This window comes from Anser brachyrhynchus (assembly GCF_964034855.1).
Source record: "Anser brachyrhynchus genome assembly, chromosome: 2".
NCBI lineage: Eukaryota > Metazoa > Chordata > Aves > Anseriformes > Anatidae > Anser > Anser brachyrhynchus.
In genome coordinates this window covers 60734357-61294279 of record NC_137695.1, presented here as the reverse complement: position 1 = coordinate 61294279, position 559923 = coordinate 60734357, and the positions used below count along the sequence as shown (strand labels likewise).

Sequence of the window (559923 nt, the reverse complement as noted above, 5' to 3'; positions counted from 1 at the left end):
ATCGCGGAGTCACGCAGGTGAGTGTGTTATCACCCAAGCCAAGAGAAGCAGAGCGCAGATGGGCGTGAAGTCCCCAGCCAGTGAATCTCCCAGTGCCCCCCAGCTCCCATAGCAAAGCCAGGTAAGTGATGGAAAGGGAATGTGGCAGTGAGCTTGATTCAGGCTTTCAAATGGCTTCCAGGTCTTTGCAGAGCTCTTGAAGTTCATTACTCATTTTTTTAGTGATGATGATGTTAGGTAGCAGAAATGCCCATTGTTCGGGCCATTTGCACTGAGTCATGTTGAATTCTGCCTAAATGCATGATTCTGAAATGCTAACAATTTTTGAGAAATAAATTCATTTTTTCTTATAAATTTGTGGGGGGAAGGCCTAGAAAAAGAAGCTCTGGCAATATTAGAACATTTTGTTTAACACTTGGGAATAAAACTTTTGCAGATTTTTCCTCTGATTTTGTTAAACATTGTTTTACATTTCCAATACCATATATTGAATAATCAAAAAGGAAAATAAAATATTTACTTACACAGAAAATACAGGGAGTATCTGGGATATTTGTTTATCCTGATTTTTTCCAGATGGCAATTTCCCTTGCCTATTCATTTTTTACTACATTTTCAGAGATATGTAAAAGGTAAAGGAGAAAGGTAATTTTCCTGTAGACATGATGATACTCTCTTTATAAGCAGGGCAGAGATAACAGAGATATAGCCTTTTGTTAGACCAGCTTGTATACGTGGAAAAATTAGTAAAGCTTTTAAGTGCAGAAAACTTTCTTCAGTATGACACAAAAGCAGCTGAATCCAAAGCTGAACAGAAGTTGAGAATAAGGAGGAAGAAGTTTTTAGGGTACCATGATGATTTGAAGTCACAGATTAATATTATTTAAACTGTCATTTATTCGTACCATGGGCTAAGGCATAATGTACCTGTTTCTGTTCAGAAGTAGTGAGTACAGGTTTCTGCACAGCACCTGCGCGCACAGGGAGTGCTTACACCATTCATCAGCCATATTTCAGACCCATCTACTTACATGGTGCAAGGATGTGGAGAATAACCCTGCGTGCTTTCCCATCAGGCAGTAAAATATGAAAATGTATAGTTTAATTCAATAGCCATAAAGCACAAAGCAAACATAGATTAGAGGCTTCTTCCCCCTACCCACCAAAAAATGCAAAAGTTTATCCTTGGGTCATATTTTAAGTATTTTAGGTGCCTCACAGGCACATGATCCTACCTACCATTACTTAAATTACCCAGATCTGTTTTGTCACACGAAATAGTGATTTTGCAAATTGAATCAAATATTTTTACATTGATCACTGAAAGCTCAAAATAGATCCTGCTGAAATGAAACCGTAAGACCTCACACCCCATACTGACTGCTTAAACATCGTATTTCTAGAGCGTGGCTATGGCGGTACTCTGCAGCTCCCTAAATGCAACATTAAGGACAAAGATCTTTAGAAGCACAATTCTTCCCATGGTCTCTCTTTTACACTTCTTGCAGAAAAGAACATATTTGCAGTATTCTTATCATACAGTCATAAGCCCTGTCTGTGCCCTGTCCCTCTCTTAAGTCAGACGAGATGAAAAGAAAGCTGGAACCAAGAGAACTACACAGTGAAGACTTGTTTGTATGTGGCCTAATCCCCTGTGCTGCCACTTTATGACCGGTCACAGTTTAAATTTTATCTGGGAGAAAAACTTATAGTATTAGCAGGGTTTTAGTAAGAAAAAATTCTCTTCTGCTGACTGAAACTTCAATTAAACAAGCATTCAGGAAGGCAAACAGACTGATAAAGAGGGAAGGGTCTCTTGGGGTTTGGTTTTTAATCTGAGAATTCAGATTCAATATGAATTGTTCCCATATGAGATCATGATGTTCTAGAAAATAATTTAGATTAAGGAGTAAGGAGCTGTTGGGTTTTTTGTTATTGTTGTTGATTTTTTTCCCCTTCTCTCTCCCTCTGCTCTGCAGACTTGGAGGTTTGGGTTTGTTTGTTCAGTTATTGTTGTTTTCAGTCTTTTACTGTTGTATTTTTGCCACACAGTGGACAAAAGTGGTCAGGACTGAGCAGAGTCACCATGTAGCACACCAGCAGTGACCATGATTTTTAATTCAGACCCAACTGTTCTGGTTTCTTCTGAAATGCCAGCAGCAGCTTTGACTAATCAACCAATGCAGCTGCAGGGCGAGGCTTGTAGCAGCTCACGTAATATCAAGTCCTTTGTTTTCTTGTGTTCATGAGGACACTGAACTACTTGTTCAGTATGCGTGACCAGTGGCCACAAGTCAGAACAGCAGCTGACTTCTCAGTGCAAAAGCCATACGCACATGCACACTCACTGTAGGTAGGTCTTGGCTCAGGCCACAAACACATACACACACAAGCTCAAGGGGCAGCTGAAAATGGCTTTGGCAGTATTAAAATTGTTAGGGACTACACAAATAGGCCAGTCAAAAGAGCATGAGATCCTGTTTCTGTGGCATAGCAGCTTTAAGTTGTGGCATGGTTTCCACCATGACCTCCACCAGGCCTGGACTTGCTTCCTTCTGTTTGAATGCCACATACTGATGGCATTCAGCTAATGAGCTCCTGGCTTTCAATTAACAAAAACTCCATGCCCCATCCAGCTTATCATCTACAGGAGTATCTCCCACCTTGTATTTCCTCTCTCAGTGCTGGTCCCAGGATGGTTCCTCAAACGTTCCCAAGATGCTGAAGATCTTAAAGGACAGTGAACAAGCTGGTGACACTGCACACATCTGAATTGTCTGGTGATTTGCAATTGATACTGGGGGAGCTGGCACTGTCCCCACTGCTGTGAAGTCCCCAGTTGCAGTGTGTAACCTCTGCATGCTCGTCCCTTTTTTTTAAATTCATTGAAGAACTTGTGTTGACAGTCAGTCTTTCCCGCTAGTTTTTAATGCTATTAACTTTAAACATCTTGTGTTCGCTTCCATGGTTGATACCGTTTCTGTCTGTATAAAACTTGTCCTTTCACTACCAACTGTTATGAAAGAAGACAAAGGCATGAAGACTCTTGAATTTCTTTTCTCAAAGAAGACACTCCACTGTTTGTTTGTGGGTTTTTTTTGTTTGTTTGTTTGTTTTACCACCTTGCCTCTGTCCTTTTGATATTTTCAGTTCAATCATGTCTTCTTAAACAAGGGAGCATGAAACTATATCCAAAATCACCCCTGAAATTCATCCAAGTTAAGATACCTGAAGAAAAGCAGTCATTTATTGAATACTAGCAGCTATTTTCAGTAAGTAGTTGTGGAAACTTAAGGGACTGATCTTGCAAGTGTGTAATGTAAACGTTATTTGCCTAACTGTGGTGGTTTTACTCGGGTAGGCGGCCGAGCTCCACCACAACTGCTCTCTCACTCCCCCTCCTCAAAGAGGAACAGGGAGAAAATACGATGAAAAGGGCACAAGGGTTGAGATAAGGACGAGGAGATCGCACAGTAATTATTGTGGTGGGCAAAACAGACTCAGCGTAGGGAGATAGTAAGATTTATTACCTATTACTAACAAGCTAGAGAAGTGAGAAACAAAGAAAAGAAACCAAAAGCACCTTCCCCCCCATCCACCCTCTTCCACCTCCTCCCCCCGAGAGGCGCAGGGGAACGGGGGAATGGGGGTTATGGTCAGTCTACAGCGCTGCTTCTCTGCCGCTCCTTCTCGATCACTCTCGTCCCCTGTGCTGTGGGGTCCCTCCCACGGGATGCAGTCCTTGCTGAACTGATCTGGTGTGGGCTTCCCACAGGCAGCAGCTCTTCAAGAACTGCTCCAGATTTGGGTCTGTACCACGGGGTCCATCCCTCAGGAGCGAACTGCTCCAACCTGGATCCCCCCCGGGCAGCAGCTCCTGCCCGGTCACCTCCTCCTGCGTGGTCTCCTCTCCACGGGCTACAGGTCCGGCCCGGAATCTGCTCCAGCAGGGGTCTTCCACAGGCCGCAGCCTCCGTCGGTGCAGGTCCACCTGCTCCACTGTGGTCTCCTCCACAGGCTGCGGGGTGGAACCCTGCTCCACCGTGGTACCCCATGGGCTGCAGGGGGACAGCCTGCTTCACCATGGTCCTCACCACAGGCCTCAGGGGACTTCTGCTCCGGCGCCTGGAGCACCTCTCCCCCTCCTTCTTCACTGACCTTGGCGCCTGCAAGGCTGTTCCTCACTCCTCTCACTCTCCCGGCTGCTGTGTGGCGCTGTTTTTCCCCCCCCTGTCTTAAATATGCTCTCACAGAGGTGCAAAACAACATCACTTATTGGCTCAGCTCTGGTCAGCAGTGGGGCCCTTACCTAACATGGGGCAGCTTCTAGATTCTTCTCACAGAAGCCACCTCTACGGCCCCCTGCTACCAAAACCTTGCCACATAAACCCACTACACTAACCAGTATTACTGATGTTTTGATGCTATTTTCACAGATACTTTTAGTGACATGGAAGTCTTCACAGGACTGGACCTACCCTGGGCATTTGTGAATCAATACTCATATTTGTCACTTTTTCTAGCTCATCCATCAGTATATCCTGATATGTCCTTTACTGTTTTTGAAATACAAAAAAATCAGAAGGGATTGTATCTCAACAGGAAAGGTATGTGCATATTCTTTTTGAGGTCAGTACAGCTAACGGTTTATGGCTCCACAGACAGCTGCAAGAAACACTTGCTGCTGAAGATAATTTCGGGGGCAACGTGGGGGAAAACAGGATAAATGCAAAAAAAGAGCTGTAAAAAATTTTTAAAAATACTCATTTGTTCCACTGCATTTAAGATCCTCCCTTCTGAAGGTACCTTAACAAATTCACGTACTGACCACTAATAAGAGACCTTACAGCAGTACCATTTCATGCCTGCTGTATATATAATGCCAAGTATGTGCCTTAGCAACCTGACTCTGAGCATCATCGGCCAGCCTGGGCATCAAAACTCATCAGGTGGTCTGTACAAACAGACTGATGAACACAAAGACCAGGTATCAAATATCAACACCAATGTATGCATTTTACAGGTCACAATATCATCAAAGAATTTACTCAATTGGTAATAAAGTAATAAAGACCACTTCTGAGAAAGGAAAAAAAAATAAAAAACTGGTAGTCTTTTGTTAAAAAAAAAAAAAAAGGAAGAAGGAGGCAAAACTGACAGAAAATGTTTCTTCCTAAGATGTGTTAGAACAGCTGTACACAGTAATAAAAGCCTATCAATTGCTTGGTATCAGCTGAGCATACACTCACTGTACATCAAGCCTGTGAGGAGTCTGTATTATTTATAACATACTTTCTTCTGCTGTGGTTAAAGGTGTGATATCAAAAGCAGGTCCTGTGGCCCCAGACATCAACTGAAGATGAGAATATGACAAGTTACATTTATGACTGGAAATTCATTGAATTTCGTGATAAAATTGAAACCTGTCTGTTCTGAACAAAATAATTTTTTTAAAGGTAAATGTTGAGCCTAAGGCTATTTCACTGGAGTAATAAAAATAATTTTCCCAAAACTATTTTAAATTCTCCTTGATATTTAATCATTCGTGGTTTTTAGAGAATAGGAATGTATTGTCCATTTTCAAAGAATCACATGGCATAGGTAATTAATTTTTGATTGTATACAACTTGATGTTTGCTATTTTAATTATGTAAACATACGCTGTGATCTTTAGAAGTGAATGTGTCTGTACAAAAATCAGCATCTCCATCCCAGTTTATTCATCCACCATCATATCTCAGGTAAGTGATCAGTTTTGCATGTATTTAAATGTTTATGTAGCTCTGTTAGCTTGATATCATAAAGAAACAACCCATTGCATGCTTGCTGTCTTCATCTACTTAGATTTTATATAGTTTTAATCTCAATTCACTTACTACATTTTAACCTTTACAACATTGGCCAGTCTCAGACTAACCCAATAGAAGGGAATAAGCCTCACAGATAGCTAAGTTCCTACATGTTTAATGCAAATACACTAGAGACCGTTCAACCCTTATTCCCAGAGAATCAACATGGGACAGGGAGAAAGACTGTCCTTCTATAAAATCCTCACCTGTAGGGAAAAAAAAAAAAAAATCACACTGAACCCACAAGCCACTAGGAGATGTGCATCCTAGGAAAACAGATTTCATTAGTCCCGGTGCTTTCAGTGCTGTGTATTTTTCATATGATTTACAACCCCATTCACCCATGCCTCAGAACAGGCATAGCAGCAAGGACCACTGGGCTGTTTGTTCTCACATCCTTCCTTTCACAAAGCCCACTGCTAACCTCTTCAGAGGAGTAAATCTTGCAGGGGGGGGCATTTAAATTACAATGAATGGGCACAAACCTTTTCCCAGCACAACACGTAGGCCTTTGTTTTCTTTAAAACTGTTTCTTATTGTGGAGAGGTGCTGTTTTTAAAAGAAGGCGGTCTGTCACTTCCATTTCTGCTGCAGTAGTTATACTGTAAGTTAGGGGGAAAAAAGTTTCCAGCTCAATAATAATAATAATAATAATAATAATAATAATAATAATAATAATAATAAAAAGTTCCAATCCTATTGCACTGGAAAGGTGATTAAAAGGCATGGAATAGCCTCCAAGTAGAAACTGTTTATGAGGTATTTTATTAGAAAGCATATTTTTCTGGCTCAGGGTTCAAATCAGAAAAATAAGTAACTTCCGAACACAGGAGACAACACTAATTTTCATTCACTAGTTTTACTAAATCTGCAGCAGGCTTGAGGCCATTTTTGTTTGCTGTTGTCAGCAAGAAGTTGCATGCTGGATGCAGTTTATTTAAACTGGGAAAAATATTCAAGCAGACAAGGTTGAAGGTTTACCTTAGCTAGCTTTGTTGCTTGGCTGCTTGAGTGTTGGTTCCAGAAGTTGGCAGTATTTGGACATTTCTTTTCAATGCTGTCCTCTTCTTCTAAAGCTCATCTGCTTTCAAAGAATCTCTGAAGCTCCCTGCCTTCAGTACCTGTAAAGTCAAATGGGTTAGAGGAGGCCAGCAAAGTCCATATCCAATTCGATTTTTCAGAACAAAGGTTGATTGTGCTTGGCAGTGAGGATTATTATCCAAACAACAAAAAAATAAACCCATGTTGTCCCTACTGTAGAGCACAACGCAAGCCAAATGTACTGTGAGGGTAAATGAAGCCCCACCACCCTCACAAGTGGCTCTCTGCACTGGCTGTGCACCCTTACGAGCTGCCTGCTCACAGACCCTGTGGCTGGGTTAGGGCACCAGCAACGCAGGCACCCCGAGTACGTGTTCCCCAGCTGGTGATGTCTGAGGTTACCCCAGTGCTGTAGCTTCAGTTCATATGCCAGTACAGGAGATACAAATAAGGGAGCAAATTCATTCCTCAGCTATGGGCACTGAGGAGCTGGAAGGCACTGGGGAGCTGATCTTGCTGTCTTTAAAATGGAAAATCTAATATGCACTGATGAAATAGCAAGTTTAGCTAAGAAATACAGCTGATTAAGCTAAAACACAGTTCTGGAGACCTTTTTTTTCATGAGCTGGTAAGGTCATTCTTAAGTATAGTCCAGATAATCAACATACATTTTTTTCCCCCTTCGCTCAGTCAGTCCTAGTGATTTTCCTTCAAAGTCCTCAGTGTTTCATCCACAACTTTCCTTTGCCTTTGATGTTTATGGCACAACCTAACTGGAGTCAAAGACTATGAATATAGCTGGCAGATGCGATTTAGAGTCTTCCCCGACACCCTGATACCCAGATCAACTAGGCAACAAGATTCATAAGACAATGGTCCATACATTTCTCTTCGTGTAGCCAAATGTGCTCTGCAAAACAGTTGCAATAGTAGAATAGGCTACTACCCCCGTTTTCATCCCTATACCCACCTGCCTAACATTGCTGCCTCTTCAGATCTTGCAGCAGATACTCTCATGTTCTCATTCACTAACTCATTTCAGTTGGGACAACCTCAACAAACACTTGGTATCCCAATTTTCTAAGCTAACCCACTTCACTCTGACTGAAACATGTTGAAGAGCAATTACACAAGCTGCTCCACTGGCAGTCTGAAGGCAAAGGCGCAAAAAGAAAGGAATAAGGAAAAGGCTGAGCACAGAAATGTCATCCAGATCCAAACACTCACCCCCACACACACCTCCTCCCAAAAAGCAGATAACTCTTCTCTTCCTCAGTGTTTCAGCATGTCCTTTAGGGACGTTCACACCACCTATGATTGTGCTTTGAATTTTCTGCTCTCTTACATCCTCTCAGTAATATTTAATCTTTTATTTTCCTTTGGCAACATGAAGAACATGCCATATCTGTTTTGAAGAAGGAGAATTATTTGTTAGAGGACTGACATGCCAGAAATACCTGTATTTTTCTTAATGAACCTCAGAGATTGCTTCCCCTGAATACAGAATCCTGTGAGAAGAACTGAAATGTGATCTTGTTTTTCATATCAATATTGAAGCAGTTTGCCCTTTTTCTTTATTAATTTTTTAACATTATGACATGACCAAAGCCCTTCTTTCTCTCTCAGTCTCATAAATTCTAACTTAAGCTGCCATTGTGGTGAAGATGAAAAATTAAAATTCATGATTTTTATTTCATAAGGTAAAGTGGCCCTGGACATGAGCACATCTGAGTAGAAAGACAATTGTTGACCAATTGACACTCACTGCAACCCAGGCTGGGAGGAGTTTATTGCATATGTAAAGTATCAGACTGGTAGAAAAATCAAGACCTGCAGTTCTCAATATATGACATAGCAATTACAACAAGAGAGGAAAAAAAAAAAAAAGTCTATCTATATACCCCTACGTAGACCTTGTCCTTCCACATAAGACTTCTGACAGAGTGCAAGCTCCTATCGAATGTAACAATAGTTTTCCTGTTACAGATACTGCTCTGCTTTGAACCTGGTTTGTCATCAACAATTCACCTCACATAGGACACCAAATGGTGTCCCTCATGTGAAAACAACTTGTAAACTAATAAATAAGAGGAAGAGATATTTAATAATTGATAATGAAATGGAGTAAAACCAGTGACCTTGGCATGAAACATTCTACGTCTTATTAGCAATTGCCAGAGCCAGTCATCCATCCTCCTTAAATCCATTTCCTGAATGTGTTGCATCTCCTGAATTTATACTGCTGTGGCATCAAACCATGAACATTGCATTTCTGATGTTTGCTGTCTTGCAGTCTAAATCCAGCAGACTTCGCTCCTCCTACCAACAATGTCTGTTTCATCTATTTTTCCTACATACAGATATATGCTTCTCTAAATTCTCCACAGAAATCTAACTGTAGAAGTATTTGTGGGTTCAATAATTTTATTGATCTCTGTAGCCTCAGGTTGCGTAGTGCCTGAGCACAACTGGAGTTTATGGACTACTGGCACTAGGTATATATTTCAGCATTCTCCTTAGAAGCCAGAGGAAAAATGAGGGCCATATTATCCCTTCTACGAGTTTTATGGGAGAAAAAAGTGCATTGTAGACAATGATTACTCAGTACGTTGTGCAAAAATCATTTCCAGGGACCAAAAAAACACCTTCTATACAGTGTTGTTGGCAGTACAACAAACATTCTACACCAGTCTTTTTATAAGTAGCATTAATCTTTCCTGCTGGAGTTGGCCACTGTTAATGCACTGTCATGGTAAGGCTGTATGTTTAAACCATTTGGATGTCTTTCCATTTTAAATAAACTATTTTTCAGGTATCTTACAACCAAACCATTTCCTACATTTCCTTTCTGTATCTTTTAGAAACTTAACAGGAAAGGCTGCTAGATTAATGCCATATAGGAAAGGATGCTTAGATTAACCACATTTACCATGTATGTATATATGAATATATATATTCACACAAATGCAAATGAGCATATATGTGTTTATGCAAATATATATATTTGTGTGTTTATATATATAGATACATACAAACATACCATAGATGGAGGTATCCATATACGATTTTCAGATGTGGCTATTGCAGCCACGTTTGAAACCATTGCTGAATGAATGGTTGACCCGCTTAATCTTTTTCTAAAGAAATGCTTTGCTTTTGCTATGTTATTTTTGTCTTTAGTTGCCTTTTGAAGCACTCACCCCTAAATTAAAGCTCAGGAGGTTCCATGCTTTAGAAAAAGACTAGCCTTCACTTGTCTCCAAAACAAGAGCAGCCTATTCCCTGAAATAAACCTTCCTAACAATTTTTCTCAATGTGTTGTGTATTTTAAGGACTCTGCAGCAGCAGCAGCAGGGGAACAGGTCAAGTATTTTTGATGATTTCATTCCTTACACCACACAGCTAATTATTTTGGAAGGTTTTTTTTTTCCTTTTCATCTTTTCATTCCACACAAATATGGATTGATTTTTTTTTTCTTCTGCCATTGCCTGCAGCAAAGTGAAATGCACACATAAAATAACCATATAAAAGTCTAACAACTTTTTTCAAAGTGTTTTCTTACACATCCTCCTAGAACAAAATTCACAGACGTTTGTTGTTGGAGGGGTTGCAAGAGAGTGGGGATAGGATATTTATACATCTGCCTTTGGAACATTTTTAAAATAATAAAACCTCTTATGAGCAGCTGCAAGGAAGGAAGTGAGCAGGAGAGAATTTGGAGATTAAACTATAAGTGGCATCAATGGCAGTAAACAATAAATGAGAGTTGAATGAAAACTGGAAAAAAAATCTTGTATATGTGTTCAAATTCATTGGTGAATTTTGATTAGTGACCCTTCAGTGCTTGCTTTCTGAAAGCATTTGGGATTTTGAGCTGCAGTGCCATCTTTATTGTCCAAGTCTAAAACTCAAATAACCATTTACTTACACTAAGTTTCAAGGGGCAGAAGCACTATCTTCACTAGCTACTTTGAGAGAGGTTACATAAAGCACAAATAAGGTAAAGAGTAGAAGCATCTTGCTGGGGTGTAAAAGTAGCCACCTCCGTATTCAGACTTGAAAATCAGGAGGGGTCTGATTTCCTCTCAGATGCAGTGGAGGAGTCCAGTTCAGTGGTGAACAGCAAATTATATTGTGAAATAGATGAAATTCAAGCATAAATTATCCTGTCAAGGTAGCCTGTCACTACTAGAAATTACTTGAAGCAATCTGCACTGGTGTTGAATGATGTTGGCTGTTGGTTATTTTCCACTACCCAGTACAATCTGAAGTAATAGAGCTATTTACATGAAAGTACATAAATTACTTTATTTAGCCCTAGGAACAATGATATTTTCCATCCCAACAGCCACTTGGAAGTTTGTAAGGATGCATCCACAGCGTCCAAAGCACTGAAACCCAATTTGTGTTTGCATTTGGGCAGGGCACCCCCAAAGAAGAGCCCTACAGACGCTGCTCCCCGTTGCTCCCAAGAATGGCAGAATTCATCACAATCCCGGGCCAGACCTTTCCTCCTGGCACCACGGACGAAACGGTCAGATGAACGCAAAGTGAGCTGGAACAGGTCTTCAGGGGCTGGATGTCTGACAGACTAAGGCATGCATCTCCTGATCGTCTTTGTCAGCTCTTAGTAGACAATGTTTTAACATTTACAGGTAACTGAATGCTGCCATTTCCAATACACTTGCAGTAAGAATCTCTCTCATCATTAATTTTACAGACTTCTATAGACGTTAAAATGGTGTTGACATTTAAAGCACGCCAACTCTAATACTTGCAACCAACATAGACGTCTGCATATTTGAAAATAAAGTTCCACTCTGCTGGCAATTATTCTGATTTATAGAATTCAGCATTTGTCTTGGTAGGTAATATGCGTGTGCCTGTGTATGTGTGTATTAAAAAATATATGGAACGATGAAGAGGCAATTTTAAAGGCAATTTTAAAGGCAATCCCCTGCAGTTTCTGAGTTGCAAAAGAGGGAGTCTTGAAAACCAGTAGATGTCTTATGAGACAGAAGTTGATCAGGGTGGGCCATCCTGGAAAAGCTCTGTAGGACTGGCAGAAAGGCAGCTTGCCTGCAGGAATCTCTGCCCCATCTCCCTTCTAGGGAAAACACAACTTCTGGCTGTATTTTCTGGCTTTGTCAGTTTGATCTAGGGTTTGTTTTTTCAAGGATGAGAACGCACTGCAAAGACTGATAGCAGCAGGACCCTGAGGGCACCAGCAGCCCTTACTGGCCCTGATCACCTGAGGGCCTTCCCCAGTCCTTGCCCATGGCCCAGGACCCCACTGCAGCCCAGCCTGGGGCCTGAGGCTGATCTCCAGCTCCCCACAGCCTGATCCCCAGGGCAATGTCCCAGCATGGCCTCAAACCTGCCTCATCACCATGAACTTGCCTAAGAAGCTGTCCTGACTCCAGCTACATGCCCTTCTGAAGCCTGGCCTGTTCACCTATCTCTGGGATGGTGGGACCTGACCCTGGCTGACTAGTCTGCTGGCAGGTTCCTCCTGGCTAACCCTCCAGGGTTAGCTTTGCTTTGGACAAGGAGCAGTTTGCAGATGTTTCACTTGGATCTCCATAGAGTCACCAGAGAGGCTCTTTCCACAGTTAGACAAAGAAACCTATGTTTCCCCTGGCTTGTCCTTACTGTCTACATCAGAAATACGTGTTTCTTTGGACCCAGAGACAGGACTGGGCAATGAGGCTTGATGAGGTACGCAGACCAAACAGTAACATTTGATTGCATATTCCTAGTCTACTGAAAACAGAAAGTCAAAATGATACACAGTTCTCTCTTGCTGAGGGCATGGGCACAGACACACAGTAGAAACAGCCACAGCAGTTTAAGATCTTGTTTGATCACTAGCTGATAGTTACCACCTTTCTGCTTGTTTGTTGTTGTTGTTGTTGTTGTTGTTGTTTTTTCTTTTGACCTCCTCCTTCCCCCAAAATGTGCTCCAGCTGTCCAGTTTCAAGTATCCAATGGCTCTGAATTTAAGGGTGTGGTTGGACAATAAAGCTGAGCCTCTGTAATAGCTTGCAGGTCTTAAGAGGGGCTTGGCCCTGCTTCTAGCCCTTTTGTCCTCAGTACTTTTTCCTGGCTGCTCAATCCTTTGCTCTTCTACCAGCTCTGATGATTGTCTATGTAGTAAGCTCACCCAGCTCATTAATCTAGAAGAAAGCATATTGGGTCAAGGACTTCCTGAGTTAGCTTTCCACTGAATTGCTAAACTGAACTTGGTTTACCATGCTCTCAGAGAAGCATCACAGACAAAGCACACAAAGGTGCCAGACCTCCCACTGATATGACTGAGCTGTAAGTTCACATTATACACTTTTATATACCTATTATATACTTCCTCCAACATAGGAGGAATTCAGCATTTTAATAATGATCTGGATGCAGGAGTGGAGTGCATCCTCGGCGAGTTTGCTGATGACACTGAACTGGGAGGTGCCCTCCCTGGAGGGACAAGAGGCCTTGCAAGAGGGATCTAGATAGATGGGAGCATTGGGAAGTCAGTGACAGCTTGAAGCCGAACAAAGGAAAACGCTGGGTTGTGCATGTGGGACAGAGTAATGCCAGACACAGGTACAGACTGGGAGATGAGTGGCTGGAGAGCAGCCCTGCAGAAAGGGACCTGGGGGTGGGTTGAACTGAACACAGCACAGCCAGTCAGTTAAAAGAGGTGATCCTCCTGCTATAGTTAGCATTGATGAGGCCTCACCTTGAATACTGGGCAAAGTTCTGGCCTCCACAATATAAAAAGGATCTTAAGGTCCTCGAAAGCTTCCAGAGGATGGTGTCAAAGCTGACAAAGGGGCTGGAAGACCTGTCCTGTAAGAAGAGGCGGAGGACACTTGGGTCCTCAAGTCTGGAGAAAAGGAGGCCAAGGGGCTACCTCACTGCTCTCTGCAGCGCCCTGGAGAGCGGAAGCACAGAGCGAGGTGCCGGTATCTGCTCCTGGTCACCCATGGCAGGATGCATGGGAGTGGCACAGAAGTGCACTGGGGATGTTCAGACTGGGCACTGGGAACAATTTATTTATCTGAGGGTGGTCAGGCCCTGGAACAGGCTTCCTAGAGAGGTGGTTGATGTCCCGTGCTTGTCAGTGTTCAGGAGACATTTGGACAATGCCCCCAATAACATGCTTTAATGTTTGTTTAGCCCTGAAGCGGTCAGGCAGTTGGACTGGATGATCTTTGTAGGTCCCTTCCAACTGAACTCTTCTACTCTATTCAAAATATAAAAGTTCCCCAATGCCACCATTTTTTGTCATACTCTGACCTTTTGATCATGCTGGGATAAAGCTAATTCATTTTATCCCACCCATGCTACCAACTAAATGCTATCCCCCTACTCAGCAGAGTTGATGACAAACAAGGACTTGGTACTTGCATTCCTGAGATGTGGTATATGGAGTCACCAGAAACATGGTTCTTGTTCTTCAGGCAGGGGTCCTCAAAACAAGGGCATGAGAATAGACTGTGTAATTGAAGGAATGAAATGTGAAACAGAAAGAGAAGAGGAAAAAAGCGGGGGGGGGGGGGGAAGGGGAGGAAGGAAAGAGTAAACAGGATTTAGCCCTTACGGAAACATTTACTGCTATTTGACAGTCAGTTTTGGAACTTTTTTTTTATTTTGTTGAAATATGAGGAATTAACTTACAGGTTAATAAGGATCATTAGCAACCTGAGTTATTAATAAGATACCTTGAATTATTAGCATCTTGATAAGTTATAAGGTAATTGTAGAATTTTGCAAGACCACACCTTTGTCTGACTGGCCATGGTTACTTCACCTCTCTACATATATTTGCTTTGTGTTCATTACGTCATCAATTATTTCACTGAGATTATTTTTTCAGGTGTCCCACCACACTGCCACAATTACTCAGCAATGCTACAACACCACAGTGCAGTTCAGATGCCTCTTAGTTGAAAGCAGTGAGTCCTAACCTAAACTGATTAAACAGATATTCCTCTAATTAAACAACTCACCTATAGAGCAATACAAAACAAGAAGAAAAACTGAAAGGATATGTGCAAAAAAGTGCACACTATCTTTTTGATCTTTTACATTCCCTGACTCCATACTACATAGGATATGCCACATGACATGTTTTATGCTTTGTGCATCCTTATGTAGGAGTGATTGATAATGAATTAATAATATATTTTCTCAGAAAGCATCAGAAGTTAAGCTCTGAAGTCAAGATGCAGACTTCTAGCTTGTATCTGAAAGTGGAAAACACTTTTCCTTCACTACTCACTTCAAAAGGTGAAGAACTCAACATGCTTTTAAAATGAATTGCAAGTATGGGTCCTAAAGGTGATTTATTTTTTTGACACCACCTTACTTCCCCTCCCATAAAAATTGGTGCTAATCAAATGCTCTAGTTGTGGCATCAACACGTTGAATAAACACATACCCGCTTGAAGTCATGGAGAGTTTGACTACTGACTCCTGGGTGTCAAAATTTTGTCCAGAATATCTATATTCTGCATGGTTACATTTCTACTGTTAGATCTGAAAAATGCAAAAGATGTCTTCATGTAATACCTAAAGAGCAGGAGCGGGAGGATAAGGAATTTCCACAGCTACTGATTCTGTTTCAAGAACAGTATCCTCTCTGTTAAGCTTGACTTTTAATAAGTGAGAGAAAGTTTTGGTCTAAGCTACAGATGGTATGGAGGGCAAGGGATTATTTATCAGTGTGCTCCTGAGAATCAGGAGACTGATTCTGGTTCTGCCTCTAATTGCAGGATCCCTTCCCTTCAGGAACATACAGCCTGGTACAGTAGCTTGCAGAGACTGATGAAGACATGAAGGAGATTTTGACCACATGGAAGAATTGTACACTATCATCGAGGCTTTGAACAGCCTTAGTGTGGAAGGCATATCAGAGGCTCAGGTACGTGCTACTCTGTGGGGACCCCACGAGCTATTGCCACCCATGTCAGGCACAGAAAGACAATAACTCGCACGTGCTGGTACCACATGGCTGGGTCCTGACATAAGCCTCTAGGTAATACAAATAAAAGTGGACAGGCAGCTTCTGAAAAACAAGGCTCACCCTTTTAGGGACAAGAAGCCTGTGGAAATGAGGAGGTCAAGTCCTTAACAAATATGTAAAATCCTATTAGAATTTTGATGGCTGGCGATGTGATTGATTTTTGCTTTTATTTGTTCCCTTTCCATTAGCTTTTTAATCAAAATGAAATCTAATCACAGTCAGTTACTACTCTGCTGATAGATGGTAACTTGGTAAGTCATGGTTGTGTGATTGTATCCATCATTTGCCCATGCTCTGTGCCAGAGCCAGTGTATAGTCTCAGAAGCTTTATTAACGTAACTTAATTTTGCTCAGAAGTGACTCCAGCCACTTTCCTACCTCTACTGTGAGACATCTTATTTCAGGTTAAGTTAATAACTGACCAACGAAATATAAGATGCTCCTTAAGCCATTTAAGTTTTGCCTTGAAGGCTAGAAGATAAATGAGTTTAGGAGTAGTTTTCTTACACTGACAGTAAGTAAATCACTACACTTTTCTGTATTTCTAAAGTTTAAGTACACTTGAAGAAATGTCAAGTTACAGTGGTTCAAAACCATATTGTCCTTCAATCAAGCCACAGTAACAAGCTGAGTGCGTGCTCTTGTAAAGTAAGACACAAGAGCATAAATCTCCCTTTGCTGGATAACCTGCAGATTGACCTGTTTCATTAAAGCGTAAGCCAGTATGAGTTACCTCGAAGTCAGACTGACCTCAGACACTGTCTGTGGTCAGTTAGCACATCTCAGCTGATGGGGATAATTAGTTAAACCACTTGCTATTTCAAAATAGCTTCACATGCTAAGTGCATTAACCATTTCCATATTTTAACCACTTGAAGGTCGAAAGGCATTTCAATTTGAAAATTTCTCATAGCTCTAATAAGCTTGATTCTGTCGCAGTCTGCCTAAAAGCAGTGGAATTCACCTTTTGGAACAGATGTACAAATGGATCTGTCTTTGATGTGTTTAGAGCTACAAAAGTTTGATATTTTCAATTAAAACAAGTGCTATTTACTTCTATACTTATGGGTAATAGAGCACTTTTGACTTTTACAAAGTGCATGTTATTAAAGCACTTTGCTAATGTACAAAGGCACTTTCATAAAACAAGGAAGAAAAGAAGCAGTCCTCTTTCAAACTGTCTCTGGAAAATGAGATGAAAGTAGAAAAAAAAAACTTATGAGAAAAGAGTTCTTCAACAATAAGAGAGCTGTCTTCAACTGTTCCCTTGTATGATTTCAGTCATCATCTTTATGCCTAGAAGCACTTTTATAAACATTTGTAACAATTTAAACATATTCTATCACTCAAAACTTTTCACGCAAGGGCTCTTCACCCTAACCTTTTTGATGAGGCCAGAAAACACTTATCTTGTGGTTTCCAAGGTATTCCTAAAATAGTACAATAGAAAAATAATACAGTATTGTTAGTGTTCTGGAGTAACTAGTACTGATTTATTATTTAATATCATCACCGAAGCTCTGTGTGGACCTCGAACTTCTGCATATCACCATTTATATATTTTCGTCAAATATTTCCTGTATTGTGCTCTGGAATTGTAGTTTTCAGGAATTTAGATCCTTATTCAGCCAGGAACAGGATGAGTTTCAATCTTTTCTGAAGCCATATTCCTCTTCTGCCATTCTTCTTGTCCTCTCTTGAATTTAGCACAGACAACAGAGTTCCACCACTCAGAAATTCGCACAGTCAGGTCTACAACTTTTAACTGTCTGGTAGAATGTGCCTAAAAACATAACTGTTATGTTAGGCTTGTTGTGGCTGAGCTGACGGAAGGAATGCTGTGTTTTTCTCCAAAGTTTTTCCTGTTAGGCCAAGAAAGGCTTTTGTATTTCTTCTATTCCCTCTGAAGCCGAAAGGCTGCTTTATAGAGGGGAAAAAAAAATGATTTTCAACAAAATAACTCTCAAATTGTGACTGTCTCTAAAATGGCAGAGAAAAAAAAAGTATTATTCTTCAGGTCATATAGCAATGTTTCCAGTAATGTGGCGTTTCTAATGGAGAAATCATCAGCAGAGATGTTGTTATTTTTCTGCAAAGACCTTTGTGCAAGATGGTTAAAATCTCTTCCATTTCAGTTTCAGAATAAGGCAAAAGGATGGGCACCTTGCCCACTCTCTCTTAAGTATATGTATTGCTTCTCATCTATAAGAAAAGAGCTTTAACCTGGGAATGATGATTACACTGCATTATTTTGCTTCTGCAGTGGTACCTTGAAAAACAAAAATGCCCTATCTTAGTTTTCTATTAAAAATCAGATTCTGATGGCTTCTTCTTCACATCTTGTCCCATCAATCTTCCTGTCTCTAAGTGATTTCTAGCTTTTCATTCTGTTGTGTTTTATTGTTTCATAACAGATAGATTTTTCATCTCTTCTCATTGGTATAAGTAGTCAAATAAACAGAACAAACAGCTAGAGCAGATGTTTAACACAGAGCATGTGGTGAAGTGGATACAAAGGGGTTTGCCTTGCAGGAGAATCTGAAAGCAAAGCATAGCTCTTGGTAGCTAGATTTCAGAGCCCAAAGCCAAAAAATACCTTTTGGGGAAAGGATGCATTTTCATGCTTCTATGTGCGTAAGCATTTATTTCTTTATTTACTGTAGAATAAAATGTCATCTCGTAAAAGCATCAGCTGCAAACAGAGATGCTATTACAGGTTTTGTATTATTAGCACCCAAGAGTGCTGGGGGTGAGGGAAAGGTGCAGGAGCAGCAGGGGACTGTTGCCATAAACAGGATTTCACAGAGTCATGAGTCCTTTCAGAGACATCTCCAGCTTACATTACTTCTAAAGTTAGCATTATTTCTCCATTCCAAATAATCAGAAATAAAACATCAGAAAGTAAACACTCCCCCAGTGACTAACGGTGTTGTTTGGGTCTTTTCTCCCCCCGCTTCTTTGCCCCCCACTACTTTGCAGAAAGAAAAGACACTAAAAGTTCCTTCTGTGAGTTGCCAAGGTGCTCCCAGCCCATTGTGCAGAATCATTGTCAGGTTAAATTAGGGAGTACAGACTCCATGAGTGTAAAAAAATCAATACTTGATGGAAGATTGCTCCCCGGAAAATCTGTTTTGATTCCAGGATTAATTCGCGACCAAAGGCTTCTGCAAAATGACATGCCATTAGTCAGAAAATGAACACATTCTACCCTTGAAATTGGATGGAAATATGTCAGGTGATTGACCTATTCATTCTCTTCGCTCTCTGGGCAGAGAGAGTAGGTGTGGTAGCTGTGAATTAGGCCCACGAACCAGGTCCATTTTCCAAGCAGTAAGAAAAAAAAAAGGAAGAAAAAAAAAGTCCAATGTGAATTGCAAGTATTCTCTAGGCCATTGTTGTAAAGCTATTGCAAATGCATTCCGTCAAGGTAAATGCATTTGTCTGGAAGGCCTGACTCTCTTGTGTTTTCTAAATCTCAGAATAAACCATACTAAAAATCTTAAAATAAAGCAGGGATTTTTTTTCTTCTGCAAAAAAGGCTTGCAATATTAATGACAATGTAATTTGTTTGCAGTATATAAAGTAACATTCCATCCCCCCCATTTGCTCACCAGTTTCTTCTACAAAAAACTTTCACAATACAAACCCAGTGCTTGGGCTACGCTGACTGTCCTGTACTCGGGCCTCTCTGAACAGTCCCAGCAACAAGGAGAGTGGTAAGCCATGGGTTGTGTGTGTCCCAGCCTTGCAAGGTGCCAAACCCTAGGACGAAAGGGCATTTTAATCTTTGTGTTTATATATTCTGGGTTTGAACTATGACTGCTTATACGGTTGAAACATGCTGAATATGTGGAACTGAAAGGTTGTGACATTAGATATTTGTATTTATTTATCTGGTATGGAACTGCCAAGGTGAAGCTCACCTCTTGGTAGAGAGACTTTTCCAGTAGAGAGAGACGTTAGAGCAGCTAACTCTTGAGCAGCAGTGTTAGACCTTGTTAGCAGAGTGGGGAGGCTCAATGTCACTCGCAGTGACCTGATAAGAATGCACAGAGATGGGAGGGCTTCATCCCCAAAGTATTGATGAATGCAAAATTGCTACACAGGCTTAGCTCTTTCAGAAAGAAGGAAGTCATTACCAGAGAGTTGTTGTTTTTGTGTTTTGTTTTGTTTTTTTGTAACCTCTCTGAAGACCATTGTCAGCTGGTATCCTCACTAGGATTCAAGAGATCTGGAGCTTTGCTTTAAAAACACCCAGAGGCCATCTACTGTGAGAAAACATGGTATGAACAGGTAGGATATGAAGCAATTAATAAAATCACCAAAAGGCACATTGGCACTGACGGAACACTCAATAGCTGCCTAATCTACCAAACTACTAAGTGCTGACATGTTAAGGGACCAATTCTCTAAAAATTAGACATTCCTTTAGCTATAATCACCATCCAAAAATGGCTCCAAAGTAACTTTTGAGAATTTTCAACCTAATATGTGAAATCTTTCATTTTTTTATCATTTCTTTTAACTGTGGTATGGTGTCTGTTGGCTTTCTCATGAAAGATTCCACAGTAAAGGTTGAACTTAAAGTTTTAATTTTTATGTCCAGTTACAGTGATTCTTTCATTCAAATTTTTAAAGCCACACATTGTGTAAAGAGTGCATCGGTGAAGGTGATGATCCAGGCTGCTGTGCTGGTGGATTTAGTTCTTGCCTTCTACATAGGGTCAAGTTCAGCTTTTCAAATGGCCACCAATATCCATGGGGGAAAAAAGCTACTTCCTGGTACCACAGGAGTGGCTTGTGATCATGACACTGGAATGCCTAACTAATCTTTCTTCCTCTGACGATTTCACTGGCTAAGTGTCTTCCAAGAAAACCATTTAGAATTACAATACAGAGCTTAAATTTGGCAGGAGACATTTCTCTCCTCAGATTACAGTGATCCTCACTGGCAGCCCACTGCAGCATTTCTATTATAAATGTGCACCAAACGTTGTAACTTTCTCGTCAAGCACAGAGGATCCTATCAGGCATGTTACACAGAATTAACTGTTATTTCAACTTGGTGGGAACCCTGGCGATGGAAAACCACCAAAACAGCAAAAGACAATAATATCCTATGCTAATATTACAGAGTAGGACCAGCTGATCCCTCTAAAGTTCATATCCCGATGACAATAGCAAAGGCTGGTAATTAAAACAACTCATCTTTAATCCAAAAGTCAGTGCAGTTTCATTTAAAGAAATAATCATTGTGAACAGAATTTGTCTCAGCTGCAATTTTGTCATCTAAAAGCAGGATGTTGTGTTTCCATGTACTGGAGAGAGAGTAACCTCACAGAGAGGGAGTCATCCCATGCTAAGATAACAAGGGTAACTGGCCTCCAAAGTTCATTTCAACTAACTATTATTTTTAAGAGGAGTTTTATGTGATTAGCTTAGACTGGAGTCAAAAGCACTAACATTAAGTGAAATTAATTGCAATTTTTGTGTCCACATCCACACACATGCAGAAGAAATACAAAAATGAGCATCTCCTAGAAGCACCAAGAAGGCTCCCTGATTAAAGTTACTCTGCTGTTCTTAATGGCAAAACTCCCACTGATTTCACTGAAAACAGGAAGAATCCATGAACTGTTTTGAGCTCAGTGGATGCTAAATGTGAATCAAGTTAAAAATGTCTTGGAGGCAATTTGGGTTTGATAGAAAGAAAAGCAACAGGCTTAACCTGTGGCAAAACAGGTTAGATTAGGTGTTAAAGGAAAAAAACTTCCTTAGTGCAAGGTAGGTGGACAGCTGAGTGTAAGAGCCTATTTAAGCAAGCAGGAATGATTTAAATGTATCTGATTGTACAGTGAGGGTGGTGAGACACTGGAAATGGTTGCCCCATCATTGGAAATGTTCAAGGCCAGGTTGGATGGGGCTTTGAGCAACCTGATCTAGTGAAAGACATCCCTGCCCACGTCAGGGGGCTGGGCTAGATGATCTCTGAAGTTCCCTTCCAATCCAAACCATCCCATGATTCTGTTTTCAAACAGAAACTTCATTTTGATCATTCTGTAGCAGTTTTGATATTCTCTAGGCTTCGCTTTTAGTCATTCATCTAGAAATTTATACGTGCAGAGGTTGTACGGGCATAGTAGGTGTGAGAGAGGTTTACTAGTTTCCTTAGTGCAAGCTCTCAGACGTTATGTAAGTATAAGAACTTCTAGGCTGCAGCTACAGAGTGGGTGCATGTTTCCAGACATCTGCTTATTGCTGGCTTTATATTCCAGGCTCTTAAATACTCTCGTCTCCTTTCCTCTAAAGCCATTTCTTTATTTTCACTCATTTCCACCTCTCACTTCTTTCATCTATATTGTCTGAGCTTCTCTTCCACTTGGGATTTTGGCCCCCTGAACATCTAGTCTCAGCTCTAACAGCCCCTAGCTTACAGGCTGATAATCAGACTAGTTTTATGAGTCTGGTCTTCTTTATGTGAAATTAGATTTCCTTACACAAGTAGGAAGTTGCAGGAAGGAAGGGATTTGCCTATATTTCTATTGAAATATTTCTCACTGAAAAAAGAAAGAATAATAATTTGAGACTAAGGAGCTAAGAGCTTTTTTAAGAGAAGGCCATCTTGACTAAAAAAGAAAAAAAGGAAAAAAATTGTATATGCAATTCTTTGTGTACTTGTGAGCATCTCTTGTGGCAATGTGTCAGCAGGGCAGCTCCTCCTACTTTCAATAGCTGTTAGCCAAGGCTCACTTTTAATGGATCTAGAATTTGAGCTAAACTGGCAAATTATTCTAAGAGTGTTGGCAGAGCTTGTTTTCCAAAGAAAATAAAATTGTTCCTAAGAGCATGGAAAAATGCATTCAAATAATGATTTTTAAATGGCCTTAATTGATTATTTAATTACTATAGCAAATTCTGTAAATAAAGCCTTTGACCATGAAGGTCTCCTAGACCTACAGTGCTGAAGTACATGCTCTGAAGGGCTCTACCGTACCTCATTTTCCCATACACTCTAAATATTTGTCATGGTTTCTGGCCCATCTTTCTATCATTCTTGTGCATGGCCACAGCTTTATATTCATATGTGTGGTCATCAACTCAAATTTTGTAGTGTGCAAATTCAAAGCAACACTATAGTGCCTCTACTGTGAACACCCTTTCTTCCTGTTCTTGTCTGGATCTCTCACCTCTTCCATAACACAGGAGTAACCTTCCCCTAGGACAGCTCCTGTCCATATCACAGATATGATAGCCACCTACGAACAGTCAGAAAAACAAACTCATCTTGACCAGGAATTATCAGCAGCCTTTCCCCCTTCTGCTAACCATAACTGCAGGCTACGTGTCTGCCTCATGTCCAGTCATGATCTCTTGAGCTCTCTGGACATCATCATTTGAGTAGGTGACACATACAGTGATCTCCAGACACACGAAATTTAGAAAAAAATAATTAAACTTTCCTGACAAACATGCCTAAAGAAGGAGGTATAATTGTAGTGAGCCTGAAATCTAGGTACCATTTTATTAAAATGCTATTAAAGATGCAGGCATTTATTTCAAAAGACTGAAAATAGACCTCGAAGCTAATGATTATCAGAAGAGCAAAAACCCTGTAAAGCCAGAAAATTGACTGTATGGTACAATCACATTTCTTTGTGAAGTTCTAAATGCTGTCTTAGAAAAATCCCTGTAAATTAGCGACTCTACAAGAAAATCTAAAGGAAGGTGAACTCTTGGCATAGCTTCCAATCAAAGTTTGCACATATAGTTCATAACAGTTAATGACATTTTTCTTCTCTTCAATTTCACATAAAATGATAAAAAGGAAAACTGTGAGAATTTGTCTATAGCATGATGACTGTGGTCAATATCTTGCTATTTGCTCTGTCAATGCCATCAAAATATTGTTTAATAATTTAGAAGCAACCATGTAATTTTCTTCCCCAGTAGTAGCAAATTAGGCACTTACTAAATAATTGACAAAAATACTTAATTCTAGGGATGCCTTGAGGAACATACTATTATCTGACAGTTTTTAAAACTTTTCCTTGCATTAGTGATTATATTTTTGAGTTATTTTCATGCCACTTCTTACCAGCATAGGAAACTGCACAGCTTGAGACTTCAACCTTCTCATTTTCAGTAACTAACCATCTTCTCTCACAGAAATAGAAAGGGAGTCATGCAGAGGATTCATTAAAAAGTAGATATATGAGGCCAAGAATTCACATAGGCAGGGGTATACACTTTCAGGCATCATATCATAATGAATTAAGTTTGCATGCCTATTTCTACGAAGACATAGCAAAAATTAGAATTTTGAGCATGCAGACTTGATCATATTGAATGACTTGTATGTTTTAAAGCATTATTTTAAGAAATAATACAGGAAATGTCAACAACGTAGAAGAAATACAAATGCAGTTTTACAAGCAGCTTGAAGAAGACAGTTTTAAATAATGCTGCAAACCATACCCTTAAAAATCCCTTAAAAATCTTTATAAGAAAAGCTTGCCCATAGTTTCACACAGTTGACTTCTTCCAAGAAAGAAGATGAAATACCGGTATCAAAATACATTAAAAGCATCTGTAACTTGGAAATGTAACTTCCCCGTGCTCACAAAACCAAAGAAGGAATTCTCTTGTGAAGCAATGTCTGAATCTTCTTTCAGGAAGAAAAGAATATAACATTTAGCTGCATTAACTTGTGTCCCATCCACACTTTTGAGGCCATGCATTCTTACCCAACAGAGCCATAGAAACTGTGTGCCACTGCCTGCTTGCACCAAAGGTGTTTCTAGGAATCTCATTGAAAAGACTTGCGTAGATGAGCTAGGTAGAGTTGCTAAGTAATAAAGGCTCAGCAGTTATCCTGGAAGAATACTTGACATTTTGTCCTTGATTGTTTTTGCCAAAAACATCTAGGAACAAGAAGTGGAGTAGATCCTATCAGCACTTTAACTGAGATCACTATAATTTAATTGATGAGTTCCAGTAAGACTACATTTTGTTTCTCAAGGAGAACAGATGTTGCTGAAGTATTTATTATGTGGGTTCCTAGAACAAATCATTACAAAATATAACTGAACTATTCACATGGAAATTATTCATTTTCATTCTCATAATTCCATGTCTTCTGTTTCACTTCATTTTGCACATGTTGAACCACAAAGACTCTGTTGTGCCACCAGTAGCTGGTCAGTAGATGACAGGTGAATTTTATAGCTAAAAACTCTTTTCCTTCAAACTCAAACACTGCAAGATTCTTTATGCAATCTGCTCCCTTAAATCTGGCATCCCAGTGCCTTTGAGGATGTTGATTATGTACACTAGTACACTACTTCTGTGTTCTAGTGATTACTTCTAAGCAATCTCTAAAAACAATGGGTTATCTACTTTGCAGAAACTAACAGGGATTTCAGAGAACTAGTAATCACTCAGAGGGTAGGGGAGAAAGGAATGGAGTAAAAACCCACCTCCTTCCTGCTCTCAGTGTCACCTGTTTTTTTTCCAGTGTAATGCAGTTGATTTTAATTCCACAGTAATTGAATTACTTTTCTATCCATGCCACAGAGCTCAGAGTTCTGCCCTACATACTGTATGAAACTCACATAACACACACAGCTCTGTTGTTGAAAGCTCAGAATTTCTCTCTTTACTTTGTGACTTCAGCTGTTCTAATCAACTGTCGCAAAAGCGAAGGTGCTTGTTAGTTGTTACTTTGGGTTTTTTTAAAAGAAAGAAAATCCTTATGCTTAAAAATGTTAGTGTCTAAGTGGTACAAATTACAAGCCTTGCCATTCACAACTTACTGCAGTAATGAAGTGGAACGGGTAAGTTGCTATCTGCTGCTGTTTGGCTGTAGACAGTTTTCTGCAAGACTAAGTTAACTGGTCGGCAGCACATCTGTTTTTCCTGTGATCTGTGATGCCTGTAATTGCCCACTGCAAAAATATAAAAGCATTATTTTAAGATGAAAATTGAGAATTTGCAGCAGATTGTTGGAGGCAGCCAAAGCCAGCAGGTCGTCTCTGGGACTGAAATTTCCAGAGTTTTTTTCTGTTCCAATTCTGGATGGTATCTTGGAGGAACTGTGTGCTCGTGTTTCAATAAGACATTATGGTTTCTGCTTTGAAGACAGAGAAAGAAAATTTGTAGCCATTCTACAGGTTCACAGGGATAGAACAGGGGCAATATTTCTTATGTTTGTTTTATTTCAAATTGGCTAATTGAAGTGCTAACATTGTCACAGCCGAGCTCAGCTACAGTAGATTGCTAATAGCAACTCATTATCATAACACGGAAGTCAGAAGTAGTCAGAAGTACTACCAAGACTCAAATATCTAAGCAGAGTCAGAAGTAATTTTCCCTCTGCTTTTAATGCCATTTTTAAGAACAGAGCAACTTTGCATGCAGTAAGGCATGTTCCCATTTAATGACTCAAAAGCCATCCTTGTAGTTCTGTCAAAAATCCTGTTTATAATCGGGAATCCATTTTGATTTGGGTTTGGGGAGGGGGGTGTTTGGTTTTGTTTGTTTATTTTGCTGATAAGGCTACTGGGGAAAAAATGTTATAAAATTGAAAGTTTTTAAGCATTAAATTTGTGGAGTTTTATGAGATCCTTGTGGAAGGGAGGTGTTACCTTTTATACTTAAGTAGTTTTTGTTCCAAGGATGGGAAATTAGTTTTCTTTTCAAAGACAAAACACATTTCTAAGAATCTCAGGTAATGGACAGATTTGAGCAACTAAAGTTGAATTTGCCCATATACGTATGTTATGCATGTACAGTTAGCAACCAAAAAAAAAAAAAAAAAAAAAAAAAAAAGACAAGAGCTGAAAATAAACAATCCCAGTAGAAAATATCATATGAAAAAAAATAATAATAATTGGTCTTAGTCACTGCAGCTGCCTGTGACTAACGTACCTATATCAGAGAGATATAGGCAGCATTTGTCTTACTATAACAACTGAGAACAAAATAAGTTTTAAAACAGAAATAACAATAACTATTCTGTTGGATGTGTTTCCTGTAGGAAAGAAACATGGATAGCATAAAGATTAGGCTTTTATGTATATGCAAGAAATATGAATCTTGCTAAGGGAAGTTAAACTGAAGAAATTAAACCATAGTCATTTTTATGTCTTCTTTAGAGCATTTTTCACAGGACAGGTCCAGCTAAGGTGTAAATTTCATCTCTCATAACAGGCAGAAATCTCAATTTACAGATCATTGTCAGGGTGGGAAGCATTGGATCTGAAGGCCCTGCTCTGGATGCTGGGTGGGATGAGAAAGTAAAGCACACAGAGTCATAGAATGACAAAATACTTTGGGTTGGAAGGGACCTTGAAGATCATCTAGTTCCAGCCCCCCCTTCCACTGGACCAGGTTGCCCAAAGCCCCATCCAACCTGGCCTTGAACACCACCAGGGATGGGGCATCCACAGCTTCTCTGGGCAACCTGTTCCGGCGCCTCACCAGTGCCTCTTTACCCTCTGAGTAAAGAATTTCTTCCTAAGATTGAATCTAAATCTACTCTCTTTTAGTTTAAAGCTGTTACCCCTTGTTCTATAAATACACTCCCCAAGACAGTCCCTCCCCATCTTTCCTGTAGGCCTCTGCTTAAATAAAAATTACATAACAATTGTCTCAGTGAAAGAAATCATTACAGTAGCTAGTAAAACCTCTTTAAAAGACTCAAAATTCCCATGAAAAGTCTTAAAAAAAATGTTTATTTTAGCTTTTTAATACAGTAGTATAGTTTTGTTTGGAAGAAGGTCATCAGGTTTAGCCACACACTCAAAGAAAGTACAGCTTCAAAATTTAAGAAACAAAGCATCCATCTGCTTGGTGAAATTAAAAAAGAAAAACAAAAAGTGCATATTCAAAAATAACTAAATAAAATTTGAAATAATTAATAATTAAAAAATAATTTTAAAAGTACATATATTTTGTGGAATCATTTTTATCTTTTGGTTATTTATTATTACACTGTCTGCTCTCTTTTTTTTCTCTGTCTGTCGGATTTCAGTGGTAAAAAAGAATAAAGTGGGAGAGAAATAGAGAGGAGTAACAAAAAAAAAGCTGGGAGAAGACTAAAAACCAGACAAAATACAGTTGAGCCTGGACAGACTGTTTTATTGTTGTTGCAAAATCTGAAAATTTAATTTAATATTTTGGACATTTTAAAATAAGTTCTATGGGATGCATTTTTTCACAACACTTTTCATCAAGCAGTAACAATCTTACAGAAACCTGAGACTGGCATTGCTATGATAACTATGAAATTACACTTTTTTAATTCTAGTGTGTGTTTTTTTTTAATTGGAAACCCATGTCTGCTTTTTTGTTGTTTTCCTCTGACTTTCTCTACCCCAAGGTTTCCCAAATGCATGAGCTAGTTGTGGTTTCACCTGTTACAATGCATTGGTTATGGGTCCAGTTATGTTGACTATAGTGTCACTCCTCTCTAAATTCTCTCTCATCCCCCTAGAATGAAAACAAACAGGTTTAAAAAAAATTGTCTCTAACCTTTTGGGAATATAAGTATGCAGTCTGTTAATTGCAGTGAACTGAGAACACAAGGATGGAAGCTCTCAGAAGTCCTTCCTCTGAATAGGTCTAGGGAGAGATGAGACCAATGGCAAAGGCATCAGGGACACTTATGGCAGGGAAAAGAGAGCAAGCAGACAGTGAAGGAGACCTTATAGGTTTGGTGGAGATAACTAGAGGAAAATCAAGAGAGGCCAGGAAGGAAACAGCTTACAAGACAAGAGAGACCAGTAGTTTCAAAAGCAGCCGAAAGATTGAAGACAAAAAAAAATAGACAAGAAGTTTTTGAATTTGCCCAGCAGGAAGAGTTGGGTCTTCAACAGGAGCAAACTCCTATTGAATACCTGGGTCGCAATCAAAAAGATATAGATCAGATTGAAAGTGGAAAAGGTATCAAGGAGTTAAGTGACTGGCTAAAGTGGAAAGGTTGTAGGAACAAGGCTTGTAACAGCATTGTATACACTTAGGGCAGTAAAATCATACATTTGGTAGGTAGTTGCTAGCCCATATTTCCTAGCTGTCATGTTCCAGCTCTAGCTTCTACAGTTCAATGAAAGAAAACTAGCAGGACAGGATTGAACAGGAACCTCTAGTTAAGGCAGATGCTAAATGATACGGGAACAAAAAATATGTAAGGTTCATTTAAAATATATATGTAGACCATACACCGTAAAATATACTTGGCAAATAAGCTTGCATGAATACCACAGGTGAATTTGTCTTTGGTCCTGAAAAGACCAAAATAGCACACCTAATTACTGAGCAGACCCTGGTAGCCTTACAAGCCACACAGAGTACATCTTCTTGTTACAATATAAATCTTTGCTCCCCACCCACCGATGCTCCTTGTTCCAGTAATCATTTGTAGTGAAATTCTGGGGAGAACAACTAATAGAGTCACAGCAGTATACCTGCATTATAACAGAAGGGGACAGTCATTACCAGAGGAGAATTTAAACAACTCAAGATTAAGTGATGCCCTGGCTGTTCTCGTCCAGACAAAGACCTCAATGGACTTAGGCATTTCTGGTTTCAAAATTACCCACTATCCCTGGAATTTTTGTAGTTGTCTGTGTAGAATAATGCACTATTGACTACTGGTGAGGAAAAAAAAAAAAAAAAAAAGGACAGAAATGACTGGTACTGTCCCAATTAGAGGAACTTACTGTCAGTTTTGACATTCACTGCTGTCTGGTAGGACAAAATTATCATCATGACCTCAACTGAACTATCATACAATATACCTGGGCACTTAAAGCAGTAATAAGCAACACCCTGGATAGCAACTGGTAGGGTTTTTTCTGCCTATGCTTTGAAGTATGGGAAGGTAGTATTTGTTCAACCAATACCTATTCTTTGCAGAATCTGTTGATGGGGAAAGTTGTGAGGGTCATTAACTATAGATATTGAGACATTGAGGGTAACAAGCATAGACTCCTCTCCCCCTGCATCTTACAGCTATAGAAAAAGTTGGACTGACACCAGTGCATATAAATGGATGTTTCCACTTTGTCTCATGAATGTAAACATAGACTCATTAAGTTCAAAAAAAAAAAAAAAATCTCCTTAGGGAAGGGAAGGGAAGGAAAGGGAAAGAACATTCGTTGGAATATAAGATGAATAAACTAATATACTCACTGGAGATTAACCTAGCCATTAATAAGGAACATTTTTAGTAAATCTCCCACAGACGTGGTGAAAATTTTTGTGAAAAACAGAAAAAAAAAATATTTTGCAAATATCCTTTTGAACTAAAGCACTGTCACTGCTAATGTGAGCTAAAATTGTCATATTTATGCTCTTGGCTGATTCTATAATTCAACTTTAACCTGGAGTGCTTCAATTTTAGTGTATATTCATGGAAAGATCGTGACCTAATGCTGATCAATATATATAAATTGATTAATGTCTAATGTAACTCTAGTTTAGTTGATGGGCTACTTCCATTTGTGGTGTAACTAGAATGACATCAGGACAGATATTTACAGGATAAATTACTTGCCTTATTTCAGTAGAAAGTCTGGGCACAATGCAGAGTGTTATTCATTAGAAAAAATTATCGCTTATCAGTGTTTCCTGACCACCTCACAGAAGTTAACACTTTCACATTTTCATTTCTTTAGACAATCAGCAAGTTTCATGTAAATGTTCTAAAATTCAAAGCTAAATGGCAAGGAGCCTTGTTCTAGGTGCATCATGCAGAAGTTTAACTTTGCCATAGATAGGGCAGAGGTGTTAAAAAAATGCAACAATAAAGCAAAGTGTGCAGAAAAATAAAGGCAGAATTCAGAACGGTGAGACAGTACAAGCATACCTATTTTCCTTTTAAATTGATGTTGAAATGAATGTACAGCATAATATGTAAATTCTTGCCATGTTTAACAAGATGTATAGCTATGTCCTGCAAATTTTCCTACCAGGTTCTTTTCACAAGTAGGGCAGAGCTGGATTTCTGATTACTCATCTGGTAGCCATGAAAGGCCTTGACAGATTCTAGTTCATTCTGATGCAGTTTTCTGTCACTACAAAGAAAACAAAAGCCGACTGATACAAAGCCATACCTGATAATGCCTCCCAACATCTGAGACTGTCCAACTCAATGGCTTTACAGTTTTTACCATATCAAGAGAAAAGTCATATCAGAACACTGTCTATACCCGGGCAACTTTTCCCTTCCCAGTAGCCTCTCAAGAGCTACTGAAGGAATATGAAGCATTTTTGTGTTGAACTAGGAATTAAAAATGCTCTGTTTTTCCAAAGATTAGATACCTCCCAGACCACTGAGACCTGCTGTGGAGAACGTAGACATGAAGCAATCTGTTTGCATATACATACATCCTAGTTCAAGAACATACATCCTAGCATACAAGAACAGTGTTGGAAGGTGACCACTCATTGAATGTAACTGTTCAAAATAAGGTTATGGTTCTTAGGAAATTTTGAAGAAAACTTGTTGCTAGGGAGATGTGAAGAATTCTCCCAATTCTTTCACAGTCAAATATGGCCACTGTCAGCCCATATTTTCATAATTTTTAGGGGTCTTGTCTCAAAGCAACCAACCCATTACATGATGTCTGGTATATAGAGGTGCCACAACTTTCCATGTTCTCATACCTTTTTGTCAGGATGCCAGATTAAAAGGCATTTGAAATCACACCCATTTAAAAGCTTTTTATAACTAAAAATTATCCACTACTATTACTGAAATCTTTGAGATTTCCTGCCATTTCCACAATTGACCATTGTAGTTCATTAAGCGATATTCACTGTCTTCAGTAGAAACTTGGACCCAAAGACAACCAGAAACTAAAATAACACCAATGGTTTTGCCAGGACAGCGTCCCAGCTGACCAAAGGAAATTATTATAGGTAAACAGCAGGTATGCCACCATGCAAACAAAGACTATCTGGCAGATCAAAACTGCACTATATATTTATGGTTTAAAATGGAGGTTGACAACAACCATCCTGAAGCTGGTCCCTAGACATTTTTCTTCTGTTTCACCTCTACTGTTTCTGTTTATAAACTTACGTGATAGCAATACATATCTTAAATGTGCTTTAGTCTGCCTCCAACATGATGACAACTGTCAAAAAGATGTCAGAGCTGTATTAGAGAGCCTAGATGTTCACTGCAGATGTTCACACACACAGACTGAGAGCTCTTCTTTGATTAGCAAGCTGGGCTGATAGTGCATTCATGTGGCTGCTTCACGCTGGAAGTCATAACCTCATCGTGCAGGATCTAATTCTGAGCTACTGCTGACTTCATTTTTCCAAGCCTATATTAGGGCTCCCTGTGCCAGCAACTTTCCTTCATTCCAAGGAATCTTTGTACCTCCATATTTATCTATCAGAGCTATGTTAGTAATACCTTCAGCTTTATTGTGATCTACATGTATATATCTTCCAGGTATGTTACTTCCATCATACAGGATTTACGTTGTCTTTAGTTTAGTTCTGGTTCTTTCCATAGTTGCTATGTGCCTCCAGCCATGCTCAGCTAGTGTTTTTTTCCCAGATCAAAACGTCATTCCATTAAACCTTCATGCCTTCCATCCCATCAAAATATTGATGAATTTCCCCATAAAACACCCTGGGAGCTGAATGCATGCCAGTTCCACTTGCTGTTTTTGCTGGACTGAAACTTTGAGCTCTGCATGCCTTTCTGCCTCAGGTGGCTCATAGTGGTTCAGATTTTCTGATGTCTTGAAGTTCAGAGCACTGACCATCCTCCATAGCATTACTGTGGACTAGATGATTTTCTCTGTCTGGCAAACTCAAAACGTTTCATCAGGGGTTAATTTTGATTTTTTCTGTAGTAGCCCCCAGAACTTTTAGATTCTATTCACAGACTCATCATCTACTGGAAATATATCTAGTTCTTAAAAATTGCTCTTCAGCCTTAGTTCTGTCACAAACTATTCTCTGGTTTCACCTTCAGTTTGTATTTTTCATTGTTTGCAGTTGTGTTGTGCCATACTCTGCAAATTTCCTTGTAACTGCTGTAGCGTTACTTTCCTTTTGTCTGAGTTACATGGAAATTATTAGGCACATAAAGCACTTTAAAGACAGCTGTTCTAGAAATAGGGCAACCTTCTAGCTGATTTCCTTTTTTGCTGGCATCCTAATAGAGATGCTTGCAGACACAGAGAGACGTGCTATTTAAAACTTCCTATGAGTTTTCCAAACCTCCCGAGAGTTTTGGCTCCAATGGAGCTTTTAGTTGCTCCATTCTTTCACTCCAGTTCTTTTCTTGTTGCGTTTTACAAAGACCAGGGAGTGATCAGTAATCATTCAGAGCTTACCATTCCCAGTGGAGTTCTGCTTTATTTGATTGTTTTTGCCAGCTGCTTTATGCACTATCAGAGGGAGCAAAGCAGTGCGAACTCTTGCCATATGCCAGGAAGGAATGTGCGACCACTGGCACGAAGGAAGATGTGACAAAATCACTGGGAGCTCTGATGGGAAGCAAGTAGGGAATAGCATCTTTTGGTAGGTGATGGAGAGCGTAGGTGAGCAGTGACAGGTGTCACAGGTATAGGTGACACATGCCTGTCAAATCACTAAAGCATGCAGCCCTCTGAGCCTCTTGTTTCATGTGCATGAGCTTGTTTCTTAGCTGAAGAACACACGCTTCACAGCTGATGCTCTTTTCAACCACAAAAGAGCCAGTGATTCAGCTGCTAGCACCGGGGCCCTGTGAGCACTAACAGCCCCAACCAGCCTCACCTGTAGCCTTCCCACACCCTCAATTAAGGATGAGCCTCGTTTAAGCTGAGCCCAGCTTAAATACAAGGCTCTGCCTTGCATGAGCTAAGCCATATTGCACTTATGAATCTAGTCTTGTTTATTAGATTGGTCCTGGGACATGTTGTAGGTAAGTGCTCTCCAGTCCTGTCTTCTAGATAGATGTGGGGCCTACAGTGCATCCTTGCCTGGGGCCCTGCCTGTGCTGCTTCTGGGCAGAGGCTCATGCCCTCACTCTGTCAGAGGATGGGCCTTGTTACCACCCCCAGCTCTGCTCACCCACTCATGGGATGGTGCTCTATCTGTGGGGGCTGGCCTGCTATGGGGCCACTTCTGGCCCCCTGCTCAGCCCAGTTGTGGTGCAGCACTGCTCACGTAGCTCCTTGACAGCCACAACCTCCCTGCAGAGAAGAGCAACCTTACGTTGTAGCAGCCCTGTTAAGACAGGCATATGTTGTACAGTTAAGTCAACATGAGGTGTTTGATCTCCTGTTATGTGACGCTTACTTGTCCTGGCTCTATGCAGCAGTAATAAAATACAACTTTTTGTCCGTGCTTTTTAAGAAAACAGACTTCTGCTTGCCATGTAGGATGACCTAGAGTCAGATTAGCTGATCTGTACTTTCCCACCCTTATATCAGAGGGGAAGATGGCCTAAGCATGTTCAGCTCAAGCACTTCCCAGCTGACATGTGTTGAGCTGAGAGATAACAAGATTAAAACTAGCAGAGGGTAGCTGAGGGAATCACAAAGGTAAGAGAAGTTCCATGACAACTTTCTCAAATGCAAAACTTCAGTCTGAAGTCTCTAGGGAAGACTGTCAAATCTCACTGCACAAGCACAGAAAAGAAGAAAGCAAGCCACTGTCCTTAACATAAAAGCATCTGGAGAAGCTATAAAAACAAGTGAGAAGAGTTGTTGTGAGAGGGAAGGCACGTAATATGCAACAGGTTATTCTAAATGTATTTAAGGATGATGTTGTAGTACACAGACTTCACATATAATAGAGTCTGAAATGAGGCTCCTGCTGGGATGGTTGGTTGTCCAGCAGGGAGAAGTCATAGGCAGTTAAAAAGCCATCTGAGAGAGGAAGAAAATCACACTTCTCATTTCAAATATTACATCTGAACATTTAGTTACAGAGCTACCAGAAATAACAGTGCACATCGTAACAGTGAAATCCTGCATTTAAACACATAATTTTCTACTGATAGTTGTCTACAAGGAATTTTCTATTTACAAACAATTAAAGGCACTCAGCCAGATAGGCTGCTATTCCATTTTAGAAATTTTAGAGAGGTATACCCTGAAGCCATGTGAAACGCTTCAGTGAATGCCAAAGGAATTCAAAAAGATTTTCCAGTTTGTCTCTTATGTAGGAAAGTATTTCACTGGTCACCTATGACATTGTTGCATGAAAAGAGGAATAAGGAATTTCCATCTGATGACAAAACCCATTAATACTTCTTTACAACATCTGTAGGTTCAGAATCATAAGCCATAAAACTTTTGAAGAAGTAGTGATATTGATATTTTTTATTTGTGGGATTTCCCTGTGTGCCAAATTGAAAAGTATGTGAAATTCAAATTTTGTTTCTTCTCTGAATTAATTCTCAGCTGGAAGAAATTTTTAATTCTGCGTTCTAAAACAGACATCTAAATTTGTGAGTGATTTTGTTATAAAAACATAAACAGTTCTGTCCTTGAGTAAAACAAATGAACATGTCACTGTATTTTTATCTGTGCCAAGAAAGTCAAACAAAAAAGTTACTCTTCCTGAAGTCCACAGATATTTAAAAAATTTTTATTAACATTGCATCCATGTTTTATAGTTCTGCCCTTACAGGAAAATAAAATGGAAGATATTGTTATAACTGTTGTACTAATTGAATGCATGATCCTTTCCGAGTTATTAAATTTAAAAATAAGTTTACATGTCTTTCCTTGTCACTTCATATGTCAAGCTGTCAAGCTTTCTATAGAATTTATTGGGTACTGATAACCCAAAACAAGATAACTAAATTACCTTTTTTTCTTCTTATAATATACTATGAAATGGTATTAGGAGTTTGTCCCATTCCATCCTTTTTTTTTTTAATGCTCTTGTCCTAATGTTTTGAATACAGATACAAACATTTTGGTATATGAAGCTATTGCCTGTGCTTTGAATCTTTGATAGCAGTTACTCAAATCTGTGTTTCTTATTAAAGTTTTTCTACTTTGTAGTCCAGAATCTGTGCAAAAAGTGTAAGCCTCTTAAAATGTAGTATATTATTCTACTCCATGTAAAGGCTGTGGGAACTTAGGAGCTTGAAGTAGGCTCCTCTGACGGGCTAGTTAAAACTTGTTTTGTTTTGTTTGTTTTTTGTTTTGTTTTTTAAAGCAGTAGCACAAATTACCAAACTTTGCTTTGTGAAACTAAATGAAGTGTAAAACTGCATTTTATATTACACTGGGGATCAGGTGCCCAAAGAGACAGTAAATAAGTACTGTGCTAATAGCAGGGAAACTGTGTCAGTTTTTTGATGATGGATTCATTATTCTCCTATCTACCATGGTTATAAACAGAAAGGGAAAATAAGAGGGCAGGAAAGAAAAGAAAAAAATCAAAACTTTTTCTCTTTCCACTGGAATTCAATGCAAGTATCCTCTGCCTCTCATCCACTTGAAAATGTTCTCTTTATCTTTCCACCTACTAGTTGAAGTTCAATGTTTTGGCAGGCAAAAATTCACTCTGATACTGAGTTTCCTACCAGCCCTAAATATCTGCCATCTGAAGTTTTAACAGAAGTCCAAAAGAAGGGAAACAAAGAGCTTTCTATGAATTGGGCTGAATATCACCATGTCACCACAATTTTCTAGGTTATTAAATATCCACATAAATTAGTGGTATAAAAGGGCTTCAGATCTTTTTTTGTTGTTGTTTCCAAGTGTAGGTGTATTAGTCATCGTATCTGTGTAATCTCTAATTAGACTTCTTTTATGCAGATAAGAGGAAAAGCTCAGTCTGTTTTCCTCTTTCTTCCGTGACAGAGACCTGGAGTTAGGAGAGTTCTTAATTCCAAGTCTTTTAGCACCACCTGCTGTTCACTACTGTGGTCTTCTTTGGTTTGTTAAATATAATCGTACAGAAACTGGTCAAAATCCAGAAATTAAATAAACTGTATTTTGGTAGGGGGAAGAAAAATGTTCATATCCAAAGACATGTCTGAACAGGAGCCTGTATTGGGTGACTGAGTGCAGAATATATTACAGTTGTGATAACCCAGGCATTTTTTTCCTAGGCCAACCTTCTAGCCATATCTTCGGGAATGATAAACCATTGTGCAAACTGAAACTCCTCTCCTCCTGAGTAAAAGGAATCATAGTGCCTTTTCAGCTCTCTGCCTCTCCCATCATGTTACTGCAAGGTAAATTCAGTCTGGGATCTTTCTGTCCAAAAAGAAGTCTTCAGTAGGAAGGGCAGTAGCCTAAGTGAAAGTCTTGAGGTGAGTTCTACACACTGTGGATGATTTTCACCATGACATAGACAAAATATATATATATAAATAAATCAGCTCGTGCCCAAAGGATGTCACACTGTGCTTAGGACTCAGGGGATCTGCAGTTCTAGCTCTGCCATTCACCAGCTGATTAATTTGGGGCACTGCCTGGTTCCCTCAGTTCTCCACCTGTAAGACATGACTAACAAATCCTATTTTGTTATGTGCTGGTGCTTTGCTAACTCTCTGGAAGATGCAGAAACATATGTCAGAGACTGAGATGCTCAGGTAGCCAGGTACTGGAGAAATCTACCCACATTTGGTAGAAGAATCTACATAGTTGGACATATTTCGGCTTTGTCACTGCACAAAGTCCTTGCTATAGCTAGGATAAATGAAAGACCTCAGACCCTGTTATGTTCAGTAGCAGTCAAAGACAATAAACCCACAAGATGGGTGAGAAGGATCTGACGCAATGAGTATAGTTGTCTATCTCTATATTCCTTACAAAATATTGAATACAATGGTTTGTGTAATATAATGAATTAATGTACTTAGCAAATTTTCTGTTTTTAAAGGAACACATAGGATAGACTTAGACAAATAAGAAATGTTAGTTTTCTGTTTACAAATGCTTTCTTCACACCATGTTATACAAATATTTCTAGTCCTTAGTTTCCATCTCTTTGTGGCACATTGTCCATGAGATCTTCCTATTGGTATCACCTCCTCAGTATTGTTTATAAAGCAAATAATTATTTACTTTTTCTGCTTCTATGCCACAAATGGTTAAACTACTAAATGAAATATTCCGTCTGAATTCTGCAAGCTAGAATCAAAAAACCTTCATGTTTTTAACTGCTACCTGATGTCAGTACTGTGTAGCTAATGACCTGAACACCACATATTTTAGAATCACAGATGATGCTATCCATTTCCTTATGATGTCAGCAGTCTTGCTATTAACTGCTGCTGGAAGGATCCTTATGTGAGAAACTCTGAGCTCACAATAAATATACTGTGAACATGCAAGCTATGACAGTGAGGTCAGGTAAATGGTGACAGAGCAATATGCTCCATCAGTGATTTGAGGAGGTGGGACCAAGATACAGTTGACCTAAGCAACCAAAGGTCAGGCCTCAGTGTGTAGTTAGTAGAAAGAAGGCAAACTGATGATGGAATCAAACATCTTCGTTATCTTGGCAAGTCTGTGTGTTTCCACAGCATTGTTCTTCTTCCGTAAACACTGAAGGAATCAAACGAGACCATTTCTTTGCTCATGACTTCTTTAGTTAAAGGGTATTCGCATGAAAAGCTTCCTTACATTGCTTTTTCTCTGGTGACCCTTACCAGCTTCTATCCCTGCTTTTGTGTGTTTTTTTGTTTGTTTTTGTCTGATTCCTTAAATTCTCACCGTAATACTGCTTCAGTCATGACCACCCAAATACAATTATGCAAATCTGGTATTGGGTCTCTAAAGCTTGTACAGTATATTTGCATATCAAATAGCTTAGTTCTGTCACTGTCCTGAGCCCTTGTTTCCTGATTATCCCTAGTGTATTCGCATTACATTGTTACAACACATTGCTGTCATTACTTCGCTCAGTTTGAAAGGATGGGAAAAAAATGAAAGTGGTAGTGTGTTTGTTTGTTTTTAATTATCTTATGGCCACCACACAGGACTCAGGTGAAACACTACGGGGCTGCTCCCCTGCAGAGACAGACTATCCCCTTGAGCAATGTGGATTTAGGCCAATCTTCTCTGCATGACCAATGGGCTGGAGATAGCCCCCGAGGCCAATGCCCTGGGCAATGTAAAGCTGCAGACCTGAAAGCCCCTCTAGGCTATACAGACGAGCCTCCTTTAGATCCTGTGGGGTGGTGTGACTCCTGCCTTTTAGTGACCTGTGGTGTGACTTCTGCCTTTAAGTGACCTGCGAGAAGAGAGCAGCCATGGCCTAATATTATTAATCCAAGCCCATTTCAATGATATTTAACCAGAACCATAAAAGCACCCTTCATTCCTTGCAGCTTCACAGGCTCCTTGGCATGTGTCCATGTGCCTACTACTATTTTGTAAGTCATTAAGATCTTTCTTCCCGAAAGGACAGCACAAGACTTTTGACTGTCTTCATCTGTGCACGTAAGAGGACACAAAAGAGGTATGATTCTCCTCCTCCACTGAAAATCACTCTCTACAGAGAATCGCTCTTCAGTCATTTCCCCATTCTTAATACAGCACTTGTCTTTATACAATTCAGCACCTGATCCCCAGCAGCACAGGATGCAATTTCACATTGCAAACAGCTCTATTCCACTCCCAAGTACATATGCAGTGCACACACTACTCACTGCTGTTTTCACATCGGGAATCTTTTCTTTTAGTGTTAATGGGTCCAACCAGCCCCCTAAATCCGAATAGCACAACAAGCTATTCCTTTCTTTTCATGAATTTCACTTAATGCATTGTGGCTGTGGAATTGAATAAACTAGTAGAAAACAAGAGCCCTGCACCACCATACTAAAAACAGGAATGTCCTTTGGCACCTAAAGGAACAGAACTTTATTAGGAAAAGTCAGATACACAGAGACAGATTCAGGAGATTACAGCTGCATAGGTCAGCAGGAAAGAGCAGCAGTAATAAAGAAGACAGATGATCTGCAGTACTCCTGATTGTTGCTGCTACACCAGCAGAGGTGCAAGTGCTTCTACCACAACTGGAGAAGCTAATACCTTTGTCTTGGAGGTATTTCCTTGATGTGGAGTTACACTGCTCTAGACAATGCACTGTGGTGCATAGGTGGTGACAAATGTGCCCCATGAAGTGTCTCTAACACAGTGTTTCCTCATCCTTCACAGTGCAGCAAGGATGTTTTTGCTGTTATAACCCTCCATGTAAAAAAGTATTACAGCAAAAATTATGCAGTCACTTACAGCTAAGATCTACCTCTTTCATGCTCAGTTAGAGCATTTTTGCTATCCTAAGAATTCTGAGAGATACACTATAATCAAAAAATATTGCAGGAAACTTCTCCTTTAATAATGATCTCCCTTCCTATTCTTTCTGCTCCACTAACATGAGAGAAGAGACACTTTTCCTTAATAATAAGGATTGGAAGGTCTGAACAAGACCAGTCTCCAGCACCATAGCTTGCTGCTGCTGCTGTTTCTGTGGAATCTTTGTCTCATTGAGAGCTGCTGTCACTAGCATCAATAATTTAAAGCCACAGACACTATGAAGTTGTAAATAATTTAAACTATATAATTCATGTCCATCTTTATTGCTGCAGCTCTGTTGGGCTCCAAGATTTTTTATACTTATATTTATACTAAGGAGCACATACGGTAGCCAACCTGTAGCAGTACCTTAAAAACAGCTTGTATTATTTTTAGTTTTATTTAGTTAACATTTCCACATTATGTTCTTGAGAGCAGAGGCCCTAGCATACAGTAGCATTTTTTCATCCTGGTAAACAGCAAGTTCTGAAATTCTTTCTGTTAAGATGTTCCCTAGAAGAATAGGAACATCGTTAACTCATAGAAAACCTTTAAATAAATAATAAATCAACAAAAAGAAAGAAAGAAAAAGAAAAAAAGTTCTCACTGCTTGCTAGAATGTTATAGAAAAAAATGTATTGAGATGTGCTGCATCCAACTACTTGGGACTTAAAAGAGCTCTACAGGATTTTCCCCTGTTCATAGAATGAGAAATAATGCTGTTTGTAAAGAAACCTTATAAAATTTTCCTTAAGGACAACTTTCTGAGAAAGACACTTTCCAATAACTTGAGGTTTCTTCCCTGATACGAAGCATTCATAAATCATATGCTAATTAGTTATCTGAGTTAAAAAGCTATGGGGCTAGGTAAGTCTCCCAAGTGATAGTGCCTTTGAACCACTTTGAACCTTAAACATTCCAGTATTACTGGGATATATTGAGGGATTGTTTATAGGTTTATAAAAGGAAACATCAGAAATCAGTGCAGTTTTTGCTCATGAGAATAGTCCTTCAGATACCAAAGAAATTTTAATAATAATTAATAACAATTTTTGCCTATAGGGATAAGGTTGATGAAGTGAGTAAGGCTGCTAAACTCAATTCTTGATATGCTGTGGTTTTTTTCTGATGACAGTAATGAAAGTCTTCTGCTTTGGACCTTGTCTAGAGCTTGAAAAAATGCTTTTTCTTGTTTACTTTTTTTGTTCCTTCTTTTTCTTTTATAATAGGAAGAAAAAGTGATTTTTTTCCTAAACATTGATGCTATTGCTTTAATAGACTATCCTGGGGGGTGAGGGAATGTTGTCTCTGGCAGGAAGCCTTTGTTGGATCTCTTTCCTGTTGCAACAGTAAGTTTCAGAGCCTGCAAAAGAAAGAAAAGAAAAGAAAATATATTAAAAAATAAAAATAAAAATGTCACTTGTGTGCTGACTACCTAGCTTAAAAAAAAAAAAAGTGAACTATAATATTTGCAAGGGCACAAGAAATCCCTAGACATATTAAAAAAGGTGAAAAAAATCCAAGGTTTCTAAAGAAGAGTCATTCTTTCTCTTCTACAAACTTTTTCCAAACTCTTTTCATTCCACTTGCTCTCCCAGCAGCCTATGTAAAAATGTTTTCCATTTGCACCAGTAACATCTCAATCCTAAAGAGGAGATGTCCTAGACCTACCAAGTAGGATTAGATTAAAATAGATAAAAATAGATTAGATGATAGAGAATGTTTTTATTCATTTTGACATAGTTGGTTTTGTTCATTTTTTCTGAACAACCTGTGTTCTTGGTTGCTCTGAGTTTTAATCCATTGTGTGGTCTACTCTAACTAGGCTGTTGTAACTCATGAAGGATTCAGCTATATGTTTTAGTCATAGTTATATGTCATAGATGTTTCATATATGTCATGACTATATTTCATATAGTCATATATGTCAGTTATTTCAATGTACAGGATCAGGCTTTGCTGGTTGATGTATGTGACCAAATGCAAGTTTACTTCTGAGCTAATAGTCTGGAGTACTTTCAGAGTCAATGGAGGAAAAAGACGTAGGAGCAACAATTAGCTGTGTCAGAAATCATGCTTTTGAAGTGCCTATTTCTCCCCATTAGCTATAAGGGGAGCCAAGGATGATTCCTTCAGAAGTGTAAATATCTACACAGTGGAGATATAAAGTTGTGTGAAATTAATTAATCTTTTCTCTATCATTCTGAATGACATGGAGATCGTGAAAGGGACAGACGATAACACATGCTTTAGATTCAGTCTTCCGACATAGGCAGAGCACGGTATTATTCCTAGTGCTGCTCGCACTCCTAGATTAGCCAGAGCAAAACTTTGCACAACAAAGTCAAACGCAGTTCTGCAACAGTCGGACAGGCAGGAATTCTTCATTCAGCCAGTACTAGTTTGAGGAGAATAAAAAATATCTCTGTAAATCTCAGATTTCTGTACACAAAAATGATTATACAACTTTGCTGCACTCAGAATTGACCCCAAATTGTCAAAACTTAAACTGATTTGCCTTCTCTTGGAAATGCTGGATGGTGTCCTCAAGTCTTGCCCTTTTAGAATTAAGGAGCTGATTCTAAGCACCTTTTACTCCTGTTGTCTTCAACAGCAATTCAAACATGGTGTCAGCTAAAAGATGTGCAGAGAGAGATCCAGGCACCATTTTCTTACCATGATACTTGCCAGCACATTGAAAGACCACAAAGTTAAACCTCCACAGCTTCTTCTAAGGGCACACAACGTCTGGCAGAAGTACACTGGTATCTGAGAGGAGGAGGCTAGGCTTAGAACATGGACAAAACTATCATCATCTCCTGGCATGTGATGTTCTGCATGTTGCAGCTGAATAAGGGTTAACAGTCTGCAGCAAATGCATGGTGAAGTGTTTCACTGTGTAACGTGGTCAGCAATAAGATTATTACAGAGCATGAACTTCAAGGTCCCATTTAGACTACTTTAAGAAGGTTTTTAAATATTCGGTTCAGAAAAGAAATATCCAGGTAATGAAAATGGATTTTAAAATCAGCTGTAAACATCCTTTAGTGCTTTCAAAGGTAGCCCTTAGCTGCTTTAGCTAGGGAAATCCTAAATTATTTATTTCAGCAAGTTAATGGTAAATAATAACATTGAGCTTAAAAAGCCACACAGCTCCAAGAAATTCTGAGTGTGACCTCCAGTTTTATTTTAAAATTATTGCAGAAGATTGTATCATTATTTGGAAATACATGAGCAAATTAGAATATAAACCCACAAGTCACAGAAATGTCAAGCTCTGGGGTCCTCAGTATACACTTGGTGATTCTTTCCTATCCAGAATTACTAAAGCCTGATTTCATGCTGCAATTAGCATTGCTTTAAATTAGATTTTTTTATAAATGAATGTCTGTGGCAATAAGCATGGAAATCTTTTACTGAGTTTTCTAGTAGGCCAGAAGAGGGGTTCATGGTTCAAATCAAGTATTCTATTTTTACCACCTTGGGTCCTACATCACAAGTTAGATGTTTCCAAACGACATCAAAGAATGGTTTACTCATGGTAACTCATGAAGGATTCAGCTATATGTTTTAGTCATAGTTATATGTCATAGATGTTTCATATATGTCATGACTATATTTTATATAGTCATATATGTCAGTTATTTCAATGTAAAGAAAAGAAGGCTCAAGACAGGAGGATACTAATTCTAATTAATCACATGACAATATTCTTTAAATTATAATCCTTATTTTCACTGTACATTTAAGCTTAGGTTATAGAACTTTCTATTTCTAGTCCCATTTTTCACGTAGTTATTAAAGGGAAAGCTTTAAATTGACATACCCCAAAATGTTCCTATGCGTTCACTTTTTTATGTATTTTAAAAATGTTCAAGACTTCAAGATTTCTTTCCTTGATGAACTGGAATTCCTGCTGAAACTTCCATAGAGGATAATTATGCTTTACATCACTTTCTGCAAACTGTAGTAGCGGAGCACTGGCCAAGCGGTACTCTGTTTACAGACTGTTTGCAGAGCAATGGTAGATTAAATAACATTTATGTAAGCAGCCTATTAACACGTTAGCAGACTCTACTATATCATTAGTCTTAAGTGGCCTAGATTCACCCCATATTACTTTGTATATTTACCTTGCAGGTCATGTTAGGAGTTGATCATTAGCTTCCAGTGTAGCTGGAAAGAACTTGAGATCTCACGTAGACCAATGCTCTCCTGGAGATGCTTAAACGTTGCACTGATAATGGTGTGACAAGGTTTTTAATTCAGGTGTTCAGCGAAGTGCATGAAGTTAGCCTGGGTAAATCTAAGCTTTGGTGTCTTTAATTACTTACTAGGCTACAGAGTAGAGAATTGCTATTTGATGCTACTGAGGTTCCTTAGCTATTTTCCTCATATTTACCGCAGCGTCTTCCTGTGGCCTATTACTCCCACAGCCCATCTCCCTGCCCTGTCAAGAAGAAGAGGAACATGCTTCTCTTTCAGTATTTTAAGTCAGTTCACTTAGTCTTTTCTCAGATATGGAAATATTGAGAAGAAGCAAGAGTAAGGAGAATGGGAGAGGAATGGAATAAAGACAGGCAAGTTCACATCTGCAGGCCTCAGGATAAGACTTTAGAAAAACGTATTTTTAAGCTGATAAACCTGAAAAATCTCACCTTTGGAGGTAGAGAATATGCAAAGAAATCCTTTTTATTTTATGCTTCTCTAAACACTAGAACAGTTTCTCCACTTCCAAAGCTTCAATAAATAATAGCAGTTACATATAAAAAGCACTGGTTTTGAGAAATAGTTATTTCACAAAAGTATACTAATATTTATCTGTTTCATCCATATTCTGACTGTGACACCTACAGGCCAGAGGAGAGCTGTGCAGAAGTGAAGATTATTGTTAGGTGAAAAAAAAAAATTCCTCACCCACTCTATGGCATGAAAGGATATTTATGATGAGGCATATACCACTCATGCTAATGACGGTACTGAATTTGCATGCTTGTTTGTTTGTTTGTTTTTCCAAATTTAGAGCAGGAGCAAACAACTGTTTTCCTGAAACTCTCCACTGACATCTTTAAAGGCATAGACGTAGATTAGTGAGAAAGAACTTTACTAAAGGGCTGTATAATGCCTGAAAAATCTCTTCACTCTGTGTATCTACATCGTTCTGTATAAAAATGCACAGATATTAAAATAGAGTGCTTTTCACCAATGGCTATTGAAAAATTACTGCCTGAAGACAATTTTGACAGTTTTTATCTTCTTCAAATTGAAAGAGGTCAGGAAAACAGGAATGTTTGCAATTGGGCAAGGGATGCTGTAATTTCCGTTTGCCACTGTGTCCCATGAAAACAGTGAGTTCAAGTTGCCTTGGGCTTGTGAGACATGGTGCCCAATCCAGCTGTGATTATAGTTTCAGTAGTGACTCTATAAAATGAAAACTTGTTCAGAACTTGAACACATGGCATGGGCAAAAGGTTTCAATATAGAATCAAGAAATACAAAGGGGGAAAAGGTTTCAATACAGAATCAAGAAACCTGGTGAAGACCAGATACATCTTTTCAGAAATGTCACCCATTCTTTTTACCTCTAAGCTCCTAACCATGTGCTACATTACTGCAATCACTACTTGGATAATACAGTGCATGTAAAAGCTGGAATAGAAAAGGTCAACTTCAATTAACACCAAGCACTATCTGGTTTTCAGCTCTTAGTGTACTGCATAGGCGTACCAGTCTTATTCATCAGAGCTGCTGTTCACACTTCATGAACACCAGCACTTTTGTTCTTTTTGTTGTGCATGGCAAAATATCAGGTATTTGTTTTTAGGGTTTCCAAATCTCCCAGTCTCTGCTTGCTTTGTCCCCTCTTCTTTCTATGAAAAAAAAAAATATATATATATATATACATATGTATAGCTTTTGATTCTTCTTCCTAGGTACTCCTGAGTACTTCCCAATGGGAAGAACCATAGCCTGTGTGAAGAAATAGGCAGTTTATTTCAACCGACTCTATGAAAGAAGTGGAGACTCCAGTCAAAAATCTATTTATTTTACTGAAAGTCTTCTAACATGATTGTCATTAGCAAACAAGTTAAGGAGCCAGATTTAACTGCTATCGAGTATGTTTCACTACCAACGCCATCTACTATCTCTTATAGTCTGTCTGAATTTATTTCAGTTTAACAGAAAACAATTTTCATCTCAAAGTCTGTATCAAGCAATTGGTGCCACTGCCTCCTATTCTTCATTGTTAACAAAGTGCTGTGACACAGCTAATTCTTGTTTGTATTGTCTGTTTTTGAGAGATATGGTTCCAAACTCATTTTAGCTTTCCTTCAGTGTTACATTTCAAGACTTATTGATTTACGGTTGAAGGAAAATTGTTAGCTTCATAACAGAAACAGAAGGACTTCGTGAGTTTTAGGTTTATCTAAGGTTATTCTTTGTTTTTATTATCTCTTTTTATATTTATAGAGCTGTACTAGTTATATTTTCATTTTATTTTGCATGAGCAGCATCTCTGATTATTAACTGAATCTTGCAAGATTAACAGAACCAAGAGTTTGTCATGCCAGTTTCTACTTCTGTACATTGAAGGATTATCAGGGTTGTCTATAGCAAGATGTCCTTCTACTTGAAATTTGTCAAAAAATGTTCTGGTACCTACAATGGGAAAACGCTTCCTCAAGGATGTATAACCTAACTCCTGTTCATAAAGCTTTGTTACAGACTGAAAAGACTATTCCATTACCTGAAATAGTGAAAGATTTGCAGACAACACCAAGTTGGGGCAAAGTGTCGATCTGCCAGAGGATAGGAAGGCCCTGCAGAGGGACCTGGACAGGATGGCTCGATGGGCAGAGGACAATGGGATGAGGTTCAACATGGCTAAGTGCCAGGTCATGCACTTTGGTCACAACAACCCCATGCAGCACTACAGGCTTGGGGCAGAGTGGCTGGAAAGCTGTGCAGAGGAAAAGGATCTGGTGGTGTTGGTTGTTGTACTAAGCTGTGGTGAGGCCACGCCTTGAGTACTGTGTTCAGTTTTGGGCCCCTCAGTACAAGAAGGACATTGAGGCCCTGGAGTGTGTCCAGAGAAGGGCTATGAAGCTGGTGAAGGAACACAAGTCCTATGAGGAGCAGCTGAGGGAACTGGGACTGTTCAGTCTGGAGAAGAGGAGGCTCTTATTGCACTCTACAGCTACCTGAAAGGAATGTGTGGGGAGCTGGGGGTCAGCTTTTTCTTACAGATAACCAGCGATAGGACTAGAGGGAATGGCCTCAAGTTGTGCCGGGGGAGGTTCAGGTTGGAAATTAGAAGATGTTTTTTCTCAGAAAGAGCAGTCAGGCATTGGAATGGGCTGCCCAGGGAAGTGGTGGAGTCACTGTCCCTGGGGGTGTTTAAGGAAGGGTTGGATGTGGTGCTTAGGGACATGGTTTAGTGGTGACATTGGTGGTAGGGAGACAGTTGGACCAGATGATCTTGGAGCTCTTTTCCAACCTTAATAACTCTAAGATGCTAAGATTTCTCATGGGTTCCAAAATCTTTGTTTACCTTTCCTATTCCAGGAAGTGATTCAAGAATGAAAAAAATGAAAAAAAAAAAAAAAAAAAGGCAAGATCAGTATCTCCCAAACAAGCAGTATCATAGATTTCACTGTCCCTTCATGGAAACCAGGGGCCAAGATTTGTTTTTCTATAAGACAGCTTGTAACACTGGAATATGCAGTCTTCAAAAGTGAGGACCGAACCTGGGCCACCTGGGTCTGGCACAAACCAAGTTACTGTCATGCGAGGAAGGGATTGGAAGAGCAGCTTTGACTTCTTACACTGCTCCTTCTATGTTATGTTTATAATACAATGTTAGGCTTTCTGGACTTCTATTTGAAGTGTCTCAGGCAATGAGATTTTAATGGCTTGTTTAGAAGAAAAGAGGTCTTCTTAGAAACTGACCTACTTTAGCTTTATTTCTAAGTTTTAATCTCCAAAATGAAGAAAGTCTAGGAATACAGTAAGATACACATTTTGATTGAAAATCTTACCCTTAGAACCCTAATCCAGATCCGTTCAGGCTTCTCTCTTAAGCTATTATTTGTAGTCATAATCTGCTTTCTCTACCTCTAGCAATCACTTGTCTTCTGTGATGTTTAATATTGCTCTATTTCTTCTTTTATTTGTACAGCATCTTCATCATGCACACACTCAAATCCAAGATCAAAAAAAATTCCTAAGAAATACTGTGACAAATAAAGACCGTCTGGTAGGCATAAGCGTAACTGAGATGTGAACCAAAAAACTCAATAAACACTGAATCATCATTAATCTAATATACATGCAAAGTCCCAAAACAGAATTATTTTGCAGTGAGTAATGCCTTGCCAGTGGGGTACTGTGCACAGCGTGATTAATTTTCACAGTCTAATGATTTCCCCCCACCAAGAAAAAGCCACTCCAAATTTATTTTGCAGCATCAGTCTTAAATTTCATTCATTCATTTACTCTAAAGTATAGTTGTGATTTTTATCTACGGCAATGTATTGGGAAATGTGTTTCATCCACCTACACAAATTCTCATTACTTTGGCTTCAGAATTTGTAAAGTTCCTCACTTTCTGTTACAGAGGGGAAAATGTATAATGCAGAAGGACAGTGACACAATTAAGGTCAGGCCACTACTTCTGATCCAGCCAAGAAGGAATAACATGTTAATTAACCACAAAGATTTGACTGATGGTTCTTTTCGTTACAGATGTAAAATGCTACTGAACAACCCACCCCTTATAATTAAACATCGAGTGCTAGCTTGTTCCCTGCGCTGCAGCACATGGGTTGAAATTCTGCCTACTGAGTCAATGAGTTGTACCAATGTCAGAAAAGCCAAAGTTTCAGTAGGACCCACACCTCACTATCACATCCTGCTGCCCTAAAACAGGGCACGAGAGTTACTGAAGAGAAGACCTGGGCTCCTTGTAGAGCTGCTAACATCTACATGAACAAAGACATGATATTCTCTTACCCCTTGCATACTCTGCTCTCAACAGGAACATTTAGGAGCCAGTGCTAATATGCCAAGGAAAGGGTTTGTTCTCACCTCAGGGAATCTATTCTTTTCCATTCCTGATAGTCATCTGAAATAATGGTTTATCTACTGTTCTTCTATTTTCTCTTAATGTTAATGACTGCAGAGAAGTTGGATTTTTTAGGTTTGGATATTGGGAGAAATTTCTCTACTGAAAGAGTTGTGCGGCATTGGAATAGGCTGCCCAGGGACGTGGTTGAGACACTATCCCTGGAGGTCTTCAAGAAACGTGTAGATGTAGAGCTTAGAAGCATGGTTTAGAGGTGGACTTTAGTACTCTGATAAAGGTTGGACTAGATGATCTTAGAGGTCTTTTCCTACCTGAGTGATTCTATGAAGAATTTCAAAATCAAGAGTTTAAACCAAGGAAAGTCCACAAAACTCTCTCAATGTGTATACAGAATAAACAGGGGGAAGGATGTAATTTCAGGAGCAATTCAAATTACAGATCATTTTAAATTATTTATTGATATTTAATCAATGAGTGATACACACTGTTCCATTACTTATTAACTTATTGTAAAGCCTATCACAGAGTGTCTTAGCAGAGAGCTCTGTTGAAGGGTTTTAGATCCTCTAGTTGTTTTTGGTAGTACCTCTACTTTTTTTTTTTTTTTTTAAGGACTAACTACTTAGGAAATGTCCACTGAATTGAGTATAAACAGTGCTTCTACCTTCTAGCTGACTTTTTTATTCTGTTCAGCTACTTTGAATCTATTGGCCACTAACCAGGTATGTACAAAGAATCTAAGCTCACAGTAGAAGTTGAGACTGTCCTTTGACATAGCCAGATCTAACATTAAGTTTTAGGGCCTTTCTAATCTCTCAGCTACAAGAGCCACAGAAAACTTGCTCCATTTTCTGAACAGCTCTGCTTTCACTAAAAACAAGTCCTCATGGTGACGTGCTGTATAGCATTGATGTGGCATCTGCTGTGAAATCCCACTGGTGGATGCTTCTACCTTTTACCATGTTTTTGACGTGTTTTAGAAATGTGGTAAGCTATTAGTGCACAATAAGCTCATGGGTTTTTAGTGGTTCTCCTAGAGTCTGTAATCATTTTAACCCAAAATACCACCCCCACCACTGTTGAGCTCCAATGCTATGTGGTCCCCACAGGTAAAAACTACTGTCAGACAAACAACACAGATAGCTCACAAACATGAGAGTGTTACCAGAAAGCCAGGTTTCTGGGGGCTTTTTTCCCACATAGTCTGCTTTAAGCTAAAAAGAACATCAGGGTGGTTGTGTGTTCAGCATTAAAAAGCATCTTCTGGAGCACAGTACTCCCGAATATGTTAACGAATCCTTCTTCCCAAACCCTTTCCTGAAGAAATTGCATTAATGTGGAGGTTATGCTCCATGTGCCGTGACCTTCCAGCCCCTACCCTGTATCATTCTTTCTATTTCTCTACAGATTTTTCCTTCCTTGCTTCCTTTCTTGCTTCCTTTTCTTTCTTTTCTTTCCTTTCTTTTTCTTTTTTAATTTTCCCCAAGAGAGGCAAAATTTTACCATATCTCTCTCCTTGCTCTCTTCATTTTACACCATGCCAGGTCCTCTACCCTAATTTCAAACACCTTTTGGGCCCCAGTTCTTGCAGTACTAATGGGTACTAGTGACCCTCAACCGTTCTGTGCAATTTTTCATCTCATCATTGCCTACACGCTCACATTGCATGCTGTTTGTGCACGTGCTTCCCAGTCTCTGATTAGAGATGGTTTGGTTGTTTTTACAAATGGTGCATTATAGGAATTCTCATCTTTTAATATTAAAATAAGTAATTAATCTTCCTCGCAAAATGAGCAGTTTTATTGCTGCTGATTAAATAATATACCTAAAATACATCATCTACAATATTTTTTTGCCCATCAATCATTCCATGAGTTATTCAGAAATATTCATTATTACACTCTGGCACTGGTTCTTTGGAGTCAGGGTTATAGATAAAAATATACTTTTAGCATAGTTTCTCTCAGCAGAGACTTGGAGTGGGAGTCTGTGAGGGAGGGGAAGCACCTAAAAGTTAAAAAAAAAAAAAGAAAAAAGAAAACAGGAAAATGTAGATAAAGGAATTGGCTGGAAAAAAAAAAAAAAAAAAGGCTAAGATCAGGTGCTTATGATTCTGTCTACACTGTGACTTCTTTTTCTCCTTCCTTTCAGAGGGGGGAGGTGCTGCAGTTCAGTAATGAATTTGCTGTATGCTGAATCCAGACTGAATCTCCAGGAGAGGGAGACAATGAATAGGACAGTAGGAAGGATTGAATGCTGATGTCAATTAAACTGAATCCATGAAATAAATGAGGGGTTTCAGAGGTTGTTCTTCACAGCCATTTCAGTTTGGTATGCAAGGGACTGCTTCCGTTTTATTGCAATAGTAAATTTCAGAGTGCCGCGTGAGAGGGAATATTGGCATTTCAATCAGGGCAGCTTCACACACACACGCACAGCCCACTCAACTCTGTGTTGAAAGCTTTATGAAAGAAAGCCTGTAGGATATCCAAGAGATTACTTACAAGATTCTAAGGGATGGAGTTTTACGAAATCCTTATAACACAGCCTGGTGCCCTTGTTGAAGTGAATTTGAAGTATGCCCCTGAGCTCCTCAGAGTCTGCAGACAATGCTCACAGGTATCAGGGTATACATGCATACCTACATTTATTACAACACACAGACATACACTCGTTTCAAATACGAAGATAAGGTGTCAATCTTTGTGATTTTAAAAAATCAATGGTGTATGTAGGGGCTACTATTAATTTTCATTACCCCATCAGTCATTCAGCGAACAAGGTTTTTCCATGTTGCTCTAGCTTCTGAAAAGAGAAAGCAGCTATCGCACAGGAATGAGGGTGTGACAGACAAAACAGGATTTTGCGTTTTCATGTAACTGCAAGCTACACCATCCTATGTCTTAATATATTCTAAGAATTTTCTTGAGAAGCTAATATTGCATGAGAATAAAATGTAATCTTCAGCACATTAGTAAAATATTTATAAACTACTTTATTTCTACTAGAAAAAAAGGGACCTATTCCACATGTGCAAAGAGAATTCTCAGAGGACCTGCAGATATTCCTTGGCCAAATTATTAAATCACAGTGTATTTAATAAACTGGAAATGCCTTTGCCAAATGTTGTGATAAAGGATGCTCCCCAATAGACTATGATAGAGAATATTTTCACTCTTACTAAGAGAGAAAATTAAATTAGTTACATTATTCAGAAAAAGATCCTGGCACATAAAATTCTGATAAAGTTCTGGAAACAGAAATGACAGTTAATTTTAAATTATAGCATGTTTATAAATAACAGGAATAGACCCTGATACTAATAGACCACAGACTGGCGACATTCTGAAACCTTACACCCCATTGTAATTGCTACACAAATTAAATTATAATAGAGCTCTCATTTTAAGATGTATTTTTCACCACAGTTGAACTATCCAAATAAAGCTATTGCAGTGAAACAGGTTTCTCAGAGTAATTTGATAGCTGTATGGGAGTTAGGGAAAGGACCGGAATCTGGATTTAAGAAGATATAAAATAAAGCAGCCCATTTCTGTAGAGAGCCTTTTGCCACCTCTGTGCACAAATTGCCTCAAATCAATTTTCCTTAAACTTCTCCTGTAACTTAAAGCACCTGTCTCAATGCCATGGGTTTAACTCCAGACTTCAGGTGGTGCTGAATTCCTTTTGATTTTGCTGTGCAATTGCTGCATTACTTGTAAAATTGTTTAGTCACAATTAGCCAGCTGATGCATCCAGTCAGTGACAAAATGCCATGTATTGTTTCCTGAAGGTGTGGACCTCATCTGTTGAATAAAACAGAAAACTAGTTTGAGGTTCCTGTTTCCTAGTTCTTTGAAGACCTTTGAAGTTCTTTATGGCTATTTAAAAGATGAGCCAAGCTTGCCTGCCTGACATGAACCGCTGAGCTACTCTACTCATTGGAGCTTGTGGATGAGCAACGGCGGCGGCTTTGGACTTTGAATGTATCATGCAATTACTCTAAAATCCAAGCCAGAGCTTGTAATGTGACCACTGTTGTTTCAGTTTCCTTAAAGAGCTAGTAAGTCTTCTGCTGTGAAAATCTGATGAGAAAGTTCACCTCCTCTGTGATCTTGCACACTGAGATCCTTGCTCTGACTGCAAACCCACAGGGCTCAATAGCTGCCTGAATAGCAAGGTGCTTCTCTGCAGAAGTCAGCGTGGTAGACACTGGACCATAATAGTTCAAAAAAAAAAAAAAGCCTAATGTTACTTGTTCTTGTTTATATTTTTTTATTTGTTTGTGTTTTTGTTTTTTGTTGTTGTTGTTTGGTTGTTTTGTTGTTGTTGTTTTTCTTGTTTGTTTTTTTTTGGGGGGGTAGAGGGTGGAGTCAGGGAGGTAAATGAACTTCATTGGTTTAGTCCCTAAAAAAATACAGTGGCAAAGTAAAGGCAGGTAACTGCATGTAAATGTATATCATAACTCTATGTAGATGTATATAGTTAAGTCCTGCAAAATAAATTTGGAGTAATTATGAGTAATTATGCTTGGTCTTTTCTAGACTAGTTGGTCTTGTCTGCATTGGTTGGTCTTGTTTAAATATCAAAATTCCCTATTCTTTTAGCTGCTTGGCATCTCCAGTTGGTGTTGAAGATATCACTTTCCATTGACACTGACAAAAATATGAAAGATGATCATATCTGTACTTACAGATCTGAGAAAGCAGCCTGGAACAGTGGTAAGATCACATTCAAGGGAAGGCAGGAGAATAAACTCCTGAGCACTTAGCTACACACTGTCACCTCCAGGTGGCTGAGCATAACTCGGAGCCAGAACTGTAATTAAAGTGGTACTTCCCCTCCAGCACTAACTGAAGGATAGGATTAAAAATGGGAGGAGAAGAGGAGCAAGGAGAAGGGGAAGTCACTGCCCAACTGCCCTGCCTGGGGCAGAGCAGTAATGTCTAATACCCCACCTGGCAGCAGCAGCTGTAAGGAAAAAATGGGCAAAAGTGGGTATAAACATTTTGCTGTTCCCAGCAGTACTCTGTCCTTGGAAACTGCTTTTTGCTTTGTGACAAGTGCAGGTGACAATGGCTCTGCAGGGGGTTGTAGCTCCCGGTGGGAGGGAGCCTGCCTCCCTCTACATCTGGGGCGCAGAGAGGCCTAGTGATGCCAGCTCGCTTTCTCTGACAGCCGAGGATATGAATTGCCCAGCAGCCTTTGTGCTAGCACAGCCAAACAACCAATTATAAGCTGCAGATATGGCATACATGCTGTACTGGCATTGTTCACAATCCACATGCAATTCAAAAGCCACCATTTAACCACCCTTGTCATAACCTCAACCTTTCAGAGACTGTGCATTGTCACTGAAACAATTGTTTTCTCGTGGTTTCAGGTGCCAAAGAAATCAGCGCACTCCACAAGTTTTATGCCTTCTAGCAGTTCCATTCACTTCAGACAATTGGATCAGCATTGTACAGCTGCTATTCCTGCAGTTTTTCATCATTTGCCTGAGTTTATACAAGGGATAAAACAGAGGGCAATTCGTCTCTTAGCCAAAGGAAAAGAGCTAGCATTTCTCTCCTGTTGAAGCAATGCAAGTGTGATATAAAGTCTGTGGGATTTGAACAGAGATGCAATTCACTGGGGAAATTTCTAGGTAGAATCCAGCAGTTTCCTTGGACTGATTACATTTGCAGTAATTGCACATTACAATCAATTATTATGCAGCCACAAAAGGCAGCTCTGAATCAAAAAAAAAAAAAAAAAAAAAGGAAGCAGTAAGACAGAAAAATCTAATTGAAGGATATCACGGAGCTATGGAGTCCTGATTTATTGATGATGGGAAAGGAGTCACGCTCTACTCATGTTACAATTTCATTAGAAACATGATACAGCTATGCAACTAAAATGTGTTTAATGTAAAATCTATTATATTTTCTTGTCCTTATTGACATAACATTTTTCTGTTCATGTGGAATTTCACACTGAAAAAAAAGGCTCACTATCAACAGACTGAAGATCTTACCCCACAGTCAATTAGGAATATTCCTTGCATCTCTGTTGTATAGTCTAGCAGGCACAGGGTAGTCCTATATTATACTGTCAACATTAATCTTGAGATGGCATATATAGCTTGTTTTGATCTCAGCCATACCATTTTTTTTCAGTGTTGGAGTTGTTATTGAAGTTCCAGAATGAAAATACGGACTATGTCTGGGAAAAACAAACCTTACTCATTTGAGGTGCAAACCAAGGAAAATGACAGATGGAGGGGAACTGCATCAGGGTTAATAAACTGTACCTGCTGCTCTGTTTAGTACACGACAGTTCAGAGTACAGTATTTCAGACTGCAAGCCTGGCTTCCCTGGGGATGCTCAAAGCAAGCCTGGGGAAAGCAGGGGAAAAAATATTCCTTTGCTTAACCACTTCCATTTAGTATTCAGTACAAGCCAAACAGCTGGAAATCCAGGGAATATTCAGGAAAGGTTTCTCCATTAGCCAGGTCCTGAAATGGTTATGATTCAACAAGCAGGAAAACTGCCCTGCTATAACATTTAACTATCAAATTTCTGTGCTTTGTTAATTCAGGGGAAGGAAGAGGCAGGAAACTACCCTCTCCCTTAAAAACACTTGTGTGAGAAGTAGTGGCAAAATAGTCATTAAGATTCCTGTGGTGCTTTGAAGCAAATGTTAGGCATTAACCTTTGATATATTCATTAATTCTTCCACATTCTTCCATTTTCTTCTCACAGTAAATGAGACATTTTGACCTAAACAGTTGTGTAATACTAGTGTATGTTATTAAAGAAAAGGGAAGTGATTTCACAAAAACAGGGAAGTGATTCCTATGTATTACTTACCTTCATCACAAGAGGGTGATAGGGCTTTATTAGTAAATCATCCTTAACATCCAGAATGAGAGATGTTATAGGAAAACACAGAAATGTATGTTTATTACAATGCCCTGGTAATAATCACGGGTCCTAGGGGTTTATTTTGACCCTCTTGTTTAATTTAAGGTCATAGTAGTCTCCTGTGCTGTGAGCTGTAATGTTTAAATCCTCATTAAGCTTATAACCTTGCAGTTTACCTGCTAGCTCACTGGTTTTGTCACGTTCCTTCTCTGTGGTGGGTCTGGAAGCCAAGGTTTTAAGCACCGGAGGTCACTATATTATTACTGCAATGTTCAGCAGGTAGTAGAGAACCCCACCAACCCTAGCATAAAGGGAAAATGCGCAGAACAGACAAGATCAGGACAGACATAGGCTGTATGTGAACATGAATAGGTTGATCTTGTTTATGTAGGCAAGCCTACTCATGCCCTGTTCTTCATAATATTCAAGGAAAACAGCCTAGAATCTGGACAGTCAGTAGAGCCATATACCTGGAAAGGAATACAGATCTGACCATAGGCAGAACACATGTCTTGGGAGGGACTTATAGTTTAAGACTCCTCAGAAACATCGTGCAATGTTTGATGACAATGCATATACTGGTTTTATTAAATATTGATAGTCTTTATTCCAATATCTCACTCCTTATCCATTATGATTTAATCTTGTTAACTACAGAGAACAAGTGAACGGTGATTTAACAGTGTTCTTGAAATCCATCCAAATACCATCTAAGAGATGCGATTTCTTAAAACAATTAAACTATTCCCCAAATTAGAGCCAATGAAACGCATCTCTGTTGTTTCATGACGACAAACATTGTTCTGCCAGAGTATAGCAGTACAGAATAACTGACAGTGTGATCTCATTGTAAATAGTCTTCTACCCTGGGACTTTCACAAGCCTTAGCTCAACTCTGTCGGAGACAGCAGTACAGTACAATGGAAATTGCCCTAGTGAAGGTTTGATAACCCTGCCTCTCAGAGTAGCCCATATACTACACAAGTCCTTGCTACAGTAATCAACCACCCTTCAAAAAAGCCTGAAATCCTGAGATGTTCTTGTGAATTATGAAGAAATCCGTTGGCTGCTCCTGTAAGGTTGGGTTTGAGGCCCTGCTGACTGAAAGACAAGGGCGTGTAGTACTGATCTGAATGGCAACAATCCTTTATCTGAAGCAGTACCTACAGTGGTAACTGTGTAAAGGAGCAGCCCCTGTTGGTACTTTCATATATTTTACTTTTGGAGATCACTGTTGGTTGATTACTTAATGGCAGAACTTAACAATAAGACCAGACTCACAGAAATCTTTCTTATCATCTCCAACAATCTCTTGGTAGCCGTAGGCTCTGCACGACCATGTAAAGGTCCCCTGAAACCTCCCTCAGATTTTAGCCAGATAGGTCACAATAAACTACTTGTTTATTTTTAAAGCCATTTGGGGGTAACTCTTCTTATAGATTTATTCTGCAGAAACGCCAGAACTGTTTTGTACCCTGTGAAATGCTCCTGTGTTTTGATCCTTCAGATTGTGACAGAACAAAATGTCACCCTAATACACAGGCATTGCTTTATTTAGAACACACATACGTGTGAAAAACATCCCCACTCTGAGGCACTACACCTCACCCTCGAGCCCTGCTAGCAGCCCTGTCAAGGCCATCATCATACAATCAACTTGTCTGCAGCAAGTGTACTTCATAACCCAATAGTGCTGCTCTATGTACACAATATGAGTCACCAAATTATCCACCCACAACTTCTAAAAGAAAGGGGTGGGAATATGACCCTTCTTCATTGTTTCTCATAGTCATAAGGATTTATGTTAAACAGACATGTAGAATGATCAACCATGGTAAACGTAAGGCATTTAAACAGAGATAGTTTGAATTTGGGAAACTCAGAGTGAGCCCAAGTCATGACTTGTGCATCTATTCTAGAAAAGCAAGTGGCTGAGGGGAAAGAAGGTGATACGTAAGGTGTAGAGCTGGTCGAGTTGCACAGGGAGGGAGCATTCATGTTTAGTAGTGCCATTATGACCAGTCATGAGGCTCATGAGTTTCTGTTGCTATAAGGCTCTTCTGTGATTGCATTTGTGCATTCAGGCTGTATTCTGTTTAAAAAAATGTCAAAACAAACCTCCACCACACAGGACATGGAAGTGATAGAACTGGTCTAGGAAATCAGCAATTATGGCCATATATAATAACTACCAATGCGCAGATATACAGGGTTCTGGCCATCCAGAGGCACCAGTGTTGCTTCATCCCCTGACACACCAGTTTCTAGACTTATTTGGGCTCCTTGGCCACTCATACCTCAGCATGCAACCAGCAGCTAGTGTCTGAGAATGGCTGTGAGCAGGACAAGCTGTCACCGCACAACAAAAAGGACAAAAGGAATGAGTGCTGTGGCTGAGTCACAGCATGGGATCATTCATCTCTCAGTGCCTGCAGTGCTAGGATGGGCTCTGCTGTCACCCATGGCAGCATCCCTTGCTCTGCCATGGTGAGTCTCACCAGCCTGGTGGGATGCCTGGCAATCACTCACGTGAGTGTGGCAGCACAGCCAACTCAGCTAATAAGTCAGCCTCTCTAGATGGGGATCGTATGTGTACTCTCTCTCAGGAGCCTACAGAAGCAGTCAATACATGGGGGCATTTACTTGAATAGGATTTGGTAATTTTAAGACACATGCTATTTGAATTCAAGGTTGATGTGTGGCATGCTTATTAAGATGAACCAACTTTAAGCATAAGCTCATATTCCAAATACAGCGTGTACCAAGAAAAACACAAAATAATTGCTGTACTTATGTCAAAATGATGTTGCTGTTTGCTCTAATAGAAGCAAACAATGAAACACTTGACTTCTGCTAGCACCCTTGTTATTAAAAAGGATTTATTACTGTGACGTCTAAATCTTGTGGCTGTCAAAGGCAGGTTGAGGGCACACCTGACATGCAAGGCCCTTGAGGTTTCAAAAACCGAGGTGGATTTTTTTTTTTAATTCCACAATTTATGACTGAAAATAGTCCTAAATCCCCACTCTCGGGGGAACATGCTCCCTCGGGGTTAGCCCCGACACCTCCCTCGCTCCAAAGGGATGGAGGGGAAAGGGTCACATTTAGCGTCCCCCTTTCCCCGCTGCTGCCCAGCCCCCTCGGCATGGCAGGAGAGCCCGGCCTCCCCTCCCCGCCTCCCTCAGGAAGGAGGCTGTAAGACCGCGCCCGCACTCAAGATGGCTGCAGGCTTCCTATGTGTGGGACGGGCTCTGAAGCCGGGCAGCAGCAGGTTAAGATGGCGGCTCTCTACCGGCGGCCTCCGCGGGGCCTGCCCTCGGCCAACATGGCTGCCGCTCCCTATTGCTTCCATCGGCAGTGAAGCCAGCTCGCCCTCAGTTAAAATGGCGGCGCCCTGGTGAGGGAGCTGTGGTGAGGGGTCAGGGCGCGGGGCTGGCAGGGCGGCGGGGCTGGGTGAGCAGCCGGGGACCGGTGAGCAGCCGGGGACGGCGAGGGGAGACCGAAAGCTTCTTGCAGCGCGGCCACCCCGGCCCGGGCCGAGTGGGGTGGGCCGCGGCCCTTGCGAAGAAGGCGGCGAGGAAGGGTGCAGCGGCTGGGTGGCGGGCCGGGGGTTAGTGTCCGCATCGAGAGCGGTCTGCAGTGGTGGGCTGGTGCCGTGCCGGGGCAACGCCTTGCGAGTCTTGGCGTGGAGAGGGCTTGGGAGCTCGCCATGCGCCTGCCGCAGGGGAAGTCTGAGGGTTTTCAAGAGTCAGGTGTATAGCTCCGTCTGTTCAACTCATTTCTGATACACTCAACAGTTTCTTCCCGTTTCCACACACAGAGAAATGCTTAATTGCTGTACTTTGTTGTTCCTTCTCTGCCCTGAGTCCAGGGGCTATTTGTGATACCGAAATTTAAGAATTCACCCTGGAGCTAACAGGCTGTCACTTAATAGAGATGGCTTAAGTAAATATGAATCTGGTAGCAAGTGTTCTACCATGCCAGAATATTTGAAGATAAAAGTGGTGTATAATGATCCCAAAAGCGAGATTTCTTGTCAGTTCCCTGTACTGATTTTAACAAGTAATTGCAAGAAACAGCATTCTATGGGTTGTAAGAATTTCTACCAATGTAGTTAATTAGTTATGAATGGCCTCTTAAGTTTTTCTCAGTGCAAAAAATGAAATAATCTCATAATTCTTGAATAAAAATATTATTATGAGTAAAGAATTAGCAAGTTCTGTTGTAAAGAGAAGAAGACAGAATTGGATTATGTTAAGCATTTGGCATAACAAGGAAACTGAAAATCAAAGGTGAAAGTCCTTGTAAGTTATCAAGGTCAGAATACGGCAGGCAATTAGATATGTGTAAAACTTAAAGCACTTTGTGGAAGCTGTATGGGATTATTTGTTGGCTGCTATCAGAATCAAGTTATAAATTGCTAGTACCTGAACAGCAGGCAGAAACAACATTTAGAAATGTTAATTTGATATGTGTGTTACTGCCTGAAGAAGAAGGAAAGAAATTACTGTCTTAAATTGTCCTTGTAAATCAAGTAAGTTGCTTTACCAGTGATAATTTGTCTGTCTTCTTTTGACAGATGTGCCCCAATGGTAAATGATATTCACTTTCCATGTGGAAACAAGTGTACAGGTTGAATAATCAGCTCCTGAAATGGCTTATCTTCAGATCTCACTTTTTTTTGCTTATACTTCCAAAATGATGCGTAGCCAGAGGGACTTCTGAGAGTTTCTCAGTGTTTGCTTTACCACACAGAGGTTAGAGTCGTCGCTGCTGCAATGTCCTGGGTACAAGTTGCAGTCAACCAATCCAATGAAGATATATTTGATGAAGATGCAGATGAGATGTGTGTAGTACAGAAAGAATGGAACAGCACCATGAAAAAAAGATTGAAGGTATTTCTATAACCATGACGTTTATAGTTGTCTTAAGCATTTTAGATTTACTGATACATACCTTGCTGTATATGTGGCTGACTTAAACGGAAAACTAAGAATGGCTGCATAAAAGTTATTGTGGCACAGTTTCTTCTGAATGTCAAGATGATTGAGCAGGGAGTTACTATTCTAGTATCCTGTCAGAACAAACTAGCATTTTACATAAAAGACATTGCATCCCTCTGCACAACCATGCACATTTCTGAAAGGCAGCACTAAACTGATGTGCACTATTTGTTTCATACTTGTAGGTATGCCACTAGTAAATGTGGGACAATGTAGTTAAACAATGCTAACAAAGAATGCAAGGTGTTTGTTTTTAAGTAGAGTTCTTAAGTACAGTAGAGAGATTTAAGACATGATTCCTTGTGGAACCACTGTTGCTCGTTGCAGTCTGTGTGGTTCTTTGGCTTATTTTTTCTCTTAGTGAAAAATATATTTTATGGAAGGAGAGAATAAAACAAGTACACAAACCTAGGTTTCTTTGACAGATGTGTTATTATTCACAGTGGGACCAGTAGGGTTCATCTGTGTGTGGGTGAATAACATTTGGCTGAAGAATATGAATAGAACCTATTGTGTGTGCCATTGGTAAGGGGCGTTTACAAGACAACTCTTTCTCCAAGGAAAAGTTTCCTAAATTAGAGGCCCTTATAAGACTGGTTTTCTTTTGTTCTTACACAAATTCCTCTGGAAATTTTCTGAGTAGGTACTACAAAAATCATAAAACTTCTTGAGGTCAGAGCTGTATGTTGGACAAAATAAAGCAATATTCCTATTCCTGGCTGTTTTCTTAGCAAGTCCACCATGATTCTCTCATGATCAAATAGAAGTTTGCGGTCTTACAAGTTGAAAAGAGTTAATAGTTATTCTAGATTGTGTACTAACATGATTAGAGGATAAATAAATTTGCATCATATAGCTGTTTCTTGCAGAAAGCAGTCACAATATTGTGTATATTTGTATATGACTCACCCGTCACCATCTTTTTTCCTGTGTAAATCTTGAATTGTTTGAAGGCTCCATAATTAGTTTTGTAACAGATAAGTAGATTTTGGGTAGGTGAGTACCTCTGCTAATGGGGAAGTTTTGCAGCCTATGTATTTTTAGATGTCTAGAAATCTGTGTGAACTCTCCAATGAGTTTTTCATAAGGGTCATCACAAAAGCAAGAGTGCTTTCTTGCAGATTTGTCTTATTTTTGGTGTTTCCAAAAAATGTTCTCTGTTTTCTGACCTAGCTGGGATCCTTTGGGAAAAGGACTGGATCTTAACAGATCGGTAAATGATAATGCACTGTGTGTTTAGGTTTGGCAGTGGGGGTATATCTGGGAGGGATGTTCAAGTCACAAAGCTGTAATTTAAGAGACTGACTGAGTACTTGTTTAAGCTTTTCTGTTCCTATGAAATATTCATAGGTCCAGTTCTGCACAGTCTGAAAAACCTGTTTCACCACTTCTATTATAGGAGGGCTTTAGGGATGGTGTTGAGGCTGGGAAAGAACTTGCGCTCCAAGAAGGCTTCAATCAAGGTTACAGAGAAGGTGCTGAGCTGATGGTTACATGTGGCCAGTTCAGAGGAACCCTGAAGTAAGTTATGAACCTTTTAGGATTGTTTGCATGTGAAAGGAAAAGTTGTGCTTTCTTTGTTTTGATTTAATTTTAAAATTGCATTGTAAGTCTGTCCAAAGTGAGCAACCAGAGAAGTCTCAGCTCAGGTCTTAAATACAGGCAATTAACTACAAGGGTATAGAAAAATCCTCCTTCAGTTGCTTTTTGAAAACTGAGTTTACATCTTAAAGCTTAATATTCAGTTCAACTGTGTGAATTTCCCAGAAAATGCAAATGAAACATACATAAGCTTTTATATAGCAATGTGCTATATAAATATATAGTATTCAATATAACATGTATAACATTCAATATAGTATTGATATAATATTAATTCACACTATATAATACAGTATTCAATAACTGGAGATCTATGTGACTATTTGTAATGACTTTTTTTTTCTTCACTTTTCAGTGCTCTCTCATCCTGGTGTCACCTTAATGGACATAATTCTGCTTTAAGTAAGATAAATAATCTTCTAGATGTGGTTGGAAAGCATGAAGAAGATCTACTTAAGTATCTGAATTCTATCCAACAACAGCCACATGTTGGAGACATTTTAAATGCTGTTCAGGACATGGACCTGAGTCATGCAGCTCCAGCTGAGACAAAGTACAATGAAGTTAACACCAAAAAACATGAACACGTTGGCAGCTCTGCTGAAAACTATTGTAGAAATATTGGTGAGGATGGCTCCTTGCAGTCTGAGTGCAACAAGGCAAAACTCTGTACAGATCCTGAAAGGTCAAACCTTGCTTGGGTTAAAAAGCAAACTGTTTCTCTAATAGAGCAGCTGGGTTTACCGCTGGACATACTCCATCATGTCCACCAACTGGAACTTTAGCTTTTCTGTTTCATGGTATTTAAAATTATCTCAGCTGGATTGGATTCCCAATTTGAGGATCACTTCCCTTTAGGGAAGTCTGATTCCAATACTTCCTAGCTGAGGTTATTTTTGTAAATCTTACCTTGCTTCAGCTCGTGGCCAAAAAACCTTGGTTTTCTTCCTAAATATAACTTTCACAGAAGGGGAGATAATTTTAAAAGCTCCCCAAAGATTTACTAAACATGTCTCTATTCTGTGACAGAATCTGTCATTTCACCCTCACTTTCTCTATTGGTATCCTTTCAGAAATGGAGCAGGTCCCTTAAAAACCTCCTCAAATGTACAAAAAAAAGAAAAAAGCCCAGTGCTATGGAAAAGTTATTATTGCAGAATAAGCTGCTGTTGATGACATTCTAACTGCAAAATAGAACAGGATCTGCTGATTTCCAAAGTACTGTAACTCTTCTGATTACTATATTTAAAAAAAAAAAAAAGACTTTTTCACCTTTTGTCAAATTCTTACTCTTGCCTTTTGTAACCACTATGGAATGCTCTTTCACAGTTAAAATGATTTTTTTCCTCTTCATACAGTTCTATTTATTTCAGTTCTGGTGGAAGCACACCCCTCTTCTTAAACGCTGAACTACTGACAATACCATTGTTTTGCTGTTCTAACAGCATACTATCTGCTATTACCCTGTTAAAACCCATCTATACATTCCTAGTTTAATGAATTTTCTTGTGTTATTTTGGTATTTATTTTGCAAGTCCTTCAACTCTCTTCCCTTCGTTCCCACAGTTTTCCCCAAACTCTTAAAGGAAGACAGGCTTATTCACCTTCTCTTAGAAGCATGGTCAGCCACAGATACATCTGACAACTTTGTATTTCTGTGCCAACCTTCCATATTAGACTTCTTTTCCTGTTGCTTGCCTAAACTATAGCTGCAAATTCCTCTGGTTAGGAAGTCTTGTCTTTGTGAATACCTGTCTCTGTTTCAGAGTAATTAAACTGATTTACATTAAGTCAGAAGTTCAGTTGTTTTATGTTGCTTTTAACTTTCTTCAGTGTCTGAGACAAACGTAAGTTTTGAACAACTGACTTAACAGTCTTGTATTTTTTTAGTTATAGTTTTGTGATTATTTATTTTTACTTTGAAGCTATGAAAAGGCAAAGCACAAATTACGTGATTTTTTTTTCAGAGAATGAGTTTATAACTTTCTTATTAAAGACTATTGTCCTGCCCTGGAGTTAGGCTGTAAGTTTGGTTGCTATTCCATACCACTTCTGCATTAGGAGAAAATGGAACTGTGCACTTAAGAGTCTTACATTGAACTTGTTACTGAAATAGTGGAATTGAATAAGGCTGTTTGCATGTATTACATATGTACAGAATTGTATGTATTTTTCTCCATTTATTTAACATAATGCTGACATTGATAAACATTTTCTACAGGGCATATGTTATGTTATAGCCTGCATCATATAAATCAAACTGAAATTTCTTCTATACAACAGAAAGATATGATGCAATCAAAAATAAAGGTTACTAGAGAAGTGTTAAACATTCCAAATTTGGAAGTTTAAAAGTGTAAATTCAAAACTATTACTTCTCTGTAGTTAGTACTGTATAAACAGGAAACTCCATTCAGAAATTATTCAGTAGACAATGAGTTTGCCAACTACTTCTGCAAAAGCAATCTATGCCTGAGAAAGTATTTCTTTCTTGTTTGATTATTAAACAATAGGTTATGTGTTTCACATATCTTTCATAACAGCTTCTGTACTAGCTGTGGAAGTACTTTCCTCCACTCTGCATGAAGTTTCCATGCTGACTGGGGGGTTACTTTTTTCTGTGTTATCACCCAAAGTTTCCGATTTGGCTGTGGAGAGATTTTCTTTTGGGCTGTCCGGAACACTTTGCTTATCTGTTACTACCAGATCTTGATGACCAGCCATAGAAGGACTTTCTTCAAGACTATTTAAATCAATAATTTGCTCACATGCTGGTTCAGGGTTTTGTTTTGTGTCTACTTGCATGTCTTGTGTTTCACTGTGGGCTTCCACCTTGGCAGCATTCCTGAAAATAGCTCTCATGACAACTGGGACTGACATGCATCTAAAAGAGGAAGTGAAATGTTAGTCACTACTACAGACTTAACCCATTCTTCAAATTAGTACTTCTTTTTTTAAACTGTGGCTGACACCTATATGATACCCTTCATGACAAACAACATCCCTCCCTCCTTGCTTTATGTCTCTATAACCTAATAGGATTATATTGTAACTACAATACTACCTACATATGTTATACTGGAAACTTACTTTGATGCAACAAATTCAAGCACTGAATCTTTCAGTTTACCAGTACAAAGACGTTTTGACAGAAAGAATAAGAACTGTTTGGAAAAAAAGTTAGATGTTTTTAATGAAAAATCTCATAATATTCAAATATACTCATTTTCACTGAGATTTAATTGTAACTTTCATGTTTTGGATGAGATGGGTACAGAGCCTTTCTTCTCTAAACTGGTATCTATGCTAGAGGGTGTTTATTTTGTGTGTTTTTTCTCCCCTATTCTACCAGTAGAAGTATGTGGTTCTAGGAATAGCATCTAGTGTCTTGTGACTCAGGACAAGGCATGTTAACTAAAAGGATTTGAAGTCCAACATGCATTGATTTTGCTATCAAATACTTATGTACTAACCTATGCAAAATGAATTTGTGCTCAGTCCTTTCTCTAGCATATGTTCATATGCTACAGCAGCTGGCCTTTCTTGGAATTTTGGTTTCAGGAAACGTGCCAGAGATGGTGTTGTAGACATACATTTTTAAAGAGAAGCACTAACTGATGTTAGGTAGATGTGGAAAGAGTCCTTTTCACGCTATTCTATTTGTTGTACTACACACAAATTCTACTGGAAAGAAACGTCAATGATGAAAAGCATTTGTTTTTTAAAGAATTACTTATGACACTAAACTCATTCTCATTATTATAACCTTTTACTAAAGTGAATTTGTCTGGTCAGCTGAGTCTATGGCATTGTAAATGCACATGGCATTTCCACTGAATGGACATAACATTCATTCTAACTGCTGCGAAATGAAACTACTTACCGCTTAACAGCTCTGGATATAAAGCCATCACTAGAATTCAGAGTTGGATCTCGAGGATTTAAATGAAGGCTACATTGGACTTCTCTGGAGGTTACAACATCAATTATCACTAAGCAAGAATAGAATGTAAGTATTTCAAAATAAACATTTTTGTAAAAAATGAACACTTTCCTTTGATTCTGATACTTCAAGAAAGGTAAGACTGGCCAGTGGGTAGGGGGCTTGCAGCAATGCTCTTGCACAATGCTCGTTTTTTTCCTAATATGCTAACAATCAGTAATGGAAGTTGATTTTTTTTTTTTTTTAAATTAACTGCAGGCCAAGACAGATACTGGACTTAAGTATTTGTATTTACTTTGTTTTGTTCTAAGTACAGAGCCTTTTTAGTAAGCAATTTATACAGAAGTGCTACTTCATGTTTTTCATGGGGTTGCGCACCATTAAGTGTAGCCCTTAGAATGTATTTGTAACTGAGAAGCATAGTGCAAGAGCCTCCATAAAACCAACCTTGTCAGCCTAATAAAAAGGCCAATAACAATTATATCACACATACCGCAGGCTAAATTCTCCTTCATAGGATGAAGGAAGAAGACAGAAAAGCTGGTGTTCTTGTGTGGTGCCACTTCAAAATAAAGCAGTTCTGAATCATCTAAAAATAAAATTACTAATTAGAGGTGTCCCCCCAATGAGCCTGGGCTCTTTTTGGCTGAATCACATGCCAGAATTTTAAAAATAGTGATACAATAGAATCTAATCATTCATTACTTTAGCAACATAATTTACCCTTCTAGAAGCATCAGGCCTAGGAGAAGATTTTTGCTTGTTTTTATTTTATTTTATTTAAATATTCAACAGAGTATAACACTAGAATTAAGGATTTTTGATCATTTAAAATACTCTGCAAATAAGACAGCTTTGGCAAGGGAGCAGTAAATCTATTAACAACCAGTTTAGAGTTAGTTTCTCTCTCATATTCTGTCATTACTTCCAACCACACAATTTACCTCCATTTCTGTGCTTCTCAGAGACACAGCTGCTAATAAGGCTGTTGTATGCCATTTGATGTCGAAGAATCTCTATTACGTCAGGCACGCACTTTGGATGGGTAAATGGGATTTTACTGACCAAGGCTCCTGCTAAATCTGGTTTTGCTGAGCCTGTGTTTATGAAGTAACAGTGCTTTGGGCAATCTGGAAGAGACTGAAGAACAAATATGGTGATATTTGAAGCACTGGAAACAAGAAAATAACAAGAAAGAATTAAGGCCCAATGTTACCAGGTGATTGCACAATCTGACAGCAAAAAGAATTTGGGAAGGCACACTTCTAGCAAGCCCATCACCTGTCTCTATATTTTGATAGAAGTATAATCTATAGATAGAAGCTAAATGAGATCCATTTCACTCACAAATGCATCCAGATTAGGGAAATATACCTTGAGCTACAAGCCTAGTACTCAGGAATTCAAGTCCAATTCTTCCAACAACTCTTAAGAGCCCTGTAGACTGTAGAAACGTTAACAACTAAGATATTTTCTCACAGGAGAATGCCATAGTAATGCTATTTGATTGTTGTACAAATAGGATAGCAGTTTTGCTCTTCAGGGCATCATCTGTTGGTCCTTCCTGCAGCACTGCTGCTTTCTTTAGAGAAGCATATTTGGCTAGAATATCTCCGGATGATTCAGTTGAAGAGGAGGAGTAGAGGACATAGTAAGAAAAATCTGCCACCTGTTTGTGTTGACAGTGATTTTATGATAAAATTGGAAGTGCAATATTCTGTTATTTACTTCAGGATACCAAATGGGAGCTATCACCTTAAGAACAGGTCAGGGCAGCTAATTAGCCAGGTCTATATTAAGAAAAGCTAGAGAAGAGAATAGAAGAGCTTTTCCCTGTGTGTCTACAGAACAGAAGGATTTTCTCTGTTTCTTTCAAGGTTAGACTTCTATTTAGTAACTTATTTCTAGAAATAAAATCTTAAACTCAGAGAAAAAAATCTCTCATCAAGTATTAGTATTTTACAGAACTGCTGAAGTTACAGAGCTTTTCATGTTTCACTAATAGAAATAAAAACATCTTCCTATCTTACAGGTTATAGAAGAGAACTTTACTACTTTATTTTAGCATGGTGTAAGCTCACTACTACCTTCAGTATCACCACCCCAAAGCACAAAAACTATATAGGCAATAAGCTTAATGATGCTGCTAATAGAAGAGAAAGAGGCGTCCTTCCATTGCTATTAATTGTGTTTACTGTCTATATAGATATATATCTCTTTGAAGCTTGTCTTGTACATGAAAACTCTTAAAAGGGAAGCCATCTACAATTAAACAAACATGGCTGCAAGTAATAATTGACATCACAATTGTATTGCTTTACACTTTTCTTCCTGCTACTTCTACCTAAAGAAATCGATATTCTTGGTGTTATTCAGTCAAGAAGCCTGTTTTTGTTAAAGCAGTGATAGACATGTGGTGTGATAAACATCTTCAAAAGCCTAAGCAAGTACCATCTTAGGATTTGCTTCTCACACTAGCAAGTTTCCTTCTTTTTAAGGATAAAAGTTTTGAACAATATATAGAAGAGTAAATATCCTGAGTTATACATAGATAAATTAGTATGACTTCAGCAGCTATGAATACAGTGTCTCGTTAATGAATATGAGAAGTTCATCTACTTTAAAGAATTTAATATTATTTCCTAAATAATTGAACTATTTCCTAAACAGTATTTAAATGCCACTGGGATTCTGGGAAGGATTCTGCATTGTTTGCTGATAGAAAAATATGTTTCAGGATATTCATTGAAGAAGGGTAGCGTCTTTCAAACAGTCTACTCACCACAAAGAAATGGGATTTATGTGTAAACAAATCTTCACTGCATTTTTCCTTAAGGGTAGACTGAACAATCAGCTCATATAGAGGAGCTAGTTTCAAGCCAGTAATCTGAATTCCTGAAAACACATGACTTTTATTAGCTTTTAGATTATGTCTGGGCATGAAAGCTAGTATTTAAAAACAAAAGTTTTGAAAATGCACAGACATAAGTAAGATGAAAACACTAACCTCCCATCTTATTTCCTCTTTTGCTGATAGTAATCAGCAACTACGAGACATTTTAGAAAGTGCTAACAAGTTTGCCTCAGCTGCTAAAATGTTACATGTGGGTTGATAGAAGACTTCCTAAGCCATCATCCAGTTTTTACTCTTTATTTCCATATGCTAATGTAGTAAGCAAGCAGTGAGCAGTCACAGAAGCACTTAGTCTTAAAAATAATTGTAACATGCCTGTGAGTCTCTGTATCTCTTCAATGCTGGATGAGAACATAGGAATAGGCTGGTGAAACTTCAACAGAAAATAAGCAGACAAATCCATGCTGAGTTCATCAGTCAGTGGCAAAAAAGCAGGGTTGCTGGAGGGAAACAAAAAAAAAAAAGGTTGTTACAGAAATTGATATAACAAGGACTCAGTGCAAGGCCACAATCAGGTCTCTAGTGGTTTACTATGATCCATACTTTTTCTGCTTCGAGAAAAGTTTAACTTTTAAAGTGCAAGTACAGCCCTTGTGTTTTAAAGCAAGCTTAATGTGAAGACTGGCAGAAAGGAAGAGTGAGCCATGGGAAACTGAGGAACAGTGCACAGGAATGTTTGCTCTATAACAGTCTAAGGTGATTTATTTTGGAGAATTACTTCAGATTTTTCCTCCAGGCTCGTACTGAAGCAGCGAGAGATGAGGTGTCAGTATCCGTGATGGGATGACAAACTATATGGTTTAGGTATAATATCCCTCGATACATGCTTCATTTATTCTGAAACTGTGTGGGAGTTGCTTGTTGAATACTAGGAGGTTAAGTAATATTATCCCAATGGTTCCTTCTGGCTTCAAATCTATGAACAAATCCATAACTCTATGTAGCTGACACAGTTAAATATGAACACAATCATTTTTAAGTCCACTTGGGAAAACAGTAAAAGCCACAGGTTATATATACATGGTATAGCTATGGGAGATAATGCTATCAATAAAACAGAGCTTCCTGGGCTTAACAGCGAGTTGTGTATCCATTCTATTAGCAGAGACTAAATGTAAGTTACGCTGGGGTTAGTACCAACAATTTGTAAATCCATTTCCATATTTAGAAGTATCCAGTATCCTCACCCGTCTTCTCCAGGTTGAGAATCTAGTAGTGGAGAAAGAGGAAGTTTGTGGAGCATATCTGTGCCTTCAACAGTTACATCTATTTTTGCTCCACATACCTGGGAACCTGGGGGAGAAAGGCAACTGCATTATTTTCCTCATGGTGCTGTAGATTAACCCTATGTGTATGAAACACTCATTGGTAAGTTTATGTAAAGATCAGGTCCAACCAACTGCTACAATACCTGGGCAGCAAGGAGAAGCTTGCACAGACCACACCTAAATGGCCAAAGTTGCCCAGTGGTGGTCGCAGCAATACCTGGGGTATGTCATGGAACAGATCAACTAACCAGCACTGGTTTTTTTTTTTTTTTTTTTTTTTTTTTTTTTTTGCTGGCTAGGTGGTTATTTTGTTTGATACTGCTCTTACTTCAGTCTGTGTCAACAGGAAAGCAGTTTGCTGATGGACGTTATAACTGTGCTGAAATGCTACAAATAAATCATTCTACTAAGCTAAAATTTGAAATCAAACTTGTTCCACTTCACAAGAAATGACAGCAAAACAAACAAAAACAACATTCTAGTTCTGCAAGGAAACTCTAATATAAAGCATGGTTTTACTAAAATTTCTGACTTATTTCTGAGTTTCATTAATGACCTTTGCTTAATGAAACAGGTAGTGCTGAAAAAGTTGTTACACCATTTAGTTATTTCTGGTTTTCTAGCTTTACCAGGATTGAGCTCTGCTTCCAGAATTTGATATGGAGAAATGTAAAATTCAATGTTCATAGGAGTTCCTGAAGAGTTAAAAAAAAAAAAAAAAAGTTACTACACACATCAGTAGAGGAAATCTGTTGGGTATCTTGATGCAAAGAGAAAAAAAGAAAAATGCAGGATGGGCAGAAGGGGATGCCTTATAACAGTGTATCTCTAACTATAGCATATGTTCAAATCACAGCATTTTACAGCTAAACCCTCAGCATATGAAGTCATCAGACATCTTTCAAAAGATTAGATTGTTTCTCTCTTGCACAATAACCTATTGTTCAGTCTTAAAAAAAAAATATTAGCTGAACTGCTAGCTTTCAGCAGCAAGTCTGAAATACATGGGGAAGCCGTAATACTTGCATAAGGGACCTTCACATCAAGCTGTGCAACGGCATAGTAATAGCATGTATTAGAAGTACCTTTATGAACTATAATACATCAATAATCAAAGCTCACTATTGGTGGGACAGACGAGACAAAAAAAAAGTTATCAGCTGAATGTATTTGACTTTTAGGCAACATCAGGGCTGCCACCACTGCCATCTCATGGTTACTCCCAAAATGTGGTTTCCCACATAACCTCAGAATATCGCTGGCTTTGTTTTTAGGTTTCTGCAACTCGGCATTGCAGTAACTGATGAGCCACCTGGCTGCTTTGTATTTTCTCCTTGTGTATGTCTGTATAGTATCAGAGAATACAAACTCAGTAAATCCATACAGCACACATTTATAATAGAAGATATTTTCTATAGCCAAAGATCAATACAGTGGGTTTTTTTAATTATAATTTTTCTGAAGAAAAAAAAAAAGTCACCTCCAGTTCTCAGCACCAGGTGTCCTACTTTTCCATGAAGTACTTCAGTAACTCTGTTTACATCCTGTGTTCTAGTGCAAAACACATCTTGATTAATGTTTCCTGAGTTGCAGTGCTAGCTAGGTTAATGTAAAGGATAATTTACACCCTTAATCAAAGGGAGATGGTGCTTTCTTGGAAGTAGATCATGTCTCCATTTGTTATGACAGCTTCCAAAACACTATCATTCCACTCACGCATTAATCCTAGAACTTGGGCTTCCAGCTTTAACCCTGCATCTCAGCTATTTCCAGTTGAAATTTGTTGTGCTGTTTACCCGAAGTGAAGGGTTACAGAAATATTGAAAAGGCTGAGCAAAGAGAGGAAATAACCTGGATAAACTAACTCGAATGGAGCCAATCTCTAGCCTCAAATACGATTGTACTGCTGAATACATATAGACATACAATTATATATAGATGTGTATTAAAGCTCAGCATACAACTGATGTTGTAGAAGGGACAAATAATCTATTTAACTCATAATATTTACTGAGATATGCATGATTAGCAAGGACAGTGCATTTGTTCATGGAGTTAGTATGCTTCATAAGGGAGCACTGTACAAAAAACAGGCCAAGAATATGTTTCAAGTTGCAGAAGGCCATGCTTGTTAAGAGTATTTTGTAGGCAACATACCAGAAAAAAATATATCAAGGAAAGCACTACCTTCAACTCTACTTTTCTGAAGAGAACAAAAATCACTGTAGAATTACCAGCAGTTTTAAAAGAAATCTGTGCCCATTTAGCTATAACCCTGCTCCTAGAAAGGAGAAATGAGAAAAGAAAGAATATATGTAAAGTTACCACACCCCCTAGTCCTGATTTAAAACTCGATTAGAAAATGAGATATCCAAAGGGCAGGACCCCTAAAGATATATTTTACTTCTGCCAAAGGGTGATTTAAAATGACTCCTGACTTGATGATGCACCGTGTGCTCCCAGTGGGTGGTCGCATGCATACACATCCAAGCTGGGCGGCCAACCAGTTTCACCACAAACCTCTTAGATAAAGCACAGGAGCTCAGCAGATTATCTTGTTTGGCATGCCTGGAGCTGGCAAACTGCAGAAAGGCTTCCAGATTTCCAGTGGAAGAAAACTCATTAGCCTTCCACATCCTGCTCTATAATTAGATCAGCTGCCTTGTTTTTTTTTAGTGAAGTGAAGGGGTGGGGGTAGAGGAGAAGGGGGGAAGAAACAGTCTTTGAGTTACCTGTCTAGAAGAGACATTGAATAAAGATCCTTTTCAAGGGACTGCAATGCAAGGTATCCCTTAGCCTTCATTTCACTGGGAGAAAGAGAAGTGAAATTATTGTTTTTTTCACTAAACAAAAGCTAGACTATGGATTTTTAAGTTTTTCAAGTAAAAACTAGTTGCAACCTGTTTCCTCGAATTTGATACAGATTTGACAGGTTTTCTAGAATCTTTCCAACGGCATCATAGTTCTTCATCCTACCAATAAAAAACAATTACTACCATGCTACTTAATGAGGTGAATAATACGTCTTTTATATCTAACTTGTTAGAAAAAGCATTATTTCAAACAGAGTGACATAGGCCCCCTCCTTATCAGATCTGGCATGTAGCAGTACTGCTTTTAAGTTTTCTTAGAAGATACCAGGAAATGTGAATCCTTGGCTCTGATGCAAAAAGCAATGTAATTATAGCTGACACTGGTTTAATATGCATTACTGAAAGCAATAAATGTGCACAATACACAAATTTGACAGCTTGATATGTAGCTCATCAGCTGCAAGCACTGTCCCTGATGTTCCAATAAAGCTAGTCATCTAGTTACACTTCCCTAATAGTATGCACTCATACATTGTTCTTTTCATCAAAATATCAATGGCTGTATTAATACTGCTCTTCACGGCACCCTGTGAGAGAGGAAGATCTTAAATACAATTGACAGACAAATCAAGGGAAAAAAAGAGGACAACCCCCCCCCCCCCAAAAAAAAAAAAAAAAAGAGAGATGCATAGGTTTGTTAAGGAGTAGTTCAAACTGCTCAAATACCAGAATTCCTGCAGGTTCTGCCTAGCTGGTTAGATACTGCTGTGACAGCACGGGCTTACCCCCCACGTGTTTACTCATCCGCTTAAATAGATTCTACGTGCCCTGTTGAGCTCCCCGGTGCTGCAGTCACACAAAGCGCTGTTCTCAAGTCATAGCTCTGCTTTCAGTACAGGTATGGCTGCAGTGCAGGTCAGCAGACAGACAAAATAAACCTGCCTGGACTTTCACATTGGGACAAATTCCGTCCACACATAAACCTAAACAAGTCACTCTGCTTCGCCCATGACTCTTTCCAACTGGAAGAGGGGGGAAGCAGGGGAAAGGGAAGGAGGCAGGCATGTAGGTACAGGCACATGCACAGTGCCAGCTTGTGCACTAGGCATAGTTCCTCAGGAGTTTGTAGTTACTTTGAGACTCCCATGAAAAATTACACATACAACAAACTGCCTTAGGACCAACTGAAATATTACACCAGGAGGTGTAGAAGTGATACTTGTACTACATGCCATACCCTAATTAAAACAAGAAGGCAGGTAAGTGGTACCCATAGTACCAACAGTAACTATCTACCACCACTCAGAGAAAAACTGCTGGTAGTTAACACTTATCAGAGTCTAAAACCTACAAAAACGCAAGTTAAACCTCTAAGACTTAGCTGTTTATACATATAAATCTAATATAACTTCATTTAAGAGGAAAGACAGGACTGGAAAAGATGATTATGCATTACAGGCCCACATAAAAGAGCTGAAATATGCAAGATCAATGATTATTCTTTCCTCTTTTTATCTTCTCTTTCAATTGTTGGAGTTGAACAAGACATTTAAATAATAATTCAGTTTCTTAAATATGCTCATTATAGTAAACCTGGGACCTTGATAAGACTGGCTGGGGAACTTCTAATTGGACTCATATGGTGGAGGTCTGATTTGGAACTGCAACTGTTCAGACAGAGCAAAAAGTGGTAATAATAAAATCAACACATGTGGGAAGAAAAACAGGTCATGTATTATCACCTTGCTTTCATTGCTGTGACAGAAGCCTGGAGAATGGGTAGTTAAGACATTTGCATAGGGCCAACACAAAGGATATTTCATATTTGATGGAAGGAGAAGGGGAAAAGTACTATATAGTTTGAATTTGTAAATCTGCCAGTTCTGAGCTGCCATTATTAGTCTGTTTCCAAAACTATGGGTCCAAGTAGTTGTGTAATTCTTGCAGTCAACAGAAATAATAGTATTTGAAGTCTGTGTTTGACTGGCAGCTAGAGTCAATATACTGGGAACTACTCTTTGCCCACTGCTGCTCATAGAAGCAAATGGAATTTAGCTGTCTTCAATGAAATGACCTAAGAAATAAGTGATGTCTGGAGTACCTTTTCAAAATTGTATTTTATCCTTGAAGTTGCAAATTGGAAGCAGGTAATGATGATAACAATAACCACCAACCTTCCAGTGTGGAGCACGGAAGCCAACTTCCCACATAAAATCCAAAAAAGTGTCAGTTCGTCTGTTGTTTTCTGGACTCCTATTATTGTTTCCCAATTCTTGCATTGTTTTTTTTGTTTGTTTGTGTTATTGCACTTAGACTATTCTGTCTTTGACTTCTCCACAGCACTCAGAGAAACAAGACTCAGGAATTCCTTTGCTTTCAAGCAGAGTTTCTGCACGTGATTTTTTACCTTAGATGCTCCACCAAGTCATCACAAATCTAGGGGAACAGGAGAGAACAGTTTCATGTTTCTTACCATCATGTATGAAACATCTCTTAAGAATACTTCAGTAGTAATGATACTATTAACTATTAATTTTAAAATACTGAGTATCTTTAAACAATAACATTATGATAGTTTAAAAATATTAATAACTACAAGAACAAAGGCTCCAAGGAGAGCATATAATTAGCACAAACAGTTTGTTGATATATTTATTCCAGGGAAGGAAAAAAAAAAAAAAAAAAAAAGCATCTTTGCCAGTTTTTCTTTTATCATCAGTTACTGTGCTAAAATTCTCTGGCTATGTATTTTCATCCTAATAGTATTGTCCAGCACTGATTTATTTTATTATCAATAAAATTCCAAACTTTTACATTAATTTGAAGTTAATTTAGTTCATTTTTTCATTTGCAGGCATCCCAGGAATTTCAAGTTTTTCTGTTTAACCAGCACCAATTGTTTAACTAATTGTTTTAACTTTGATCCAAATGATCATCTGTAACTTCAGACAACTGCTGAAAACGGTATATGAACTGCAGAGTGATATTTTGCCAATATTTTAATTATAACTTTTGCAAGAAAAAAAAAGATCCTCATTAGCAGGAATGAACATACTTGTAAAGATGGAAGAAAGAAAAACAGAAGCTCTGGTAACAGCTCCAAGGCATCCAAAGACACGTCCACTGGGAACATACAATTCACTACATCTTGGTAGGAAAGTATTTTAAGACCCTGTTATTTACTGTATGTTTATACCATCAAGTATGAGAATATAAATATTTATGCAGGGTACAACAAACTTCCTACAAGTTGGGCATGTCAGCTGAGTTTAACTTTTTAAAATACAGTACTTAATATCTGTAGCAAGTTGTAAGTTTAAGTGAGAGATTCAGGTGCCTGAAGAGGCATCTAGTGTCATGCAGAGGCTAGCAGGTGTGACAAGACCAAAAGAAAGCTGAAGACTTTCTTCATGGCAGCTGGAGGCCAAGTGAGAAACTACAAGGAGGTGATAGACAGAGAAAATTAACTTTACCACGGGAGCCTCTCCAAGGTGAGCCAACTTTGCATCTATCACATTTCCATCCTTCTCCAGTTGCACTTCAATATAAAACATGTCTGATGTTATGTAGCAAGTAGTCCCACTGGGGCTAACATGAGAGTTAAGCCTAAGGAGAGAGTTCAAAAAAAAAAAAGTTTGTATATCTAAAAGTTCTGTCACATGAAGAAAGGAAATGAGCATAGTTTACTTGGTCATTGGAAGAGACACCAGGGATGCTTCAAAAATAACTCTTCCTTGGCTCAGCTTCTAAAAACTATCCAACCAGGCAACTTGCTCTGTTCTTTGCATTATGATGTCAGTTTGCTGAAAACTATTTACTTCAGTCTGCTGCTTTGGGACCTAGACATGAATGCCCTCTCTTCACCCAGCAACCTCCTCCACAACAAGCTAATCAAAAGCAGCAGCTATGTCCACTCCAAGTAATACACCCCAGTAAAATACCATGCTACAAAAATACTGTTGACAAGCCATCCAGATAATGTTCCTGAATGGACTTGGAGGCATGCTTGCTCATTTGCATTTATTCATAAACAAACTTACCCTTTTTGTCTGGATAAAGATTCCAATCTGTTCATCACAGAAAACAAAGATTTAGCTGTAAGAAGGGAAATATTATTTAATTAGGTTGCAATTATCAAGAAGGAGAAACATTATTATCCTGCTTTAAAGGGAATGCTTTAGGTAATAAGAAAATAGTATCTCTTGCATGAATTCTTGTTATTAATGACAAGTATGACTAATGAGTGCTGTGCTGGGTAGAACTTCTTCTCAGACTTGGAGAGCAGCTGTAGCCCAAAGGCTTAACCCAAAGATGAGTCACAAGTCTCGTATCATATCCACTTCTGTGTTTGTACATTTGGCCCCATCATGCAGAACATCACCAGTATAAAGGGATGGGCAGTTTTCATAGAATATTAAACAAACACTCTCAGAGATATCTGATAGCTTGTTACCATTTAACGTCCTCTGTATCTTCTCCATGCACAAGAGCAGTGGACTATCTGGATCATTACTGACAGGACATCGAAGTGGCTTATCCTAGCACATTTATGAAAACAAAAGACAGAGAAAGACTCCTAAATCACCAGCCAAAGAGGAGTATCACTGCCTACAGGATAACAGAACGCTCATGCCCAGTCCAATAAAACAGTACGTGTTTCTTTTTGTCAGACACAGAGGTGAGCTATGCTTGAAGATCTCTCTAAAGGGGCAGCACTGAATGGATTTGTGAAGACCCTGTTGTGCAGTAATTACATACTGGAGGCCTTTGGTGCAGAAAGCAGCTTTCTGTTCCATTTGCTTTTAGGCTGAACGCAGGCTATGTCTCCTGATGTGAGCTGTTTTACCATGTTACTGGAGATCAACTAAGAAAATATGTAGGTTTACATTTTAGGAGAAATCTGAATGAAAACAAGAGATCAGTAAGCACCATAGGCATCCTTGGTTAGAGTCAGGGTGTAAGTTCTAGTTGAAGATGATATAAACTTCAGTGTTAAGTAAAATCTCCAAGTTTCTCCTCTAGTTCTTGCCTGAAAACTCCTCATACTTCACAGTTCAATTAACAAAGAACAGTCACTGCTGAAAAGCTTTCAACACTGTCAAAATCAGGGCATCATTTTCAGAGGAACACTTTAGTTAAGCATTAAAAAGAGAAGCATGGAAACAAGTGTGACTTTTTATATTAAGCTCATAGCACTTATGCTAAACTGCCTTTTACAAAGATGACTTTATATATAATTAGCCACTGATTATATATAAAGCCAAAAGAAGGACAGGAAGCATGGACTAACTTAGGTATATCACAGACAAAGAGATTCCAAATGGCATCTTAGGCACATCGGACAGTGTCTGAAAAAACAGTCCTACGGTAAGAAATAGACTTTACTCACTATGCATATGCTAGTGATAATGAATAGAAACAACCTGAAGTATCAGGCAATCAGTACTAACCCCAGGAGAGTTAAAATAATGCAAGAAACAATTACTGAAGTGTTAAAACAATGCAAGAAACTTTTTCATCACTGTTGTAAGAAAAATCAGAAGCCAGCCTTTAATAGGCACTGATTTATTTATTTATTTTTATTGTAATTTTTCTAAGCTAAGCAGTCTTTGAACCAACTTGGCAACTTGCTCTTAGATATCATTCTCTCACCTAACCTGAGATTCTTACCATGCAAAAATGGACAAGTTTCAGAGTTTCAGTCCACGGTTTTTGTTGATATTTTAGATACAACTGTTCCATTAAAGCATTTGTAGAGGTAACTGTCATAGCACCTGAAAAATATTATAGAATCATAAATAATGTTCTAAATAGAATCCCATCTACTTGCATTGGCAACTGGAAAAGTTGGAGGAGGAAAAAATTTAAAACTTGCTAAGATTAATGGTGTTATGCTTCAGAAGAGAAGGCAGGAGAAAATGTTTTAGATGAATTTTGCATATAAATTTCTAATTTTTGTAAGACTTCTGGCAGAAAAAAATAATGGGGGGAGAGTGTATAGGCAAATAATATTAAATACAGAGATGCTGCCAGATCTTCAAGTTGTTCAACAGCTAGGCTTTCTTTATCTATGCATGATCTCATATGCACATTCCTAATAAATAAAGCAAAGTAAAGTTCCTGATGCACAGGCAGGGAGATTTGAGAGTGATCAGCCAGAGGAAATCAAATCCCTGCAACATGCCCCACACCATGCTCTGCCCCTTAGCACCAGAAGAACCATTGCAAGGTTCTTTTTTAACCTAGGGGGCACAAGAGCTACAAACAACTGTCCCCTTTGAAGCAGCCTAGGACAGGAACCCTTACACACACACTGCATACACCAAGAGAGGAGGGTGAGTGAGGCCTAGCAGCACCTCCCTCCTGCTGAGAAAGCAAAAACCACAATCCCTTAGAAAGGTCATCTCAAAGCCAACCGGAGGAAGGGAAAATAGTGGAACCAACTAGCTCTTGCAAGCATCCCCATCAGGGAAACGTTCCCACATGTATTCCCACACTCACTCATGCCTTAATGCCTGCAGGAGAACAGCAACTGTAAGCCACCCTGGACCTCCATCTACACCACAAGAAACCAGGGCTCCTACTTGTAGCACCTGCACCAGAGCACTCACAGGTGCTTTGCAAGGCAGGAAGCTTGCTCCCTCACAAAATGGGTTCTCAGGGATTAGTGTTTGAATGAAAGAAGTTTGATAAGCACAGCAGTATCACCTCTGCTAATGTTTTAGAAGGGGTGAGATGCCCTGTCAGTAATGCTCTTCAACATCTTGGTCCTCAGGAGAAGACAGAATGTCTGTCCCCATCTTTTCAGAACATGCAGCAGTCTCAGGGAAGTATTTAACTAAAATGCAGGCAGAGGTACGATAGCAAAATTCAATCAGCAAAGTAGGGAAGTGCTCCGAAAGGGAGCTTTCAGTCTAGCTCAGGGCTGTGAGGGGAAAAAATGACTATGGTTTTCTATAATGCTTTCCTTTTGTGACCACCTCCTGTGGCTACTTTCCTTGTACACAAGTATCAATGTACAATGGCCAGGTTAAATCCTGGGCCTTTGTACAGGCACTAGCTTGAAACTTGGTCACTGGTGAATGCCAGGTCTATAACAAGAAGAGTATGTCTCCTATGTAAACCCCATGTGGGCAGTGTTTCAAGCTGTTTTACAGCATGCTTTCTGTTTTCAGCTGTGTCACCAGTCATGCTGTAGTGCCTGAGATAGTCACATAAGATGTAAAGGAGATTACAGAGAAAACTACGCATGGACCTGGGAATCCCAGGAGAGTTACAAGGTATGTGCAAGAAAGAAGGTGTTTGTTTACAAACAGAAGGGTGTCAAACATATAACGTGCTGTCAATGCAGCTGAAAGAATTAAATATTTTAGCATTTCAGCTTTTACAAAGGAGTTGAAAGGTGATCAAGTAAATTGATGATGTAATTGCACACTTGGGGTAGATTTCACATCCCTAAAATTAGCCTGGTTTATGCTTTTACATATTCATTTGTTTTTAAACTGACACTGGAAGTGACAGCAGGTATAATCATGAGCACTACCTGTGACGTGGCACGTCCATTTAATATTGTTCTTAGCATCTTTAGAGAGGCATTTTAGTTTAGTTTTGTTTGAAAAATGTATCAAAATGTTTTCTGCTAAGGCAAGATCATGTATTATGGCCCATGTAAAATAAGCCGGTTGCCTCAGTCCCAATCATGTGAATGCGTGTGTGCACATGTGACATACCACAACGTGGTAGTATTTAGTATTTTGGGGGTTATTTTCATAACCTTCTGCCCAGTTCCAGAACTTATTGAAGTCTTTGTGAATGTGACAATGACTCCAGCTGTCCTGTGAACAAACAAGGGGTTGAAGTTTAAGTATTCACAGTCTAGCACAGTTGATAAGCCTAAAATTCACTTCACTTTTTAGGTACTGAATAATTTTTCTATTGTGCTGAGATGTATATATTTAGATAGATGAACTGAAATTGCTTTGTCAGATAAGGGATAGTGCCAGTTTTTCATAACAAGACAAAGATTCCAAGACAAGTAGTAGCCTTCCTACCTATATAAAACTGTAACATTGACTGAGATCATATATGAGAAACATCAGCCCAAGTACTGTCAGAAAGTTCCTCCCATCAAGGTGTCGTTCCAGTATTCAGAACTGTTATATCAAATTTCCACGCTCCAGAGAAGAGTTAAGTGTTAAATAATTTAAAATGTTCTAATTATAGCATCTCACAGCTATTAGATACACTAATCTTTAACTGGGTCAGTTCATATATATATATATTTAAAAAAAGGCAATTGGCTAAGCATTGTTATCAGAGTACAAGATAAGAGGAATTGCCACACAAATCCCACGTGCCTACCTCTTTTAGATTACTCTGTCTGTGTGTTCAGCAAAAATTGTATCTGAAAGAAACTTTAATGTGTACAGTTACAAAATAAGTTTTCCCCGGAGAAATTTTTCTCTTACTCTCAAATAATTAGAGGTAATATGATCCCCTTTGGAAGGGTTAAAACTGGTATGCTTCCTTAGAGACCTCTTAAGAAATTCATTATTATTACTACTTTGTTTATTTTTGTCATTCGCTTTCTGCATCTTGCTAAATTCCTGACTCAGTAATATGCTTGACAGTGCACACCATGGGAACATTGTGATTCATGTGAAAAATAACATTTTCTGTAATTTCATATTTCTTCCATTTCTGTTTATTTTTCCATTTCATTGAATGGTACTTTGTTTTTCTAAAAAAAAAAAAAAAAAAAAAGGCATGATGGATTTTCAAGACATATTCCTGCATAAATTCAAGTTAACTATTTGTTTCACTGACAATACTGTAGTCTTATTATACAACAGGGGAAAACTTTGCATACTGGTGATACTTTTCAATGCCAGCAGTTTAGAAGATATTCTGTGAATTCAGTATTCAGTGCAACTTGCTTTTTGTGTTGTTTTTTTTTGTGTTTGTTTCACTTTGTTGTTGTTCCTTTGTTTTTGTTTGTTTGGGGGAGGGTACTTTTTCTATTAATCTTACATCCAGTGATCACTTTTTTTCTCCTCTGAAGAGTAAAAATCAAAATAAATCAGCAGCAATATCTTCACTGGTCTTTTTCCAGCACTTTCTTGGAATTGCATCTTTCCAGAAGCCCTCAGCTGAACTGTAGATCAGAGAAAACAGCAGTTCCCTAACAGCCTGCAGTAAGTCAAAATACAGAATTGGGTCTGGGACAGTGAGTGAAAATCAGTGGTTCCAGTTAGAACTACAAGATGTATTAAAGTTGTTGTTGCTGTGATTATCTGAATTGTTGCTGTGATTATCTGAATTGATGATTCGTCAGAAGATCAGAGGTAATGTGTTCTTTCACAAAATGCCATGGGATTTTAGAGTTATCAGCAGTGATACAGCTATAAAATCAGCATGTAACTGGAACGTGAGTAAGAGCTGATGTAAAAGTGATGATGTATTCAAACAATTCTTTTATCTACCCTGGCTGATCTTCCATCTAAGGTTAGCTAAATCCAGTGCTGCTTAGCTTTTATGAACCAACAAGTTCTAACCTAGTTTAATATGGCCTATAGTTTACGGCTTTACAATCCATAAATACTATGACATGTTTTTTCATGTTACCTTAACACTCTACATCATTTCCACAGTTATGGAGTATAAATATTTTGTTCCAGAGAGTAATATCAGAATAGTGGTATCTGCATTTATTTTACTACAGCCATAGAGACTAAGCCAGTTCTACTTCACAACTTACTGAATAGCACTTCTGGCACTGTAGTCCGAGGTATATAACACCAACAAGCTTTCATGGTTTTCTCCTCTTTCACTGAAAGTGATTAAGATCCTCTAATGCCAAAAGCTGTGTAGACAGAGATAAAAAAAATAGGTTCATAGCAAATAGTCATGTATGTAGAAATGCATTGATGCTGACAGTGCATATCTTTTCCTCAGAGCATAGTGGAGATATGTCTAACATTTGATTTCTGATTGATGTTAGCATTATACTCCCCAGGTGTTCATTATCTGAGTCTTTTCCCAAAAGTACTAGGGGCACACGACTTAAATTAACCTCATGACTGGGTGTTGGAGGACTGGCTTCACATGCACACATTTTCCATTACAGGGTTTCATAGGACAGCATAACTGGCATTCATAACCGGACATTCTTTGCTCAACCCACATCTCTCATCTTTCTAAGATTCTTCTGATCATTTTTATAACTAAAAGCAGATGTTGCACCATCATTCGAGTTCTTTGGTGATCAGAGCTGAAATCAGTGGAACTGTTCCAGCTTCCCTTTAAAATAGAGACAAAGTGCATGTAAAGGGTCTATAACACACATACTATGTGAATATCAGTAATAACTATGATATGTTGAAGTTCCACATTAAAAATGTTACTGTTGTAAGGAGAAAAGGGGGAAGAATGAGAGCTAAGAGTTAGCTGAGGAGCTGAAAATAATGGAACTCATTGAGAAAGTAATTGAGGTAGAGAAGAGATGAAATAGAGAAAGACAGGAAAACTGTGCTTAAATGAGCTTTCTACCGGTATGTCTCAAAGCTCAGGAGATCAGATTACTTATCTTGTCCTTCCAGATAAGGAAGCAGAGAGCTGGGGAGTGAAGGTAACTGCTGAAGTTTGACGCAGCAGCAGAACCAGCAACTGAACTGCAGCTTACCTGACTCCACCATAACACATCCCCAACAGAAGTAAGGAGGAAGCATTCAAAGGAGAAAAGAAAGAAATTGGGAAAGAGACTAGCGAAACACAAGAGGAGAAACTGTAAAAACGCACACAAAAAAATGAAAAAGCAAAAGTATGAAAAATGGGAGCAAGAGAAAAGGAAGGGTATGGAAAGCAGAAAACATATAAAAGGGAAAAGATGAGAGAAATATTGATATAGACAACTCTAAGATTGGAAAAATAAATTACAATGGGTTTATGTTATTCTCTTGGCAGAAGTGTGAAATGACTTTAGATCTACTTTGAGCTATTTTGAACCAATATTGGTTTGGATGTGATTGTTAGGCTTAAGTGTTCTGACTGTATATATATTGGGAACTGAGTAATATAAAATGCAGACTGAAAGAGAAGCAGCACTCAGTGGTAAATACTGATTTCAGTAAGATAGTATATGTGGGAGGGACACATTTTTCAGGAAAGGCAATACCATAAAGGACCTCAGTCCCAACACAAGCCACTTAAAAGTGTTACACCAATGCCACGAAAGTGTTACACCAATGCCATGTGGATATATTTTCCATGTAAGCTACATATTTTATATTATCCTATTCTGGTTAAGTGTTTTGATACTGCTTTTCGTATCTTACGATTGGATAACTGACTGGGTAGATGAGAGGAAAGCAGTGGATGTTGTCTACTTTGACTTCAGCAAGGCTTTTGACACTGTCTCACAAAACATCTTCATAGGGAAGCTCAGGAAGTGCGGCCTAGATGAGCGGACAGTGAGGTGGGTTGCGAACTGGCTGGATGGCAGAGCTCAGAGGGTAGCAGTGAAGTCTAGTTGAAGGCCTGTAGCTAGCTGTGTCCCCCGGGGGTCAGTACTGGGTCCAGTCCTGTTCAACTTATTCCTCAGAGATCTGGATGATGGAGCGGAGTGCACCCTCAGCACGTTTGCTGACAACACAAAGCTCGGAGGAGTGGCTGATACCCCAGAGGGCTGCGCTGCCATTCAGAGGGACCTCGACAGGCTGGAGGGTTGGGTCGAGAGGAACCTCATGAAGTTCAGCAATGGCAAGTGCAGGGTCCTGCACCTCAGGAGGAATAACCCCAAGCACCAGTACAAGTTGGGGGCTGACCTGCTGGAGAGCAGCTCTGCAGAGAGAGACCTGGGAGTCCTGGTGATTAACCACGAGTCAGCATTGTGCCTTGGTGGCCAGGAAGACCACCTAGGTGTCCTAGGGGGTATTCAGAAGAGTGTTGCCAACAGGTCAAGGGAGGTGATCCTGCCCCTCTGCTCAGCCCAGGTGAGGCCCCACCTGGAGTACTGTGTCCAGTTCTGAGCTCCCCAGTACAAGAGGGACATGGAGATACTGGGGCGAGTACAGAGGAGGGCTGTGAAGATGATCAGACGACTAGAGCACCTGTCGTACAAGGAAAGGTTGTGAGAGCTGGGCCTGTTTAGCCTGGAAAAGAGAAGACTGAGGGGAGACCTCATCAATGCGTATAAATATCTGAGGGGAGGGTGTCAAGGGGGTTGGAGTCAGTCCCTTTTTGGTGTCTGCAACTGACAAGAGACAATGGGCACAAAGTGAAACACAGGAAATTCTGGCTGAATATGAGAAAACTTTTCTTTAATGTGAGGGTGACAGAGCAATGGCACAGGTTGCACGGAGAGGTTGTGGAGTCTCCTTCTCTGGAAATACTCAAAACCCACTTGGATGCAATCCTGTGCAATGTGCTCTAGGTGACCCTGTTTGAGCAGGGAGCTTGGACCAGATGATCTCCAGACGTCCCTTCCAACCTTAACCATTCCATGATTCTATGATAAACTTTTCCAGTTGGTAAGAAAGTTGTGAGTGCTAAGTGCCATGACTAGCCCAGATGGAGTATGGAGAAAAATGTAATTCGTAAAGCTACCAGAGCTAAGCAAATGCAAATATGTCATTACCCAACTGTTTATTACAGTAATCCCACTATCTTGTTTTTAGGGAGTATGTATCTGTTTGCAAGTGTAGGGGGATGTGTGTGACAGGTTTGGAGGCGATCACTGATGATTGGAAGCTCCTCAATCAGGTGACATTAAGATGTCCTTGCATTGAGCAAGAGTAGTAGGAGCAACTGCCCACACAAACTTCTTGTGTGTATGTGTTCATTTGTAGTGTTCAGAATCTGGACTGGATTGCTTCATTTTGGTAGTAGCTGATGTTTATCTGTGCACATCATAAAAATATTCTCTGGGTTGCACATGCAGTGAAAGCATAGAAGCCTTTTCCCACACCGTAGAGTTCAACCTCTACATACAGAAGGCAGATGAAAGTTGGGATGGGAAATTGTTACAGAGTGGACTGGCCAAAATCAGGGCAGACTAATGACAACATGATATTAGAATGAAAATTACTTGAATCCCAGTCCAGTAAGTTGTCCACTAAGACCTGCAGTTGTTCTGCCTAGCAACAGGCACCACAATAAATTTGGTCATGTCACATTATCCTGCTGGTTTTTGGAGAGAAACAGGCACACTCAGAGGGATGCTCAACCCCCTGGTACATGCACTATCCCCTCAAAGCAGCCATTGCCCTCCCTTGTGTAAAGTGGGAGCTATGTACCAAGTCTGCACTTGAGCATGCCAGTTATATACCATAAGTACAGTAAGTTACTAAAACCTGTCAACCCTTACACAAACACAAAAGCACACAGGGTTATATAGTTGGGACCTATGAGTATGTGTATAATTAATCAAGCAATAGTTTGCCATACTCTTTACTCATTGTGACTTACTATTGCTCATAAGTGGTACAAGATGGTGCCAAGTGAAAGCTTCTAGCTCTTTCCTTTTGTTGGTGGGTGATTCTCCCCAGAATACATGCTGGATTTGAGCTTGGTGGTTTCTATTCTTCGGTCCTGCTACTTAGAAACTCCATTAAATCACAAATAAATTTCACACATCCTTATGCATTGGCAATAAAATGTTGTCTAATAAATTCTAATACAGTTGTGCAGCCAGCATAAAAGAGAAGAAATTACCCATAATACCAAGAAATCGTAATAACCCTGTATTGATTTCAGCTCAGGAATACTTCACAACACAAAGGCCTACACACCCACAGGCACAGCAGATGCCAGGCTAATCAATCCCGCGCTGAAATTGGAGGGTGGGAGTCCTCAAAAACAAGTAAGTGGTTTTGTTCCCTTTCTATTTTGTCCCTTAGTAAAATGAAGTCTCTCTCACCTTGGAAGATGTATTGAGATTCTGAAGGAAGAACAAACATTTTATGTGTGGTAAAGACTGCCTTTTCTAAAGGCCATGATTCATGTCTACAGTAATCTAAGATAAAATTACAGTGTTAAATTATGTATACTTTAGATATATATTGTGTGCTATAAAATGTATGCTAGCATAAAGAAAACAAGTATGTTTTGCTTTTAAATTTGTTCTCTGGGTAAGGAAGTTGCACATCAATTTTTTTTTTCCCCCAAAGATTCAGGCTTGTTTTGCATATTCCATCTTATCTTCAGCTTTTTAAAATAATTTAAATTCTTGCATCAGTTGATTTCTTAGTTTATTGATACCTAATGAATACTAGTAACATCTAATTAATTAAATCTCTGCTTAATTACACTTCGTAATTTTTCTATGCAAGTATTTCTTGTGTAGAGCTGTGCTAGCACATACACTAATACATTAAAAAAAAAAAAAAAAGAAAAGAAAAGACAATTAATACATATATCCTTAGGGCCACACAGCAAGTGCCTACTACATCGTCTATACAGTTTTAGGTGCCCACTGTAGCATTTAAATACCAGAGAGCACTGAGCTATTCAGACATGCATTTAGCTTGGGCTGCCCAACCCTGAGTTCCTGTGCAGTCAATGAAGAGGAATAGTAGCAAAATGCGCTCTCCTCTGACATTCCAATTGCTCTCTAACACTGAAAAGCCAGAATAATGCCCTAAAATGTCACGGGTGCTGTAGAGATCTTTCATTAAGGCCAGTTGCTAGCAACTGAATGGGAAATATTCATGTAATGCATTTCCATGGAAATATTTATGCCAGTTTGGGGTTAAAGAACTCATTTTTTTCTGCTTGGTTTAGGCAAGGTGCCAGGGGACATTTCACACACAATGAGGATTTTGCTATAAATTGTTTTTTATTGCATTATAATACGCAGCTTGGACCACAGGAGAAAAAAGAAAATCAGAATAAAATGACATTTGTTATCTCAAATAAGATATCTCTAAAGGGAGATCGAAAGGACAAAAGCTATGTCTATGCTACCAAGCAGTGTAGTGCAGAAGGAGCATATCTACAGAGTTGGTAGATATGCTCCTTCCAAGTTGGTAGTTGGTTAGAAACAGTTGGCATCAAGGACCTGACAGCCACACTGTATGTATTACGGGGGGAAGGTTATTTTGGACCAACTCGACCAGCTCCGGTCTGGTCCTGTGGACAGAATGCCCATTAACAGTGGAAGCACACTCCTGCAGTGCGTCTTAGTCTTAGTGTCTCATCCTAAACAAATCCAGTTTGTGTGTTCCATGGCGTTCTTCAATCTAAATCAAATCAGAGTAAACCAGGACAATCCAGAGCTTAGTTTCAGGGGTGCACTGCCAACCTGAACCATTAACACTAGTGACCAAAAGAATGTATTTGATATTTTTTTAGTTATGATCCAAACTGCTGTTAAAATCAATAGAAAGACTTGGTTGATTTCAGCAACAGGGTTTCCCTTTCCTCCACACAAGGTGGAGGTAAAGGATACAATTACTAGACAATGAAAGATGAAGGGAACAAGAAAGGGAGAATAGGAGTGCACATGCATTTTGTCATTCACCAGAGATGCCTTTTCCACAATTAAGGATCTTTAAAGCTGTGTGATTTCAGGGCATGGTTGAATGTGGATTCTGAAGATGGGGAATAATCATTAGGGGCAAATTTAACATCCTGATCTTGGTGTCTCTGGACACTTGGAAGTATTAAACAGCTGCAGACTACAGTATTAATGACACCAGAACTATGACTCAGCCACTCTTCCAAATAAAGTGTTCTGCAATATGTATTAGGAATTAAATTAATACAGTGTAGAAATACTCGAGGAGATGCTGAATTTGGACCAGGATTTCATGAAGCCCCCTGAGTCAGTATGTGTACAGAGTCATGCTACCACTCTTCCAACATTTTTATGCCCTCATTAAAAGACTAAGTGTAGCTAGCATGCAGATTTTCCCCTGTGGCAAAATATCAAAAATGTTGTGTGTCTCATTTTGACTGTTCTGTTGGTTTGGTATTATCAGCTTTCCTTTTTTTTTTTTTTTTTTTTTTCTCCTTTCTCTTCTCCAGTTAACAGGATCCAACATTTCTTTGCATAAATGAATGTATTCTGGTAATAAATTGGAAAGAACTGCATCTGGATTGCTCTTTTATTGCCAACAGTTTCTCAGACTCTGTGGACTATGCAGAAATTAGCTCATACTGAAACATGAGGCCAAAGAAACTAAATCCTAGAGGAAGATGGCCTAAACATGGGCTAAATGTTTAAGATGTCAGAACCTACAGAAAGCTGAGCACAAAGGACAACAAAGAAGGTTTTTAAGTGCACCTGCTTTGCAGATTGCACACAAAGGCTGCATTATGTGAACGTAGAGGTGGAAGATTTCCAGCGGAGATGATAAAAACTGGAGCTTCCAAACCTGGAATCTACGTGCCGCCAAGGAATCGCGAAAGGAGGGATGCAGTCAAGACAGTTTGTGTAGCCCCTGCTCACATTCTCCCCTCATTCTTATCAACATTTTGAAAAAAATAGCTGGCTTGAGTGCTGATTGCCACAAGTATTTTCAGTGAGGTGAACGTTGGAGTGGTTACAGCTTGTAAACCAAAAATACACACTGAGCAGTCATTTTGTGTATTATGCTTAGGTGACGTTGCATCACTCACAGTATGTGCTTAAATCACTCTGCGTTTACACAAAGCTCCCCTTTCAGTCACTGATTTAATGGTGGAGGATGCAGTTACTGAGGGGTTGTTGTTATTTGAATTATTGTTAATGTGGAAACCCTCCTATGTCCCTGGTTTATTTGGCAGCTCTAAAGCCCTTCATGCACTGATCCAGCTATTAAAAACTCAATAATCTATCAATCTCAGTGCTTCGCGTTCCCTTCGGCTGTCCCCTCGGGGCTGAAGGGCACGGCTCGACCCTGTGCCAGCCCGGTACCACCGCCACCCCCTCAGGCCGCCATGACGGGGCCGCGCCCCGGCGGAACCGGCTCCCCCCTCCCTCCCGGAAGCGGGTTCCGCCCGGCGGCCGGCGGGCGTGGCCAGGGCTCCCGGTAGCCCCGCCCCTCGCGTCCCGCCCCGCCCGCTCGCCCCGCGGGCCCCGGAGCTCGCCCCGCGCCGCCGCCGCCGCCGCAGGTGAGGGGAGACCGGGGCCGGGGCCGGGGCCGGGCGGGGGGCACGGCACCACCGCGACACCGGGCTCCGGCCTCCAGCCCCTTCCCGCCCCTCCCAGGTGCCCCGGGGACGGGCGGGAGCACCCGGGGGGTGTCACGACGCGGGCGGGGTGTCGCGATACGGGGGGGTGTCGTGACTCGAGAGCGTGTCGCGACATGGGGGGGCGTCGCGAGCGCCTGGGGGGAGCGGGAGCGGGCTGGGTTGGCTCCGGTGGGTCCCCCCTCATGGCGGACAAAAGGCTCGCTGGGCCCCCCGCATAGGAGCACCCTTGGGTGCTGCCGCGGGTGGGCGAGCCGTCCGGTGGTCGCTGCGGGGGGCTCCGGCGGCAGCCCCCGGCCCCGGCTCCTTCCCTCCTCGTACGGCGAGCGGGCCCCGGCACCGCCAGAGCCCCCCGCGGGGAGACCGGTGTGCCCCAGCTGGGTGCCCGCCTCGGAGCACGCCTGGGTGCTCCTGGCAGAAGGGAAGTGGGCTCGAAACGACCCCTGTGTACTAATTCTCGTCGGGAAGGGACTTTGCGTTCTTCAGTGCAGAGCCTCGCGTTTCCCCAGCTGGGAGTGGTAGGTATCGCTGCTGGTGGTTTGGGTTGATAGGTTATGGAAAGGTCTGCAGCAAAAAAAAAAAAAAAAAAAAAAAAGAGGAAAACAAGCACAGCAGCTGTTCTTCATCATTTTCAGTTAACTTTCAGTTTTTGGGAAAGAGAGGAACTGCATTAACTTGGAGAAGGTGCTGACATTCCCTTAGTTATCAGCACAAATAATAGTGATTCTTCACTAAAAATCATGTTTCTTCTTTTCAGCCTGCTAAGTGACCTAATAGCATGCACCCCAACATTTAAACCCTGGGAAGTTGCGTGCGTTCTTAATAGGTGGCAGAAGAATTACACGACACCTAATGGTAGAAGTTACAGGGGTTACCAGTGCTGGTGATGTTTGCCTTTTTTTCCCCTTCCATAAAAATGAAAGAGGTATGCTGTTGCACAAAACAGTCAAAAAGAGCCTTCAGTACTCTGCATGAGAAGTCAATGGTGGGACTAAATATGCTGTGACACTAAATAGTGAGCGTGCACCTTTACTATTACAAATTCCTTCATCTCAGTCTTCGCTTTGTCACGTTCCTCTGAATTTGAGGAAGGGAAGATACAGCTGTTTTAGGATGAAATCAGTATTCTAAGAGTTGCTTGCGCTTTGGCAGTGTTCAAATAAGGTCTTTTTTGTTTTCCTAAACCTTAAGGAGAGGGTGTCTAGCCACAGAAGAGAAAGCTAGAATGTCGGCTCGCCATGCATTTGTTGTAATCTGTACCTGTGGGCATGTTCTCTTTATATACATAATCCATAGAAATTGTTTGTTTGGGGGAGCGGGTGGAGTCGGGGTGGTGAGAGATGTGGCTGTGCAGATAAGGCAGTGCTGGCTAAAAGCAACCAAAGGGGAATACGAGAGTGTTAAATAAGCGTTGTTGGAGGCCTTGCAGCAGCCCAAGTCTCCCCTGTATTCAGACACCCATCCATAAGAACAGTTCTGCTCTTAACTGGCGCTAAGCCATCCTCTGACATCCCTGTATTGACTTTTTTTAAGGGGCTGCCCTGAAGCAGGAGTGTTCTGTCTGAGATGAGCCTTTGCCCCTGTTAAATTTCAAGTGCGTCTGACTTGGAAAGTAGAATTGCTGAAGCAAAGGATGTTGCCACCTTAGAAACTGATGTAGTCGGCTCTTTGGTATCAAAGAGTAATGTAGGTACGGTGTCTGGTTACGTCAAAAGTTGTCCAGGCAAACATTTTGGCTGATTGCCAACAGCATTGTTTTCCCCGCAGCTTCACAATTGAAGAAGAAATAATTGTACAAGAAAAGTCATGTAACTTGGTGATTAGATTTGTTTGTTTTGCCAACCAAGCAAGTGCTATAGGATGTAGTGGTCCTGGCGTGTTCTGGGCAGGGAGCTCCCCACCCCATGGAGAGCACTTACAGCCAACTTCCAGCAAACTTCTGATGGCTCCAAGCTATTGAAATTACTTTGCATCTAAATTGAGATCTACTTTAAGTGAACAAGGTAGTTTGGTATGCTAGTGACAGCTTTCTAGTGAATATATTATGGCCTACCCACATCACACACACAATTATGGGACGACTGTTTTAAGTCTTCTTCCTACCTTATGAAGAATGGATGTAAGGAACCAAGAAAATAGAGCAGTTGGTATAATTATTGCAACTCCACTGAACGTTCTGCAAAATGATGTATGAATTATTAAGGAGGGAAGAATGGCTATATGTTATTAGTCTGCCTGATGCAGTGTTTAAGAAAGTCAGCTCTTGGGGTGGTAGGTCTAAAATGTTACTGTTAGGTGTTACTGTCTGCAGAATCTGAAACTCCCAGTCCTTGTGGATATAGGGAATTTAGAGTCCCCTAAACTGTAGCAGATCTGGCTTGCAGACAGCCCAGGGAGTTGGAAAGTCCTGGTTTGTTTATGTTTTCTCAACTTTTGGGAGTGGGAGCGAGCACCTACCAACTGAGGCTTTTTTGGTGGTCACAGCTGTTTGTCAGATCACTTTGGTGGGCACAGACCCCACAACCAGAGCATTAGGCTTATACGGCTGAGGCTTAGGAGCCCTGCACAGCAGCAAAAAAAAATCTGAAATTCCCACAGAAAAAGCAGTGCTGGATTTAGGAGTGGAAGGGAGTAGGGAAGAAATATGGTATCAGCTAAGTAATACTGCACTAGAACTTCCTGATGAGAGAGGATTGATTGCCCTTGCGTACAGGCTGGCTTAGTCTTTGTTACTAATGTTTTGTTTTGGATTAGTTTTATGTCCCTCAAGATTTCTAGCACCTCTCGGGCAACAGATTGGTATGCTGTGCACAGAGGGGAAAAATGGAGAAACAGGTGTGTAGGAGATGTTAGGCAATGTAAAGAGGAAGTATAATGAAGGACAGTTACTATAGAGAATTCAAAATAAGCTAAGCTGTAATCAGTTTATGATGGTAATATGGAGAGGAGCCAGGAATGCAAAGAAGGTAGCACAAACAAGATATGGAGTTGGTTGCGTGGTAACTCTGCAATCGTTACTTAGTAGAATTGATGATGCTTATTTTGTGATATTGGCTCCTTAGTTCAGCAATTACAATATAAATTGAATTCCTACCAGTACAGTTCATTTAGCACATTGTATTTTTTCTCTCTAACAATAAGTTTACTACTACATCATCTGATGCAACAGTATGGGAATGCCTGGTGCAGTGGCCCACAAGGTTTCGATAAAAAATTGCAAGTAAATGCACTGTATGACCAAACTGGTACTTCCGCAAATTATGGAAAATGTGACTTTGCAAAGGAGCTTGGTACCTATGCTTGGTATGTAGGTAGGAAGGATCTGCCACGTGTTCAGGCCTTGGTACCTGTTTCATTTTACTCTCTGAAATGCTAGCTGTCCCCTTCTGTGCCGCTGTTAGACTTTATCTTTAACTCTGATCCTTGTCTCCAGCAGTCTGAGAATGCTTATGAGTAACGCCCACATCAACACTAAACGGAGTGCGGTAAACATGGAAGTCTTCCAGACACGGAGCTTCTATTGAGAGCAGTAAGAGCCAGCTACACGTTTTGTGACCCGCTCTTTGCCAGTACTCCTGTTGAACGGAGCATATCAGGCAGCACACAGTAAGGCTAACCTGTCGTTTCAGGGCTGTGCAGTCCTCTTGGCATAGCTCTGCCCTTTCATGGGAAGGGCAGTTAGTGTGGAAGTAATTAATTCCAGCCAAACTTTCCCCAGTGGGATTTATTTCAGGCTTTAAAATGAAATAAGCTATACAGACCAAAAAACAGTGTTAATGTGACTGCCTTCTGCAGGCATGCTGTGCCGGTCCCAAAAGACATCCTTGACACCCTTGACCAAAACACACCACCTTGAGGTGGTGCCATTGAAGCTGTTTGAGTAGATGGACCCGAAGGCTCTCCTTGAAGCAAGGGTGGGAGAAGCTCATCCTTAATCACTTGTCACTGTTTCCATGGATGTCAAAGTAAGCAAAATCAGGTACTGAATTAAAGCAATTAATGTGTGCCAGAGCTGTTTTGGTATGACACCACTAAATTAGAACGTTTTTATGTACTTATTTATGTACTTAACCACCTAAATTAATTCCACTTTTGTAGTGTGACATGCAAGTAAAACTTCATTCCAACCCTCAGGACTCTTGGATTTTAAGAAATAACTTTAAATTGCACGCTCTAACAAGTAGTTTCTGTGAGGTCAAAATTTGTATTTAACAATATCTCAATTAAGACTTCAATGCAGTGCTCCAGTGACTGGACCAGTGTGATTATTACTAGACATATTAGTAGACATTATTGCAACTTAAATCTCAGAACTTTTATACATTTACATTTTTGAAGTTACCATCATTTTTTAAACATATAATGCAAGGGTGGTTTGGGGCTTTTTTTTTTTTTCTCCATTGATGTAATTTACATTGGGAAATCACTGATGCAGCACTGGTCCATATCAGTATTAATTGTTGAAGTCTCTTTTCTTCATCTTTTGGTTGTGTATTTATTTTTTTTTCCCTGCTACTGATCAAACATGATGGCTCTGAGATTCTAGTTCGTTCATATGCACTGGAAGTAAGGTATATAATAAAATAGGAAAACTTGACCTAGAAAGAAAACACTACAGTCTGGACTCCTTCTCTATACAGACCTGCATGGTCATTCAGAATTTAGAGAGTAAATGCATTGGGCTAAATATCAGAAATGACTTTTCATTAAGCAAGTTCATCCTCTAAAATTGTTAAACAGCATTGCAGTGAAAAAAAAGATGGCTTACATGTAATCTTCATCATGAAATTCAGTGTGGGCTGGAACATCTTGGAGAACCAGAATAGGAAGATATGCACTGTAGCTTGTTGAGATGCATAAAATGGTATTACTTGATTGTTTTGTCCCTGTTAATTGAAGACTACAAAAAGAACAATAATGACTTTAAGAAAGCTACTGGTCTGAATTACTACTTTGGTTTGCATCAGTACTAATTTAAACTGTAGTTCAACACAAGGAACCATTTTTAGAACAATCCATTCAAAAATACAGTTGCATTTGTTTCAGAAGTATTAAAAAGGGTGAAGTTATCCAAACAATTTGTCTAGCTGCAGCGTTCTTTCTGGGAAGAACTTGGGTCTTTCAGTTGTGGTTGTGTAGCAGAGCTTGAGCAGGAGTTATCATGGCTCTTTAGACTTAGAGGAGTTAAATTCTAAATCTTAATCCAAGTTACACCTCAGTCCTCTTGTTTAAATCTTGTTTTGATAATAACGTGGCTCTTACGTTGTGATCTGGGCTTTTTACCCTTCAGTTACTGCTGTGAGGGGGGAAGAAACTCACTTTTAACCCATACATATGGTACATCTTTAATTTCTCTGTGCTTTGTTAAAAAAAAAAAAATCCCATTGCAGACATTGCTGATAGGTATTTCCTGTGTTCAGAAATAGGAGGGTTATGAGATTGATGTTCTTCAAGAGGCCAGTAGCTGATCCAGAAAGTGTTATAGGAAAGCCTGTATGTGTATTCCCATGTAACTGGCTCCCTATCAACCAGTAACTCTGAATGAGTGCTTATAGTTATTAGATTTACTGGTAGGTTTACAATTACAATTACACTTAAAAAATGATTTTGTAGGGCAGCTGCTCACCAAAATGCTAGTATTTCTCAACCACTTTTTGTCCAACTACTAAAGTGTGGGATATGCAATGTTTCTTGAAATCATTCAAAAAGCTTAGAGGGTCCTGCTTTTTTTTTTTTTTTTTAAATAAATAAACTTCTTTACTGTCCTGTCTCTGTCTCTCTAAAGGTTTCAAAAGGTTTTTCTTTTCGATCCTGTTGCCAAATTTGATCTTCTTAGGTAATTGTTGGTTTGGCACATGTTGAACTTTTGTAGTGGAAAAGCATCTGTTTTTCTTAAGATTGATTGAAGGCTTAACCCTGTTGTATTTTCTGTCTTGCAAGGGCTGTGCTTAATAGCTCTCAAAGTCAAATGGGACAGAAGAAAGAAATAATCCAAGAAAAGCATTCTTCTCTGCAAGGCAAGCTAGTTAGGACTGAGACCATGTGTGTAATATGTGCATAGTTTTAAGTGAGTTTCTTCAGGCTGGAGTATTTTGAAAAGAACTGCAAAACCAAATTAGTATTAGCGATCTTAGGTGTAGTTTGGCAAATTCGAAGAAAACCACCTACTGCTTGATGAACAAAGTTTAATATTGTAATCTTTCAAGTACTTTTTTTTTTTTAACAGACTTGGGGGAAAATGTAATTCTTGGAGGAGAAACTGAAGCAGGAAACAGTTTTGCAGCCAAATACTAGGATTTTTAAAGAAATATGAACAGTGAAATACAATATAATACAGTACTGAAATGTTCATAACTATCCCAGTCAGGCTAGCATAGTTATTTTTTGATTTGTCAGTAGTTTAAAGGAGAGATTTTCAGAAACATAATTTCTCTTTCTCAACAGACTGAGGTCTTTCCTGCTGACCATTATCTGTGAACAACAGAACTGGGTTTTAACAAAGCTAACTCTTCCAGAATTTATGCAGGATTCAGCCTGTATGTGTATTAAGGAGAAAGAAATAAATCCCTGAGGGAAAAAGACTGTGGAATTAGGTTCTGACTCTGCAGAACTGACACTGTTAGAAGTTATTGCAGCTGAATCGAAAGCATGCAAGTGATCAGCTGGAAAGAAAATGTTTTCATAAGTCAGCAGTAGGGAAGGTTTTTCAGGCCAGAGGAAATCCTATATTACACTGTGCAATGTTGAAAAGGTGTTAGGTCATATGCTTCTCATTGGAATTTAAACATTCGTGGGTACTGAAAGGAATACAGCTCACACTTAGTAGTGTTTAGTGTTGCAATGTGTAGATTTAACTGAGTTAAATGTTGATAAAGATATCAGATTTTGCCATAGACAGTTCTTCCCTGGAGGGACTGACCTTTAAAATAAACTGGCTGTGGTCAGTGAGCGCTGCTGGAATGCCATTGTAGCTGTCGTGTCGTGTGGCTGACCACAGGAAGAGAGATGCTTGAGACCCATCTAGTGATGTATACCATCCTTCCTGTTGCTTGTTCTAAGATTTCTTGAGTTTGCTGTGCGATTGCAAAACTACTACTTATGTTTTTGATATCTGCTTTACTTGGGTACCCAGAAACTCTGGAATACACATCATGTTTGCTTCTGCATTCAGAGATCAATCTGTGATTTTTATGTGCATTTCCATAATAGAAAGAACACCTTTTTAGAGATTGTTGTGTTAAAACTTAGCAATTTTTATTCTTGTTAGTCATTTAACAGTTCTGCAGTGTTTTGAATTATGTGCATGATAAGAGCTGTAGGAATTCAAGTGAGAACAACAAAACAAATTTCAAAGTTACTTTACATTTTCAGAGCATTTAACTTGGAAATGTCTTCTGGCCTACTGCAGGAAAAAAAAAACTCTATCAGTATTTTAAGCAGGACAAGATCAAAACCACTTTGCATGGGCACTTAATGTGGAAAGTGATAAATTGACCTGAATATTAAAAACTTCATGCTAAGTTTGTGAACCAATTGCCATCCATTTCTAGCGACTGTCTGTTTTATGCCCATAATACGTGAAATAGCCATTAAACTCTACCATTGTCACGTGACTGTCAAGTATACATTGAACTAAAAGGCAATTAATTGCCGATTGGGTCTTTTAGGTCTACCAGACTGACTGCCAAATTTTCAAATGATAACTCTAATAGTTTTAGGATAAACTGTATCCAAGATTGGGAGGGGTCAGACTCAGTGGTGTTTCAGCTTCATAAGTGTCATATTAACATGCAACATCAGGTCTATAACCACTTGTGCATTTGAATCACCTTCTCAAAAGGTTAATTACAAGTCCTTGTGTATTTGCAAACCAGTCTTATTCACTGAGTCATGCAAATGAAATCTTCTTGCCATGAATAAAACAGAAAAATTATTAGGCTTTTAGGCAGAGAAATTTGTATAGAACGTAAACAGGAGGGGGGGACTTACTGGAACATATATGGCTGCAAAAGTTATGCTGTTACAGTACTACTACAAAAGAGTACTTACACATTTGCAATGGGGTGGTACAACAGATGGCAAAGTCATACAATGATTAAGTAACTTACTTTGCCAAGTCAGATTTCACTAATGAAATTTGTTTGCTACAGCTGGATGATTCCTCAGCGGAATAAAAGGAATTTTTTTTGAAATGCAAAATCCAACACACTCCTATTTTGTTAGGTTCCAGTTGGCTGGTGCATTGATGCAGTCTGCCTGTGGAGGGGGAGAACGCTTGCCTGTATTTGTGAAGAGGAGACAGAGAATTTAGTGGTACTTCCTTCGTGATGTCTCCTGCTAATAATCTGTGTTTGGTCCTGTGTGCTTGCACCACTTGTGCTGTGGCCTTTGATGTAAATGTGCTTGTACCTGCTGGAGCACTTATTTTCCTGCATCTGTCGTTGCCAAAAGCCAATTAAGAAAAAGTGGGGGATTTCTTGTTAGGATAAGTTGGTATTTTGACTCTGCTTTTGTTGAAACTTTGTCCAGCTGGGCACTGGCCACACAGAAGAAGGCAGTATCTGCCTCAAATGCTTTATTTGAAAGCTTAAACTTTTTTTATGTCAAGAACTTCATAGGAGTGTTATTCAAACAAGGCTTCTGTGTTCATTCTTTCTGTACTAATACCTTAAGGGATTTAAGGGTGTCCATGTGATTCTTTTACCATAATACTATATGACTGGCTAATGAGGCAAAATAAGTTGTTTTGAGCAGGATAAATTCCCTGAGCTATCAACATCAGGATTAGTGTCACTGTGCAGCAAGGTGCATGCAACACGCAAACACTGATGGCATCCCTTCTATAGATCAGCCTGAGAGTGTTGATGCAGCCTGCCATCAGCCTAGAGGGAACTTGTTTTTGCTTCGCAGATACCATTGTTTTCTAGATTTCTGTGTAGCAAGTTAAGTTTCCTGCCTATAGACCAATGAAACTATTTGGCTGGAGTTTCAGTCTGAGTAAGTGGGGATCTTAAGTAATCCTTTCTGGCCTTAAAAATGACTTTATTGATATTTGCTTTTTCTCAGAAATGCACATCTGACATTCTGAGCTTCAATCTGAGGAAAGAGTACGGTGTTGTTAACAGTAAAAGTGATATTTGTGTTAGAGAAAATCTTGATTTATGGACTCGTTCTGGCAAACCTATGTTTTTCAAGTACATCTTTTGGAAACCTTCTTCATTCTTTGTTTAAACACCTTACTTTGTCAAGCCAAGTCAGAATGCTTGCATTTTAATCTTCCTTAAATATGTTTAATGGATGTTGAAATGGAAGTGTACAGGGGCAAAAAGGGCACACAGATATGGTCGAGTTTTCTTTTGAAATATGGTTGACCAAGGGGGGAAAAAAGCTGTTTTTATGATACTGAATATGCTGTGAGCAACTTTCTGAAAGCAGAGCTCTTGAACTGCTTTTAAAAGTGAAATGCTGAGGCTCTTGCTGCAAGTTCTGGCATAGTGCCTTCTAGGGAACTCCATTTTTGCTGCTTTCCAGAACAGCTGAAAAGCGTTAGCTCTGTGCAAGTGTGAATGATACCTGACTTATCCCAGTCAAAAAAATCATAGCTTCCTAACATGCTTTCTTGCCCTTGAAATGCAGGGTGAAAATGTCTGTGGCTAGTATGTCTTAAGTGATACTAGTTTAACCATGTCCTTGAAGTGCTTCCCTTGGTCCTTAGTCAAATAGCACTAACTTATGGCCCCAATTTGTTGGTTCTGTGTTAGGAAAATTCATCCTTGTAGGCTATGCCTTGTTGCTGACACTTATCTGAATGGGAAAAAGGTGATTTTGTTCTCCATCAAATGCTGAATAAAATTCAATATTAGCAGCTGTTCTACATGGCATCTCCCATGACAGTAAATTGACTTTTGTCACAATACTTGATTATGGGTATTTGGTATGCAAGCTTTGTCTGCATATGTCATCATCTTCAGTTTTAGTCTTTCCTTCTTCCTGAGCGTTGCTTATGCTAGAAAATCTAGTGGAATACCTGTTAGTCTGTCTTGCCTCTGAATCTTTCCTAGATGAACCTCTCTGCAAGTCTGTAGCATCGATGAATTTCACATAGTGAAATGGCTGTTCAGTCTTCTGTCATGACTGCTGTTACTGTTAATTCTCTCTTCATGCTATATAAAGTTACATCAATACAGAATGAGAACCTTCTGTTAATATTCTAGGTTAAGTGTCTAAATGTGTAGGTTTGAATTCTAAGAGAAGACAGGGCATTTACACTTTGTGTTAAAGCAACACTTCAGTGCTGTCAGTGTCAGAAAGCTCAGGTTCCCTCAGTGATTACAATAGACTGAGATAGGATACCAGCCAGGTAATGAACTAGATTCTGGTGTAAATGTGTATTTTAACAAAATTACTTCACAGTGTAACTTCAGTCATTTGAACTATGAAAACAAGCTTGCTGTTGGTTTTAACCTAGCTGCTGGGCTCGAGTCTGTTTCTTTTTTGCGCTGATCTCTGGATCAGTCCAGGTGAGCCATGGCAGGTACCTAGAAGGCTTCCAAATGTTCCATGGCAACCGTCACGTAATTTACAAAAGGTGAGGAATCTTCAGCAGGTACTAAATTATAGCTGAGGGACCTTGTAACACTTGCATTGTGTGTAGGCTGGAGCCGCTGCAGTCCAATGTTTCCCATGTTCAGTCAGGGAACAGTTTGAGAGTATTGATCAGACTGGCAGGCTCTGTTTATATCAGTGTCGCAGGCACGCAGGTGATATCATGTTGTGTGTTTTGCCAGCTCTTTATGTGGACAGAGATGTAACTTGTTCACTTTCTTTTCAGTACCCTGCAAGGTTTAAAATCTTAAGACCTTGATTTTGTTCCAGAATATTTCTGGTGTTCAGTTCTTCAAGGCTTTTTTGTGCTGCTCCATATGGGTTTCAAGAAACTTTTTTGTGGAGGCGCCTCCTCAAAAGTCTACTTGCAGGATGCCAAAGAGGCTTTTTGATAACCAAATGCTGAAATGGTGACTTAAAACCCATAGAATACAGATCTAGTCTCACTTCAAAAGCTGCGGCTTACTTCCAGGCTGTTCCCAGAAGCTGGCATTGAGGCCCGGCGGAGCCTCAGGAAGACTGCAGGACAGCTGGGAGCTTGGTTCCTGTTTAGTGACTTCTTGGAGGGATCTCAGTTCTTGTGGTGATGTCTTCAGAGCACAGTGCTGCTGGCATGAAGGGACCTGCTGTTCTTTATAGCGGTGCAATGTGATTTTTAGGAAGGATGGGGCCTCAGTTACTGGAGGAGCTCACTGGTTGACTCTTCTCATTTCAGCGCCTGGATATGGTTACAGTTCAAAGTACCCATCTCAAGAAGCTGGGAAATACAGGTCTCTTGCCTGAGGAGATTTGTTGCTGCTGAGAGATTGAACTTAAGTTGGTTTTTTGTTCTTTACTTTCCTTAGTAGCTGTGTAACCACCTTAGTAAATTTGTTTTGTGGGTGTGGGAGAGACAAGTGCTTTTTATAGTGTGCATTAGAAAGCTTTGGAAAGAAGAGTTCCTACCAAACTTTGAGTGTGGTTTGACTGCTTGTTAAAGTCATGGGAAACTGAATCCTAATTCCCAGTTTAACAGGTTTATGTCAAAGGGTTATATTCAGGAGAAAGGAAAGGACTTACTGGGAAGGTGTTTCTGAAGGCCTGTTTCTTTGTATAATGATACTAGTTATTTCCAAGATAGGTTGGATGTAAAATTGGGGTTCAATTTCATCTTTCTTTAGGCTACTACTTAGAGTTTATAGTGATTATTTAATATTTGAAATATTTGTTCTACCTTAATACAACACTGATGTTACTTCATGCTGAGCTTGACAGATGTTGCATGTTTAAACTGCAGTAAAAACATAAGTCAAGCTTGAAACATGGAATGTCGCTTATTAAAGTAATGCTGATCTAACCTCAAAAGCTTCCTTACTCTACAGTTCTTAAAACAGCTGGCATCGTGTATCCTATCCTATGTCCTCATGTATCCTGTCTGTTCCTGGGTCATGGGGTGTTTCTGCTGATCTGGTTTAAATATTGTAATTGCAACCAGCTGTTGGGAGGGATGACTAGTTAGGCTCAGCCTGCCTGGAGTTGCCTCCTTCCATTTCCAGGAACATTTTTGTTGTAGGAATATCTGACTCATTCATGAGTTGTCTTCCAGATACTCTGGATCTAGTATGCTGATCTGCACTGATCATTTTCAAACCATACATTCTTGAACATGATTTTGCTATTGTTAACCAAAATGAAGCTACTAAAAATGAAGTAGCTTGATGAAACGGTGATCTTTTAGTAACAGATAAGGTAGAGGTAAGGTTAGATTGCTTGATGATTCCTGGAGACAGGAAATGCATTGGCCCTGTTGTGTTTTTTATTTAGTCTTGCTTCTGCGCTTTTTCCTCAGAACGCTGAACTTTTGCAACCTGTAGACCATATGAGACAACAGAGTTGCAAGTTGCTTTGCAGGAGTTGAGAAACTTCAGCGAACGTTCAAACTCACTTAATGTGGGGTTACTGTCAAGTAATTACTATAAATTTTCACTTCAGAATGAAATCGGAAGTTATAGCTTATGTTTCTGGAGTTGATAGTTTATATTAAGCATAAAGTACATAATAGTGCAGGTATTTGCTTAATGAATAAAATGGGTTATTTGTTCAGAAGATCATGGGTTTCCATTATTAAATTTCCTTTAATTGTTCAGTAAGCAATCAGTAGAATATTTTGCCTTTCCGGATGTATTCTGGTCAAAGCACACTATTTGTAGTTCTTAATATTGTACCTATAGCTCACATTTCAATGAAATCACTTCTATTCCTCCAAATTTATCAAATTCTGTGTCGCTGAATAAAAAAGAGTAAAAACAAGTGCTGTGATGTATGAGCTACCAGTTATAATTGATGTTCTCCATATGAAACAGTCCTCAGGGAAAAAGTTGGTCATCATAAAAATGAGTGGGTAATGAGGTTAATATTACAGTCTTGCAAATCTTTATGCAGTCTTCCATTAAGGAAGAGAATAGAAACAAAAGACTAGGAATTCAGTTTTGATGTCATAGTTTTAAGAAAGCTATACAAATACTAATAAAAGAAACTGTTTTACAATTGAAGAAAGGCACCACTATCTCTTATTAACTAGAATCTACTATACTAACTGTACCGATTATCTTTAAACACAAAGCTATGTTTAACTAGTCCCCTTCAAACAAATGCCTGCAGCATATCAAAGTTCTCCTGTTAAGGACAACTGCATTTTCACAAAGCCTGTATTCAGCTTTATGTATAGCACTGCAGAAGATGCCAGCTGAATTCTTGCCTGTAGTGATGCGACTTTGCAGTGTAATGCTTCTCCTTCCCTGCTCTGCTCTCATTGACATTGCATTTATGAGACTCGAGGGGATCAAAATGGACAGAGTAGCTTCTTGACCCCTTTTAGTCAAATTCTTTTAAAAATGAGTCTGTCTGATCATATGCTCTGTGCTTTCTTAATTTGTGGCCTGTTGGCCGGTTTCAGGTACATTTTGACAGGGCTAGGTGCATTGAATTTGATTGTTCCTGTAAGTTGCCTGAATATATCTGATGCTGGCTAAAGAGGAAACATCTGTCAGTGTTCTCTCTGTAGGAAAGAAAGCAATGTGAGCTGGGTTTGCCCTGCTTGGGTTGGTGTGCAGCTACTCTGTTGGCCATGGTTTTTCTCCCTTTTAACATGAGTATGAACATCAGGATTGTGGCACTGAGGAGGGATGTAGAGGACAATTGGCACAGACCTGTAAGGAAGCATGCTTCAATTAAATATTTTGGAGGAGGTTATTCTGTAAGAAGTCATTTCCAAAGAGCATCTGAGAAATTGGGATAATCTAAGGGGAGTATTCTGTATGAGCAAGACGACTAAGGGGATAAAAAGCATTTTTTTTTTTCACCCATAAATTTATTTTTAGGTCTCAGCTTATTTGGCTGAAGAAGTAGATAGGAGGACAAAATAAATATGTGTAGTAGGGAGGTCAAAGATTCCTACTCATTTTTTTCCCCTCCCTATCACATATTTTAAAAGATATCTGGCCAGAAAACATTGTCCCTGGAGATGAAAACCTCTTTTTGTCCTGGTAGCTGATCATCCTATCTGCTCTTGTGGTTCTGAATAACCAGTCTGCTCCAAGACTTTATGCAAGAGTTAATGTGATGCAAACATCTATAGTTTCCTTGTCCAAGACCCACTACAGGAGCACTCTCCAGCTTGCTCCTCAGGTGAGTAGAGCTGAATGTCATGTTTGAATCCACTGGCAACTACAGCTACCACAGTGTTTCTTGCACAGAGGACCTACCATGCAAGGTGTGGACCTCTGGAAAGGTCAGCGTTACTACAGGTAGATACCAGTCGCTTGAGAGAGGCAGCAATTTTATACCTCGAGTCACAAGTATCTTTTGCTACACGGAATGATGTTATTTTCCTACCTGGTCTTCTTCCCCTTGACTAGATTTCTGTGCTGTTGGACAAGTTGCCGTGACTGATGCTAATGTGAACTATAGTTGCTTCTCCTGCAGTTCTCCTGATTTAATCTAATCGCTCCCTTACCCAGCTCCACAAAAGTGATCCTGGCTCCAACTGGAAGCCTGCCATCAGATGGAGCACAGAACTGTGGGGGTGGCTATCGGCAAGCAGGTAATGAGCAACTGTAGGAGCATAGAGAACTGCTTACTTTGGCTGAGCAGCCACCGAGAGTCAATCATTTGTGCCCTTATTTGCTCAAGCATGTTGGAAAGGGCAGTTTCCTAGGAGTTTATCAGCAGCGGAGGTGAGGAGTGATCCACAGCATGGTGGTTTGACAGCACTCTGGCCTTTCTGAGTAAAGGTATGGAAGTACGTTGTTGAACCAGTTAAGCTTTCACTTCCCTTCCAACTTGTTAGGCTACACAAAAGACTGTTTAAAAATACTCTTGTGTATGTCATCAGCATTATTGCTGGGGTGGGGATTACCAATGGGTGTGGTAAAAAGCTGACCTGTATGAATGGATTATACAGCTACTGACAACACCCTGCTTGGTTCTGTGTGAACCTTTCTCTGCTGTACAATAACATGGGGTTCTGCTGCAGGAGGGGCCTGCGCTTATCTTCTGGCCTCACAACAGTTTTGCACTTTCAAGATTGGAAAAAAATGAAAATAAAAAAGTACTGTACATGAAACATGAAAGTGTTCTTTTTTTTTTGAGCTACGCACAAGAGGATTTCTTCCACAGTCTCTGTTAATTTTATCATAATTATTAAGTGGGACAAGTAAAAAAATTAGGTTTGACCCAAATTTATACTTTTTTTAATGAATGCTTATGAAAATAAGTCAGGCTACATGAATTAGGGATAGAGAAATTTACTTTGCATGAAAGATCTTAGGTTCTTTACTGTTAAAATTGGATTCTATGTTCTGCTTTGCTTTTAAAGGCAGACTGAAGTAGGTAGAAGTATGTGGCGGTAACTTAAAATTTACCACTTTCAAGGTCTGTCTTCTCTCAGGTGGAGTACCTCCTCTGAAGCAATCTCTCTGGATTGAGTGCCATTTGCACAGAATCAGACCATTCCTGCTTGGTGTGTAGCTCATTTCTGCCTCTTTTCATGTCTACTGTTCAGCAGGCATGAATTTGCTCGTCTTGTATCTTTATTGGATTATGAAGAACTTGAAATCAACTGACCGTGCTGAGCCTCCTCCCACTGCAAAATGGGACAGAATATTTATGGCAAGCTTATCTTTAAGATTTGGAGTATGTGGTAGCACGAAGTTTAGCTGTCTTCAGTATCTTACTGGAATGTTGTTCACTGGTGGTTATTGATGACTTGATGACTCAGGATACTGCTCTGACTGGTTGGGTCAGGTTTTTTTGTTTTGTTTTTTTAATTCTGAGTTTTTCTTTGACTCAATCTCTTATACTTCTTTGAGAAGATGTTATCAAGGCTTCTGAAAATGATTGTCTGCCATAGATTCTTCCTGGTTAAAGAGTATTCAGTGAACAGGAGCATCTTCACTAGTTTGAGTGTTTATAAAGATCTTTCTGTTTGGACATCAGTGTTACGCTTTCCGAGTTTTTTGTCAACTGTTGCACAAAGTTCAAAAAGTGGCAGCTTCTCTTAGCTACCCTGTGATCCTCCAAGCTCAATTGAAGCTTCTGGTAGAAGAGGAATATTCCCATTGCTCAATCTACCAAGGGACTGTAGGTTAATTTACAACAAATATTACGGTGAAACGTGACTCTTATTTATCTGAATGTTTTCCCAAATTGTAGTATTGACTTTGCAGAAACACACCTGAGAGAGATCCTGCTGAATTCCTTTGAATTTGCTTCAGTATTGTGGTTCTTGTAGAAGAATACTGTTTTCTTGCTTAGTAAGATGAATATGGTCCCTATCTGTATACTGGTGCTCTGGTATCTGTGCTTCTGAGAGTATGCATTGTAATCTAAACTTGTCAAACTGAGCTGTTCTCAGCTGATAACTGGAATTCAGAGGAATGCTACTTCATATTACTTGTCTGAAATACATATTAAAAAACTAGTAAGTGTGACTTTCAGTATACATTTATTCTCCTAAGAGACAAGTGCAAAGCAAAACAATGTGGAGTAGTTCAAAATGCAGTGTAGCAGGTTGAAAGTGTACACATAGCTCAGAGATATTTTCATGTTCTTGTACTCCCTCTGGAGTAAAAATAAAGCTATGGTTCTTTTTAAGCCATAATGGCCAAAAACAAAATGTGTTTTGTTCTCATGCTACTTGGTCTGTCTCCTCCTTAAAAGACTTTGTAACATAATGTTAGTTATTTCTCTGCTATATGTCTGTAATTAGTACGGCAGCTTACTCATGCTCGTTTCACTTAGATAACCTTTCTGGGAGAAACAATTTAAGCCACCTAATATTCAATTGCATTTTCAGGATTCTTTGACAGCATAATAGGTAGTGTCGTTGATGTGATCTAGAGAATTTTTCATGTAGGTTTCTTCTTCCTTTTCTAAGTTTTTTTGTGTTTTAATTCCAGGAACGATTGGCCTAGTCTCTAACGAAGCTTCAGTCAGTATGCTTTTACAGATAACTGCCACACTGCTAACAAATCATAGTGCATGTCCTCAACTAGGGACTTTGATACAAGTTTTTAAAAAACTGTCATGCTTGACGTTCCTGTTGTTTAAACTGCACACATTGGTGATTCATTATGCAGGAGGATGTAATTTTAGTGTGAGATTGTCAGATGATCATGATGGGTAAAGGTAATGAGGTAATGGTATCTTGTTACTATGCTGTGTTATTATCTGGTAGTATAAAACCAGACTGTGTTGTCATGTGACTGTGTTCTTTCAGAGCTTTCCAGTTGGCAAAATCCAAGTTATGTTTGGTTCTTAGTTGCTGCTGTAGTTGTCTCTTGTGTTTATACCCTCCGTAACGTAGAAGTCATTGAGCTTTTTGGATATCAGAGCTTGTTTTGACCTTAATATATACAGAGGGAGATTCTGGAGAAAATTTATGCATTCTTACAAATCTGTGCAGTGAGTTTGCTCTGTTTTAAGACAAAGTTCTGTCTTCCTTTAAACAGAAATATAGTAGTAATACTGTTGGGATAGGCAGGGAATTAAATGATGATGTGGGATGATAATAGTTGGAGCTCTGCTAAAACTGATCATTTTTTTTTTTTAAGGCTAATGGGATTGTTATTTTTGTACATGTGCACACGCACATTACAGTGTATGTGAATGACCTGTCGCAGAGCTCTTTGGTATTACTGAGGTGCAGAGATTTGTGTTTGAGCAAGCAGCTGTGGGACTAGGACAACTATTCCAAGTACAGTGGATAACTGTGTTTGTAGTCTGCGAAGGCAAGCTGAATCGTTCCACTCTGCTTTAACTAGACTGTTCTTTCGTTTTTCTGATTGACTTGCTGAAGCTGATTCATTGTAGGATTTAAATGACACATTTGCCTGATTTTCTCTGAAAAAAGTACACTAACCAACCCTTGCTGTTGTGTCTTGGTGCCTGCTGCTTAAGCTGGAAATTCCTTCAAACGTCTGTTTTCTTTCCCCTGCAGCTGTTGTATCTCATGTTTTCTTGTGTGGTGTTGACTCAATGTGGTTTCCTTTTTCAGTTCTTGCTTAGTAAATTAACAAGAGTTTGTGACAAGTACCATGTCTCTGAAAGAAAACATTACATACCAAAATGTAAATAATTTTTCCTAATTGCTGTTGGATGCTGTGAACCCACCTGTGCCCATACCAAATGGTGAAGGCTTTCTTTGCTCATGCCACCAAAAAAAAGATGGGCTTGTTATAATTTGTGAGATGTTTTCCACAGTAAAAAAGCTCACTGCCTTTTTGAGGAACAGAACTGAAATTTAAGCCCTTAACTATGCAGGGATTTGAAATGGATCAATTTTAAGCAGTGTATATGGGAGGGGAAAAAGAAAACTAATGAAGCAATATTTTTTTATTCTAGGTTTTTTCATTTTATACCTGCAAATTTTCTGCAATCCAAAGATGGCAGCAAATAAGCCTAAAGGGCAGAATTCATTGGCTTTGCACAAAGTCATCATGGTAGGAAGTGGTGGCGTAGGAAAATCTGCTTTAACACTACAGTTTATGTATGATGAGGTAAGAATGTGTGCTAGAAATTATCTCATGCAATGTCTGCAACAGTGTTACTTAAGCATTTAATTGGTACAGTTATTTTCTGAAACGGTCTAAATGTATATGACGTGGTATGAAAGCTAGCTATCAAACTGAGCAAAAATATTTTTGTGCTGGCACAGGTTGTCCAGAGAAGCCGTGGATGCCCCCTCCCTGGAAGTGTTCAGGGCCAGGCTGGATGGGACTTTAGGCAACCTGGTCTGGTGGGAAGTTTCCCTGCCCATGGAAGCGGGGTTGGAACTGGATAATCCTTAAGGGTCCCTTCCAACCCAAACCATTCTATTATTCTTTGAGATTTCAGATTTGACCTCTTAGAGACACCTGCAAAGGTATAAATTGGCTTTCAAGCAAATTGATGGCATTTTTGGAACTTGCTCCTTTACACTATGTTTTCTTATTACTTAAGTTTTAATAGGTCTAGTAAATAAATATTATAGCTCAAAGCTTCTTCAGCTTGGTGAGTAGCTTGATGCCTGAAATGATAACCAATTTTTCTTTTTTTTTTTTTAGCTGATGTTGGAGAAGAAAAAAAATCTGTTTCTTGTGTCCCTGCTTTTTTGCCAGTGAAAGTTATTCTTTTTGTTTAAGAAGTAGAACTTAAGCCTTCAGTGTCCCTTAAAAATTGATACTAAATATGTTTAAAGTCAGGACTGCTTCATAGTATAATGAAATGAAGCCAGATGTTTTGGTTAACCAGAAACAGACACTTAGTTTTGCAGTTACCTCTAAAATTTCCTTATAATATCTGAATAAAGCAAAAAAAAAAAAAAAAAAATTGTTTGGGCTGATGGAGAGCGTGTTTTAGCTATGAAAACATCCATGTTGAATAGTGTGAGCACTTCATGTAGCCTAAATACATAAGCTTATTTATTTGTTACTGTAACACTGTAAGATGTTTGTTTTATCCTTATATGCAAATAGAAGCATTTGCTTTGTACAGGCACGATTTTTTTTATATAGTAAAATTTGTGTTTCTAGTTTGTAGAAGATTATGAGCCCACCAAAGCAGACAGCTACAGGAAAAAAGTGGTTCTGGATGGAGAAGAAGTCCAAATTGATATATTAGACACAGCAGGGCAGGAGGACTATGCTGCAATTAGAGACAACTACTTCCGAAGCGGAGAAGGCTTTCTTTGTGTCTTCTCTATTACAGAGCTGGAATCGTTTGCAGCTACTGCAGACTTCAGGTAAGTTACAAGGCAAGATAGTTATTGTAATTACAGTGACGTAATTACAATCACTTTTTTTGTTGTTCTGTAATATCATTACCATTAGTCCAGGCTAGATGACTGTAGTCACACTGCTTTCAATAGATGCCTAGCCATGCCTTTACTATCTGCATACCACTTCAGATATCTTTGCTGCTGTGTTTCTAAATACCAAAAAGGTTACTGCTACAAAGCAGCTACGCAGCAACATTCAGAAGGCTGCTGCCCTGTGTACGTTGCTTTGCACTGCAGTGCAAAGAAGCAGTATTTGTGAGTAGGCATAGTGCTATCCAAAGTAATGGATCTGAGAAAAATTGCTTACTGACTGTATGGATATATATAATGTATGTGCAATACCGCATACTCTCTAGAGGTGTCTTTTTTAGTTCTTGCTTGGTATGGCGGATTATGTTGCGTTTCTTTAACCTTTGAAACACCACCTAGAGCAAAAAGGTAGCTGTAAGCATGTCCAGCTGTCTTATGCTAGGCTATTTCATAGTTATAAAGATGACATGACCAGATTCCATCTGAAAACTGTTTAGAAGAACTGGATCTGGTGATGTCTGTCTGCAAAGTCTTAGGCTATGCAATCTATGTGCGTTGTAGTCTGGGAAGACTGAAATGGGTAGTGTAAGCAATACAACTTTTCTACCCCTTAAAAATGTTTTTAATAGCAATTGAGAAGTATTTTTGACTATTCTGAAGCAGCTATCCGTTTTGTGTAAAGGTCAGCTGTAAATCTGTCCATTCCGTTTTATATGGACTGAATTCTTCTCTGTAAAATATACTGATGTAAGTTTTTGAATTTACAAAGCAAACGTCAGTGGCTTCTGTATAGGGTTAACCCTTACCATCAAAGTTAGAGAGAATATCACTTAAGAAGCAACATGCAAAATAGAGGCTGGATCTTTCTGCTGTAATGAGGATTTAACAAGCATTTTTTTTGTTGTTTGTTTTTAAATGTTCTTCACACATACAACACATTAAAACCCTTGTTTTGAGTGGGGAGTTAGCAGAGAATTACAGATGTTTGATATTGTTTGAAAGATAAAGCCAATTTAAAATGGTCATCACTATACATATATGCATATATAGTAAAATAGGTAAATCAGTAAAATATCTTATTGCTATATTATATATAGTAAAAAGAAAAAAGACAAGACCAAAAAAAAAAGTTCAAAGTTAAGCAAAATAGGAGAGGGGATCATCTTTGAGATAAAAGTGAGGAAACAAATATAAAAAGAGATCATCTGCATCCCACTGAAATAAGGTTTCTTAGAGATATCATCATAGTTTTAGTTAATTAGTCCTAAGTATCAGAATACATTTAATATCACATCTAAGGGAGGAGGAGATAGGGAGAGGAGAGAAAGTGAGCTTTTCCTCTTCTGTTATTCTTTCATTTGTGTGTCAGTATGTGTATGCGTGTATTTATATATTTAAAGAGAGAGAGGGTTGCATTACAGGTTGATGCTAGGTATGTCAGTCCTGGAGGGTTATTTAGTATAGTTGAGCTCTAGAGTGCAAAATGACCTCTTCAGTCTGTTCAAAACCCCGTTAGTGCTTCAAAGTGCATGATCTTCTATGGACCTGGAAAAAGTCCTACTTTTTAAGCAAAGGTGAGAGTTGACAATATACATGCTAAAAGAGGAAAAATGGAAGAAAAAGTCCCTTCAGTGAAGAGATTAAAACTCCCAAATCCAAATCTTGAAAGTGCCTTTCAAGTTGCCTTACAAATTGTCGAAGCCTGAGTGCTAAAATATATCTAATAAAAATGACATTCTTTCTGCTCTGTGTAACCTGTATCTCTTGAAGGTACAGTTATAATATATTTGGCATTGTTGAGCAGCCAGAAATAATACTACTTAGAGACAGAAAGAAAATGACAAGAATCTGGACGTTTTAGTTTTTCCATGGAATTTTGCTCTTCTGGAAGGGCAGGACTCCAACAGAAGAGTTGTTTACTACTATCTAGTGTCTTTGGGTTTTCCAGTGTGCTCTGAAATGCCACTGCTCTTTGTCATTTTTTCAGTAGATAGCAGACCCGCAAAGACTAAATTTTTAAATATTTGAAAGGCAATTTGATAAAACATGCTCCTGCTTTGAGTAGAATTGGTGTGGCTCTAATGATTTTTTTTTTGTTTTAAATTCCAAGCCAGTATATCTAGATTTTAGCTAGAAGTCTTATTTGCACAGATACTGTAGTGGTGCACTGAATTCTCATCTATCCACCTATCCTAATCCACAGACTATTCAAACTACTTTTGGATATCAGCAAACACAGTTAAAAAATTTTGCTTGTTTGGCAGAGAGGGAAGTAATATGGCATTAATTATACCTGAGAGAGGAATGTGTGTGTGTTACAAGGTGCCTCGAAGACTTATTTGTTGGTTTAAAAAAAAAGGATTGAAGTGAGGGGGTGGGTTGGAGAGCTAACTCAACAAAACTGCATACTATAAAAAGCAGAGCATTTTATAACAGGAGGAGGATCCTGACATACACCAAATCAAAGCTATTTAGAATATCAATTAACTCTTTCCAATTTCTCTTCATTCTACATTAAAATCTGGCAATAGGCTTTACTTCAGCCAGAAAAGGGAATTTGGTTCCTTGAGCTTTTTATCTTTCAGAACTTGCTCCATGATAAAGGGCTAAATTTCGCTACTAACTTTATACTCTCTGAGACAAAAGAGAGAAATTCTGTTCTTCCTCTTAAATGTATTTCCAATTAGAAGAAAACTTTTTTTTTAAACAGTCTTGAAGGTTGATGTACCAAAGCATTTGCAGTACTCACTTTTATTTACAGCTTTAAACTCTTCATCCTAGTGGTTCAAACAGAGGTAATGGTCTGTCCTCAAAAACCTGATGTATGTGCAACTTGTTATCCATACATTTGCTTATAACCGAATGAAGACCTCTCTGCAGAGAGTGAATGTAATTGACTTCAGAAAGATTTGTCAAAGGAATAGATTATCTCTTGTTATGCTGTATCCATTTACTACCTAAATAAATAATTTTATCAGCTTTAAATGGCACATGCATTTTATTAGAAAAAAAATGAATGCAAGACTGAAGTCTGGGTAGAGCAAAAGTTGCAGTTGGAAGTAGTAACATAAAGGCAATGGGAAAGACTCTCAAGTAACACCTTTAGTAAAAAGAAGACTTTATTAGTGTAAATTTTCACTTAAACCAATCTTGTTCTACTCTGTTTAATCTATTACTGATTCACCTCCTTCCTGCCTGGAAGATTAGTTACCTGTCTTGGTCTTCATTGTGTATAGTGTCATAATGAGGTTTAAGATTTTACTGTTACGCAAGCTTCATAAAAGGAATAAGTCGGTTTTCGTTGTAGGATGGAAGAGTATTTAGTGTGAGTTCTTCTGTCTGTGTTCTAAGAATAGTAGTCCATGAAATACTCAATTCTTTTTTCCCTTTTATTTTTTTTTTTTTTTATCTCCAGGGAGCAGATCTTAAGAGTAAAAGAAGATGAGAATGTTCCTTTTTTGCTAGTTGGTAACAAATCAGATTTGGAAGATAAAAGGCAAGTTTCTATAGAGGAAGCAAAAAACAGAGCTGATCAGTGGAATGTTAACTATGTGGAAACTTCTGCAAAAACACGAGCTAATGTTGACAAGGTAATAACTCACCTCATAATACAAAGAATCTCTCCATCAGTTTTTACTTTATAGCTTTCTTCCATGGGCCATACTTAGTGTTCAAGTTATTTTAGCCTTTGTGTGTGTGTGTAAAAATTCAAATCAAATACGTTTCTCCCTTAGCTTGCGATGCATGCTTGACTAGGTCAATTCATGTAGGACAGTAAAAATGTTTGCCATAGCAAATCTATCCTATCTGAAACTGCAAGGAGTAAGTCATTAGACAAGACTTCTTTTCATTTAAAAATTTCTTGAGGCAGCTACTTTGGCCTAGCCTTGTGTTTTCTGCAATTAGAAGACAATCTGCTTCTCAACAGTGAGGAAAGCTGTCCAAGGAATCTAGTAAAAGCGGGTAAGAGAGGGATTGGAACCTTCTCTACCCTCATCTAACCAGATGCTTGGCTGGATGTTGCTTTGATGAAGAATGGATGAACCCTTCTAAGCTTTGAATGGCCTAGAAGTGCCTCATGAGTTTTCTGGGATAAAGCCTGGTTCAGAAGGTCATGAAATAAGACACAGAATACTTGTCTACAAGAAGATAAATTATTGATTAGTTGTAAGCATTTCAGCTATAATTTCAAAAGACAGGACCTCTTGGAACGCAATTCAGAATAACTCTCAGTCCTGTAGGCTGCAAAAGTAATGGATGTATGGTAAAAGAAATAAGTAGTTTAAAGTGCTAATCTTTCCTTTCAGACCTATTGATACACTTGATCACACATTGAAAAATTCTCTAATGTAAATGCTTACATCTGAGCAGTTGCAGCATTACAGCACTAATGGGAGTTCTGTTCTGCAGTGACTTTAACTTGCCTGTTGTCATCTGTCAGTTGTCTCCCTGAAGAAATGGCTTGTTCAGTACTACAGTAAGAACTTCATGCTTTTCTGTAGGGAACATTAAGTCAATTAAATGCAGCATAATTCAGATGTGTTTTCAGCTCTGATTTTTTTTTTGTTATTACAAAAAAAATACTTTCATTTTGGTGCATAATTACAGTTAACATCCATCTATTTCAGGCATGTAGAAATTCCCAGATCTTCTAAATCTACTTCACCATTCTTTAGCAGCTGGGAAAAAAGTATTATGCAGATAGATTAAAATATATATCAAGCTTTTGCAGACACATGGTAGGCTACTACAGAGCTCCAAGTTTCTTTTTGGAGCAGGTGGCATAATGGCAAGATTAACGCATTATATAGAGTTAAGGTTTAAAAGTCCATAAGTTAGGTTTTGTTGGCCCTAGTAAAAACCAGATATTCTTAGTTCCTTCTTTTCTTGGAGCATCTGAACTTACACGGTTTGTTAGGTGGACTTAAGTTAGTATCCTATAAGAAATCTACTTCTCTAAATTCCAAAATGGTGGGTTGCTCATTTGGGAAAAACACTGTTGGCCTCTGCTTACTTTAATAAAGGTAAGCAACTGAGCACTTCTCGGTAGGTTATGTACCCCAGATATGTAGTACAGTGTAAGGGCTTAAGCAAGTTGCCAGTTGCAGCATACCATTAGTAAAGATTTAAGTAAAAGCAAGTAACTTAGTCCACACTTATAAATCTGAAGGCAGATATATTTCTTGATGGAAACATTTAGTTGCATTGATTTTCCTCAGATCCCGTGTAATAAAGGTTTATGCTTTTGCTGCAATCAATATGAGACTAGTGTAATTGCAAATAAAATCCTACTGTGCTCTGTAGAGGAGCTTTTCAGCCCCTGCACCGTCTGTATTGCACTGAAATGGACCAAGCCCCCTGATATATATCTCAAGGAGAATTTTTCTGACAGAAGTTTTAAAATTCTTCATCTGAACTGCTACAATAAGGTTATAAAGATTATATTTATTTGCTGCAGTCCATTGGAAGTCAAGATCTTCTCTTCTAATGAATAAAGTAACTTTAAGCAGCCCTGTCACAAGCTTTAACTGGCAGTCTGTTCTCTCTTAACCAATTTACTGGTGTCTCCAACTTTGTCACTTTTGTTTCCTACTAAGCCACTTGATGAAAATGAAGTTTATGCATACTTTGAGATAGTAATATGGCAGTTGAGATTCTAAAAAATAGCTTATGTAGTTGTGTGGTTGATAACTTTGTTTTAAGGGAAATGCTGATTTATTTTTGTGCACTAACTTTGTGTTTAGACTTGCATCATGGGACATGCAATGAAATGTTCAGTGTGTGCTACTGCTCCATTAATGTACTTCTAGAATTGGTTATTGCACTTCTTCAGCCTTTATAGTTCATCACTAAAAATACTTGAAATATAACTTGAAATATAAACTGATTTCCCTGTGTCTCCTCAGTGAGATGTAGATAATAAAAATAAATAAATAATCCTGGGCAGTAATAGGAGTCTTGTTTCAACCCATGTTGAAAATTGTCTGAGAGGATTCATAAGCAAGTTCCAGAAGACAGGAGAACTATGGTACCATGAAAGAAGCGTGTTTGCGTTATATGGACATGGTCTTCTATACCAATTAAAGACTTGTTGGATTAATATTTATTTGCTCAAACTGGTTTTGTATAATTGACTTTATCCTAACCAACGGAAATGGCTATCACCAGTGATAGCTTAAGTTAACTCAAGTATCTGAGACAGTTTTGGCATTTACGTTCTTCCATCTTTTTTTTTAGGTGTTTTTTGATTTAATGAGAGAAATTAGAGCCAGAAAAATGGAAGACAGCAAAGAGAAGAATGGGAAGAAGAAAAGAAAAAGCCTAGCTAAGAGGATCAGAGAAAGATGTTGCATTTTATAATCAAAACCCTGAATTCCTTTCCTACCCTGACCATACTAATAAAAAACATAATTTATAAGCATGCCATTGAAGGCTCAAGTGACTGAAATTACTCTAACGTGTTGGAAATCGTAATGTACCACTAAAAGCATGAATTGGAGCTGCACTGAAAGTCAAATTCACTGAAAAAAATTGATGTGGCTTCAAGAGAAGCAAAGTTCAGTCCATTTCATAATTGCCTACCTTCTCACATTTCTTCTGAATGTAGTGTTTCATAGGCAGTCTTTTCTTTAATAGTAAACGGGGATGGGGAGGGAGTACTACTTTGTGGTTTCTTGTAAAGCATACATTTTTTTAATCATTGATAATTGTCACTTCATCTTGTCTTTTGTTGCCTTGAAAAGTACAATTGTGAACGTGATACCTAACAAAGCGGTATGCAGTTGTTTTGCCATGGAGTTATGCAAATTGGAAAAGAATAATGTATATGCGAACAGTTATGCTGGGGAAAATTATATGTGGTTCTGCATTACCTGATTAACCTAGAAGAGTGATGTAATCTTTTACATTGAAACATTTGAATATGCCTTAATTTTAAAACCTAATCATAGCAGGTTGCTTAGTCAAGGGTATATTTTTCAACTTGTTGCATGGAGACTGTCCCTGTGCATCGGTGCGAGACTGCCCTCCCTGTAGAGTGCAGTTACATGAATGGTTTTGCTAAATAGCTGTCTGCTAGCAGTGTCTGTTCTTTAAACGTGTGCCATACTCTGGTATTGTGAATAATACAGAGCATATTCAGTCATCTGTAGCTTGGTAAACAATACGGTATCTTAAAGCTAAATGGTCAGAATACATGTAAGATGGAGGTCATAAGGCTGTGGCACATCTACGCCTGGAATGGTCGTTTAAAACTTAACCTGCTGATACCTTGAAACTTCCCTTTTGTGAGTAGTTTTTCTGTCTAGATGTTGCTTGGGTTTTAACTCCCTGGAGTAGGGTGGAGTGGAGATGATTCAGTAGCGCTAATGTATTTTGAGTTAAGATGTTGTCCAGGAAATTCTGGTGTCATCAGTTAATTTTTTTTGTGTGTTCCTGATACTCAGCTATGGGAACACGCTGTGTTATGCTGAAGCTCTTTGCAGGTTTTGTACTGTTTAGTCTAGTTTATGTTGATTTTAAAATGGGGAACATTGTAGCTACTTTTTCTAGTTAATGTTGATATTAAACAATCAAACATGCTTTGCAATAGAGGAACATTTACCATGTGCATCCAAAATCCCCAAACAAAACGTACTGCCTCAGTTGCTTCGGAATAGCAAGAATAGCACACGGATAGCGTGGTGCATCTTAACTAAAAATATATCAGAACATTTGAGGGTTTTGGACTCCTCTGGGGTAAGACGGGCTAGATCAATTCCACAAACTGTTACACTTTTTATACATGTGTAAGCCTATAACTGACAGTTTAAAATGTGCTTAAGCAAACTAGGTAACAAATATTTAACTTCCATGCTAACAGACATCTTAGGGACTCAAGTCTTAGAAGTTATATTTGTCATGTTAAATATTTATCAATAGGAATTTTGTATGTGCATTTAGTAGACTGCCAAGCGCAGAATTAAAGTTACTCATGTAACTATGGCAAATAAGCCAGTCTTCATCTTACTGTGTACTCATTTTGGTCTGTTTAGCCAGGGAGTGTAACCACTAACATTGTGACTTTGCTTTGGAACCTGTATGCTGGGAACTGAGGTGTTATGAAGCCACCAGACACGTGAAACTTGTCTTGGCTGATGCCTTACCCTGTCCTTTTTTTTGCTATTTGAGCCATTGAAAGATGAATAAACTTCCACTTTTTTTAAATACTTGTGCAGTGTCAATTGATAACTATAGCATCTAATATAACTTTGCTGTAGCTGAGACCAGTTTTCAAGCAATTAAACCAAAATATTCCAGCAGTTGTTTTAGTGTATGTGAACAAAGTAAAACTGGTTTGATAAGAGCCACTTTGTGAAAGCTGAGACTATGCTTGCGTTACCTTTATCCAGTGCTAATTGATCCCTACTTGCTGTAACAAGGAATATCAGAAAGCAGGCACACAAATTGAGGTTGAGGTAAGCTATTTCCAGAAGTACTCTTCCATAAGAATGGAAGGTGAGATTTTTTTATTTTTATTTTTTTAAAAGGAGAGCCTATATTAGTTTAAGGGGGGAAAGCTTCCAAATTCTTATCTTCCTTTAGCATGCTCTGGGAGAATGTAAGTTTGCTTCCCCAGCTTGCAAAGAAACTAGCTTGAACTGCATATATAAGATTTTGGTATGGCCAAACAAGTGATCCATTTGCATCATAAATTCATGCTTTAGCCTACTTCTGTGTCTGAAACTGCTAGGTCTATCTGCTTAAAGAGCTTCTTTGCCTGCAAGCGTTCTTCCTCTTGTTTCTCCTCCAAAAAGTTGAAGATTTTTTTCTCAAGTTGGCAGGATCAAAGCCTTCCATGGGTTTTCACTCCAAGTTAGCCAAATATGCTGGTAATACTATTGCCACCTTTTGTGAAATACATGGCATTTTAAAACTGCAGGCCAGACAGAGTCCTTAATTTGTAACAAACCATAAAGTTCAGCCTTCCATTGTGTACAAAACTAATACTGAATTTTTATTCTAACTCCATTTTTTTTCTATACCTCTTCATTTGTATCTTTAAAAACACAGGTGACATTCAAAAATACCGGCTAAGGACTCTATGGTCTATTTGGTAGCTTCTGTAGCCTCTTGATGAGCACAGCTTAACAATAGCAGTGTCCAACAGTTTTCTTTGGCGATTCTGAAACACCCATGGTGTGCAGGAAGTGCTTTCCCATTCACGGGGATGTTGTTAACATCAGAGGAGGTCACAGATAAAGCCTCTGCAAATTCTAATGGCAATCATAACAATAAAATACAATCTGTTTCTGAGCCTTATTCTCACTATATTCATCTGCAGGAATTAAATATTTTATCTATTACATGAAACAGGCTTACTGAAAATCTTGGGTTCCTCTTTGACACACCAAGCTTTGCAAAGATTGTCTTCCAGAGTCTGAGAGGGTGCAAAATGGTGATAGCCTAATGCAAAATGCAGAGCAGCAGAGAGACCGCTGGTATTACGTGAATGCATGTAATACATTTAGCAGACCAGAACTGTATCAGAAGGTAGGGCTGAGCCTACAACAATAGAGAACTGAAAAGGGAAAGCTAACAGCCCATCTTAATTTCTAAGCTCTCTCCCATTACTGTCAGACATGCATTGGCTTTTCTAGTCATGAGGATGCACTGGCAGGTGCAAAAACTGAATTTCTTACAAGACTTGCTCTTGACAATTTCTCGTTGTGATTTTAACTTACATAAAAGACTTCTTTCATGAGTCACCTCTAAAAAAAAAAAAAAGTATTTTTGTGAGCTTCAGCTTTTTACTAAACTTGAGTGGTAAGAAAGGTACCAATGTTGTTAGTACTGGAGTTCAAGCTAATCTTTGAACTAAACACATTGACCAGTTTGGAATATTTCTGCTTGAAGTTTCTTTGTCAAAGAAATGCTGAAATTCAAACCATTTGAGATCTGCTTAGGGTCACACAGACGGTGAGACCTTTCTCATTTCCACAGCTATCCTGGGTGGATCTCACCAACCACTGGTACAATCCATTTAGGTGCAGATACAATATTCAGAAGAGTCCATTTTGTTTGTGTGTGCTGGGGTCTTCCCCCCCCCTTTTTTTTTTCTTTATTCCATGTAGAATGGAAAAATACCCCAGTTTAAGTTGCTAAGAAAAAATCATTTGCTTCCACCATTCTCTTGATTAATATGCACTCAGTAATATTTAACACTACCAGAGCCCTTAACAGGCAATATCTGTTGTCTATGGATGTCAGTGGGACAGTTACAGAGGCACAGGGTAATGTTCTGTCATACAGATGCAAACAACCCAGGTAGAATTTAGCCAGTTGATTGAGGAAGAATGCTTCTGTTTTACTCTGCATCATTCTGCCTCAAGCAAGGCAATTGCTGACTCTCTCTTACTTATCTAGTAATACTGTGTAAAGCTGTAAATGTACCAAAAACACTCAAGATGGGAGTGATTAGGTTCCAAACCATGGCATCCAGTTATGCCTTTCAGCATTTGCAAGGACATCCCCTACCAGTGGATTTCTATGCTGAAGTGTTAAAAACAGGTCCTGTCTACACCCCAGTAACGTGGAAATAGAAGTCTGCAAAAGTGAATGACATTCTTAAAAGGATTTTTGTTCTCCTCCTGCTTTCCGCAGTCACTTCATCAGTTAGCTATCATTCTGATTCAAAGCAAGGCCAGCTGTTTTACCAAGATCCTGGATTTTCTGACTTGATGGAAGTTGCCAGTTTTGTAGTTGCCATCAAGCAGCTGCCTAGTTGAACTCTTGCTGTGGGCTCCCATATATTCAGACAATTCCTGTGTGTGAAACAGATTTATTTTTTTTTTTAACAACCCATCCTTGTGAGGTGCTATGAAAGCTCCTGAGAGGAGAAAAAGGTACTAAAAATATAAGAAGAAAGAAAGTGGTGTTGGTGGCACCTCAGACCCCGTAACAATGAACTGCAGTTCTGCAGTACTAGCATTTATTTGGGTCTGTGCTCCTGCAATATTCAGGAGGACATTGTTTTTTGCCTATTTTCTGCTTTATATAATATGACAGGATGTTACAAAATAAGGAATAGAGGGAAGGATAATTTACAGCCTAAAACTATGTGGTAAAGGTAAGCAGACTCCAGCATGCTCTTAAAAATGTCTAAATACTGGAAAATCTTTCATCACTCCACTGTTTCCTTTGCTCTCAGCTAAACAGAGGTGAGGAGGAAACATGATTAATGATACTCCACTACAGTTTTTTTCTACAGGAACCACTTTGCAAATTTTCTTGGGGGAAAAAAAAAAAAAGCCTGTAGCAGATAGTCTGTTAGGATTATCTTTTCAATCATTTTTGCATGCCTCACACTGGAAACTAGTTTCAGAAATCTCAGTTCCTAAGTGGTGCAGACTTAATTTTCCTTAAACCCTGACATTTTAAGAAAAGTTTAGTTGTTTCTTATAATAATCTAACAATACAGCACTCATTTCAAAGCATGTTGAGAAAGGTAACTACCCATCTCAACATTTATGGATGGAGGCAAGTGAGCCAGGGGTATGGTAGGGGACTTGCCAGATCCGGGAATAAAATTTCCTGTTCGGTAATAAAGCAAGGTAACGAGGCTGTCTCCACTGAGTCATGTTTGTATGTTACAAAGGTGGGCGCAGCTGCATCGGGATAGGCGGATTTGCATTAATCTAGTGGGTGCCTGTGGATGCATGACTGAACAGCGTTTGGAGATTAATTACAGATTCTGTAGGAACCAGTTGGGTCCATTGCAAATGGTGAAAAAAAAAAAATGTCCACTTCCTGAGCTTGGTAGTAATTTTTCCTCGCTGACCATTTTTTTTATTTGGATTTGACAATATTTACTGCAGAAAGCGAGAGGATGGAGGAAGCTCATTTCTTCTCTGAGCCATCTGATAGGGCGCAGCCATCCATGGGATTTGCAGAAGTGCACGGTGGGAAAAGGAAGAAATCAAGAGGGCTTGTGCCTCATGAGTGTTCAAGCTAAAAGGAGAGGCATGACGATGCCCAGGAGTTTGAATGTTATATTTTAGACACAGGCTGCAGTCCTGAAGGTAATGAATTAGTATTTGCCTTCAACCATGTTCAGCATGCCTGGTATGCTTCTGTTATAGTTATTTTTGCCTTTCTCTTGTCTTGTGAAGACAAGAAATCTTGCAAAGACTTATGGGAGAGGTCTTTTTCAATGCAACAAAATAGGAGACCTGTTGGGTGAAAAGCTGTCAGACTAATGTGTTAAATATTAGTCATCTCTAAAGAATGAGCCTGAAACAGCAATCCTTCTCTTTTATCTGATAACTGCCAAAATGCCTACTGAAATAGCCTGGGGAAGCGTCAAAAGAGCGGTAAAAAATAATGTACCATTTCCATGGATAGCAGTTTGCTGTGGACTGTTGTAACTCCCGCGAGTGTCAGAACTGCCTTGAGGAGGCAGGGCTAGATGCACTTGGCTGCTGGTGACAGACTCACGCTGCACCTGGTAGGAGGGAAGCTTGCAGAGTTTGGCTGCCCCTCTGCTGTTAGATGAGGAGTCAATTTTTTGCTCACAAGACTAAGTAGATAGCAATGAGGGTGTGCCACTGCTGCTGTTTTGCAGCGTTGTTTAAATCTGCAATGCAACAAGGGTATTTTTCATTGATGTCCCAAAAGCTTCATAAATCTAAGTATCCTCATCCCCAGATAAGGTATCTAGGATGGGTGTCAGCGAACACCCATGCAGCCCTTCCACGTGGGCCTACTCTGATGGCAGTGGTCTGCAAGAACCACTGCAGAGCTGTTCTAATGCTAGCTCCTCTTGTTGCATCAGAGAGAGATTGCAGCGTGTTGCTTCCCTCTTCAGAAATGGCTGCTACTCTCACCAGGGCAGTAGGCAAGCCTAAATAGGACAATGCAGTTTGGCCCCTAAAATGCTTCTGTTTGCTGATGTATCAGCAGGTAGAAGAAACCACACTTAGAACAAGCTGCTTGCTATAAATTGTTGTTGGGTTGTTGTGGTTTGTTTGTTTTTTTTTTTTAAGAATTCATAATCCTCGAGTCACATGAGTACCCTTATGACTATGGAGTGCAGAAGAAAATGTAAGAATGTTTTTCATTTACCTTACATTTCATTTTGATGTTAAGATCTTGATCCTTTTGTGTGAAAAGTGAGATTAAAAACAGAAGTATTTAATCCTTTCATAATACAACCAGATTATCCTTCCTGCACTCGAAAATGCTTATCACAGTTGGTTGTGGTTATTTTTTAAAGTAAAATCAGGAAAGAAGCAGCAAGAAGAAATCACAAGGTTAAGTGTTTCTGCCAGCCACATTTGTTCTTGCTTTCTTTAGATGTTGCATCTCCTGCAGGCAGTTACCACACGTGGCACAGGAAGGTGTGCTACACCAGCCAGTGCTAACCATTACTGGCTGAGATGCTGTTTATTTGAACATATAAATTAATGGTGTTTCTTGAGCTGGCAGCTCCCTTTCCCCCACCACGCATGCTGAGGTGTGTGGTATGATTCTGGATTTGTTCTGTGGAGGTGCTTGGAATGGCAGAGACCAGACTTGACCCTCTTGAAGCTCATTGTAGCTATTGGCCTGTGGTATTTCAAGGCAGCTGCCCGGGTGCTGGTTTTGGTTGTTTTGGGTAATTCCACAGACTATGATGAAAATTTCAGATTTACCACCAGGTCACCTGCATCAGAGCTCTGTGGCCACAGAGGGATGTTGTGGTAGCACCGCATAGCAGATCTAGGTTGCTTGCCAGGACAAAAATAAGCCAGCCCTGAGAAATGGGATGGAAAATCCGATAATGGAGCAAAAGACTTTTCAGGTCCATTAGGGGTCTTGAAATAATGTACATGCTTGGCAATGTTTACAACTTATTTTTACAATGTGACAGAAGACCCAAGAAGGACCTGCATAACTACTGTGATCTTGGTGTCCGGCTTGTAGTTGGATTGGTCAAGTTGCCACTACTCACAGTGGGTGTGGGCATCTCCCACCTTCACGGCCACACAGTGGGTGCTTTCTTGATCTTACAAGACCAGATACAGAGGCATGTATTTAAATGCTAGTTCAGTGACTTTTAATCAGTGATTCATGAACTACTTCTAAGAGTTCATGAAAAGTAACTAACAACAACAAACCTTTTGGCAATAAGCTTTTATCTTCTATGAAAAAATCCAAATCCTGACAAAAACAAACAAACAAACAAAACCAACCCTGCTCCTAACTGTGAGTGCAAGCTTCATTGAGACGGCCCTTTAGCAGAAGCTGAATGTTTCCCACAATTACTTTTTTTTTTTTCCTGAAGATTGTTGGTAAGCGCAAAAATGAGCACAATTAATCACCTTGCTTTAAAATGGCTGGGTTTAGCATCTCTGAAAAGTTAGCCCTCACAGTTTCTGAGGCAGAATTTTGTACTTTAGGTGCAGGATCATCATATCACATTCTCAGTAAGTTTCAAGTTGTTAAAGATGTTACATTTCATCCGTAAGTTTGAGGAGAGAACAGCATGAATGGTGTTAGTTTACTTCTAGAGCTGGGGGCAATGAATTGGAGGCAATGCCTGCAAGGGTGCTTGGAGGAGCAAAGGCTTATTACAGCAGAAGTGCTGGTGTCAATTCCATCTCTGAGCCTCATGTTCTTTGCTATGCTGACCTCTAGGGAAACTTTTCTGCAAAACCTTTTGCCAAAACATTTGTATAAGGAGCTATCGTGCCTTCAAACTAGTCACTGCCCTTTTTGTTTTAGGGCTAGGTGTTTGGTGTTAAATCCAAAGTTCACCTTCGCACAAAGCTGCAAGCGGTTTGCTGCTCCCCCAGCTGGTTCCAACATGCTTGAGTGAGTCAAGGTCTTGGTACATTTGGGCAGGGCTCAGTCTGCAGAGGAAACACATCCTGCATTAAGAAACAACATGATTGTTCTGTACATCTGTGAACTAGGAACTTAACAATTTGAAAAGAACCCTGTATGGTCTGCATGGAAGGAGGGCAGCATATACCTTCTCACCCAAAGCTAAGACTGCTTCAGCAATGGATACAGTTGGTATCAACCAGTAAACTTCTAGCCTGACAGCTTTGGGAAGAATAATCAGATTGCTTTTCCGAAGTAGCTTGGGAAAAAAAAAAAAAAAGAAAAAAAAAGTGATTAAGAAAGTGTCTTCTCATCAGCAGGCAATAAGCCTGTTTTAGAAAGGACTTCTCATTTGCTGAAAAGCCAGAAAGCTCTACTCAGTTTGTTGCTAGTTAGCAATGTAGCCCAAAGAGAGGAAACGGAAGGCTAAAGGCGTCAAAAAGATTTGTTTGTTTGTTTTGAGAGGACTATTTGAAGAAGAAGATAAGAGATTAAAGAGGCAGACATGCCTATTCTATAGGAAAAGCCTTAGGATATCTTGTTTCTTTTTTCTCCTCACATCCAAACCAGGAAATTGTGCTGACAATTGCAGACTAGAAGTTTTGTTTTCCTTTTCTAGATGCAAAAGGGTGAAGGTGAGTCATACTGGCTAATGATCACCATTCAAGAGCATAGAATCATAGAATCATAGAATATCCCGAGTTGGAAGGGACCCATAAGGATCATCAAATCCAACTCCTGGCACCGCACACGTCTACCCAAAATTTTAGACCATGTGACTGAGTGCACAGTCCAATCGCTTCTTGAATTCAGACAGGCTTGGTGCAGTGACTACTTCCCTGGGGAGCCTGTTCCAGTGCGCGACCACCCTCTCGGTGAAGAACCTCTTCCTGATGTCCAGCCTGAACCTCCCCTGCCTCAGCCTGACACCACTAGTGACTAAGGAGAACAGGTTGGTGCATGCCCCTCCACTCCCCCTTGCGAGGAAGCTGTAGACTGCAATGAAATCTCCCCTCAGCCTCCTCTTCTCCAGGCTGAACAGGCCCAGTGACCTCAGCCGCTCCTCATATGTCTTCCCCTCTAGGCCCTTCACCATCTTCGTAGCCCTCCTCTGGACACTCTCCAACAGTTTTACATCCTTTTTGTACTGTGGTGCCCAGAACTGCACACAGTACTCGAGGTGAGGCCGCACCAGCACAGAGCAGAGCGGGACAATCACTTCCCTCGACAGACTAGCAATGCTGTGCTTGATGCACCCCAGGATACGGTTGGCCCTCCTGGCTGCCAGGGCACGCTGCTGGCTCACGTTCACCTTGCTGTCAACCACAATCTCCAGATCCCTCTCTGTGGGGCTGCTCTCCAGCGTCTCGTGGCCCAGTCTGTACGTATAGCCAGGGTTGCCCCATCCCAGGTGCAGGACCTGGCACTTGCTTTTGTTAAACTTCATGTGGTTGGTGATCACCCAGCTCTCCAGTCTGTCCAGATCTCTCTGCAAGGCCTTTCCACCCTCATCCGAGTCCGCAACTCCTCCAAGTTTGGTGTCATCGGCAAATTTGCTCAAAACACCTTCTAGTCCTGTATCTAAATCATTTATAAAAACATTGAAGAGGACTGGCCCTAAAATGGAGCCTTGAGGGACCCCAGTAGTGACCATCTGCCAGCCAGATGTGGCCCCATTTACCACAACCCTTTGAGCCCTGCCCATCAGCCAATTGCTCACCCATCGTATGATGTTTTTGTTTAGCTGTATGCTGGACATCTTGTCCAGTAGGATCCTATGGGAAGCTGTGTCAAAAGCCATGCTGAAGTCCAAAAAGATCACATCAGCTGGTTTCCCTTGATCGACTAGATGGGTGATCTTATCATAAAAGGAAATCAAATTTGTTAGGCAGGACCTACTCCTCGTGAACCCATGTTGGCTGGGACCAATGACTGCAGAGAGCAGAGCAATGTTTCTCTCAAACGTGCCCACTTTAGGCTCCAACCTCAAACCTCAAACCTTTTTGCTCAAGCAGAAGAGCTGAACTTCATCCCAGCATGGAAAGTTTGATAAATTACACTATTATAAAAGCCAAAATCCTACGAGAAATTAACTAGCTCTGAAGAGATACAATGGAAAAGTTCTTATTCAGGTTCCTACTATCACAGGCAACCACATTGTTGATCCATAAGCAATGAAATTCATAAATTGATCAAGCTCCATCCCTTGCTGAGTTTCACCGTTTGGTTTCTCCTACTAGCAGAGGACCGCAAAACCCCATGATTTTCTTGAATAAAAACCATACATTTCCAGACTGTGTTATGACAGTTTGTTTATAACCACCTGTACTACCTCTGTCCCTTAGAGCAAGTAGTTCTTTCTAGGTGTTTTTCGCCGTTTCTACACTCAGACTAATTTTACAGACCAGTGTGACTTCCTCCTTGTCTTCGTCATGCTAGACTAACCATGCTCTGCCACCCTCCCCTGAACTTAGGATCTTGGTACCACTGGCAATCTTCATAGCCTTTTCTGTACCTGTTGAAAATTCATTCTTCTCTGAATAAGAATAATCAAAATAGATGCAGATGCAATGATCTGACAGTGACTTAAAGTAGGCATTAATCTCTCTGAACTCTTTCGTAGCATACAGGTTGCATTTGCCGTTTTCACTGGTAAATCCATTTGTCTCATGATCTGCAAATTCACAGGTCTTCATTGTTCTCTGTCTTTTCAAACACCAGAGTTCCCAGTTCACAGAAATGTTCTCCTGGTTGGAAAGAACAAACACTGAAATATTTAATCCGGCTAGCTCTTCTGCAGTACATTGGGAAGCTTGAATCATTGCATTTCAGTCACTAGACAATCTTAGGCCAAGATACAAATGCAACTGCAGTCAAGAAATGGCAGAGGTATTAACAACTGCAAAAAGACAGTACATTTAGACCTCAGACTACTTTTCTTAAATGGTTAGAAGAAATGCAAATGCATACAGTATTTCAAGGAGTAAAAAATCATGTCTTCTAAGACTTCCACACTAACCAGGAAAAAAAAAAAAAAAAGCCCACATGGATAATAAGATAATTGAATTCAGGTCAGGTATTAGAGACACCACAAAAATTTTAATTTCTAGCTCTCTGTATGCTTGGGGGAATGGTACTATTCTTCTTACAAAAATAACAGGTTGACGCTGGAAGACTAGAAAGAAAACTTCAAAGAGGTCCACATAATTATTGCTTCTCTGGAGGAAAAGTCACAGGTCATAGAGTGGTTTGGGTTGGAAGGCACCTTAAAGATCATCCAATTCCACCCCCTGCCATGGATAGGTACCTTCCCTCCTTCCCCTCCCAGACCCAAAACCCTAAGCAAAAATCCCTGCCAGGTCAACAGACAAGCACCAAAGAATTTTGCTCAAAAATAAAGATCTCCATGCTACTGAAAACCCTTCCTATCCCTCTTTCTTGATGGATTAATGGTTTGTCCAACACCAGAAAAAAATGTTGCTAGGGCTTTACACATCATGGAGACAAAGATAGACACAGAAACTTTAAAAAAGGAAGGAAAAAAGTACAACAAACTTAACAACAACGACAAAAAAAAAGAAGTGATAACACTGTCCCTGAAGCATGTAGTACAGCTGCCTCCTTAGTGCAGGGCCAGCTCAGCATCTGTTTGTATCAACAGCATCCCATTAGCAATAGTGGAGAGTTTCTCAGAACAGACTCAGTGTGCTTTTGCAGATCCAACAAACTATACAGGAAAAAACAACAACAACAAAAAAGAAACACAAACAAACAAACAAAAAAACAAGTTGAGCTATGACAAGATGTTAAAAATAACCCAAGAGCTAGCTTTAGTTCTCTCCATGGGACAAGAGCTAGGAAAGTTCATTTTCAAGAGCTGGCATCTGACTACATTTGGAACTGATAGCATTTTGGCTGCAGCTTTCCAGGTGTTTTTTTTTTCCATTGTTTACCACTGTTTTCACCTGCTGAGCATATGATAACACCTTGCAAAATAACAGATACCTGCAAACACTATTCCTATGGCATAAGGTTTCAGCTTGTTCTGTAACAACGAAGTAAGACCTGACCTCTTCAGAGTGCTGCTTCCCGCTATGCTGCAGCAAACACTGCCAAAATTTATCTTCCAATCTAACCTGGTGCTCCTTTCCTCCGCTATTTACAATTCACCACTAAGCCTTGTAAAAGCAAGTTGTAATCCATCCTACATTTCCTGGCTCTTTAGGAAGCCAACAATTAGCATTATGCCATCAGTGTCTTCAATGCTCCTGAAGGGGTTCATTCTCTGAAAGGAGATCTGTTTCAGATTTATGTCAGGAACCTATAGATTTCTATAAGTTTTCACTGACAAATCTTGAGCCTCCATTGCCTGGTGGCTGAGAGCTGCTAACAGTGACAGGACCACATGTATTGGCTTTACATGGCAAGGGTTTGGTAACAGGAGGACTGCAAGAGAGGAAGTGGAGGAGGCTGGGTGGGGGGAAGGTGTCTTTAGTTCGCTTGTAGTTTCTTAGTGCTCTAATCTGTTAGTGATAGGCAATTAACTACATTAACCTCCCTATGCTGAGTCTGTTTTGCCCGTGACAGTAAGTGTTGAGTGATCTCCCTGTCCTTATCTCCAGTCTTGAACCCTTTCCATCCTACTTTCTCCCCCTCTTCCTTTGAGGAGAGGGAGTGAGAGCAGTTGTGGTGGAATTCAGCTGCCCGGCAGGGTAAAACCACTGCACTGCTGTTGGCAAATCCTTCTGTAATCTGGTGTAGCCAATTTCCAGGCAGAGTAAACTTGCTGTCATCAGAAGCTTAGCTTCTTGTTAAGAAGCTTCTCTGAAAAGTCAGGAGGCTCGCTGCACATGCAAAAACACCAGCTCACTGCTGCTAATCACACAACTCTTCCAAATAATATATTCTTGCTCCAGAAATGCTAGTGAATGCTTGGGAGTTAATTGGAAATTGCAGCCTGTGTTGAATTGTCCAGATCTGTCCTATGTAATTATCCCCAGTCTCTACAACTGCCTCTGTGATGCAGGGCTGTTGGTTTTCTGGGTTCTGCTTTTGTTTCCTTGTTTGCCAGCAGCCTGATGGGGTACTTGTTTTGCTGAGTGTGCTTGTGTGTGTGCCACAACATGCACTGGAGAACCTCTTTACAGTTGTTGAATGTTCACGTACGCAACAAGCAGGAAAGGATATTGGCGAAGCCAAGAATGACCTCCAGGCCATTATGGAGAGAAAAGCTATTCCACCATAACCACAAACCAAATCTGGAAGTACTGCACTTATCACAGTGGGGAAGAGACACAACATGCTGCTGATGACCCCTAAATTGTGCAGAATTTTCATGATGCAGAGTGGGTTCATAAATAAACAGTTTAACAAACTATAAATGCAGTGTCGTCTATGTCATGGTAATCCTTCTGGGACAGTAACTTTCTCTCCTGAAATGGCAAGTGGGTCAGCTCTTTCCTTCCCCATCCTATGCGACACTGTTGAAAAGGAGAAAAATGAATGAGCTGTTCTCCACAAGAGAAAATGTGAAGTGTGTGTGTGTGTTTAACTGGAGAAATATGCAATGAATGCTTTGATGATAGTGTTTGTAAGAAATGTGAATTGGAACAGAGAGATGATGGGTGGAGTAAAATGACATGCTTGTGAAAGAAGGCTTGCCAGAAGCGGATGACGTACAGAACTTAGGAGGAACACTTCAGCTCGGCTTTAGGAAAAGAGAGGAAGCCACTGTTGGCATTCAGGGTGTTGAAAGACAGCAGTGGAAAAGAGTTGTTCTGCATGTGTGTTACATAGCAGATACATAACTACAATGTGTGTAGGCTAGCTAACACCAGTTAGACAGCAAGGTGGCCAGAGGCCTATTACAACCTTAAGAGAAGGCAACACATTCTGCTTTTAAAGCACTCAGGATGGCGTTCAGGATGCTTTGGCAAATATGCCCAACAAAACCAAATCATCTGAAGAAAGCAGTGTTGTGTTGAAGTATAGGCAGCTGAGCGGCAGTTCCAGTCATGAAATTCATTGAAATCATGGAAAAGCAAAAGGTACAGAGAGCAGAAAAAGGGAAGAAAGAGCTCAGCACTTGATTAGATTCTGAAATCAGAGGTCAAGAAGTTGGAAGGAAAAATTGTAATGCACTAAATTGAAATTAGTTTTAGTAGTGTAATACAGCAAAAACATGTTTATTTTCCAGGAAGTAATGAAATTGCTTTACTGTTCAGTGTTAAGGCCAGCTGACTGTTACAATGCATGCTTAGACTTTTGTGCAGTGCTTTCCAGAGCTCCCTTTTCAGTTTGCCCAGCTATCACTCCTTGATTGCATTGTGCATTTATTTTCTCCAGTGATTGTTTGAACCAAAGCAAGTCAGCATAGCAGATGAGCAATCATTTACCTGGCAAAGCCCTCCTGAGTAACATTAAACATTACAAATTCTAGCATGCATTCATTATTATAGGAGACCTAATCAGGCTGACTGAACTTCTTAATGCCTTGCGTGGCCATTCTCTGCTCTCATAGCTGAAGCTGAGCCATCAAAGTACCACCACAAGGCGGGCAAAGGGCAGTATGTCCTGGCCCTGAGGCGTGGGTTAGGCTTTGCAGTGTCTCTGCTGGTCTATGCACTCTTTTAGGAAGGAATCAGGGCCAATGCTACCCATGGGAAAGGTTTGCTTGGAGTCTGATAGTTGAATGGATTTGATTGTGTTTTGGATGTTTCTGTATGTATTCCAAACTGAAGCAAGCACAAAAAGCAACCCTCCCCATGAGGTAGCTTCTGGTACAATTTAAAGTGCTGGCTGAATCTTGAGAGAAACTGGGGAACTGCAATGGGGCAAAAACAGACTCCAACTAGCTGAGCTGCTTTAAAAGTGTGGAGATGGGTGTGGTGGTTTTACCCAGCTGGGCACCTGAGCTCCACCACAACCGCTCTCTCACTCCCCCTCCTCAAAGGGAAAGGGGGAGAAAATACGATGGAAAGGGCTGAAGGCTTGAGATAAGGACAGGGAGAACACTCAGCAATTATCATCACAAACTTAGCACAGGGTGATTAACGAAATTTATTACCTATTACTAACAAGCTAGAGCAGTGAGAAACTAAAAATAAACAAAAAACAAACAAAAAAAAACCTAAAACCACCTACCCCCCCACCCCACCCCACCCCACCCCACCTCCCTGAACAGCAGTAACGGGTACTGAGGGCTGTGGTCAGTCCCTGACACTTCATCTCCACCATTCCCTCAAGGATCCCTCACGGTCACTCTCTGCCCCTGCTCCACGTGGGGACCCTCCCACGGGATGCCATCCTTCCTGAACTGATCCTGCGGGGGCTGCCCACAGGCAGCAGCTCTTCAAGAACTGCTCCCACATGGCTCCGTACCATGGGGTCCATCCCCCAGGAGCAAACTGCTCCAGCACGGGTCCCCCACGGGCGGCAGCTCCCCCCAGAACCCCTGCTCCTACATGGGCTCCTCTCCATGGGCTGCAGCTCCGGCCCGGGGCCTGCTGCTGCGGGGTCTCTCCATGGGCCACAGCCTCCTCCAGGCCACATCCACCTGCTCCACCGGGGGCTCCTCCACGGGCTGCAGCATGGAGATCTGCTCCATGTGGGACCCATGGACTGCAGGGGGACAGCCTGCTCCACCAGGGGACTCTCCACAGGCCGCAGGGGAACTTCTGCTGCGTGCCTGGAGCTCCTCCTGCCCTCCTGCTCCACTGACCTGGGGGCTGCAGGGCTGGTGCTTACTCCTCTCTCCCAGCAGCTGTTGTGCAGCAGTTTGGTTTTTTTTTCCCCCTTTCTTAAATTGCTCTCACAAAGGTGCAAACAACATCGCTCATTGGCTCAGCTCTGGGCAGCGGCAGGGCCCTTTGGAGCCTGCTGAAATTGGCCTTTATCTAACATGGGGCAGCTTATGGATTCTTCTCACAGAAGCTACCTCTGCGACCAAAACCTTGCCACGTAAACCCAATACAATGGGTGAGGAAACTGAAGGGCTATGTGAAACAGGGAAGAATTGCTTTTCTCTGCATGGGACTACTGTTCTTTATGAGCAAACTATTTGACAGGTAGAAACCATTTTGGGTTTCTAAAACCAATACCTTATGTTTCCCTGTTGTTTTTAAGTGTGTGCTTGATCTCAACCCAAAGCTTTATTACTTTGGAATATCCTGAGTGTTTCAGCCAATATTGGATGGATAAATCAATTTTATTCTGTCCCTGGTTCAACTGTCAGACTGGAAAAGTATATTACTGCATCTAGAAATAAGATTTCACCACACAGAAATCACTTGTTAGTTGAGTACTCCTGAAAAACAGTTTAAACGATGATCATGATAATATTCCATGGACTTAATTGATGATACTAAATACTTGCAGATGATGCAAAACTGGGAGGAGCTGTTGACTTCTTCATGGGTAGAGAGGCCTTGCAGAGAGATCTTGACAAATTACAGCTGGGCAATCCCCAACAATATTAAGTTTAACAAGGCCAAATGCCAGATTCTGCAACCTTGGCTATATTCACAGGTTGGGCAACTAAAGGTTGCAGAGCAGCCCCATGGAAAGGGATTTGGGGGTTCTGGTTGATTGCAAGTTGAATATGAGCCAACAGTGTGCCATGGCAGCCAGAAGGGCCAGCCATGTCCTGGGGTACATCGAGAATGGCACCGCTAGCCCGTCGAGGGAAGGGACTGTCCTGCTCAGGCCTGCGCTGGTGTGGCCTTACCTCCAGTACTGTGTGCAGTTTTGGGTGCCACAATGTAGGAAATGCATAAAACTGTTATAGAGTGCCCAAAGGAGGGCTACGATGACGGTGAAGGGTCTAGAGGGCAAGACGTATGAGGAGCAGCTGAAGTCCCTTGGTTTGCTCAGCCCAGAGCAGAGCAGGCTGAGGGGAGGCCTCATGGCGGCCTGCAGCTCCCTCACGAGGGGAGCGGAGGGGCAGGCGCTGAGCTCTGCTCTCTGGAGACAGCGACAGGACCCGAGGGAACGGCATGGAGCTGGGACAGGGGAGGTTTGGGATGGATGTTTGGAAAAGGTTGTTCACTGAGTGGGTGTTTGGGCACTGGGACAGGCTTCCCAGGGAAATGGTCACTGCACCGAGCCTGCTGGAGCTCAAGAAGAGTCTGGACAATGCTCTCAAAGGGTTTGATTTATAGGTGGTGCTGTGAGGAGCCAGGAGTTGAACTCAATGATCCTCATAGGTGCCTTCCAACTTGGATATTCTGTGATTCTATGATGTGTTGTAGGTAGGTACTAAGCTATAATAGATATTGTCAGAAAGCAGTTATTTATGTAGTAGATAGTATGAGTATAGCAGTAAGATGAGTGTCCTCATCAGTGGTCTCTTCAGGATGTCTCCAGTGCTCAGGTGTCCAGTTGCACGTCAAGGACAACCGTGGCTCCCAGGCCGAAGGCCGAGCTCTGGGCCTAGTCCCCAGCCTGGCAGATGTTGCTCCTGCCAGCGTGGAGCAGCCATTTTATGTCAGCATTTTCTCATGACAGTCAGGTTACCTCTGTTAGTGCTGCCATCAGGGGCGCCCCAAGAGCCGTGTGATGTCACCACTGAGTCACTGTCACCCTATGGCCTCACGAAATGTAGCTGGTTCTAAGTGCCCTGAGCGTTGAGTCCTGCTTGTGGCACTTGAGAGATCAAGGTCCTGCTGGTGGCACGTAAGACATCAAGGCCCTGCTGGTGGCACGCAAGACATCAAGGCCCTGCTGGTGGCATGCAAGACATCGAGGTCCTGCTGGTAGCACATGAGACACCAAGGTCCTGTTGGTGGAACAAAAGATTTTGAAGTCCTGCCAGTGGCACCCAAGGGAGGTGGACTGGAGGCTGCTGATAGTTGCCTGGCACCTGGACAGCCTCCTGCGGAGGACAAGCATCTCCACACTGGGTGGCCATGGGCACCATGAGCCAGCCACCCCAGGAGCTGCCAGTGGAGACCCACAGGGTCAAGACGTGCCCCATCTACCTGGGCCCGCTGGCCAACACAGCTCACCTGGACTCCAGCAGACACAATTTCTGCATGGAGTGCATCCAGCCCTGGGCCGCTGTCTGGGCCAACTACCCACTCTGCCCATTGCTGCGGGACACCTTGTCCCACTGGTCCTGGGGAAGGTTCCAACCCAGCACAGGGCTGGGGCTGCGACTTCAGAGGTGGCTGCGATGGAGCCCATCCAGTTACCAGTTCTGCAGTGCCTCACCCAGGTGTAGTGAGCACGGGGAGCGCAGCCCCTCCATGCCCCGCCAACACATCTGCTGCCTCTCGTGGCACTGGGAGCAGATGGGTACAGACAGGCCTGGTCCCCCTCATGTCATCAACCGCAAGGACACCTCATGGCTGCGCAGAGCCCAGCAGGAGCCAGGGTCTGCCTTTCTGCTTGCTGCAGCTCTGCTTTGGCCCTGGATTTAACTTGGGGCCTGTGAAGGAGGTAGCTCTCCTGTTACCGCCTGGTGGTGTCACGTGAGGCCGGGCAAACGTGTGGCTGGAGCCTGCTCAGAGGGAGGGCACCACTTTGGTATTTGCTTGTGTTGTACATGAGTAGAAGAAAATAAGACTTGCTACCAGCTGGAATTAAAACTTTATCATACTCATGTAAAAATTACTAGCTGGGCCCAATGATTTAGCTAGCTACTGGAAAAGTTAGGGCTGTTTCTTATTAGTCATAGAGCACATCTTTCTATATGCTCATAGCTGAAAGAAATCTTCATCGTTAATAAAATTGACTTTATCTAAGAGCAGATTTCCAGTTGGGGGAAAGCAGCGTGCATTTCTCTGACCCTGGAAAGGGGATTCACATTGCGCTGTGGCTTGGACATGCCATTTCCAACTGAAAGCCACCGAGAAAAACATTAGCTCGCTGCATGGGACAAGGCAGAACGAAGTTGCTGCCGTTTTTCCGTGTCTGTGTCCCGCACAGCGCAGGAACAGGGAAGCCTAGCGCCCTCAGCATTGGGAGCTTGTGGCGGGCCAGGCCTCAGCCACACCCCTGAGCTACCGGAACCACTTTCTGCCCCCCGGCCCCGCACCGCGCCATTAACAAGCGGGATCCTCTCGCGAGACCGTAGCTGTGGGCGGGCCACATCTCGCGAGAGCCCCTCGGAGCGGGGAAGCGAAGACGATCGAAGGAGGGGAGGGGAGGGGAGGGGAGCTGCGAAGGGGAAGGGGGGGGGAAATCTCGCGAGACCGGGGCGGCGCGCCGGGCTCCGGGCATGCGGGCGAGAGCGGCGGCGCGGCGCGCGATTGGCGGCGCGCGGCTCCCCCCCGGCGCCGGCCCCGCGCATGCGCGGCGCGCCGCCGGGCCGTGTCCCCGGTGCGTGTGGCGGGGCGGTGCGCGGCGCTGCGGGCCCGGCCGGCCGCGGGCACGGTAAGCGGGCTGCCGGCCGGCGGCGGGCGCGGGAGGAGGCCGAGGAGCACGAGCAGGAGGCCGAGGCCGAGGCGGGGGCCCGTTGCCCGGCGCCCGCCTCCCGGTGCGGCGGGAACGCGGCGCCGCGTCTCCATGGCGCCCTGAGCGGAGCGGCGGCCGAGTGGCAGCGCCGAGGCCGCGTCCCCGCCGCGGGCCGTGAGCGGGCCCCATGCCGAGCACCTCGGAGGCGGCGGCGGGCGGCGGCGGCGGCAGCGGCGGGAGCCGGGGCTGGGCCGGCGGCGGCGGCGGCGGGGCGGAGGCGGGCGGCGACAAGAAGCGGCTGCACCACCGGCGGCGGAAGCGTTTCGCGGCCCAGCCGCAGCCGCCCCCCCCGCCGCCGCCGCCTGCCCCGCACCCGCTGCTGTTCCCGCTGCTGCAGCCACCCCTCCTGCAGCCGCCGCTCCTGCAGCCGCCGCTGCCGCCGCAGTCGCTGCTCTTCCTGGCGGCCACCGGCGCCTCGTCGTGCTGCGGGGACGGCGGGGAGCGGAAGCGGCCGCGGGGCAAGCGGCGCTCGGGCTCCCGGCACAAGCGGCGGCGGGGCCGCGGCGGGGGCGGCGGCGGCGGCGGGGCGCAGGAGGCGGAGAAGCGGCGGGGCGGCGCGGGGCTCGGCACCCTGCTGGAGGAGTACGACGACGTGAGCTCCCAGTCCGAGGGGCTGGTGGGCGGCGGCGCGGCCGGAGCCGGCGGCGGCGGCGGAGGAGGAGGAGGCAGCGGGGCGGGGAGCCCGGCCTCCTCCCCCGGCGGCAGGCAGCGGGGCGAGGCGGAGAGGAGCAGCCGGTCCCGCCGGGAGCACCGGAGCAGCAGCGGCCGCTCCAAGGAGCGGCACCGGGAGCACCGGCGGCGGGGCGACGACAAGCCGCAGCAGGAGGGGGCGGCCACCTCCGGCCGCGGGGGGGCCGAGGCCGCCTCGTCGTCGTCGTCCTCCTCCAAGTCCCGCAGCCGCCACAACCACACCGGCGGCCAGGACCGAGAGGGACTCAAGAGCAGCAGCAGCAGCGACCGCAGGAAGGGGTCCCTCGCCTCGCCCAGCAGCGGCAGGAAGGAGCGGGAGAGCAAAGCCCACCGGAGCCGGACTAAAGCGACCAAGGAGCCGCCGTCGGCTTACAAGGACCCGCCGAAAGCCTACCGGGACGACAAGCCCGAGCCCAAAGCCTACCGGCGGCAGCGCTCGTCACCCAGCCCCGGGCGGGATGACAGCCCCCCGCTGCACCGCTCGTCGCAGAGCCAGCGGAGCCGCAAGTCCCTCAGCCCTGTGGGCGGCCGCTCGCCCCTCAGTCCCTACAGCCGCCGCCGCTCCCCCAGCTACAGCCGGCACAGCTCCTACGAGCGTGGCGGGGATGTGTCGCCCAGTCCCTACAGCAGCTGGCGGAGGTCACGGAGCCCCTACAGCCCCGTTATCCGGTGAGTGGGGGGTGAGGGAGGGAGTAGGGCACGGGGAGGCTCTGCGGGTAGAGGAGGGGAGCAGAGGCCTGGGCTGGGCCCGAGGGCAGGCTGGAGAGGCTCACAGCTGGCAATAAAAGGCCTCCCTCTCGCTGCCAGAGAGCTGTGCGGAAAGGGAACTGGGCCTCATACAAAGATCGGCCTGCCCTGCCCTACCCTGCCATGGGGAGAGGGAGGCGCGGGTGCTGGTGACACTCCTGCCGCTGGTTCCTCCCTGTCAGGGACCCCACATAGCTGGCAGAGGAGCCTGCCAGTGCTGGAGCCGGAGAGGGCGCTTTCAAGTGAGAATGACCCAATGAAAACGTTTCTTGGAGGACAAATTTTCCAGAGGACCAATTTTGGTTTTAAATCTTAACACATAAGGGTATTCTGAGGTACACCCTTATTATACATCCTGTGTCCCCATGGAAGAGGGTGCATGTTAAACATATTTGTGTTGGTTTACTTCCCGCTAGTCTAAAGAGGAACAAAGCTGATGGGCAATTCGCGTTACTAGTGTTTCTTGTTCGTTTTAGAGGCCTATAGAAAGATTCAGACTCGATTTCAATAGGAAAATGAGCCAACATCAAGTTTTGCTAAATTGCCTCAGTGCTTTACGCAGCTTATGAAAATGCACCTGAGCTCGTTTCACAGTACCTGTTATTTGATGTGTGCTTGCAAATCATTTTCTTATTGTTAGTGGGGACAGAGAATGTAAAGGTTAATGTTTCTGTGACTTTCTGAGTTTCATATAGAGCAGAAATATAGAGCTGTATCTCTATAATCAGAATTAAAGCACTTCAGAATACTAGCTTACAGCAAAACCACTGGGAATGTAAAGTATTTGGTTAGTATGTTTTTAGTGCTGAAGATTCTAATTTTCCACATTGAAATCTTACTGTTGCCCTGTTTATGAGCTTGCTTAAATTCACATCTGGACTTAGATTTCAAATATATCAGGTGATACGTTGGCAAGAATTTTGTTTGCAATGCGTTACCCGGTAGGTTGTTTGAGAACTGTTCTCTGGTATTTCTAATGCATCAGTTACTGTTTGGGGTATCCAGTGATGATGCCCAAGTTGTTGCCGTGTTTCGCTGGCTGTTGGTAATGTCTGCTGTCCGGGGTGTGCATCCAGTGCTGTTTATAGAGTGAAGCAACAAAACTGTGCCCTGTTTTGTTCAGAGGGGAAAAACAAAGGTGCCTTTGGAGGAAAGAAAGAAAAAGGGATCATTTTAAGGTACAGTTGTATGGAAAAATGTTGTTAACAATAGGGTGTTTCAAGCTGAGAGCACTGAGTGCTCTGAAAAAGAGCACTTTGTTGTTGATCCACGGAGCCTGTTCCAAGTTGTTAAGGATACTTTTGCAGGATGATTTGAATAATAGAATAACAGGAATGTTACTGGAATATTTGGATTTAACCGTTCTGCAGAATGTTTTCTGTAGATACTTATGTCTTGTAATAAGAAAGCTAAATAATATCAGAACTGCATGCACAAGGTTTGTGCTTCTGAGTAGCAATGTTAGCCAGACTGACAGTCCCATTAATTTGGGATAGCATCTGATGTGCTGGCTGATGCTGCTGTAGCAGCAGGTACAGGAGGTCTTCTTGTAGGGTGCAGTTACAGCACAGAGTTCTGTAGGTGTTCTTTGTTTACTTTTTTCTGTGGGTAGGGGACCTGTGGTTTGAAGCGTGAGTTTGTTTCCTCATTTTTGTGTTGTCTTCGTCATAAGCGTGTAAATCTTCCTCGAGTTGCAGGTCTGTTTCCAGGAGTTAGCTTTGTGACTAAACTCCTTCCTTCCTACAGTTAAACTGGAATTTGCATCCCGCCTTTATCTGGATACAGAGAAATCGTTTGGTTAACTAATGCAGATTGTCAGGTTTATTGGAGAGGAATTGGAATGGCTGAGAGAAAGAAGTTATTCCATGTAGAAGGTGAGGTCAGTCTGTCCTAATGTGGCATTCATTTTTAAAATGTCATTTCCACAGAAAAAGAAGGAAAACAAAAGTGTGAGGATAAGCTTTGTTGTTCATAACATTTGTCTCTTGTGGAGAAACTCAAGTTACTGTTTCTTTGCTCTCATGCGGCTCCTATACGTTATGTGCATTGTGGTGGTGCTTGGGAAATAAAGATGGAAGATAATGAACTGATTGGTTTAGCCCTTCAATAAAAACAACAATGGCAGTTTTGCTTAACTTTCTGGTACTGCATCTAAAATGCTGAAAATTGTCGCTGTGTTGCTTAGATAATGGTATAGCAGCCTTAAACCTGATAAAATATAATTTCATGAAGGCAACAGCTTCGTACAACACCTGTCTTCTTGATCTGGATGATTTAAAGATGTAATTCTGGGCTTGTGTCCAGCTGTAGTGGTGTCAAGACAGTAAGAACTTTGTATGTTACTAAGTATTCCAGCCTGCAAGTCTTTGCTCTTTTCGATCACTTTCATATATGAATCTCCAGTAACGTTATATTAATTATCAAGTTATTTTGGGATGCAGAAAATGAGAATGAAGTGATTCTAGCAAGCCTGGAGAACTCGAGTGTCTGGAGCCCTGATTTTTTCATCTCTGAGCTGCTTAGGGAGAAAATTCTAGTGAACAGTAGAAGAGAAACAAGTGAAGTCGGTGCCGCTCATTTGAATTCCTGGTTTTCTGGAGCAGCAGTAACAATGAAATTAATGCAAGTTACAAGTTCTGATTGCAGTAGTGACTGACTGGTATCTTTCAGTGGTGTTGCCTGGAGATTGCTTCTGAACAGAAGCAAAGACAATAAATACGTGTTTCGTGCTTGGAAAATTATCTTTGAATGGGAGACTAATTGCCTTTGCCGTTATAATCACAATAAACCTCTATGTTTTGGGCAAACTGATTGCTTGAGCTATTTCTACTTGCTGGACAAAACTTTTTTTACTTGCAGCTTGTGGATTTGTATTATTATGTTTTCTTGTGGACTGTAGCACAGTTCTAAAGTAGCGTGCACACATCTCCAGAATGGGAATTCTTCCATAATATGAAAAGCATGAAGAGTTTATTTCCCTACTGAGTAGTGGTCTTGATTTTTATTGAACTTAGGGATTTTTTTTTTAAATAAGAAAACACCAAGATCAACAAAATAAGCAGTCTGTTTTTGGAAACTGGCTTAGGATGAGATTGTAGAGGGAGGGCTTTTTTTTTTTTTTTGTAACTTCAGTCAGGTCATATGCTGTGTGATCACACATTTAATTCAGCTAGTTGTATAGATGAGTAATTGCGTTTTTCCAAATGTGGATGCACCTACCCATCTGCCTGGGATAAAAGTAAGTAGGTGGGGCACCACTAGCATAGTACTATGGTGCACATGGATGTTGCTTGTAGGAAAAATACAAGTTTGCTTCTCCTACTGGTACTACGGAGCCACCTCTTTCTACAGCTGTAGCTAGTCCGTAGCAGTGAGGCTTTGAAATATGCATCGTTTCTGTGATAAACCAAGATGAGTGTAGGGAAAGTGGTAAAATAGACATTAAACTGGTAAATGCCCACTTTGTGGAGAAGTCCTGGTTTCATACGCTGTACAAAAATAGCTTTGCAGCCAGTGATTTTGATACTTTGGGATTTAAAGCAGTAGGAGAGGTTTTTGGATGTTTTTTTCCTCTTGTGCGGTGAAAAGAGATTTTCTGTATAAAACCCTTTAATCTTGTTTAGTAAAACTGTATTTTTTGCAAAATTTTAACGTGGAGCTATATATTTTCTCCGTTGGAATAGCGATTACTTGCAGTGCATTTGAGGCCCTCGCTCTAGTATGTATTTTGAAATTAAGATCTTTTCTTACTTGGCAGTGGACTTTACCTTGTGCTAACTGTGATGATTTGCCTTTCATCTTCCTTCTTGCTTCTTTTTTTCCCTTATCGTGGGAAGGGACATTTGAAAAAAATAAAACTTTTGATGTGTAATAGAATTTGAGTTGACTTTACTTTTTGCGAGTTGATTTCTTTGTATGCAGAGCTCTCATCTGAGGACATCGGGTTATAAAGCAGATTTAAAAAACAAAATTCGTATTCCTTTTCAGTATTCCCATGCTGTATGTGTTGGAGAGCCTTTTAAAGATTTACCATTTAACTTAGTAAAGCAAGTTATGTGGTCTTCGTGTGCGAAGCAGGATAGGTGGTTGGTTGATTGCAGAGCTGCTTAGAATATAACCCTGAACCAAGGGCTCAAGAAAATAAACAAAATGAATTGAAAAGATATTAAGTGAGAGAGCACTAATGCTGTTATGGCTTTAAGAAATGAATCATGCATTGGCCTGCTACTGCAACATGGCAAAGCTGTACTGTGAGCAGCAATGTTTTGTCAAGGTGGTTTATGTTACTGAGTGATTATAAACATCTTGGAAGATCTGTGGTGAAGCCAATTGATTAAATTTAGGTCTCCCCTTTAAAACGCACTCTGACCTTACCATGAACTGGAAGCTGGCAATGCGTGCTCGATAGCGCAGCGTTTGCTGCCTGTTGGTGATAGACCTGGGCTACAGCATTTTAACCTCCTTTGTTTCTGTTTGCTTGCTTGTTATTCCCTTCTTACTCTGATGAATCCCTTTGTGTTACATTTTGTCTAAAAGTAAGCAAACATAGGACAAAAATCTGTTTCGTTGTTCAGCTCCTCAGACCCTGATACCTTTCAAGTGTAGTATTGTTTGCGTGTAGGTAACGCATGTAGCTGACTACTGGCACGCTCCTGAAGCAGTTAAGAAGAAAAGAGAGTCTCAAGTTTACAAACAGAAGATAGCACATCTGTTCTGATTTGTTAATCAAATTTAGGGATTTGTTTGTTTGTTTTTAATACATGTGTGGGGGTGGAATGGGGAAGAGAGGAGCACGTAGGAAAGCGGCATGACAAGAAATGTTCAAGCTAAGTGAGACCCATGTTCTTGGAAACCTGACGTGTTAATTATCTGTTAATTTTCATAACATTTTTCATAAATGTTTTCATAAATGTCCACTATTTTTTTCCATTAATTTTCCTTTATCTTTACTTTCAAATATCAAGATAGTAAAATGTAGGCCTTTAAGTTTTCGGTTGCTGGTTGGAATAGTTTCATTGTCTGCCTGAAAATGTGACATTACATTAACAGACATTTCTTGTTAAAGTTCATCAAGGAATCTACTGTTTGATAGCTGATAAATTAACTAATGAAATGCAATAGTATGTTTTATTGGAGGAAGGAGGAGCATTGTGACAGTTTGGAAGCTTGTAACTGATAATGCTTTATATCAGAAATACGTTCTTATACAGTAAATAAGTGCATTGTATTAATCAACAACAATTTTTTCTTTATTTCCTAGAGCAAAAAACAAATCTCTGCTTTTTTTTTATTGCCATAAAAAATGGAGGAAAAGTGAGGCTGAGTTTTGGGTTGGGGATGAATTCCTTACTAGTGCTGTCCTCCTTTGTTTCTTTAAACCTGCCTCTTCTCCTACACGTTTTCTAGATAACATCTTGATTTTTTTTTTCTGGTTTAATTTTTTAGCTAGACATAATATAGTGTAATTACGTCAATTTCCCTTTACAGCTAATGTAGTTGTGCTCCTAGTCTCCTTTGTTGCTGTCTCCAGGGAAGGAAAAAAGCAGCTCTGTGTAAGGAACTTCTTCGTTCTGCTGCTGACTAGTCCTGGTGATACTTACAGGTTTTATTATTTATTTATTTTGCTCTGCATGTAAAACATGCTGGAATGTGTATATGGCTCAGAAGTGGTTTTATGAGAGTGGTGAAGTTTGGCAGTTACCCTCTTTGTGGGGATGGAGACCTGTGCAAGGTGAATCCAAGGCACTCAGGGAAGGCTGTTGATAGCCAAGCGTGGTGGCAAAGGTAGCTGTAAATGAGGCAGGACTGCTGGGTGCAAACTGGAAGAAACATTAACTGGAAGAGTGGCTCCCTAGTTGTTTCCTCCCGTGTGCATTACCAGCAGATGCTGGTGCTCTTGGTTTGGGAGGTTTGGATGTAGTCCTGACGATTAAGATGTGTCTGATCTCTCCAGAGAAGATGGGTGAAGATGCCTGCATTTTTTGCTGGATTTGTTTGCTGTTTGCAACACAGTTCTGCGTGTTTGGAGCCGCTGTCCTGGTGTTCTTGGTTACTGTGTTAAAAACAAACTGTCCTAACTAAGGACTAAATAATTGGTAGCAAATAAATGTCAGGTAAGGCATTTTATGTGTGTGTGTATGCATGCATACGCATTTCATAGAAGTCTGGTGGAAGATTTAGAGAGTATTTCAGATGTCTCTCCTGGTGTTTTCTCAGGGTCCCAGTAAAATGTTAGTGTCTCGTTAAAATGGCAGGCACTGGCTATTGTGTCAGCCCATGTCTGTGCTGCTGTGACTTCATCTTTTATTTCTAATGAGCGCTAGGTCTGAAGAGCGCGAGTTGGCTGGCTTTACATATAGGGCAGCATTTCTCCACCCTCAGAGCCCTGTGTATGCTTCTGAGGTAAAGCTTATAAATGTCTGTTGTTTTGCTTTTGTGCCATTTTTATAGATGGAAACTTGTACACAAGTTTTGTCTAGCGTGGGAGATTCTCTCGAGACTTTCGGACGAATGTTGATGGCAGTGATAGTCAAATATCTGAAAAGATCATTAAACTTACGAAGACATGAAGTTTTATCAATGTAACCAGGATAACTAGAGCTTCAACAAAGCTGCCTTTTTCTTAAGCTTCAGCATTTGTCTGTTCAGTTCCAAGGGTTTGTGTTTCCTAACCACTCCTGCACCGAGCCTAGAAGACAAGGTACGGCAAGACGTTGTTGCAAAGATCTTTGGGATGCCGATGGAGGAGCTGGTTTGTTATTAGCCCAGACACACATTATGTAATGCAGCGTTAAAAAAAAAAAAAAGCTGACATAAATCATCAAAAACTTTTTGGAAAAATAAAACCAGTGCAGAGGCTGTGGTCAGCATATTTCATAACCTCATTCTGATCTGATGTTAAGGACTGTAGCATGCAGTGGAACTGAAACTTACATAATTGAGCGCAGGAGACTTTGGTGTTTCCCTTCTGGATGCAGTTCTGATATGAGAATGTTACGCTGTTTTCTTTTGGGGTAGGAGACCTGGGGAGGGGAATAGTTGGGTGTTTTCGTGCTGAGCTCGCATAAATCTATGTTCGTGTCCCAGGCTGTCTTGGCTGATATTGGTAAAAATATGCATGTGGAGCCACTGTCAGTGCTTGACTTGACTGTGCGTTTCTTTTTGAAGCTGGTATAAAGATTTAAGATACTTTTTTCTTAGCTATTCTAAACTGTCTCTTCCTCACCAAAATGCTGGGAGCTGACCAGGTGAGCATTTGTAGTTACTGTGATTTGAACAGATTTTCTCATTTCATCCTTAGTTGTGATTTAAATGAATGTGTTTTGTTTTGGACTGAAGTGGAATAGAAACAGTCTTATGATCAGACGTGGTGTCTCAAGAACTGCAGTGTTTTAAGCTGCTGCTTCTCTTTTCAAGTGAATGTGGAATTATGCCTGTATTTTTTGCTTGTTGACATAGATTACTTTATTTTAGGCACATTTCTAAAAAAAAAAATAAAAGAACAAAAAACACAAATCGTACTTGTGAAAGAAACAGATTTATTTAACACACACCTCCCCACCCCCCACCCCCCCCTCTGACCCCCCCCAGCAAGCTTTGCATTAAAACTCGAACACAGATGAGGCGGGTTGCAGCGAGGTCTCTGAAAGTGGAGGACTGACTGTGTTCTGCAGGTACCAGGAGCGAGTTTCAGTTCAAAAGAGCTAATCCGGGAACAAGATGTGCAAGTGTTTTCCAAGATGGTGCAGTGACGTTCTTTGAAATGACGCATCATTTATACAAGTCAGCTCAGGACTTGCAGGGCCTATTAGCTTGCACTCGATGCTGGATAAATTGAATTATCCTGATTCTACAGCCAGTATAGATCAGCAAGCACCATACATCAGCTTGAGGTAATAATTCCTCTCAGAAGGTGAGATAGCAGGTTGAAGAGAGCTCTGACCTAGCACTTGAAGTGTGTTTATTATTTGCGTGTCTTCAGTCCTCCTTTTGTTTCCTGCTGCCTCATCACAACTTTATATTATGGAACATTTTAACATTTTTTTAAGAAACTTGTTTTATTTCCCTTTTGCCAAGCCTCTGAAAACTTTTTGGGCCTAAAATATGGGACATAGACTTTCCAAGTAACAGGGAGAAAAAGAACTTGAGTGGCTTCTTTCATAATGGAGCAGAAATTAATTTTCAGGAGAATTTTTCTGACCAATATTGTGTTTTTTCTTGGCTTTTAATGGACATGGGCTTTCTGAACTGTCTTTTAGTGGGCTGTGATTGTCATTTAAATGACAAGGCCTAAGTAAATGACTGAATATTTAGTGTTAGGAAGCAGAATAGAAGGGATCAAAGCATCCAGTTATCCAGAAACCAAACACTACTTTGTCCATTCTTTCACTAAAACCTATACCAAGTGTTTTTTTATTTTCTTTCTTTAATTGATCCCCAAACCTCAGTTAAAAATTTCCCCCCAAAAAATGCAAATTCATTTTTTCTTTTTTTGTTTAATATTTACTTTACATGTAATTTATTTCAATTATTTTGTTATCGAGCAGTGCCAGAAAATTCTATAGACCTGTCCCTGATGTACGATTGAGCTGTGTTAGTTTTCAAGAATTGCCCTCACATGAGCTTTGAATTTTCTGAAGGTCTCTATAGCTGTTTGGATCAATATCAGTTTCATCTATAAAATTTTGAAGCTTGTGATAGAGTATACAGTGTGCACCTAGACTTTTTTTAATCACTCCTACATAATCTCAATTGTCTTAATTTTTTCTGTTGTTCAGGAAAAAAAAGACTGAAAAGGCATTTTTTTAATGCAGGAAAAGTGTGTACACTTGGAAACTAGCAAATACTGCACATAAAGTAGAAACATTTTATACTGTCTTAAATATTTGTTCAGTTGAAGCAATGGAATGTGATTTCATATATTGATAATTAAAACTGCATTCATTTAATTGTTACCAAAATACGGATTTGACATAATGGTGATTAGTCGTGACTGTAATGGTTGTAGTTAGCTTTATTCTTGTTTGGCTTAAACTTTTGGAAAGTTATACACAGTGATGCTGTCTTTTGATCTCTGAAGTTCCTAGATATCCAGAAAGTCTTATTTTTACTACTGTTTGATACTTTTTTTTGTCTAGGTAATGGAAACAATTTTATTTATCCTGATTTAATTTTATTCTTCCCTGCAAGTGAGGTACCCAAGAAAAACAGATTTCCAGCAGACCTGAATCAAGATAATGCTTGTAAATATAATGAATGCCTTTGCTATTTTTAGTATGGTATAATGAATTTAAAAAACATGTTGTATATTTGTATTGAAGCACCAGTCTTGGCTACTTGTTCTCAAGCCCTTCATCTCAATTAGTTTCTTCCTTTTTGCTTTTAGATGAACTATTATTACTGGTAAAATTAATATATCCCTTTGAAGAACTGAATGAAAAATAATTTCTGTCAAATGGTATTTTTGCACAATTTGTTTTTACAGTTGTTAGGATACTTCCATTCCTCCCCTGCTGCCATTCGAGGTTGTTTTCCTGCTATGATTTTGTAGACAGCTTAGATAAAATCTTATCCCTATTCTGTTAGGCTTTTTATTCTGTTGCAAATGTAGTATAGAGCTACTCATGGATTATGTTTGCCTCTCAGTAGATAGAACAAAAAATTACTGGGTGCTTTCTTTTCAGGGAGAGGAGGGAAGTCTTTATTTAAATTTTGAAAAAACAAAACACAAAAACTAAGGTTTATTGCTGTCTTTTAGCTGTTACATTGCAGCCTTTAGCATTTAGATTATTTCTTAGGTAACGTTTTAATCACAGCTGCAAAAGTGAAACTTAAGGAGATTCTACAATTGCTTCTTTCAGTGTTGTTTAGCTGCTTCTTGTTACGTTGTAACATTAATTTCATTTTGTTGAATTTTGCTTGTGTAGGCAGCTGTATTTTTCTAAAATCTTGCATATACTAATGTTGGCAGCACAAGTAGTGTAACATGCGAGGATCTTTAGAGGAAAACACTGTTTCTGCTAAGTACTGAGGAAAAGGAAACATATTTGTCTTATAGTATGTTATTAGCCTAATAGCATAGTATTTTGCAGTTCTTTATTGGGAGAAACTGTATCTAAGAGATCTTTAATGTTTTCTAGCAACCTGTTTTGTAGATTTTTGTTTATTCTGTAAACACGGTGCTAGTGGTTGGTTTAAAAAGAGTACTTTGTCAGAACAGCAGATACACTGAGAGAAAAGTTAGACTAATTTTCAAGTGATTAAATTTTACTTTTCTGAAACAGGAGATCAGCAAAATCTCGAAGCAGAAGTCCGTACTCATCAAGGCATTCAAGGTCTCGTAGCAGACACAGGTTGTCTAGATCCAGAAGTCGCCATTCGAGTATCTCTCCTAGTACATTGACTCTGAAGAGTAGCCTGGCTGCTGAGCTGAACAAAAACAAAAAAGCAAGAGCTGCTGAGGCAGCTAAAGCCAGTGCAAAAGCTTCCAACACTTCAACACCTACCAAGGGAAACACTGACACTGCTGCAAGTGCACCTCAAGTGAACAATGTAAAGGACCTGAAGAAAATAAAAGTTGAGCATGCACCTTCTCCTACAAGCAGTGCAAATTTGAAGAATGACAAGGCAAAAGCAAAGGCCCCGCTTCCGGAAACTAAAGGAGAAAATAATTTAATTGCAGACAAAAATACTAAACAGAAAGCTGCAGCAGTAAAAGAGAATAAAACAACCGTTGTAAAACAGCAGCCAGTCACTGTAAAAGAGAAAACCAAACCGAGTACACCAAGTGTAGTAACCAAGGAGAAGGATCGCATTGTTGCACTACCAACCTCCACGCTGCCACCCTTGCCTTTGCCTCCCACGCTGCCTGAAGATAAAGACACTGATAGGTGAGTTGTGTCATAGATTTGCTTGGGGGGGGGGTTGTCTGTTGGCTTTATTTATTTATTTTTCCTTTGCGAAACATACATGTAATTCTGTTTGCCAGGTGAGGGTGCTGAAGTAGTTTGTTCTTGCTCTTCAGTTAAGATGACAGTTACTGGTGAACTGAAGAAATGCGATGTTAAAAGTTATTTAATCAACTGTTTTTTGAAAAGAAAGGTTTAGCCTAGGAGGAATCTTTCAATGAAAAATACACTAGAGATGATTTAAAATTGCAGGCACATAATAGCTTTGGGAATAACATGTGCAAAATTCTTGATTTCAAGTTCAGTGCAAATGTGGGCATAGTTCTGGGGAAAAGATGTAGCAATATCTGAAAATCTTTTAATAAGATGGGGTTTTGGGGTAAAGATTCTCTTCCCTTTGGATGGCAATTATTTTCCTAAAATCATAGATGTGTGTTATTTTCATGTAATTTATTTCAGAGATTGGTATTCTTTATGGTATAAGTGAAGTGAGGTTCATGGCTTGTAATCTGTGCTGACTTTGAAGCATAAAAATTGGACCGTAGTGAAGAAACTCAGGTCTGTATTCCAAATGTCACCTGAGTTTAAGCTACATTGAGTCTCTTCGTTGTCCTAACAGAGAATACTTGCTGTGGTTTGTGTTGGAAAATGATGCTATTGAGCTGTAATCGACCGTTTTTCTTTGGTTTTGGTGATGAAGTTGAAAAAAGTTGCTTTTGGTATTACTCATTGTATTACTGGTCTCTGACGTGTATAGGAGAGATCAACTTCTCACAACAAGCAAAGCAGTTTCTTTGCATTGAAGTAATAACTGATTTAAGTTTGATATATCTGTAAACAAAACTGTAAAAGAAATTCAAGAAATACTGAAAAACTTTATTTCATATTCTATATCTGTGAAAGTAGTCTGTTTTCTCTTGCTCTTTGTAAATCGTAGTATTTAGTAAAAGCTGTTATAGCTAGTGGTGTAAATGCTTCTCTGTGTTTGCCAGCAATTTAATGCACTGGTAAACATTACGATGCAGAGGGCTTGGTGAGTAAATATAACTTTAAAAGGTATTAGATTTTTCTTAGCAGTAAAAGAGAACTTGTGTTTCTTGCCCTTCAGTACTCCAGCAAATGTCATTCCAGTTGTTCAGAATTACATCTGTGTGGTGAATGGATGCTTGCATTTAAATTTAGAACAAAACCATCCTCTGTAGGTAAACAGGCTTTCTGCCACTGTTGTTTGAGAGGAAGATTTACTATTTTAACTGGTTTTGCAGCGTTAACTGTGGTACCATGAAATGGGATTCCACCTGAAGCTGGCACATGGCTTCTCATTATTAGCATTTTTTTTAATGTAATGTCTTTCATATAGTTAAACTGTGCGGAATAGTTGAACTACAGTTAAACAGTTCTATCAGCACTGGGCTCGTTCTCCTTTAAAAAAAAAGACAAAACTTAATGCTTGCAAACAAACTTCATTAGAAAGATTAATGACAAATAATAGGATGTCATTTATGCTCTGTTTTGTTTTGCTTTTAGGAGGTTATGAACTTCAGGTCAGAATGGTTATGATCACAAGTCATGACGAACCTTATGTCGTCAAAGAAAATGATCTACGATTTCTGGGAGGAAGAAGGGCCAAGGTGTTTGCCTTAGACTCAGTTACTATGGGGAAATTTTGCCAACAAAGCAAGCTTGATACTCTGCAGAACTTAATGTAGTGTCAGTTGTGAAGTTCAGTAGGAATCTGATAAAACCACAAATGAGCTACCTAAAGGAACAGCAGTGTTGTGAAACCACTGTCGAGGATAGCTGAAAGGGAAAACTGTTCCAGTGGTCAACAGTGTGTAATTTAACAGACCTGAAAAGAAGGCAGCTCTTGGCTGCCCCTGTTTTCATGTATGGCTTTTAAAAATGTTTCAGAACCTCTCACACGTTGTACTCCCACTAATACTGAAAGTTTGAGGGCAGAATTTGTGAGAGAAATGCAAATATTTGAACTTCAAAAATAAGAATTTTTCTTGACCCTGAAAATTACTTGCTCTGCTCAAGGTGGCTTATAGCATGCTGACCGTTATATTTGTGATGAGGACAGCATGAGCTTCCTTCAGATACCTCTTTTAATTCAGGCACTGGTAGGAGACACTCAAGGGTTTTGTTTTCATGGCAAAGCATAGACATCAGCAAAATACTGGTATGCTTTATTTAAATATATATAAAGCTCAGTAATTGCAATTAATGTAAGAAAGAGCATGCTCATTCTCCATGATGGGAGGTAGTAAGATCTTTCTATTTACAGAAGTCTCTACTTTACCTATGAGACGAGGTAGATATGAAGTTGTAGGAAAACCTCTCCTCCAGAACAGGTTCCCAGAGAGGGATGCTGACAGTAGAATACTGTGATTTGGCAAATGCAGCTACCTTGGAAAATACACCCTCAGAGCATGACAAAAAGGTTTATTAACACAGTGGCAAAGTTTGAGGTAGCATTCTCTCTTTAAATTTCAGAAAACAGTTAATGTAATTACAAAACATACAGAGAGGGTCATGGGTGTAAAGTTATGGTATATACTGTAACAGCAAAATGTAGCTAAACTAAAGGAAGTTCTGATAAAAACAGGCACACAACTTAAAAAAAAGAATAATCCTGCAGATCGTAGGGAATGCTCAAAAATTTCCCGTTAGAACGGAAAGAGCATTTCTAGAATTATTGCTTATAGTAACTGATGTAGGAATACCTTGCTGTGTGTTTGGGGGATTCTCCTCAAGACAGAGATTGACTCTCAGGATGTGTTCCCTGTTCGATTTGTTTGTTTTTTAAAGACATCAGTAAACCAGAAAAACATTTAGTCAGTTTTCCACTTGATTTTTTTCCCACTTCATTTGCATGCTGATCAGTAAGAACATGTTGAATCTGGAGTGTTTCAGCAAATGTATGAGATTGGAATCTGTAAATGGCATGGTATGGATGCCTCATAATGCCCTGCAGTAATTGTAACCGTGAAACTAGTTATCTCTGGAGAGTAATGTTGTAGTGAATTGGATTAGGATAATCTGCTCTTTTATATGAGAAGTCAGAGTACAGATTTTACCGCTGTTGATACTTGGCAGCACCTGAGCTTCTAAGAGGCTTGGGGAAAAGGAAAAAAGATCACATGGCAGAAGTCTGGCCTGGAACCCAGATGGGCTTGTTGTTCTTGCTGTTAAGGCTTGCTGTGTCATCCAACTTCAGCTTTCATCAGGAATGTGAAGTCTGAACATCTGATTTCATTTTCTTTAGCATTTTGGTAGTCAGTTGTGCATCAGCCAGCTGTTTGCAAGCCATTTGTAAAGTACAAATCTAATTCCTGCAAATTCTAAAAGCACAGATTTTAAATGTTGATGCGTTAACAGCCTAGAACACACTTTAAGAAATCCGGTAGGTTTTCTTTATTTTAATATCATTGTACTGTGTTCAACATAGTAGCAGAACTGTGCCTTTTTTTTAGTAACCTACGAGAGAATCTTTCAGTGAAGACAGTTAAAGAAGCAGAGAAGAAACTTCGCCACCTGCTTGCAGACTTGCCACTTCCACCTGAGTTGCCTGGAGGAGCAGAGTTAGCCAAAAGTCCTGAAGAAAAGAAACCAGCAGTTCAGTTACACAGCAAGAGAAGACCAAAGTATGTTTATTACAGTTTTTATATTAAAGTCTATAATGGAAACAGAAGTGATAAGTTTCTTAAAAATGTATTCTATTAAAACCATTTCTACTTTGTAATGACTTCCGTGATACTACTGAGGCTTGAATCAAGCTACATGGTTTATTGCCATAGTAGTAGTAAGGGTTGTCTAGTAATGTCTCAGGAATATTTACTATTGATTTTTTTCACAGTTAAAATAATCCTTAGACATATCACCTGTATTCTTAGAGATTCTTACTGTTTTCTAGAATATGTGGACCACGACATGGTGAAACAAAAGAAAAAGAAATAGACTGGGGAAAGCGCTGTGTGGATAAATTTGATATCATTGGTATTATTGGTGAAGGCACTTACGGGCAAGTTTACAAAGCCAGAGATAAAGACACAGGTAGGTTCAAAAAAATAAATGTAATATTGCACTTCGAAGTCAGTGGGGTTTGGGGGTTTTGTTTTTATAATTAAATAAAATCTGGTATTCGCCCCCCCCAGTGGTTTGAAAATTTTTAGTTGCATTATATATTTTGTTTTCAATCTAGCTTTTGTCTAAATTAAAAACTGAATAAAAAGTCAATCTTTTTCTGCCTTGGAAAGTCATTCATCTGTAAAGTTGTGGTTGAAAGCATAAGCTGAGGGGTATTAATTTCCATGTGTTATTTCTAGAGCTTTGATGCTCTGTACACGATTGAAGAAGTAAAGACAAGAGGGTAAATACTCAGGGGACACAAAACGGCACCCTAGACAGGGTGGTACAGAATAACGAAGTTTATAAAAAGGCTGCAAGGGTGAAAGGAACTATGCAGAAGATTTAGCTGTTTTCCTTCTTTGTACACTGATCATCACTAGCTGGCAGTAGGAAGAGAAGGTATCTCTGTGCCATGCCGGCCTGAAGTGTTGCATATCAGGTATTTTTCTTGCAGGAACGTAACTTACAAATATCGTGTAAAACTAATGCTCAAATAAGCAGTCACCATTATGATATGCAGGAATGTTGTCACCACTTCTAAGTAGATAATGCAGTGAAATTTATTTCCTCACATGTGCTATACCTTGCTAGTTTTGTGTTCAATTAGTAGTTCTCTCTGACTGCTTGCCCTTCTGGCTTAATTGTACATGCCTTGAATAGGGTATAATTTTCTACTTCAGTAACTGAAGCACATAGGATCATATACCAGCCTCAGTTCCTTCTGGTCTCCAGAAGAATGAGCAATGTAATTACACTTTCTTTTCCATTCTTCACCTGTGCTTGTCTGAGTTTGCAAACTTTAGTTTTTAAGCTGAGCTGTCACAGATCTTACTTTTTTACTTCCTTCCTTTGGAGCCATTGCAAATCATTGTTAGGAGCTTCTTTCTGCTGTCCTGTTCTTTGCACAGCTAAATTTCTAATCCCATCATAACCATATCGGCCTCTTTGGCAGCTTCAGGTTGTGTGTGTGTGGCAGTCATTTCTTTACCTCTAGTAGAATTTGTTGCTTTCTGTATTGAATGGGTCTGTATAATTCCAGCAAACGTTCCACCTTTCCACCCAGCCTTGAATTGAAATCCTGTGTAAGGAGTGACATCACGGCCTTTAGCTACATTTTAACAGGCTCTGCAGTGGGCTTTCAAACCAAGTATGTTGAAGAGAGTGGGCAAAGCTGTTCTTTTGGAGACCAGTCCAAAGCTGATGCCACACGTTAAAAAAAAAAAAAAAGCTATTCTCACATGGCTTTTGAGAATGGAGTGTGTTTGGATCCATGGTCTGGATATTTCAAATGCTAGCAAAGGAGAATTTGCACTTCTCTACAATGGCATCTGTCCTGCCCCTTAGGCTGTAACAGCTACTGATGAATTTTATCAAAGCATTTGAATGTGTTCTGTGCTTGCAGCACTTGCTCCTTGCACAACTACTTCGCTCAAAATGAATAAAGGTTAGAGTCTGTTTACTCTAATTTTGCAGCTTCTGATGTTACAGTGATCTCCAGTACCTGCATTGTTGTCTTTTCTGGAACAGAGCTTCATGGTGCCTAGAAAATTGCACAATGATTCTTTTATAGAAATTCAAAAGATACAAAGATTTCATTAGATCCTGTGTTATTACTGCTTCCCTTACTGTTTGCTACACCATCTCATCTTTTTGGTATGATCTGAGAGTCAATACCTTATGAGGTTTAAGAACAGGTCTTGCTGCATTAGTAAGATGCTTAGAGACAAAAGCTACAACATTGGGATCTACTTCCTTCCTTCTTCCTTATCACAGCCCTAGTTCTTCTCACATCCAGTTTATGGGGCAACTTGCTGTAATTTTGCTGTCTGATGGATTGCCGTAAAGTCCATAAATCTATTAGGAGTTTGTAGATAACATCTGAGCCTCTTGAGTTCCAATAGTAATATCTATTTTCCATCACTTGCATAAGGGAAGAGCTTGACTATGCATGCTTATAGTCTGTGAGCCCTCTCCATTAATTCTTTATTGGGACCACCACAGTGTGAACCTGAATGTTCACATCGCCATGTCCATGTGTCTACCTTAGCTTCCTCTAGAGATGTCACAAATTATTAGCCCTGATGAATCCTGTTCTATTGCTTCTGTGTTAATTTCCAGCTGAATTTGTCTTGAGTCATACTGGAACATTACATATTGCATGTGTGCTATGCACAGTGGTGCAGAATAAGCCCTTTTTAGAGCTAACATAGATAGCTGTGTTGTCAGTAAGCTTCCCCAAGAACCCCAAATGGTTGAGCCGGCATACATTTTTTAGATATCCTCAATCATGGCTAGATCATACATCTGCTATTTTGCAGAATCTAGCTTCATCCAGGCCATCCTGCAATAAAATAAATGAGGGAAATTTCTTCTCACTGTAAACGTAACAGTGACGCTTCTGTTTGTAGAAAGTATACTGATAAGTAGTAGAACTCTTTAGTTGTCTGCCTTATATCTTAAACTGTAGTATTTCTCTCCAGATACATGCATGAGAATTTGAACAAAATTGTTATTTCTCAGTGCTGCCTCAGGACTTAACAACTTTGCTGGTGTATTGGTAAAGATATGATCAGGAGCCTGGGTTATAGGGTTCTTACTTTATCAGTACTGGAGTTTATATTCTCCTGACTGCCATGGAGTTACAAAATTCCTCAGTTGTGGTTCTGCATCGTATGCCCACCAAGAATCAGTCTACGTGATAAGATCTTTACTTTGAGGGAAAATGTGTCATCAGAGGCATTGCATTTAGAGGAAAACATCCTGGTAGGTGTTTTTCATAACATACATTTCCTTCTCCAAGTTATCTCCTCCTGAGTCCCAAGTGCTTCTGCTGCTACTGGTATCTTAGTCCTTCTGATAGCAAGAGAAGTTTTTGATAAAGGTACTGTGCTCTCCTGGTGGCCAGAGTTCCTCAGTGCCGTGCCTCCTGCTATTTGAAGAAGCACCTCAGAGGCCCCTCTGTGCCCACCCTTCCAGTCAGGGTGTGTCTTCTATGTCTCTTGTGCCCATGCTAATCTGTACAGCACGTCCCAGTATGCCAGTGGTAATCTTTTTGCCTTTGCCTTTGGAGGGTTTTTGGGTGCTGGCATAGGCTGTGCCTTTCAGTCCCAAATGTCTTCCTTTCTTCCCAGACAACCTTAAACTTTACATACATGAGGTATGTTGCTTGATTATCTGCTCCTATCCCTTGAAGCTATAGCTAAAGAGGACTAAGAGACCTTTATTTGCTCCATTTTGGTGGCCATCTTCTCCCTGAACTTGCTAACGAATGAAGAATGTTTGCTACTCTGCCATCTCAGAACAAAATAGCTGAATAGCTTGGCAAGTCTTTTCCTCTCTCAACAATCATTCCTCAATGGGATCTTCACCAGTTCACGTCATCTGGATGGGTGATTAGAACCGATGGCCAACTCTTTCCTCCTTCGTTTCTGATGAAGTTTTCCAGAGGTAGTCACTTTTTCAGTAAGTGTAATAGCAGGGTTCCCTTATTTTAGGGGGGACCACTTTGTTGTCAGAAACCTGCTGAGGTGAGGAATCAGTTTGCACTTTTTTTTTTGACTTAGCAACTCATTTCTGAAACTTTGCTCTTGTATTTTGTATTTGTTCTTCAACATGTGAGGCACACTCTTTTTGTCAACAAAAACCAAAGTATTCAGGAAAGCTTTTTACTTCACTTGGTGGATTGGTTAAAACATAAGGGACTGTTTCGGAGCCTAATTCCTACTTAAGTTACAAGACAGCAAAGGAGGTTGTGACTGTGCACTGCTGTTGGTGGCCTCCTTGTAGAACACCCCGATTCCCATGGTATGCATCAATCTTTGTTCGTCCTTTCTGATTAAGCTCTTGAGAGAGCAGTTCTCTTAAAGGGTTGTTCAACCAGTATCTCTGATAACCTTCTCTGTTCTGGAGTTTTATGAGCAGTGTTGTTTAGTGTTGCTTGGAATGTGAATATATACATAACCGCTTGAGAGGAAGATTACCTATCTGTAGCTGTTTTTCAGCATATTTTATCTGTATGACTGTACATCAGCAAACTGCATCCTTCCAAGTCTGAAGGAGGGGTTTGGGGAGTTCTGAGGCAAGGATGTTTTTTTTTTTTCTTAGGGATGTATGGGAGACACGTAGAGGAAGAGTTGCTTACACTTCTGCAAGTACTGTATTAAAATAACATAAACGTTTGAATTCTTTTGACTTTCAGTGCTTGCACTGAAAAGCTGTGGGTGTAAATATATTTACAGACAGCTTGTACCTAAGAAGAACAGTTGGTAGTAAAACCCTGGGCAGCCAGTTCCAGCTGACCCTGCTGGATCAGGAGGGGTGGATTGGATGATCTTAAGAGGTCCCTTCCAACCACAACTATTATGTGGTAACTCTTCAGGTCTTTGTAAAACACGTTTCTCACTGAAAGACAAGAACTTTCTTCTGCATTCTGAGCTGTGGTGATGCAGTACTCATAAATCCATAGCAGGCATAGGCTTATGTTGCTAAAGCTGCTGTTAATAATCACCGTTACATAGGGGGTAATTGGTAGACCAGGTGTGGAAGATCAGGACACAGGTAAGAGATGTACACAGGAGGAAGATAGGTCTTAGAACAGTTAGCTGAAAACTAATACATATAATTTTGCCTCTCTGTGTGATTATTTCTCAACAGTGGTTAATTTTGTTTCTGTTCAGCATGGCACTGATACAGGCACCAAAATGTTAACTGTTTAGTTTACTGTCTCAATTCAGAAATAGTAACAGTTGGGAAGGGTTTTTAAATCCTATAGATTAACTGCTAATTTTATATTTTTTATTTGCATTTTCTTTTAGGAGAAATGGTGGCACTAAAGAAAGTGCGTTTGGATAATGAAAAAGAAGGGTTTCCAATTACAGCTATTCGGGAGATTAAGATTCTTCGACAGCTTAATCACCAAAGCATTATCAACATGAAGGAAATAGTGACAGATAAGGAAGATGCTTTGGACTTCAAGAAAGATAAAGGTATGCATGCTAGCACAGGGTAGCTCTTTCTGACCCTGTTCTTAATGCAGTAGGCTGCAATGCTGGAACTGAAATTTCATTTAAAAAAAAAAGTTGGAAATCGTGACACTTGAGAAGGGGTTATGATTGTGACTTAATTACTGATAGAAGTCCTTCACTTAACTCACCTATGCCTTTTGCTGATTAAAAAAAAAAATATTTTTTGAATGTTTTGTGCAGTAAAAAAAAAAAAACTTAATTCCAGTTTTGAGAAACAGATGTTTGACTGTGACACATGGATTAAGGAGACCAGCAACAATGGGAAGCTCTTATATGTGAGGTTTTTTTTAGCCTTTTACTTTCCTCACAGCGTTTTCTCATACAATTTGGAATATTGAAGGCTCAACATTGAAGCGATGTTTCACTCTAGGTGTTAGTCTTGTTTGGATTTTGTTTCATTCCATTTTTTTCAGAGTTAGGCATGTGTGTTGAAGGACAGAACGATAAAAGTGTTTTTTGCCTAAATTGAAGGCTTGCACTCTTTGAAAGAAGAGATGACTAACTAGGAACAATGGCTACTTGTACATTTGTTCCGATTTAGTTAAAGTATTATTCCTGAAATTAGCACTTTTTCTGCTACATCCTGTTAAGCTGCAAGAAAGTAAATAATGTAACCGTTCTGCTATTAACATTAATATTTTGGTTTCTTCAGTGCTAAGTCTGGCTTGTCTGAGTTACTGCAACCTCCTTAGCCTGGAGAATCAAGTAAACAATGGAAATTGTGCAGTGTTGCTGCGTGGTACTTTTGATACCAAGCAGTTGTTTGAAAAAAGTGGTCATTTTGTCTTTGGAGGCCATTTTCTTCTAGCTACAAGTCTTATAAACCTATCATTCGGGGGTATTTTTGTGCCCTGTGGGCATCTCCATGCATGGGCTGGCTGAAAGGGGTGTTAGGAGTGTGTAACCTGTATTGCTTCCCTGTTCTCCCACCCTGAGTTCCATACAGCATGTCTAGCACCAGTGTGGGTAGAAAACAATAAATGTACTACATAGGCAGCAGAAACACCAGGTGATGTTGTCATAAGTCAGAAGATGGTTGACAGAGTAAGACAGGAATTAAGTTCTTTTTCTAGTCTCTTTAGAAAGTAGCATACTTTGGAGGAAATACAGTGTTGTCATTTTTTTTATCATTTAAAAGTAGAAAGCATCTAGCAAAACAGTTTCTCTAGATATGTGCAGGTTCAGTGGTCAGCACCCTCTTTGAACTCTGATTCTGCAACAGCTAGCTTAGGCTTTCCATGTGAAATGTACTGAGTTTTAATTAGGTCTAACCTACTTGGTGAATGAGACCACATTGAACCTTGACTTAAGTATTAGAGTCTCATTAATTAATTTTCTCCATTTCTGCTTGGTGCAATGTCTAGGACTGAGTTGTAAAATTTTTGGTGCATTTCAAACTTGTTCTCATTAATTTCAAATGTGTTTTTTTGTCTAAGTCTGTATTTGTGCTTTTGATATTGCTTTCAATTTAATTTCACATTCCTGTTTAACAGCTTATTAAAACAATTACATTTTCAGAAAATTGCACGAGAAGGGGCTTCTCTGGAGATACAAGAATAAAATTAGCTTTTGGTAGACTCTTGAAAGCATTAATATGACAATAAGACTGCTATTATGATTTTTCTCTGAAAAGATGGAAGCTGTTTATTTTTTTGGGCTCCTGCAGTCTGTATTTCTCTAATGAGTATTTCATTGTGAAATGGAGATTTATAGCTGAGTAGTTTGGGGCAAGCTGTAGCCTACGTAGGGAGCGAAAGCAAATGGGAAGTTCAGTCATTTTCATGGTAAACCACTGTGAACATGCAAGTGGTAGTAACATGTCTTATTGAAGCAGAAATTACAGTAGAATAAGTGTTTTGCCCTTTCATGAACATGCTTATGCTTAGTGCGTGTTATGAGTATCTTAGCTTTGGAATATAGTTCTTACAAAACCCTTCTGAAATCTCATTTATGAAAGTAGGGAATGAGACTGTTTCTGCCAACACACTTTCTTCTAGTTAGTGAAGTTAATTTTGGTCTAAGGTTGCCTGTCATCTCCTGACCTGTTTGTTACTCATCTACTCGTTCACTTAAGTTTGTTTTTTGTTCTTTATTTTTTAATTGGGATTTCAGTAATTCGAAATGCAGCATATGTAGTAATTAAATATCGGGCACTCTTTATACAGTGTGTGCTTTAAGGATGCTTTTTAAGATGTTAACATTGGTTTGCAAACCAGCAGTGGCTTGTACCACTTTGTCCTGATACTTTGAGCTGTTATATGATTTGTCGCTTAAAAATGTATGTCTTCCTAACTTTTGAGTATCTGTCTTTCTGTGATATTTTCAACAGTATTTTACTTCTAAAGAAAGTGGAAGAAAAATATATCTTATGTTTTACCCTGACCAGCTTGGGATGTAAACTCAACAATAGCAGTAGCTTGAATAGAAAGGATTTGTTTTATTCTCTCTAGGCCAACCATGAGAAAAGGAAATGTAACACATTGGAGCAGTGAGTTGCAGGTGTTAAGAGTATTTTCATCAATGGAAATGCAGCACAGCAAATGGCATCGTAGTGTTTATAAACTGGGAACATACACAGCTATGTAGAATATATGTGGATCTGTTGTACTGAAGATCTGAATTTTTTACCTTTATAGTCTTTAGTGTGCATGAGACGTGCTTGATGGTAAAGTTGGAGAACAGTGTTACTGATTTAGTGTAGCATCTTGATTCTGAGGCACAATCCTATTGGGTAGAACACATGTCTTGGGTTTGGTAAGAAGGAGTATCTGTTCTGTATGTTTCTCTAGTGGTTCATCTGAATATAGGCTTTTCTTCCCCTTCCTGTCATTCAGAGCTTACACATAAGCTCAGGGATGGGACACATGACTCATAGTTTGTATTCTGTCTTGTATGTTTGTCTATGTACCAGTTGATTAAGTTGATTACATAAATAAAAATCTGCTGAACATACTGTTAAAATTTCCTCTGCTTCTCTGAGGACATAGAGCCTTATTTGGCTTGATAACACCAATGACCCACTTCATGCCACTCAATATTTTTCTGAATCACAGAACTCTGGTTATTCTTATTGAAAATGTTCTCACAGTGAGCCAGTACAGGAGTAGTTGTGGGTGTCAGTCTTTCATGGTAATAGAAGCAACCTGATACCGTTGATACTTGTGACCAAGTCTGCTGCCAACTGTACTCTTCCTTCACTTTTCCTGTTTGTTTGATGGTAGTTCAAATTAACTGGGGTTTATATCCATGAGCTTCAGTTCATGTCATTTTGTAGCTGGGTTTGGAGCAGGATTGTAATTTGCAGAAGCTCTTTGTCCTCTCATTATTTTTTTTGTCTGAGAGTTTGTGTTATGTTACCTATGCAATAGTGATTGAAGAAAGCAATGTTTGATTAAAATAACTATTTGTTAAGTATATTTATTCATAGTCCTATGACAAACTATTTGAACCATTTTGTCAAAGTTGGCAAGAGGAAAAGGCCTTTCTTACCCTGGGCTTGTCAGCTCTGGTTTGTGTTCTCTTGATTAGCCTGTCATTCATATGACTGGAATTTCTTAGGTCTCTCTCTCTGTTTTCTTTGTGCACCTGAGGTGGTCCTCTAATGCTTAGTTGCCTGTTTATCAGCTGTGAGCTGTTTGCATTTGATCAGTCTAGTTTTGGAACTGCCACAATCTTTTTTTTTTAACTAAACACAGAGTGCCTGCCCTACCTGTTGTTATTCTGAATGTAAAACCACATTGACACATGCAGACTGGCTTGTCTTCCTCTTAACTGGAAGAGGCAGTTTTCACTTGCTAACCCAAGGGAAAACATAATTTTGCATGGAAGACTCTGATCAAAAATGTATGTAACACTGGAGCTTATTTGTTTGGGGTTTTTTGAGTGTTTGAACTGCGTGTGGCTGTTTCTATAATGCATTCTGAAATCTAAGCTATTTTAGCAAGGTTCAATTTTGAATTTGCAGTACAAAAAACAATGGACCCTTTTAGGCCTGAAGTCAGTATCTATCCCAACAGTACTGTCCTGCACTTATCAAAAGGACTCCAAGTCTGTGGTACTTTGTTATATGACTAGCTAGTTACTTTCTCGTAGCCATCAAGGAGTACTTTGTCTGAAAGCTTGCTGTTTGGAAGGAGTCCGTGACAGCAATCATGCAGTCAGTCATCGGAGTGCTTGACTACAGGATTTTCTCTACTCCTGTTGTACCTAGTTTGAACTGGGCTTCCTGGGAAGTCTGCTAGGAAATGGAAAACTCAGTGAATACATACTGCCTGGAGTCGTTCAGAAGGGTTAAAAGACAAAAACACTGCATTTTGGTTTTGCGTTGCTCTTATGGTTGAGTGAATGACTGAAGAGATGCTGCTAAAGTGCAGATCTAAGTAGATATGTTGTTTTCTTGTTGGTGAGTGAAATTAGATGAATGCTGACCCAGCTGTGGGAACTTTCTTTTAGTATTACAATGCAAAAAGAGAGACATCTGTGGAAGAAAGAATGGTTCTTCCTCTAGGCATTTGTTGTTGGGCAAGACACCAAGGGCTGCTTTTTCTTTAGTTGCTGATGGGTCATGGTCAGCTTGCAAGATGGAGAACATCTCTGGTGAATTCAGGAGTTTGTATCCTCTCTGTTTTGAGGAGTTGTCACTGTATTTCTGCATGTATATTGGTGTAAAAGGGTATTTAGGTGTCAAAATTCCTCTGTTCCCATGCTTGTTTCGCTTCCAGCTCAAGCAGTCTCAAATTCCAGTTATCCTGCTGCCTCCTCTCTGATCCTCCTGCCTGCAAAGCAGCTTGTTGGAGCTTAGGCTGTTATACCCAATGCTTACAAAAACAAACCAATTTCAAATTCAGAAACCTCTAATGATCTATAGCTTGCCTTGCTGCTCCTGAAATAGCTGATAGAAACTTTTTACCCAAAGTCTTCACACTACCGGTAACTTATCAGAGTAGTGTGACTGCCTGAGTGATCCTTTCTATTTCTGTGAGCTGTACTGAACTCTGGTTTGGAATTAATTAGTCTTCAGCAGAAAAGTTCTGGTTTTATTAGACTGTCTTAAGCAGAAAGACTTGTTCTGTCTTGTGATACCTACATGGAAAAACAAATATGGCAGTGATGCTTTCTTTAGTCTTAAGATGATTAATTCACAGACATCTTTGGTATTTCTCAAATTAGTATTAGTAAATAGGTTTTTATGACCCAAGTAGAAAGAAAAGATGCATGTCTGTTTTTCTAAAAGCGCTGTAACTTCAAGGAATTGTTGGATGATTTCTTCTTTAATTTTCAAGCTTCGCTTTATACAATTGTGTGTTTAAAACCATCTTGGAATACAGTATATCATGAGTCCTGGAGGAAGAGCATTAAAGAAATGGAAGAGTAAATACAATCCAATTATCTCTAATCAATCAAGCAAAAAATATCTATGTAAAGCAGAGAAGAAGCTGAGGAGGCTTACTAGTGAAATGAAAATCTGTTCAACAGCTCAGCACTGTATGCACCACTCATGGAATGAGGCAGGGCTCCCTTTACAAAGCATTCTTATTTTTCAGGGTACTCCTGTAATGCATATATACAAGGATTGAGTTAAGATTATCACATAATAAGGCATCTCTGGTCTCTCAGTTCTTCTGATCTGTTTTTAATCAGACATTTTGAAGAACCCCAAACACTTTCCCCGTGAAATAACAGCTTGTAAGCTAATATTTTCCAAATGTAATCTTTTTAGGTTTTTGTATTATCCCCCTTCATCTTTTGCTCTAAGCACTTGTATCTTGGTTTGGAAACAGATGCGTAACTTGATGTCCTGCTTTCTCAGATTTGTTTTGAGTTGATGGCAGTCTGAAAACAGATTTACAAGTGCAAAGTATGTTTTTTGAGGTTGTTTGGCCCATCAGAAAATGCTTTATATATAATAGATTTTGTCATATTTTGTAGACTTACCATGCTGTATGCATAGCTCTACAGCATTATATATAGTCCAGCTCATTTAGTGTTTTGATTGAGAAAACTGTATTACTTTTAGAGATTCATGACTGTATGAACAGGAAAAGGAGAGGTGTTAATCCTTCAGTTATTCTAAACCAGTATCTCACTTTCTGACCCTTATCCATCTTAACTAACGAAGTGGTCTAAAGGATGAGTTTTTCTAAATGCAGACAAAAGGAGTAAGGCTAGAGTTGTTTCCATCCACGAATCTCCTTTATTTATTCTGTACTTCCTTAATAGATTAGGCTGCTATCTGTTATCCCATATTCAGAAGTAGGCAATATTCTTACTCTTCAGCTGCTCTAGCTGCTGCTCTGTCAACAATAAGGATTCCTATTATCTTGGTAGATGAAGGAATGGAGATCAGCTGCATGTATTAGCAAAGGAAAGTGGGCAAAGACACAACATCCCTTTCGGTGCTCTCTTGCAGCACGTGGAAATGGACTGTAGGCTGCCTGCTGCCCCACAGGTACTCTATTTATCAGGGAGTGCAGGTCTTTAACATATAGCAATAAAAAGAGTAATGTTAAAGCCAAATAAGTAACTGTGGGTTCATTTGAATTGCATACACTATTGAAACAAAGCGTTAGGTGCTTTTATGACATTGCTTCCAGAAATGTGGATATTGGGCAAAGTTAGCATGAAACAGAGTCATATTAAGACATAACCTCCAAGCTATCGAACATCATGGCCTCATAAAGGAAAGAATGATTCTTCTGTCTGCTGTTTTCCTTTTTGAGGAATAAGTCCTTGTGGCATTTTATATGGTGCTTGTTGCAGTTAAACTAAAGGCTGCTGTAAACTCAAATTAAGTATACTGTAATATGCTTATTATACTATGCTGTAATAAGCAGACTTTTGCCTATGCACAGTTCACTCCTTCTTCCTGAATATTGATAGTTTCTTTTCCTATTACAAAGGATCAGACCACCTGAAAACGCATGGAGATTTGAAATGATCAAGCAGAATAAAGCAATTGGTTTTGGTGACTACTGACCTCTTCTCAGAAAATGGCACCGCACTTGTCTAGAAATAAAATAGCAGAAATTTCACTTCAGTTTGCTTAGTAACCTTCTTGCAACTATGATCTCTTCTAAAAAAATAAGTTTGAATAATACTGAGAATCAGATTTGTGATAGCTAGACTGCCAAGGCTAGTATCCTATTTTTAATGGTTTCTCATAACCAATCAAGAAGGTTAAGCTTTGGCAGTTTTCAAACCCTAACATTGTTTAATAGGTAGATAGTAATGCACAGGAATAATGGATCTGTGCATTTGCCCTTGCTCTGATATGGGAGGAACTTTTTTTATATTTTTCCCTCATACTGTTCTAGTGTACGGTTATTAATGAGAGCTGCAGAGAATACAAATACCTGGATGTCATCTTCCAGGTACTACTTTTTTTTTTTTTTTTATGAATCGTCTCCATTGTAAGCTTTCCTTCTTTCATGAGGGTACCAATTTTGTTTGCCACTCATAAATAGCGGTGAAAAACCCTGGGAGCTAGTAGACAGCAGGAAATTGTTCAAGGCATGGAGCCTGCTTTGCATATAAAAGAGGAGACTGGGTTCAGGTGACTGAACAGGTCTGAAACCCCTCTGACCCTTCCCAGTCTTTGTCCTTGTCATGTAGCCTGCTGCCATGACAGGGTTAACTTTCATTTGTATTCCGGAATGAGGAGATACCAGCATCATTGGCATTCAGTTTTGTTGAGCTGACATCCTCTGAAGGGCATGTCTAGATTATTCTGGCACTGCTGCATTAGTATCAGGTGCTTTGTTTCAAGGGATTTTAAAACCTTCCCTGCTTCATCCTTCAGCAGCTGTCAGTGAGGCTGACCTAATGCCAGGTTGCTAGCTGTCTTGCTTTCAACGACCAAGATTTGGAGCCTCTGTGCTTACACTGTGCTGAACTGGTGAACTGCCCTGGTGAGCTTGTTTATGCAGATATTGAAACTCTGCAAACTTCTGGTTCCATATGGCTTAACACATATTTCATTCCTTTTCTTGAAGTGCTGGGATTGGGTTGTACCTAGTTGGCTTACCTTCTGCTCTAGCTCCTCTGAGCATATGGATGGCTGTTTTATGACCAGTATTTTGCTTCCTCCATACAACATACAACTGGACAAAAAGAGGTGGTTTAAAAACTGTGAGCCCTGAGTGTCTTAGGCAGTGGTCTGTAGTTTAGCTGCTCTTCACTGATCTTTGTCTCAAGTTAAACGCTTGCTGTGTGAGTACTCATTTTTTCCTGTTGAAGTACTAAATATCAGATGTAGTTTAAAGTTGGTGATCTAGCACTTTTTCTTCCCTTTTTAGCTACTATGCAAGAAAGTACATCAGTTTGCTAAAATTTGACTGCACATAAATGTTTTTAGCAAGCTGACTTGCCGTGTTTGCTTCAAGACTTTTACTATCTTCCAAATTGAAACTTCTTGCTTTGGAACTAGAGCCTGTAATGAGCTCTTGTTGGGCAGAAGCTTTTTGTTCTTCAGAGTGGTGGCTTTGAAATCTTTTGGGGAGGTTTCTGAAAATGGAAGCGGAAGTTAAGTGGAAGTTAGATGAAAGTTAAGAAAACCTTAAATATGGTTTCTGCATTGCAACCAGTGCTCTGCTGGGTCTGCATTGTCTCTGCCCCAGAGTTAAGAAGGAGGAGAAGAATTTGGTACTAAACCAAGTGCATTGTGCTGGGGGTTGGTTATTGCTGCCTCAGATGTACTTAGCACTTTTCTTCTTTAAGAATACCTACATATATCAAAGGCCCTTGGTTTTAATATGTTTGTTATGGAGTAAGACGGGCTAATGCGAGATAAGGCCAGATTCTGTAATGCTTAATGTACGCATGTGGCAACTTGCGATATGAACTTCATCTTTGTAGAGCTGCTGTTGCTAATAGCTTAGTTCTTTCTCATTTTGTCTTTTCTTGTAGGTACTTCTAGTCTAAGAAAGACAGGCTTACTTCTGACCCAATTCCATGCTGAAAGCTTAAAAATAAGCCCAAGAATCATGACAGATGAACTCATGCTGTATATATTTTGTGCTTCTAGATTTCTCCACAAAAATTATAGGGAATACTAACCCAGTTAAACTTTATTTAAACAAAATGGTGGTTTTGATGGAGAGCTATAGGGAGGGTAAATGTCTGTCTAAGAGCATTGTGTTGTAGAATTACATTTGCTTTCACAAACATTTGGTGATTAGAATTATTGCTTACATGAAAAAGCAATGTTATGAAAATATTTTACTGCACTGTATTTCATTGTTATGATGGGAAATGAGGTGCAGCTAAAAATATTTCAAAAAATGTAAAGAATTGTGTGAAAAATACTCCCGACTTTCAAAAGCAGGGAGCAAGAATGTTTTTGACTGCTGATAAATCTGTTTTTCTGTTTCCTTTACCCCCTCCCCCTTATTTTCCTAGGTGCATTTTACCTGGTGTTTGAATATATGGACCATGACTTGATGGGACTGCTGGAATCTGGTTTGGTTCATTTTAATGAAAATCATATAAAGTCATTTATGAGACAGCTGATGGAGGGTTTGGCCTATTGCCATAAGAAGAACTTTTTGCACAGAGATATCAAATGTTCAAATATTCTACTAAATAATAGGTATGGATATTGCTTTGAGTATGTAAAAACCTGTATTCAAGATCATGTTTAAATCTTTTTGTAATCTTTATAGTTCACCTGTTTTAAGCTGTTAGCCAATATTTTATTATATAGATTGCCTAGCTTCTTTAAAATCAATTGTAAAAAACTTATCTGGTAATGTTACTGCTTAACGCTGGATCCTGCAGTTGTTTTTTAAACTTACCTGTCTCAAAATATCAGGATTAAAACTTGAATCTGCTAGGTCAGAGTATGGGGGGAAATTATCTAAGTTCAAATACTATAAAATAGAATTTTAGGAAATAAAAATACATTAAAATAGAATTTTAGGAAATAAGTGTTTGTGTATTTTACCATCTCATTTCAAAATGAAGTGTGGATAGACTGGTTCTTTGTGGCAGGAGGTCCTTGTTAGTTAGGATAATGCTTTAAAATGATACTCGATCAGGCATTTTCAAACATGTTTTGGTTTGCAGTTACTGCTGTAATCAAATGGAGAGAAGAATTTGTTTCTTTTTTTAACCACTTGCGATTATAAGCCATGTTAATAAATATGCTTTTGTTCAGTATAAATCAGAAGAACTGCAATTTACAGTTAGGAAGGCTATTGAGAGCAAGATACATCACTGTTACTGTGTAAACCTTTTGCTTCTCTATCTTGAATTCTTATACCTGTATCTCAAAGCAGACAAGGTAGAAGTACAGAACACACAGAGAAGGACAGCTAAGATTGGTCAGAGAGTGGAAGGAGACGGATTATAAAAACTGTCACTTTTCATTTTGAAGGGGACGTATGGTTGGAGTGTGAAAAATTATGAAGCTAGCAGATAACTGTAATACAGAACTCCTGTTCATCACATCCAATGTACTAAAACCAGGGAACAACTGTAGAAACTAGCAAGAGAGAGGCTTATGGCAGATAAGAGAGTATCTTTACAGAGCAGGTAGTCAGCTTCTGGAATGTTTACCCAGGAGTTTTTCAGGGTAGTGTTAGGAGACTCGGAAAGGGATGAGACAGATTCGTGGACAGGATCATTAAAACCTACTGAGGGGAATAGACAGGGATCTCTAACTCGGTGATTATTGCTGGTGGCTGAGTACAGGGAAGGTGAGCCTCAAAGTGGCTCACACATTCTGTGTAAAAATCTGTTCATGCCACTGGTGGAGATGGAAAACTGGGCAAAAAACATCAGAGGTCTCATTTGGTAGGGTCCTAGTTTTATCCCAGGTTTCTCCAAATTGAATTTTCCGTTTTTTCCTCCTTTTCTTGCTTAAATTAGTGCTAGACTTTTCTCAGCTCTGGATCCCACCACAGCCTTGCCAGATTCTGATAAAGATACTTACCTTACACATGCCTTCACATCACTCACCTTGTCCATTCACCTAGTCTTGCTTGGCTGTTGATCCAGTGATGTTGCTGTCATGGTGCAGCTTTGGGAGCTCAGAAGCTGAGGTATAACCTGACATTGGAGCAGTACAAGTAGAGGAAGAGCTTTTTGTTGTGCTGTGCTCTCTCAGCTTCAAGATGAACAGTATTTTCCCCCAGTATGTCTTTCTGAGCATCCTTAGAGGTTTCTGCTGGAAGAAGAAAAATGTTTGTAGTTGATCTGAATAATTTTAAGCCAGTGCTACGAAAGTCCCATTACCACCTAAAGCCAAACACATGGATTTTATATCTCTTAGCGGTGCAAATTAAATGTCTTTGCTCAAAATTTCTTTGATATTCCACAAATATGGTATCTGAGGAATAAAAGTACAAATTTGAGGGAAATACTTATTTGCTTTTTGGGGATTTCCATTAAGTGTTGCAGCAGTTCCAAGCATACATAACAGGAAAAAAGTGCAATGGAAACTGCAATCCATACATCTTGTACTCACAAAATGGTCATTCTTGCGCACATCAGCAAGTCTTGTCCTGATCTGATAAAATAGCCAAAACTATAATTTATTTGAAAGTCAAAAGTTTTAAGAGCTCGTAATTACAGGAGGGAAAGGAACAAAACTTGTAACATTGCCAAATTTGTTCCATGTATTAAAAAGCTTGCAGATAGCTTTCTGTTTAAATCATTTCAGCTTTATAGATTGGGCAGGCTTGTGAGCATCGAGCCTTGTATGTGTTTGTGCATCTATACAATGTCTTTTAACCATGGCAAGAAAAAAAAAAAGGGCAAAGCTCTGTATCTTCTACTCTTCACCTCGTGTATGGGAAAACTCAAGAAGGGGTTAGGGTTTGTCATTCAGCAAGTTGTCTGCTGGCAAAAATAGAAGCCCTTATCTGTTTGATCACCCTGATTTGAAGTCTGTATTTATACTTTACAAGAGCAGAGCAGGGCTGTGACTGCTTCCTAGAAGGAAGTAGGACTGCTTGTAGTTGTTTGCTGTACAAATGCTTCTGCTAGCAGTATTTTAACTGTCAGGCATAAGAAAACAGTAGTTTCCTCCTCAGTTTTATATTGCAGAGTTGCTGATTTGAATGCTTAACAGTACGCACCCTGAATTTTGAGAAGCATCCGCTGATGCAAATGCCATTTGATGACCATGTCTAATTTTGCTTGCTTTTCTTTGATATCAGGTAGATTAGTGTATTTCTTGATTGAAGAGATATATAGATTTTATAGGAGTGCCCACTCATTATTGTGATTTGGTGAAGTTCAGCTGCAGCTGTTTAAAATTTTGAAACTTCACCTAGTTTTTGGGGAAGAAATTTAACAGGATTAACCACCAAACAATTCTTTCTGTTTTCCACCAGAGGGCAGATAAAGCTTGCAGATTTTGGGCTTGCTCGGCTGTACAACTCAGAAGAAAGGTAAGATATAATTATACTGTGAAAAAGCATGGAGAAGTTTGATTTCTTGCATAACTGAGTATTATAAGGGCCAGAATTTTTGTTTGTTTAGAGGAGATATTGTACTGTAATATAAGTAGTGGCTTAAGAAATGGAAAGGAAGAGCATGTTGTCTTGCACTGCATACAAACACAAAGCTCTCTTTGTGTAAGTGTATTGCCTTTCTGAGTATTCTGGATCCTGTAGAGAGAAGCCATATATTGATTGGAAATGAAGAGCTGCAGTTCTAAGTAGGTTGCATCAATATGTAGGGTTTTAATTAATATTAGTTTATGGTCCTGTAAGCCGAAAGTATATTCTTTCTATTGGTATACCTGGGAAATGTTTACTTAGGAAAAGAGAATTTTTATGTTGACACAAATTCATACAGTTTCTTTTTAAAAAGCCTAACTTTTGTGTAAGATTTAACCTTACATTTGAAAAGGTTCATTGTATTCTTTAGGCAGACAGTACTGTTAAATCTTCTGGAAACAGAAATACAAGTTTAAATAAAAGCTATTCTGAAACTTCTTGTGACTTGTGCTTCTGTTGTTCTTGGCTTCATTATGCTTGTACTCCAGGAAACAGGTGCACAGTTTTTATGAATAAGAACTTTGATATTTATATTGTAATGTCACGTATTTGTTGTTTGGAATGGGATTTTCAGAATTCAGGCTGAATGTTTATTGCACCAGTATGTGTATGTTGGATTACTGGATACAGAAAATATTAGCTCTTTCAGCTCATTTTGAGTTCTGCATGCTTATTTTGGGAAATAATGTCCGTAGTGTTAGTTTTATGAGTTGATTGTTTTATCACAGAGCTCTGAGGTTCTTGAACATGATAGTGTTAGTTTCGCTGTCTTCTGAACTGTTATTTGAGGAAAGTATGCTTAAGTGTAACAGCTATGGAAACTGTTGAGTACAGTAGCAGGGTAAGATAACTGGCTGGTGCACAATTCAGTTTTGGTTTGGATGTACTGTTAATAAAAGGGAGTGGTGCCATCCTACCTCACTGTTTTAGTCTGCACCAATTCGGCCTTTTTTTTTTGTTTTATTGTTGATGGTTTTTAACGTCTTTTTTCTGTTAATTTAAATTTTGGTTTTAAAACCAACTGTTCACTAAGAATTGAAAGAGTGAAATTGAATGTATTTATAGTGCAAATAACAGATCTTAGTGTACATGAAAACAGCAATGTTATTAGTTCATTATATATAAATGAAACCAAGATTAAAATGTAGTTATGCTAGTTAATCAAATTGCTAGTTGAACTTGGGAGGATAATTAGAATCTCATTAGTGGTTTTTTGACAATTCTTTTGTCATTCATTTTCCTTCTGAATAGCTTCTGAGCTGCTGTAACAGAAGTAATTGATGTATACCAACGAGCATATAATAATTGCTGATTACATTCATGTACTTTGTTTTACTGTTAGAAAAATATACTGTTCAAAAGGTTGCAGAGTTTAGTAGGAGCATGATGGAGAGGTAATAAAATTTTAAGTAAATTCCCACCAATTGTTGTAGTTGCTACATTAAATGTTATTTTGGAGGACTTAATGTGTGTAGAGTAGGAAATGTGACAGATTGTATAAGAAAACAGCTATTCAAACAAAAAGCACCGTATACTAATATATATTTGAGTGGCTTATCTGTAGAGAAAGTTCATAGCGTGTAAGCATTTTGTAGATGAATGTTTGCTTCAGAGATAAATATGATGAATGATGGGATTATTTCTAAAACCATACTATATTAAAAAAAAGAAAGACATTCTTTATGAAAAAGAGATGGGTGATTTTGCAGAAATAATACCTGAACCACTGAGTATGTTGTAAGAGCTTGTTCAAACACTGCACATAATGTTACTCTGTTTTCTGTTTTGGAATTACTTTGTATTGCTAAACATGAATTATTAAAACTAAAACAAGTATTTCTGAATCATTTGTAAGGCAATTTAAAAAAAAATAAAAACCAAACAACCCTACCACCACACACACACCCCCAACATCTGTTACGTGACTTCCACTCTGAACTGCTCTTGATGCTGTATCTTGACCTATCCACCAAAAATGCTTGTCCAAGACAGTGGAATCCTTGCCTTAGTGTGAGGATGGAAAGGATTGTGAACAATGACCAAAACATCTGGTTAGAGCTGTAGAGAATTAAAAATGTTGAAATACAGAAAGATATTGGATGAGTTCCAGGCTTAGAATTCAAAATTTTTGAAGGATGTAGATAAAGACTTAATCTTTTTTGGTTTTATTTGCAGAGGGGAGAGTGACTTCTATTTTTCAAAATGCTTGTAGAGATCCTATGTTCAGTATTCTAATAATCAACAATTGTCAAGAAGTTACTGATTTTATCCAAGCAGGTCCTTCTCTAGAAATTACTAGCAGTGTAATAGATAAACAGTATTGCTGTTTAATAATTGATATAGGATTCACGTTGCATCAAGATGGCTAGGTAATTATATATGTTTATTATATCTTTGAGGTGATGTTTCAGGCTGTCGTTTGCTAGCCTTGGTCAGATGGTTGCATTTGCTTTTATGCAGTTGCAACTTTGCAGAATTAAAAAAAAAATGGAACATTGCGCTGTCTTGTAGCAGCACCACAGAATTAAAGCCTTCAAAATACCACTTTTCCAGAAATGAGATTGTAGTAAAATGATAGTCCTCTTTTTTTGCTCCCCCCAACAGCCGACCATATACCAACAAAGTTATTACATTATGGTATCGGCCTCCTGAACTTCTGCTTGGAGAAGAAAGATACACGCCAGCTATCGATGTCTGGAGCTGTGGGTAAGAGTTTGGTACAGAGTGTAGCAAGCAGAACAAGCTGGAAGTAAACATTAGATTTTTCTGTGGAGCTGGATTGAAAGCCGTAATGACGGAATTGTGTAAAACTGTTTTACAGCTGCATCCTGGGTGAACTTTTTACAAAAAAGCCAATATTTCAAGCAAATCAAGAACTTGCTCAACTGGAACTTATAAGGTAAATAGGCACATGATAGGTGCCTCATAAACTGTCAATTTGTTCATGTTAAAATGGAGATAACATGCTGCTAACACTTACAAAGACTTGATAATCACCACGAGTGAGATATTAGTGGTTTTCAGGGGCATGTGAAGTCAGTGGCTTATGCTTGGATGCGGATAAGTGATTTTTGTGAGTATGCAGTGGCCCTACCAATGTGCAATTGATCAGTAAGTGTTTTCTTGGTGGTGCAGCTGAAGTTGTAAAGGAGTGGGTTAAAATGCTGATTTTTTTTTAAGACTATGTTAGAACTTCCTTGTGGCAAATCAAAAGGAAAATATAGATGACAAGTGGAGTTTGGGAGCAGTAGGTACTTTGCATGCTACTTGCCTTGAGCTCTTGCTTTAGGACTTCCACATACACATGTGGGCTTTATTATTTTCATCAGAATATTTATCTTCCCGTACAAACTGTACTTCATGGAGGTAAAATTTTTGTTTCCTTCATTATCTCAGTAAATCTTAGGATATTATGTATATTAAATCCATGGACCAGAGCATGCTTGCTTTCCTTTTATTCAGCACATAAAAATTGCTCTTGATTCTGATATCATAATTGACCTCATAAGTGAGGAGAGGTCCTCTTCCTAGAAACAAGGGGAAAAGAGAGTGAGTCCTATAGAACTTACAGAACCTGAAGAGTAAATGGTCAAGTTACTTAAAAAAAAAAAAAAATACAGAAAAAAGTTACATATGGAGATGTTTTCCAAAGCAGATTAAACAATACTATGTTCTGTGTAATATCTTACTAGGTCGCCTGGAAAAATCAAGTTTTTAGGAGGTGCAAGATACCGGTAATCATTCTGAATGTGAAAACTGAACTCTTTGAGTTGAGTTTTTGCTTTTGCCCACTAGATGGCACTGAAGCCCATAAGAATGCAGATGTCAGAAGTGAAATTTTAAGACTTTCTGCTGCTCAAAGGAGGCTGGCAGCTAGCTTGTTTGTAGCTAATTTTTCTTCATTGTATTTAATGCATTGATACTCTGCATTTTAGGGTTGTTAAAGTGTAATATATCAGTTTTGTTTTATCAACAGCTCAATCATCATCATGTTACAGTCAACAATTCTACATTTATCCTTTCCGTTATCCTAAATTACTTTTCAAAGATAGAGCTGAAGAAAATTCTGATAGGGAAAAGATAAAATTCTTATTTTTTTTTTTCCCTGCAAGTTTCATACCCCAACAAGTGTAAAGTCAGTTTCGTTTGCATAGTGGTAGGGGCATAATTAGTCCATCATTAGGTCTCTTGCACTAGCTGTTTAACTCAAATAAATGGAAGGGGGTGAACTAAGGAAATGTATTTGCAAGTTGTTATTTTATGACTGCTTTTGGCAAAGGTCTTAAGCCTTGCATAGTACGGTAAATTGCCTCTTCTGATCTTCTGCTTGGAAGTGTGGTGTTGGTCAGGCTGTGCTAACAGTCCTTGGCTGGACAAAACAGGCAGGGACAGAGTGAGAAGAATGAGTCTGGGCAACTCCATTTGTGGAGGCAGATTAGGGCTGACACATAAGGCTCAAAACTGAAGTAAAAAAAAAAAAAAAAAAAGAGTTTAGCTGTCCAGTCATAATTTTGTCCTTAGGCCTTACTATGTTTAGTTTTTTGCCTCAATATCTTCTGTGTCGACTAAATTCTCTTTAGTTTTAAATGTGTCAGGCCTGCTCTTTCAGGCGTTTGGTGTGTCTTTCTTCACTGACATTGGGAAATAAAGGCGCGGTACTCTAAACCTGGGGTATCCAATTCTCCTGAGCCTGGAGGATGCTCTGGGGATGGGAGAGGGTTCAGAAGCAGTGGACTTTCTAAAGCCAGTTTATCCTGTGAAGGGTGGTTGCCGTTCCTGGATAATTCACTATTATTTAATAGTGTTAGGCCTTGGACTGTAGAGAAATTTTAGCTAAATGAAACTGAACATTAAAATTAAAAAATATTTTTGTATCTACTGTATTTCTAAGAATAAAATATCAGCTTTGTTTACTTGTGGTTTTTCGATCTCATACCCTTGTTTTCTCCTTTTTTTTTTTTGGTGCAGCCGAATTTGTGGGAGTCCTTGTCCAGCAGTGTGGCCTGATGTTATAAAATTAGCTTATTTCAACACGATGAAACCAAAGAAGCAGTATCGTCGAAAACTAAGAGAAGAGTTTGCTTTGTAAGGATGAAGAATTAGTTTAGTCAATTATAGTAGCATTAAATTTTGATGGAATCTTTATGAACTTCGTTATTTTCTAGAGACTGACTGAACATAGATTAAGTGTGAAGAAAACTGGCTTTAGGTTCTTATCCTTCCGAAGATACCTTCAGAGTTCTTATTAACCCTTATTTAATAAAGTTTCAAGAAGGGGGAAGAAGGCCCTAAAATTTCAGCCACCTGTCAGCTTTCACCTGAGGAAGCATTTGTTTTCCACGATTGGTACACCTGCTTGCTGCCCCTGTCCAAAAACAGCTTGGAGTACTTAATTGTTTTTTATTAGGACAACTGGTTACAGCTAAATATGCAGTCTGGTTAACATTACAGTCATTTGGGTCATAAATACATTCAGCACAGAAGAGTTTTCTGAACCATGTATTGTAAAATACTACCACTGGGCTGTTTTTGTGCAAAGATCACACATGAAAGTTATGGTAAACAGCTGTATATGTATTTTAAAGGGATTGTTCCCCTCCATCTACTTTGGAGTTTGGGAAAAATGCATCATCCTGTTTGTACTAATGAGATCTACATTTCTAAAGCAGTAGTTATTTTGTTTGGACCAATGGAAACTGCAAAAAGTGTATAGTAACAATATAGTCTCAGTTTAGTGGGTTTTCTTGTTGTTTTGGTTTGGTTTTGTTTTAGAAGAAGAATGTTTCAAGCAATTAAATCATACAAAGATAAAGAAACATAAATAGCCAAGTGTAATCCAAGGTGAACTTTTTATCTACCTCTTACTACTAAGCAAGGACTTAACATTAATGATCAGTTATTTTGGAGGGGTTGTGTTAATTAAAATTTTGCACTGAAGTGTGTGATTCAAAATACAGTTGTGATGCTTTTCTCCATTTTGTTCTTTTGTAGCATCCCACCAGCTGCATTAGATTTGTTTGATTACATGCTTGCTCTGGATCCCAGCAAGCGCTGCACAGCCGAACAAGCTCTTCAGTGCGAGTTTCTGCGAGATGTGGAACCATCTAAAATGCCTCCCCCAGAGTAAGTCATTACTTGAGTTGAGTTGTTCCTTACCTCAACAAAACAGGAAGATGCACTGATTTCATTTAAGCTTGTTGTGTTTCAGTTCAAGAGGCTTTTGGTGGAAGAAAATCGTTAATACATACCATCGGCAAATAATCATTTTCATGCAGAATCACTATGCAGATCCTGGTATCAGTGGCTGTGAGGATCTGAGACCAGTCTGATTTGCTATTCCTAGAATTAGTGACTGAGTTAGTGCCATTTAAAAAAAAAAATCCTCTTATGCGAATGTCTCTGAAAAACATCATTTCCCTTTTATTTCTGTTTATCAGTGTCTATTTTTTCCAAGGGTTTTGGGGTCCTTCATGAATCTGAATCGTCGTCTTTGATGGTAGAATGACACTGGGCATAGAATTCTGCGAAGGTATCTGAGAGTTAGTGAAATACTGTACATGATTTCCTGTGACAAATAAGATCCTTGGTTTCACAAACAGAAGTGAAATATTTTGTGCGTTTTTTGTTGTTTTTTTCCCTTCTCTGTATGTTTTTCTGAGTGGAAATATATTGCAAGGTCTAGTAGGGTTTTTGTAGTGACTTGATTGTCACTTTAGTTGGTGCAAGTAATGTTTGAACCAGCCCCAAGGAAAACAATTAAAAACTGACATAATCTGCAAGTTTAACTCTTCACTCAAGATAGCTGGCTAATGATAGAGCATTCAATAGTTTGAATGAATTGTACCTTCAAGGCAGCTTTTGCTGATTTCTTTTTAATTAGTTACCAAGTAGGAAAAATACTTGAGTTTTATCTAAGAATTTTATTCAAAATCTTTCAAGACTTACCTATTACGTACAGGTTTTTACTAATGGTCCTGATGCATGAGATAAAGGGTTTCTTTCATAATCTGAATATGATTATGTATTATCAGTGGCTGAATATTAGTAATGAGCAATGTTAAATATTAGGCTATTCATTAAAATCTCAGAAACACTTTGTGGCATGTTGCTTATATGCATTTTGAAGTAAGTGAATGGGAAGAAATTGTTGCATTTTTTTTTCCAGGGGTTTGGTAATCCATCTATTGTAGAAGCTGATACAGGAAAATTTGGAACAAATGATTAATTGGTGTCCTTTTAAGAATTACGAACCACAGCCACATTTAACATAGTCTTCAGGGGAAAGTGTTGACTGTTCTCAAGAAAGAATAAAGTTCCTTTTCGGGAAGGAGTAGCTGCTCATTTAAGAAATTGTTGATTGCAAATACTGTAGGGGACTTCTCACAGTTGCCAGATTGTTCCAAGCTGTTGTGGACTAAATACCTGGCAGGTCTTTGACCTGCGACGTGAAGGGAGAGAATAAAGGAAACAGTTGTCATAATTTCCTTTCCAATGGCTCTTGTCATCTGACACCTCATTTTTTCCATGTTCCTGGGTGAGAGAACTGCTCAGACAGTTATTGATTTGTAATGGGAAAACAAAAGGCACTATTTTAATGCCTCTGTCAGTATTTCCATAAGCTATGGGATTGGGGCTCTGTGTTCCTCAGGAGATCAGAATTGAGATGCCTGCAGGGAATAGTAATGGAAGGACAGAACCCATAGCAGATGAGTTGCACAGGAGATTTTTGCCTTTGCTTTTTTCTGTCTTAAAGGACTGGGATATCTCTTGTTCTTCCTAGCATCCTAACTTTGCTAGTGTTAAGTACTATCTATTCCTGCAATTTTTTTCCCCTTTCTTGTTTGCCTGTGCTGTATGACTACAAATAATGGATAGCCATGTCTCTTTCTGTAGACAAATACATCTTTGCAGATTTGGTACTTTTACAAGCAGGAAAGTAATGTTGATTGTCATTGAAAGATTACTTGTTGCCTTTTTCTGCCAGAGGGACCTGCGCTTGTGAAATAGGCAGCTGAAGAAGAGATTTCATCCAAGAAAGAATTCTTAAGATTTTGCTGGCTCTGGGTGTTTTCTGATGTATTTCTAAATTTCAGCAGGTTCCTCTTTACAACGGTTACATTATGTATAATTTGAGCATTTATTTTACCGCCATGGTTAAAAAACATTTTTAAAATATCCAGGATAAAACTGATGATCTCTAATCGTTCTTTGCAGCCTTCCTTTGTGGCAGGATTGCCATGAGCTGTGGAGTAAGAAACGCAGAAGACAGAAGCAGATGGGCATGACTGATGATGCAACAGCAACTAAAGTCCCTCGGAAGGACCTGTCTCTAGGCATGGATGAGAGCAGAACCAACACACCACAAGGCATGCAAACTTCTTCCCAACTCAAAACTCAGGGCAACTCTAGTGTAGCACTTGGTCAGTAAATATTTTCAGTTCTTATAATTACCTTCTACTTGGATAGCACCTCTAGAAATTTTAGATGTTATTTTCAGAGTACTGACATCTCCTGGATTCTTGAGGGAGGAACGGCATTGTAAGTTAAATCTTTGCTACAAAAGATTTGCCTTCATTTTTAGAAACTGGGCATTTCTTTTAATTTTTCCTTAAATTTTTGATCTGGCCAGAACAACTACTTTGCTCTTTGTTTTGAAAGGATTTGATCTCTTGCTCATCTGTAGATCTTCAGTAATCCCAGTAGTCAGCTTCTGCTCTAAGTTCATCACAGTCTACAGAGATGGAAGGAATTTTATTGGTATTGATAAACTGACCCAAGGGCATATTTTAAAACAATCATCACTTCAAATAAAACAGATTCCCTCAGCATGTTATGTTAGTCTTCAGCTTTCCAAGTTGTTTGGGCTGAACCAACTCTTAAAAAAAAATAAAATAAAAACCCAAATAACTCTTATAACAAGAAGTAACCACCTCTGTAGCTTGCACAGACATTAATTCTAAAATATAACCGAAGTATTTTGCTAGGAGACCAATGTTGTGAATATAATATAAAAAATAAAGTCATGGTCTCCTTACATTGACACCACTTGAGATAATACAAAGTGCATACCTGATAAGTTTAATTTAGATCATTTTTGATTGTGCAAAGTGACCTTAAATCCTGACACTGATACAGGAGTTCATCTGAAGGAAAACAAGAAATGGAGATGAGCATGAAAATTCTTTAATACTAACCATCTTGGGTCAACTCTTTATTTAACAGTGGAGCAGAGTTCCAAATATGCTGTGAAAAGCTAGAAAAAGTTTATTTTCATATTGCAGTTTATTGCTTCTTGCTCCTGTTCATCCTGTTTCTTACTTTAAGCTGGCTGTGAGCTTCTGCCACTCCTTAAGCTTAAGCTAAAGCTTTGGCAGCATTTTCAAAGATGACTTTCTGTAGCCCTTACAATGTTTTTCCCCCACGAATGAAAAATGTGTAAGTTTAAAACGTCCAGAGGGTAATAGTTATTTTCTTTATGCTTTCATAACAGGTAGCCTGTTGATGGTCTAATGTGCTTATTAGTCATTAACACTAACAATGCAAAATAAACTAAACAACTAGAGAAGGAATCTTCCAGACCTAAAATACTATTTGCCTGTAATTACATAGAAAAATATATCTAGGTAGAGAAGACAGAATTTTAATTTTCAGGGGAGCTTAGTTCAGAGTAGAGATGTATTAAACAAAGCAATTCCTTAAACCCTTATACACCTTAGTTAGAATCATCCATAAAGCACACTACAGGACTCAGTGTACGTGCTGTATGGATGCTTAAAGCTGCTGCATTTCTTGAGTGCCAAAAAGAGGTTTAAAATGTCGTGGATGAACTGCTAATGTTCAGCTTCATGAATGGGAACCCTGGCTATTGCATCTTAGAATTTAAGAGGAGATATGTAGAGCTCATTAATTTTGTTCTGGTAGAAACTGCTAGGTTTCCCAGAAAAGAGTTAGCTCTTGGAATGGACTTGAAAGTAGCCTAGAATATAAAAATAGGTAGGTTAGTTACCCTTTTTTGACATTTTTATGTTGACAAGCTGGGGGATGTTTGGATGTTATTTCTATTACCATCCTCAGATGTCACAAAATCAACTGTTAAGCATGACATCTAGGTGAGATCCAACAGTAGAAGGCATTAAAATTATATTTTTCCTCTTGCCAAATAAAATATGGTTTTATTTTTATATTTATATAAATATGTAAGATCTTTGAAATCCTTGGAACCTGCCAGAGTTAAGTTCCAAGTGCTTGCATCCTGGTGCACATCCACAAGTAGGGTAATGGGTTGTGGGTTTTGCAGCACTTTCCAGCTGTTCTCTTCTTAGTCCTGCGAGGCAAGTACTTAAGGTTTTATGTGACCATTTCTTCAGGTGTGGCTTTGAAAATGCCATGAATGAATATATTAGGGCATTAGCGGACAGGCAGGGATAGAAGAGGACAGAAGGTGTTTGTATTGACTTGGGTTACAGAAATTCAGGGAAATACACACCCATTTTTTAATTTTTTACTTTTCTCAAAGTTATCTACTCTTGGGGCATGCTGAAATCCATGCTGCTTCGCTTTTCCTTTCAAAATAAACTAACACAATGGCTGTTTGAAATTAAGAAAATATTTCTATATTCTGACTTCCTTGTTTATCTGTCTTCCCCTGCATCATCATAATTTCTTCTTACGTGTAGCAAATAAATTCACTTTGAAAAAAAAAAAAAAAAGATGGGTATTATCACAAACCTGCATTTTCCTGCTACTCAGTGATTGACTGCTTGTCCTTCAAACTCAGCATGTGCTTTTTTGCATTTATACTGCTAGCTTCTGGGTCACCTACAGCCTGGTCACTTGAGCAGGTGTTAGAATCCAGATGCTGAATTAGAATGGGCCAGAATGTGACTGGAAATGCGTTTTGCAGATGGCCACTTTTTAACAGAGGGATGTAATATGTCAAAGATAGGAAATTTTGTGGGGATTGGAAATTTTACAGCTGCCTAAAGCAGGTGGCCTTAAGCCCCAGCTTAGTTGTACTGTGGAAAATTGAGCTCCAGCTTGATGTTTCTCATCTGTCCAAGTGCATGTGTGCACCCCTTGGAAGTCACTTTCTTTATATTGGATCTTACTATTCCATTTCCTATAGAGACTCCCCCCAAGGCAGTTAATCTGTAAAAGCATTCCATTTCTATGTTGTCCAAAACCATGCTTTGCCAGTTGTGTCAGCCATGCTAGATTAGTCTTAATTTTGAGTTTCTGAAATATGAAAGTTCTAAATAATACTTAAAAACACCTTTTTTGTCTTTAGCAAAAACAAGCACTGGACAGCAGTTAAACCAGAATGAAGTGGCAATCCTGCTAAACCTGCTACAGTCTAAAACAAGTGTTAGTTTGGCACAGTTTGCCCAAGTGTTGAATATTAAGGTAAACCCAGAGACTCAGCAGCAACTAAATAAAATAAATCTTCCTGCTGGAATTTTGTCAGCAGGTGAAAAACAGTCAGAACAGCAGCAGCAGCCGCCGCCGCCTCCGCCACCACCGCCGGAACAGGAGCCTCTAAAACAGACGACCGTCACGCAGCCTCCTGTGCCCCCTGCTCAGCTGAGTCAGCCCAAAGTTGAGACTGACGCTGCCCAGGCAGCCGTACAGAGTGCATTTGCTGTTCTGTTGTCTCAGTTAATAAAGGCTCAGCAAACAAAACAGAAAGATCTGGTGTTGGAGGAGAAGGAAAATGGATCAGGAAATGAAATGTCGTTACAACTCAGGCAGCCTCCAGAGCCCACCACTCCTGCATCTGTCAGCCGGGATGATGTGGAATCGCCAGCACCTGGTTACCCGCACCTGATCAAGTCACTGTACACGGCTGCTGCAGGTACTGGCAGTCTTTGGGGCTAACCGGCAGGTACCTTGAGCAGTGGAGATGCGATAGTTTGGGGAAAGAGTTAACGGGTTAGCAATACTGAGTCTGTGTGAGTACAGGAGAGGTGATTACATGATTTTATCACTCATGTCTGCATCATTTTTTCATAGTCACGACTGTTCAAGTGCTAGCCGCTCTGTTTGTTTTGTTCCTTTGGTGGGAATGTAAATGCCTGGCTGGACTTCATGTCTTACTGTCACAGGAGGCATGCAGGCAGAGTAAAAGGCAGTCCCCATTCAAAGAGATGCCTGTGCTTTTTCTGATGAAGCAGTTTAATTCATTGTTTTTTATGGGTGGGGTTTTCTGAGTGGTCCTAGTGTTGAAGACCAGCTTCTCTAGCAAATTCGTAGCTCAGGCTTACTGGTTTTGACTGGGTGTTTAGGTAAAGCCTGTTTTGGGGAGGGGGTATTACATTTTTTGGTTTTAATGCAGACTAGAGTAATTTCCTAGTGTCAGATTCTGTAAGTGGTTGCTCGTAATGTTCACTAATACACATGGCTGAAGGTCTCTGTTGGGTTATAGTAGTAACTTCCTTAGTTTTCTTGAAGTCTAGAGCTCTGTTTTTGGTCATCTTGGGCTGCTATTTCAGCTTTATTGTACTGTGGTTTATGCGTTGCTCTGTGGTGTGTGCTGCTGTTGAAAGAAATATTCTGAAGTGGTTTGGGAGTGTTTTTTGAGGGTTTTTGAAGTTGTTTTGTTCTTAGCCCTAAGTTTTGCTGTTCCCTGAAAGGATGTCCTTTTGTCCCTCAAGACCTTTTCTAATGTGTGTGATTTGAAAATCTTTTCTGTTTGCTCTTTGAACTTACTCGTGTTTATCTGTTGCTTTAGTAGTTGTTTTTCAGAGGAGCTTGTACTGTTTTTAACTTTGCTTGGAAATGCTTGGAAATCTTATTTGGAGGAGAACCCTGCATCGCTTTCCTGAGGCAACCAAGCTGTTGCCTTCTCCAAAATAACCTGTCCAACTACTAGTAAACGTTACCTTGGTTCTCATTAACTTATTAGTTAGAAACCTCTGTTGTGTTCCGGGAAAGAGTCATTTCCTTTCTGGTATTGCTACTGTAGATTTTTATTCCAAAGCTGTTCTTTTTTATCTGCTTAGGTCCAGAGGATTTGGTTAGGCAGTCTGAGATGAGGCTTCTGAACCGAACACCCGAACAAGAACGCCCTCGGATCTTGCCTCCAGACCAGCGACCCCCAGAGCCACCGGAGCCTCCGCCTCTCACTGATGAAGACCTTGATTATCGGACAGAGAACCAGCATTTGTCTATAAGTAACTCTTCAGGAACAGATCCCCACGCAGGAGTGAAAGCAGCTCTTCTACAGCTGCTTGCTCAGCATCAAGCTCAGGCAACGACGGAGGAGCCAGTACAAACGAGCGTGGATTACCAGGCTAGAGACTCCTATGTAACAGGCCCAGACTACAAGGATAACTTTGGATCGTCTACCTTCTCCTCTGCCCACTATGGCAGTAGCGATGGCATAGGAAGCGGGTCATCGGGAGCGTTAGAAAGGAGGAGCTTCCTTGGAAACTCGGATATTCAGCCTTTGGATAACTACAGTACTGCTTCATCTCACTCTGGTGGTGCCCCTCCTCCATCTGCCTTTTCAGAATCCTTTCCCAGCTCAGTAACTGGTTACGGAGACATTTACCTCAACGCTGGCCCCATGCTATTCAGTGGAGATAAAGACCATAGGTTTGAATACAGCCACGGCCCAATCTCAGTCCTGGGGAGCAGCAGCGATGCTTCCGCAGGGCCAGAGAGTACTCATCCTCTGCCCGCCAAGATGCACAACTACAGCTACGGAAGTAACTTACAGGAAAACCCCAGTGGCCTCGGCCACATGCATGGACAGACTTGGACTTCCCCTGCCCAAGGACCTGGCTATTCCCAAGGATACAGGGGACACATTAGCACGTCTGCAGTGAGAGGGCGAGGCAGAGGATTACCATATTGAGTATCTGTTTTTCCTCAGGCACGTCATTTTTATCTGGAAAAACTTTTTTTTTCTAGCTGCAGTTTAAAGCAGCAGTTCAACAGACTTGAATAATGTTAATTCAACAGCTTTATTTTTATGTGGAAAAGGGTCTTGCATACAGTAGGAAAAATTAAAAATGCTTAAAACTCATGCTGTCTGAAAACTAGATGAATTGATTGTACATGTTCACAAACTCTAGTTCTGAATTTTATTTTGTATTTTGGCAGTTTTAAGTGGATGCTAAATTTAGGGACATCAGCTTTTTATGGCACTCTTTCAGATCTTCTGAACTATGCACATTTGTGCTTTTTTTGTAAGTTTGGACCAACTTTTATGTAAAAAAAAGATTTTACAACAATCAAAGCAGGGCACTGATTTATTTGGTATTTTTCTTTTTACAGAACTACCTTTAGTCAAAGGTCACTGTCAGTCTTTGCACTGCTTTCAGTGTTATTGTGGAAGGTGTACTTTGTGCTCATTTCAGATAATAAAACACAACCTTTCTCTTGATGCAAAATTTTATAAATATTTGGTCAATGTTATTTTTTTCTTTAAAAAAAAAAAAGAATGGATGTTCTGGTAAAATGTTCTCTCCATCTCCCAGGCTTGTTTATATAAAAACTGTTTTACTTGAATGGTAAGTGCCTTAACATGTAAGCTTAAGGTGTGCAAAAATTTGGAAGTACTTTATGAATCGATGCGAAAATAATACTTAAACCTAGGTAGTTGAGATGAAAATTCAGATAATAATAGGAAACTCAAATAGGTCATAACCTTGTGCTGTTTACTTCATGTGGGCCAGTTACTTAGAGACCTAATCTTATCTTGATGAAGTCATAATCTCCAGATTGAACTTCATAAGAAACTATGAAAGTGAGGAGAAAAATGAAGAGTAGTTTTTCCTCAGCTCCCCCTTGGAGTTGTAGAAATTGTGTGACTTCCTCTGCCAAATAAACTATGCTTTATATGTCCTTACCAAGTGGTGAAATAGTTTTTCATCTTAAATGTCAACAGCAGTAATTACTTTGTGTGAAAAGCTGACACTGTCTTCTTTTTACCACAAATACTGCATTATGGGAAGTAACCAAGGGCAAAATGACCAGTATTTAAAGCAACAGCAAAACATTTTACACTAGCTCTAACGCTCTGTAAGCTTGTGATTGTGCCAACTAATCGTCTTTATATCTGCTGTTCCACTGAGCATTTCAGTATTGGAATTGAGTCTCCTTCAACAACTGATAAAATGACTGTAGTTACAACTCTTAACCAAGAGCCACTCCTCATTAATTACAAAGTCCAGCATGTTTTTTTTTCCTTCAACATCAAGTGGTCTCCCTCTCCTGCAGAGAGGAAGTATGGTTATATTTTGCATGTACGTAAAAGAATATTTTAAAGCCCATATTGGAAACAATTTTCCAACTGATTATCCAGTTGACAAATCGGTACCTTATGTAACTGAGTGTTTAATTATTACTTTTTAAAAAGTAAAATTTCTACTTACACTATTCCAAATGTAGTCTCGTCAGTGACTTTTTGGACTTTCAGAATAGAAGCCAAAGTTGTTGCTGTTTTCTTTTGTTTAGTTCAAAATCCTGGTTGTCATTTATGGCTAACTACCACCTTGTAGAGCATGGAAAAAGTCACTTTGCTAAATACGTAGCATTTGAGGATCTGGCAGATGAAAAATGGCGATGTCCCTGTAAGTCTTGCAGTTGTCTTTACTAGGCACAGGGGAATTCTACCATCTGAAAATAAAATCAACCTGTACAAATACTTGTGACTCAAATAGCCTGTGCTTAAAACCAGAATTTCACATGTGAGTGACCGTGCTCTGGGTAGGTTTCCTTGAGTAAGGACACTCCTGCAACGTTTTTCTGCTAGCAAAATCTTAAAGGCAGAAATCATTAGTGTCATTTAGGTACAGTGTCAGCTCAGGCTTTTGTTTACTAATTGATAAAAACATTCTCTCAGTGTTCAGATACACACATTATTTTTTTCAAAATCAGGCTAGACTTTCAAAACTTTTAGTTGTTTTCACTAAAAAATTGCAGTCTGGTGTTACTTTACTGCAGTTCAAATGTAAATATTTGCTAGAAAAGCAGGTAAGTTCAAATGGAAGGTAGACCTCCAAGAGGACTAAATGATTTAAATTTCAATACAAAAATATAAGGAAATTTTCTCCTGCTTTCCTCCTGGAGGTAAATGTTCAAGTCATTTAGTTCCCCTCATTTAATGCAGAGAAATCAGTCTCCTCTGAATGAGTAAGTGACTGCAGTTTGATTACTGACTGGCAGTAGTCTGATGTTGCATCATTCCACTGAAATGGATTTTAGTCTTCAGATACGAGGATGCCAACGCAAGCATTCGTGCCTATGGTGAATATGAAGGAGATGGAGTAGACAGTTGACTTCCAGACATATCAAAAGCAAAACTTGCACACTGTTGCAGATGTGTATTGCACGATGACTTTTTCCCAAATTCAGTTTAAGGATGACTAGCCTCTGACTGAAAACTACATTCGTGGGGCAGCAGTGTTGACAATGTGGAGGGAAGGTTGACATGTTTCCATATGTGAGAACTACAAAGAGGTTTTTCCCTTCTCTGCAACCCGGGGGATCTTGGCTCTTTCACCAACTCATTCTTCCTGGGCAGGTAGCGGCTGTGCAGGGGCTGCAGGTGGGTGTGCTCTGCCCTTCCTTGGCATGGGGGCAGCCCGTGGCAGGAGGGTTTCTCCCTGTGACCATGCTGCCCTGGCCCAGGAGTTGCATCTCAGCAGGTGAGCAGCCAGGGAATGGGCCAGGCCTGTGGACTGCTGGTCCACGTTCATTTGTACTGGGCCTGTGTGTTATTTATCAAAATTTCCTTTATATTAAGTCACGAGGTGCTTATATCAGTTCAGAATTTGACCTTTTTGAGCAATTTTTCACTCAGCAGAGTGAGTCTGTCCTAGTGTGACATCTTACATCGCGTGGCCGTTGCATTTCTGACGCAGTGGTAGGCATTCTGAAAACCACATTATTTTTCTGTGGAGCTGTGGCTTTTGTTACTTTTCCCCCCATTCCTTTGGGTTTACGTTTTCTGTGCTGCAATTCCAAAGTGTGCTACAGAGACCTGGACACTACATCAGAAAGTAAGTGTTGTGTGTTTGTATTTCTAAATAAACATAGCAAAATACTATAATCATGGACTATCGAGTAGTGAGTATTTCATTATTTATATTAAGTGGACTGTAGCCATACCAAGAGGAAGAATGTGAGCACAACTGGACTGCTATGACTATGACTTAAGATGCTTAGACTCGTAGAACACTTAAAATCAGCCAAAGGAAGAGGAAACAGCTTTTATCCCGGATTGCTAGTTCTTGTTACCTGGAACAGAAGGAACGGTGTTTGGGGAGGGGTGTAAAAATACATGTATCTTTAAATGTTAATATAATTTCTTGGAAAAGAAATATTAAACGGCAAACTTCTATATTTTCTTACATTTCTGTAAAACTTGGTCTGTGTTAAATCTTGCCACGGTAGTGTAAAGTGCTTCATGCCAGCAGAGGCGCCAAGCGCTGTAATGTTAACTTCAAAAGGTCGGAGTGCTCTTCTTTTGCTTGGTGCTTGTTGCACCAGGAGGTTTTGGTGTGGTTGGATCAGTTTAATTGGTAACTGTGTGGTAAAAACCGAAGCACTGAAGTAACTTATGTAGGATACCTCTTGTCTGCAGGCAAATTAGATCTCAGACCATGAATTCCGTTTCCAAGAGAGAAAATCTCGGATGTATTTCTTGCGTTCTTGTAGCTAATAAGACGCGCAAGCATTTTACATAGCACATTTTTCCAGGCTATTCTGTTGCACTGTTTTTTTTTATATGAGGAAATTGGCTATTTCCCTTCTTGATAGTTGTGGGATGTTCTTCATACATGGGCGTGTGTTAAGAAATTAACGAATCACAGAAAAGTGAGTTCTGTATTTAAAAGATGAAATGAACTTGGTTAAAGTTGAACTAACTTTTGCTTATCAGGGTGAAGAATACTTTATTGCAGGAGTTATTTCAAGACAGCCTAATTTAATATAATCAAACTGTTATTCTTCAGCTTGCTTACTCTTTGTTATTTTAAGCCATCTGTATATAAAATGTATTGTGTGGCCTGTAAATAAAATACATGAAAACTTGAAGTTTTTCATCGTTTTCCCTCTCTGATTATCAACTGGCATTTAAAAGGAGCTCTGGGTTGAACTGAATTATTTTTTCAGTATGTGAGTGTGATTTTCGGCATGTTCAAATATCAAAGATTATTCAAGAAAGTATTTCCTGCTCTGCTCCTTTTCTGAAGGCAAGCTGCGGCAGCACGGGGCAGTGTGAGTGCTTGTTCTGGAGGGGGATGCAGCTTGGCTCGCTGTAGGCACAAGGCGCAGTGTGGCACCGACCACCTTAGCGAGGAATCTGCAGCAAAAGCAGGAGGCTGAGAGGAACCGGCCCCTCTGGGGGTGCGAAGATGCTGCTGCTTCAAGCGCTACTGCAGCCAGAGCGATGTGTTAGGAACAGTGGGAAATTGCAGACAGAGCCAGGTGTTTTCAGTACCTGCTGGTACGCGCTCGGTGCTGGTGAGGCGGCGTAAATCCAGTGCGACTTCAGCAACTTGCGCATTGAATGCCTGAGGCCTCTCTGCTTTTTTTCTGCCTTATCATCTAATCTAATGAAAACAAGATCACCTCTTTCAACAAACGCTGTTTCCATCCAAAACTAGGCCACTTCCCATATCTTCCATGCTTTTAAAGCGTGTTGGGCAGACAGCTGCTCTCATCGCACCAGGAGCACGTTGACAGAGGTGGAAGAGGCACGGTGAGGGTGCGGCGGGAAGTTAGGCAGGTCAGCACTGGTTACACTGACGTCAGGCTGACAAAAAGCCAAAAGGATCTTCTCATTTTGGAGAAAATACTTTGGCAGCAGGTATAATGGAAGCCTGGGTTTTTCTTTAGATGAACAATTCAGGCTGTATTACCCAGGATGTCAACTCGCACGTAGATCAGGTGGATGCACAAAACAACTTCCAGTTGCCTGCTCCTCATTAAAACTGCCCTTGCATCTGGTAATGTGGCTTGCAGTCGGCACTGGTTCATTTTGTTGTGCTGGTGGCGTGAGCCTGTAATGGCTCCTGAAGTGTGCTGCCTCTGTTCAGCTGGCAGTGCTGTATGGCCACCAAGCTGTGCAACAGGGCAATGGAATAGGGCATTCCAGTTGGACCTGCATGTCAGTCAGTGTCCTCAGCTGCAAATAAAATAGCAGCAAATGAGAGAGGAGAGAGGGACGCGACTGCAGCAATCACCCTGTATCAACACAGAGCAAGGAAAATCATCCATGGAATCGGTGGCAGAAAAAGGAAACAAAGCATTTCATTTCATCTCATGTGAGTTATTGCACGTTAGCTTTCAAAGAAGCAGGAGCCACGCAATTTTGCAGAAACTTCTGTTTGATTAGATGAAACAGGATTAGGTTGCTTCTATTTGTAAGGCATCTTGATAAGCCCTGACAACCCACGCAGCAGAAGGGGGTAGCATTCACCAAACTCCCCCATCACCTGCAAGACAAGTCAGAGCTCCTGGCAGCTACAACGAACAAGTGGAGAGGAATTTTCATTTGACAAATGAGGAGAACTGTTTCTTTTTCCCAGTTAACTGTGTTCGCTTCCACGAAGCTTGAGGATTCTCCTTTGAAAGCCACTTGGTTGTTATGGCTGCTTATTTTGGGCTTTTTTTAATGGCCGTGGAGAGAGCTTGCAGTCAGCATGATTTAACTCAGGAAGAAATTTGAGTTTGATGTAATTTTTCTTCAGGTATAGCAGCACTTGCTAATAGGCAATACTCAGATCACTTTTCACAGCCTGGCTTCAGTTCTGCTTAAAAAATTCCTCTGAGGGTACTTGGGATGTACGCTTGCTAGGGCAAATCCTCAGAACGTGATGAATGCGTCTCTAATACAGCTTCTTACAAAGAGGCTGTGTAAAGGTTTTTTCAACACTTGAAAATATGGTGTGGAAAAGACAGAACTGGGTAGAACATGAAATATTTTGGTTACAAAACCCACCCTTGGAGCTGCTAGTACTCACATAACAGGCCTGGCAGCCCCGTGCTGCCTGTAGGGTAACCAATGGGGGATTAACTGGCTTCTGTGGTTAGTGCTCGGCCTGTGCTGATGTCTGTCTCTGCTCTCCCTCTCTCCTCCTACCTACTGCAAGAGCTCCTTTGCTTTGCTGCCACACGTTGCTCCTGCCAGACCTGCTGGCACACCCCTCCTGCTCTCCTTACTCCCACCTCTGTCTAGTCCGATTTGTGTAGGCAGGATGCGGGATTCTGCGGCTGGGATGGGATATTTCCCCGCACGGTGTCTCTCAAAGCTGAAGGTCAATCACTTGTGCTAGAATTTGAGGGATGTTAGTTTTCTCCTCTCTGAAGAGTCATAGCAGGAAAACACCTCTTACACGGGTGGGTATTTTTGTTGTTTAAGAAGAGAAGATCTGTGCACCTATCTCCTGGGCTGCTTCTCTAGATTAAAAAGAATTCCTCAGCCAAAAAATGCTTTCTGTTTCAATAAATCACCAGAATTTGAACCACCAGATTGGCCCAGCCCTGTGGTAAGGTTTCCTGTTGCACTGATCTGCTCTTCTAAGTCTAGTTCCCTTCCGTTTTACCCAGATAAGTGAGTAGCTGTTTTTATAACCTAGAAATAACAACAGGCATTTTTTTTTCCTTGCTATGTTTCATTTTTTTTCTATGTACCAGCAGATAAAGAAGAAAGTGTATGCAATGGGTCATAGAGCCACATGGCAAGCACTTTGCTTAGTCTGTGAGACAAAGCACTGTGTCTGGCCCTTCATCCAACAAGAATCGCCCTCATTTTTCTCCCTTTTTTGTCAGACTGAGCCCTTGCAGGCTCTAAAAAGCCCTCCTCGCAGGGAGCAGAGAGGTGGATCTTGTGTTTCAACATGAGGAATATCAGTAGACGAGAACTGGAAACAAACTGAAAGTGGGGGTTCCCCTGCATGTAAGAGCTCTGAGGTGCATTTGACGCCTGGGAGGCAGGGAACACCCAACTACTAAATGACGAAACCCAACTGGAGACCGCCATTTTGTTCAGGTCCCCCTTCGTGATCAGGCACCTGGTCTGGCAGGCCTGCCTGCGGGTGGGTGACGTCCCCGTTGTGGCAGAGGTCTTCGAGCTCTCAGGAAAGTGGTGGGACTGTGGCACCCGGTTAAATAGTAAAGGGAGTGGTTTTGATCCGAGTTTCCTTCATGGAGTCCTAGCATCTAGAGTTTGGATCCAAGCCCCAGGTGTGAGTCAGTTAATTCATGGTTGGAAATATCCCAGAACAGCCAAAATGCCATCACTGGTTCAATGACGATGCCATTTTCAGTGCTGTTGGTCCTCTGGAGCACGTAACCATGTGGCATCCACTGGGATGGACCCTTCTTCATCGCCCCTGCAAGAAGGGAACTACCTGCCTCTCCTCAGCACAGCTTGTGAGCACAGCATGACCCTTCTCACCTGGCCTTGGGGGTGATGAAGGCTAGAAGGTGGCTGCTGTTGTCATCTGGGATAAAGGGGCTTGTCTGAGGTCATGCAGGATGTCTACAGTGAAGTGAAGAGCTGAATATGGGTTGTTCTGCCTAGGTTACAACACTGAGTGTGGAGATGAGTATGCAGGCGTTCCAGTTTTTGCACTGCAGCACCAATATTTGTCCTTACTGTAAGCTTCTAGGCAAGATAAAATGGAGGTCCTCTTTCTCAGGCTCTGAGGAGCCCTGATTTTTTTGAAGGAGATGCTTTTCTAGTAATGTTGCTATTCCCATGCATTAATGTTTAGCTTGTAGTGCAAAAACACAAACATTGCTGCGTAGCAACTTAAAAGCCAGCGTTACTGACATTGACATTTTTATCTTCTGTTTTTCAGAACAGGCCTTCCCCCTTCCTTCATGTATAGAGTTGCTTAAAATGAAAACCCATCACTGCCTTGAGAAACAAAGGATGTTGCGTGCAACACACAAAATCGACAGCTGAATTTGTTACTGTGTGGTCCTGTAACGCTCCCCACCCTGCAAAACTACCCCTTCTGCTTTGGGACAGCCAAAAGACGTAATGATGCCCTACTTAGCCAGACGCAATGAATATCCTCAGGTTTCTTGCCCACGATGAGCTGTGTTGAGGTTTGGTTGTTGGCACATAAACTGTTGTCCCTGTGCTCTTGTTAAGCTGACGCTGATGCTGTGAGCAGTTCTGTTAATGGCCCCAGTGATCCAGAAAAGCTCGTTTTGTCTAGCTTGCTTCTCTGAGCAGAAAAGGGAAATCTGTATGGTAACTGATGTCCGGACCTCTCTGGCTCTTTCTTCAGGGTTTGTGATGAAAAATGTTCTTTTGGTTGACAGAAGCTGGGACCAGAGATGGTGAAAATGCAACAGAGATTATTTCCCCTCTTTAAAATTTGTGTCATTTCCAGGCTGGAGCACATGCCGTCAACATGACCACCCCATCGGGTAACATGGCAGTGGGCTGTCTCACCGTGCGGGCATCTTCCTGCTTTCTACACTGCTACTGTGGAACAAACACTAATTGTACGCATTTGCTTGAGTAGTTTTTTGTGAAAATTGTTTATTGTGGGGGAAAATATAGACTAAGAACTACAGAAGAGTTGGGAAATGAAAAGAAATCTATCAATGATGTAGAAAAGAAGTGGGGTAGTAAATAATAATTAAAAACTTATCTGCAGATGTTCTGGTGATTCCACATCAGGAAGATATTACTCTAAATCTGGCAGACTTTGTTAGAAACTACGTACGTTTTTCTCCCCAGATTGCTTCGTGTTATGGATTGCAGATCCTGCTCTGAGACTTCCAAGCAAGCACATACAATTATGCAAGATAGTGAAAGAAGACATGCAGGTAGTAGTAATAATTTTTATTTGCAAACTGTACTTGCAGATACAATATTGCCTTTTGGCAACAATGACCAAAAAAAAAAAAAAAAAAAGAAAGAAAGGAAAGAAATCCCATAGAATTCAGCAGGCCTGTTCTGTCATAAATACAAACCTATTTTAGCTTATATCATAAGATAAACCAGAGATGGCTTTCTCTCTTTCTCTTTCAGTTGGTCTCACGGGAGACTCCTTTTTTTTTAAACAGCATTTAAGTCATAACTGTAAGGATACAAATTCCTTATTGACCTCCAGGGAAAAGTTTTGCATGCTTTATTGAAACACCTGTCATTTGTTGTAGATAGCAAATACTCCTCCCTTGCAGCCTATTGACTCTTCTTTTTCATTTTTTAATTCCTGTATTAAGGTTTCAGAATCACAAAGCCTTTTGTATTACAAAAACTATTACTTTATACACTTTATTATGGGTGAATCAAAGCGTTACTTTGGATCTGAAATCTAGTTCATTCTGGGTTTATTTAAAACGTAGATTTATGGCAGATACAGCGTGATGAAAATATGGTGCTCTTGGCTTTGCAAAAAAGGCAAAATGTGAAATGCAGAATGGATAAGCCAATATCAAGTCTGAATCAGGAAAATAATCTTAACTATCTTATTTTAGTGTGCTCAGAATATATGCACACACGACATTACAGTTTTATAGAAATTGCATACAATTAATGTGGATATAGATTCTTAAGTATGGAATCTAGATGAAAAATGCTAAAAATAAGCCACATGTCACATATGTATTTAGTAGGCTGCTAAGTAAATAAATGATTCTTTTCAGTTACTTTTGTAAGCAACATTTATTTAAAAGCTGTTTTTTTTTTTTTTTTTTTTTTTCTGGAACAATCTGAATGAAAACAATATTTGAGAAAATGTCAACATTGTAAAGAAAGTTTAATTTTCACCAAAATCTTTTGGTGAAACTGGCATGACTACCTAAAAAGTCTGTTCCTCTTGAATTTGTAGGGAGAAGGGGAGAAACCATCATCCAACAGAATTACACAGTTACTATGAAGTCCAAAACAAATAAATTGGTACTTTAAATATTAAGTGTTTCTGTAGAATTGGGAAAATGCAGTGAGAAAGAAAGGGATAAGTTTTATTGACGAACTAAAAAAAAAATCTAATACCTCCTCCCAACAACAAAAGAGGTTGCAGATGACATGAGAAGATCCAGGTTTCATAGGCAGACTTCATATGAACATCAAATTGAGGTGCTTCATTGACCCTAAGGGGTCTGAGGGAACCTATTTCTAAGTGTATTTTAAGGGAGATCAATATTCAAAACCAAATATATTTCCAAATATTCCAAATATCAGAAAAGGGGATAAATGACCATCTTTCTACACATTTAACAATAATTTATCAGGACAAACAATTTAACAGGACAAAACCAGCATGAGAAACATACAAGCATGTCCCCTGCCGCTCATAGATGGTTTAACAGGACCCATACTGCTCGAGTTCTCTTCCAACAGAGTTATCATTTGGTTGCTTGACACTTTGACAAGCTGTGTGACTCTGTTGGAGGATTTCATGGTACAGGAGAGAAAACACATCAACAGCAGCTATTCCCCTGGACACCAACATTTTTATAAGCACATAAACAGACCCAACAAATTGGATTAGCTTTCTTATTTCTAAGATTTTGTAAAGCGTGTGCTTCAGCGTACTGGAAAAACTGGCAGTTGCTGCTGTGCTTCAGAGCAGTTCTAAAACTGTTCGTAAGTGGGAAGTAAAAAAGCTGCTCACGTTGACATTAAATGTTCTGCAGTCAGTCAGAAAAAGCAAGAAATTTGGTTTGTAACAGTTGTGTTACACTCCTGGTGTTTTCTGAAACATCTACATCATGCAATATATTATTTTGTAGGAATTTTAAATTCAATGATTCAAGAGCTTAAGCACTACTAATGATACATTAGCATTTTTATATTTGATTTTCTGTAGCTTTTAAAAAGTAAAATGCATGAAAAGGCTTGTAATTATTACGTTGATAGTTTTATGCTCTAGGAAGAGATTATAGCACTTAAACTCCCATCAAAAAATGAACAATCAAAAAACCCACCAACCAAACAAAAAAATACCAAAAAGCTTGAAGACCTGAAACCTCAATCTCTGGATTATTTTTCTGTTTTGCAATATGAAAGTGTATTACAATACATTTTAGAATATTGTCATATTTTGCTTTCTGATTCATTAATCAGAAAAGCAGAAGTACATTTGTCTCCAGGAGAAAAGTGAGCAGATGCTTGACCAGATTATGCACCTATCAGTTATTAAGATATTAGTCATCAAAAACAAACAAACAAAAAACCTAACAAATAACCCCCCTAACTCATTAAATTAATGACTGATAAACTTAAAAACTGGTTATTTCCATGATAATTGTTTGAGATTCTCCCACTGGAAAAAGCTACACTTCTGATTATGACATAAATCTTTCCCATATGCAGTAAAATTCAACAATATAACTATCCTCCTCTATTTCTTAGGAGACTGTGACCTCTACATCTATAGTTGTGCATGAAAACAGAGACTGTTACATCAGTTTGAAATTGTTCCTGCTGTCATTGCAGAGTTTATATCAGATAAAAGATGAAATCCAAACACCTGTTAACTTCAGTAGGGAATTCAATTCTGTTCTGTGAATTTCCCCTATGAATGGAATCTGGCCCCCCCCCCCCCTTTTTTTTTTTTTTGATAAAACTCCCTTCTATTAGAAAAAAAATGTATAGTTTGACATAGTTATTTTGGCCAAGGAATTTCATCTCTCCTTGATCCAATGAACCATACAAATGTATGGATTATCTAAGAAATCACTGGAGATTTTCAGTTGTTCTAAGTCCTTGCACGCTAATAACCTAAGAAGTGAATTTCTTTTGTTAAAAATAATGTTTCTGAGTCTAGTTGTATTCTTTACAGCAAAATTGAAAGGTGCTTGGGAAAATGAAAGAAGTTTTGCATATTTAAATCAGAATCTGGAACATTTTAATGAATAGTTATAGCATGGAGAGAGATGCTTGCAGCATTAAGCAGCTACCCTTTACCGTTGGTACGAGTTGGAATGCATGGCTCCCCCTCTGCTGGCACCCCTCCTCCAAGGAACGCAACACATTTCCAACTTGCTTTGGATTAATCAGCTTTAGGTAATGGAGCAGCGGATGCTGGTCTTATTCTGTCATTAAGTAGTGATAAGGCTTAACAAAGACACCTCCTCTTTTTATAATTCGATTTCCCCATTTGTAAAATGATGGAGTAATAGTATTATCCTCTCTAAAGTCTGATGTAAGGCTTAATTAAATGTAATTAATGTCTTCATTAACTTCACATTAAAAGTAACATCTGTAAGGTAAAATTGTATTTAGAGGAATATGGTAATTAAATTTATTTCTAGAACTGTGGATTATCTTTCTCCTTGCTTTCTCCTGTCTTTCTCCTATCTTTCACACAGGCCTGTCTGGAGCAACACAGAAGCAAAATAATTAAGAGATGAGTGCTGACTTCTAAATCAGATAAAAAGGGATTGTTTGTGTTGTCAGACAGAAAAGCAAGTAATAGAAACATGCAAACTTTCACTGAAATACCATACTTTTTGTCTTGAAATCACTTTTTTTCATGTAGTGTCTCTAGCTGACTGATCTTCACACTTTAGATGTTTATTATGCTTCACAATTTCCCTTAGCTCATTTTGGTATACAAAAGTTGGACAATTCTGTTCTTTTTTTTTTTTTTTCTTTTTAATGAGAAGCATATTGGATTTGGTACTGTATTCTAAAAGAGAGAGTTGTATCATTAGGTATCAGCTATCAATGTTAGGTATCATTCAAAGGATTATACAGACTCATAGTTGCCAGGGCCGTAAAATGGTATCAATAAAGTCAGCATCCTTCATCCAGTTGTGGATGCTTGGGAGCAAGAAGGAACAGCAGAAAATGGCCTGGAGCATATGTGCTTCATCGACAGCATCTGGCTCTGCCACTGTAGAGTGGCTTTTTATTCTTATGAATTTCACAGCAGGAAGAACAAAGTGACAGCTGCAGATGTCAGTGTTTGTCTAACCTGCAGGGAGCTCTAGGACAGTCCTGACCTGGGCTCTGTCTTGTTCCTGAATGGAGGGGACAGGAAAATGTTATGAAAGAGCTGTTAATTGTTTTAACTCTTTATGCCTGTTGGAGAATAAAGGCAAATGCTGCCTTTCAAGGCCTAAATGATACCAAAGATGGGGTAGCTAATGCTTGAGATTCAGGGTTATTACATGGAGTGTTACGATGTTCGTGTTGGGGGTATTGACAGAGTTTTTATTTTAGGTGCCATTCTAACCATTGCACAAAGAGATGAGGGACACTGAGCACCTACCTCAGTATTTTAAGGTGGTGAAATGTTAAGATCGCACATAAACTATCAGTGAAGGTCACATTTACAAAACAAGACACAGGAAATTGGAATGAAGTGACAGTGAAAAGGACCAACCACTACCCTCCAGTGTGATGCTGAAACTAAGGGTTAATATGAGACACAAGCTGAGGCTATTAATCAGTAGGACTTTAGCATATGATTTTAATGAGATCATTACTTTAAAACATATTCCAGTCCTAGAAAAAAATGTCCAAATGTGACTTTAATGGCTGTATTTAATTGCTGCAGAGAATATTCAGAATATTCAGCTGTTATTTGATCATCTACCTTTAATAGAAACTTGTTATGTGACCCTTTAATACTATATAAAAATGAAAACTATAATCCACTAATAGAAGCTAATGTTGGACAAAGCAAGCCTAAACAGAAAGCAGATTTTTAAGTGACGGGTTGGTCTTGGGATCAACTTCAACTGACAGATCCCCACCCCTGGAGGTATTTAAGAGACGTGTGGATGTGGCACTAAAGGACATGGTTTAGTGGGATGTGGTAGCTCAGGTTGATGGTTGGACTTGGTAGTCTTGAAGGTCTTTTCCAACCTAGATGATTCTATGATAGTGTTGTATGGTCTGGTTTAAATGAAGCTATTGGTTTGATTTGGAAGTTGTTAGGTGAGGTTTAGACCTAACACTGTGCAGGATGTTGGGATAAACACTTCTGGTGTTGACTGATGGACAGTGATTTGATGAAATCTGTCTATAGAATTTATCTCCACTTATTAGGAAAATAAAAACTCACATTCTGTTTTAGTTTGTGGAATCCATGCTTTAGGGAAAAGGTCTCTATCCCATACCTCTTAATGAGCTATCATTGGAGCTATTCATGTCACCCACTCTCTGGTACTCAGTATGTATACATTTTGCTTCAAGCTTATTGCTATTTACCTCTTTCAAAGATGCTTAAAAAATGGAATTAGTTGGAGAAAAAAAAAAAGAAAGAGAACAAGTAAAGCAAAACAACAAAAAAGGACCTAACAAGACCTCAGGAAAAAGGTAGTGAAGCAGGATTCTGAAAAGAATGCACAGGAAGACAAAAGGAGGATGATGCAGACAGGTTGCAGGTAGAGGTGCCTTTGCAGACCACTTTGCAACTAAAGTTGGCAAAAGTAGTATTACTACTAGTGAGGTTACTGATAGCTTCTGTCTTGAGATTCATTGTTGGAAAAGCTCACTTGGGTCAGCTTTCTTGTCTCAGACATCAGCAAGTTTGAAACACATTTTAAGCTATTCAAGCTCTAACTTTCTTGATCTGATCACACTTGAAAGAGCTGCTTTGTCAGCAGAATGATGGGAACAGTGGTAATCAGTCCAGAATGGAAAAATTTGTGTGACACAGATAGCTCTGAAGAAGATAGATTTGGGATGGCTTAAGTCACAAAAGAGTCTTAGTGTCATAAGACCGGAAGAAAAGAGGGAATTATCTGGTTCAGAGTGTTAGCCAAAGAAAGAATATGGAAATGGTCAGTTGAAAGGGAGTCTGGACAAAAGTCAAGGCCTGGCCACAAAGCATGTTGTGGACCCTCTGAAGAAACAGAGTGAAGAAAGAAATGAACGCAGGTCTTAACCTGGAGACGTGGGACGCATTCTGTACTTCTGCTGTATGGTGCTGCAAACAATGGAGAGAGGCTGATGTGGAAATTTGAGGGAAGCAGTGTGCTTTTGAAGGTGTCAGCCTCTCACTGGGGAGTCTCCTTGCCAAGAGGTGCTGCAGGGAGACGTTTGCTGTGCTGATGATCTTCCCCAGGCCCATAAGTAACACCAGAAATTGGAGCATTTGTTTTTGGATTCTTACATAGAAACGGCCTAAGCACTAGTAAAGGTGTGTACTTTCATTGGATGTGCTTCTGCTGCTTTTCTCTATCATATATCAATACAACTAGAATGAAACCAGAAACTTGCTTTTTCCTTCTGCACTCTGGGAAGTTTACAAGACTGAGAAAAAATTGCTCTGTAGCAGATCTTCTGGCAGTTTAAAAGCTTCTGAAATAGAACTTAGTACTAAGGTAACTGTAGCTGGACTGAAGCTGAACTTTCTAAATTTACAGTAAATGATTAAATACAGTGAATGGAAAAAGTGGCTACACATGCAGACTTCTTACTTTTGCTGCTCATAAAACTCTCTTCTCTCTGAAATGCACATCTGCTTTCTTGTTGTTTGTGGATTGAAAAACAATAGCATGTTCTCGGGCTGCTGAAGGGATAGTACCCGACTTGACACTTTCATGAAGCAGTTTTCCTTTCTTCCCTCCAATCTGGTCTCCCATTAACAAGAATTTATGGAGTATTTGTGTATATACATGTTGAGGATGTGGGTAGATAGGTATATACGCTGGGTATATGAAAATAGAGTATTTAAGAGGCAGGTGTGTTGGGAAGCTAACAGGAAGAAATGGGATCACAGTGTCCCTGTTTGCCCACACCCTTTTCTTGCATGCTTCTTCTGTTGTCTTCCCACAGAATGACTGTGCTTAGGACAGATTTGAATACCATTTGTTTGTATGTTTAGAAGACAACTTTTCTTTAAACTAGAAAGAACAGGGTGGTAGCTATGGTAGAGGCATGTCTGCTTTGTACAGTTCCCTCTAGACATCTGACAATGAAGTCCATCAGCCACCCACCCAGTGCTCATTTAGATGAGCCAAAATGATTTTTGTAGACTTTACTTGGCATCATTTCATCCCCTCCAGCAACGCAAACCAACAGGATGTTCAGTGAACTGGGACGGTGGGTGACGAGTGGTACCGATTCCACCAAACACGCCGGTAGACAACTACTGCTAGCAGGACCCTGGAGGGCAGATCGAGCCTGTTCCAACAGAAGGGGCGAGAAAGGCAGGCTTATTTCCATGGAAAACCTTTGCAGAAAAGCTTTAAAATACGGTTTGTGCACAGACTGTTCTGCGAGGAAGAAAAAAATGGGGAAAAAGAAACAATACAAGACTCACCAGAGAAAAAGTTATGGTAAGGCTATCTGAGTGAGGTACTTTCTCGGGGTGAAGTTAACGAGTGTGTGTGTGAAACAAAACTCTAAGAAGACAGATTTGATCATGGAAGGAGAATTCTGTCACTTGCTCTTTGGGTCGATGTTACCAATTTTATGTCTAAAATGTATAGAAAAATGTTATTTCTCCCTCACCTCACAGCAGTGAGGAGGATAGGCTACGGGAGAGTTAATGTATAGAACATCCAGTGAGTATTCTGAAAGGAAATCAAATGTCATAAAACATAACCAGACGTAATAGAAATCCTGAAAACAGGGATTTAAAGGTTCTTCGTGCAGGCTTTCTACATGCTTGGAACTTTATTTAAGAAGCTATTCTAAGTACAGGAACACTGTTCGTAGTGTAAGCTGTCTTCAGTTTCAACAGAGATGCAATTTGGCAGTTCGTTCATCTGCAAACAGTCAGAGCAGTTTCTCAACCTTTTGCCCGTGGTGCACATACTGCTTTCTTAACATCTGGAAATGAACAACCAAATCATTTTGTTTGGTGTAATTTAACTGCCATAGCAACCAGATGACTACTAAAAATTTACAGACAAGGGAAATAGCTTTAGGAAAGTGGAATGGCAAGTAATCAATAGATGGACCCTTGGTGCCTTCCTGTAGTTACTGACCCAAGGTGTACCCTTAACTCAGGTGCAGATGTTTCCTTTTCACCTTTTTTGGAGACCCGAGATCTTCAAATGCAAAGTTTAACTTAGGTTGAAAGAATTGATGATACAGGACTTATGCAAAGATGCTAGACTTCATGGAAGTGATGAAGATAAGATGCTTCTTCTCTTCTGGAAACTCAACTGTATGAACAACAACTTAATTCCTGACAGCTGTTAAGGGGATACAGCTCAAAAGCCTTATTTTACATTAATCTAAAAATCCTTGTTAAGCCACAGGAGGTAGTGGTTTGATTTTAAAAAGTGCTGTGCAACTACTACTTATAATCCAATTACTGCTGATACTACTCCCTAGTTGGCAATCAGTGTTTTTTGAAGCTCATGTTTGCTCTGTTATTTGTGGTTTATGCTGTGCAGACATCCACAGAAGTTGTCAATTAGCTTAATTCCTCTTCCCCTGTTTCAGCATTAGCTCAATGTGATTCTCGAAATGGGAATGTTTGCATCAGTGTGAAAAAGGTTTTGTTCTTCTATTTATAAGCATTTACAGTGATATATCAACATCATGTTCAGCAGTAGGAACTCTTGGGAATTTCCTCATGCAAGCTACAAGGATTTTAAACCCAAAGCAAACACTTGCTTATTCTACACTAACAGCTTTCAACTATCTTGACTACAGAGCAATTAGATTGTGGTAAAATACATATGGATACCAGAAGGTTTAAATGTATTTTAATATGACATTGAGCAGCATGATCACTACCAGCAATAGGGTAACACAGGAAGATTTTGGTAAGTGCAACCCATTCTAAAATATTTGGTTTAAAAATTTCAGTCTGACATGCTGTCAAATTCTTTGCCTCCCATGATGCTATCTTTTATTAAAAAAAATAAAAACAAAAAAAAATCCTTCATATTCCTCTTGCTGTTACCCAGAAAAACTGAATAGTGAGAATTAAGCAACTTTGGGAAATAATTCTAATATTTGAAAACTACTTCCTTGCTAGCACTTGGAGGCATAACTTTACTACCAAATACGCTGGCATGTGAAATCTTAATGTGGGAATTCTTTTTACTCTAAAATTGCAAGGAATACATGCTAATGTAGTGTCAAAAGCTTTCCAGTGAATATTACAAAAAAGTGAATATTACAAAAGCCAGTGAATATTACAGCCTACAGTTCTGTGAAATTATGTTCAATATTCTATGTAAACCAGACTTTTCATTTCTGTCAGAGAATGTTTACAACTGTGGTTGAGAAAAGGAATGTGTAACAGTCGTAGACCAGGGAAACAAAAGGCAGTGACATTCACCTGTGATTTTACTTCTGAAGAAGAGAACAAGCAAGAGTTTTAGGGGCTAACCTACAAATTAAAATTTATAGTGCTGTTAAAATTTTAAATCTAGGACGTGCACTAAGCAACTCTCTGATATAGTTTAAAGTGCTGCAACTTAGAGTTGGCAAAACGGAATGGATGACTATTTGGCTGAAAACATCTCCTGGATGTGAGCACATGGAAATGGCAGGGAACTAGTGGTAACCTCTAGGAGAGGAATGGTAGTATGACCTTGTTCTGGCACCAAGCTTCTGCCCCTCTGTTTCCAGCACGGTAATTGTGTTCCCAAAGAAGTAATGAGGATGAGATAAAGTTATTTTAATGAGATCTAAGCTGCTTTTAAGGGAAAGCCTAAATTTGCCCTTAAGCTGATAAGGACAAATTTTGTTAGTTTTGTTACCTTTTGTAAAAGTAAATTCAGAAATCCTAGTTGCGGAAGCATTCTTAAACTCTAAATCTGCAAAGCATGTATTTTAAAGAAAACAGCAGAAAATGAAACTGATTTAATTCTTTGTGTATAGTGAGACATCCAGTTGAAAACAAAAGTTGCTGTAAGCAAAAAAAAAAAAAAAAAGATTGCAAACTGACTGAATGCTACAGCTATGCTACTGTTAAATGCTAACACAACTTGGTGATTTCCTTCCTGTTTTTTTATGGTGTGAGTAGTTCTTTGAGCCATCCCAAATGATGGAGAAGTATACATAGCTATCTCTCAACTAGCACACAAGCTTCTGAGAGACTGCAACATGAAATCAATATATGATTCCTCACCAATCTGTGAGTGCAATCCTCCATTTTCCTTCCTAATACAAACAAGTTGGAAGAAAGGAAAATTTGGGGAAGGGAAAACAAAGTCTCCCTTCTCAAGAATTTAGGAAAATGTGGTAAAAAGATTTAATTCCTTGCAAGATAGGGTTGGCTCATGTATGAAAAGCACATGTACAACTTGGAATTCAGAGCAATTGCTAGACATTGCAGTTTATTGCAGAGTTGGTAAAGAGCAATGACAGACCAATGGGTGAAATAATTTTCAAATTTTGTTAGATACTTATGTATCTTAGGTGTACAAGTAAATCCTCTAATGTCAACAAGACTCCTTGCAAGTGTAACTCAAAACCCAAACAGTCTATAAAAAATCTTCTTTAGGAGGGAGTTGAAGAATAGATACTTGTAGACTTTACATAAAATGCACGTTTCTTCTCCCACCTGTCTGATCAACACAATTGCATAAAGTTAGGATAAAGATATTCCTAACAGGAAAAGAAAAACAGCCTGAGTGCAGAAGTACTTTCTCATTCTGTTGACCAGAAGCATTTTCTCTGCAAAATGTCTTATTGCTAGTTTAAAAAAAGTAGCTTGATATGTATTTTTAAAATCCTGCTTTAATTGAAGTTTCAACACTCTAAATTGCATGTTTTACAATTTCAATGTAAACAGCGTGCCCACAGTGCCAGAGAAGAATGACTATTCTGTATTACAAAATCACAGTGAAAACTCTAACTTAAACTATCTTTGAAGTATTACACAATTTGAGATTGTTTCCCACCTGGTGTGTTACCATGTCACACAGAATTGAATGCAGGTGATTTAAGTTATCTTACTGTGATATGGAGCTCATTGTTAAACACAGTAGCTAGCAAATAGCAAAAAATGAAAACAAGTATTTGCTAGAAGAGAGTTAGTAATGAGTTATGCGGTTTCTTTTACAAAACTGAATGGAAAGTAAGTCTTGCATTCTGCCTTTGTCCATCAAATAAAACAGAATGGATAGAACGTGCATCGATCTGAACTTCTGAAAAGAAAGTGACTTACCTTAAAGTCTAAGTCGTCTGTTGAGGAAAGAACAACGCCCATATTCTTAGTGTATTCATTACAGAAGAATCCCTTCATTAGCAAAGCACAGACATTATTTTGTTTCATGGGCTCATGAAGAAAGGATACATTTCTGATGTGCTTTTTATCATCAAATGCTATTTCCAGAGCCATCCTGTTCCTATGAAGAGGCTTCATAAACAAATGAGGAAGTGATATATCCTATCTCCATTAGAAACATATGGGCAAAAGAATGTTTGCCATATGGGAAAAGGGACTACAATCAGTGAGGAAGTTAAGTGCTCAAGCTTCCTGGATATCATAGTAAAAAAAGGCAAAGTTTAAATTGGCTTTAAGTACATTGTATTTATAGTTCTGAACATGTGTTCATGCATTTTACAGCTATTCAACAATGACATTTCGAAATTTTACCATAATTGCAGAATTCCTCTTAGAAGCCAGAAAGGTAAATCGTTTTTAAGCTTTTGGTACGGTGTGACGAGTTTAGTAAGCTTATTACATCTACATTTCAATTCCTTGCAGATTCTTGACCAAATTATTGGAGTCTTTAGTAGTATGATGTACTTATAATTGCTGGGTCATATCCTGAAGTGCACAGGAGCAGCAGCTTAACAGATGGAATTGTGGAAGGCCTGTATTGATTAATACAATGCTCCGAGATTATTTCCTCAAATCTCTTTCTGCAACATTTACCTTCGTTGATGTCTGACACCCGGTTCCAGGAGTTAACAGTTATTACCAGAGTTGACTGGCTTTGATCCCTTGGAAAGCCAAAGTGGAAAAATGCATCTTTGAAATGTGCAAGGGCAGCTGATATTGGCTACTGTAAAAGCAGTCCCACCTCTAAGAGTCTCTCTTCTGTCATGAATCCTTTTCCTTTCCTTTCTCCTTTCCAAACCCAGTTTCTTCTTACATCTAACTGGGAACGCGGCAGAGCTTTAGTCTCTTAAAAAACATGAGGTACTATCAGATCTACTTCCTCAAGATCACCAAACATACTGCAAAAAGGAAACTGCATTGAGTTTCAAAGGAAAAAGTAACAAAAAAGGTGATTCAGTTAACTACCCTATAACTTTGTGAACTTTATCTCTCACTGTTTAAAAAAAAAGGAAAAAAATTACTATTCAAAGTGACACAATTATTTGATATTTAAATTCTAAATACTATCTGCAACTTGTCAAGTAATTTCAGTTTTGCTGGTGTGCATTACAGATAACAATACTGATAGCTGCCATTTCAGGGACCGTTTTGATTCTGGGATGAAGATTTAAGAATTCTTGGTATCAGGCAGGCATTATGGTCTCAGTTCTCTGAGCAACCTTTTGGGATATAGTACTAGAACAATAAGATCAACTGAAGGAAGACAAGAATTTAGGTTATGGTCATAAAAGTTTGAGACTCAGCTAGCACATATCACTAAGTTACCCCCCTTCCAGTTTGATGTTGTTCCTGAAGGTGGTATTCAGCCAAGACATTTTATGATGAAACAGTCCAAGTAGTACTCTAGGGCTATCATACCTCAGCAAAAGACAAGTTACTAAGAACAGCATGATGTGATTCCTCGTGCTCTTCTACGTAGCCGTGCTTCAGGACTACAAAAGTGTTTCCTATGAAGTATACAATGAGCTTAAAAGAAAATATGTAGGTTTTGAAAACTGAACTAGTGCTTTTTGTTAACAAAAAAGTTTTTGCCCTCTACCTCCTGCTAAAAAGCAAAGATCAACAAACAAATAACAGTATGTTCAACACTTTAGATATCCACTGCAGGCTTAACGTCATGTAAAGAGCATGCCTACAGCTGGAACTATTCCTAATTAGTTCTAAATTACAATATTCATTAGCAGACTTAAGAATGGATCTTCCACAACTAGACTAGTCCTAAGAAAAAAAGAAAAAAAATCGTTTTCCTCTTTAGTATAAAAATATAGCATGCACACACAGAAAACAAGAATTCTCTAAGCAAAGATGCCAGCTGTAGGTAAAAATTAAAAGACAAAACTGAAAAATCCAGAGCACGTCAAAAAGGAGGTGCTATTCATATACTTATGTCAACCGTACAACAAAGTTTCAATCATTCTATGCTATTCTAAAACGTAGATCCAGAAAGTACATTTGCATTTATTTAATTCTGATGATGTGTGTTGCTTAGACTAAAATTGCCACTGAACAGACTTGTTTACTATAATCCAGAAACGTCTAAGCTTGTTCCAAATATGATTTTTTTAAAATACAAAAGTAAATGATCACAGAATTACGTTTATGACTCAAGATCTGGTTCAACAAATTAAACTTTCCACAGACAATACATTTGTTTCCTGAGGTGGCTAAAAGTCATATTTCAGTTTCATGTTACACTACAATTAACATAAAAACGCTATGCACAAAATCAGATGTTAACTACAGCATACAAGCACATTTACAGAAGTCACCTAATTTAACTAGTACTAGTTCTGTTAATGAGTACACCTTAACAAAAGTCCTAAAATAATCTTTATACATTACAAAACAAGGATTTACAAAACTTTATTTTATTTCCAAGTTACTTCATTCTAAAAATGTTGAAACATAAAAAAATACCATTTCTTAAAGGAGTTTACAATAAAAGGCTAACAATCTGGCATGGAAGAGGTAAATATATGGAAACCTGTTTTAACAGTCACAGATCAGTCGCTGGTGATTAAAGAACACTTTGTTCTTCAAAGCTGGTAGGCACTTCCACGCAGCCAGAAATGTAAGTTATCCTACCACTCCTTTTCCCTCCCCGTACATAAAAATTTCCAATGCAATAAAAAAAATTGGATAAAAGGGTGGACAGGTGATCAAATAAAAACATTAACTAAGGTCTTTATTATTGTTCATCTTGTGTAAGTGTAAAGATTTTGTCCCAAAGTTTTCCTGACAAGATGGAGTTATTTGGCCTTTAAAAGTGTTAACTGAAATACCTCCCTTTTTTACCAGTATATGTTGTTTGCTCACTGCTGTATTGTTGGTTTATGTCTGTGACAGAAACTGGCTCTAGGCCAGCCCATGGGTCCTCAAGCATTGAAGGTCTGTAATAGTTTTCCACATCATTAGACACTCTTTTCTCTCTGCCAAGCGCTGTACCAAATGGAGTAGATGTCCTGGGTGATCCCTTTGGAAGAAAACCATCAAGTAAAGAAACATTTAATAGACTAATTCAAACTAAAATAAGTTTCCTTCTAATGTAGCAGAGCTTTGAAGCTTACGAATAATCTTCAAAGAATATTTACTATTCCTCACCTGCTCTTCCTCAGAATAAATTGGCTTTATTATACTTTAATTACAAGTTGTGATTTACCAGGATAAACACCGGTCTTCTCCAAACCACCTTTTTGCCATACTGCCACATAACTACAGAGAAGTTCCTCTGCTATTTTTCATACACTGCCTAAGTCAACAACATGTCTAATTCAAAAGCTGAACAACAAAACAGGGTGTAGAGGCTGAGGAAGAGTCAGAAACATTTACAGGAGCACAAGTCAAATATTCAGTACTTACAGATTGAGCACCAATGTATAAAGCAAATAGCTACAAATGACACGAGGAACTTGCTGTGAAAAACAATTTTTGCTTTCACCAAACTAGTGTTTTGTGAAATTTGAGAAAATGTAACTTTCTTTTGATGTGCAAATCTGAACAGTAATCAATGATTAAACAGGTATTACATGAAAGAAAAATCTTTTGCCTGGAAGCTTTTGATATTTTTTTTCTCCAAAGATCAGGGATCAACACAATTACTTCTACAAACCTGCGAGGATCTGCAACTTAAAAAGGGCTACAACAAAGCAAATTTAACAATTTAAAATAAATATTTTTAAATATATTTTTTAATATTTATTTAAATAAAATAAAATAAATAAAAGTTTTCAGCCATTGCTCATCATCCATTGTTCTTTTCCTCAGCTTCACTTCACTAAAAAGGGAGGTTTTGTCTAAAGCCACATCCACTCAAAATGGTTTGTTTTAACCAAGGCTAAACAACCTAGGCTACAGATACACAGGAGTTAGTCTACAAATGTGCCTGATGCATTCTGTTTAATTAAGAAAAGGATTCCTTGAGGCTGATGCTGCCTCTGACTTCGTAAAGGACTGTGAAAACACTGATTAAAGACTTTTTTTTTGGACCAACAGTGATGATATTTGAGTTTTACTAATAAACCCCACTAAATCTAAGTGGATCACATGAAACAATTTCTGCGTAAAACTGAGAAATACTGCCATATAGTGAAGACCCCTTTGCTTAGCTGTAAGCCACTGAAACAGCTATGTCTTGAATCTATTTCTGAAAATGTACTGACAGGTGGTCCCAATCATTACTGTTCTACGATTCCTAAAGCTTGATTATAATGGATACAAGACCAAACATGGGAACATCCTTGTCTAATTCACAGGGCGTTTGTTTCTAATGATTCACCACAGAAAATTAGGTTCTGCAGCTAAGATGATGATCTCAAAAGCGGAAAACTACTAAAAGGTAGAGAATTACTTTATGAAGTATAACATCAAAATCATGAGGGTAAGTTCAGAGAAGGACCTCAATAAAAGGTCTAAAAAACTTCCTACGGGGTAAGGAGTTGAGTCAACAATTACGTTATTGTTATTTAAGCACTCATGTTAAGGGTAAAGCACTAGTACGTAGTGCTTTCTATCTTAAAAAAAAAAAGCTTTAAAACACCATGTCTAATAGAGACTGTGCAACTCCTACATTGTAAAACAGTTTAAATGTGGAGCATATTTAATGTTATGTGTAATCTGCAGCACTCAGAAGAAAGCTGAACTGACTGACCTAACTCTCTGCAGAACCCAGTGACAGAACAAACTAAATCAGTGGCAAGACTCTTTTGGATGGATTTATTTTGTAATACAAAATTTCACTGCAATATAATGCAGGCCATCCATAACACCGACATTTTTGTATGCCTGACATCTATTATTATTACTAGATTATTATGTACTGCTATGTGATACAAGATTGATGGCTTTCAATAAGTGTTAAATTTGAACTTTTTTTTTTGTTTAGAATACTAGTCATTATGTCTTTTTTTTCCTTTCTATTTTCATTGTGAAAAAAATCAAGAGGTGATTATTCACATTACAAGCATGTGGAAAATGAAAACATACAGACCTACCTGTGCAAGTGAAAATGATGCCAATGACATATAAAAAAATAACAAAAAGCATCTTTTGGCACTATTCACTAACTTGCTGAAGGTGACAACACTGCCTTGAAAATAGGGACAATCATTTCCTTAATCAACTTTCTTCACCTGAATTTTAGATGCTGGCAGATGCACAGAAAGACAGAAACCCTGCTTGAACAATTTAACTTGTTTTTGTTTTTTAAAAAACTTTCGGTAAAATTTTCACCCCATTACGACGATTAGCTACGGCTTCACTAACTACTGTTTAGTATAGAAAGGGAAATGCTGCCTCTAAGTGAATTCTAAGAGGTGATATTCATGAGATTCAACAAACTTGTTTTCATAAAATCTAAAAGCAGGTGCATCCCTGTGGAAAAATTGAAAGCTCAGTTAAGTACTGGCCACACAAAGGTTATTCTTTAAGTTTTCTATTCATTTCAAAAATGAAATTCTACAAGCACAAAAATATAAACTATCTTTTGGATTTCCTAATGAGATTTTAAAGGGTTACTGTCACCTTTGAGACAGAAATCTTGTATTTCATGAATTTCAAAAGCACTGCACTTCTCTTACCGATAGCACCTACAGAAAACAAAGGACCAATCTGAAGAAATCTGATGTTGAGAACGTGCAATAAAATACCTCTACCGAAATCTACTGATGGCCTCATGAACTGAGATTTTTGTTGCCCATGTCAAAGAAAATGAGGACTCACGGGTTATGAGATTTCTTCCATCCATAATTGCCCTTCCAGGCAAAACAGTCCATGTGTATAAGTGTACAAGTACATGCACACACATCACCTTACTCCTAGGCAAAGCTACAGCCATACAAATGGCTTTCTAGTCTAGAAAGGCATCAGGTCACTGCTCTCAAGCTACTCACAAGGTCTGCAGAAGGAAAGAGAAGAGGAGAAAACGCAGACAGTCTGTGACCAGATTCAAACTTGTCTGTTCTTCATGTCAGGTTTCATTCCTAACACCAAGGACGAAGCCTATGGGGCTGTTCTTGCTCAGAGTTCCTGATATGAGCCAGGTCTGGCTAAAACTAAAGACAAAAGGACTTCTGCATATTCTTCTGCTCAGTTAATTTAAGGCAGGCTTTTAAAAAACACTTAGGTGAATATCCAAATGGTGACCTTATGGAGGGAAATCAGACATCAATGACTAAAACCCTCTCTCTTCACAATGTCAGAGCCATTTTAATGCAAAAATTAGATCCTACTACTGCAGTAGAAACCCCACAGCCTTTGCTTTTTTAGGATCCATACGCTTCTGCCCTGAGAGTGCCTTAGATGAGAAAGAAAATGTATAATGTTCTTAACGATCCTTTCACTGACTGAGATTGCTGTAAGACAGCTATCTGCACAGTAAAAAAGTAATCAGACTATTTTTGAATAGAAACAAAGTGTCAGTAAGAGGACCTTAAAATTTTATCGTCTGTATTGCATGTGACATTTCTTAGGCTTTTAAGGTTTCTCTAAGATGTATGTAGCTGCTTTATGCAATTAAGTTGGTGTCATCCCAATAAATGTCATCCCTATCTGTAGCACTTGTCATACACCCCTAGTAAACCATCCTGAAAAAGGCGTTAACTCGCTCAGCCTGTTGTTGATGACTCTTGAAAAAAAACTACTTTATATAAAGTTAAGCTTTCAGTGCAGTGCTGGGACTTTAAGCAGATACTCTACCATCCCAACAGATGTTCTCATTTCTGTTTAAAGGAAACTCGGCTTAGTTGTCTTTAGCAGATCACTACTTTTATCGATGTCCCGGAAAGCTCTGTATGTGATCGGGGCTGCTTCTATGCTGTCAGACAGCACAGGCAAAGGAAAACACCCAGCACTTCCCCATCGTATTACGGAAAAACTGATCAGAGGGAAGTAAACAGAAGGGAGAGCTGTCGGTTGCAGTTTGGGGCGGTGTCTCATTCTCCCTGTACCTCGGCACGCCGGGATATTAAAAGGCAAACTGCTACTCCCTTGCGAGTCCTCGCGTCTTCCCTATGGCGGAGCGGCGTCTGTCCTCTGCGCTCGGAGCCTCGCTGTGGAGGGGCAGGACGCAGCGGCAGCGGCCCCCCCACCCCCGTCCCGGCTGCCTCCCTCCCACCCTCCCCGCCCTGCCCCATACCTGGTAGCGCCTCTGGAAGCCCCCGGGCGAGCGCTTGAGCTGCTGCGGCTGCGGGGGAGCTCCGGCCGGGGACATGCCGCCGTAGGGAGCCGGGTAGCGGGGGCTGGCGCTCTGCGGCCTACGCGGGGTCTGCCCCCCAGGCGACGGGCTCCCGAAGCGGCCTCCGCCGTGGAAGCCGAAGCCGCGGGGCGAGCGGCCGCCGCCGTAGGGCCCGGCCCGGGGGCCGTAGGGCGGCGTGTGCTGGGGGCTGCCGTAGCCCCGCGGGGAGGGCGCCATGGGGCCGCCACCGGGCGGGGGGCTCCGCAGCCCGCCGCCGCCCGGGTACGGAGGCGTGGGGGGGCGGAAGCTCTGCCGGTACATGGCCGGGGGGGCCGCCGGGGCCACGCCGCTGCTGCCGGTCCTGGTGCCGCTGCCGGTGCTTCCTCGGGCCCCGCCGCCACGGGCCCTGCCTCGCGGGGGTCCGTGCTCACGGGGCTGCGGGCTCGCAGCGTTTCCGGCTCGTAGGTTCCGGGCTCGGACGGTTCCGGGCCGGGGAAGGCGAAGCGAGGAGCACACGGGGTGATGACGCGCTCGGAGCTGCTGGAGGGGAGGTGGCAGAAGTCTTTGGGCTTTTAACGTTTTGTCTTTTTTAGGCTTTGCATTGCGTTTGGAACTGCTGGCAGTTCTTCAGTAGAACGGTAGCTCGGGCAACGAGAGCTGTGGAACTCACAGAAATTCGTAAAAAGAGTCTCTTGGTGGAGAACCCCCTGTTTAGCAACATAACAGCGTTACTTACAGCATTCCTCTTCGTAGCCATACGAGCATAACTCCTGAGCGAATCAGGGAATGGATTTTTCAGATTGCCATCCCTGCAATGCAGCCTTACTTCATTTCAGTGCATCACAGCGCATGACTGGTGCCTTCAGAACAGCAGTGAACAAACATCAACTGAAAACACAAGGGGGGTTCATTCTTGCATTCACCGGTCTTGCTTTCCTTTAAACAACAGCTTGTTTGTTTGTTTCCTCTGCCAATGGAGATAACTCACTTTCTACTCCCAGTGAACTCTGCTCTCTACTGCTTAACAACTTCCCTGCGAAAACATGGAGTGTTGTCCTTGCAAAGCTGCAATGCAAACACAGAGACTAAACCCACTCACTTAGGAAATCTTTTGCTAACCCTTTACTGTTTTGTTTTCTCTAAAAGACCAATTTTCTACCTACTGTTATACATTCAAGAAATACCATGTCTATGCAAAGCAATTTATCAACATACTATCAGTTCCTCAGTCTGACCAGTCTTATTCCAGAAATTGATGGTTTCTTTTAATTTAAACCATTTTCACACCAAACTTATTAGAAATAAACATCATTACACAGATGTCGAGTTACACTGGGATAATTTTGCTGATGAATTTCTTCTCATTGACAAATCCTAATTGCTTTTAGGATTCTAAGCGTACAAGTCACACTTTCCATTACACATTGTATATCCAGCCAACAAACCTGTGATGTAACTTTTCCCTTTGTTCTTCCTCAGTGTCCAGGTGCTCTGTCAAGCAATACTGTGTTGTGTATAAGGCTCATTTTCAAGCAGTCAGAAGTTTTATCTAGATGCAGTTTTATCAAGATGCAGCTGTCATCCTCCTAGTGTATTTCCCATAAATAAATGCTGAACCTCTGTGCGGGGCTTTTTATCCTATTAAGACTTTTTTTTTTTGGGGGGGGGGGAGGATTGTTACAAGCCTTTCACTCTGTCCTACCAGGAACTAAAAACAGTCTGTAAATAGTTTGCTCAGGGAAGACTCACTTAAAGACCCGATCTTCTGAACCCTTCCAGGGTTATGTACAGGTGAAGAGAGGGCGTCCAGCATAACTAACATTGCACCTCTCGTGAAGAGCGAGCGAGCTCAAGGATCTACCATGTGCTAAGCAAGAGGATTTAATGGCATGTGGTATAACTGCCTGACTTGTAGGCATGGAAAATTGTCATGGGGATACCTTATTTCACCTTGGCAATACAGTACAGCAAACAAGAAACAGGTTTCTAGCTATGATACATTGGTTCAGCTCAGAGCTAGACATCATAAAACCAAAAAAGTCGATTTTGGCTAAGTCCTGGGGTTTACATTCCAATTAAGCAATTGGAACCACTGTTCTAACACCTAAAAGAAATTTCCATATTTATAAAGGCCGACCACCTGTGTCCCACATACTAAGAAAACACTTGGTTTGTTACCACTTTGTTCCCCTTTCACGTGGGTAACAGGGCTAGCACCACCAGTCACCGCCCGTTACCGGCACCAGAGGCAAAAAGCCTGCCCGATCTGGCCTATTTAACACCAGAGAGCAGGGCAGCCCACGGGCTGGCCGTGAGCACCGAGGGGTCTCACGGAAACCTCCCCAGGGGCCACCGAGCCCCGAGCCGCGGCTGAGGCGCTGCCCACTAAGGGAGCCACGCGCGCACCAACTGCCCCAGCAGCCTCAACGGCCGCGGGGCGGAGCAGCCCCACGCCTGCGCACTGCCTCCATCGGGAAACTATTTAACGCTCCGCTCCCCGAGAAGGGGGTGTAAAGGCGAGTGGAGCTGGTGCGCTTGCGCATTGCGGCGGAGCGCACCCCTTTTTGCGCTGCTATTCGGGGCCGTCGCTAAGGCGCCGCGGGGATGCTGAGCGCTGCGCTGGGAGGAAGGAGCGGCGGCGGGGGGCTGTGGAGGAGCCTGCGCCGCACCGGCGGAGCCTGCTCGCCGCGCTGTCCGGGAGCCCCGAGCGCCGCCTCGCCGGCACCCCCCGCGGCAGGTAGCGGGGACATGCCGCATCCCCGGGAGGGGCGGCGGGGGGAGGAGGAGGAGGAAGTGGAGGAAGAAGATGAGGAGGGGGGTGGCAGCTCTCAGCCCTGCCCCGCGTGTCGCCCAGCGCAGCAGCCGGTCTCTGATCGTCTCCTTTTCCCTTCCCCGTAGGTGCCAGGAGCGTGGCTTCCAGCAGCTCCCTGCTCTTCCCGCAGGACAACAACCCCGGGCCGCGACCAAGTCAGTTTCTGTCGGCTCCGCTCTGCCCTGTTACTGAGTAACTCTGTTACTAAATAACCAACACAAGCACTAAGACTTGCCCGGAGCCTGGTGTGAGATGAGCGCAGCAGGTGCAGCCCTGGCTTGAAGTGACAGCGGATTTCACCCCGGTTGTCGTGGCCTCAAGCAAGGCTGGCTGTGTGCACAAATCACAGCAGTGTGTGCAGGCAGGGTAGGGGCATTAGGATACAGGGGTTTTCTTCCCTGGAGTTGGAAGCAATCAGAACAGGATTGCTGTATTTATATTTAACTCACACTGTTGTGTAAGTATTAAAAGTCCCAATCTGCTAAGGAAAAACAACTAAGAAAAACTTTTCTGTGAATGTGACAGTAAATGGATTTCAATCTGTTCTGCCACAGAATGATCTCCCTGGCTGCTTCAATTGTTACAATAGGCCAATTTATCACTACTTCTACCTTTATGATAGGGACAGTGTAATGAATTGAACTAAAGTGTTTAAATTGTCTCAAGATTGAATGGATCTATTTATTTTTAGTCAAATATGTGTTAAAATGGATACACATAGTTATCTTGTTCATGGTAAATTCAAGATTCATGGAAACTTAGGCTATACTGAGCCAGAATGACAACAAAAAATAGTCAAGGGAAAAATGTTTGACTTGGGCTCCTATAACATAGGTAATACAAGGCACATAGTCAAAAAAAAAAAAATGAGGACAGGAGAGGCTTTTGGTCAATACTTGTTCTTTTCTGATGGTATGTTTTTATTTTATTTTTTGTTCCTGCTGTGGTGGGTGGGTTGATAGTACTCCAGTACTCAGGATCAGTGCATCAGAACTGCTCTCTGATTGCCAAAAGGCTTTGTGTTGTAATTGTTTTAGCAAATTGGTGTCCTGCTGGAATGAGAACTCAGGTCCTAGGAGTTTTCTTCTGTCTGCCTGTGCTTGTTCTAGTTTGAAGGGACTAGCAGGTCTGTTGCCTTCTCAGTCGTTCACAAGCAAGCTTTTGATCTCTCCTCTTTCTTGCATTTCTCTATCATTGTGGACATCATCCTTATCTACAAGCATTTATGGAAAGCTCCCAAGGGCCTGCATCTCTGAAACAATGCTTGTACTCATGTTTTCTTTCAGCTATACCGGAGTCCTAATCCCTGAATGGAGCATTAGCTGTGCCATAGTGTAAGCGATAATTAGTAAGCATTCATCAGTCTCAGGGTGTGAATGTGTAAGTATTGGCCAGTCTTGATGCTTCACAGGCTTTTTACAGGCTTTTTTTTGGGAAAAATCTTAATGGCTTCCTGAAACTGTTGGCTGCAGGTAGGGAACCTGTTGGCTGTGAAAGACTGTTGTAGTGTGGCTGTGAGAAATGGAAGTAACACTGAATGCTGGCTCCGGAAGACACTAAGGTTTCTAGTGCTAGTGAGCAATTGAATAAGAATCAATTTTTAAATGGAATGCAAAGAAGAGAGAAAGGTGGGCCCTTTTGGCTAACTAACAAATGTTTTTTTTTTTTATTTTTAAATTTTAATTAATAACAGCAATATTATTGTGAAGCAGATGGGCTTAATTCTTTAAAAGATAAGCATATGCACAAGTGTTTGCCTATCTAGAGCCAACCTGCTAATCTTGAGGTTACACTAGAGGATCTGTGATGCTTACCTGGCACTAGCACAAGTGTTTTCCAGCACTGGGAGTCTTCACTGAGGTGTGCAAATGTTGAAGAGAGGTGACAGTCTGAGTTTTCCTAAAGGGTTTGAAATGTTCAAAATACGTGGTTGTTCTTAGACAAGCTTGTTAGCCTGTTTTCAACATGCTGCTTGGTCTGCATATTGCATTTAAAAAAATAAACCCCGTTAAACTCAAATCTCTCTGGAGTGATTTGTAATAATTGAGGGGAAATGTCTTAAAGATGAAGAATGGGATGTGAATGTTTTTTACTGAGAGCAGTACAGTGACGGAAAACATAGCAAAAGCCTTGAATTCTCAATGCTTCTTCATAGTTCTGTAGATTATTTTTATATATATGAACATATTAAGATTAAAAATCATTGAAATTAAAAAAAAAAGCGTTGGGGGGGGGGGTGTTGTGATAGGTGGCACTGATCTGACGGAGGGAGTGTGGCGCAGGCATTCATGATTGCATGCCACTGTTGTGTTGGTCTGGAGATGCCCTGCGCTTTGAAGGATTGTAGTTCCTTCCTCCTGTTCTGGAAGTCTGTGCTCGAGTTAACTGTTTTTGCCATGTTTTACATCTTTTTTTTTTTTACCTTGACAAACACACAAAGCTAACACAAGCTAGTGCTGTGTAAGTTTTGTGATGTTATTGGGCAGGTGCTGCTTCCTTTTTTGTGGTAGGAGCCCACCTTACAAAGAGTAATGAAATCCCCATCTGCATGGGACAGTGTAGTGTTTGCGTTCCCAGTGTGCAGTTCAAGACATTAAGTCAGCAGAAGAAAAACTTCCTTACTCAAGGCTACCCAGAGATATTTGCAAACCTGTGGTGATGTGATAGATGATGTGACTGTTTGCCTTGTGCCACTGCTATTGTTTCTCAGAGCTGGTCAGGCTGGAAAGGGTGAGGAGGGAAAGGAGGAGAGAATTGTGGTTTGCTAGTAGTCTTGCCTGTGTAATTGCCATTGAGAATCAAAAGAGAGAATGAGTGTTTCCTTGGTTCATACACTCGGCCTTCAGTTTTGTAACTTCTCTTTTAAAATGTAGAGATTTTGTGTGGTGCAAGTGCATGGGTCTCCAGGTCAAACCGCTTTGCTGCTGTGGATACTGTGATTCACATTGGTCTGTTATCCATTAATTTTAGTTTGTCATTCAAATGTTTTCCATGCTTATCTTGGATCTTTCTCCAGGTTAGTCTTTAAAAGATGTGTGTTTGTGGTTGGCATATATAAAAATACCTTGAGGTAGTTTTTACTGTAGAATTCTTGGGTGTCTATAATAGGTTCTGCTATATCAGCCATAAGATTTTTTTTTTTTGACTTTGAAAGTCTTCAATAATAATGTAATATAATCCTAATAACATACTTGTAAAGAAAGCTTTATTATCATGTATTTGGGGAGGGAGGATGATGAGAGAGTCACAAGAAGGGTTTCAAACTTCCAATCAGAAACATCTTGGAAAAAAAAAAATCCAGTTAGTTACTGTTTTCTGTTTCTTGTCAGGTGCTAGTAATGTAAAGCCACTGGATGGCGTGAAAATTCTTGACTTAACAAGGTTTGTGTTTTGTCTATCATTTGGAATGCTCTGTCTAGATGTGAGTATTGTAGTAGGAAAAACTAAGAATCTTCTTATAATATTACAGGGTGCTTGCAGGGCCCTTTGCTACAATGAATTTAGGAGATCTAGGGGCCGAAGTCATCAAAGTGGAAAGGCCAGGTAAGGTTTGTCTTTATTTTAGCTATGGTAAGAACGCGTGCCAGTTTAGCAAATGATTGTGTATTTGGAATTGTCGTCTTCCAGTGTTCCTCAGATTATTAACAACAATTTGGTTTGTGATAATGTTGTGGGGTGTTTGCCACGGACTGAGAATGTAAGTCTGGACTCTCTGAAAATATTTAAAAAGACAATGCTATGTTGCATTGGCGACTGTTTTTGTTTAGTGTGTATATGGTATTGGCTAAGAAAAACTTAATTTTGTAGCTGTTTATCTATATTTTTTAAAGCTATAGCTTTCAAATTTCTGGAATACTCTGACGACATTGCCCTATTTCTGGTGTGATAGGGAACTAGTTAAGTAAGTTTGTTTGCACGTATATGTTCTGTTTGCTTTAACAATGTACTCTGTGTATGTGTGTTTTATTCAAAACCCAATACATTTAGGGAAGATGAGTGTGAGAAGGTTGAAGTTGTAAGATCAGGTCATGTCTTTCCAGATATTAAGGTACAAAACAATACCAAGTCATCACTTACTAAAATGGCTTATTCCATCACTCAAAATTAAATTGATGTGTTGAGTTGTTTGGACTTTGAGGTTTTAGTTTGGGCATGGGAATGCTTAGGTGTTTCAAATTTCTTGTAATGTGGTGAGGGAATTAAAACAGTTGTAACTGTAGAGTGACATCCAAAATTTGACATGTGAACAGAAACTTCCAGCAAGGATTTATATAGGAACTATGAGTCCCCAGTCAAGATCCTCAGATTTGAGGCTCAATAGGTTTATAATATACTTCCATTTTTTTCTTCCTTTAAGGTAATTTTTTTATATGTTGGTAAATTCATTATATTAGGAGCTACCGTGGTGGCTTTACTCAGCTGGGAAGCTAAATTCCACCACAACCACACTCTCACTCCCCCCTCCTCAAAGGGAAAGGGGGAGATAATATGATGGAAAGGGCTCAAGGCTTGAGGTAAGGACAGGGAGATCACTCAAAGATTAATCTCACTATGCCAAGTCTGTTTGTTTGTGACGATAATTGATTACCTATTACTAACAAGCTAGAGCAGTGAGAAACGCAAAACAAACTGAAAACACCTTCCCCCCCCCCTTTTCACTCTCTTCTACCTCCTTCCCCCGGGCAGTGCAGGGGAATAGGGACTGGGGTCAGTCCCTGATGCTTAACCTCTGCTGATCCTTCACAGTCACTTCCTGCCCCTGCTCCCCGTGGGGTCCCTCCTGCAGGCTGCCGTCCTTCCTGAACTGATCCTGCGGGGGCTGCCCACAGCCAGCAGCTCTTCAAGAACTGCTCCCACATGGCTCCGTACCATGGGGTCCATCCATCCCCCAGGAGCAAACTGCTCCAGCACGGGTCCCCCACGGGCGGCAGCTCCCCCCAGACCCCCTGCTCCTGCGTGGGCTCCTCTCCACGGGCTGCAGCTCCAGCCCGGGGCCTGCTCCTGCGGGGGCTCTCCATGGGCCGCAGCCTCCTCCAGGCCGCATCCACCTGCTCCACGTGGGCTCCTCCACGGGCTGCAGCGTGGAGATCTGCTCCGTGTGGGACCCATGGGCTGCAGGGGGACAGCCTGCTCCACCAGGGGCCTCTCCACAGGCCGCAGGGGAACTTCTGCTGCGTGCCTGGAGCTCCTCCTGCCCTCCTGCTGCACTGACCGGGGGGGCTGCAGGGCTGATGCTCACTCCTCTCTCCCAGCAGCTGTTGTGCAGCAGTTTTTTCCCTTTCTTAAACTGCTCTCACAGCAGCACAACCAGCGTTCTGTGTCTCTTTGGAGCCATCTGGAGCTGGCTCTTACCTGACTCCTGGACTCCTCTCACAGAGGCTAAAAAAGCCCTTACCCTGCCACGTAAACCCAATACATCTATCTGTTAAAATTTTTGCTTTGTTTTTCCTAATTTCCTAACAACAGGAGACTATATAGAGAACAGTGAAACAAGAATGATATAGCAGTTTAAACTTAAAACAAACAAAAAAAACCAAACAAGTACAGCAATCATAAGAATCAGACGCTAAGTTTGAATAACCTTATTGCATGCTCACAATTATTCATTATGTGAATTATTACATTCACAATTATTTTCTAACTATTAAAAAGTTACCAGGAACAGTCTCACTACTGATACTTAGCAGCACTTCAGACTTTATATGGTGCCTTTTTTTTAAATCCTTTGGCGCAATGGCCCTCAAGTTAGGGCTCAGTATTATTATCATGAAGACCTTTGCTTGATTTTTTTTTTTTTTGTTGGCCTTATCTTTTGCTACTGTAGCAGAGCGGTCCAAGTGTGATAGAGAAAATGTTCTCTCTTTCTGAGAGATAAAATAACCCACCTGCCTTTACAGTTCTTTTTAGTGTATCCTATGCCTTTGCCATATTAATTGGACATCTGTAGCTCATTTAAACTGTTCACTCAAAGACTTTTTTCATCTAGGAAGTGTTGGAATTCAACATGTAGCTAATGTTAACGCATAGGAGTTTGTGCTGGTATGAACCTGTATCTGTGAAGATGATAATCTAAATTTTGACTTGTCCGTTCTTGCTATGAGAATGTATAGCCACAAAACAGGCCTGCTGTGTTTGTGTGCACAAGTAAAGTTTTTTTTATAAATCATAGAATGGTTTGGGATGGAAAAGACCTTAAAGATCATCTAGTTCCTATAAAGGTATAAAAGTAAATTTTGATGCAGTTAGATTTCACATAGAAAGCGTGAAAGTAGGCTTTACTGTTAGCATTCAGTATAATAGAATATTTTTGTAATTAGATTCATGTATTGGCAATTACTATCTCAGTTATAATATGTAATTATAAAGAGGGATGACTCTGTAGCTCTTCATTTCTATGTCATCCTTAGAGTTTCCTGAACTCTACACCATTTACATATAAACTGCAAAGACTTAGATATTTTTTTTGGTGGGGGTGTCTGTGAAAAGTTAAAGCTCTTTTCACATGCAAGCCATTAGATTTTACAAAAAGAAACAAATCAAACGAAAAAAAGAACGCCTTGCCCTTCTTTGCCCCCCCCCCCCCCCCCCCCCCAACCAACACCTAATAAAATTGATGCCTTTTTTCAGGATTCAGTTATACTCACACAGATTTCTTGAATTGGAGGTTATTTACTACTCCTTAATGAGAAATTTTCTTTATTCTCTTTGTTTATCATGGGCCAATACCGTCTCTGGGTTTAAAGCTAAACACTGTGCTGCTGCTAGGATTTTGAGTCTTTGCTCTTCTCTGATCACTGAACCACAGAATGGCTTGGATTGGAAGGGACCTTAAAGATCATCCAGTTCCAACTCCCTGCCATGGGCAGGGACACCTCCCACCAGACCAGGTTGCCCAAAGCCCCATCCAGCCTGGCCTTAAACACCTCCAGGGATGGGGCATCCACAGCTTCTCCAGGCAACCTGTTCCAGTGTCTCACCACCCTCACATTGAGGAAGTTCCTCAGTGAGCGAGTCTGTCACCAGCCTTCCTGTAGGCCCCCTTTAGGTATTGAAAGGTGGCTATAAAGTCTTCATGGAGTTTTCTCTTCTCCAGGCTAAACAACTTCAGCATTTATCAGCATGTCTTCACAGGAGAGGTGTTCCTACTCCTTTGGACTCATTCTAATCTTAATTCTAGTGCTCAATGTGTCTGAGATTAACAAGCTTCCAGTGTGTGTTTTCAGATGCAGAAGTAGATTTCTGTCACTACTTTAGAGTCTGGTTGGACTCCGAGTAGTTAGCTTCGTAGATAGAACTTATTTCAGACAGAGAAGAATATTTGTGTGTGTTTTAGCTTAACATAATAGTTTTTCCACTCAACACTTGCACTTGATATAAAAAGAGCTGTTTCTGAGATCTGTTGAGGATTGAGTAATGGTAAAGCAAAAAAAAAAAAAACAAAAGAAACAAAGCCCCACCTCTTCATTCTATTGGAGTAGCTACATTTTTTAGTTCTTAAAACCATACGGGAATAACAAGCCACATGGCATTCAGTTCAATTCTAGAATTACACCCTTCATTTGACTTTTAGTTTAAGCTTCATTACACATTTGAGGCTTGTAACTATGCCACAGGAGCTGCACATCACATCAAGTTTCCATGTTTTAAACTTCTTTATTTTGGTATTGTCTTTACCAGTTTTTTTCAAAACTAATAAATCATATGTTTGAGATGCTAAGACATATTACATCTTGTATTTTGTTTTCAATAGGGAATATGGAGTTTTTGAACATCTAACAAAACATTGAACATCTATCAAAACATTGAACATCTATCAAAAGTCTTGTCACAGCAACCTATGGATCATCCTTAGTCATGTTCTGTTTCAGATATTTTCACATTAGTGACAGGGCAGAAGCTGCATCAATTTGATGAGATGGACAGATGTATGTCAAGTATCTCCATAGTAAGAATGGAGCAGTGTTGATGATTAGTATGAAGTAATCATTTTGGAGATTTGCATTCCTGCTCTTGAAGTTTGTTTGGTGGTTGAAGGAGAAAGGCAGCCTGAGTAGTCTGAATGTCAATCATTTGATGACAATCATTTGACATTCAGTTTGAACGTCAGTTATGGATAATCTCATTTTTCTGTGAGATGTCTATAATCACAGGAGTGTTTATTTGTAGAGGATAGTAGTCACACTACATGTGTGTGTTCCTTTTCCTACATGGAAAGTATTACTGAAATTTTGTTTAACTGGCTCAAGATAGGAGCATATAGAAGCAATACTACTTCTTTTCCCCAAGCTTCCTGCTTGAACCAAGATAGTTCTTTGAGATAATAACCAATACAAATGTTGGTGAGTATAATTTACATTTGTATATCTTCTGCCACATTTGAGCTTAGATGGCTGTAACCTTTAGGTGTTCTTCCAGTGTGTAGCATGATATGGCAGTGGCTATATTGTGTTGGACCAACGGTTCTTTAGGTCAGTTGCGTATCTCTGCTAGTATTCATCTTCTGTGTTGCCTCACTGAGGAAAGTTTTTACTCCCTTAAAGGTAACAAGCAGTTAAGGTCTAGATACTGAAATACATAAAGAGGTATTGTGCATGCTTGCTAGCACTTGAGATCATGATTATATCCAAACTTAAATTTAGTTTTAATTCTAATTAGATTGAACCTAAAACTGGCAATTAAAATAGATTGCCAGTCTTCATGACATTTAAGAAAAGTTTAAAATTGGAAATTAAGTATAAATGAATCAGTAACATCAGTAGCTGCAGAAGCTTGAATTCCATTTTCCCTTTCTGTAAGGCAAGAGAATTTCTGAATGGTGGAGCACTGTAGCAAGTGCTTCTTTTTGGTGCTGTTCTGCAGCACTCAGCCTAACAACTTGTTGATTAGTGATATCATGACTTTGTGTCTGGAGTGTTTCATGAATGGCTTGTTGACTGTGTGAACGTCTGCTAAATTCTTCCAGATTGCATGAAAGAATGATATTGCAGCTCTGCTTTAAGTTAAAAAGGAATTAAAAATACAGCTGCTCCCAAATGTATTTATTTCTATTTTAAAATGTAAATAATCCTAGCAGGAACAAGGCAAGCTGTTTTAAAATCATCACAGCACGACCAAAAACAAAATTCACTTTGCTTAATTACGTTCATTCGTAGGTGTTTTCTGAAATAAATGTCCTAGAATATGTATATTATTTTTTTTCCTGCCAACTAATTTAAATTTAGAAGGCCTAAATATTACCTAGGAGAAGAAAAAAACTTTCTTATTCCTGTTGTGTTTTGCCAGTGTAATACAGGACAGTTATAAAAAATGTAAAAAATGTGATGGTATTTCTTACAGGAGCTGGTGATGACACAAGAGCTTGGGGCCCACCTTTTGTTGGAACAGAAAGTGTTTATTTTCTCAGTGTCAATAGAAATAAAAAGGTAAATGAAGTGCTACATTGAAGATTAATCTGTTGTAATTGCAATTAACGATGTAGTTCTCCTTCAAATTATTTACGTTTGGTCTGGTATAAAAGCTGAACTCTACAGTACATTATCATTGACTTAAAACTAAGTGAAAATAAACAGTAAAACCATAAGTAAAGATGATTAACAGAGAACTTCACTGGTTTAGTTTTCTTAGATGTACTTTATAAGAATATAATCTGACTTCATTTGATTCTTAACATATATAATGGAGCAATAGTTACATTGGCATTAGTTATGTTGTCAAGGTGAGTACATTTCAGGACAAAAATGAAGTATTTTAAACAAAAAAGGCTGTAAGTCTCTGGTATGCTTCTGGGGTCAGCTGAGGCAATTTCAAAATACAGGAGTGGTCCTGCCAGTCTTCAGTTGCTGGTGCAAATCAACTGAAAATTAACCCTGATGAAATTCAGGGTTATTACTTCTTTTAAAAGATCATTTTTTTGGGATGGATCACCTGAGCTGACCTGCCTTACCCGGAAGCTGGGGATTGGGGAGAGCAGGCATCATACTGTAGTTAGGTTGGCTGAGTGTAGTTTGAAACTTGAGGATTAATATGAAGCTTCACAAAGTGCCTGAGCTGTTTAGTGGCTTGTTGCCATTGAAACAAATGTTTCTGGTGTCCCCATGTGTACTTGCAGTAGTAAGTGCTGTACAAACATACAGTGAGCAGACCACAGTGCAGCTCCCAGTTGCACATCCATCAGGCTTGTTCTGTTGCTTGTCTGATTCTGAGACCATTAAGCCTGCATTACCAACAGAAGATTATTTTTAGGGGTGGAGTGGGGTTAACAATTGTTTATTTAGCTGTAGTGTGAAACTTAACTGTTGGTTGTGTTTAGAAGATGTTGATAATCATTAGAAGGGCTTTTATTTTAATTACTTTTTTTTGTCTCCAGAGCATAGCTATCAATATGAAGAATTCAAGAGGAGCAAAAATAATCAGGGAGGTAGGTTTTAATGGAATGCAAATCATGCCTATTTTATATTTGTTTGGTCCTGTGTAAGAAAGAATAAACTCTGCATAAACTCTCAAGTATAAGATATCTGATAATTAAAAATATGTATATGTGCAGTTCACTTCTTAAATACTTCTTAAATTACAGTTTATTGCCTCTACACTCTTCAGTTTTGCATGCAGAGAAGTTTGGTGCACAGTGTAACTTATGATTTTAGATAAAATTTACTTGAAAACTTCATCAAAAGCTTCAAATTAAATATTGTGAGGAGAAGGTCTAACAATCTAGTGCTTACCTGGTGCTACGTTAGATCTTACTGTACAACTTCATCAACCTAGCTTGAAACTCCTTCCAATGAAGTCAGCAATGAGCTTACAAAAGGAGAATTGGGCTACACTCTTTGCATATTTCAGAGTGTTACAGTATATTCACAACTTCAGTTGCTCTGCATCTTTCTGAGAAGTGCTGTCCTGTAGGTCAAATTCCTACAGATTTCATATATCTTTATTTTTTTTCAGTATTTCAGTGCAGAATGCAAGGGTGATTTAAGGTGATCTTTTTTTTCCCCCCCCCACATTGGAAAGCTAATAAAAGCACCGTATTTCACATTCCGTAAAACCTGTGTTGTCATCCTTTTTTTTTCCATTTTTCTTGAGAAGTATAGGAGCTGCTACATAGTTCTGTAGGGCTAAAAATCGCAGCAGTAGCAATATATCTAAAATGGTAAGCTGGCTTCTGATCCTGTTTGCTTCAGTATCAGTTCCAATCACTCTTGTTTTTTGCAGTGAGACTGTATATGTCCTGCAATAAGTGGAATTTTTCTGGTAGTAATTTTTGCTAGGAACTTCATATGAAATTAAAATAGATGAAGTTGTCTGATATTTTGATACTTTTTTATTGTCAGCTCTATGAGAGAGAGATGCTTAAACTCCGAAGATTTCTATATAAGCCAAGGTTTTCTGGTTCCCTCTCCCCATGCTCTTTGCAGAACAGAACCATTCATTACTGATTGTTATGAAGCTGTATGTTTATCTTCTAAAGGTTTGGGAAACAGACAGGCCATTTGGAATAACACAGATGTATTTATTGGATAAAATAGTCACATTCTAAATAAGGGTTTTAAAAAAAAAAGTTCCTCCCAGAAAACCAGTAAAAAAACCACCCCAGTTCTCTTTGACATTTGGGAAAAGAAAGGGTGAAGGGAAGAAAAATTACTGTAAGCAAAATGTCCACTGATTTCATGAATATGGGCTGAACCTGTTTGACAAAGTTGAAGACATCTGGGACTATGAGTCAGGACGAACTGGAGGAAGGATGGATACAGCATTAGTTTCTTATGTGTGAATGCTACTATTTGTGGTTAAGAAATTCCTTTTTTCTCATCTTGACATTTGTGTAGGAAGGGGGCTGCTTGATTTTATTGTTAAATGTACAACTTCTTTCTGCCTGCAACATGGAGAACCTCTTCATGGTTTGTGCCACTCAATGGCTGGTGACTTTACAGTATTACAACCTTTGTGATTGAGGCTGAGTTCAAACCCCACATGATTTTTGTATCAAAGTAGCAACTTTCCTATCATTGTTCTACTTCACTCAGTGATAGCCTTGGGGCAATTTGGTGCAGAGGTCTTAACATTTTAATACTGCATCTCAAATGGAACCAGAGTGTATTTTCTTCCTTTTTTTTCCATTTGGATTTTCTTAAAAATAAGAGTATTATGTATCTTATTAAAAATAAGAGTGTTATGTATAAGAGGCTATCATTTGTTGTCAGTAGTCTTTTGGTAACATCAGGAAAGATGTGTAAAGAATTGAGTGTTGTTCAGCAGTGTGTTTCCTATAGTGTAAAGTAATGTTTGTATCTGCAAGGTAACTAATGGCAAGAGGAACTTTGCATATGGGACATCGGTTACTCACAATTAAATACAAACTATGTCCTGGGCTGAAGACCTACAAAGAAAAGTGATGAGGTTATAATCATTTTCCTTTATTAAGAAAGATAGCATGGCTAGAATAAATCATTTCCTCCCTTCCTGTAAATTCCATATAGGTGGAAGAAGGTTAATATCAGAATCCAGAATCATATTGACAAAGGAATCGAGTCTTGAGGTATATGAAAAAAACCACAACCTTGATAATTGCATCAATATTATCAAGTATGCAGAAGAAACCTGTTAATCAACTGTCCTGGATTTGGCACAGTACTTAAAACAACCAACCAAAAAAAAAAAAACAAAAAAAACGCACAGTTGCCCAAAGGTCTGTTCTTGCATAATTATGTGATTATTTTACACTGAAGTTCCTACTACTACTTTGGTGCTCTGTTTTGTTTCTTTATTCTATGTCACTTGTAGCCCTGTTTTCCTTCCTAATGCTTTTAATTTGCTGTTAACTGCCTTCCAAATATTTGAATGTCTCACTCAATGGAAATGATTTTCTCTTCAGTAATGGTATGTGCACTAATGCCGTCCTCTGACACACAATCTTTTTAGAGCATTATTCAGCAATTTTCAGCATCTTGTTTTAAGAAACTTGGATACCTTTCTCCTGAGTATTTAAACTTAACTAATTAAATTCTGTGTTTAGTCATGAAGGACTTAGAAGAATTCAGTTGGATTGGGAGCTAATGGTACTCCTTCTTTCTTCCTGTTCAATTTAGCTGATAGGTCAGCATGTGTCATGAATATTGTCATCTGAGTGTGTGCATATTCACACATTTCTCTGTGTGGAGTACGTGTTTCAAAAAATCTTTTTGAAGGCGATGAATAGCCTGCTCTGTCAAGTTAGTAGCATCATTGTGTTGTTTATATTCAATTTAATGACTAGTTGGCGTGCATGATACCTTTTTCTGTCCTGAGGTTGAACATATCAGTGTCTGATCTGAAGCATATAGTATTCCAACTCAGGTCTGCATTCTGTTGCTGTTAGTAGAATCAGAAGTACAAGTGATAAGCTCTGGAGGGCTTGTAGAACACAGTGTGAAATTTCAGTTGACAATGGACTTAAAACCCCATTGAATTTTAAGACTGAAACACCTATTGTGTTTTAAGAACATGCAATTGATTAGGATCAGAGTCTGAGTTCAGTACTTGCCAATAACAGAACACTGGGTACCTCTTAGAGTTCACTGAGCATCAAAAGAGATGCATACTATGCACACACTGACTTGTACATTAAAGACTATTTCCAAGAGTAATAGGAATGTTAGTGGCAGAGCTGGCACAATATTTGTAAGACATCTATAACATTATGTTAATCTCTGTAAGAATACATACACACTGCTAGACTGGTCCTAAATCATTGTATCTTCACTTCACACTGTAATCAACCATATATGTTGCCATATCCAGAAGAATTGCACTTATTTTTTGTTAGCCATCTTTTTTTCCCCCTTAGTGGATTGTAGGAGATAGTTCTTCAGTGTGAGGTGGGCAACGGATCTCAAACTAGCCTATACCATCTCTGTACATCTGATAGATTACAAAGCATAGTGAAAATGGTACACAAGTTGTAACTGATTGCTTTTCTTGGATGAATTTAGCTAAGGTTGTAGTTCTGCCAATTGGAAAAGTATTTAATGTATGGACTGTGAAGGATTTAGAGAGAAAATGAACCCCCTTGGCTCTCTTTTTTATAAAGGCATGACATTAAACGACTAACAGCTTCCCCCACTGCATTGCCCTTAATTTACTTCTGTGGTTGGATCTGCTGTCCTGCACAGAGGATTGGGACAGTCGTAGATCTGTCTGAGCTGCTTCTGTTTTTACTAGCTAATGCTTTAGCTCTGTGAGCTCTGTAGAAACCTTATCTTCTTGAGAACTGTCCTTTGACAAATGCCTGCTTTTTTATTAACTGTCATGAAGTTATGGTCTTCTATGGAGTCCACTCCTATTGAATAGTTTTTTTTAAAAAGAGCCATTTGTCCACATAGAAATCCAGCAATACTTATTTAGAATATGGAGACTTTCTCATATTGTAATGGTTTAAAACTAGTAGTCCTAGCAGTTTTTGACACAGCCCCTTGAAATAGCTTACAACATGCATTTTAAAACCCACTTTTACCTTATGCTGAACTTAGTTTCTGTAAATTTTACTAATGTTTCATCCATGATTCCGGTTAAACCATTCATAATTCGCATGCCTTCTTGACTGAATAAGAATGAGTTTGTCTTTCCTGTTAAATATTTGCTGGCTTGGCTGTTTCTTTGGCCTTAGATTCAACTAAACAGTGTACATGCTAAAACAAAAATGCTTATGATTGCTGATATGATGACACTAATTTATAGAAGCTGGCCCAATGTGCTGTATATATTGATCAGACAGCTGCATGGTAGTTCCAGTGAATGTGACTCTGATCATCTTGAAATAACATTAAGAAATGAAATGTTTTAGATCATGGTTAAAGATGCGTGCACAAACATGTTCCTCTCAGGGAATAACTTTTAAATTCCTGTAAAAAGAAACAAAACAAACCCAACCCACAACCAAACAGGGGAAAAACCCCAAAACTATACTAATCTGCTAAGCACTACATATTTCTGTTAATATGTAGTTCTCAAGCTTCAGAAGCTCTCAATATTATATTGAAACATGTATAAATATTTCTGTTCATAATTTCTATAATAATAAAAAGATACAATTTAAAGCCCATCAAAGTCATGTGTTAATCTTTAACTTCAGTAGATTTTGGACTAGGTCATTCATTTAGATGTGATGCAGAAAATCATGCTGCAGAGCTTGACATCACTGTTCTAACTGAGGTGATTTTAAGATGTTCATGTTAACCTCATAACATTTTTGGGCTCTGTATTTTGTTTCCACATACAGAAAGTGGGATATATAGCCTTTGTTCCAGTAAGTGTAATCAATCATTTTAAAACTTAAAAATAAAAAATCAAACAACAAAACAAACGTGTCCAACTCCCCTCCCAACATTTTACATAACTATAAGGTAGAGAAAACATGGAAGATAAACATGCATCCTTTTCCCCCTCTTTCCTCAAGCTAACTGCAGGTATAAAGCTGGTGACTGTTCTGTAAATTTTGGTGAAGTATTTGGAAATTAATGTGATTCTGCTAATACAATTATGTTGTAGTTTCATCTAATAGCTTTAGGATTTTGGTAGTTTCTTTTCTAGACACACAGCATCCCTAATGTGTAGTTTGCAGACATGCACAGTCTAACAGACCAAAAAAATCTCTTTAGGTTTGAATTCTGTTCTGTCAGAAAGACAAGAACCATCTTGATTAGTGAGATGTCAAGTTATATGAGGAATTTATTGAACTTTTGGAAGCTCATTAACAAATCTTACTCTTCTTTTCTAAAGCTTGCAGCTGTGTCTGATGTTTTTGTGGAAAACTACATCCCTGGGAAACTGGCTGAAATTGGTCTAGGTTATGAAGACATTAAAAAGATTGCTCCTCACATAGTGTACTGTTCAATAACAGGTATTGTAATTTCAGTAACTTATGTCATTGTTTCCTTTATTCCACTCATCTTGTTATAAGTCATGTAGCAATATCAACGTATATTATTTCAATGTCAGTTAAGTTAAACTGGAAGATAGAAAACAAGTTTTACTTTAATTCAAAAACCAATACAGAAAAATTGGGAGGCAGCAACGATGTCAGCACTTTATAAGGTGATTGACAGTGGCAATAGTAGACTGCTGTGCTCCTATTGGCCCCAAAGGAGCCAGCATTGGTGTGGCTCCTTGCATTTTGCTTTGAACAGATTGATAACTCATTTTTCCCCCATTGGTTTTACTGAACCAGTTTTCATTGCAAGTTTCCAATCTAGTCATTTCAATGCTTACTGCCCTGAAGCATCCTTCTTTCTTCAGTTATCTAGTTACATGTTCATGGAAAGGAAGTAGACATGAATATCAGGACCTGCATACATGTTAGAATTAAATTAAAACGAAGAAGTTGCACACGTTCAAATACCAATTTAAAATCTTAGTTGCAAATCAGGCCAGACCTGTTTTGCTTCTGAATTTCTGAATAACATCTTTAGCTTTTTAATTACTGTGTGTTTCCCATTTAATGGGGAGCAAATGAGGTTTTTTAGTCTGTGATATACTTTTCATGATTTTGTGCTTTTTTGAGCCCTTAAGAAGACAGGGGCAGAAAGGCAATTATGTTCAGGACTAGCTGTGAAACCTGTTAAGTCTTTCTTTATGTATGTTTAGGTTGGCCTGTGGTTAGTTACCGCAGTGTTTTTCACATTTGCTTGTGCATGTAATTTATCATTAGTAAATGGAATGTTTTTGTGGTTTTAGCTGCTGTACAGTTGACGAAAGAATAAAATGATACCCATCTTGCAATTTATTTGTGATGGCTTGGCCTTTGATTTGGTAAATCTGCTTTTCCTCTCACACTGCACATGTCAACTTCTGAGTGCTTTTATGTGTTTGTGATATTAGATGAAAACTTTGACTGAAGTAAGAAAAACTACTTCTTCATTTCACAGAATTGCTTAGGTGGAAAAGGACCTCAGGACCTCTTGAGTTCATCTAGTCCAACTCTCCTGCTCAAGCCAGGTCACCTGAAGTGGGTTCCTCAAGACTGTGTCCAGATGGGTTTAGAGTATAGATAGAAACAGATACAGATACAGAAACAGAGTACAGATAGAAACTCCACAGTCTCTGGACAATTTGTTCCACTGTTTAACATTTGTCATGGTAAAATATGTTTTGTGCTCAGGTGCAATGCCATGGGTTTTTAATTTTTGCTTATTGCCTCTTATCATTCAATGGGTGCTACTGAAAAGGGTCTGGCTCCCCCTTGCCCACTCCCTCCCACCAGGTATTTATATTCATTGGTAAGAATCCCCTGAGTTTTCTCTTCTTCTAGGCTAAAGTCTCAGCTCTTATCATTTCCTCATGTCAGATATTGCAGTCTCTTAATCATCTTCATGGAATCACAGAATGGTTAAGGTTGGAAGGGACCTTAAAGACCATCCTGTTCCAACACCCCTGCCATGGGCAGGGACATCTCCCACTAGACCAGGTTGTCCAAAGCCCCATCCAGCCTGGCCTTAAACACTTCCAGGGTTAGGGCATCCACAACTTCTCTGGGCAACCTGTTCCAGTGCCGCACCACCCTCACAGTGAGGAAGTTCTTCCTTTTATCTAATCTAAATATCCCCTCTTTTAGTTTAAAGCCATTAGTCCCTGTCCTATCGCTACACTCCCTGACCAAGAGTCCCTCTCCAGCTTTCCTGTAGGCCACCTTTAGGTATTGGAAGGCTGCTGTAAGGTCTCTCCAGTCTTCTATTCTCCAGACTGAGCAAGCCCAAATTCTCTCAGCCTGGGTTCATAGGAAATGTGCTCCAGCCCATTGATCATTCTCTGTTATATTCAGCTTCAGGTTAGCCTTGGCTTTCCTAACCCTTTGCTTGCACTACTGCAAGTTGAGAAGAACAAACTGGTTTATTTCTAAACACTGTGACCTGATTCAAGACACTACAGCTCAAAACTACTTTGTTTACTGTACTGCATTCAAATATCATTTGCTTTTTTGGAGCTGTGGGGTGAATGCTAATGTAAGAACATTTAGCTTTAAAAAAAAAAATGGTAAAAAGGTCATAACTAAAATATTTGCTGACAAAAATTGCTTAGTGTAGAAGCTCAGATTAAAATGTGAATCTCTATGGAAAGAGACCAAAAGATTTTTTTTCCATTGTAAACAAATAAGGCTAGACAAATAGCAAAGGAGGTTGTTAAATGCAATAAAACATTTTAATAGTAATTATGATTCTATGTGTACTGCTAATTATTATGGAGAATGCTAGGGGAATTTCTGTACTTAAGCCATTTTCTGCAAGGGGTCAATTTGAGAAATTGTTAATTTGAATATTCAATATAAAAGGCTTTAGAACAAATTGGTAAAATGGATACTTATAAATCATCTGTGTCAGTATATCGGAGCAAGGTGAAATTTTGTTGGAGCCTGTGTTATTAATATGCATCATAACTTTGCCAAGGAAAACATACAAAAAGTTAACTGACCACATCAAGCTGTTTATGTAAACATACAAATCATTTCACTTTTCTGAAGCAGATGGAGGAACCTTATCAGTAATCCTTCACTTTTTAAGGTACCTCTCATTCCTTTGCTTGCTGTTCATAGTGTTCAAATGCTTTTCCTCTTTCTTCTTGTTTCTTAGATGTGGAAGCCTATTAAAAATAAGGGGATTTGGGCAGAGAAATCTGTCTGTAAACAATGTCTTGGATGTTGTGATGTTAGGCATGATAGTATGTGATCAAAAAACAGGTTTATGTGAGTTAATTGAGGCATCTGATTTGGATGCCTGGTTTTGTGGAAAAATTAGTGCAGGAAACAGGTTAATGCTGTGTTCTGAAAGGCCCTCAAAAAGTACTCAGTTCCCTGACTGTAGACAGGAGCTATGCATGTGACAATGTACAAGGATAAGGATTGGAATTAAAGTGAAGTGGAATGACCCTTGGACTAACTGAATTCTTGTAGGTTCCCGAGGGCTTAGATGCAATATTTCAGATGGAAAGAGACTGAGAACGCAGTCTAAGATTATTTGGTAATGCCATAAAAAAGCTATGTGTATATAAAATGCCTAGCTGGAGATATGGAAAATATGAGTTAAAGAAGATCCAAAGAGAAATATTGTTTGTCAGATGTAAGAGATGTGCTGGCCTAGAACATTGGATTAAATGGACTAGTTGTCTTCCCAAATGTTGAAAATTGTTGAGACAAATTATCTTGGTTACAGAAACCCCTTTTACTTCTAAACAGTGGGATTTCATCCATCATTTTGCACCTCACTTACAGGCTGCGCAAGAGATAATAGGAATATGTTAGCTCTCAAGCTCTTTCTGTTTTGCAGGTCCTGTGAAGGATAATGGATACACAATATAACATGAATTATGTTACATGGTCTTTGAACAGAGGATTGGAGTGGTTTATGCTGTTTCACTCAGCCAGTTTCAAATATGCTTTTTAAAGGGTGTATTTTATGTATCATGGCTATTATTAACAGACAAAATGATGCTGGTCATTGTTAATGACTATCATGAACTCTATTACATTTTAGATATGAGAATACAGAGACAGACATTTTGGCATAACACTTGATAATGCATAAGTAACCAAGAAATAAACATGTCCAGTGTGTCAGAATCGGGGTGTTTTCCCATTTTTTTTTCTTGTTGTTCATTCTACATGCTGAAGACATTATGGCAGATTCGTTTAATAAATTACAAGTAATTACTGGACACTACTTCCCCTATCCATTTAGTTAACTCATTAATGAGACTGGATATCATCTGGAATGTCTTGGTTTCTTATTTTTGGAACCATATTACCTTTCATGTTTAAACATCATAGGTATGGAATGCAATCAATAAACAAGTAATTTGAAGGAATCAGTTTCACCCTGCAGCATAACTTGTATAACAGCTGTGATCAAGATGTCTTTCAGATTTTTTTTGTCTCATTCAGTTGCTACATATAAGTATAAATAAGTCGAGTTGGGTATTAAAACTTTTTTAATTTTAGGGGCCATCCAAAAATGTGGAAAGTAACTTTCTGACTCCAGACTGCATTGTATCCTTCCTTTGTATTATTCCAGAGAGTGTGTGCTCAAGTTGTAATTGTATGTGTTGTTATTATTATTATTTTAAATATAAGACTCTCTCTGTCTATTACCTTCTACCTTGCCCTTTTCTAGATGCAATTGCCCAGCTTAGCAAGTTCAGATTCTTCCCCCGCTAGCTCAGTTCCTCACCAAACATCAGTTTCCCTTACCTCTTTTGGCAACCCACGCTTTCCTACCAAATTAATTTTTCAGATAATCTCCTTCAGAACCTTCATTCTAACCTGTTTTTTTGCTGCATAATGGGTATGAGCAGTAAATATAAATAAAAAGTGGGCTTGAGCATTCTCCATTGGTCTGTGAGGACAGCTTAGATATATTTGTCAGAACCAACTGCTGGGATGTGGTATGTATACCATGTGTAGCATGTGGATCATGGACTGAATTGTTGGAGATTTTAGCCTTGAAGCACTAGCAAGTGTTTCCTTGGAAAGTGTGTGTTTCCGAGCTCACATCATAGCTTAAAACTGAATTCAGATATTTTGGTGGAAATAAAAAAAAAAAATAAAACCTTCAAAAGGCACAACAATATTACTAATAGAAAAGCATAACCATGACAAAAAGGTCTCCCAATTTTTTCAAGTCTTCACTATAAAGAATAGAAATTCTCAGGGTTTTAAGCAAACATCTGTAAAGTTGTTGTTTTCTAATATAGGAAAACAAACCAGCTTCCTCCTCAGTTTTGTGCTTAGGAATAGCAGAACCATTCTGTGAGAAAACATTCAAAAGTTTTGTTCTCATTATAGTGTAAAGATCAAGATTTGACTCTACTGCATAAAATACTTTTTTCAATGAAAGGTGTGGAGGTGACTGGTTCAGTGGAATTAGGCATGCATTGTAGCAGAAAAAATCTGGAGACAGGCTTCCTGGAAGTCAGAAGCTATGTTACTTTATAATCTACTCAGACTTCAGCAATTTCTCTTACATACAGGAATGCTGTTGGTATGGAATCACCTCTTTTTAAATTTTGGACTGTTGCAAATCGTTAGTGATAGTAAAATGAAAGGCAGTGTAATTTTTCAGAAAGTCCAAGGTCATATGTGGGTGAAGAGTTTAGACATAGGTAAGCCAGATGCTGTTGTCTTTTTGACATTTTGGAAGTCCTGATTAGCAAACCAAGTTTCTTATCCAAACAGTGTTGATTGAATGTATCCAGCCCTGTGGCAGCAGTATTTCTCAATGTTTCTGCTGCTTTTTAAGTGCTCTCAAGCTCCAGATTGTCTGTTCTCACTCACAAGTTGTCTTTGCTGGTGAGAGTAATCTTAAAATTAGTCTAAATATAATATATTTTGACAGTTCTGTGGTTGAGATTGGTTTAAGTTTTTTTGAAAATTGGCTGCTTAAAGTAAATCATGTACAGGTCACAGGCGAGTGACCATTTGTTGCTATCGGTATGGTCTGTAAAGTTCGACGAAGAAAGTCAGTTTATTTCTGAACAGGAGGGGGCACTGTTTAAAAGGACAACATTATTTTCAAATTAAAGCACTTTTTTCTTTTCTTAATACCTCTGAAGGTAATACGTTTGGAAAGACTTTGAATTTTGTAAGTTTTTTGAATGATGAAAGCTATTGCTCTTAGCTTCTCAACTCCTGTCCCCCAGCTCTGTTCGTTTATTACTTTTTGATTGAACTGTGTTTGCTTTACTTCTCTTCTACAGGTTTTGCTGAAGCTGGGCGTTCCTTATTTTTTGGCTCCTTTCCTTCTTTTCTAGGAAGCAAGCTACATAATACCTTGTATCATATGCAGATTGCTTTCTTTGTGTCATTTATGGCATTACCCAATTTCTTCTTTTCAATGTTTCCTTTTTCTGTCATGCCATTTCTTAAAATATGGCTGTGTGGTACTTAGTTTTATGCCTGTTTAAAGATTTATTTATTTATTTATTTTTCTCTTTTAAACAGGAGAAAAACAGTCTGGTGTATTTATGCTTGAAAGAGATTGAAGACATAATGATGATCTGTTATGCAGAAATATTTGTAGTTCAACCAAAACAAAAAAAGTAAGATAAGATGTTTGGAATTGGTGTTTTTATTAACTTTGTATTACTGTAACAGATTATATTTCTTCAGGATTTGTGGTCTCTAGCCCCAACGAGTCTTAACTCTGATTTTAAAAATGATTAGACTACACTGAAGTGTTAATTGTGCTTGCTAGCAAAGAGTAGTGTTGTAAAAAGACAAAAAATAAGTGGAAAGAATGGCAAAATATTTTTTTTCACATTTTGTGTGTCTTCTGAGTTTCATACGTTCTAAATCTGGAATTGTACCTTGTAATGAATGTACATAAAGTCCTTAAAATCCATAAATGAACATATTCCTTCAAAAATATGTAAGTCTTATGAATCTCTTGCGTGATTCTGATGAATCTGAGAAGCAAAGTAGTTCTTCACTCTATCCATCTGCATAACAGATAATAACTCAAAATAATGTACTGATGATTTGTAGCTGCTCCTCATGAGAAGATGTAAAGTTATAATTTTGATGCTCATCCTACTTTGTCTCCAGGATTTTCATGACAGGGAAAAAAACAACCACCTCAGCATGTTTTGCTGGTCAAAGGCTAGCCAAAGTGTTCTTAATCCTCTAATTTGCAGACTTTCAGTGGTGAGATGTGGAATTGCCTTGGACTAGGTATAGTTTGTAGACTCCCTCTTACCAAATGATACTGGCCTATAAAATCATAGATAACTTGGACAGTCTAATTCTCGGTGCTCACTCCTTCCCCTGATGCATGCCTGATGTTTTTGTCACTTCTAGATGGTTATAGGTCTGGATATAATTACTTGGGATAAATTGGTAGACTACCTGCCAACACAATGATAGATCATACATTAAAGAAAATAGAGTATGTTTCATAACATGACATAAATTGGCAAAGTAACTTCTTAAAGTTGTAAATTATTGCTTATGGAGATAGCATACAAGTAGGAAATGAAGTTCTGCTCAGAAGCTGGCTCAAGCAATGTTTTAGTTGTAACTAAATAACAGCAACTGTAGAAATGGTTTTGATCAAAAGTTATTAACATTTCACTCACCCAAATTTACTAACAAGATGATTTCTTTTGTAATTAAAAAAGCAAAATAATTTCATCAAATGATCCTAAAAGCAGGCAAAACAAGTTGAAAAAAAAAGCGCTGAAAGTGAGACAAAAAAAAAAGGCAAGCCAATGCAAGCATGAAGAGCGAAATGGAAATTTGGAGAATTAGCTGAGAATTTAAAGAATTGCAGCAGTCTTTTGATACTCTAAAAGCAGGAATAATTTGAGAGGATGAGATAATTAAAGAAGCTGGGAACTGCAGAAAAAGAGGATCAGTGTCATGGTATCAGTCTTCAGTGAAAGAATGTTCAGAGAAATTTTCAACAGATCTATTGTTTTCTAAAAATAGAAGATACTGCACTGTCAGACTGCCATGTCAAAAGAGGCATTTTCAGAACAAACTGGGCGTCTTGCTTCCAGTAGTTCTTGATGTGGTTTGAGAATGAAAAGGCAGGTCTGGAAAACTCTGAACATTATACCTCTCTTAAATAAACAGAAAAATCAGATTTGCAACTTGTGAGGTATGAACTTACTGACAGCAATTGACAAAGCATTTGAAGGTGAAAAAATATGCAACATCTACCTGAGCCTGATTTGATAAAAATAGAGCACTTAAAAAGAAAATCAAGCATGTCAAATGTGTTAGTTTTTGCATTGTGCAGTTGGAAGATGGATTAAAGACTTGATATGTCAATTTTTTTTTGATAGCTTGAAGTTATCTGAGTGAGTTGTTAAATTATTAAGCAGGGTTTAGAGGTAAAATAGTCTATGATAATAATTTTTGAGGAGTTTTTGAGGCTTTACAGAGACAAATCATTGCTGGGATAATATAATTAGCAGGTATAATAGGGCAATAAACCTTGTGGCATATATTTCAACTGTAGTAAAGTTCTTGACACTCTCACAAAACACTTTCATAAATAAGCTAGGGAAATGCAATGTAAAACAAATAATAAAATCGTTTCTGGAGTGACCAGAAACTAGCTTAGATCTTGTACTATACAAGCGAAAACTATTAGTATCTCATATGTGACGTGGAAGGCAGTACCTCAGAACTGACATTGCTGGATATTTTGTTTTGATAAAAATGGTGATAGAGTAGAATAAGGATGACTCCCAAATCCTCATGTGATTAAGAACTACAGGGTGTTTATTGTGGGGTTTGGAGTTAAGGGGCGGGAGGAGTCTAGAGGTGATTTACAGATATAAACCATAATTTTCTCTTTATAGCATTATAAATCTTTAAAATTGTTTCTGGGAGTGTGGCTAGCTCACAGATAAGTTATGTAGGTCTGGCCTCAAAAGCTCTGCTCAGTTTTTCCTCCCACAACCACGGATTTAAAATATTCCTAAGAGTCCCTGTGTCACCAGAGCCCAATGGGCAGTTGCGTGATGTATTCCTGGTGTAAAAGCTGCAATTTAATTGCCTGAGATCTGTATACAGCTCAAAAGGTCCACAAAGCAGAAAGGGAGTACAAGTGTATTGTACAGCACGATTAGAATTAGAAATGACCTTGACCAATTTGTCTACACAAATAATAGAGCAAGGGTAGAATTAAATGTTGGAGCAGTCCAATGTCCAATGTACTGTTCTTAATCAGAAATAATCAGGTCCTTTTAAAGATACTGTGAGTGAGAGAAGGGTGCTCAGAAGATTTGGATGTAATAATGGTGGGGCATGATCAAAATTGAACACAAGTCCATGATATCATATTGTCATAGATGAAGGATTTGCATTATACTGGATTATATTAAGGCAAATATGACCTAAAAGACTACTCCTGCCCTACTCCACATTGGTGTGTTCTCAGTTGGAAGGCTAAGTCTGCTTCTTGGTGACATATTTAAAAAGTGATGTGAACAACTGAAGAGAGTTGAGAGAACTATGGGTAAGAATCATTGTATAAGGAAGGTAGCTCAGAAACCTCATTTTTTCTTAACTAAAAGCTGCTATGATCAGAAAGAGCTATTGTGGCCATTTAACCTGTTCTTCCTAAAATGTTCTGTAAATTTGCACGTAGTAATTCTTAAATGAAGATCCTGATGGTATGTGAAGGCATCAACAAAAAGTCCTTGCTTAATGTGTAGGAGCAGTCAATATGTTGCTTGGTTTTCAAAGTGAGAGCGTTAGGAACAAGAAAAAAAAAAGGTAGGTAGTAATTAAAATAATAAGAATTTGGATGTGACCATTGGAGAATTGGGTTGTCCAATTTTGAGAGATAAGTGATTTGGAATAGGAGAACAGCATATGATATAATAAATGACGCAGATCCACTATTATCTGCTATTAAAGATGCCTTTCTCAAACTGGGTAAATCAAGGTGGCATCTGAAGTTGGAAGACTGGATATTTAAAAATGGTAGTGCATTGCAGAGAAATTTGTCTTGTAGCACTCTGCAGAGTTTGCTGTCGTACGTCCTTGAGAGCAAGATGGTTGTAGAATTAAAAATTGAGTAGGCAAATATGCAGATAATGAGAACAGGCACAGTTATAACTAGATATTCACATCAGGATGTTTGGAACAAGCCAGGAAACTACTGACCTCTTTGAATTCCAGACTACATGGTGTCAGTTGTTTGTTGTACAGTTCAGGATTGATACTTGAAAGAAACTTCATCATCAAATTTAATGATGATCTTGTTTTGAGGAAGGGTAGATCACAGTATTTCCTTGCAGATTTTAGATATGGTGAGAATCAAATACTTTGGTGCTTTTCTGCCCTGTGCTGATGTGCTCAGTTGTAATTCTCAGTGTAAACTACATGTTCACAAAAATTAACAACTGGCTCCTTTTGCAGCTTCATGGCATGCAGCAGAAACTATTGAAAGGGTACTATGCTTCTCACATGTAGTTATTCTGATATCTGAGGTGGCCATCTATAGAATCAAATTTACCAATTAAGACTATATTCGTTCTAAATATGAATTTCTGCAAGACTTGAGGATAGAGCTTTAATTTATAAGGCACAACGGTTAAATATTGTAGAGCCATAATCTCTCTTTCTCTCTCTCTCTCTCTCTCTCTCTCACACACACACACACACAAAAAAAAAAACTCATAAAGAAGTTAAAAAGTTATGCTTGTATATATGTTTGTAAATTGAGACTAGTTCTACCTATTCTGCTGGGGAGTAGGACAGTTTTTGAAGCTATCATTCCTTACTCCTTGTATTCACCAAATGAATAAAGTAGCCAAAATCTCTGATGTGACAATTTTAATCTCTACTTGTATTATACTGTGTTTGCAAGCAGAATTTCTCAATGTTTGGGTAAACCTTAATACAGAACTCTGCCTTTTCTACATTATCTCATGAATCCAAGATACCTGATTTCTTTCTAGACATCTAAAGAAATTTGTGTCTCATCTTGAAATATCTTTAGCCTTGTAGACATCATTTGAGTATCCAAATTGTCAATTTTTCCTTTTGGCTTATCCATCTGTTGTGGTTTAACCTGGCAGCAGCTAAACACCACACAGCCGTTCGCTCATCCTCCCCCCTCCCTCTCTGGGATGGGGGAGAGAAACGGGAAAGTGAAGCCTGTGAGATGAAATAAAGACAGTTTATTAAGACAGGAAAATAATAATAATAATGATAATAGTACTACTACTACTAATATGTACGAAACAAGTGATGCACAATGCAATTGCTCACCACCCGCTGACCGATGCCCAGCCTATCCCCGAGCAGCCGGCCCCCCACCCCGGCCAGCCACCCCTATATATTGTTTAGCATGACGCCAGATGGTATGGAATACCCCTTTGGCCAGTTTGGGTCAGCTGTCCTGGGTTTGTCCCCTCCTAGCTCTTGCTGCACCCCTAGCCTGCCCGCTGGCAGGACAGAGCGGGAAGCTGAAAAGTCCTTGGCTTGGTGTAAGCACTGCTCTGCAACAAAAAACATCAGCATGTTATCAGCGCTCTTCTCATCCTAATCCAAAACATAGCACCCTACCAGCTACTAGGAGGAAAATAAACTCTGTCCTAACTGAAACCAGGACACCATCAAATGGAAAAACTGTTTTTAACGTTAAAAGGTAGAGAATTTTCTTATGCAAGGAAGTTAATTGGCAGAAATTCAGATGTCCAAATTCAGCTTTGATAATGCAAAAAAAAAAAAAAGGCAAAAACCAAAACAAACACAAACCCCCAACCCCAAAACAATTGTTCTTGTTTCTGTGAATGGAGAAATAATTCTTGTTGTTCCTAAGAACAAAGCAATCAATCACAATGGTGATACAGTGACAAATCAGTGGTAGTGTTACGTAGTACATAGTTCTGCAGATTTTTCTTTTTTAAAAAGTGAATTTTTGATGCCAGTCACAATGCATTTACATAACCCAACAGTGTTGTGTTGAGAAAAAAAAAGCTATCTGGAATGTGCTGATATAGCTGCGTTGCTTTTGTGAGCTGCCTGCCTCAGTCATTTGTCATGGTGTAGATGGTGTAGCAGTACGTGCTGTTAATGGATTTTCATTACTTGTTTAGAGCTAAAAGAAGATTTGTGTAAATGCAAAACTTCAGGAAAGAGTCTGTTAAGAGACAACCGTTGATTAAAGAAACTGCCCCCTAAGTTTCAGGGGCAATTCAGGGACTATCATGTTCTAAGGTTTTATGTCATTTTGGCATTCTTAAATGTTTGCTGCCTCTTGCAGAAAGTCACCTGTGATGTTCCCAAACCTTCTTTTGCTTGTCACAAACTTTGTTTCAGAATTCTGCTGCCTCAGGGCTGGCACTCTGTGGCCATCATTTCTTCCCAAAGTAAAATACTTAATATATGCAATATAAACTGCAGTCCTAACCACATGAAACTTAGTTTGTGTAAATGTATTTATTTATAAAATAAAGCAAATATTGTTATTTGGTAGGAATGAAAACAGAAGACTTTCTAGCAGTTGACTGCTTTATTCAGAAATGAGTTATGCGGGCCAGTGGGAGCTTTTAATTTCTTTTCCTAGCAATTAGTGTTAATTATTATCCTACTATATACAGCTATGTGAGTGGGTCATTCTTACTGGTGCTATATAGGGAACTTGATCTTGATTTCTGTTCCTTAAGAAGACCACCTAAATCTTCCCCATTGTCTGTTTTATATCACAGGTGATATATTCACAAACAGGTTGTAACCTCTTCTACTTTTCTGGACACAAATAAAAAACATTGTGTGAGTGTGTTAGGCACAATAATTTTTTCCATGTTGCGTTTAGTGTCATATTTGGTGCTTTTTCTTAATATGGAGTTATTTTTTTTAAATAAAAAAAAAGCAGTAATCCTAATCACTCTGAGGAAGACTGGGAAACAGTGACCCCACTGTTAATCAAAGGCTTACAAATGGATGACAAACAATAGGATTACTTTGAATTGCTTTGTTGTAAAAAAAAAAAAAAACTTTTGTTTTTTCTCTTTTAAGGTTCATTTGTTTTGGAAGCTTGATTAATAGGATTTGAATTCTTGGGACTGCTGGTTATAATATTGTAAAGTTTTTCAAAATCCTCACAATTTTTTTTTTTGGTTTTGTTCATGTTGTAATTAAGTTGGAAGTGTCAGCTTATCTAAGCACCTTAAACTTGTAAAGGCTTTCTGTATGCATTACCCTTAAACAGTTGGTTTGGGAATTGTCATATAACTTTACCACTCAGTTGTATCATACTCTGAAGATGAACCGTATAAAAAATTTAAAACTATATCTGCTTATTCAGGAAGTCTGTCAGCTGCAAACTGTTGGAAGCTGGGAGAGTACTCAAGAAAAATATTAGATAGGCTTATCCTGTTCATATTGGCATCTGTTTTTCTCCATTTCTGAGACAGAACATGTAGATAGCTGGGTCTTGAGACTGATCTAGTACATTTGTTCTTATATTCCTGTGCTATCCCGTGCTCTTTAGACAACAGCTAAACTTTCACACCCATTAGCACAGCTCAGACAGCATGAAGACAGATTCTCTGTGTTCCTGTCCCTCTGGAGCATTATCGATGGAACTAATATTGTTGCCCAAAATACCAATTGCAGGACTAAAAAGTCCCCCTAGCAGCACCTTTAAAAACAATTTTGAGAACATGAGTTTCCAAAAGGTTGCAGAGTAAAATGTGAACCATCCGGGCCTGACAGACGTTGCAGATCAATTTAGCTGGGTACCTCTTAATTGGAGGAAAAGCAAAATGGGCTTGACTTCTGGAGTCTCTTTGTAGTGGTGATGGCAACAATGCTTTTTAACCTGTTATACACAAAAACTGTCCACTCCAGTCAGAGGTGATTGAAATATGAATATCCCAAAGGTGCATTTTAAGAGTATTTCAGAATAAAAGCAAACGTTAATGATGCCACCTTGTGCAGGACTAATGTTAACCACATTAGTTGTTAGTAACCACATTAGTTGTTAGGATACAGGATCAAAGGATAATTTTCCTACTTAAATTATTGTTGTTGGATTTATCTGCTTTTTTTTTTTTCCTGGTTTCCCAATATATTAATTTTGCAAAGAGCTAACAGACCCATTCAAAGTGGGGAAGCTTCTGTAACATTCAGCTGGTTTACAAACTTCTTGGAACTGAGTGTGAGGCTGTTTTCTATACAACAGGCTTCTGTCAGCACAGCTGTGCTGGTTAGGAATGTGAAGAGGTGTGAACATTGACTGGTTTAGTTGTTTTGGCAGAAGCCATTAGCAACTATGCTATTATATTGGCAAAAGTTTTTTTCTTTTACTGGTAAAATTGATCTGCTCGGAATTGCGTTTCTGTAAGTGGTTTTACATTCTAGTATAAAGCATAATTTGTCCTGGAAAGTTATATTTGCATAAGCAGTGCTTTGCCAGTATATGGCGTACTGTTATCATTAGAGTAATGAAGGGCTCTGGCATAGACACAGAACAAACTTCCAAAATATATCATTAATACAAACTAATAAGAAAAGGTTGGAAGCTGAAAGGAGACATGTTGAAACAAAGTTTTCTGAGAAACTGATGGGAGCTGACAGGCCCCCCTCTCTGTTGGTGGGATTGGTATCCTTGTGTGATTCAGATCTGACGTGCACCTTGGTATCCTTGTGTGATTCAGATTTGACGTGAAGGTACGCTTATTTGAGTGCCTCTAAGTCTTCGAGTTTGCGTGCTTCTGTCACCAGCACACCAGCAGCAGCTAGGGTGCATGTATTTTTGCTGTAAATGATTGAGCTAACCTTTTGCGCTTGCATTAAACATCTTAGCTGAAAAGCCGTGCTGTTTTTTTCCGCTACTGTTTCTCCAGTCACATGTAGCCTGAATGTCCAAAATATTGTGAGTTTAGAGAAATGGTTGAAACTGATTGCAGTTCTGAAACACTCTTGTGTTCCTGTTCCTTGTTCAGTATGAGAAATATATACAAACTTTAATGAACAAGTCATAAATCTTCCTTGCTTTAAAACTCAGTATTGACTTTCAGCTATGCATAGAAGTAGTGGTTTTCTTATGACTTCATGCTCATTGCTTGGTCTTTCATCTAAATGTAAGCACCCTAAAATTAGAAATATTTTGTATAAAATTTGAAACTTCAGGATTTTGGACTCTGTCCTAATGAAGAATACCAGAGAAGACAGCCTGTGAGTTGTAAGGTTTGACACTGGGTTAGTTTACAGTGAATGAAACCAGATTAGGCACTGAAATCCTGGGTATGAACAACATAGCAACGCAGTACAATTGTGGAGACACTTACTGATGGTTTAATGTTTATTTTTCAGTAGCTATTATACTTGGACTGATGCCTAGCTAAGTTAACAGAAATAAAGCTGGAAGATTTTAGGCAGCTTCAGAAGCCATGCAGTAGGCTTTTGTAAAGCTATGCTTATTGTTCTTGAGTTCTAATATTCTAAAGAGAAGACCCAAGCAAAGATCACCAAGCAGTTTTTGTTATTACTAAAAAGATCTCACATCTGGTTTCCAAAGAAGTTCGTTTCAGGAGACAGTCATGTCTTGTAACCCTCTTTTCTGCTTTGTTGTTTTATTAATTTTTTTTTTTGTATGTGATAGACTTTCTATATGAGAGTTGCAGCATTTTTGTTTCTTTTACTGTTTAAAATGTTGAGGCTTTGAGATTTCAGCAAAATAATGGATCAGTATGACTTACTAAGATGATGCAAAGTTCCCATGTCTTTGTTGTTGGACTTCACTGTATTTTCTGTGGGTATTATTAGATTGGTAGGAAGACTGTAAGTAGCTGATGTTGACCTGAAAATGTTTCCTAGTATGCATGTGGTCTTCATTACTTCTGTTTTTAAAATACCGTGATAAAATAAATCCCTTTGCCAGTAGCTAAAAAAGAAAAAGAAAACAGTTTTGGGTGTAGAAGACACAAACTGTTGAAAAATAGTCTGTATTTTGTCATTTACAGAAACCGAAATGGTGGCAGTATCTGGCACTTTTCCATGTGCTTGAACATTAAAAGCATTCTGTATCCCTGTGTTTATGTCAGAGTTGGCTGAAACCCACTGATCTGCAAGTTGTCTTGTAGAGAAAACTTTGTCATTAGAAGTTGTAGATTTTACGGCAATGTAAGGGTAATGAGAACAGGACTGTGCAAAACAGTCCTCCCATAAGTAAAAGTTCTTGTAAAGGAAAGAGAATAATCTGCTTGTGACGCATAGGACAAGAAGTGATTGTTTAAATGTAAATAAAAAAGACTCATATTAAAAGTTAAGAAAAGCACCCTCGTAGATAGAAGGCTTTTTTGCACTGGAGTAGAGTCGTTATGGATACTGCAGTCAGAATACAGGTACGTTGTGGTTGTGTCTTGCAGCGAACCATGACCATCTTTTCAAAAGAATGGTTGGGGTTGGGAAGAAAAATTTTGTAACTTCTTCTAAGACAGTACATCTTTCATAAGAATTCAATGGAGCTACAATTACCAGATGCTTGCTTACACAAAGCTATATTCTTTGTATGGTAAGACGGGTTATCAAGTATCATAGAATCGTAGAATGGTTTGGGTTGGAAGGGACCTTAAAGATCATCCAGTTACAACCCTCCTGCCATGGATAGGGATACCACCCACCAGACCAAGTTGCCCAAAGCCCCATCCAGCCTGGCCTTGAACACTTTCAGGGATGGGCATCCACAGCTTCTCTGGGCAACCTGTTCCAGGGCCTCACCACCTTCATAGTGAAGAATTTATTCCTTATACATAATCTAAACCTATCATTTTTTAGTTTAAAATTATTACACTTCGTTCTGTCACAACGCTCCCTGAGGAAGTGTCTCTCCCCAGCTTTCTTGTAGGCCCCCTTTAAATACTGCTATTATGTACCTGCTCAGATAATATGATGTACGATTGTCAGATTTTTATTTCTCTCAAATTAACTTCATTGCAGTTTTGAAAAATTTCACAAGGTGATATCTCAAGATGGTTAGTGTTGTCTAATTAAAGGTTTGTTCAGTTGTTCGGACATTCTTTTTCTGGTATCCTGTTGTATGTTGTATATCATTTCTTTTGAAGGTGTTTCTCATCAATGAGATATGAGTCAGAGAACTTGATTAGATTTTACCTGTGTTAAGAAAATCTTTGTAGAGGAAAAAAAGCTAGGTTGTGCAGTTTTCCCCTGCAGATACTTACTCTATGAAGGCAAAGATTCTTTTCACATATAACTCTTCCTTAGAAGGCAGCTGGAAAAATCTATTGTTAGAAAAATATTCAAGTTAGGCAATAAATAATGAGTTGTTGAATTAACCAGTTTAGCTGTTAGCTGTTTAGTAACCATATGCATTTACTTTTTTTTGGTTTGCGTGTTAAATTCCTGTCAATGATCAGTAACTATTGTATGTAATGATGCATAGTTTAATCAAGGAATCTGCTATCATTAAAAACAGTAGAGCTTACTTTCATATGTATTTCCAAGAAAAGGCTCTTTCAAATTTTCTTTTTGTTCATGTAGGCTCTAATGTGCATATATGTTACTGGATCCTTTTGCCTCCATCTGATCTTTCAGAGCAGTTCATTTAAACTTTAAGCTGGGATTTACACTTTCGCTATGTTTAAAAAAAAAAAAAAAGTTGTATGAGGACTGCAAATTATATTCAGTTTACTGTTTGTGATGTCAGAAATCAGAGAGCTCATTCTTTGAACTAAGAAAGGATTGAGCTTATATTTATACAAGTAAAATGTACGTAAACCTAATGTAAAGCTATAATCAGACTCAAACAAACAAAAAACAATGAAGTTATTATGTTGGAAGAAAAGCCTGGAATTTTAATAATATAGTGTATTACATATAACCTAATCCTCTTCAGAAATTAAATACTTAGGAACTAATTATTAGAGATTTGCTTTGGAAAGTTTTGAGGAAATGTTTGGAAAAAAAAAATCATACTGATTTTGAGCTTGTTTGACTTGCTTTTCTAGCTTCAACTTGTAGTAATTAATGTCCTGTGAGGAACTGTATATTTGAACTTAGAGGGAGAGTTCATAGTTATAGCATGCAAACTCACATGTATGTCCAGAGATGGATGCAGTGAAGTACTCAGTCAAGGTTTGTTTCTTCCAGTGGATGTGGCTGCACAAAAGTATAAGCAGTCACACCAAGTGAAGGTCTCTTGAGACCACAACTACTTTAGAAAGAATGTTGGCTGATTCAGGTGAGAAAAAATTGTGTAATTAAGTAGTTACTTTAAAATTCTTTCAGAGTCATGGGATAATCATGTACTTATCAATTACTGTGTACCCGTTGCTTTGGTGTTGATAGCTCTTTGACACTGTACTGCTTGCCCACAGCATTAAAAATGTTCATGGAAAATGTACTCCACAGCCGCTTTCTAGTTCTATGCATTTTTTCACTACAGAAACAGCAAGATTGTTTGTATCTGTTGAGCTGAAATATGACATCTTTCTGTTGAAAAAAATCTTTCCCTTGGCTTATTCCCAACATTAGCCAGGGGTTTGTCCCAAATGTTCCTTCTCATACCTTGGTAGATGTAACAAGGTATGTAGAGGCAGGTGGGTGGGGTGAGGAGGACTTAAAGCAAAGCAGGTGGGACAACACAGAGGTTCATAGATGTAGTTCACCTCAGGACTTAGCTAGTTTCTGTGGAAGTGTTATGACCTGGATGAGTCTGAGGGAATGGTTGTGCTGTACAGCTCGGAGTAGTTGACTTTACTATTTTAAAATTAGCTGTTACAATGTAAGTATTTGGAGTCATAAGATCAACTGTATCTGTATCAAGCAGGGTGCAAGGAGTGAGTTGTTACCTTTATGAGCATGTAGCTAGGAATATTTGTATTAACCCAAAACAATGGTGGGGAATTTAGGTTTGTCTGAGTCTCCTTGCGAGGGGGAGTTTGAGTACTTAATCCAAGTGTCTTTTAACAGGTTAAGCTTTTAATTGAAATTTTCGTTTCAGAAAATAGGCACTGAGTTTCACTTGATTCCCGAGGTCATGTAGAAGAACACCTCTACATAGATTGGGAAGCCACTTCTGCCTTGAAATTCAGAGTATGACAGTTAAATTTCAGCTGACGTGGTTACAAAAATAAAAGCAATAAGAGCATCCTCTAGGTGATTACAGTTTAGGTTATGGAGGCAACAACTGCTTTCTCTTAGCTTGTTTGGCATGTTGAAGGGCTAGAAAACACATTCAAGGAATTTGCAGACCTGATTACAAGCCTGTTGAAAACCAGACTTGCATTGTTTGAAACTGTCTGTGGCTGTGTCCCAGAAGTGTGGTTGGTGTTTTCAGAGGAGTTGAGTGAGGCTGGGTACCCGGAACACATGAAAATTGAATGGAGTTGGACAACTGGCAGAGGCTAATGTTTGTCCCCTTCTCGTCTTTCAGTATCTAAATCCTAGCAGAAAGTTCTGAATTTGATTTAATCATTTTATCTTTGCCTTCCAATTTATAACACGTGACATTGTTTAATACAGGACTAGAATGTTTAGATCCGCATGTGTAAAAGCAATAAAGTAATTGGTATACTGTGCACATTCACAGTCATCAACGGGGAAATGAAATGTATTTATCAGATTTTGTTCAGATTTTATACTTGCTGACTTGAGTTTATTTTTTACTCTTTTCATCTCTCCTGACAGTTTGCTCTGACTTCACCTTTTTCATATCAGTTCTGATCTCCTGTAAGCTTGCCTGCCCAGGAAGTTGTACTTCCTTTCCTTCTGACCAACACATGGCAAGCATTTTCCAAGTCGTTACTCGTTCTGCAAACGTCTTTGGCAGCTCTGACATTGCAAAGTTTCATATAATGCGTCTGTTAGATTTTGGCTTTTCTCATTATAGTGAATTGCTTGTGTTCTTCTGCTTGTTTGATTAATCTTTATTAAGTAAAGATGTAAGCTGTCTTTAATTGAATGTTTTCTTTTGGCAATAGAACAAGTCAAAAGGTGTTTCTCATTAATTTGTTATTCAGCAAGGATAGCCATCTATCTGGGTTGAATTTGTGACAATGTTTAGTCCCCATTTGTAGAAATGCCGATGTTGAACATATTTTTCTATGTTTTGCTCAGAATATCCTATACAGGCTGACTTTATAATGTCATTTGTCATGTGGGAATTGAGCTACAGGGAATTGGTCTGTGTTGACAGCATGTCTCCGTGTTGTTTTTCTCTCTCCTTTTAGTACAATGTGTTTTATATTTTGTCTTATAAAGTTTTATCATGCTATCAAATCACGAAGAAGTGCAGAAATAATGGCTTTTGGTTTTCTCTAGTGTATGATTCAAATATTTTGGACAAAGGTCATCATGAGAAATGCTGACCTTTCTTTTTATGAAACAGAGTAGCATATTTGGACTTTCCCGTAGCAGTTAATTGCTAGGGCATCATTAGCTTGAAAGCAAATGGTATTAAAGAAATGAGTGTGTTGCACTAGTACTTTTTCCTCTCTTCTAGTTTCTGTGCTTTTAGTTATGCATTATTATTTTTTTTTTAAACTTCTTTCTCTGTTGCTTTTTGGAAGGTGCACGCTGTGTTTAAGTGACCAGTACCCTGGGAAAAGTGTTAAAATTAATCAAATATGAATCAATTGTACAACAACATCAGAAATGAAGAAGTATTTTTGTTAACCCTTGTAAAAATCCCAAATGAATCAAAGGTTACCTACATAAATATATATATATATATTTTTTTAAGGTGATTGTCATTTAAGTGATGATACTGTAACACATTGGTGTCTGTTTATCCCAGATGCTTGCATGCGGCTCCTAGTTGAACTGTTTTTATACACGTTAGGAATTCTGTCATCATATCATCAGTAACTCCTAAGTAAGCAAACGGAGTGTCCAAATGCATGTTCAGAATGCGACTTGGAATAGCATGAGATCTACAGACACATGGAAGTTCGTCTGGGACATAGTTGTTTATTTGGTTTGCCTGCTTTCTTAAAATTTATGAAGAATGCCTGCCATAAATGTAGCTAAAAATCCCACTGTCATCTGGCAAAAATGAATTAAAGCTATGTTGTAGCTGACATGGTATTATAAAACTAAACCTGGGAAGATACATTAGTCTGTTTTTCTAACAGAGTTCATTTTGGACACAGTTTTTGCTAGCATTTTTGAATTTAATGTGACACTTTTGAGCATCTGGCATTTGGCAGCTTACTAATAATACTTTTGTGCAGTCTAACAGCTTTTACCGTTATTGAATTTTTCCTAATCTTCAGCCTGACCTTTCTCACTTCATAATATTTATTTCTGTCCCAGAACAGAATTATTTAGGGTGGATTCCAAAGCAGAGTGTGTCTCATGTGATGAATATATTCTAACAATTTTGATTGTATTTAAGTGGATAAACTAGCAGTCGCTTGTTATGACATTGGAAAGTTTGGGAAAAAAAATAATGCCGTATGATGCCTGTAAATATTATCATTTTTTCCTGTGGTATGTTTTAAAGCTTGAGAGCCATCACATGGCACTCGTACACTAGTCACAGAAATGATTACCTTCATGGTGTCAGAGGTGACTTCTGTTTCACACTAATTGGCCCCATTTCATCAGAGCAGGAATGTCGCTCCAACTCTGAAGTAGCAGCTAAGTTTTATTTCCCATTAAAGAATGCTTTTATTTTATTAGTTCTCTCTGATCTGACTAGAAAAATCTGGGGAAAAGAAATAGTCTTTCCATTTGTCACCAATTGTTGCAATGTATTAACAATGGTATAATTTAGTCAGATAATAGCAGCAGTCTCACCTCTAGCTCTAACTTGATGGATGTATATTGCCAATATTTGTGGGAAACTTGCTGAGACTCACTTTACCAAATAAATCTGCAATCAATTGCAATTAGTGCATTGCATAAAGTCATTACTTCTGTAATGCCTCTAATGAGTGATGAGAATCTTAATTTCTGAGTAATTTAGTGTTTATTTTGATGTAATTATCTTCCAGTTTTGCTACATAAATAATTTTTAGGCATCTTGAGCTTTCTCTTGTTGCACTATATTGAAGATTTGATCTTCAGGCAACTGCAGGTGTTTTAGAATAGCTGTGAGCTGCATTATTATTCCATCTTAGTTGCTTTTTCATTTCATGCATTAGTTTATTCAACTTTAATTGTAATATGCCCCCAAATTTGGTGTGTGTGTGTCAGTGAGGGGAAGATAGTGGAAAAAAGATGTATCCTTTACATCATGTTAAGTGTGTCTCATTTTGAATATTCATACAATGTATGTTATGATGCTGCATACTAACAAAAAGAAATGGGTGGCAATCTTAAGTTAAGGATATTAGGATATTCTTTCTGTAATATTTCAACTGCAAGTTTGTCTTCAGCCACATGGGAAGTTCTGAAAAACTGTGGATGTGAAATACATCCTCTAAGGCCACTTTTCCATTCTTAACTTATGTATCACAAGGGATACAGGATTGCCTGTGCAAGGCTATGGCATTCGCTTTGTAAATACTTTCCATAAAGGCCTTTGTTTCCTTTAAGTTGACACAAGGTAGCCAGCACAACTTGTTCTTTCATATTTGTCTCACATCCTGTTCATTTTAAGATACTCTTTCGTATGCAGAAGATAGGCTTAGCTGAAGGCTCAACACAGCTCTAGGAAGATGTAGGTGGAAGTGATTTTGCTGAATAAAGACATGGTCCTTTTGTGGACATTTGCAGTTTGCGCTCTGGTGGTTTCAAATGCTTGCTATACAGGTATACGCTTTGAAGATGGCAATTCTTAGGAAGCACTCGGAGATCTGTCTGGGGGTTACCGTGTCTTGTGATCAGTTCAGCTGGTTGAAAGTTTGTGTTCTCCTTCAAGCTTTATGTATGTGTATTCCTATTTTTTTCTAAAACATCTGCACTGCATTGTTTCATTGACCTGTGTAGTTTACTCAAATAATAATGTTCAGCCTTTTTTTTTTTTGTGGGGGGGGGGGGGGGAGGATTATGAGATCTTTCATTTTCAGAAATAGATCTTTCACAGTTAGATGGCTTCCTTTTATTCCAGGCATTTCTGGGCCAAGCTATCTACAATGACAATAGATTTTTTTCCTCACAGTATCGTTGTCAACTTAGACTTTAAATTAAAACCAGAATAATGTATTTTTTCCTTTTAAATTTATTATGACCTTTGAAAACCAATCAGACACACCTTTACAACCTGTGATTTTAACCAGAAAGATGTCAAATAATCTTTTGTGTCTTGAAACCAGGCTGTTGTCATGTGTGGAAAAGAACTTAAAATCTACATTTCTAAAATACCACTAGAAAAATGTGTGAATTATTGCCTGTCACCTTTCCTGAATTTAGTGTTTAAGGGATGGGTGTTTGTCATTACCAGAAGAGCATTGCAAAAACTTTATAGTTTTTCTGTCTACATACTAAATGTTTAATTATCAGATGTTTTCTGTTTATGAAAATGTTTTTGTGAGCAGATTTGTTGAGATGTCTTTTCTTTGTTAATAATTGAGGTCAGTGCATAATTTCTCACTTACTTCAACATGCTTTTCACTATTCAATTAAAGTTCTTTTGAGTATATTTTTTATTGAGCAAGATTTTGTTTTTGAAGTGGGCCCACACATATTTAAATGATTTTAATGCTACAGTTCATCTCAATGAGATAATGGTATATGCTTAGAGCTATTCAGAGCATTTTGGGGTGGGTTCACTATTTTATTTGCAAATCCTGTTACGCTTGCAAATCAACACACTATTACGTTTTGTAAACTTGAGTGCGTAGGTATAAAATGAAAGGTCACTAGTTGCTCTTTAGGATCTTCCAGTTAGCCAGTGCCAGAGAAACAATTTTTAATAAGAGTGAGTAAACTGGCAATTTTTTCTTCCCTCTTTCGATTAGTGAAGTCAATAATATATAAATTTGACCATAAGAGAAGTGTGAATCCTTTCTTCTGAAATACTTGTTTTGAGGCTACATCGATGAAGTCTGTGTTGGCTGTAGTATCCTGATATCCCTTGTAGTATTGAGTACAGAAGCTGAGTTCCTTCTCAGCCTTGAACAACTGGGATCTGATGTCTCCCAGAAAAAATGTCCTAGCAGGAAATTAGGATATTCTGTAGTACAGTGAGGGGAATTGATGTGTTTGTTGGATATTGCTTTTCTTTGTATTATTTACTAAATACTGGGGTAGTAAAATACTTTAACCGCAGTTCGGAAATGATGATTATTCTCTTGCGCTGTACATTAGGAGTCATGTGTGAATTTTGTACTGTACTAACAGTTTGCTCCTGTAATTGGGGTATTTCTGCTAGAGATTTCTGAAAAGAGAAAAGAAAGCATGAGAGTAGCTTTTGAATTTGTTACCTCTTTAAGGAGGAGGAGAAACTTAAATCTTTGACTTCTAAAGGCTCTGGGAATTTCTATTAGTTTAAATAGTAGAAATCAAACATTTTTTGATACCCTGTTGACTTCTGCCCTCTGTGCTGATGTTCACTAGTTCCATAAAAGGAAGAGCAAAAAGAAACCAGCCATGACGCTTTGACCACTGTGTCATTGCATTGTACAGGCATAGTGCATTTACAGTCTCCAATTTCAGTCTAAAATTATTAGACTGAGAGGTGGTAATACCTGGAAGGGAGACAGAACTGATATCTGGATTTGGTAACTTCTTCAGCTGGATCTTCCTGATGTAGGAAGATCTTCTCAATGAAGATTTTTCAATAGTTGTTGAAAGAACATAATGAAGTAAAGAGGAGATAGTAAATCTATCCAGAATTAGGATCAAAATCCTCCTCATCAAGCACATTAATAAAACAGCCACTTACTCTTAAAAATGTGCAGGAATAAGTAGAATACAATAACATGCATTGGTTGTACAGTCTGGACAACTTGTGAACAGAAGCTGATGAGAAATATTAATTGGTTCCATTTCTTTTCATTCTAAAATAATCGAGGACAAGTAGAACACTTATTGAATTACTATTTGCTCTTTTTCTGTTTTAGGTTATGGTCAGACTGGTCCAATGGTTCAGAGAGGTGGATATGACTCAATTGCAGCTGCTGTTTCTGGTCTCATGCATATCACAGGGCATGAGGTACAGTGCTCAACTTTTAAACTTAATAGAATCTTTGACATACCCTATAGTGACTAGTGTATGGAGTAAAATAGTCTATGCTAACATATGTTATGCATGCCCTCCACAATCCAACCAGGTCGTATTTTTGTGAATCTAATAAAATGATAGTACTTATGCCCTTGAGATATCTCATGCCACGCTTGCAAAACCAATGCCAAGGTCTGAGAAGCAGAAAATGGAAGAAAAAGGGTGTCCTAAATTTTTGGTGAACGAGTTATCAATAACTTATGGTTATTATAACTTATCTGTTAAGCGACTTGCAGACACTTCAAGAGCTATAATAGCCACATTGTTGACTCCTGGATAACGAAACCATACTTGTATAGGAAGCCTCACCTGTGCTTTGATATAGTGAATACACCAGCCCCTTAAAGAGGGAATTGTGAAGCCACGCAGATAACTCTGGCAAAGTATCTTTTCAGTCATCTTGCCCAAAAATACCCAGAGACATGTCATTAGTGGCTCTGGAAAAGCTTTATGTGCTGCTATTCCCACTGATATCCAAGATCTTTGTTAGCTGCAGCAGTGCAGGAAGCATTACAGAGGTAACTTAGTATCTGGATTCCAGGAATACATAGAACGTGTGTCTTTACCTTAGAGAAAAATGCTGGTGAAATAGGCATTTACTTAAGCCATTTTGAATCACCTACAGATGCAGGGAATGTGGTCTCCAAATGTTATTTCTTAAGTGAGGTAGTACTACAAATCTGTTCTCTGTGTCATAAATACTAGATAGTCCTCTCTGCTCCTGATAGTCTGGAACCAGTAGTGCAGATCTTTGTAGTATGACACTTGCATGCTCTAAATAAACAAGGAGCTCAGCGAGTTTCTGTACTTAGTGTCAGATATTCATATTTATTGAGTGGGTTGTTGAAAGCTGACCACAGATGATCTAGACATTACTTTAGGACTGATATTCTGCCAGTAGATTTGTTTTCTCCTGAGAACAATGGCAAAACAGCAGAATGCTGTGCTCCAGACAATTATTGTTACCAGTCGTCTTTCTAAGGTGGAGCATTATTTGACTGAGGAAACTGAAATATCTCTTGCCTAGTGTCCTAAGACCACCCATTGCTGCTATGTTAATGCTAGATACTCATAGAGTGTTCCATCTCAAAACACAAGAAAATATAGCTGAACGTGCTCCTCACAGATACTTCCCTTCTGATGTGTAAGGCACATATATATTAACCAATGATTGAGCACAGTAATTCTAGAGTTCAGTGCTTCTAATACAATACCAGAAACTTCATGCCCACTTCAAAATGTACTGAACAAGGCTAGGTGGAAACATAAATTGTTAGAAAAGGGCAAATATTATTAGTACTGGCTAAATAAAAGGGTATGGAGAGTGTGTTAAAAATGTTGAGGGGGAAAACAAACAAACAAAAAACAAACAAAACACAAGACTCTTGTAAGGTTTTTAAATATGTAAATGACAGAAAATATAAGTGTTATGAGAGCAGTATTCCTCCATGGCATTTATGGAGGTGGTTTTAATTAAAAGGTTGTGTTAAGACCTACACTGGGAATCCAGATGCTTGCATCACCTCACCAGGACTTGAGGTGATGTAATCAAGAGTCATTTAATCATTGTTGGTTTCATCTATTCACTGGGAGCTTTTAACAATTCATTCAAACTTAGTCATTTTCTTGCATGATTAAAATAAACATGCTAAAAATTGCTTCTTATTTTTATTCATTTGAAATTGGTCATATATTTTATCAGTTTCTAAAAAACATTTTCTGATGTATAGATGGACAGTTTTGTTTCAAATACTTAAATAGTCAACAGCTCCAAAGATTCAAGTGTGTCTTTTGTTGTGGTGAAAATTGACCAAAATGTTTTTAAAATCACACTGTATGCTTGCTTAAAATTTTACTGTTTAAAGTGTTATTTTCAAGTAAAATTCCCATGTTCTATATTTATACATATGCCTGATTTTGTTGGAATTCAAACACTACCAGCTCTGAAAAGGGAAGAAAAAGCTTATGTCAGTCAGCATGTAGAGAAATGGCCAAAGAAGAAAAAAGAATTTTGCTCACTTCTGTGATTTTTCCTCTATTAAAACTTGTTGTTTGTTGACTAGATAATGTGAATTTGTATACTGAAAATAACATGATGATCTGAAGTACACCCCAGTAAACTAGATTATGATTTTTTTTTTCCTTACAGTAAATTGAAAATGTTAGTCCTGTGAACTGGTGAAAAAAAGAAATAAAAGTTAGAACAGATGATGTTTTTGTATTGGCTTGTGGTGTAGCTATTCATAATCAGCACAATAACATCAGTATAACGGTGCTCTGTGGAAACTTTCTTTTTGTAAACAAGCTGTTCAGTCTGCTTGCAGGACAGTCTTAGAGGTCTTAGCTGCAGTAGACAAACTATGAGGTTGAGCAGCAGAAACAAAACATCTGCATACATCACCGAGGGGCTTAGTTTTAATGTGTATTAATACATATGTAGAGCTCCTCATGAAGCATTTTAATAATAGGATACTAAAAGTTATGTTCTATATCTGACATTTTAAAAATGGATAGAATTTATAGCAACATGAATTTTAGTTTAGAGACATTCCATATTGTGAGTTTGACTTTATTCCAGCCATCTGGCTGCTGATTTAATGTCTAAGAAAGCAGTTTACTGTTGCAGATCACTTAACTTTCTTGGGTACTGAGCGGCCATGCCTCCAGTTAGTAAACTCTAAATAGTATTCCATGAAATCTATGTATTACCAACACAGGGGTTCGAGTAAAACTTCTTCTGTGACAAAATTGATGGTTTGTAACATTCTTTTTCCTGCAGTACTTTATATAATACTATCTTTGAGGCATTAAAGAGATCACAGTGGAAGAAACTAAGAAGAAAGTTTCTGACTAAAACGAGTATTTTTTTCAGTTACCTTTTTGTTAAGGATATAGCGAAGGAAGAAAAAATATAATACAAAAGTGGAATGTACCAAAAATACAGAACAATATCACATTTGGCACACAGTATAAAACTCTTGAATACAAGATTATGTGCTTTTTTACATGATTTTTCAAGATCTGAGAGAAGATTCCCTCATAAAGAAATCTTGTATGTCTTTTTCACTTCTTTGCTAAGAAATAGCTGCTACTGAAATAGTGCTGACTGTTTTTGAAAGATTTCCAAGCAAACTTCTGAATCTTGAAATCAAACTGTCTTTTGCAATATTGCAATTAAAGGCACAAACTTTGTGCTAGTGTTTTTGCTGATCATACTAGTTTGTGCTAGTGTTTTTGCTGATCATACTAAACCAAGCACATTCAGTGTAGAGCAGAATTGTTATCTTTAAACTGTATTTTCATGTGTAGATAGGGGGACTTGCATGGAATTCAAGCTGTTGTAGCTTGTTCAAGCTAATGTATTTGACTACCTCTTTATTAGAAATGTTATGACACCTGTAAAATCCAAAATTCTGGTATGTATGAAAATTTACAAGCAACAGAGTGGAATCTGTTTTGTGTAAATCTGTACCACAAATGCATTTTGAAATGAAAGTTGATGCTGCAGGCCAGATTTTTTTTTTTTTTTTAACATAAATTAAAATATGCTAAAAGGACTGAGTTTACACTAATGACACTTTTATTGTCCTGGAAGACATAATTTATAGATACTTTATTGGCTAAACACCACATTCAAGTTTTGTATTTGATGAACAGAAAGTGTGTACTTTAACATATTCAGATATATTAGTGTCAGATGAATATTCCTTTGAAAATTTCAGTGACTCATTAGGGCAATAACTTGTACATAATTAAATGAAAAACAAGTTGGATGCAAGTTCCCTTTAGATCTCTAAGTGGATCATTACACAGAATGTTAGATATCTTTATGGTGGTGCAGCCTGTTTAGTAAGCATTCTTTCTTGCTGAAGAAGCATTTTTGTTTTACTGAGCACAGAACAGCAAAGCATGATTGGGATCTACAGTACCAGAGGGGCCATTCTTCAACTTAAAAACAAACAAACTGCAACAAAAGAGTACTTATGCTATACAGCTCAGAGCTGTTGAAAAAAATATAGCCATCGCTGGTTCATATTAGCTTCAGCAGTTATTTCCCATCTGTAAAGACTACTGGACTTAGAATACTTTTATTAAGCATGTCATTTCAAAACAATTTCCATTTCTAAAGGATCATTTTTGTATTGGTGATGTAAATTTGGGAAGAGAAATTATGTCTTATGTCAAATAACAAAACAAAACAAAAAAAAAGCCATGTGTTGTTGCTATCACGGGGACAGATTGTGTTGACAAATCGTAAGGAATTTAGCAAACAGCAAAAGTTGAGAATAAAAGTGTAAACTGGTGGTAAGATTGAGCAATAGCAAAGCACAGTGTCAGAAGAAATGCTCTGCTTTATTGGAATGGATCTTCTGTTCAAATGAGCAAAGGACACGTCCTGGGGCTAATCCTAACTGGAATTCAACACAGCCTATGAGCCACGGCCTAAACCACTTTCTCCCTGACCCGAGGCTACACTTTGTTCTTCTACTAGAACAGTAATGTCACTTTAGGGTAGGGAGAAAGAGCTTTGCTTTAAAATCATTTGTTTGAAGAAAAGATATTGTATAGGCCCTTACTTTGCTTGGGGAACTAGTATAGTGTTAGCTACAGAAGTACTGTGGTGTGCTGTTAGAATCTCCACCTTTGATGAGAGGTTTTTCCAACAAAGAAAGGTTTATCTGTAGGTATGGAACTTCATCTTTCATCTAAAGCAGCTTAATATCCCGTGTTCAACAGGACAGAGATAAAAAAAAAAAAACACTAAATTAACCTATTTCACAGTAGTAATAGCATGCATCCTGTCACAAAAAAGGCACAGCGTGGACATTAAAAGCTGATTAAGTTGGAAAATGGCTGCTACTCAATTATATTACTAGACATAGCTAAGAGGAATGGAAATTGTTCAGGCTGCTACAGAATTATAGGTTGTGGAGGGTTAGAATGAAGTTAAAGCCAATGTTTAAAATAACATAGCAGTACGGAGCTAGTAGTTTGATTTCTCGATTAAGGGGAAATTGTGAAAATATTTTTATAAATAAAAGTTAACTTTTTACAAAGGCAAAGGAAGCGTTAGCCTTAAAAGTTTAGGTACTTGAGGAAGGAAGCACTGGAATCAAGGATTGAGAAGACAAATTCAAATGCAGCAGTCTATTAAAATAGCTGTTTTTTTTATATCTTCAAAGTCTAATTTTCTCTGTTAATGTTGAAATCAATTGCACTTTAAAAATATTGGAAATTGTTTTCAAACTAAGAAGACTGAGAAGAGCAAAGAACTATGGTTCTGCCATGCAAGGAGTTATGTACCTGGGCCAATGTACTGTGGAAATCCTTTAGACCTTTGGCTTTTGCTCTGTTGTCTCTTTACAGTATCTCTTTCCTTTTTGTATTCATGAGTGGAAGCATTAATGATAATAGGGAAAAAAGTAGCATAAAAATCTTTTGTAATTTGCAGGCTTTACAACATCTTCAGGTATGGAATTGTGTGGATACTGCAAGAGTATCTTTTTCAGGGGTAATTTTTGTTTCAGTTCACTCAAAGATACTCAATCTCTTGCTGCTTGCAATGCAGATCCATGTAAATACTTTTTAAGACAAGTCTTATTCAGAATGTACTATAAACAAAGTAACGTTTTGCCGTTTCTTGATTTTGTTTCTTTTGATTTAAATTGGGGTGTTTTCTTTTTTTCTTTAGGAGGGTGAGCCAGTTAGAGTAGGAGTAGCCATGACAGATCTTGCTACTGGGTTGTATACATGCGGAGCAATTATGGCTGGTTTGCTTCAGAGGTATAAGACGGGGAAAGGACTACACATTGACTGTAATCTCATGTCATCTCAGGTAGGAGTTTAAAAAAAAAAAAGAAAGCTTTTAGTTGCGTAGATGTTTGAACCTAAAACCCACCATTTTACCATGAATTAATGTAAATGAGTAGGTACAATTTATGACAACAATAATAATGGTTTCATTGACAGTTTCTATATTCTACTGCTCTGAAAGTGACTGTTTTATATGACATGTTTATAATTACTACAGCAATGTTTGGTTTTCACTTTTTACAAAGGACCTCTATGTTCTTTGAAAACATAGGTTAATCAAGGCTTATGATCTCCAAGAGACAGTAAGTAGCAGTTGTAGTAGCAAGCTGGAGATAGACAAGCATAAATGGTGACACCAAGTGTTGGGAGGGGGGCCTTGGCACTTGCTAGTATAACTGCTGGAACGATTGAATGTCTTGAACAAAATTGCCCAAAGTTGTCAAATAATAAAGTGTCACCAAAGTATCATAGAACTATGGAATGGTTTGCCTTTAAGGGACCTTAAAGATGACCTAGTTCCAAACCCCCTGCCATGGGCAGGGACACCTTCCGCTAGACCAGGTTGCTCAAAGCATCATCCCACTTGGCCTTGAACACTTCCATGGGGCATCCACAACTGCCCATCCATTCTCTGCCCAGCCTGTATCTGTTCTTGGGATTGCCCTGATCTATGTGCAGGTTAAGTAATCTAATCTGGGAGATCTGCCTTCTATTTCTGGGAATTCAAGAATAAAGTAAGTGTGAAAATGCAGCGTTTTCTATAGGTGCATTTAAGAGAAATCTCATCAGATTTGTAAAGACAAAGATGTTTTGATCATGACAGCTATACAGTATACAAGTAATAATGAAAACTTTTAAGTTGCGTTTGAACATTTAAGCACCATTGGTATAATGATTTATACTTCACAAAAATAAAGTGATGTTGCTACAAGGTGTACGTGATGAAATTATATGTTGACCTGCTAATGTAAATACCTTCTGGTAGAAGCAGGGAACATGATTATGTAGGAATTTTGGTGTACGTTTTAAAATATATGTCAAGACTGTATGTGCTACTTATTAAAGCTATAACAATGCTCTATTATTTTCTTCTTTATTCAAATGTGTGTTTGTTTACAATGCTCTTAATTTCTTTAAATCGTAATACCTGTAAGTACGGTTGAGATGGTACAGTGCCTATTGCACAACCTGCTCTAAGTTGGCCCTGCTATGACCAGGAGGTTGTACCAGATGACGTCCAGAGGTCCTTTTCAATTTATATCATTATATGATAATGAATGAGACTTGGAAGGTTTCACTCATTTTAATATCTACCAAAATTAGATCTGCAAAGGAGGGGAAATGCTTGCTTAAATTAATATAGAATTTTTAATTTGTTTCAGAAAATTTTGTAAGGACTGAACCCTTTATAAAACTTATCTGTATTTGTAAATGTTGTGTCTGGACTTGCAAAATGTAGTAAGCAGTTTAGAAAAATATTTTAAAAATATATTTAACTCTTATTAATTCTTTTTTTTAATATATTAGTATTTATTCTTTTCTTTAAGATATTTTATAGTGTTTTACATTACTGCAATTTTTGCTTAATATTTTCACTTCTATTTTATTAAAGGACTTACAGTAGTTTTCTGAGTGATTCTGTTATTTCTTGATTCTTTATTCCACTGCTTTTTGTCTTCTTAATCGATTCTTCTGAATTTCCTGTATTTAGTGGAGTCCCTTAAGGGTTGGTACTGGGACCAGCATTGTTTAATGCATTCGTCGATGACTTGGATGAGGGAATGGAGTACGCTGTCAGCAAGTTTGCTGATGACACTAAACTGGGAGGAGTGGCTGATGCGCCAGAAGGCTGTGCTGCCATCCAGCAGGACCCCGACATGCTGGAGAAGTGGGCAGGGAGAAACATAATGAAATATAACGAGGACAAGTATAGAGTCGTGCATCTGGGCAAGAACAACCTCAGACATCAGTATAAGTTGGGGACTGTCCTGCTGGAAAGCAGTGAAGGAGAGAGTGGCCTGGAGGTCCTGGTGGACAGCCAGATGACCATGAGCCAGCACTCTGCCCTTGTGGCCAAGAAGGCCAGTGGCATCCTGGGGGGTATTAGAAAGGAGTGTGGTTAGTAGGTTGAGAGAGGTTCTCCTCCCCCTTTACTCTGCCCTGGTGAGACCACATCTAGAATATTGCATCCAGTTCTGGGCCCTTCAGTTCAAGAAGGACAGGGAACTGCTCGACAGATCCAGCGCAGAGCCACAAGGATGATTAAGGGAGTGGAGCATCTCCCTTATGAGGAAAGGCTGAGGGAGCTGGGTCTCTTTAGCTTGGAGAAGGGGAGACTGAGGGGTGACCTTATTAACATTTATAAATATGTAAAAGACGAGGGTCAGGAGGACGGAGCCAGGCTCTTCTTGGTGACACCCAGTGATAGGACAAGGGGCAATGGGTGCGTATAAGCTGGAATATGGGAGTTTCCACTTAAATATGAGACAAAACTTTTACGGTGAGGGTGACGGAACGCTGGAACAGGCTGCCCAGCAGGGTTGTAGAGCCTCCTTCTCTGGAGACTTTCAAAACCTGCCTGGACGTGTTCCTGTGTGACATGATTTAGGTGTTCCTGCTCCGGAAGGGGGATTGGACTAGATGATCTTTCAAGGTCTCTTCCAATCCCTAATATTCTGTGATCCTGTGATTATTATTTGATATTTTATCAAATGCTGGAAGTAGTAAGAGTTAAAGCTAGGTGTTGGTGTAACTCTCATTTCACCTTCCTTTGTCAGCACAGTTGTCTTTAGAATCTTTTCTGTTGGTTAAGACAACTTTAGCCATGCAAAAAAGTATTCTGTCTTTGTGAAATTTACATCTCTGTTCACATCATTATCATTTAGAGCCATTCATTGACATACCCAAGAAAGGGAATGAGCACTTGGATGCATGTTGGTGAACAAAGCATGATCTGTGGTGTTTGACTTCTTATGTGCACAGCTGAAAAAGCAAAATGGTGAAGGGGACTTTTTTTTTTGTATTTTTGCTTTTATATATATTATCTCATTTTATACTTGTTATTAAATTATTTATATAAAAGTGATTAAAGAGTAATTCCATGCATGGGCACTCTAATTCCAAAATGAATGTTTTTATTTACCTCAAACTTGGGTAAATTAAAATTAATTAAGTTGATATTTTGGAGTAGAATACATGTATGAGTTGTTATTCAGAAAACAGTTATTTTGTTTTAAATAACCCTACTACCTCAGTACAAATTAACTCTGGGGTGTTGGCCCAAGGCTGTAATGAGAACATTTATGTAATTGGAAAAAATATTTTTGGATGAGATGATGGGGTAAAAAAACCCAACACCAAAATGTGATCAACCCCATTAAAAAACATGTTAAAATAAATGAAGAAAAAATATAAATGACAGTTGAGTCTCTCTGAGAACATCTAGTTGTCCTGGTTCTCTCTCTCTCTCTCTCTCTCTCTCTCTTTCTTTCTCTTTCTTTCTCTTCCTCCCTTCCTTCCTTCCTTCTTTCCTTCCTTCCTTCCTTCCTTCTTTCCTTTTTCCAAAACTGTTGTTTACTTGTAAGTCTTCGAAGGTCAATGTCATCAAAGACGAGAAAAGAACAAAATTTAAATAGTGTTGAAAAAAAATTGCTCTCAGTACTTCTTGTGGTAATGTTTTACAGGGAAGTTAGACAATTACTGTGGTACAATCAGGTTCTTGAAAGATCCATGCTTTTAGAGTGATTATGTTTTTAGCAAGCTGAGATATCTAAAGCTAGCTCCTTCTGTGATTAATGTTTAAAGAGAATATGTCTTTGAGATTTCTTATGGATGCTGTCAAAACAGTAAGGAACCTGAAGTTGTAGACTTTAAATTCTGGTTGTTGTTGATTGTGGATCTAGATGTCAAATAAATGCATCATGATAACTTTTCCTTCAGTGTGGGTTTCAATGGAGTGTAGTTATTTTTTAATGAGGAAAAAAAATCCTTTTTTTTTTTCTGTGTGTTAAACAAAAGTGCTGCTGAAATGTCTTCTTATTAAGTGTTATGACAGCAGGGACCTGTAAGAAACTTTTGGCTTCTGACAGCATTTCATGCACTGATCTGATGTGCTTATACCTTTTGTACATTCCTTCACCTGAACTGGGAATTCTGAAATAAGACCATAAATATAAAGGTAAATGGTATTTTTATATAATCTCTTTCTCTCTCTCTCTCTCTCTCTCTCTCTCTCTCTAGTATCTTCAGTGAGCAGTGTTGTGGCCTTCCAGTGCTTAAGGGGATCTTAGAGGAAGGATATGGATGAACTCTGTATCAAGGAATGTTGTGATAGGACAAAGGGCTTTAAACTAAAAGATGGCAGGTTTAGATTAGATATAAGGAACAAATTCTTCACTACGAGGGTGGTGAGGCACTGGAAGAGACTGTCCAGAGAAGATGTGGATGCCCAATCCCTAGAAGAGTTCAAGGCCAGGCTGGATGGGGCTTTGGGCAACCTGGTCTAGTGGAAGGTGTCCCTGCCCATGGCAGGGGGGTTTGGAATTAGATGATTTTTAAGGTCCCTTACAACCCAAACCATTCTGTGATTCTATGAAAACAAAACAAGAACAAAAAGAAAACCCAGGCATTAAATCACATAAATGCTAGGAAATTCCTGAAAAACAATTGGTTTATTTTATAGCAAGAAACCTAGCATGTACATGCCCGTCTGTATCTGTGCTATTACTTTTCTGCATGCCTTATAGAAATGCAAGAGGCTTCCTTTTTTGTATAGGGGGATTCTTTTGATGTTATTACTTGCAAAAATATGCTAATGACAGAGATCACAGAACTGAATTCATCCATCAATGAAGCTTTTTAAAGAAATCTCCCTCTGACTGGCAAGTTTGTTTAATATTTGACTGGTCTATGTAGAACAAGTATCTGATAGGTGAAATCATGTTCTCTAAAAATGTTATTTATAGAATATCTTAAAACATATCTTCCTTTCAAAGTCTTTGTATCAAGCGTTTTTACCCAATATAGCAGTTTATTATTATCAAAGAAGATTTCTTTCCCCACAGCAAAACAGAATTCTAGGATTTTACCGACAAGAGAGATACAGTGACCACTAGAATGTGGTCTTGCAATGAGCACAAACTTTCTATATCTATCATCTATAAACTTTTAACCCATGTCATACAATTCCTTTGAAATTTTTGAAATCAGATGATTTACAGTTCTCAGCTCCAGACCCTTCAGCGTCAGCATCTAAATAGTGTCCTTTAGATGATGCTAGTAAATAAGAAGGAAGTGGGTTTTGGATTTGGTTCCAATTATGCAATTGTGCCTTTTCTTCTGTTGTGGCTTAAAAAAAAATCTCTTGGAAGTTTTAATATCCTTCCTGTATTTAATTACAACCAGGCTCCAACAAATACTGTAATAAGTTGGTTTCTCTTGGATTGAAAATCTGCAAGAAGTATTTTACATTTAACATTTCTACAGTTTTGGAGTGTAATTTTTTTCCAGATTCCACAGACAGGATAATGCAATTAATATTGTTTGTATTAAATGATTGTTCATCAGACATTTCTCTGCTTCTTATTATTATGTTTTAATTTGTATTTGTCATAGGAAACTCTTCATCTTCTCCAGATTTTAAAGTGACCCTATAAAAACCTAGCAATTTGGCATAAATTATTTTTTAGATCCTATCTCTATGCTTTAGTGTGGCATTTAGTTTATTGAGAAAATGGTGAGGTTTAGAAACTGTTAGTTTTTGTATTTGAATCCCTTTTTCCCAAAAAGTATGTGTTGAAGGCGTATCTGTTTAAGGTACTTTGAGTGCTCTCTATTTAGAGCTTTCATGATATGTCTTTTACAAATTATTAAATATAGGTGAAACTTGTAGTGATTGCATGCTGCCCATAGGGCATATATGGCATAATGGGATCCCTCGGCAGTAAGTTGTGTGAGAAATACCAATCTTGGGACTCGGGTGCTATTCAGGTTATCATGGTGGTAGCTTGTTGCTTCTCTGCTTGATAAGTTGAGTTCACTGAATACAGAATGTAAATGTGCTTTTCCAGAGGCCATTGTTTCTGGTGATTTCAGAAGCCAGCTAGCAGGACTCTTGCATGGTTGCCTTATTTTGTCTATGGTTTGAATAAAGAGTTTTTTTGCAAGCTTATAAAACATCCTCTTTGCAAAATATATTCTGTCATGTTATAAAAGTGTGTATGCACTGTATGGAGATGTGTTGTCTTTTTCATGACACAGCTCTGATATGAAAAGATAATAAAATCTAAATTAAACAAGTGTTTCTTTACATATATACAGTGCCTCAGACTCTATTCTTCAAAATTTCAGTTGAGGACCTCAGTATAACTGAGAACAGAAGTTATCCCTCAGGGTTTTAAGTGACCAGAATTTTATTGAAGTAGACCAGAAGACCACACTAACATGACAGTAACTCAATTTAATATTGGCCTCTGTGGAATGTGTGTTGTGATTTCTAATGATTAGTTAGTCGTTGGTAGATCATACTCCAATTGCATCTTGGATTTAGTGGCTTTCTTTTCGCTGTAAACAGAGTACTTAGCCAGATTGCAAGGGAAATTTCTTCTTCATCTGCTACTTGACAGTGAAGTCTGTGCCTTTTTGTCTTTACTACTATTGTCTCTTGTGCTAATGAAACTAAGCCTGAATGTGTTGCAGCTTCATTTTCCTCTCTGGAGCTACCTCTGTCATCGATTAGAGAAAGACTAAAAAGGAGATAGGAAAAAATATGCCCACTCAATACACAGAAAAAGCCAGTTATCTGGAGTGGGAAAGGGGGAGAGTTTGAAGACAAAGGAAGATATTTCTTTTAATGAATTTATTATTTAGATGACCTTTGAATATGAGTGCAATTTTGGAAATGGAATCAAGATGTTTATTGTAGTTTATTACCAACAGATCATATTTTGGGATCATGCTAAGTATTAGGAGAAAAGGAATAACCTGAGTAGTTCAAAAGAAATGGCAATGATATAAGCAACCAGTAGCAGAATAAGTGTTCAAGGCCAGGTTGGATGGGGCTTTGGGCAACCTGGTCTAGTGGGAGGTGTCCCTGCCCATGGCAGGGGGGTTGGAACTGGATGGTATTTAAAGTCCCTTCCAACTCAAACCATTCTATGATTCTATGATTTTTGGTTATGCTGAAGGAATGGTAACTAAGGTTTGAGCAGTGCTTAATGTGACCATCTCAGATAGCTCTGACTGACTGTTTTATTTTAAAGATGAAGTAAAGGATGATGCTGGAACAAATTTGGACTAATGACTTTTTTGGTCTAATGGAGTTTGGCTGCTGTGACTGTATTTCTCTTTGTATTATTCTGTACGGTATTGTTTCCAGCTCTTCAATTAAATTGCAAACCCTTCAGTGTAGTGACGTGCTTAGGCCAGAGTTTATGATTCATTATTTTCATATTATGTTATGGTGAAAGCTATATAAAAAAAGTGCCCAGACTCTGGTTTAGGACTTAAAAAAAAAAAAAAAAAATTAAAAAAATTTAAAAATTCTACTTAAAAGGCTGAGTTCAGCTATTGGTAAAAATACTTTGCCTTCTTTGGAATGAATATTTGTAGTACTAGATTTCTGTGATGAAAATTATGTGAAATTATTTTGTAACTTCATTCAAGCTTACTCTGTAATCTCTCTCTGCCTTTTTTTTTTCTTTCTTTCTTTTTGGTACTAATTAAATAATTTTCTAAACCTGTTAAGGAAAAAAGTCCTTTTTCAGAGAAGCATGTACAAACTTGTCACTATTCAAAATGTCATGCAGAAATGCCATATTTTGACTCCAGACACATTGGTAATACTAACCTCATTTATTTCTCAGATCTAATAGGACTTTGGACCATGTTTCTTTTTGAGTTGTATGTGGCTTAACAGTTCCATAGATGAACCCTGTTTGTGGTGCAGACAGCATTACAGTGCTTAAAAAAGCAAGGTGGACAAACGAATGGAGGGTGTTCGTTATATTTCTGTGCCTCTGCAACATCAATCTCATGAATTGAAATATGTGCTATTTCTAATATTTCATTCAATTGCATGTGTCTGTTTCTTGTGTCATCCCTGTAGTGCATTAGCACAGAAGTACTTAATGGGCAGCATCCAAAGATCTTTTAGTGTTACATCTAATGCCAGTGTCGTTCTGCTGAGGTAATACAATACGTGACTTTTTCTGCTACCCATCTCCCTCTATTTCTGTGTGCTTTGTGTGCAGGAGGATATTGTTATTGCAGCCTATGCAAGAGCAGTTGAAAGCAAAGTTTTTTTCCCCCAAAAAATTATTTCGTTGGGTTTTCTTGAAAACCTTCTGTTAAAATTAAGCAATGTTATGCTTTTTGATGGTGTTTATCTTCCATATCTATACAAAGACAATGATGTTCTTCATTCAAAGCAAGCAGTCTTCTGGACATAACTGCCTTCTGTGTAGAAATTCTTATGTATGTTTTCTCCTTAATCTATATAATCTGTTTTCCTACAAAAAATGGCTATTTCATATTAAAGGAGAGTAAGTTATGGACTGGCTTCAACATCTCAAGCTGTTAAAATTAGCATTGTTTTTGTGGAGAGACAATAATCGACAGAGCAGATAATAGCTTTTATTTTATTTTATTTTATTTATTTATTTTGTGTGTAAGTGTTAATGCTGATAAATATGGAGACAAAAAGATGAGCGCCGTAAATGGTTAGGTCTACGCATACTTTCATTGTAAATGGCACTGTTTCTAATCTAAGATCAGAAGTGAGAAATGCCTTAGTACAACTTGAGTGTTGGCAGCTTTACATGGAAAAGTATCCTTCTTACTGATTCAATAAAACAACAGAATCCTTCACAAAAGTGTATGTGGTGTCCAAACTGGAGCCTCTAGATACTACCCTGTAACAAACAGTAAGAAAAACTACTATAGTTATTTTGATGCCTGTTCTCATAGGTAATTAACTTTTATATGAACAAAGTCTGTTTGTCTGGGTTTTATTTGCACGTTTTGCTTTTTTTTTATTCTCAATTATCAAATTTAGCTACTTCTTTTAAGTGCATGTTATTCTGTGTTTTGCAAGTATGCTTACAGTTCTTTGCATGAATAGAAGCCACTTTAAGAATTTGATCCATGCTATTTTCTAAACAATCAATGAAATACAGCCAGGCACCAACAGAATGAAAACCTAAATATTTTAAGTTGTAATTCAGCTTTTATTTATGTCTTTAATAAGGGCATAGGTTCCTAGGGGTTAAGGCCACAATTAAGGAATATTATAAGAAAATACATTAGAATTTTTAAAAATCTGTATAAAATGTAGCAGAAGAAACTTTTAAGAAGTTACATTTTTGATGGGCTTGGTAAAGCTGTGTAAAAATGTAGAGGGTAACATATGCAATATATATTCTTTCTTCACAGAAGATGGAGAGCTGAGGAAATGATTGTAGAAGTGTCATTGTTAAGGTTATCCGATATATCTGTTATCAGAGTCTGGTTTTAGTTGCTTATAACTTCACTGAAGTTTTAACTGTTTTGGCCGAATTTTCCATGTCATGGAATTGCCAAAAGATGGTTTGTTTTCAAAGTTACTCTTAAAGTGATTCATCTGTTTCCAGGAACAAGTTATGGGAAAATACGTTGATGGGCACATTTTTTTTTTATTCATTCTCCTGAGAAACTCAGTGCCTTCATTCTTTGGAGTGGAAACTTTAAATTTGGCAGATGATTCACCCTAGTTTCAAGGAAGTCTTTTGAGAGGAACCCAGGATGGCAGAAGGTGCAATGTGCACAACATATGGTATTCATAAAGGCCAATGGAGACTCTCTAGGAGATTCAGTGGAGCATTTGGACTGTGTATTCCCTGAGAAGTTAAAAGTAAATAAATACCTAATATTTAAATGACAGTTTGAGAAGGTAGTATATGAACAAGTGATTGAGGGTTGTATATCATAGAATCATAGAATCATTAAGGTTGGAAAAGACCTTCAAGATCGTCTAGTCCAACCATCCCCCCTACCACCAATGTCACCCACTAAACCATGTCCCTAAGCACTAGGTCCAACCTTTTCTTAACCCCAGGGACGGTGACTCCACCACCTCCCTTAGCAACCTGTTCCAATGCCTGACCACTCTTTCTGAGAAGAAATGTCTCCTAATTTCCAACCTGAACCTCCCCTGGCGCAACTGGAGGCCATTCCCTCTGGTCCTATCATTAGTTATCTGTGAGAAGAGGCCAACCCCCAGCTCCCCACAACTTTCTTTCAGGTAGTAATATGTGTAGTACAATCTTGCAGAGTGTATAGAGTAACTATTTCTGAACTTTGGAGTTCTTGTGTGTTTTGTTGTTGTTTGTTTGTTTTTAAATTCATTTTTAAGTGAAGTAGTATGTTTATTTACCCTTTCAGAAAAAGCTTATTAATATGTTGTTTCCATTAAGAAAATGCAACTGATTCTTCCTTCAAAAATATGTTGGTTTCTTCAACTCATGTACAAGAATTTTTATTATTATTTTTTCATGCCAGTACTGTCTAATAGATTTTATGGTCAAGATTTTTATTTCTGATACTTCATCTAAAATTCTTCTTGTAAGTCATTTTTCTTGAAGTGGCGAGTAAGGAGACAGGAGTCCATTTGGCATTTACTTTCTCTTGAAACTGTGTGCTGAACAATACTTGTTTTTGAAATTTCAAGTGCTACATCTGTTAGTTGCATCAAGTCTTTACTGTTGTCAATATTAATTGAATCTTAATGAAGAGATGATCTCTCCACTGGATGCTAAAGCTGTCAGAAGCACAGAATTTTCATACCGGTCCTCTTTAAGCTCTAAATAGCTAATTAAAAAAAATAATTCATAGATTAGATTTGTTGATGTTGAATTTTACTGAACTCAGTTAGCAGTTCTCTGAAATGGAAATGCCTCTTTTTGTGAAGATGCTTTAGTGCCTCTATATAGCCTAAACTTTTTTTTTTTTTTAACTAAGCAAGTATAGTTTTCAGGCATTGTTTTTGCACTATTTACACCACTGCAGACTGAAACTTAAGTCTGTTTTGCTTTTTTTTTAGTTTCCTTCCCCTCTGAGAATTCATGCCTTACATAGGGTCTTCAAATCCTTTGCCTTTTTCTCCTTGCATGTATTTTTTATTGTTATTTTTTATTGTTAGTAGTTTATTAAGCATGTCCTAACACATATTTTCTGTGACTGTGATTTGCTGTGTGCTGTCATCTGAAAAAGGACTATTCTGTCAAGTGGATATCTTTAATCAGTGAGTCTTAAATGCTGCATGTGATTACTGGTACAGACGTGGATACTTGCTTAAGTATCTGGTTGGAGGGCTCTAAAACAGGACCTACTATGAGGTCTGTTCTAAATTTGTAGCTATTTGTCAATAAGAATTTGATTTCCACTTTAGGCAATTGTATTTGTGTCTGGGATTATACCATGTGCTTCAATGCCAGGAGTATTAATTTGTGAAGAGAGAACTCCTGATCACATCATGGAGGTTCACATTAAAAGAAATCAGTGTCACTGGGAAGTAAAACCTTCTCAGCCAGAGCACGGTGCTCCTAACATAACCACAGAGATTTTCTGAAGAGGGTGGAGATTCTTTAACAGTAAGCCTTGGCCTATGTGATCAAGGTCTTGATTTTTGAGGTTGCTTTTGCAGATCTCTTCAAAGTCATTCATGGAATTTGCTGCTCTGCAAAACACAGGTTGAAAGCAGCCGTAGTGCTATGGGCTCTTGAAGGAGAGGAGGATTATGGGACAACAGTTATGAATTAATATTCAGAAGAAGGTCAGACCTGCTGCCTTACATGGATGTAGGGATATCACTGATGAATTTGTAAAATCTTGCTCTTTTTTGGGCAGTGATTTTGTGTACTCGTGAGTGGGGATGTCTGCGTGGTTTATGAATGTATGGCACTCTTGTGCTGTTTTTAAGCTTCTGCTGAGCTCTAAACTCCAGGCTAGAAGGGAGTCCCTTATCTGCCTGGATAAAAGGCAATGTTCATTGATGGCTCTTGGGAATGTTGTGGCCCTGAGCCCCTGCGGAAGGTTGTTGGCCTTTGCATAATATAAGTCACTGAATTTTTTTTTAGGATGATTTTTTCCTACACACCTATAAATTAATATTTTGGTTGCTAGTTCCCTAGAGTATTGTAAAATAAGTTGTCTATGCTGCTGTAAAACACCTGTCTGTTGAAGTTCCTAAAGGCCTACATGCCTTTTCTAAGGAAAAATAAATAGAGAATGAAGAAAAATATAAATCAACTTGGTAAGAGTTAAAGCCTTGTTAAGATACATAGCAGTAAAATGGACACAAAACTGGAGAAGGAAGAAAGTAAAGAATCTAATTAAAATGTTATTTTTCTCTTTTTTTTCCAGTTACCTGTCATCTTTTGTTGTTCATGTACACTTGTTGAGCTTGCACATAAATAAATGATGGACTGACTCAGTGAAGTCATTGTAATAAATTGTTTGATGTGCTGTGTTGAAAAAAATCTTTTGAAATTCTCTTTTCTTTGTCTGCTCACCTTGTGGCTTTTAATATCTTGTTTCCCATCTGTCTGTTTCTGTCATAAGATGAGCATAACTTTTCAGACTTTAATGTAGGTCTGTTTTTGTTCTGGTTTAGGTAAGTATGTAACAAAAGCGTGATTTGGCCGCCAACAGTAATATCAGAAAGGAATGTTAAGGTGTGTGTTCCCTTTATTGATGTGAAATAGAGAAATGCTTATCCGTAGATACTTGATAATGCATATTTACGGTACATAATCTGTCTCTGAAAGCAAATGAATACAGAGGTGTCTGTATTGTTGTATTACATCTGCTTTAATGTTACAAATCCAAAGGTTACTTTTATGAATCTCGTATTAGTTAAAAGAGAAAATAAATGGGTCTATAAAGGTTTCATGAAAGCAGTTTTAAATAAAGGTTTAAAAATACTTAAGTGAGAATGTACTACAAATGTACCCAGTCTTCATTTTGAGAGATTGGTTGTACTGAAGATACTCTTAGTGCAGCAAATATCTCTAGCAATGAAGTCTTCACTGAGTCTTGTACAGAGGAATTTGAATAAATACTTATTTTGTTAATAACACTTTTTCTGGGGGTTTTAATATCTGTAGAAATGTTCATTAGGGATGTGTTTTAATGCTTATAATTCAGCAGTTTGATTAACAGCCATAGGGTATAGGTAAATAAATTCTATTTTCTTTTTTAAGGACATAGTGTAAAGATTTTGTGGTGCCTTCTCAGTGAGAGGTAAAGTTCTGGGGAGACCAAGGAGAATGAACTGAGATGGGAAAAGAGAGAAAGGGAAAAGCAAGGGAAAGGGAAAAGTCCTGGGACTGCTTGTAACAATTTCATGGAACAGTAGAAATAGAAGCAAGTCTTCTAAGTCTGCTGAATTCATTAGACAGTTATTACTAAGGAGCAAATGCCACAAAGTTTACTCAACTGAGTATAGTTATGCATAAAACACAAAACGCTAAAATACATACTTTGATGTGCTCAATAGAAGTTTATTTGTACAATAATGATGATAATAAAAATAATACTTCCTTTTGGCTGGCTGATATGACTATAAACAAGGTACACAACTCATAATTTGAAAGGAACTGAAAGTCTTTTTCCTTCACGACTAACTGAAAAAAAAATTATAAGTAAAACAACTTGAGCAGGACACACAGGCATGAAAGCAAAAGATCAGTATGTTGCTGCCTATTGCTACTGAAACAGGCCTTTGAACGAGCTTTAGTGGTGCAATTCCAGTATTTAGCGAGTGTTATGTTTTAAATCCTTTTTTCAAATCTTTTTTCCCATTGTACAGGGTACAGGTGCTTTGGAGAAATGTGTACAAGTAGTTTTCTGCCATTAAAAGAATTATATTCATCTCAAGCAATATGGAATACTGTTAAAAATATTTTTATACTTAAAGATAGCAGTTTTCTTGTGAAAAATCTATTTCTACAGCATAGACTACAGAAAAATAAATAAATAAATGGAATGACATCTTGGCTTGATTGTATTCAATATCAATATGGTAGGATTTCTGTTTCACTGGGTTTTAATTCACTTCATACTTCTTACAGTTAAGATTAGCCTAGCATTTCCTTGCTGAAGTGTGAAAAGCTAAATACAAATACATGTTGAATAGGATGTTCTTATGTCTTTAAAAGTCCAAGCCCATTGTAGTGGATGCTTCTCACCCATCAGTGAAACTTGTAATACAGCAGCTACAGTACAGTGCTACACACAAACAATACAGAACAATATCTAGCAATTTATATGGTAAGAATTTCACCATCATTGCATAGCCATTTGCTATTTTAGAAAAACCTCACTAGGTGGTGTGACCCCAAATTGAAAAATAACAGGAATGATACGACTAAGATATCTGTAATTAATAAATAATACACTTTTGTGACTCATCAAACTCTAATATAGTGTGTTTCATTCTGTGCTACTGAGGAAAGTTGCAAACCAGAAGGAAAAGTCCTTTCTATATATTTTGCAGATCCATTTCCTTAATTGCTGAGATTTTCCAGTGGATCTCCTACTGAGGGACACACTAGACATTGTTTAACATTTTAGCTGAATGAAGTGACACTGGGTTATACTAAGCTGCAACTAAAACCCAACTCCAAAATGTTTTCCAGCAGTTTTCAGGAATATGGTGTTGTATTTGTAGTTAGCATATGGATGTAGTTTTTCAGCAACAGTTAAATTCTCATTTGCTGTATATTTTCTTAGGTTTTCTGCTAAATACTTGCTTTAAATGTGAAAGTGATGTGCTCATGTTGCCTTTTCAGGGTATATGAAGAAAGGAAGAGAAAACATTTTTTTTCTAGAAATTCTTATATAATTCACGTATTACTGGTGGACTCTGAATTAATTACTACGTATTTAGATGTAGATTAGCCTGATTAATAGTTACAGAACATTGCAAACACTTTGATCATTGTAAGAAATTTCTTCCATCTAGGGGAGATATTTGAAGAAAATCCTGTTTTTGGAAAAAAAAAAATATTGTCACAAGGCCTACTATTTAAGCAAACAGTTGTACTTACTGTCACAACTAGTTAACAGTGTGAAACAAATGCATTGTCTGATGAATTAATGAGAACTTTTGAATTACTAATTGCAATGCTTTAATGCGTTACTTGGCTTTAGATACATAGTCACCCACTGTTCTACCAGAGAAATAATGAAAAATCTGCCACTGATTATAACAGACCCACTGTTTTTCATGCATTACTGCATCATAAATTTTCACTTTTTTCCTAAGATGCATTTGTGCTTAAAAATATATATATTTACCCCTGAAATTATGGTTACTAAATTTAGCATGCCATATTTTTCAGAAAATTAATTTTTTTTCTTTTTTTTTCTTCTGTCAAATTAAAAACCTGATGAATCTCTCCTTATCTTCTAGTGGCAGATGATTTATTGAGGCCTACCTCTTAATACTGCAGAACATGTCAGAGCTGAAGACTTCTGAAATACTTTCTGTAGCTTGGACATGTAGAATGAGAATAGGAGAGAACAGAAACTTAATCTTCTGACTGAGAAAGTCTTGTGACCATGGATCAGGAAATGTGAGTTCTAGCTCACAAATCCATGGTGCTTCCTTTCCTTTCAGAATCTGGACAAGACACTGATATTTTCTTTTCTTTTGTTGACCATTCTGCAAAATGCTTAGGGTAATACTGCCTTATCTCTTAAGGTAGTTTAATGCTAGATTTGTCCAGCATTACTGGTGTTATAGGACACTCATTGTTTTACTATTTGAATTGTACTTACCCAACCATTTCCATGATACATGTACTTGTTTAATATTAAAAATTCAGGCTATACATAATATATAATATATAAAAAAATGTTTTTTGTGATATAAAATATTTTACCTTATGTATATAAACCACATACAAATATTCAGAATTCACAAAGATGTCAATGAATTTTGAGCTTTCCTGAATACTTTACTTTTTTCCATTTATAGGTTGCATGTCTTACTCATGTAGCAGCTAATTATCTTAATTGCAAAATTGAAGGAAAACGCTGGGGTACAGCACATGGGAGTATTGTTCCATATCAGGTAAGCCAAAAGCATTGGTTTATTCTACTTTTAGAATTCATGATTTTGTGTATTATAAGGTTGAGAACTGACTGACTTTTCCCATGACCTGCTGTATTCTGTAATGTATCTGTGTCTAGGTAGGACAAGGTTCTGTTGTTCATTGTAGTTTTTGCATTTTGCATATTTCTTCATCAGCAGTAGATTAGTAACAGAACACTGACATAGATCAAAGGTGTTCACTGAAATTGGATGACTTTAAAGCAAGCACAATGACTAGATCATTTTTTACTTGACAGAGAAAGCTTTTTTTTTTTTTCTTTCACTTTAAGGGTTACCTGACTTCCACACCAGCCACAAACTGAAATCTTTTGCCTCTGAATCTTACTGTTTTTACCTTGTGAGTCTACAAGAACAGGCTAAGTATCCATGGAAGTCTGGGAGTTCTTATTTATTTGCCATTGTCCATTGAGTTTGCTGCAAATCACTGGTGCTCAGTGAGACAACAGGTTAGAAAAGGAATTAACCAGACCTCAGATCTCTCCAATGGAATTCATAGCCTGCTACATCTAATGAAGGGTTGAAATTCCTTAAAATAACATGACCTTCACCATATAAACAAGCACAGGAAAAAAATTCACTGCAGGCTTTATCTTCTGGCGAGTGTATGGGAAACTCTTCAAGTAAACAAAGACAATTTTGTTCTTTTCTAGCTGATCATTTTGTTATCTTGATGGAGGTCATATTAACTTAAGGAGATTTGGACATGTATTTAATCTATTCTTTGTTTCATTTTTGGCACTTCTCATCAAGTACTTGTGTTTGCATCTAGCTAGGAAGAGTCTGGATTTTTTCATTTCTGGATGGAGTACTTTCAATCCTGATAGGGATAGTTCCCAGCATTTGTCTGGGACAACTAGAATCTGAACACCACTCAGTTGCTTTACAGTCTCCCTTCTTGTTAGAGAATGAGAGGAACTCAATGTATATTTACTTCCCAGTGCTGGAGGTGGTGGTGATCATCCTTTTCTTAAAGGATTTTCTCCTTGTGGCTGTAGAAACTCTGAAGCAAAAATCTTCCAAAAGGAAGACATATATATATGTATATTATTATTATATGTATATTACATACATATATATACATATATTATAATATACATATATGTATATTACACAGAACATTATCCCTGGCTAAAAGTACAGCAGATTTCCTCAGGTCTACAACAAACATCAATTGTTTTTGTAAAAGCTTTGTATATTTGAGCTAGGACACTTCTTTTTTTCTTTTTTTGTTAATTTTTATTTTATTTTATTTAAGTACATGCTTCTGCATAGTCAACCATCAATTTCTGGACTAGCTAGAATAGATTGGAAATTATCTCTGAGACTGATGGGGAAATGTTGCAGCTGTTTCTGCAAGTGAAATGAGTTTGGTCCTGCAGTATTCTCATCTCAGGTGTAGAGCAGCACAGCCAGAGCTGCTCTAGTCAGCGGCGCAGTATGGCCATATTTTGTAGGACCAACACTGTGTAGAGCTCTGTAGTGCAACGTGACCCAGCCTAACCAGGCATCTGCTACACAAGTAGTTGCATTTGGCTATGTTTCTGTAATGTGACCTTTTGGTGCAACCCTTTTTGAACTTTGGTATGTTGAAAGTACAAAACAGATCTGAAGTGTCTTTAGTTTCTATAAGCAAAACCAAAAAACTGACTAAACAAAACATTTTATCTTCACCCTACTGCATTTGGATGAATAAATGAAACTTGCATTCTTTTAGCACCATTTTGCTTTTGTTTTTCCACAGTCAAAATGAAAAGAAAAGCATACACATTGGTATCCTTTGTTTCTTTTTTTTCATAGACAGCTCTCCAGATACACAAAATTAGTTGAGATTTTTTTTTGTTTTAATCAACATTAATCAATACGTAAATAACTTTTTTTTTTTGGTAACAAGCCTATCTAAACTATGGTTTCTGTGTTTCTGTAGGTTGTTTCTGCAGTAGGTATTATAAATATTACCTCAATATTATAAACAGTCTTAATCTCAATTTTCTTGTTCATAAACCAGTGATTAGGATGGGTTCATAGTGAGTGGAGCTTTGTGTGTGTTTTTGTGGCTCATCTGTTAACTTCCTGTCAGCTAACATGGTTATGATTTTGACAGCAACCATAAAGTGTATTTGTTTGCTAGAGTTTTTCTCACTTTACTAGCATAAGCTATAATGAGAGTGCAAAGCTCTTTAGAAATTTGAATTAGCTTGCATTATTGCAATTGTATTGCTTTTATAACTGTTTCCATAGTTCATGTGCAATATAGTTTAGAATAGAACTCCGAAACCTGAGTTTCACCCCATTACAGTTACTAAATATACTTTCACTTAATAAAGCAGTATGTGACTATCATAATGCTATTTTTTTAATGAAAAATGTTTGTTTCAAGGTATTTTGTGCAAATGAAATATAATTTGTTGAAATAATAAAAATTACATTTCCTAAAATTGAACTTAGGTATAACATAGAACAAGCATGTGGTAGCAAACTGCTGTTCTTTTCTTCTTAAGGCCCCTTGCTGTATTTTGAGCTTCCACCTTGGTGGAACTTTGAAGTGATAGAGAGTAATCATGGGAGGTCCTTTTATAGACATTAAAATGACAAAATCTGTATGATCTGTGATGTCTACATCAAAAGAAGCATGACCAGCAGGTCAAAGGAGATGATTTCTTCCCCTCTGCTCTGCTCTTGTGAGACCCTACCTGCAGCGTTGTGTTCAGCTCTGGGGCCCTCAAAATAAGAAGGACAAGGACCTGTTGGAACAAGTCCAGAGGAGGGCCGCAAGGATGTTCAGAGGGCTGGAGCACCTCTCCTGTGAAGACAGGCTGAGGAAGTTGGGATTGTTCAGCCTGGAGAAGAGAAGGCCCCAGGGAGGCCTTAGAATGGCCTTCAAGCACCTAAAGAAGACCTACAGGAAAGATGGGAAGGGACTCCTTGTCAGGGGGTGTAGTGAAGTGATAGGAAAAAGGATAATGGTTTAAAACTAAAAGAGAGGCGATTTAGATTAGATATTAGGAAGAAATTCTTCACTGTGAGGGTGGTGAGGCGCTGGAACAGGTTGCCCAGAGTAGCTGTAGATGCCCCATCCCTGGAAGTGTTTACAGCCAGGCTGGATGGGGCTTTGAGCAACTTGGTCTAGTGGGAGGTGTCCCTGCCCATGGCAGGGGGGTTGGAACTGGATGATCTTTAAGATCCCTTCCAACCCAAATCATTCTATGACTCCGTGATCTTTTTTTGTGAAAGAAGTCTGATCAGAGACTGATCAAAAATTAATAAAAATTACAAGTCGAAAGCATTTTAAATATGTACATAATTAGTACTTTATTTTGCTTTTAATTGTTATGGTAAGTGTTCTAGTGCTCTGTTTAATGCAGTCAGCATTATATACTGAAAACTATTGTAATTTTTTTCATTGAGATTCAATTTCATAATTTTGGTCAGAATATCTTATTTGCAAATGGCTAAGTTTTCAGCTAGATTTTCTTTCACCAAACTACCAAGATATGTAGCCCCTTTGAAAACTTATTTCTAGTCCAAGTAACAAGCCCTTAACAAAAGTGATGTAAAGTTTGCTGCACAAGGACTTTCATACCCTTATAATTTTTTTTCCATTTTCTGATAGTGTGCTCCCTTTGTGGCATAACCATCTGAAATGTCTGAGCTTTCAGTTCTGTTTGCTCATCACCTTCTCTGACAAGGAAGAATTTCAACTTCTTTTCAGTGCATGATTTCTTTCATTGCACCTGTAAAGCTGTCAGTATATAATAGTTTGCCAAGGTTTGCAATGGAGGTGAACTTTGTAATGTGCCACAAAGGTGAACAAATCTGGATTCTTGTCAACAGAAGTCAGAAGTAAATTTTAGAGTGCTGAACCCTTCATGAGAAACTATCTACTTTGAGCATATCTCTTTTCAGTCAGAGAGGTGTAGTTGGAATAGGCCACTCCTGTGATCATACAGGAACAATATCTTGCTTGTAACCAGATCCCAATTTGCTTAGTTTCAGATGTTAAAACACAAACCTTGAGTTCTGGTCTGTATCTTAAATGTAATTAGTACATTTTTTTTAAACAAGTTTCTATAATGAGACGGGTTGTTTAGCTACAGCTGTTCCATGATTATCCAGAGGAAATCAAGAGCTTAAAAGCATCCGGTTTACATAATTGTGCAGAGAAGTAAAGTCATGTTACTGTCTTTCATTTGGGGTGATAAGGTCTTTCCTCATTCTCAAGGTTTCACCAATGTAGCTATCTTACCTGTACCATGCCTGAGATCTAGACACTCACTTTTTATCTTACAGTTGGACCACTGGGAACAGACAAATTCTCCTGAGTATTTCATAACCTGCATGTTTACAGGTTGTTTCCTGTGGCAGCTTATCACCTTTCCATCAGCAACCTGGATAACTAGGCAGTAGTTTCAGATGCAAACTTTTAGCTAAAGGTACAGGGCTGTTTGCTTTCACGTCATAATGGTAAAAGTCAGTCTGAAAACTGAGAGACCAAGCTCTTACAAATCTCTCTTCTCCAGCCACTTCCCTCTTTTTCTCCACCCTGCCTTCCAAAATTGTCTCCCATGAACATATTACTACTGTTCCAAGTTTATTCCTAGTACTAACAAGGACTTCTCAAATACACATCATATTTTCAGAATATGCAAAGGGCATGACCATTCTGCACAGAAAGTGAAATCACAAGACAGAAAATAAATTATTTTAATCAATTATCTTTTCTGTGCCTGTGCACTGTCATAACTAATTACACCCAAAATTAACGTTTTTTTGTATTAGAGCATCACTGAGATTCTCTAAGAATCAGCCCTTTGTTGTGCTAGGCATAAAATTTCCTTCATTCTTGCCCAACTGATCTGGCAGAGGTGCTTTTCATTGGTGCATATGTGTACCAATTTTCCTAACTTGGCTCTGGAGAATCTCAAAGAACTTATCATGATTATCTACTTTTTGCAGTGTAAAAATATTAAGATGTATTTAAAATTTGATGTATTTGAAGATGTATTTGAAATTTAATGCTGCTTATTCCACACAACAATGTAGGTATGTGGTCATTTTTTTTCCTATCTTGATTTGGTTTTATTGGGATACTTCTGCAGTTAATGTGTCTTGGAATCAAAATCAACCAAGAATGGAACTTGGATTATTTTTTGAGTTTTGTTTTATGTGTAAAATTCTCTTTGTAAAATCAGTGTAGAACTTATTTAATGGAAGAAGATCTTTCTTGTTTGCTCAATCTAGGAGAAATGCAAGATGACCCTTCTTACTGTCTGAACCTCATCAACATAATTTTTATCTGGACTTTTCAAACTACCTTTGGGGCCTGTTGTCCTATGCTGTTGTTCTGAGTAATGAACTATTACTGCTGAAAGCATTGCCCATGTAATATGAAAATTAAATGTATTCACAGATAGGCTGAATAGAAACTTTGTGCTCTCAAGCAGCAAAGTTAGTTCTCTCCATTGTATGGTTTCAGATTCCAAAGAACAGTTTGTCTGTCCTCAAGATACCTATCTCAATTCATGTCCAGAGAAGGGCACCGAGGCTGGTGAAGGGTCTACAGAATAAGTCTTATGAGGAGCAGCTGAGGGAGCTGGGATAATTTAGCTTGGCGAAAAGAAGGCTGAACGGAGACCTTATTGTACTTTACAATTACCTTAAAGAAGGTTGTAGTGAGGTGGAGATCGGGCTCTTTTCCCAAGCACCAAGTGATAAGACAAGGGGAAATGGCCTCAAGTTGCACCAGGGGAGGTTTAGGTTGGATATTAGGAAAAAATTCTTTACTGAAGGAGTTGTGTGACATTGGAATAGGCTGCCCAGGGAAGTGGTTGCGTCACTGTCCCTGGAGGTCTTCAAGAAATTTGTAGATGTAGAACTTAGTAGCATGGTTTAGGTGGTTAACTTGTCAATGCTAGGTTAAAGGTTGGACTAGATGATCTTAGAGGTCTTTTCCAAACTAAATGATTCTGTGATTCTATATGATGAATACCTGGTCTCCCGGATACTTTGGTGACCTACTGTATCTCCTTGAATTACATACCTACATTTTTTTTTAAACAGCCATTTCCTTTCTATCTTTATCTTACAAGATACAGTGAAAGCCAGAAAGGTCTATGTCATCCTGGACCCTGTAAAACAAGAAAACAAAAAGTGTATTTCGCATTTTTTTTTCTTTTCAACTACTTACTACACAAATGTTTTCGTTTTATTGTGATGATAGGGGACCACAGTTGGCCCTTTGCTTGATGGGAAGCACTGCAGTAGGGATTCTGTTTCCTTGTTATTTTAGTCAATTCAAAGGTATAAGAATCATTTGTGGAATGCAGTGTAGAAAAGTTCCCATTTATGGGGAATGAATTCCAGTTATTCAAAACTGATGACATTATATTGTAACCTTCCTGGTGATAGTCCTTCAATGAGTTGTCAAGCCTCTCTCTTGGGCAAAGCTGCTGTCTGGAAAGGAAATCAGTAGGTTTGCCTTGGGCAGTTTTAGACATGTGCTTGGTGTATGATGTGAGATGTGAGGTGGTGTTATAACTTCATTCATATATATCCCATCCTGTCACAGACATAGCACTTAAATGAAGCTGAGCTTGTATCTAATTATTATAGACAGCTTCTTACCTGTACACAGATACTTTTCAGATGGAAATGAAATACATTTTTAATTTAAAACCTGATTTTTTTTTTTTTCTGAAGAAAATCATCCTGTATCCTTCTGGTTTAAGGAATGCCTGCAAGGTATTTTTAATGAGTATCCAATATTCTGAATTTGCAAAATAGCTTTGGATAATCATTGTTATTGTTTAGGAATGATAGCTGATAGTTAATACTGTCTCATTTTTCATCTCCTCCAGGGAAATGTCACAGGACTGTTTTGCAAGGCTATTTTTTGTCAGAACAGTTGTCACAGAACATTTCTGTATCTTGAACTCGTATTTAGTCATTTAAACTGGGTGTATATTAAGATCTTTAGTCTGTCACTTGCCCGTGGTTTCATGAGAAGTCATCTAGGATCAAAACATGGGTGCGCTGGCATTCAGAGTCATTTAGTGTACATATTTGTCTCCTCTTTGTTCTGTTCCTTGTTTCCTCCATTGATGTGTGAGGGATCTAGTTTGTATTACAGCAGCATGGTTAGCCTACAAATGTATTGCAGGATTACTGAACATTGCAGGTAGGTATATCCATGTCAAATTGTAATCTTTAGAAAGGGAAACGTAGCAGAGCCCTGATCAGAAGACCTCTTTTCACATTATTGCTGGCTGGAAAGGGATAAAAATATGATCAGTGGGCTTTCAGAGGAGATATCAGCTGCAACTGGATCACTGCTTTCCTTCAATCTGCTTGTTAGATCCAGAGCAGAAGAATAAACTTCAGTTTTGTTCTCCTGAAAGTACTTTTCACAATCATTGTATAACAACGCATTGCAGCAGTTTGTATAAACATGTTTAAACAGTCTGAAAAGATCTCAGAAACCCATGTGCAGCGTCATCACCCAGTGACTCCTGACATAATCATCCTGAATACATAAATGGCTATTTGTGTTGCTATCACAGATAGAAGCTCTTAAAAACAACAAACAACGACAAAAAAAACACGTCATGATATGTTGTACAAGGTATTGTACAAGCAGGACAAATTAGCTCTTTCTGACCAGTATTGGTGAATGAAAAATGAAGGAGTTACTTTTTGTGACAGGAGTGAGGACTTGGGTAAGGTGTCCACAATACTAGAAACTTTTTGAGATTGTATTTCCGTAAGAATTCGAGGAACTGGTAATTTATTGTGAATAATATTCAACCTGAAGACACAGGAGAGATTAAGACATGTCTACATGATGATATTAACTTTATAAAGACAGAATAATGAACAAATAAAAAAAAGTCAGGAACATTCTTACCATTATTTAATTGATGCTCAGGTGTGTGCTTTTATTATGTGAAATGTGACAGTTTTGGTTGGAAAATATTGATTGTTATGAAAGGGTACGTCCACTAGATGTCATTCATGTAATCTAGTTTTTGTTGCAGCATTTATTTCTAGGGATCTATTTAGGACGGTAGATGCAAATTATCAGCATTATTAGCTGCTTCTGTATAGGCAGTGCTACTGATTTTATGTATAAGTGTGGCATGGTACAAATCATCTGCTTGTCTCTGTCATGGGTTTGACATACCTATTGGTCTAGGACTTTGTGTTTTTACATACCATTGCATTGTTGCATGAATTAATCTCTTATATAAGAGCACCCAGATGAGCTGTATATAGTCTGTAACTGTTCTGCAAGGAGCCATATGATCATAAAAGTAAGGATGTTATGTCCCTAAGGAAACAAAAATTACCTTGTAACTAATATAATTCCACTTGAAATTTATTCTTTTCGAAGCTGTTTACACCTCAAAGGGCAGTTCATTAGAAGTATGCATATCTAATTAGGAAAAACATCTGGAATTTCATAACTTGCACAAATATTATATTATATATAACTTGCACAAATATTATATTTAGGGATCTTAGCTATAAAACTGTAGCTACAGCTCTTGATTAGTGTCACTTTATTAATATCTAAGATGTTTAAAATAGAGCCACTTCAAGCAAGCTTACATGAAATACTGTGTGAGTGGACAAATCAGAGGTACATCTGATCAGTCCTGCAGGCAGGCTGGTGGGATCTATACAGGTGTGAATTCATTAGCAAGGTGTGCTTGAGCCTCCTCTTCTCCGTCTTTCTAGTATGGCATGTGTCACTAATTGCTAGACGGCTTTTGGGAATCTATTATTTATACTCTTATTGAAGAGCAACTGCTGCAAGACTGGCCTGTGCTCCTTCCCACTTTACATTGGGGTAGCTACAGCAAAACTGGAAGCCTGACATCACAGCTTCCTCCAACCTCCCTTTCCCCTCCTGTATGGAATGAAGAATCTCTCTGCCCTGTGTGGTCAGCCAGAGGGCAGGATGGGGAAGTGATAATCCTCTTGGAATGAGCACTTGCATGAAAAATGATAAATGCTACATTGCGTGGGGATTAACACTTGCTTATGAACTTGCTTTTAATGGAGTGATGCTTCTCTTTCAGCAATGTGAAGGTTTGCAGTACTGCTAGACCTGATTAAGAACCTTTACCACTGTTCAGCCAAGAGAACTATCTGCCATCAGAAACATAACTGTGTTAGGAACTGTTTCACTCTTTTGCATATTGTCCTCAAGAATGTAAAACACTTAAGTACACATAGCATCAACTTCCCTAGAAAAATTCCTGTTCCCCACATCTCATTGCTACATTCTTCCTTCTCTCATCATGAGAATTACATTTCTGCTCACATTTAATGCATCTGTAAGAGGTCTGTGTATTGTCACCGTGAAACTGAAACATGACCATCAAGAGCTGGTTTAACTGGTGGAGTTGCTGTATAAATCATATTTATTCTCATGTTTTTTGATGGGAGATCTTACGATAGATATCCTGTGAGTATGTTCACAGAGTGGGGCAGTCTGTGAGTCACTGGTGTTTAAGAAGCTTGTTTGGCAGTTCTAGATAGTTTCGGTACTAAGTGCTACTGAGTAAAGATTTAGTGTAGAACTTTATTGCTACTTTGTAGGATGGCCCTTTCTTTTCACAATGAGCTTGACATGTCATGCAAATTTGGTTATTAAGTTAATTCCCCAGGACTGATGTATACTAATAAATTTGGTGTGTGCTGTTTTTTCCTCTAAAAATATTGCAGTACTGCTATGATAAGCTTAGCTCCAGTGCAGTAGTAGCTGTGATCCTCCAGTGTGCAGGCAGCTTCTGGGAATTTAATTGGAAGGGCAGCATTTTTTTGAAAGAGCCGAATGACTTTGTAGCTTCTGTTCTGTTTTCCAAAGCCGTATATACGCATGAGAAGTCTAAGTCCTGCTGTCTTGCAAAAAAGCACAGAAGTATTAAGTGCTAAATCTACTTATGAAAATGAGCTTTAAATTACAGTGCTTTTTAATGTTGTTTCTTGTGCCCTATGCTACATTCAAATATAATGCTGCACGATGCTAAAACAGGTATTATTTTTAATCAATACCCTCACTAATAAACCTTGATGCTAAGAAGTGAGAAAATGTAACCTGAGGCTTTGTCTATTATTAAATCCTTATTAATATCAGAATAGTTTTGATACATTTGCTTTTTAAGAGAAGCGGGATTTTAGCTACAGGACTTTAATTCACTTATATTGAGAGTGGTAAGGGTGAAGGTGAGAGACACCTTCTTCTAGTTATCTGCTTTGACAAAACTGTACTTCCTGACAATCACTTAGAACCGGGGTATTTGCTGACTGAAGTTTACCCTGGTCATGTAAATTAATCTAGAGAAAGCAATCCTATACCTGTGGCCCAAAGGAGATTTCAACTGGTTATCTAGCTGTCACCTCCACCTTTGTTCTATTAGCTCTAAGTTACTTTTGGTAGATGTCTGTCCCAATTTCTCTACATCGGAAGTTCTGGAATATGTTTTATGGTCTTGTTAAGCCCATAAGTGGGTCCTCTGTGCCCTCTATGAGGAAGAAAAGAAATAATTTCATTTTCAGCACAGAAGATGTCCTAGATTAGGAAAAACATTTTTACTCTGTTGTTAGTAGTGTACTGCAGAAGTTGATTGCCTTGATGTCTATAAAAAGTATTTCTATATAGGTAATTTGTGCTCTTCTATAGGGTACTGGTTGCTGGTTTGTGTGAGGCCAGCTCTTCACATTTTCCCCAACCCGTATTCACGTTTCCACCCCCTGTATTTTTTCCGCCTCTTGTAATTTTTGTTTTTCTCTCTGGCATTTTTTCCACTTTGGTCACCTCTTCGAATGTGCTATCCAAATCTTGGCAGAGTGCTCCAGGTGAGTTCTTCATGTTTCTGAGTAACACAAAGAGCTTTCACTTGAGAAAGATACCTGGGAATAGTTTGCTTTGTTAGTTAACAACAACATATTGCTGTATCTCATCCTTCTTGGGTTTTCAGCTGCAGGACAGGAGAACAGCACATAGCTGTATGCCAAAACTGCTAATTATTTACCAGCTGCAACTTCAGTTTGATTTACCATTAAAAGATTCTTGGGGTTCCTTTGTGTTCCGTGATTTTTGCTTTCTTTCTTTTTTCGTGGATAATTTACAGAATAGTTTTATTGATCATTTCCAATTTAGTGAAACCTGCAGAGGTAAGGTCACTCAATACTAGAGTGATCTCTGAATCTGAGTAAAGCAGCAGACAAAACTGTTATCTGACTGTTGTCTGACTGTTGTCTTGTTTTGTCATCTACAGCAAGTTTAGGGCACTTGAATTTGAAAGAGTATGTCCATGTGTGGTTTTAATGATCTTTTCAAAATACCCATTGGTTTAACATCAGTAGTCATCTCTTCTTTCCTGGATAAATGAGCTCTGAGATTCTAAATAAAGTTGTCCAGCAAGGATATGGAAGACCCAACTTGTATTGTTTTATATTTTAGATGGCTACCAGGGTAAAAAGTAGAAGTTATCTTAGTAGAATGGCTATTCTTTGCTAGATAATAATAATAATAATAATAAACAGACACAAAGTTAACCTTTAATTTGTTCTCCAACTGGTATGCAGAAAGTTAATATTAGTTGTGATTCTGTATCAGAACAATCCATTGTCACATGGACTGGCCATAATATAAATAAATAGCAAGTTGATGTGATTTCAAGTAGAGAAGCATTAGATGAATCTACGTAATTTATTTTAAACCTAACATAAAGACAAAGAATATAAAACATTATAAATATCAATGTTAGTCTGTATGATAATGTCTGTTCTGAACAGAGACAATTTTTTGACCTTGTCAAATTTGGAATGTGGGGTTGAGATAATGGCAAGAGACTTTTGACCATGAATAATAGTTGTAACAATGCAACAAAGCCTTTTGTAGTACATAGTAGCAATTAACTTAGTTCAATGGGGCAGAGAGTGCATTTTAATTTAGCATGAGTCGTAGAACAATGGACCCCAATTCTTATTTTAGTGCTTCAACAAAACCACAAATAATAATTTCTTCCTCCTTGCATAGATGCTTACAGCATTTTATTTGGATCGAGAGTTTTATATATAGGAGTGAATGTATTGAGGTTAATTCTAGATATTACTTGATTTGTCTTAGTTTATCCATTTTCACATACCAGGTTTACATTTACCAGTTTGTCGAAGTTGAAGGTTAAATGAGAAGTAAAAATACTGTCATACGATCAGAATCATGAAAGAATCTGAGATTTGTTTAACACATATAGTGTTTACTGAAGTTTAATTTCATCCACAGAAGATGAGGAGGCCCCTGGGCAGGAAGAGTTCTATGTATTAAGAATCTGATCAGGTACTTCATTTAAGAGAGTGTTATTAGTAACACCTCTTAGCACTTATGCATAATTATGTTATCTTTTCACTGTTACCTTTTCAAACCCCTCAGAGATTCTTAAATAATTTTATTTCCTGTCATTTGTCAGTTTTAAGTAATAATGAGGAGGAGAAAACAGTTAAATAGTTTCTTTCCTCAAGTACCAGGTGCTGAAAGCAACTGAGAATATCACTGTTTTTTATAGTGGTTTCTTGTACATCTTGTGTGACCTTGTTCAAACATTCATCGTATAAGCTTTTTGAGATTTAAAAAAAAAAAAAAAAAGATGATTTTGTGGTCAAGAGATTGGACTCAAATTCAGAAACATAATCTACAGTGGCTTGCAAAATAGCTGTGTTCTGCTTTGAGTGCCTTGTTACAAACTCGTGTAATGGGGTACTGCTGTTTGAGTGAGTGCTTCCAATCCATTTTTAATACAAGGTACAGCAGTTTATTGAAATCACTAATTCCAGGCTGCAGCAAGTAACTGTGTGGTGTTTACTCCCTGAATCTCTGCTGCTGTGATCTCTATCACAGTTCTGTCTGTGCCGAGATTTGACTCCCGCTGTTGTGATTTGAGTAGGTCATTTTGTGTGCTTCTCCTCCATCTGTAAAAGAGTTGACCTCCTCCTCCTACTTTTCTCCTGTTTGGTCTCTAGTTAAATAGGAAGCTCCTCAAAAGAGATTATTGCTGTCTTTCAGGGTCTGACTGCACATCATTGAGCAGTGTCATGCAAAAGTATGTGATCTAGCTTCAATGCTGCAAGCAGGGAATAATCCTAGAAAAACAGTCTTGGATGGTGTTACGCCTTCTCCATGTAAGATTATCTTGAACAATGTTCAAGAACAATGTTCTCCACAGATATTTGCCTGACTTATTCTGGGACCCCATAACCTCCCAGGCACTTAATTTTAGTGTTTCACTGTTTATTATCTCCATGGTATACCAGGCAAGAAAATCACAGCAAGGAAGAGGCAGATCAGATATTAAGATAAGGTTTCTAATGCAGAAGCCAGATTCTTTCCTCTTTTCAGTAGTCTTTCATGTCATTATGTCTAGCTTTTCTAAACTTTCTTAGTCTTTCCCCTGAGATCATGCTTTCCAGAACTTACGGCTTTTCTCTGTGCTTTGCTTTTGGAACACATCACTTTTGTGGCAACCAGAACCAAATGTAGCACATTACTCCAACTCCAGCTTTATCCTCTTGAAGTACAACAGATTATTTCATGAATCTTGTGGGTTCTGTTGATTTTCTGAAGTGCCAATTTAATGTTATCCTGCTGTTGCAAAGGAGACTGTTGTTAATTCATTTGCAGTTTCTGAAATGTGACTTCTTGATCCTTTTCTCCTGTATCGGTGGAGTGAATCTTTCATGTCTAATTCTAGAACTTCCCAGTAGTTTTCCCTTGTTGAATTTTGCCATCTTGTTTTCAGACTTCATTTGCCAATTATTTTCTGTTCTATCCTGTCCAGTACTTGCAGTTCCTTCTAGTTTTGTGTCATCTTCAAATCTGATAAACCTACTTTCTTCTCTCAGTATCTGGGCTATTAAAGAGAATATTGAAATGACCCTTAAACAGTTGACAGTATTCTTACATATTGGCATATCATTTGTAAGTCCTTTTGATGATATTCAACCAGCTGATAAACCTGTTTCTTGTATGGCCTAACTTAAATTGATATTGTCCAGCACTGTAGTTAGACCTAGATGTCTTTACATGCTCACCAATGTCTTTGTACTTTACAAGTCCATAGTGGCTTTTACCCATCCTCTGGTTGTTTTAGGGCATGTGTGTGTGTTTTTTCCAGCATGTAAGTGCTCGTGTGTAATTTGCTTGATATTTATATATTTGTTTGATATGTATTTTAATCCACTTGGTGTTTGCAATTTCTTAGCTCTGGTTTCTCACTTCTGGTCCCCAAGGTCTACATGCTCACAAAAGAAATTGCTAGTGTGCAGTTTCCTCAGACTTTTCTGCAATAATTCTAAAAGAAATCTCAACAAGCCTTGACATCTGAAAACATTGGGTTAAAGGGCAGAAGTATGTTCAAAAGTAGTTTTTTCATACTCTAGCCCAAGTATATTGCCATGATACTGTGCTTCTCTGCCTTTGCTAATGAATTCACTGAGTATACGTTTGTACAGTGCATATAAAGTCAGTAGGCATTATTTTAATGCAAAATAATAAGCAGAGATATTAACATAGTACTTATTACAAACACTCGGTAGGGCCTGTTAGTAAAGAGCATCTCAGCTTGGAGGTTGTGAATGTTCACAGGAATCAAGAGGGTTGTGAGTTACTTTCAGTTGATATTGATTGCTGAGCCTAGCATCTTCACCAGGCTTAATTCATCACTCAAGTCCAACTTAACCCTTTAAAGTAGAAGTTATGTATTACTTCAAGGACACGTGAGACCTGTTGATAAACTTCTGTGCTAGGATTCATGAATTTCACCTGGAAAGACAAGTTAAAACACTGCCATCTAAAAAAAGTGCAAATCCCAACATTTATGAAAAATAATATTCAATAATATGAATAATTTTATAAAGCAGACACTGCATATACAGAATGTCTTCTGTGAAATGTAACATTGTGGAAATGAGGTTCCAATATCTAAGTATTAACAGATGTACAGATCATCTTGTTGCTTACCATTAAATTAGCGTACCACATCCTGAAAATCATGAGAGTAGCAGAATAATAATAATGAGGTTTATCAAAAATTCATATATATTGTGTCTGTTCAGCTGGTCTTCTGCCTTTTTTTTTTTTCCATATGAGGTCCAAAAATTGTTTTGGTGGAAAAAGAAGGAAAACTGCTGACTCCTTCACAATCACCCAAGTTGATTTGGCAGCAGGCTGGGGTTTGTGTTTTTCTGCCCACCATTTTAATAAAAACCTACTCAGTTGTTTGGATTTTGCATCTTTGATTTCAGCTCCTTGAGGGAATCAAGATGCTGTTCTTGATTTAGTGAGACATTACTGTCCGGATGTAAATAGTATTTTTCAGTAATTTATATCAGACTCACCAGGCTCATCAGTAATGTATCGACTCATCAGGAAGGGAAGGCAACTTCTCCCTGAAGCTCCAAAAACCCAGAAAGAGAAAAATACTGATGGTTTTTGTTTTAGAACATCTCACGGTTTTTAAGCCAACCTTATGATTTTTTGGTAGATCTGAGTCATATTTAGTATGTGGCTTGGCATACTATGATCATTCACTGTACCATCTGCTGTAATTCCAGCAAGAGATGTTTCCCTTGACATCCCTACCCCAAAAACATTTCTGATAACTCTGCTTCTGAGCTCTGCACTCATGCTTCCTTGTGGATAAACAAGCTTTTTAGCACGTCCAAAGAGCTCTTAGAGACAAATGTCATATCTACTATATTTAAAATCCATTGTAATTGTCGCTCTGATGCCATACTCCAAGAATGTCTTAAAGAATATATGTAAAATAGTTGTAATGAGAATTAGAAATACCGCAGACTGAGTGTCTCCGGAACCATTATGAAAGTGGCTGCAGTGGAACTGGCAGCAGTTGGTGATTGAGTAATGGTATGATGGCAGTTCCAGTTCAGGCAGGGAAGATGCTGTGTTTGCCACATGTGAATTAATATAGTACTGCTTTTTACTGTTGAGGGATTAGCACCATTTTTTTTTTTTTTAAGAATATTTGAAGTAGGAAAGGCTAGGAGAATAGATGAACCCATATTGCATACAGCTGCTTTTTTGAGCTGATGAGTTAAAAATCTGCTATAGCTGGGAAGCATCAAATCTGAAATTATAATACTGCCAACGAATGTGACATACTTTTAAAACACCAGGTAAGAACTGTGCCCTTCTGACAAGTAACCAGAAAAAGAGTAGTAGGCAAGAAAGTCTGCCTACCATTTGGACCTGGCTTTCCTGCTCAACAGCAATTTGTACTGCAGCAATTCCTTTTTGATGTGGTTCTGTGTGCATCCATTATGAATATGAACCACAAATAAAAAATAAAATTGGAAAAACATATTAAAGAAAAAAGGATTGCTAGAAGTGATAATTTGAGTGCTTGAAGTTAAGAATTGTTTTTTCGTCATTCTAGTTCTGTGTTTTTCCTGATGTGTGTACCAATAATTAAGAGTAAATGCAAACTCTACATTTTTCCTTTTACCCTCTAACACCCATGAGGCCAATATCTGATATTCACTCAGAGAGCATACCTTAATGCTAATTAAAAAGTAACAGATTTCATCGCAAAAGCCTCTTTTCACCATGTAGAAAATAATCCTTAGAAGAAATCAATCTTTATTGTTGCTGATTAAACTACACATAACTTTTTTTCAATACTCATCAGACTGCATTAAGCTGTATCACATTTACATCACATTTAAGTAGTAAAGGAAACCTTATTCTAAAGCCAGCATTGCCCTTTTAGATTACTTTGTCAATAAAATTAAGAATACCAACTTCCTCCAATGAGAAGAAATATATGAGCTTGCAGCATCATACTCCACTCTCATGGAAATGCAGCATGTGGAGAAGCAAACACAAAAATTTGTCTAGCTAGCTCATCTACATTGAGGCTATCATGACCAGAAAAGGAAATTAGAGTATTGCATGGCTGTAATGTATTGCTTGACATCCAGTGCCTGCTCCTGTGTAATTTACTCGCCTCTTTTGGTCACCTGACTGAAGACATTAAGTGGGCCACAGGGTAAGCCAGGAAATTCAGCACTCTGCTTTCCAAGTCCAAAGCTCTGTTGTTTCCCCTCAACCCCCTCTCCGTCATTCCCCCTCCGTCATTCTTCACAGCTGGTCAGCACATGCATGCTGCTTGTTTAGGCCAGGTAGGGCAGATATGGAAAGATACATATGGAGCACATGCAAATCTGCACTAAATTTCTGGAATGCAGCAACAGGGTGAAGTTAATGTAAAGCAAGATTTCTTTAATGTTTAAAGTTTCTAAAACTAATAAAAAAAAGAGACAACAAATTCACTTTATAGCCTTTCCTTTTCTCTACTACTACTAACTGAGCGAGTTTGGGACTTTGCCAAAATATTACACATTGCTCAAGAAGATTACAAAGAAATCCCAGACATGCACTAGAGAGCTATTAAATTTAACATTTCTAAAAGATATTTTCAACAGCTAAATACTTGCTAGAGCATTGTTTTCCCCAACCTTCAAAAGTTGCCACAACTCAGTCACAGATAAGAACTTCCAGCTTTTTAATTGATATATAAATTGAGTTTAAAACCAAATCCACTACATTTCCTGTGGTAAAGGAAACAGAGACTCTTCAGTTTGGTTTGTCCCTAATTTGAAAATCATGTTCTCAGGAAATCCTGCATAATTATTTTACGTAAACAGGAAAAGTAATTATTTGCTTGGGGCTCTGTTTGTGTGTGGGGGTGTGGAAAAATAGTGGAGGTTCTGGAATTAAACGTGTTAATGAAAATATTTTAGAATAAAGGAAAAAAATGTTCCAAATAAGGTGAATTTCTTTCTGTTCATGGGCAAACTAGTTATGAGGGTTTTCTTAAATGCTTGATTTTTTTTTTCCTTTATGTGTTACTGTTTCTCCGAAGTTCAGTAGTGGGAGCATGAAAAAATGAAAAGATGACAAATTTGTAGTGAGGGTGTCTTTGTATTGCTATTCAGGTGTTCTTATCCCATCTGTAAAGTTGCTCTTCGTCATCTGGAAATGAATGAATTGTGTAAAGCTATTGAAAAAATGCTGCAGGATTTCAACCCTCACATCCTTCTCTTCTCTCACCCCCTTAAGGCCCTAAATTTACTTTTGCCATTTGTAATAGTTCAATTTAAGGTTGAACTTCCCCTCCTGCTCCTTGTGAGCTTTTCTGATTCCACTTACTGTTTGAACAAGATATATTGGACTTCTTTTTCTCTAGAGTTAGCATGAACTCTACACTTCTTCTTGGACTTCTTTTTCTCTAGAGTTAGCATGAACTCTACACTTCTTCTCATTGTTGATTTTGTTTTCATTTGGAAAATAGTGTTACGCATTTTACGTATAAAGTGTATAGTAAGTAGGATGGGATTTGTTTTTGTGTGGGTGGAAACAATCTGTAGAGTTATTGTAGGAGTTGAACCCTGTTTAGTTATAAAACTTTTGAAATAAAAACCTAGGGATTTTTAAGGAACTATTTGTGGATTTTTTTTATTTTTTTTTTAAACGAGGATGTGATTCAGACTATTAGTTAACAAGAGAACTCTACGGCCTTGCTGAATACAAAGAAGAATTAATTATGGGAGCAGGTGCATACTTACTTTCTTTGGATTTGTTTGTGGCATTTTCTTAAAAGTTTAAAGTTCAATTCATCAGTCTGACAAACTCTGGCCACAAATGGTTGTAGCTTCAGGGGAAAATTGCAAGCAATGATTGTCTTAGCAGAAATTTTAACACTAAAGTTGTTCAGAGGACATAGTTCAAAGTGGAAAATCAGGTTAGTTTCCCCTTTTCTTTTCTCAAGGGAAAACTGTGAGTTAATATAGTAACAATGAAATGATAGGTATTTCTTTGTAGATTTCAATCAAGTTGGAACAGATTTATTTAGCAATCATTTTAAAAGGTACTTTAAACACGTTAACCCCAAATGTTAATAATTAAGTGCCTGTATGTTGCAGTGAGAACTACCTCATGAGTGTTACATAACTACACGTAGGAAGACTTGTAGAGGAAGGTTATTCTCAGGAGCATGGAAAACAGTTTGAAATTTATGCCTGGTGAAGTCATACTTGTTTTAGATTAATAACATATTTACCTCTGCTAGGTAATCTTGTGGGGGTAAGCAGGTTAAGCTACTATGGAACAGTCCCCCTTCACTGTTTTTTTTCCTGTTGTATTCATGTTATAAGTATATAACCCTGAAACTCCCATTGCATCTTCCCCTTTGTCCCATGTGATTCAGGAGTGGTGCTTGAATTCAGATCATGAATTCTTGAGATACATACAGATTTGAGAGAAGTTGTAGCAATTCATTTTTGTAAGTTAATACACAAACATGATTTTTTATTCAGAACCCTTGGATATAATTCCAAAAGTAGAATTAGTTACCTTCTGGGTATATTTTACATGTTTTTAAGCCTTGTGGGCAAATTTGGGCTATACCTATTTTGTCTTCATAAAAGGAAATGTTAGGACTGGCGGGGAGAAAAGCAAAGAACATGTGTCCAAACAATTTGTTACAAAGACCTGAAAAGCCTTTACAATTCTTTTAATCAAAAATTTCAGCTGAGGGAAGAGACTTGCAGGCTAACATTGCTAAGTGTGTTTGGATTTTACAAGTGTGGCTCTAGTATAGATGTTATTTTCAGATGTTATCCAGAAAATAGGGGACTGGAATCCCTCAAACTCTTCTGAATTTATACTGTTTTATTTACTGTTTGTCAGCATTTTTAACAATGTATCTATGCGGGTTCTTTGTCACCAACAATATTGTTCTACCAGCAAAGTCTGTTCTTGGCAAGTTTGTGAATGCTGACTTCTTAGATGGGATAAAAGATCATGTTTGATTTTTGCCTTTTGGCCACTGATAATTGTGTCTTCCTTGTGCAAATTATTTAAACTGTAGCCATAGAACAGCAACCGTTTTCTGCTTTAACCTTAGCTCAGGCAGTAAGACTGAACTGTGACCTTATAAATTGTTTAGAGTGGCTATGTTTTTAATAGCATGTTTGTAAAGGTCTTAATAGATCTAAGGAACATATTTTACAAGGATTTCATTCTGTTTATTAATAGAGATATTTCTTCTTTATATTCCTTCGCTTTGCCTTTTATTTCTTATCCTATTTTTTAGGAGCTATTAAAAAAATAAATTTAAGCAGGTAGCCAAGTATGTAGTTCCTTCTAGACAAGGGGAAGCTGAAGCCTGTGAGAAGTAATGGTTCAATCTACCTCTCAAGATTTGACCTAAGTGTTCCTGTGAACTTCACAAGGTGCTGCAGTAAGCCTATTCTTGCAAGCGCTGCAGAGCTTCCTATCATGGAAGACTCCTCTGAAGTAAAAATTTCTTTTTGTATTCATTCGCTCCACCATCATACTCTTTGAATTTATGACTGTACCCAATAAATTTAGTATCAGCTACTTGAAGTAGTAGGTCTTCTGTGTATGTCTTTTTCAAGTCTTACACTTCATACTTTACTAAAGATTTTCCATTGGCAAGTGGAAGAGAAAAATAACGAAACCCTCACATTTATTTTACATTTAAAATGTAAATTTCTTACCTGTATCTGCGTTGGTAAACTCTTTGTCTAGAACTATGGGTGGAAAAACAAACTTAAAAAAACAAAAAAACAACAAAAACAAACAGGTGAAATAAATTTCCTTTCTGCAGTGATAAAAGCATTATGGTATCACATTTTCACTGGCAAAAAAAACTTTTTTTACTTAGAGCAAAATTGGCAGAAACAACTGCAAGCAATTACAGGCTTCAATTCATTAAGGTACTTAAGCATATGTCTAACTTTAATTGAGTGAGTAGTCATTTGACTTCAGGGGATTATTCACATTCTTAAAGTTAGACATACGCTTAAGTAACTTGGTGCATCAAGATAACAGTGGCTATTTTAATAGAATAGTGTGTCGTAAGTGTAACCTGCACTGTAGATTTTCTTCAATTGCTGTGTTTTTTAAATAATAGTTTTCAGTTGCTGTACTTTCTCTTTACTTTCTGTCACTTAATAAAATACCAAGGCTTAGTAAATGTATATTCTTGTACTCATCTTGTATGGATAGTACCTATTTTCTATACTCAGAGTAAACAGTGTCTTACAAAGGTGCGTGAAACCTGTGGAGGTATGTTACGACTGCTCTCATGTAGGTTAAATGTATTTAATAAATCATTGTTTTATGTTGCAGGACAGCCCAGAGGCAGGAGTACTGTACATTTCCTGCCAAATGTTGTTTGTTAAATTTGCCAATTTGATTTACAGGCATGGTACATACCATGACCAATTTGCATCAAGGAACATACAAATCTTACATGTATAGTCTAAAGAGTTTTCTTAGCTATGTATATTTGTGTTTTAAGGATGTGTTGCATTAGATAATCCTGCCGCATTAGGCTCTCCTTCGAGCATTTTACGTTAAGGCTTAACAATCAGAGTGATTCAGATTTGTTCTGGAGATGCGGTGTGATAATATTCTGAATAGTAAGTGTTGACCTGAAAATAACACAGGGACATGTAGCAGGCAGTAGCTAAGATTTGCCAGCTGAGATGACTTAGGATGTAAAAGCAGAACATAATTTTAGGCAAAGGTTTGTGGTGGGACCATTTATGTAGCTTGGAAACCTAGGCTTTTTATCTGATGTGCAGAAAGAGTGTGTATTAGCTCAGATTAAATTTTGTCAAGTTAGATTATATCAAAATAAAAGAATAAAACTAAAACTGATATCATAGTCATTGATACTACACTGTTTAAGCAGAAGCACCTTTTGTCCTACAAAAAAGTAAGTACTCCTATGGCTAGTAAAAAATAGAGGCATTTTTGTAGCTTTGAACAGATAAGCCATTTTTTAAATTCAAATTTGACTTATTATTTTGTTTAATAATAAAATTACAATCAAGTGTCAGGTGTTACTGAGTGTACCAGAAGTAATAATTTAAATTATAATTGTTGACTTAATACTTAAGTACTTGGAAGCTTTTTTTTTTTTTTTTTTTTTGCTATGGGATGCCAGTATCTGAACTTATAATAGTTCCTTTTCCCTCCCTTTTCAGACAAAAATACATTTTAAGGCACTTGATTAAGTGTGTAATTTCTTCAATCATGGATAAGTTTTAAAATGAGTAATTGTTATTGCTGTGGTTTGTCAGGTTTCTGTCATCCTGCAAAATTTTGTCTATTTATATATTAACAACAACAACAAACAAACAACAACAAAACAGCAGGAAAACAGATGACTTAGGATTCAGGCCAGTGCTTTTGAGAACCTTGGAACTTGTAATGGTAGCATCAATTAAAAGCTACATAAAGCAGGCCTAGGAACCAATAATGAAGATTGGCAATGTGAAAGGGATTTTTTGTTATGCTAAAAATGCAGCTGTTAAAACTGGAAAGCAAGGCATATCTGTAAGTGGAAGTGAGTACATCCAGTTTGTCAGTTGACCTCTGGTGAGGTCATCAAACTGAAAAATTTGGCACTTTCATTTCTGTTGATTGGATAATGGGAACATATAGTTAGGTTTCCTCAGTTAATGAAGGGAATGTGACCCAGGTGTACAGCAAGGAACAAATGAATAGAAAAGGGATGAGGTTTACATATCTGATCTAGATGAAGTATGTAAGATAACTCTTACTACATTGGTTCTTTCATTTGAGATCCTACTGCCTTCGCACTGCCAAAGAATAACAGGACAGAATGCTATGGGGGTGCAGAATGGATGTATAATTAGGCAGGTGTGTTTTTTGTGAAAATAAAAAGGAACAAAGACAATCTAAATGGAGTATTATTTGTTACAACATTTATTGAGATGTAGCAGAAATAGTTTCTCAGAAGCCTCTGTGCTTCATAAGTAGGAGAAATTGAAGTGACTGGTTGATTGGAAATTATTTTAATATCCATTGACATACTATGACATGTTTAAGAGATGGTTAGTGAGAGTTTGATATGTTTGATATGTTTATTTTTTCCTTTTTCCTACCTGGTCCATTTCAGTTGAACAGTTGCCACCTCTCTGCTTGAAGTTCTCTTGAGGAAAATTTAGTAGAATGATACTTTTGTATTATAAGCTGTTATACTGCTCATTTAAGATACTGAGGGATAACTTGCAAGACTGACACTGCTTTGTTAAAGGAATGAACTGCGAAAACAGGCTTGCAAGTTTTCTTTTGAAGAATGCTGGTAAATCCATATTGTTGACTGTAGTGATGTAAACCAGAATTCCATGTAGAGGAAAAGCTACTGGAAAGTTGCTTTGTATGGTGCCAAGCAACAACACTAAGTCAGGCTCATTTCTTCTCAAATTACAGTAATGCAAAAGTTGATGGAAATGGGGTTCTTCCTCATACTCAAATGCAGAGCTGAACTGGGGCAAGCCTAAATGGAAGGAGATAGTGAAATACACACAAAATTACATATATATATATATATATATATATATATAACACACACAAAAATAAGGTCTAAGCTGTTCTTACTCACTGGGGAAAGACTTAGAGGTAGTCAGAGTTCTCTTCTGGAAGATGTGGGGGAATAAATAGTTTCTTTGGTTATGAGTATCTTGTATAACATATTGTCATTTTTTGGATACACAAAGAATGCAAGGAAGAGAAAATAAGCAGGATAAAGAAAAAATAGGCAAATTGGAATGACAAGATATATCGTAGGACCAAATCCTTGGTATACAGAGTAAGAAATCTTTTAATACATGAAGGGTCTCTTGAATCATTTATGATTTTGCTTTGTGATTTTTTTTTAACTGAATTTTTCTTCTAGGTAGTAATTTAATTGATTTTGAATTATAATGTTTATCCTAGCAGAAAAAGAGATGAAATTCTTCAGGGACTGCAAAAGTACCACACATACTCAGAAGCTTTTCTTTTAATGTCAGGAATCGAAAGATAGTATATTAGCCAGATCCCTTTGAAAACAGGTACTTATTCAAGTTTTATTAAGTGTGTGTATATATACGTATGCGTGTGTGTGTATAAGTATGTAAATAAAAAGAGCATTTGCAGTTAATCAGTACTCATAGATCCCCAACTGTGAGACATTTTTTGAAGGAGAGTGTTGTTTCTTTGTGATGTAGAGTACATACTAATTTAACTGATAAAAGGAGGTGGCTCTTTGGCTAGTGCTTTAAAGCATTCTAGCACATACCAGTAAGAGTGCTGCAGTCTGTAATCTTAGGTTACTTGGAGTTAAAGTACGGAATAATGACTTTTCTAACTTCAGGTGTGATTTTTGGATTACATATTATATGTAAGCTGTAGAAAATAGTCTGTCTACGTGGAGATGTGGTTCCAAGTCATAAACAACTCATTAGATCTTTAGACCAAGATAACATAATGATTTCAGACAGCATGAATTTCACAGAATCGTCTAGATTGGAAGAGACCTCCAAGATCACCTAGTCCAACCTCTGACCTAACACTAACAAGTCCTTCAGTAAACCATATCACTAAGCTCAACATCTAAACATCTTTTAAAGACCTCCAGGGATGGTGACTCAACCACTTCCCTGGGCAGCCCATTCCAATGCCTAACAACCCTTTCAGTAAAGAAGTTCTTCCTAATATCCAACCTAAGCCTCCCCTGGCGCAACTTTAGCCCATTCCCCCTCGTCCTATCACCAGGTATGTGGGAGAACAGACCAACCCCCACCTTGCTACAGCCTCCTTTAAGGTACCTACAGAGGCGATAAGGTTGCCCCTGAGCCTCCTCTTCTCCAGGCTGAACAGTCCCAGCTCCCTCAGCCGCTCCTCGTAAGACTTGTTCTCCAGACCCCTCACCAGCTTCGTTGCCCTTCTCTGGACTCTCTCGAGCACCTCCATGTCCTTCTTGTAGCGAGGGGCCCAAAACTGAACACAGTACTCAAGGTGCGGCCTCACCAGAGCTGAGTACAGGGGGACAATCACTTCCCTAGACCTGCTGGCCACACTGCTTCTTATACAAGCCAGGATGCTGTTGGCCTTCTTGGCCACCTGAGCACACTGCTGGCTCATATTCAGCTGACTATCAACCAGTACTCCCAGGTCCTTCTCTGCCAGGCAGCTTTCCAACCACTCATCTCCCAGCCTGTAGCTCTGCTTGGGGTTGTTGCGCCCCAGGTGCAGGACCTGGCACTTGGCCTTGTTGAACTTCATACAGTTGGCCTCAGCCCATCGGTCCAGCCTATCCAGATCCTCCTGCAGAGCCTTCCTTCCCTCGAGCAGATTGACACACGCACCTAACTTGGTGTCATCTGCAAACTTACTGAGGGTGCACTCGATCCCCTCATCCAGATCATCGATAAAGATATTAAAGGGGACTGCCCCCAATACTGAGCCCTGGGGGACTCCACTAGTGACCGGCCTCCAACTGGATTTGACTCTATTCACCACGACTCTTTGGGCCCAGCCATCCAGCCAGCTTTTAACCCAACGAAGCGTACACCAGTCCAAGCCACGAGCAGCCAGTTTCTTGAGGAGAATGTTGTGGGAAACGGTATCAAAAGCCTTACTCAAATCAAGGTAGACCACATCCACAGCCTTTCCCTCATCCACTAAACGTGTCACTTTGTCATAGAAGGAGATCAGGTTCGTCAAGGAGGACGTGCCTTTCATAAACCCATGCTGACTGGGCCTGATCGCCTGGTTGCCCTGTAAGTGCCGCGTGATGACACTCGAGATAATCTGCTCCATGAGCTTCCCTGGCACTGAGGTCAAACTAACAGGCCTATAGTTCCCCGGGTCTACCCTCCGGCCCTTCTTGTAGATGGGCATCACATTTGCTAGCCGCCAGTCGACTGGGACCTCCCCTGATAGCCAGGACTGCCGATAAATGATGGAAAGCATCTTGGCCAGCTCCTCCGCCAGTTCTCTCAGTACCCTTGGGTGGATCCCATCTGGCCCCATTGACTTGTGTACATCCGAGTGGTGTAGCAGGTCGCCAACCATTTCCTCGTGGATAGTGAGGGCCACATCCTGCTCCCCATCCCCTTCCACCAGCACAGGGTACTGGGTATCCAGAGAACAATTGGTCTTGCCGCTAAAGACTGAGGCAAAGGTGGCATTAAGCACCTCAGCCTTTTCATCATCTTTTGTAACTAAGTTTCCGCCCGCATCCAGTAAAGGTTGTCCTTAGTCCTCCATTTTGTGTTGATGTATTTGTAAAAACATTTTTTGTTATCTTTAATGGCAGTAGCCAGATTGAGCTCCAGATGAGCTTTGGCCTTTCTAATTTTGTCCCTACACAGCCTCGCAACATCCTTATAGTCCTCATGAATGGCCTGCCCTCTTTTCCAAAGATCATAAACCCTCTTTTTTCTCCTAAGCTCAAGCCACAACTCTCTGTTCAGCCAGGCCGGTCTTCTTCCGCACCGGCTCGTCTTTGGGCACGTGGGGACAGACCACTCCTGAGCCATTAAGATTTCATTCTTGAAGAGTGCCCAGCCTTCCTGGTCTCCTCTGCCCTTCAGAACCACCTCCCAAGGGACTCTGCCAACCAGTGTCCTGAACAGCTCAAAGTCAGCCCTCCGGAAGTCCAAGACAGCGGTTTTACTGGTCCCCTTCCTGGCTTCGCCAAGAATAGAGAACTCTACCATTTCGTGGTCACTCTGCCCAAGACAGCTCCCAACCACCACATCTCCCACCAGTCCGTCACTGTTTGTGAACAGAAGGTCTAGCAGGGCACCTCCCCTGGTAGGCTCTCTATAACCAGCTGCGTCAGGAAGCTATCTCCCACGCTCTCCAGAAACCTCCTAGACTGCTTTCTCTGGACTGTGTTGTGCTTCCAGGATACGTCTGGGAATTTGAAGTCCCCCACGAGAACAAGCACTGACGATTTCACAACTTCTGCCAGCTGCCTGTAGACCTCCTCATCCATTTCCTCATCCTGGTTCGGCAGTCTATAACAGACCCCCATCAGGATGCTTGCCTTGTTGGCCTTCCCGCTGATCCTAACCCATAGGGACTCAACCTTATCATTCCCAGCCTCAAGTTCCTCAACATCAAAACACTCTCTAATATCGAGAGCCACACCACCACCCTTTCTGTGCTTCCTGTCCCTTCTGAAGAGCCTATAACTTGACATTGCAGCATTCCAGTCATGAGAGTGGTCCCACCACGTTTCCATGATGGCAACCAAGTCATAGCCTGCCTGCTGCATGATGACTTCCAGCTCCTCTTGTTTGTTACCCATGCTGCGTGCATTAGTGTAGATGCACTTCAGTTGGGCCATTGCCTTCTCCCCTGGCCTTGCCATTGTTCCCCCTGGCACAGCTCCAACAAGCCTTATTTCAGCCCCGTCCCCCTTCTTACCTAGTTTAAAGCCCTCTCAATGAGCCCTGCCAGCTCCTGGGCTAGGATCCGTTTTCTCCTTAGAGATAGGGACCCGTCTGCGGCCATCAGGCCGGGTGCCGAGTAAAGCACCCCATGGTAAAAAAAAACAAAATTTCTGTGTTGGCACCAGCCTCTGAGCCACGTGTTAATCAGGTGGGCTTTCCGTGTCCTCTCTGTACCCCTCCCTGCTATTGTAGGGATGGATGAAAACACCACCTGTACTCCCGCTCCATCCACTAACCATCCCAGTCCCCTAAAGTCCCGTTTGATAGCCTTCAGGCTTCTCTCTTCAATATTATCACTGCCAGCCTGGACTATCAAAAGCGGATAGTAGTCAGAGGGGGGAACCAGGTTGGGAAGCTTTCTGGCAACATCCCTGACCCTGGCCCCAGGGAGGCAGCAGACTTCCCTACGGGTAGGGTCAGGCCGACAAGTAGGGCCCTCTGTTCCCCTGAGAAGGGAGTTGCCTACTACGATCACCCTTCTGTCTTTCTTGGTGGAGGCAGTCTTGAGGCGTGGAGTCGACTTCCTCGCCCTAGGCATCCTCCTGGGTAGACTTTCTACCTCGTCCTCACCCACCGGTCTCAAGCTCCAGGGCCTCAAATCTGTTATGTAAGGGCACCTGGGAAGGTGAGACCAGTAGGGGGTGGGGGCGTTGCCTGCGAGGTCGAGCAGGGACCTGTCTCCATTCCTCCTCAACTCCTAGGTCCCCTCCCTCTGCCCGACAGCGATAGGGCAGGGGGTCCACCCCCATTTGGGGTGTCTTACCCCAGTACCTCTCCTTCAGGCCCTTCAGGGAGTTGCTCCACAGGTTTATCTCCCGCTCACACTCCCTGGTAGCCCTCAACCTCTCCACCTCCTCCTTGAGTTCTGCCACCGGGCGGACCAGGTCATCCACCTGCTCGTACCTCACACACACGGTGCCTCTGCCTCCCCCAGATGGCAGCAACAGCCTCAGACACTCCCTGCATCCAGAGAACTGAACTGTCGCATTTTTGAGCAGGCAGTCAGTCTGGGTGGTTACAAACTTTCTAGAGAGAGCACTCTGCCTGGAGTAGACCATTGCAGCCTAGCTAGCGGTCGACAGCTGTTAGAGCAGTTGTTCGTATGGGCTGGTGTGAACGCTCTGCCCTCCCTGCTCGCCCTGCCTGCGGAAGCTACCGTGCCACCCTCTTCTGACGCCCCACGCCCTGTTCGCCGCGCTCCCTAGGGGCTGCTTTTGAACGGCCGGGGAGGGGGCGCTGCTGGCTCCGCCTATGCCTCGTCACCCTCCCTCGCAGGGGCTGCCGGGCCCTGGCGGCTCCCTCGAGTGGCCTCGATGTCGGAAAAAAAGAACCTGCCTGTCCCAATCCCCTGCTCCGCTGCAGAACGTGTCTGCCCCGGAGCCGATCGCCTCGGCAAGTCATAGTGGACTTGTCATTTCCATAGTGGACTTGTTGATTGATAGTATACCATATGGATAAGGAGTATGTGGAACAAACATGCACAACTATCCATTGAACTTGGGCCAGAAAATGGGGGAGGCTGCTGAGGTGGAGAGAATAAAAGTGTGGCGCTAGAAAAAAAACACAGACATTACTGGAATAATGTATTTATGCATACTGAACAATATTAGACATCTTTACAGAAGAGTAGCAAGGATATATGTTCAACAGTTAATTTTTTAATCTGTGTAAACTTTTAGATGAGATTTTATTGACTTGTATAGCGTAGGTTTTTTTTTTTTTTTTCTGAGAGAGCTTGAGGGGTAAATTAACATAAAATATCACATTAGATTAGTTAATATCCACTCAAAAATTAAATGGAGTAGAGGAATTCAAATCTATTTTTGAGTAGCAAGAACATATTTCTAAGCAGTAAAACCATAGAGCTTTTGTCTGACAATTTTATAACTTGAAAAGACTCAAATTTAAACCAAATTAAACTGAAAGAATGCTTTTGGGCTAAAACTTCTGGATGTGGGGTTTCAGCCTAAAGTGTATTTTTTTATGGCAGAATTACAGACTTCTGAAAAATGAGGTTTGTGTTAAGGTTATTGAAATCCTTCAAGGTAGCGATAGAGTTTTTTTGTAAGACACGGTATCTGTTTATGTGTATGGTTAACAAAAAAAAGATTTGTATGGAATTGGCATTTATGATTTATAGATCCATGATTTATTACATTATTTAAAATCCATTTTCAAATATATTTTTGGGTCTATTAACAGTGCTAAATAAAAGTGTTTTGCTGCTGGATTGTTTAGATACTGTTTTGTGCTTAAGCCAGGCTGACTTGATCCAACATAGCACAAACTCTCCTGAAAGATTTTTTCGGTTTTCTGAATGTCTAGTGTTGTCAGTCCAGGGGGTTTCCATGGATTAGGTTATGGCCACATTCATATTGTTACAAAACTTTGTACCATCCTGCTTTAATACTCAGTATCAGTAACACGTCAATAAGGTTATCCGTGTGCATGTTTGCTTGGTTTACCAAAAGTTGCACTGACAGACATGTACTTCTGCTTCTGTTGGAATTAGACTGTGCACTTGTATGAACACTTAGGAATGTTAGAGAGTATGGTGAGAATACGTTTTCAAGGGCTATTGGGTTTTTTTGAACACCTCTATTGCCTCTATTTGGCCACTGTGATCCTGAAAATTAGAAATTTTAAAAAAAAAGTGTATCTTATTAAGGTGTATGGATAAAGAAAAGTACTTTTGACCATCTTCCTAAACCACTTTGCATGTAAGACACAAGGACTGTAGTTGTGTATTCCCTGCACTCAGTACATACAAACATTAGAAAGTCTGATGGTGTCAAGATATAAATGAAGATGTTCTTGCAAACAATTAGTGTTTGAGAATGGTAACACTACAACCATGATGTAGAAAAACATCCTTGTTCAGAGTAACTTAAGGATGTGCTTAATTTGAGTCATATAAATACTTACTGCAGACAATGAGACTTGGTTTAAGTATTGCACAGAACAGAAAAAGGTATAAGAATATGTTTGTGCTTTTTTAACCACAGGCAGTGGGTTTGAGACTCATACTGCTATTTTGTTAAAACAAATAAAATGCATCAGAATTCAGTAAAGCTCAAAAGAAGTATTTTTGAAGGGATTCTTGGAAGCAAAGAAGCACAAGTTTTTCCAAATACGATGTGAATATTTAAAATGTAAACCTGTTCTGGTGTCCAGCCAAATTAATAAAAAGAAAAAAACCCAAAGCTCTAGAAACTGTTTGTTCACATGGATTAATCTGAAAATATTCTAATATCAATAAAAAATATAAAAGAAATATCTTTATAAAGTTAAATAGTAATCGTCAAGGAAGAAATAACTTTTGTTAGCCAAAGAGCTTTTCCTTTCAGCCTGTAGAATATCAGTGTTTCCTCACGTATTTTCAGATTTTAAGAATAATTGTTGGTATTGCTCTAGTACTAGGGAATGTTTGCATAGTTGCAGCTGGACTACAGTAAGTACTTGTGCTGAAAACTAGCCCAGATTATCTGTAGTTAATCTGCAATTTGTTCTCTAATTGTAGGATATTTTTCTCCCAGTTATAGTAGAGTCTTTAGCTACCTTGAAAAAAGACAAAATAAATTTAGACGTAAATGAATGGAGATTCACTTTCCTGTTGTGGTAACCATAACACAACTTTGCTCCCAGAAATCCTTGTGGCAAGCTGCTCTTATTTTACTTCTGTATTTTTCTTCTTAGCAATTATATATTAATCTCTCATAGAAAGTTGATCTGACCCTATGATATGTTGTTGAGTTTATAATTTCAAAGAGAACATAACTTATATTGGAGTTATTGAAGTGGTTAGACTTGCAAAGTGATGTTTGAAGAGTTCTCTGGAAGAATGAGTCAGCTTCATTCACAACCTGGTCAACATCTCTTTCTTCCACTGTGTCATTTGCTAAATTATATGATAAAAGTCACATCTTATTTAGATGCAGAATATGGGGATTTGCAAGATGGCATGGATCCAAACTGGCAACCTGAGTCATGAGTGAAAAAGGTTACTATGAATTTTGCTTAAATTTGATATTTTATAAAGTCGAAATTTTTTTAGGACAAATAGGGTTGTTTTGGGTTGCACTTTTAATTTTTGTGTGCAGATTACATTAAAAGCTCAACATTGTCTCTGAAGCTGAATACAAATGACTTTTCTCTGTTTCATTCTATGCTGTAGAGATGTAAATAGTCAGTATCCTTTATTTTTCTTTAATGCCTAATAATGAATTAGAATCTGTTCTTGTACACCTCATATTCTATTTTATGTGAAGTGGAGAGCAAGGTGTCTTTGGTGTTTGCAAATGGGGGGGGGGCAGCATGGTACTTTCTAGGGCCCCGGTGGGATTATGGCAAACAGTCGTTGAACAGTACAGCCAGCCTCTGTAGTGCACATTCTCTCCAGCATCAGTAGCTGATGACCCCCATCCCACGCCAGGGATGCATCATGTAAGCATCTCACACAACTGGTGTATGGGCAGCAGAATCAGAAACACCCTTGTGTATGAATACCAGAAGATGCATCTGTCACACTGTAATACTTCAAGTACACTGACAGGATATGTGAACTACAGAACTGCCTTTAGATCAACAACTTTAACTCATTTCCTTTAGCCTCTTTTGGTAACAAATGTGTTTGAAAACTGGAATCCTTCTTATGAAGTTGTTTTTGGAGAGTTCTGTGGAAGAAAGACTTGGCATCATTCACGTCCTGGTCAGTATCTCTTTTCCCTACTATGACATTTGCCTGAGCATATGAAAAATATCCCATTTTTTGGTTGCATAATGTGCATCCAAATTTAGCACTGATTTCAACTTTCTATGCATATGCCATTTTGGCTTGTTTTTCTTCCTGAAGGTTAAAGCCTAAGCCAGGTATGCGACATTTGCAATTTTTTTCCATCAGCTTTCTTACTCCAGTGATCATATATAAACTCTATTGTAATTAGGCATGGGTAGTAGTTGTCAAGGCAATGGGATCATTTTTCTCTGATGGTTGTGCGTCTTTCTTACTACATTAAGAAGCTGACCTGCTGCCATTGAATCGGGAAAGAAATGCCTTTTAAGATTTTTCCAGTGCTTTGTCTTCCGCTGATTGGTCTTACAATCCACAAAGGACACACTGTGGACAATTAAGTCTAAAGACCGTAATAATGTATGTGTATTTTCCTTCTCAATGTGATTTTAAGGAAGAAATGTCTAAAAGTGACGGATAACCCAGATTTTTTTTTTTTTTTAATATATTGCTTGGTATGGGCTATTGATTTGATTGAGAGCTTTCACATGGGACTGATTGATAAGTAGCAATTAAGTAGGACTCGCAGTTTATTTTGAATAGTCCCTGTTGAATGTATATGAGGCATTTTTGTAAACTCTGAGCAGCTCACAGGTGCTGTTCACCCTTAACATGTGCAAACAGCATGAAATAAATCATATATGGGGTATTGACCCATCCAATGTATGTGGAACATGTAAATTTGAGTGTTTTGTTCTTTTGAATGATTCTTCTGTCACAGTAATGAAGGGATTGGTTTTAGTTATCATTAGACTTATGATTTGTATTTGTTGTCCTTTAAAGACAAAGAATTTTCCCATTTTGTTTTTCATTACTTAGTGTAAACATAGTCAGTAAATTTGGCCTTAAAGTAGATATTATATTACCTTATTTTCATGCTAAGACTTTTTGGCTGCTTTTTACTAAATAAAAGATTCAATTAAAATATATTTATACAGTTTTTAAATGTATGAGTTCTAAGGTCATTTGCAAGCAAACAAAAAAGAAAAAAAATTATGTGAGAAAATTCATTTTTTTTTTTTAATTCTTTTAATTTGTTTCTTAATCTCAGAAATACCCATAAGATGTCTTTTAATCTTTTTTTTTTTTTTTTTTTGAATTGATGTTCACTGAAAAATAGCTACAGCTCTGAATTGTAATCAAATAGAGACACACAGAAACATGCTATAGGGTGATTCTGAAGAGCAGACTGTGGTAAACCTTTCTGCTTTTTTTTCTTTTTAATTTTCCTTCTTTCTCTTTTGTATAACCTGTCATCTTTATTTATATCAAGAAATAAATGATATTTTTATCACTCTAATAAAATGTGTGTTATTACTACATTGTTGAAATAATTCTTAGTACAGAGTGGCACACAGTTTTCTGTCCTGGGATGATGCGCAGTGTACGAAGGACTTGCTGCAAAGAATGCTCAGTTTTACAACCTACACAGTGATACTCTAAGTTACTTGATTTTTTTGGGCACAATGTAGTAAATGTCAAGAGACTTTGAAACATTTGAAGCAGATGTTCTGCTGCCAAACTGAAGCATTTGAACTCAAAATGAAACAGTTCCCTTAAACCTTGACATTAAGTCTTAACAGTTTCACTTCCCAATTGGACGTGGTATGAAGAAGATAAATAATAGAACTGTAGCAGGATAAAATATTTATTCTCCCATGAGGTGGGGAAGAAAAACGTGCTTAGCATTTGCTTTGCAATTGTATTTGTTCTGGCTCATTTCCCTCTTATACTCACATATATACAGTTCCAGGCACATGTTAAAAGCAGCAGCTAGGGCTTGGCCAGGGCTTGGTGTCCTTCCTCTCCCCTTCTACTTCTGTCTGAGTTTCTCTCCTAACTTCTCTTAAATTGCCTCTTTGTCCTCATATTCTTTTTAGGGAAGCATTCGTCAAAATGTTCTCACTTGTCCAAAATCCATTTACTTAGTCAAACTGATCAATTCCTATGAAAATTAGTGTCAGCCTTTTCAAATAGGAGTGCCATATTTAAACACCTCAGTGAAAATGGCTTGAATTTCCCAGGCTCTGAGTACCTGCCACTCCCATTGACACTAGGAACAGCACGGATATCAAAAGGCCATGACAATAAAAGTATTTTAATTAGAAGTCCACCTTCATTTTGGAAACGTCAGGCTCCATTCCCTGTTTGTATTGTGAATGTCTCATAAAGGACAGTTTGTCTGACACTTTATCTGCTGGCTCAGTCCAGGTGTTCATCTAGTGTATCTCGTTCTGTATACATTAATGTTGTATGCTTTGCTACCTGAATGATTGATAGTATAATGTTATAAACACTCATAGCTGAATACCAAGCTTTTAAATCTTGCATTCACCCCACTATCATGAAACCTATTACACTAATTCTTATCTCCTCTCCACACTTTGTACGCCATGCTTTCCAGTCAAAGATGCTGTTGTCCCACACCTTCCCAAAGGTGAGTCAATGCTATTGCAGACCCTCTGTGCTTGAGCAATGCTGGGGGAAGATCTGGAAGTGTGCTGCAATCCCTTTTCAGCAGTCTTCCCTCCTGTGACCACTTGCCTTTTTGTGTGAGTGCATCAGATTGGGAAGCATACAGGCTTGGGAGAGTAGAAAAGAAAGTCAGTGGACAGTGCTTTATTCCTTTCCTTCACTACTGATAAAAGATAGTATGGACAATGAGGAAATCACTGTCCATGTAGTGATGAAGCAATAGCCTTTAAGGAACTGAATTTTTGTCAATAAGCATATTAAGTATGCATGCATGCACAGATGTATGTATATATGAGCAAAGCCTACACCGATGGATAAATAATCTGTACTGTCTGTTTATCCTGTCATTCCTGTTAGGCACCAGAAAATATTGTTTGTCCATCCTGTGGAAAACATTGATAGAAAGTGCAGATGTGTGGCATCCAATTTTGTTTGTAAACTAATGGTTAACAGTGTGATCACTCTACAAGCTATAGGCAAATACAACATGTGCTTGAAAGCAGTGTGTACTCTTTTAAGGAAAATTCAGTGTGAACATACATTATTAGTATGGTACAGTATGTCTAGTATTTGTTGATTATGGATAGGGTATTTTTGTTCTATAATAAGTTCTGTGTAGCAAAATTGGCAAGAAAACTGTACCATGTACTTGACTAGATCTTGGAGCCAGAATGTACAAGCTCACTTTCAGTGGTAACCTTATAAAGCAATGCTGTTTAAGTGACGGAGCAGTACTTAATGCAGTCTTTATAATATCTTGTGCTGTGATTCTGCACTGCTGGTTGAATTAGGATTTCATTTACACTGTTCCACCTTTTAATAATCTGGCTGCTTCATTTGGCTTCCTACTGCAACCTTATTAGCCTGAAAGCAAACGTTTTCTGTACAGGCTGCAAAGCAGTTAATGTTTTCTTCAGATTACCCTCTGTTTAACCCCTTACAGAATAAAAACTTCCCTTGAAATCTCTATGTTCTTTCTTCTGAAGGCTAAGTTTGATATTTCACAATAGCAGGCTGTAAAGAACAGTCTTGCCTGGGGTGGGTCTAAAAGATCTGTTCAGTACATACCTTTGTGAGAGTGGAGGAGTCCTGTGAAATTTGGATCAACCTTTTGTGTTTCTATATTTTCAGTGGCCTTGGAAACTAAAAAATAATGAAGCAAAGAACTCTAATGATCTCCCTCCCCCCCCAGGGAATATAGAATACGCAGGAATTTGATTTGTGTCTTATTGATGAGCAACTGTCTTCCTAGGACCGTCTCAGTTTATAGAAAATAGTTAATTTAGTAGATCTCTATACACACAGACATAAAACAAATTTTATTGTTTATAGATACAACTTATGTGTGCGTCTGCATGTGTATATACATATATAAGTGTATATAAGCTACATATATGTACACACATACATATATGTAACTTGTACATTTATGAGATTTACACATTGCCTACTTGGATGAGGTTAGTTCAGGGGCAGTTACTGTTAAGTATGATTAAAGCTATACTAGGATCTACACACATGCATATTTAAATATTTTGCTACAGTAATAATAAATATATCAATATTGCCATCATCAAACCTACCTTTTTTCTATAACATTTTTTTTGTTACTTGACATCAGAAGATTCTATGGAGTAAAAGTTGCACTTATTTCTTAAATGAGGAAGCAGAGGGAGAAATTAAGTTAACTTGTCTAAGGTCAGTCACGAAGCTATCAGAAACCCTGTTAAAATTGTCCAAAGTGTCACCAGTCTATTTTATGGTTTTCTCCAGTAGGCAGTACTGCTTTATTTTGATATCGTCAACTGTATGATATTTACAGAAAATGTTTATATCTCTTATCCTTATTAGGGTGATTGCTTAGTGTAAGGGTATGTTCCAGGAAGAATATATTCAAGGCACTTGTTTTCACCATGGGGATGGTCAGTGAAACATGTTTCCCAGACAGCTTGTGCAGCATCCATCCTTGAAGGCTTTCAAAAAGTGATTCAATAAAACCTCAGGTAACCCGTTCTGAGCTCATCAGTGACCCTGCTTTGAGAAGGAGGATGACTAGAGACATTCCGTGGTCCTTTCCAACCTGACATCCTATGATCCTTCAGTCAGAGCTGCATATGAGTAAAATGTCTTGCTTGCCTCAATTCTGTTGTTGGATGGAACAACAGGAGAAGGGAATAATAAGTGCAGAGCAAGTTCTGTGATTACTCTGATTGCATTATTCTGTATGGAAGGCTCTGCAAGTGGCAGTGGCTGATTGTAGTGACATTTTAAAAATTGGTACTGAGTGGCAAAGGCAGCAAAATGATGTGCACCATAAAAGGAGTTGTTAGGAGAGAAGAGTAGGCAGGAACAATTGGACAAATGGGGAAAAGGAGACAGGAAGACAAAAGAGGCTCCCCACCCTTCTGTAGTATAAAGAGAGTCACCATACATCTTGTATAAAAAAACGTTTGGAGAGATTCTCTTTAATCACCGGTGACGTCTGTTATGGCTGTGCCTGAAAACATATAGCAGCTTTGGTCTGAGAAGGACTGCCTAAACCTCTTCAAGATTGTTTTTAAAGTAAAGTATTAGCCTTTGCTGTTTTCATGACAATGCTTCAGTATTACAGTTTTGAATGGAGACTTTATAGGGAACAAATGGGAAATAAGAATGTGACTCCAGCCCTTTGGAAAAAAAAGTGCAATAAAGATCAGGAGTTACTCAAGGTGTGAGCCAGACCCCTGCTCCAGCATCACTGTGATTTAGTTGTGCATCTTGGCTCAGCATACAATGGTGTGAAAACCATTAATATGGCAGAGGCGGATGTTGTGGACCTGCTGTGCTTCCACTCTGCAATGTGGAAAGGCTGCATGATGTAATGCTCCAGTTTGTACCTGCTAGAGCTCTGTTTTTTGATAACTTTAAACTGCAGGTAAGGACGCGTGGTGGAGCACAGAGAAGGGAACTGCAAGCAGCGCTATCCCTGTACATGCAGGTTGTTTGGAAGCTGCAGGCTTGCTCAGTGTTCAGCGCTCAGCTTTGTGGGGCAGTGATACTCCCTTAGGTTCTCTAGTGCGCTTTGCTACAATGCTGAGTTATGTTGGTTAAGTGCCAGGGTTGATTGTTTCAGTGTTTTATCTATAGCAGTTTATCACCTCTTGTGGGCAGTTGTACAGAAAATGAACCCTTTCATGTGGTGAGAATCTTGCAATTTCAGAATTTCTTTTGTCTCAGCAGAAATAAGCCCCATTTCTTACTTCCATGACCCCCTACCCTCAAACAAAAAAGCTGTTTTCCACAAGCTAAAATTAGTGAGATGTTTCACTTTGATTTTAGTTTTTCCATCACATAACTCATTTTGCTGTAAAATATGAAGGAAATTAAAATAGAAGCCTGTTTCAAAATAAAAACAGTTAACTGAAAAAGTCAAAGTAACCCATGTTTCAAAATGGCTGCAACTTTCCGATTTCAATTTCCATTTTGAAACTTGTCTAGTCCTTTGGTAGTGTGTTATAGCAGGTATTGGTGCTGATGAATAAATGTTTTCTGTAGAAAAAAAATCAGTTCTAGAAGTTTCTGCCAGTTCTACTGTTCTACTTTTGAATGTATGTATCAGATGATAGCTTCCATACCCCTCAGTACACATGCAAAAAAAAAAAAAAAAGGAATAAACTTAGGAAAAAAAATAAAAACTCATCTGTATTAACATAGCTCCTGATAATGATGTTGGGGAAAAAAAAAATTGCGGCTGCTTAGCATCTTGCTGCAGTGGCTGAATTTTTCCCCTCAGCCTAATATTTCATTTGTTCAAATGTTTTTGTTTTTCTGTTTAAGTACCATTTTACAAGTGAAACTGGCTTTTTAATTTAGCTTATTATATTTCAAAAAGAAAAAAATATAGGACTCTAGGAGTCTAGATCCAGTTTGTGAATAGTTACGGTAAATGTTTGTGGGAGAGAAAGAAGGTAGAGCTTGAAAGCATAAATATATTAAAACAAAAACAAAAACTGCCAGCCTATAGAAGTTACCCATGTGATTCACGTTGGCTCAATAGGTTGCATCCACTTTGGGGTGAGAGGAAGTTCCGTTTGCAAACAACATAAGTCTTTGTCTCCACTGTGCAAGAACTGCCAATTTTCTGAACTGTCTGTGGTTTTAATGCTGAGGCCTACTGTCTTCTATGGACTGAGGTGAGAATACGACAGGCTTTCTACTGGAGACATCAGGATGTCAGCTTTCCAGTCAGTTAGAGGTGACTGCATAAAGCTGCAGCCTAAGAAATAATTGCTCTCAAAGCATTTATTTTTTTTGTATCTGTCTAGCTTATTTGATCCCCGCCCTCCCCTTATTTCCTGTACGTTTTCTTTTTTTTTTTTTTGTTCCTCATAGCCTGTCTGTTTTCTTGCATACATTTTCCTATTTTCTTTTGTCCCCTTTGAACTGTATCGTGCTTTAAAATACATTTAAGATGCATTAATTTTCTCTCAGTTGTCATTTTCCACAATTTTATTAGGTTTTGTACAAAAGTGCAAGGCCTTCAGCTGCTGACCTGGCGGAAAATGCAAAGATGTCGATGAGCCAAACATCATTAAACTCCCTATGTCTAAAATTAAAGAGTCCCATGCAAGTTTTGTACTCTAATAAATAAAATAGAACCTGTCAGTTTGAAAAAAAACCCTGCATGTAGACTGCATCCGGAGTATGCAGTCTGGTGCAATTTATAAAAGATACTGTATTGCAAGATGAAATAAAACATGAACAGGAACTTTGATTTTATCTGATAGACTTGTGTGAATTTAGTGTTTCAGGAGCAGCTAAATTTTTAATCAAGCAAGCAATAACTGTTTTCTAGTGACATTTCTGTAGGCATAGCAGACAAAATAATGAATTTCAAAAGCATAGGAATGTTAGAAGTTTGGGTATGAAAATACTAAATTTAAACAAGTATTTATTGAAGAGCAAGGAAACTATACTGTTTTAAACAGGAAGGAAAAAGAGCCAAAGATAAATATTTATCAGGCTCTTCAGAGAGTAATATTTTTTTGGGAGAACATTATATCACTGTATAGTAAAATCCCCTGGACTTCAGAGGGGTCATACAGGTCCTTGGAACTGTCTCCACAAAATAGTGTAGCATAGTTCTGTGCGCTAAAAACATTGGTAAGTCCTTCTCCAAAACGATAGTACAAACCAGTAAAGGTTACAGTTTCAGTAATGCATTGGAGTGACTACTGCTGTGGAGTTTTGGTCCCTTACGTAAGGGAGTATACTTTTCTTAAAGCATGCCTCATTATATATTTACACTCTCAGTATCCAGGTACACCTATAAATATAACTCCTAAACAAATGATTTCATCTAAAGTTGAAATGTCATTGTTGCAGTGCTGACTGAATCGATCTAGACAGGCAGTTGCTCTGACCTTTTAATCTCAGAGCCAGCTTTACATTCTACCAGGAGAGAAATATACAATGGTGAAATTGTTCATGATGCTCTTTTCAGCCTCATGGGAAAAGTATGCATATAGGTTTCCAGTCCAGGCTGAAGTTGCAGTCATAAATAGTGTTTTGTGATACAGGAAGGAATTCATAACATGATGTAGTTATTTTTGTGATTCATTCATTTTAAGTATCAAGACAGATGCATTTTAGATGTGGCATCTTTTATTAAGATGGTATGTAAGTGTCATCATTTGATCCAGTGGCTAATTGTATTCCAAAAAGCATTTGAGTCTTCACAGAAGTTTTGACATCTGTACAAAAGTCATTGTTTTAGAAGTATTTAACATCAAGATTGGATGATCATCTGCAAATCTAAAAGTAAGGAACTTAAATGGTTTAGGTTCTGTGGCAGTTCTGGATCTTGTTTTAGAGTTATATTATGTTCTCTTTGTGAGAGTTTATTGACCATCTGACCCATAGTGAATGAACTGATTTGTTTTTCAGAGAAATGGAAATAGGCACAGGAAAGGTCCATGTGCACTGATACAGTTTGCTAATAAATTTTGCTAGCTTGTGACCTTTTTGTATTAATTGCAAGATACAGCTGCATAGAACTATTTTCACATCAAGCAATTCACACAACTTCCATATCTGATATATGCCAAAAAGGAAAAACAAATACATTTGGTGGAGATGTGTAAATCAGTGGCCACAAAATACTTTCTTCGTGAATAAAGAGGATCAGAAAATCCAACTCTGTCACACTCCCTATTGAAGTCAGTCTTTCTTATTTTTAACTGCAGCTCAATATGATAAGCCTTTTGAAGTCTGAAGGGTAGTTATTATATGAGAACAAAGTGTAATGGAATAAAATCAAATGAAACAGATTGTAGCTCTTAATTTACGAAGATGAAAACTGTCCCAATATGAAACACACAGAAATGTGTTGTAAATTCAGGATAATTTGAATCATGAAATTAATCCATGCCAGGAATAGTTGACTCAAATGTTTCTTGTAATTAATGCAACCAAGACACCGTTAATTTAAAAAAATAAATAAATAAATTACTACACACCCCTTAATCGTCCTTCATACGATAAAAATGCAGTGACATTTTACTTTGACTATTGTTCTGTGTATCTTTTGTGGTGTTTTCTTCCAGTTGACAACAGGTCATTTGGGCTGGCAGATTTTTAATAAACTTTCCATCTCACATAAAACTCGTATCACATGGAAAAATATGATTTTTGCAATTGCATCACAAACTAAGCTTGGCTATACTTGAAAGTGTTGCTGGCATGGTTATATTGGTTAGATGTGTGGGAAAAAGTCTCAGTACAACTGACATGGCCATATTGGCATGAGGTCTCCTGTACGCAGTTGTACTGGAAGTAGGGTTACTTTGCCGGCATGCAATATTTCAGGAGCTTATATAGGTTATACTAACAAAATAACTTTTCTGACAGCGTGGGCTGTTCTCCCACCAGGAAAACTGCATGCATAGCTCTACCATAGCTCCACTGTAAAAGTCTTGGATTTGTTTCTCAAACTATTAGCAGAAGTAAAATGTTGGGTTATAAGAGCTTGCTTGGCTTCTAAGAAAAGTAAAACATGACATGGATCAGGTGTGCTTCCAGTAGTATGGTTTATTTATATTATGGCAGTGTCAGAGGTTCCTCTCTCATCTAGATAACAGGCAGTATCTGCCCCTAAAGGAACAGGGATCCACAGTCTAAACAGAAGCAAGATGTTTTTAAAAAAGAAATGTTAAGTCTAATGATACCTTTAGTCATTTCAGGATGCAGTTAATTTCTTCAATTGTTCAGTGGAAGCCTCCCTTTAACTAAGACACATATTCCTGGACAAAATCTGCAAGTATTAAGAGAAATATATTTTAGAAGAACTTTGAAGTGAATTTTCCTCTAGATTTTTCTCGTCATCTTGACCACCAAGTGGTCCCATTTATCGTAATAAAAATAAATAGTTCTAGGCTTTCTGGCCAATTAGGATTACCACATAAGCTGTTGGTGTGCTTGTTAAAAAAAGTACAAAAAGTTTATCCTGAAGCAGATGAAAGAAGCTCTGTTAAATTAGAAATCTTTTGGTTAGCTGCTGATCAGCCATTTGTTTAAACATCTTTTGTTTAACATAGCTTGATAGGGTATTAGAGATGAACAATCGGGTAACAAAAATATTTAGTTAGTAGAATAAAGTTTTAACATATTACACAAATGTTCATATAAATAAGACAACACCAGAAAAGGGCTAGAACATTTATCCTTAAATCAGTAGTTGCCATCCAAGTTAGGCCAGGCGTTACCATACAATAGCTATTAGTGCTCCAGGTTAACAACAAACCATTTTTATTTTATTTTTTCAGAAAAGTTCCTAAATAGTAAGATTACATAAATCTTTATGGCCATTGGTATCTTGATGTTAGAGTAGCCAAGGAGAACCGATTTATACCTCCATTCTGGAAGCATAATATCTCCAGAGCTGGGTTCCCTGTGGCAAGTCTGGGAGGGAAAGCTTTTCTTCTCTAAGTCTCTTCTATAGACAGGAAGCACACTTTGATTTTAATGCTGGATTTAGCTTCCTCTAGAAATAGTCACCGAAAAAGACATTAGAATGTTTTCACATTGCACAATAATATTATGCATTATTGAAAGTAAACCAGAATGAATGTGTTCTTTTGTGTATTGAAAAGAAAGCTGAGGGCAAGATACCTAATTTTTAAATGAGAGTGTCAAATTCGTTTTGATTAGAAAGTCTGTTTTTCCATGAAGAATGCAAATACAATAGAATGGGTTATGTAGATTGTTTTACACAGCAGCTTATTCCAGCAGTGTTAATTTATGGGACTTAGATATTTAAAGGAAATACATATGCTCTGTGCAGTGCTTCCATAGTCTTTCACTGTTTCTTCTATTGAATATTAGTGCTTTCATTTTAAACATTTTGAATTGAGAGCAATAAATAAAAAATACTGATATGTAGAAAAAATCTAAAAATCAAAATATCTATCAGGTCATTACATTCTTTGACTTATTTAGACATTTACTTTTTCCATCTTTGTTTTTTAACAGTTTTTATGAACTTTATATCTGATTGTTCCAATATAAGGAATATGCAAGACTGTGGCATCTATATGGACACTACAGCTTGTCAGAAAACGTTAATGAAATCTAGTAAAAGACAAGTGAGGCAAAAAAAAACACAACCAACCAACCAAAATAACAACAACAAAAAAACAAGATAAATAAAGATTAAAGTTTCAATTAGGGAAAGTCCAACCCCATTTAAAGAAACAATCAAACTGCTTTATCCTAATATCTGCTTCTTCATTGTACATCCTATTGTGAATTCCCAGATGCATTGAGTCTACCTTGTTACCTTGTAGATAATCTGTTGGTTTTGGCAGGTGCACCCAAAGCTGTATTAAGTTTTCTGGGGTCTGCTGCCAGAGTCCTACAAACCACAGAGTGTACTTTCTGACTCATATTTAATTTAAAAGTTTTGTTCAGGTTTACTTTGCAAATTGCAAAGTTTTAAAACCCATGTTGTAAAATTTCTCACTAGTAATTGATTAGCTTATTTTATCTTTATTAATCTTCTTCATAATTTTCTTTTTCATGCACTAATATTTTAAGTGGCTTGTATTGTAATAAAAAAAAGAAAATATGAGATTGAGGAGGTACTTAGTTTTGGTTTTATTTTATAAAGGTGTGCCTTTTTATTGATGACTTTAGTAAAACCAAAACAGTTTGCAATGGCTGAAGAGAATCTGGGGCAGAATTCCAGTCATGTAGTCTTTATAAAATGAGAAGAACAAAGGGACCTGGAAATGCCAAGGTGGAAGGTCCTTTCCAGATATCATTTTCTCCTTCCATTTAAAAATAATTTAGAGTAAGTTTGGGGAATCACAATATTGCAGCTCCTAATCATAAACAGTTTTATACTATGCCATTTGATGGAGATGTGGGTGAATGACATGAAAAAGAAAATCGACCTCTTTGTCTATTATCATTGCATGGAAAAAAAAAAAAGAAGATTAATTCAGCCTTGAATGATAACATATCATATGTGGCAAATGGCTAGATTTGGATGATTTGTTAGTTTGTGGCATCACTCAGGGCTGTGTCATTGTATGTAAACACTTTAAAGAAAAGACCAAGAAAATTCACAAAAGGCAAGATTAAAATACATCTATTGTTCTCTGGCTTAAGATCATAAAAGGAAGGAAATTCAGAGCTAAGGATCCAAACCTCAAGTTTCTGCAGTGCCAGCCTTAATTTTATGTAACTGTACCCTGTTGTGAGTAGACATTGGTGGTTTGATCCTGACTGATGAGTTACATTGCTCTTAGCAGCTGAAACCAGAACAATAATTTTATTTTAATGCTAGCCTTTTTTTGGTGAATAGACTTTATGGAACAATCATAATTGTTTTCTTTATGTTTTCTTGCCAATTGAAATAAAACAAATCCCTAATAAATAGTAGTTTGTTTTTTTTTTTTTTTCAAAAGTTGTCCTTAAAACTCTGCTATGCAACATTTGTTAAAATGGAAACAGGAAATTATAAAGAGAAGACAGTGTCATGCTTAGATTTCAGCGATTTATAAAAATTCTGGGTATGTTATAACGGCTATAATTCTGTAGATACTTGATTAAAATAATAAAAAAATCAAAAATGCTTAAATCCTGCCTAAGTAGTTATTAGTACTGTTAATATAGAATAATGCAAGTATTACAGTTTTTTATGCATCCATAGATAATTGAATTTTTGTTCAATTCAATTTTGTTCAGTTCAGACTTCAGTTTCTCCTTGTTCTTGGAAACTGGAATAAGGGTGGCAGAAACAATGTCCTTTGTAGGATGCCAGATTGCTGAGGCAAAATGCAGAGAAATGTCAGTGACCTCAAATCTTATCTTGAAATTTTGGCCTAAGGACATTACTTCAAGGATTCCATAGGGAAAGATCAGCAATTCCTTAGCAATCTCCACGCAAGTCAGGGAAAGATCCTTAGCAGTTCAGAAGCCAGAGGTGACCTGCCAAACAGTCAAACAGTAAAATCTGGTATCTGATAAGGTGAGGTTGATTTGAGAGAATGATAGCTGTAGTTTGCTCAAGGGTATTTTGGATCTTTCAGTGACAGGGAGAAACCTCAACAGTGTGTCGAAGTCAGTTACACCCTTTGTCGTTATGTGAAATTTGGAGGCATGCAGTGGACAAGAACTGGGAGGTGAGGAGACAAGTCTAAGATCATGTAGCTTTTTTTTTTTTTTTTTTCAACACACGGAGCTCTAGCCAGTTCTGAATGGTAGTTTAAATTTTCTCTAAGTAGAAATTACTGAAGGTACAGGAAATGCACATTCCAGATAAACTAGTCTCTTGGGTGTTGCAGTGAAACAGAAAGGTCCTTGACCCCCAGCCTGAAAAATTACATCCCATGAGAAAAGAGAGAACTGAAGTGTTCAGTGATAAATCTTTTACTTTTCAGTATAAGTGAGAATATCACTGAAGAAGTTTTACACATGAAAAAAGAAAAGTCTGGAGCCAGAGAGAGAAATAAAACTGTTTTGTGAATATGAGTGATAGTACTATGTTGATTGGCATGGAGAAGAGAGATGTAGAATGGTAATGCTGTGGTAGACCCACAATAAAGTTCAAACATGATATTGCTCTAGAGAATTGCTGAATGTAGGAGTTGCACGGCTGGGGATTTGGCAGCTCCTCCTCTATTATAGTTTTTCTGTGATCTCTGTAGTGAAGTATTGATTGGGATTGTTTTGTAGAAAAGGAAACCACTGCCTTTCCCATCTCAGTGCCCATCCTTGGATTCCTCAAATACTCCCTCACAGACATATGTGACCTTTCATTTGCTCTGTCTGACCATGAGATTGCAAGTTCCAAGACTAGGGATTTCCCTCTGATTTTCTGATGCAATTTATTCCATTCATATTAGAGCATTCTCTTCTGTGCTGTCGTGACAGACCTACTTGTGACAGCACCCTTTTTCAGCTGCTCTATTTGTTCCTTTTGGGGAATGAGGTGGGAGGGAGAGGGCAGGTGCAAAGTTTTCTGTATAAACTGTTTTCACTGTAGAGCACCTATGTTTAGGAATCTTTAGAAAAGACCAAGTATGAGAACTCATCTTGTAAATCCATATGCAAGTCAGACTGAAGCACTGTCTACTCCAGCATTGGATTAAGCACAGACAGCTCTAGAGGTACTTCACTAAATTACATCACTGTAGGATTTTTCTGCAGTGTATTGTGGGAAAACTCCTCAGACCACTTTAGAAAAATGCTTTTGACTTCACTATCTAAAGAACTTCCATGGCTTTTGTTCCAGCCAGTAGCAAGGCATGAATCCAACTCTAGATGATGATCTTTTCCAGGTGTTGGCATTACTGCAATTCTCATTTTGGGAAGACCAGGAAATTCTGGGCATCAAATGCAGTATGAAAGCATTTCAAGAGTAGTTTGTTGCCCTAAGAAGCGAGCAGCATGCTTTGCCCAGGTCTCTTGTGTAGATGGGGAGATGTGGAGACAGCTGAAGCAGGTTGAATAGCTGTAGAATCCCCGTGCATCTTCTGGCACATCTGGCATGGCTTCTTCTCCAAGAAGGAAGACATTCTTTATAAAGATCTTACTGTATATGTGCATAACTAGGACTTACAGATGAAGGGGGTACTTACTAATATGTAAGCTTGCTGCACTCCTTTACTGCTACAGCTCTCAATTGCAGTAAAATGTGAGGAAACCTAGCATCAGAAAATTTCTTTGTGTTCTAAGTAGCATATAATTAGGTATCCGTGATATGATTTGTCCAACTGAGGCAAAATGGCATGGCCAGCAAAGTTTCTGGATAGTAAAGTCTCTATATTTCTGCTTGCTTTAGAAACTTGTGTGAACTTTGACATATCTGAGGGGGAGGAGAAAGGAATTTCAGTAGGAGTAGATTAGTGTCTGTGATCTGGCTACAAGCTGTTCATGGTTATGATCATACTAAGAAATAAGAAGTGTTAGAGTTTGTGTTTATTTGAGCCTAAACGCCAGCTGGGCCAAGAAAGCAAACCAATCTCCTAAACACTCATCAAAACCTTTTATCCAAGTTTATATGTGATTAGAGCCAGGTTTAACTCTGCAGTGGTGATATACTTTTTCCTGTGTTCCTGTTTGGTGCTTGCCACCCCTGTGTTACTAGAGACAATAAAGGCAATTACATTCAAATTCTTTCCAACAAGGGCAATCTTTGTTCTTCAACTCCTCAATTTGCAGCTCATACCTTATAATGCATTTTAAAAGCTTTAGTTCCCTACCTCATTTTGCTAAAATCTGTATTCATCTGTGGGAAGATCATTTCTCTGCAGAGAGCAAGGCACTGTATTTTTGCTTGGGAAAAATCAAGAATTGTATAGCATTAGCATAGATATATTGTAGTAAGAATTATAGTTAAATGTTTTTGTGTTGGTCACAACATGGAATGAGAAAATCTTGTATTTTTAGATAGCTACTGATGTGCTCCACTCAGTGACTAATTTTTGTTTAAGTCAAGCCCATTTGGTGGGTTAAAATGTTTCCCTAAATGCTAATAGTTAAAATAATGACTCCCTCAAATCATTATTCCTGCTAATTCAGCTACTGCTACTGGCCTTAGGAGGAGGAAGGTTGTTGGATACTTCAAAACACAATAGTAATTTTCAAAACCAGTCTCATTATGGTTCTTCAGGATGTAAAACATTTCTTTAGACTAGGTTGTCCTAGTTAGTTTCTTCTAAACCACCAAATTTTTTATTTTATTTTATTTTATTTTATTTTATTTTATTTTATTTTATTTTATTTTATTTTATTTTATTTTATTTTATTTTATTTTATTTTATTTTATTTTATTTTATTTTATTTTATTTTATTTTATTTTATTTTATTTTATTTTATTTTATTTTATTTTATTTATTTTATTTTTTCCCCACCAGCTAAATTCTCTACTTTGCATTTTAAGTATGCTGGTCTAACTGTTAAATCATTTGTCAGGTTTAGAGTGAGTACAAACTTTTTGAATCAGGTACTTGGTCATGTCTGTGGATTTAATGAGGTTGAGTAACTTCCACAAGATACTCTTCTGCCAAACCCCTGTCTCAGATATCTGTATGTGAATACTTGGTTGGGATGTGCAGCCGTGGAGCAGCTAGCAGGATGAATGGCGGCTTCAGTTGTTAGGCTTCACAAAACTCCTGTGCTTTTCTACCTTCCCTTTCTTATGTGAAGAGGCATTTTGGATATAATAATTGTCCAGAAAAATGTTTAAGTCCCCTTGCTTTAACTATTCACTTTCTCTGTTGTTGTCTGAATGGGAGCAAACATCATCCCAGGTATGTAAAAATAAATTGTTTTGCTTTCTCTTCTGCTCACGTCTGTGCCTTTCCCACCTCATACATGAGCCTTGTTTTAACACGTTTGCATCATAAGGGCTTTCTGATCTTTAAGCGTATGTTCTGCTAACTGATATGAGAAGAGAGAGGGAAAATATGTCCGTGTCTCCTGAAGCTGTCAGCCTTTTTGCAAACTGTATTTCTAGGTGGCACTTTAACAATGTGCATACAATGGCAATCAGTTGAAGTCTTGATTTTCTCAACTTCTTTCTCCTGGCTGTCTGAGTTTGTGATTCCTGATGCAAGCAGCAGACTGGCAGCATGCTTTCAAAAGCATCCAAGTACAGGATGACTGCTGCTCTACAAATGGAGGTATCCTGCTGTCCAAGCAGGTATTATTGAAATAGCCTTAGGTACCAGCAAGGGTACTATTAGCAGTGTATTCAACGTGTATTGCATTTTACTAGTATCATTGCACTTTCAGCAATTTAGGAAGATGGGCTCAGTTCATGCTCTGCAGTCCATTCAAAAACTGGGTGAATGCGAAGCCAGTTAGCCTGAGCCAACGTCTGTACTTCTCTTACAGAGGTAAACAAATTCTCTAGTTGAAATCTTGGACTGCCCAACCTGGGGCAGGCAATTATATGCCACCACAGTCTTCCTGTAAGTCTTCCTGTTCCATTAGGTTTTAAGATCAAAAAGATTTCGAGTGGGCTTTTTTAGTGGGGAGGGAAAGGCTATCTTCCTGTTTCATAGCAGGTTTTCTTTGTATGTGAAGAGAACACAAATCTCATTCTGAGGGAACTTGATTTTCATTTGGAATCTCTAGTCTGGTGAGTAACTATGTGGCTTACTCATTTCAGTTGACTTTGCATTCTCTATGGCATCCATTGTTGAATTCTACCTGTGGTGAATCTGAGGTCAGATTTTATAGCCGCTTAAAGTTGCTTTGCTTGGTTACTTGATGCATTCTGTTTTAACTTGTGTGTATTTTGAAAAGAAGAAAAAACACAAATCAAGCATCTGGAAAAATAATAGTCTTTGTCTAAAAAGTCTTATGCTTCAGTATCTAACTTGATGTGAAAATTGGTATGCATACCTGCGTAATTTTCTCTAGCGATCTTTCTCATTTCTAAGCACAGCTTTGTCAGTGTCTACTGAAGTGTCCAAGCTTTGTACATATGAAAGTAAGTGTATATTGGAAAGAAATTAAATGTACCAATATCCCACTGTTACTGAAAACCATCTCTGGTTGTCTTAATTAATATGGCCATTGCAATGAGTGTTGTTACTCCTCTCCATGTATTACTTTCTGGTAGTGTTATAAAAGGTGCTGCAAAGGATCCTAACAGTTCCATTAGTGCCCTGGTAGAGGGGAGGGAGAGAGGATCCATGCACCTCTTCTCCCTGTTTGCTCCTTCTTCTGTTCCCTGAGTGAGAATTCAGATAATTGACTCTGAATAACCAAGCAACAAGATCCTTGTTTCTGTGAAAGGTCCTTTCATAGCAAACTCCAAAGAAGAGAGGGCAGGGAGCACTTCAGGCTGTCATCGGGGTGCAAGAAGAGGCCACGCTGCTGCCAGCAGCCCATTTTGGTCCATCCCAGCATGATGGTGAGTTTGTGTGTGGGGCTTGCTGCTGCTGCACATTTGATGCCAACCATAGCGTCACCAGAAGGCTATCTAGATTGTTAGGAGACCAGTCCTCTGACTTCCCCAGCTGAATAAAGAGGGAAGAGAGCCCGAGGAAGGCTAGGTGCCAGGCTATTCCTCCACACTTGCTGGCATCATCCCTCTGCCATAGCCAGGCCAGACCCCACCATAGCTGGGATCACTGCTCTGACAAAGTTCATTCACTATTTACAAGATGCTTGCTCTTACTGGAAACCTTTTTGGTTAGCAAGTAGACTGCATATACCATGGCTGCACTATGGTATATGTTTAGCAACAGCTAGGTAGCATTAAACTTATTTGACTACGTGTGACTGACATTGAATTTAATCACCCCTCTGTGTGTCCTTGCTTTGTTTTAGCTTCTGTAAATTATTTATTATGAAAAGTATGTAAAGCAATACATGTTTTTTACGAAAGACTGTCTGTAGTGGGAGCAGTATGCATTCATGATGGAGGTATAATGATGCTGGAACAGTGTTGGGTAACAATTTATGGCAATTACCTGTGGCAAAAATGCAGTAATTTTACATAATTGGTCTCCCTGATATCATGGTGTTTGGCAGAGACAATTATAGTCATGGTTCTTAACCTTTTTAGTTGCAACTGTGGTTGGGTATTTCTTTACAAAAGTCAAAGGCAAGCATTTAGGTTGGCAGGGGATCTGAATTGGCTGGTTATACCAACAAATACAAAGTCTCTGACACTGGGTGATCTTCAGATTCAGGATTCTAGATAAACCCAACCCTTTTTAATATGATGAGATCAGAATTGTTGTATGGGTGTTCACACTGTTTTGGTGTTATGACATCTCAGAGAATTAGAGGCTGTCTGGAGGCCCACAGAATTTATGATAGCTTAAGGCAAGATGAAAGCTTTGAAATAAACCTAGCAATTAATAAGAATCAAGCTTATTTGTTAAAGAACTGTATGAAGTACCTGTGATTGAAAACTAACATAGTTTTTTTTTTTTTTTTTGTCCCTTTGAGCTTGCAAGGGGAAAAAGGAAAATATTTTTTGAAAGCTGGGACTTTCTCCATTTCCTCCCTCCATCTCCTTTACCTTCTCCACAGTTTTACAGGCATTGTTGTGTCAGTCAGTCTTTGGGGTGGGGGTTGCAAGGAGATGGGACCATGTCAATAAAAAACTTATGTAGATTTTAGACTGTGATGACAGAAAGCACAGTTACACCATGTTGACTCTCCAGAACATTTTTTTTGTAAAGGATAGTTATGTTCATTATGCAAAAGCACTCTATGAGCCATAAATGTAAAGATCCTTGTTAAAAAAAAAAATAGTTACTACCATACAGATTTCCATAGCTATTTATTAGTAGAAAATTTGACTGATTAGTTGCTAGAATAAATAAGTAAAAAAAATGCTAGTTACATATTTAAATATTTAGATATAAACCCGTTAAATATTGCAGGTACAGTTTTAAGTTGGCAAAAGTGTAATATTTTAATTTCTAATTGTAGTGATTTTCAAACTTTAATAATTGAAGTAATGCTAAATTTGAGGTAGATAAAGATTGGAATTGTAGTAATGTGATTTTAGATTTCAATATTTTTCAGACTCCTAGGGAACAATAAAAAAAGAATATTAGAGAAAAAACAAAAGTCTGAATTTTATGTTTTGAAGGAAGGCTATCAGAAATGTATAGGGAGATGAAGAGGAAAGGAGCTTCTGACTCTTTTAAACATATAAATGTTCCACTCATCATTATTAAGTTTCTTCTTTTCAAAGTTCATCTCACTACTATTATTTGTAAGGTCTGGTAATGCTTTTCTGTCATGAATTGAGGGCTTCGAACAGTGAGCATCCTGGATGTTTGACCATTTCAATTTCTAAATCCTTGATTAGAGATTAAGTAGCATTTCAAACCAAAATAAACTATGTGCAATAAACCTTAAGGAGTCTGATTTAAAACCACAAATCAAGGAAACTGAAGAGTCAAGGCTGAAGTATGTGAAATCCATTCTTAGTTCACCATACTGTGTCTACTGAGTAGTTTGTAAGATAACATACGGTTTGAGAGATTAATTGAAAAAAAATCTCCAAAATAGGTCAAAGGCAGGTTGCTGAAATGGAGGAGAGTTTCTCCTGCCTTTGTTCATCCCGTTCTGCAGCTAAATGGCAGATTTCATTTATGAGTTCACTTTATTTTAAGTTGTGCAGTTGCCAAATTGTGAAGCCTAGCCAGTTTTGCACTGCTGTAATTGTTATGCCCTTGCTGGTGTCTCTGCTGATTCTCATCAGCATCAGTGATAATTCGATCCCTTGCTCCTCTCTGCTGGCCTGTTGACAGAGGAGCTCACAAAGTATTCAGCTCAGCTTTTTAAAGAGCCTTCTTTGCAGCAGGACAGGAGGTTATTAGGACCTTTAAGTTAATAGCGTTGGCTGCCCAGCCTGTGAGTTTTAGTTTGCTTGCACTGCGTCATCTGTTTGCTGCTTGAAATGCCAGGCTGATGGGCTCAATGTGAGTTACCACAAAGGTAGTCAGTATTACAAAGCTGACCTTTGGAAAAAGTACCACGATATCACTTAAAGCCAAAGAGCAGGGAGGGAAAAGGGACAAAAATAACGAGACAAATCCTGCTCTGATGGTTTCTACTGAAAGCAGAATTAGGATCTTGTTTAGAATTAGATTCTAAATAGCACTCTTAAAAACTCATATTTAGCTACTCAGATTTTCCACACAGCTATATCTTATGATTTTTGGAAGGTATAAGAACTATTTATTATTTCTAGTTCAGTAATGCCCAGAGGCCCATATCAGGATCAGACTTTGGTCATATGTGCTCTTTTTTATTTTTACTTTTTAAATGTAATTAATTTTTTTTTTCAAAATAAGTGTTTTCATTGCATTCTTTACTTTGAGTGAAAAAAAACAAAAATGCTTGCAATCCTAAAATTGAACGAAATTGTGTGAGGTATTGTGAGAGAAGGGAAAGGGTAAGGAAACACTTGGATTCAGACTTTTGAGAGATTATTGTAAATGCTGAGAAAAATATTATATAAAAAACAGCTCTGCAGTGCCCTTTAAAATCAGTAAGCGTCTATTTTAATTCCCATATAAGTAGTAACTGGCTGCTGTCTGTATATATACTTAAATGTTGCTTGCTGTATAAGACCTTGTTTGCTTAATTTCAACCTAACTGAATTTTTATGGCTGTGCTATAAACCTCTTGAAAATAGTGGCTTAAATGGAAATGCTGACACAAGATTAATTACACTGGCTCCAGTGTGATACTGTGATTAAAGTTTATTTATTTTGTGTGTGTGTGTATGTGTGTGATTTCATTGTTGAAAAACTAATGGAAAACTAATGTGGCAATGGAGAATGTGATTCTGTGTGTGATATTTTGTTTTTCAACAGCAAGGAACAGTTTTAATGCCAGTTTACAATACTAGAGAAGTTATTTTTAATTGAGGTATAGCTTTGGTATTTCATATTTTTGAAATTTGTGAAAGTGACAAGTTGCCCACTTTAAAGCTGTGTACCGCTCTTCCAGGAGTTTTTAAATGGCTTTTTGGGTGGTGAGACTAGATGTATATTTCATTTAAATTAGAAAGCAAAGAAAATTGGTGTATTTCCTTGTGGAGTATATTCTTTTCCTCCTTGTGCTGTAGTAGGCTTGGTGGGTTGCCACATTGTCTTTTTTTTTAATTTAATTTTATTTTTTTGAGACAAAAGTCTTTTATCTCTAAAACCAAGAAACCAATCCAAAGTTAACATTCATTGTTCTATTGAATATAAAGTAACAGCTATAAAAGTATTTAAAGTATTTTGGGTAAGTAGTGTGCCCAACTGATACTTTTAGATTACAAATTTATGCATTACGTCTATTTCATATGAATGTCAACAATGCAGATGTCATATGACTGGAAGAAGAGTAAGTGAGAGAGGAGTCCTGCCTCCAATATAGTGGTTAGGACACTGAGCAAAGGATTGGGGAGGTCTTGGTCGCAGTCTCTGTTCCCAGTGGTTTATACTTCTCACATAGGCAACAACTGGATAAAAGTGTGACATAGTCTGGAGAGCAGAACTAGGCTGTCCTACTTCCTGAGTGTTGAGAATAATACATTATAAAGCCAAATGTAGATATCCCTGCTCGATGCTGTGATTTTGGGTTAACTTTGCTGCTCCTTTCAGCAAGGAGCATGCAGACTGAATTTGATGGCTATCTGCTTTGCTCCTGGATCAGCTGGGCAAAGTGAGGTGCTTGGCTTTCCATGTCATTTTTCCCACCCTCAGACATACATGGAACTTAAAGGTTGACCAGAAAAGGTGTCCAATGGAGGTGAATGATATCCCCGGATGATAGAGTGTAGTGGGCTTTCTTTAACATCTGTGCTGGTGTTCTGCCTCACTGTGGATACACGTGTATCCACACGTGTGGATACACATTGTGGATACATACATGTAATCATTCCCAGTCTTACCACAAACACCTTTCCCAGCTCATGGCATCCAGTCAAACATCACTCTCTACAAATGGATTGTTGCAGATGTAATTGATAGTGATCTGTCTGGTAGACTGTGATGGCTATGAAGTTGCAGGTTAGTACATCCTATGACATAACAGTGAAGAGAGACAAGTAGTGCAGGTCGAGAAAACCAGAGCAAAGAAGTGTTTTTGTGGAATGCCCTTCTTCAATTTGCTCAGTGAGAGCATTCAGCATACATTACTCCAGTCCATGAAATTTACATTTTTTATTTTTACTGTTTGCTTTCACTAGAAGAGAGTGCAAAGTAGGCAAATAGTTTCAAAGTGTGTGGTCCTTATGATTTATATATCTTGCTCAGAACTACCACTGACCAAACTTCTTGGTCTTGTTCCCGTTTGTTAGAGTGTAATTAAATATTAGTTTTTTATGAAAGAACTGTGACCTTCCCTTGAAAGAAAAAAACATACAGATACTATGATACTGTGGCACAGATGATGTTTTTTTTTTCAAGACGGTGTGAAAAGGTAGAGAAATGATGTGCCAAGTTTATCCCATCTGGAAGGAAAGTAACAATTCTGGATCCAAAGCAAAGCTGAGGATCTCCTGCTCTTTAATGTATTTGGGAACCAGAGGTTGATAAGGTTGGAGAGAGACAAAAAAATCAATATATGCTTTAGATATGTTTGATTGGCAGGAGAAAAAAACCTGTGTACCGGTCAGTCAAATCCTGAATACGTCACCTTCTTAATTACAGCCTTTAATCTGCTTTAAGACTAGAGAATATTGGTCCTTAAATGACCTCTATGTTGAATTGAGTATCTGACTGGAAACTTCAAAGTGCAATTGAAGAAAAATTATGCAATAAATTAAAAGTAACATTGTAACTTTTCTGTGGTTCCCAGCCTGCAAGAGACCAGCTTTTGTCTGTGAGCACACTCATTAACAGCAGGGAACTACAGCACATATGTGCAGACCTTTGCATGGTCACAAAATATTTTACTGAATATCTATGCATTGATTCTGTACATGCACAGAGACTTCTGCAAATAGGAAAGTGGAGGGGAGAGGAAGGAGTGGAATATGAAAATCTCTTTTAAAGTGTCGGTAACAAGTCTCAAAGCTTTTTTTGAAAATATTGTTTTCACTTTTTCTGGTTTTGTGTTCATAGATTTCTTGAGTAGGTGTATTTGTTCTGCAGTGTCACCAGCCAGTCCCAAAGAATCATTCCGCCTTCAGCCAAAGCTGCTTTCTCTGATGCCAGCCTTGGGAAGAAGCTCAGAGGATTGTTCACAATGCCGTCTATGAGAGCTCCCTGCTGTGCTGACAGACGTGTACCTTACAGAAATACTCTATCTAGTCTTTATAAAAGGATGCCATCTTTCCAAAATCTTAAGCAAGCTGCTACATGATGCCAGCTGAAACAATTAAACACCTGCTCTGTAAAACCAACATCCGTTAGAAGGCATTTGAAAGTTACTACCCTGCTCCAGAACTCACCAATGAATAGAGACTCTCTGCAAACCCTCAGGTTGTCTGATCTTGGAAGCTTTTAGATGCTGCTGTTCAACTTTTTGAATCAAAAGACAGTGCTATGTTACAAGATGCTACAAATCTGAGGGTATCTAACATCAGCTATTCCCAGTGAAAAGGGTTAAAAAGTATCTTTATGGATCCCAACTGCTCTTCACATAGGAACATCAGACAAGAAAACTCATAAAAACAAGCAATTAGACCCCTTTTCAATATACCTCTTGTAGTGCAAATCTTCCTCCTAGGGGAAAACCTGTAAGCTTTCAAATATTTGGACTATCAACTCTGCTATTTTCAGTAAAGGAGCCAAGAGGGTATCTACTCGTGAAAATAAGCAGTCACTTATTCAGATAATTAAAGCTACTAATCTGTCCTAAATATGGAGTTTCAAAAACCCATTTTTTCTATTGTTCTCTCCAAGTATTGTTTGGCCTCCATTTTTTTTTCTTCCTGAGAAGAGTCTATGAAGAATTGACATCTAGTTTCTGCCTGGATGTCACCTGCATCCTTTGCATTTGAGCTTGGCAGTCCTTGTGGCACTGTGTGGTTGCCTACTCATGGCAATGAAATGCTATATTTCGGTGTTTGCAGTATTTGATCTGCCAATGGCTTTTGAGGTTAGACCACTAAGTGCTCTCAGTGTGCTCTCCCTCATCAGTGCTGCTTTAGCTTTAGATTTTTGACATGCGATGAATGTTTGTTGACCAGTTGGACTCAAAAGGTTGTGATCAATGGTGTGAAGCCCATCTGGAGGCCAATACTAGTGGTGTACAGGGAATCATTGGGCCAGTACTGTTTAACATGGTCATTAGTGACCAGGGTGGGTGAGCAGAGTGTAACCTCAGCAAATTTGCAAAATAAATAAAACTGGGAGGAGTGTTTGACACACTCTAAGGTTGTGCTGCCATCCAGAGGGACTTTGACAGGCTGGAGAAATAGGCCAACAGGAACGTAGTGAAATTCAACTAAGGGAAATGCAGTTCTGCACATGGTAGGGAATAACTCCATGTATCAGTACAGACTGGACACAATTGGCTGGAAAATGACTTCGTAGAAAAAGACCTGGAAATCCTGGTATACAAAAACTGGAATGTGAGCCAGCAGAGTGCCCTTGTGATAAATGAGGCCAACACAATCTGGAGTTGCATTAGAAGGAGCATTGCCAGCAGGTCAAAGGGAGGTGGTCCTTCCCCTCTGCTCAGGTGTGCAGTGAGGATGCATCACCAATGGATCCAGTTATGGGTCCACAACTGGGTCCACTTCTGAGGTTTGCAGGACAAGAACATGTGCGTACTAGAGCAAGTCAAGCAAAGGGCCATGAAAATGATTAAGGATTTGGAGCATCTCTCATATGAGGAAAGACTGAGAGAGCTGGGACTGTTTATCCCAGAGGAGGCTATGGAAGATCCTATGAATGTGTATAAATACATGATAGAGAGGAGTAAAGAGTCATCATACACAACAGCAGATGTTCTGATTGCTTTGATTTCTGTGATTTGTATGGATGTGATTCAAATACTGCAGACTGACCTGGATTGTGATCATTTTCTTGTAATTGGCATATCTTTTAATTGTTCCCTTATATTTTAAAGTTTTGTTTGTGGAATCAATGTGCAAATTGAAATATATGCAAAGATATTTATGTGATTGATGATTGCCATAGCATTTATAGGCTTAAAATTCATAAAGTGGGCAATAAACACAGGAGATTGACAGTCTTTCATTGAAACCATCAAAACTGGGAAATTTTGAGAGGATAGTGATAGGCTAAGGGGTAATGGTTTTAAACTAAAAGAGAGTAGATTTAGATCAGACATTAGGAAGAAATTCTTCACTCGGAGGGTGGTGAGGTACCGGAGCGGGTTGCCCAGCGAAGTTGTGAATGCCCCATCCCTGGACGTGTTCAAGGCTTCTCAGACCATACTGAAAAGCTACTCCTTTGGGAGTTACACAGTGTTCCTCTGCCTTTTCCACAAGTAAGATGTGAACTAATTCTTTGATTTAGTTTTTGGTTCCTGCCTTCACCTGAGTGTACGTCCTAGTGCTCAGGATACCACCTGGGCATCACATTTTAAATCATGATCATAGAATCATAGAATCATAGAATATCCCAAGTTGGAAGGGACCCATAAGGATCATCAAGTCCAACTCCTGGCACCTCACAGGTCTGCCCAAAAGTTTAGAACATGTGACTAAGTGCACTGTCCAATCTCTTCTTAAATTCAGACAGGCTTGGTGCAGTGACTACTTCACTGGGGAGCCTGTTCCAGTGTGCGACCACCCTCTCGGTGAAGAACCTCTTCCTGATATCCAGCCTGAACCTCCCCTGCCTCAGCTTGACACCATTCCCACGGGTCCTGTCACTGGTGATAACGAGAATAGGTCAGCTGCCTCTCCACTCCCCCTCGCGAGGAAGTTGTAGACTGCAATGAAGTCCCCCCTCAGCTTCCTCTTCTCCAGGCTGAACAGGCCGAGTGACCTCAGCCGCTCCTCATATGTTTTTCCCTCTAGGCCCTTCGCCGTCTTCGTTGCCCTCCTCTGGACACTCTCCAGCAGTTTAATGTCCTTTTTGTACTGTGGTGCCCAGAACTGCACACAGTACTCGAGGTGAGGCCGCACCAGCGCAGAGTAGAGCGGGACAATCACTTCCTTCGACCGACTAGCAATGCCGTGCTTGATGCATCCCAGGATACGGTTGGCCCTCCTGGCTGCCAGGGCACACTGCTGGCTCATATTCACCTTGCTGTCAACCACAACCCCCAGATCCCTCTCTGCAGGGCTGCTCTCCAGCATCTCGTGGCCCAGTCTGTACGTATAGCCAGGGTTGCCCCGTCCCAGGTGCAGGACCCGGCACTTGCTTTTGTTAAACCTTATGTGGTTGGTGATTGCCCAGCTCTCCAATCTGTCCAGATCTCTCTGCAAGGCCTTTCCACCCTCATCCGAGTCCACAACTCCTCCAAGTTTGGTGTCGTTGGCAAATTTGCTCAAAACACCTTCTAGTCCTACATCCAAATCATTTATAAAAACATTGAAGAGGACTGGCCCTAAAATGGAGCCTTGAGGGACCCCACTAGTGACCATCCGCCAGCCAGATGTGGCCCCATTTACCACAACCCTTTGAGCCCTGCCCCATCGCATGATGTTTTTGTTAAGTTGTATGCTGGACATCTTGTCCAGTAGGACCCTATGGCAAACCGTGTCAAAAGCCTTGCTGAAGTCCAAAAAGATCACATCAGCTGGTTTCCCTTGATCGACTAGATGGGTGATCTTATCATAAAAAGAAATCAAATTTTTTAGGCAGGACCTACCCCTCATGAACCCATGTTGGCTGGGACCAATGACTGCGTTGTCCCCCAGGTGCGCTTCAATAACTTCAAGGATCATCCTCTCCATAATTTTACCAGGCACTGACATGAGACTGACAGGCCTGTAATTGCTAGGGTCTTCTTTCTTACCCTTCTTGAAAATTGGCACAACATTTGCCAGCTTCCAGTCCAATGGGACCTCTCCAGATTCCCAAGATCATTGAAAAATAATTGAGAGAGGTCCCGTGATGACATCAGCCAGCTCTTTAAGCACCCTGGGATGAATCCCATCCGGACCCATGGACTTGTATGGATCCAGGTGGAGCAGCAAATCCCGCACACGTTCAGGGTTGGTTGGGAGTTTGTCATTCCCACCGTCATGGTCCTCCAGCTGAGGGTACCTTGGGTCCTGGAGCCCATCATCAGTGTTGAAGACAGAGGCGAAGAAGGTGTTAAACGTCTCTGCTTCGCCTATGTCATTGTCTGTGAGGAGACCCTCCCCATCTAGTAGCAGACCTATGTTTTCTTTGGTTCTCCTTTTTCTGTTCACATATCTAAAAAAACCTTTTTTATTGTCTCCCACAGACATGGCCAGCTTCAACTCTAGTTGGGCTTTGGCCACACGAATTTTCTCCCTACATATGCGAACAGCATCCCTGTATTCCTTCCTCGTCGCCTGACCCTCCTTCCAGCAGCCGTACACTTCCTTTTTTCGCCTAAGCTCCAGCAGAAGATCCCTGGTCAGCCAGGCTGGCCTTCTGCCCCCCTTGCCTGACTTCTGATATTTTGGAATCACCTGATCTTGTGCTTTTAGGAGGCAGTGCTTAAAGATTGACCAGCACTGATGGACGCCAATGCCTTCAAAAGCAGTTTCCCAGGGGACCTTGCTGACTAGTTCCCTGAGCAGCCTGAAGTCTGCTTTCCCCATATCCAGGGCTGAAGTTTTGGTGACAGTTTTCCTTCTGTCACCATAAATTCTAAACTCATCTCTTCATGGTCACTGTGATTGAGACGGCCACCAATTGCCACATCTCCCACAAGACCCTCTCTGTTCTCCAGCAACAGATCTAGGAGGGCGCCTTTCCTAGTTGGCTGTCTTAGCACCTGCACCAAGAAGTTATCATCTAGGTGCTTTATGAACCTCCTGGACTTGCTCGTGTCAGCCGTGTGGTGATCCCAGTTGATGTCTGGCAAATTGAAATCCCCCATTAGGACAAGGGGAGTTGATCTCGAGGCATCTCTTAGTTCTGCAAAGAATAATTCATCGGCGTTGTCATCCTGGCCAGGTGGTCTGTAATAGACTCCCACAACGACATCCCCTTTATTTGTTCGTCCCTTAATCCTTACCCAGAGGCTCTCAACTTTGCCATAGCCATCTTGAAGTTCCACACAGTCCAGCCCATGCTTCACGTACATCGTCACCCTGCCACCTCGCCCACCCTGCCTGTCCCTCTTGCAGAGCCTGTAACCATCTATTGCAACACACCAGCCACAGGATTCATCCCACCAGGTTTTGCTTATGCCGATGATGTCGTAGTTGCAGGACTGGGCCAAAACTTCTAGCTCATCCATTTTATTCCTCATACTGCGTGTGTTTGTGTACAAGGACTTCAAATGCGCCTCCCTACACGCAGCACCTTGTGTAGCTGACCAAAGGGCCTCCCTAGCACACAGTCCCTCTGATTCTAGCACACCATCCCTTAGCTCATCACCAGCGTGCCTGGTTTTATCCCTTTCCCCCTTCAACTCTAGTTTAAAGCCCTATCTATCAGCCCTGCCAACTCCTGAGCAAAAATCCTCACCCATCTCTGAGAGAGGTGCATCCCATCTGGTGCCAGCAGGCCTGGTGTCGCGTAGACCTTCCCGTGATCGAAAAACCCGAAATTCTGCCGGTTGCACCAGTCCTGAAGCCACGTGTTAATGTGATAAGTCTGTTTGTCAGCATCGATCCCCCCTATCGGAAGGACAGAGGCAAACACAACCTGTGTCCCTGATCCTTTAAGTAGTCACCCCAAAGCCCTGAAGTCTCTTTTGATCACTCTCGGACTTCTTGTTGTTACCTCGTCATTACCAGCCTGGAAGACCAGTAGTGGGTAGTAGTCATGCTCTCATGGAACTTACCAGAAGACTTCATTCTTCAGAAAAAGGGGAAGGGAAAAAAGACTTTTGCCTTGTGTGTGTAGTGCCTTTTATTGCACTAATGTGAAGTGATTCGATGTGATGGACAGCAGTTTATCAAAACAAAATCTCATTAAAGTCTGTCTGCACTTTGCCCTAACTCTCCTTTGTATAATAAGATTGTGAAGCTGTCTGTGACCAGTCAGTAACCTGTGGTAACCTGTAGTGTGCGTACATTTATGGGTGATGAATAAAACCATTGTTATCACCCTTAAATTTTGGCATCAGTATTGTGCTAATAACAGTTGGAAGTTTTTGCTTTATCAGCAGCAATGATTGGCAAATAATCAGCTGTTTTGTAATGGGAAGCTTAAAATAGCAGCTGAAGACATTTGAGTTAATCTCCATGGAAAAAGACACTGCTGCATTTATGATGATACCATTTTTGTTGTGTAAGGATGAAATGATTGTTGTTTTAGCTTTTTAGATGTACAATGTAATTAAGAATAATCATTTTTCCCACACATTCCACAAAGCCACTGAAGCCCAAATGCTAATAACCAGGCCCTTAAATTTTGAGTGACTTCTGCTGCTGCGTGGGCAGCCCACGGGTGCAGATGTATGTCTCAGAGTAGTATGTGGCTATTGTGTGACCGCGCTCTTCTTACAGAGATGCGAGTCTCAAAAGAAGTTGCTGATAAATAGTGAACTGTTTAAGATTTGACCATATTGCCAGTTTAGATAGATTTTGAAGTGTGGAGGAAGGGAATCTGTATATAAGTGCACATGACATGCACTGTGGTGTTTGCAGTCTGTAACAGACATTCAGACTACAAGTTTAAAAGGCTGTGTAAAAGAATTTGTAATTTGTGTTTACTGGAAGTAGTAGGTGGTCGTACCAATAAAAACTATATTGTGTTAGATACACACACAGATATGTGTAGTATTTGCCCCATAATTTGTGTGAAATGTGTGTGGCTGCTTTTAAAGTTCAGAGCATCAGCGAAGACATCAGGATTTGGGCAGGGGGGTTCAGGAAACAGATCTTGCCTGTAAGTAAAGGTAATAAGATTATACTGACAGCTTTAGTTCATAACTATTCCTACTAAAAGCCATTTATTCTGAAAAAAAAAGTTTCTTAAATATTGCTAGACTTTATAACATGTATATTTATAACAATTTTCACAACTTTCTTGACCGTTTTAGACAAAAATCTGCATGAACAGATCTATCTAAAAAATGTTTATATATTTACATACTTTTCTGTATTCTTTTTCCCAACTGTTTCTGTGCTCATTGCTTTCATCAGTGTGAGTATGCAGTACCTATATATTACGCATGCTTCTAGACTTTTATTGTATTGGGGCCAAATGAGACTTTTTACTTTTTGCATGCTTGAGACTAAATGTTTGCTGAATTTCATCTTTGTTTGCTAAGAGTCTTAGACTCAAGTGCTTAATTAAATGTCTGAAAAATAAATTCATAAATTTTATCAGACTAATACAATTTGTCAGAAATGAAGCATAGAGGGAGCAAACAAACGATACTGCAAATGTGATATACAGTTCCTTGCACTTCAATGGACATAATTTTCCACATACAATTTTAAAGCTTTGACTGTGCCATGTGGTTAATGTTATAAAAGTTTTCAAGCTAGAATAGCATATTCGTGATGGAGAATAAGCCACACTGGTGTGAGAAGACTTTATTATTAAATGTTCCCATACCAGAGCTTTTGTTTGTGTGTTATTTTACAAAAAAATTATACTAAGAATTCACAGCTTTAGATCAGGCCATTATAACTGATGAGAAAATTGATTTCTGATAATGCAGGATACGTTATGTTCTCTGTGAGAAACTAGCACAAGGCCTCGTCCCCATTTGTGCATGAACCTGTGCACTGAATTCAAATTAAAAGCGAAAGAGTATTTCCCAAGTGCTAATGACAACTGTGGTAGTAATAAAGGAGAGGTGTGGAAGAAAGGGGAATCTATTTGCATTATCCATTTTTGGAAGATGCCCTGATGCAATGGTAAAAATCTAGGATGATGCCAATTACAGATTTTCTTCATTCCTGTGAAAATCTAAGTGGAGACGATTTCAACATGAAATGTGCCAGTAAGGGTACTGTAATGAAGTCAAAACAAAAAAATACTCCTCAAAGCTGGGAAAAAAGTTCCATTTTCTCTAGGACCTTGGTCTTGAGACCACTGACTAAGGAGATAGCTTAACTTCCAGCTGAAGAGCTGGAAAGATGCAGTCCATCCCTTTCATTCCCATGCAAGTGCCTAACTTGTCATTGCTATTTGGCAATTTTTTCTTTTTTTGCCCTAGCATTGCTCAGATTACCCTGTAGCCTTGCGGCTGGCATATTCAATGAGTATCTGTGAGACTCAGTGCAGCTGTCTGCTCTCAGTCAGGCTGAGAGGGAAGCTGAATAAATAACTCATAACAAGTAAGTGTCATTCTGGGAAATCATCCTCAGTCCCTATGAGTGTGGGTCACATTTGCAAAGTTTCTGGTTGCCTCAAGCTGTATTTTCAGCAAAAAACTATGAACTAAGATAATTTCTCAACTCCAAAAAAAAAATAAAAGTCGAAAGGGCTACTTCCCCTTTTAAATTGAATTTTCCTCCTTGTGGATGACTGTGAGCCACTTTTGTAGAACTAGAGAGAGAGTTTGAATGGAAATGTTTATTTAAGTAAAGCATTTGAAAAGTATTTACAAAGTTTTCACCTAATAGTTGTACTAATATTTTATACTTCCGTCACAGCTTATCACCTCTCTTTTTTCTTTTAGGCTTTTAAGACCAAGGATGGCTACATTGTGGTGGGAGCTGGAAATGATCAGCAGTTTGTCACTGTGTGCAAGGTAATGGTGTATTAGGCTGACAATACAAAAACGTGTGACAGTTTCTGTGCTGTGTAGGGAAATAGAGATTGCTTCTTAGTGTTGTCCCCCTTCGTCCCCCCCCCCCCCCCCTTTTTTTTTTTAACGAAAGTAAGTAGCAACTATAAATTCTAGCCCTGTGCTTCTAGCTGGTAGTTTAGGGCACTGATGTAATTCTGTGATTTTCCTGTGTATTAAGAACACCCTAACTCCAAAATTTGTGTGTGCTGAATCCCCTTCAAAGCACCTGCACAGCTAATTTGCCAAAACATGAACCAGCTAACAACCTCCTATATATAAAATGATGAATGTCATGAAAATCACACCAGTGTCTTTTTCAGGAAGAAATGTGACACTATTTCTCCATAAAACACATAGTATAGGCACAGTTATTAACATACCCAAGTTAGGAGATGGATAGTTCTTGTATCACCTTAATCAGTAGCCGAGCATGCAGTCCCTTTTCAAACTATTATGTACTGGTCTGTGCTCACAGAGAAACTTGTGGATTTCTTGGAAAAGAAGTATTACAGGACTGTGGGTTGACATGGCAGTGGTGCAGATGTGACATCGGAGAAGAAAGCTTCAACAAAAATATGCAATCTTCCTTATTTTGGATTGAAGAAACATGATTCTCTGGCAATTCTGTTTTTACAGAGGGTAGCTTGAAAAGTGTTAAAATAGTTTTGGATTTTTCACATACTCGTTTTCTGTGGTTTCAATACCTGGAATTGCTTTTCCCTGGACAGTGCATATATTTTTAAAAAAAAAGAAGTATTGAATGAAGGTGAAAAAAAATGTTCTTAAATAAAGAGTATCAACATTCCAAACAGAAGATCCCATTAACATGTAGGCATGTAGGATGGCGCATGAGAAGTTTTTCAGATAGTATTGGACAGCTTTTTTAAAATTAGTTCTACCTTTTACCTGCCATTGTTGGTTTTTTTTTTTTTTTTTTTTTTTCTCCTCTTGGACTTGGGATATTTAGCCTGTACTAGTCATACTCTGAACAGCTGTCAGCCTCAGGAAATTGAGCATTATTTTCTTCCATTTGTTCATATCAGCCATTTCACATCTCCGTGGTTGTTCATGACTAATAACTGGAATATGTAGTAAGAAGATAGTGCAGTTATGATTGTCTGAAACTCTCTTCTCTCCTAGTGTGTTTTGGGCTACATATGCCCACTTAGCTCTCTGGAGGAGTCTGCTTCCATTTGCTCAGATTGGCTCTCACAGCAAGAAGCAAGTTAACTTCTTCAGATTTTTCTCAGTGGGTTTTCATCATACAAAAGTTGAACCACTATAGTGTGGTCATTATATTAACATGAATGAAGACTAATGGACTAATGACTGAATAAGTATCTACCTGCCACACCTGTGTTTTTTCAAGGACTCATTGTCCCATAAAGGTAATCTTCCCAGAAGGTCCCAGGACATTGCTGTGAATGTCTTCTTTGTGTTTTGTCACCTGAAGAATTATGCATCAAGTGCTGGTCATTCTGCCATCCTCGAGTAAGGCACAACTGAAAGTCTGGCTCAGTAGATTCTGGCACTATAGTGTGAGCTAGAAGGCACTGAAAATTCAGACCATGCTTTCACCTCTCTTTAGGGTGCTGCTGTGAGACTTATGGTGGGACTTGCTGCTACGTAATCCCTTTGTGATCAGTAATGAGCAAGTGGTACCCCAGAAGATGGGGCAACATGTCAATGATTTGTGTTACTACAGAATCTGAAGAGCCTGAAGTTAAATGAGATGAATATTGGCCTTAGTCTACAGGCTGCTGGTTCTTTGTTTCATCCTTGTAATAATGTTTTGGTATTTCTAGAATTGAAAGTAGGAGGCACAAAGCTTAAAAAAATTGTGATTGCTTGCTTGTCAAAGAGAGTAAAAGACCAGAAAATTTAGTTCAAGTTTTGGGTAAGGGCCAGATTTTTCTATAAGCCAGTTATCTTATTTGAGAGGTGGGAGGTGGGGTGGGGGTGGGGGTGGCCCTGTGTGTTAGAGAGCATTTTGACAGTTTCAGCTGAACAGCGGCGATGACAGTGTTGAGTGGTTATGTGTAACAATCAGGGAAGGCCAATGAGGCAGATGTCATGGTGGGAGTCCATTATGGACTGTCCAACCAGGATGAAGAGGCAGACAAAATGTTCTAAAAGCAGCTGGGAGAAGTCTCACAATTGCTAGCCCTTGTTCTGGTGGGGGACTTCAATTTACCACATTTATGCTGGAAATACAAGATAGCAGAGAGGAAACAGCCTAGGAGGTTCACAGAGTGTCGGGAAGATAACTTCCTGACACAGCTGGTGAGTGACCCAACTAGGGACAGCACCCCACTGGACCTTTTGCTTGCAAACAGAGAAGGACTTGTGGGTGATGTGAACGTTGGAGGCCATCTTGGGCATAGTGATGAATTAATAGAGTTTTTGATTCTTAGAAAAGTAAGGAGAGGGGTTAGCAGAACTGTCATCCTGGACTTCTGGAGGGCAGACTGGCCTGTTTAGGAGACTGGTTGGCGGAGTGCCTTGGGAGGCAGTCCTGAAGGGCAAAGGAGTGCAGGAAAGATGGGCGCTCTTCGAGGCAAAAATCTTAAAGGCACAGCAGCAGGCCATCCCCATGTGCTGAAAGACGAGCTGGCATGAAAGAAGACTAGCCTGCCTGACCAGAGAGCTGTGGCTAGAGCTCACGAAGAAAAAGAGGGTTTATGACCTTTGGAAGAAGGGCTGGGCCACTCTGGAGGACTATAAAGATGTTGTGCAGCTGTGCAGGGAGAAAACTAGGAGGCACAAGGCCCAACTGGAGCTCAGTTTGGCTACTGCTATTAAAGACAATAAAAAGATGTTTTTATAAATACATAAACAGGAAAAGGAAGACTAAGGAAAATCTTCATCCTTCATTGGATGTGGGGGGAAACATAGTGACAAAGGATGAGGAAAAGGCTGAGGTACTTAATGCCTTCTTTGCCTCAGGCTTTAGCAGCAAGAGCAGTTGTTCTCAGTACCCAGTCCCCTGAACTGGTAGATAGGGATGAGGAGCAGAGTGAAGCCCTCATAATCCACAAGGAAGTGTTTAGCAACCTGTTACACCACTTAGGCGTACACAAGTCTATGGGGACAGATGGGATCCACCTGAGGGTACTGAAGAACTTGGTGGAAGTGCTTACCAAGCTGCTTTCCGTCATTTTTCAGCAGTCCTGGCTATCCAGGAAGGTCCCAGTTGACAGGAGGCTGGCAAATATGACACCCATCTATAAAAAAGGTTGGAAGGAGGACCCGGGGAACTACAGGCCTGTCAGTCTGACTTCAGCACCTTGGAAGCTTATGGAACAGATTATCTTGGTTGCCATCATATGGCATCTACAGGACAACCAGGTGATCAGGCCCAGTCAGAATGCCCTTATGAAAGGCAGGTCCTGCTTGACGAACCTGCTCTCCTTCTATGACAAGATGATGTGCTCAGTGAATGAGGGAAAGGCTGTGGATATGGTCCACCTAGACTTCAGTAAAGCTTTTGACGCTGTTTCTCATAGCAGTTTCCTGGAGAAACTGGCTGCTCATGGCTTGGACCGGTGTATGCTTTGTTGGGTTAAAAACTGGCTGGGTGTCCGGGTGCAAAGAGTCGTTGGAGGCCAGTCACAAGTGTTGTCTGCCAGGCCTCAGTACTGGGGCCAGTTCTTTTCAACATCTTTATCAATGATCTGGATGAGGGGATCTGCACCCTTAGTAAGTTTGCAAATAACACCAATTTAGGTGTGAGTATTGATCTGCTTGAGGGTAGGAGGATTCTCCAGAGGAATCTGGATAGGCTGGACCGATGGGCTGAGGCCAACTGCATGAGGTTCAACAAGACTAAGCGCCTAAGTGTCACTTAGGGCACAACAACACCATGCAATGCTGCAGTCTGGGGGAAGAGTGGCTGGAAAGGGACCTGGGGGTATTGGTGGATAGCTGGTTGAATATTAGCCAGCAGTGTGCACAGGTGGCCGAGAAGGCCAACAGCATCCTGGCTTGTATGAGAAACAGCATGAACATTCTTTTTTGCCCTTATCAAAATATTGTAGATATTGATTTAGACTGTTAAAGTGTCCAGAGATTGAGGAATGTGGAATTCAGTGGAATGCTGTGGAAACTGTTTGAGGTATGTTCTGTGTTAAGGCAAAGGCAATTTGGAGCTTAAAAGACACTGAAGGGGGAGAGCCAATAAAGGAAAAGGACTTTATTACAGGAAGGCCCTCAACACCCTAGTGAACCTTTAGTAAATACAGAGGACGCTAATTCAAACATTGGGATTGCTATTAGAGAACCTTTCTGAGATGAGCTGGTGCTAAAAATACAGAATGTATGGAAGCCATTGCCCTGCAGACACGCACTCAAGAGATGTAACAGCTGGCTTAGGCTGTAAACAATTGCAAACATTCTGCTTCAACTGTATCTTTTTAGAGAAGCAATTAGCAAGCAAGAAAGAAAAAAATGGAAAAATTTCAGAATAAGTGAAAACGAACTGTAGCTTGTTTGGGGACTTTGATAATTGCTGAGAAACTTCGTAACACTGCTGGTTGAAGTGCATTTCATAGTTATCAAGAGTTACTAAAGCACATCCTGATGTGTGGCTGCTTCAGTCTAAATAGGAATACTGAGCAAGAGTCTTCAGAAGACTGCTTTTGTGTGCAAACAATTTTGCTAGAAGTGGGGGAAAGAACTCAGAGACTGTAAACTCTGTTTCGTAGATCTGTACTGTAGAGACCAACTGTATATCAGGTAAGCTTGAAGGAGAAAGGGTAAAGAGCAGTTTAATTCCAGCTGGTCAGAATGAAATAAAGAAAATAACATTGGCAGCATGATACAGAAAGATGAATGGCACATTGATGAATAACTTCTCAAATGTGTATTTGTTAAACACAAAAAATTGAGAAGAACATATATAGACAAAGAGTTTTCTAACACATGTATATTAAGTTAAAGATGAAGTAATTAACGTTAAAACAGTATACTAAGCAACTCAATATGATCATTTTTCATATAATTTATCAAATGGAACCATAGTTTTCTTATGAATTTCTCAGTTGTTTATGCTCTCATAAATAAGTATTCACTATCATTTACTTTGAACAACCTTGCATGTGTTTTTTTTTTTTTTTTCCTAAAGCAGTGATTTTTAATGCAAAAAATAACAGTATCAAAAGGAGGAAATAATTTTAATGGAGTGCCAATATTATTGTTAAACTTTCAGGCAGGAAAAGAAGAAAAATTTCTAAAGCCAGATTATGATATGTTACAATTTTCATAAACTAGATTGTGTGAACATAGATAGAAAAGAAAATATGCAGTGAATTCAGTGTTAATGGAAGATGTTAGAATGCTGTTTTACCTCACAGATAAAAATCTGCAGAAAATTTATGTAATATGATCATTGTTCTAAAATAACTTCATTGGTACTTTGATTTCCACGCTCAGTTTTGTCACTCTGGGTGACAAACAGGTCAAGGGTGACTATCTGATTTGAATATCTCTAAGTATCTGTTGAAAGAATATCTGTTTTGCTCATGGTTTTAACTCTTCAACAGCTATTCACTTGAGAGTGAAGCTATATCCTTATTTACTCCAGCAAAGTCATTAAAGTATAGTGTCTTTGGTCTGAACCAGTTTCAGAGGTATTAGTAGAATTTTAAGTTTGAAGCAAGTTCCAAAGTGATTGACACCAATCTATGTATCACTTACATGTGGTAGTACATAGACATATGAATTCAAGGAATGACTGGACATGTTAATAAAACAAGAATCTATCGAGGACCACTAAATACATGACAGTCTCTTTTTTTGTAAACTTCTTTTCTGCCTTCCTCAGTAGCAGATGTTACTGGGATATTTTTTATTAAATTTGAAAAGAACAACCCATTCTGTTTATTTATGTTCTATGTAAGTACATTATAGCATGAACAGTTAAGTTATATAGTAAATATTGATTGTCCACACAACTATGCTGTCTCATATATGCCTCTACAAAATTCTAATACTTGTTCTCCACATTTAATTCTCTTTATAATATAATTTACATTGTCTTTGCAGGAGGGTCATACTTTTAATATGCCAGGTAGAAGTTACATGTAGAAGATATGCTTCTACTTTCTTGGAGGTTAAAACACCAATTTTCTTTATAAGATCTTTTTGAAGAAATCATAAAGAAAAACAATGACATTTCAATAGAAAATACTTTTTATTTTTTATTTCATCCTTTTTGAAAAGATTACTGAAATCAAAAGAAACATTCTTAGACATATCTTTTCTCAGTCTAGCATATGAAGTACAGTCACATTTCTTTTTCCGTGATTTATAATTCAGTGAAGGAGAATCCCACAGATCTCTCCAAACTCAAAGTAATAACTTAAAAAACGTTTTAGTGTTCTACAGTATAATAACAAGAGTTTCTCCTAGTTAATAATCAAAGCTATTGACTAAGATTTGGATCTTAATTTCTCTTTTTTCTGTACTTGTGTAACTGAATAGGAGGCGTTATCTTTTCATAACTTTCTTGTTTAATTTCTCTTTTTTCTGTACTTGTGTAACTGAATAGGAGGCATTGTCTTTTCATAACTTCCTAATCTATATAAGATTAAGGAGAAGTAGTGACTTTTGGAAAGCTATCTTAAATCCTTAATGAATTTCCTTTACCTTATAAATGTCTCATGCCAAGCACGTCTTACTCAGCTTTATTTTTACTTAGATCCTGAATCTGCCTGAAGTTAGTAAGGATTCCAGATACAAAACTAATACACTCAGAGTCCAGAACAGAAAAGAACTTATTGACATATTGTCAACTCGGTAAGTTCATTAAAAGCAAAGAAATGATATTTAATCTGTTAATGCAAACAATTATGTATAAGGAACACTCATTATGTAAAAATTTTACCCTAATCTTTTGAGAGATTTTTTTTAAAGAAAGAATTGAGCTTACTTACTGATATTAACTGTGTCTTTTGCACACATACTATAATGTGGGCTACCAAGAAGCCAAACTATAGTTCTAGGTTTTCAGAAATCATTTAAACTTATTTTTAAACATTTTAACTTAATTCGTTATCTTGAATTTTAGTGAAACAACTAGTGCTTTTTGCTTTTCTGGACAAATATCACCACTGGTAATGAAATTCTTGGGCATTATTTTTGCTGTGAAAGGGATTTTAAAGTTTTCACTATGAATTTGTGTACCCAAGGGAGTTCCACTTGACTCTACCCTCACTGTTGGTTCTGTATTGCAGTACTCTGTGCCCCAAATCCTCCCTGGGTGAATTCTTTTGAAATAAAAAGGATGTGTACTTACTGTTCTACAGGAGAATCATCCTATTAAGTACTTAATTAAAAAAATATAAGATAAAGCTCAAGAATCTTTTAACTGAGAGATTAAAATAGTTTAATTGTCTTTTGCGTTATGTTTGAGAAGGCCTTAGTTCTGTGGAGTTCTCTCTGATAAAGAGGAAGGTATATTTCTACAATATAAGAAAAAAACTAATCTGTAAAGCTATTGGAAGGTAGTTTCAGCAACACTTCGCATTTTGGGTTAAGAGCATTAGAAGCAGTATGTCTGTCATTGTCAATAATTCAAGAAAAGTCACACTATCATTTTGACACTTGGCCTGTATGAGTCTTTATTAACAAATGTGTAACAATTTTCATTCAGACACTATTTTTTTTAAAGAAGCGTTAAGCCAGATGCCTTGCCTTTTCATTTCATTTGAGAAAAGTTTCAATAGCACACCTTTTCCCCTCAAGCCAACCCTACACATTTTTTGGATAATGAGAACCAGAATAATCTTGCATTTAAGACTGCAAAGAGAGTAATTTTTCCTCTTCTTGTTTAGTTGCACTTTTATCTCTCTGTTACCTGTCCATTTTCAGGTATCTTGCCCCTGTTGAAAACCTGAAGTACCGGGTGACTTTGCATTTTTAAATAATTTTGATACAACTGTCCATAATGAACTTTTACAACTTTTAGGCATTGGAATAGGCTGCCCAGGGAAGTGGTTGAGTCACCATCCCTGGAGGTCTTTAAGAGACGTTTAGATGTTGAGCTTAGTGATATGGTTTAGTGGAGGACTTGTTAGGGTTAGGTCAGAGGTTGGACTAGGTGATCTTGGAGGTCTCTTCCAACCTAGACGATTCTGTGATTCTGTGATTGTCTTTTACTTGCCTTCCTATTAGAAATGCAGTGTGATAACAGATGAATCCACTCTTCCTACGTTTTTTAAGCCCTTGAAAGGGAATAGGTATCTTTTGATCTACTTTTTAGCTCTTACTTTCTTGACACTTACTCTTAGTTTCAAAGTTGATTCGTGTAGACTCATTTGGAGTTCATTTCACTTAATATGGTATTTATCTGATGTACTCTGGAACCTTATCAAAGTGCTGTTTTGCCATCCACAGATAATTACCTAATGATGTGGTTGATTCTGAATGCAGGTTTTTATTTTATTTTATTTTATTTTATTTTATTTTATTTTATTTTATTTTATTTTATTTTATTTTATTTTATTTTATTTCATTTCATTTCATTTCATTTCATTTCATTTCATTTCATTTCATTTCATTTCATTTATTATTTTTTATAGACAATATCTGAATAAGAAGTTAAAGTTCACGGAACAGTTGTTCTGTGACTAAATTGCCAGATTTGTTTTTATATCTGTAGCTATTAGTTCATCAGATTACATCATTGCTCTGTAAATTACTGCTTTATATCTTTTTTTGCCAGTTTATGTTCTGTTTTATTAGCACCATTTAGGCTGTGTTTCTGTGTAATTTATATGCAAGTACAGATGTGGCTGTATACACATATTTGGAGTAGACACTTCCAATAGTATTATGTTATGTCATATTACTGTGAATTCATCTGGCATTCAGTTTTGAAACACTGACTTTAGCAAACACCTTTGGCACTCAAATGGAGGTTGAATATGTTTCCATACACATTCCATGGTAACTTTCCTTTTATTCACTAACTCAGTTGTTTGTAAAATTACATGTAGTTCATTTTGGATGTTACTTAGAGAATTACATGACTAGTTTGTCAGTGCTGAAAAACGTCAGCCCTTGAGAAATGAAAGGAAATGACAAAATAGTAATGGCATAATTTCACTGAAAAATACCTTAATTAAATCACCAATTGCTTGATAGCATTGCAGCTTCCAAAACATGGAATATATAAACGTAAGGTGCATTAGTTGGGAAGAAACACCTGCATTCACCTCACATTGACTTACTATATCTACACTACTATCAACCTCATGATGAATTTATGGTGACAATAACTGGAACAGCTTAAAAGAGTTGTGATTGTCATAGCAGTGAGTTCTATTACAACCACTTTTGTTGAAACAAGCACTTCCTTTGTGTTCTGGAAAGTGAAAAGGAACATGAAAGTCTTTTAAGGATTTAGGTATGCTATTCATTCACATATAATTTTGGTGCTGTGACAGGCAGGTTGCCTCTGACCTGAGGCAAAGCAGCTTTTTCCAGTGACATTGCAATGGAAAAATGAGCAATCTTGTTTGCTGTGCCAGGCTGAGCAGTAAAAAGGAGGTAAAATTTTTGTGTATATATAGGAATCTGGTCATCTGTATGGCAGAAATGTGGTACTCTTTGCTGTTGCTTGCATATATTACTGCCATTGCACAGTGGGCATATGCTTACTTTCTTTACAAGCTGATGTTCTTGTTGAGCCAAGATCCCACCAGAGCTTAGACTTGGCTTCCACTGACCTATATAACCTGTCTCCTTCCTCCTCTCTCTTTTAAACTGCTTCCAGAGGTGTGAGTTACCTTTTTGTTTCCTTTATTTCTTAATTTTCAAAATGGACTAACTGCAATTCATGTCTAGCTCCTGAACACTTAGTAAGTGTAGCAAGGAGAATTCTTGTCCTCCTCATCTAAAGGAAAAAAGATTTCCCAGGTTTTATTTAGGAATAGAGGGAGATGTTTAGACCTACTCAAAGGGTCAGAAAGTCCCAGAAGTCCTGAGCATTTAATTTGCTGCATGTGTAGAGCTCAAAAATTTTAAATATATCTGAACACTGAATATCAACGAGACAGTTGATGCCTTTCATTTGCTAAGGTAAATGTTAAGCAATAGAAATTCTTTAGCCACAGTTTGATTCTGGAAGTGTGCACAAAGGAAACATTGGTACAATCGGTCAATGTTAAGGAATGCTATTTTTTAAAAGAAGGCTGTATCTTGGGAATTCTTGGCTCAAATGACCTCTGATTTAGATCAATAATTCTACTCACCACCTGCAGTAACTGTGCCAGATTTCAAGGCAGTTAGATAAGCATGGGGATTATATAGCACTTAGAAGAAATTGACCTTTAAACAGAAGACTTTTCAGAAAAGTGTGAAATGACCTATTCATCACAGTCGGATGTCCTGAGTTGAGTAAGAATACAAGATGGAGATGAATATTATTTGAGACATAAATGTAGCTTGAAACAACAGCTCTGAGAGGTGTGAATTGCTCTGTTCATTTCAGAAGGAATTTTCTCATCCTTTCTCTCCCAAGAGATCTGAAGAGGGAGGCACATCTGTCCTCAGCTCTTCACCGCAGCCTCTCCTTGCTGCCTGCTTCCATCATCTCAACTCCCTCCACAGAGCACACATAAAAGAAAGAAAGCGAGAGCAGGTAGGGGGAATAAATTCACATATCCATGAAGAAAGTCAGATCTCAATAAAAGGAATTGGAAGGCTGACCACGCTAGCATGATAAGCATATTCTGAAATATCCAGCTCTCACACTGAGATAAGGAGAAAGAATTACAGAAACCAATCCCAGACATATTGAGAGGGGGAGTGTTTTCAGTTCCCATCTTATGTGGGGAAGTAAGTTCAATGCTGCAAGGAACACTGGGTAATAAGATATTTACAGGCAAGAAGAATATAGGCCTATGGGGTATTTTGTATTTGCTTTGCTACTGGTGCTGTTATTCCTTTCCCATCTCTGTTCCTCTTCCTGCTGTGCCTTTTATTTTCCTATCCCCATCTTCCTTCTCCACTTCCTACTGCTTATTTCTTCCACTGCCCATGTTTGCACATCTACTGCATCTGCTTTACAAAAAAGAAAAAAAAAAAAAAGGTGTTTCAGTGCCTTCTGTATCTTCTTGTTTATTTAGGTGACATTTTCCCCAAGTGACAGGAAAGCAGAATTCTGAAAAGTGAATTGCCCTTGGATGTGCTCCAAGAGTCAAATTTGAAATGACCCTACCTGGGTGGAGGTCGGGTTCAATGGCTACTACAGAGGCCCCTGAGACTCCTTGCTCATGTGAGAGCTGACAGACTACAGAGCATTTTGTTTTTTAATGTTTCCAATGGAAACCTCTGGTTTGTGAGTTAGATGTACATCCATCCAAGAGAACCAAATTTTAATTGTTGCTCCCTTCCACTTTTACCTTTATTTCCTCTGGAAAAGAATAGTGCTAGGCACAACATGGATTATTTTGTGTATATAGAGATATATACATATGCTAAGACATACGTATGTAGCATGTGCTATAATTTGAAGTGCATCTGTGCAAAAGCTGTTATAATGCCAGTTTTAAGAGAAGCTGTTTTGAGGAAGGGAGCTTAATCTGTTGACCTTCTTCCAATTACTCCAGAATTTGAACATTAATCCTACCCTGCACCTCAGTAATGTAGATACATTTTAAAACAGTGCACCTAAACGAGTAGCCCAGAGTACTTAGGGAAATTAACCCGTAAGTAGAGCGGGGTCTGTGGGGTTGTATGAGTGCAAGGGGGAAGGGGAATAGCAGGCATTCCCTCAGACTTTAAAGTGAAGCAGCTAACATAATGAAGAACACAAATTCATCATGATTAGTACTCCTGCAGCTACAGCTAAATGAAACCACACTGTCTAGAGAGCTAAATTATTGTAGATTTAGAAATATTGAGGCTGGAAACAATTCAGAGTGGAACTTCTATTCCTAGCACTTATATTTTAAAAACCTTATTCTTGACTGTGCACCACAGCTGCATGTTGTGCATGTGAGTGTGAGGGGAAAAGGAATGAGCAGGAAGGAAACACAGAGGAACCTGATCCCCAGTTAATGAGACCTTGCTAAATTGTTTCCACCTAATAACAGAAGAGGAGGGAAAGCTATTGCAAAATGTTTAATTTGCCTGATGAGGAGCATTGTTAAACTTACGTTTGTTGAGTGTCTATAAACCAGTCTCTGTAAACCCCGTTCCCCACCCCCACCCTTTCTTTTACTAAACCAAGAGTGCAAGAGACTGGAGACTGCAGTTGCTGTTGATAATGTTACAGGAATGGGCGTCTGATTGCCTACTCCTTCAGCAAGACAGGTGTCTTCGGTCTGAAAGATGATTGAGTTCAGTGTAGCATAGCTGATGACGTTTCATTTCCCTAATCATATACCTCACCATCGGTACAGAGGTGGTTGAGCTACATGAGCACCAGCTGCCATGGTTTGTTTTAAAATGCTTTGTTTTAAATCATTATTAGTTTCACATTGACTTTTATGTGTTGAAACAAGAGAGATTCAAAATGTCTTAAACATCTTGTTTTTGGAGTAGGTAAGCTAATGTGTATTTTCTCATTCTTATTTTTCTCACTATTTAGTAAGCCTCTAAGTATTTTATTACATAACTGTGAAACTTGAGATCCTTTCTGTAAAATAATTTGCTGACTTTTTTTTTTCTTATGCCATGCATTACTAGCTACAAGGATGCTGAAATCAAGAGATATCTTTTCATTGATTTTTCAATGAATCTTTTTATGTGATCCATATCTTTACTTCCCCTGAATAGTTAAAAGAACGACAACAAAATCTATTTAATTTCCCATTATTCTCAATGTGTTTTTACTGATGCATGTTTTTCAGGTGATTTCCACTTCCTTTGTTCTAACTACCAAAGTTGCAGTCCTTTCTTCTGTTGAGAAAAGGAGAGGAAGGCTTGGGGAAAGGAGTTAATCTATTTATCTTTTATCTATTCTAACATGTGTAGTTTAACGTCTGAATCCAAAAACAAATAGTTCTGGAACATGCTGGATTTTGCTACTCAGGAATTGGGAGAAACATATTTTATAATACAGACATATTTTCCTCTCTCTGGTATGCCATTCTTTAAAAATCATATACGGCTTTAAAACAGGTTGCAAAACATCAAAATGGAACACAAATGTGCATTCATTTATATATGCATAGACCATACATTCTACAGCACAAATCCTGCACATAAAAGTAAGGTTTTATTAATGTTTCTATTCTAAATGGGTAACATTGTTTCAGGTATGCAGAAATTTAATACAATTTCCAAGGTGGATTTGTGGTACCTACATGTATCTTGACAGCACTTTGTGGCCATCACTTACCATGTGCTGTAAGTGACATCTTCTAAAGTAGCTGACATATTCATCAGCAAAACATGTCAGTACAATCATGTTGATCCCCAAATATTTTAACTGTATGTAGTGGTTTGCTGAGTGATTAATCTGTAACTGAGAAGAGACTAATTAGACCCTAACACAGAGATGCTTACCAATTATTGACTAAATGCTATAATATTCATTTTGAAAGCTGTAATGGTATATTTATGGTACACTGGGGGGTAATGATCTGTTTTTTGAATTTTCAAAATATTTTTTCCTATGATTTATGTTTTGTACAGTGTCTTCCCCAGATGCTACTGTTAGAAACTACACAAACTATTTTACTGAGCTAATGACCTCTAGAGGGATGATTAATAGTGAAGAGAGAAAATGGTGTAGATATTTGAAAGTTAGTAGACTGTTGATAGAACAAAGGATAACACAAAAACATAATGCAAACTCCAGTCATGTTACAGCACACAAGAATGCTTGTGAACTTTGAGTGCAGAGAGGGTTTATGTGATTGACTACATGTTTAAAAACCAACAACAACAACACAAACTAACAAAAAAAATCCACCAAAAAACAAAACAGTCCAAAATAAAAACTGTCACAGAATCCTAGTTCGATTGCTGCTGTGTCTCCATTTGGTTCAAATTACTGCTACAAATTAATAGCCATATGCTTCATATAGAAAAGAGCAGCATTTTGCTTCAGTAGTTCTTCTAAACATACTTTGTGTGGAATTAGATGGCTTTGTCCCTTAGAAAAGTGTGAGAGGATGCACAGCACTGACTGTATGTTTCCTAGAAAACATGGAAAATGGGGCATATGTGAAGAATGCACACAGTGAATTAATGCTTGCACCATAATCCATAACCAGAAAAGGCCTCAGAAACAGAAGGACATTTTTTTGATATTGTATGCAAGATCTATTGTGACAGCTCATAGGTGATTGCCAGTACATGTTTGACAAGAACTGATAATTTGCAGATAAGTCTTCCATCTGTGAGATGGGAAGATAACCACCTTTGCATATCTGTTTTGTGGAGCATGGCAAAGACTAACAATGTAATTATTTTCATAGTGTTCTCTGTGATTTGCTTTGTTCTGTACTCCGTGTACTTCTTTCTTCTCGACCCTCAAGTTTACCATGTGTTGTGCAGGTACAGCCTTCCCATTACCTACCTTATTTCTTGTCCTTGCGTTCAGAAATGTCATGCGTTTCTCTGCCCGCCTTGATTGATCAAGCAAAAAAGATTCCTTGTTCTTTAAAAGAAACAAAGTTTACACAAATAATTAACAAGAAATAAGTACATTATTTTATCCAAGTTGTGTGTCAAGCAGTTACACTTTTTTTTTTTTTTTTTCATGTTCCATTCTCCCATTGTTAGAGCTAAGGAAATGCAGTTTTAGAAAATACAATTTAAAATTGTGGTGGTTTTACTCAGGTGGGCGGCTGAGCTCCACCACAACCGCTCTCTCACTCCCCCTCCTCAAAGAGGAACGGGGAGAAAATACAATGAAAAGGGCTCAAGGGTTGAGATAAGGATGAGGAGATTGCGCAGTAATTATTATTGTGACGGTCAAAACAGACTCAGCATAGGGAGATAGTAAGATTTATTGCCTATTACTAACAAGCTAGAGAAACGAGAAACAAAGGAAAGAAACCAAAAGCACCTTCCCCCCCATCCACCCTCTTCCACCTCCTCTCCCCGAGCGGCGCAGGAGAACTCGGCAATGGGGGTTATGGTCAGTCTATAGCGCTTCTTCGCCGCCGCTCCTTCTCGGTCACTCTCGTCCCCTGTGCTGTGGGGTCCCTCCCACGGGATGCAGTCTTTGCTGAACTGATCCGGCGTGGGCTGCCCACAGGCAGCAGCTCTTCAAGAACTGCTCCAGATATGGGTCTGTACCATGGGGTCCAACCCTCAGGAGCGAACTGTTCCAACCTGGATCCCCCACGGGCAGCAGCTCCTGCCCGGTCACCTGCTCCTGCGTGGTCTCCTCTCCACGGGCTACAGGTCCGACCCGGAATCTGCTCCAGCAGGGGTCTTCCACAGGCCGCAGTCTCCGTCAGTGCAGGTCGGCCTGCTCCACCGTGGTCTCCTCCACAGGCTGCGGGGTGGAACCCTGCTCCACCGTGGTACCCCATGGGCTGCAGGGGGACAACCTGCTTCATTATGGTCCTCACCACAGGCCGCAGGGGACTTCTGCTCTGGCGCCTGGAGCACCTCTCCCCCTCCTTCTTCACTGACCTTGGCGCCTGCAAGGCTCTCCCTCACTCCTCTCACTCTCCCAGCTGCTGTGTGGCGCTGTGTTTTTTTTCCCCTGTCTTAAATATGCTCTCACAGAGGCGCAAACAATATCACTTACTGGCTCAGCTCTGGTCAGCAGTGGGGCCCTTACCTAACATGGGGCAGCTTCTAGATCCTTCTCACAGAAGCCACCCTTATGGCCCCCTGCTACCAAAACCTTGCCACGTAAACCCACTACAAAAAGAAGATACTGTATTCATAAATCTCAGTGTTCACACATTATTATTTTATATTTAAAGGAATGCTATCAATTAAAATGAAATACAATGAAATTGGTGTATTCTCCGTCAGAGTACATACCCTTTTTTCAGGACTTTTTGGAATGAGCATGCATTCAAGTATCATACTACAGACTAATAGAGTAAAAAATAAATTCTTTTGAACTTCTAAAATACTAGTAGTAATTGTAGACAGCTAAACTACAGATTAAAAATGATTACACAGACAAATCATAGATAATTTAAATGGCATTTATGTGATATCTAAAACGCTCCATCTGTTATAGATGAAAAAGGGATTCATCTGGAAATACAAGAAGCTTTAGTTCTGCAGTGTGAATCCCATGGTTGAGCTCTCCTGCAGCCACTCAATATCATTGAGGCTCTGTGGACAGATAAAGATTCACATGCAACTGTCATGCCTCAGAACTCAGCTGCTGTACAATCTTGGATGTTATGGCCCTAGCTTAAGTTAGGAAGATGGACTGTTTGTTAGCCTTGTGCGTGTTTCTGTCAGGGCTTTTATACATGTATGTAAGAAAATATATTTTCCCACTGAAAGGCAGCAGATGACATTGTAAATCTTCTAGTTTAGAAAAGGAAATTGTGTACCAAGTAGGGAAATATAAAAGGCAATATCAAAGCATAGAATGTTTTAAAACAAGCATTAAAGGGAGAAAGATTGTCTAGGCCTCATAAATTCCTGCTGATAGAGATTTTCATTTTCAGGAGAGAATTTCAATCTTGTACTTCTCTTGGAAGTTTAAGTTGTCATCAATTTGCTATACTTGATATTTTGGAGCAGTGAGCATGATATCAATTGACATCTAGTAACCTAAACATCAGCACTGTGCTAGGAGGAAAGCTTATGGTATTTATTTGTATAAATGTTATTAAAATTATAGTTAGATGAGGGATACATGGAGGTTAGTAAAATAAATAAAAATTTAAGTTTGTGTAGCTGTTATCAGAAAGGTATGAACTTGGGCATTTTTATCCATGTCTTATCTTTTATCAGGTTTTGAAGCAGTATTTCTTCTCTTAGAACTGTATAACAGATATTTCAATATGTAAACCACAACTGAACAAACAAAATAGTTGCATACTGTTGCTCTCAAAATCTGAATAATGGGCCTTTACTGACAGTGGTGATGTTCTGTTTTCTTTTTAAACAGTTTGCTTAACAATATGCTCTCAACAGCCCCTTTTTACTACAAATAAAGAATCACAGAATCACAGAATCGTCTAGGTTGGAAGAGACCTCCAAGATCATCTAGTCCAACCTCTGTCCTAACACTAACAAGACCTCCACTAAACCATATCACTAAGGGCTACATCTAAACGTCTTTTAAAGACCTCCAGGGATGGTGACTCAACCACCTCCCTGGGCAGCCCATTCCAATGCCTGACAACCCTTTCAGTAAAGAAGTTCTTCCTAACATCCAACCTAAACCTCCCCTGGTGCAACTTTAGCCCATTCCTCCACATCCTGTCACCAGGCACGTGGGAGAATAGACCAACCCCCACCTCTCTACAGCCTCCTTTAAGGTACCTCTAGAGAGCGATAAGGTCTCCCCTGAGCCTCCTCTTCTCCAGGCTAAACAACCCCAGCTCCCTCAGCCGCTCCTCGTAAGACTTGTTCTCCAGACCCCTCACCAGCTTCGTTGCCCTTCTCTGGACTCTCTCGAGCACCTTCATGTCCTTCTTGTAGCGAGGGGCCCAAAACTGAACACAGTACTCGAGGTGCGGCCTCACCAGAGCCGAGTACAGGGGGACAATCACTTCCCTAGACCTGCTGGCCACACTGCTTCTTATGCAAGCCAGGATGCTGTTGGCCTTCTTGGCCACCTGAGCACACTGCTGGCTCATATTCAGCTGACTATCAACCAGTACTCCCAGGTCCTTCTCTGCCAGGCAGCTTTCCAGCCACTCATCTCCCAGCCTGTAGCTCTGCTTGGGGTTGTTGCACCCCAGGTGCAGGACCCGGCACTTGGCCTTGTTGAACTTCATACAGTTGGCCTCAGCCTATCCAGATCCTCCTGCAGAGCCTTCCTTCCCTCGAGCAGATCGACACACGCACCTAACTTGGTGTCATCTGCAAACTTACTGAGGGTGCACTCGATCCCCTCATCCAGGTCATCGATAAAGATATTAAAGAGGACCGGCCCCAGCACTGAGGTGGGTATCTAAAGGTATCTATTCTACATAAGATTTGAGTCAAGATTTTTAATTTCAAGAGAAAATGATGTGTGTTTCCTTTGGGATGGTGAATGTGGGATTTTACAACTTTGGATGAATTTAAAGATTTTAGGGATTCTCTCCAACCACCAATTAAATAATTAATAAGTAAGACTAAGACTGTTAGTTTTTTTTTTTTTTAATTGTTTGTCTGTTACATAGTAAGGAAAAACCTAAGCAGAAGCTAAAATTTCAGAAGCTTATGCACCATATAGAACTCTAGCAAAACAGGCACTTCACTGTACATTCAGTCACTCATAATAAGGAAGGATGTATATCCAGAATATTATTCAAACTTACCATGACACCATGAAATTGCATACTGATTATGCAAATGTAGATATCTGACAGTCTAGCTGAAAAGACTTCATTTTCAAAATATCGTTTAAATTCCAAAATATTTTTTTTAATGAGAATTTTATAAACTTAAAAAAAGTACAAAGCACAAAATATGTCAGGACTTGTGTTACCAGTCGTTCTAGGGAATGATCATGGATAATACAAATATGAGAATTATGTTCATTTCTTAGTGTTGTCTTCAACACCATGATTATTTTAGAGTCCTCTTCTAAATACATCATCTTTTGTTAGAAATTAGAAAGCTGTGGAGGTTGGGGGAGGGGGGTCAGAAAAAGTAGTAGATGAAAAACACCTTTTAATTTATTTGTGGAAGCGAGGGGAGTTAGTGGGCCATGAATTATGGAGCCTCTTAGGAAGGAAGTGGTTCAGTTGCTAGCAAAAATTCAGCACAGCCTTCTGTAAAGGAAAAGAAGCTCTGCATTCACCAGCATAGGCACAGTTTATATCTGCTGAACTGGATGTCCTTAGGATAGATTATACAATCAAACAACAAATAAATATGTAGTTAATGTTGTTATCTGACCAAAATATGTGTCTGTTAATCCTGACATATGTTTTGGATGTAATGGAAGAAAAACACTGTGGTACTTTAAAATCATCTTTTAGTGAGCAGCATTGCACGTTAGACTCATACCCACATTATATCTTTTTTTTCTTTTCTGTTTTTAAATATGTACATAAAAGAAAACAAATGTGAAGCACATTAGTGTAATTAAGGACTGGAGGAAAACCATTGATCCTTTTTTGAAACTGCCAATAGATTTAGCTTTACATCATTGCTGGATTTCATCAGATGATCAGATAGAAGTCAGCTCAGCTATGTCCTTTCCCCTATGGCTTTGGTTTTTATGTTTCTGAGGAACACATATAGTACGTTTTCGTTATGTTATTGACTGCCTGGGAAGAAATCAATGGGGAAGGGTATGGAAGCACTGAGAGAGGGAGGAGAGATGCTATACTTTTTTTTAGAATCTGAAGCACTGAGTTGAAACCACATGCTTCTTATGCTCTTAGGTTTTCTGAAAAAACAACAATCAAGTGGTTGCAGCTCTTTGAAGGAAGTGGAGTTCCATATGGTCCAATCAACAATATGCAGCAGGTATTCTCGGATCCACAGGTTGGTTCTTACCGAGTATTTTCTATACATTACTACATGTGTTTTACAGCTGCTGAATAATGATCACTTTTCCTGCCACTCAAACCAGATTTCAGCTACTTTAAAATGGTATTTGAAAATTATATGGGGGTTTGAGTTTAAGGCCAATAGTACGGTATAATTAGAAGTAAATATAGATCCCTAAATGAGTTATGTGCTTGGGAACACAGACTTGGCCGTGATGAATTAAACTGTAGGTGTTCTATGTCCCATATGCAGTCTGTCTTTCAAAAATGGCTGGTAAAGGAAGGAAAGAAACTGTAATATATTCATAATCACATTCTATCAGATATACATTCAAGTAACTTTCTTGTCCACAAGCAACCAGTTTTCTGTATGGAGTACAGATGACCAGAATCTATAGTTTTGGAGGGGAAAAAAAAAAAAAAACAGGTTTCTGACTACAATCACAAAACTGAAACATAAAAATCTAAACAATATTTTTGCTTTCCAGCATCTATAAAGTTTGTATATCTTCATATTCACTGATCCCTCCCCTTCTCCTCACACTGTGGCTTATGTTAGTTTAAAGGGCCTAACACAAACTCAACTATACTGTCTTGAATGGTGTAATAATATTTACAGCTCTTCTATCTTGTGATGAATGTTAAAATTAAATTTCTACTGATGGAAATAACAAGAGAAATAATTGGCTATAGTATGGTGGGTGGGTGGGGAAGGAGCCAATCTTTTGTGTGTCTTTGTTCTCAAGAAGTGTTTGTCAGGAGTGCAAATACAAATGTTGTCTTTGGGGAAAAAGACATGCAAATCAATCTCTATCATAAGGGAATAAGTTTACTATAAATGGTTGTTATAAATATGTTTATATGTTTACTGTACTTTTAGAACTGTAAGAGAACATTTGTAAGGCTACCACAAGGACAGGAATTTCTTTCACAGATAAATGTGCTTTTTCCTTAAAATGGTGTAGTACCATACTGTAGAGTATATGCATGGGCCAAATTTTTCACTTCATAATTTTCACAGGGATTGAGGTTGAGCTTTGAAGAATGTACAGCAATTTATTAATTTATTTTATTCTGAACTTGGTTGACTTGGCTGTGCTTGGGACAATGTTGAAAAAAATAGTCTGTTTTTTTTTTTTTTGATGCTGCATCAAATTTTAAAAAGTCAATTCCCCTATAAGACTGCTTTTAAAAGGTCGTATGTTGTGGCGTATCTGCTACCTCCCAAATTGAAAAAAAGATTAGTGTGGTTACCTTGTTCTTAGAGTTCATCTAAATATTAAATAACCTGTCCATGAAAGGTATCAGTGCTTTGCAATAGTGGCAGGTTTTTCAAATTTTTTTCCCCATTAAGAGTCATACTGATTTTTGTTTGTATGTTTTTCTTTTCTCCTTATGAAACTCCTTGAAAAAGTCTCTTCTACACCCTTCTTTGAAATAAATGGCACTCAGTGACCATGTTCTTATTACTGTTGGAAATGAAATGTCAGTATTTCTGGTAACGTCCGATGTTATACTTAGGTTTAATTTCTGATGCTGCCTCCCTCCTAAAACATTTTCTCACAATTCATGTTCTGTTCCAGTGTATGTGTGGGGGGAGAGTCTATCCAGTCCTTTCCTCTTCTTTCTCGAAATATGAAGCGATGTTGACATTCTATAGTATTGTTCTTATATTTACATCACTTCTCATAAAGTTAAGCCCCCCGCTCCATCTTTATATATCTGAGAGGCTATCCAGGAGATGAGCAATTTGGAATAGCATACTCAGCTTCTTCAGCACATTTTGCTAACTTCTCCTTGAATTTTTATTTTGGTGGTGACCACTTCAGACCTTCACAGGACTCATTTATCCATACTTTGGATTCAGAGGCTTAGGGACAGTTCAAGCAAAGGTTTTCACCTTCACATTTGTTCTAAACTACAGTTTTTGCTATTTTACCTTGTCCAGTCTGCCTTCATTTGCTCATCCTTCTGCTGCTGTATAGACAGCACGCATCTGGGATAAACACGCATGCTTGTGCATAGCTTTGCTCTTTCATAACCTAGTCTGTAATTTTGGTTTCTGAAGCCTCAGAAAGCATGAGAGTGCCCTGGGACAATGTCCAGACTAGGAAGAAATGTATCTCAACACCTGAGAATCTGGAATCCAAGAATCTTCTCACTCTGAAGTCCCAGTTATATAAGGGAAGAAACAGCACACACCAAAAAGAACATGCTGTAATCACAGCAAGAAAAATCTCATGTGTAAAGCTCAATCAGTCATTAAATATGAGAATGTAATAATTCTCCACAACACTCCCATTATAATGTGGAGTTTCTTTTTTTTTGTTTGTTTTTCACAGGCTCAGTTTAAATCAGAAAATGTATTTCTAAGAAAGTTGCCACTTAGCTTGTGAGTAATTGCTTTACTTAATAATACTATATAGCAACAAGTATAAATACTTGTACTAAGCCTGGTGATACTTCAGTATAGGCAAACTTCAACCTACTGCTAACAGATGCTGCTTAGATTTTGTTGATTTCTTCCATTTTAAGTGTTATCAGCAGAACTGGATCTGAACACAACTCCATTTTTTATTTTATTGCCATTATCTTCCTAATCTACAGATTTGAATACCTGTAATGTAGCTGTCTTTCATTATAAGTGCAGTCTTGCACCATTGGTGACCAAGGTGCGCTACATGCATGCCAACAGTCTTCAAAGCACATGCCAGCTCAGCTGTTAGCAGTGCTTCAAAGGATGCAATGAGCTGTTAGCAGCCAAAGGCAGAAGTCCTTGGAACTGTTGGAATAATGCAAAGGAGTAACAGAAGTAAGTCTGAGGAGATGGGAAAGACCAGCTAAAAGAGGTGAATAAAATGGTCTAATGGAACTTAATCACCTACAGGTGGGTTGTGTTTTTAAATTTTATTTTTAACTAAAAGGACCTCAGAACCCTGAAGGCCAGGAGGGGTTTTTATAACTGCTTCTATAAACTGAGATAAAACAACACATTTTTTGGTCCCAGCACATATTGTTAATATCATTAGCGGTTTCAATCATACTCCAAGTGAGCTGCCAAAAACCATGGATTTTTTATTTTTCACTAAGCTGGAGTGCCAGCTGATACTGTTTTTTCCATGAACGGAGTAAAATATCCACTTTTCCCACCGATTATAATCTTTTATTCATTTGTGAAGCTAAAATGGATACCACAGGCTAAGCACTGCTGAGTAAATCAGTCTGTGGATAGAAGTACATGCTTAGATGTGTACTTGTGCATGTATGGTTAAAAGGGCTGAGAGAAAGAGAAGCAGATTTTGTAGTAGAGGAGACCTCTTTCTTAAAAACAAGAGGGAGGAAATAATGTTTGTAAAAGTTCTTACAAACTCTAAATAGTACAGTATAGACTATTTTCATGAAACTTTTTATAGTCAAAATTCTTCAAGCTATTTTTTAAAAATATGTTCTTTTAACCAGGCCAAGATAGTACAAAACATTAAAGGAATTCTTAAAACGTTTTAAAAACTTACTAGTGACCTCAGCATGGTCCTATTTAGCATACCCTGGGGAACATGTGTATGAAATACAACGTGGTTTGAGGTTTTCCAAACAAAACAAACTTAAAAGAGAATACAATTTTTAGTAGAAACTATTCAAATTCTCCCAAAAGATAAAACAAAACAAAAACAGGTACGTGTTGTACTGCAGCTAACTATGAAATAACAAAGATCTTTGCTGGTTAAGCAAGGCAAATAAATGCTTTTTTGTTGTTGTTTTGTTTCCTTTAAAGCGTTTCCTCCCTTTTTCTTGCAATATAATTTTTTTCACAGTCCTTTTAAAATGTCATTACTTCAGATGACTGACGTATATAAGAAGCAACAGAGCAACCCAAAAATATTATAAGCAGTTTGTTAGCTAATGTTTTACCAGACTAAATCAGTGTTTGTTGATGAATATTACTATATCAGTGCTGCTTTGCCGAAAATAAAAATGAGCCATGCAGTGGTACTTTTTTCCTCTTCTCAAAGCAGTTACAGTCATACCACACAAGTTGAGTACATCAGGTGTAAGACATCACTCTGATGCATCACTTCTGAGAAATATGGGGAGGGAAATATCGGGGCTGAAATATCACAGCTGGCCCTGATTTCAGCTCCTGCCAGACACCTGCAGACTCTAAAAGGATACCAAAACAAAACTCCACCCTGTGGCAAGAGGCCATCCCTTAACAACTCTTCCCTGACTTTGCATCACTATAAAAATTAATTTAACATTTTTTACAGAAACCTTAGTTTTCCTGTCCCAGAAGGCCATTACAGTTCCTTTAGCCATTTCTCTGAATATGTCTCAGGAAAAAAAAAAAAAAAAAAAAAAAACTGACAAACTACCAGAAAACTGAAGTACTGAAATATTTGATAGCTGGAATTTATCTGACATTTATTATTTGTGGATACTTAGAAAACTGGTAGGTTTTTATTAACCTCCGGATCATCTCTTATTTTCGAAGTAATTTCAAAATGGCTTGAATGCATTCTGGCAAAAATTTCATAGCATCTGTTAAAGTTTCTACAATCAATGTTGTGAACACATAGAAAAACATACAGTGATGTTGTGATATTTTTTTGTAAGAATCCTATGCATGTCTGTTGATGGTTTTGTGATTGTTGTTTTTTGTTCCCCTTCACTTCCTCCCAAATATGGTGACAGATTATATGGACCATGTCTTTAATTGTTATTCTTTGTTGGAAGAGACTTTTGTGGCCTACTGACGGCTGTCCCAAGTCAAATGAAATTATATTCATTTCCATAATACTGCAGGGATTTTTTTTTCTTTTTACATTTTACATACAGAGGTTTCTGCAACTGAAAAGCAGTTGATGCAGGCCTGAGGTATTACAATGTGTCTGGAAGTAATTCCTAACAGACAAGAGAAAGAGAAGAATTAAATTTTACATGTGTCTATTAAGTACTAAAACTGGTTGGAAAATTTCCTATGGAATGTTTTTCCATTTAAAAATGCCAATTCATTGAAAGTGAAACATCCCCACGAAGGTGTCTACAATTAAATTCTGTCCTGAAACAGAATTTGAGCTCTATTCCTGCTTGTTTTGCTAAGTTGAAAGTGTGTACTGCCTAGCTTTGTCTTGGGGTTTCAAACCAACTTTTTAACTTCAATTTTTAAATTTTATGCAATGAAAAAAAAAAACCAACAAAAAAACAAACCACCAAACCATACCCTGACCTTTAATTTTGTCAAAAGTATCTCTTTTGTACTAAATTACAAATGTTTTTAGGCTTTTTAGTCCGTGTGAAGTTTAGGGAAGTTAATGCTGTTCTGAAGTGGAAAGCATTAAGGAATGGAATACAGTTTGAAGAAGTGAAATGGAAAATCTAGTTCTAACACTTTGTAGTTCGTGATTCCCACATATGCACAATTATGCAGGCGTTATATAAATTATGAGATAGTTTGATATCTAGATGTTACAAAAAGGGCTCAAAATGAGACATCACTTGTATTTTTGTGTGAGAAATATTGTAATAGAAGTGTTTAAATTTTGCTTGTGGTGAAATGTGGTCCATCACTATGCCATATCTTTGTCTGGCCTGCTTGTCTTACAACAAATAGTAGAATGCTTCTGGTGGAGACATCTTGAAATATGTTGGGTTTCTAAATAAAAATATATGGTTATGTTTACATTAATGGTAGGCTTTGGTTTGTACATACATGTAATACACATCTATTGTCTAGGTAAGAAAGATAAAGAAGGAAGCTCAGCATTTTCTACTCTAAGATTTTATTTTTAGTTGCTTATAACTTCGCAGAATTTAATAATTTGATCTCAAATTTCCAGTGCTGGTTGTCTGCCTACTTGTGAACTGTATATGGAAACACTTTAGATAAAACATTTTGAGAACAAGTTTACAGAAATCTGTAAACTTTATTTTATTTATTTATTTTGTTTAGAGCTCTGCTACCCCTTCTTAGAGAACAAGTTAACTAGTTCTTCCACAAAGTGGCTTGGGCAGAAAGTGACTGCAGTGTCATGAATGAGCTTTTTTTGCTGTCCTTTTTTAAGGCTGTGGAAGAGATGCTGGCTATGAATAACGAGCAATGGAGTCCCTAGACAGTGCATGCAAAAGATGAGCTTTCACCTGTTACCACATATTCCGGTCCTTTGTGTATTTCGTGAGCTGAAAGCTGTCAGATTTGCTTAAGACCCAGCTTAGAAATTGTTTAAGTACACTAGATAAAAGTTTTAGGCTTCATTTTTATAGAAGTTGAATGTCAGACAAGAATCTCTTCCTGCATCTGCCACACAATTCACACATGATTTTGAGAAAGTCCTTTAAATCAAAGCATTAAAAACTGCTCACTAAATATGTGCTGCTGCTTCTTATTATTATTTTGAGCGCGCTCCTTATGACACTGTATGATACATATACAGCATCAATTGTTCTCATGGATCTGAATGAAACTGTTGAAAATATGTTTTGGTCACTTTAAAACATAATATTGTTGAAAAAGCTAAAAATCCTAATGCAGCAGTTTTGCCCTTAGATTTCCCTGTACTTTTGTTCCTTAGCCATGAAACTGAGACTCATCTAAAAGCAGTATTTTAAAGATGAAGTAGTTATGCTTCTGAAAAGTATAGCTTCTAGGATGAGAGCACCAGAGAAATAACCCTGTGGGAAATTATTTGTGTGTGTGTGTGATTTGTGCGAGAAATATTGCAGTAAGGCCTGCAACTACACCTTACTTATGAGAAATAGAAATTCTTTTGAATACCATTTGCTTCACTGAAGGAGGAAAGAGCCTAACAGAAAGGTCATCTGAGTATGAGCTTCAAGCTCGTCTTGTATTTTATTTTTCTGTGCTAGCAAGCAGATGATGCTCAATAGAAGCATTTTGAATGTTCTCTTCTAATTTCTTTTCAAATGTGTATATATATGTGAATTGTATGTCTTACGCATGTGCAAATAGTACGAGCTTCCATCAAGGTAAGAGTTGTACAAATACTTCTCGGTAGTGGAAAAAAAATTCTCAAAAGCATCTTATTAGTGGTCCATTCTCATTTAACAAAAAAAAAAAGTTGCTCTTAAAAACATTTCAGTCAATGTCACTTAAAGGTAGGAAGGGTCACCTAGCCTTTTTGGGAACACCCTTCTAGAAGGAGACTGGTCAAAAAGCCATGTTCAGGTTTTGCAGCAAAGAGCAGAACAATTTTTTTTAAGCCTTAAAGTCTTTGTTAGGTCTCATGGTTGGGAATCCATAATATGTGTTACAGCCTTGCCACCAAAACTCCTGAGGTAGTTTCTGTCCCTGCAGGAGTTACATGCTGGTTTCCTGATCTTGCTAGTCATTGATGTCAGTTGGTTTCAAAGAATCTGTATTTGGGACTTTGCTCTGCTGGAGTATGGTCAGGATAGCGCCATCCATCTTTAGCTGGATGTAGTTTAGTGTACTGACCTAGGTAATGTGTAACTTAGAAATCCCTTACAGAGCACGAACTTGTATTCATATAAGCTGTGTAAATTGAAGGTCAAAAGAGTTTTTAATTAAGCAAGTTGTTGCATTTATCCAAAGTTTGATGACTATCAAGTCTGTTATGTGTTTGGGGCTGGGGGGAAATATCTGTATTTGTCTTTTCCTTCAAGTCTTGCAGCCTGAACAGAGAGGTTGTCTGCTGAAGCCCAATTGACTCAGTAAATTGTGTAGAAGCTTTCTTCATCTGAGTGTTTGCTGAATCATAGTTGCAAAATAGTGGCTGGTTAAGCATGGATCTTCTTTACTTTCCTCGTAGTCTGTAAATTGTATCTGTATTGTCTGTTGGTTTACTGAATAACAAGACCACAGACGGTCAAGCACGAGAACTTTTTTTTTTATTTTTCATTCAAAACATTTTTTTTTCTAAGTAGATGTGTCTGCTTACTTAGGAAAACATATAGTAGGGTCAATAATAAACACTGGTATTTCAGACTGAATTTTAGATGTGCTTCAGTATATAACTGCTTCCAGCAAAGGGTTACTTTTTAAGCTTCTTATTGTATTTTTATGTTTTGAAAACTAATTGCTACCCTGTCTCTTTGGATTTCATATGAAGATAACCTGAATTTTTCTTTCTTTCTCAGAGACCATGAAGGGTAGATTTTGTGATTGGTCTTGTTCACTTTCAAATAGATTGGTTTGTAATCAATATAACTAGCATGGCACATCCTTGTAGTGCAAATTATGTTTTGTAGGCATAAAAATATCAGTGATATTCTGGAGAATAATTATTTGGTACCTTGTGCTTCTGTAGCTGCTACCATTTGAGAGATTCTGATGATGATATCTGTATTCCAGCAAGGAAGCAAATAAAAAGGAATTGCAGAGACTAAACTGTGGAGATCAGGCTTTAGTTATCATTTGATCTTCAACTGTTTTCTCGGAGTGCTCAATTCAATTCAAAAATCTTAGCTCAAGCCATGACCTTTTCCTGTCATCCTGAAATTATGAGATTTCCTCCTCTCATCAGCCTAAGTTCATCTTGGAGACCCACTCAATTCAGAAAGTGTTGTACCCGCACCCCCCCCCCCCCCCCCCCCGCAGATGGGATACTGACATGTTCACTTTGCATTGTACTTGCACAGTAACATTTAAAAAGAAATATACTCTTTTCGTTTTATGTTTCTTGCTGACAAGGAGGAATATTTGAGCCATGAAAAGGCAAGTATGTAGGCTGAGTAGGAGTGGATATTCAAAGACTTAGATTTCTAACCACCACAAAAAGACACTAATTAGTCAGGCAAGCTTTCTCTGTCATTGCTGTTTTCCTTCTCATCCCTGACTGGTTTCGTGTAGGTTTTTTATGATGATTCAAGTAGACAGCTTGTAAAGAAGCAGGCAATATTTCTTCACTGTGCATGGTTGCTGAGGCCAGGAGCATTATTACCATTGTTTTTAAGAACTCATCCTAAGCTTAAAACTGGCTACAGCATTTCAATGTCAACACTCTGAGCATCCAGCCACATGTTGAAATTTTCTCCACACAATTTCAATTGGCTACTTAGCAACTGTAGCATTTAATTATAGCAATTTTAATATAAAGTTGTGTAATTTTGTAGTATATGTTTTAGGGGTAAAACTTCTTTTGAATCGCATATAAATCTTGATTAATATTTTTGGTGATCTTGGGTGCTCCTCAGAACTTTTCTTAGTTCTGAAAAATAATCTAGGTATATTGTTACACAGTATCACACAATATCACAGATTTCTAGGTTGGAAGAGACCTCAAGATCATCGAGTCCAACCTCCGACCTAACACTAAGTACTCCACTAAACCATATCGCTAAGCTCTACATCTAAACGTCTTTTAAAGACCTCCAGGGATGGTGACTCCACCACCTCCCTGGGCAGCCCATTCCAATGCTTAATAACCCTTTCGGTAAAGAAGTACTTCCTAACATCCAACCTAAAACTCCCCTGTCGCAACTTTCGCCCATTCCCCCTCGTCCTGTCACCAGGCACGTGGGAGAACAGACCAACCCCCACCTCTTTACAGCCTCCTTTAAGGTAACTGTAGAGAGCGATAAGGTCGCCCCTGAGCCTCCTCTTCTCCAGGCTGAACAAGCCCAGCTCCCTCAGCCGCTCCTCGTAAGACTTGTTCTCCAGACCCCTCACCAGCTTGGTCGCCCTTCTCTGGACTCGCTCGAGCACGTCCATGTCCTTCCTGTAGCGAGGGGCCCAAAACTGAACACAGTACTCAAGGCGCGGCCTCACCAGAGCCGAGGTGAAAGAAGAATTACCTAAGAAAAAAAAGAGTGCCAAATCTTGATCAGGTTTACAAAAAGGCCTTTGGGATAACTCAATTGAATTTTAGTTGTCTAGAATGACACCTGAAATACAACATAGCTCACATGAGAGGAAAATGTATTTATATTCTTGTGCATGTGTGTAATGGCCTATTAAAATAAACATTCCTCTAAGGAAAGAGTCACCTCAATGTGAAAATAGTGCTTGAAGATGATTAATGATAATACTAAATGTGGAGATCCTGAGTCACACATGAGGTGGACAAAGAGAATGATACTTCGGGAGTTTTGAGCCAAGTTTAGGAATGGCATGAGAAAGTCACAAGGATAAATTGAGATGCCAAGGAGACAATATTTACACTGTGCATTCCAGTTTAATTTCTAAGAACAAGTGGTAAAAAGAGAGACTCTTTAGAAATCAAAACAAACAAAAATAAAACAACTGGAAGTTTGTCTCTATTATTTCAATATCCGTGATATAAACATTGATGTTAAATCCCACGTTATAATTTAAAGACTACTTTTCCTTTCCTGACTAGCCTGAAGAATTGGGTATTTCCAAGATGATCCTTTGCAGTCTCTTAGAAGCTTCTTAGCATGGTGACAAATTAGCAAGGCAGCAGAAGGAAGGCAGTTCCATAATATACCTTGTCAGTCCTAGGTGTGAGAGTATTTCTTCTAGGTTCCAGACAGTGTTCAGCTGAGCCCCCATAATACAGTGAGATTAACCTGACGCTGAACTTAAACCTCTGCATAGGGTTTCTCAAGACAAAAGGGCACATGAAAACTCACCTGTAAAAGATGACTTTACTTCCTTGATGGTCTGGATGTGAACTACCCCAAAAGGATTTTAAGAAAACTGAGAACTATGGAGGACCTCTCCAATCTTCTAAAGCTAACCAAGGTCACAAAGATAGTTTGGACAACGAGCTTTAAAATTCAAGTTTATCATCTAAACTATTACTCTTTTTTAGCATCTCTATAAGGTAATAGGCATACTTTCTTAACATATGATTCAGGAAATATGATAATTTCTGAAAACAAAATGACCAGAAGGATGGTTATTTTGATTAGAGAAAGAGTACTTCTTTAAAAAAGACAATGAAAACAACAATACAAACCCACTAACCACGCAACAAGACTATAAAGTCATTGCCAAATGCTGATGAAGTACTTGAGATAATTTATTTGCCATATTTATATTTGAGAACAAGTATTCAAGAGGTGTATTTGTATGCACATATTCTGTCACTCAGTATGCTTTAGGGATCTCAAACTTCAGATTTTTTGTACTTTTCTCATTTTTGAATTCTATTTTCAGCTTTGTAATCAAGAACTGCACATGTTGGTTTCCCAAAATGTTTAAAAATTCCTCTAAAGCTGTCCATGCCCTTGGTCATAGAGTTGTGAGGGATATTGCTTCCTCTGAAGCAGTTAATCCATGATGAACACTATGCATTGGAAATTGAGGCTGTCAAATATATGTGGGAATTTCAAAAATCAGATTGTGTCTCCTACCAACCTCCACAGGTTTGAGGGTTGGTGTTTGCACAAGCTGAACTTTGGAGAGAAGATTTTGCCAAATGTAGTCAGATGCTCCCCTGACATGGTGCAAGCAACTGAAGTGCCTTTTCCCACAGTCCTCAATTCACATCCAAAGTGGACAGGATCAGAAACACCATTTAGCATCTGCATATCTTATTTTTATTTCTACTACTATATTTCCACAGGGTCACAAATCAGGGGAAGGAAGAGGTAGGTTTTCTCTAGTCTTCCCTTGTTATGCTGAAGGCTATACATTTATCTAAAACAGCTGAATTCTCTCTTCCAATCATCAAGATACAGACTTTGAATTTTAGAGAAACTTTGATGTTTAAATTCTGTAATAACAGATTTTGTGGAAAAAACAACAACAACAACAACAAAAAACAAACCCAAACCTTCTCCTCCTTCCATTTACCCATGAGAATTCATGAAATCAGGAGAGAATAGCATTTGCTGACAACTGGAGTGTGCAAAAAAAAAAAAAAAATCCCGAACTTTTGTCATGATGCTCCCTTGCAGTCAGGGGCTACTTTGTACAGGGAACTGGGAAGAAGCATCGTTTTCTGAAGGGAGACAGCATCTTTTGGTTTCTGAAGTTATCATGATATTATTTTACTCATTTGTCTTGATGCTGTCAGCAGGTAAACCCGACTTCTTGTTTGTACCAGATTCATCAAACACGTTTTTGATAAAGAAATCTGCTACATCCCACAGTTTGCTATACAGGTTTGCTATCTGACCTTTAATGTATGTTTTATTGTAGGAATCGGCTATCTGTTGATGACTTTCTTCATCTGTTTTGGGCTATGTTATTTGTTCTGGTTAAGAACTGCAGTAGCAAATTATATATAGTTTTTCTTACGTGTCTCTTACTACTGAAAAATACTAGCAGAAGAAAAGGAAGCTGGAAGCATGCAGTAGGCAGATGCTTTAATGCTACTATGGCATTGTTTTTCATCTTTATATGTTTTTCAAGCTGATGATTCTTTGTTTTTAACACTTCCCTTGTGAATCTAACATTAAATCTGGAATTTGAGTTTCATGTTCCATACAATGTGAATTTTCTGTATGTAGTGTTTATGCCTAAGTTATCCTATTTCATAGTATTTACTAGTGGAAACTTAAGTTATATTGATGCAGTATTCTGTTACACTTTATTCTTTAACCTAAACCAACATATTTGAAAGGAGAGAGAATTTGCAGGGCAGTTCCTATTGATTGTAAGAACTTGCTGCGTTTTTCAGAGTGTTAACTTCCTGGTCTGAGGATGTAAGAACATGCCTTTAATAGGAATATGTACTTGAGGGTTTTTTAGGTCATGTGTTTTGAAACACAGAAGATATATCCTTAATATAGAATGATTTTTTTTAATTGCCTTTTTTCTGTTGTATGCTGTCAACTCCAGTAAATATGCTACTATAACTAGCATCAAATAATTTTTTTTTTCTTAAAGACATTCAGTATCTCTGTGGTAAAATTTCAACATGTTTGGAAATTTAAATATCATACCTTTGTCTTTTTCTTCTGAGCATGTCCTCAAAATCTAAAAAGCTAAAATATTAGTCAAACTGCTATTCTAATTGAAATTAAGGGCACAGAAAAAACACTGCAACTGTTAATCAAGTAAATATCTATCTCTATCCTATATGACTAGCAGATTTATAAAAGTAACAGCAAATTATAAGTTCCTTGTGACATATTTGCTATTACAGAACACTCTTCAATCCAGTCATTTTTCTTACTTTAGAGCAAAATGCAAACACGTTCACTCTCTGTATACATTTTACTTCTCTTTTTATATGACTGATGGAAAATAAACATGAAACGAAAGCATGTGGAGATAGTTTATATCTTTACAAGTCATCAAGGGAAGGGTGCAGAAAGAAGTGTTAGTCATTTCACAATACAAAGCACTTTTTCAAGCTTCTTGGCTTGAATTCATTTAAGAAAATTTTTGTTTTGAACATACTAAAATGTGTGGCTATAAGCTTTCAGCTGCTTCAAAAGGAAAGACAGATGCACTCGTCATATTGTAGGTGTACTTTCTTTGAGATTATTGCCTTTGCATCAGTTTGACCTGTGTCAAATCAAGAACCCAGTGCTGCTATTCTAGCTGAAGTAGCTGTCTCTAGCTGACCATCTGAATAATCTCAGAAGTCAGTAAAGTGATGGGTGTGATTGCAGCTCAGTACTTGTTTATGTGTGAATAGAATTTCTCTTCAGCTATGCCCTTGATTACAAATTAATACAAAATATTGTTATCCAAGTAATGCGAATGTTAAAAAGAAAAAGTATATTACAGAAAAAGCAGTGTAACTGCTCTACTGATGGCTATGGAGTTGGTTTGTTAATTCACAGCATTTATTTATTTTTTGCCTTTTTTTCTTCTGATGAAGGAACCAGTATGTAGGACAGCCTTTGGGTGGGTAGAAATATACTTTGACATGAGTATTTTACATTAGATCACCAATTCATTTACAGAGGTCACTATTTTTTTGGAGAGGGTGTGGTGAGCTTAGTGCTAATTACTCAGCCTTGACTACTCAGTAGGTGAAAACACATAACTGAGAACTCAAAAATCTATTTTATGTTTTGAAAAAGAAATGATTGTGTTTTTTGTTGTTGTTTTTGTTTTATCTTTTGTCAGGAACATTTTTACATTTTTACATTATATGTGGGAATGAATAAATGTGTAAAATTGTAAAATGTACACATAGCAATTATGTTTGAAATTTATGTGTAGAAAGCAGAACTAGGAATTATTTCACCAATTATAGACCATAGTCTTGCTGCAGAGGAGTCTTGCCTGCTTGCTGTGTGTGGTTAATTAATAAAAAAAAATCATGTTTGCCTGATGTTCCGGAAGAGGCTAAAATTGCATATAAAATAGACTGCAGCTTGATTTAGCTGTATTTGAAATTATGACAGGGGATGAAAGATAATATGAAACTTGTTCTTGCTTAGAAAACTTCTATCTTCTTATTCTTCTTTATGTTAAATTAAGTTTTTATATTCTTGCTGTTTTGCCTCTAACTTTAGCACTTATTCAAAATTCCTTAAAAAGCTACAGAGTGATAAAAATAAGAACAGGAATATCACTATAGTTGGTAATACCCATTGTTTTCTCTGGTTAGTGGCTGCATGTTTTAGTTGTTTCATCCGAATGACAAAATTCTTCCCTGTCCCACTTACTACCCTGTCTTTGAATCACTGCAGCACCTCTCAGGAAAGCAAAATACAAAGTACATTTGCTGATCTAACAATGTTTTCTGTTACTAAAGCAAAGCATTTTTCCCCATGTGTATAGCTTCATACTGTCACGAATCCTTCCTAGCAAAGAAGTATTCAACAGTTAAACATTTCTTCACTGCTTCCTTGAACAAATTCATGTATGGTCCTGACTGACTTTCTTCTGACAGGGAGAATATGGCTTAAGAGTAGTGGAGATTTTTTTTTTTTATTATTCTCTTAGGCCTTATTATTATTATTTTTAATAAGACAATTATACTACATAGAATTGGGCTTCTCTGGTGAATTCTTCATAAAAGTGGTTCTAGTACAAATTAAATGATTTGTTATTTGTATTAAATTCACTAACTAGTTTTAAATATTGTCAAAAGCTTAAATGTGAACAAAATATTAAAGAGACCATTAAGTATTTTCTGTTAGATATGCTGTATCCCAGATCAGAAGAGAGATATGAAGAAATGCTTCCCCCCACTCAGAAACATGATCAGTGTAATAATTATGATATGCTGTTAAGCCTATGATACTATTAAGACAGAATTTTTTAATAGCATAAAAATCAATATGGTCCCCCAAAAGAGGAGTGATATCAGTGCTGAGGTTAAATTAATTCAAGTTATTCCTTTTTCTGATCTAATGAATTGCACACCGAAAAGCTGAAAACTGCACAATACCCACCACTGGCTACTCTGGAAAAGCAGAGCAAGGAGAGCATCTATGGAATAAGTCTAGAAGTAGTTCACAGAAGGGATCTATGAATGTTTGTCTTTGGTTCAGTTCAAACATCTCATGAATTCTAAACAAGATCTGTTCTTCCTGTTCATATTGAGGACAAAAATCTTTTTTTTTTTTCCCCCCGACCACTAATTCTGATTGGTCTAATTTTTGATGGTGGTGCTGTTCTGCATTCTTTCAGGATTGGATGCTATGATGTTCATCCATATACATATGCCTAATCTTTCTTGTCCTCTGCCGGAAATGTCAGTTCCTATTCCTGCTTCTCACTGTGAAAATTATATGGGTCTTTCACTTTTGGGAGGTGGGGAAATAATTTTGGTTTTAATATCTTGATGCATTCACTCAGTTCTCTGGTGTGATGGCTGATCCACAATCTTAGTTTAACATATTTTCTTGAGATATATTTTAAATTTTTTAGATCAAGGAATGTCTTTCCTCCATTCTTTTATGTGCCACGTTTCTTTGTATGCATATTCTCTGAATACCGCGGGGCAATACGAGCAATGTCAATTAAAAGATACGCATCGATGTGAAGAAAAGGGAAGGCCGGCAAGGCTAACTTCCTGGTCGGGGTCTGTTATAGGCCGCCAAACCAGGATGAGGAGACGGATGAGGAGTTTTATAGGCAACTGACAGAAGTTGCAAAATCGTCGGCGCTTGTCCTCGTGGGGGACTTCAACTTCCCGGACATATCCTGGAAACACAACACGGCACAGAGAAAGCAGTCTAGGAGGTTTCTGGAGAGCGTGGGAGATAGCTTCCTGATGCAGCTGGTCAGCGAACCTACCAGGGGTGGTGCCCCGCTAGACCTTCTCTTCACAAACAGAGAAGGAGTGGTGGGAGATGTGGTGGTCGGAAACTGTCTTGGGCAGAGTGACCACGAAATGGTAGAGTTCTCTATTCTTGGCGAGGCCAGGAAGGGGACCAGTAAAACTGCTGTATTGGACTTCCGGAGGGCTGACTTTGAGCTGTTCAGGACGCTGGTTGGCCGAGTCCCTTGGGAGGCGGTTCTGAAGGGCAGAGGAGTCCAGGAAGGCTGGGCGCTCCTCAAGAAGGAAATTGTGATGGCACAGGAGCGGTCCGTCCCCACGTGTCCAAAGACGAGCCGGCGTGGAAGAAGACCGGCCTGGCTCAACAGAGAGTTGCGGCTTGTGCTTAGCAGAAAAAAGAGGGTTTATAATCTTTGGAAAAAAGGGCGGGCCACTGAGGAGGACTACAAGGATGTAGCGAGGCTGTGCAGGGAGAAAATTAGAAAGGCCAAAGCTCATCTGGAGCTCAACCTGGCTACTGCCGTTAAAGACAACAAAAAATCCTTTTACAAATATATCAACGCGAAACGGAGGACTAAGGAGAATCTCCATCCTTTACTGGATGCGAGGGGAAACCTAGTTACTAAGGATGAGGAAAAGCCTGAGGTGCTTAATGCCGCCTTTGCCTCAGTCTTTAGCGGCAATACCGGTTGTTCTCTGGATACCCAGTGCCTTGAGCTGGTGGGAGGGGATGGGGAACAGGACGTGGCCTTCGCTATCCATGAGGAAATGGTTGGCGACCTGCTACGGAGCTTGGATGTGCGCAAGTCGATGGGACCGGATGGGATGCACCCGAGGGTACTGAAAGAACTGGCGGAGAAGCTGGCCGAGCCGCTTACCATCATTTATCGGCAGTCCTGGCTATCGGGGGAGGTCCCAGTTGACTGGCGGCTAGCCAATGTGACGCCCATCTATAAGAAGGGCCGCAGGGCAGACCCGGGGAACTATAGGCCTGTCAGTTTGACCTCAGTGCCAGGAAAGCTCATGGAGCAGATTATCTTGAGGGTCATCACGCGGCACTTGCAGGGCAAGCAGGCGATCAGGCCCAGTCAGCATGGGTTTATGAAAGGCAGATCCTGCTTGACGAACCTGATCTCCTTCTATGACCAAGTGACGCGCTTGGTGGATGAGGCAAAGGCTGTGGATGTGGTTTACCTTGACCTCAGTAAGGCTTTTGACACAGTTCCCCACAACATTCTCCTCAAGAAACTGGCTGCTCGGGGCTTGGACTGGCGTACGCTTCGCTGGGTTAGAAACTGGCTGGATAGCCGGGCCCAGAGAGTTGTGGTGAATGGAGTCAAATCTGGTTGGAGGCCGGTCACTAGTGGTGTCCCCCAGGGCTCGGTACTGGGGCCGGTCCTCTTTAATATCTTTATCGATGATCTGGATGAGGGCGTCCAGTGCACCCTCAGTAAGTTTGCAGATGACACCAGGCTAAGTGCGTGTGTCGATCTGCTCGAGGGCAGGAAGGCTCTGCAGGAGGATCTGGATAGGCTGGAGCGATGGGCTGAGGTCAACTGTATGAAGTTCAACAAGGCCAAGTGCCGGGTCCTGCACCTGGGGCGCAACAACCCCAAGCAGAGCTACAGGCTGGGAGATGAGTGGCTGGAAAGCTGCCTGGCCGAGAGGGACCTGGGAGTATTGGTTGATAGTCGGCTGAATATGAGCCAGCAGTGTGCCCAGGTGGCCAAGAAGGCCAACAGCATCCTGGCCTGCATAAGAAGCAGTGTGGCCAGCAGGTCTAGGGAAGTGATTGTGCCCCTGTACTCGGCTCTGGTGAGGCCGCACCTCGAGTACTGTGTTCAGTTTTGGGCCCCTCGCTACAGGAAGGACATGGACGTGCTCGAGCGAGTCCAGAGAAGGGCGACCAAGCTGGTGAGGGGTCTGGAGAACAAGTCTTACGAGGAGCGGCTGAGGGAGCTGGGCTTGTTCAGCCTGGAGAAGAGGAGGCTCAGGGGCGACCTTATCGCTCTCTACAGTTACCTTAAAGGAGGCTGTAAAGAGGTGGGGGTTGGTCTGTTCTCCCACGTGCCTGGTGACAGGACGAGGGGGAATGGGCGAAAGTTGCGACAGGGGAGTTTTAGGTTGGATGTTAGGAAGTACTTCTTTACCGAAAGGGTTATTAAGCATTGGAATGGGCTGCCCAGGGAGGTGGTGGAGTCACCATCCCTGGAGGTCTTTAAAAGACGTTTAGATGTAGAGCTTAGCGATATGGTTTAGTGGAGTACTTAGTGTTAGGTCGGAGGTTGGACTCGATGATCTTGAGGTCTCTTCCAACCTAGAAATCTGTGATACTGTGATACTGTAATACTGTGAAAACAAACATAAATGCTACTATGGTATAGTGTGAGTTCTAGCTGTTGTACTCTGCTGACTACCATAAAATTATTTGTGCAATTTAGTGAATTATTTTTTTACTAATCAAAAACTTCATTTATTTCATGCAGTGTTGCATGGAATATGCAGTACAGTTTGTGTATTCAGCCTCTATATACCCTATGGAATATACAATAGTCTTGTTTTCCTTGAGTCCATGATGGGGCCAATACTGTTTAACCACTTCATTAATGACCTGAAGAATGTGACGGAGTTAACCTCAGCGATTTTGCACGTGACACCAAACTGGGTAGAGTAGTTGGAGGGTAGGAACCTCATTCAGAGGAACCTTCAAAGGTTGGATGAATGGGCTAACAGGAACCTCATGAAGTTCAAAAACCAAACAAAACCAAACAAACAGATATGAAGCCCACTACCTGAGGTGAGATAGAAAAACTACATTCTACAAAACAGGTTAGAGATGGACAGTGTAGAAACCAGCTTTGCAGATGAAGACCTGATGATCCTTGTGGACTACAAACTGAACATGAGAAAACAGTGTGTCATTGTCAGAAATACTAATTCCACGCTGCATTGAAATAGTACAGTTGCAGCATCAAAAGTGCATGTTGACGGGAGGAGAGATGATGAAAAAATTGCAGCAAGGGAAATTCTGATTGCAAACAAGGAAGAAAAAAATCACAGTGGGGATGATCAGGTTTTGGATTAGAGAATTTGTGAAATCTCCATCCTCAGGAGATGGTCAATAAATTAATGAACTTAAAGCCACACCTGACTTTAAAGTTGGCCCTGCTTTACAAAGAATTTGGACTGAAAGACTTCAAGAGATACCTGCTGAACAAAATGACTCTGATTTTAACAATATATTTAAAGTATGGTTGTGTTAATTGTGCCAAAGGACACAAATGGTGGCACTTGACTAGGCAGGAAAGCTAAATGCATGACTATGCAAACATTTCTAACCAGAGTTTTGTCAGAGTGCAAGTAACAGTTGAAATTGAAAAGGTAGGGGACTATCAATATATAAGTAGTTTAGAGGCATGTTCAATCTGAATTTTCAGCAGGTCTGTTTTTATTTATTTCTTCTTTCATCTGTCTTTCCTACAGACTTTTTTACACTAACAAATTGGTTTGGGTTGCCAGCACCTGCAGAATAAGGAAAAAGGGAGATTTCCCTGCCTAAAGGATGTATTTTGAATAACCTTTTATAGTCTGAATTAAAAAGAAAAGAGAGCAGAGGAGGGGGGGAAAAAGTGTTTTTTAGGGCCCATTACATAAAATAAAAAAGTGCATAAAACAGACGGTTTTATTTAAAGTATCCAAAGCTGATAAGGGGAAAAAAATGGGGATACAACACACAGGCTGCAAATGCAGTTCTCATGATTTAAGTCTGGAAGGCTGTACAGTACATCTGTTTAACATCTTGCAGTTTCAAGAACTCTGCCTTGAAAACCTTCTGTCCCAGTGACACATGAAATAAAAGGTTATGTTATGACTTTCAGATGCAAACCTGTAAAAGGTTTATCTAATAGCATACCATCTTTTATTAACCCATTACTGCTGCTCACCAATAACTCTTTTGTCAGCAGTTTTGAGATAGACTCTGTTGCATAATGAAAAGAATTATCAACTCAGACTGCAAAAATAATTCTTTAATGGCATTAAATAACTTATTTGACACATGTAAATGGCAAATTTGTGTATCTGTATAGCTTCTCATCTATTTTCTTTTTCACTTAATATTTTCAGCTATATCACTTTTTGATTAAAGAAGTGGTACAGTTTATATTAGTTCTGACATAAACTTTGAGAACAGTTAGATGGGCACAATAATTTGAACAGTTTCAAAATTAATGATACTGTGAGAGAATATACTAGAATGGCTTAAAGATGGATTTTTTGATTCAGTATTAAGGGTATGAAATTAAAAGAAATCAGGTCGCACGGTTGCCTTCTAATTAATATTTATGACTTCTGCATCTCAGAATTTGTAAAGTTTATCAACCTTTGCTTATAGGACAAAGCTATAGTATAAAAGTTGTCAAAATCTTCTCGACAGCCATGCCTGAGTGTTTATCAGGCTGGAGTGAGGTTTACTTACTTTTAAAAAAAAATGTGGTTAATGCAAGAGTGGTTCTGCAGGGTGCTGCACAGGAATTATCTAGTCTACTGCAAAATGCAAAGGTACTATGATCCACTTACTGTGAAATTTGCTTTAACCTCTTAAAATAGAATTTGGAGCAAACTGTCCAACTTGCCTGCCCTTGGTGTGTGAGCAGTACTGATCATAGAGTCGAAGAGAAATGAGAAGCTTTATCTCTGGCCAGGAGACATTTGGCACCTTGCAAGATCAGGTTGTGCAAACATTCATCCAGACTTAATTGTAGAAGTCTGATGGTCCCAAAATTAGAGGGTCCAGGGCTTGATTATAACACTTGTCACTTCCCATAGGCCTTTGGAGTGACTTTGGTTAAATTATTCAGCTAGGTTGTGCTGTGGTTTCCATATTTACAAAATATGAATAGTAACATTTACCCTGCTGAAACATGCTTTAGTCATTTTCTGCAAAGAAAATCAGAGATCCTGGGCTGAAATTTCAATGAATGCTGCTATTTAATATGCTGAAGTGCGATTTGCTGGTTTTCTTTGCAAGGCACAGATGATCCCCAAGAAACAACAGTAATTTCTTTACCTCAAGGAGCTGATGCCACGCATACAGCAGACACATCACAACAGTGAGCTCTGCTGCATGACCTACAGTGAGTGGGTGTGTGAAAGCCAGAGAGATAGCATTTCCTTCATAGACATACACACCCTCTGACCCAGACTGGAGAAGAATCTGCTTTGCAGAAGGTTTGCTTCAAGGGATTTTCCACATGTATTTTATTATGTTAAAGCTGATAGTGGTGACAAGTTGCACATTAAGTAACCGTTTCTTCAAAAATGTACTGTTTATATTCTCTTTAGGAAAACTGATGTAATACTGGGTTTCTCAGATAAACAAAGTCATTTGGTTATAGAATATGTTACTATTGCATATGAACCTTGCTCTCTTCTGCCCCATACGTACTCATTTTAGGCCTCTGGCTTTATATGATGATTACCTGCATGTTTAGGGACAAATGTATTCATATTCGCGAAGTTAGTAGCCAGTGGTTTTCACCAGGGAAATAAGTTCAGTATGCTGTTAGTAATTTGGTTTCGAAAATATTGTCAAAGTCCTCAACATAACAGTCAGTGAAACATGTGGTCCTAATCATTCCCTTGAAAAGGAGACATGGTCTATTTTCCATTAGGAATGGTGCTTACAGCAAATGAGTAAATACAAGAATGAAATTTACACATGTATTATAGCTTTGGTGTGTGTGTATGCATTTAAACATGCATGTACATATGTATGCTTAGGCATATTCCCAGTGAGTGTAACATGATGACTGCTGTAACATGGCCAGGCTTACAGAACATGTTGGTTGGTAGAAGAATTGGAAAATGCAGCTGGTTTTAAAATATTTTTTTAAAAACTTTCTTTCCCCTGACAGCAAAGTTCAAAGCTTAACATTTGCAGCATGTAATTGGTATAGAAGAGCCACAGTAAAATTTCTTACAGAGGTGTTGGGATTTTATGAACTCTAAGAGCTACATTAATGGCAAGAAATGAAGCCTCCACCCCTTGCCATGTGCTGTACCAGTGTACAGCATCAGGGACCAGCCTTGCCTGGACTAGTAACGTGGAGCAAGGATTTGGAGAATGGAAGCAGAGGGATGTGCCCATTGGTAGTCTCCAGAACCACTTTGTAGGAGCTGTTTTGTCCCACTGAATCAGGAAGGCACCAAGGGTTCTTATGTCGGCACCTCATCTGATTCTCTCTTAGGACAATTAGCATAAAAGGATAGATTCGTTAGCTGGCAGAAATTCAGCCTGCTTTTTCCCTTAGCCTTCTGGCAGCATTCCTGATGCTGTGCACAGAGCTTTCTGGTGGCAGAGCAGCAAAGCAGAGAAGTACCACCCATATTCTGTGTTCCTTGTTGCTGGGTTCCAGTTGTGCATTAGAGCAGGGGCCTGGGTGTTATTTCCACTTTCTCTATTTTCAGCTAAATTAGTCATACTTCTACATACGTGCAGCATTCATGAGATAAAAAACAATGGAGAAAGCAGCGCTTGTTTGTGCCTTGACCCCATTTTACATAGACCAGGTATGAAACAGAATGTAAACTACAGCTTTTTTAGAAAAGTGTTCTTGCTTAAGTTTTTCAACTGGATTTGCTTCTGAGGTAGCCTGTTCAAACCTGACCGTTTGAAGACATTCCTGTTCTGATGCCGCCATGAGCGTAATCTAACCTATGGATAAGGATGTAGATTGAGATACAAAATGCCTGTGAAAGGACACAGGGCTCCTTCATTGTCTTCTTGGCTTGGTAATGTCTGTATTGTTACATCTTTAATCTGTCTTGGGCATTTATTTTATTTGTTTTTAATGTGTAGACCATTACATATGATCTCACTAATTGCTAACCAGGTACTTCCTGAGCAGTATATTTGCAAGAGGAGAATCCACATTGATGAATGCTAATATTTCATTCACAGAATTTTGGAAGTCATTGAAGAAAGGAAGCTTCATTTCTTTCACATGCACTCAAGCTGCTTCAGATTTCACTATAAGTAAATTCATGAGCTGGATTTACTTACAGTTTTATTATTTTCGTATGAAGTTTTTTTGCTGTGATTGAAAAAAACAGATAGGAACCAGACCTGTGTTTTTCAAAGCTTTGTGTGTACACATCATATCAAATAGTTTAAAATTTAACTTCCTCTTTTTTTTTCTCTTCTTTTCTTAGAAACGTACATTAATTAAAACTAAATGATGGTTTCCAAGATGAAATAAATTTTCCAGGTATCAGGGTGAATTTGGTTAGGTGAAGAGTGTCTTCCTCTCCTCTCTTGTGATCTTTCTTCTTCAGATTTAATGGCATGCTAAATCTGGCATGCTAAATCTTGGACCTTGGGCAGGTCCAAGGCTGCAATATCAAAAACCTTCAGGGATGAAAACTTATGTTGAGAGTTTTCTTCCTCATTAGATGGAGTTTAGAGGCACAGATTCATAACCAGGTAATGGGCGTGGTTTTGCTGTGGCCTTTTCTTTTCCTTCATAAGTCCTGTATTCCTTCTGAAGGGTAACTCAAACATTTCACAAAGTTGAACTTGATCTTCGTGAAACTTCACTGCTGCAATGTAGTGTGATTTAGATGTGAAGGCTGCTGCTCTAATGATGCACTGTTACATAGGTGACCTATATAATACCATAGATGACCTATATAATACAGTCCCACAGCTGGCGACTAAATATGTACACACCCTTTACTATTTGTGTTTCAAATTCAGGGAGCAATTGTAACATATATCAGTTCCTAACTGTAATCTAACAAATCACTCAGCCACCACACATGCTGGTCAGGTACCATTTTTGCCCACCCTAGTGCAAAGACGGTATATTTAGTTGTCCTGCAGCTACAGTGCAAGCTTTACTGTGGATGTGCATTCCCTGTATCATATTTCTGAAGCTGAAATCATCATTACCTTAAGGTTTTCCAATTTCTATTGCATTTATGCAAAGTTGTGCATCTGGTACTTTTGGCAGTGGTTAGTTATGGAGGTTTTCTTGCAGATTATCAAGATAAATCTCTCCTTTTTCCTCTGACACTTGGTGTATTGACATCATTGATTCCCAGTCTTGTACATTATTCATGGTCTTGTTTTCAGATGAGGGAGGACGTTAATTCTTAAAAATAAATGTATCCTTATAAGCTTCACTCAAGTCAACAATTCACTGTTCAAGAAAATTGCTTTTGCTTGTCCATAACTTCAACAGGATTTTCAGCATCTACTTAAAATACTTAAGTGCTTAGCTGAATGGTGATGGTCTAAATCTTTCCTGAATCAGAGCCATAATTTTTGATGTGTCAGTTGCAGGACCCATTGCAGAATCTACTTTGGGATGTGCTGTGGTTTAACCTGGCAGCAGCTAAACACCACACAGCCGTTCGCTCACCCTCCCCCCTCCCTCTCTGGGATGGGGGAGAGAAACAGGAAAGTGAAGCCTGTGAGTTGAGATAAAGACAGTTTATTAAGACGGGAAAATAATAATAACAATAATAATAATACTAATGATAATAGTATTAATAATAATAATGTGTACGAAACAAGTGATGCACAATGCAATTGCTCACCACCCGTTGACCGATGCCCAGCCTATCCCCGAGCAGCCGGCCCCCCCACCCCAGCCAGCCACCCCTATATATTGTTTAGCATGACGCCAGATGGTATGGAATACCCCTTTGGCCAGTTTGGGTCAGCTGTCCTGGGTCTGTCCCCTCCCAGCTCCTGCTGCACCCCCAGCCTGCCCGCTGGCAGGACAGAGCGAGAAGCTGAAAAGTCCTTGGCCTGGTGTAAGCACTGCTCTGCAACAATTAAAACATCAGCATGTTATCAGCGCTCTTCTCATCCTAATCCAAAACATAGCACCCTACCAGCTACTAGGAGGAAAATTAACTCTGTCCTAACTGAAACCAGGGCAGGATGGATATAGATAATGTGAAAGCTGTGAAAAGGCATCTTTGTGGGGAAGCTGGGTATGTCTTTTTATGTGTTTTTTTTTTTCCCCTCCTGTGTTCATCCTATGAACAACATTTACCACTTCGTATTTTATATACTATTTCTATTAAAAAATATAGAGTATCTTGCCTTAGTTTTTCAGAAAGAGTAGCATGGAAGCCACACGTGTTCTCCTCCATGGCTGTACGTTTCCTCTAGCATTTCAGTTGAGTGTATCTGTTCAGGGATATCATTCTATCCCTCTGGGCAAACTGGGGAAGAGGATCAACTAGTTAAAGAAGGCAGGAGAAGACATGAGCTATTATCAGTCCTCGATGAACGATAGAAATATCTCTTGGAATAGATTCGTTCCTAAAGTTTAGGAGATTGAGGCTGTAGTTAGTCTGTGGAAGAGCCTTGTATTTTATAGACTTCAGCAAAATATCCATGGTGAGTTAAGTTAGTTCAATAGCATCTGCGAAAGGGTTGAGCACCAGATTCTCAGAGACATGGGAAAGGCGATAGTTTTTTAGACCAACTAATAAAGTGAATTTGAGGAAACTGTAAGCAAAATGCATCCTCAGTCCTTGCTGAAATCGACAGAAGCTGTCAGTGTTCTGTTTCTCAAAATCAGGCCAGATTGTTACAGATTAAAAGAGAGAGACAACTTCAAAAAAAAAAAAGGTGTTTTAGGGTAAATGCTTCTCAGCCTAAGAAACTTGTTGCCATTAAGATCCTTGTTCTTGATAAGAAGAAATGAAAAATGAGGTAAATCATTATAGTAAAATACATTATTTTACCAGGATACTTTTACATAGAAGTCTGAAAAGGTGCAGTTCCCTCTGTATTTTTATAATTGCTTTTGTTATGCAGAAAATAACCAGTATTTCTCGCAATTTACTTTGTCTAGTTGATAATCAGATTACACTTATTAACCTGTTTCAAAATAGGAGAGAAGTCTTTGATACTGTTTAATGCCATTGAATAATATTCACTGCATGAGCAGTATGGCAGTTCCAGTTGGTGGAGACAGCAGAATGGGTGGGCTGTGCCCAGCAGTATACTTTCCACTCTGAAGGCTTTGACAGATTTATTTATTTATTTATTTATGAGTGCATGGAAAAGGTGAGGTAATGTACCTTTCCCACTGACACAAAAGTTGAAAGTTTGCATCACGCTTACTGTGGCCCAGAGCATGTGGGAGACTTACTGAGGAGTGAGCATCTGATGTGCATTAACTCATCATCAGTTGAAAAGTTTTCAGTATGTCAGTATGTAGTCTTTTTTTCAAGTACTGGCTATGGCAATTCACATAGCCTCCCCCCCCCAAAAAAGAGAATTGAGGAAAGGCATCTTTTTTTCAAGAAAGAGTCATGAAATCAGTGAATTTGTATCTGTTAGTTTCTATTTAAAACAGTATATATAAAGAAAGTCACAAAAGGAACACAAATTATGTCATAATGCAGTTTTCTCAATTAAAGGTGTGATGCGAAACACTTTCGATAACTTTAGAACATTTTTCTTGGTCATGGTTGTGAACTCAAAAAATAAGCATTTTTTTTCCAAAAGATCTAATATGAAACCATATCTAGAAGCCAAAAGGTACTGCAAAATAACCAAAAATATAGGTAGGTAGAGGATACAAAATTTCTAAGAAAAAAATGGAAGTAAATCATAATATAACACTTTTTTCTCTATTATCAAATGTTTGCTCATGATTTCCCACTTCACTGTTTTGAAACTATTTGATTTAAGCATCTTTTAAATGTAATAATCTTCTCTATAACAGTATTTGTCCTATCTATAACACTTTAGATCTGTACATCTCAAAGGTCTGCTGAAAAGGTAAGTGTCAGGATCTCCAGGTAACTTACCGGGAAATAGAAACACTAGGACAGTGGACTGGCTATACACCAGGCTTGTGGCAGTCAGCAAAAGAAATGGGATCTGCTGTATTATAGGAGAATATTCCTTACAATTTTTTCATGCTTTTAGGATTCTGGGAAGGGACAGGGTTTTTCAGATTTTTTTTTTTTTTTTTTTTTTGTGTGTGTGTGTATGTGAACCAGTCAATCTTGAAATCAGCAAGGTCAAACTGCTGTAAGGTAAAAGTTTGCAAAGTATCACTTATATTTGCTCACTTAGTAAATCATGTCAATTTCAGTTGGGGTTTTACCATTTATTTTCAAATGTTCTTGTGTCTGAAGCTTGAAGTAAAACTGAGTATGAAAAAACTGGCAGAAAGAGAGATTGTGAAATAAAAATACCCAATCCACACTCAACTTTACAGTATACCTTTCTGCTGGTTGGAAGTGAATCAAAACTTTCAAGGATGTACCCATTCAGTAGAGAATTCTGTGTTCTCAGTTCACGTCATGAAGGGAATGAAGAGAGAGGGCATGTTACGAAAACTGTCAGGCAGCGAATGATTTTATTTTTTATTTTATTCTTCTACTCTATTTGAATTGAGATTTTCAAACCTACTTTCCTGTGAAAACCAGTGTCTCTAAGAGTTGACTTGACTATCTAATGCTGGGCTGAAACTAGAAACCCATGCTTGGCTTTTGGCTAATACATCACATAGTGCTGAGATGACGCTCCTCTCCAGATGGAAATATTCAGTTCGTTGTTCACCCATCGAGATCAGAATGTGTCATGGGGGTTGGCCTCTTTGTTCTATTTTTGTTTCTTCCCTTTTGCCTTCACAGTTAAATAGTTTTAAGTGCATAAATGATGACTAGGGCTTTATCCTAACATACACGTCTGCTCATGCAATGTTTTTATCTGTAACACTCTTTTAGGGGGGTCAAGAAGAGAAGGTACCTCATTCTGAATCATAGTCTAGTGTCCACTGGGTTTCCATCCGACTCCCTTTTCATCTTTAGACTATCTTTTTCCCTAGCCCTGCCTTTCTTCAGGGGTTTGATTGCCGTATTTGTTTTCCAGTTTAGGAATATGGGCAGATTATTAGTTCTTGCTATTTAGGGGACTGTAGTATCTGATGGATTAAGCATAATTCTGTCTGGGAATATTGCAGGTTCTGGTGGTGATATGCTGTTTGGCATTAGGAAAAATCACTCAACAGTGTACCCCCAAAGGGGGAAGGGTTTTAGTGAACATAGGAACTTACAGTTAATTTTAGGATGAGATGTTAATTGAAGATGTGGTAGTTAGTAATTATGTATTGGAGTTGGAGGAAAGGTAAGTTAAATGCTAGGCAGGATTCTAGAGTTAGCTCATATTGGTAAAGTGGTAGCATTCGCAAAAGCTGCTTAGTTTTCACTCTAATTTTCCCATGTATTAACTACCATTCATGAGCAGTCAGAACATAATATTATTCCTTATGAAGATATGGGCAACTTCTGTAAAATATAGTTTTCCCCTTGTAAAATAGGGGCATTACTTCATAACTCAGTTATTTTTAAAATGTATGTTTACATGTTCACTTGTGTATGCATAATGCATATTATGACTAAATATAAAATTTCTGGTAGAAAAAAAAAAATATCCAAATTTCTTGGTGTGAAGGCCTCTTAAATTCACAGGAGAGTTTTTTTGTTGTTTGTTTTTCTTTGAGGGAATAGCTGTCCATCTTGTTCTCATTACTCTTGTTTTCATTTTCATGATGCATGTGCATTTTAAAGAAATATGAGAATTAGTAATTTTAATTTTAAGTAAAAGCAGGTTAGATCAGAGAGCAGGTAATGAATTTTGATTCCTGTTATTTCTGCTGCTAAGTTTTGATGAGAAAAGAGGAAAATTTACAAAGTAAAAGACTGATTTCCCCTATAATGGAAATATTGATGATTCCTGTCTTTTCGAGAGTATTATGTGAGAAATTAGTAGTAACAGTTCAGTAATGTCCTGTATGTGTTCACTAGCTGGGTAATACCAAAGGAAGAAAGCATATTGGTTGAATAAAAAAATACAAGAAAAAAAGCTGTGCAAATTATAAATATGTGGCCTGCATCAAATTTATGTGAGAGATGAGGTTAAACGTATCATTGATCACTAGCATAGATTCATAATGCAGCTGCTGAACATTGTGTAGAGTTTGTATGTTAGCAAAAGTGTAATGACGAAATGCTTCCAGCAGTCTCTAGGCATAAGACATATGAAAGCTTAAGTGGTAATCTTTTTAAACCTGCAGGCTGAGATTTGATGCATATTCCTTGTGCTCCCAAAAGAAGAGATGAATATACTGCTCTGGTGCACTTAATTAGTAGTAAAATAGGTTTTGTTATGCTTTGTAATATTCCACAGCAATCTATAGAATAGAGGAGGAAAATTGTGGGTAAACATGAATAAACGAAGAATTGATTAGGTTATATGAAATTATTTTAGATTCTGATGGAAGTTTCTGTAATCTGCTAATGGCAGTAAGTATGTTTTAATTACTAATGCCAAAAAATGATACTGAACATGGAAGGGAGGAAATTCTTCTACTTGTTACCACTTATGATTTTCTAAAAGCTATCCATATGGGTCCACTTGGTCTGGACTTACAGGCAAGTTGGTCTTTAGCCAGATGCTCCATCTCCTGGAGCTCACACCTCTCTATAGAGCTCTAATGTTCCCCTGAAGAGTACTTTTTTTTTTTTTTTAACCTCTCTAATTTAGATTTGGCAGTTGAAGCATGATGGCGATTGAATGTTTTGAGAATGAGCAATAAATAAAGCCTTAAAACTTCCATTGTTTTGTCTCTCAGTTGCTGTGCTATGCAGTTGCATAAGCATCCGTAGGCTAATGTAGTGGAAATCAGATTGGATTACATCTGCTAAGGTCACATTTTGGTTAAGATTTTTCCTTTTTTTTTTTTTCCCTTCTTTCCTCCAAAGCTCCAGCTATCCTCATTTGTATCATAAATGGAGAAATATAAAGGAGGAGTTCTTTATTTTATGAGACAATATCCAACAAGGAATTGGTTGAGTTTAAAAAGGTAGTTTGGCTAATCTGAATGACATACTTCCAATGAAACATGATTTCTCTTCCCTACCACTCACCCCCTCTAAATACCATGTTATCCTCCACTCTTCTTCCACTATGACAACCTGCTGTTGTGCCTCTGCCTGCTCAATGCTTGATCTTCATATTACATGGCTCCTTCAAACTCTGCAAACCATAGTAAGCCACAGGATTTGTGTCTCTTTCTCAAAGCAACCCAACAAGGCAAAAAGTCACTGTAGTGTGGAAAACACATGGTATCTCTATGGTGGCTGTGTGTTTTCCACTCTCCTGCAGAGGTTAGAAGGCAGCAAAGGAGAGTACATGGTTTTTGACTGCATGTAGTAAAGGTAGTAGGCTCACAGACTCACTTCCACTGGAGTTTCAGTGGAGTTTCTTGCATAATATACAACCAGAGATAAGAGAAAGGTGATTTAGATCACTGTACAGGATTTGGAAATTAAGTGTTTGCATGAAAGACTGGAGGGTTTCAGGTTGGTTGTTTCTTGGACTCTGTTGGCTACATGGATGTCAAAAGATTGAAAAATATTAAGGGGATAGAATAAGTCTGCAAAGCAATACACACAAAGTAGTCCAACTAAAATCAGATCACAAAATTGTGTATTTGGAAAACAATCTGTATTCAGCCAAGTCATTTCTAAACTGTTTATCTATAGATCTGCATAAAGAAACCCAGAGATACACCCTAAGAAATGTTTAAATTTCACATTATCTGACTCATACTGAAGATGAAAACTGGGAATCATCAGGTTCCTTCTTCTTTAATGTTTTCTAGTATGCTCTAGTGTACTTATTCAATACCAAAGGGTAAATGTTAAGTATTTATTGCTTTATTATTATTAAAAGTTTGTTTCTTTTTCCAAAATATTTGGACTGTATGAAGTTTGCAAAATCACACTGGAAATTTCAAAACAGACTTTCTTGTAAAGTTTATGACCTTTTTTTCTTCTGATTACACTGCAGCAACCATTCTCACAGTATTCTAGGAAGTCTCTTTCTTGTCTTATTTACAGCAGGAAATGCACATTAATTTTGAAGGAGGGGGAAAAATACATTTTCTGAAATTCCAGAAGCAGCGCAAGTCAATGTTTGACTGAGAACTTTTGCTCTTCTTTTTCTGCCTTTCCTTTTAGTACTATAGCTTATTTGAAAGACAGCTTGGAGTTGGAGCACATTATGGAATACATCAACTGTCTGCAACAGGGGAAAGCAAACTAAACTACAATAGAGGATAGATTGAATATGTGCTCTTGCATTCCCCAACGCATTGTGCAAGCAACTATATACTTCACAATTTCCACCTTTTCTATCTCCCAGTAGATACTACCTAAAGAACAAACCTAGTGTTCTTGATGTTTTGCTTTGTTTCTTCTTCAGCCAGCACTGCCTGTGATTTCAATATCTGTGTTCTACTAGAAACTGTTTATAGCTTAGTTGTACCATCTCTTCTGCCTTCAGCCACTCTGGGCCTTGTTGTGTTCTGAGCCTCTTGAGGTTAATTTTATTATACAGCTACAAATCCTGTTCAAAAATAAAACTGCTTTGAGTGAGGAAAAAAAAAGATCTCCTGACAAGAAAGCTGTTGGCAAAAGAAGTGACAGTAAAGCTTCATGAGTGTTTAATTCTAACATGCCATGTGGGTGCTTTTATTTTCAAAGGCAGCCATTTTGTGGTTTCCCTTTCAAAGGGGCTAAGTGAAACAATATAAAGATGCGCTGCTTGAAGTAAGCATGTCTGCAGAGGGAGCTACTATTCAGCAACAGCTTTTTGGCTAGTTACCGACCTTTTTTCTCAAGCCCCAAATCTTCAGTAGCATATCATGCTCATCTTTGGTACAGGACAGATTTTCACTTCATATTTCTTTATCATGCTGTAGATCTGACCAAAGAAGGTTTTTCCATCTATGTGCTTGACTTGAGCTTTGGTAGCACTATTGTCGAGTGGTGACTGAGAATTGGGTGAAGACTCCAGTTATTTCAGTGGAGGACATCTGGTCATCTACACATCACAAGACTGTACTATTCTTGCAAGCTGTAATACTAAAGATGAGGTTCAGGGTAAGGAAACAACAGGACAGATAACAGTGTTCCCAGGAGAATTGATGCTTCCTTTATTTTTGGTCTAAAGGCAAATCAGGGGACTTGTCCTTGCTTGCTTGAATTTACAGGAAAGAAAAGTTTGTTTTTTCTAATGATTTCCAGCAATTTTGTATTCTCCAAGATTCTCCTCTGTGTGTGGAAGGACTCAGCGATGAATCAAGAAACCATTTTTGTTTTGTGGTTTAAAATTGCATAGGAAAGATGGATTCACAGATATAGACTATCACTGTTCAACAGAAAATGAGAAAAAAAGTTTGAAAGAGATCCCATGCCTCAGAAAAGCCCCAACTCAACTGTCTGAACTCTGTGCACATAAACAGTAAGCTTTTGTTAAAGCCCCAATGCTTCTAGGAAAAAACTGCAAATCCTGATAAATTAGTTATAATATATGGTCTTCTGAATAGATGAGTACAGACTTGGAACTGAGGCATTTTAGCAGTCCATTAACCATTTTATTTTTTCTTGAATTTGGAGGAAAAGCGCATCAGTCACACAAATAGAAATATATTTGTTAAAATGTGAGAGAATATTTTCTTTAGAGGTGGCTTTGGAGAATGCTGTTATTAGCTCTTACTTGGTTGGCTGCTGGGCTCTATGCTATACTGGCAGGTTTGTATTTTTTCTTCTACTGTATTCAGAATCTTCTACTTTCTTTTTTTTTTTCCCCTTGTAAATCCAAGGACCATCCCATAGAACATTAAGCATTGTGACTAGCATCTCCCATATGTTGTTTGTTCTTTATCTTATGCTTTGTTGAGGAGATAGGTACCTTAATAATGCATGATTTAATGTTTTTGCTTTTGGACATGTTTATGTTACTTTAGGTTTATCTTAGGTAAGGTCAGAGAAATTTCATTTCTCCACTTTCCAATGAATGTGAAAATGGCTGGGGTGTTTAGTTCCTGCAAACTATTTAGCTTCCACAGTTTTACACGCTTGCAAACCTTAGTCTTAACTCCTATTCTCCATGTCTTGTGTTCCCATTATTCCAAGCTCCATATGCTACCTTTCACAAGAAATCTGTGCAGGTATAAGATCTTGGGACAATCAAGAGCAATGGAAACCCGCACCTTTTCTGTTCCAAATGCAATATGGGGAAAAGTGGCATAAATATACTTCAAATTCTTCAAAATCTTATTTAGATACCTCCTCAGGTTGATTGAAATTTGTATGAATTGTGGAGCTGGTTCAACAGCTGGTTGTTTGGAGCCGGTTCTACTTCTCTAAATACCAGTACAATTTTATACAGCAGACTGTACGTAATACGTGTCAATGTGTCCGATCTGCTTTTTAAGTGGTCACAGTGGGTCTGTAACACTTCTATTACCATCATATAGAAACTTCTTCTGGAAACATTGTTGTGTCCGGTATGTTATGCTGCCAAATATCAAGGCAAACATATCTACTGCCTTAACTAGGACAGGAGAAAAGGACTGTAGAATTACCCTTCTCTCCTCGCCTTTCCCACCTACATGTTTAGAATAATTAACTACCATGTAAGAGGCCCCTTCAAAAATAGGGAGTGGATCACAGAGCTATTTTTGTCCTGAGTTTTTATTGCCCTGCTGTTCTTTCCACTCTTGCCAAAATCTCTTCAGTTCCCCACTAGTAGAGAATTCTTAATTTTTTTCAGTTATTGATTTGTATATTAGGTTGATCGCACTCTTTTTTCTGTGTTGCTGTGACATGAAGATAATACTTTCTTCAAAACAAAGAGTGAAGCTAAGTACAACTTCTTCTACAAGAGATTTTCCCAGTATTTGTAGACTTGCAGTTTCATTTGACTTAAGTCATGCCAAGGCACTCATCGACTTTATAACTGGCTATGAGTTAGAGGAACAGACAGCAATATACTTCAAACTGTCATTTTGAAAGGGTAAAATTGGATCTAATTCAGAGGCCACTATTACCTCACAGTTCTCTTTCCTTTTTTCTTTTTGTTCGTTATACTGAGTGTTTTGGTTTTCTTCTGAAGTGGTATTTTGAGTTCTATACCTAGATTTCACACTTGCCTTCTATTTCAGACATAACTTTAGCAGAGTCCTGTTGAAAGAAACCTCTGGCAACTCTTTTCACCTGGTGGTTGGGGCCATTAACCTGAGGACATTGGCTGGTCTTAGAGTGCTTTTAAGTTTTGACTGAAATCAATACAATCAGTGAAAACTCTATGGTTGTTTGATCAATTTTAATTGTTCTAACGAGAAATATCATCAATATGAGAAACATCAGCCAGAAGTTTTTGAACCATCATTTTTTCCAAGTAAATGTTCCAAGCATTTGGAAATCATAAAAATTTGCCCCCAATACATGAAAATCTAAAAAGTTGTATATCAGAGAATATATGTTCCAATGTGCGAACAGCACATCAGCAAAATGTGCAAGAAGCAAAGCATCTCTTGAAAGAGCCCTGATAGGATGCATATTATCACTCCTATATAAGTTAACAGTATATCAGTGAAAGGAAATGCGATATAATTCTATCCCACTTTGTCCAAGTCAACATTGAAGTTCCCATTGATGTATTTATGCTATCTTGTGCCTTAGACTAGATTTCTATATCTGTAGTTCTCTAAAAGGGAAAGAATTTATCAAGTAACGTTAGGGATAAAATAAAATCTTGTTACCATCTTGTTCAAAGCTATGCAGTATGGTATGGAGTGTGAACAGTTGGTGGGCTTAAAATAGCTTTATTTAATAGAGCAGTAATACAAATGTAGTTCTGCTGGTGAGTGTGATGCCACAGTCTACAGTGTGGAAAAAGTAGAAAGTGCCTTGAACAGGTGAGGAGATGACCCTTCATGCCCTTCTTGAGGAGCTGAATTTCAAAGGCCTGGTTTCTGTTTTATATTGTATACTGTATATATATTGTACATATTGTACAAAATATTTATATTGTGGTCCAGAAGAGTTCTTCTCTGAAGTACCACATATCAACACCCTCATCCGTTCCGTAAAACAGTGATCTTCTCCTTTGTTTTATATGAACCCTTCTCAGCCCTGACTCTGCTCTCTTTCTGACCAGTTAGAGGATGTAACCTGTGAGTGTGCATGACAGGCAGTGGGTTAGGAGCTGAGGAGGAAGGAGCATTCAGAAGGAGGAGACTGAAGAGATTGAAAGGGAGAGTCAGGGGAATGGGAAGAGGTATTCCCTGCAAACTTAGTTGTCTCTTTTGTAAATATTGTCTCAGTGCAATAACAGTGGCTTCTAGGGGTTTAAGGGTGGGTATATATGCTTCTAAAAAAAAGGTGACCACTGCAGAACTTCATCACAAGCTACTTGAGCTCAAGAGTAATTGTGGAGTGGCCTATAAAGCTAAAAGTTTTTCTGATTTAAATTGCTATGCTGTTGCCAGTTAGCCTAATTTATACTATTAGAAACTTCAGCTGTTTCGTTCCATTACTTCCTACACTCAAATTTCTGTATTGAAATCATTGTTTCAATTACACTAAGATTGGTTTATGGTAATATGACTGCATAAATACAAATAATTACCATAGTTTTTAATGAAAAAAAAAGATATATTAATCCTTGATTCTTCCTGTCCCTTGTGGCCTGGAGGCAGGAACAAAAATGTTTTAAGATCCTTTATTTAAGTAGTATAGAGACAGAACTATGTTTACCTGTTTTTTTTTGTTTGTTTTTTGTTTTTTCAAAGTTAATTTTGCAGGCATTATGGCTATATCCGCAAACTGTCCATGTTTGCCTTTTCAGAATGTGATTATTGCTCATAAAAGTAGTTTTAATTGAATGCTTATGTCATGAATGGCTTGTAGCATGCTTAAAACTACATGGCTCTATTTATATGACTATGGTTTAGTTTTTAGAGCTCTCTGTATGACAATACTGGGAAATTACTAAAGTTTTTTTTTCTGTTTTTGTTTTTGTTTTTTGCTATTCAGTTGGGTGATTTTAAAAGATATTGCTGTTATATTGGACTATTGGCATTGTTGCTTAGGAATAAAAACTTAAGAAAATTATCCCTTCTCCCTTTCAAACAAAGCCACATCTAAAAGGGTCACAAAAGGAAACACACAATTCAAATAATCTCCTTGCTGCATCTGAGATTAACTTGGACACAGATGTTTCAATTTATAGTTTGATCTGGTGTAGTATACATTTAACAAAATCCTGTTTTGTATTGCTTCTATAAACACTAACGTCTGATAAAAGCATCTTGGCTTTTCTGCCATCTACTTGAATCAGAACCCCCTGAGCCAGTCTTAGAAAGCACGATGCTGACACTCAAAGACCTAAACTAACCCTTCCGGCATTTGGCTGCAAGTTTTCTTAGCCTTTTCCCTGCATTTTGAATGGTAAATCCATTTGTGGTTTTCTGAATTTAAGCTGCTGTGGTTAACAATTAGACTTTCTTCTTGCTACATTTAAAGATGAATTGATTCAACACTATTCATTACTGCTCATTTCCGGGTCACACTGTAATCATTAAATTTCTGAGATACTATCTGAGAATTTATTGACACTATTCATACCCTATGACCATAATATTTTTCCCATTGTGCTGTTTGCCATGTTTTAGCCCACCTGTCTGTAAAGGGAAATGACTTTGGCATGACCAGAATCTTTACGTAAGGTCATGAACAAATAGTGTTAGACCTCTGATGCCCTCTCTTTTTGCCAAAAGGAGTTTCCTCTTTATCTGTAAATAGCATTATCTAACATTTGAATTGCATTCTCTGAATCACAGATGTCACTCAGAGTAGCTGATCTTTATATCCCAAAGGTAAAGTTGTATTGCTTCTGATTGAGGGTAGCCCAGAAAATTTTGCTTTAAAGAAGGAGTGCTGGATTTACTCTAGAAAACATGATGATTAGTATGAAACAGTAAAATAACCAGTAGTGAAGCAGGGGTAATAACCTGAAAGATACCTGGCAGCCAGGCTGGAAATTTTCAACATGTGGAGGATCATATCCAAATCCTTGAATTTATTTTGCACCTGCAATAATAAAAATAATAATTATAATAATAAATAGCAAGGTAGATATTGCAGTATAAGGAGGTCTTAATGTGTGTTGGTAAGTATATGCTGCTTCTTTATTTACATGCTACCTTTTTGTTATCTCCAAAATTTAATCTCACAGGTGCTTCTTATTCTGTGCAGGTCTGTTAATCTTGGTAGCAATTACATTTGGATAGTAAGTACAGAATTTTTCCCTTACTCCCTCAGCTAGGATAGGATCACAGCCTTATGAAAATTTAAGGAAAACTTACACCGTTGAAGGGAAATGAGGGAAACAAGTTGGTAACTAACAGAAGTATCCCAGACTTAACTTGAATCATAGCATAGCATATCCTGAGTTGGAAGGGACCCACAAGGATCATTGCCTCCAACTCCTGGCCCCACACAAGACCACCCCAAAATCAGACCATGTGTCTGAGAGCATTGTCCAAATGCTTCTTGAACTCCAACAGGCTCGGTGCCATGACCGCTGCCCTGGGGAGCCTGTCCCACTGCCCGACCACCCTCCCAGTGAAGAACCTCTCCGTAACACCCAGCCTGACCCTCCCCTGTCCCAGCTCCATGCCATTCCCTCGGGTCCTGTCGCTGTCCCCAGAGAGCAGAGCTCAGCGCCTGCCCCTCCGCTCCCCTCGTGAGGGAGCTGCTGGCCACCATGAGGCCTCTCCCCTAAGTCTGCTCTGCTCTGGGCTGAACAGACAAAGGGTCCTCAGCTGCTCCTTGCATGACTTCCCCTCCAGACCCTTCACCATCTTTGTATGAATCCATAAGATACAGATTCATATAGTGATATAAAATTGCATGAAATCATATGTGCTTAGATAGGTTGCTGGGGGGGGGGGGGGGAGAGGGGAATAAAAGGGTAATTATCATCCATACTGCATTGCAAAATGCATACATATTACTTCAGTAGGCCTCTACTTTCAATTCACATTTCAATGAAGTGTGGTTGAAAGGCCAACCTTAAAGTAAAAAGCCCCCCAAACAACTTATTCCTGTATTTTTAAGGCACAGATTAACTGTGTTTGCCTCCTTTAAAACCTCATTTAAGAAGTGAGCTTTCTGAACACGCTGGCCTGACACAGGAAGCAGGTGCGAGCGTAGGGCAGGAAGAAGCCCAGGCCCACTCGTTTTAGGGTTTTGAAGAAAGGTGTATAGTTGATAGTCTGCCACAGGGCTTAGAGGGTTTACAGGAAAGTAGTTCCGTGTCCCTGTCCCCCAGCCCCACTTTGCTCTGCTGAAGTCCAGATCCAGTAGTGCGACATGTACAACTGGTATGATAGGTCCAGGCCCTGTGGTTAAATAGCCATGGAGTTAACAGCTGTGCTGACAGCCAGCAGCTGGCCTGGCATGCCGACCCTGAGAAGAAAGGGCTTTGGAGACTGGGGCTGGAGGAGGTGGGCTGAGGAGTGCCATGGAGTTTAGACCATGTTTTAAATACATATTTTTTATTTTTCTCTTTATCCTTTGAAAAATGATGGTGGTCTTATATTTGAAGTCACCTTAAATTTGGGCCAGTACAGTAGTTCTGGCTAAATTCATGGGAATGACCAGAGTCTACAAGGATAAACCACAATGAGGTGTAGAAGAAAGCATTCAAAATTTGTTTTGGCAGAAATTGGTTAATTAAGTCTGTTTAGCATTACACAAGACTGTAGCTTGGCCAACTTACTATCTTTGTTAAATATGTGGCTTCCCAGGAGTAAATCTGGATGAAATGTCTTAGTATCATTAAATTAATTTTTTCATAGGGAAAACACAAAAATTGTGCAATTGCATATATTGGACCAAGAGCATATATATATTCTTGTATTTTCCCATGAAACCCTTTTTTTTCCCGCAAAGAAGAAAATCTATAGATAAAGTCGTCAATTTTAGAACCCATATTTAGGGGAAATGGGAGGAAGTATTTTCTCTGTTATGCCCTATCACACCCTAAATTAGAACACAGATGCAAACAGAAAAATCTATGTGATAAATTAATGACAGTGTTTTAATAATATAGATGTATCAAGAAGAACAAGCGGTGTCTCAGATGACTTGGAACAAATATCCCACATACACCTCCTGGTCTCAACAGCTGGTGCTAAATCTAGGTTAGGCAATATCTTTTCAGGTATTATCAGATGTTTGAAATAAATTTATTGAGGTTCATGGCAGTATTTTCTGTCTGTAGAAAAATCTCTCCTAGAGGAAAAGTGTGATTCTCGGCAGCCAAATGAGTGAAAAGTGAATCTGGAGGACCTTGAAGATGCAGGAGAGAGGTTCAAGGTGTATTCTTCTTTCAAAAATATAAGAATAAATTAATGAAAATATAGAAATATTTTGAATTAAAAAATAACAGTACAAGGGAAAATTAACAGAGATTTTGAATCTCCAAATACGATTCTAGAGATAAAAAGATCATTTAGTCAAGTCTGAGTTTTTCTGTTTTTAAATTCCCTCTGCTAAAAATGGAGGTATGCTCATTGTGAAGAAAGAAACTTGAAAAAAGTGATTTTAAAGATTTTAAAGTAGTCAGGATTTTTCCAGGTAACAAATGTAATGGAGTAGTTATCAGAGAGTAAGTCAACATTAAAAAACTCAGGGCATAATTCTTATTGCTCTTCTTGTTCCCATAGTTACACCAAGAGGCTAAAGATCTCTCCTTTTTGTCAGCGGGAAATTACTGGGTTATAAAATTTTCTGTTTCCAGGTCTGTGCCAGTTGTGTATTTTCTTCTGCATTCTTCATGTAGTGGACATCTTTGTGCTGAGCACAGCATGTGAACAGACATTTTACATTACTCTGAGTTGCACTATGGGCCAAAAAATGTTCAAATGTTGAACATGATTCTTATGAGCATAAAATGAAGAAAGAAGCATTGCTATGTTTAGTATTGTAAAGCTTTTATCATTATATTTTGCAATGAATAGATGTTCAAGTAGCTGTGTGGATTTACACGTTCTTCATATGCCTCAAATATCCATTGTTATCTTACTACAGTTCTAACCAAAGTCTTGGCCTAGGTTATTCTCGATTTCACTTTCACTCTGCTTGTGAGAACTTATCAATTTTAAGTTTTATGATTTATCTTTTTTTAATCAACTTAATGGTCCAGGTAGTACAATGAACTTCAAGTAAAACTGAATGCAGTAATACAAACATGGGTGTTTATATAAAAATTAACAAACTATTCTAGTAATACTTAGTGTCAGTTGTAAATATAAAGGTAATGGCCTATATAGTCAATTTTCCATCTGGTTTTAGCAGTCTCCTTATTTTGCATTTTCCAAAATGCTCTGGTATCTAAGAGCTCATTTAGCAAACTTTTACTTCGGTAATTGATGAAATACTATTATTTTCTAGTATACTTCTGTGGAGCTTTTTGAATTGTCATTGTGTTGCCATGCTTAGGACAACAGCTTGAGTTAAAGCCAAAGGTAGCTTTGAATCATTTGGTATCAAGGTACTAATGAACTCTGCAGACGTTTCAAATACAATTTTTCCCTCTTCAGCCAGCCAGGTGTGGCTTAATCGAGTCTATTTTTCCCATAAGCAATATGATGTCCAATATATAACTTTCCCCTCATACTGCAAAGAATGTTTCCAAAAAGTTTAAGTCATGCTTTTTGCAACACAGAAGAGATTTTACTGATTTCTCTTTTCCTGATGTTAGATTACTATCCATTTCCACCCTGCAAATTCGATGACTTGACAATAAGTACTTTTCCCTCAAAAATTCCTATTATGAACTATACTGATTTTTGTATTGTGTGTGTGTTCCCTACCCTTAAAAAAGATACAGAGTTTATACTCAAAGATCGTTTTTCTAAATTCTAGCTGTGATAATGTGAACAAATTACATTTACATTCCAAAGAATGGAATCAAGTATTTAATACCATAATAAAGGTATTGAAGTCATTACAAATGAATTTATCAGGAATTCGTTCCTCTTGATTGATGTGTTAAGTGGAAGCATGTAGGACATTAAAAGGATTTTGTATAAATCTTTGTAGCATTTGCTGCTTCATCTTAGAGAATGTGTACATGTTCTGATCTTGATCTGTTTATAGCCACATAGTTAAACTGTAAGATTTTTGGCTAGCAAAATCCTTGTACATATATCATGGGAGTTCTGTGCTTTGCTCCAGCTCCAGGAGAAGGATGCCAGCTTTTGCCTCAGTATTTCTGACTCATTCTGCAAAACATAATTATGTCTGTGTCCTATTGCCAGAAAGCGTCAGTTCTGCTATTTAAGTAAGTTTTTTCAATAAAATTTGTATGAGCTTGGTATTTTTTTTCTTTTTAAGGTTAGTTCAATATGCCCTTTGTAACCCATTAATTTTCTTTAGAAATTATTCTGGTTTCACGTTGGCTTCTCTGAAATGTCACCCAAACTCATGCTGTGGTTTTATTTGCCATAATGTGTCAATTCTGTAGCATTCATTGTGGCAATTGCTCCAAAGGTGACAGAATTTGTGATTCAAATTTCCTCTTATGAGAAGTCAGGGCAGTCTATAGGTTTTGCTACAAACCAAAGACATGCACCTCCACCTGTTGTCTCAGTATGAACATGTTATTCAACAAGGCATCTGTATCTGTTATAATACCTTATTGAAGCAAACAAGGCAACAAATCTTTTGATGTGAGGTAAGGAGGTTGGATGTCCCTTTCCACAGTCATGTTTCCTTTACTATTGTCATTTGAAGGGTTAAACATAGCAAAGAAATTCCTTTCATTCCTTCTCTACCAGTCAAGGAGTCAATCCAGAACGATAAATGCTTTGTTAGATTGATTGGCTGCAAAAGTCAGTATCTTCAGACTAATGAAAATCTTAAGTACATTCATATATTAGTTATTATTGTTACTTCTTAATTAACCACCTGTCTTAAATAAAAGGAATTCCTACCCAAACAAAAATAATCTCACATCATGATTATTTTATGATACAGCTATCATTTAAAACTTTTTCCATAGATGCATGTTTATGCCTCGGAATTCATAGTGAGATCTTTTTCTTTTGTTCTGGTTTGTACTATCAGTGATAATTCCACTGATAACATAATAGCATGCCATTTCTTTGGGTGGGGAAACATATTTGTGTTTCACTAGAAATGTTTGGTTAACAGAAGCACAAGAAACTAAACCACAAAATCTAAAAAGGGAAGTTTAAATGTATTTTTATAGGAGCGGATCTGTAATAAAAACAATAAAATCCAGTGTTTAAGCTTTATAGAAATAATTTAATGACCAGCTGCAGCAATAAACACCTTTCCGTTTTGATTGGGTCTTAACTCCTCCATCCAGTGATTAATTGCTTCATGAAAGACAAACACATTACATTATACCTTAAGTATAACATCCTGTTTTAAAGATTCCACTGGTGCAGATTAAATGTTTTTGAACCTGTTCAGACTTTAAAAGGATATTTCAAGGATGTTCCATTTATCATTATTTCTTGCATATATTCAGGATCAAGGTAATAACTATTTAGCATTTCCTTTCTTGTATTCAGCTTTGGCCTTGCTCACATTTATATTCCATTTAGATAAAGAGTAATGTAATATTGTGGTGTCACAAGTTGTTTTCATTGGAAACACTGTGGAAAGCACAGGATGAAGATTGTATTTTATATAAATCATGGGAAAAATTGGAACTTTATTAAAAAGTTGTGTAACTGTTTCCTATGCGGGATGGATCATCTGTTTACGTATAATTGTTAAAGACAGATTCATAGCAGGTAACAGAACAGCCAAAAATATATGGTTTTCAAAATATTTTAGATGTAAACTAGATTTTATCTGATTATCTATAAGAGAAGTATTAAAAATCTTCATTTGCTCCTCTTAAAAAAATTAAGGGTTTACTTTTTCATGCATGAGCTTCTTGTTATCAAAGATATGTAAACTAACAAATCAGAGTTCTTGAGGAAGCAAAAAAAAAAAAGGGACTATATAGCAACAATAGCATAAAGAAATCTATGCCAGAGCCAAGTATATATCTGTATCAGCAGTACGAACTTTTTTTTTTTTTTTTAATTTCACTTTCTTTTGCTTTGTGCTGTAACTTCCATTTGAGAGTGTTACCTTGTATTTTGTTACAGAATCACTGAATGATTGAGGTTGGAAGGGATCTCTGGAAGTCATCTAGTCTAACCCCTGTGCTCAGATAGGGTCACCTAGGGTAGGTTGCCCAGGATAATGTTCAAGCTTCTGAATATTTCCATCCAAGGGTGGTACTCTACCACTTCTCTGGGCAACCTATTCCATCACTTGGTCACCATTACAGTAAGAAAAATGTTTTCTGATGTTCCCTTTTGACCTGTTGCTGAACATGACTGAAAAGAGAGAGAACTTTGCACCATCCCTTCAGATATTCCAGTATGCATTTGATGAGATTCCTTCCTGAATCTTCCCTTCTCCAGGCTGAAGTCCCAGGCTGGTCTCTCAGCCTCTCCTTATGTGATAGATGCTCCAGTCCTTTAATCTTCTTAGTGGTCCTTCACTGGACTTCTTGATCCTTCTTTGATGAAGTCCAGTGAAAGAATAGATTTCTGAATGGGAACAGGGGTAGAGGCAAGTTCAGGACCATTTATTTCTTTTAGTCATCTGTGGCTCTGAATACTGTTGCCAAGACATGTCAATGGTTAATGCACATTCCTTTGCTAAGCTGGTAGTCTTTGATTGCTTGCCATATTTTCCCCTAGCCATCTGAGAGCCCGAAGTGGAACTTGACAGAAATGTTTATGAACTCAAAAAAAATGAGGCAGTAATATCAAGATCCAGAGCACCTGGATGACAGCATCCTACTGGAAGGGAAAACTGTGTCAACTGAAAGTTCTCTAGAGAAATCTAGAGTTTAAGGGAAGTGCTTAGTCATCATCCAGCCCCAAGAAGCTGGATATAGTCACTTTGGCCTCTAGGAGAAATAAGTCAGGCTGTGATAAACCTCTCTACTGATTAAATGATCTGACAGGAAAGATTTGATGGACCTTATTTAAATTACAGCTAGGTGAAACCAACCATGTTAAGGCTTGATTAGTGTATAGTAAGGTAATGTTAAATGAAAATCAGATTCATTATGCCTTGAGGTACAAGAGTTTTGAAGCCAAAGATCTAACATTAAGCTGAATAATTTTTGTTAATGGAATTCAAAAGCTTGTGTCATTTTACATTTTAGCACCCGCTAACATCAGTGTTGTGATTTGTCTGCTTTTTCTAGAAGAGCCAATTAGGCATAAACATGAACTGAGATATTTAAAGTACTCATTTAAATAATCAAGTATGAAAATCCCAGTCCACTATATTAAAGATATTAAAGACAATGGGCCAAACTATTTCTTGTGATTCTCTTGTACTTGGTGACAAATCTGGCCCAGTCTGAGCCAAGCTCTACAATGGGTAACTCTTTTTGTACCTCTCAAGGGAATAGCTGTCAGACATTTAGCTACTTAAAAGTAAAAATTCTTTGTTAACATATGTTTATTGGTTACCATTACAAGTGCAACTTTATTTGGGATTTCTGAAATGGTGGAGCAATGTTAATCACTCAGTTAAAGCAGTGGAAGAATATAGTTTAAATATGCCCATAATAATAAAGGGAAACAATCAGAACACAATGGATGAAAACTGAGCAAGAGAAAATCATTGGAGTCATAAACAAAAGTCATTTGCAGTCACAAAGCTGGGGAAAAAATATATTCTTTCCAATTTCCTTTTCTTTGGTAGAAGTTTGTTTAGATAGCCTTTAGGTATTTTTGCACTTGATTTGGGAGAAGAAAAAGATGGTAGCTTTTTATGGTGATGTTCTCAAACTTTTGCTTTAAATTGCTATATAATGGTTTGTAGGTATTTATTTATGCTTCTCTATTTTCCATAGTGATAAATGCAATAAAGCCAATCTAAGGCTGTGTATGTGTAATCTCAACATATCATGAACATATTATCTGAATCTATACAGTTACATATCAACAAGACATTCATGGCACAGCATGTACGGCAAGTGGCACTCCATGTGTTCTTTCCCTCACTGCCTTACTTAGAGCTTGGTGTTCTAAGTATGAAGCAGGGTGTCTGGGCAGATTGTATGCCACACAGAAAACAATTCAATGAGTTTTGCTATACATTTGTATCACTGCTTGCACAAATGATCCTCCAGGATACATTATCCTCTGTCAAAAAAAAAAAAAAAAGAAAAAAAAGGTTAAAATAGGTTTTTCATGTTCTGGTCTCATCAGTGTTATGGTTTACATGTTAGATCCAAGACCTTTGGAAAAATAATTTGTTCTAAACACCTTTTTCTGAAGATGTTCTCTGCTTCAGTCTTTTTTATATCCTTCCCATTTCATAATATTAAAAAAAAAAAAGCTACTTTGAGACCTGTTTTAAAATGTCAATCATTATAGAAAAGCTTTTAGATTTAAGACATGTTCATGTGTACATATACCACTAGTATCTCAATCCTTGATATTGGTCTTCTCTTGGGTGTTAGTCATATTTTTGGTGCATTTCAGACAGTATATCAAGAATAATATTGATAAATGTTTTAAGTTGAAGCATTTCAGTAGCTGTAATTGTTATAGACGTGTCTGAACCTGCGTCCATTAATCCTTTCTGCACAAGGTTATGGCATATTCTTTCTCTTAATAGTATGCAACTGTAGCAGCACAAAAGTAATTAGGTTTTGAGCTGATATGGGAGAACTGCTGAAACTAAGTACTCATTGTGTCAAGAATTCTGCTCAGTAATACATGGAAAAAATGGAAATACAAATTGACAGCAATCAGTTGAGAGCTTTCAAAATAATTTGTATTTGTCCATTTTAATATCAGCAGCCATAGTAAATACAATGCAAACATGACAGGTCTCAAAAGCCAGCGGGATGCTGGCCCCAAAGCAGCTGGTGAAGGACTGGTCCAGTCCCTGAGGACTTCCCAGGAATTCTCGGTAGGCTATCAGAAAAAAACCTTCATCTTGCAGTTCCCAGCTTCCAGTGGGGGGAGAAAAAAGCCCACATACCTGAAGATGACTTCAAGTTTGTCCAGGACTGTGGGTGTCCTTTTCCCTCTGCTATTTATTTACATTCAGTAAAACTCAGATGTAGCCTAGGATGTGGGCCAGTTACTGCTGTATTGCAGAATACTATTAGTCCATCTGATGCTTTAGAGGAAGAAACCCCCCTCTCCTCCTTCATTCCTTCATAATGCACCTGGCCAGTTGTGCAATGCTAACCAATGAACAGCTGCTAACAATGAGGAAATTGTGCTCATAAGTAGTAGCTCAGGATCTGATGGTTATTCTCTAGGAAGAAATTTAAGCACTAGGGACTTGCTTCTTGCCAGGATGCTTTTTTTTTTTTTTTTTTTTTTTTCACTTGAAAAAGTTGTCTCTGTGTTGAATTAAACACTTTTATCTTCTCTGTTTATGACTTTGCGGAGCTGGTTTCTTTAGAGGGACTCCATTTCCCTATCATTTCCTCTTCCCCTGCCCCCTTTCCCTCTCACCCCCTCCATCCATCTGGGAGGATTAAGGATTTTACAGCTGAGAAACAGCTAGGCATTGGAATAGCTATTTATAGTTTGATTGGTAACTTTTCCTAGCAGTAATGTTTGTCTTCATTAATGTTACTTAAATATGTGTATGTGAGTATGTAGATGTGAATTAGCATATGGGGTGCATTCTATGAAAAGTGTGTGCACGTAGTCTGTATGCAGTACATCCTTTCAATACATTCACTTTTACTGAGTGCCCTTCCTACAAACATCTTGTAGTACTTTGAAAAAAAAATTAAACCAAACAGGATATGAAAATTCAGTGCCAAAGAGGAAAGTCTTTAGGCGTGTGTGAAATTTAGCTAATAACGTAAAGAGCTTCATCTATGAAGGGAAGCCAGTTCTTTGGACTTTAGAAAATAAGCAGAAACATCTAAAGTCTGATGCTTTAATTTGAGATAGTTTGCCATCCTTCACAGTCTGATTTAGGTATATGCCACTGGGAGAGCAGTCAAAGGAATCCGTATAAATAATAAATGTAGTGAATCTTTTTCTTCAGTAACTATGAGATTTTTGCATTGACTCATGTCTTCAATCTGGTAAAATCCTTTAAGCACAAACAAATTCAATTCAGATTGGCTAGGCAGGAGTTTCAGAAGTAACTAGCAGTACTTATACTGGTCTGTGTAAAAGTTGCTTATATATATATTTTTTTAATGACTTAAGTTGATTTGGATGATATCAAGGGATATATACCAATTACTATGAATTTATCAGCTCATTATATTGGCATGTATTTCTTTGTAGACCTTCCTGTTTCATCATGAGAAGGATCTAACTGGAATACTCTGTCACAGTTTTATTTCTCATGTTAAAATAATTCTTACCGACTCACTACACTTCTATACTGGCATAAGAAAGCTAAAACTGTTTCTGGCTTGAAAGTATGTCTTGTTATAATACAAACAAATGTGTATGCTGTTCTGTATGCAAATATGCAAAAAAAGATCATCTTCAAAAATCTGCTATAGTTGAAAGAGTTTTCATCAGTGGATAGAAAACAAGTGATCACTACCAGGCATGACTCATCAATCTATTTAGCAATGGTCATGGTATTTAGTAGAAAATCTATTAGGATTGCTTCAAATACAACTCCTTTTTTTCTGTTCTTCATCTTGAAATAGCCTAGAGACTTCATTGAACAGAAAGCTGAATAAAATTTTAAAAGTTTCATTCTATAACGAGGAAGAAAGGGGATCACTTGAACATTTGCTCCAAAGCTTGTCACTGGGGTGCTATTAAATGGAAGTCAACTGAGTGGGCAGTGTTTGTCTGAAGGTCTTGAAATTGTGCTTACAGGCTGGATTTCAGTTAATTTGTTTGTTCCTATGACTTGTGAACCTGCATGTAACCAGTCCTGAAATAACTGCAAATGCTTTATTCAGAAACTTGCACTGAACCCGACATATTCAGCCATAATTATAACCACCAGATCACAATATCTGAAAGTGTTCCTTACAAAAAGCAGACTTTCTTGGAGCACCTCCAGCTGCCTTCAGAATTGGAATTTCTGATCAGATCAGCAGACCCTTTGAATATCTTGCTGTGACCGAGGAAGCAAGAACTAAACCCCAAAAATAAGCATCCAAAGCCTATCTCTGTTGACATGGTTTGGGCCAGTCACAGAGAAAGCATTTGAAGCCTTGAGGAAGTTCTGGCCTACCACATAGATGATGAAAAGTACTGAAGACCATCTGGCCTTCATAATAACTGAAATTATCTATGCCAGCTTCAGAGAAGGCAGCATTCCATCATTGCTAAGCATGCAGTAGTCTAGCCAATTTTGGAGAAATGTACGTATCTTGCCAATGCCCTCATTGTTTATACCCATCCTTTTCCCCATCTCGTCTAATGTTCAGTCTCTGCTTTAGAAAGAGTACTTGATGGCAAGTCATCCTCTGTAGTACCTTAATTCTCTTTGAACAAATATACCATGAGGTGACAGAAATTAATAAGTCCCAGATTAGATAAAAATGTTCAAGTACTTATTGCTAGTCTTATTTTCAGCCTTTGACAGGTTTAAATGCATAATGCCTGTGCAAGGTAGTAATACAACGCAAACTCATTCCTTTGGGCAGTATAATATAGTATTTCAGAGTCTGTCCTGTGTTTCACCTGCATATCTTTTTTGGTATCTTTGTTATCAAGGCTTTCCCAGAACATCTGAACTCCCCAGAAATGATGCTGTACAATTCAAGCTTGCACTGGGAGTTAGATACAATGTATTTTCATTAAAATATTATTCATTAATGATAATATATATGCATTCTAATGACTTAAAAATATCTTAGTAGTTCTAGACTAGATTCTTTTCTTGGTTATAGAGGTGCGTATCTAGTCTTATCTCCATTCAGATGGGTAGAAGTAGTTTGGAATTATTCAGTCGGAATTTAGGCTGCAAATAGAGCTAGCCACTGAAGCAAATGCAGCTGCTTTTTCTATATTGTTAATGCTAGTGCATTAGATGACTTTATCTGCTTCCTGCTATATATGCATATATTTTACAACAATTTTATTTTGCACACTGAAAACTGGGAGAGGCTTTTTTGTGTTATGGTAAAGCAAAAAAAAAATAAATCATTTTAATGAAAAAGAGGTGCTGTGAAAGACTTCACTAAGGGAGTTTTTTGGTTGCTTTTGTTGTTTTGTTTGTTTGTTTTACTCCAAATCAAATCACCATTTAAGACATTTTTAGGTACTTTTTGAAGGATGATATGGTCAGCATTCATGCTGAGGGATTAAACCCAGGATTATAATTATTTGTTAAACGTATGTTAATTTCCAAAATGTCCTGCATGCAGAATGGAAACAATTTAGCCTTATCAAATAGCAGCCAGCCTTCCCTTTGCATGTCATGATTTTCATGTTTATGTTGTCTCTTTCAGACATGAGCCATCTTTTTGTCTTCTACATTTCTACTTGCAAATTTTTGTACTTCGTGGTTCATTCCTGTAGCTGTTTAGTTGCTGTATTATTCTTTCTGATCTTAATTTCCTCAAGGGCTCTTGTTAAATATATGTTAGAGTTGGGTATATTTTATTTTGCCCTATAAACACACTTTTACATATTCAAGCTCATTAGTCATCGTTGCTCTTACAGTTTGACCCACTGAAGTCAAGGAGACCAGTTATATCAATAGAGGCATGCAAAATCAACTCTTAAAAATCCCAAGGTATGAAATTCAATCTTGTTAGCACAAATCTGTTTTGGGACTATATGAGAGAACCTTCATGCATCTGTGTAATCCCTGGAGGTTTTACATCATTTCTCTGACTTAAGTTAATATGATCCACACTTATTTTCCCCCCTCTCTCTTTTGAATCATGGGAGAGTTAAACATTTTACTTAGGATAATTTTAAAAGATCAATCCACAATGAGTCTCCTGAAAGAACCGCATAGTACAATATACTTTAGAGTATTTGGGGAAAATATACAAATCTGTTTGAGCATTGCTATTAGAATTATGTGGTCTCCTCAGGAAATTGATGATAAATTTCCAGGAGTGACAAGAACCCAGCACCTCCTTTGAAAGAGCTCTACTCCTGCAATTCAAAATGCTGGTTTCTCCAGTTGGGAGGATATGGATTTCTACTCTCTGGTCATAATACAGTATTAAAACAGACTCTTTAATATTCATATGATTTTGAGAGGTTTTCACCCTTTTGGCAGGTGGCAGACCTCAAAGTAGGCTGTTAGCTTGGGCAGAGATTTTGAAAACACAAATTGTAGAGGTTTCCTCCTCATTAAGTGTTTGGGCACTTTAACAAATTCAACAATTACTAGAGACCTGAACACTTGGAGATTCATTGTCATGCCTGACAATTTCAGATTATGGAGAAATTAGGACAATTTAGTCTTTCGCTTCACTTAAGACAATGTGAATTAGGTGTAATTAAAGATCCTTGCCATAGCAGAGGGGTTAGACTAGATGGTCTTTAAATGTCCTTTTGAATACAAACCATTCTATGATTCTATGTAATCTTAAATTTGTTTGAAGCAATCAATATCAGGGATTAGCTTCTAACCCTGTTGATGTGAGAGGCAGAATTTCTATTGACTTTTTTACTCAATAGAACTTATTTTTAGCCACTTGAAGTTTGCATCATTTTAAAATGCAGTTAAGTAAAGCACCTGCCTAAAATAAATATTACCCTTCAGTACCAGGAACAAAGTACAACTCTGTTTTGTTACTGAATCAGAACCAAAGGTGGAAAATAACTTATTTGCCTTGTTCCACAGTTCAGCCTATCAACATAAACAGATCTTAAACTGGTATGAATTCATACGTACACACTAAATTATCAATGATCCAGTAGTAGTGTTTGTGAAGTAGGAGATAAGATGTACCCATGATACAAACCAAATATATCTGTGTGGCTACCCAGCTGAAAGCAGGACAAAAACCACCCAAAACTTCTGAAATGCTTTGTGATTCTGTGGAGTAACAGTCAAGTCATACTGATTTTTTTGTCAGTATTAGCATATACCTCAGATTTTTTCCTAAACCTTATCATGAGGTGATATTATCATAGAGTCATGATCTATCTTTTGTTTCCCAGAAGGACCAGGATTCATCTTACAACTTTCTCTTGAGGTCCATTACAGCCAAGCATTTGCTCTGTTTTAATTCACATACAGGTTAGGGAATGAGCCATCACTGAGCAGATTTTGAGATACCAATCTGGCAACAGTTTACCTCATTTCTCATTATTCTCCTGTCATTGTGTTATGATGTGTTTTTAAGAACATCCAGCTTTTACTTGCAGGAAAACCATTTCCTCATGCAAAGTAGAACATGCAGACCTGATTTATTTCTCATTTCAGCTGCAAATCTGTTGATTTGTATTTAGAAGAGTTAACATCTTTTTTTTTTTTTTTCTCTCCCTGCGCCCCCCCCCCCCCCCCCCCCCCCCCATGTGTATTACAGGCCAGGCTGTGACTGGCATTTACAGCAGGAAGAAAATGAAGGGAGGGCTGGGAGAGAGAATTTTGTTCCTTTTTTGCACTGTCAATGGGATCCAGCTGTAAATTTAGACCTTGCAGCTCATGCATACTCCTTCAGAGGGAAGTATTTACCACATTCCCCTATTACCCTTTATGCAAGAAATACCAGTCAATCTACAGTCTCCATTTAATCTGTTACAAAAAGGATAACATACTGTGGTTGCTTATCATAGCAGAAATTGAATTTAACTGCGTAGAAGCCCCTTTCCTGTGTTCCATTGAACATCCATTTTTTGTAAGGTAATGACATGTTGAGAAAACTATTTTGCTTTATATAACATACTTACCTAGTGCAATATTCATTGCTTTTACATGACGTAGTGAACTCTCTGCATGTTACATCATCCAGCCTCCTTTGGATGTGCTAGGTTTGTGCTTACATGTCACAGTGGGAGACTGGATTCCTGAGGACCCATTCCCAGATGCAGATTTTTGACCACAAAACTCTCGTGCCCACTGGAAGCTGTTGATATTTTTCTGGGAAATGAATAAGTGGTCTCCTAGATGAGTATGCTGCTGATGGGTAGCCTCAGGTGACTGAATACCCAGTGTGTTCAGAATGTGGGGGCTTGCTGCTCAGATTGTCGCAGAGGTATGTCTCACAGTATTCCCCAAGATACTCCATAGGGAAACTTTTCTGGATTATTTATTTCAAACAATGGGCTGAAATTCCTTTTCTAGCTATTGTTTACCTCTTTGAGGAACGCTTGATTTCCAGCTGTTGGGAACGCTATTCTTGTCCTAAAGATAATCTGAGTGGCTATGATTAGTTTCTACAAGTTTTTGAGAAATACAAACATGCAAAGAGAAGGGTTAAAGAATTAAGTCAAATGTTAGCTAATATTTTGTAGTGGCATGATTTGTTACGCCTTAGAGTATTTATGCTTTTCAGTCCCCTGCAGTATAACCTGGGCTGAAGTTTCCTTTGTTTCTTCATGGAACAATACTTACTTTCTTTTTAAACAGAGAGAGACTCGAATCAAAGTTGTAGATCCCAGCATTTCCTACCCATGTGTTTTTATATAGAAACAAATTCTCAACCTGAATTTTTCAGATGTCCCCATCTCTTAAAGTTGCCCTGTTTGTGTAACACGTGGATTTTATTAATTGTCTCCTTTAGTTTGTCAAGTGTAACAATTGTTTTGCTCTTCTTTCCATTATTCTACTTCTGATTACTGTATATGGAGGCAGTGGGGTTTTGTCCCAGTTTTGGTAAACAAAAGAAAAATGCTGAGTTGAAATGCAGTGAATGACAGAACTGAATCCAAATAAGTCATTATATACAAATAAGTCATTATTGTACACTTAGAGGCATTTTGTTTACTTCAAGGCTAATGGGGACACGTGTAAGCTCTTCAGATGTGATTTTTTGGGGGAGCTTCTGAAATTGGCACTTGCTTTTGCAAAGTAACACAGATTAGATGTGTTCGAAAATGAGCAATAAATAGATCTAAATAATAATAATAAATTAATAGACATACTAATAGGTATCTCAACTTTTCAGGGTATTTTTCCAGAATCTGATAGAGGACAAGTAAGTCAGGCATCTGGTAGGAAACACCATTCTGTTCTATGCCTGATGGCTGTATCTCATTTAAGGAATATTTTTATGCAATGTGGTTTCACAGTTTGAGTTGCGCTGTCCCACGACTTGAAACCTCCTTCCGACTTGCGCTTAGCTGTTTGTGTGCATGCTTGAAAGAGGCTACATGATTCCTGTTGCGAGGAGGCGGCTGAAACACACCTCTGCACCAGTTCTGGCACATTACATATTGGGGCTCAAACAGGGCTCAGCAGGGCCGAGTGTGTTGCAGTTTCCTCTAGCCAGGAGGATGAGACTGTCAGCTGCCTCAGCAGGTTCCCCCTCCCCTCTCTTCCTTCTCCTCCTCTTCTTCCTCCTGCTGGCCTTCTCGGCAGCCCAGGGCAGGCAGTCCTGACCACACCTGTCCCTTGCTGTGCACTGCCCCAGCTCTGCCTCCAGGGTTGGGGTCTCCAAGGCTGCTGCAGGTGGTCCAGGAACACGAATTATCCACCTTCCTCCCCTATCTCCTTTGTAGAGTGGTCAGGGTGAAAACAGCATCTCATCTGAATTATTCTTCAATTCAGTCTTTAAAGTCCCAGAGAATTTTCCCCTCCAGCATAAGCTAGGTTTTCTTTTGTTTCTTGTTACTAAGTAAAACCACAAGCAATGGTGCCCTATTCAATAGCTAGGAACAGCTTTGTCACCTTTATTTCAAGCAAGATCACAGCAAAAGTAAAGGATCAAGGTAAACATTCAGTGTTGTGAATTTGTAACAAAATTTAGAAAAAAAATCTTTTTTTCAGGCTTCCTTTTTTTAATAGCTTGTAGGGTTCAATATTACAATATTTCAAAGACATTTAAATACACAAGCAGTCATTCGTACTGGCATGAGAATACAGCAAAAATGATCATATATTGGCAAATAGGTGAAGGATTACACAGAGGGAAGAATTTGGCATTCAAAGACATTCAGAGTTTTTAATATTAATGTTTACCGGTAGGTACTCTATTGTATTATCCAGGGTTCAAATTACAGCTGTGTTTTTCTTTGTATTGTAATACTGGTCTGAGCTGAAAATTATCCAGATTTTCAAAAGTTTTTTGGTCTCTTTCAGCTTTCTAATGATCAACAGATTTGTGTTCACATACTTTTTTTTTTTTTTTTTTTTTTTTTTAATCCTGTGGGGTGACCCCAAAGCTACTTATGGAGAATAATTTTGAAACTCTGTGGTCATCTTTCAGGCTACGGATGTATTAGATATACTGATGCATGTGCTGTTATATTGGAGGTGTCTGAAGCCATAAGGCTGTGGCAGCTTCAGGCTTGGCCCTTTATATTGTCTGTAACAGGAAAACACTGAAAACCTGTTGTCATGTGGGTATGCCAATATAAAAAACGTTAAACATTCGTTTCCATGTTGGTTTTGTAAGGGGCAAGTATTTACATGTAGTTACAGACCTTTTTCCTGAGGTCAGTTATTGGATAAAGTCTTTAGTGTCTCCAAGAGGTGGCTGATGTTTTTCAAGACAAACTTTAAATATTGCTACTTACTGCTGTGAAAGACTTACTAATACACTCATCGCTACATTAGTCTTTGGGGAACTATTCATATGGGGGTTATTTGAGCAGTGTCAAATATTCATGAATAATACATGTATTCATTTTGAATGGAAGGTGCTCTCTGGCATGCTGCCAAACCATGAAACATGTCAAAACTATCTTCGTTTATTTGCTGAGTTCCCAGAATCAGCATTTAAAAGCAGGGCTTCATTACTCTCTTGTACACTGTATGCTCTTGCAGTCCTTGACTGGGCAAAAATATCAGTTAAGTAAGCAAGTTGTACAAACTTCAGGATATCATCAAAGCATGGGGAGAACCAAGTGAATGTTCAAACAAGAAGAGTTGTACTCTGGGCAAAATTCAAATACTACATCAGCTTTATTTCTCTTAAGACCAATAAATGTCATTTAAAAATGAATTGGTATTTGATGCTTTGGGGAGTTGTTCTCCCTCTGAGTATATACCAGTGCAGTGTGACTGTTTAGGGCTATTCCCACGTATGAATACATTTGGTATTTGAAAAATAGCTTTCATATTCATATGGGTATTTATCAGCAATTCTTTTTCACATTACTTTGAGATTCATATCTGATATTAAATTAGGAAGCCATTTTAGATGATATTTTCAAACTGAGTTGCAAAACGGCGGCAAATGCTTTTTTATTTTTTATTTTTTTTTTCTCTCCACATTCTTACCCAGATCTCAGATTATTCCTGTCACTGTATCTTTTGACAGAAGAGGAACAGTAAGTCAGCCACTTACTTATGTTGGGAGGAAAGAACACTTGCAGCATTTCTCTTGCTGCTGAAAGAAAGAAATCCTCCTTTGTTTCATGAAATCTTACTGCTTTTGCAACTTTTAGATTTACACTGGAGTAACTCTGGAGTTTTTCTGAGCAAAACAGTGACTTTGGGAGGATTTTGAAAGTATGCAGTAAATTGTTTAACTTTCACAAGAAAAAGTCCATGTGCATTTGTCCTGTAAGTCAGAACAACTTCCCAAATATTGCAGTAGCTTTGCCAGCTAAAGTCTTCAATGGTTCATACTGTTAGGGAGACAACACCTGGGACTGGGGCTTATCTGCACAGGAAGTCAGAAGCTCTATTGCATGCATTTGTTTCAGAAATGCCTGTTCTTCTTGAATGTCTTTATTCTTGAAGATTGTTTTTCAACAGAATTTCTTGCTTGTGGTTTCTCTGAGTTTCCTTTCCATTTGATTTCAAGCTCATAGTCTACAACTGATGATCCATGATGAAACATCTTCAGTGTTGTGAATCATCCAATGCCCTATTTTTTCTTAAAAATAGAAAAAGAGGAAGTAACTAGTGTCTGCCATCTTACAAAGTAGAACTTCATTTTCTATTTTCCAAAAGCACTTTGGTAAGAAAACAGCTAATAAATGCAATGATGGGAATTGAAAAGTTTAAGGGAGAACATAGTTCTGTAAAAAATTACTTGAGATCTGTGCCACCTCCTTCCTAGTCTACTGCTCTCTGCATTATAATACATGTGCCAGAGTCCTGGCCAATCTTTCTTGTCATTTTGTTGCTAATGGTCCTTTCTGCCCAGTCCTTGTCCTTTTTCTTTTCTCTGTACGTTGCCTACACAGTCATTGGTTTTCTTAAATACAGCACCAGTGTACAGAAACTACTAGCCTTTTCTTGTTTAAAGCAATGGTGGCCATTCTTGCTCTGAAATGACATCTCAGCACTCTTAATGTCTATTCTTTTCAGTGTGCTTGAAGTGTTTTTTGTGCCTTGCACTAAGCCAGAATTAATTCTTTTGATACCCGACCCTGTAGATTACTGACAGCCCAGTTCTGCTATACTTTCTGATGCTGTGTAACACTATGCTACTCAAAAAGTTCTATTTAAAATAACGTGACTACTTAGCGTGGATCCTGTAGACCATAGCCATGTGAAGTAGAGTTCTGTTTCACAAGTGGTCCCTTTGAAGTCAATCAAGTTACACATGCTTACATCATGTCTGAAGTTGGTCCACTGTGTTTACAACATGCATATTTGATATTGCGCAGTGGGTGTACATAACTTTCAAAATAATAAAATCTTTATTACTTTGAGGAGTGTGCACATTAAAGAACAGATTTTCATTTACATGAAGGCTCCTTACAATCCTCTGGCTATTCAACTACCCTTAAAGCTAGCATAAATTCCACTAAAGGCCCACTGAAAATCCCTTTTCATAGCCAAAGTTGTGTAAAATGGTGCTGCATGTAAACCAAAATGCAGCCCTTCACAAAAAAGATATATTAATTTCATGGCAATATTTTCACATTTTTTTTGTTTTCCTGTTGTAAAAATATAATGTAATTAATCAATGTAACTTTTAGCTTACTTTTAGTGTATGTTATACCATCTTACAGTAAATCTTTTATAATGAACAGTTGATCTGTTTTATCCCCAAGAGATTCAAATCAAAATTTAGCACTTCTTCTTGTTACTTTTTTTCTTCTTTTTCTTTTTTTTTTTTCTGGCTCATTTAAACACAGCTTATTCCTTGAATTACTCTGAAGAAGTAAAAGCAAAAAGTATTAAGAGAAATATATAATGTCAATTAGAATCTGTCTTGTTTGGGTTCATATGTTGGAACAGGAAGATAATGCATAGAAACATACTTTATCTTCCTATTCTAAAGTATACTTTGCATATATAGAATGTAGAAGTAGACTTTTATGTCTAAAGCTTCTCAAATCTGTTTGTTCTTTGGTTTTAAGCTCCAGCTCTGGTCCATCTGCATAAAATGGACACTTACGAGGCTACAGAAATAAACTTATGAAGCTTCAGCTTCTGCTTATAAAACAATAGACACCTAGAAGTAGTCTAAAGGTATTAGCTGCTATCTGGTAAAAAGGAGTGTTACTGTATGCAGGTCACCTTATATTTAAAACACCAGAAAGGAGTTTGGGGATTTGGATCCATTTCTCAAGTGCAGTAAATTCCTTGTTTGGCTCTTGGTAATTCTTAGTTTCTGTATACCTACCTATTGACCTGTCAGCCTGTCTGTTTATCTGTCTGCATCATAGAGGGGCTGTGAGAATAATGCCAATTACACAATTACACTTCCCATACAAGAGTCTGCCTAATAGCTGCAAGGAACTCTTAGAGTGGGAAAAAAACAATTTCTGCTATTATCAGAAAAGTTCCTTGTTTCTCATGTTATTTACCCTGCAAGAGAAAGAACAAATGGCTGTTGGAAATCTTAGGGGAGAACGCATCTATATGAAATCTGGACAGGTCTGTGCAGTCACGTTCAAAGACATTTTAACAGGGAAATTTCCTGTCTTGGCATAGAATATTTTTTTTTTTCTTTTGGACAGAATATTATAATATTTATGTAGTGTATCCACATACAGCTAGTTTACAGTTTTCCTGTATGGTTCCTGAATGAATCCTTCTCATCTTCTTTCTTCCTTCTTTTTAACTGAGAAAATAAGCAGTGTATTGGAAATTTTTTTGTATATGCTGTAGGCTACACTTAACCATTGAGGTCTTGGTAATTTGTGTTTTTAATGGATAGGGGGCTTTCCTTCTGGGTCATTTTCACAGAGCAACTTCGGTTGTCCAAACGTATTCTGAAATACGCTGGGGATTATGGTTTCAACACATGCATGCCTAGGGCCAAAGTATGAGTAACACATGAAATTTTGTTCCATTCCATGAACAAACCACTGTTTTGTGGTATAATACAAAACATATCTAAGCAGTTTAGATCACTATCAGGCATTACAAGGTTAGGTTTTCTATTTATGTGACTACCCAAAGCTCATTAGAAGCTCATTTTGTAGCTCTAGGGAAGTAAGAATAAAAAGCAGTGAAAAATAGTACATTGTATTCTGTTCTAATTATACTCTATTTACTGTACTACTAATATATATCAAGTGTATAATTTTATAGTTGCAGAGCCCGATTTCCCAAACTTGTGAAGTCCAGTATTGTTAATAAAACTGTTGTGCATGCAATTTAACTGTGCAACTTCAATTGCATAGACAAACTAGCTGTGCATGCCCGCAGACTACTGGTTGCTGATCTCTTTGTGCCGTTGAGTATCCTTGAAGCAAATTCCAGTTGCTCTTCTCCACCTGCTCTTAGGCCTACAAGAAAATGACAGTGACCAGGCTCAGAGGGATCATCAGGAGGGAACTGATGAATCGGAAATATCAGATGGCATTTGAAAGTGAATAAACTATCAGATTCTGGATATAGATTTTGACTACTCAAAACTACACTCTGATTGGCTGGGTGAATCTTTTTAGAAAAATTACAGGAGTGCTTTCATCTTGGTCACGCAGGTGGTGGTTTCATGTCACCATCAAACCAAGTTTGTGCCTGGTGGGTTGAAACAATTCATTAACGTATGAGAATGTAATAGGCGTAGAGCAAGGATTTGAGGCAGGAAGTATCCTTTGTGAGGCAGTATATTTTTAATTGATGTTTTTTGTCAAGTTTTCCTTTCTAGCTACAACTTTGTGGCCCTATTGTCATATTGGTCTCAGCTTTTAGTGAAAGAATGAATACAGAACACAACCATACACAAGTAGTAAAGCTTATGTAGCTAAGGGCAGAGAGAGGGAAAGTAAGTCCATTAGGTAACAGAAAAAGCAAGGTTTTGGACAGCCTAGATAAAAAACAATGATAACCTTCCCCTTTCCATGCTCTTACCTCTCACTGGAAATGACTTTCTATAATAAAAGGATATGTTGCATAAACCCAACCAAAAATGAGTGTTTACATTTTTTCGTAATGTAAAATTAATGAGCCATTCTCCTAATAGTAAAAAGCTTCTCCCGGGTGTGCATTAGTGGGTTATAAGCACTCTTCACAGGTGGTTGAATACACAAGGCTGAAACACACCCAAGACATACATTGAATCATAGCAAGGCACACTCAGTCATGGCTTATACTATAAGAGAATATTTAACAGAATTCCTGTTTATATAGCACTTAGTTTAAAATAAGATGTGTAAGCTTATTGTTCTAACAGAACGTGTGTTTTAAAATGAAAGCTGTGCATGAAAAAATTCCTTAAAATCCAGATAGCAAGAGTCCCCTCTTCATGCTCTTTAGTGTAATGTAGTACAGCAGTAAAACGAAAGCACCATGTTGTAGACTGAAAACAATATGCCTGTTCCACAAAATACATGGCTGTTTACTAGTCTGTCTTCTTGCATATTCCAGTGTCTGTACAACCACAGATAATGAGAAGACAGCACTAAATTAAACCACAGATATTTGTCCCTAAATTAAGTTTGCTTTTACTTCTATGCTCTGTTCTTATTTATTTTAATTAGTGAGTACAAGCCATGTTTTTCTTCATCTTTAGCCTTATTTCAGAATTGCTGTTATGCACCTTGTTATAAATTCCTTGGCTTCCAAGCAAAGTTTTATGGGCATGGAGCATTGTGTTTAAAAATAAAAATTCTGAACACCCATATGTTTTGAGGTACGATTCCTTTCCTCAGAGGGTATATAACACATAAAACAAAAAAGCCTATTTTATAATGGAAATCTGAAAACAATCAGTGAGCCTCTTGTTCAAAGTAACACCAGGTTTGCTTTAATTTTCAACAAATTCAATTTTCTTTAAAGTGCCGTTTATATGCCCATGTTGAATTATAATAGTTAACAGTAATTTATTGGGGATATTATTCCAGGAATTTTTCTGTCTTCTACCTTTGACCCTAGGGATGTGGTGGTGGGGAAAAAGAATATATGGTGCAGTATGACACAATGTACAGTGCAAGAAATTAATGGTACAGCAGAAAGGTTATCTGGGAAAGACACATTGAATGCATTAATTCAGTTTAAAAAAAAATAATAAAAATCACTTCCACAGTGTTTATGTACCATAAGACTACTATCTGTTATCAATTGCTTCTTCTGCTAAGTTTTCTTCAAAGACACTGAATTTTCTTTCGTGATTCTAGGAGAGGGTCTCTGTAGCCCCCAAAATTGAGCAATTTAATCCCAACTCAAAGCTAGTAGTAACAAATGGAAAATCTCCACTGTGAGCTTTGAATGACAGCAGAAATAATGTTGTATCTCTGTATAAGCTAAGGGCTTTGTGACAGGGTTTGGGATTTTCTTTACGCTTTTTAAGTCTTGAGGTACCCCATTTCAGGCAGAGTCTTTCCATTATTTTCTTGTAAACTTTCTGTGTAAGTCAGAAGCTTTTATAAGACTCTTCATGTTTTCACAAAAACTGAATCTACTAACTAATCTACTAAGCCTACTCTGTGTCTTTTTTAATATTTGCCTCCTGTTGTATGGGCTCCAATATAGAACTGGAGGGAAGCTGTTACTTACACATCTATCTGCATATTTTATGTCTGGCATCAGGACTTTGCCCTGCATATTCGTAACTAAGTCTCAAGAGGCATTGATTTAAATGAAGACGTTATGCTTCTTCCTTCCCTAGCCTTCATCATGTGAATGGGAGTGAAGCTGTTTGATGCAGCAAAATTGAAGCATCCCTGAAGTTAATCTTGGCCTTTCGATAAGTGAGGCTGACCATGCACAGCTATTTTTCTCTTGCTTGGGGGGTTTCTTTGCTCTTGAAGATGGATTGTATTGATATTTAATTAATATGTTACCAGACACAAAGGAGGGTTATTTGAAATCTGAAAAATATTAAAAACAAAACAAACGAACAAAAAACAGAAAATCACAAATTGAAAGATTTATTCTAAAATCCCTCTTAGCTTTGTACAGTGATTCAAGGGAAAATATATAGTACTGCTGGCTGTCATTCTTCTTTACAAAGCATTGCAGAAAAGGCCACAAGCTGCAGGAGATGAGATTCTGTTTTTCGTGGCCTCACAAAAGTTTGATAATTCAATTTCTCTTTCTTCTCAGTTGGGAAACCATTTGCCTAACCTTTATCATTGTGTATGTAAGACTTGCCATTTTCAGTTGCCAGAAACGGTAATGCCAGAGCAGCTGATTTAGCAGTTTTGTTCCCTCTAGGCCACCCAAAAGAGCATTTTCTATTATACTGTACTGTGTGAATTGGCTGTCAGCCTACAGTCAGGTGAACTCTGCTTCTAGATGTGCTCTTCCTATACTGCTGCCATCCTTCCAATAACGCCTCATTGTTCCTGCAGCATTTTGATTATGCAGCATGTTTACACATCACTGGAGCAACAGAGCCCTTTGACCATTTGTTATTGCAATGCATCATGAGAGACAGCTACTCTGAGTGGATTTTACTCCAAGGATGCTTTCATCTTCAGCAATGCAGCTGATTATTTTCACTGCAGCTGACCACCTTAGAGAAATATTGAGGTGGATGAAATACTATCTTGAGAATGACCCTTAAATGATAAAAATGTGTAGGTGCAACATCTGAGTTGCAGAAGACCATGCAGTGATTCTGTCTTTCCTAGGATCTTTTCCTACGATCCTCTCATATTCCCCTAGTATCCCTGAGCAATTTTGTGTTCTTTCTCATTTTACAGTGTAACTGCAAAATTGCTGTTTATTGAGTATTATTCTTGTTTTGTTTTAATTATTAGGTGGCTTTTAAGATGTGGGCAGAATTGGGCATGGAAACAAAGGGCGTTTGAGCTCAGAAGATGGAGGGCATGGTGGCAAAGAACAGTGCTTTGGCTCTGTGCACAGCGGTAAAGGATAACGCTTTATGTAACAGGATACAGACATCATGGCAGGCAATTGGCCCTGCAGGAGAGCACTTTATGTAACACAAGAGATAATCAGCATGTGGCTGGCATCAGGGCTTAGTAACAAATACAATGAGATGGGGAACAATTGCATTCTCTTCTCTGCTTCCCTCACGGAGGTTACTGAGGGGAAATCCCATATTCCCACTTTGAATAGGCATGTGATATTAGATATATTTACTGGGGGAAGACAGTGATCCAATTCCATTGTGCTAAGCTTTTTATTTTTCTTAATTTATTTTTTAAAAACATACCCTTTGCCCACTTGCTACTGTTGGGAGGGACAGACTAAACAATTCAAAGCTTTCCTAAGAAAAAGCGTAACTTTTTAATCATGGCAATAAGAAGTCCTTTTTGGCAATGCTATAATGCTACCAAGAGGCAATTTAATAAAACAGCCTAGTGCTCTAGAAGATCCTGAAGTAATAGCAATTTTAAGGAAATAAGGGGATATATTTCTTTCTCTGCTTCTCTTTTTTAACTTTTAAAGGAAAACCACAGTGCTTCTCTGGTGCCTCTTAAGTGGGCACAACTGCTGATTTAAAAGAAAGAGGAGCTGGTCTTTATGGTTAAGAATTTCAGACCAAAAAACAAAGCACTTTAAGATTTTGTTTAAGGTTGCTCTTTCAAATCCGGAGGGACTGGAAAAGGTTGGTTTGTGGAAGGCCAATTTCCCAACACGAAAGTTTCCTTGATAAGACTCCAGGAAGGCTTTGGGGCATCCTGATTTCTGTCCACTCCTTGGCTTATAGTATCTCCTTCTCCAGTGAATAGATGAACTATTTTCACTTACTTAAGAAGAAATGTCTTGATATATGTTTTGCAGTAGTTTTTATGCTGGTCTAAGTTCATGTATGCCAGTGTGAATGAAAGCAGAGTGAGTTATGTTTCACCAGTATCCATTGTTATCGCACCAGTCTGTTTTACTGGGTATCGTGTCTTGCAGTTCAGTGCCAGAACTTTTCAGAGTAATTTGTGCTATGTTTACTATTGTAAATTACAGGGGTAGGGTAGAAACAGTGAAACATCTGTAATTATTTCTTATCATTTGATGGGTGTCATTGGTTTACCACTTGGAACACATGATTTATGGGTCTGATTTCCAAAATCTGGAACCTATACATATACAGTTTTATACAGGCACATTCCTGAACATGTGCATTTCCAAATTTACCCACTGATTATAAAGCTGATAGGTTCCTCCAACTGCAGCATTAAGAATAATGGTTAAAATGTAGAAGTATACAGTGCAATACTCCAGTAACTGCAAATACCTAATGCTGTTTCTAGTGAAGGAAATGCATGAATGTATGCATCAGGTGCTGTTTGCATGGTTCATTGTAAAATGCATGTAGAAAGTAACCCAGTCAAAATTTAAATAAAAATTACTCCCTTCGGTTTATATAATGTATGTACAATGTACTAGTAGTGCTCATGTGCAACTGAAACAAGTCGTGGAATATAAGATGGACTCAAAAGTGGCCAACTGTAACTTGCATGGTAGAGTTTCCTGAAAAGTTTCTCAATTGTTGTGCTTAAGAATTGGGATCTATAACTCATTATGGGTGGAATGCAACTTCAAATCAATGTGAAAATTTCAATTTGCTTGAATCAAATGCGGATTGTACTCTAGGACTGAAATCCTTTCTTTTTCCCCTCCCTTCAATTCTACTTTGGGCTTTTATACAGTGGAATGTCCTCTAACCAGAGTATGTGTATGTGCACATGATTTATCACACGTGATAGGCACGTTTATTTCAAAACTCTTTATCAAAAAAGAGCGTACATGTGAGTTGGTTTATTACTTTTTAAAGGCTTTAGTAATGAAAAAAGGGATATATTCTTAATGGCATGTGTGCAGCTGACAGTTCTATAAAATTAACAGTATTTTTTTTCCCTACTTATAAGGAGGTCTAGTTCAGTCCTGAAAAAAATGGGCTACAGATGATGTCATTGCCTAGTGGATGAACTATCCTTGTTTTACATAAAGATACGGTTCTTGTGAAGTATATACGGGAGATAGTAAGAGCAGGAAAAGTATATATTTCAACTTTGTTACTTATGACTTCAAGCTGTCTGTCCCTCTGCTGAGAAGTGAAATACCAATTTCTGCATTGGGCTTCTGTCAAAGGGCTGATCAGGAAGACGTCAGATGCCCTGGCTCTGCTGGGTAAGTTAACAAGTATAGGCCTATTACAGCAACCTGGTGAAGACGTTTGGGATGAGGATTTTTTCTGGATTTTTGGAGGGTGCCCAGGATTTTCTCCTCTTTTGGTCCAGAACCTTTTAAATCAACACATTTCCAATACACAATAGCAGTAGACAAGAATAGCTGATTCATTCCCAGTTTTGGCTAATATACCTCTGCTATCCAGTAAATTAATATACTTCACTTACATCTTGTTCTTCCTTTCTTTATTTGTTTTCCCTATTTTATAGATATTTAGAACACGTTTTCTTGACTGCATAGAGATCTTGGTGGAAGTCAGCACATACTGAAAGAGTTATTTCATTTTCAACCTTTGCTGTGATTTAAATCAGTTTTCTTTTTCTAATGAGAAAAAATATTTTCAAATTAATTTTAAAAATTCTGTCTACTCCAGTGTTTTAATGTTTCTAGACTGAAAAGACCATGAAGGCAAGCAAAAATACACCAAATGCCAGAAAGAATTTCCCAGTTTATGAAAGAGGCGCACATTTTGCTTGGACTCAAGTGTGAGATTTGTTTTACTTTGAATAGTTAAAACAAATTAAGTTGCTTTGGAAGCGTAGGAAAGATAGCACTTTGCAGGCCTTGGGTTAGTCAAGGAAGTATCCAGGGTTATTTCTGAGTAAAATTTGATGGTTTTCTACCTAAAGCTAATATATCAACTAATCCATGGATTGTTATCACTCTTGAAGTGTGGAGTAAGAGTCACACATTACATATACATATATATATATATTTAAACAAGCCTTGAGATTTCAGATGCTGATTCAGAAATGTAAATATTCCATGTTGAAGGAGACACAGGGAAGCTTTAAAGAATGGTGATCAGGGCAGATTTTTAATAAAATATACTGAATGTTGTCTGCAAATTGGATGTGGCGTTGAACTATGATTGAAAATTTTCACTTGTTTTGAAGGAGTGTTTAATTCAGTAGGGAACTCTGATTTCTTACACACTATAAGCAAAACATTTTTACGTGAAAAGGTATTTGTTCATTTAGCTAGTTGCTGACTGGTCCTAGATTTTGCTTTGAACAGTATCAGTAGCGTGGGTCTTACTTGAAAGTTAAAGAAATTACATAAATTTATTAAATTCCATCAAATTTATTTGTATTATGACATATATTTACAAGTAAAAGGAGTAATTTTTTTTTTTTTGGAGAAACTTGTTGGTAAGAAACAGGATCTAATGGCAAGCTGTGTTCTTCTCTATTGCTTCTTAACCACAAATGATTTCACTCAACTCATGTACTTTCTGACCTCAGAAACCTTTTTGAGACCTTCAGCATTACGTGGCGATTGAATGTTTTTAAGGGGCTTTCTGTTTTTAATCGTGCTATTTTTTGTCACTATTTTTGTCTCTAAACTGTGTGTTATTTTGTAGGAAATGCCTCAAATGCCATTGGGAGATAAACATTGTTTAATAAAAGTATTGTTTTTCTTCTAACTTATGATAATGATCAAGGTTTTGTATTTGTAGAATCACCTTCACTCAACAGCTTTGTATAGAAAGAGCAGGATGTTTTTTCTTTTCTGAGTCTCTTTGGTTTATATATCTGTTGGTTGTCAATATTGCAGCTGACCAAGAGTCTGTTAAAACACTTTTATCTTTTAATTTAAGCTGAGTTACTCTTTTATGCAAACACTCTACCAGTCTTATGAATATTTACAGTCAGCATTTCAAAACTTGTAGTATGTTTTTTAATTGTTTTTATTTTCCTGTCAGTTATACTTATCTATTAGAGTAACTCCAGAGATGTGTTTATAGTGTAAAAGACATCCTAACACCTACTAACAATGAAACACAGTGCAAATCTTTATGCTGTCCATGTTCACACACTTGCTTTTTTCCCCACTTTTTCAGTGCTAGATTTACAATAGTAAAAATTACCTTTTTAATTTAATTTAATTTAATTTAATTTAATTTAATTTAATTTAATTTAATTTAATTTTATTTTATTTTATTTTATTTTATTTTATTTTATTTTATTTTATTTTATTTTTTGGTTAAGATAGAATGTATGGTTACTTTAGCATCATCAGAATACTTTTATTTGCAGCAACGCTAAGAAATAACAAAAAGTGCACAAGCATTAGCTAGATCTTGTGGCTGTGTGGCACCATGTCTGAAACAGGACCTGAAAGGCACCCATCCTTCTTAAGCAGTGTTCAGGTAAATATTTGTTAGATCAGACTTAACTTGTCTTTCCACAGCCAGTGCTATGTCTGTATCACATCTGGGGTTAGCTTGAGAATAAATGATTTTTTTTTTTTTGCTTGTGCCTAATCCTGATCTTATTCCTGTTTGTTTGTTTTGGTAACCTAGTATTATAGAGCTATGGTTTTAATTCTCACTATGTAAAACTGAATAATCCAACTTCCTTTTGTACTTTTTGTCCATTTTATTTACTGAGATTGAGAGCTCTTTGGAGCAGTGCTTTGTTTTGTGTTTGTAAGTATTTTAACTGTGCCAAGCTCAAGTACACTTTTAGTAGAAGTCACCAGATATAAATTAAATAAAAAAGAGCATAAATATAGAGTCCACATAGTAGTGGGCAAGATTTTATGCATCTGTGCAGCATCCTTCTATACAATGTCCTTAAAAGAGACTGAGTTACATCTATAAGTGCATCAGAAATCTATCATATGAAAAAGGAGGCTTCTGAGTTGACACTTGTAATATTTAATTTTTTTTTTTGAGAAACCTGTAGCAGCTGTAGAAGAAGGAAAATTGTGCTTTATCTGTACAAAGGCATCCTAAAGACTGCATTATGCATCTACATTACCAATACTTATACTTCTGAATTAATAAAAATGCTTTTTCCTGAATTACAATTGCCCCTCTTGTCCTTCCACATTAAAAATTCAAGGTCAGAGACCAGGTTAGAAATTATTATTATTTTTAATTATTATCATTCTTGTTTTTGTTATTATTAATGTTTGATGGCAGCATTATGAAGCTTTTGAAATTTAGATGCTGGTTGGGTGGGAGAAGGCAGACATGAAAACTGCAAGTAATTGTAGTGATTTGTGCTGCTGGGGTAGCTAGCTGAGATCTGGAATCCCACACCTGCAGAATTCCATGAGCCCCAGCTATTCATTGCCATCTGAACCTATGCTTTTGCTTTTTCCTTTACCTGTTTTAGGTCAATGGAATGTACAGCCACAGTCTGTGGAAATGGACAGATGCTGCATGTGTGACAGTATGCTGCCAGAAATGGAAAAAACACAAGAAAGGGCAGCCTTGACTGTTGTATCCAGCTGCCTGCTGTGATTTTTCCACTGAAGCACTAGAGGGATTAACCAAATGCACTGCCAGCTTTACATGATCTGGAACAGGCTTTAAAACAGAGATTTTTGCATTCTTCTGTCTACTCTCCTTTCCCTACCCTCTGCCTTCCTCTTTTTTGGCACCTACTTCTACTGCTGGCAATGAAATCGCTCAGGTATTTCACTTGTGTCATTCAGCTCTTTCAGGTGAAGAGAAAGACAGGAGGAACGAATCGCCTAAATGAAAAACACCAATTTCTTTTGGCCCTGTAATGCTTATGTTCATAGGAGATTCAACAAAATGACTTGGCTGGCAGGAATATTTATTCTAATAGTAAACATTAAGAGAATAAACTGGTGAAAACAGGGATCAAGCCTTTCAATGATGCTGTGGGTACAAGTGGGTGAGAGAAGTACACGTACAGTGTATTTCCAAATTATTTTCCATGTTCTGTATGCTAATGCAGAGGGTGGGGAGGATCTAGGCCTACTTTCTCCAAATTTCTGGGGTTGTGAACCAGAAAGGTCTTGCATTTCTGAGGACACGTTTTTGTGAGCAGACTTTGCACCACTATATGGGAAGGGGGAAGCTGCTTTTTAGCTCACCTTCTTGCAGATGTCCAGTGAGAGCTTACATATGTGGCTGGAAGAGAGTCTCTTTGGATAGTGAGGTGGGGTGATAGTGGTGAAGAGGAATAGATAGTGAAAAAGTAATCATGTCTGAAATTAAATGTTTGGAAAGTCTGAGAATTCAGATGCAAGATAAGTATTCACTGTGCAATTGTGTCATTTCTCCATTCAGAGGTCTTCCTCTTGTGGCTGCTGTTTTTGAGAGCCTCCTTGGGACTGGTGTAATTACTGAAGCATTGGTACAAGAGAGTGAGCATCGATTGGGTACTCACATGTGTGGGTCACTGAAGTCAGTAGGTCTCCATATTAGTGAAGTTAATCATATACATCACAGCTTGCAGGTTGAAATCCTGTGTGTGCTTTGCCAAATGTGAACACATTTGTTTGAGAAATGGTGATGGCAGAAGCGTTATGTAGCAGCTAGTGAAAAACTGCCTAGCTGAAGATTAGATTTTTGCACTCAGTGCATAATTTGCTTTTCACTTGAATGTCCTGAGGTTTTCTGCCTATCAGTATACTTCAGAGAACAGTGAGAAAAAGCATCACCTTGCTTTTACAAGAATGCAGGAAGGTAGCAAAATCTTCGTGAATTCCAATGCTTTGCTCTAGGTATTGCTTGAACAGCCCTTTTAAAAGCCTCTTTTGTGTGTTGTTATATAGTTACCCTAGTTCTTTTACAAGTTATACTGATAAGTCATTTGGACATTTTTTAACTCTGTGTTTCAGGGTAGCACACAAAATCTGATTGAGAACATGAGACAGAACTAGATTAGACTAAAGACTTACCTAAGTGAATATTCTGTTTTCATGAGTGAGCAGTGGGAGATCATTAAGACAGGAAATAAAAATAGCAGGCATATGGAGAATGATCCGAACCTTGTTACATCATAGCATCTCCTATAATAAAATAGTAATACAATCTCCTGGAAGCATGGTTATTCTTCAAGACTTTATGTGGGAGGGTAGAAGTGCAAGTTAAAAAAAAATGTTCCTTGTAGATAATAAATAAATAAATAAAAATCTCTAACTGGCAATTGTCACTGCAGGAGTAGCAGCATAGTCTTAGAACCCTGGTGAAGGCATGCTTGGTTCTAGTTTCTGAAAATCAGGCCGTTTTATGAAAGCTACGTATATTTGGAATACTGACCTAGTGACCACTGCTGGTAATCTCCCATTAGACATCTGCATAATGGGCACATTCGTTGCACAGTCTAAAGGACAAAAGCAGATATCTGGATAGTTTTGAAGCCTGAATATTCTTCTTCTGGCTAGCTTTGATTCCCCCAGATCGTATATGAAGCTTACGGGCAAGACTGAGTAGAAAGTTAAACTCTCATTGCTGATTTTCTGGGATGACCACAAGGTTTCAGACTTTAGGGCTTTCAGGCTTACTACTGTAATGAGAACCACCTTGAAACAAAGGGGACAGAAAATAAAATCAGTCTTAGTCATATGCTTCATTTTGCCAACCTAACAGTATTTTTTTTCTTGGTATTTTTATTTTTGAGCAACTTAATTCCTGTGGACACATGAGGCAAGGACAGATTGTTACAGCTGTGGAATGTCTGGAAAACAGTTCACTCCAAATCAGGACGGTTTTGCAATTCTGTCAATTGGAAATACTGCTATTGAGTGAAAAATGAAGAACATTTGGGGGGCCATGAGCTAAAACTCAGAAACATGTCACTGTCCTGAAAAAGAAGTGTACATGTAAACCCTTAGGAATTAAGAACTGTTTGACTTGGGCTTTTCTGGATATTATGAGGCTGGTAGGAAATGGATGAAGAGAAAAAAGAAGTCTGAGAAAGACACAAGAGGAGCTAAAAAGAAATCCTCAGTTGCAGACCAGAGAATTTGTCAGTCTGAGAAGAACCTCAAGGAAATGGCTTGCAGTCAGATGATAAGATGACAAACTTCTTGATCTATCAATACGGAGAGGATGACTTTTATCTGATATGTCCTGTGTTCGGGGAGATAGGACCATATAGTTTTTGATATAATAAGAATATATCTACATGTGACTATTTCCTTGCTTAACTAAAGCAAAATTCTGAATTCACTTTGGCCTCTTGGGTCAATATTTAAATATAAAAGAAAAATTAAAGTTATCTGCTAGTAATAAAAATTTTATTAACAACAGGAAAGATGCATATCTCTTTTTACACTTAGTCTTTTGTTCTCCTTAATATATTTCCAAGAGAAACAAGAAGGAAATTTGTTGTGTATACAGACAGTAAATGATTGAAATGTCAGAGTGGATCACAAAATAGGGGAGTCTTTGTATTTCATCATTTTCTGAACTTCAAGCTGTCAACCATTGCTAAAGCATAAATAATAAGAAGTGTAGTGTGTTGTGGGAAGGAGGTGGAAGAGATGCAAGTGTTGCTCTTCCATCTAGCTCATTAGCATGAAAGGGACTTCCTTTGCTTTTAATTTCAAAATACTTAAAAGACGTGGAGAATCGTACATGTCACGCCTGCTGTTAGAGTGCAAAAAGCACTACTGAGCCTTAGGGTGGTGTGATTAGGAATACTGTGAGCTCTATGAAGTTATTTAGGAAAGATGGAGCAAGAATTAAATGCAGGAGGTGTGAGAATCAAAAGATAAGTCAAATTTTATAGTGTGTATGTGTCCTTAAAAGAAAAAAACAAAACAAAAACAAACAAAAACACAACAAAACAGTATTTGATTATCTATGTAATAGCACTCTCAGCAGCTTTTCTTATTTCTATATGATCATGATTATAGGGTCTCTGTGCAACAGATGTTAATTTGCTCTGGTTAAAGCACCTAATTTTGACTTTTTACTCTTTTCCCAATTTTGTATCCATTCTGTCCTTTTTCTTGGTTAAAACTGCTACAAACAAGGATTAAATCAAGGTCTTTGTCATACTATATTTGCTGGTCTGTCTGTGCTCTTCTGTCATGTTACTGGGCTGGAATATGTGAGGTTAGATCGATCAGTGCTGAAAAATATGCCCAACTTGCTTGAGCATTTCTTCACAAGCCAAATCACAGAATCACAGAATCGTCTAGGTTGGAAGAGACCTCCAAGATCACCGACTCCAACCTCTGACCTAACACTAACAAGTCCTTCAGTAAACCATTTCACTAAGCTCAACATCTAAACCTCTTTTAAAGACCTCCAGGGATGGTGACTCAACCACTTCCCTGGGCAGCCCGTTCCAATGCCTAACAACCCTTTTGGTAAAGAAGTTCTTCCTAACATCCAACCTAAACCTCCCCTGGCGCAACTTTAGCCCATTCCTCCACATCCTGTCACCAGGCACGTGGGAGAATAGACCAACCCCCACCTCTCTACAGCCTCCTTTAAGGTACCTCTAGAGAGCGATGAGGTCTCCCCTGAGCCTCCTCTTCTCCAGGCTAAACAACCCCAGCTCCCTCAGCCGCTCCTCGTAAGACTTGTTCTCCAGACCCCTCACCAGCTTCGTTGCCCTTCTCTGGACTCTCGAGCACCTCCATGTCCTCCTTGTATCGAGGGGCCCAAAACTGAACACAGTACTTGAGGTGTGGCCTCACCAGAGCCGAGTACAGGGGGACAATCACTTCCCTAGACCTGCTGGCCACACTGTTTCTTATACAAGCCAGGATGCTGTTGGCCTTCTTGGCCACCTGAGCACACTGCTGGCTCATATTCAGCTGACTATCAACCAATGCTCCCAGGTCCTTCTCTGCCAGGCAGCTTTCCAGCCACTCATCTCCCAGCCTGTAGCTCTGCTTGGGGTTGTTGCACCCCAGGTGCAGGACCCGGCACTTGGCCTTGTTGAACTTCATACAGTTGACCTCAGCCCATCGGTCCAGCCTACCCAGATCCTCCTGCAGAGCCTTCCTACCCTCGAGCAGATCGACACACGCACCTAACTTGGTGTCATCTGCAAACTTACTGAGGGTGCACTCGATCCCCTCATCCAGATCATCGATAAAGATATTAAAGGGGACTGCCCCCAGTACTGAGCCCTGGGGGACTCCACTAGTGACCGGCCTCCAACTGGATTTGACTCTATTCACCACGACTCTTTGGGCCCAGCTATCCAGCCAGCTTTTAACCCAGCGAAGCATACGCCAGTCCAAGCCATGAGCAGCCAGTTTCTTGAGGAGAATGTTGTGGGAAACGGTATCAAAAGCCTTACTCAAATCAAGGTAGACCACATCCACAGCCTTTCTCTCATCCACTAAACGTGTCACTTTGTCATAGAAGGAGATCAGGTTCGTCAAGGAGGACGTGCCTTTCATAAACCCATGCTGACTGGGCCTGATCGCCTGCTTGCCCTGTAAGTGCCGCGTGATGACACTCGAGATAATCTGCTCCATGAGCTTTCCTGGCACTGAGGTCAAACTAACAGGCCTATAGTTCCCCGGGTCTACCCTCCGGCCCTTCTTGTAGATGGGCATCACATTTGCTAGCCGCCAGTCGACTGGGACCTCCCCTGATAGCCAGGACTGCCGATAAATGATGGAAAGCGTCTTGGCCAGCTCCTCCGCCAGTTCTCTCAGTACCCTCGGGTGGATCCCATCCGGCCCCATCGACTTGCATACGTCCAATGGGAGGATCTGAATTTTATAAGTTCTGTTTTTAGTGATATATGTTATAGAGTTGGTCAGTGATCACAGTAGATTTTTGTGGCCAGAAGGAAAGCGAAATTGTGGGGATTTTCTGCATGCAGCTGTCTATCATAACTTCTAGAGCAATGACTATGGTGCTTAGCAGATACTTAACATATAAGGAGCTAGTTTCATTTAATCACCAGTATGGTCAAAAGGAATTTCTGGACCGGAAAAGTACTTTCAAACCAAGAAGGTTCTCCTTTAAGTTTACTGCAGTCCTTACTGCCTGGTTTGTATCTACTGTATCCTTCAATCCCTTTTTCTCTTTCTCTCTCGCCATAAAAACATCTAAGTATCTTTTAAGCTCATCTATATCATTTACTTTGATGATTTCACTTGGCAACTCTCTCCATGTGCTCAGTACTTTGATGTATTGCATCGGAGTTCTAACTAAATTCCCTTTTTATTCCTGTAGTGTTTTATTTATTTATTTATGTTACAACCTGACCCAGTTACTAGGGAAGACATATTATTCCTTTTTACTTTGTCTAGCTTTTAAAGAATTTTGACTAAGAATGGCACTGTGTTACCTTGAACCATGTGCTCTGTTATTTACTTTAGGTTTTCCCCTGTCAGTTCCCTCAGTTTGGAATTGTCTGCTCTCCATTGCATCACTTCCTTGCAGCAAATTCTGACCAGCCCTAGTAGGAGTGCAATGGATTAGTTCCTTGTCATCCCTGTCCTATTGCTGACAGAGGTCAGAATCTGCCCCAAATCCTATTTGGGCAGATGTAGGAAGAAGTTGTAGTAGAATTACCTTCCAAATTCATACCCTGTGTCTGTTGCCATTGATTTTTGTTCCTTCTCTCCCCTATGAATACATATAGACTCATTTAGTTTGCATACCTTCCTTTAATACAGTCTGTTTTATCTCACACCTACACACATGTAAATCTTTCTTGTAGACATTGGTGTTCTTTCCAAATACAGGTGATCTCGCTTTTCCTAAAAATCCTCCCTAGCTGCAGCTTTTCCTGTTGGTTCTGATGGGTTATCTCCACCTGGCTGATGTGGAAGCCCTCAGTCAGTTCCATCCTACTCTTTCTGTGATTTTTTTTTTTTTAATCTTATTTTGCCCCCTCTTTAATTACTCTGGTGTTGCCTCCAGAGAATAACAGAGAATAACAAGGGTGTCTGTGCTTTCTGACGCTCAGATACACAGTTTTACACAGATAGCACATTCCCCATGAGTATCTGACAAGCAGAAGATGCAACAGGCCACATTCTGAGTTGGTGAAGATAGGTACCATAGGTATCATTTGACAAAAAGCTTAGAAAATAAATAAAATATTACTTTTTTCCATGTTTCAAATTATTTCTTTGCATTTCAAGAGCATATCCCTAGTCTGTCTCAATTTTATTGTAGCCATAGCTGATTGAAACATTGTGAGTGAATATTTTGAAAATTGACTAAACAAATGAGTTTAACTTTTTTTTTTCCACTTTCATATTACAGTAATAATAAGAAATTTCAGATGGTAAACTGTAATGTCTGAGGAGCATATATGGATGGCATATACACATACATATGCATAGTCCTACTTTCTTTTGCTCATCTATTTTCCAAGCCTAACATATAATTAAGTTCTAAATAGTCACTTAAATTTGTTAACATGTATGCAAACATGATTTCCTATTGTGGTTAGCCTTCTTTTCATCTGAAGTTCTCATTTGCTGAATTCATTTGCTGCTTTTTAAAAATATTTTTCCCTTCTGTTAACATTGCATTTTATTCCTATATCTGTGATTTTTATTTATTTATTTTTAAATTATGTCCTCAAAATTTATTTGATACTGCAGCACCAGCATTCTTGTTTAGTTCTTACTTTCTTTAAAAGGCACTGTGTTGTTTTGTTTGTTTGTTTGTTTGCTTTTTATTTCATTCCCTTCTCTGGGCAAAACAGAAGGTATTCATGTTGTAACTTACCACAGTGCTTCAAATAACTATCAAAAAATCATAGTTTGAGAGTAAGACAGCCTTGAGATCTCCTTTTTGTCACACAGGATTGTAATAAATTCTATAGAGCCCAGGTACGCACTCTTCTAGAAAAGCTGTTGCAAACTTGTGCAACATAGTCCACCAGTGACAGGACAAGGTGTTATTTCTTTTTCTTGTAAGAAGACTCAATGCCAGACCAAGCACAGTAAGTGTTCTTCATCTCTGTAACATTTTGCTTTTCCTTTATGTTGCTGTACAAGTCTGACTTGGGTCATTGCTTGGATATAAAGTATAACAAGATGCCACTAGAAACTGATACTAAAATTGCTTAAGTACTTAAGCCCTTTAATTTGATTCAGTTCTGTATTAATGCTTCTTCATGCGCTAAGGTTCATTATTGGACTGAAGAAGCCTTTCTACCTTTTAAAGATAAAAGGTCCTGGATTTTTCTGAACATTTCTAGTTAAGAATTTCCTAATGCTTGTCATAAAGACAAACTTCTTGTGTTAATGGGGTGTTGTGTAGTTCATAGATTCTAACTTTTTCTTGCCACCATAATTGGGTATTTCTAGGATATGGGCTTTCCCAGTAGAAAGGCTGGAAAAGTTGTGTACATTATTCCCTTTTGTCTGCCTTTAGGCTTTGACTCTTCTAGAACAGGGATTTGTATTCTTTTTGCACTTGTTCGTAGCTGAGTATGATACTGTAGGCATACTAAGGACATTGAAGCATTGCTCAAATACATCTACTGCAAATGGTATTATGACATTCAGCTGCAAATCCTCACTTTTTGACACTGATGCTACACAAAGTTAATTGTGTAAGCTAATTTCCTGTTGGCATACCTTTTCTTACTGCCTGGTAATGGAGGAAACAACAGTTTTCCTCTTGTTCTTTCTGAATTATGTAGTGAAAAAAAAAAAAATTGTAGTTTGAACTTCCACCATTTCTCTGTGGATATCCAACTAGAAAAAAATTTATTAGAAAACTAATAAGGTAGAAAATTTTGTAGCTGAAATGATTATTCTGGAAAGGATTTGCAGTAAAATACTCAAAAATAGTCACTTGTTTTGGCTTTTGTTATTGAATTACAGTCTTAGATATTTTTCTTTTATACTTCAAGGAAAAGCAATACATCTGTAATTTTCTCTCTCTCTTTTATAGAAGTATTCAAATTCATTCAACTGTTCATTTTTGACTACTGAAAATCACTCAAGAAAATAAAATTATCAATGTTATATTCTCAGTAAATATTTAGAATAAGCTAATTCTTCATTAGAAGACTATTAAATTGACTTTAATGTGGGGACTGGGAATCAAAAAGTTCTTTGACTCCCAGTGTTCTCTCTCTTGCATCTTCTCTAAGCCCTCAGTGAACTTATCCTCCTAAAAAGCTGAGAAAGAGCTGTTTTCCTTATTTTAAGGTGGAAGTCACAGAAAAAAAATAAACCCAGTTCCACAGTGCTGGTTGGGCACGATTGCTTCTGAAGACACTGGTTTCCTGGAGAGTTTGTAAATTTGGGTGGAAGTGGCCTATCCAGAGCAGTCCATGATGGAGTACAGCCATACACTCACATCTTTCAGCTTATAGCCTTTAACCTACTGCTTACCCCACATATCATCTGCAATGCTATCTGGTAGAATTTTCTCTGGGTTTGCTTGAATTTCCTGCAGCATTAGAACCCAATCCAATGACCACCGAAGCTGTTGGTCAGGACTGAACTGGTTACCAAGTGCTACCACAGAAGTCCAAAGCAAGGATGAGCCAGGGAGTTGGTATATTATTATGCATTGTAAAAAGAAAGTTATGAGATGATTAAAAGTGGGAGTAGCTATTAAAGAACAACCATTTTAATAGAAATACATTATTATTAAATGCCAAAACTTCTATGCTTTTCCCAAAAAAAAAGCCATTATAGTTGAATCATCTGGTGTATCTTAGAGCAAGTTTTCAAATCCTAAATCCCTTTATTTATCTACCAATGAATTCTGTTGGTACTGCTTTTGTACATACTGTTTCCTAAGAGGAATTGTCTAGCTGGCTTGTTATTTATTTATTTATTTTATATATATATATATATATATATATATATTAATATGATCTTTATCAAAATATGTTATTTCAAGGTATTTTGCACTACTTTTTACAGGACCTTAACAAAAATCACTTCAACATAGAGGAATGGGTAATGAAGGTGCCCAATGAGGCATCATCAAAATGCTCTTATGTGAACTGTTAGTATTCTGCTGGCTGTTACTCGGCATTTTGGAAACCAACTGCAAACATTTCCATTGGAATGGAAAGATAAAAACAAATGTATTTGTCTCTGTGTCGTTTCTAATGACATGAGCCCCAGTAATTCTATCTGGCTGCTCCTTATCCTGCAGACATCTGAAAAGTCCATCAGTTTCCTAAACTTTTACATACCCCATCACAGTAGTTTTTACAGAATTCAAAAAAAACCTGATTTAACACTTGTTTTGTTTGTCCATTTGTTTTCCTTAGGGACAGTTGGAGGTCATTGTTCAGCTGTACTCATTTTGTAAATAAATACTGAATGAGGGCTTAAACTTTCCATGCTATAGGTACTGTGAGTGCCTCACTAACTTTCTGGTGTTGACAAAAAGCATTTATATGCCACTGTGGAAGATTATTGGTAACTTTGTATTATTCTTGTTTTCAATCACATATTTAAAATCTTTTGTTATATGTAATTGTTAGATATTAGATTCTGATGAGGTCTATGTTGTTCTGCCTGCCTTTCCAAACTGAAAAGAAGACATAGCTTCTGTGTTGATACACATAAACAACTTTAAAATGATGCATTTTACACAGCCAGTGCCCATGTAGTCACTTAACTTTCTCTCAGGAGAAAGAGGAAAAAAAAAAGCAATGCTACACTTTAAAATAGTCTTCCATAGCCATCCATTTAAAAGTATTTAGAAATAACAAGCATTTTTGCAGATGAGCAAGGTAATAAGCTGTGCTGAACTGCAGAGGTGAATCAAAACATTACTGTGTGGCCTCTATGTTCTCCGTACACTGTATTTCATTTTGAGAGGTAATGGAAATGGCTGCATAGCAGCAAATTTAGACTATGTACAGCTTCCATCTGTTCAGTGAACTTGCACTGTTGCTGAAGGTAGATACATGTTTAGTTCAAGCATACGGTATATAGTTCTTAGTGACCAAAAGTAATTGCAATTAGCATGTTTTTCATGTGCATCTTGTGTGATTTGTTTCATGGTATACCACGTGCTATATTTTCAGCTATTCCAAAGGTGGGGTTAAAAATTTCTTGGGTTTAAGAAAGCCAAATAGTTAATGGCTGAAGATTCTTCCACATAGCACTATCCTGTAAGATACAGTTTCCTTGTTTAGTCTACAAAGCAAGGGCTCAGTACTGAAAACTCTAGAGAGGGCTATGCAGAATGGCATCAGAATTTTCCCTCTGAAAATCATTCTTTAAGTTTCCACAAAGAGCACATATCATAGTTTAGATACTGTTTTCCAGTTGAAAAATACTGTGTTTGACTGACATCTTAACTTTCTCTAGAGAAACAGCATTTAGGTTCTAGCTAAGGCCTCTTATGCACCATTCCAGTAAAAAATCTCCTCCAAAACTTAAGGTGATAAATATGTTCTCTCTCAATAATAGCCAGAGTGTGCCTAGTAGGTACACATCTCCAGTTAGCTGTGTCATCTCCAGCTTTGCAGCCAGAACTGTGCTGGAGTTCATTCATTTCTCAAATTTTCTGCTCTGAAAAGCAGCAGTCCTCACTGACATGAGGGCCCTGAGATGTCTCTTCATTACCTTTAGACCTCAAATCATCTCCCTCTCTTACCTCGAGATAGAGATGTGCAAAGGCACTGGAATTGCCCTCTCTTCTTGGAGGCTAGGTTTTCTGAATTTTATTTCTGTCTGTGAGACCTATGCCTGACTTGCTTTATGAAATGCTGTGAGATGCCTTTTTGAGCTTTCAGGATGTGAAATACCCTGTGTAGTGCAGCTGAAAGACGTCCTTTTGGTTCTATAGTATTTTTAAATTTGAACTCTGCAGATACTTAGGTCTTTCAGCAGCATTTGAAAATGCTTGCCTAAATACAGGTGTGGAAGTACTTGCACTCAAATTTCATAAAGTACCAAGTGTTGTCATGTACCATGGGGAAGAGGGATAACCCAGGTAGTGGAAAGATCCACTCTTTGCTGTATTACATATTATTTTGGGGAGCAGAATACAGAGGCTTCACAGTGTCAACCAGTGCAGGCCAATTTGGGCCACAAATACATGGAACCTGTTTGGGTCTGATGGTTAACCCAAGATGATGAACATCCCGAGGAGAGCAGCAACAAATCTTTTTCACTTGTGAGGTGAAACACAGCATTGGATTTGTTGGGCTTGGGCCAATTCCTGAAAATCCACAAGGGAAGGAACTGCAGCACATTTACCTTCAGTACAGCAAATGGTCTTATTAGGATGTACGTATCAGGTTTGTGATAGATTCATGTTTCTGTGCCACTCTGCATCCATTCTAATGTGAAATTGAGGGCAAAGGGGAATGGAACAAGTCTGTATACAGCAGACCCAGAGCTCATAAGCTTAGATGAACCTGTCCCAATTCCATGTAGGAGCACAAGAGAGTTGATGCCCTGAGTATCCTAGTGCTCTGGTTCTGGGAAAATGCTGCCAACAGCATTTGAGTTTTCTATGTACGGAGACAGATTGGGATTGGCAGGTTAATAGATTTTGGTTGGAACGCAAATGATTGTAGACCTCCAGGAGCCAAATTTGGATTCAGTTTAGTAGCACTTACCTGGAGACTGATACCTAACAGACCCTTTCAGGTGCCAGGTTTCTTGCATCCAGATGTGGATAAAGTAACCATCCTAATGTGAAAGGTGAGCAACCAGATATGTTGGTAGAACATGTGCATTCACAGACAATAATATTCAATAAACACATGGAATAGTCAACATATATAATTTTTATTAAGAATACAATCTCCACTCTCAAATGCTACTGCTGTGATAGTGGAACTGAACAACATATGTCTGATTTACATGAATTTTAGGATTTTTTCCTAGCACCTTCCTTCATTTCACATATGTTATGAGGTCATAAAAGGACTCAGTTGAAATGAATATACACAGTGGGACGGAGTTAAAGTTTCTGTGGGAATGTCAACTGTGAATTTCCTGCTTTTGCTGTGATCAAATTATGGAATTAAATATTTCACTAATGATCAGTTTTTAATTAAAAAAAAATGTAATTATGAACAATTTGTTAAACATAACCCTTTAAACACAGGTGCCTCTGCAATAGTCAGCTTTTGCCTGTGTAGAGTCTAAGGGATTTTCTTTCTAACTAAAGCAACATTCTGAGCTCTTTCTGATCTTGAACCAAGAATTAAGTTATTACTTCTGCTGAAGAAAGTTGATGGTCAGCAATAACAAAATTAATGAATGCTTATGAGCCATATATATATTAACAATTATACAGTTACAAGATAAAAGGAGCTATAGGTTTTTGTGGAAAACTATCCTTTCAGTAGGTTTACTAACATATATTTTAAGCAATGCATAAGATTGTATGCTAAGGATATAATTATTATATTTTCTTGTTTGAAATAAAAAACTCAGAAAAGATGTCTAGTGATGACCATTTCAATTTCTTTGGATGTCATTTTTGTGTTTGTGTAGTGCCTACCTGGACAGTGGGATATTTCTCTTAATCCAAAGAAGATATATTTGCTGATGGAGTGTAGGACATCGGCTAAGAGATGTGCATCAAATTAAAACATAATGAAGAGGGAACAAGAATTTTCATGTAGAAAATACACCTTACTGGAAGCATACAATTGAAAAAGCAAAGCACACACACACACCTGGAGTATGTGTCCAGCTCTGGGGCCCCCAAAGAAAGACATGGACCTGTTACAGCAGGTCCAGAGAAAGGCCACAAAAACGATCAGAGGTCTGGAGCACCTGTCCTATGAAGAAAAGCTGAGAGAACTGAGGTTATTTAGCCTAGAGAAAAGAAGGCTCCAGGGAGGCCTTATTGCAGCCTTTCATTACTTAAAGGGGGCTTATTTAAAAAAAAAAAAAAAAGGGGGGGGGGAAATGGGGAGAGACTTTTTACTAGGGTCTGTAGTGCTAGGACAGGAGGTAATGGTTTTCATCTATAAGAAGGTAGATTTAGATTATATATAAGTAAGAAATTCTTCATTATGAGGGTGGTGAGGCACTGGCACAGGTTGTCCAGAGAAGTAGCGGATGCCCCATCCCTGGAAGTGTTCAAGAACATGTTGGATGGGGCATTGGGCAACCCAAAAGATGTTTCTGCCCATGGCAAGGGTTTGGACTAGATGACCTTTTAAAGATCCCTTCCAACCTAAAGCATTTAATGATTCTGTGAAAAAATATTTTTATTTAATGCAGATTGTATTCTGTGTCCTGTGTTCTATTGTGCTTTTATATCCAGATATTCAGTGCAGAATGCCAATTCTCCAAATAACAAAGATGAAATCTGGCCTCAGGAAAGTAGTCAGTTGAGACTGACTTTGGTATGACTAGAGCTTCAGCCAGAAAAGTTGAAAATTCAGATTGTGCGATATTACGTCATTTGATATTATAGATAAGCATGTGGTTATTGGGCCACAGTGAATAGATACTGCCTGAGTAAGTGTTCTTTTCAAGTTACTTAATTGCTTTTAGACCTTCATCTTCACTATGGGTTGAACCTTACTGAGGAACCACGTGAGCTTGTCTGGCATAGCCCCCCTTCTTTTTTTTTTTTTTTTTTTAAAAAAAAAAAAAAAAAAGCTAGTCTTTCTGATAGGAAGATAAGCTTGTGGTTCAAATCAGTTTTACCGTGGCTCTTCTGGTAAGCCATGGACCTGCTTGCATTTGGTTGCAGTCATGACTGAGGAGGAGACAAGTCTGAGCATACATAGAGGTTCTGTTAGAGTCTAGTTATTGAAACTTTCCTTGAAACCATTCCCACATTCACATCTTTCCATTTTGTACAAAATGTGCAGTGACCCCATGGTACATGGAAAGCTGGTGGAGATTACACAATAGCTGTATTTTCAACTTCCCAGCCAAAACAGGCGTAGATTTGAGTTTTTTTTTAAATTTATTTATTTTTTTTTTTTTCAGGGCAGTTAACAGCATTAATTTCTTCCTTTAAGTTTGGAAGGTGGTACATAATGTTCATTTTGTTTACCTTTAGATAAGAGCTCAGCTTGTCTCATTTACATAGAAGTACATTGAAAAGAATTTCTGGTTTTACTTCAAGAACGATGCTACTTCTGGCTTTATAAACACCTGTTGAACTGAGAGTTTCATGCTTTGGCTTTTTTTTTTTTTTTTTTAATTTATTTGTATCTCAAATTATATGTCTTCCAAATCCTTCTCTTTGCAGAAGATTCTGACATTCAGCATGCAGTTTGCATGACATGGAGCCTGGTTGGCAGTTAGTAAAACTGGGTGTGCTCAGAAACATGTTTTGGAAGATAGGTTGCTTTCTCTGCTCAGAGGAGGAGGGAAAAAGTTCTGCATTGTGTATGTCTGTGCTCATGACATCTGCCTGTGGAAGAGGTGAGAAGCAGATACCGGGTTAAGCAACATCTATAATTTCAGTTCATCTTCAAACAGATGGACAAAAATTTAAGGGGAAAGAGGTGTCCTCTATCTGGATACCTGTTTATTGTAACATTTCTGAACATATTGGTCATTTGTGGGTTCATTACTGGAGGCAAAAATACCATGTGTGCACAAAACCTGTGGTATATGATGGTTAATGCAGCTGGAGATCTGAGACAACCTGCACCAACCAAGGAGGATGGCAATAGAGTAGGGGGAAATACTTTTTATCACGGTGCAGTGAGAAGGGAGAGTACTCCTTCTTCCTGTGCTGCTTCTCCACATTTAAAGTCTGGTTATTTTCCGTCATAGTCACCTTGTCCATGTGAATTTAATTAAGAGCACTTTGGTAGTTCATAAATATGCACGGACTTTTAAATATAAGGACTGATTTTTTTGTAGGTGAAATTCCTGTAAAGAAGCATAACCTTTTAGTAACAGCGTCTGGCAGTTATTAAATAAGAATAGCAGAACTTTGTTAATGAGGTCATTGACCAAATAATAAAAAGTATATCTTATTAATACCTGAAATGGTGGTAGGACTGAAGCCAGCAGAGTTAGTGGAGTGCATGTATTGTTTATATATATTATGAGAAAGATGTTTCATTTGTACTGATCATTTTCTATGAACTATTCAAAACAACTGCCTTGTATTTGGGAAGGCAACTAACACACACATATTTGTATGACAGTTTGCTACGATGCAAACTTCCAGCACTCTGGAGTGCTTCCAAGAGCGTTTTGGAAGCAGGAAACTGTATTTTTAGGATGCGGCTAAGACCTCCTTTATTAGCCTTGGCTTTTTCATACAAGGCATTGTATCATGTTCAGGAGATCGGTGTATTTATCTGTCTGTCTGTCTGTCTATCTGTCTAAATAGAATGTACATGCAAATGTAGCCCTGGCTAGCAAAGTGTGTTTTCAGAGAAAAAACCTTCACGTTTTGATTGGCTGCTGTATCAGTAGACTGGAATACTTACTTACAGCTGTCCTCGGAGGCCTTCTATAAAACTGCAGGTGTTCAGCTTTAGCAAATAGTTCTTATTATATGGATAGACTTTTGGCAGCTAGTAATGATGTTTCCTGAAATTGAAAAATGATTTTCTACCTTATACACTGGTTTTACATTACTGGAATGTTGGAGGGGAAAACAAATACCTCTCATCAAGTAGTACTGAGTCTGTTTTTGTTAGTTGTATATATTTTCTGATTTGTATATTTTATACTAGAATGCATTTTTGTTTTCCTTAACTGTTGTGGTCAGATTTGAGATCTCTTCCAGCAAAATTCAAACTGTGAGGAATAAAGGAAATGTCTGGCAACAGAGGGCTATATCCTTCTTTATACAGAACTAGCAACTGGCTTGCAGTTAGTGTACCACCAAACATGGAGCTCAGGGGGCATTGTAAAGCTTTTAAAAATATTGGACACTGTTGTAGAATACTGTTAAGAAATAATTTTCGTGTCACTAAGTAATAGTGAGGAACATATACTGATTTTATAAGTATATATTTAACTCATTTTGTACCACTAGTATATAGAGTTAGAGACAATGCTGGATCAAGCATTGCTGGACCAAGCTGAATATGAGCCAGCAGTGTGCCCTGGCAGCCAGGAGGGCCAACCGTATCCTGGAGTGCATCAAGCACGGCATTGCTAGTCGGTTGAGGGAAGTGATTGCCCCGCTCTACTCTGCGCTGGTGCGGCCTCACCTCGAGTACTGTGTGCAGTTCTGGGCACCACAGTACAAAAAGGACATTAAACTGCTGGAGAGTGTCCAGAGGAGGGCAACGAAGACGGTGACGGGCCTAGAGGGAAAAACATATGAGGAGCGGCTGAGGTCACTTGGCCTGTTCAGCCTGGAGGAGAGGAGGGTGAGGGGAGACCTCATTACGGTCTACAGCTTCCTCACAAGGGAGAGTGGAGGGGAAGGTGCTTATCTATTCTCTTTAGTGACCAGCAATAGGACCCACAGGAATGGAGTCAAGCTGCAACAGGGGAGGTTCAGGCTGGATATCAGGAAGAGGTTCTTCACTGAGAGGGTGGCTGCGCACTTCGAACGGGCTCCCCAGGGAAGTATCATGGCACCAAGCTTGTCGGAGTTTAAGAAGTGTTTGGACTGTGCACTTAGTCATATGGTCTGAATTTTTGGGTAGACCTGTGTGGGTCTACCCACAGGAGTTGGACTCGATGATCTTTGCAGGTCCCTTCCAACTCACGATATTCTATGATTCTATGATCACTTTGTTACAGTCACTCTTTTGGACAATGAGATTGATGGGATAATGGAAGCCACTTTTTCAAACTGTAGTTTTGCTGCAGTGAGTTAAATAACTACTTCGATTGTATTTCTTTATTCAGATGCTTCACTGAATCATTTAGTGTTCAGGCTTTCTTTATATACTCCTGCTTAAACTTTACAGTGCTAAATCAGTACCTGAAGACTTGAGACTCAAGATTCTCCTCTCATAATTTCTATTTATTTTCCAGATAATGACTATTTTAAGTTTAATATGACATATGACATACAAAGTCCGCTGTAGGCTCAGGTCTATTGAATCAGAGCAGTTCATCAGGGAAAACACTAAACACTAAAAAAGAGTAGTGCTGGGAAGTTGAGTCCTCTCATCAGTTTCACGTGGAGGCCTTTGGATATGATGTGAATTATTATAAAGGAGTCATCAAGATATAGTACAGTTGAGCAGCTGTTGATACATTATTTTTTTGTGTGTGTGATGGAACAAAAACATCAAATAAGAAATAAATAGGAATTTCTTACTGCACTAAACAGGGGTGGTTCAAACCAACTCAGTGTGCCTAGAACACCATGCAAATCGTGAAAGGGAATACCAGGACTGAAGTTGCTTTACATTTTTTTTTGTTTGTTTGTTTGCTAAATCTTTGAATAAAAGTAGCTATTTTGTTTGTAAAATACTGTCCAGGAAAGTAACTCTATGGCTTGCCTGCTGTGAAAAACAGGCTACATATTTGAAAACTTTACAGAAACAAGGAGGCACCAAATGTGGGTATTAGGCTTAAACCTCAAACTCTAATATCATTTCATCTGAAGCTAATCCACACTGCTACAGACATAAGTTATTGCTGATGGCATAAGTATGTGGCCATGTTCATTGTAAAGGTTCCTCTTTATCTCCTTATTTGTATTCCTCTTCATGTTTCTCACACCCATTTGTGCACAGTTCTCCAGATTTTTTTCATCTGAAAGTATCATTTTCAAAGGCTTTTGCATTTCACGTCCGTGTCAGTATTGCAGATTAGAATGTGACAGGGAATACCTGGTTGCATACTTCCTTTAAACCTGAGCCAGTAGCACTGCGAAATGTTAGGGAGAGCACCCTTTCATCTCGCACCATCCACCACTTTAAAGTGAAAGGTTTGTTGATGTAATCCTATTTCCAATCTATAGAGGTCACCTGTAATGTACTGCTCTGAAGATAAATACCTAGTACTGTTTGATGTTAGAGGCTTCTTTTTTTTTTTAAGGCAAGTTTAATGATATTTTGGTTTTCTAGGATACTGTGTTGAAAATTTTGAAGACTTCAGCTGTTTTTAAATCATTGTTAACCATTTATTCAATTGTTAACAATCCTCTCCAAACTGATATTTTTATTTTTTCAGTATATTTCAGGTCTTTTTTGTAAGGACCTGGTGAGTGGAGGTAATCTGGGATGTGAGATGGAGTCACTAGCCCATTAATGACAGCACACAAACCTAAGAATATGTCCCTTTAGACAATCAGTGACAAAGATGATATTGATTTCATTGGAAGAAGGATTGCATCTTGCCAGTATATCACAGAGAGAAGAAACGGAAACCTTAGTTCATAACATAGCTCTTGCACAGTCATGAAACTGACATCCAGGAACTTTTTATTTAACAACATTGGTTATATGATTGAAACTCAAAATCTCTGGGGGCCCTTACGAAGCAAATCACCACAGCCTCAAAGTATGTAGCTTGAATTGCATGTTAAGCACTCTACAAATACTAGGTCCATGTGTATGTAGAATGGAGACTACCAATTAATTTTTTTCATGTGCAATTGTGTGTCGATAGTTCTGGATACCTGAGTCTAACTACCTAGATCATAAAAGTAATTGACTGTGGATTTGTGGGTGAAAATCCACCCCAAATGAAGTTGGTGACAAAACTTCAACCAATAAGGAGGATTCAACTCCTTGTTTTCCAATTTCTGTTAACATTGTTGGTGCAATATCTTATGGTGTTTCCTACGTTTATTAACACTAAAATGTATTTCCTGGCTAAACTGTACTGGCAAGGCCTCCTAGAGAAACATAGTTTATGGGTTTTGTTGCTATAGGTCATACTGTTTTTCCCCAATAAAAAAAAGGCAGAATTTTATTTCATAGCTTAACTGCATGTACTTTTGCTAGTAAGGCTAAGTCAGAGGTGAGCTTTTTGTTCCTCATGATCCTTTCTGATAGAGGGTAGATGTAGGCTGGCAAAGGCTTGCTCTAGACTAGTGCGAATATTTCAGCCTTTTGGTTACATCTGAAGTTATGGCACATTTTAACAGCAATTTCTTGTCTGTTTCCCTGTCTGTTTTGGTAGCAGAATAAACCACTCTACCTGCCTGAAAGCAGGCAACTCTCACAGTGGTAGATCTGCACATTAATGTGAAACTCTTCAGTGCATTTTCAAAACCATGTTCCCATTTCCATGGAGCATTGCTGCAAGGAGAAAAACTGTTTTCCTCGTGTAGACAAAGAGCAGTAGCTCTTTGCTTGTAATCACTCCATTTCCTGACCGAAAGTAGTCACGTGGGGAGTTCAAGTTAGGTTAACAAGACCAGGCTGACATACAAAAGGCTTCATTTCACTGGATCTTACGCTGTCTCCTGTCCTTTTATTGTTAATGCCCTTTTGTTCATTTTCCTTTCTTTGTTTAATCTGCCTGAGAGTTCAGCTGGCAGCAGGGAAAGTTCTCTGGGCTTACTTGGCATGGCAAGTGTTTCTTTAAGCTCCTTGCTACTTCAGGAGGAACCCACTTTCCAGGGCTCTGTCACTTTCCCTCTCTTGCTTTTTTATATTCAGTCCTTTTCTTACCATTCCCCACATATGGTACGTGCAGTTGGAATGACTTGCATCTGTCCAGAAGTGTAACTTTCTTAGAGCTGATTCTCCCATTCCTTTGTGTGTGAGCCAAAAAAAGGACTGTTACACAAGGCTGCCAGCACCCTTCTCCCAAGAGACCATGTGTGGTCCCTCCACATTCATCTGATTTCCCACTAACCCCAAAGATCAAGAATGTTTAGACTTCATCCTGTCTCTGGTGGCCACCGCTATCAAGCTGACTTTGTCTGCCCACAAAGTTAAAAACCATTGCTGTTACACTTCCAGTTCTGTCGATGATAAACTATGGAAAACGTCAGTGTCATATATTATATTTAACATAAGGAGCTCTTTGACACAGTGTATCCTTGAAATGTTTATAGTGAATAAGCAAAACTTTGAATTCACTTTAATAAAAACTCCTTTTAACCTCAGAAGTGGAGACTGTACAATAAAGTTTTATCTCTCACAATTATGTTCACCCTTCTAAGTCTAAGGGCCAAACACTACATAATAAATGGCAAGGAGCCTCTTTCCATTTTGTTATGCCTTTTCCTTGTGCCGTGTGTGTTCACATCTAATGAGGAAAATAAAGATCATTCCTTGAATTCCCATAACATGGAGGCCAGTTGGCATTGCTGACCTCTTTGTTTCACTCCCAAATGTCCCTCTCTCAAAGGAGGGTTTTGGTGACTGGAGGAAGAAGAATAAACTAGTATTTTACAAACTGATTGTCCCTAGAAGGTGGTTTGTTCCCCGCTTAATCTTCTATACTGCCTTCACTTTGCTGGTTATTCAAGCTGTATCTCTGAGAAAGAAGAAATCTTCTTTGGTATCTGTGAGCATCTTGAAGCTTCTTGAAGACATAAAGCAGTGTAGCAAACAAAGTGACTTCTCTAAGACTCAGAGGCTCTGATAAGGGGAGCTACTTAGCACCTCTGGAGGAAAGTACTTTAGGTAAGCTAAAATGGTTTTGAGGGAACGTGGCAAAGTATATTAGTCCTAATTCCACCTTAGTGATAGAAGTCATTATCCCTCTTTGATCTTTTGCTAAATAGGTAGGCTGGCCACTAGATGGCCAAAATCGCTATGACAAATATCCTTAGATAAAAGCGAACTGATGTGCACTGTAGCTGCCTGAATGCTCCTTCCACTTTCACTTCCACAAGCCTGCCCTTGGCCATATTCCACCCAACCATAGAATCAATAGCTTTGACTTAAGCCTTGCTCAGATGCTCATGATTTTGATATTTAGCAGTTTTCTATAACAATAGCTGAAGAGTAATACAGCATGTCAAAGAACATGAGGGATTAATGAACCCCTTCCTCACACTTTGTCCCAAGACACTAAGAGAGTCAGCCATTTGCAGAGGAAGACTCTAATGTGGTTTCGTATAGGGGCATTATGTGAAGGAGGATTGATTCTCTGACATTGAATAACATCCATATGGAAGTCTCTGGCTGAAAATTACTGTGACAGTATTCTGGAAAAGTAACTCCACATATTTGTTTATATTCTTTTACTGGTCATTAAACTGCCTGGACTTTTGATCTGACTCGGTACAGTCATTCCTATTTTTGAATGTGCACTATATGTGCAAGAAGAAAATGGTCCAGTGAATAAAAGACACAGCTTTGCCTGAATTTCTTCAACTTTAAGAAATTAACTTTTGCGTAGTAAATTGTGGCTTCCCTACTTCATTGCGTTAGCTCAATAGAGGACCACTAAAATACCTCCTATGTGTTTTTTATGATTCCATTTGCTCCTTACAGTCCTCATCTCAGACCATAATTCTTGATTTCTCCTAATTAGTTGCTGTGGAAATGATTGTCATAAACACAAACAATGGGAATATAAGGAGCAGATGAATTCTTAAGAAGCAAAGATTTGTTTTCCTGTAAATGACCAAAAACCCAAAGGAGAAGCATTCAAATATGTTCTGCATTGCCTTTCATCTCAGGATTTTACAGTTCTTCTCAAGTATTAATACATTAAAGATTTTTTTGAAAAGCTGCTGCAGAAATGGTGTTGAAACCTTCAATGTTAGTTGTCCTCAGAAACTCATGATCAAGTCATTGCTGCTTGCTGCTAAAAATAAGCTTTTCCTTATCCTTATTTCAGAACTGTTGCTCTGAAAGCTGATTGGATTCTTCCCAATGCATTCATCATCACTGGTTATAAAGATTCTGCTGACCAAGTTATTTACACCTGTGCAGTCCAATTTGCTTCAAGGCTCATTTTATCCCTCTGCCTTCAGATTCTTTCCCTTGGAGATTTGTAGGCAATTCCAACACTTTCAATAGTGTTGCCGCACTGTTGCTGCTCTATGTGAAAGAAGAGTAAATGATTGTGTCGAAGGGGAACAGGATGGAATGGAATCTGCAGCTGCATCAATCTCAGCTATGTTCTGCATGACCATCAGGAGTAAAATCAATAAAAATACTTTTTTTTTTGCCACCGAAGTCAGCACATGTGGCTGAATATCCTCTGGGGAATGAAATCCATCACTCTACACAAGCCCACTGTATAGCAAAGTTCTCCTTAAGTGCTCAAAATGGGGCTTATGTGGTGTATAGGCCATGTGAATTCGTGTGTGGATTTCACCAAGGGAGAGGCTCTTTGAGTCAGAAGATGCCTTTTTGCATAGTCACTTTTCAGAGTTGTACTATATTTTGGCATTCACAACACCTCTGTCAGAGAGCTGAATATTTATAACTGTTGCTTTTTACAGATGGTAAAACCAAGGCACAGAGAGATTAAATGGTCTAAAAGAGCAGTCAGTTAATGGCAGAGTGAATACAGAGCTCAAGATTTCTGACTGTCTCCTAGCCTCTGCAGAACATTTCTAGATCAATATAGAAATGATGTAATACGCAAGCACAATTGTTTCCAAACAAAAATATCTGTCAGGTTGTGTAAAACGTCAGCAACAGCTCTTTAAATGTGTGAGAATGGATTGATTTTAAGTGAACGTGGCCTTTTCTGTGATTTTTAGAAGGAAGAGATGCTTGAGTGTTATAATGTTTTCTTCTCCTACTGACAATATATGTGTATATATATATATATATATATATATAAATGACTCTGCTCATCGCTGGGGAATAGGAAATCTACACAGCGCTTAGGATTCTGTCTAAGAAGTGTTTTTTTTTTTTTTTTTTTTTGAAACTGGAGCTGTAAGCATAATTTAAGAAGTAGAATCTTCTTGTTAGCTTATTGGAACTATACAGTAGTGTGTTTCCAGGATCACGTTGCAATATGCCCATGACAACTCTGTAGAACTGAAATGTGCACTAGGAAGATATGCTAAGAAGGACAAAACGCTTTTACATAGTTTTTATATTATTCACACAGCTGGAATGTTTACAGCATAGTACAGAGTGTAACAAGAGCAAATGCTGAACCACATCAAGCGGTTCCCTTGTCGTGCATGTCATTTAAATATCAAATCTATAAGGGCGTTTGCTATGTTCTTCACACACACAAAGACCACAACTAAGTGACTTAAAAGTATCCCATGAGTTTTTAAAAATGCGGACAAACAACTCTCTTCTTTTGATAATTGCAAATACATTGTTCCACTCCGTTGGTTCTGCAACATCTGGTGTTTTATAAAGCATTTTTAAATGTCATCTCCCTTCCCTGTTTGCCCACACCCTTCCCACTGCACCTTAACCCCAGCATAACAAGAAACTTTAATTTCTAGAGAAATGTGTGGAAAGTCTTGCAAAACAGAGCTAATGAGTTGTGTCTGTATAGGTTTGAGCTATGTCTTAACAAAAAAGTCAAGTAAGTGGCATGGTGCAACACTAACATATAGAGCTGTTTTCACGAGGACAATGAGTGAAATGCTGGGTTTATTCAGTGGAAACATGTTTCTGAATGATTCTTGCAGAAGAGATTACATAGATCTTAGCGTTAACTCGATATAACAGTCTTGTCTAGGTTTTGTTAAAAAGGTCATAAAGCAGTTTCTCAAGAATGAAAGACTGTACCCCCACTTGTAAGTACTGATATGTGTCCAAAGTTTGATTTGTAAATCAAGTGTAATTCCTGCACAGCTAGCAAGTTAGTGAACTTTTTGGTTTGTGCTTGGAGGTGGCAGATGAAGGAACTGAGGTGGAAAAGGGTAAGGTCATTCCTGTATAGCATTGGTCCGTAACCAGGGCATTTTAACATTGTTCATCAAAGTTCATCCCAGTCTGTTTTAGCATCCAGTTAATAGGATGCTTTACCTTGAGAAAGTGAATAAAAATACAGATCTAAAAATCTAAAATTAGCTGCAGAATTTTACAGAAAAATCCCATAGCATTGGGGTCTTTTTAAATAGCTGGAGGTGGTGGGGAGGTGTTCATTTTGCCTAGTTTTAGCTTTCAAGTTACTCATATAGTCTAAGCAGGTTTTATAGTCAGTTTTCAGTGAAGAGAAATGGAGCAGGGGCACCTCTAGATGGCAGTTCATCCCGCCTGTCTAGGTGAGCCGAGGTGCTTACTTTTCATCTGACTGAATTTAGAGGGGATGAATTTCACCTTTACTAGTTGGCCTAGAGGAAGAATCTTCACAATCTAACGAATTTAAAGTAAGTCTTGCATCCTTAGGTCCTTGAAGTCAACAGGATAGAAATTTCCTTATGATCTATATAAAAAAGAACTGAAGAAAAGTACTGGGAACCATTACTCAGTGAAGTTGCCTCTTTTGTCAATGCACTGTAAATGTATGGCCAATCTTAAGATAAAACATATCTAGCTACAGGTGGAAGGTTATGCTAGAGGATATGTATTAGCTTCTTGCTACACAAGTGGGGAAAAGAGGTGAGAATTTATTCTTAATGAAAAATGTCATGTTAAAGTATGTTTTTAACGGGATACCAATGCACAATATACAGGTGATTTCTGTTTATGGACTGTTTATGTGATTTCTGTGATTAGGACATTCTGAGTTCTTGTCCTCACGGTACCCTGGGCACGCCACTTCTCCACAGGCTACAGTACACTTAAAATACTATTAGTGGCCTATCTGAAATTTTTACGCAGTCCCTTTCAAATCTTATTCTTAGTTCTGTGTTGCCTCAGGCAAAATATTAGTATCCAAGGAGGTACACTGTGAGCCTATATCCTTAACCTTTTTCACATCTGCTTTGCAAGAGATCAGATAGATAGGTATAGCCTTGTCTGCTTTACTCTCACTAAAGCAAGTACCAAGCGAAGAAAGAACAGTAGCACACTCTTCAGCATGAGTTAGAAACCAGACAACCTCTCTTAAGGTCCCAAGTAAGCTTGTACCTGTGTGCAGTCATCTGCTTTTCTTTCTGTTAGCTAATTCCGTAAGATTTTCCAGCTTGTGCTGCAGTCAGTCTTACATTTTTCTAGCTATTTATGTGCTCTTTATAAAGAGCATACCTTGCTTAAATTACCAAAAAAGTAGTTATAGAGATTATTTTTGCTCCCTGTAAATAAATTAAAGGTGCAAGTTTCAAAAGGAAAGAGACACCTGTGCAAGTAAAGGCATAGAGAGGCTGTTCATGACTAGAATTAGGCTGACAGAATAAGGTACAACATTCCCATTGTGATAATGGAAGCAAACATTGAAACTGCCATGGAGTTTGATAGGCTTAAGCAGGAGTTTACAGAGAAGATTATGGTTTTGAAGTACAAAGGCCCGGACCCGGACTCCTAAGGTGGAAGTGAACATAGTGTTTGCTTCTTCCAAGAAATCTCAGTCTTCTAAATCCTTGGCCCAGATATGTGCTTTTTTGATAGTTTGTGGCATGCAGTTTTTATTAAATGGAAGTAACAAAGGTATAAATTTTGCCAGCTACAGTCTTTAAGAATCAGCCAATTTCTCTGTTTCAACCTTTATCCCCGTCTGTCGTCCCTTACTTTACGTGATGATTCACTGTGATGATTATGATGCCACTCAGCACCCCTCAGCATTGTGAGCTCAAATCCTGTTACTGTGCAGTCATTATTCCTGTAACCCTAGAATTTTAAGAAACAAAAGGAAATGGTGATTCCCTTTGGACCATCAGCCACGTGAGCGTTTGTTCTCACATGGTTTAGTCCCTCTTCTGTATGTGACTGCCACTTGGGACTTCGTTGGCTTTTGTCCATTTTATTCCAGTTAGCATTTAGTTCACACATCGTTATGAGAAGCGCTGGTTATGAAGATACGCAGCTCTTGTCATAACAGAAGTATTTTGCATGCACCTGCAATTTGATGTTTGTGTTGGGGGAATATTGCAGAGTGAATAAAAAACCTGAAATCACTTTTTTTTTTTTTCTGAGTCCACCTGCTATGGAGTTGTTTTGTTGTATTTTTTTGAGGAAGGTTTTTGTTTGTTTGTTTGTTTTTGGTGTGTGTGCCTTTTTTTTTTTTTAAGAGCCATCTGAAGGTGTGTTTATGGCATTAGGAAAAAGGTACATTGTGGTATACAGTGCAGAGAAAAAAGGAAAATGTATAAGACAGATGGCTATTAACATGGTGTAAAAATCTGATTTGCACATACAAGGCAAAAAGGGTATTCCACATATAGCCCTCAGGATGGAAGCTTCATGTTTGCAATAGTACCATGGAAATGTATGAGGATTAATCACTTCGTGTGCGCTATTTGTAACAGCAACATCAACAAAAAGTCTCCTTAAGAAGCTTTATATTCCTATTGCATTTGATCCCCTTTCCACCTAGTCAGATAACCTGTAGTCAGATAGCCTGAATTCATAAAGGCCACACTAGCCACCTTTGCAGTGTGCGTGCAAATGAAAGGACTTGGAACCTGCTCCCACCTGCCCACTGAAGAACTCCCCTGGTGCATGAAGCCCCTTGCTACTGTACCCAGTTGTCCCACCAGCCCTTGATTGCATGCTGGGGGCAAGAAGGGTGTGTGTATATGTGTGTCAGGGCATATTGCAGCTGTGTTCCACTGTCTCAACCAGGTGCTCTCAGAATTAGGGAGCTATAAATGGCTTCCTGATAGCATTCCCTAGCTTGCCTTTTCCATGTAAAATTTCACAGCAGAGCGTCTGGCCTGATAGCACTCACAAAAGCAACAGATTTGGCCTTGAAACATTTCTTGCTTCTCATTGCAGGAACTCAGATGGCTTAGAATTAGAATGACCTAATATACTTCTGCAACTGCACTGAAATTAAGAGTTCAGTCTCATGTATCCATATCAAGTGGAAAGACAAACAGTTTGGGTTATGGTAACAATGCCCCTGTAATGGAAAATGCTGATACTTATGCTGATGGGAATTTTCTTTAATTGATCTTCTGTATTTAAAAAATGTTGTTGTAAACTGATATTTCACGCCTTCATACCATGGCAATTCTTACTTATTAAGTGCTTTTATATCATGATGTCTGAGAGTGAAGGGTCCCCAAGTACATGTTAACATTAATCTATCTTGTCAAGTAAATTTTTTCATGATGTGGTGTGACTGGAAAATGGTCTGTCATGAGCTTTGCTTTACATTTTAATTCAAGACAAATTAAAAAAAAAAAAAGTGGTTTTAATATTTCTTTTTACTAGATTCAGTATTTCCAATATTTCTTTTTAGAGATTTGGAGATTTTTTTTTTTTGGGGGGGGAGGTTTTGGAGGGTGTGTTTTTTAGTGTAGGCTGGCTTAGTAAGTAGCCATTGGTTGTTTTCATTGAAAACTGAGTGTCAAGATGGGAGTTAAGTTACAGTAAAATAGCTCATGGTACAAGGTAAACTGTATGTTTCAGCAGAAGGTATCCTGTGATGAAAGCCTCTTTCTTAAGTAGTCACTCTCTCTAAATAATGCATTCTTTCCAGACACCATTGCTATTTTGTTCTTTGACAGGTAATTACAAACTTGCTCCTCAAAAAAAAAAAAAAAAAAAAAAAGACAGACGTACACCCATACACCTACAGGAAGGCTTTTAAATGTAGGTCCTGCTTAATCTGCTTTAATCTTTGTTTATAAAAATACATATGTGTTTTGAGAGCTCATTTTTCAACTTTGAAGCACCCTTCTGTATTTATTGCTCCATTTTTATTTTTTTTTCTCATACTATGAGAAAAAACAATGCTGGCAGTGAGTTTGTGGCTATAAGCTGAAGTCTTTTTGTGCTGCATGCATTTTTGCCAACTGCAGTTGGTGATTTTAACTGGCAAGCTAGTACCACCCTCATAGAACAGTGCCTTATAAAAATAACAGAATTGCAGATGATGTTTGTAAATTCATTGCCTGGGTTTGAATATGGTGCCTTATCTCAAAATAAATGGCTGCAGAACGATGTGAATTTTATGTAGTGTCCTCCTTGTGTGAAAAAGCCATGAAACAGATAAGCCAAAGAGAAGAAGGAAGGAGAGATTTAGGGAGAGGATGTGATTCAGGGATACAGGAGCCTTGAGATCGATAGAGCAATCCCAGCACAAGAATGACATCCAGCTGCAGACAAATGGTTGGAAAAGGAGGCCAAGGAGGAAGAATTGTGAGTGGACAAAAAAAATGTGGTCAGAAATGTAGGGTGGAGTTGGTCCTTTTACCATTTCAGAAAAGGAGAGAAGCAACTGGATTTGGGGATGAACAAGATCCCAGTGAAAGTGAATGAGGAGTGCTTCCCAGAGTGAGAGGATTGTTTAGTGGACCTGAATTTTAATTTTTATTTTTTATTCTTTTGTTATTTTCAGTGAAAAAAAAAATAAAAACATTTCCTGGTGATCTGAAATGATTTGTTGGAGTCAGGTATAACCCTGTCATCACAAATCAAACTATTTTGTTGAGTTTTAAATTTATTTTTTTCTTCGTTTTGTTTAAAAGTGAATTTTGAAATAGGAACATAATTTAAAATGAAATAATTACACTTTTAAGTAATTTGTCTTATGTTTGTAATTCTTTCCTTCCTTCCTCCCTCCCTCCCTCCCTTCATTCCTTCCTTCCTTCCTTCCCTCCTTCCTTTTCTGCAAAAGTATTGCTGATTTCAACCTGAATTTGTAAATCATTTTCACTTGGGCTCAAAAATCGCACATCATTCACTGGAAGTGCTATCCAGCTGTATAAATCATGAAATGTCTTGGGGACTCTTACAGAAGAAAAAGCTGTGTGCAAAGCATAATCGCTTTTAAATCCTGTAGATATCATCTCATCCAAGTGGCATTGGATCCAACCTGAAGTTTTGCTAGTGCATGCCAAATACCTGCGTCATTTGGGAGTTCAGTTTGTTCATAGTCAAGAAAAGAGTGCCAGCTTGCACTATATCACAGTGTGTCTGAATATGAAGTACTATGAATGAAAATAACTTTTTGCAGTTTCCTGCCTCTTTAATTGTTCCAAGTGCTGGGCACATATTCTTAGATATCCTTAGATCAGGCACTTTAAAATGGAAGCATTCGAAGTAACCGGTTACTTATAAAAAATGCAGTCTTAATGTATTTGTCTTGATCATTGAGAAAATAGAACTAAACAAATTGTTTGCAAAATAGAACTAAACAAATTGTTTGCTTCAAGTCACGCATACAACAATGAGGCTCTTAAAGGGAATGTATGCTTATTTTAGTGGTAAACTGCATTCCTCTTACGGAGCTGTAGAAATCTCCTTCTCCTTTTCTAATAACTGTCCCTTGGCACATTCATCTGTGTGTGTTGCTTAGGGGCCTGCCTGGTAATCTTTAGCTAGTTTTAAATCACAGGTTTCTCCATGTGCAGGCCAAATGTTACAGAAGATACTGAAAGTTCACGTGTGCACACGCATGCACAAACTCTCTCAAAGGCTTTAAACATCCGCAGATATCTTTAAAAGGCATATGCTAACAGAAGAAGTTAATAGGTTGTGGTACAGGAAGGAGTTTCAGAGAAACAAGTTGTCAGCTATTCATAAAATGATTTTAAGAGTCCAAAATTGTGATCTGTGTACTGGTTTATGTACCCAGAAACCAGGGGATGTTCAGTTTAAGTTGCAGGTCTTAATCCAATAATGGTTAAAACATTATGGGGCATTATATCTCTTGTTTGAATACTTTTTCTAGCTATAGGAGGCTATTTTTATTTTCAACTGTTCTACACTACGGTTATACTTTCTAATCTAATATTGTTTTAATTCACTTACTACCCTTGGTGTATGTTGCAGATTTCATAATTAAAATAAAGTTTGAGAAACTGGGGCACAAAGCGACTACATGGGCTTTGAGCAGGTCATGGGAAAACAGTACAAGGTTGGAAGAAAAGTCAGATTTTTCTATTTCACATTCCTTCACCAAGATTACTTTGTCACCCACAGGTGAAAAAGAGCCACCTGAGAACCAGTGTTTATTGCCAATACTCTATTACCTTCCTGAAGGAGGTACAGGAGAGTATGTGCAACAGATACAGGACTAGGTGGATTTACAGACTAGCATCAAAGCTATGCTGGGCCTAATTTTGATAATCTGAGGAAGGAGAACCTGGTATTACTTGGTGGGGAAGGTCTCCTCACAGACGATGACATAGGCGAAGCAGAGACGTTTAATGCCTTCTTCGCCTCTGTCTTCAACACTGATGATAGGCTTCGGGACCCAGGGTGCCCTGAGCTGGAGGACCATGACGGTGGGAATGATAAACTCCCAACCAACCCTGAACGTGTGCGGGATTTGCTGCTCCACCTGGATCCATACAAGTCCATGGGTCCGGATGGGATTCATCCCAGGGTGCTTAAAGAGCTGGCTGACGTCATCACGGGACCTCTCTCAATTATTTTTCAACGATCTTGGGAATCTGGAGGGGTGCCAGTAGACTGGAAGCTGGCAAATGTTGTGCCAATTTTCAAGAAGGGTAAGAAAGAAGACCCTGGCAACTACAGGCCTGTCAGTCTCACGTCAGTGCCTGGTAAAATTATGGAGAAGATGATCCTTGAAGTTATTGAAGCGCACCTGGGGGACAATGCAATCATTGGTCCCAGCCAACATGGGTTCATGAGGGGTAGGTCCTGCCTAACAAAGTTGATTTCCTTTTATGATAAGATCACCCATCTAATCAATCAAGGGAAACCAGCTGATGTGATCTTTTTGGACTTCAGCAAGACTTTTGACACAGTTTCCCATAGGGTCCTACTGGACAAAATGTCCAGCATACAACTTAACAAAAACATCATACGGTGGGTGAGCAATTGGCTGATGGGCAGGGCTCAAAGGGTTGTGGTAAATGGGGCCACATCTGGCTGGCGGATGGTCACTAGTGGGGTCCCTCAAGGCTCCATTTTAGGGCCAGTCCTCTTCAATGTTTTTATAAATGATTTGGATGTAGGACTAAAAGGTGTTTTGAGCAAATTTGCCAACGACACCAAACTTGGAGGAGTTGTGGACTCGGATGAGGGTGGAAAGGCCCTGCAGAGAGATCTGGACAGATTGGAGCTGGGCAATCACCAACCATATGAGGTTTAACAAAAGCAAGTGCCGGGTCCTGCACCTGGGACGGGGCAACCCTGGCTATACGTACAGACTGGGCCACGAGATGCTGGAGAGCAGCCCCACAGAGAGGGATCTGGGCGTTGTGGTTGACAGAAAGGTGAATATGAGCCAGCAGCGTGCCCTGGCAGCCAGGAGGGCCAACCGTATCCTGGAGTGCATCAAGCACGGCATCGCTAGTCGGTTGAGGGAAGTGATTGTCCCGCTCTACTCTGCGCTGGTGCGGCCTCACCTCGAGTACTGTGTGCAGTTCTGGGCACCACAGTACAAAAAGGTTGTGAAACTGTTGGAGAGTGTCCAGAGGAGGGCAACGAAGATGGTGAAGGGCCTAGAGGGGAAGATATAGGAAGAGCGGCTGAGGTCACTTGGCCTGTTCAGCCTGGAGAAGAGGAGGCTGAGGGGGGACCTCATCGCAGTCTACAGCTTCCTCACAAGGGGGAGTGGAGGGGCAGGTGACCTATTCTCCATTATCACCAGTGATAGGACCCGTGGGAACGGTGTTAATCTGAGGCAGGGGAGGTTCAGGCTGGATATCAGGAAGAGGTTCTTCACTGAGAGGGTGGTTGCGCACTTCGAATGGGCTCCCCAGGGAAGTATCATGGCACCAAGCTTGTCGGAGTTTAAGAAGTGTTTGGACTATGCACTTAGTCATATGGTCTGAATTTTTGGGTAGACCTGTGCGGTGCCAGGAGTTGGACTCAATGATCCTTATGGGTCCCTTCCAACTCGGGATATTCTATGATTCTATGATTCTGTGATTCTAATTCACATCTGAGATTGATACTGCACACACTAATTTTTGTCTTTCCCAAGTTCTCCACACATGTCTGTCATTGAATACCTTTGCTGTGCCACTTTACTCCTGTGGATTGCAATGTTATGAAACAGAGTAAAACTGGATGGCGGTTGTATCATTCATGTACACACATGCACGCTCAGTGCACACACATCCATGTACATGTGCAGTAGGAGATCCTATCAAATCATAGGATTTGCCTCCAGTTCAAATTTGAGAATGAATAATATAGAGCCTATTCTGCCACTCGTGCCCTCATGAAATAAGTGACCAAAAATGCAGGCTTTTATCTGAACATAAAAATTATATTTTGTTTGATACAGCCATCTGGTAAAACTAACCAGTAGACAATAATAAATTTTCATTCACACGCTTGCTGGTTAGTTAGCAGCATTAAAAAATTAAATTTTACCTCAAGTATTTATATAAATCTGCATTGCTTCAGTTAATAAAACAAGATGTGTGCTATGGATTTCTGTCCAGCAAACCTGACTTCGCAGGAGAGTTACGTTAACATTTTGTAATATTGTTGTCCAGCACTATTCGGGTAGTGAGGAAAAAAAAAAAAATATCCCCACCTTTTAAAACTAAGTTTACAGTGGATTTTCCAACTGAAATAAAAGAGGATACTTTTGTCTGTTCGTGTGTTGGTTGTTCAGCTGTTTGTATCATCTTGCTATTCTGTGTTCTCTGTAACACTCGTTCAATATGGAGATAGCAGGGAATATGCAGCCATTGTCCATGTCCTAGGAATGAAAGATATCAGATAAAAGGTTCAGCAACACCCTCTTGTTCACAGGAAATGCAAGAGCAAATTTTGGATAAAGGGTGATATCACATCCTTGGAATAAGTTGTTATTTGGTTATGACTGCCCTTCAGGTTTGGATCTCATGTTAGTGATGCAGTTTCTTTGAAAACTGTTATTGATCAGAAGGATATCTGGATTTAGATGGGGATTGGTATAAAAAGTTATACTGATCGAAAAGAGTCAGCTGTTGCTGAAAAGGACACAGTCATTATAAAATAATAACTGTATATTTTCTAAAGTATTGTTAAATTTGAGGGAGATGACTCTTCCCTTTCATCTTCGTCTTTCGTCTTCATCTTCCCTTTCATCTTCGTCTGTATGTAGGGAGTGGTTGTGCATTTCATTACAGTAAGCCATAGCTATCTAAGACTTTGCTGGTCAGCAGCAGCAGTAAATGTAGGCTCTTTCCGAGGCAGAGAAGTTAATTGCAAGACTGAATTTTAGTTTAGTTAGGTAATTCTGACAAAGCAGCTGTCTCTTAACAGCATCCCTATAATTTTATCATAGCTCTTAAGCACAGTCAGGGTTTTGTACAAGCACAGAATAGATGTACGGTCTCACTCTAAAGGTCTGAAGTACAGTCAAGTATTTTGTAGTTTAGATGTGTGAAACTGCAATTGCCAAATGATAGCTGGGGCAAATTGCCCACCTAAGTCAGGAGGGGGATTTGGCAAGGGAAATTTTAATATCAACTTTACACTCAAAAGAAAGTGATGTTACAGACTCAGTGACGTATTATATGCATTGCACACTGCGGACTGCACAGAGGTTGTGTTCTGAGCTGATTTCACATATTCTTTCCATGGAGGGAGAAAACCTGTTGGTGGATGTTCATGGGATATTCATTAGTATACTTAGTCATCAGCAGTTATGTCATGGTACTCTTTTATAGAATACATAAAAAAGTGTAAAAGAAAATTTTGGATGACTAAAAGATGATAACTAGCGGAAAAAGTAATGACAGATCACTGTAGGAAGTTTTAACTGGTGGAATCAGGCACAATGAACAGCATTGGCATTGACATAGACTGTCATAAGCCATATTGAGAACACTAGTTTTCTGCACCATTGACTATTGCTGGCTGCTAACAAAGATTTTGGTCATATTCCAATGCTTTTTTCATAGTTAAGGGTCTCACAGTAGCAATAATTTTAAGTCTTCTGTGTATTAAACTGCAAAAAAAAACCCTAACATAAATATAATCTATCTTTCAAATCCAATAAAGTGGAAAACACAGAAATGTAGTTCTTGCCTCTGCAGAGGCTGTTGGCATTTTCCAGTAGTTAGAAAAAATGGCCAGTGTGAACAGACCAATTTGTATTTAAAACACAGATTTACAGTGTCAGATGATATCTCTTTATGACCAATCTTGTCAACACAGAGGGAAACAAGATATTCTGCCTGAAATAATATGTGGATTGTAAATCATACACTACCTCCAAAAATAACTTTTCCTATAATTAACTTATGCAAATCTATTTTTTTTTTAAGTGATTACATTAGCAAGTACTTTCTAGAATGTCTAAGGTATAAAGCACTCAATTCTTAGAGAAAGGTCTTGGTAAGAGGCCAGATATTCTGAGCATTTTGTATGTGTTCTAATGTGTGTGTGTTTGTATTTGTGTGTGTGTATCTATATGTGTATTTGTGTATATATGTATATGAATATGAGAGAGAAAAGATTTTACATATTAATTATACTTGTGGACGTGAACACAAAATATTAGTGCAACACCAGATCAGAGTTTATTCTAAAAGGAAAACATTTTTTTTTCTTTGAATCTGGGTTAGATTTTTTGTTTGTTTTTTTGTTTAACTATGTTTTTTGGAGAACTATGCTCACCCAGTGGAAAACTCTTTTCAGCTATCCAGAAATAAAAAAGGAAAACCCTTAAAAGGATAGTCTGTCCTTAAAGCAGTCCAACACAGATATTGACAGGCTTTGAATTTATAGTCTTTCTCCTCTTGACAGCTAAATCAAGTAAAAAATGGTTAGTGACTTGGCATCGAATTTATCAAAAGAAGAAAGAACCTTTGTTTTCTTCCTATGATCCTTACATGATAATTTTATTATGAAAAAAGTTCTCATTATAAGGTCATTGTATAAACAGAATATTTTCTGCCTTTACTTGGCAACAGAATTATTATTTTTAGCACTGAAGAAAACAAATTTTTTAAAACAGATTCATCCAGTCCTCCACTGACAGTTTTGTGAATAGCTCATTTCATAAAATGAAATATGATCTGTTTTTCATATGATAGAAGTATTGAATTCTTTAACTGATATAAATCCTAAATTTAGGGGATTTGGGTAGCGATACATATGTGATAGGTGTTATACATAGATAAGGAAGAAAAAGACCACCAAAACCCCAAAGTCAGAATTTTAGAGCAGCGTTATTGAACAGTATGAGCATGTATGATATGATATATGTGACAGAAATTCACTGGAAAAACAAAACAAAACAAAAAACTCCATGAAAGGATTGGTCTTAAGAACAGTAATGTTGGAATATGATTTTTATGTAGGATTTGTTTTATTCACATTTGGCAACCAGAAGTGGAAAAAATAACTATTTTTATTCCATGGCACTGATAACAAAATTCTAGATTTCTTTAAAACTCATTGTAAATGGGGTATTCGGTGGAGGCCACAATACATATTCCATGGTACATATGATAGGCCTTAATACATATTCCATCATTCTATGCTGCATTTTTTTGTTTTGTTTTGTTTTTATTCACTTCAGCATACTGAATGATTGAAAATACAGCTACAGCTAGCATAGGCTTCATTGTTGGATCTGAAGCCTTAGATGTGCACTGAATGGCAAGTGGTGTACCCAGGAAACCTAAGGCTGTCTGAAGGGAGAGAAGGGCTGGGGTAGTTGGATGAATACTTGATTCCTTATATCTGTTTTATGTCTCTAGTCAGCCTGGAAATACAGATTTCCTAGTGAAAGAGTTATATGGTCTTTCCAAGAGCTCTGCTCTCTTGCAAAAGAAAAGATTGGCTCCTATGTAAAGTGTCAGCAGAGGAGGAAAAGTAGGAAAGAGAGAAAAAAATATTGCTTAAGAATCTCAACAGAAAAGCTAGCTTTAAAAAAATATCATATCAAAATATTCCTACTGGCACAACCTTTTGGCCTATGATGAAGATGAAATCCTCACATGACCAAACACTCTATTCCCCTGTGTCAGAAAAAGGACACTGTCTAGCAAAGAATTTCAGTTGTCCAAGGCAGTAATTACCAACACTCTGGAATGAGATGAGAAATTATTTGTTTCTGTTCTATAAATTCTCTAACAAGGATTTAGCCTCCTTCACTGAAATCTCTTATGACATGCCTGTGGAACTGTCAGAAATAAAACCAAAATAAAAATTAACCTTCCCCCAAAGAAGCAAACCTTTACAATATTAGGAGTAAATCTCCGGATTACATCAGTTATCTTCTTCCATCTGTTGTTTATTGTATCCATAGCTTTCCACATTTAAAAAAATAGTCACTGTGAAATACCACTTAGCAGTAATAGGTGCTTATGTTAGCAATCAAAAGTTTTCCAGCAGGATAAGGAAATTAATATTTTGCTTTGTGTTTTTGAGGATTAATGCATATGGTCACCATACTATACTGCAGTTCCAGTATTTATTTTTTCTCTTTATACTGTTTCACAGATAACTTTATACTTCTGTTCACTTAGGATAGCTGTAGAAAAAAAATAAAATAAAAAAAAATGTTACATTTGATCCCTTACTGTTGAGTGAAGGAAAGGCAAAAGCAACATAGCTTGGCATGGAAACCCATCTGTTTAATTCAGAGCAATAACTCCCTTTTGGCCATCTCTCTGAGTATTGTATTATAACATATTCTGTTTCTTTTTCCAGTCTGGCCTCTTGCACATACACAAAGATATAATGGAGAAATTGAAAGATTCCATTTGGCATGAATTCGACCCATTTACACCTTTATCTTTGGTCCCACAGTTTAATATGGATTTTTCAAACGGAAAGATAAAAGTATACTTGACAGTGCATCTCTCCTCCTTCTTCATTGTCTTCATTTACCTCCTTATTTTAATTGGTGTAGCACTCATTTAATAGGCATTACAAATAATTTTAATGGAACAGTCTATGAACATGTGCCATTGCTGTTGAGAGGAAACCTTCACTGGTTTGCCAAAAATATCTCTTGCATATAGGTTTTCTATGTTTAAATTTAAGCTTTTTTCATTTATTCAGTAGGTGACAATCAGTGTCATAACTGTAATGTATACAAAGGACATATGGTCATCCTTCACAGAAGATGTGGTTCCAACCGTATAAAGTTATAAATAAGGCAACTTTGTGAATTGCAAATGAGCAATCACGGCTGTTTTTTTCTAACTTCTACAGTTTTTTTCAGAAATCCCATTATGGAAGTAAGCGGGCCACTTATTAGCAAAATAATTTAAAATCTTTTAGAGTAGTTCCAACTATAATCAGACACAATCTTTTTGGTCTGTTATACATTATAGGCCCCATTTTAATTGGAGCACTAAAGCTGGGCCCTTTGATTCTCGGTATTGGCACTCAGTCTAACTTTTTTACCTTAATTTATGTTTTGGCGATTGAAAATTATGTTTTAAATAAGACAAGGGGGGAGGGAAGAGGCAAAAGAATCTGGATTCTTTTGGCCATACAACTTCATTATCAACATAAAACATTATTCCATAAAACAGTTCCCTCTCTGAGGCCACACAGAGAGAAGCATACTTTTTTTTTTTTTTCCATATAAAGCTTCAGTTTCAATCAGAAATGGAGCACAAGATAATTCTGACAAAAATGCATAAAAGATGTGTTTGTTCCAGTACAGAATGAAAGCATTTAATGAAACCTCAAAATTTGCTGTGAAATGGAGCTATCAGATTCCCTGTTGTCACTTATCCTTTAAATGTATTTTTACCACTCATTTCAGATTAATATGGATAAAGTTCAAAGATCAATGGATCCATTTCATCTTGACCTATATACCACACTAGAATATGAACAACATTTTGGACTATTCTTGTTTTTCATCTTTGGTGGTGCTAGACTTGCATATTAAAATTAAAATAATGTATATTAAAATAATCATACCAGTAAATCATACAAACTGTAGTTTTATGGTTTTATTGGTATAAATAACCTGACTTCTGAATTAAAACCTTAAAATAAATTTTTAGGTAAGTTCAGCTTTTTTTTTTTTTTTTGAGTCGTATGTGCGCATTCTGTTCTGATCTAGAAACTACTGCTAGTTCCTATTTTTCTAAATAACAGATATGAGATAAGAGTTGAGGCATAGGTACTCTGATGGCTCACTATATGCAGGCTGTCAAAAATAAAGCATACTTTGCCCAGACATTCGTATATAACGTCCTCCTTCTGATATGAAAGGTTAATAAAGATCAGGTTTCAGCAGGAAGAAAGAAGCCTCTTCATACAGCATGTATGAACAAGACATTTGTTTTGACACAAATATGTTCAATCACCCAACAAGCAACAAGTACAAGCATTCAAATTAATGGTGTTCAGCCAAATGCAACATCAGAAGCAGTGAAAGGTCTGAGTTACAAATTTTTCCAGAGAGGATAAAACCAGTTTCTTTTTGTTAACTTGTATAATTTAAAATTGTTAGTGTCTGTGTTTATGTGCCAACAAGTGCACCTCTTGTCTGATCAAGACTGTCGCCTTTTATGCCCTTCAGGAAAAGAGAACTGCCAAACACCACAAAAGGTGACATTTGAGCAGACAAGGTGCTGAGATGGGTCCATTAATGTCTTATTAATCACACTGACATTTTAAAGTATGATTTTCTTTACTGGGGAGAAAATTCTCTCAATAACTTACCAGATATTGTGAAGACTGGAAATGAGATGGATAGTCAGAGGCCAATGATGGATTGAATTTTCTGTTACCAAGACACACAATAAACAATTGTATTTCATCCTGAGGATGTTCACCTGGGGAAGAGTTCACAAGGGACAGTTACTCATGTGGTCTTTTGGCTTCCTTGGACCAGGATAGCTCCTGAGATCATTCCAAGTTTTAGACAGCTATCAGAACCAAATTTCCCTAATTTCCCTATTGCTTATTGATATATGTTTTGTTGTTATTGTTTGTTTGCTTGTTCGCTTGTTTGTTTTCATTACCACTTTATTTTTTTTTGTATGTTTGGAGAGACTGGTTGACAGTTTGCTCTTTAATTCCCATGTCCCTTCAGTTTTTCCACCAAACGAGTTTATTGTCTGAAACATATGTGGTAACCAGCCATTATTCCTTCTTGATAGTATATTCTTATTAAATTTTTATTTACCTGCCTTCACGTCTGCACAGAATGAGGAGAGAAACATTTTCAGAAATGATCAAGATAGGGTATGCCAGTGAGAGGAATGCAATTTTGCCTTGTCTGCCTCTGTACTAGTGACACTGGTATGTATGTGTATTTGTCAGCTTGTTGTGTTTGGCAAAGAAAAAGACTGTGCACTCACTGTGTAGGGCTCACATAAAACCTCTTCACATGTATACTTGAGATGTGGACATGTTAGTTCTCTGTTGTATTTTTTATTCTTTAGCTTACTATTGAAAATTCTGTTGTTTCTTTCTAGTCACAGCTACATCAAAGGTCCCCCCTTTCCCCCTTGCCTGTCCCTATACAGAACCCTAATAAAAGAAAATGTTACTTTTTACCACTTACTACTTTGCTTGCAAGCTCTAGGGAGCCTAAGACAAAAAAAGCTATGAACTTGATGGATGGACTTGATGATCTTGAAGGTCTTTTCCAACCTAAATGATTCTATGAATTTAGGCACACTGATTCATAGAATTGTTGCACACACCACTGTAAATGTTTTAAATGACTGTAAGAGAGTCTTTTTTAGTGACAACTGCAGGATTCTTATCCTTTTTTTTTTTTTTTTTTTTTTTTTGTGAAAGTCTGGAGTATTTACCTTTATTCCTAGCAACTGTAACTGAGATCCATAGATTGCTGATAATGAGAATATGTCCATTTAAAGCCCTTCCCTTCTCTTCCTTCCTTTGCAATTCCAGAGAACTACAAACAAATAATGTCAAACGGAAGATTACCTTTCTACCTGCCCAAATCCCTCAGGAACTCACACAGCTCTGCTATATTCAAGATGTCAGTATAATTATACATGTAATCTGTAAGATATGTTCTCCAGTAATTCCCAAATTCCCATGCAGGTTCATCCAGCCCACTTTGCATTGCAGCTTCTCCTGTTAGGTATTGTTCTCAGGAGGTGTCTCCAGATGTTATAAAATTCCAAGATGTATGCTTTATGTGTAGAAGTCACCTTTATAAATAACTTAAACATTCACTCGGGGAGGGGTGGGGGGTGGGGGGTGGGAAATCTTTGCTAAGTTGACCTGAAGTGTTCTGGAGTACTCTCATGCTCTCACAACAGACGCATGTACATAATGTTAAAAAAATTTAGCCACAAGTCCTAATATTAATGCCTATGATATTTGTTCATTTGTCTTTCAGTATCTTCTGGAAATAAACACATTACAAACAAAGCCAAAGCGATCTGCTTAACTTTTCAGTGGTCAGGCAATGGAAAGTCTCTACACAGACCCTGAAACGTTAGTGATTTTGTTTGTTTGTTTTATCTCCACTTGCTTTGAATACTATTATTGCTGCATTTCTAAGTATCATATTAATACTCCAAAAACTTTCCAGTGTTCTAGCTCTCACCAACAACTGTTCCAAATTGCTCAGTTGAAGTTTACATAGAGTAGCTCAGATCTTACAAATGTATTGCCCATATTCTTTAGTTTTTTGGGGTTATATTGAAAGGTAAACAGTATTTCTCCCTCTGATCCTTATATTTTCATGGTCACGGTCACACAGTCATGAATAGCACAGAGAAATAGTTTAGAAACAAGCTTATAAATGGAGAAATATAAATGGAGAAATTTCCTACGAATAACTGATGAAGGAGGGTCTGTTGCAAGTCTAGACACAATTAACTCTTGTAGAAAGATTTGTAAAAATTCAAAGGTGTAATCAAAAGTAACCTGAAAAACACATGGTATTATCTTACTTGGAAACACCTGTGTGATCATTTTCTAAGATAGGAATGAAATACAGGTTAAAGAAAAGCATGTAAATTAGTGCACTGAAACTGAAATGAAACTTTACAATGCATTAATAGAGAATTATGGAGAAAAATCTTGTCACTGTCTGTATTCTCTCTTGTGTATTTTTCTTTTGTGTACTGTGTTCTTCCCCTTCATGGATTCCTTGCACTAACAAATAAGTACCTATGGTATCCAAACAGAATAGTGTAGTGGTATATATTCAGAATAGAATAGAACTTTATTTGTGTATGTATATGCACCTATATATGTGTGTGGTGTGTGTGTGTATGCATAAAGTATTGAAGTGACCCAGTCCAGTAAATGCCTTGAATACACACACATATATATATATACATATGATATGTGTATATAAGAGATCTGAACTTGATTTGAGATTGTCTGACAATTCAGTGTAACAGCTGTGATTCTCAGGAGATGTCCCATGGTCTATGTTAGTGGGGGGTTTCAAGGGTCTGAAATATTCATGTCCAGATGTATTGTCTTGCTGGTCATTGAGCTGAGGTGTCAAAGTGCCCCAATATTGTTAGTATATTTGGGGTAGTCTTCTACTTGGTTCAGGTTGAAAAAACATTGCTAGTGATTCTGGTCAAAAGAGAGAGTGATCAGCTTAACCAAAGTATACTCTTCCAGCACTCACTGAATGGCTGTTAACATGTATAGGAATGTTAACTCCTGAATGTTTTTTCTCTGTCTATCTTCCAATATAGTTGGCTGTTGCTTATGCAGGAACTGATCTGTTGTAGTGGTTATTTTCTGCATATTGTTGGGACTAGATTCAGTTCCGTTTCAGCTAGTTTTTCCATGTAGCTGTTGAAAATAATCCGGAGGAAAATTGATACTTTTGAAACTCTACAAATACTGAGAATATTTGTTAAGTTATACAAAGGACTGCCAAAAAAGTCCATGATTGTGCTAGGTTCTGGACAAACAAAGATGTGTCGATCATCAGTAGCTAAGGAGCTCACAGTCCAAATAAAGCAGAGGTAGGGTGGGGTAGAGGTATCACACAAAAGCTGTGTGAACAAAGTGATATTTGACGTAAATGTCATTTCCACAGTTCTTGGCTTCTGCAATTGCCCACACAGTTTGAGGAGTCCAGTGGTGGAGGTACAGTTTCCTGTCACTGCTCAGTGGGTGTACCTCTCCAGGAAGGACTCAAATAATTTTAGAGCACTACTCTGACTGCAGAGGTCCAAGATGATGAGAACGGATGTCTGTCCTTTGCCCACTGATGGGTGGAGAATATTCATCAGCCTCGTAGGTGGTGTGAATTCTGTGTCCTGGCTCGATTCCAGATTATGCTGTGTCTAAAAGGTTAATTTCAATTACATGAGAATGTCCTTGGCCTTTGACTAGCTTCTCTGTGGACTTGCTCGTGGGAAATTTTATTCTGGGCGGTAGTTGGCTAGAACCAGTGTATCCAGGGTGGGTTTCCTTTCTGTGGATAAACAGAGCATGTGTATCTCCAGGAATAGGAGTTTGGCATCTTCTGCTAGCACTCAATTCATTTATGGCAACCAAAGGTTTCTTACAGAGGTTCAATACTATGCCTAAACAATCTCTTTGTACTTTCCAGCCTATTGATAACTACATCTTCAGCTTCAGTTTTTCAGCTGACTTACCTAGTTGTCTGCTTATATGAATTTCTACTTTTAACTTTACTACAAAGAAACATGGGTTAAAGAACTATGCAAGCCATTTCTGCACTCTGCTGACCTTGTAATATTCACGTATGATGAATTTTAAGTTCATGAAGGCTGGTACTTCTTCTGCAGTTATCTCTGAGTATCAATGAGATCTCTTGTTTGCACTTATTCACTTCTTACAACAGAATCTTTAGTTTAGTTTCAAAAGTACATTTGATAGTATTTGCAGCTGAATTGCAGGTTCTGATTGTTTTTTTGGAACTGCCAGGTATGGGAAAGCCTTATTTCTGCTTCAGCCTATAGTCCTGATAACATTGCCTGCACATTTGCATTAGTGTTTAGGAAGCTGTTTTAGTGTTTGTGCTTGATTCATATACATATTAATAGCAACAAGTATGGAAGTTTAGCTTGAAGTTTGAGTTTTGCTTAACCTTGACAAGCAGTGAGTAATTAATTGAACAATACGATAGGTTTTCAGTAGGATCTTCCTCTAATTAATAGGGCATTTAACAACTGGGATTTAGTGATCATGAAAAGCTGTACTGAAGGGATCGGTACTGCAAGCTTGCTCTCACATCTTGTATGTTCCAAATCAAATTGATCTGATACAAGTTTATTTTTGTAGTTTTTTATACTAGTGGTGCTTTATGTCTGCTAAACGTATGACAATTGTTGTTTATTCGGTACAAAGTTAATGCTTTAACTTTGTTAAACTTTGTTAGCTACTGCCACTTAACTATACCAACCCTGTGCAAGGGTGAAGAGATTTGGCAAGGTGAAGAGGTGACATCTTAAGGCAAGAGAATTTGCATCTGTCCTCTATTTTATGGCCACAGGTGTTTTTAATGAATACCATTAGTCATGATAACAAAATTATGATATTATTGCACTACTATTATTATGCTGTTGAGTAACCCACTTAAGGAAAATACAAAAGCCATAATTTTTCCCCAGCATTATAAAATATTATTGTCACAGTATGAAAAAAAGAATCTTCAAAGATTTAAATTCTATGTTTAATGCTATCTTATTTAAAAACTGAAAGGACGAAGAATAGGATTCTGATCCCATTCAAGTAATGTTTTGTCACTATACTGAGGGTGGGATCCTGACTCATTTTTCCAAAACGTTAGATCTGAGCTCAGCACCTGAGTTATTTTCTCACATCTGCTTTCTAATTGATTTCCATGGAGATTCGTTTGAATAAGAACTTAAATCTGGGAACATAGCTCAGTAAACATTATCCACCTCAACACAATAACAAATTTCTTACTGCTTTCTGAGAAAATGGGTTTGGATCTTCTAAACTGCTTGTTCAAATATATGCTGCTAGGAGTCTTTCAGTTTTGTTTTCTCACAGGCATGCTTCAAGGAACGGATTACTATTGGAATGTGAATTTCTGATTTACCAAAATTCTGCTTCATATGTCCCCATCCGTCAAAAGAATCCCAGTTTTGAGGTTTTATATTTTTACTGGCTTCAGCTCTAATGTTTGTTACTGTATCATCCCTGTTTATATATACTCCACATGATCTTCACAGATAAATACTTCATAAGATCTTCACAGTTGCGGAAATTCCATTGCAAAAAAAAAGATGCTACTAATGTCTTCCAACCATTGTTCAAACATTACCACCTTGATAAAAAACAAAATGAAATAACTTTTCAGTGTTCTTTTGGTACAGGCAAGGCTATTCTATCTTTTGCTTTCATTTCAGCTTCTAGGCAAGCAGTGGTTTTAAAATCTGCCACAGTCTGATTGATCTTATTCCAGGAAAACAGGATTCAAGACATTTTTAAAGTAGATTCGTAATGGATTAACCAGAGTTGCCATATAAAGGAGAAACATTTTATTCCTTTCTAATGTCAGAAGAACTGATATGATGTTTAGCAGTAATAGCTCAAGCATTTACTAACTACGCTTGCAAAAAACTAGGCATAAAACAGGAACAAGAATTTCAGTCCAAAATGTAGTAATCTTATGCTCTTCAAATTGCTACATTAATAAATGAAGTACATTTGAAAAGCAGGTTTCAGTAGATGCATCATAAGTATAGCCCAGAAGAAATGCAGTGTGTAATAGTATTAAGTAAACATGAAGGTGAAAAGCTGACTTTATTTATGTTGATGGAGATCTTGCTGTTGACTTCAAGGATCCAGAATTTTACAGTTTTAAAACTCTGACTTTATGAGGTGGCAGTTTTAAATACAAGCAGGATTGACTCAATGGTTGGTAGAAAGATACACTGGGTTTCTCTTGAGGATTTTTGATAAACATCTAGAAAAAAAAAAAAAGTAGTCTTGTCCTGAAAATAGCAATAAAGATTTTCATTTTATATGATTTTGATATACTTTGAGAGTTTTTCTCTTCTAAAATGACTTAACTTGGTTACTTCAAACCCATACGTGATACGTAGTATGTATAGGTATTTCTCTGTAATTTCATCCTACTGAGTTGTGTCATTGAGGAAAAAGGATTAGAGTTCTTAGTAAACAAACATGCTTTAAAGAAAGAGAGAGATGGAATTATGATAGTGATGCTGAATGTCTCATTTTTAGGCTACTCTAATTAAAAAGACTAAGAAAATGCTGAGATACTGATTTCTGGAAATTAGGCCCCTTTCTGGCACGCCATTTTGGACATCTCGACTCTCTACCTCAGATTTGAAAATGCAAGCTGTATACATGTTCTCCAGTTACTTTTACTGAAACACTGAGATAAATCAGTTTGCAAAGAATCACTCGAACCTTGCAGTTAACCTAAAGAAAATAGTGTTTTCTGCTAATTTCCAGTAATATTCCTAGCTGCTTTATCAATTTTAAATTTTAACTGTGCCATCCTGTTCTACATTAAAGAGAGAATGGGACAGTTAATATTTGCCTGCAAGCTACATGTATTTAACCCTTTTTCAGAGTAAGTAACTCAGAGCCTAAGACAAAGTGCTTATAAAAAGTTTGCTGTTTACATACAATGTGATTTAGCAGTCAGATGAGACAAACATTTTCAGTGGGACTTGCTTCCAAATGGGAATTATGCCCCCCTTGCAGGGATAGGATACTTACCCAGGAACCTAGCATCTCTGCTGTGATAACTTACCGTAGCATTTTCTCAGTATGGCCTATTTTCCTAAAGTTCAGTGATGCCCACTGGTAATTAATCAGAGACCATCACTTTTGCCAAATACCAGATAGACACTTTCTGTTCATTCACCTTTGCCTTGCATTACAGCCACATTCTAGCCTAAACTTAGCAGCTCCTGTGTGCTGCTCGGTTAAGTGGGAGAACACCTCTGTTTATTTTGTGTAAGTCCACTGTGTAAGAGTAAATTACAATGCAAGTAATTTACTCAAGTGGATCTGTGGAGGTATATGCTTCCGTAAGCACATGGAGTGAGTTCTGGTAATGTAATGTCAGCTAATTGTGCTATTATTCACACCCAGGAAAACAAAAAAAAAATGAACAAAACAAAACAAAAAACAGTGCAGACTTTATTCTAAAGATATATTATTATGTTATTTTGCCAGGTTACTGTGCTCTGCAATTTAGTGATTGCATTTGGCCTATTGCAAAAATAAAATAAATAAATAAATAAATAAATGATGCAGAGTCAGGCCATGAAAGCAGTTAATTGAAGCTGTAAATGCTTCTGTAGTGTTAAGATGCAGTGATGTTCCTATTTTTGCAGTGTTGCATAGCCACGTACATGTCTCTTACCACACTAAGGTAAACTGTTGCAATTCATAATCTTTAGAACAGGATATGAAAACAGAGCAGATTAACGGTGCCTTGTTTGTTCTAACCATTCTTAGAGAGTTTGGGTTCCTATGCCTTCACAGTTGGATTTAGTTTTCTACTTTGCGAGGGAAATGTTTTCAGTTAAGGATTTGGTATTTCAGATTTTCAAGTTTTTGCTTAGGGAGATCATAACTTAAAAGAGAAAAAGAGAATCCTGTATGTTTTCAGTTTGTCATAAGAATGAAAACATGGAGGTGTTCCGGAGTTTTGTAGTGTGTACAAATTAAAATAAGTTTTTCAACTTTTTCTTGTATTAAAAACTTCTTTTTTTATTTTTATTATTTTTATTTTTTATTCTTACATGCTTTAATGGCTGTTTCTGAAAACACATTCTGCAGGGACCCATAGTATCATCTCCTTGTTCAAAAGGTAAAATCAAGAGCTTATTCACAGTATTTTCCGTGATCTGTTTCCCAGGCTTAGGTTTTCAAATAGAGTTTCCTTTAAAAAATAATTTTCTGTCTTGCAGTTCAATTTCCTATAGTACTGGTTATGCTGAGAATCACAAGCAAAGTATTATCTGAAAATTTGTGGATCATGATGTGCAACCTAAGCTGGGAGGGGTAGAGGAAAAGGAGGGAGGGTGAAGGTTCCTTCCGTTCTTAAAAGTAATTGTCCTGATGTGATGGAAATTGCAGTCACCTGCCTAGCAGTGGAAAGTCTTTAGCTATAAGGAAATCTACAGCATCATCACTTCATTATAGTTACCAGCAACCTCATGCTGGACAGCAGCTTTGATGAGACTGATAAAGACAGTGTTATTGAAACAACAGAAGTGCATGGGGACCATAGTTATAAAGATTTTCTTGATGAAGCTACTGCATAAAAATTTATGCTTGTGAAAATTGTACTTGGAGCAGATTTGGCACTTAGGGATGTGGAGCTGGAGGTTTTTGCTAGTCTAGGATAAGTCTGGAGATTAGTTCAGGTGGGTTATTCTTCTAGTGCTGTGCAAGTGTAAATGGGATCAGATTTCAACCCTGGGTTTTATTAAACTTTATTCCTGATTTATGAAGAAAACTTGAATTAATCAGTACTGACCTTGTGGTTAGCATGTCTGAATATCTAAAGAAACTGAAGTCTTCATTACTAAGCACATTTCCAACTGAACAATTAACTTCCCTCCATTTCAATTGCCTGTCCTTAAAATTACTTGCCTTATAGAGATACAGTTCTACAGCTATTTCTATATGTTTTATAAGAGTCTCTTAGGTTCCTTTCCCTAACATTCTATACAATACTCTGCAAATACAGTGCTATGGCTGTTTTCTAAACATAAAGAGAAATTCTTCTTATCATGATAACTTTCAAGATACCAGGTAAGCAAAGGTGGTAGCCGTGGTTTTTGTTTGTTTTTAAGATATATCAGTGCATCTTTCTCTTTTCTCCTCCTGATTATTCCTTAGGAACATCTGGTAGCTTTCTGCCTCACTGTCAAATTTCTATTTCTGTTTTATTAGCCAAACACCTGCATGCCAGCTGAGTATGTACAGACATTTCTGAATATCAGGAGTGTTATTGCCAGTCTAACTTGTAACAAACTTGCAGCATGATAGCACTCTAAAATTCTCCTTACTCCCATGTTATTATTTAACAGATTTTAAAAAAGTTCATAAACCCCATTACCTGAAATGCTACCTTATTAAGTACTAGTTTATTAAATCCCTGTTATTTAAGTGCACTACAATTGAAATACAGTATTGTATAAGCTAAGAAATATATACTATTCCTCCTTATCTGCTTTATTCTTCTGATTTTACTTTGTGAAAAGCTATTTTAGCTGCTTTTCTAGATGATTAGTTAGCCCAGGATAATCTTATCTCAAAGTTTTTTTTTTTTTTAAACTGAATGAGCTGAAAAATTAACATAAAAATAGAAAGCTCTGTTTAAAAATGTCAGGCTGGTGGGCTAAATGTTAACCTCACTGAGATCTTTGCCACTTTCTGATCAGCTTCTGTGATGCCACAGTGTGAACCAAAATCTAAAAAGAAGATGAGCCAAATAACACTTCTATTAAGCTAGCAGCCTTTAAAAACAAAAAAAGTAAAATAGATGTAACACTGGAAAGAATGTTTTACTAAGATATTCATAAAACAATTAAAAGATGTAGTATGTAAAATAAGATATGGAAAAAGGGCTTGCGTGCTTGCAAGATTGTCCTTTTTTTTTTTCCTACCTATATCAGTTGAGCTAATAAAAGATATTGCCTCTCTTCTCAAATCCTGTTGCATGTAATAATTACTGTTCCATGTTCTCTACTGTTATTCTAAGAGCATGTTATAATTGGAGGCAGTGTTTCTGCCTTTGAATCTCACTAGGATACCAGAAATGTCTTTTGTTCCAGTTTGTCACGTGTGGTTGACAGCATATCCAGTTGTGCTTCGCCTGGCTGTTTCATCTGTGTGCTCAGCAGAGATTTTTTGACCATGTCACAACCCTGCTATTTGACAAGAATCACCCCCTCTACATCTCTCCTCTAGCTCTACCTTACATATCCTCTTTCTGCAGCTCTCAGCTCCAGCTGCCTATCTTCAGGCCTCACAGCCCATTCCCACGATCTTCTGACTAGTTTCCTTTCTAATCACCTTTGCATTGCCCAGCTGGGCCATTTACGTCAGTCCTGGCAGTCTCTTCTTGGCTGTGCTTGCTGATTCTGGTCTGAATTCTCAATTCTGGTCATACTTTTTTTCCCCTCCCTTGATACCATCTGAAGTCACCCAACCAGAGTTTTTTCCAGTGCCTTGTATTTTGTTTCACTATCTTTTGCATTACTTGTCATCTTAGGTTGCATGAATAGGGATGTTGCACAGTAGGAACACAATCATTGGGCAGAAGCAGCATAAGCGAGATCAGAGATGGTCAGGGTGTAGTTGATGACAGTAGGTTTTGAAAGGGAAAATCTAGACTAAATACCAAGAGAAAAACTGTTGAATATCAGCCATTACCCTGTGAACAAAACCATATGAGATTGAAATGAGACTGGGAAAACATTAGCATGAATAGCTCTGTAAGAAACAGGCTGTTCAAGCAAGCCAATGGCCTTGATGGCTGAGTAGATTTCTAACGCTTCTCATTCTTGTGATTCCAGGAGAGAGTGATGAAGGGGAATGTGATAAGCCAGAAGGGCTGTTTGTGCAGGGAATGAACCATAGAATATGCAGCACACTCAGCTGCTCGGAATAACCAGAAACTCATATTAGAAAAATCTTATAAAACAGAGAGGGTTAAATTTGAGCCTAAAATTCTTAGAAAGCATGTTAGAATTCATACGAGAAAGCTTTAAGGACTTCATTTTATTTGACCTTGGGTACTCAGCAGGTCATGGCCTTCTGGGGAATTAGAACCAAAGCATTCATCAGGGAACAATACAAGTTTAGAAGGTCAAGAGCTGATTCCTAATCATAAGTGTAAATGTTCTCATGTGTGTTTAATACGAACTGGGAAATACTTTGCAACATGTTGGTCTGGAAGAAATTGGAGAGGAGGCCTTAATATATAATGTTTATATTAAAAATGATATTTTGAATACATTGTTTAATATGTTTTAAAATAATGTGAAAAAGTATGATAAAAGGCCAGACATAGCTATAAACACATGCTTTTAGTAATAATGAGATCAATAAACAGCTGAGGCAATGACCTTCCCAATGTGTTGTTGAAAATTTAATTGTGAAGACATGGGTTCTAACTAACTTGTTTTACCAAAACAGAAAGGGGAGGGGGTGCAAAGAGTTTCCCACGTTAAATTTAGGACCAGTCAAAATAAAACAAATGCTAAAATTATCCAATTTACTCTGGGCTTTGTGAGGAAGAATGGGCAAGTAATTGCCAATTATGGAGAGGGATTGGAATGCAGGTTGTAGAGGGATAATTAATTGAGAGATACTTCATTTTGATTAGCGTGGCTTGAAAAAGTGCTATCTGAAGTGGTTTCAGGACGGTTGCAGATGGGCCAGGGACTGGCATGCAGCACTAATGGGGTTATGAGGTAGATTAGAATCTATCATGTTACTGAAAATAAAATAAAGGATTAAGGAAGAAGAAAGGGTAGTCTTATGATCGAGAGTTAGATTTTTGTACTGGGAACCTGGGGTCTTTCCCAGCTTGTGCCACACAGCTCCTGTGTGGCATCTGGCATGCAGTCATGGCTGGATTACAATGTGCTCCTGGCCATTCTTGTAGGGTATAAAGCAGCTCCCCTACCAGCATGATTATATTACTGTTCCCTTCACTCCTATTGCAGGTTGGGCATCAGGAGAAAGGGGAAGAGAAGGAATTAGAGGCTTTGCAATTGGTACTTCTCCTCTCTCAAGATCGGGTGGTGGAGTTGAGCTGGGAAGAGGTTGGCTGTGATTCAGCTACTGTCACAGCACTTTCTCAGTGTTTCTGAAAAGCAGTATACATGGCAGCTCATTCTTCTCTATTATATCCTTTCATTTCACTGTCTCTTATAAAGCGATAAAAATGCTTGCAAAAGGTAATACTTTAATTATATGAGGCCTATTTATCTAATGTAATGAATATTGAGGTCTGTAGGCAGCAAAGACAAAATACAGTTATTACTTGGCTTAAAATAAGAAAATATTAATTTATCTGAAAGAGTCATTTCCATCTTGTTTTCATTTTGGTTAATTTATGAATTTTGGAACTGAGTCTTTGAGGAAGGAATATACCCTCTTCCCCCAGCATACCCTCAGAGGAAATTTAGGGACTTCTTAGAGCAGGGGTCCAAAATGGAAAATGTGGTTGCTGGGAAGAGACATCATTAGTGCAGAACGTGGAAGCAGGCTGCCTACCTTCCTGCACGAACCGTTTTACCGCAAACAGATTCCTGGTCTGACACACAGCTTTCAGCAAAATCAGCCAACAACTGTTAGCCAGACATAAGTGTCTTTGGCATTCAACAAATTACTTGCACATCAGACAGTGCTGATTACTACCGGAAAACAGTATAAATATCACATTTTATATTACACTTGTAAAATTGATTCTTTCCCCCTTTGCTGAGTTAGTATGCCAGAAACTTTAATTGTCTGATGGAGTTCAAAGAAATAATTCTGGCTGCCAAATTACAAACAAACAAAAGAAGAATACACGTGTCATTCTAACACTCTGGCTGATTCTGTTTTCACTATCACCTGCTTGTATTATTTTCTTCTGCATTCTAGCTTCTGTACTGAATATGAAGCAAATTTAGCATTATATATTTTTCTGCCTTTTACCTCATTATAGCTATTCCTTACTTTTGTAAAGATGGTCATAAATTTTTTAATTAAATTACACTGTGTACCTAACCTTTATAAGGAATTCCAGTGTTTTCATTTGAATAGTACTTACAAGGACAGTCATTTGAAAAGTTCAAATCAATAGTTGATTTGCGAGGTAATGGTATTTTTCAACTGATTTTTTTTTGGTAAATCTTTAAATAGATTCATCTTAAGAAAAAATAAGCACAGTGTATCTTTGCAGGCAGTTAGTATGTGAAATTTTAGAACTTTGATCCTTCATCTCAAAGTAACATTTTGAGATGAAGTTCATTTATACTTTATCAGAACACAAGTATCAATATTTAATTTCCAATTTAAATGAACATCTCGTTTGACCACAGATTTTATTCCTTTAATCCTTTTGTCTTGAACAATGGGTTGAAAAATCAAATACTTGCAGAAAGATGACATTGCTAAAACACATCTTTACATCTAGAAGACTCCAAAATCTCCACAATTCCTTGTTAGAGAAAAAAAAAAATAAAAAAAATAAAAGAAGTTTCTCAACTGACTTTTAAAATTTTTGTTCTGCAAATAGAAGCTCAGTTCCAATTGCACATGTGAGCAGTGTAACTACTTTGAGTTCCCAGGAACACTGTACACTGCTAAAGATACTTACCTTCTTAGAAGCATTTGAAGTATTAGGTCTCTTAGCTTTTGTGTCTACTTAAAATGGTAGCAAAGGTTTTGTGGCTATACAGTGCCTGAAACAACACACACTGATATTTCTCTAAGCACAACTACACAAAATATCATTCATCATTATTGTTTATAATAATTAAGAGCTGAATTAAGCTCAAAGTGGAAAAAAACAGGTGGAGGACTACAAATCTTGATGCTGGATGTTCATTTGTTCCTCCTCTTATACCATCCAGTGGTACTTATGCATGACAGAGCCTGCTGGAAGTTTCTGAAGGGCTACATTGAGGAAAGAAAGGGAGGCACCAAGATGAGTCAAATAGATATCAGAAAGGGCAAGCCTTCTGAGCTGTCTGAACCCAAAACCAAAATAAAGAAAACATATTGAAAATTAAGAAAATTAAATACAATTGAAACTGGGATATATATTTGTCCTTCCTACTTTTCTTACCTGTTACAGTACTATCAGGAGAGCTCATGTTTTCTGGAGACTGAGGGTTATAGTACAGTATATGAATAATCAGATAAAGGATGCATGCAGCTGACAAGATCAATGTCCCGCCATAGATTTGTTCAAGTCTTTAGCTGAAAGCATGAGACATGGGAAAGGTACAATATCTTCCACTGCTTAGAGACTCAAGCTCTCTTTTAGAGCTGCTTCTCTGCCTTTGAAAGGAAAAGCTTCTGAATTCCTGAAGTAAGACACATCTTAAACCATATGAAGCACTTTCCGTGCTGACAGAATTTAGTTAAAGCTCATTATGTAAAAAGGTGCTATAAGGAAACTTTATAGAGTGAATGCTCTTTATAAACTGGAAGCTAAGGTTCAGCCAGTTTCCATTTAATTCTCCAATATTGCCTGCAGCAGTCAAGTAAATTTCATAACAGACTCCCTCCCCCCAAATTAAAACCATGTGCCTGTTTCGTTTGTTACTCTCTTCATAGTCCCCCCATTCAAATCTCTCCTCTGAGCTTTAAAGACACTTGCAAGAATTCATAGAATTAAAATAGTAGAATTGTCTGCTATTAGTTAGTCCACATTAGCCCAAGTACCATCTTTCCTAAACAAACTGAATTATGGGCAAATTGACATGGGTGTATGGCAATGGAAAGTGTTAAAAAGCATGAGTATGCATTCTCTGTTCATGGAGCTTCAAAAATTGCATTAGGATTTTTTCTTCATAGTGAAATTAGTTTAACTAGTGGAGCAAATATGCAGAGTGTTGTGATTTCCTAAGTGCTCCTTTTAGTTAAATTGTGCTACAGCAAGAAGAAGAGTCTTGATTTTGGGCTTTTTCTCATAGAACACTTGAGTGCCAACATTTTTAGAATAATGTATTCATTGCATATTGTCCAAATAATTTCTTTTTTTTTTTTTCTTTTTTTTTTTTTTTCCTAATTTCTGTCATTGGAGACATCTCTGAGAGGAAAATGTTTCTGGAACAACCATAGATTTCCTTCATGTCCTTAGCATGGTAGCACATAAAACTAACTACCAGCAGACATTAGCAAGCAGGAGTCATGGGGACATCTGCCCTTCCTCCAGACCCTTGCTCTGTCCCTCAGAGAGTGCCACCATTGGCAGCTGACCTCTTAGTTTCAGTGCTGCAGAACGACACAGACATTTTATTTACTCCTCAGATTGCCTAGGGAACAGCTACTGTTTTTCTTAGAATGATGGCTCTGCTAATCCTTTTTCAAGGCATAAATGCAGCTTTAAAATGTGCTGTACATAAAACTGTGTATCTGAAACACTACATACAACTATAAATATTCAAGTGTATAAGATAAAAGTCTTTAAAAAAAAAAAAAAAAAAATAGAGCATTCCAGAAACAGTTTGATGTCTGCTATTCCCAAGAAAATCCATTAAACAACTCATGTATTTAAACAAGATGGAACTGAAGTCTTTTGCTTAGATTGCCATCACATCCTGATGAGAAAACAACTCTTGTGTTTGTCTTCTCAATATGGCAGGAGTTTAAACTGAGATGTGGCTCCATTGAAAAGTTTAACTATGGACTTCCTGGCATGAAAGCATGCCCCTAACACTGTACCTGCTGTCAGATGTGTAGTGATAGTTAAGAGAAAGTTTCTTCCATCATGATCAAGTAAAACTAAAAAGAATTCTTACTTTGAGATGCCAGTGCAGAGAAGCAGAAGATAGGATTGTGAAGCATTTGTGTTTCTCTAGTGGTATTCAAAGATGAAGAGAAACATTGAAAATAGATCAGATTCTGAAATGTCCATTTAATGTTACAGCAAATGGAAGTCAAAGCTAACAGGGAATAAAGCTAACAGAGAATTTGGTTTAAATTTTTTTTAGTGGAACTCATTTTCTTTAAGAAATATGAATTATGCTATTGAATTTTTGAGTTGTAGCTTCAATTCTTTATTTGTATTCTTTTTCTTCCTTGATAACTCTGTTAATGTCATTTTCATAGCTAACCTCTTGATTTCTGTCTTTACATGTGTTAGTCTGTTAATCCTTGTGATGATTTGGGGAAACATTTTAACACATATTTACAATGTTAAAGGAAGAACTAACGGATCTCTGTTGTCATTTGATCACCACTGTCAAATTTTAACATATGGTTTTCATGTTCTTCTCAAATTCATTTAGAAATCTTGCCATTATCAAAAGAAGGAAAATAACACTTCTAAAGACATCTCAGTACTGCACAGTAGTAAGAGATTGATGAACTAGATTTCTTTCTTTGTTTGCTTTACTATATAAACATATAATTTCAAAATAGAGCAATAACAGTTTTCTGGATCATATAATCCATCAAAAATACTCTTAAATCTGAAAAATACAACTTCACTATTTCTACTGTTGTGAACAGAAGAGACTTTTTTTTTTTTTTTCCATTAGGTTGTTTCTTTTCTGAAATTTATTATGAGAATGACAACTGGCCTAAGATGAAGTTCTTGAGGGGTTTCCGTGTCCTATGTTTTTAGTCTCAAATGATTCTGTGGATGCACATATTTTCTAAGCAGAAATAGCTGGCTTTAAAGCTCCAAACATACATATTATTTTAATTGGAATTTGAAAGATCCGTTAATACCAGTTTCAAACTCTGACAGCTTGTGCAAACAGAAAAGTGTAAGTATTTCAGGAGAAAGATTCAGGCAGCTAACTTCACTGACAGAATCACATTAGTCTAACATCTCTTACCTAGCAATAGAAAGAAAAATATTCTGTGTGCCTGAAGGCTGTCTGTAGCCTGACACTTGGAATTTTTACCTAAATAAACGAATGATAATGCACAAAATGTATTTACTACTCCAGTTTTTCAAGAGACAACTGTGAATGTCCATCTGGTATTCATCATTAACAGGCTAAAATTCAAAACCTGACTGAACAGCAGAAACCCAGCACGTTTCGGGTTTTGCTCTGACTCCTGTTTACATCAGTGCAAGCAGGATCTGTTGTCTTCTGAGCTAATCAACACGCAACCCTAGATTACATTATGCAGCTCCTTGTACAGGTCCACAGTTGAATACTTCTCCTCTTTGTGAAATTATTCCTACATAATTTGCAGTGAACCTTGAAGCAACCGTAGGTGCATTTACTTTAGCATTTTAGAGGTTCTGATGAAAATCTCTATTTACTATGTTTTGGTTCACGTTGTGGAGCCATCTCAGAGAGACCAGATTAGATTTGTACCTCATTTGGTTTTTGCCTATAATAAACTGCAATCAAAATTAGGCGTCTACAATTTACTAATCAAAGTCAAGGTAAATATAAGTATTAATATCTTGTAGCTTCATGTGGGTATCAGTTACACATGGAACTTATTTTATGGAATTATTTTATAATTTTCTTCTTAGTACCACATTTCTTAAAGTTGAAAATCATCTCAGCTTTGCATGGTTTACCTTCATGAAGTTTAGCGAAGACTTCGTTGCCTTGAATAGCTGAGCAATTACAATGACAAAAAAAAAAAAAAAAAGCATCAGACTTACAAGAGTTCTGCTGTCTTTTATGTTGTCTTCTGGAGTGATGTGTTTATGCAGGACAAACAAGTAAGCTATCTCCGTGATTCTTACTTGAAAAAACTCCAGATTTCTTCTGGAGATGGTGTGAGTATCTCTTTCCTCTTCAAGCGTATGTTGATGGATTAAGGGAGAATGCAGGCAAGCCCTAACTGTCAACTGCCTGTACACACAGAGGCTTGACTGAAGACGGAGAGTTTGTCGGTGCTGAAAGGGAAAACTGGATTATACATATATCTGAGCTGTCCTTTTATACCTTATTCACTTACCACTCATTCAGGTCACGTTTTCTGAATGCATTACTGTCTTTTTCTTCAACCCACTGCATATGGGCTCTAAGCCTTTGAATATTTTGTTGTGAGTAGAAGGGAAAGAACTGATAAGGAACATCTGTGCCGGTGGATATATGGGAGCAGTGACAGTAAAATTCAGCAATACTGAGGATTTTATTATATAGTGCAAATTCATTCTGGCAGCTTGTCTCACCTCTGCTGCTGTAAATCAGAAGGCAGATGACTTAGGCTTTTTGATCTGAAACTGCCCCGACACCATGTCCCTTCTGTATCATTCAGTGTCGCATGTGCCTTTTATTCTTAAAAAAAAAAAAAAAAAGTGGAAATGTTATTTCCCATAATTTACAGATGAGGGGCTGATATACCCAGCCCTGAATACATCTATGTTAACTCTAAGTATTTAAGTGAGATTTCTGAGGTAGTTAAACACTTGTTCTGAGATTATTCTGTGGTTAGTAGAGAAATATCATGATCGTAGTATGGTCAAGAAAAAAATTCATGGTCAGACCTCATAGTCATAAGCACTTTCTGTGTGTGCGTCTCTCTCTGTTGCCTATAACTAGGGAAATTCGGTTACCACCCTAGGCTTCTTAGTGAAGAGTCTGATATTAGTTGAGGTGAGTGTGGATTATAAGGTTAATTTCCAGATGTGCACAGCAGAGCAAAAGATCCCACTATGTGAGTTCTTTTTCAATGAGAAATCCTTTCCTTAGACTTTCTTTACTAACTCACCAAGTCACATATCTGAGTACAGTCCATGTCAGTAGCCACTGTAAAATATTTTTATGTAGCAGCTGTGTTTTGATAATTTCTGTTTTACTGTGCTTGGAGAAAGGTGGAAGGTGGGCTGAATCCGGTGAACAGCAATCATCTTTCAAAAAACAGCTTTTGGTCAAATACTGACGTCCTCAGCTGCAGTATCTTCAGGAGGCTAAGGAAAACATCAACATGAAGACAGAACTTTCTAGTCCTTCCAAAATAATATTTCTTCAGATATAAGATAGAAGCAAAAGGTTGGAAAATGTTGGAATATTTTTTTTTTTTAGTGGCATTAGATAAGTGAGAAAACATGCCAAGTTCACAGATTCAGTTCTGATAATAAAAAAGCTTGTCTAACTGAAACCAATTTATGCAGTTCATGTGGAAATTAGGCTAGAAGTTTTGTGGGAATAGATTTCCCATTAGGTCTCTGACATGACCTGATCCTCACTGGAAATACCCTGATATCAGGCTTTAACTTAATCACAGAACCTAGATGTTAGAGGTGGATCACATCACTGAAAAATCTTTGTTTTCTGAAAAGCCGAGGTTGTTGTACATAGTATATTTCTAATGTTTTTATTTAGTTTTAAAATTTCTCTCCATCTGAAAATCATAGGTAGATCTTCATAGCAGGAAGTTTAAATGTTCCTAAGTTTACATTTTTCCTATTTCATTTTCATTTTCTTATGGCCCAGTGCATCACCCTAACTAGTTGCTCTGCATAACCAATTGCTATTGCTACTATGTAGGTATTGTAAATGGTCGTTTCTTCCATGACAGTTATCATGGAAGATAACTTATCATATCTTATTTCATGATAATTTATTATCATGGAAGAGTTATTACTAGTAAATTGTATACAATTTTACAGCTACATTCTTCAATTGCCTTTTTTTGTCCAGAGGGTATAGCAGATGCTTACTCTGATATTCAGGTGGGGTGGTGTACACAAACTTCTTAGTATCATAGAGTCATAGAATATCCCAAGTTGAAATGGACCCACAAGGATCACCAAGTCCAACTTCTTCTGGCCTGTACGGAAATTCTAAGGAGTCAAACGGATTTATAGGTCCAAAAGTGGATCCAGAAGAAGAATCCTTTTGCAGGATTGGAGATTATTAAATACATTTGCTCTTTTTTATATACTGTATAATTAGCTAGTGGCATTTTAATCAGAAGGCTGAAAACATGAAATTTTGATGCATTTGAGCTGTGTCTCATCTTAACCCACGTAGGACCTAGTCTCATAAAACAGCTGCAAAACAGACTTTTTTTTTTTTTAATGTATATTTTATTACATGTCACCTCTGTACATATTGTATGGTTTGATCCTCCTTAATTCTAATTGCTTAAATATTACTACTTAAGAGTCAAAGGTCTTATACAAACAGAACATTTAGAGTAATGCTTATGGCTTGACATGAGAGATTTCTTCTGGCAAAAGTTAATTGCTGTGCAACCTGCTTCAAAGGAACAGTGAATACAGATACAGTGAATGTTGCTAATTAATGGTGTTATGAAGGTTCTGAAATGCTTCAGTATGTAGACAAGTACAAATCACAGTTCCAATTACATTGGACATATGCTTATATTTAAATGAAAGAAAAAAAAAAGACTTCTCTGCCATGAGAGATTGTCATCAATTATGCTTTTAATTATATCAAATTACAATATTGACTTATGTAACAATACACAACAGGTACTGCTGTTGAGGTAGAAGAAAGTCCTCATCACAAAAGTGTGGGGTTAAAGATGAGTGTAACTTCACAAATAAATCAGAACATTTGAACCTGTGAATTTATCCAGGTGAACTATTTCATACCTTTATTCATACCACCTGGTGTAAGACTTCAAGTGGGAAAATCAGTCCTTTTTTTTTTTTTTTTTAAATATATATATATATTTATTTCCTCGTCTCTTATAGCTTCTTGAACAACTTGTTTCAGCAGCTCTTTTTTCCAATCAGCTGATCTGTAAAAGGTATGATGCTGTTTTTCTGGAGTGCATGTGAAAGTTTGTATAGACACTGAACTCTCTGGATTTCTAATAATTGTGCTGGGAACAGAGATGAAGAAAGCATGTCACAAGGGACTGATATGGCTTATATTCAGCCTGTTTGCTGCAGATGAGTTTTCAGGAAAATTTACCAGTTTCATGGTAATTCCACATGAAGTTACTGATCCTTAAGTTTATTGAGGCTTATCCCTAGTACCTTTGTTCTGAGGTGTCCTTGCTGGGAATCTTACAGGGCAAAACAAAGTTCAGGCTACTTCTTACACGACAGGTCTGACCACAGGTGGGAACATAATGTGGAAGATCAGAGCAGAAACAGCATTTCATGCTTTATCAGGTTCTCCGTGTTGTTAGGGGTATAGAATAATAGAATCATTTAGGTTGGACAAGACTTCTAAGATCATCTGGTCCAACCTTTAACCTAGCAAAATATATCTAGAACTGGTATATCTAGAACTTTCTGATTTTCTAACATTTTTGTGACTTAAGGAAATGAACAGTGCTTTCCTAAAATTTCTATTAAGTAGCTGATGTGTATTTTCTATCTGAACTGTGTTTTGGTAAGGGAAACATAAATAAAATGTATAGCGTAATAGCCAGTGACATTACTGTAGGCTATTTGGTTACTCTGTACATTAGCACTCACAACTGATATTTCTGTTATATTTTGTAAACTTAGGACAAGTATTTTCATCGTTAAGGTTAATGGTGTAGGATCATTAACTTCAAAGCAAGGGAAGTCTGGAAGCACTACACATTCATAAAAAGTGTTTTCTTAAAAAACCTTTTTTTTTTTCCTTCCCCGCAGTTACATCAATAGCATCCAAATACTAATCACTTTTTACAGTTAAATTTTCACAGGTCATCTGATGCACATTATTGACCAAACAACTGTGAAATGTAGTGTTTTCAAAACTCTTTTCTCTTTTTTTTTTCTCTTTTCTGTTTCTTCCTTTTTTTTTTTTTTTTTTGCTGTTTCTTCCCTTTCCCCTTCTTTTCATTCCTTTCTGTTCTGTTTCTGAAAGAAATCACCTCTTTCATTTGTACAGTCATGGCTCTGAAATACCTGGCTGGCCTTCAAATATTTTTGCCCTACTGCAAATTGTAGAGAAATTTTATGGTTGCATAATAAAATTCATGAAATTAAATGTTAATAATGGAAACATAGACAAAAATACATATGTACTGCATTTCTAGAAAGGAGTAGAAGAGACTGATAAAAATGTGAAGCTATTTTCCACTTGGGTATGCTTTTCTATGTGTCCTGCAAGTAGCATTCTTGAATGCCAATTCCTTGGTGTATGTATGCATGGTTAAGGAGTTCTCCATCTTCAAGGCTTTTGTTATGAAGACCAATGTTAACAGGGCAGAGTGTAAATCGCAAAAGATCTCTATGCGCCAGAGTTCCTGTTGATGAATGTTTCTCTGACTGCCGAGGACATACAGCACTGAGAAAATACGAAACACCTATATGCTATGCTATAGTTTGAACCATGATCACCATTCACTTTCTGAAGGGCTACAAAGGTCAGTGCAAGGGTATGCAGGAATAAACTGCTTACGAGGAGAAGTGTAACGCATATCTGACTGCAGCATGCTGAGTGTCTGCAGGGAGATGCTCCCATCTGGATGTACTTTACAGCACTAAGCAGGTGCCAATGTTAAGTGGCATTCCTCTGTGGATGAGCAAGTTTTGTGGTCCTGGGAAGGGTTAAGTACTCTGAGCTGACAGACCAGCTCAAACAAAACAATGAGTGATGTATAAATAAACTGCAACACTTACATGGCAGGTGAAAGATGGATGGAGTACTTAAAAGGAGGCTCTTGGGAACTCAGTGTGGAGTGCAAGATTGGAAAACCTATACTGATTATGTACTTTGTACTGGGAAAAACAGGTGAGGTCCCTAAGGACCGTCAGAAACCAAGTGATATATTAGCATGATGGTACAGCACTGTTGTTAATGGTTCCTTTGCTTACTCTTAGCCCAGCAGTAAGTTTGTGAATATTTGAGGCTTCCTGACTGCTGAGATTTTTTTTTTCTATAAATGTATTCTTGCCATAATATGCATATGTATCTGAGAAAACAAATATGATTTCTATAACAGAACTATGAGAAGTATTCTTTCTATTCACTATTGTTAAAAAAAAGTTCTGCTATATATTGGAGAAACACCTCAGTGCATTTTTAATCCAAAGTTGCAACTGTATGTGACTTATTCCTATACCACATAGCAAAAAGGTACTTCTGTAAAACTTCACTTCTACAAAGCCCCACAGAAACCATCAGAATTTTCTCTTCATTGCCAGCTCCTTAGGCAAGTCTGGATATGGTCCCCAAATGTAATGAATGTACAAAATATTTATGGGATTAGTATGCAAACAAGGGCAGTGGAAAGGCTCATAGTATTTCTTCCTCACCAGTCTCCCACTTCATATGTAGGGCTTGAAGGCCCGGCAGTCATTGCTTATTACTACTTTAGGAATACACTTACAGTCACTTGCATTTACAAGTCAGTTTCCACGAAGGAAAACATCTGTTGTTGTTTAATATGAAAGCTGAATCATAATGAAATAAAATGAAAGCTTTTTGCATGACATTCTTGACACCAAAATATAATAATACATAAATGTATAAAAATATAATATGTTCATGAACAATTCAAGATACTTTTCTTCATTTTTTTTCATTCACTTGCATTTAAACAATTTGTAATTAGGTTTTTACATGCTTTTTGAGCAGAGAAACTGTAAACATAATATTTACAAGTTGAGTATAATATTTGAAATAACCTAACGTCAGAAAAAATTTGGAAAAACAGTGATTTGTAACACTACTGCCAGCATTGACTTACTGGTAATTCTGACTGAAAGAAGCACAAACAGTATTCAGTCTGTGGCAGAAGTAAAATCAATCTGTTTTTATAGCACTTTCCAGGTGATCAGTCTGGAGTTATCAGTGTTATACATTAACAATATGCCACAGCTGGAGACAGGCTCTTTGATCCCAGAGCCAGTGCTTTGAATGCAACCACAGCACATCTTGCTCTCAGGATGAGCCAGGTCTCATATCCAAATAGCAGTACAGCCAACCATCTTTGCTTAAGTTTTTCTGTGAACTTAGGATTTACACATTCAAACCCACCAAAAGTGTGGTTTTACAATCACATTTCATTTCTCAGGGGAAAACAAAAAAATATCTGAAGAGTACATGTACTTTTTTTTTTTTTAACCAAGAAGGGCAGATTTTCTCCTCTGCCACACTTCCACACTGATGGCGCAAGAGGTTGTCAGGGAGCTGTACCTGTGGAGGGTACAGATTTTTGAGCACCCAGGAAACCCCATGAAATCAGGATTGTGTCTGTAAACTTGTAAAACAGAAAATTTATGCAGTTACTTAAAGACCTGTGTTCTTGCAATTTTGTATATTTTGTCCTAAGTTACAAAACCTTGTTCTATTAGTCTCTCAGCTATTCATTATAAACATTAATTATCTCATATGCTAATAAACCCCCCTGAAATACTTGCTTCTCCAGAATAGTTAAAAACCTTATTCTTTGCTGGAATAGGTCAGTAAAAGTACCTTCTTTTACTCTCATTATTTTCCAATATGTCTGATGAAAACATTTGAGATTTATATAGACGTATTTAGCAGCTGTCTTACATTTACGTAGACTGTAAGGTATAAATTGAATTTAATACTTTTTCTCAAGAATGAGTATGTGTTTGATGATTAGTAAAAGGCAAAAGTGTTTCTGCTCTGTCACAAATGGTTTTCATTGTTTAATATTTTTTGGATTGTTTAATGTCTCTTTCTTTTTTTGCATTAGATTATGGCTGACTTAGCAGCAAGGATTTTTTTTTTCATTTTTATTTTGCAGCAATAAGTTTCAACAGAAGTAAAACATTAATATGTCATCTAAATATCAGTCATATTACTTCAGTTACTGAGTTTGAAAGATGATGTGGGAAACTAATTGCTAAGAACATTAATTGTCTGATTCAGATTGGCAACTAAAACAATTTGCTGAGTAGAGTCTCAGATATGAAGATGGTGAGGCCAGAACTTGATGAACAGACTTTCGTAAGATGTCTGAGATGAGTTCACTGTAGTGGACGTATTCAGTGCCAGAAAAAGAAACTACTAAAATATTGCCTGGAAACTTGGTAAAAAGTCTTATCAGTTTTTTGCTCATTTCTGAAATGCTTTTAGGCTAATGTGTAGGTTCCACAGTTTAAGAAGATTTTCAGTATTGCAGCTGAAGGATGAGAAGTAGGATTTCCATAGGAAAATGGTTACACACAAGAGGAATGCTTACAAAGAAGAGGAAGAACCTCTGTGAAACAGGTTGGCTTGAACTGCAGTAAAAATAGATCGCTGGTGCAGGAAATTAATGAGTGTAGTTTCTCATACAGGAGTTGAGGAAAAGCTGACAAATGAGGGCTCAGACTGTTTAAAGACATCTGTTAATGATGTCAGTCACACAAAAAGTGCAAGGAACAAGAATGAAATGTACAATAAAAGTGAAGGAGAGACAACTGAGAAATTCTGGAAAGCTAATATAGTGTCAAACCTAAGAGTTAAATAAAAAATTATGTGGCCAACCCCCTACTTCCCAAATGCATGCAAAACCTATACATATCTGTATACCAACGTGAGATGTGTAAAGGAAAAAAATAGGTGACATGAAATTCTTGGCAAAGAAAGAGGATCGTGACATAGTAGCCATTACAGAAGAATGTTGGAATGACAAAAATCAATAGGAGAGTGTAATACCTGGCTATAAACTGAACAGGAAGGACAGATTAGGTCATAGAGCTGGGGGAGCAGTATACGGTTGAGCCTTCTGATCAGGAAACGGATATTGAGTCCAAAATGTTGAAGGAGATCAAAGAATCAGCTAAGGCTAATGAGGTAGTAATAATGGGTGACTTCAACTACCTTCAGCTGGTCAAATGTCACAGTGGGATAAAGCATAAGGGAAGTAATTTCTCATCACTGTGAATGATAGCCATTTTGGAACATTTAGTTCTAGAGCATGCAAACTGAGTGGCAATTCTTGACGTAAGTGACACACAGGAAGGCAGGTAAGAAATTCAGGACTGTATTTTAGCAGGCTTTTTTTTTTTTTGCTAAATTCGTGGTCGTTGTAAAACTGAAGTTCAATATTGAAGTTCCAATAGCTAGAAATAAGTTTATAGAAACACCATTAAACTGGAGAATGTAAAAACAATCTAGAAAAACAAACAAACAAAAGAAACTAAATAAGAAGTAAGGAAATTAAATCCTGAGAACTGATACAGAATCCAGTTGTAGTATTCTGTAATAGACCAAGAAAGAGACGCAGCAATCAAGGAATTAGAGAAGTATTTGAATATGTGGTTATGTGGGTCAGGATTTCTTTGAACCAAAGATATATGCTTCATGAATTAGAAACCAGTCCCTAGGGATGTCAATAAAATGGACTCTTGCCCACGGCATGTGCTTAAAAGGTGTGAAGCTGTGGCATAAGAAAGACTCTGTCAAAAACATCCCCTCATACCCATTAAAAAAGGAAAAAATTCACCAGAGCAAGCAATCAATAAGACAGTGGCCTAGCAGAAAGCAAATATAGATAGGATGGGCATTCCAGTGAAGTGTGGTTTTCTGTTGTATTCATTTAGTATCACAGATATGGTGCTAGTGACATAACAGACTATGATATATTAACAGAATTTAGTGTGTCAGAATAAGAGGATCAGGAGTAAAGAGATGAATTAAAAAGAAACCAGAAACAAACAAGCAGATCTCGCTCATTCAAAAAATTATTAATAACCTTAATTTTGTTTAACTAGGTACTGTTCCATTGTAAAATGGTGAGATGCTTCAAACATGTGAGGTAGATGCAGGTGAAGAGAGAGATGTGTTTTGCTAATACAATACAACATGTAAACTATATATTAGAAGGTAGAAGCTATGTTTCAAAACAGAAGAACAAAATTATTAGAAATATAACTTTCAGTTGCAACAGGTCTTGAAAATACTGGAACTATTGCATTGAAAAAAAGGGGGTTGGGAGAACATGGTATGGTGATATGCAAAACATTCTGCTTCTTAACATCATTCAAATAATACACCACCAAGTTAAACTAGACATGAGATACAGACATATTTAATCCCCTTTTCAAATTTCAAATGAGTTAAAATCTTTTATTTGTAAAGAGGTGTTTTTAAGATGCAGGATACAATTCCAATATAAGATTCTGTTCACAACAAGTGCTCTTACTTCTTTAGGGAGTGATTATGGCTGTGGCACTATGTTCAGCATGTACAGGAAAAACAGTCTTATTATTTTTGTGTGGTTTGGAGGCATGAGTTGTAATTACATTTACCAACAGCCAGCTATCTTGTGGCTTCAAAAATACATATATAAAAAAAAAAGTTTACATCATTTCCTTTGTGTCCCTGGAAATCCTTTCCACTGAACTCTAGATGAAACTGTGAAAACTGTGAAAAAGTAGTATCTGTGCAAATGTGTATGCAGAATGCATGGCCTTACCTAGAACTTTTAAAATCTTTTTTTTTTTTTTTTTTTTTTTGACTGGAAACATATTTGACATATTTCTGATTCCAGGATCACCTTCCATTTGGAATATGGAAGTTAATTGTTTCTTAGGTAGTAACGAGAATGGGTTTGAAACCTTGCTGGTAGTTCAGAAAGGAACCACATTGTCATAGGTGATTGGTTACATGCATAATCACTTACATTACAGCTGAAATGAACTCATATGATATGACGCGAACCTTGCGATAATTGCAGAATTTGCCGAATATTTCGTAGATGGCCAAACACCTCATTACCCACGTGAGAAAAGACAAACCTTCTGTTTCTCTCCTACCTGCCTTTGTGCTGCTACATCAATAATACAATAAAATATTTTACTTCTTTTGCATGTAACAGGGCCATTTGTTTTTGAGGGGTGAGAGGAACATGAATGCTTGTTATTAATACATTCATTATTAATTTGTTTCACAGCTTTTGTTACTTCACTAATAGAATCTTTCTGCTGAAATAAAAGCCACCCAACCCTTTTTGTATGTACAGTTAGCTTGTTTAGCAGTTAAGGGAGCAATCATCAAGCTGTTGGTGATGCAACATCCGTAAGTTGTGGAGTGTCCAAGAAGTACCATATTTCTTTAAATTCTCCTGAAGACATATCCTGCATGGTGCTAATTTGCCTAGCTGTCCTTTAGATAAATCAATACTCACAAATAAGTCCCAAAGAAAACAACTGCGTTAGTGTCTGTATGTCTCACTATTTTAAAGAAGAAAGCAGTCCTAGAAAAATGAGGGTTTCACCTTTTTGCCTTGAAGGATCTGTGAAAGTTGAAAAAGAATCCTGTACCACTTTTTGTGATATGTGAACATGTAGAGAATGAGTTTTACCTCTCAAGTGGTCAAAGATAAAGCCCCTATTTGAATCTAGATTTTCAACCTTACAAGTCTTGCATGAAGATTAAAATTTATTTTTCAGACATATTTTATTTTTATATCATAATCATATATTTTTAAAGTTTCTTTTATTCTAATTTACTGCCTTACATGTCAGTTAACTAGAATGAGAATCAAGAGACTCAAATGTTGCAATCAAAATAAAAATATTGAACTGAACATGTCCAATGGTAACAAATATTAATGCAGAAAAGTAGTGTCAGTTGAATGATTGGTTTTGAAGAAGGTGTGAATACAGAAATGAGTAGAGTTAATATTTAATCCTCCTTGTGAAAGCAGATGGCTAAGGGAATTTCTCTGTTATAAAATGTTTTACCACTTGTGAACTTACAGTTAATAACAGCATTAGGGAAAAGAGAAAAATTAATCATTGAAGTTATTATATCTGAATTAATCTGAGCTTCATAACAGCTGATATAAGTATTCTCTATACTTGTTCTCATGACAAGCTTAGAGGAAATGATGAAATAACTGAGAATATACACAATGAAATATATTAAATTACCCTTGGTTTACTTTACACAAGTAAAATATTAGGATCTGTGCTTAAAAGATTCTATGTGGACTTCCTTGTGTATAATATTAGGAAAAGAATATTGAAATAATTTTAAATTATTTTATTCTCTGAGGTTAGGAGACAATCATATGAATTGTTCTATTTGCTGTAGTTTGAATAAAGTCATGCAATAACATGTGCCAGCTAAACAAAATTAAAACATGACTTCCGTCATTATTATCCATCACTGAACAATATTTTCCTGTTATAACATGAGCAAATATGATACTGTCTGCATATACGGTAAATAATTCCAAAATAGAATTGCAGCAACTAATGATAGAAATTTACATATATTCTGCATTGTATATATAATAGGTATATCATTTTACAAATTCAGTCTGCAAGAAAACACAATTTCTGAGGGGGGGGGGAGGGGAAAGACAAAAGAAAAAAGATTATTTAGCAAAAGTTAATGTAGGAATCATACTAACATACCAGGATGGCACAATTCAAAGCAACACTATATTCGATTCACATCAATAGGATGCTGAGTATTTTTTTATTATTTTATGTTGTGTACATTTTTATTTCATGCAAATATGAGAGACTTTGCCTTTGCAGTTCTAAGTGTCAGGCTGAAAGACATAAATATGTATTTTAACAGAAAAAATTAGTTCTACATGGACGTGTCACAGATAACAGTGGAACACTACTAGTGTTGTCATTGAGCTAAGATTAAAAAATGGTGACATCGGGTTTTCTTTTCATTAACCAGCAGACAGACGAGAGGTTCCTGTTTTAATTTACTAGATGACTGTATTTAGAATAAAATGAAATGGCATGAAAAGGTTATTAGTGAAGGACAGACCATGCTTCTGATTCCCTTGCAATGATCCCATTATAGTCAGTCTAAAATCACAAAATCACCGATCAGAGATTCTGTGATTTTAGACTAAAATGCCACCCAAACATTAATTTGATTCACACAGCCTCAATGGTAACAGGTAATATAGTAATAGAATATTTCTAGCCTGGAAAGTAAGACATACGGAAAAAAATATAAAAAATAAAAAATAAAAAAAATTCTACTTATGGCTATCATCTTTTATATGATCATCTTAATTAATCAATTCCTTATGCTGAGCTAAGGTGTATGAATATGAAATGTATAGAGGACTCTACCACATAAGAAGGATCATAACCATAGGAGGGGTACAAGACACTGGAGAAGACCTTCAAGTTCTATCTCTTAATTTGTTCTCAGACTTCCCTTGTCTTTGATGGTAAAGGATGTGAACGTTGCATTCTAGTCTTGTATGTTTCTATGAATTTTTTAGAATGCACATGAGAACATGGGGAGGAGTCACTTAAGCGTTCTATTTTTATTTTTTTTTCTTCTTTCTTTTTGAGAATTCTAATAGTGGAACACATGAAGTGAGAAATACACAATTCTTTGAAATGGTATAATGATGTGGGAAAAAATCGGTCTTTGGCCAGACTCACTGCATGGAGGTTAAGTTATAAGCATTGAGTCCTTCAACAAAGAAGATAGATCTGAGTATATTGATCTGTATCAGTAATAACTGTAGAAAATAAACAGAAGAGTAACAAGAGTTACAGAATTTCAGTGTTTTAGATCAAATGTATATGAAAGGGAAAATCAACACCATACTTATCATGAAAATGGAAAGGAAGTTTTAGAATGCATCTTTAATTCTTTTTAAAAGGGAATAGAAGTTACTCGTGATCCTCAAAGATACAGAAGTCTTTTCTTAGTTCATTCTGTAAAGAAAAAGGAGATGGAATTTGAAACTAATAAAAAGAAATCTTTTAAAATTATTATAAGTCTGCAAAATCAGAATTTGATTGTAGGGACCTGGAACAGAATGGCATGAATTTTGTTGAACCCTGAGTTAGTTGCTAGAGAATGTGTTTTTCTTTAACCAAATGATGTCATTTTTAGGCCCAGCCTTTAGTTTGCAGTCTAAAGTGGGTGTGCGCCTGAATGTCCTATTGATTTCAAGTTCAATTGAGTTAGTTTTCTTGCATTCAGATCATAAATAATTCAAAAAAATGCATAAAGAAAACCTATACAAGTACGTTATGGAGAAAGAAGGCTAAACTTTCAACACTGTTTGATTAAGGGTGTAACTGGAAAGATTCTAAATATGAATTAAAACAAGCAATTACATTTTCCAGTTCTGTCATTTGGAAAAAAAAAATCTGAATGTCTTGCTTGAATGTCTACCAAAATTGGTGTTAACCTTCTGAAAGAGAAATACAACTAATGATTTGGTACAGCGCCAAACAATTAGACCAGTGAACAGACTTTCTTCTAGCAACATCTTTTATCAGAAATATCTTTCTAAATGTCATCTAAGTATATGTACCCCACAAGCTAAGAGAAAGCTGACCTGACCTTTTGACTCCACCTGTTCAAGAATGGGAATTTCTTAAAGATGCTATTCTACCCAGATAAAAAGTTCACAAAATCTGACCTGGAAAGAATGGTTAAAAGGATTAGTTTTGTTTAGTCTAGGAAAGAGCAGACAGAAGGAGGATGTGATTACAATCTTCCAGTATGTTAAAGAATGTTATAAAGATGCTACTGATTGGTTTTCTGTATCCAGTTGGGGACAAAACAGGAATGAAGATGTTTAATACAAAGCAAAGATATTTAGATTCTGTATTAGGAGAAAAAATTCTAATGCTAAGAATAGGAGAATCTGGTACAGGCTATATTAAGAAAATTGTCATCTTGTTTACTGGAAATTTTCAAGAATAATTAGACCAATACATATGATTAGTAGTCAAGGTTGCTGATGTTATTCACAATGGAAGGTGAAAAGCGAGATAGATTAGGTGATCACTTAAGGGTCTTTTCCTGTCCTTCATTTCTACAACCATTATCTTTGGCAAGGCACTCTTATTTTATATCAGATTTGTTGTTACGTTGGATATAAAAACAATTGGTTAGTGGGAGGCTTATCTGTACAGGATACTTCAGTTACAGAGAATATTAATATTTCTGATTATGTGACTAAGCTAACAGTGTTAGAAGGATGTCAGAGCAATAGGCGAGGAAACTAAAAAGAGTACTCATTGACTTTGGATGTAGATTTCCATTGAATAGTTGAATAGTGAATTTGCTATTATGAATTTCTTTTTCTCTGTTATTTGAGAGTTTTGGTATCATACCTTTTTTTTTATATTTATTTTTTTTTCCTGGTTGAGGTTAATAGCAAGAAACTGGAAATTGTGGTGAATAATCATCCCACACAGAGAAACACAGGATTAAGTTATGGCATATGCTCCCTAAAGAACAGAAATAACAGCAAACTTTTGATGTCTTTCCTTAATGTTTGTAAGAGCTACTAGGACTGCATTGCATAGCATGATCAATTAAGAGCTCAAAATCAGCTGAGTAACAGAAAACTAGAGAATGTAAGCTGCTTGTATGCCTTTAATATATATTGCAGAGTAAAAGGGAAAGTGGGTGAGGGTTTTAATTCTCTTTCCACATTGCTAGCAGTTGTCTGTCAGTGGTGGAAAGTATGACATGCTTGCAGCACAGTTGCTTGTGCTTGATGTTGGATACAGGAGCTTAAAGATATGTTAGACATGTAAAGTCCTACAGAAGCATTTATTGAGAAGCATATAGAGAGAGTAGTGTTAAACATCAGGGCTTCAATTTTACATATTAAGCAAATTATGTGAATTGTAGCTCTCTGTATTTTTAGATGTTCTTTGAAATAACATGATATGTATCTTTTTTTTCCTCTTGAGTTTAGGAACTAGTTATAGTTTTTTGATCACATATACATATATATATATATATATTTCTTTTTAATAGGTGCTGCACAATGGACTTGTGATGGAAATGAATCATCCCACAGCTGGGAGGATAGTCGTTCCAGGTTAGATGTTTAATTCTTTTTTCTAAATGGAGCTTGAAATTAAATGCTACATGACATCCTGAATAGTTCTGGAACTCAGCTGAGGACATGACACATCTTCACATTTCACTCAAATGAGCAAAAGTTTAACCAGGAAGACATTTATGCTTGTATCCATCCTGGTAGCAGAAAAATGGGTTAAAATATGTGTCAGAATAGCTTCTGGTTTTCATCGGTCAGTTGTCATAAATCATGAACATGAATTTGATAATATTTGCAAACTCCCACTGCTAGAAATATTACTGCTAAATCATTGCATGAATACATGAATCTGTTTTTGATTTAGTTCTATTTTGCAAGTTACACAGCCTTCTTTTAGGGACATTTCTGTTTTAAAAAATAGAAGAAAGAAGGAAGAGGAGGGATGTTCATACTGAAGGTTTCATCACAGTATTTTGTTTAATGAAACCAGACATAAAGCTCTGCAGTGATGAAGTCTTAAATACCTGTTTTGGATTTCCAAATAATACAGAAGTAATGAATGAATCTTTTAAGCACTGAGTGGATCAGGACTTGGAGTTGCTGTAGCTTTACTTCCATTGGAGTTAGCTGTGGAATGGGGTTAAATTCATCAAGGGCTGTTATGTAAATCTTCATTTAGATCATCACAGTTGACTCTGTTTTGATGACTGAGATTTATCTGACAATCTACTAGCTATTTGGTCAACTTTTCCTGCTTCTCTATGCTTTTCTCTCTCCCAAGCCACATTGAGAATTGTTTCCTCCCTCATTCAGAGCACCATGTCACTTTTATTTTTATAACATCTTCTCCTTATATTGTAACTTTCTGTGCCAAATTTCACCCTCTGACACAGCATCCAGTTGTCATCAATTTCAGTTGACTTGAGCACATGTAGTGGTAAGAAGAATTTGACCCATAAAATTTATCTTAATTTGCACATCCTGGAATCACACTGGGATGCAGAAAGAATTATTTGAAAGAAATTGATCCCATATTAGATCATGTTTTCTGCATGAATAGAGGGGGATGTTTTGTGTGTGTGTATGTGTATGCTTCATATTTGCTCTTTATCACAGTTTGCATTCCACATTTGGTCCCCCTAGGCTTGGAAATTTGTTTGACTGTATTCAAAAATGCTTCTTTAATTTAGATGCACATATCTGGCAATACCAATCCTTTTTTTTAGTTTCTAACAGAAAAGTAATCCTGTTTTATTTATACAAAATGGAAAGAGTAATAAGGGGTTTGATTTAATTCTTTTTTAAGAAGTGGGCAGAAAAGCCTTGCAGATGGTAGAAAAAGTGTGTATGGTTTTCATGTTGCATACAATGTATAATCTATCTTAGAGAAAGCAAATACTCCTTAAGGGGATAGGTTGAACTGCAAGAAGAGGAAGGAGATGAAAGGAATGTTCTAATGTCTGTCAGCAGCGATAGAGAGTATTGGCAAGAGGGAGTTTTCACATAGGTAAGTCATAGTACTTCCCAAATCCTTAGTTATTTTTTATTTTACTAAAACTCAAACAAGTGACACTGTACAAAACAAAAATAAATCATCTTAATCTCTAATGATTTGCCATTTAGATGGGCTTCTATGAAGAGTTCGTTGTATTGAAGCAGATGGCTGTAATGATTATTGGATATTTGAGCAGGAAAACGAGAATTCCTTCCTTTCCTGGCATGAAAGGACAGGGAGGGGAGAGACAAGAGAGGGAAGGGTGAAGGACACTCATTCAGTGTGAGCAGAATGAACCTATTGATATCAATGGAAAGACACAGCATTATTCTGTCTCAAAACTGGAGTGCATAAGGAGTTTGGCTACAGTTGATGGTAGGTAATGGAAGTATCCTGGAATTGTCCTGGTCAATGATATATCTGAAGAGTAGAGAAGAAAGTGTGTTGAGAAGGCCTCCAGCAGATAAATGGTCTATTAATGACTGTTTAAATTAGTAAAAACTGTTTCTTTGATGTAATTATCTTTGAACATTAGGCAGAGAAAGGCTTTACTAAGCTCTCAGTTACTGGCTCAGGGTTGCTTAATAAAGATATTAATGTGAATGTTGGAGCTGAGCAGAGTAAAAATACCTCTCCTTAAAGAGACTGGAGAGACTCTGATCCCAAAGTAAAGTGAATAACTGTTATTTCTTAACCATATAAACAAGATTTTAATACGTATTAATTGAATTGGACATCACTCTTGAGGCTCTTGACAGAGGTCAGACTTGATCTGCCAAGGAAAGTTGCAAGTGCAGTGACATACATTTACTGAGAGTGAGCATGCTGGCATGGCTCTATCTCTAACATACTGGTTTGGACTAGTCCTTCTCCAGGCATAACCTCACTTTGAGAGTGGCTTCCAGTCTGTATATGAATTCTCATGTTTTTTGAAATCCTGATGGATTTTGCCATTGACTTTAACGCAGGCTACATTCTTAACATTGGACTTGATGATTCACACCCCTCCCTTGCTTAAATGTGTTTTGAATACTCCTTGTATGGTTACTGAATTTGGTTCTTTCCACACCAGGTCAATGCTTTCCCCCTTGCCTTTTTTTACAATTCCCAGCTTGATATACTGTTTGCTGATAAACACATCCTAAGGTATCTGTGACTGATGGAACTGGAATAGGAGAAGTTGCATTATAAATAGTATATTTCTATTCAATTGCTTTCAAAAATGCATATTGATGATAGAGGAGATACAGATCTTGTGTTTTGATATCTCTTTCTTCTAGTATTAATTGGAAAATGTCATTAGGATAATTCAGTATAGTCATGTTGTAAAATTATTCAAGAGCTAACTTGTCATATACAGATACATTTATTTGTCTTATACTGAATTATCATATATCATCTATACAGAATGCAATACTGTGAGAGATCCTTGCTTGAGTCCCAAAGACCTGGCACTGTACTGCACTCATTAGCCTTTGCAGGACTGATTCATTCAATTGCAGGACTATATTGATGAGATTCTTCTGGCTCCATCTCTAAAGTTATCTTGATCATTTTTAGTTCAGGGGGTGCCCCCCAGGACAGTCAGGGGCTAGAGTACCTCAGCTGGAGAGGCTGAGGTCTGTATCAGCCTTGGGAAAAGGTTGATCCTGTACAGCAGCCTACAAGGAGGTTATCAAAGAGAAGAGCCAGGCTCTTCACAACAGTGAACAGTGGGAGGATGAGACAACGGAAGTTCAGAGTGGATATCGGCAAACTCTTTTTCACCATGAAACCAGACAATGGAGCAGGTTGCCTAGAGAGGTTGTGCAGGCTCAGTCCTAGGAGTTTTTTAATAAATGACTAGATAAAGCCCTGAGCAAGTTGGTCTGACCTGAGCTCGGTTCATGCAGGAGCTTGAACTGGAGACCTCTTGAGGTACTTTCAAACTTGGTTTATGTTCTTATTCTGTAATTAACCTTAGTATCTCTTCACAAAACTCTTCTTGACTTAGCCCTTTCCATAAAGATTTGGAAGATTTCTCATTTGTACGAATAACATATTTTTAAGAAAATGAGAAATGTAGAGCACAAAGTACTTTTGAGGGCAAAAAATGATAGGGAAGATATGTTTTATAGAGTGCCAGATTGCAGATGATGCTGAATGGCACAGATACAATACAGTTAAGTGAAGGGACAAAATTTCAAGAAGCTTTAGCATCTGGAATAGTCTTGAGGTCCTTTGCCAAAGGGTAATGGACTTTTCCAAAGAGCAGTAGCATGTGGGTTTCCGGGAGCCACTGAGTAATTTATTCTGAGTAGCTATGTGGAGTGTAATGGATACCAACCCACAGTGATTTTGTAAAAAAAAAAAAAAAAAAAAAAAAAAAAAAAAAAAAAAAAGACGCTAACGGATGCAATGCAGTCTTGCCCAAACCGTCTCCATTATCATCTCTTTTATATGGTTTAGGAAATTAAAATAATAATATTCTCAACTTTTGCATTATGCAGAGGCTAATGTTGACTTTTAAAAGTTGACAGTTGTTTTTTGTAGTCAAATGTGATTCTAGAATGACAAAATAAAAAAATCAGAAAAAAAAAGGCATTCAGCTGTCACAGACAAATCAACCTTCACAGAATTTACTTTATTAACTAGCAGGAAACTCTGTGAAAGAAACCTTATTTCTGACCCCTTCTAAGCCTTAGTGAAGTGGGGATTTGGATATAAGCCTACATTTTGGAATCATCTCTCATCAAACAGGAAATAATGTAACTGTAGAAATCTTGTAAAACACCTATTCCAGACAAAACAGCTATTCTGAGTTTTGTTAGTGTTAGTATTCTGTGTTCTCCTTATCCCAGTTTCCTCAGCTGATAAACACTCTTTCTGTCCTTTGGCGCATTATCTTCATCAAGGATGTCTTTATTGCTCTGAGAGGGCAGTTTCATACCTGGCTTCATGACTTCCTTCTGTGCTCTTGTGATAATGTATTTGGGGGACTGATCCAGGCTCAGTCAGGAAAATCACTACAGGATTCCTCCTTGGCATAGATTTCTTGGACTGAATTCAGGCAATCTATTTTAATTAATGAACCTACTCAGGAGAAATGTCCTTTTTTCCGGTCTTCTCCTGTCACTGTACATTACAAATATACTACTGGAACAGGAAAGACTTTTTTTTTTTTTTTGAGATAGCCTTTTCCTGTTGTATGATTCATTAAATGATGTCCTGGTTCCATAGAGACTAATTGCTATCAATCTCTTAGAAGAATGGTTTTAAGGAATAAGACTAGGAGGCAAGAAATCTAATAGTACTTCCTTATTGTGCCACAGATTTCTTTCTTAATCTTGGACAAATCATCTATCACTCTCTGTCTCACCTTATTAATCATTTGCAGTTTTTGAGATCTTAATAGCTTAAAAATACTTTGAATTCTAAAGGAACAAATTATTGTAAAAATGCTATGTATTATTTTAAATATGTATTACTATTTATTATGTATGTATTTATATTTATTTTCTCCATGTAGAGGGAAGACTAATTAACATTAATAACAGTGGGGTTTCTGTATGTTTGCTCATTACATTTCAAGACAGGGAGCAGATATGGCTGTTAATGATATATACTATCTTTTTCTGTTCATTTAATGTGAGTGAAGTAGAGGAAGCTTCAGTAGGACTTAGATATATGCCACAGAAAAGTGACTTCTGCTTGGGGAGAGTTTGCAGGAAATTAAGGAGGTCTGTACTACAAGCCATCATTTCCTGCAGCTAGGAGATCCCACCATATAGGAACAACAACAACAGCATAAAAAAGCCCAACATTCTTTTTTGTTTTATTTTATTTTCAAGAACCTCTGCTTGAACTTCTGATCCTGTCTGCTTCTCATCAGGCAGCTTTTTCATATGCGTGTGTGCGCGCGTGTGTATGTGCACGCATGTGCATAACTGATGTTTGAAAAATTTTAATTTCACTTCACTATTTATGGTACATTTGAGACAAACAGCTTCACCGGCATTACTGTTACCTCATTCGCCTTTTTTAGTCATCAGGGTTGACTGTTTATGTCTTTTACATTCACAGACCTGATTTCAATTTTGAGGAATTCAGGACCATTACAGAAACACAGCAGAAATGATGTATGACAGCTCACTTAGCTATCCTCAAAGTACTTTAAAAAATCTTAATAAATATCTAAGTAATATATTCATACAGACTGCAAAAGGAGAAAAGACATGGTGGGAATGGAGAGGATTATGTTACAAGTTTCAGGATTATGTAGAAAAGGCTAGTGTATCTTAATGTATGATACAGTTATTTGAAAACTTTAAGGTTTCTTTTAAAGTAGAACATAAACAACGAACCTCTTAATATTTTTTTCTCTTTTGTTGTATGTGTCCAGAGCATTTTTCTACCCTATATTTTAAAATTTGTTATACCTTCTGGAGTGGTCTTAGTGCCACAGCTAATACTTTTAAAGTTAATTTTTTAAGGAAGAAAAGCCACCTGTCTCTTACCAACATTTAGGGCTTCAGTTATTGGGGGAAATTAAGAAACAGTGGAAGTCTTTCCCACCAGGCTCAGAGTAAGTGTATATGTGCTTTGCTGTCATGACAGCACCGACAGGGACAAGTAGTGATCTGTGCTGCTCAGGCAGTGGCTCTTTGTGGTTGCTATTGAAAGTGTCTCAGTTGGACTCTTCTGTTGGCAGACCTGAGTGTTTTTCAAGTCTTTCTTTAAGTTGTGTGCGTATGTGGCAATCAAAGTTGTTTTTCTTGCATCACATGTTTCTTTCCAGGACCCGATTCTGCGGTATTGGGATATGAAATAAAAATATTTCAGTGGACAAGTGAGGACATTTCTCTACTCTGTATGTAATGTAATTAAGTCAAGTGCAATTGTGGTTGAATTTGGCTGAGTGCTGATCGGTAATTATATTTCTACTGAAGAATATTTCTTTATATTTTGCTCCATATGTCCTGAGATATACTAGGACTTTCTTTAAACTGAACATAACAGTTTCTTATGGAGAGTAAACTAAACAATAAATGTCACCTTGCTGGTACATGGGGAAAAGAAAAGTTGAAGCATTACCTGAATATCCAAATAAACTCATTAATTTCCCACCAAAGGTCACAGTTCTAGAATTCAGCTTCGTTTAAAGATTTTTTTCTCTGTTTAAATGCATTTGCCACTTCTTTTTATATAAGTAACAGTAACTTAAAAAGTACTTTCTTAGGTCCTCACTCTGTAACAAGCACGACCAGGTGCTCACAGAGTTCAGAGTGTGTGATTGTTAAAGATATATCTGCATGCCTCGGGTGCATTGTAAAACAGCCAAATTACTTCAACACCCATAAATTGTAAGTATATCTTTATGATCTTTAATAATTATTGGATATGAAAAAGAATCCACTGTCAGCTAAAAAGTTTGGTTTCATTAAATGTAAAAATATGTTTTAAACATTTAGACAATTTTACTTAATCCCTAGGATACTGAGTATACTAATCCTCATTTGTGTTTCCGCCATGTCACTTTGACCCAAGCCCTGCCTCCTATGAGTGAAAAGAATGATTGGACTTAACCTGTTTTATGAAAACCTAGACCAAAACATTTTATGGTCAGCAGTGGCCATTAGATTGTATAGTTTGCCTTCCTACAGGTATGGACACCGAATTTCACCAATTTACTCCTTTCATGTGCTTGACTACAGTGTGTCTTATCCAGAAGACCTCAAGAAATGGAAAATACATCAACTATCTGCCGCTTTCTTTAAAAAATGTGTGTATATATATATATATATGTTAATCCAAAACTAGCTTAGAGTTGTAGTGTAGCAATTAGGTTTATTCTTGTCTTTCTCACATATGTTAGAGCTTTAACTACTTTTGGTTTTTGCCCATGAAACTGTCATGTACTTACATGACAGAAGTCACATCTAGATGACTTTTTGGCAAACCATGTAGGGTATTTTGCTAGGTCTTTTAAGGTACATTGTGTAAGCAAAGTGCAGCAGCTCTGTCTCTTATATTGCAGTCTGCGCACTGCAGATTTACAGGAAAAATTTGCAGGTGTACAGATGTATGGAGTGATACTTTTTGCTACAAAAAGAAGATGACTTTGGGAAGGCATAACACATGAAAAGCCTTTGGGGTCTACTTGATCAGAATAGCAGAAAATACCAGGGATAGACAGTAGAGTAACTTTGTTTTCCCTGCATTCCGTGCATCTGCATGAATATAATTATATATTTTTTTCCTTTTTATGTATATATGTTTTACTGACAAAAAAAATCTTGTTTTATTTGTGTGTGTTTATAAGATAACGTGCCTTGATTTAATTCCAACTCTAGTTGAAATATTTCCCATCAGTTAGCTTCTTTAAGGGTCAGTGTGTATTTTTGAGTTTATTGTTCTTTGTGATGGATAGATCCTATGTGTGTTCCAGGTTCCTGAAACCAGCAGGTTTGGCAGCCTGCACTATGCATTCAGCCCCTGTGAGCTTACCCTAGGGGTATAAAGAACAGATCTGGTCCAGAATACATTCCAATTTCTTCTCACTTTTTTTTTTTTTGGTTTGAGTTTCATTATCAATACCTGAATTTAACTTACTAACCTACCGTTCCAATCTCTATAGTCTTCTTGAGTTATGTTGTCAGGTTTAGATGGGAAAAGGAGTACTCTAGAGGAAAAAGGAACAACTTTAGCCTTTAATCTGTTCATTTCCCTCTTGATCTGTTCTTCCATTTATTTGTACTACCGGAGGACTTTAATAGTATTCCCTGGTTTATTCTTCTTTAGTCTTTCGAATCCCAGTGGTTCCTCAGCAACTTGATTCAGGTGTGCTGTATCACAAACCTCTAACGTCATGTAGCCCTCAAAGCTACATTTCTCACTTCTTCATTCAAAATATGGAGATAATAGAGCTCACAGGTGATTACAGGGTAAATATGCTCAGGTTTGCTCAAATTACAATGATGGCAATATATGAAATCTGATGCTGCACTTTCTTTATAGGTTGTGGAAGAAGAGATTGGGTAGAAGTGAGGAGCGAAATAAGGGTTAAAATGGTAGTTTTACTGTTCAGCTGTGGAGAGCCTACCACCAATATATAACATGTACCTGACGTGGCTTAATAAGTATGTTTAACTTTTTTATCTGTAACTCCTGAAGTAGGGCAAATTTAACAGCTCTAGTGGTCAACATGAACTTGCAATTATTTTTACTCCTTTTCCTTGTACTTTCCACAGTTCTTTCTTGTAATATTCTGCCCAGAATAAATTCACTGCTTCAAAACAAGCATGGTGATTTGGATCTGTCTTAGATATTCCAAATGATGCTTTCATCATTTGGGCTATCAAGAACAAGTCATTGTTGCCATTTCACCTCCTGCTGTTTTGCTAACTATTCTGGAGCTTTTTTTGGAGTTCCGGAAGAGTCAAGAACTTCCAAGACTTTCTGCAAATGTTTTGTGACTTCCGATTTTTTTGTGACTTCACAAATGTTTTGTGATTCAGATTCTGAAGACATCCATTTTTTGTTTTTGTTTGTTGTTGTTTTTGTTGTTTTTGTTTTTTTCTTCAGATTTTTATTTAGATAAAATTACTCATCTAATTTGACATAGACTTGCAAATCGTGTTTTGTTAAACCAAACATTTTCTTGAAAAAAATGATAAATAAAACTGGTTTGCCCATCCTATCACTGCATGTAAAAGGTTTAAACCAAGACAGAACAGATGTGAACTCAGTTATTTTAAGGGCTATTGAAAACCTGAGGCATCAGGTCAAGATTCTATTAGAAAAATCTTCCTGACGCAAAGTCTGTTGAGGTATGGAACAGTGTCCCCTGAGAAGACACAGAATTCACATTTTTTTTGTCTGTCTGAAACTAGACTGAATGTAGCTGTAAATAAAAATGATTTACCCTTATGAAAAGCAGATAATTGTTCTATTAAAAGGGATTGATATCTTAATGAATTTTAAAATTTGGTGCCAGTTTATTGCTTTAAATTAGTTGTTTAGAGATTTTATTGGCCTGCCATAGGCACAAGTTTTATATTGATTTTTGTATAAGAGTGTCCCTCATGGGTTTTGAACTGGATGCAGAGATGAAATGAGACAGAGGCTTACAGATTAGAACAAGCTTTTTAATATTCTTTGCAAGCTGTTTTTAGAAACATCACAGGGAACGTAAAATCAGGCACAGTTGTGAAGCGAGGCAATACAATTTACAAACAGACATGTGGGGCAAAGAAAATTTCAAAGCTGAGCATGCACAAATACCCAATTCCAGTGGTGTAGTCCTAACTTGCACATACTGAAATTGCAACTGCATGCACACATCTGCTATTCCTAGACCATGAACATAGACATATTTGTGCAAGCTTCTATCAATTCTTAGCAACTCAATAGTATTCTCAAGAAATTACAAGATTAATGCTAAAAATTAAGGTGCACTGAAGTGATCTGTGTTGGTTTGACTATGAGGTCTAGATTCCTGCATGAGTAAATCTGTGAGGAAAACTCTTGGAGTCCCCTAAATTCCTGAGTTATATCTAGGAGTTGTTTTTCCTTTCTCAAGGAAGTGGCTAATACAATTTTGTGTTGAGCTAATGTCTTTTCTTTTGAGCCAGGTCAAGTTCTGGTGATGCCAAGAAGCCATTTCTTCCTAGCTTTACAGTCTATGCAATCCATTTTTCAGCATGGTTTCATATGTGGTTTGCCTCTTGGGACATAAGTTTTTGTGGATGTGCTTAGAAAATGTCACTTAAGAAAACAAAAAAATCTCTTTGCAAAGGTGATCATTTTCTAATGAGTTCTATAAGTGAATGATATACTTGATCATATGAATGTATTGTTTACTATTTTGTATGTGCAAGCCAGATGTTTATGTAAATAAATATTCTGCTGTTTCCTTTAAATGGGCCTATGTTTTAAAATCCTGCCTTCAGCTCCTAATGGAGAATGTGTCACGGATCAGTCTACTTGACAAAGGAGTCTGTTTCAGCCAACATTCCCATTTTTATGTTTATGCATACTTAGGGAAATAGAGAAGATAAAGTGGGGCATATATTTTCATGCTGGTAGTGTAGTTACCTCTGCTACCTTCCTAGATATCTAGATAAGGATTAGAGTTGTAATTCCTGAAAGGGCAATTTTCCTTCCTGATTTTGATTATACTCACAGATCAATGTCCCCAGTAAATCCACTGTATGATTTAATAGTTTTTTTTTTTATTTCAGAAATGTATATGTACTTTAATAGCTTACACTTCTGCTCCTCATTTTTGTTTGGATTTCCTGAGGAAACGTCAGAAAATGTTGAAATGTCCTTCTGTTCTCATAGGTTCAGGTACCGTGCTCTAGCTTTCACCAGCTCTGAAGGACTGTTGTAAGAACTTGTGGGTGAAGTGCAGATTTGGTATAGCTGTATAGCAATGTTAGATTGGAAGATAACATTTTAACCTATCTTTCATAGTTTTTCAAGTTCTTCTGTAATACTAACACTCTAGATAGAGCTACTGGTGGGGGAGGTGGGCACAGAAGAAGAAATTGTAGGAATAGTTCAGAGGCATTAGTGAATGAAAATTTAATAGAAAACCCTTGGTGTCGTCTTACGAAGCCATTCACTTTCTAAGAGTAATTGTTCTGACTTATTTAAAGTCCCAAAATGTTCACTAGTATAGATACCTTGGAAGCTTCCTTCTAGTTGACTTTAAGGAAGGAAGCAATACCATGTCTACTACTTTAATATGACTTTTAGATTCACACTTCTAGATGGTAAATCACCCAGAACAATATCACCCACCACCAACCTCCATGTGGCAAACTGTTAACATTCCCATGAATTTACATTTACTTTTAAGATTTTCCTGTCGGATGTCTTCTGTTTTTTTTTTTTTTTTTTTTTTTTGTATGTGGGAAGTTAGCAGTTTAGTTATTACATCAAGAGGTATAGCAAATACTTTTAATTTTAGATATTTTCAGATTGCTGTTCCTTTCCCCAGGTACATTCAGAAGTTAATCAAAATGCCTCATTGAGAGTATTTGGAAACTAAATCTAAGTCTTATCTGATTCATGGAAACCAATATTATACTGGACACCTGCTCCAACGAAATATAATACTATACTCACAGAATTACAGAATCATCTAGGTTGGAAGAGACCTCCAAGATCACCTAGCCCAACCTCTGACCTAACACTAACAAGTCCTCCACTAAACCATATCACTAAGGGCTACATCTAAACGTCTTTTAAAGACCTCCAGGGATGGTGACTCAACCGCTTCCCTGGGCAGCCCATTCCAATGCCTAACAACCCTTTCACTAAAGAAGTTCTTCCTAATATCCAACCTAAACCTCCCCTGGTGCAACTTTAGCCCATTCTGCCTTGTCCTGTCACCAGGCATGTGGGAGAACAGACCAACCTCCACCTTGCTACAGCCTCCTTTAAGGTACCTCTAGAGAGCGATAAGGTCTCCCCTGAGCCTCCTCTTCTCCAGGCTAAACAACCCCAGCTCCCTCAGCCGCTCCTCGTAAGACTTGTTCTCCAGACCCCTCACCAGCTTTGTCGCCCTTCTCTGGACTCTCTCGAGCACCTCCATGTCCTCCTTGTAGCAAGGGAACCAAAACTGAACACAGTACTCGAGGTGCGGCCTCACCAGAGCCGAGTACAGGGGCACAATCCTTCCCTAGTCCTGCTGGCCACACTGTTTCTTATACAAGCCAGGATGCTGTTGGCCTTCTTGGCCACCTGAGCACACGGCTGGCTCATATTCAGCTGACTATCAACCAATGCTCCCAGGTCCTTCTCTGCCAGGCAGCTTTCCAGCCACTCATCTCCCAGCCTGTAGCTCTGCTTGGGGTTGTGGCACCCTAGGTGCAGGACCCGGCACTTGGCCTTGTTGAACTTCATACAGTTGGCCTCAGCCCATCGGTCCAGCCTATCCAGATCCTTCTGCAGAGCCTTCCTACCCTCGAGCAGATTGACACACGCACCTAACTTGGTGTCATCTGCAAACTTACTGAGGGTGCACTCGATCCCCTCATCCAGATCATCGATAAAGATATTAAAGGGGACTGCCCCCAGTACTGAGCCCTGGGGGACTCCACTAGTGACCGGCCTCCAACTGGATTTGACTCCATTCACCACGACTCTTTGGGCCCAGCTATCCAGCCAGTTTTTAACCCAGCGAAGCATACGCCAGTCCAAGCCATGAGCAGCCAGTTTCTTGAGGAGAATGCTGTGGGAAACGGTATCAAAAGCCTTACTGAAATCAAGGTAGACCACATCCACAGCCTTTCCCTCATCACTATACCTCTATAACATAATTATATATTGCACCTGTGTAATATATATGACGGTATATTATATACCATTATAGAACATGAATGTATTGAAGCCCATGAAGGTTATTTGTAGTGAGAGAAGAATTAGGAAGTATCAATGTATAAAATCTATCGAGGATGATTTTAATAGTTTTACCTTTAAAAAAAAAAAAGTATTTTTCTGTGTTTAAAACATTAACTTTTTTTTTTTTTTTTTTTTACAACATAATGTATTGTACAACGGAAATTATTGTATGTGAAAAGAAAGCTAAACCAAGGTAGTATCATACTGCATTTTTGTATCTGATAATCTCTGAGTAGTATTTAAGTGTAATTCATATCAAAGTGATATCAAAGAGAAGAAAAAGTCATTACTTACTAATTTATATGCAAGATTTCAAATATTGAGCACCTTCGGGGAATTTGCACGCTCTGATGATGTGGAGATTTCACTGTTGAACATAAATGCCTTGGAAAATTGTGGATAATTTTCAAACTCAAGATGAATGACTTAAATGTTATCTTATTTACAGCAAAGTATGAAATCCTCAGTAAGAGTTCTCTGTTCTTTCTGAAGTCTTAGGTTCTATTTTCAGAAACTTTGTCATATAGATTTTCTAAATTTACTGTAATTAATTAGAGGTCATGATTGGTAATCAACTTAAATGTACTATATAATATCAAACCTAATACATGCAAGAGAATGTAAGCATACCAATTCAGATTGTCTTCTAACTATACAGAACTACTAAGGGGATCCATTTTTGGAGGTTCTTCAAAAAGACGAGAGCTAAGATCAAAAACTCAATCATAATTTAAGAAATTTCACTTTCTTCTAGTACTGAGTAACTCTACCTGAATAGTCTTCAGGAGTTCAAATTCTACTTCTGTATTTGAGTAGTATAGCAATTACCACACCTTACCCCATAAAAAAAAATAATAATAAAATCCCACTCTCACTGATGAACGTATTTGAGCCATTGCTTTGGGAAGGAAGAACTGTATATTGTTTTGCTTGTCATACTGGGATAATAGCTAATTTCCACTTCATTGCTGCTTTTAGCTACTTAACTATCATACCTATTGGCCAATGACACCAATCTAGGCAGGAATGCAATTATACTTAATTCAGAAGTTATTTCTGGGTACAGATGTAATTGGTGTACAACTCACACAGCCTTTGAAAGACTCACAACTTTTGATTATATCTTGTCTTCTTCCACAAGCGTCATATTTCCAGTCTTTCCTAAATGCTGTAACTATGAAACGTAATGACTGAGGCATGTCGGTAGAGAAAACAATTTTAATCTGAACTTTAAGATATAATGGATGTACAGTTCACTTACTGGTGGTGGTCTCCCAGTAGTAACATTCAGCCTAAAATAAAAAGCAGGATGGTTGAATAGATTTTCATCTCTGTAGATGTGGAAGAGCTATATAATAGGAAAGTCAAATTATTACGACAATCTGCATTTACCAGGGTACTTTTATCTGACAACTCACCATATAGGATATGATATAAAATTGTATTTTCCAATGCTGTTGCATCAAATTAATAAATATAATAAAGTATATCGAACTAGTGCTTCTTTCTTCTGTAATCCTACTTCATAGGCCTAAAAGATAGATGTAAACCATATATGTTGTGTATTGCAGTTGTTATCTACATGACGTTGAATAGTATTTTGATTGTGTAAAGAAGCTGTTAAGTTTAAATTACTACATTCTTTTTCACATTTTGTTTCATAATACTTGTGTATTGGGGATTAATCCCTCCACCTCCACGCAGGTTTCTCAGGCACATTTTTTTTTCAGTTTGTCCCAGGCAACTGTAGTGTAGGCATATGCCTTCCATATACTGTATACTAAAGGAGATCTTGTGCAACAGGAAGTGCTCAGAGTACCATATGTGCTATCATTTTGGATTAGGCAGAATTAATTTATCACAAAGGGATATAGTCCATACACATCACTAGTGAAAGTTGCTTCCTTTATTGTGCACTGTAATTCTACAACATCTTTGTTTAGGTCTTCCTTGTATCTTCTGTCCACCTGTGTGTCCACCCAGCTCCTCCCAGAATTTACTAGCAAGGGCAAAGTTTTTTTGTTAGTCTTTAATGCTGCCCTTTCATTCTGGCATTAATATTCTGGACATATAACAAAGCCCATGTCAGATGGGTACCTGATACTATGAAGGCCTTTGTGAAATCTCTGCTGATGTTGGTTCTCTGATGTACACTAGAAACGGCTCCTTGAACCATGAAAGCATCCAGTCTGTGATGGTTCATAGAAACAAAACCCATTATTCTTTTCCCTAAAGTCATAATGTGTCCAGAACCAGCAGAGGATAAGAAACTGGGATTTGTTTTGCAGATGGTTTCTTGTTATTCTGCCAATTAAGTCAACAATAGGTATTCATAATCCTAGGGAGGCTTGGAGGTCACAGAAATTACAGGACGTACAGAATAACTCATGCACGAATAACTGAAAAAGAAAGCCATCTTTTGGGGATTTTTCCCCCTCCTTTTATCCTGCTTGTCCTAGGAGCTGTCACCAGTCAGTAACATTGTGCATTTGGCTTCACCCCTTGGTTCTAGCTGCTGTGCTTAAGGTCCTGAATAGCACAGGCTGTGCTTCATTGTTACAGTGATGTTCTTCTGCAGTTTGTCTTGTGCTTGGCTTTCAGTGCTTTGTATAAGTATGAAAGTATTTTTTTCTCAGCAGCTAGTTTGAAGTAAGTGGTTAGAATACTTGAGACAATGGGCAGCCTCTCTGGGACAAAGTCAGCAGCCACTGTGGAGCATTCTGCCACATAATGCAGTCTTTTGTTGCCTCACTAGTTTTATATATGGGCTAGGGTAATCCATTAGATTCTGACTTTTTGTTCAAGTCTGTTCTTGCTGAGCAGGGCATGGAGCTGGTCGAGAAAAGTGCTGATCTCAAGAGGAAAAAGATTTGGAGAAATCATCAGAGAGCTAGATTGCATAGTTGTGGCTGAGATGTTAACTGCAGTTGAAGGATCTCTGCTGGTAATTCTCTCAATACAATACCATTGGACTTTACAAATAGGAGGTACTCTCACTTATTATCCTTTATACTGTAAAGAACAGCGATATAAAAGTCAATTGAGTGAGAATGACAGCAAGAATAAAGCATAACTGAAAGACAAATAAAGCAAGAGCCTTAAAGAGAGAAAAACAGCAGTCATGTGGCAATAAGCAGCCATGAGACACTAGTATCGCTAAGAATATTGAATTTCCATACAAAAAATCCTTACTCAAGCATTGCAGTACAAATATGTACTGAATAAAGCATTGACTGAGGAGGGTAAAGATGAGGAAATTGTGATAAAAGTTTTACTGTCACTTCAGGTAAAAAAGAGAATTGAATGAGACGTTGGTACTAATAATACCTAAAATACCATAGCAGCTGATAGATGTATTTGATATACTGTGACCCCAGAAAGAATGTGACTGTGTTTTTGTCCAAACCCAAGAAACAGAAGGGGGAATAGATGCCTGCCTGACAGTCACATGCTCTGGCATCCACGTGTACTTTTAGAGATATAAAAAGTTGCTTAATGAGAGACAGAAATGTATATGGGGCAAATGATTCCAGCATACAGGAGAAGCTGTTGAAAGAAGCAGATCTAAGCCTTGAGAAATTTCCCCAAAAGGCAAGGACAGCTGAATTGTCTAGGAAAAGGATCAAAACAGTGTCACTAGTGCAGAACAAGTTCACAGAGCCGATCTGAAGGAAATTGGAAAGCAGGGCAGAGACTGACTGACCAGGAATGCAGGCATCATGATGCATGGTATGCGCTGAGAGAAACAATTCAGAAGACAGAAAGAAAATTGCCTGGCTCCTGGGAAAACAGGTAAAAAGCAGTGAGTGTAGCAACACTTTCCGTCCAGTGTGTTGCAGCTATCTCAGAAGAAAAACAAACAAACAAAAACCCCATACAGTAATAGAGATGGAGAACACAGAGATTATTGTTAAAAGAAAGATGTCCACTGGCTGCCTTGCATAGGTCCAAAGAAACTCATTGCACCACAGAAGGATACCAACTATTCTGTTCATTTTTGGAACTACAGTATTAGGTCTTTATCAGTTGACTCTGGTTGGATTGTTAAACCATTCAGCAGTCTAATCCTACCAAGCTGGTTATTGTCCACATTAATCTGTAGGAGTAGAATCAGGTATTCATGATGTACATGCAGGCACATGAAGTCAAAGAGAAAGTGCAGCCTGTAGCGAAGAATCCCAAAAATCAAGTGATGTTTCATGTGCAAAAGCATTATTTCCTGAACATGAGAAAGGAGACAAGATAGCCCCTGTGAGTTTTTTCAACCATTTTCAGAAAATTTAAGATCATATTTCAAGGAACCAGACACACAAAAGACAAGTGGAAGTCAGAAATAAGCAATCCCCTATATACATTCAGTGAGGTGACTGAAATTCAGAGTTTTGTTATGGCAGAGCTGTGACAAAAAGTTGACAAACCTACTAAGAAAAGACATCACTGTATCCATTAAATTTCCAGAGAATGACTCAGATGCCTAATTAATGCTGAAGAAATTTTGGAGTAAACAGAGGATCTTCATTTAGCCAAACCACTAAATATATCATTGTAAAGAAGTTGCAGCTTATCACCACCAGTGAAGATTGTACTGTCTAATCTATCATCTGCTTAACATCACTGCTTGTGATGCTAAGATGGAGTTTTACCATGTTGTGGTAAGTCCTTGAGCAGCATGACAACACTGACTGCAGTTTTTGGCAGATAATCACCTGGTGTGAATGCTTTTAACCTGAGTCCAACATCTAAGGTGTTCCAGTGTAAACTGAGGCACTAGGATGGATTCCCAGAGCTTGGGGCTGGTGACAGATATATTAAAAATGAATGATCTGATAAAAGAGAAAGTCAATGTCACTAAGTAAGGAGCAGAATATGAGATTGAATGTAGATGCACAGAACTTGAGAAAAACTCCTTTGTTAGTTGACATCTGTTGGGTGGCCGCAAGATCCTGGAAAAGTCAGAGCAATTAGGAAAGCTCTCAAAGTGAAAGGAGTCCTGCCATTCTTAGAATTAGTGAACTTCTGGAATGATCAGAGACCTTTAAAACAGTGAGGAAATCCAGAAGGCGGGGACTGTTCCTAAAACTCTGTAGGTCATCTAAAGCAATGCTATTTTGTTCTGAAGGTGCTTGGGAGCAGTACTAATGCAAATCAAGCAGCACAGAATGTTTGCTTAAAGTTGGGAAATAAAAAGGAAAACCAGAGCTGTGCTTTTTGAAATGCAGTTCCTTCAGTTCACCTTTTGGCACCCAATAACTTGTTATCAACTGTCTTGTTTGCTCAAAATCTATCAGAAGGTGCTTCACAGGAAAATCACTACCTATGGCAGATGCACAGAACAGGATGTGTCTTCCAGAATACAATACACATGGCTTTATGGAACAAAAACTGCCTCTCCCATGGTAGATTTCAAGCAGTCCTCTAATGAGCAGGCAATAAATCAGCTTCTATACCAGCCACTGCAGTCTGATGTAGCCTTTGCCACAGGAATTTACTCCATTTTGCTCTCTTAGGGATGAGCTGTACATGCAAAATAGGATTTTGTTTAAAGAGGACTGAACAGTAATCCTGGAAGGTTTAAAGGGTGATATAGTGAGCCTGAAATATACTTCAGAGCTGCTGATAAATGTCTGTGAAATGAGCCAGCTGGTTTATTAGCCAGACATGAACACCAAGGTGGAAGGTGGAAGCACAGAAAGAGCATTCTGACACTTGGTTGAACAGCTTCATGAACGGTTAGCCCTGGGAAAAAGAAAAAAAAGAAAAAAAGAGAAAAGAAAGAAAAGAAAAAGAAAAAAAAACTGTTTTGATGGTTAGACAAGCTTACTTTTTCAGCTGCTTTAAGGCTTGCTGGAGGACATTCAAACAAAGGCTGTGACAGGAGTTGAGGTATATCTAAAAGCATACTTTTCAAGGTCTGGACTACAAGACAGTGTCTGAAAACTAAACATGCCTGGCAGTAGATTTCAAACAATTTAGCACAAAATAGGCCATGTTAGGCTGAATGCTCAGAGAACATCAGGAAAGCAAATTTGGCAAAGAGCTTGCAAAATGGAAACAATAGACCATACGATGAATTAGAGATCAGTGAAAAAAGTCAATGATTTGATACCATTAAGTAGGCAACCATATCTGGCCCAGCTGCCAAAAATCTGCTGGCAACAATAGCAAAAACTGAAGGCTAAGGTTACTAGCAGAGGAAGGTCTGAAGATAGTACCCCTGCAAAATCAAAAGCAAAGTGAATGAGCAGTACAAAAAGAAGCAAAATAATGAAGTAGTTGTGTCAAAAGATGTTAATCATCTGTACAATGTACAAAAGATGTTAATCTTTTGACACAACTACTTGAACAACTTGAACAACTACTAGTTCGCTCGAAGGAAAAGTTAACATGAAAGTACATATGGCCAAGGCACTCTTGATTGACTGAGTTTCTACAGGCGGCTCTGAAGGTGTGCTGTGGCCAGAACCTGTGAGCACGCAGCTGTAGCTGCAGGAGAGCACACCACTTGCGTGGAGTGGAAGTTTCCAGTTTCCCCCCATTACTGTTCTGTGTACCTGTAAGCTGTTTAAACAAGTCTCACAGAAAAATAGAGAAAATAAAAACTCATCCCGAGAGATGCTTCAGATTTGTTTTGCTTTCACACTGTACCCATTGCAATGTCAGAATAACTACCCAAAAGTGAAAAACCTTTTCCTCTTCTGATGTGAAATCTTGGACTCAAGAGATCAGATGCAGCCTTCTTCCAGGAAGGTGTCTGACCTGGCAGGTTGTTTTCTTGGTCCTCAGTGCTCTTTCTGGCAGAAAAAAAAAAAAAAAAAGGCAGAATGTGCTTCATGTGGCTTAAGTAACGTTTCATGTTCAGAACCCTACTCTGGAGAAACAAGCATTTCATTAGGCAGCTGCCTGGAATCAACTTAATATGGAAAAGCGAGAAAGCTTGAGAGACTTTAGAGTCTCTGAATAGGGTTTTTCTTGCTGTTTCACACAGTTACAGTTGTGCAGAGGTAAACTTTTCTGAAATGTCAGGCTACATTTAAACTCACATACATTGCTTGGTCTGAGTTTACTGTGGCTAAAATCCCTCCTGCAGAGAAGGGAAACCATCTTTGCAAACCTTTCTAGTGAGTGGTTTCATCACTCACAGTCATCTCAGGATTGAAAGTTTTTGTTGAGCAAAAGCCTCAACATGGGATGACTGCTAGTCTACTCTACTTTGAGTTGGCCTCTTCTTCCACCCGAGGTTTAATAGTTGTTACAGATACCTTTGGATACGGCACAGAAAGCTTGTATTCTGGACCCGTCAGTCAGTGTGATGGTTCAGCTCCAGGACTGAGTCTGCACAGCACTCTCCTGCAGCTCAGGGTAATCTGCACCGCTCTCTAGGCCCTTCTCTTTGTTGTTGAAAAAAAAGGTAGTGTGACATCTAACTGACAATACCACAGCTGTGCATTGACAAGCAGAGTGGGATTCACAACATATCTTTTGGGAGGCAGTTGGTGCATATCCTTTTACTACGAAACTTCACAAGACTTGTGGGACCTTTTCTGTTCATCTGTACTTTATATAGCCTGCCTGAATACTCATATTGTGTTAGACATTTTAGCTGGTTATGAATGTTTAACCGTATATTTAATGTATGGTTACACATGAAGAACTTGGCACATTATACACAAAGTAAGTGCCATGCAAATTACATTGGACACTTTTGTATCCTACTAGGGAACACAAAAGGTTCTGATCTAGTATTTTAACTTAGAGTAAACCAACCATATTAGAGATATTCTGAAAATTTTAATAAAAACTTTTTAACCAGTCAAGAGGTCTTCGTGGGACTGTTGGAAAACCATAAGTTGGGACTTGTAAAAATAGGCTGGACAAAGCATTAACAATAGAATTTAAAGAAAAAAAAAGAATGACAATTGGAAATAATATGCATTAGTGGGAGAGGAGAGGATAAGCAATTTCTTAGGCCTTTTTTTAATCTTATAATCTTAAATTATTTCTTTGAAAGGTTTTTCCCCTCCTTTAATGTAATGAATTCCATAGCAATGATGAGTGAAGTATTTAGAGACTTATACCAGGGAATGTTTAGAAGAGATGATGAATGATTATTGGCCTCAGTTGCTAATTGACACAGCAATAATTGCCAAGGGATTTCTCTCTACTTTTGAAACTATATTCTAAAAAGGAAAGAGAATCAATTTGTTAGATAACACACTAATGGTAAGAGAGTAACTTAATCAGGATGGAGACTCGTGGCATCTCATTTTTTCTTAAGACATTGTATTCTTCTTGGTTTTATGTTTTTGTTTATTGTAGTTCATAATAGGAAAAATATGTGCAATCTTATACTACCTATGACAATTATTTTAAGGATGCAGCTCCAGTCTGCTGAAGAAGATGAAGCTAGAAGAATATTCCTACAGCTAGAGAGTTTGAATGTGTTCATTAAAACAACGACAACAAAAAAAAAAAAAGAAAAAGGAAAAGGAAAAAAAAGAAAAGACAGATAGAAAAGGTGGAAATGCACAAAGGCAACAGGTTTGCTCAGCTACCTTTTCTATAGAACCATGTACTTTCACCCTGAAGAGGTCAGGCAGATTTATGGAATAAAACAGGGCCTCAGGCCATGTAAAATGATTGTGAGCTAGTCAACCACTCATTTGTGCCAAGTAAATTTTGGAAATGATTCTCCTTTGCTGACAGTACCCTCATTACTGATTGTGTAGAGTAATTTATCAGGCATTTCTTAAAATAAACCGTTCATTTATGCTAATAGGACTTGGCAGAGAGGAAAAATTGGCAGGACTTTAAGTTCCTAGTGTTTTTCTTTTTTAAAACAAAAACTGTAAACTCCTCAGTATTTTGAGCAACCGGTATCACAGCCATGCATACAGTTTATTCAAATGACAACTAATTGCATAATAAATTTTCAAAATGGGAATTTTTCTTATGTTAAATTTACAAAAGCAAATAATTTGGTAGTACTGTAAAAGCATGGTCACTAGTTCATACGTGGGCATTTTTTATTGGCTAAGCTTCTGGTATTAATGAATCACTTAGCATCTTTTCCATGACTCATCTATTTTGTGTGCAGTACCTCATCTTGAAATATCTCTTTGTTCCTCACCCCTCATGTATTTTCTGTTTGGTAGCTCCCTCCAAGGATACGTTTTCTCTCTGCTGGTGCTTGTTCTTGCTAACACCCATGTACATCAGTAACCACTGAAAAGCGATTAGTCCCTCTGAACCTGTGGAACTAGTTATGTACAATAATATGTACATATGTACATATGGAATATGTACAGCTACTCCCAAGTACAGGAGTTTGAAGGGCCCAAGTGCAGTCACTGTATAGAGCTTAGTTGCTATCCTTTGCAGCTGAACTATTGGTGTGGAGATCATTATATTTAGATCAATACAGTTCACATTCAGTTGTCTTTGAAAAAAGGATTTTTAAATACACAATTTCCTGAAAAAGCCATCCTCCTTCCTAGCCCACAAGGCAACTTCTAAAACTCAGAATGAAAGGAAAACATGTACTGAAACTCACAAATAAGGTCTGCAACACTGATAAAATGACAGCTGTAGCAAATTGTGACTCACCAAAAAACAATGCTTTAATCCAATGCCTGCTGAAGTGTAAGGGGAAGTCTTCTGTTAACTTCACTGGCAGTTAGATCTGGTCCTTATTTAATAAGACAAAGCTAGATATATCTCCAGTTATACATAAATTCCATGATAAGCTGTCTTTTTTTTTTTTTTTTGGATGTATTCTGTTTCTCAACAAATGGCAAAATCTGTTGCATCTTTGAGCAAAACTAAACAGTGATATTTTTATTGTTGCTTTTTAATAAAAGTAAATATGGCAATGAGTAAATGCAATTGGTACAGAATATACTGTGCTTCTTACTATAATAACAAATAGAGCATGACACATTGACCCCAAATTTTCATCATGCCTCAGCCTTTATCTTCAAATGCCAGAAACCCAAGCTGTGTTTGCAAAGACAAACAACTTAAAACAAAGAGTAGCACCTTGAATTAGAGATTTAACCAAGCGTATTTTTTTTAATAATTGGACTTTTCAGTGAAGCTGTGTGAAGATACAGATAATTTTTTTTTCTGTCTCATGGTGTTTTATTTGGCAGTTTCCAGAAGTGAAGGGGTCCATATCTAGTACAAAGCTGCAAAGAGTGAACACTCATTAAGATTTTACATATCTTCAGCTTTTTAGACTTGAAATTAAATTTTAAAGTGTGAAGCTTGTTCCTTGAACATTCATTGAACCTGGCCTTTTCCACTACATGACTATTACTCACCATCATAATTAGAATGTCCCTGCAATGGTTCTAAATGTTTCTGTTAATGCTTTCCACTTCTGTCTGCATTCTTTTCATATTGTTTCCTGCCATTAATGTAATAAAAATGTCAGCCACAAATACCAGATTCCTAATGGAAAAGCAAAACAAACTAAAACCACAGCCAGCACCACAGCTGAGAGATATTATTTTTCCCTGATACTCCAAATTGTTATGAGGCAAACAATTAATTGAGGTTGCATATGCAATGTATATCATTAACTAAGTTATATATATTGTTCGTAAGCAGAGATCAGAATTACTGAGGCTCACCGTAATTGTTTTTTGTTGGTTTTTGTTGTTTTTTGTTGGTTTTTGTTTTTTTTTGTTGTTGTTGGGTTTTGTTTGTTTTTAATGTACAAAAGTGTTTCATGCATACATTTTGTCTGCTTGATGAGAGAAAGATGGTCTCTCTATTAAATTAGGGGACCATAATCTGTGCTTTTGGCTTCTTATGCTCTTGGAAAAACACCTTAAATTTCGGTGTAAGGTATAATAGGGCAAACGTTTGGTTTATTGCCATGAAAACAGTGAGGAAGTTAACTTACAAGGTTGAACTCTGTATAGGACAAATTGGTTGTGGTGGTGGAGTCCTTCACTGATCTTTCACAACATATGTTTGGAGGTCAGATTCCCATCTACATTGTGCCACAGCCATAAATGAAATAAAATGAAAAGGTAGACCCTTCTCTGTGGAGTTTGTAATCTAGGTGTAACACATGAGGGAACAAAACTGTACAAAGCAAAAAGAAGCACAGAGATAACATAACACTAGTCAGCATAGAAGGAATGGTCTCAGCTCTTTGGTCAAATTTATTGTGAATATTCTAATTACTCATAGAAGAATGGGTTTCTGAAAGGCTCCTGAGTTGCTTCTCTTAGTTAAGTTAAAAGATGCAGGAGAGAAAGGCTGTATGTCTGTTTATTACACCCAAGGTAACTTGCCAGCCTATTCTGTAACTCTCTCCCATAAAGCTTTCTGTCTGGGAACAGTGTGAGATGCAAAGAACAGGTTCTGCCTGCTCGCTCTTTAGCATAGACCGTCTTGGTTTAGGCTGAAAACCTGACCATTTTCTACCTATTTATTCGACCTCTCCTTTCAGTAAATGCATTTTGGTATTTTTTTTTTTTGCTGTATTTTTGAGATTTTTTACTATTATGTAGTTCAATAGTGTAAGTTCAGCCTGAAAACTTTTCAGATTGAGGGTTGTTTTCTTCTAATTGTGCAGTTCTTGGTTCAGCTTTGGCCTCTGTCTAGATTAAAAACAATAGCAATAACTCAACTATGTACTCTGAAGATGCCTTCAAATGTTCCATTTTTTAATGAGAAAGTAATGGAAAATGGTGAGAGGTTCAGAATACAATGGATCCACTGTGCTTCCCAAATTTAACATCCCCTTCTTCCCAAAGCCCCTCGGTGGTGATTCTTCAAGCATTGCGGAATAGGAATTGTCCATTACTGGAGAGCAGCCCTGTTTGTTTATTAGCAAGTCTCCATTGCCTGTGGGGACGCTGTGCTGAGATGTGCTGTGCAGTGATCAAATTTCATCCCATGTAAGTAGCAAGTCAAAATGCAGTATATAACTTTATACCTATATCTCCTCCCACCCCACCCCACCAAAAAAGAAAAAGAAATCTGTAAAGATGCTTTCTCAGGAGTCTGTTTAACAAGTCTTTGCACAGTCGTGTTTAATTTGACACCTTGTAATTAAGGAAAAATTAAATGCCACTGACTGCTGTTTTTCTAGAAGCCTCAGCATGGACATTTCAGCTACAGCAATATTTCAGTAGTTCCATCTGTATTTAGTTTCAGCACATTGGTGATAGGACTGAAACCTATTAACACTTGTGAAGTTCTATGTTCAAGATCTTTCATGAGAAAATATAAATGCAATGCCAGGCAAAGTAAAAGTTGAAAAGGTTATCCTTTATCTTCTCAAACCAATGGCAAAGAAATCCTAATCTAATTTAGTTTCCATGGGTGTATCATATTTTTTGGCCTCTCCAGAAAATGACTGTTCCTCATTTTTCTCCAGCTGTAAGTAATATGGCTTAAATAGCTCAGTGAAGCAGCTCTATTATTTACTGGTCAAAAAACATTACAAATGATTGAAGGGTTTTTATGAAAGAGGTGGCTGAGAATTGTTCTCATTTGCTTCCAATTGAAAGTTTAATGCTTGTGGCATATTGCAGGGACAATGTAAATCCACAGACAGACAAAAAATCTGAAAAGTTATCTCTTTTTATAGTTTATTCATTTTTTTTCAGGTTTAAAAGTATTTAGTATATTTAAAACATGTGAGCTTTTCAGAAATGATTTTTGCATGCCATGCTTCTTAAACGGTTATGATTTTAGAAAATGCTTACTGGTCTGATTGTAAACAATTGAAAAGGCCTAAGCCATACAACAAGGGACGAGACAAGGACATCCAGGCAGTCTCGAGAACCACAGAAATTGTTGTTAACAAGATGCTCTATCCACTCTCATTTCCCCAATGCAAAAGGAAAAAGGCCGCAGACCATAAACCTTTTGAGATTCAAGGTAATGCCTTTGCATGACATCTGAAAACCCTGAGAAGTTTCGTGTTTTCCCCTTGTGAAAGTGGCGAGAGCATTATAAGAGATTTGATTGAAACAGTCAATTTGAAATCTAGCTGGCTAATCTCATACATTGTGGGTAGAACAGAAACCTATTAAAAGTTATGTAGCACCACGTTCAATGAATTTTACATGAAAAACAAGTGCAATACTGAGTAATAAAAGAGGACACAGCACTGTAGAAGCTTACTTGTGATCCCTCCCTAGTTTTTTGTCAGTTTACATTTTACCCTCCCTTTTGCCTGTGTTTGATACTGAGTTCCCCACTCTCCCTCCCTCGCTGATGAAATGAAGTTATTTAAATACTATATTTACCTTTACATAGTCTTTAATGTTAAGTGAAGACAATATTTGAATAGTGCCCTACTGGTGAGATTGACTAGCAAGAAGGAGATACTGAAATTGTCTATATGTGATGATCTGACTCAGAGAATCACACTGGTCAGAGCGGGTTCAGCGCTGAATTGAGACCAGGTCACTTAGGGTTTTGGCTTGAAAAGCCCCAAAGATGGAGATCCCACAACCTCTTCTAAAAGCTCTTGTGAAACCTGCTGTCTGAAAGCAGACTGTGTTGGAGCTGTGGGAAATAGATTGTTTTTTCACTTTCAATTATGGTATTGCCAGGTGTTATCTGAAACAATACAGTGGAAAAAAAAAAAGACATCTAGTATTTAAAAATTGACAGTGTCACCTTAAAATGATTATTTTCTAAATGTTTTATATGAGTGCTGTGGAACAGTAACACATGCACATACTCCTCCAGCTGTACAGTAAAATTTATGAAACTCACGTTTCTGGCACCATTGGTAAGGACAATAGTTTTGCATGAGCAGTTTTCGTATCATGATATGTTGCGGCTCTATTATGGCAAAAAGGGTTAGAAGACATGAACATTAAAAAAATAAACAAACAAATTTTTATTTAAACTACATCTTTTTATTTTTAAGCTAAAAAGATCATACACACATATGCTTTTTAAATACTCCTGAAGGATACAATTTTTACTGTCTGCAGTTTTATCTTTAAGAGTAATTCATTGTTAAAAGCCGTTCTTCTTGGATGAGACCTTTTGATTGCGGAGGGAATTGAGAATCTATCTCAAAGTTGCTTTCCATGTCCTTATGATGCTGTTCGTCAGTGATGCTCAAGCCAGTGAAGTTGACTTTTTTCAGATGTAATCCATTCAAATTATCTGTTTTTTTTTCTTTCTTTTTTCTTTTTTTTTTTTTTTCCTTTTTGCTGCCTTTTGTCAAATCAGCTGTTGGCTCCTTCCACATTGTCTCTTAGCTCATTTTTTCACCCCTGTTCCCAGCTACATTATTCACAGAGCCAACCACAGCTGGCTGAGCACATTATGAAAAATTCCTGTGATCATATGGACTTCCTCAGTTGCAAGTGATGATGACTCTGCTTTGTATCTGCCATCTTCTTGCTCCACCAGCCTTTCTTCTGAATCTCACTGATAAGCATCTCAGTTATCTTTTCATCACTTTTAACATCAAACTCTCCACTGCTCCTGCTGCTTTTTATATTATTTTTTGCTCTCATCCTCCAACTTCTTTCTTTGCCTCTGTAGTTCTTGATTTCCCTGCTTTTGGTTGCCTTTTCCTCTATTCTTATCTTCTCCATATTTTTTTTTCTATTCTCTAACTCTCCCCAAACTCATTTTAAGGATGGCTCATGCATACTCAAGAAACTAAGAGTGATCATTCTGGGGCAGTTCGAAGGTCTGTATCTCATTCTGGGTTTTCTCTGACAATAACCAAAGTTTTGGCTCTCCCATCGGAAAAACAAACAAACAAAAAAACAATAATCAAAGCTCTCCTTCTCTCTCTTTCCCTCTTCTTCCTTCTCTTTCCCTCTTCTCTCTTTTAGTAAAACTCGATAAAGAATCCAGGAATCCAGGATGGTGAAATTTCGGTTTGCACTCTGTCTTATCCCAGAAGTATTAGAGTTCACCCGCCCCCCCCAAAAAAAAACCAACCAAACAAACAAAAAAAAACCATCATTCTTTCATTTGAACTACAGCAGAGACCCTTGATGGTTGGAGAACTTTGTGACCCTGTGATAACAAACCACTTTTAATGGAAACTTTGTGTTCACAATCTCAAGAAGAAATACAATTGAAGAAGGACCTTTTAAGAATGCCATGTACTAAATTAAATGCCCCCTTTTTTAAGGGCTGCAAACTCAAATCCTGCCCTTATGATGTACTGTTGCATTTTTGTTTCTCTGAGTGACCCAGCTGGAGTCTTGCCTTTTCCTCACTAGTCTGCCAAGGAACCTTTGTGCTGAATCACTGACTATTTCTACTGTAATTGGCTTGGACTTCTAGGGTGAGGGATGTGCTGAATACTTCTCTTTTTTGCCCGCTAATTGTTTTCCCTGCCTCATGGGGCATTTTCTCGAGTTTTTCTGTGCTCCTGTAATATTTGATTTGGAGCTGTATGTGCAGCAAAATAAAAATTAATTCCATTTGATTAATTTCTTAAATGTTGCTTGTCAATTTAAGGAATTTCTGAGCAGCTCTTCTTTCTGAGGAGCGAGTTTTAGACCATCTTAAGACTTCCTATAGGTAACTAAATGTCAAAAAAAATCTCAACCATTTTTCCTCACAGTTATTTCAGCCAAGATTTTTGTTTATCCCTTTATCAGTCCTTTTAGAATAAACAAGAAATAATGGAGTCGTTGTGCTTACATTGCCCTATTCCCCACTTCCCAGGTAAATCAAGGGTGTCTCTTAGCAGCAGAAGGATGAGGTACAGTTGTGATTGCAGCCATTACGTGGGGGAACAGGAAGGTGATAGGAACCAGTGTCCTGGCTTTGTCATTAGGAGCTGGATTCCAGTCACACTTCTCTTTCTACAGCAAAAATAAGAATTTTTAGCAGATGGGTTGGTGCTATAGTAAACTTTGCACTGAGGAATTGTTTCCAGACGGTCACTTCTTATCAGCGTAGATGTGCATGTGCACTAATACACTTGCCCACTAAAACTACACCAGCCAAAGGATGAGCTCAATCTAGAGAAGAGTTGCATAGGTGCTGGCCTGGCTGAAGAAGACATGCAAGTAAATGTAATTGTTCTATCAGTATGGTGAAACCTTCTGTTATAGATGGAATGGTGTCACCCACATAGGGGTGGCTTTCTTTAGGGGTCCCTTTCTTTAGGGAAAAGAGGACTGACAAAAGAAAGTAGCAGAAGACTGTGACTTCACTGGCCCATCAATGCTGAAAAATGCATCCATGTGCCACCTCCTGCAGTAGAAAAGCAAATCTACAGAGATTGATGGGAATAAAAAGTAGCACCAAAAGACATACGATGATGAGGACAGAAAAAACAAGGTTGTTTTGGTCTCAAGTCCCACCAGTTCTCCCACTTCTGTGTAGTGCCTTTAAACTACAGCAAACTTTCTTCTTGGTTATATTTTACATGCTTTGTTAGGAGTGTGTCCTATGAATGTCAACTTGAGAACATCCAATTGTTCTAAAAAATGCATTTCCTTGAGAACAACTCATATGAAAAAAAAAAAAAAGCAAGTGTTGTCTGATAAAGGAAATCCTTCACTATTCATAAAATATTTGGGTTATTTGAGAAAAGAGGAAATTGCTAAGGATTAGGTTTACAGCACATGAGCATGTCTCAGAAGTGCTACTCTGTAAAGCTTGTCAAGGAAAAAAAAAAAAAAGGAAATAAATCCCAGTAGGCTTCCAGAGTTTTGCATCCTGTAGTTTATTACATTTGTCAGTAAAGGCAGCAAGGATTATGGAAATAGATTTATTAATTTTATGAAATCCTGGCACGAAGGATTGGTGGCCCTCTGATAGAAAATGAAGTGGAAGTATTTTGCAAAAGACAGACATTGTGTACTTGCAGTGAAAAGTTATTACTGCAGCAAACCTGTTGCAAATAAATCGCTGTAGCAAATCCCTTGGAAGTTACTTGCCTTAAAGTCTATGGGATTATGTTTTATGTCTCCTTGTTTAAAGGAAGATCCTTGGTTTCAATGGGTGTTCAAATTCCTCAGGGCAGTGTACAGAATTAAAACAGCTAATCATAACCAGTTTGGAAAATTTCCTTTTGGTGTTTTAGCATTTGTTATTAATGCCTTAAAGGCACATTCTCTTCCCAACTGAAAGGTTCATTTTCTCTACTTTCAGTATCACATCCTTCACACAAGGTGTCCTTTGGAAAACCTTAAAACATTTTATCCTTTTCAGGATCTGTCATCTGTATGTTGAGAGGAAACTGAGAATAGGACAGTAGGTTGTGCTAAAAAAGGTGTTAATTGAAACATGATGATTAGACTGTTTATAAAGATGATCTGTTTTTCACTTCAAGACAGAGTCCATGACATATAAGAGAAAAATACGGCCATTGAGATCTGAATTGCTAAAAGCCTTTTTTTTTTTTTTCCTTTTCTTCAAATTTCTTAAGTCATATCCATCTGAAAGCAGTTTTTACGCTAGTAGTCTAAAATCTCTTCAAGGACTCTGGTCTAGTCTGGTAGTCATGTATTGCATCTGCGAGAGATAGCAGTTTCACTTCTGTCTAAATATTAAGCACGTTCAGTGGGTATCGCTAATAAAGTTACGTTTTCCCCTAGAAGTGTTCATCTATAGCAGAAGGTTAATGTCTTCTGGGCCAGGTCATAGAAGCTAAAAAGGCAGTCTTGCTTTTTTCTCTCTTTAAAATAACCAGTATTATGGGATGCCTTTAATAATCATAACAGTTTATTTCATTTTTACCTTACTTTACCTTACTTACTTATTATTACTATTGTATCTAAATAGTAAAAAAAGTAAAGTAAAAATAGTAAAAAAAAAATAGTAAAAAAAGTAAAAAGTAAACTCATGAATCTTAGCATCCTGAGAACCACTTAAGAACTCTTATACCTCTTTCACAGGGACAAAGAACACTTTCCCTAAGTCACTCTAGGGCCACTGATAACAGAGAAGAAAAATGAATTTCATGTGCTCAGGTCCTTGACTACCCACTCATCACTGGCCCATCCTTTCCTCATGGCAGAGGAGCAATGGCATGTGCCAGGCTCTGTTCTCTCACTGCCTGTTCACCTGCTTTATGTCTGCTCTCCATGAGTCTGTACTCTGCAACCCAGGCACCTTTGCAGCTCACAGATACAGGTGGGTAAACATCTCTGCTCTCTTTCATCTGTACTTTTGTTGTCCTTTACTCTCCTAGTTTCTTTTGGAAAGAAAAGCAGATGCATTGGTGGGAAAGACACGATGCTTTGTCTGACCATGTTTCTAGACAGTAAGGACTGTGGAGTGAGACATACCACAGAGGGAACATGCCCACTGTCTAAATGTAAAGTTCTATTGCAGCAAGGCATATTGGCATGCAACACAGAAAAAGTTTAGCAGCATTGTTCTAAGGGAAGCTTAATAGTCCTTAGTGGTTGCAGCACTGCATCTGCTGCTCTACGATTTCAGCATACCTTGCAAATGTTACCTAGGTCTTCAAAATAACCTGAGTTAAGTCAGCAAATACTGTTATCAGTGTATTACAGCTGGGGAGACTGAGTCATTTAGACACATGCTGAAATGGTTTGCTGATTCATATCCACACATAGTAACTACTTGACATGAAGCTGTATTGCAAGTTAGTGAAGGTGCTAGAATTTTATGGTTCTGTGTCTAATGGTTATTCTCCTTTAGATTTGTATTGGGAATGTGAAAGATACCATTTCATAAGGGTTAGGCTTTTGTTGGAAGGAAGAAATTGAAAAGCATGTGCCTGTTTTTGTTAATTATATTCTCCATGAGGGCAATAATCATCTGAAAACCTCTACTGTATCAATGGAAGTAATTATAAGCGTGCTATATAAATACATATGTCATGTAGACATCTCATTGTATGAATGCAAGTCCAAATGCATTTATATAATATCAGTACATCTATGTATAAATGGGATGCTTATTGAAATGTAAGCAGCTGAAATAAAAATCTTGATTTTCTGGTATGAAACTTATTTCTTCTTCAAGCTGTGCTTGAAATTTATACCACCAATGAGTGTGAAATACAATTATCCTGGAAGTGTAAGTCTAAGAGCTGATAACAGTATTCATCACATCAGAGATTTTTTTTTTTACAATTTTATTCATTTTTTATGCAATCAATCCTGTAGGTTTTTCTTTTTTTTTCCCCCATTTTGGCCTTTTTTAACAATTCTAAAGCACTTGTAACCATATTACAGAGAGTATTTGATTTACACTTAAGGGAAATATCACACCTTACAGTTCAGTCTTCTAATAAACCTCAGACCTCCTCCATTTCTATCACTTAACTTAAAATTTCCAAATCTTGGAAAGAGGTTGATTTCAGTGTATTACCGTTCCTATGCTACAGTGATATAGTGCAGTCAAAGAATTTTTCCACATGATCATAGTACTATTATCAGTATTAATTTTTATTTAATTGGATCAGGATTTAGATGTGGATGAACATAAGCAGTTCTATTAAAAGATTAATAGTGTTTTCTTCCTTTATTTTCTCACATTCACAGTCATTCTCTTATTTCCCCCTTCTTTTCACTCATTTCTTAAGAGCTTTTCTATAACTACAGTCTCTTGCTGAGATGACATGGCTAACCTGATGCTAGCTTGTAAGGAAAACAGCACAGTACTTGAGTATTTTTATTCTGAATTTTATTTAGAAATATCAAACCAAAGAATTTAAAGTGCCCAGTGGCTTACTTTACCCATGCTATCAGTTTATGCCCTCTCCAAAAGCAACATTATTTCTGAAGTGTTCAAAATATCTTGAGGAACATGTAGATTGAAAATATCTATATTCCTAAATACTTTTTATTTTCCTAACTTTACATTGATTTTACACTGTGCTTACAAGACTAAATGTTTGTTGAATCTGGTCCTAAGTCTTTTATTTGAAACTGGCAATATTTATGGCCTGCAAATTAAATGTGATGGATAGGGAGAGCCAGAGCTTAATTTAAAAACAGGATCTGAATCCTATTAAAATCTTTTCAAGTTGTAAAATATACCTTAGTATGAATGGGAATAAGGAGATGAACCAATGCTTTAATTAAAACTAATCAGAAACAACGTGATTTTCTTTTCAGTCTTTCTCACTCTAAGAATATCCAATGTGAGCAGCTTCTGTGAAACTTGTGGGTTTGCTTGTACACAGATGTAAGGATTATTCGCATGCTGCCATTTGCCAGTGACTTCAACAGCAGTTTCCACATGTTGCAGAAATCACACCATATAAAGCAGACGTATGTTATTTGTCTATGTTTTGTCTATGAACCAAGCAGGACATAATTATTTTAATAGAATTAAGGCCGACATTCTATAACGTCTTTAAAAGGATTCAGAAGGCTTTACAAAAGAGGACAGCTACAGCACAAAAATACTAATTAAGATGAACTTTTCAAAGATGATAAATGGTTAGGGCTACTTTTAATTTGATTACACAGCTGAAGCTGCATTAAAGACTGAATTTCAGAGAGTGTACTTTCTTCAAATTAGGACTACAACAGTCATCTCAGATCCACAAGCAAAGTCAGACTGAGCTCCTACTCAGTCATTTGTGAAAACTATGTCCCTATTTCTCTCTAGTCACATTATGAGTCAAAGCTGGTTGGAAAAAGAGATGGGGGGAAGCATATGCTGACCTGGATTAACTTGTCATAGTGCTATACTTAACAAGCTGAGTATCTAGACATTTTATGTATAGAGTCTGCTTCTGTTGGTTCACCTAGGAGAATAAGTAAAGATGCCAAGGTTGTGTCTTTCCTCTGAGTCACCCAGAAAAAACAGAATTTGGATTTCTTTAATGAGAAATCTTGTTTCTCATATCTAATACAGAAGGCTGTGGTACCCTAAGATTGATGTTGCATCTACCTAAACAGCATAATTCTACAGAGAGTTCTAGATACTGCAAAATTAAATAAATGATATCAGACGGAGATATTAATACAGAGATACTCTGTATTAAAGCAGACCCATTTTCCCACCCTATTTGATTTCTTTATCTGAATCTGTTTCTACCTTTTTTTTTTTTTTTTTTTTTTTTTTTTTTTTGTGGTCAGCCTCTAGGAAGACTGGATAAGCCAGACACAGAAATTACAAAAAATCAGTTTGTGTGTTGAATTGGCGTTACATCTTTCAGTATGAATTCAGGTTCTGCTAGCACTTTTAGGAATCATTAGTACTTTGCTGAATTTTCCCACACCTGCTTAAAATATGTTGGTTGTAGTGCATGCTGCGAAGTGGGGTTACTTGGCTTGTCATTAAGTATAAATCCCAGCTGCAGAGATCTAACAAATCCAGAGGAAGAATTCAGCAAATATAGTCTATTTAGTCAGAAGTGCTGCTTCATCTTTCTCTGTTTCTCAAATATTACTTTCAATGTGCAACTTGTCAGTTTCTGTGAGAAATAGATGAGGGAGTACATGGATTAATGAAGGAAAAATGTGAACAGTGAAGAATATGAAGCATTCACAGTATTCAATACTTAAGGTCAGTAGAAAGTTTTGGAGAAGAGTGGGGGAAGGAGAGAGGGAAAATAAGGCTTAGGGTTCAATGGCAAGTGCCGTGGTGAGCTGTGGGCTTTGGGAACAAGAAAGAGCACTGAAGGTTGATGAGTAATTGAGTTACATGGGATATATTATCTCATGGTGTATTAAGTTGCTTGTGGTGATTATCCTCAGGATGTTAGAGTAGGCGTTGGTTAATGGGAGACTAGGGAGAGAATTGGGAAGAGCAGAGGAGTATGCATTAGAGGAGGGTGGGATAGTGGAGCTAGATGGTGAATTGTTAGAGGCTAGGAAAGTATCAGGGGAAAATATTGGATGTTCTCCCCCTATTCTTGCCCTCCTCCAAAAACATCTACATTTGGCCTTTGCAGAGGGAGGTCTAGTGTACTGAACTTTTATGGGTGTTTTTCTGTCTTTATATTGACTTTGATAATCTGTGTGGAAGGGTGAATGTTTGCCAAGATGTGGTTAATTGGCAAAGGAGAACAAAGAGTAGTGTCAATAGGAGAAATATGGATACAGCTTAAGCCTTGCTGTGCTAATAGATTGGTTAGGGCACTGTAACATGAGGGCAGATAAGAGTCAGAAGGTGGTAGGAACAGAAGTTAATGATGGGAAGTGCTTATCCCAGCTGAGCTTTATCCTATCACAGTATCACAGTATCACAGATTTCTAGGTTGGAAGAGACCTCAAGATCATCGAGTCCAACCTCCGACCTAACACTAAGTACTCCACTAAACCATATCGCTAAGCTCTACATCTAAACGTCTTTTAAAGACCTCCAGGGATGGTGACTCCACCACCTCCCTGGGCAGCCCGTTCCAATGCTTAATAACCCTTTGGGTAAAGAAGTACTTCCTAACATCCAACCTAAACCTCCCCTGTCGCAACTTTCACCCATTCCCCCTCGTCCTGTCACCAGGCACGTAGGAGAACAGACCAACCTCCACATCTTTACAGCCTCCTTTAAGGTAACTGTAGAGAGCGATAAGGTCGCCCCTGAGCCTCCTCTTCTCCAGGCTGAACAAGCCCAGCTCCCTCAGCCGCTCCTCGTAAGACTTGTTCTCCAGACCCCTCACCAGCTTGGTCGCCCTTCTCTGGACTCGCTAGAGCACGTCCATGTCCTTCCTGTAGCGAGGGGCCCAAAACTGAACACAGTACTCAAGGTGCGGCCTCACCAGAGCCGAGTACAAGGGCACAATCACTTCCCTAGACCTGCTGGCCACACTGCTTCTTATACAGGCCAGGATGCTGTTGGCCTTCTTGGCCACCTGGGCACACTGCTGGCTCATATTCAGCCGACTATCAACCAATACTCCCAGGTCCTTCTCGGCCAGGCAGCTTTCCAGCCACTCATCTCCCAGCCTGTAGCTCTGCTTGGGGTTGTTGCGCCCCAGATGCAGGACCCGGCACTTGGCCTTGTTGAACTTCATACAGTTGACCTCAGCCCATCGCTCCAGCCTATCCAGATCCTTCTGCAGAGCCTTCCTGCCCTCGAGCAGATCAACACACGCACTTAGCCTGGTGTCATCTGCAAACTTACTGAGGGTGCACTGGACGCCCTCATCCAGATCATCGATAAAGATATTAAAGAGGACTGGCCCCAGCACTGAGCCCTGGGGGACACCACTAGTGACCAGCCTCCAACCAGATTTGACTCCATTCACCACAACTCTCTGGGCCCGGCTATCCAGCCAGTTTCTAACCCAGCGAAGCGTACGCCAGTCCAAGCCCCGAGCAGCCAGTTTCTTGAGGAGAATGTTGTGGGGAACTGTGTCAAAAGCCTTACTGAGGTCAAGGTAAACCACATCCACAGCCTTTCCCTCATCCACCAAGCGCGTCACTTGGTCATAGAAGGAGATCAGGTTCGTCAAGCAGGATCTACCTTTCATAAACCCATGCTGACTGGGCCTGATCGCCTGCTTGCCCTGCAAGTGCCGCGTGATGACCCTCAAGATAATCTGCTCCATGAGCTTTCCTGGCACTGAGGTCAAACTGACAGGCCTATAGTTCCCCGGGTCTGCCCTGCGGCCCTTCTTATAGATGGGCGTCACATTGGCTAGCCGCCAGTCAACTGGGACCTCCCCCGATAGCCAGGACTGCCGATAAATGATGGAAAGCGGCTCGGCCAGCTCCTCCGCCAGTTCTTTCAGTTTTCTTTCTTCTATGTTTCAGAAGAACTGTGTTTTCACAAACATATATCTGTTTTTTGGAACTCCTGAACTCAAAAATTACCTGTTGGTCCAGCCCTCTGCATATCTCACCCTGCTTCATTCAATCCCTTCACCCAGCTAACTTTGCTCTTAGGTTTACTAACGCTGTCTGGCATGGGGATTTGGTTCAAATATTTAAAAATATAGTACAGGGCTCTTGGTTGGGTGCTAGTGCCAGTAATGTCTCTTGATTGCAGTGCAATCATTAACACAACCTTAAGAATTGGATTAAAACAACAAGTAGCTTTGCCTAATAATGTAGCTCTTCTTGAAATATGAGGTTGTTTTCAACATTTTCAGTATGTTTTAATATTATGGAAAGTTTAGTGTTTTGTTAGCAAGATGGCTTTTAACTGGAGAGCCCTAAGAAGATAAGATACAAGCAGAATAATTTCTGAAAGATTTTGATGTTTGTGACTGCCAATCTGGTATGTGCCCCCTTATATACCCATGGGAAGAAAAGATTTTGGAGGCCAGCTGTTTCTTGCAGCTTGCCAGAAGAGTCTGTGTCACATCAGCAATGTCAGTCATTCACCTCAGTGTGCATGTCCACATAAATGATATATATTACAGTTAAATGTCATATACAAAGATGTACTTCAGATGTGCTTAAAATGTTTCAAATTTCTGTGTGTTTGTAAAATTAAAATGATCCTAAGACAGTAAACCAAAATTACAGTTCATTTTTCATCTCCAAGTTTGTGCCCTACTTATTTGGAGGAGGTGCTCAATTCACTGCATTTAGCACAATAGTGTCTGCCTTTCAAAGAGCAACTAAACCAGGCTAAGCAGTTCTGGAGCCACCAAAGTCTCAATAATACATTTTGATAGCTAGTTATTATTTAATTTTAATTAAATTATACTGCAGAGACATACTTCAATAGAGAACCTAAATTTCCCAGTCAGGATCAGGGCTATGATGTTCAAGGATCTGCAGACAGAAACCAACATGTGTTTTCTACCACATTATGGGAAACAGTTTCCACCCAAGAGTTAGCTAAGAGTTTAATCCTGCAATTAGTATGCTCTCTGCCCAGAAACTATCACTTGGAGCACAGCAAGACAGATGGATTTAGGATTAGAAAGAAATCTCTCCCACAACAGAGTAATGCACAATTTATTAGATATAACTTGGGACAGTGGTTCATACTTTGCTGAAGCAGCTTTGGGAGTCAGGATATCAGAAAATTATTATTTGTATTTTATTCCAATACAAAGTGGGGCCCATTGTGTAAGACACTAGACAAACAAATAGTAAGAGGCAACTCCAGTCCTTCACATTTTATAATCTAAAAAGGCAAGATTAACAAAACTGTAGGGGAAATAGAAGGGTATGGTAAAGGAACCTGATTTGCCTGTTATCACAGGGTTGTTTGGTGACAGAGCAAGGAGCCAAATGCCTCTGTTTAGATTCTCAACTCCTGCAGTCTGTTCTATGGTTGATCTTACTAATTCTAAATAATCTACTAGATGTTTATTTGTTTCTTCTGACAGTTTTTTTATGTGTACATGGTTTTCTCTTGTATTTGGTGTTGTGTGTTGAAATTGCTATAGAGAGAGTAAGTCCAAGGAGGAGCATTATGCTAGTTACCCTACTTAAGTGAAAAAGAACAGAAAAGTAGTAGATCTATAATTAGGGTAAATTTAAATGTTTCTATATCATAGCAAGCAGTTCTTGTTAAAAGATTTATGTCATAAAAAAGTGTTCCATCAAGGATTACTTTAAGCAAAAACAGCAGCTGGCTTTGAAATTAATGAATATAATCTGCAACAGGTACATATATAAAGCATGAAGTAATTCCTGGCATTCTTCAGTTGATACAGTATCTGAACGCTGGGGGGAAAGCATTAGAATACAGGAAAGCTAGACAAAGTATTTTATTTTATGATTTTTTTTTTTTCCTGCAACTGGATGAACAAGCATTACAAACATGCCCTACACCTGTAAGATCTAGTTATATGGCAGGTAACCAGGGAATATTCTGTGTTTTAAAATGAAATCTGCACATTGAATCAGGCAGAGAACAGCTGGCTTAGAAATCAGCCTAAGAATCAGAATAATCTATGAAAAGTATTTGTGTTAGTCTTAAACATTTTTGCATGCTGTCAGTGCAGAAGATAGCCTCTGAACTTTGTGGATTAAGGAAGGGGCTGATATGACTTTCTGGAATTGGGTCGTCTTGTTAAGAATGGAAAATTCAATTAAAATTTAGTTATTAGAAAACTATGTGAGCCTTTGTGATTTACTGCAGCACAATGCAGGTTCATATTTTAAAAGGCAGAATTTTCAGTCAAATTTCTGTTGAGTTATTAGGGAATAAAGATGCGGTCACTTCTGCTACAAGTCATTGCTTTTTGAGCAAGAACTCTATTCTGATGTGCATACAATAAGCAATAGAAAGGCAAATGAATGTAAGAAGCTATTCTGTAACAGCCAAATACAAATATGCTTTGAAGACTAACTGAAACACAAACTAGGGATATAAGATTCCTGGATATAAGAAACACCAGATGATTAAACTTTGTTAAATCATATGGTGTTCAGGAGAAATCTACCAGCACCAAGGCAGGGCAGGTACTCACTCATTACAGCATCTCTAATTCTAACAATAGGATGCGAATCCCATTCTTTCTACATGCAAACAGGAATTTACACAACTACTTTTAATCCAAACTTTTAGATATATCAGTGTAAACTGAGTATAGATGCTTTTTCCTTGGATATTACTTGAGATTAAATCTGTACAAAATCATTTATGTTTACTCAAAATGGGAAATTATAAGAGAAAATTAAGTAAAATCAGATTACCCAAAAAGCTAAAATTAAATGGAAACAAAAACTGTTAGTATGAAACAAAAGTGCCCACACACAGACTTGCTCCAAAATAAGTAATTGTGTGAAGTAAAACCAACTGTTATTTTGGTTCCAGTTTTTGTGTGGATAAGCCCTGGGACCTCTGGCAATTAAAATATAATTGTTCTTGTGATGCAAATATTTACAACCATACTAAGGCCATTTTAAATTGCCAGTACAGTGTAAAATAGACACAGCATTGCTGAAAATGAAGAAAGGGACAGCCAGGCCCTTCATATTTTATAAGGATTTTTAGGAGACAGCACTTTCCAATCATATGAGGTAAAAGAAAGGAGAAGAGAGATTGAAGGCTTTGCAGTGAAAAAGCAGATTGTAGAAAGAAGAAGAAATACAGTAAATGAAAACCCACAAGTGCAAATGGCAAAGGATCAAAGGTGAGGGGCTGTGTAGGAGGGAGGTGCTACTGATGCTCCCAGACATTCAGAGATGGAAAAAATCCATTAAAACTAAGCACCTGCTGCTTAAGATTAAGACTCCAAAATTACAAAGCATGTCAGTAAAAGCATTTTGCTTTGGAGTTTAAAGGGGAGCTAAAGAAAACAGCAAAAATATTAGGAGGTGGAAAAAGAGAGAATGGGGAAATATTTTAATGAAACTGATCTGTGCACATTTAAAATGGGCTATTGCTTAGGCATGGCTGGTTTCAATCTGATTTTAATTTTTGTTTCCCAGCTTTTTAGTTGTCTTCTTGAGCAAAAAAGAGTCTTTTAAGTTTAGTTTAGTAAGGGGATAGGCAAGTGAGCTTTGGATGGCTTCCTAACCTTGTGCCTCATTCCTCTTCATGGGTGTGTCCGACTTAAATTTCTGTTTCTTAATCCTACTGTAGTCTTTGTGGGTGAGGAGAGATGATTTCTGACTCTTTTGACCGTTGTAGGGTAGAACACAACACTGAAATCCCTTCTGACAGAGTAAAGGCTGGCAAATGTTAGAAACCACAAGAACTTAGATACAGAACCAGCCTATACTTAACTAACATACACATGCTCACATCGGCATGCCCACACAACCAAAAACCAGACTGAAGGCTGCTTGGTTTGAAATGGCAGTTTCTCGTGCCCCATACTGCTTTGATATTTGCAAGTCGATGAGCTGAATATCACATGTCAGGGATTGGCAGCAGACAATGGAAAGCCAAAAAGCTGTTCCCAGTTCTTCACACAGAGACAGTATTGATCAAATTGTCACTTACAAATCTGTGGAAAAAAAAACAGCCTAATCTTCAGTATGTTCCCTCTCTAGCTGACTCCCAAAGCCCAATTTCCCTTTGAAAAACTTATAATTAACCTGATGATTGCTTTTCAATAGGAAATAGGAAAATAGAAGGGCTAGAAATAGTTATATATCTAGACTTTTACTTTCCCCTGCTAAATGAAAGGATTTTTGCTCTTCTTGTCTATTTTGAATACCAGATGTCTTTGCACAGTCAAATTGAGACATCCTAAAAGAGAAAGATTTTCAGATGTCCTCAGCTTTTTCTGGAAACTGGGCCCCTGTAAAGATGTCTCAAGTATGACACTCAGAAAGAGAGTTGTCCCAGATTGCACAGTGCTTTTCAAAACTCTGCCAGCATTTTTAGTAGCCTATGCCTCAAGGAGTCTGGGCACCTTACCCAAAAAGAGCTAAAAATGTAATTTGCAGTTCTTCAAGTAATCCAAAACAAAGTATCAAATCCCTTCCCATCTTCCTTTGCCAGGGAAAGTCCCTATGCAGTGGAACTGGCCTCATTCTGCAGCACAGGGGACAACAGAAGTAAATGGAGGGTGGAGTGGGAGAGCTTTTGGAAGAGTGATCAGGCTGTGCAAAGTACTCAGTCCTACTTAATCACAGATGCCTTGCTCGAGAATCAAGTTCCAAATATTTCCATGGTGCTCAAACATAGAGTTACCTAGCTGTCATTTGCTCTGAAGAATTTCAACCACCAGAATTTCCTTGGCTGTGCTGCAGCTGATGACTTTTTCCATTATTTTAATACTCACTCAGCAGATACTTACTTGGTGTGGATCACTAACCAGGCAAGAAAATATCATCAGACTGTTGAATTTTCCAAATGTGAAGGTTTATATGCCTGTGCATTGTAGCCACAGAGGAACAGTCTGAAGATGTGTAGAATAAACACTCATGGCAATAAACATGCAACACGTGACAGACACATGATTTGACATCTAACTGAATGTCTGATCTTTTTTTTTTTTTTTTTTTTATAACAATACACCCCTTTTGAGACTTAATCCTTTGACCAAAAGAAGGGATTGTTAAGGAAAAATTAGTCAATGTAAAAGTGTTTAGAAGTGATTGCAAATAGTTCTGCTACAGGTAGACTGTAGAAGGTTTTTGTTTCTCAATTTCTTTTTCTTAACAGGCTAAGATAGATGCTTCAAGACATTAATTATCCTAAATTAATGAATAAATCATGTACTAATATACAGATGGGTTGTGTTGAGGCTAGGGAACTAAAGAAAAGCTCTGTGATACAGTGTTTCTGTCACGAGCTGTTTACCACCCAGTTCACTCTATTCCAGGCTAACAACTGTCTCTGCCAAAGCAGGTGTTACGGTGGGTTTTAAAACCGTCAGACCGGAATGCCAGATAGACCTCAGATTTTAAAAAGAGACTTAAAGAAACTTGATTGGTATCATCACAAATAATCATCTTAACATCAGTTCCCATTTCAAGCTGTACTTAAAAGAGCTTTAGAGAGATACAGATTTTTTTTTTTTCTGTGCAATAAACTGTACCCCATTCTGATATCCGTATTCTGATAAAAGAGAGAAAATTATATCCAGCCTTAGGTTCACAGTGTGTATGTTCTTCAGCGTGGATTGTCTTGCATCCCAGAATTAAGGGACTAGAATCAGCTTCAGGTATGCAGGCTTCAGCTAGCTGCCTAAAGAGCAAGGAAGAGCTCATCTGCAAGGAAAAGTTAATCTCCTCCTACTCTGATGATGCACAGCTGGCCAGGAGGATTACCTTTGGGGTCTCCGAAGAGCCAAAGAATCTAACCTATAGCTGGAGACAGGACACAGGAAAGGACAGATTGGTGTACTGGGGAGATGCAGACACTTTCTGGGTTGGCTGACGTGTCTTATTCCAACATGCAGGGTCACACTAACCACAAGGCATGGGACTTGGAAATAGTTTTCACCAGGCTCAGTAGGAGGTCCCTGAGGAGCTTCTTGCCTGCCTGCACAGCTGGGGACATGATTCAACTTCCAGGATCATGTGAGCATGTTGCAACTGAGCAGTTCTCTGTCCTTTCAAGAGACTCTTTTCAGGTGGCATTTTGATTTTTTTGTTCCATGCTTGTAACACACTTCTCGCTGATTGCTCTCTTTAAGAGAAATTGATTAAGGCATTAATATCTTAGTTAATTAATTATTCAATTAATTAATATTAATTAATTATTAATATCTTAGTGAAACAATATATCGCTTGACCTCTCAAGTATCAGAGGAAGCTCAGGTCCATCTTAAACCCAGTTCCATTCTGTGGAAACAGTTGTGCTTATGGGCGTTTCAGAATTCCATGTATTTTATGCCCAGAAATAACCATTATGGTCCTCCTGAATAGCACAAGCCTTTCAGCCTGACCCCACAATTTCTGCATTAGGTACACATCCTGTGGTGGGATTGTACATCAAGTTTTGTATTGACTAGATTATAACTGGAGAAAAATTACATTTTTATCTTGGATTTTCATTAGTTTAGGCTTGCCTTTGTAGGTTTTTCCTATTAAAGTTTTGTAAGGCTTCTCCCAGTTTTTGCCTTCTACTTATTCGGCTCTTTCCAGCAAGACCAATTTATGTTAAACTAGAAGTCTCTACTGTCCTTACCTTGGGCTTGCACAGCCTGAATACACCTCCCACAGTGCTGTAGGAAAGACGTCTAGAAGAACTTGTTCCATGTACAGTGGAATTGAATAATCTTTTCCTTCAGACTTCTCTGCTTTATAAACCCTATGTGTACTTAAGATGACCTGACCTTTTCTCATGTACTTTATGCTGTGTCTCCACAGTATGTGCTAGGTGACTCTTACACAGTTGTGTCTGTACTTATTAGTAAGCCCTTTGCAACCAAACAGGGTATATAATACCCGAGTTCTTCCTTTTATTTATTTATTTATTTATACTATGTCATCAAGGCAGTAGTTTGGGTGTCTGTCCTTCAGCAGTCGCCAATTTTTGCAAAACTGGTAAGAACTTAATTTTCCTTAGGATTTCGGCACTGTTGTCCAGATTGACAGGCTCAAAAGTTAGGGGTGGAGCGGTGGGTGAAGCAAGGCAAACAGATGATTAGAAAGACAGCACAGACATGTGAACACGTTTCCTTAGGAAATGAAGCTACGGTTTATTACCTAGGGAATTTACAGTTCTTTAAAATTGCTACCTCTGAGTATTCTTTCTTGTCATCTTCCTTCCTGCCTTTCTTTGAGTCTTCTCTTTAGGTCTTTGGAGGTTTCATAAAGGAATGGAACTGTGTGAGGCTGTACAAAAAGGCCAAATTTTCAATGTTGTGAGGTGATACATATGGGAAGCAGTAGACACTACCTTACTGTGAGGTTCTTAAAGCTCTTATGTGCCAAGAGTTCTCTCTCAAAATTGTGTTGAATGATGCAGTTAGTCAGGATTGCTATCAAATATGCAAGCAGAGTGACTGATAAATGATTGCTTTTACCCCAGCAGTCATGCAAGATTAATTAGATATAGTCAGTATGGTGACACTTTGAAAATGTAAAGTGTATATAAATGCTGAGTGGTATTTTTACACTGATTATATCCAGGATGTTGGTTGATAGGAAATACATAAAATGCTTTTTAATGCATTTCTGTATGTGCAGCTTTGAGTTAAAAAAAAAAAAAAACTTTTGTAAGTGTACTTGACAAAGGGTTTTAGGAGTTGTGTAATGGATGTCCTGAATGTCTAAGTCAGGGTTTAAAAGTGATTGATTCTTAAACACCCAACTATGATTATCACAAATAAACCTTTTTTTTGTGATCTGCCTGTCAATTCCTTCCTCTCACAGTGATTCAGCTTTTACATTCTTGACTCTTGTGTCGTTAATAATTGTGATAATTCTTTTAGCTCTCCCATGGCAGTCAACATTTGCCAGATGAGAAGAGGTAAACAGATGACTTATAGATATGTTTAGTATTGATATTACTTTCACTGCACTACTGATTTTACTATTTACTACTACTATTTACTAATGTATTTACATGTGTGTTTGTATGGCACCTAACACAAGATATACCTTTTTTATTGCCATCTGAAAAGGGTTGTCCATCCCCTCTTCTCTCAGTTACTCATTCCTACTCATCCTGCCAAAGTTTTCCACCCTCTCAGCTGCGCTGGGTGCCAAATGAACACTCTGTGTGGCTATGCTTTAAGTGGGGGAGGAAGTGGAACCTGCAGTGAAAGAAGGAGTGAGTTCTTGAATATTATTCTCTTAATTTATTTTTTCCAAATCTATTATGAGTTGTTCTTAAAAAGTAAATCACCAGCTCTAATGTCATGCAAAAGGAAAAGATTTTTCCAGTGATTAAAAAGATTCCTAAGAAGCCCTCCAAGCTCCCAAACTGTCATGTCTATAGCAAGAAAGAAAAAACATTGTAGTTCCCCAGTTAAGCTGGAGCAAATAATTTGTTCTGGAGATTTCCTGAAGTCTGTGTGCACTACTTGTACTAGCATCAATTTTTAATGAGGCTTTTTTTGCCTGTGCGTACTTTTACTTTGTGTTTTATCAAGGGAAAGAAGCTCAGTGTAAAGGCAGTGTAGCCAGGCTGGGCTGTACTGTGTGCTCAGCCACCTCATACACTTCTCAGCTGTGAATGATGAATTAACAGAAGTCATGGCTGGGACAAAAGGGAAGAGACCTGACATTCAAAATGAAGTCTCCCAGGTCTACTCCTGGTAACATATCCCTGAACTCATCACTTCTAACTCCCGAGTGTACTTCATGTGAGCCATTAAGGCCATTTCTCAGACATATTCTCTATTGTTTTCCTTTTCAGTGCCTTAAAAGTTACTTGTTGTTTCCTGCTGATCCTCTTCTTTGGCTGGTTTCATAACTAGCTGATTGAATGCCCCAAACACTTGAACTGTAGTATATATGGGATCTGGGTGCAAATGATTTGGTTCTGGGCCATTTCTGTTGACTGTTAATGATATTTCATTGGAATTGCAAAACTGTTATGTAGCAACATGATGTTATTTGGAAGAGGTACAAGTTCTTGGTTTGTTTTTGTGTGGTTCGCACATGTATATAGACTACACTGTGAGCTGGGGTAGAGCTAGCTAACGAGGGGTGATAGGTTTCTCATTGCTCTTTCCTGTAAACATAGGTGATATGTTGGAAGAAGGACATATACACGTCCGTTAGTTCAAACTTCCCCTTTCTTTTTCCTTGTCCCACTTGAATCGTAACAAATATTCATGTCTTTTTCCTGAGCTTGGCTGTCCCTGGGCCTAATTCCCTCTACATAATTTGAGAATTAGATTAGTTCAATATGCTTTAACCTGTGCTGCAGAGAAAGTATTATCTGGTGACTCGTGCACAGTGCTGCAGGATTGCTATTTGGCAGGACAAAGCAAAATTTATTACCTTTATCCACTTTTATGTACAGTGCTTTGCTCCTTTAACATTCTAATTCAACTTCAATTTCTACTACTGAATAGTAGAACAAAACTAACTTTGCTTCTGCAGCCCTGAATCTCAGAAACATCCAGTGACACATTCCAAAACGTGCCATGTGTTTCACCTGGTTAGGGTGTATGTTCAAAGGCATTTTGTTATTGTTGGGCCTTTCCTCTGGACCTGTTTCAGTGGTTTTATCTCCCTTTATCTTTTGCTTTAATGTGTTTAATATGTCTCTACTTAATAGCTCTGCTTGATGTCTAGCACTGCTGTAGCAGATAGGCACAAAAGAAATCGAATTTATTGTGATGGTGTTGAGTTCAAATACTGGGGAAGTCTTCAAGGTAACCTGGTAGAGTTGTCTTTGTAGTTGCAACTGATACAAATTTTGACTTCTTGTTGCACTATTAATCCTTGAACATTGTGTGTTATGCACAGCATGTATTTTAACAATGTGCCAAAGTCAAAATGATTATAATAAAAAATCAGCCTAGAATTAAATGTGGTAAAAGAAATAACTTTTTGCTTTACTGGCAACAGTTAAAATAAAAAGAGAAGAAGGCTCCTTTTAATTAAACAGGACAAAGTCAAATCTCAGCTACTACTCATTCCTTTGTAGCTTTCTTCAGGTGACTATATCTGTCCCTTTAACTTCAGGGCTGAATTGAATATAGTGTCCAGCTTACAGTGGGGATGTGCAGGTGACCTCCTCCAACCGGTAACTGCTTTTATCCCAGCAAAGGCCTGTTTTCATCTGCAAAACTCCCTGTAACTCACCCACATGCAAATGCTTCTGACCTTAATTAAAGCAGTTCACCTCTCTCTGCCTCAAGGGATGGTTTCCTCATAAGGCAGTTGTGTTTAATTAGCATTTGGATAGCATTCTGCTGGTTGCTCTCCGGGAGCGTTGTTCAGTAGGAGCGTGGGATTGCTGAAGCCTGACTGGCAAGCTTTGCACCCTCCTAATTGACACAGAAGCCAAGTAGAAGTTACACAAGGAAAGAACAGAGAATCGTTAATGATGGATCATTAGCAAGTAGCTCCTTTGAATGAAAGTAGATAACTTTATAACTTTATCAAAGTGAAAAGTAGCATGATGAATGATGCATCAAACAATAAATGCTCAAGAAAGACACTGGTTTTGTAATTGCTATGCAAATTTCTAGCATGCTCTAGTTTGTAAGATTAATTTCTTTGGGAAGTGTGAAGCATTCTATGCCTGTTGTACACTTAATGTCAATTTCATTTTCTTTTCATTAGAGTTTTTATTCAATGTCTTTTGATATGATTTCAACTCCTGGGGTTTGAGATAGGCAATTTTTACACTAGCAAAAAATTGCACAAGCAAATGAAAACCATGTATATCTACTAAATTAGTTCCTGTCAGTCTGATGATTTCTCTGTATAAAGAGAACATATATATGGTCTCAGATGCAGACACCTGAAATGAGAATCTTTATATCTATTTATTATATTTTTAATAGAAATTGCCTAATAGTTTTATGGCTACTTTGAAATTCTAGACCAATAAATCTCTAAGGGGCATTTTACTCTGAAATTGTCTTCATAAGCATTTCAGTTGGCACAGATACATCATTCCTGTGGCTTGCACTAGGGCCAGTACAGCCCTCAGGCAGTGCTAGGAAGAGGAGATAATACAAATATTGTTTAGTGATGTCACCTGTTCCTTTAAAATTTACTGATCTCTCACATGAGAGTTCCTCTCAAAATTTAACTTAGTATATTCAAACTGAGTAGAACTAGGGGAATAAGTTAACAGAAAAATTACCCATGATGTGAGCCCTTTCTTAGTTTTCATGAATATTAGTGGGGGGAATGTATTATGTGAGATCACCCAATCCATCAGCAACCCCAAGGATCAGATATAGGTTCAGCTATACCAAAGCAATTCTAGTTCCTAAGGTCCTAATTGGTAGGAAGTCTGCAGCCTCCTCACATGACCTGTTTTAGCATTTCACTACCTGTACCATGATTTAAGTTTATGTTCAAGTAGCCAACTTTCTTTCTTTTCTTTTTTTTTTTTTTCAACTTGAGTCAATTAATTTGTCATCCATCATGGGCATGAGAAAGGATTTGCTTTCTTCTCGCAGAAGGGTAACATTTTTTTTCCTTTTCTTTTTTTTTTCTCTTTCTTTTCATCTTTTGAAAACAGTTTTGAAGACTGTGTTATTTTCCTGGCCTTCTCTTCAGGCCCATGACCACTTTGTTCAGCCTTTCATGTTTTCTCTGATCGCTTTGGTTGCTGTCCTGTAGAATATCTTCAGGTGTTCCACAAGGTTGTGCGGTGGGGGGCCCCCACCAGCCACTACTCCAGCTGTGACCTGCCAGCCCCAACTAGAACAAAAAGATAATTTCATGTGTCCTGCAGGCTTCTCTCTTGTTTGTACATCCCTGTATGACGCTTGCCTTTTTCGCAACAACATGGTGTTGTTGACTCACGTTCATTTTGTGATCTAGAGTAACCCCTAGCTCTTCCTACCTTGCTGTTTGTCCTCTGCCCTGTATTTATATTAATAAATGCAGCTCCTTCCCCTTGACATTATTGAATTTCGCCCGTTTTATCTGTTTTTTTTTCTCCAGTTTAGCCCAGTCGTTGTAAAATTTTTTCACAGTCGGTTTTAGCTTGGACTCCTCTGAAACCTGAGCGAGTACAATATGAGTTTCATCAGCTGACCCACTAAAAAAGTACTGATGAATGCTTCATTCTGAACAGATTCCTGTGGAGCTCACTTGAAACATCCTCCTCTTTTAGAAGACCCTAGGTAGCTATTCTCTGAATATGATTTCCCGCTCAGGACTCCACCTGGCTTTGGATTTACCTAGACCATGTTTCTTTAGTGAATTTATGGAAGATAGCAGAACTGAAAGTCTTTCTGAAACTCAGATATTGATCTGACATCCTGGTGGCTTGGGCGGGTGGGGGGGTCATTTCACATGATTTTGGATGTTTGGATGGTAGAGGTCTGCTTCTAAGATAATTCTGTGTCCTCTGTTTTATGGAAAAATGTAAATGATCACAATTCATTTGACCAGGTTTAGGCATTTACCAGTGTCTGAGACAAACTGCACTGTAAGTGTGTCTTCTTGTCTGCAATCACTCAAAAGGGAGTCAACTAAATATCAAAGCAACTAAAAATATATCTCTAGACTATTTGCATCTAAAGTTAGATGTGATGTATCTCACCTTCAGTGCTTCTCCTGATAGACAAAAATCAAATTGAGTGAACATTATTTTTTCTTAATAGATACATGCTTGCTGTTCCTCATCTCCTGAGTACAGTGTGATTATTGGTTCCAATATTTAATGTTCCTTCAAGTTAAATGATTTGGTCTGTAATTTCCCAATTCCCCCTCGTTTCCTTTTTAAGCACTGGAACAGTACCTCGCCTCTGCCAGGAGCATACTCATTAGGAACACACCTAATCATCTTGGAAAAAAATCTTTCTAAGTACCCATGAGTGTATTCTTGCTCATTTTGAGGTAAATACCTTTACTGTGTTAAACATTTTATCACTGGTGATCTGTTTAATGAAGACTGCAGCAAAAATGGAATATTTTGGCATGACCTTTTTCATCAGCTCTGCTCAAATAAGTAGTAACTCAAGTAGTCAGCTTCCTTACTCATGTTTTTATAGGATGACTTCTTGTTGTGATTTGTTTTCCTTGCCATGTGATAGTCTATCGTTCCTTTGGAACTAAGTCAAACCCTATTTTTATGTATTTATTTGCATTTCTAAGTAAAGCTGTAGTGGCATGCAGAAAGACACAACTACATATAACTTTTTCTATAAAATCTTTATGATGATATAATAAAGGCTGTAATTAAGAATAAAGGAATCATTTTTTCCATTGTCCAAAGCATCAGAGGTTGTTGAATATTTTATTAAAGGAAAGTTTCCAGGTGACAATTCTGGAAATTATCATCCCCTGCTTCTGTATAAAACAGTCTTTCTACGCATACAGTGAATGTATATCTCAGTTTTGATTCTGGAGTAAATCTGTGGCCTGTTCTCTCTACTGAGACTGATAGTAATGATATAGCTACTGGTCTGCAAGGAACTACACTGAAATCTCTGTTGGGTTCACTACAGAGGATTGCTAAAAAGTAAGACCTGACTATCTGCAGTAGACATAATTCTTCATATCATTGCCAGCTTCCCTAAGTTGTTTCCACCTTTGAAATGATTCTTGCCAGAGTAAATAAACCATTGTTGAGTTTCTTATGCTACCTACATTTTTGATAGAAGACATAAAACAATCTGGGGAATGTCATTTCTGTGCATGATGTTAGTCCTTCATCACTGCAGGATAATGGAGAACACTGCAGAGGTGTTTGAGCTGTTGCTGACAGGAAATGGTGCTGCCCATCATCTTATGCTGCTGTGGTGGTAGTAACGATGCCTTAATATGACTCTTCTTTGGCTTCTCATGGTTGTGCTGCCTCCTGTTGTATACAGAGTGTGGGGATTTCTGCAGTACATCCCATTTTGTGGTTTGGGCATATGTTGTTCAGCAAGCAGGGAGTAGTAGATCTGGGATTTAATATGACTCAGAATACCTGATATACATACCACTGGGAACAATGGGAAGACTTTCTTAAAGTTGGGCAAATATGCAGCAATTCTGCATTTGGCTGTACTACGTAAAACTCATAAAACTGGCTTATTAATACTTTATTGTCAGCAGGAATTTGTTTAGTATATAATTCTAGAATATAACATTTCTGTGATAAATAAACACTGTGATAAGACTGTTGTGAAAATGAGATACTTTTCTTTAAACTAACATAGACACTTCAATATTAATATAGACAGTAAATAATTTCCTTCTTTTTTTTTTTTTTTTTTTTTTTTTTTTACAGGACCAGGTGTCAGATACAGTGAATTTGCTGTGTCGCATCCCAAACCACCTCCACTTGTTGGACAGCATACGGTGGAGATACTGAAGGTCATGCTGGGGTATGAGGATGATGCCATAGAAGAACTGCTCCACACTGGTGTTGTGGCTCAGCATGAGGTCAGATAAGGAACATTAGCTACATTCCTTCACGCTGAGTTCACATAGCTTTGTCCTCTCTTTGCTCCCTTCAGCTCCCCTAATGGGACTCAAAGAGAAGACATAATTTAATTCCTAATTTTCTTCCATGTGTGTTTGTATGATTTTAACACTGATGTATCAAATAAACAATCTCGTACTGTCTGACTGAAAGATTTTCTTGGGGGGTAGGGGTAAATGTAATTATATGGTCCTGTGTGGCTACTCATTTTCAGTACATCATATGGGAAATGGAGTTCTTATCACAATTACAGTAATTGCCTAAATGTTTGTCCCCAGAAAGACATCATGTTAGTGAAAAGAAGCAGAACCTTAGAAATCTGTGTACTAAACTCTCCATTTGTAGAAAGCTGGCTTGCACAGTTACTTTAGGAGAAAATCAGCCATGTACAAATTGGTGGTTGATCTGAATGATTTTGAACAGAATCATTGGTTATGAACTCTTTGTTCATCTCTATTTCAAATCAAGTGTAGAGTAACCATTGCAAAACTCACTTCAGTTCTCTGGTATTACCAATTACTGGTATGTCTTTATGTTACATTGTATGGTCATGACAATCCCAGCATGTTAGCAGAAATAAGCTGGAATTGGCAGAGTTCTTCAGTTATGAAATAAGCCTATTCCAAGACCGGTTGAGAGATGAACTATGATTGAATAGTCTTTTGTAATTTTATTCAAGAATGCCCTGAGTGCTGTTAATTAAACATTGATCCACACAAAACTACATGCTGAATGTCAAATACCAGAACTTGCCCAAGTTTTTAATCTGTTTCTGTGGGTAGGTACTGATCCCTATCTCTGACTCTAATTCCCAACCAAAATACCTTTCACTCTGAAGAAAATATAGTTAAAATACAAATCTCTGCAAAGTTTTTGACTTGGTCCCACCCCCATGATTAAAGCATGGTCAGAGTTGACAAACCTACCTAGAAGTTAGTAACATCATATCCTGTAGAAGGGTTGCTCTTAAGAGTAAGGCACCACATATTGTAAGAAGGTGGAAGAATTTGATCCATGAAGAGTAGTGAGGAAAATAACCCTTTCCCCTGAACAAACCAATTTGGCAGTACTTCACTCACAGAAGAAATGCCATGCTCCTCTATCCCAGCATATAATTTACAGCTAATGTAAACTGTGTATGGGAAGGGCTTAACCTTTGTTGTATGCACCCCAGGAGAGAGGCAAAGCCTTTCTATTTCTAGGACTAAATAAAACTAATTCAAATTGATGCTCAACAAATCATGTCTGTATTTTTCCCAAAGTATCACAAAGTCTGGGCATTATAACTAGCTTGTCACTTCGTTTTCACTCTAACAAGCAACATCCTCTGCACTATATCTGAACTTCACAACTCTGTATTACCTTCTGGTGGAAGAAAAGAGGTTATTATGTTACGAAATTGAAGCGGAACCCTATGTGGTGGTTGCTTATTTTTGAAGCCCAGTGTGTTTTGGTCCATTTGTTTGCTTGTTTTCTGTGTGTTTTTGTGTTTGGGGTTTGTTTTGTTTTGATTTGATTTTCAGATTGTTTTTTATTTTTATTTTTTATTATTTTGACTTGCACTGCATTCCTGGCACCAAACTCCATACTCTGTCCATGTGTTAAAGACATCATGAGATCCTGGAAGAGTGACTTCTTAAATAAATATAGAAATAAGTCTGAATTGAGAATAGAGAGACCATAGGAGAAGAATTGAAACTGGATTGGAAGAGGTTTTGATATAGTCTACCTTCCCTTTAATCTAAGGGGAACATCCCTTTTTTAATGAGAAAAGCAGAATTTTCAATTCAGCTTCACATAAATGGATAATCTGGTATTAAAATGAACTTTGTTTATTAATGAAAACTATTTAGTACCTTCAGATAACATTTACAAACAAATTTGATAGTTTTACTTTTTAAGGGTCCTTTTCTTCCCATTTCTAAGAGCTGCATACATAAGGTATATTAAAATATCGCTCAGGGCTTTTTTAAAGGATTTCTAAAAAAAAAATTCTTTTTTTTTTTTCCCCTGTGCTTTTCCAAGCAATGGAAATAGCTAATCACCACATTCTTAGCTACAGTATATTGGCAGAGCTTCCCTAACTTTAACGTAACAATGCTGGTTTAAATCAGCTGAATATTTGTCTGTTAACTTTGTAATGTATTTCTTGCAGAGTTCACATGCAAACAGTGTTTCTCTTTTTTCTTTTCTTCTTAGTGTTTTCCTCTCTGGTATGTTGACAATCAAATGCCTAAGGGGATAATCAGAGACATTATATTGTCTAATTTCCAGTACTTACTGCAATAGGGGCAATCCAGATACCATTTTACCTTTTTGTGTGTTTGATTAAATCATACACTAAAACAGAGACTGTTGCTAACTCTTCTTCAAGTTAGAAGAAGGTGGGTATCTGGTAGCCCAAAAAGTCCTGTAACCTTCCAAGATCTGATGGTGAAATTTTGCCCTTTCACAAGGTTTGGCCCTTTAATTTCAGATAATTGGTGGACACAGTAAATCATTATTTTGATAATATTATTATTATTACTATTATAGTACAATTTTCCTTTAAAAATGAATGAATAAATACAGAAAAAGTATTTATAAATTTCACTGTACTTTTCCCAGGAATCTTCAGGACTATGTGTCCTAGAGTTCAATTGTTAGATACATTTTGACAATCTTTCATTTCAAAGTGGCTTTATTTTATCCTGCAAAACTGGACATAAATCATCACATGGGATTTTGGACCTCATAAGCTGAGATCCCTCCAATTTCAAGGAAGGGATATAGTTAGGAATGAGGATGCACAGTTCTCTTGGAATTAATGTTTTTTTTCTCTCTACTTAAATTGGAAAGGAATCTGCTGCTGCAATGGTGTGAGTGGGATTGGCTTTAATTTGACTTGATTTATACATTGCTGTATTGAAAAAAATAAAATAAAAAAGGACACTTGTCGATCTGTTGTCTAGTTCAAAACTGAACCCACCTATAACTGTTTGCCAGGATCCTTTAACAACTATTTGAAAGGAAGATTTTCATTTTTGCATCAGTTCTGACTCTGGCCTGTGGCCCCTTTGACTCCATGCTCTGCACTGGAGGACCCTATTGTCCTTGTATCACCTTTACTTGACCATTTGAAAAAAAAAATCCTCAGTCTGCCTCAGATAATTGTCTTCCTTTCTTTTCCCATGAAAGCTAGTATGGCTCTTCACCAGGTATAAATCACCCAGAAGACTGAAAAGATGGTGAAGTCAGGACAGTTTTGTGTAGTCATATAGTCTGAGGATCTACCTCTGGGTTATTTTAGTGCATCAAAAGAGAACTCAGTCAAACAACAGGCAAGTGGATAGTGACAGATTTTTCTCACTCCTAAGCAGATCTTGTTCCTTGTTCTTGTTCCTGATTTCTTCTCCAGGATCTTTCCATGCACTTGGGAAGTCCCCATATGGTTGCCTGAGAGCATGAGAAGTCCTTGCATGGTTGCCTGCAGTGGGTACCCTACAGGTGATGTTCAAAAGTAAGTCTTTTTTGATTAGTGGCCAGGAGGAACAAGTTACAAGCAGAAGCCTTGTCAGCTATCCAGCCTATGTGCAAAGGCCAGTGTAGCCATATTCATGTGAAGACTGATCTATTGATAGGGCTCCCCTGGATTGTGCATGCAGGCAAATGCTCCTTTTCTTATAAAATCAGCAAATGTGAACAGAAAAATATATTATTTTTATTTCCTGTTATATATATGTATATATGTATATATATATACACATACATAAAGAAGTAGAGAAAGGAAAATATCCCCATTCCTGACTCATATACAAAATATAAAGGTCATTTTGTTTTAAGTTCAATGAAATAGATTCTCTGGATGCCTGTTAATTGGTTTTGGCCTCTCTTCTTGAAAGATTAAAGCTCAATCTGAAGATGTCTAATGACAATGTACTAAGGCTAAAGTAACAGTCAGAATAACTCTTTTAGTGCATGTGCATGTATACTCAATAACTGGGGAAGGCATTTTCATTAAATCAACATGCAGCTCTGCCATTCACGGAGGACTGTAATTCCTCAGCCTGGTGAACCAGGAGATAAAAGGGAGCTATGCATCTCTATGATTAAAATGGTCACAATTTCTTCAAATATCTAAATGACAAGACATAGTTAATCCTTCAACTTTCATAACATTATAACAGTGTATTAAAATGTATTTATTTCCCCAATATGTATTAAAAAGTATTTAATTGCCAAAAGACAGCGGAAAGGTAAAGTACTTTCAGAGTTCAGGAATGCTGGCACAGCTGCTCACATTTCATGTCAGTGACATTAAACAGTGCCAGATAGAGTACTTTTCTTAACTGCTTGTACATTGAGTTTAATGTGGCCTGGTGAAATGTTAAACGCTATTAGCTGGCAAAAAATAAAAAATCAACCTCAGAGCAGTTCCTGCAGGATCAAGTAACCTCCCCACACAGAAGGCTGCATGATACTGGCGAATGTGCTAAAAATACATTGATAAACAGTGATATAGTCACCTTTTTAAAGTTGACAACCAATCAATTCAATTACTGTGTGTTTCTGTTGTGACTGGAATTTGGATCAGATGTATGAGAAAAATGCCTGGGTTCACTTATGCTAAGGACCCATGCAACTTTTGCAACAAGATCTCTTTTTCTGGCATGGGCTCCATCAAGCATTGAAGGGGGGCCAAGCAAGGGTTGAGGTGGGGACAAGTTGTTAACTTTTATCTTTTTCTGTTCTCCAGTGTTACAGATAAAAGTGAATTAGTAAGTACCAATTAGTCCTTAGCTAATAAGAAATTCTTAAAAATCATAATGTAAAGGGTATGCTAAACTACCTTCCTTAAAAGGCCCTCATGATGGTCTAACTTAATGAGCAGTGTCACACTGCTTTTTTAAAAGATACTCAGGAAAGCAGGCCAAGGAGGAACCCACTTCACTGAAATTGCTTCTGTTCTTCAGCTATTTCACAATTTGTCAATGTAATTACTACTCCAAACTGTCCAAAAGAGCTTTAAAGTACAGGAAGAAATTTGAAGATGTGTAACCTGGTAAAAGAATACATATGTAGCTCTCATCTCTTGCAGATCCATTTTAGGAGAAGCTAAAATCCCACATTAAAAGTTTTAATATAAAAATGCAGGGTAGCGTATACATTTTCCACTGACACTCTCTTCTCCTAGAGGATTGAAACTCTGACTAAACCGGATGTCTTGTGACAAAAGTGACATTTCTCTGATTTTTTTTTTTCTTTTCATCAAAAGCATCTCCCAAAGCCAAGGGTGAAGGCTTTTAGCTGAAAGATGAAAATATTTACTCAGCAATGCCACTGTGGAGCTTCCTGCAAGTATCTCATGCTCCCTTTCATCTTCAGGCCAGGTGGCCACAGGACTCTTGTGATGTACCATGAGTTTTTCGTGAGAGTATACCATGCCACTTAATGGGAAATGCAACCTAGGCAGAGGAAAAATGGGATCAAGAAACAGTCACACTACAAAACTATACATGAGTCACTGGGGCACCATTTTTCTGAATTCAAGTATAGAGAAACAAAACCCATCATCTAACTGCCTGTGCTCCTATGAGGTCCTGCCTGTGGAGTGTAATGTATCCACTTCAATGAATTCTCTCTGCTCTAAGGGGCATATTTTATTGGGAACAGCTTGAGATAGATAAGGGACCTTAAGAACAGCCATGATCAAAGAGCAAACATTGGTTGAGACTTATATTCAGTTACATCTGTGTTGACACAGACCTCCAGATTTTGCGGTGTGGTAAGTAAGGCTGATGAATTATCTAAAGCCCTGGTGTACAGCCAAAGTCTACCCGTACCTCTGCAGAAAGATGCTAGTTGTAACAGCAGCACACTTGTCGAGAGCTTACATTACCAAATAGAATGGCAGCAGATCCTGACTGCAAACCAGAATTAACTGTCTTGGACGTAGCGAAGTGGGTGCACCCATAATGTTAATTGTGTAGGAAATGTTAGTTCATTAACAAATTTGCCTTTTTAATGCTTTTGAAGACTCTCTCCTACCTGCTGATCCATTTTGTGTGATTTTATGGGTCTTGTCTTCTTTGGATTCTCTCTGAATTCCATGCCTGTCCTATCTCCTTTGCATTTACAACTGCATTTGCAGAGTTTTGGGGGCACACATCTGCTTTCTAATAGTGCATTGCTGATTTCCAACACACTGTACCAAGCAATCTATTATCCCAAAGTATGAAAACTATTAGAAAACTTTACAGATCTATTTTATGCCATAAACATTGCATAATTAAAAGCCTAATCCATTGCCCTTTGAAGGTAATGAAGGGGAACTGTCATTGATTTCAGTGGGCTTTAAATCTAAACCTAAGTCAACATCATGAATTTTTCATATTTGTGAATATGCCAGATTGTGTCATTTGCCTATAGACTACCTATTAACATATTTGCTCTCTGGAGATGCTTTAGAATAATCAGAGACATTGCAGGTATACAAACCCTTATTTCTTTAACTCCTCATGGGAAAAGCTTTCATATTTTTCTATGCTCCCATTGAGAAAACTTAAAACATTATTTTCTTGTTGTTTTTGTTTCTTTGGTAGAGTTAAAATTGTTCTTTCTCTCTTGTCATTTCATTTTCACTTTAAATTATAATATATCATACTTACATATTTCTTAAATCAAATGCCCCATGAGGCTTTATATGACATATATAATTACATTAATAATCATACTATTAGTAATGCCAGTATGTAATATCAATAGAAGACTCATTTACTGAACTGTTTTTTGAAGAGAGGAGAAATCCTAACCATTTTTGTGAGTAGCTTATTGTGGGAAGTGTGGACTACTGCCAACCCTAATTACTCAAATATCCAGAATCAGACCCTAAAACAATCAGGAGCCATTTAAAAATTAATAAGAGAGTTCTAAAATAGTATGATAGAACTACATATCTAGATGAGATTTTAAAAGGAAAATAAGCAATAGAAAGATTTGTGATAAAGTTGATGGTGCTGGTGACATTTCTTATGCATATGTATGTCTGTGGAACAAAATGCACGTCATTACTAGCTTCCTTGAATGCCTGGAATTTGTCCAGCTCCGTTCCCTCAGTTTTAGGGAGTTCAGTTTTTCAGGGAATTTTTTTAGGAAGCTGTTGGAAATGAATACTGCTGATGATTTTGCTAGCGGTATTTTTTTAATATCTGGCTGTTTATAGTACTACCTGGGCATTCAGTCAGCAACCAAATGCTGAGATCCAGATGATTTTTTGAGATATATTGAAATAGGTGCTCTTTCATGTTATGCACCATGCATTTGAATAAGTTGGATGTGAAAATTTGCAGTGTAAAGAAAATAAGCATTGTGTGATTAAAAGCTATCTTAACTGGACTGGTCAAGTGCATTCCCCACTTCTTCCTACCAGTAAAATTAAAGGCAGTTCTTCAAAATCTTTATTGGAGAAGGAGCCAGAAGTCCAACTCTTAAGATGGGGTGAAGATTTATAGCAGAGAAGGTTTTGAAATAGTGGATCTATCTTAGCTCTGTGGGCTTACATAGCTTTTAAGGATTTATCCTTAAACAAGACAAGTCCAGTGGTTGTTGGGCTAACCAAGGGCTACCAGAAAATCTGCATGCCA

The 559923-nt window shown here is 38.3% G+C and overlaps 6 protein-coding genes and 2 long non-coding RNA genes across 47 annotated transcripts; 6 read left to right on the top strand and 2 right to left on the bottom strand.

Annotated features, from left to right (window-relative positions):
* The first annotated feature begins 33785 nt into the window (after positions 1-33785).
* Positions 33786-54819, top strand: LOC308189325. 2 transcript variants are annotated; one of them, XR_013946290.1, is made up of 4 exons: positions 33786-33845; positions 36999-37202; positions 45051-45170; positions 46128-46914. It is a non-coding gene; the product is annotated as an uncharacterized lncRNA (long non-coding RNA). The 2 variants fall into 2 exon arrangements; XR_013946289.1 differs by lacking the exons at positions 45051-45170; positions 46128-46914 and adding an exon at positions 53073-54819.
* A 4537-nt stretch (positions 54820-59356) lies between these two features.
* On the top strand, positions 59357-64580 carry YAE1 (YAE1 maturation factor of ABCE1). Of its 6 annotated transcripts, none has more exons than XM_080580305.1 (4): positions 59357-59582; positions 60941-61080; positions 62588-62709; positions 63146-64580. In XM_080580305.1, the coding sequence occupies exons 2-4, from the start codon at positions 60964-60966 to the stop codon at positions 63573-63575; spliced, it is 669 nt and encodes a 222-aa protein (XP_080436431.1). In that variant the 5' UTR covers positions 59357-59582; positions 60941-60963; the 3' UTR covers positions 63576-64580. The 6 variants fall into 6 exon arrangements, with proteins under 6 accessions (XP_080436431.1, XP_080436428.1, XP_080436429.1 ...); XM_080580302.1 differs by having other exon boundaries at positions 59364-59582; positions 60765-61080; XM_080580303.1 differs by having other exon boundaries at positions 59364-59596; positions 60765-61080.
* LOC308189805 (mediator of RNA polymerase II transcription subunit 1-like) lies at positions 64026-80369 on the bottom strand. Of its 3 annotated transcripts, none has more exons than XM_080580298.1 (17): positions 80230-80369; positions 79399-79502; positions 78182-78266; positions 77769-77823; positions 77202-77334; positions 76136-76164; positions 73816-73887; positions 73648-73722; positions 72396-72466; positions 71545-71610; positions 70835-70940; positions 69963-70087; positions 69516-69628; positions 67678-67873; positions 67227-67322; positions 66674-66782; positions 64026-65674 (listed from the first exon to the last, which is right to left on the bottom strand). In XM_080580298.1, the coding sequence occupies exons 1-17, from the start codon at positions 80231-80233 to the stop codon at positions 65314-65316; spliced, it is 1800 nt and encodes a 599-aa protein (XP_080436424.1). In that variant the 5' UTR covers positions 80234-80369; the 3' UTR covers positions 64026-65313. The 3 variants fall into 3 exon arrangements, with proteins under 3 accessions (XP_080436424.1, XP_080436425.1, XP_080436426.1); XM_080580299.1 differs by having other exon boundaries at positions 80236-80303; XM_080580300.1 differs by lacking the exon at positions 67227-67322.
* A 183-nt stretch (positions 80370-80552) lies between these two features.
* On the top strand, positions 80553-85695 carry LOC308189809. The gene is made up of 3 exons (XR_013946620.1): positions 80553-81008; positions 82841-82922; positions 84327-85695. It is a non-coding gene; the product is annotated as an uncharacterized lncRNA (long non-coding RNA).
* Positions 85696-90668: 4973 nt separating this feature from the next.
* On the top strand, positions 90669-119032 carry RALA (RAS like proto-oncogene A). 7 transcript variants are annotated; one of them, XM_080580310.1, is made up of 7 exons: positions 90816-91415; positions 94334-94503; positions 94693-94862; positions 109384-109538; positions 110553-110761; positions 114243-114417; positions 117065-119032. In XM_080580310.1, exons 4-7 carry the CDS (start codon positions 109425-109427, stop codon positions 117185-117187), a joined length of 621 nt encoding a protein of 206 aa, XP_080436436.1. In that variant the 5' UTR covers positions 90816-91415; positions 94334-94503; positions 94693-94862; positions 109384-109424; the 3' UTR covers positions 117188-119032. The 7 variants fall into 7 exon arrangements, with proteins under 7 accessions (XP_080436433.1, XP_080436434.1, XP_080436435.1 ...); XM_080580308.1 differs by lacking the exon at positions 94334-94503 and having other exon boundaries at positions 90714-90819; XM_080580309.1 differs by lacking the exon at positions 94334-94503 and having other exon boundaries at positions 90714-90819; positions 94693-94876.
* An 18070-nt stretch (positions 119033-137102) lies between these two features.
* On the top strand, positions 137103-189169 carry CDK13 (cyclin dependent kinase 13). 6 transcript variants are annotated; one of them, XM_080580276.1, is made up of 14 exons: positions 137103-138484; positions 148846-149451; positions 152946-153116; positions 153386-153525; positions 158415-158585; positions 168021-168210; positions 170960-171016; positions 173732-173833; positions 173949-174026; positions 176096-176212; positions 177119-177250; positions 179342-179493; positions 182595-182978; positions 184126-189169. In XM_080580276.1, the coding sequence occupies exons 1-14, from the start codon at positions 137253-137255 to the stop codon at positions 184980-184982; spliced, it is 4389 nt and encodes a 1462-aa protein (XP_080436402.1). In that variant the 5' UTR covers positions 137103-137252; the 3' UTR covers positions 184983-189169. The 6 variants fall into 6 exon arrangements, with proteins under 6 accessions (XP_080436402.1, XP_080436401.1, XP_080436398.1 ...); XM_080580275.1 differs by having other exon boundaries at positions 182592-182978; XM_080580272.1 differs by having other exon boundaries at positions 182415-182978.
* Positions 189170-193928: 4759 nt separating this feature from the next.
* Positions 193929-214088, bottom strand: MPLKIP (M-phase specific PLK1 interacting protein). The gene is made up of 3 exons (XM_080580296.1): positions 213940-214088; positions 212456-213559; positions 193929-208297 (listed from the first exon to the last, which is right to left on the bottom strand). Exons 2-3 carry the CDS (start codon positions 212813-212815, stop codon positions 208094-208096), a joined length of 564 nt encoding a protein of 187 aa, XP_080436422.1. The 5' UTR covers positions 212816-213559; positions 213940-214088; the 3' UTR covers positions 193929-208093.
* A 196-nt stretch (positions 214089-214284) lies between these two features.
* On the top strand, positions 214285-552444 carry SUGCT (succinyl-CoA:glutarate-CoA transferase). 21 transcript variants are annotated; one of them, XM_080580285.1, is made up of 18 exons: positions 214285-215231; positions 215393-215461; positions 218636-218687; positions 218776-218849; positions 224643-224728; positions 225673-225723; positions 231060-231180; positions 255762-255853; positions 261615-261758; positions 277752-277847; positions 342193-342264; positions 349001-349098; positions 361794-361896; positions 501120-501183; positions 507858-507981; positions 508333-508400; positions 509420-509551; positions 509636-525774. In XM_080580285.1, the coding sequence occupies exons 1-18, from the start codon at positions 215099-215101 to the stop codon at positions 509731-509733; spliced, it is 1677 nt and encodes a 558-aa protein (XP_080436411.1). In that variant the 5' UTR covers positions 214285-215098; the 3' UTR covers positions 509734-525774. The 21 variants fall into 21 exon arrangements, 17 of the variants coding, with proteins under 17 accessions (XP_080436411.1, XP_080436403.1, XP_080436414.1 ...); XM_080580277.1 differs by having other exon boundaries at positions 508282-508400; XM_080580288.1 differs by lacking the exon at positions 218636-218687 and having other exon boundaries at positions 508282-508400.
* Positions 552445-559923: the final 7479 nt, after the last annotated feature.

Excerpts from the sequence above, each read along its gene's own strand:
- YAE1 (XM_080580301.1), top strand. The coding sequence starts at position 59,895 with ATGCGCCTGCCGCAGGGGAAGTCTGAGGGTTTTCAAGAGTCAG. Across the intron at positions 59,938-60,940 it reads TGAGGGTTTTCAAGAGTCAG|AGGTTAGAGTCGTCGCTGCT; the intron begins GTGTATAGCTCC and ends TTTACCACACAG. Across the intron at positions 61,081-62,587 it reads CCATGAAAAAAAGATTGAAG|GAGGGCTTTAGGGATGGTGT; the intron begins GTATTTCTATAA and ends CTTCTATTATAG.
- LOC308189805 (XM_080580298.1), bottom strand. Across the intron at positions 73,723-73,815 it reads TATCAAATTCGAGGAAACAG|TGAAATGAAGGCTAAGGGAT; the intron begins GTTGCAACTAGT and ends TCTTTCTCCCAG. Across the intron at positions 72,467-73,647 it reads TCAATGTCTCTTCTAGACAG|AACACAGGATGTAAACAGAG; the intron begins GTAACTCAAAGA and ends GTTTTGCACTAG.
- RALA (XM_080580307.1), top strand. The coding sequence starts at position 109,425 with ATGGCAGCAAATAAGCCTAAAGGGCAGAATTCATTGGCTTTGCACAAA. Across the intron at positions 110,762-114,242 it reads GCAGCTACTGCAGACTTCAG|GGAGCAGATCTTAAGAGTAA; the intron begins GTAAGTTACAAG and ends TTTTATCTCCAG. Across the intron at positions 114,418-117,064 it reads CACGAGCTAATGTTGACAAG|GTGTTTTTTGATTTAATGAG; the intron begins GTAATAACTCAC and ends CTTTTTTTTTAG.
- CDK13 (XM_080580271.1), top strand. The coding sequence starts at position 137,253 with ATGCCGAGCACCTCGGAGGCGGCGGCGGGCGGCGGCGGCGGCAGCGGC. Across the intron at positions 171,017-173,731 it reads CTGTACAACTCAGAAGAAAG|CCGACCATATACCAACAAAG; the intron begins GTAAGATATAAT and ends TCCCCCCAACAG. Across the intron at positions 176,213-177,118 it reads CTAAGAGAAGAGTTTGCTTT|CATCCCACCAGCTGCATTAG; the intron begins GTAAGGATGAAG and ends GTTCTTTTGTAG.
- MPLKIP (XM_080580296.1), bottom strand. The coding sequence starts at position 212,815 with ATGTACCGGCAGAGCTTCCGCCCCCCCACGCCTCCGTACCCGGGCGGC. Across the intron at positions 208,298-212,455 it reads GCTTCCAGAGGCGCTACCAG|GGATCACCCAGGACATCTAC; the intron begins GTATGGGGCAGG and ends TTTCTTCCAAAG.
- SUGCT (XM_080580277.1), top strand. The coding sequence starts at position 215,099 with ATGCTGAGCGCTGCGCTGGGAGGAAGGAGCGGCGGCGGGGGGCTGTGG. Across the intron at positions 231,181-255,761 it reads AGTGTACTGTTCAATAACAG|GTTATGGTCAGACTGGTCCA; the intron begins GTATTGTAATTT and ends TTTCTGTTTTAG. Across the intron at positions 507,982-508,281 it reads TACTTCAACACCCATAAATT|GTATGGACACCGAATTTCAC; the intron begins GTAAGTATATCT and ends GCCTTCCTACAG.